Genomic DNA, 576,716 nt, shown 5'->3' with positions numbered 1-576,716 from the left:
CGGATTTTTTTTTTGTGTGTTTGCGCGGGTTTCTGCCAGTTCGCGAGGGTTTTGTACAATGTCGCAAATTGCGAACTTACCTGTCGGGTCGCAAGTTTCGCGAACTTGTTGTTTCTACGTGTCCAGCCTGTTTGGGACACTCTTCATCACTGCCACTCTCTGTCACCACTGCCACTCTCTGACTACTCATGCCACCCTCTGGCCCACCCATGCCACCCTCTGTTTCATCACAGCACCCTCTGGTTGTCCAGTCAGTGTACATTATTGTGGCAACGCAAGCACACCTTCCCTGCCTCAAGTGACCTGAATTAATTTGGGGCTGATTAATGTGTCACAGAATATTTTTTTAGCTGGCACCTGCTTCCTTAGTGCTTCCTGATTAGTGATCTTTTGAACTTGCTAAGTGCTTTCATTGTTGCAAAATTAGTTACAACACCTGCCCTGCCCCAACTGACAATAATGAATTAGGGGCTGATTAATGGATTTGAACCTCCAGCCTGGCTCCTGCTTGTCTCCCTTAGCTGTAATTCAGGACCTTTGTGGCATATGTGTAACTATTCTGAGGTTCAGAGCAGGGTCACATAATAGTTGCAACTGGCAACTGAACTCTGGAGGGGCCCCTCAGGAAGCACTACAGGAAATGGCTACTAATGATGAGCCTGAACTTTTGAACCTGGTAAGTAGTTTCAGTTTTGCTAAGATCGTATTTCTGCAATTTTGCACTTATTCGCGGGGCGCAAAGTTGTACTGGGAAGCCGCGAACTCACGCGAACAGTGCGAGCAGTGCGAGCAAAATCCGCTGCTCGCGGATTTGCGGATTTTGCGGGAGATTCGCGAATCTCGCGGATTGCGAATTTACCGAAAATCCGCAAAATCCGCGAGCGAAACGGATTTTCCGCCCATGCTTGATTAAAACAAATGTAAAAGTAGAAATGAGATTAAGGATTCACACAGCTCACCACGATTAAACTGCTTCTTAAGGTCAATGACATTACTTATATCACTATTAGCCAGATACCCCATTTCACCACTTGTGCATTGGTTGAACGGATGCCTGGTGTGAAATGATGTGAGAGGCTGTAAAGACTTATTGTAACTGTTATTATTGTTGGGCAAAAAAACTATTTTGAGCAAATGGTGTGTGCCTCCTATCCCCAACAAGGTGGTTTGGCATCAGAAACATTCACAAATAATTATTATTGAAAATATATCCCACAGCTTATGGGAACTCAGTAAGGCTTCCAGAGTCCTTTAGGGCACACTGCTAGGGTTTTTGCTAAAGTTGCTACTGATATCACCTGTCCTTGAACTCTAAGTGCATCTCACATCTTTCCATCTGATGTTAAATTGACCGGAGATCAGAGATGAGGTGCGTAGCGCACATTGCCTTAGTTGGAGTGTGCTTCTCAGGGGGATTCCACGTTGGATCCCATTATTGCAGCTGAAAAGCAAGACTTCTGTGGAGTCTGTGGAAACAAGAAATGGAATGAGGGAAAGGCTTGTTCTGTTGTTATATGTTGAAACTTGCATAGAAATCAATAAAAATCGATTGAACTCTAAAAAGCCAAGATTGACTGAAGGTGTCTTAAATAATATACGTCAACGTGAAATCAATGCATATCGAGTACTTATTTCCCGGGCATATATATCTACCCTGATCATACTGCAGACCCTAAGGGCCCGATTCACAGAACTAACTTAAGCCAAAATCCTAAACTTACTACCATTTCGGTATTCACAGAAGGCACTTACTCGTTTAGGTATTCACAGAAGGCACTTACTCATTGATGAGTAAGTGCCTTCTGTGAATACCAAAATGAGTAAGTGCCTTCTGTGAATACCAAAATGAGTAAATGGTAGTAAGTTTAGTATTTTGTCTTAAGTTAGTTCTGTGAATCGGGCCCTAAATGCCTGCCTCACTGCTGCTCAACTATATTCCTGTTATCAACGCATCTTTTCCATCATGGCCGGCCTTTAGCATGGGCGACCTGGGCCCAGGCCCTTGACATTGGTAAAGGTGCAAGGAGCTGTCTGCATATAGATCATGCATCCAGTCACCCTCTGAAATGGCTCTTGCAATTCAGCGCACACTGTGTTTAATCATGCTTTTTTAGGTCGAGGACCGTCACACTGCGTAGCAGTGGGCAGAGCCTGAATATTTTATGCTTTTAGGTTAGGGGGCTTGAACCTGCCCCTCTTCTCCATTGGCTGGCTTCCTAAACAGAGGCCAGCGATTGGAGGAGAGGGGCGTCACTCCATTCAAGCCCCGTCTCTTTCGGATTCGGGGGCGTGTTTTTTTGCGTTCTTTCGCTCTGTGACGTCATTCGTCACTCAGAACGCAAAAAAAACGCCCCGAATCAGAAAATGGCAGCGCTTTTCTTATGCCACCACAAGAAGCCGCTACAAATTCTCGCACTGTATCACAGGTACGGAGCGGGAGCCGGAGCGCACGAGCAGCAGCCCCACCACACCCCGTCCTGCAGCGTGCACAGCCTGCACTCCCCATGGCCACCAGCGCCGTGCTGAGCATGTCCTACCGGCTATGCCCGCATAGAGGTGACGCAGTAACGTGTGGAATACTGGAGGTTGGTAGTTGTATTGCGAGTCTTGGTAACACAAGACCACCAGCAGTGAATTATTAATAAAGTTTCATTTTAAACAGCGTTCTCTTTCGTGGGTTGCCGTCTGCGGTATGCCCACCCACTATACGTGCCTTACATCTGTTTCAAGTGTGATCCGTGCCTGTGTGAACGGTTGTTGTCTGGCCGCCACCATCGGGGGGGGTGGGCGCACTGGGGAGGTTGGAGTCTTTGGGGAGGGGGGGGTTTCTTTTTTCTTGGTTTGCTTTTCTTTTCTTCCAGGGGATGTGGACGATTTGCTTTTATGGTATGGCACAGTATGCTGCTTTTCTTGAGGCCGCACTGCGAGGAGGCGTGCACGGACCGGGTCGACCTAGCCTCTGGATTGCATTGACTTGCCCGATGCCATGCAGGCTCTCCCCTCCGGACTTCTCAGGGGGCTTGACACTCTCCCGAGCTGCGTTTTTGGAACTCTTTCTTTTTTGCACCATTGCGTCCTGCCCTGTGTGTTGACACTGCTCAGCCCTTCATGAACGTTTCCTGCTGCCTGGCCTCTTTGTATTGACCCCTGCGTGGGTACGTCTCTGATTTGCAATTCATGTGTCTTCATCCCCCCTTTCCTTTCTATTGTTTTTGTTTTTCTGTTCCCTTAATAAAATATCTTTTACAAAAAAAAAACAGCGTTCTCTTTAAACCGCATACGTCACGACGCACGTACGTCCACCATCGGTCTCGGGGATTCCTTGGAATCAACGTCTATCAGAGCTAGTCACTGGTGAGTTATTAGCACTGAAACCTCATGTTACTGTTTTATTTTGTAAAAAGCAACTGTTCGTCTAGGGGCTTATGCTTAACTAAGGATTCATTTTGTTTAGAATTGGAGTGCGCATTAGTTTCCTCCTCATAAGATAAACCGCTTTTCATACCGTTCACGTGGGGTTGGTCACAGGGACTCTTCTGCGTTTCCACGTTTACTTACTCACGTCTTTATTATCACACATAAGTGGGGTCTACATTCTCAAACCTTGGAGGTAAGCCCAGCAGTCAGGATTGGGTGTATACTAAGGGCTAGATGTAGGTAAATAGGTTTTACCGATTCTTAAATACCGAATTTTACCTATTCGGTATTTAAGAATCGGTAAATACCGAATCCGTATTTGCTATTGAATCCTATGGGCCTTGAAGCCCATAGGATTCAATAGCAAACACCGATTCAGTAAAAATACCGAATTGCCAAGGGGGACAGGGTGTCACTTTGACACCCTGTTGCCCCCCTGTTTCTGGCTTGCGTGCCATGTGGAACACATACATGCCCTAAGGGCATGTCTGTGTGCCACATGGCACAGGTATACATGCACAGATGTGCATGTACACAAGAATTTGTTATTTACTATGCAATTGTATTGCATGGTAAATACCGAATCCTGAAAGCCCTGTAGCAGTGTTAAAAGTGCTACCTACATTGGAAACATACAGAATCGGTAATTTTACCGATTGGTATATTTACCGAATCGGTAAAATGACCGATTCTGTATATTTTCAATGGCCCTACATCTCCATAGCCGAATACCGGTCGGAAACGGCTGAAAATCGGTATTTTCGCCCATTTCCGACCGGTATTGGGCTACCTACATCTGGCCCTAAGTGTTTAAAGGACACATTGAATTTATCGTATTTGATGTTGCCTTTGTTTACAGATATGTGTGAACTTTAGCAAATTCTAGGTATGTTACGGCAGTTTTTGGTGGCCACAGGTGGCATATGCACCTATATTTGGTTATTGTGGGTGGCTCTGTATGTGTGGGTGGCTCTGTGTGAATGACTCTGTGTGGGTGGCTCTGTATGTGTGTGTGCGTGGCTCTGTCTGTGTGTGTGTGTGTGCGTGGCTCTGTCTGAGTGTGTGTGTGTGTGGCTCTGTCTGTGTGTGTGCATGGCACACAGCAGAGCTATCTCTGCTTGTGGCATCTGGCACCGCAAGACGGGCTGTTCTGTAGTGTACACTATGTAAATTAACTTACCCACTTATGTTATTTGTAAAACATGGAATGCCTTGGATGTTTGTACAGGATTTGCACCCATATAACAATCAATTGCTATTTATATCTTATTCTCTTTGATTTTCATTTGCACTTTTTCACTCTACTTTTTTTCATTATCACCCGTTTTACAGTACGATATTTTGTTCCCACTTTATTATCAGCAGGAAGCTGCACATTACATAGCACATCAAGCTGCATAGAAAGTTTTTTTTTTATGTGGTCTTGCGATCATGAGTTTAGGCGTCTCGGAGATTTTAATTGCCAAAGAGGTGACGCAGTAACGTGTGGAATACTGGAGGTTGGTAGTTGTATTGCGATTCTTGGTAACACGAGAGCACCAGCAGTGAATTATCAATAAAGTTTCATTTTAAACAGCGTTCTCTTTAAACCGCATACGTCACGACGCACATACGTCCACCAGCGGTCTCAGGGATTCCTTGGAATCAACGTCTATCAGAGCTAGTCACTGGTGAGTTATTAGCGCTGAAACCTCATGTTACTGTTTTATTTTGTAAAAATCAACTGTTCGTCTAGGGGCTTACGCTTAACTAAGGCTTCATTTTGTTTAGAATTGGAGTGCGCTTTCGTTTCCTCCTCGTAAGATAAACCGCTTTTCATACAGTTCACGTGGGGTTGGTCACAGGGACTCTTCTGCGTTTCCACGTTTACTTACTCACGTCTTTTTTATCACACATAATTGGCGTCTACATTCTCAAACCTTGGAGGTAAGCCCAGCAGTCAGGATTGGGTGTATACTAAGTGTTTAAAGGACACATTGAATTTATTGTATTTGATTTTGCCTTTGTTTACAGATATGTGTGAACTTTAGCAAATTCTAGGTATGTTACGGCAGTTGTCGGTGACCACACGTGGTATATGCATCTATATTTGGTTATTGTGGGTGGCTCTATGTTTGTGGGTGGCTCTGTGTGAATGACTCTGTGTGGGTGGATCTGTATGTGTGTGTGCGTGGCTCTGTCTGTGTGTGTGTGTGCGTGGCTCTCTTTGTGTGTGTGTGTGCGTGGCTCTGTCTGTGTGTGTGTGCGTGGCACACAGCAGAGCTATCTCTGCGTGTGGCATCTGGCGCCGCAAGACGGGCTGTTCTGTAGTGTACACTATGTAAACTAACTCAATCACTTATGTTATTTGTAAAACATGGAATGCCTTGGATGTTTGTACAGGATTTGCACCCATATAACAACCAATCGCTATTTATATCTTATTCTCTTTGATTTTCATTTGCACTTTTTCACTCTACTTTTTTTCGTTATCACCTGTTTTACAGTACGATATTTTGTTACCACTTTATTATCAGCAGGAAGATGCACATTACATAGCACATCAAGCTGCATAGATTTTTATGTGGTCTTGTGATCATGAGTTTAGGCATCTCTGAGATTTTAATTGCCATAGAGGTGACACAGTAATGTGTGGAATACTGGAGGTTGGTAGTTGTAGTGCGAGTCTTGGTAACACGAGAGCACCAGCAGTGAATTATCAATAAAGTTTTATTTTAAACAGCGTTCTCTTTAAACCGCATACGTCACGACGCACTTACGTCCACCAGCTGTCTCGGGGATTCCTCGGAATCAACGTCTATCAGAGCTAGTCACTGGTGAGTTATTGGTGCTGAAACCTCATGTTACTGTTTTATTTTGTAAAAAGCAACTGTTCGTCTAGGGGCTTACGCTTAACTAAGGCTTCATTTTGTTTAGAATTGGAGTGCGCATTCGTTTCCTCCTCGTAAGATAAACCGCTTTTCATACAGTTAACGTGGGGTTGGTCAAAGGGACTCCTCTGCGTTTCCACGTTTACTTACTCACGTCTTAATTATCACACATAATTGGCATCTACATTCTCAAACCTTGGAGGTAAGCCCAGCAGTCAGGATTGGGTGTATACTAAGTGTTTAAAGGACACATTGAATTTATTGTATTTGATTTTGCCTTCGTTTACAGATATGTGTGAACTTTAGCAAATCCTAGGTATGTTACGGCAGTTGTCGGTGACCACACGTGGTATATGCATCTATTTTTGGTTATTGGGGGTAGCTCTGTGTGTGTGTGGGTGGCTCTGTGTGAATGACTCTGTGTGGGTGGCTCTGTATGTGTGTGTGCGCGGCTCTGTCTGTGTGTGTGTGTGCGTGGCTCTGTGTGTGTGTGTGTGCGTGGCTCTGTCTGTGTGTGTGTGCGTGGCTCTGTCTGTGTGTGTGTGTGTGTGTGTGGCTCTGTCTGTGTGTGTGTGTGAGTGGCTCTGTCTGTGTGTGTGTGCGTGGCTCTGTCTGTGTGTGTGTGTGTGCGCACGGCTCTGTCTGTGTGTGTGTGTGCGCTGCTCTGTCTGTGTGTGTGTGCGCGGCTGTCTGTGTGTGTGTATGTGCGCGGCTCTGTCTGTGTGTGTGTGTGTGTGGCTCTGTGTCCGCAAATACTCTCTACTACTCTCTAATGCTCACCTATTGCCATTGTAAATGACAATACCATTTATTTATGTTTTAAACAAAAAAATGAAAAAAATGTCATGAGCAATGCCAATAGCTCTACCTTTAATAATGCCGAGACCATTGCATTGTAAATGCTTGTCTTATACATGCTTCAGATGCCCCATTGAAATAATCTCGCCTTCCCATCTCTTTAACACCCTCTACCCTCCTCATCTGAAGTTTAGCACTGGCAGGAAGAAGCTGAGCTGAGGGTGATACAGGTAAAAATGGAGAAGTAGCGAAGTTTGTATCATCAGTCAAGGCCTGCCCTGAATACAATAACCCCGAGCCTGCCCTCCCTGGCACATTTTACGTAGTAGAAGCAGCAAGGAAGAAAATGTTGTGCGAGATCGCACACAGCAGAGTCAGAAGAGGTTGGACAGGACAGCCAGGCAGGAAGGTCTCCGTTGGAGCTGCTGAGCCTCCATAAAGTAAATTCGATTTTTTTTTTTACTGTTTTTTACTTTATATGAACAACAACTGGGTAATTATTGTTTTTTTAACGTGAAACATACTACATATTTCTGATCACATTGTTGCAGATACAAAAATACTGTGTTAATTGATTATTGGTATTTTATTAAGTTCATTAAGAGGGTGCATGTGGTGTTATGTCGGAACTGGGGAACCAGGATTGAGTCCCAGCGTCGGCTTAACGCCTCGTGATTCTGGGCAAATCACCCCTGCTTAAATGAATCTGACTTTGTATAATGTAACTGGCGCTCATGTAAAGGGGCCATGTTTGCATTATATAATTTTTTTTAGGAAAAACGTTCTACCGTTTCTCTTTGCTTTCTGTAACTTGCAATTTTTTTTCTCCTCACCATAAAGATAGGACTACAAGTGCCAAGATGCAAAGAAAATGCATAGCTGCAAAGTTAATAGAGATAAGGGTTTGCTCCTTGTATATCTTAAGTTACAGGGCTCCAAATTTGATTCTGCCCAGGCTGGAACCGTGCAAAGGCTCGCCTTTTTTAGGTCTCGCCTGCCAATGCACTTGCGCATTGCTGGCGAGATTATAGTAAGGGGAAAAGAAAAGTCTACCAAAGACCTGGAATGCAGTTTATGGCCAGTGCATGTGAGGCATTCAAGAGCGAAGCTGGCATCTGGACTACTTTCACCAGCACGCGCTCTGCTTCACTTCCTGCTCCCCCTCTTACTTTTGTTTTCGCTCACACCCCAAATGCTCGGTCCCTCCCACCCTTCCTTTGATATGGTTGCCGCTCCCCCGCGTGCACATCGCGCATCACCATTTGTCTGTGCCTCAGCATCAGACCTTAAAGGCTGCCCCCCCCCCCCACACAGCAATGCAGAGAGCTTGTTTATATTTACGTTCGGTTTTAATGGCTGCTAGGGTTGCTATGGGTTTACACTGAAGAGCTCAGTGCTGGCATAGAGTGGTAAGGTCAGTCAACTGCCAGGTTAAGTTTGGCCAAAGACCATCTCAGGCTGTTGAAGCTGGCAAGAGCCAGTGACGACAGGCTCGTGCTCCTTTTTGTGTTCATCACCACCTATAATTCTCTGGCAGTCAGCGCCCACCCGAGCCTTGGCCACATCTGGTATTGTTTGTTACTGCTAACTCTTTCACAGGCACGCACACACACACACACACACACACACACACACACACGCACACATACATTCACAGCAAGATTTTTCTGCATTTTAAACACCCGCTGCTGACATCTGCAGCTTCAACTGCCAGGTTAAGTTTGGCCAAAGACTATCTCAGGCTGTTAGAGCTGGGAAGAGCCAGTGACGTCAAGCTGGTGCTGCTTTTCGTGTTCATCACCACCTATAATTCTCTGGCAGTCAGCGCCCAGTGAGCTTTGGCCACATCTGGTATTGTTTGTTACTGCTAACTCTTACACACGCACGCACACACACACACGCACACATACATTCACAGCAGGATTTTTCTGCGTTTTAAACGTTCGCTGCTGACATCTGCAGCTATGTAGTAGTTCATTTTAATTGTGTTGTGAGTGTGCATGGTGGCCAAAATACACAGGCACAGCCAGACGCTGAACTGACCCATACCCGCGTGCCAAGCGCTGCACAGTATCACACCGCAGAAGAAAAAAAATGACGCACTCAGATTTTGGCACACCTTCCTGGCTGTGCTAGAGTGCTATCCAATATTTATTAATGTTATTGATTCTACATGATATCTTTCAGCACCCTCTTTAAGGCAATTTATGAAAGTATATATTTCACAAATGTTAACAATAAATATAATTGTAAGGCAACGTATACTGCTAATAATACCAACAATGCAAGGAACAATGGACCCTCGTGAGCCCTTGCAGTGCCTAATTCAGGCATTTATTGCTTGATAGACATCACATGTCACACGGTATTTGAAACACGTGACAAAATGCACTGAGAGTGATGTGAACAACAGGGCTTATAGAACCTTCATCAATGACAGCCTGATTTAGAGAGTTGGCAGCTGGACGGAAAATCACAGGTATTCCTCAACTATACGTCGACCTATTGAAAGCCTACTTTAAGAATCAGTCATTTGTTCGCCCTCTTGCAGGAGTGCTATTTAGTGCTGATTCTTTCACACACACACTCACAGCAAGATTTTTCTATGTTTTAAACGCTCACTGCTGACATCTGCAGTTATGTAATAAAGGACATCAGTTCACATCCTGGCAGGACCAATTCACACACATGCTATTTAGTGCTAATTCTTTCACACATATGCACGCACACACACACACATACATTCACAGCAAGAGTTTTCTGTGTTTTAAACGCTCGCTGCAGACATCTGCAGTTATGTAATAAAGGTCATCAATTCACATCCTGGCAGGACCAACTCACACTTCCAGCTTCTAATGTGGATGAATTGAGTACTGTTACATTGGGTAATAGTAGTTCATTTTCATTGTGTTGTGAGTGCGCCTGCTGGCCAAAATAGACTGCCACGTTAATGCATGCATGCAACACATAGAGCCAGTGGTTCAACGGCAACGGCTAAGGGGGATAAATATATCACTTTGTGTGGAGACTAATTACTGAGATTCATGCGCATCAACAAAAATGGAGGCCTGCGGGTCGGCAATTCTCATCAAATTCTCTGTCTCCCGTCACTGTAAATAGCCTGGAATGCGGCTTGCACAAAGCCTCCCTTTACCTGGGGAATGCTTCTGAGGAGCACGCTGCCCACAACAGAAAATCATTAACTCACTCTATCTGTCTATCTATCGCACTCACTCTATCGCCAACACTCTATCTATCTATATATCTATCACCCTCGCTCTATCTATCTATCTATCTATCTATCTATCTATCTATCTATCTATCTATCTACCTATCTATCTATCTATCTATCTATCTATCTATCTATCTATCTATCTATCTATCTATCTATCTATCTATCTATCTATCTATCTATCTATCTATCTATCTATCTCTCTATTGCCCTCTATCTATCCATCGCCCTCTATCTATCTATCTCCGTCACTCTATCTATCTAGTGCCCTCACTCTATCTGTCTATCTATCGCACTCACTCTATCTATTGCCATCACTCTATCTGTCTATCTATCTATCTATCGCCCTCACTCTATCTATCTATCAATCTATCCATCGCCCTCTATCTATCTATCTATCTATCTATCTATCTATCTATCTATCTATCTATCTATCTATCTATCTATCTATCTATCTATCTATCTATCTATCTATCTATCTATCTATCTATCTATCTATCTATCTATCTATCTATCTATCTATCTATCTGTCAGTCTATCCATCTATCTATCTATCTGTCTATCTATCTATCTATCTATCTATCTATCTATCTATCTATCTATCTATCTATCTATCTATCTATCTATCTATCTATCTATCTATCTATCTATCTATCTATCTGTCTATCTATCTATCTATCTACCTATCTATCTCCCTCACTCTATCTATCGATCACCCTCCCTCTATCTATCTATCGGCCTACCTCCCTCTATCTATCGCCCTCACTCTATCTTCCGCCCTCACTCTATCTATCACCCTCACTTTATCTGTCTATCGCATCACCACAGCATCACTCAGCACCACCATAGCATCACTCAGGGGCACCACAACATCACTATGCGCTACCACAGCATCACTGAAAGCCACAGCATCACTCGTCGCAACCACAACATCACTCAGCGCCACCACAGCATCAATCTGTGCAACCATTCAACAACAACTGGTTCAAATATGTTCTCTCATTGTTTCAAGCTTTATTACAAATGTCACAAAAAGATGTTAATATTTCACTTCTGTTCTTGGATTTTCGTAACAATAAAATACACTGAACATAATCTTCACAAAAGTTATTTACCAAAGTTTAAGCTTTTGCCATTATAAATTACAATAACTTTTATTCAAGTATTAATTATTACAAATAAATAAAAGCCATTGTTATTTGTAATATCAATACATCTAAGTCACGTAAATAGAACACATATTACATTGCAAATGCTATAGGTGTCACATTTGCGAAAGTTAAAACTATTGGCATTGTAAATGACAAAGCTATTAATTTTGCTATTTTCAAAACCAACACATAAATAACAAATTTGTCATTTACAATACCAATAGCTCAAACTTTCCTAATGCGAGACCTATTGCATTGCAAATGCTTGTTTTCACATTACTGCTCACTAGATTGCCCTACCCCACTTGGACCGGACAGGCCTTTTATTCCATTGGGCATTTTCCCAGTGAGCTGGAGCCTTTGGGGGCAGGTTTTGCAAGCCTACGGACTCTCCTAATGCCCTGTCATTTTCCCAGCTCCTGAAGGTTAATTGTAGCAGGCACAGGGAGGCTTCAAGACAGTGAGAACGAGAGGAAGTAACTGAGAAGGTAGGAAGCAATAAGAGAGAGAGAAAAGAGAGAGGAGAGAAAGAGAGAGACCGCACAAGGAAACAATAGGAGCGAGTGGCCTTTAACTTTTGTGTGATATAGCTGCTTTTGTTTGCCCAGTCCAGCCCTGCTAACCACTTTATGCCTAGCTGTCGTGGCCCATAGCATTTATCAGCTCTTCCCTCTGATCGCAGCGTACGACCCCTGCAAGCTCTAGCGGGCTACCCCATCTGCTGCGGCTCTTACTTGCAGATTAATCAACCATGGCCTGTGCAGGTAAGAGCGGTGGGGCGGTGAGGAGGGGGAGGAGGGGGATTTCGACTAACGAAGATAAGGGAAAATAAATAATTTATTTCATTTTCCCTCGTCACCGTCTGCCGAAATTCCGCTCTTACCTGCACGGGCCGTGTCTGAGACTGATGGCTACGCCACCTCCTTGGCACCAGCCGATTTTAGGGAAGACACTGCTATTTGAAAAGTCCGCCGTCCAAGCAGCCACTCTGCCATCCAGGGATCGAGTCGGGGTACCAAGCGGGTGGACGGCGTCCCCCCACTTATTTTACCAGGTCGACACCGTCCCCCCTGATAAACAGCTGGACTTCACTCTTTGGCCTCGCTGGGAGGAGGAGCTCGGCACCTTTCTTAACGTCACTTCCTGTTGTGACGTCACTTCCGGTGACAGCGTCCCCCCACTTCTTTTTTTAGGACTTGTGCCCTGCTGCTACCACACAGAAAGGGAGTTCAGTATTCTTAGCAGGGAATTAATCAGAGGAGGCATCACTCCAATCTGAGAACAGCACCATGCTCTCTTCCCGACCGATGTTTATATCACCATCCCTGTGAACTCACTCTTCCCTTTCTCTTCCTCTGTTGTAGTAACTCAGCTTTACTTGTTGCTGCTACTGAATTTACACAATTGTAGTTCTTTGACGACTTGCACTTTTAGAGCAGTGCTCTGTCACAGGGTCGGATTGGGACCATAATTAGGCCCGGCCACCCCCCAAAAAGTGGCCCACATTCCCAGATCATGCCCTTTCATGAAACACAATTTGGCTAGTCCCATTGGACTCATTTTTGGGTCTTGCCTGCTTGAGTTTGTGCTAGAGCACCCACTTTCATTTGCGAGACTTTTGTATTTATTTATTATTTATTTTATATTTATTAATGCAATTTATAGAGAGCGAACAATTGCCCAAGGGCGTCTCGGCGCTATGGATGGTGCAGAAAGAAAAGAGAGGGAGAGGTTTTATTGGCAGAATAGCCACGTCTTTCTTTTGCGTCTGTAAATAGTCAGAGTGGGAGCAGCCCTTACGTCTGCGTCAAGGGAGTTCCATAGTTTGGCCGTTGACACCGTAAAGCTGCAGTCGCCCCATGTGACCGTCCTAGTGCGTGGGACCGTCATAATGGAGGAATTCATGGATCAAAGTGATCGTTTTGGGACATGGAAGGCAAAGGATTTTGTAAGGAATCATGGACCTTGATTGTGTGTGGCTTTATATGCGATACAAAGGGCTTTAAACTTGATTCTGTTTTTCACAGCTAGCCAGTGATATTTTTTGATGATGTGAGCGATCGGTTGGAATTTTGGGGTACCTGAGAGTAGTCTAGCCGCAGCCTTTTGGATAGACTGCAGCCTTTTAATGATTTTGTGTTGGGCATTAACCTGGAGTCCGTTACAATAGTCCACTGAGGACATGACAAATGAGGTGATCAGTGTTTTGCCAGACTCGGGGGGAAGGAATGGAAGAATCTTTTTTATGGTTTTGAGTTTAAAGAAAGAAGATGATACGATGGAATTAACATGTGCTGCATAGTTGAGTTTGTAGTCTATGATAATTCCCAAATTTTTGACCTTGGTTACTGGGATTGGTGGAGGACCTAAGCTAGAAGGCCACCAGGCATTGGGCCAGGTGGGGGTGAGCTTGCCAAATGTCATGACCTCGGTTTTATTCGAGTTTAACTTAAGGCAGTTGACTGACATCCAGTTGCTGATAGCTAGCATGCCCTGAAGGAAATTGGCCGCTACTTTGTCACCGTTGTCTTTGATGGTAAGAACCAGTTGGGTGTCGTCAGCATATGATGTTAGGCCCATCCCCCAGTCCTTAATGACCCTGGCTAAGTCAGTAACATAGATATTAAATGATGTTGGACTGAGGGATGAACCCTAAGGACACCACATGGTAGGGTCATTTGTGCTGAAAGGAAAGTGCCCAACTGGACAGTCTAAGTGCGGTGAGTAAGAAAAGAAGTCAGGAGGTCATTAGCTTTGGCTTGGATACCTATGGAATTGACACGATCGATCAAGATGTTGTGATCGACCGTGTCAAATGCCGCTGTAAGGTCCAGTAAAATGAGCACCGCTGCTCCACCTTGATTGAGAGCTATTCTTATCTCATCGGTGGCTTTGATGAGTGCGGTCTCAGTACTGTGGTATTTCCGAAAACCGAATTGACTGCCATCTAAAAGTGAGTGTTCTTCAATGTATTGGGAGATTTGAGAGTTCATGAGTTTCTCTGCAATTTTGGCTGGGAATGGCAAGCCTGCAATTGGTCGATAATTGCTGGAATCATCTGCATCGAGATGGGGTTTCTTCAGCAGGGGTTTATTAATTGTGTCCTTTCAGGTCATTGGATAGCTTCCGGTGTTAAACATGATATTGATGATTTTTGTAAGTTGGGGTGCTATTATGTGTGCTATGGGAAGAAGAATGAATGAGGGGCATGGATCCTTGGCAGATCCTGACTTAATACTGTTCATGATTTTGATAACTTGCATAGGGTCGGTGTTATGAAATTGTAAGAAAAAGGGCCCTCTGTGGAGATATCAGTGGGATTGGGTTTAATGTTTGTTGTATCCGCAAAATTAGTGTATATGTTAAATGTTGAAAAAGGGCCCTCTGTGGAGATATCAGTGGGATTGGGTTTAATGTTTTTTGAATCTGCAAAATTAGTGTATATGTTAATTACTTTGTCAAAAAAGAAAGTAGGCAGGTATTGCAAAGGGTTTGGGTGGGTAAAGGAGTAGATTGAGGGGGCAAGTGTGATAACTTGGCTACAACTTGATAAAGTTCTTTGTTGGAATTTTGAGCTTGCTGGATTTGAGAGGAGTAAAAATTACTTTTAGCCTGGCAGATCGACTTTTTATACCGGGTGAGTGCTTTTTTGTAGTTTTCCTTGTCCTCAAATGAGTATGTTTTCCTCCAATGTCTTTCTTTATTTCGATAGTGCTGTTTCTGTAGTCTTAGGGCCTCATTGAACCAGGGTGCCGATGGGGCGCTGCGATTCTTAGAGGTAGTAGTGGTAGGGACTAATTTGTTTAAGGCCAGGGAAAGCCAGGTGGAGTATTCTTCGGCAGCAATATTAGGGTTTTGAGATAGATCGGTGGTAGATACGGACAGAAGGTCATGGAGTTGATGGTAGTCAAGATTTTTCCATGATCTAGAAATCTTTATAGTGCGAGCAGAGTTATTAGGGGGCGGAAAAGATCTGGATGGGATTGTGAAAATAACTGCGTGGTGATCGGTCCATTCTAGAGGGAGAATTTCAAGGATGTGTAGGTTTTTGTCATTGGTGAATATGCCATCTGACGTATGCCCTGCGTCGTGTGTGGTTCCTTCAACCAGTTGGTAGAGGCCCAGGGATTCTAGATCTGTGACAATGGTGTTAGTATCATTGTTGTTAAGGTTTTCCAGGGGAAAGTTAAAATCACCCAGGATGGTGATGTTGTCCGTGGCAAGAGATTCCATCGTCTCTGCAAAGGTGGCTAGAAATTGAGTTTTACTGCCTGGTGGTCGGTATAGGAGGACGCTTTTAAAACGTTGGGATGAACCTAGTGCTACAGAGAACTGCAGAGCCTCATAGGTTAAAAGTGGTACCGAGCTAATTGTTGTCTAAACTTGGTCCTATAAATATTAGCTATTCCACCTCCAGTCTTTATTTGTCTATCCTGCCTGAGGATGTTGTAACCTTTGGGGTGGCTATCAGGAGGTCAGATGAAGGATTAGTCCATGTTTCCGTAAGGAATAGTAGATCTAAATCGAGAGTGCTGATTAGATCAGCTAGCTCGTCTCTATGTTTGCCTAGGGATCTAGTATTAATTAGTGCTGCTTTGATAGGATTGCGAGTTGTAGCGAGGCCAGATGGTTTGTATGGTTGTATCTGTTGAGGAGCTTTCATTGTGTAGTGACAGTGTGGCCAGGAGTTAAGCTGATAGAGCGGGTCAGAGAAGTTATAAGTAAAGTTGGGACATGAAAATGGTGGACGGAGGTTAAGGAGAGCCTTGCGATGGTATGAAAGGGGTAGGGCTGATTGAAAAGGACCAGGGGGAGAGGCCCTTGGCCCGGGCGAGGCGTGGACGGGCGCAGACGGGCTTGCCTTTGGCGCGCCGCCGGCGCGTCCGCTGCGCTTGCGCTTGCCCTTCGCCCTAAGTAGTCTGGGGCTGCTTGAAGACTGAAGCGCTACTTGCGGCGTATTCATAATGGGCTTGTACCCTGCCCATTACTTACCATTGCAGCGTTGTCACCCTTACTTCGTGCCTTCTAATTAGTCAGCGCTTGCCACATCACTTTCTTTTCTTTTGGTCGTGCATTTTCCCATTCACAGGTTTATTAAGTGCAATTAGTGTCCCTCCGCTGGTCATGCTGCTTGTGCTGTGAGTCAGGGACTATTTCTTTTTTGTAAAAAGCGCTATGACTTGGTCAACGCTGCCTGCGTCATAGCACTTTTTTTTCCTTCCCCCACTTGCCCCATTCTGTCACTTCTCCTCCCCTTGTACCACCATTCCCTTCAACCCTTCAATCCATTTTTCTTCTCCCCTTCGCACTGACAGAGGTAAAATAAATGCTTCATAACGCTTTTTTAACAGTCCCTTTAGCCACCTTTACCTGCCCCCGCTTCCCACTCCTACCCATTTGCCAAAGCCAATAGCTCTCCCATAGGTGAAACCTATTGGCTTTACCAATGCCTGTTAGAGAAGTATTTGGTAAATTATGTATTTTAAAGCTTATAGAGCCAGAAACATTGGTGAAAACTAGAAGCTCTATATTTTGGCCAGGCGGGCGAGGTATAATTAAATGGCCAAAAGAACACAACTCCTAATCTGGCTATGGTTGACACCTGGCTGTGTTTTTCAACTGGCAGGACCAGTCTTTTAATGCCCTGGCCAGTGCACAAATGAAGAAAATCATCTAAAGCCAACATTTTGTCCTCAGATCACTATGTACTTTAAACCTTAATGTTTGGGTGAAAGCAGTTTAAAAAACGGTCTAAAGCTGCCCTAATGATCCGTGACTGATAGTCAATCCAAACAAGGGTAGAAAAGGCATGTTAAAAAGGAATATGGACCTTGTTGTTATTATATAAAGGATCTCCTATCATTTCATTTGCACTCTTAAAACATAAGCAAACAGAAGGTTGTTTTTTTAATTGTAGTATTATTTAGCGGGAGCACGACCCAAGGGCACCAGAGAGATTATATGAGCACCTGTCACATTATACAAGATTAAATTCATTCTTATTTTAGGCTTTGGGAAATTAAGTGATTTGCCCACAATCACAGACTGTTGTGCAGATGCTGGGACTGGAGCGTATTCTCTAGTTATAAAATCAGCATATCTGACCCTAACATCATGTCCTCTCAATTTTCCTCTCTGGGAAAGGTGTCTCACGGAGAGTGCTACCTATGCAAACATACACACCCCTTCACCAAGGTCTGAAAAACACCGGGCCGTCATGCCAACAACAGGCCCTCAGCGAGGCCGATTCTCTTACTCTCCCCATCCCCAGCCAACTATACAGGGCCGTACTGGGAACCAAAACCGGCCCTGGCAAAGTGCTCGGAAGCCCCCCCTCCTTTGTGGGTGCCGCCGAGCTATGCTGCAAAAACGGCCCTTGTAACAAAAACGGCCCCTAGGGGCCCAAAACCGGCCCCCAGCCTTGCGGCGCACCGGGGGAATGCCCGGTGCCCGCAATGGCCAGTCCGGGCCTGCAACTATAGTCTCAGTGCTATGACTTAGGTAGGGGAGGACTGAAGAAAATGCCAGAGCTGCTGTTGCTCCAGGGGAGCTGGGGTGATGATGCCCCAAGGGCCACTTATTTAATTATAACAAGGGCACCCAAACAATGGCTGAGGACCATGGGTAAGTATGCTCTGAAAGACAAGGGTCCTTAGCTTATCAGAATCAACAAGAACAAAATAATATAGGCCATAATAGGAGACTATATTTGCCTCTGCCCAGCCGGGCAGGGTATTTATTTCAAAAGATAAGAAGGTGATACCTGGTTTTGGAGGCACAATCCTGTACCAAACTTTGAGACAAACAAACAACATATAAGGGAAGAGGTTACACAGGCAAATTTGAGCAATGTTTGGCCACTTTTAACTCAGTGATAAAATCTCAAGTATTGCCAAAAAAACGCTAGACACAGCAAGTTAGAACACAATGGTTAGGCTGAGAAAGCGTTTACAACAGTGGACGTTTCGATCCCTTTTTGCTCTAATTGGTTGGGATCATCCTCAGGACTAAAGTTTTGACAGCATTTACCTGCCTGAATTACTTTTGAATCCGCCTGTTTTAGGAAGAAAAATATAAAAGAAGAGAAGAAAGAGGGCCAGATTACTCGTTGTTTCTTCACCGTTTCAACATGTCCATTATTTCGCACATTTTCACTTTTACTCGGATTCTACTTATGGTGTTTTAGTGGCTGGAAGTGGAAAATACAACGGGCATACACGAGCGGGCACGCGAGTGGATAGTGATTTAGTGATCCTTGAATTAGAACCGCAAACAGAAACATAAATTTGAGCTCTCATATATTAATGTAATCACAACATGAACGACGGGACATTTACATTCTATTTGAACCATCGGGTGTACAGTCATTCGTGATCATTCAAACCATGCATCGCGGTGGTGGACGGAGGATGTCGCTTACCCCTAATTGAATTAGTTAAAATGAGACCGGGGGGGTCAAGTCTTGCCATCTGCACCGATGGCTGGAGTGAGTGAGAGACCTGGGGGTGAGGAGGGGGTTGGTTAGGAACATAGAGCGCACTATGGTTGTGTGCAAGGCAATTAATTAGCGGCGGTTTACCTCTGTGCTATTTGCCGGTAGTCGAAGTCCCGGCAGCGTGAATCTGCTCTGGGGTCTGGATTACTTCTGGGGAGAGGGAGTGGGTTCAGTAATGCGTCGAGCAGTAACGACAGTGAGTTACACTCATGGAAACCAAAGGGTTCCGAGTGGGAGTGGACTATAAGACTCAGAACGCGCTTACCTCGGAGAGTCATTCGACTCACAATAGTCGGGATAGTCGAGGTCCAGAACGGTTCATCGGAAGTTTATCTAAAACCAGTGGGGAAAACGGGAGGGTCAGTCTCCAGTTAGAATTAAAGGCTTAGGTCTAGGCGGGTGAGCGCGAGTACGCCAGGAGAGGGGGGTCTTACCTCGAAGAACCGGAGGCTCCGTAGAATCGGGAGTCTGTAGACTTGGATACAATGTCCAATCCGTCTGCTGCTTGTGCCCGCAACCGCCAGTCTGGGCCTGCAACAATAGTCTCAGTGCTATGACTTGGTAGGGGAGGACTGAAGAAAATGCCAGAGCTGCTGTTGCTCCAGGGGAGCTGGGGTGATGATGCCCCAAGGGCCACATCACCTGCCCCAGGGAGGCTGCTGTACTCACAACACCTGCCTCAGTTTAAAAGCACAGCAGGGGAGTGGGACACTGCTTCTTGGCGTTTATGCCGGCCCCACAGGTGGGGCCAAGCTAAAGTTTGCCACAGCCAGAACAATACTGGCCTAGCGATACTGCTGCAAGCTCCTACCCCCTCAGAGCCGGCCTGCCCATGATACTGGCACCACATTAGAGTGGCCTTGTGGAGACAGGGACGACAGTAAGGCTCTGTGGGCTAGTTGACAGAGCTCCATAAAAAACAAGCACTGGCAATGCCAATAGGTTTCACCTACGCAAGCGCTTTTGGCTTCGCCAATATGTTTTAGCCATGATGTTAATGTTCAGCATGTCTAAAAGTTAGTTGGGTAAAGGAGAGTGGTGAGGCTTGAAGTGGAGTGTCGTAAAGTGGAGTATAGCGGAGTGTTATGGAGTGGGGTGCTGTGGGGCGCAGTGGTGTAGCATGGTGTAGAGCTGAGAGGAGTACAGTAAAGCAAAGTGGAGTGTCATCGAGTGGCATGGAATTTCATAGAGGGAGTAGAGTGTCATAGAGTGGAAGGGCATAAAGTTTAGTAAAGTTGAGTGGTGTAGAGTGTCAGAGTCCAGTAGAGTGACTTGCAGTGGCATTGAGTGTCATGGAGTGGTGTAGAGCAGAATGACGTAGAGTAGACTAGATTGTTATAGAGTGGAGTGGTATAGAGTGGAGTAGTGTAGGAGAGTGGGATGGTGTAGCGTGGAGTCCAGTGTTGTAGAGTGGAGTAGTGTGTTGTAGAAAAGAGTGGAGTAAAGTGGCATGGGGTGGCATAGAGGGAGTTGCGGAGAGCAAGTGCAGTGATGTTGTAGAGCGGCTTACAGTGGAGTAGAGTGTTGTAGAATGGAGTAGAGTGTCAGTGAGTGGAGTAGAGTTTAATGGAGTAGAGCGTGATAAAGTGGAGCATCATAGAGTGGAGTTGCCTAGAGTGGACTAGAGTGAAGTGGCAAATTGGCATGGAGTGCAGTGGCACAGAGTGCATTGGTTTTGAGTAAAGTGGTGTCGAGTGCATTGGTGTAGAGTGGCATAGAGTGCATTGGTGTAGAGTGGCATGGAGTGCAGTGGAGTGGAGTTAGCAGTGCAGAGTTGAGTGCAGTGGGGTAGAGTGTAATGGTGTAGAGTAGATTGTTTCAGAGTATATTGAAGTGGCATAGAGTGGAGTAGTTCAGGGTACAATGGAGTGGTGCAGGATAGAGTGCAGAGGTGTAGCGTAGAGTGGTGTAGAGTGCAGTGGTGTAGAGCAGAGTGCCATAGAGTGCAGTGGCGTGTACTGCAGTGGTGAGAATAGATTAGAGTGGTGTGGAATGATGCAGAGTGTAATGGTGTAGAGTGCAGTAGCGAAGTGGTGCATATTAGAGTGGAGCAGAGAAGAGTGGTGCAGAACGCAGTAATGCAGAGTACAGTGGTGCAGATCAGAATAGAGTGGCGTGGAGTGCAGTGACGTAGACAACAATGGTGTAGAGTGCAGTGGTGTAGAGAGTAGAGTGGTGTTAAGGTCAGTGGCAGAGAGTGTAGTCTTGCAGAGTAGATTGTCACAGAGTGCAGTGGTGCACAGTAGAGTGGTGCAGAGTAAAGTGGCACAGAGTATAGTGGCACAGAATATAGTGACGCAGAGTAGAGTGGCGCAATGTAGAGCGGCGCAGTGTATACTGGTGTAGAGTTGAACAGAGTGGCGTAGACTGAGTGCAGTGACATAGAGTACATTGGTTTAGAGTGGCGCAGTTTGCAGTGACATAGCATGCAGTGGTGCAGTGTAGAGTGGCATTGAGTTCAGTGGGCAAGAGTGCGATCTTCGAGAGTAAAGTGGTGTAGAGTGCAGTGGCATGGAGTAGAGTGGTGTGGAGTAAAATGGGGCAGAGTAGAGTGGTGCAGAGTAGACTAGAGTGGCGTAGCATACAGTGGCATTGAGTGCATTTGTTTTGAGTAAAGTTATTTTGAGTGCATTGGCATAGAGTGTAGTGGTTTAGAGTAGAGTGGCGTAGAAGGCAGTGGCATGGAGTAGAGTGGTGCAAAGTAGAGTGGCTTAGCATAGAGTGCAGTGGCATAGCGTGGTGCAGAGTGGAGTAGTGTGGTGCAGAGGGCAGTGGCATAGACTGCAGTGCTGCAATGTAGATTGTTTTAGAGTAGGGTGAAGTGGCGTAGAGTGGAGTGGTGCAAGGTAGAGGTGATTTGTGCAGGGTAGAGAGCAACAGCATAGAGTAGAGGCATAAAGTGGAGCAGCGCAGAGTGGAGTAGAGTGGCATAGAGTGCAGTGGTGTAGAGTAGATTGCTTCAGATTAGAGTGAGGTGGTGTAGAGTGGTATTGGTGCATGGTAGAGTGTAGTGGTGCAGGATAGAATGCACTGATATAGAGTAGTTGCGTAGAATGTATTGGCATAGAGTGCAGTGGCATAGAGTACAGTGTTGCAGAGTAGAGTGGCATATAGTGGATTGGCGTATGGTGATGCAGAGTAGAGTGGAGTAGTCTTGACTGGACTGGTGTATAGTGCAGTGGTAAAGAGGGCATGGGGTGGAGTGCACTGGCATAGAGTATAGTGGTGCAGAGTAGAGTTGAGAGACATATAGTGAAGTGGTGTAGTGTGCCGCACCAGCCGTGGTGGTAGGCCATTGTTGTTTCAGTGGAACTTGGTAACCTACACACACATCTACCAAATAGTATAAAACCTATGTTTTGACATAGGCAGGATGTTTAAGGGTGTAGTGTAAATAATCTAGTTGTTTCCGGGCTCCTGTTTGTAGCTTTCTTGAAAGTACTTTTCTATGGCACGGTGCTACTGCAAGTATTGCACATACAAAGGCTATTGCTCATTAAGTGTAGTTCGGTAGGCTACACCTTTTGGCTTGCCAATGCGTGTTATTATTACAAGGGTTTGGTACTCTGGCTCGCTGACTGTAAACATAAAGATTATTAGACACTCATTAGAGGTTCACATTGAGCAAAGGCCAACAGTGCTTTAATAGAAGAACCTCCAACATAAATATTTGTTGCCACACAAAGTGCATGCACCTCCTCTCTGCAGGCCTGTTTTAAGGATTTTGTTACAGCCTTGTAAACTGGAGCACAGGAGGGGCACAAGCGGGCTCCCTGGGAGGAGCAATCTGCATTTCTCTTGCAGTCCTATAAAAGCTCTCACTTTGAAGTCACGGAAAGAAAAGTATTCACCAAGCTCCCTTGGAAAAAAGAGCCTGACATTAGACCTTTGTGTTAAATTGCGCAGGAAGTGTGACAACATAGGAACAAGATCTGAAGCCCTGTTTACAGAAAGTGAGATCTCGGAGGGATACAGTAAACAAGGTTTGGGCAAGGGAAGGGACAAACTCAAGCTGGACAGCCTAAAACGAATAGAGCCAGCAAATAGAAAGCAGGGAAATGTGAGTTACAAACCGCAAAGCAAATGGTAAGCAATGGGCAGAATGCATTCCCAGGTAAGCTTTCTGAATGTCCACAAGATGTCTTCAGCAAACCAAACATCTGTGCTGCCTGGAAGGCTTTGACCTAAAACAAAAACACAGGTGGCCCTTAGGCACCAGCCCATCACCAATCACCCAATGCCAGACTGCCCGCCTTCCCAATCCAAATCTGCTCTGTCACAGCTCGGATCTATACTTTCTCCTATCCCTTCCTCCCCCTTCTTCTACACCTCGACTAGGACACTGCTGTGACCCTCCAGAGCCCGCCCTCTGACTGCTCCTTCTACTTATACAAAAAATGTATATCACAATACTTGGGATCGCCTATCCCTACGATCCACAACATGAAGGGGCCCAAACCTCCCAAGTCAAAACCATTTTCTCGATCATCACCCTACAACCTTGTACAAACTAAAATCACCCCACCCATTTCATCTTGCCTCCCAAGGGAACCAACCTAAACTGCATGTCAAGTAATTCAAGAGATGCTCAAGCACACGCATCTGAAATTATTGACATTATTACAGCCCACGCTCTGAATTCAACACTGAAACATGGTTTTTCCTCCATCTACTCCTCCATCAATTTCCAGAAGGGTTCTTTCTCCATCATAAGGATAAATCTCACAAAAATGGAGGTGAAATCATTGCCACACCCACACACAACTTGACCTGAACAACTGTGGACTCAATAAGCAAGCCTGTCTCACATGATAAATGTATCAGAGGAAAAAGCAACGCACCTACACCAGAAAACTCACACCAAGAAGAAGACAACCCACTAATTAGGAAATGCCAGGAGAAAGCAAAACTCTCCTGAGTCACAGCGAACTGTACAAGATCAAAGAAGTTGACACAAAAATAAAGCTTTACTAATAAAGACAAATAATAAAAACACACAATAAGATGACAAACCACGCAAATATAAGATTTCAAACTTTCATACCCAATTCTTTAATCAACAATCCAGAGTTCTTGTATAGTAGCAACAAACAGCGCTGATTAATTTTATGAAAGGAATATCTATAGGAAAATCAGGATAGGCACCAATTCATCCTTCACTCCACCCTTGGCCAAAAGAAAGAAATGAAAAAAGTTATTATTCATGTTATACACACTGAGGCTCTTCATTACTATTCTTGGTTTCATTTATATTCTTATCATATGCTAGTGATCCCATCCCATCACACGTGATAAAATTAAAGGCTCAGTTTATACCCCCTTAATTTTCAAAATCATCAGTTCATCACTAGAAAATGGCATGTCTCCTTCCTCTCGAAATCTGGACACATCACCCTTCTAGCTAAAAAAATGAACTTGGAGTTTTATAACTACCAAAACTCAAGGCCTATCTCCAGACTTTCGTTCTTTGGGAAGATTATAGATAACGTTTTCTCCATACAACTTCATTATCACATTTCGATGAATACCCTATTCAACAATTTTCAATCTGTATTCTGTTCTAAATACGGATTGGCAGTAGTGACCATTCCACTTTTCAATACTTAAGGTTACTTACTGTATGAAGGACATATCTCCTTATTGGCGGTACTGGACTTGTCAGCTGCATTCAATACAGTTATACCTTAATATAAAAATCTTCCTGGAAAATCTCCTAAAATGGATGATCTAATTGTATCTAAAACGAATTCTCAGAAAACCAATTCCTGCATTCCAATGACTCACCACTACCATTTAAAAAATGACTTATAAACTCTCTGACCTTGGCATTCTACAACACACTAGTTCTCACTGTCAATTCTCACAGTGTCATCATTGACCAAAAGTTACCAAGGAATCCACACAGACCCAAACTCACAAAAACTGCCACTTTCCAACTGGACCTCTTCAGAAAACCGAGACGGTCTGTTACTCTCACTGACTTCAGAACTTTTGTGCAGCATTGGTCCTGTCACATCTGGATTGTGGCATGCATTGCAGTCCTAATGCCCAACTTCAGACTTAGCTTCTCTCTGCTGTAGTATGACTGGTAAACGGCGACAAGAAATCAATCCACATCACTACATTATGAAAGACCTATCTCGGCTACCCTTAGAAGCCAGGATGCACTTTAAAGTGGCTTGCATGTCTCACAAAGTCGTACATCTTGGTCGTGCTATCTGTGAAGCACTCCATTGCCAATAAGGCTAGGCTTTTAGCTAAATACACACAAAAAAACAAAGTTTACAGAGACGTTATAGTTAGGTTATGAATTTACATGAACAAAACCAAAGAAATGCAGCTGATATTGTTAGAGTTTTTTCAAGTAACGATAATTTGTGCTCTAAGGTAACTATAACTAGTGTCCCCGCAATCACAGTTTTTGAAACAATAATTTTATTGTGAATGTTGCAGTGATAATATCAATGATGCTATAGAAGATCAATGATGTAATATGTGAGTTAGTTATGCATGGCGAGGGGGTCAATTATAGATACCTTAGGACACGACTTATAGTTACTTGAAATAACTCTAACAGCTGAATTTCTATGGTTTTGTGCATACAAATTTAGAACCTAACTATATCGTCCCTGTAACTTTGTTTTTTTGTGTGGAATTTATAAGGTTTTTTAAATGCTAATTCCTAACTATAGCGTCCCTGTAACCTTTGTTTTTTTCAGTGAATTTCTATATTTTTTTAATGTAGCGGGATTGACCGCAGTGCTTTCTTCTGCTTCTGCCTAATTTTTTTACTGCTTTCTCCTTTCTTTCCCCTGTTTTTCTGAGTGCTTTCTTCTCCTTCTGCCTCACTTTTTACTGTTTTCCCTTTCCTTTTCCCCCCTTTTTACCCTCAGGCACCACCAACTCCCCGGGGGATTATGTAAACATTGGAGGGGCCACACAGATCCCTCCTCCATTCACTCAAATGAGCCCTGGGGCTTCTTTTTACAATGGAGGGGGCCATGGACACCACCCTCCTGGGGCTCTTTGAAGCCCTGAGGACCACCACTTCACCAGGGCTAAATGTAAAATGTATTAAACCATAAAGGGGGACCACAGGCCCCCAGGTCATTGGGACCACCACCTCCCTGGGGCCAAATCTTTAATTGAAACTGGGAGGGGTGGCTGGGCGGCCCCAATCCTGGGCCAATTTCTGCCCTGGGGACCCCATCCCCCGGGGCCTGGTCATACGTCGAAAGGGGAGGAAGGCCATGTGGCTCCTCCCCCGAGGCTATATTTGGACCCTGGGAACTCCATACACCAGGGCCTGACTTTAATTGAATCGGGGGAGGAGGCCATGAGGCCCCTCTTCCCTGACGATTTCAGCCCCAGAGATCCCATCCCCCAGGGCTCAACTATTTTTCTGTGGGTGCCCATGAGCCTTTCCAGGTCACCCAATGTGCAATGGGACTGCGGGGAGAGCCTCAAGGCCCCCGCGGTCCCAACCAGCTCCCCGTCTCCTGCGGGAGCCAGCACTGCTTTTGAACACAGGGAGCTGCGTCTGCGCATGTACAGTTGTCACAAATGAAGTCATGATCGAGAAAGAGGGCAGCCTGGGGACGCCGCATGTAAGGTATGGCTTTTTTAATTCATTTAAAATGCTTTTTTTTAACTTTTGAATACTTGTTAATAAGGAGGGTGGGTGGTGGGGCTGGTCAACTCCTCTCTGCTGCGGAGTGTGCAGAGTTTTGCCTACTCCGCCTACTTCTCAGACCGCGGAGTAGCCAAAACTCCACACACTCTGCGGGCGGAGCGGAGTTCTCCGCCCGGCCTTAGTGTAATGGCGTCCAGAGTTTGTGCTGGAGGTGTGTTAAAAAGGTCCTATGGGAATTAATAGGGAAACATGCACTTTTTTACCCCTCTTTTTCACAGTCCCTGATTCATGGATCACCCCAAAACGTTCCAAGCACACTATGTCACTTTTTTGGAGGAAATGTTTGTTAAGATTCTTCAAACAGCGCCAAAGATATAGGCAAGTCAAAAAACTATTTTTCTAGGGAAATATGGTATATAACTACCTACTGGTGACCGCCAGTAAGTAATAAATACCAAAATAAATAATAACTTAATATGTTGACCTTTATTTGCTTGTGGGGCATTTCTACAGTTCGAATGTGTGTCTCTGAAGGCATGAGTTTCTTGGACTGATATCCACAAAAACTCATTTTTTGATCTGATGACTCTTGGATGGTATATTCTAATGGCCATTTGTGCACTCATTTTAAGTGTTTGGCCAAAGCTAACTTAATATGTCTGTATCTACTTTACATTTCACTGGAGGGGAGGCAGATATGGCTTAGTGGCTAGAGCTGCTGACTTTGGATCCCAGTGACCCAGGTTCAAATCTCACCTTGGGGTTTAGCTCAACATTGTTGGGATCTAGAATCTCCCTGTGCCTGAAAAATAGCTTGTGGAATGTATTTGTGTAATCCTCACGTGATGTAGATGATCTTGCAGGTTGGCTCCCAACAGCCCATGTAATGTAGAGCGCTTCATTGCTTCCTTGTTAGGTTTGTGCTATATAAATGCCTATACATGCACATTTGACCATTCTTCCCACTTGTCATTCCATCAAAATAATAGTTATGGCAGAAGTAGCATCACATGGCCTTTGCTATACGAATTACATCATAGCAAGTACTTTTACATGAAACCGCAGGGTGATTATGCAGCCCTAGCCAAATAGTAGTTGGGGTAACACCCAACAACTCCTAGCAGATCCATCTGCCAAACTTTGGTCCATGTCCATATCCCGTGACATCAGGTCTTCTCCCTGTAACAGCACCGAAAAACACACAATTGATGATTCGGGCCATACATCCCCTGATTATGCACTTGAAACACCATAAGAAGAAAGAAAAGAAGTAGTAACTTCTGCTGGTGGTGGTGCTACTACAAAACTGCATAGCATTCTACACTTCTCCAGGTTTCTAGCTGCCGCTCTTTACGAAAGGGCTGAGGGGTGATGCAACTGCCTGAGAGGAGTTTATTAGGAAAGTGTACTTTTACATTTTTCTTGGAAACTTGAGAGGGTCAATATTTCGATGATCTAGGTGAACCGTTCTCACATTTAGTAAACCCGGAAGGTACATTGCTCGTTGCCTTTGGTAGTTAGTTTTGAGAAAGGGGTTGCTAAAATGTAGAGTTTCACAAACCAGAGACTGCAACTGGATTACACTGCTGTGCCTGTGACGTCAGATATGAGGCGCTCAGACCCTGATAACACTTAAAATATATTTTGGCAAGTTTGAGGGAATCCATGCTGAAACCCCTCGAGATCCCTACAAGCCTCAAAGGCATTGTGGCTTTTCTTGAGACAAGCAACAACATGATTCCAGAATTGAGGCTGAGAAGCCTTGGCGACCAGGGAGAAAGGTATTATAATAATTAATCTGTAAATCGCAGCCCGCCCACATGTAAATTGGGTTTCCCCCTGCACTAGGAATGGCATGCTAGGTCTACGGTTGGTAATTAGAAAAAAGCTGTACTAATATGAACCTATAACTACTGGGGACAGTGTCAGTCAAATTTACATAAACCTCCAAGGTCGTTGATATCTATTACAGTTTCTAAAGATTGTCCAAAAAGTAAAGGCGAGTCAGTGTTCTTGAGGGTTGTTCAGACGCCAGAGGATCCGTTCTATGGTGGCATCAAATAGGTTTAGGAAACTATTGCCCATCATATATTTCCACCCTCAGGAAAGACTAGTTAGGACTGAACGGCTTCCAACTACAACTGCCTTGCATGCCCGGCAGGCAGGACTGGATGAAAACAAGAAAACCAGGGAACAGGTGATAAAGGGGGGCTAGATACACTTTAAACAGAGTTGGCAAAGGGGTGATCTCTGAGGAGCCTCACAAACTACCTCAGTTTTGGGAAAAAGAAAACGATTAGTTGAAACCGCTTGTAATCACCGGCCAAGCATGGAATGAAACCAGAATATGGCAGAGGTAGATTCTTGTTATGCCGTGGCTAGCCTCTTCAAATGGTTCAGGGAGATGTCTAGAAATAATTAGCATATCGGTGCAGGAAGAGGGGACCGCCCCTAACCTAAGCAAACGTACCGTAGTCTTAAGTAAACATTCTCCAAGCAAAATCACTGGCAGAGAACTGAATACACTCTCCTCGAACTCCAAACCGCGCTACCAGCCCAACAGGAAATTTTCCACATTCTAAGGAATGTCACGCCTAAACCTTCTGACTCTAACAGGGCTCTGCCCAAGAAGTGCAAGGTATTGCACATTCTAAGTGAGTCCATAAACAAACATGCACCATGTTGTTTCTGAAAACCATGCACGTGATCAAGGAACCTACTCAATCCGGTCACGTCCGGTCACATGGGCTTCATACTGTGAGAAGTTGGCCTGGTATGTGATGCTCACTAGTTCTAGTGATCACCTTGTACCATGCCAAGCAAACCTTATGATGATTGGTTGTAAGTCAACCTTATAGACCAGCTATCCTAGTGGTAGCGTGGACAAAGCAGTCTTAGGCTAAACTCTGAAAGGCATGTGAAGCAAGCTGTTTTACCATATACAACCCCCTTGAATACCAAATGAAAAGACACCACACAGATATATATTGAAAAATATATATATTTATTAACTACAAATATCCCCTATACTTTTTATGAGCACAGAAGCACAAGCGTTAAAACAAAACATAGTTAAAATACACACAAGTTGCACAATATGGATGAGCCCTAGGGGCCACCTAAACCATATACTAAGAAAGTGGTATAAGAGATACCAATCGAAAAGGAAGTAGGGCTAGGGCCTTGGGAATCGCTGGAGCTGATCGGGACTAGCAGTGACTAAGTCGGGAAAGGCCTGCGGGACTCGGTGCAGTGTTTAAAGTGGACGCACTCACCAATGCATTGTCTATGGTGCGTAAAAGTTACAAAGTTAGTGTTTTAGGAACCTTCCGAGTGACCTAGAGGAGTGAAACTTTAGACACTGACACTAGAGGTGTGTACCAGTGTAGGAACACCGGCGTTGATGTGTTACCTCACCCACAGGAAGCGGGTGCACAGGTGCGAAGTAGTGTTGGGTTTCGAGCTTGGAGCTGAAGATGCTGCAGGCGGCTCGATGTGAAGAGTTCCGGTGGATCCAAGGGTGGATCTGAAGTGGTGAAGACCTGAAAGCAGAGGGGACAATGTTCAAAGTCACTAGCCAGTGACTACTGTTGAACCAGATTGGAACCAGGCGATGTTGGGTGCAAACAGGCATTGAGGTGTAGCTTCTCTCTGCAGCCACGTGGATACGAAGAGGTCGAGAACGTCCAGGCATCGGTCACAAGCTGTCCCAGGAAGGCTCTAGCAGATGGAGGTGTCGACAACTTGATTGGAGCAAACAGGCCTTGGCTAATGCAAGCCACGCAGGAATCAAAAAAGGCTTATCACTCGGACCAGCAAGGTCAGAGCGGGTGCTCCCTTTTACAGGAGCGAGGGCAAATCTAGAGCAATCCGACCTGCAGTGTAGATTGTAGGTTTCGTCGCCAAGATGGCCACTGACCACGTGGCAAGTGGCCGGGATGGCGCGTCGAGTGGCACAATGCAAAAGGGCCTCACACTGATCGTGGAGATGCTGGGGGGCTGATTTTCAGTGCAAGGGCTGCTCGATTGTGGAGCTTCTCGAACCCCAAAGCACAGCGTCGAGGGTGCCTCGGCTGCTGCGCAGTCAGCGTCTCAGGGGTCTTTCAAGAGGTCCGGTCCCACGTCTCTCGGTGCCTCCACGGGTCCCTTCTTTGAAGGGACTGTGGATCCGGCTGTGAGAAGTCTGGGAGTCTGGGTCTTGTCAGGCTCTGGGCTTGGGCTCCGGCGGGAGGCGGCGGCAAAGCAGACATCGAGTTGCTGGATGGTGCCTGTGTTCACAGGGTGGCCACTCCTAGGCCACAAGGGAGATACTCTTCAGTCTTCTGTGCAGCAGAATGTCGAAGTCCAGTCGTCTTCTTAGTTTCAAGTTGATTCAGGATGATCTGAGGTGCTATGGCACTGCTCCCACTCTTATTCCCAATCTGAGGGGTGGATCACCTGCTAGGTCCCTCCTCTGGTTGGGACCAGGAAGGGGGGTGGTTACACCCCCTTTCCTTTGTCCAGCTCCTCACCAGGCCTGGGTCTGGAAAGTCCCAGGACCGGTTTGGACTGGCTTATGCACGAGGACACCTTGTGTGCCCCGGGCATGTCTGATTCTATTCAGCCCTGCCCTATCCAATACACAAAATCCTGTCTGGGGTGGTGCTCGCACCTCCCAAGGCAGGAAACCCTTTGTCCAAGCCTCCCTCGCTGGAAGGACTACCAGCAGCAGGAGGTCAGACTTGTGTCTGTGGTGGCAGCATCCATTTTGTGATGCTGAGGCTCTGGTTAACTTTAACCGGGGTTCAGGTTATGTACATGTTGTGTCCCTCTAGAAGGGTGGAATGCTATTCCCGTCGACAGAACTGTTGAGGGGATAGTATTCCAAATCGTATGACACCTTACTCGACATGTTTTGATAAAGCCAAACCAAAGTTAGCATATAACCGCAAGGATTATAATGAACTTAAGAGTATATGGTATGGCAATATCCCGGAACACCTAAGGGAGTTGTTCCCGACAGCTGCAGACAGGCTCAGCTCATGCTAGAGCACCATCTCACATGAAACCACTCACTCTGCCCCCAGGATTGCAGGGGCCTTCCATAGGAATGGCTTATAGGTTAACATGTGTCCAGTTAAGGTTAGATATAGGAATACTATATCTAAGCAAGAGGTGATTACACCAACTTACCCCAGCTGAGTGATCAGCCAGTTGTGTCAAAATATGGAGGCCAGGCCAGGGGTGGCACAATACATGCTGCAGCCCCTGGTAGGTCTTGGCTACACCTATGCCCTGGGCACCTATGGTACACTGTTACAGGGGCCTATAAGGTGAACCAGGTCCAATTGTGTATGCAACTCAGGTACATGGAGTCCATTTTAAGGAGAGAGCAATCAGCCTAAGGGCCCTGAATAGCAGGATCCCAGGTCAACTATGTAAAAAACCAGCTAAACACCAGGCAAAAAGTTTGGGGGTAACCATAGTCAGATATCCACCTTCCTACACAACCCCCCCCCCAAACGAAAGGAGATAAGGCTATCCTTGACCAAGTAAGCCTATATTGCCTAAGTGGCCATATAAGGAAGTACCAGCTCTGGCTTGGTTACCCCCTGTCTCATGGTCCACTAAGCAATCCCTCACCCTAAGGGTATCTGAGGGTCTCCACCATAGGGAATCTCTACCTGTGGTGTGTCTTTGCAAAGTTAAAGGCTGGTGTGGGGATGGAGCACTGGAGTGAGATTCCTCTGTAGGACTCAACTACCTCTAATCACTCTCCACCATGTGTGCCTTTCTTTCTTTGACTGAGTTGCACTGTGCTCTCAGGGTAAACCTCTGGCTACCTAAAGCTGGAGGCTGGGTCCCTCTGTTTGGCTTACTGGAGGGACAGGTCAGGTTGGGGCCTTGGGGTCCCAGGTTTGGCTGTGCCCAACAATATCCATCTGGGAGAGGTCCCCAACTACTTTTAAGGGGGATCCCTCAGGAGTTTTTAAAGTTCTCACCTCACTAGGGCTACTAGTTTCGTTGCCCCTAATCTGTTGATGGGGGTGCTTTATTTGACAGGGAGCCCTTTGGGTCTCAATGTCCTTCTTGTCCTCTGCAGCCCTGGGCTGAGTAAGGCAAGGTAGAGAGGGGCAGGTTACCTGCTCCAGACTGGGTCCCACCTGAGAAGGATCCACTGCCATCAGAGGCTCTGTCAGGCCAGGCCTAACAACCTCTGGGACAGTTCCTTCATCAGGGGTAAGATCAGTTCCCTGAGGAGGTTGATCCTTTCCTAATGTCTGGTGAGGGGGAGATTTCTCTTCCTCCTCCATGCTCTCAGTTTGGGTGGAGTGATCCATCATTTCAGGCTTCACTACCCACATATCGGTTTGAGTTTGGGCTGTGGCCATCACAGCCCCACCAACCTTTTGAGGAGGAGATTCAGTTTGGGTATGAGCTGTTATCATAACAGCTCTACTAATCTTTTCAGGAGGGAAGTTAGCTAAAGATGGGGCTGAGGTTTGCTCAGCCCTACCAACCTTTTCAGGAAGGACATCTTGGATTGGGGCTGTAGCCATCACAGCCCCACTAACCTTTCCATTGAGATTTACCATTCTAGAATGGGTTTGCTGTTCAACCTCAGCCCAGGCTGAGATTTCCAAATCATTACCAAGTAGGCAATCTACAGGCAAGTTTGCCAACACTGCCACTCTCTTTAGGCCAGTGACACCTCCCCAGCTAAGATTGACTACTGCCATGGGATGATTGGTTTCTATGCCATCAATGTTTGTCACCTGATATGTGGCATCAGGTAAAAGTTGCCTTGAGGGGACTAGACATTCAGCCACCATGGTGATGCTAGCCCCTGTGTCTCTGAAGGTCTCAACGTTCAAGCCATTGATGAGGGGCTCCTGTCTATACTTTCTCAAAGTGTTTGGCCAAACAGGGAAATTGGCAAACCCCATGCCAGTCTCATAGACAAGAGTATCTGAGGCAGGGGACCTGGTTAGGCCAGAATCCACCTGAGCTCCAAAGGTAAATCCACCCAAATTCTTGGGGGTGCTCCCACCACCTGGGGGACCACTGCTAACAGTCACAGGAGGTGTTGGAGCTTTACCTGGAAGTATATTCTCCTTATTACCATTCTTTGGACAACAGCTGTCTGATTTCCAATGTCCAACCTGCTTACAGGCATGGCAGTAAGGCTTTTTCTTTGTAGAGGAAGTGTTATGGGCCCCACCCTTTCCATTGGAGTTTTGGGGCCCTGGGGAAGACTTCTCTTTGGATTTATCCCCACCTTTCTCTTGAGGCTTGGTAGTCTCTTTCTTTTGGTCACCACCCTGGTTCTGAGGCCTGATCCTGGTTCTGACCCATTTGTCTGCCCTCCTACCCAATTCTTGTGGGGAGGTCAGATCAGAGTCAACCAGGTGCTGATGTAGAAGCTGATTTTGACAATTACTTAAGATTTGCTCTCTCATAATTAAATTATACAATCCTGTATAGTCAGTAACCTTACTTCCCAGCAACCAGCCCTCCAGAGCCTTAGTGGCACATTCAACACATTCAGACCAGTCCTGAGTCTGTGTCTTCTGGGTATCTCTGAACATTAACCTGTACTGTTCAGTGGTTAAGCCTAACCCATCAATCAGAGCACTCTTCAGGACCAGGTAGTTTCTAGAATCCCAATTACTAACTGTGAGGGGTCTGTCTCGGCCTCTACCTTCAAAGGAGAGCCACAAGATTGCTGCCCACTGCTCCTGAGGGATCTGCTGTACTTTGCAGACTCTCTCAAGTGCAGTCATCCATTTGTGAATATCATCCCCAGCTTTGTAGGGGGGCACAATCTTACTCAGGGCTCTGTTATCAAAAGACCTGTCTTTATCCTTATGGATAATGCTGTCACCAGGGGTTCTATTACCCCACTCTCTCTAGGCTGTCTTGGTCTAGCAAGTTTCTCTTGGGCCAGGGCAACTTCTTATTCTTGTCTCCGGATCCTAAGCTCAGCCTCTCTCATTTTGGCCTCATGTTCCATTCTCTGAGGGCTAGTCATCTCCCTTCTGGAGTGACCATGAGAACCTCTAGAAGCCTGGGAGGTATTGGATTCACCTGAGTGAATCCTCCTCCTACGCTCCTGGTTAAGTCCACCTGGGTGTCTGGGCAAGGTCATCCTTGCTTCAGTCCCAAATACACTTAAGTTAGCCTGGTTAAGCCTGCTGACTAGCACCTGACTATTTCTGCCATCATCAGAATCACTGCTCCCCCCTTCTGTCTCCTGTTCTTCTTCCTCCTCTTCATCTACCTGAGGAGCTCCAGTGACTTGGTCATCCTCATCTACCAGGACTATGGGGACAGGGGTATCAGTATTGTCATCTTCAGTGGGAGAGCCTCCATCGGAATTCCCTGTGGGGTCTGCTTTAGAGGTCTTTAGAGCCTCAGACCAGTCTAAGAGCTCTCTAAGGTGGTCTGTAGTAGGGGATGGCCCTGTCTTCAGACTTCTTGAGGCACAAAGCTGCCTTAGTTCCTTAAAGGAGAATATAGCAAATGTGGATGGTGCCTTTGGAGGGTCACTCTCAACAGAGACATTCCCAGTGGAACCCTCTGCTCCAGACATTGCTCTAGTGTGGGTGGATATGTTGCAATCTACCTGCACTGGTGTTTACCTACTAAACCTATCTAGTAGTTGTAGTCAGGGTGTGCTACTCCCTATCCTCTACAACAACTAAGTTCAGTAGAACTTAAGTATACTAGTCTTGTTTTATATGTACCTAGCAGGTACCTGTATGATCTTTCAAATGATAATCTCAAAGATTGTAATGGTAAAACAAACAGCAAGCTCAAATGCCAATCCGCTGCTCACCAATGTGAGAAGTTGGCCTGGTATGTGATGCTCACTAGTTCTAGTGATCACCTTGTACCATGCCAAGCAACCCTTATGATGATTGGTTGTAAGTCAACCTTATAGACCAGCTATCCTAGTGGTAGCGTGGACAAAGCAGTCTTAGGCTAAACTCCGAAAGCATGTGAAGCAAGCTGTTTTACCATATACAACCCCCTTGAATACCAAATGAAAGGACACCACACAGATATATATTGAAAATATATATATATATTTATTAACTAAAAATATCCCCTATACTCTTTATGAGCACAGAAGCACAAGCGTTAAAACAAAACACAGTTAAAATACACAAAAGTTGCACAATATGGATGAGCCCTAGGGGCCACCTAAACCATATGCTAAGAAAGTGGTATAAGAGATACCAATCGAAAAGGAAGTAGGCCTAGGGCCTTGGGAATCGCTGGAGCTGATCGGGAATAGCAGTGACTAAGTCGGGAAAGGGCCGCGGGACTCGGGTGCAGTGTTTAAAGTGCAGGCACTCATCAATGCATTGTCTATGGTGCGTAAAAGTTACAAAGTTAGTGTTTTAGGAACCTTCCGAGAGACCTAGAGGAATGAAACTTTAGACACAGACACTAGAGATGTGTACCAGTGTAGGAACACCGGCATTGATGAGTTACCTCACCCACAGGAAGCGGGTGCACAGGTGCGAAGTAGTGTCGGGTTTCGTCACGCAGGTCGATGGTGCTTGGAGCTGAAGATGCTGCAAGCGGCTCGATGTGAAGAGTTCCGGTGGATCCAAGGGTGGATCTGAAGTGGTGAAGACCTGAAAGCAGAGGGGACAATGTTCAAAGTCACTAGCCAGTGACTACCGTGGAACCAGATTGGAACCAGGCGATGTCGGGTGCAAACAGGCGTTGAGGTATAGATTCTCTCTGCAGCCACGTGGACACGAAGAGGTCGAGGACGTCCAGGCATCGGTCACGAGCTGTCTCACAAAGGCTCTAGTTGATGGCGGTGTAGGTAACTTGATTGGAGCAAACAGGCCTTGGCTAATGCAAGCCACGCAGGAATCGAAAAAGGCTTATCACTCGGACCAGCAAGGTCAGAGCGGGTGCTCCCTTTTACAGGAGCGAGGGCAAATCTGGAGCAACCATACCCGCAGTGTAGATTGTAGGTTTCGTCGCCAAGATGGCCGCTGACCACGTGGCAAGTGGCCGGGATGGCGCGTCGAGTGGCACGATGCAAAAATGCCCCACGCAGATCGTGGAGATGCTGGGGGCTGATCTTCGGTGCAAGGGCTGCTCGGTTGTGGGGCTTCTCGAACCCCAAAGTACAGCATCAAGGGTGCCTCAGTCAGAGTCTCGGGGGTCTTTCAAGAGGTCTGGTCCCACGTCTCTCGGTGCCTCCACGGGTCCCTTCTTTGCAGGGACTGTGGATCGGGCTGTGAGAAGTCTGGGAGTCTGGGTCTTGTCAGGCTCTGGGCTCAGGCTCCGGCGGGAGGCGGCGGCAAAGCAGACGTCGAGTTGCTGGATGGTGCCTGTGTTCACAGGGTGGCCACTCCGAGGCCACAAGGGAGATACTCTTCAGGCTTCTGTGCAGCAGAATGTCGAAGTCCAGTCGTCTTCTTAGTTTCAAGTTGATTCAGGATGATCTGAGGTGCTATGGCACTGCTCCCACTCTTATTCCCAATCTGAGGGGTGGATCACCTGCTAGGTCCCTCCTCTGGGTGGGACCAGGAAGGGGGGCGGTTACACCCCCTTTCCTTTGTCCAGCTCCTCACCAGGCCTGGGTCTGGAAAGTCCCAGAACCGGTTTGGACTGGCTTATGCACGAGGACACCTTGTGTGCCCCGGGCATGTCTGATTCTATTCAGCCCTGTCCTACCCAATACACAAAATCCTGTCTGGGGTGGTGCTCGCACCTCCCAAGGCAGGAAACCCTTTGTCCAAGCCTCCCTCGCTGGAAGGACTCCCAGCAGCAGGAGGTCAGACTTGTGTCTGTGGTGGCAGCATCCATTTTGTAATGCTGAGGCTCTGGTTAACTTTAACCGGGGTTCAGGTTATGTACATGTCGTGTCCCTCTAGAAGGATGGAATGCTATCCCCGTCGACAGAACTGTCGAGGGGATAGTATTCCAAATCGTATGACACCTTACTCGACATGTTTTGATAAAGCCAAACCAAAGTTAGCATATAACCGCGAGGATTATAATGCACTTAAGAGTATATGGTATGGCAATATCCCGGAACAGCTAAGGGAGTTTTTCCCAACAGCTGCAGACAGGCTCAGCTCATGCTAGAGCACCATCTCACATGAAACCACGCACTCTGCCCCCAGGATTGCAGGGGCCTTCCATAGGAATGGCTTATAGGTTAACATGTGTCCATTTAAGGTTAGATATAGGGATACTATATCTAAGCAAGAGGGGATTACACCAACTTACCCCAGCTGAGTGATCAGCCAGTTGTGTCAAAATATGGAGGCCAGGCCAGGGGTGGCACAATACATGCTGCAGCCCCTGGTAGGCCTTGGCTACACCTATGCCCTGGGCACCTATGGTACACTGTTACAGGGGCCTATAAGGTGAACCAGTTCCAATTGTGTATGCACCTCAGGTACATGGAGTCAATTTTAAGGTGAGAGCAATCAGCCTGGGGCCCTGAATAGCAGGATCCCAGGCCAACAATGTCAAAAACCAGCTAAACACCAGGCAAACAGTTTGAGGGTAACCATAGTCAGATATCCACCTTCCTACACATACTTCGTGCAACAAACATATCTTCCTCAGAGCGGCTGTATCTCTACCGGATCAACACATCCTCATCTGTGTTCGGGCTTTACTTTCAAACTACGATCCATATATTTCCAAAGGAAGAAACCCCTTTACTCAGATCCTTGCGGCTCCAGACAGTTTCCAAAGTCCAACTTGGCTTATCATGCGATGAGCATTTTTTGATGTGACAGACAGGTGCCAGTTACAGTCTCATCAATGACCCTACCCTCCAGTGTCCACATGTGTCAAGGCAGAAGATCTTGGCATCTTCTCACTCTGCCTGTCCAATCTCCCTGACTATATCAATATGATAAATACCTGAATCAGCTCTAGCATGTGGCTTTTATAAAGGAAATTGAGTATGGACTGCAAAGGCGCCTTGATAAAACAAGCATTGGCAAAGCCAATATCTTTCGAACACGCAAGAGCTATTGGCTTTGCCAATGTCTTTTAGCTATGTTGCTTATGCTTATTGCCTATGCTGTAATATTATAAGATAACCTTTGTTTGTGGTGTAAACAAACTGCTGAATGTATAATGTGTGTGATCAGAAATATAATAAAAAATAAATAAAAATAAAAAAACTCTTCAATCTTTGCCTCTAGTTTTTCTTCAAGGGTACTAATCAATAGAGCAAATTGCTCCAGATTAATATTTATGGTTGCTACATTATTCCCCACATGTAAATCAGATTCTCTAGCATGGCTATTTGGCGCTGGTTGCACTATATCTGATCTTTTCTTTCCATGCTTCCCCCCGCATTTAGTCATTTGCTTTCTATATGATCTCACTGGTCTAGGAGAAGGTGAGGGCAATGGCAGCTCAGTTGCCTCAGTAGATATGTTAGATACAGTTTCCTCGAAATCAACATGAACCTGCGCTTCAACAGCCATGACAGACCTATTGCTTACTTCAGATATATCATCTATGGCTAAGTCTACAGCTACGGGCGGCATAACATCATCATCTGGCACCCGGTTACTCCCACGACCTAATGAGGCCCTACGTTCACTATTAATTTGTGTTACCTTTTTTACCAGATAATTATCCATAGTGCCTAATCCAGGTGCAGACCAATCTTTATTTACTTTGGGCATTGTACCAATATAAAACAAGACAACAAGCTTCAAATGCACTTTCACCGTTAACAGGTGAAATACAATGAAAATCTCACTTGGGTAAACAAGTCCTTGAATGCAGGCCCAAAGTCTGTGGCCCAGCCCGGCCTCCTCTGGCCTAAGAGGGCCCACCCTTTGCCCGGGCTTTGCCCGGCGTCCCGCAACGCGGAGGGTCAGGCGTCTTTATGCGCCTCCTGGCGTTCCAAAATATTGTGCACCTTATCTTTGTTTTCTTGAAACTTTCTCTGCAAGACTTTCAACAAAATGTCGGATACTGACGAAGAGAACGGTAGATCCCCATAAAATAATACCCAACCGCGTTTAGACGTTACAGGTTTCCAACAAGATGACCCGGATGCTATAATCATCCCGGAAAACTTAAGAAAAACCATAGCTATAAAGCTTATAGAAAATGGCCTATCACCTAGAGGTGGTAGGGTAATATTTGTCATAGAGGCACATGAATATCGGCAGACAGAGGTATTCTATTCATGGATTATCTTTCCACAAGCAAATCCAACAACACATGTGTTCCACTTCTATAAGATAGAGGAACCTCCAGCGGAATACGCTCTTTTCGAGGACTTGAAATTCCATTAACATACCAAGAGCATCAGCTCTGGTTTAAAGGCGCCCTACAACTTCAAAATCACATTACCAGGCTCGGTCCATTAGGCAGACCAGGAGCAACATGGCCAGTACTAGCCAGCTATATACCACATCCTGACATTGAACAGATGACAGGTCCAGAACTGTTAGCTCAGCCAAAACAATTAATTAAAATACATAGACAATTGGTACAATATGTCATGCAGACTTTAACAGTTCAACCTGCTATAAGAATTCCACAGCACACCCCTCATCAGGGGAACACAAACAAAATTACACCACAGACTAAACAATCAGTCAACGGTAAATTACCAACAAAAAGGGAACAAATTCATTTCTGGTTTGCTCAAAAAATTACTCAGATCGAGGCAGTATTTCCTGATAGTTCATCTCATGAGAAACACAGGATTCTAACAATCTGTTTACCAATGGGGATTGCACCACACCTGGAGGACTGTGACACTTGGGGTGCAGTCTTTGCTGCAATTTACACAAAAACACATGGTGTTCCGTCCATGGCGGTAATACCAGACGTCCTGAAACAGATTCAAAATTAATACGGGGCAGGACCTGCTCTAAATCTCGGTATGACATTACTGAAGGATTTCAAACAGGTCTCAGCTATAATATTAGCCAATATTAAAGGTGAAGCAGCATCAGTGGCAATCCGCCAAAAACTAAAAGTACTTGATATAACTGAGCAACCACATGAACTGGTCTGAATAATAGAAAAATCCTATGAAGAACTAGGAAGAGATAGTTTGGGAGGGAAACCTGTAAAGCCCGAACTAACAGAAAATCCTGAAAAAGTTTTTATTAAAAACACACTCACTACTTCTAAGAAGAAGTGGGAAAATACTAAACAGACACTTCCTAAAGAGAAGTGTTCCCAATCCAGAGGTAGGTCTCCACAAAAGGAGCACTCTGAAAAGAGATATAAACGCAGAAATAGGGATAATTTGAGAAGACCTGATAGATATCAAGATACCTATACACGTTCCTCTTGTACCTTTCAGACTTCCTCATAGAAATCCAAAAGAAGAGGACGATCAGAACACAAGGAAGAACGCGTGAAGTCCAAAGACGATCAACACATTCCGAAAAATAAGAAAACTCAATTCACCAAAAAGAAGGTAGCAAGTATCAAAATCAGACATGCCGAGGATCTTGAGGACACAACTCAAGAACGGGGAGTGGGCCCAGACAATGCTGGACAGCGCAGCAGAGGTCACCATAGCTCGCAGGATCTTGAACGATCATCTGGAGACAGTGGATCTGAATGAATGCATTCAAGTTGAAACTGCAGATACCAGGGTTAGTGTGCCCCATAAGTTATATGAAGTAACACTCCGGATAGAGGGGGACATAACTAGAAAAATAAGAGCACTCTTTTGGGAGAAGCTCTCAAAGGGGTATGACATTCTTCTAGCTGAACAAGACTGGCCACCAGAATTTGTCAGGGAGTGCCCACATGGCGAAGAAATCATTATCGAGATGGGGCTCCTTTTAGCTCCAAACCCATGGCACAGCATTCTCTCATTTGCATTTGCAGCCATAATTTAATCCTTATTCTTTTGTCTCAAATTTTACTCTTTTTAGTTGATCCTTTTCTTTATTGAAAGTTCATCTCAATTTTTGTCTGCACGCAGAAAAAAGGCAATTTCTCAAGTTTCTCATATTCATGCGGGGCCATCCGAGCCTCTCCCAAGAACACGTACTGAAGCCAAATCCATTAAAAAGCTGTTTATTCAAACCCAATGCATTTCAGACCACCAGGGTCCTTCGTCAGGGGTAACTGTGAAACAGCTTAACAACTTCCTCTCTTCCTCTAAACAGAAAAAATTCTGACAGCGGTTCAAACTGCAGTAGCAAAAGAGAGAGCACTAGCACAGGGAAAAGGCATAATGGTTGTTACGCCTGTACCTGCCTTAGAGGCAGTGACAAAAGCAAGCATTACGAATGCAAAGGCTTTACATCCAAGATGGATACAATGGGTTAACTCTCTTGCTAAAACAGACGTTGAATACGTTTTTGACCCATACTTTAAAACACAAGAATTTCTTCAATACGAACAAGAATGTCCTCTGCCCGCTGAGATTCTGCCTCTAGAACATTACGGATGTATAATCTATACAGACGGATCAGTACAGCTCGCCATTGGGAGTAAACAAGTTTATAGTGCTGGGTGCGCGATTGTTAAAGGTCGCTGACGCGATGGTAAATTCAGACTTATGGTCACAAAAACTCAATCTCTCGGAGACTATACAGCTCAGCGAGCTGAACTATAGGCTTTCAAAATGGCGTTGGAAAATACCGAACGCGAATTCCCCACACTCATAGCGGCGATTCGTATTACTGCGTCCAGTCTTACAATGAATACTTGCAGAATTGGGTTCAAAACGGTTTCAAAGATGCAAAAGGTGGCACAATCAAGTATAAATTGCTTTGGGAACAAGTAGTTCTATTACAGAAAGAACTACAAAAGACTCACGTGATCCATACACTGAGTCATCAGCGTGAGGGCGTTCACGTTGAAGGGAATTCATTGGCTGATGAAGCCCCGAAGGCAGCTGTGCAAACGGCTTCCATAGCTGCAATCACTCGTTCAAAAACAAAAATAGACAGCGAAATAATGCAAGCTGTCACTGCCTCAGTAAAAGACAGTGGTAAAACACTTCCAAAAGGCTTTCCACTCAAGTACTCCTATATAACTGATGCAAATAATGTTCCAGTTGGTCAAATCCCTGGAGGGGGGGATAGAGTAATTCCAAACATGGAACATAGATCAGGACTAATTTCAGCTGCACATGAAGGGCTCGCCTCTGCACAAGCAGGAGTTTCTGCCACAGTATCCTTACTAAAGCAGAGATACTGGTGGCCGCGCATGAGGAAACAGACCCAAAACTATCTTTTGGAATGTGAAATCTGCCATAAAATGAAAGTTTCAACAGTGAAACGCCCTGCGCAGACGCCCCTTCTAATTTCAGATAAACCATTAGCGTGCGCTTACCTGGACCACTGCGGTCCCTTACAGAGGGATGGCGACAACAAATATATCATGGTCGCAGTGGATTCATGCTCAAGATTCATTTGGATGTGGCCTCAGCGCTCGGCTGACCATCGAACTGTTATAAAACATTTGCGAGTCTTTATCGGCACATACGCAATCGGCACGCTACATTCTGACCAGGGTCCTGCATTTAGCTCCAAAGCTTACAAGGAGGCCATAGCCAATCTGAGCGTTGCATTGCGATTTTCGAGTCCATTTCATCCTGAGGGAATTTCGGTTGTGGAGAGAAAAAAACGTGACATAAAGCAATCTATAACAGCTAGGGTATTAGGCTCGGGTAACGGGTGGGTCAAACAGCTAATAAGTGTCCAACGTAGCCTTAATAACCTGCCAAGAAATTCTCTGGGTGGAATCACTCCATATGAAATCCTTTTTGGTACTAGAATGCTTGTCCAGGATCTTGATCGTCACACTTCAGTGGTAGAACAAAAACCCTTTGATAGCAAAGACCGTTTGGCTGTTTTGCAGGAATTAAATGAAACACAAAGAAGTCTAAGCAACACAATACAGAAGCCAATGACCACTGAAGAAAACCCACCTGTCCCAGCAAGATCTGTCTGGATTCCAAAGAGTGGGGATCTAGTCAGAGAAAAAATTGCAGATAAGAAGGAATTTGGGCCTTCTTACAGAAAACCTGTACCTGTCTTAGCAGTCCACGGATCAAGAACAGGGTTACTGCCGCCCTTTGCTGGAAGAAAGGAGAACCGGTCCGTATCCATCAACCTGCTCAAACCACATCATGTGGCCGATAATAAGTAGTAGGCCCAGTGGACTCCAAAAATGTAGCAGAAGACCAAATCTTGCTACTATCCAAGAGGTTCAAACTGAAAGACTCATCACCTTTGAAGAATCTACAGTAAGAAAAGAAGGACTGTGCAACAGAGCTCTGGAACTCGTACATCTTGAAATCCAAATAACACTTTGTCAAGACACTCCCATCTACAATGATGTAGCATCTGACTATACTAACATGTCAGGGGACCAAGCAGCTCTAGCGATTTCGAATAATCTGGATGCAATACCAACAACCGACAGAACTGTCTCTGGCTATTACATCAACTTTGATAACTTTTCTGAGGATCCCAGTGAGCCCGAAACAACACCAGCAAATAAAACTTTCAAGGAACAATTAACGGAACTTTGTCACCAGCTTGCAAATACATATCTGGTTTCTCCATGGGCTGAATTTTGGATTGTGTTGGGTGTACTTTTTCTCCTACTATGGCTGATTCTCATTTTAAGTTTAGGAAAGCTGATAGATGGAAAATATAGTAAAATGGACACAGCAAGTAAGAACATCAACTTGCTCCTGAAACCACACAAATCATCTCATTGTGAACAAAGAGACCTGTCATCAGTGAACATTACAGCCATTCCTCTGCCTGGTGGTATAGCATGGGACAGAACTGACTATGACATTTATGGTCCGGTAGAGCCACTGAGGGTTCCACACCAATTTAAGGTTTCCTTGAGTGGTTTTGTTTCACCCAGCATATTTTCTGATGATTGGGACTTTGAGACTGTAATAACATGATGGCAGACTTAGAAATGTCAGCAAAATTTGCAAAACATGAATACTTAGAAGGTTCATCAGATTATGAACAAATGTATTGTTTTAATCATGTTGGTCATCATTATTTGCACAAATCTACAAATCCTAGAAATGTTTTAACTTATAATCAATGGGAACATTGTCCAAAGCCACCCAAAGGTAGCTCAGAAACATTTTACTTTAGAAATGTTAATAAGACAGGAATTAAAAAAATGATGACTTATACTAAACAAAGTTATTCTGCGGCCTTTTATGCCCAGTTGTCCACATTAGGGTTTGACTTTTGGAAAGACAACATTGAGACAAAAACTAACTGGGGCACAAAAGACTGGCAGGTGCAAGGTTTAGAAGCCTTATTTAGAGCCTGCATCATCCCAGGACAAATACTGTTTTTAAATGAAACTGTTCAACAGACATCTTGTCTTAGCCTTGCTAAGATAAAAGACTTGAATAAACCGTCCATTCCAAAGCCCACACCTGATAGTAATACCACTACAGATGAGGAGGTAGACGTAAACCACATTTTAAAACAGAACAGAACTAACCCTGATTGGAAAAAATGGTTAATCTGGCCCACAGACACGAATAACTGTCAAGATAGATTCCTGAACAAGACACAAGGGTTTACAGTAACTAGGCCATATGCAAGATATGTCCAGAGACAACATCCAGGGATAATAACAACTTACAGTGTATGAAAACTGTGCCTTGAGTGGCTACAAAAGTCCACACTCCCGGAAATAAAACAACACTTAACTTTACTTAAAGATGGCGAAGATTTGAGAGACTTCTTACAAGGACCTCGTAAACCACGTCATAAACGTTTCATATACGCCGGTATTTACGCTGCTTATAATGAAGCATGTAAAGTGAAGCAAATGGAAACTGCAGAACGAATAAGCGAAATTGATCGTATTCATTTAGAGAAAGCACTCTCTGTAGTTGTCAATGGACTAACAACTCTGTCGTCCAGAATTGATTCTTTGGACAGCATTGTATCCTCTGCCATAGACATAATGGAACAGGACTTGCTAATGTTGCAACATGGCCAGTCTCAATTGCGTTCTATAATGCTGCTAGGCTGGACGTTACAAAACCTTCGTTCAGGCTATGTGCATTGGAGTCTAATCAACACCTCCTCATTGTTTACTGGGTTTAATCTTACAGATAAACAAATCTCTTTGGCACAGAAGGGTGCAGACTATATGGTGCTGAGCATAGAAAAACTGGAGAGATTACCATTGACCGTTTCTAAGAAACTAGCCGTTGAATGGATAATACATGTCACCATCACGATACCAGTGACGATTTTCCAGTTTCAGTATAGCTTAAAACACATACCAGCAGGCCTGTATGAAAGGTTGGGTAAAGAATACATAAAGTCGACCTGGGATTTACCATACACACACAAATGTTGGAGTGGGGAAAAGGAGGTGTTTCTTAGTGGTAAAAATTGCAACAACACACTAAGCGGAGCTCTTCCATGTCAAGGCATTAATTTGCATGGAGCCTGGGCTGCTTCCTCAAACAACTTATCATGCCACCTGCAGGGTTCCCCGGCAGCTGTGATGGATCCAATTTTTATGTAGCTTTACAATGGGAGCTACATAATGCTGAATGATCACAGCTCTTGTGGAATGATGCCAGGAATAGCCTATCTCGTTAGTATGTCAGCCAGGGTCACTTGTTGTATGCAAGTATTGTTTCCTAGAACTAAGACAGATGGGGAGTCGCCGTTATGACCTTCACTGAACATCTCTTCTATACGAATTGATACTTTAAGCAGAATGAAAGCCATTCTTTTACAAAAAACTGTGCCACTGACTTCGTCCAGGGAGACGTATGATCTGCAAGTTGCAAGGACTTCTGCAGAGATACATGCCCTATTATCAACGAACTGCCCAGTACATTTCACAGAAATGTTAGGTCATATCTTACAAAATAGCGGTACAAAAGGGGGTGGTGATGGATGGAGCATCTGAACCAATCAAACACTCACACCCAGTCAACAGATCTGGGTTTAATCCATCACCGTTCTTTAGCCCACTCTGCCACCCCAGTTCAGACATGGCCATATGCAAATCAGTCTGACCATGTGCCTCATGGGGACAGTCCAGCCCGAACTGCCAAGCCATGCCTTCCCTGGACCGGAAACAAGCTTCCTAGGGCCGGTTTCTGCCATTCCAGCCGTCTTCTGCCAGGCTTGCTTGAATCCAGTGGCAAAGTGAGCAAGGGACTCAAATCTGAGCATACCCTGCCAACTTATGGCGAACAAAGCGGTACAAAAGGGGGTGGTGATAGACGGAGCATCTGAACCAATCAAACACTCACACCCAGTCAACAGATCTGGGTTTAATCCATCTGCTTAATTCAGACACTCTGTTCATCACCACCCCCTTTTCTGAATCGTTTTTGGCCACTATAGGTGTGGCAGGGTATACTCAGACATGAGTCCCTTTCTCACTGCACCATCAGGATTCAAACAAGCCGGGCCGAAGATGGCTGAAATGCCAGAAACCGGTCCCCGGTAGCTTGTCTCCTTTCTGGTGAAGAATTGGCTGGGTAGTTTAGTCTGCCCTGTTCCCCTGATGCACTGGGCCAGGGACAGACTGATTTGCATATAGGCAGGTTCTGAGCTGGGATGGTGCAGTAAGATAAATAACGGTGATGGATCAAGCCCTGATCTTTGGACTGGGTAAGAGTGGTCTGCTTAATTCAGACACTCTGTTCATCACCACCCCCTTTTCTGAATCGTTTTTGGCCACTATAGGTGTGGCAGGGTATACTCAGACATGAGTCCCTTTCTCACTGCACCATCAGGATTCAAGCAAGCCGGGCCGAAGACGGCTGAAATGCCAGAAACCGGTCCCCGGTAGCTTGTCTCCTTTCTGGTGAAGAATTGGCTTGGTAGTTTAGTCTGCCCTGTTCCCATGATGCACTGGGGCAGGGACAGACTGATTTGCATATAGCCAGGTTCTGAGCTGGGATGGTGAAGTAAGATAAATAACGGTGATGGATCAAGCCCTGATCTTTGGACTGGGTAAGAGTGGTCTGCTTAATTCAGACACTCTGTTCATCACCACCCCCTTTTCTGAATCATTTTATGTGTACAAGCATTTTTTTAATGCATTTTTATGTATTTTGGGGTGGGATTGTAAACACATGCTTTAAATATGTTTTAGTACTTAAGATTTAGTAATATTGAACATAATAAAGTGGAGTGGGTGTTGTATAGCATTTTAGGACCCCAGTGTAACTTTCCTGACTCATGCACTTATATAGGTATAAGCGGTACAAAAGGGGGTGGTAATGGACGGAGCATCTCAACCAATCAAAGACTCACACCCAGTCAAAAGATGTGGGTTTAATCCATCACCCTTCTTTAGCCCACTCTGCCACCCCAGTTCAAACATGGCTATATGCAAATCAGTCTGACCCTGTGCCTCATGGGAACAGTCCAGCCCGAACTGCCAAGCCATGCCTTCCCTGGACCGGAAACAAGCTTCCTAGGACCGGTTTCTGGCATTCCAGCCGTCTTCAGCCCGGCTTGCTTGAATCCACTGGCAAAGTGAGCAAGGGACTCCCGTATGAGCATACCCTGCCACACTTATGGCGGCCAAAAGTGGTACAAAAGGGGGTGGTAATGGACGGAGCATCTGAACCAAAGTCCAACTTGGCTTATCATGCGATGAGCATTTTTTGATGGGACAGACAGGTGCCAGTTACAGTCTCATCAATGACTCTAACCTCCAGTGTCCACATGTGTCAAGGCAGAAGATCTAGACATCTTCTCACTCTGCCTGTCCAATCTCCCTGACTATATCAATGTGATAAATACCTGAATCAGCTCTAGCATGTGGCTTTTATAAAGGAAATTGAGTATGGACTTCAAAGGCGCCTTGATAAAACAAGCATTGGCTTTGCCAATATCTTTCGAACACGCAAGAGCTATTGGCTTTGCCAATGTCTTTTAGCTATGTTGTACAGCAGCGTGTTTGAGTTTGAGTTTGAGTTTAAAAGTACTTTTAAAGCGCACGTATACCGGCGGTTTCTTGGCGCTGTAGCTAGTGGGGGCTGAGGGTTAAGAGCAGGGAGAGAGGAATGGGCATTTATTCAAAGGATTTTGTGAATAGGTAGGTTTTAAGACTTTTGCGGAATTGGGGATAGAGGGTGATGGCACGAAGATGAAGGGGGAGGGAATTCCAAAGGGTTGGTGCCAGAATGGCAAATCTGGAGCCGCCCCACTTCTTTCTCCGGAAGCGAGGGATGGTGAGGAGGGACTGGGAAGAAGAGCGTAGGTCCCTAGAGGGGACATAGGGAACAATCTCAGAGGAGATGAAGGCAGGTGCCAGGTCCAATCGGGCCAGGAAAGTGATGGATGCGAGCTTGAATTGAATTCTAGCCCGCACTGGGAGCCAGTGGAGAGATTTCAGAAGTGGGGTAGAGTGGTGGAATTTGGGAAGGTTGAAGGCTAGGCGGGCCGCCTGGTTTTGGATCTGTTGTAGGCGGCGCAAGCTGTATGCAGGAATACCGGCATACAGAGCGTTCCCGTAGTCCAGCCGGGACACCACCATGGCCAGAATGATAAGTTTGAGAGCAGAAAAAGTAAAGAAGCGGGACACCTTGCGTATAGTACGCAGTGAGAGGAAAGAGGAAGATACCACAGAGCTAACCTGGGAGTGGAGGGTGAGTTGGGAATTGAGCTTAATGCCTAGTGTTTTAACTGAGGGAGAGGGGACAGGAGGAGAACCAAGAGAGGGAGGCCAGAAGAGGGGAGACCAGGGGCTGGATGAGCCGCCCGTCAATACCAACTCGGTTTTGTCCGGGTTAAGTTTGAGGTGATTGTGGCTCATCCAGTCCCTGATGTGAAACATGACAGTTTGAAAGTTGAGGACAGCAGAAGGAGAGGAAAGATCAAAGACCAGCTGGAGGTCATCCGCATAGTTAAATACGGCGACCTCCATCTGTTGGAGAGAAAAGATAAGAGGGGCGATGTATAGGTTAAACAAAAGGGGGGAGAGAGATGAACCGTGGAGTGGAGGAGCGGTGTAGAGTATAGAGAGGTGGCGTAGAGTGGAGTGGCATGCAGTGACAAACAGTGGAGTGGTAGAGTAGAGTGTAGAGGCGTAGAGTAGATTGGGGTAGACTAGAGTGGTGCAGAGTAAGTGGCGTGGAGTACCGTAGAGTAGAGTGGCATAGAGTAGAATGGTGTACATTAGAGTGTTGAAGAGTAGAGTGACATAGAACTAAATGGTATAGAGTGAAGTGGCGTAGCGTAGAGTAGAGTGGCGTAGAGTGGCATAGGACAGTGGTTTTGAATAGTGTGGTGTAGAGCAGCATAGAATAGAGTGGTATTGTGTGGCACAGAGTGAAGTGGTGTACAGTAAAGTGGTGTAGAGTAGAGTGGCAAGTAGAGTGGTGAAGAGTAGAGAGGAGTAGAGTACAATGGTGTGTTGTATTGCATTTTAGGACCCTAGTGTAACTTTCCCGATTCATTTCCTTATATAGGTATAAATCACCATATTCTTATATAGGCATAGAAATCATAACCATATTTAGACATAGCTCATGCATTCCAAATACGGCATGGCTACTTCCACTAGTTCCGAAAATCCACAACGATTTCTTGGAAAACTCGGCTTCAGCAGTTAGGGACTTCCCCTTGCTTGTATATTGATTTGTCCAAGAACTCATGGAGTTTTCAAAGAACTGAGACTCTTTGATGACGTTATTATGTCCAACTTTACTCGCACCTTCAAGGTATAAATATGCTCACACTTGCCATAGCGAACACAAGGTGGTTTGGAGCAGTTCGACTATCTACTTGCCTGACGCAGCTCGCTACAGCAAGTGCCGAAGGAAGCAGACCCTCCAGCAGACGCACTGAGAGAGACGCTGTCTTTTCTCTTGCCGAGAGATCCAGCTCCAGTGTTTCCAAGCTACCATTGAGGGTTATTGGGAAATCGAGTCCCGAGACAGAGAGATACCAGACCTCCTTCATTCTAAACCAAGATACGGAGCTGATTAGACCCTAAGAGAAATCTTGGATAGATTCTTGGCAAAAAGAATACTAGATTTATGCTACACCTCACTTACTCCTTCCCTCGTACCAGACTTAGGTTGGGGACACTGGGGTAGGCGTATTTTAGAAACATCAGTTGAGTACTTTTTAACCTTTTATCATTTATGTATGTATTCTATGGCTTAGAAACCATACCATGCTTTTACAGTATTATTTTATAATACTTTTCTTGCTGTACGCATTTTACTTTGCAGCTAGTATTACGATTGTAGCAGTTAATTTCTTCTGCATGAGAAAGAAGATTTTTCAATAAATACTTTTATTGAAAAACGCCTGTCTCTCTATTTCTCTGCACCTCTGGTGAAACGAAGCATGCACGATTGACTGAGTAAAATATCTATCTATTGTTTCCACAACTCTGAAGATCAGTTTTATCTTGGGGAAAAAAAGTTGTCATGTTTATGCGGTTGTCAGAAACGAATCCCTTCTTGTTCATTCAAGAAAGTTTCTAGTGGCCTCTGAGCTAGCTGGCACTCACAATTCAGTCTAGTATACTCGATAGATACCTAGTAGACCTCAGTCCTACGTCTAATCTATAGGATATAGTATTCCAATGCGCAAAGCCTATTGGGAATATAGGAACTACACTACAGGTGTAGAGTAAAGTGACATACAGTGCACTGGGGTGGAGTGCAGTGGCGTATAGTAGAGTCATGCAAAGTAGAGTAGCGTAGAGTGCTGTGGCGTAAGGTAGAGTGCAGTGGCGTAAAGTAGAGTGATGCAGAGTAGAATAGTGTGCACTGGAGTGGTGTGGTGTAGAGTAGAGTGGCATAGCGTATCATGGTATAGAGTAGAGCAGAGTAGAGTGCAGTGGCATAGAGTGAAGTGGTGTAGAATAGAGTGTTGTAGAGTGATGTGTCGAAGAGTACACTGGTGCAGAGGAGACTGCAGTGGTGTAGAGTATAGTGGGCAGACTGCAGTTGTAGAGAGTAGGGTACCATAGAGTGCAGTGGCATAGAATGGTGCAGAGTAGAGTGCAGCGGTGTAGAATACAGTGGTGTAGAGTGGCATAGGACAGTGGTTTTGAGTAGTGTGGTGTAGAGCGGGATAGAGTGAGTGGCATTGTGTGGCGCAGAGTGAAGTGGTGTACAGTAAAGTGGCGTAGAGTAGAGCGGCAAGTAGAGTGGTGTAGAGTAGAGTACAATGGTGTAGAGTAAAGTGACATACAGTGCACTGGGGTAGAGTGCAGTGGCGTATAGTAGAGTCATACAAAGTACAGTAGAGTGCCGTGGCGTAGAGTGCAGTGGCGTAAAGTAGAATGATGCGGAGTAGAATAGTGTACACTGCAGTGCTGCAGAGTAGAGTGTTGTAAAGTAGAGTGGCACAGAGTAGCATGGTGTAGAGTAGAGCAGAGTAGAGTGCAATGGCATAGAGTGCAGTGGTGTAGTGTGAAGTGGTGTAGAGTGATGCGTCGAAGAGTACACTAGTGCAGAGTAGAGTTCAGAGGTGTAGAGTTCGGGGGTGTAGAGTATAGAGGTGCAGACTGCAGAGGTAGAGAGTAGGGTGGCATAGAGGGCAGTGCCATAGAATGGCGCAGAGTAGAGTGCAGTGGTGTAGAATACAGTGGTGTAGAGTGGTGCAGAGTAGGGTGCAGTGGCCTACAGTGCAGGAGTGTGGGTTGTAGGAGTAGAGAGCAGAGAGGGTAAGAGCAGAGTAGAGTGGTGTAGAGTGCAGTGGCATAGAGTGCAGTTGTGGAGAGTGCAGTGGTGCAGAGTAGGGTGCAGTGGAATAGAGTGCAGTGGCACAGAGTAAAGTGCTATAGAGTGCAGTGGTGTAGAGAAGTGGTGCAGAGTTGATTAGAGTGGTGTAGAGTGAAGTGACATAGAGTGCAGTTGCAAGTACGTGAGTGGTGCAGAGTAGAGTGTCGTAAAGTGTAGTAGCATAGAGTGCAGTGTAATAGAGTGGTGTAAAGTGCAGTGGTTTAGGGTGGTGCAGAGTAGTGTGGCATAGAATACAGTCACATAAAGTGCAGTGGCGTGGAGTAGTGCAGAGTAGAGTGGCGTAGCGTGCAGTGGCCTAGAGTAGAGTGGTGCAGAGGAGAGTGCAGTCGTGGAGAGTGCTGTGGCATAGAGTAGGGTAGTGCAGAGTAGAGTGTTATGGAGTGCAGGGGCTCTATGCCACTGCAGTAGAGTAGAGTGGTGCAGAGTAGAGTGGCATTAAGTGCAGTGACATAGAGTGCTGCAGAGTAGAGTGGCAAGAGTAGAGTGCAGTGGCATAGAGTAGAGTGGATCAGAGTAGAGTGCAGTGGCACACAGTACAGAGGTGCAGAGTATAGTGCAGTAGGGTAGAGTGCAATGGTGAAGATTTCTGTGGCTTAGAGTACAGGGTATGGGGTGAGAGGGAAAATAATCAACATGGAAGGGGGACTGGTGGGAGGGAACAGAAGCTACATGGACGAAGATATAGAAGGCTGACTGAAAACATAAGAACTCATATGGAATGCTTGAACACAAATGAAAAAGTAGCTCAAAAAATGGGAGTAGTGCAGGGACACAAATACTTAGTCTACACTCCGGTGGGGGGATCTAACACAAGAAAAGGACATGACGCCCCGCATGGAATGACAAATGGGGACAAAGGAAATGAAAGCGACACTGAAGGTAACGAATGATAAGCTTTGATCGGGCTGCAAGCCTACTGTATGAAAACTAAAGTTTTGCAAAGCAACAAATGCGTTGTCCAGGTGAAGCCTAAAAAATACACCATGGCAGCAGGAACAAGAGAAGGTGTTTATAAATTAATAAAAGCGTGGACCACAAAGGGGGCCTTTTGTATATGGAATAAAGTACACATTGTCTAACATTATAAGGATATTGCAAGTCAAAGAGGAGCTAATGAGGAACTAGAGGAATGCGACAGAAGCGTTGTTCCTTTATATGGTCATGGAACTCCCAGATTACTTGTAATATTCTTTTGATGTACGACACAGTGTATTTTTTTTCTTATGATACATGTTCACACCATCGCCCTTCCCACAAATTGCTTAAATCCTTGGGGCCTGATTCTCAAATTGCACTTTGTAGTATGTTGTGTAATAGAACAAAACATACTACAAAATGTTAGGTCTCCCAATACTTATATGTGAAGAGTTATGCACCCCGACTGTGAGGTCTCCATACATGTAAGTATAGATTTTAGATTACGTGTATGAGGGTTGCAGGGGAGTATGTGGGGAAAAGAGGCAAACTTACTACTAAAGAGGATGGTATTCGAGAGGAATAATAAGTGTTTTAGGAGGCCCAGGGAGGGATTTAGGGAAGGACATAACCTACCCACAAGGGTAAGACAACTGCATTATTCTGGAGGGAGACACTAACTTATACGATTGTAGCAAGACTACACTCTGAGTTGTACACACCGAAGGTAGCAAACTTAATAGAAAGTGTCAACTTACTCAAACGTATACATTACCTTTGTGAATCAGACCCTTGGGGCCAGATGTAGGTAAATTTTATTTTCCGACCTCTTAAATACCGAGTCATACCGACTCGGTATTTCAGAGGTCGGAAAATAAAAGTACCGAGATGTAGGTAAATGCAGATGTGCAATTACCGAATCGGAAACAGTCTGTATTTTCCGATGCGGGAAATACCGACCAGTTTATGCCCATTCATTCCTATAGGCTTTGAAGCTCATAGGATTGATTGGGCATTTACCGGTCGGTATTTACCACATCGGAAAATACCGACTGTCACAAGGGTGCAGGGGGTGTCACTTTGACACCCTCTGGCACCCCCAAAAGAGGCTCGGGTGCCATGTGGCAGGCATACCTGCCCTAAGGGCAGGTCTGCCTGTCATATGGCATAGGTGTGCATGCACACATGTGCATGCACACCAGAAACGGTATTTTACCATCAAGTAGTATTTGATGGTAAAATACCGATTTTGTACTGCTTGTGGGACTCAGAAGAGTCCCACCTACATACCAATTTACCGGAATCCGTAATGATACCGACTCGGTATTTTACATACTCGGTAAATTTACCTATCGGTAAATTTACCGAGTCTGTAAAATACAGGGACCTACATGTCAAATTGCTCTTACCAGTCGGTAACGGCCGAATTCGGCCGTTACCACCCGGTAAACGCCTACCTACATCTGGCCCTTGGTGTCTAGCGCTTTCGAATGAGACAGTATGGTTGCAGACATGAAGAATAAAAGTTGAATCTGTAGTGCAAACGTAAAAAACATTTTTGTTTAAAAGAACACTTTTTTAAAATTTGCTACAAACATGTACCTGTTTAACGTGTCCGATTAAAAACCTGCCATAGCTCAGAATGAGTAGAAACATGAAGAGAGAGGGCCTGATTACGAGTTTGGCAGATGGGATACTCGGTCAAAAAAGTGACAGAAATCCAGTCTGATGTATTACAAATTCTTTTGCCTATGTTTTCTTCCTTGACTATTGTTCACTTGGGTTAGTTTCATGTTGCCCATATAGGCGCAATATCCTCACTTCATGATTATACATATAACTTTGCCTTAGATATCTTATACTAACCCTGTTACAAGCTTTCTGTCCGCCCTTTGTGAAAATCAATATAGTATTTTGAAAAAAAAATGGAATTGTAATTTGGTGGTCGAGATATCTGTCATGGTTGTGGCAGAGTATCTCATCCGCCTGACGCGTAGTCAAGCCCAGAGTCTATATTTCCTGTAATACCTTACAAGTTATATCTGCTTTCTACTGATCACTGTTCCTTAAAAAAACGGATCAAAAGAATAACAAGCATTGGCATAGCCAAGAGGTGTCACCTTTCGTGATACAGCACATTATTCTGGGTGCTGTGCCACCAGGGATTTTAGAGCTATACAATTACTACATAGTGGGACATGCAGTCTGGTTCAGGAATACGTATGGTAAGACAAAATCATTTGAAAGTTCTGAAACATTTAGTTCTACTTTCCTGGTGATTTTAAAAGAATAGTTGTTAGGTTGCCCTTCTCCCCATCCTAGTACCAGCATATTGAAGACTTGACACTGATACAATATATCCACTGAAGCCCACTTTAAGATGTGTAAAGGGGGCTTTTTTCAAGCACAGACTTGCTAACTTTTAATATATTTTTACTGTGTGAGATGAGTTAGGTTTTGAAGGAGTGGGATTTGGATTTTTTTTGGGTTGGGGCAATGTTCCTGAATACATCACCATATGAGCAACTCAAGAGGGATCAGCTCACTAGTGCCCCAACTGGGTCTTCTACGTTTACAAATAACAAAGACTACTGAGGCTCCTGCAGACATAGTAGTGGGAACCACTAATGGATTTTGTCTGCTGGGAATCCCCAAATACAAGTGTGCGAAACCAACAGAGCGCCCCATGCTCAGGCACTTTAAAGAGCAACATGTATGTAATACTGACATGCATATAAAATAAATTACTCTACATGAAGCTCTCAGACTGCCACAAATGGATGTGAAGCGCTACAGAAATTTATGAATACATTACAACGAGCATGTTCTGCAACAGCACTGCGTGGCGACATGGGCCACCTTTAAAGAGACTGAGAGATAATAAGAACTAAAACAAGCACCAATGCGGGTGGGGGTCGGGATGAAGAGTTTCGCGCAATAACTACACTCCACGCTGTTACTTGAAGCGTAAAAGCCCATTTTATTAGAACAAGGTTGCAATCATTTAACTTTATTAACAGTACATAACCGTACGAAAATACTTTTCCCATCCCATGCGGACACATTCTCCTTTCAGCCATCTCAAAACCATCTCACCTGTTTGACTCTTCCCCATTCACTTAGTGACCTCCTTCCTCTCTACATTCTCACCTTCACTTGCCCTCCAAGCATCCTCTGTTGACTTTCCTTCATTGCCTCCCGCGCCCCGCTATCAGTCACCCGTTTACCGTTCTCCCTCCCTGAGGGGTGGATCCGCCTGTATGTGACTCACCACCCCTCCAAAGTACCGTAATGTCGCTACTCTGCATGCAACCTGCCCTAAACTGGCATGTTAAGACCGCTCCAGTCCCAAGCCCTCCACGTAACCTGTAGGGTGGGTGAGTGGACAAACTTTTTCCCTTTAATCCCCCCGGTGGGGCTAAGATGTCAGGAAGAGGCTGGATCCTCCTCTCCTGACACCTTATATGTGTTCCTAACGCCCGCCCCTTCCCCAATCATCTAAACCCTCCCACTCCTTGTCCTTCCGGCCATCACGCAAACAGCCCCGGGGAAGACTGGTCTGCGACCTTCACTTCCCCTGGGGGCCCTCATAGCAGGGGGAAGGAGTTCCGGCGACCAGAGCGGCTATCAAACAGAAGCCATTTATTTGCTAAATGGAAATATTAAGTCTAAAAAATCAGAATAGACACAGGTGGGGTTGCAGTGGGAAAAAAAAAATATGTCCTTATATCCCGTTTCATTATTGTCAACTATGTTAGCGCAGGTCATCAGATTTAGAAGGGTGAAGGGGTCGGTAAATCAATGACTACTATAAAGATAAAGGTTATATCTTGGAATGTTAATGGACTGCGATGTAGAAGACGGGCGCAGCAGATTATGAAATACCTAGAGCAGTCAGCAGCACAAATACTTCTTATACAGGAAACACACCTAAGCTATTTAGAGACCAAATATATCTTTGGTAAATTTAAATGGATAGAAAAAATGTTCTGCTCACAAAACACGTCACATAATAAGGGGGTTGCTGTTCTGATTAGAAAGGGAGACAATAGCATCATTAAATCTGTTTTAACTTACTGTACTGGTAGGTGGATCCAGGTGAGGGTAGGTTGGTGGGGGACTGAAATTACCCTAGTATCTTATTATGGCCCCGATGTGGATGACCCCTCTTGCCTATTTAAAGTCCAGACTAATTTGACAGAAGTTACAACTCCTGTAATAGTTGGGGGCGATTTCAAAGTACTCCTTAACCCTGCTCGAGACAGATCGAATCATAGAAAGCAGGTGACAGCTCCACACACAAGGCGAGCAATGATAAATATGATCCACGATCTTGGATTGGTTGATATATGGGAGGCCAAAGAGGGAACGGGATCTGGGTTTACCTATTTTAGCAAAAAACATCGTCAGTCATCGAGAATAGACTATGTATTTACGGACAGAGTAGGCTTAGATAAAGTGGGGGATATCTATGTTCTCCCATGTATCCTCTCGAATCATTCCCCCATAACTTTTCTTTATACAGGAAGTACAGTTAAACCCCCTTTCTGGTGGATGTTAAATGGAGCCATGTTGCAAAATCAAGAGCTAATCAGCAATATTAAGGAGTCCACAACCAAGTTTTTCCTAGATAATGTAGGGTCTACCTCCCTAGAGTACGTATCGGATGCATTCAAGGCCTACATATGCGGAGTATTTCGAAGCTTGATCCTATATAGGAACAGAGAAGATATGGAAGGACGTAAAATATTGGAAACAGAGGTAGCTAGACTTGAGGAAGCAAGATTGAACTCTCAACCAGCGGAAACAGCTCAAATCCTCAAGGAACTAGACCGAGTTCGCACCGAGTACAGAACCAAGCTAAAAGAAAAAGTGAGAGCTCAGTGGGAGGTGCATAGAATGGAGCACTATGAATACGGTGAAAGGGCAAGTGCTACCCTGGCATGGAAGATAAAAGCTGATAAGGCAAAGAACAACATCAAAAAGTTAATAATTGACGAGGCTGGCGCCACGTCAAGTAAACATGAAGATATGCAGCAATGTCTTTTGTCTCTGTTTTCCCAATTATATAAAGAAGATGGTACATCAAATATAGATAGCATCCATACATGGTTAAATAATAAAGCTTTACCATTATTAACTAAAGAAAGCCAGGAGATGTTAGAAAGGCCAATCACTGTGGAAGAAATTAGGCTCCACATCAAAAAGATTAAGAACAATAAGGCGGCAGGGACTGATGCTTTACCGGGAGAGGTATATAAAGTTCTAGAAGAGGTTATTATACCCAGACTACATGAGCTATTCAATCATGTATATATATTAGAGGGGGGGATTCCCCCGTCCTGGAAAGAAGCAACCATTGTGCTTATACTGAAACCTGGAAAGAGTCCACTAAAGGCGGATTCCTACAGGCCAATCTCCCTGCTGAACGCTGCTTATAAGATCTTTACTAGCATTTTAGCAGGGAGATTGCTCAAAGTAGTACCACAACTAATAGGAATAGATCAGAAAGGTTTTATTCCGGGTCGGCACATCCAAGAACAAACTTTGCAATTAATAGAATGCATAGACTGGGCAGTAGCACGGGCAGAGCCTCTCGCAGTGTCCGTATATGACACAGCAAAAGCGTTTGACAGCGTCAGCTGGGTCTTCCTTTGGGAAACCCTTAGAGTAATGGGTTTCGGACCAATGTTTATAAAATCTCTAATAAAATGTTAAGAGGGGGCTTCGGCAACTATTCTCCTTAATGGGATAGTGACATCAAGATTTGAAATTCAGAGAGGCACCCATCAGGGTGGTCCTATCTCCCGTCTGTTGTTCAATATATACATTGAACCTCTAGCTCAAGCACTTAGATTACACCCTCAAATCACGCCGTTCTGTGTACAAGACCTTAATATTAAACTCGCCCTTTACGCAGATGACCTGCTAATTTACTCCAGTAACCCTACAGAGGTTTTTCCTAAAGTAGAGAATACCCTATGTGACTTCGGAAGGTATTCTGAATATGCAGTAAACCCTTCTAAAACAGAGATAATATGTTGGGGAATTGAAGGCTGGAACGGGAGAGTCAGCACAGGATTTAAATACCTGGGGATAAATATAGAGCACAACGTGTCGAATATTCCCTTGACAAACATAAGGAGAGTCTCAAAGGAAATTGACCACCTTTTCCTTAGGTGGAAAAATGTACCCCTGACAATCTACGGCCTCGTGAATATAGTTAAAATGGTAATTTTACCCAAGCTGACCTTTCTTTTCAGTGCCATCCCTCTAGATTTTCCCGGTAAACTTCTAAGTAAAATCCAGAGTAAGATTGGGAGTTTTATTTGGGCTAATAAGAGCTCCAGATTGTCCTGGAAGAAACTAAAGACAAGGTTATTCAAGGGGGGCCTGGCTTTACCTGATGTCCTCTGCTACTGTATATCTTTTCAGTTTAAAAATATTCGCTGTCTACTGTCTAGCCCAACTGACAATAATTGGGGGAGGATCCTGAGAGCCATGACCAATCAAGAGGGGGGTGGGGGGGGGGGCTGGGTTCTTGTACAAATTCGGGGCCCCCAGGTTCTTCAAAAAAGTCAGTCTTAAGGTGATTAGATCTGCACTTAACATCTGGCAAAGTCTTAAGGTAAGGTGGGGAATAAAATATTTTTCAGACTTTGCCCCAATTTGGGATTCCCCGGGGCTTCCTGATTGCCTAAAAGAGAGCCTGGCCGCTCCAATTGAGCGTGCAGGTCTCCTGGTGTGGTCCGATCTAATATCCCCAGATGGGGTCTTACCGTGGGAAGTCCTGAGAGCAAAGATCCGAGACAACTTTTCCCGCTTTAAATTTTTACAACTATCTTCATGGTATGCGGCAGAAAAGGAGAATATAGGTGGAAACTATGAGGTGGAGTTAAAGTTCCAAAATATAGCCCTCATGAAGAAAGAAATAGGGCTATGGTATGGTAGCCTATTAGATAGGGAAGACACTGAACTACCATCATCACATACAGTTTTGGGGTCATCTATATTGGAGAATAGTGCTTCCGAGTTCTACTTTTTGTCTCTCAAACACATGTATAAATCTGTTAAGTCGGCTTCCCTCAAGAAAAACCACTTCTACACTATTACCAGGCTGTACTATAACCCCCAAAAAATTGCAAAGTTTGCTCCGAATCCACCTCCCCGATGTCCTAAATGTGGCCTGATAGAAGCAGACGATTTGCACATGTTTTATGAGTGCACTCAGCTGAAGGGCTATTGGTGTAATGTAGGGAGGGCATTGACGGGTATTTTTGGACTGGAAATCATCTTAGACCCACAGCTAGTTATATTTGGTTTAGGCCCAGGCACTATGAACTTTGTATCGAGACAACATACGGGCCTTTTTAGGTCTCGTAGAGAGACCTAATGCCGTCCATCCACAAAGCTGACTTTTTACGATGAGGATTCTTAACAGTTCACGTGAATCACGTGACCTAACAAGCACGAGAATTCCCGAGCCTTCCCCCTGCCAGCAGCATTTCTCCTGCACTCGGCCCACCCCCCTCCCTCTCCATATGGTGCGCTCTGCCTCAGGCCAGCATCTCTCCTCCCATAACTATTCACTGCAGGGCCTGTGTCAAGTCACCCTTCCTCCCAGTCCCCACAAGCAGGCAGCAGCTTCAAAGAGATCTGCTTCCCCGCCCACTGCTTCACACTTCACGGACTGGTGGCCGTGACTCGCATTTCTCCTTACCCCTCCCCTGCTCGCTCGGCCTCACTTCTCCTCCCCCCTAATTAGAGCTTCACTTCAAAGGAAACAAGTAAACCTCTTTCTGCAACTGCGTTCCCACTCTTGCCCTGAGTGCTCGGGCAGCTCACTTTATTAACTTCTATTTTTAGCTACGTAAACTCAAATACGGCTGGCTCAAAGTTGGTTTACAACACATGTACTTTTAACTTATAAAGAGCTAGGTCAACTTGGGAAAACATTTTTTACAACATATAGCCTTTTAACTCAATGCCACGCCGCATGCCGCACCTTTACCCTTTTCTGTCCTTCTGCACTCTGCCCTTTTGCTCTCTGCCCCTCCAGTGTGGCGATTGCCTCTGTATATTTTTAATCTTTAGTTTGGTTTGTGCTCTTCTGCATTACATTAACTTCCATTTTTAGCTTAGGATGTTTTTACGACCACCTTTTTACTTGTGGACACATGTCCCTAGTCTGCGGACTTGTAAGAACAGATGAGGCAGTGCAAAGGCTCCAGGGCAGTCTCTGCTTAGTTTCACTACAAAGCCCCCACCTCCCCACCCACACCCCATATGGTGTTCCCTCCCACTCGCTTGCACATCAAAGGCTGCTGCTCCCCCGCCAATGCGCTCCTGCTACGCCCCCCCCACAGCAATGCCAAGAGCTTGTTTAAGATGGGTGATGTTCGGAGATCGGCTCACGTCTATTTAGAATCTCATTCTTTGCGCTTATTTAGGTGGGTCATTGATAAGATTACTCACAGCAATGTCTATTTCCACCCGTGACAGACAGACAGTCTAGACTCTCTGTCTGTTTCGCACTCTCACACACAAACACACACTCTCTCTCGATGTATTTTAATGTAACTGCAATGTCACAATCTCGCTCTCTGGGCATGGCTTAGTAGTTCGATATGAAACAAATAAATACATCGTTAATCATGTTTAATGCCTGGCGTTTTCTTTCTGTAATGGGTGGTAGAAGTATGCAGTGGACTCGGACACCACGCTAATAGTGCCACTTTGTGGTATGAACACTCATAGGGCCACATGATGGGGAGTTTATATTGGCTTACAGTCTGGTCAATTTGATCCAGCATTTGAAACTGGTTGTCGAGTGGTATTTCACCATGAGGATAAGGCTTTGATTGTGTGTTTCCAAACGCTGGCGCAATTGCATGCTTGCTAGTTTTATTTATTATGAAAAAAAATGCCACCTTGCAAAGGTAAAAAGAAAAAAAAACAGCACTCCTGGCAGAGCCCATATAGGCATTTAGGTGCTTAATTTTTACCGGTGTGCAACGGGACGCTCATTCTCAAAAGGCAAGTAAGCATGCAAATTTACTGGCAAAATATACACCATGTGATAGGACTGTTCCTAAATAACATTTCATTGTCGAAGCACGCTCCCTAGAAGCAGTAATACGTTTATTTCTCAGCAAGAATGAAATGCCTTTAGAAATGTTATAGTGTACGGACATGCTTGAGTAGGACGAATGCGAGTATATGGGCCTGCAAAAGAAATTAATTTTAGTATTTGAAGGGCCGGTTCACTTTTATTTTTAGCAGCAATCAAATGCGTTTTGCTCGGGCAGCTCACTTTATTAACTTCTATTTTTAGCTACGTAAACTCAAATACGGCTGGCTCAAAGTTGGTTTACAACACATGTACTTTTAACTTATAAAGAGCTAGGTCAACTTGGGAAAACATTTTTTACAACATATAGCCTTTTAACTCGATGCCACGCCGCATGCCGCACCTTTACCCTCTTCTGTCCTTTTGCTCTCTGCCCTTTTGCTCTCTGCCCCTCCAGTGTGGCAATTGCCACTGTATATTTTTAATCTTTTAGTTTGGTTTGTGCTCTTCTGCATTTCATTAACTTCCATTTTTAGCTTAGGATGTTTGTACGACCACCTTTTTACTTGTGGACACATGTCCCTAGTCTGCGGACTTGTAAGAACAGATGAGGCAGTGCAAAGGCTCCAGGGCAGTCTCTGCTTAGTTTCACTACAAAGCCCCCACCTCCCCACTCACCTCGCCTTAGGCTGTTTCTTAGACGAGGTGTTTGTAAACAAGACCGCGTCTCCTCCACCTTACTAAAGCAAAACAAAAAAACCCCAGCACTTATGGCAGCGCCACAATAGCCATACAGGGGCTTAATTTAAACTGGTGTTTGCCGTACTGCTTTTCATCAAAAGGCATCTACAAATGCCATATACCAAGAGATAGGGCGGTTTATAAATGGGCTTTTTAAATAAAACTTTTACCCTTCACTGGCTTCTTTCCCGCCCAGTCCTGTTTGGACTGGTTTGGGCTACAATACAGACGTAGGTGGGCCAAGTGAAATGTAAAGAAAACATTGTTGTTTGCGCACGTGATCACCTGCTTCTCACTGGCATATAGCTGCGTTTTAAATACGTATCATTAGTACCGTGCTAAACGTTGGCTTTCCCAATGTTTTCTTGGGTGTACATTTTTATAAAAACACCCATATTTGTAATACACATCAACTTGCCCCCTGGTACAGTGCCTGCTGTCACTATCCCACTGGCATTTGCCCTGTCAGCCTCAAAATAATTGGAGGGTAGACCACCGTGCGGCCTACATATTACACACCAATTACAGCAGTGAACACAAAACTGGCTGAGCTATCCTAACAGTTGTAATAATGCATTTAGCTATGAGAGTCCCGGACAACAAATATTGGTTTCCCTAATCTAAACCCTGGTGTTCTTTCACTACTCGCTCAGGCAGTTTAGCTACAGTAAAGATAAAATCTGTTTACATTCTGTCTCTTTTTTTAAACTTAATTTACAGTGAATGACCTAACTCACGCACCCATCTCCCAGAATCCCTTGTGAATGTGGCGCAATGCAAAATGATGCCCCCGCACAATCTGATGAGGGCCCCCGAAGTTTGCCATATCTCTCAGACACATTGACATTGAGTTGAACAGAACATTCTTACCATTTGGGGCCACCTGCTATGAATCCTGTTGAAATTTCGAATTATTTGAAGCCAAGTAAGGTGTGTACATACTTGAAGTCACATTTCTCACACATTTTCTAATTGTCTGCCTGATTTTTGTTTCCAGTTTTAAATACATAATACAAGTTTTGCAGTTCTGTGTCTCATAATGATATAGCCGCGGTAAGTGAAGCATATGTAATTTTAGAATCACTTAATATGCCCTCCTTTATAGTGAAATCCGCTTTTATTCCAGATAAAAACAGCAAATGACGCCGATTAAGGGCAGAGATCTCCACGCACACACCACCAGACATCAGTTCATGCTTACACCAAGTATACACACCACCCGCCATCAGTGCACACTTTCACCAGGCACACACACCGCACTAACCGTCAGTGCAAGCTTTTACCAGGCACACACACACCACCAGCAATCAGTGCACGCTTTCACCAGGCACACACACCACCAGCCGTCAGTGCACGCTTTCACCAGGCACACACACCGCACTAACCGTCAGTGCACGCTTTTAACAGGCACACACACACCACCAGCCCTCAGTGCACACTTTCACCAGGCACACACACACCACCAGCCGTCAGTGCGCGCTTTCACCAGGCACACACACCATCAGTCATCAGTGCACACTTTCACCAGGCACACACCGCACTAACCGTCAGGACACGCTTTCACCAGGCACACACACACCACCAGCCGCCAGCCGCCAGTGCACGCTTTTACCAGGCACACACACCACCAGCCGTCAGTGCACGCTTTCACCAGGCACACACACCACCAGCAGTCCGTGCACGCTTTCACCAGGCACACACACCGCACTAACCGTCAGTGCATGCTTTCACCAGGCACACACACACCACCAGCCATCAGTGCACGCTTTCAACAGGCACACACACACCAACAGCCATCAGTGCATGCTTTCAACAGGCACACACACACCACCAGCCGTCAGTGCACGCTTTCACCAGGCACACACACACCACCAGCTGTCAGTGCACGCTTTCACCAGGCACACACACCACCAGCCGTCAGTGCAAGCTTTCAACAGGCACACACACACCACCAGCTGTCAGTGCACTTTACCACCAGGCACACACACAATCAGCCGGCAGTGAACACTTCCACTAGGCACACGCACCACCAGCCGGCAGTGCACACTTCCACCAGGCACACTCACCACCAGCCATCATTGCACACTTCCACCAGGCACACACACCACCAGCCATAAGTGCACAATTTCTACAGGCACACACACACCACCAGCTGTCAGTGCACTCTTCCACCAGGCACACACACAATCAGCCGTCAGTGAGCATTTCCACTAGGCACATGCACCACCAGCCGGCAGTGCACACTTCCACCAGGCACACTCACCACCAGCCATCATTGCACGCTTCCACCAGGCACACACACCACCAGCCATCAGTGCATGCATCAATTGTTAACGCATCCACAATTAACTATTGTAGCAATTGCAGTATCGCTCACTTTCCTTTTAAACATATTCATCTAAAGTGCAGCATGCCACCATTGCTACAAAAATAAATACACATTTTTTTTTTGGCCTACAATTTATAGACTTTTGCTGCAATACCCTAAACCAGTTGTTTTTTCCCTTTCGGTGTCTGTGAATGTGGTACTTCTGTTCACGGTGATAGCCGACACAGAAGAGAGCACTTACAAGCAAACTTGCAAGTATCTTAAAAGTTGTATGAGAGAAAAGTGATGGTGTTGTCTATATTTGTAGGGCTTGCGACAAATGCTGACTGTTCTTAATTAAATTATATACTGGTTTATCGAGGGGACATGGGAACTTTTCTTCTGATGCAAGTCTGCTGTTTCACAAAAATGAGAGGGCAAGAAGAAATAACGGAAGTATCGATAACCACCACCACGGGTAAAAAACTAAAACAAACAAAAACTAAACACAGCAGGAGTGCCGTAATATCAGCTCCGAGCTGCAATTTAGCACTCTTTGTTGCCATGAGCTGATGGAGCAGTATCTTACCTTTATATTATCATGCATTTCTTGCGGCCAAGCTAATTTCTGTTTAAGATGCGATCTCTCCTCATCAAAAGAATATCAGGAAACACTGCAACCTGAAGACTGAAATACAGTGGTGGGCGCTTCTAGCTACTTGATTCTGCTGCTGAGGCGTGTGATAACGGATCACACAGATTCGGACAAGACAACAAACCTCAACCACCATCAGACGTGTCTTCCCCCCTCCACAGTCCTTCAACAGCACCAGCTACACAAGGCACCACAAGCTCACTCTATCTATCGCCTTAACTCTATGTATCTATCTATCTATCACCCTCACTCTATCTATCACCCTCACTCTATCCATCACCCTCACTCTATCATCGCCCTCACTCTATCTATCTATCTATTGCCCTCACTCTATCTATCGCCCTCACTCTATCTATCGCCCTCACTCTATCTATCTATCGCCCTCACTATATCTATTGCCCTCACGCTATCGCCCTCACTCTATCTATCTATCACCCTCACTCTATCGCCCTCCCTCTATCTATCTATCTATTACCCTCACTCTATCTATCGCCCTCACTCTATCCATCACCCTCACTCTATCCATCACCCTCACTCTATCTATCACCCTCACTCCATCTATTGCCCTCACTCTATCTATCGCCCTCACTCTATCACCCTCACTCTGTCTATCTATCGCCCTCTATCTATCTATCGCCCTCTATCTATCTATCGCCCTCTATCTATCTATCGCCCTCCCTCTATCTATCTATCGCCCTCCCTCTATCTATCGCACTCACTCTATCTATCTATCGCATCACCATAGCATCACTTAGCACCACCACAGCATCACTCAGGGGCACCACAACATCACTATGCGCTACCACAGCATCACTCGTTGCACCACAACATCACTCAGTGCCACCACAGCATCAATCTGTGCAACCATTCAACAACAACTGGTTTAAATATGTTCTCTCAATGTTTCAAGCTTTATTACAAATGTCACAAAAAGATGTTAATATTTCACTTCTGTTCTTGGATTTTCGTCACAATAAAATACACTGAACATAATCTTCACAAAAGTTATTAAAAGTAGTTTAAGCTATTGCCATTATAAATTAAAATAACTTTTATTTAAGTATTAATTATTTTAAAAAATTGAAAGCCATTGTTATTTGTAAAATCAATACATCTAAGTCACGTAAATACAACACATATTGCATTACAAATGCTATAGGTGTCACATTTTCGAAAGTAAAAACTATTGGCATGGTAAATGACAAAATGACAAAGCTATTAATTAAGCTATTTTCAAAACCAACACATAAATAAAAAATGTGTCATTTACAATACCAATAGCTCAAACTTTCCTAATGCGAGACCTATTGCATTGCAAATGCTTGTTTTATGCTTGATCCTGTTGGCCCGACAGGAAATTTGCATATTATGGAAAGATCCCCCCCCCCTATATGAGAAGTGGGTCTGGGTGGCTTTGAATATGGACAGTCAGTCAGTCAGTCAAATACACTTTATTCAATTGTTAAAATCATAAAAGGTATAAAAGTTAAAATATACATACATTTCAAATACAGAGTGACACATAATAAAACAGATTAGCAGCAAAGATTATAAAAATCGCTAGGTACATTTGATTATAAAAATTTCATTTTAAAGAGTGAAAACAGACTAGCTCGATGTTAATATAGTCATGTTCTTGTTATGCGAGATTTCGATCTTGTTGCGGCTACCAAGAAATTAGCAACTCTAAATATAACGTAAGTGCTGCCTAGGAGCTGAAGATAAATTACAGCAGGCCTTACCTGGGTAAACCCTTCCTTTCTTAAAATAGGTAACAAAAATGTAGCCCTTTCCACAGTGAAAAACCTGCAAAACATAGTAAAGTGCATTGTGTTTTGTACAGATCTATTATCACATTTACAAAATGGGGCTGCCTCCGGTTTCGCCCATTTAGGGTAACTGCCCAACTGGTAGTGGATTAGGTTAAAACGGAACTTGGTCAACAGGAACCTATGGAACGGTTTGGAGACAATGGCAAGAAATGGTTCCATTGAGGGAGAATGTAGAAGCAAGTAATGCGATCTAACAGTTGGCTTCTTCAGTTCCCTTTCCTCCCGTGCCAGTCTGGCCCCCTCCATGTATTGTTTTTTAATCATACCAATATCCTCCCTCCTAATGCAAGAAGGTGAATAAAAAAAGTTCCGGGCGACCCATCTCCACTAAAGATCTTTTTATGTATTCCAGCCAGGGCACCCTATTGGAATGATCTAAGGACATGACATCAGCCATAATAGAGTGGTTCAAAGATAATTCGCTGTTTAGCCAAGTCCTAAGCCAAAAAATTATTGGGGCCAGCCTCAACCTATCAAAAACAAAGTCCAAACCCAGCTCCACATGTGTCGAAAAGGTTGGGGTAGACTGAGGGACCGACAGCAGCGATCGTAAAAACCTAGGGAGGGCATTGACGGGAATTTTTGGACTGGAAATCATCTTAGACCCACAGCTAGTTATATTTGGTTTAGGCCCAGGCACTATGAACTTTGTATCGAGACAACATACGAGCCTTTTTTTATGCTTGATCCTGTTGGCCCGACAGGAAATTTGCATATTATGGAAAGATCCCGCCCCCCCCCCCCCCCCCCTATATGAGAAGTGGGTCCGGGTGGCTTTGAATATGGAAAGACTAGATGGTAGTGAGGGAAACATCTGGTCGCCCTTGGTTTGCTGGGGTAAGGAACTAAGGCTGATCTAAATTTGGTCTGATGATTACACCAAGCCTCGTACAAAGAAGCTGGCCTGGTGGGGCCGAAAGCGAATGCAGGAACATTGACCCAGGGCGTCCAGGATCAACAGGGTCTGATATGTTACGATGGCAGACGCTTACGGTGGTATGAGGACTAAAAAAACAAAACCAAAAAAAAATCAGAATAGTGGCAGGAAAAACGTCTTCTACAATTAAAAGTAAGAAGTAAGAAGTGGGCGCACTTAAAAAAACGCTATGCATGCAGCACATTGATGGTAAACCAAATAACGTTGTATTCATTTTTGCGCACAAAAATACGACTCATTAGCAGCTAATCCAGCCATACTACAAACGCAGCCCTTTGTGCTCGACTTCTCATCGTATGCTCCCACTGCAGTACCAACAACACTCTACAGTCTTTGTTGCCATTCAGTGGAAACGTAAGGCTCCGCCAGACGAAAAGTAACCAAGCTCTGAGTGGATCATCTGATGACTCTTTTTCAGAAGACCAGGCCATATCCTGAGATGGTAAGGAGTAAAATGTGTGGCACAGAACGCTCCCTAATGCAAACCAATTGAGGTACCATACAATTTACAAATTTGAACAATTAAAGGAAAAGTGAACAATTACATATTTTAAACTGGGGAAAAAAGCTGCACAAAAAGCAGTGCAACTGGTGACCGGGTTTGCAAAAGAAAGTGACAGGTCCCTGACATGGATGAAGGCCTCCAGCTTCAAGACTTTGGAAAACAGACTGTTTCAGGACTAAGGCGGTAGCTGTAGCTGTTCTCAAGGGTTCTTATGCAACTCTTGCATTGCATTGTAGTTAGATGTGGGGGAGTGACTCAAACAAGTATGAGCCAAAACCACACAAAAACAAGTAGTGATGTGGGGGAGTCGTTGGGCCACGAAATAGGTGAAAAAGTGCTGCACTACCAAGGCGCGCTGACAGAGGTCCCAAACCGGAGCGTAAGAATAGGCATTTTCTGTGCTTATGTTTGCAGATAGTGCTCTACGTTAGGTCCAACAAGGTCAATGCAATTTATACGTAAGAAAATATAAATACACATACATAAGAGGAAAAAAACAATGTAGTTAAACAAAGGCTATACACACGCTTGTGCATGCCACAACGTCCCCTTGATGCGTTATCGCTGTGTAGGAGTTGTGTGGCTACAACGGCAGGGTCATGGCAGCATTTTCAATGATGTGCTTTTAAGGCAGTGAGCGTCTTCCAGGACAAAACTAAAGAATCTGAAGAGGAATGCTATGGAAAACAAACAGACTACGTGTAGGAAAGTCACAGTTCGGCTAAAGACTGAGTGCGCGGGAGAGGCAGAGGGAGAGGCTGGGAAAGAGCAAATCCACAGTTTTATTTATTTATTCTGCAGCAAGAAACAGTGGCCCTTCCATACAATGGACCAGCTGCTGGCCATTTGCGCAAAGATTGAATTAAAATATTAACAGGGTGCATATCAGCCTTAGGCCATGTTATCAAGGGCACGACCCTCAAGTCGTTCCAGGAGCTACGGGAGGAATATGACATGCCCCAAACCTAGATATTTGCAGTTCCGTCACACTATTACACCCACCCTGAACGGCCTGGACTCACTGCCCGAATTTAGCCTATTGGAGGCTAAGGTGTTTATGGGGGAATTGGAAAGTAAAAAAATATCTACTATCTACCAAACGCTGGTTACACATTGCTCCTCTTCCCTAGACAACCTGTGGACTAATTGGGATGGTGATGTGGGTGCACTAGAGGAGGAAGACTGGAGAGAAGCGCTTGAGGCTCCAAGAGGAGCGGCCATTGCGGTAAGCCTGCGATTCATTCAGTGCAAATATCTGCATAGAGCCTATTATACTAGGGAACGGCTGTGGAAGGCTGGCATGATTGCGTCCCCTGATTGCTTGAGATGTGGTCGAGAGGTGGGTACTTTTATACATACGGTATGGTCGTGTGACGGGCTGAGGAGGTTTTGGTCGGGAGTGTGGGACTGCATGTCTGAGGTGTTGGGCTGGGAGCTCCCCCGCTCGCCACAGTTGGGTCTTCTTCATGTCCTGGAAAAGGTGGGGGGAAATATCTACAAACGGCACTTGCTGCTTTTGGGCCTCACAGTGGCCAAGAGAGATGTGGCCAGAGCCTGGAAAGACCCCAGGGCCCCCCTAGTGGGAGTATGGAAAAGGGGACTAGATTTTTATATGGGACTGGAGCGCCCGATCTTTGAGGCCCGGGGCTGTCCCCGGAAGCATTATAAGATTTGGAAGAGATGGGCAGACTATAGAGGACTGTGGCTGGAACCGCCAGTGCAAGATGAAGCTTAAGAAAGACAATTGGATACTGATCCCGGGTTATGAGGAGTACACACTGAATGTTTCTTGACATGCTTTTTGTTTATAGACTAACTAGACGCTGTGCAGGGGGCGGGGGGGGGTTCCGGGTAGGGGGAGTGGGAGGGAGAGGGGAGGGGGGGACATAGGAATGTTGCCTTATTGTAAACTGTTGTTTGAATTGCCTAAATGTGAATATTACTCTATTGCTCACAGCTTATCCAGTGCCCGGGGCGCTGTGCTTGTCATGCAATTTTTCAACAACACAATAAAATTTTGTTCTGAAAAAATATTAACACGGCACCTAAAGTAAACAACAAGATAGTGTGGCAGACGTGCAGAAAGATCAAGCATAGCAAATGAAGCAGTGAACCTTTCACCAAGCCTGCACACAAAGTAAACAAAACACAAACACTTCTCACAACAATCTAAAAACATGGGCAGAGGCATGCCAACAAAAAAAAAAAGAGTACTATTAACTCCTTCGATGCTCATGACGAGCTCAGCTCGTCATGAGGCACAGTGGAGCTGTGCTTATGACGAGCTGAGCTCGTCATGAATTATGGACTATTGGAGCTTCCAGCACAGGAGGGGAAAACCCTTAGCAGCCAAGGTGTTAAAGTATCCTACATAACATGAAGCATAAGAGCACATGTAACAGGGGCAGTTCTCATGGGAGGATACAAAAGTCCAAAAGGAGGGCCTACTAAGCGTACTGACCAAACATCATCATAAAATCTTTATTCGGCTGTGGCCAGCCATAGAAGAACACATTATTACATACTAATAAAATAAAGTACAATAATACAATATAAATGCCATGAGCAAGGAGACGACTATGAACGTAACACGCATCAGTAGCACAATTAATGAGTAGGTTTCAAAGATAATCACTGTGGGAAAAATAAATAGGATAAAAAGTCATTTTCCAATGATGTTTCGTGTCCGAACTGTGAAAGAAATATATTTATAAACCATTAAACTGGTGTACTCATCATTTAAAAGCTGAAGATGACTCAGGGCAGCCCGACATTTTCTAATATCTAGAAATTTTAACAGTGGTTTTATAAAGGCACGTCTTTCATTAATGTACAGATTACAAAAAACATAAAGTGCAATGTGCTCTGTGCTGATTCTGAGTCACAGGGGCATAAGTCCAAATCGGCATCAGAATATACATCTCGGGATATGAAACCAACAGATGGGAGATTCCAAACCTGAACCTAATGAGATAATACAATTTGGCGTGACTAAGGTTAAGGGATAAATAGAACTCCATACCTGGAGAGCAGACTAGAAGTGGATGGTCTACACCCTTTTCTTCGTTGTTTACTGTCTGTCTCTCAAAAAATATGAATGAGTTTTAAAAAAAAATCCCTTTTCAACTTTGCCCTTGATATTTTGGCAATATTACCGGGAGTCTCAAAACAATCCAACAATCCCAGAGTATCCAGTTGCGCCCTGACATAAGAGAACCATGGGATTTTACTCACCCAATCCATTTTTAAGCAGTCTGTGATGATGGCACGATTTAAGACTGCCGCTTCCTTTGCCCAAATGTTATGCCACAACAACAAAGGAGCCAAATGTATACGAAAGGACAGAGGAATGACCCCAAGCTCGCTATGACAGATGGTACCAGTGGAGGATTTAGGGACGCTCAGTAATCGTTTCATAAACCTATTCTCGGCTCCCTGCAGGCATTCAACTTTACAAGAGCCCCAAACTCCAGCACCATACAGAGTGACAGCACACGTACGTGCTTTATACATTTCAGTCATTACCTTAATAGGTTGAGAGCCAAGTTTTTTTGCAAACCTGAAAATAGCCTCCAAGCTTTGATTAAAACACCTAATCCTAGCCTCTAATAGGTGGGACCGGTGTTATTTGATTCAAAAAGAAATCCCAGGTAGGAAAAAGTGGGCACATAACGCAATTTCTCATTATTTATAAGACATGTCTTTAACGTTGCAGGGGATTTACCCACCACCATGATATTAGATTTAGCTACATTTGTCTTCAGGCCAAGGTCATCCATGAAATTGTTAAAACTGGTTAAAAGCCTCTGCAACCCCACTCCAGTTCTAGACATTAAGACACAGTCATCTGCATATAATAGCGCTGGTAACAACCTGCCAACTATTTGGGGGACATCCACGTTTCCAGTTTTAATATGGCTCTCTAGGTCGTTTATATACAGATAGAATAAAAAAGGAGCGAGCACGCAACCCTGGCGTACCCCGTGGTTCATCCTAATTGGGGCTGAGAGTTCCCCATCTGCTCCATAGCGTACCCTCCCTGTGACATCCCGATGCATTGCTGCTAGGAAGCCTACAATGGGCGGTTCAATGCCTATTTGCAACATCTTCTACCAGAGCCCTCCTCTTTGCACCCAATCAAAGGCGGACGTCAGGTCCATGAACCCTAGATAAAGGGATCCAGGCTTGGCTAAGATGTATTTATCTATGACTAGGTGCAGGTTGAGGCACTGTTTGACGGTGCCCAAGCCTCTCCTGAAACCATATTGGATGTAAGGAAATTTTCCAGTTTCCAATACCCAGTCCTCCAGCCTTTCTAGAATGACTCTATCCATGATTTTACAGGTACAGTCAATTAGGGATATGGGGCAATAACATTTGGGATCCGCCCTATCACCCTGTTTAGGTCTCGACCTACAGCATTGCTTTAGCAATGCATGTTTGTGTCGAGATTAGAGTGAGGTTTTCAAAAGTCTATCCAAACTGCTGCGGATTGGTACAGTTCATGTGAGACAGACGCGTGCATAAAGCACACCACAAGCCTCGGCATCAGACTTCAAAGGGATCCGCTCCCCCGCCCCATCAGACTTCAAGGGAATACGCTCCCCCGCCTGCCACGCTATGCCTAGAGCTTTATCACACTCTCCTAACGACTCTTCCTTCTCCTGCATGTGACCCTACTTGCACCCTCTCTGATCCATCTTCATTCTTTTCTGATTTTCCCTGTTTCCACCACACACTCCACTCCTTTATATCTCTTTTCCGGCCTCTTTCCTACTTAACTTTTCATCCTTTCTCCTTTAATCCCATTTCCACCTTCTCACAACCCCTTCGAGCACTGTTATCTTAACATTTGTGTTTCTCTCTGTCTTATGATGTCTGCCCTGCCACCATTTACTTTGGACCCTCACACACCCTTACACCCTCTCACCGTCACACACCCTCACTCACCCTCACACCCTCACCCACCCTCACACACCCTCACTCACCCTCACACCCTCACCCTCGCACCCCCTCACCCTCACACACCTTCACACCCTCTCACCCTCACACACCCTCACGCACCCTTACACACCCTCACTCACCCTCACACACCCTCACATACCCTCACCCACCCTCACTCACCCTCACACCCTCTTACCCTCACCCTCACCCCCGCACCGCCTCACCCACCCTCACTCACCCTCACCCTCACAACCCTCTCACCCTCACTCACCCTCACACACCTTCACTCTCAAATACCCTCACCCTCACACACCCCCACCCACACACACCCTCACACACCCTCACACCCCCTCACCCCCACTCACCCTTACATCCCCTCACCCTCACATCCCCTCACCCTCACATCCCCTCACCCTCCCTCACACCCTCACTCTCACACACCCTCACACCCTCACCCTCACCCTCATACACCCTCACCCCCTCACCCTCACATCCCTGTCACCCTCACTCACCCTCACAACCTCACCCAACCCTACCCTCACACACCCTCATGCACCCTCACACCCCCTCACCCTTCCACCCCCTAACCCACACACACCCTCACCCTCACATCCCTTCCACCTCACATCCCCTCACCCTCCCTCACACCCTCACACTCAAACACCCTCACACCCTCACCGTCACACCCCCTCATTCCCCACCCCCTCACACACCCTCACCCTCAGACACACTCACACACCCTCTCCCTCCCTCACCCTCACTCACTCTCTCACCCTCATACACCCTCTCACCCTTACACACCCTCTCACCCCCACACACCCTCACACCCCCTCACCCTCAGACACCCTCACACCCTCACCCTCACACCCCCTCACCCTCACACCCCTCACCCTCCCACACCCTCCCCCTCACACCCTCACACTCACACACCCCCTCACACACCCTCTCACCCTCACCCTCACACACCCTATCACCCTCACACACCCTCACCCACCCTCACACCCCCTCAAACCCCCCTCCCTCACATTCCCTCACACCCTCACCCTCACACACACCCTCACACACCCTCTCACCCTCACACACCCTCTCACCCTCACACACCCTCTCACCTTCACACCCCCTCACCCTCACACCCCCTCACATCCCCTCACCCTCACATCTCTTCACTCTCACATCCCCTCACCCTCCCTCACACCCTCACCCTCATACACCCTCACCCTCACACCCCCTGACCCCCTCACACACCCTCACACCCTCAACCCCCTCACCCTCACAACACTCTCACCCTCACTCACCCTCACACCCGCACCCTCACCCACCTCCACCCTCACACACCCTAACACACCCCCTCACCCCGCCTCACCCTCACACTTCCTCACGCTCACACCGCCACACCCTCACATCCCCTCCACCTCACATCCCCGCACCCTCCCTCACACCCTCACCCTCACACCCCCTCAGCCTCACATCCCCTCATTCTCACACACCCTCACACACCCTCATAGCCCGCAGCCTCACACCCTCACCCTCACCCCCTCACCCTCACACACCCTCACCCCCTCACCCTCACACACTCACTCACCCTCACACACCCTCAATCTCACACACCCTCACCCTCACACACCCTCACTCTCACATCCCCTCACCCTCTCTCACACCCTCTCACACACTCACACCCCCTCACCCTTATCCTCACACCCTCTCACACTCACACACCATCTGACCCTCACACAGCCACATCCTCCTCCTCACACACCCTCACACACCCTCACACCCCCTTACCCTCACACCCCCTCACCCTCACATTCCCTCACCCTCACATCCCCTCACCCTCCCTCACACCCTCACCCTCACCCCCCTCACCCTCACACCCCCCCACCCTCTCTCACCCCTCACCCTCACCCCCACACACCCTCTCACCCCCACACACCCTCTCACCCACCCTCACCCTCACACCCCCTCATCCTCACACACCCTCACCCTCACACACCCTCTCCCTCCCTCACCCTCCCTCACCCTCACTCACCCTCTCACCCTCACACACCCTCTCACCCTCACACACCCTCTCACCCTCACACCCCCTCACCCTCACACACCCTGACCCTCACACCCTCACCCTCACACCCTCTCACCCTCACACACTCCCTCACACACCCTCTCACCCTCACATGCCCTCACCCTCACACCCTCACCCTCACACACCCTCACACACCCCTCACTCACCCTCTCACCCTCACACACCCTCACCCACCCTCACCTTCACACCCCCTCACCCTCACACACCCTCACTGACCCTCACCCTCACACACGCTCAACCTCACACCCTCATACCCCCTCACCCTCACACACCCTCACCCTTACACCCCCTCACCTTCACTCACCCTCACTCACCCTCACACACCCTCACCAGCATAGCAAAACAAAACATATCATAGCATAACAAAACATAGCATAACAAAACAAAGCATAGGATTATATAACAAAGCATAGCAAAACAAAACATAGCATAACAAAACATAGCATAGCATAACAAAACACAACAAAACATAGCAGAACAAAACATAACATAACAAAACATAGCATAACATAACAAAACAAAGCATAGCATAACAAAACAGAAAAACACAACAAAACATAGCATAGCATAACAAAAGACAACAAAACATAGCATACATAACAAAACAGAGCATAGCAAAGCATAGCATAGCATAATAAAACACAACAAAAAATAGCATACCATAACAAAACATAGCATAGCATAACAAAGCGTAGCATAGCAAAACTCAACAAAACATAGCATAGCATAACAAAACACAACAAAACATAGCATAGTATAACAAAACAAAGCATAGGAAAGCAAAACATAGCATAGCATAAGAAAACAGCATAACATAACAAAGCATAGCATAACAAAACACAACAACACGTAGCTTAACAAAACATAGCAAAACACACAAAAAAAAATAATAATAATACGTTTTATAGAGCTCCTGGTTACACTGAGATCAGTGTGTTCCCGCGCTATAAAGTGGCTAGCACCAGTCAGTCAGACAATTCACCCCCACCCGTTTCTCCCCTACTAACCTTCTCACTCTCTAACTTGAGGGAAGAGGTAGGTTTTCAGTTGTTTCCGGAAAGTGCTTTCCGAAGTCTCTGAACGCATTTCGGATGGGAGTCAAGTCAAGTCAAGTCAAGTCAAAACATTTATATAGCGCACTACATACCCAGAGGGTTTCAAGGCGCTTAGGAAGGGGAGGTGGATTATTTGTCAAAAATCCACGTTTTAAGCTGCTTTCTGAACGCTAGGTGGTTCTGGGTGAGGCGAAGGTAAGCGGGGAGTGAGTTCCATGTTTTGGCAGCCAGGTATGAGAAGGATCTGCCTCCCATGGTGGTCTTGTTGATGCGAGGAACAGTGGCGAAGGCTTGGCTGGAAGAGCGAAGTTGGCGGGAGGGGGTGTAGAAGGACAGTCGAGAGTTGAGGCAATCTGGTCCGATGTCGTAGAGTGATTTGTGTGCGTGGGTAAGCAGTCGGAAAGTGATCCTCTTATTGACGGGTAGCCAGTGGAGGTCTTTAAGGTGACCAGAGATGTGTTCGTTGCGTGGGATGTCTAATATGAGCCTGGCTGAGGCGTTTTGGATTCGTTGTAGTTTCTTCTGGAGTTTGGCGGTGGTACCTGCGTAGAGGGTGTTTCCGTAGTCCAGTCGGCTCGTGACTAGAGCGTGGGTGACTGTTTTCCTTGTTTCGGAGGGGATCCAGCGAAATGTTTTTCTGAGCATGCGAAGAATGTTAAAGCAGGAAGAGGATACGGCGCTGACTTGTCTGTTCATTGAGAGTGAAGAATCAAGGATGACGCCAAGGTTCCGTGCGTGGTCTGTCGGGATGGGTGCATTTCCGAGAGCTTCCGGCCACCAGGAGTCGTCCCATGCAGAGGGGGATTTGCCTAAGATGAGGACTTCTGTTTTGTCTGAGTTCAGTTTCAGACGGCTTTGTTTCATCCATTCGGCGACTTCTTTCATTCCTTCGTGTAGGTTAGTTTTAGCGGTGCTGGGGTCCTGGGTGAGAGATAGGATCAGTTGAGTGTCATCTGCGTAAGAGATGATGTTGAGGTTGTGTTGGCGGGCGATGGCCGCGAGGGGGCTCATGTATACGTTGAAAAGGGTGGGACTGAGTGAGGATCCTTGTGGTACGCCGCAGATGATTTCAGAGGCCTCGGACTTGAATGGTGGGAGGCGGACTCTCTGGGTTCTTCCGGTGAGGAACGAGGTGATCCATTCCAGTGCCTTTCCTTGGATTCCGATGTTTCTGAGGCGTTGTAAAAGGGTGCTGTGGCAGACTGTGTCGAAGGCTGCAGAGAGGTCGAGGAGGATGAGGGCGACTGTGTCTCCATTGTCCAGGAGAGTTCGAATGTCGTCTGTTGCTGCGATGAGGGCGGTCTCAGTGCTGTGTTTGGCTCGGAAGCCAGATTGTGAGGGGTCGAGTGATTTGTTGGCTTCGAGGAAGGCGGCGAGCTGGTTGTTGACAGCTTTCTCGATGACTTTGGCCGGGAATGGAAGAAGCGAGATGGGGCGGTAGTTTTTGAGTTCGGTGGGGTCTGCTGTTGGTTTTTTCAGAAGGGCGGTGAGTTCAGCGTGTTTCCAATCTTCTGGGAAGATAGCGGAGTTGAAGGAGCAGTTGATGACGTCTCGGAGGTGAGGTGCTATGACGGAGTCTGCTTTGTTGAAGATGTGGTGAGGGCATGGGTCTGTGGGGGATCCAGAGTGGATGGAATTCATCAGGCGGATGGTGTCCTCAGTGGAGATTGGGTTCCAGGCGTTAAGGGTGTTGACGGGGGGAAGATGGTCAGCAGCTGGTAGGGTGGGTTGGTTTTCGGGTTGGTTGTCAAAGCTGTTGTGGATGTCTGCAATCTTGTTGTGGAAAAAAGAGGCTAGGGAGTCACAGAGGGTTTGAGAGGGGGTGATGTCGTTGGAGTTGGCCGAGGGGTTGGAAAATTCCTTGACGATGTTGAAAAGTTCCTTGCTGTTGTGGGCGTTGTTGTCAAGTCGATCCTTGAATGCTGTTTTCTTGGCTTTTCGGATCAGTTGGTGGTGAGTGCGGGTGGCGCTTTTGAAGGCGTCCTTGGTGCTGGTGGTTGGGTCTTTTTTCCAGGCTTTTTCAAGGGAGCGGCAGAGTTTCTTGGATTTCTTAAGATCATCGTTGAACCATGAGGCCTTCTTGCTGCCTGGTTTGCTTTGCCGTTTTTTCAGTGGTGCTAAGGTGTCGGCGGTGTTGGATAACCATAGGGTGAGGTTGGCGGCGGCTTCGTTGGCGTTAGAGGAGAGGGCTGGGGAGGTTTGAAGGAGTGATGTGGAGATCTGGTCTGTGGTGATTTTGTTCCAGTTTCTTTGTAGAGTTGGTTGGAGGTGGATGATGGGTTTCGGCTTGTTTTAGGTGAAGTGAACGCAGCTGTGGTCAGTCCAGAGGAGATCTGAAGTGTGGCTGAAGGAGACATGGTTGCGGGAGGTGAAGATGGGGTCGAGAGTGTGACCTGCGATGTGGGTGGGGGAAGTGACCAGTTGTTTAAGTCCGAGGTTGGCGAGGTTGTCTAAGAGGGTGGCGGTGTTGCGGTCGTTGATCTTTTCAAGGTGGAAGTTGAGGTCTCCCAGAAGGATGTAGTCTTTGGAGGGGAGTGCGTGTGGAGTGATGAAGTCCGTGAGGTCCTCACTGAATTTAGCGCGGGGTCCTGGTGGTCTGTAGAGGAGGGTGCCTCTGAGTGTGGTTTTGGGGTCGATGTGGATCTGGAAGTGAAGGTGTTCGCAGTTGGCGAGGTTGGCATCAGAGCTGGTTGAGATGCGGATTGTTTTCTTATGGACGATAGCGATTCCACCTCCTGTATGGTCGGTGCGGTCCTTGCGTGTGATCTTATAGTCATCAGGGATAGCGATGGCGATGTCAGGGGCGGAGGAAGCGTTCATCCATGTTTCCGTTAGGAAGGCGACGTCAGGAGAGATGGTGTCTAGTAGGTTCCAAAGGTCAATGGCGTGCCTGTGGACCGAGCGGGTGTTGAGAAGGATGCATTCTAGGTTGTTGGGGTCGGGAATCTGTGGTGTGGTCGTAGCGGAGATGTTGTCGGTGCCGATGAATTTGCAGGAGAAGCAGGAGAACGGTCCATGGGTGCGTCCAGGAGCGGCTTGGACGCAGTTGGGGGCGCGACCGGGGTTAAGGGCTAGGAGGGTGGCGGCATCGTAGGTGACGCGGGGGGGCTGGGCAGCGCGTGGGGCAGGGGGACTGGCGCTGGGCGCGGTCCAGGTGCGGACGGGCGTAGACGGGCTTACCTTTGGCGCACCTTCGGCGCGGCCGAAGCGCGTGGACGCTGCGCGTGGGGGCATTGGCCATAAATGGATGGTGGAAGGGGGCGGAGCGTGGGAGGGTCAGCAGCTGGGAGGCGGTAGCAGGGAGGAGGGGCGGGCTAGGGAGCGAGTAAACAAGATGGAGGGTCAAAGGGAGACTAAGGCAGGGGCAGCAGAAGCACCACGGCACCAGGGGCACAGATCAGTTTCCAGCGTTAGCTACAATTAATTAAATAAGTCCCAGCGCGACTGTAAATAAATAATAAATCCCAGCGCGACTCGAAATAATTAATTAATACTCAGCGCGAGTCGAAATAATTAATAAATGCACAGCGCGAGTCAAGCTTAAATAACTATACAATAGCGCGAGGTTATTCAAATCAATTGATTCACTTCCAGATTTGCAGTCTCAGTCTCACCAGAAGCCAGGGCAGGAGCTGGGGTCAGGGAGCGTGGTGGGAGCGACCGTGCTGGATCAGGTCCAGGTCTATTCCAATGTTGAGCAGCTTGTACTCGGAAGGAGCGCCCACCCATCCGAGCTCTTCTCTTCTAAACCTAGGAACCTTCACCAGCCCTTTTCTGGAAGATCTCAACTCACGGCCAGGGATATATGGGCTCAGCAGTTCCAGAAGATAGGAAGGCCCCTTCCCCTGCATGATGCGATGGCTAATCAGCAGGGTTTATTTTTTTTATTTTTTTTTATTTTGTTATTAAGAAGTTTGTATTTTTCCCAAAAATTCCAATAACAGTTACAGCACATTCAATCAAATTATATCAATATTATGCTATGGCACACATATTTCCTAAACAAATAGTACAGTACACAAAGGGGAGAGGAAGCGTCATAAACAAAAATTCACGCATATACATTACCACATAGACATTTGTGATTTTAGTCAGTTGTCAAAGATACTTCCCCAGGCCCACTACCTGACGTACCTCCAGTATTAATTGCCTTTTTCCAATTAACTATAGGTCGCCAAATCTTCCCCCCCAGTGCTCTAGCTCTTCACCCCTTTCTATCGTAAATTGCTTTCTCCAAATTATAAATAGCGAGTAATCTCGCAATCCAGATTTGAAATGTTGGCGAGGCCCTATCCAGCCACACCCAAGCTATGCATATTCGATAAACTGCGGCTGCCATAAACAAGAACTCCATGGGTAAGCCCTCTGCCCCTTCCACCACCCCCAAGATTATTAATTCATCCTAGAGTTTGACCTCAATTCTTAGTGAGCCCTCCATGAACTTTTCGATATCGACCTTTAGAGAATACAATTGTGGGCATTGTGCAAACATATGAACAATATCTGCATTGCCTGAATCACATCGCAGACAGGTTGTTCCCGAGACCCCACCCCATTGAGCAATTCTGGCATGAGTATGGTACAATGAGTAGAGTGTCTTATAATGCTGTGATTGTAGTATCGCTGAGCATAAAACAGTACGTCCCAGGTCCAGAGAAGACTGGAAGCCCTCTAGCTGTGTACCCACTTTCTCTAGCCACTTTGTTGCATATTTCACCCTGTCGTCACTTTTACTTTCGCAAAGTTCTGCATATAGCTGCCTAATTGTACAGTGAGTACAATGTTCTATATATTCCATTACTCTGCAATGACCAAAACCTAGTGGGTCACCCTGTTTATTTGCAAAATAGCTTCTTACCTGCAGGTACTTGAAGAAGCTACTACCTTCTAGTTTGTACTTTGTTTGTAATTCATAAAACTGTAAAATACCCCCCTGGTGATCCATAAGGTTCCCAAGCTTGGTAATCCCCTTGTTATCCCAGTCCCTCATGACCGTGTCCCTAAAAACATCCTCCGGTAATGAGAGATTCGTATAGAGTTGTGTATAGTTGTTGTATCTGCCTAAGCCCAGTTTTTTTGAGAGCGCATTCCAAATCTTATATGTTGCTCCTAGTGTCTTAAACTTTGTATGTTTGAAGCAACTGAAATCAATTGTGTTTAGAAAGCCATTCTCAGCCTCATCACCCAGCAGTGCAGTATATACATTAGTGAAACCAAGTCTGCTATGCAATCGCTCCGTTGCTCCGCCCCCTATCAATCCCTGAAAATACTGCAAAGCCGCTGCCCAGTAGTAGAGCCTAAAGTCTGGGGCCCCCCTTTTCTCTGGGTATATAGGCTCAGCAGTTCCAGACGATAGGAAGGCCCCTTCCCCTGCATGATGCGATGGCTAATCAGCAGGGTTTAATAGAGCACCCGTTCTTTGATCGGAAGCCAGTGGAGGGATTCCAGGGCTTTCTTACACAGCATAGCTTAACAAAACACAACAAAACATAACATAGCAAAACAAAACATATAATAGCATAGCAAAACATAGCATGACATACCAAATATAGCATAGCATAGCATAACAGAACATAGCATAGCAAAACAAAGCCTAGCATAATAAAACACAACAAAAAATAGCATATCATAACAAAACATAGCTTAGCATGACAAAGCATAGCATAGCAAAACATAGCATAGCATAACAAAACATAGCATAACAAAACGCAGCATAGCATAGCATAACAAATTAAAACATAGGATAGCAAAACATAGCATAGCATAACAAAACAAAACATAGGATAGCAAAACAAGACATAACATAGCATACAGCATCACTCAGAACCACCACAGCATCACTCAGGGGCACCACAACATCACTATGCGCTACCACAGCATCACTGAACGCCACAGCATCACTTGTTCACCATTACAACATCACTCAGTGCCACCATAGCATCAATCTGTGCAACCATTCAACAACAACTGGTTCAAAAATGTTCTCTCAATGTTTCAAGCTTTATTACAAATGTAACAAAAAGATTTTAATATTTCACTTCTGTTCTTGGATTTTCGTCTCAAATAAAATAAACTGAACATATTCTTCACAAACGTTATTTACAAAAGTTTAAACTATTGCCATTATAAATTATAATAACTTTTATTTAAGTATTAATTATTAAAAAAATTAAAAGCCATTGTTATTTGTAATATCAATACATGTAAGTCACGCAAATACAACACATATTGCATTACAAATGCTATAGGTGTCACATTTGCGAAAGTTATAACTATTGACATTGTAAATGACAAAGTTATTAATTTCACTATTTTCAAAAACAAAACATAAATAAAAAATTGTCATTTACAATACCAATAGCTCAAACTTTCCTAATGCAAGACCTATATCATTGCAAATGCTTGTTTAAGATGGGGACTAATATCACGGTTCGCCAGGAGTCAGGGGGACCTAGCACCGTGTAGCAGCTTAATATGTTTGTAAGCAGTGGGAGCCACAGGGGAGTATTAGCTAAAAACAAATCCTCGGGGCACCATCAGGGCCTGAGGCCTTATCCCTCCTAGTCTTTCTTAAAGCCCTGTTCACTTCATCTAATGTGGAAATGCCAAGGTTGAGGCCACATAGTTAAAATTGCTAGAAAGATCTAGTTCACTACCAGTTTTATAAAGATTTGAAAAGTGGTTGACCCATGTCTCAGGCCTAATTGTCGTATCAATCTTTCTTTTTTTTTTTCAATTTTTGTTGGGACATATGACATATACAGGAATCATACATATAGGAAATAAATAAAACCTAACGTTAAATCGCCATGCCATAGGTCCTCTTTTTTCATGCTTATACCCCACCCCACCCCCATCCCACCCGAATGGATCCCAACAGGGTAAAGAGGTTGAGGCTATGTCTAGCGACAGTTTGGTTGAACCCGGTTCCCCCGACCCCACATGTATGGTTTAGCAAATTCTTAAGTGTATATAAATGGGAAATATCTGTATTTAAGAGAAGAGGATATAGGGCTCGGAGGGAGGGGGAACAGATTTGGGGATCTCTTACTAATTGATTGAATTCTGAGCAATGATGCCCATTATGGATTGATTGATGGAATTGTGTATCTATATTTATGTTTCCATCTATGAACGATTGATATTGTTGATAATTGTCCTCTTTGTTGTGTTAATCTTTCTGTTGCTATTCCCATTGAAATAGTCCTGGTTGATAGTTTGCAGGAACAGTTTGGAATCACTGCTTTGGCAGGCTACGTGGAGTTGCTCCCAAGCCTCATGTCGGATCCCTAGCTGGCGTTTTTCTATCGCTTGCTTATATTCGTTGCGTGACTGCTTCACATCAAGTACATTTCGGGGTGTTGATTTCAATGCCTTAATTAGTTTGCTATGAAAAAAAGTGCAATCGCTGTCAAACCACCTCTTATTACTTTGAGTACTTGACTTTGTTTTTTTAGTCAGTGTAACATTTATTGTCTCTTTTATTAAATCAAATGATGTTGCCATAACTGGAGGGTTTATGGTGTCTTCTAAGCAGACTAAAAATTGGGTCAGATTAGTCATTATAATTTTGGATAGAACCAAATGGGATTTATGGTAGACCACTTACGAAGCATCTTCTTATTTTTAACATTGGATAATGGACCCGATCTGACTATATCAATTTGTTCATAGGATTGTGTAGTCAGTTCAAGCGACATAGGGTAGTGATCACTGTAACAAATTGTATGAATTTTAAAAGTCATGGAATGAGGTTTAAAATACCCTGAGAAAGCAATAAAATCAATTAGGGTGCCTTGTCCTCACCCTATATATGTAACAAGATCCGTACTAGCAGTGATTATGAGATCCACAGTAAGGAATAAGGAAAATTTAGACAAAAGTGAGTTAAAAATATTCCCACTGGGATTATGATTAAAATGGCACCTGCCATCAGTCGCCCCATCCACCAAGTGACAGGCGGCCTGTTTAGACAAAGGGCAAAGATTACAGTTAAAGTCGCCTCCCAAAAGGACTGCAAAATCTGTTCTCAGATCTTCAATATGGCTTGACAGGATATTGTCCAGCCCTTGCGCGATGCTAACATTTGTCCCATTAAAGTTGTTGTTATAGAAATTTACAACAACCAATGTAAAGTTTTTCTGAGAGAAATGTTAAAAATCTGGAAATGCAGCGAGTCAGTCCTGATCTTTCCTAGCCTACCGTTCAATGTTGTAGAAACCAAGGTCAGTAATACTCCCTTGGCATGGCCACCTAAGGAAGCGTTTGCTGGTGTATGGATTGAGAAAAAAACTTTTATATATACAATATCTCGCATCCATGTTTACTGTAAACATATTATACTATAATTTCGAACAGAATCAGCCCACTCTCTAGTTTCCAGTTTAAGAGACATGCCTGCAATTTTCCAAAATAAACTGCCATAAGCGATCATGTTCTTATGACAAGTGATACCCTCCGGTGTGGGTGACAGAAATGAGGCATGGCTGTCCAAGGACACAATATCAGTGGATGCCACGAGTGGTGATGCTAACTGGATTATTCCCAATTGCTGCACATGTATCAGTTTCATCAGTCAATGGGCTTGTTTCTTCATGGTGTAGCTTAATAGTACTTTCACCTAACTCAAAAGTATTTATTCTAATATTAAGTCCTTCCGATGGGATATTTGTCGCAAAAGGGGGACCGCCTACATTCTTGCAGTTTTGATTTCAACCAAGCTCTCCCTTGTCCCTTATGACTTGATATACAGAGGCGAGGTATTTGGATATGGGACCCAGTCAGTCATTTTCCTCCAGTGAGCTCAGTGCTTCGTATCTGTTGTAGGTCTGAACTACGTGATTAGGGAGGCATAGCGAGTATGCTGATGTCCTGTGAATAGCCCCTCTAAAGTTTATACTTCATTGATAAAAAAAAACAGTGGAAGGACGTTGATAACGTCTTTGCCTATTGCAAAAGAAGCTGCCCGTTCCAGGATGCACCGAACCATATTTGGTGACCTAAAACTTAGAACTACACTGTCCCCAGCCAAACCCTTTTTGGATTGCCTACCCAGGCAACCCTTCTAACCATCATAAATTCAGCAAACAGATGACTTCCAAGCCCAGTTTTTAAATTCAGAAAATGAAGGGCCTTGTTCTTTAGTGAAGACCAATGTTCCTCCTCACGTGATTTCAATCTCGGGACATTGGCCAACACTATGGTGTGGGGGTAGCCTCGGGCGGAAGATCAAGGAAAACATTCATCATGTTATCCCCTCCCTCACCCTGTGATCTCCTGGCGTATATGTGGGCCATTAGGTACTGATGTAGGTGGGACAGGCGGATTCGAAGGACACACTGAGGATGAAGTGGGAGGGTGTGGGCGAGCCGCTGCTTTTCGTTGTGGCCCAGAGATATTTCCCGCCTGACTATGCCCCATAGCCTCTAAGTGGCTACTCCCTAGTTGGATAGATGGAACTTTAGTTATATGGTCCTCTATTTTAGCTAAACTCTGATCTATTGCAACTAATCTAAGCATAAGAGGATCAATTAGAGCTAATAGTTTGGCTTCCATCTGTTGTAAGAAAACATCTTGAGAGTGTAAGTAGTGTGGCCCCAGTAGAGTAGGATCTGTACTTGCTACGCCCACCCGGATGCGTTCATGCTCAGCGGGTGGAACTAAGATCCCTCACCTCCCTGGTGCCGCACTCTTATTCTTGGCCTGCTTTGAAACCTGTAGGCTGGTTTTAGGGGCGCTAAGAGCTTTCCTTTTCTTAGTTTGGCCATTACTTTGGGGGGAATCTGCTAGCTTTTGCTGCCTGGTGAGGACATTAGTGGGAGGGACTACGGGGGAGGAAGATATGTTGTCCCCAGTACCAAAATTTGAGGAGCCTAACGGGGCTACCTGTTGTCATTAACAATGGTTGAGGACATAAAGTTGGACCAAAAATTGGATCATGTGTGGTAGTTTGTCCTGTAGGTAAACGTAAAGGTTCCAATGAGAGCCTCCTTTCAGTTAACTGGATTTTGTTTATTACCACGGATTCCGGACGGAGGAAGGCATCCAAGGTCCCTACTAGCCCTGCCCTCCCTTTTCGCGTGGTCTTACTCATGCCCAGACTAATTAGCTGCAACCAATTAAATAAGTGGCTTCTAATGCAGATCTTTGAGCAAAATAGTACACCCCCCTTCAATACAAAACCCTTAGCACAGGCTCACGTAGTGTCCCAAAGTCAATGTCGGGGGGGGGGGGTAACCCAGCCTGGCCTCTTCCAGTCGCGGGCTTGACCCGGACTTCACGGTTGTGAGGCTGTTATGAGGTGCCTCCTGGTGCTCCCCTGTGGTACAGGAGGAACGTGCCACTCAAGGAACTCCAGAAAATGAAGTCCGGGGGTGGGAGCAAAGTACAGGCAGCGTGTAGGCAAAGAAGGCAAAGAAAAGCATTGCGGTCCCCTCCGACCGTTCCTGGCACCACCACGTCAGATGAGTCTGGTGAAATATTTCTCAATCGTGGTGATATAGTCCCTGACGGCGCAGAAGTTCCCCACCTTTGAAAGATCTACTTTGGGAGCCTCACTCCTTGGTGGATACAGATTCACAGCGTCTCTGGGCCTCCTGCCATCCCCGGTCACCCCCACCACTCCACCGCTGGTATTTTATGACACAATTTCTATTGCCTCGCGTAGAGGCCAGCCACACCGCCTGCACTGCCATACACAATGCCACAGCACTAAAAATACCCAGGCCACTTGAAAGGCACAGGTCCCACAGAGTCACAAAAATAGTGAATGTGAAAGTCCAGGTAACAAAACAGTGCTCAAGGAGCAGCAGCTGTAATACTGGGCAACAACACAGCTGCGGAGAGCAGAGGAGGACAGCACAAATCCCTCTGCCCTTAGAGAGGTCACCCAGCAGGGCAGCACGCCGTGTCTATCCAAGATGACCGCCCCACGACCAGCCACACAAAGCAGGTGCACAGCAGGCAGACCAAACAAAAGCCTGCATTTACAAAGGACACTAAGAGGAACCAATGAAGAAGATGGGCGATGCTTGAAGTCCATATTGTAGATCCAGCATGTCTCGAAGAGGCAGAGCGCATGCACTGCATAGGCAACCCTAAAAAGCACTTCTTGTTTTCCTTGTTTAAAATGCAACCCTGATTATACTCTATAACCTGCCTTTCACTTTGGCCTTTCACTTTGGCTACTGGGTCTGGAATGTATTATGAAGTCACAACTCAACTGTAATAATGTATTACAGTTAAGCAGCTATATCATTTTCCTATTACAGGTGGCAAGGGACGTTATAACTAAACAGTAATATTGAAACTAAAAACAGTTTTTATAGGAGTGTAGCTTCCATGTGCTACAATTGGTTAACTGTGAGGACCCCACCGTGTAAGCATAGTTTTTCACATCAGTGGTAGTTTCTGCCTGCATGGAGGGTACTTAGCGCTCCGTAGTGGCATTCCATCACGCCTGTGAAGCATGGTTGAATATATTGTGGGTGTTGAAAATATATGTCACCAGAAGGGGAGGCATACATTTCTAATCGCCACATTAGAAGAATCCCTGATGTGGGGGCAGCTTTCTCTTATTCAGTTAGTTTGGGTTAGAGGTGTCCCTGAAAATGGTCGTACACATCAGCATGCTTGATTTTGGCAGCCAGTCTGATGCGATTTCTGGTTGCACCACTATATGGAAAGCCAACAACCCTGCCCATGTAATACAACAAAGGAACACAAGTGGGCAGACAGGACTTGCTGTTTGTTGACAGAAGTCTGAGTACGGGCCCACATCTAATCAAGACCTAAGGCCCAGTTAAAATTTCCATTATTTTGCTTCTCTGGAATTACAGTTAACGATGGTCCAGATAATTCAAAGACCAGTGGAAAACGGAATTACATAGTTGTTTGGTAATACCATGCAGGAACTGGTGCTTCCCACTCATCCAACTGAGCCAGCCCCCCGTTCTTCTGCAAAGAGATTTTGGGCCCGATGTAGGTCGGTCGGTAACGGCCGAAAATCGGTATTTTCGGCCGTTACCAATCGGTAAAAGGGTAACCGGTATGTAGGGGGCATTATTTTACCGAATCGGTAAAATTACCGATTCGGTAATTTTACCGATTCGGTAAAATAAAAAATCTGTAAATTTACCGAATCTGAGCCACCCAGATGTAGGTGGGACTCTTCAGAGTCCCAGAGACCTTACCGAATCGGTATTTTACCATCAAATCCAATTTGATGGTAAAATACAGATTCCGGTGTACATGCACATGTGTGCATGCACACCTATGCCATGTGACAGGCAGACCTGCCCTTAGGGCATGTATGCCTGCCACATGGCACCCGAGTAAGCATGAGCGAATTTTGCGGATCTCGCGTTCGCGAATTTTGCGGATTTGCGGATTCGCAATCCGCAAAATCCGCGAATTCCCGCGAATTTGCGGATTTTTTTTTTTTTGTGTTCGCCCGTGTTTCTGCCAGTTCGCGAGGGTTTTGTACACTTTCGCAAATTGCGAACTTACCTGTCGGGTCGCAAGTTTCGCGAACTTGTTGTTTCTACGTGTCCAGCCTGTTTGGGACACTCTTCTTCATCACTGCCACTCTCTGTCACCACTGCCACTCTCTGACTACTCATGCCACCCTCTGGCCCACCCATGCCACCCTCTGTTTCATCACCACACCCTCTGGTTGTCCAGTGTACATTATTTTCGGCAAAGCAAGGCACACCTTCCCTGCCTCAAGTGACCTGAATTAATTTGGGGCTGATTAATGTGTCACAGAATATTTTTTTAGCTGGCACCTGCTTCCTTAGTGCGCCCTGATTAGTGATCTTTTGCACTTGCTAAGTGCTTTCATTGTTGCAAAATTAGTTACAACACCTGCCCTGCCCCAACTGACAATAATGAATTAGGGGCTGATTAATGGATTTTAACTTCCAGCCTGGCTCCTGCTTGTCTCCCTTAGCTGTAATTCAGGACCTTTGTGGCATATGTGTAACTATTCTGAGGTTCAGAGCAGGGTCACATAATAGTTTCAACTGGCAACTGAACTCTGGAGGGGCCCCTCAGGAAGCACTACAGGAAATGGCTACTAATGATGAGCCTGAACTTTTGAACCTGGTAAGTAGTTACTTTCAGTTTTGCTAAGATCGTATTTCTGCAATTTTGCACTTATTCGCGGGGCGCGAACTCACGCGAACTCACGCGAACAGTGCGAGCAGTGCGAGCAAAATCCGCTGCTCGCGGATTTGCGGATTTTGCGGGAGATTCGCGAATCTCGCGGATTTCCCGAAAATCCGCAAAATCCGCGAGCGGAACGGATTTTCCGCCCATGCCTACACCCGAGCTTGTTTTGGGGGTGCCAGAGGGTGTCAAAGTGACACCCCCTGCACCCTTGTGAAAATCGGTATTTACCGATTCGGTAAATACCGAATCGGTAATGCCCATTCATTCCTATGGGCTTCAAAGCCCATAGGAATGAATGGGCATTACCGATTCGGTATTTACCGAATCGGTAAATACCGAAATCATCCGAATGGGAATACCTACATGTCCGCCCCATAGATTTACCGATTTTTAATTACCGAATCGGTAAAATTCGGTAATTAAAAATCGGTAAATCTATTTCACCTACATCTGGCCCATAACTCTTTTGTTGTTTAAGGAACCAAAAATGTAAAGCCACATAGCAGCTGTAAACAAACATGCATTAACAGCAAGTTTGTTTAAAAAATACACCTAGTATATTTTGTTTACTCAATAGAAGCAGTTTATAATGTAATTTACAAAGTTCCACGTTTGTTTAAACATATTGTCACTTGCAGCAATTTCCTAACTCTGTTACACCTTTGACATGGAAAAACATACGAGATTTATGATAAAAAAATATTTTCTAATTTATTTGTGATTCTGTTAATTTGCTGTTCTTGTAAAACAGGCCCTTGACCTTTAAACTAAGAATTATTATAAAGGCATGACATCGCTAGTTGTGACATAGCTTCCTGTGTCGTCATTTGTAAAATGCAGATGACAATTAGCCCCCTTGCTATTTTCGTTAGGACTTGTGCCCTGGTTAAAGGGGAGTATTTTATTTCATTTTGTATGTTTTTATGTTTATATATATATATATTTGAGTGCACCTCCAGATATGAGGACTACTATCTCCAAGAACATGTGACCACTTTGCCTTCATATTTACGAGACTCGAGTGACTTTTTATCTTAATTGAGTGCTGTGCAATGGGCCGAAGATGATCTGTTTTTAGCTCTAGATATTGCTGCTCTGTATACGAGGATCAAGCATGAAGATGGACTCAGGGCCGTTGATTATTACCGTAAAGGTAGAAACACTGAGATGTATCGACATAACCAAATGTTATTGAAGATGATACATTGGTGCCTTTTTAATAATGTTTTCGTGTTTGATGGCAAAATGTATAAGCAGAAACAGGGCGTAGAAATGGGGGCATGCTTCTCCCCCAGCTATGCATGTTTACATGTAGGCTGGTGGGAGGAGCATGTCCTCAAGGTTGAACATAGAGCACTTTTTGAACAACATGTGATTAAAATGTGGCGTTACATTCATGACGTGTTCATTATATGGAGGGGGACTCAAGAGGAGGCCAATAGATTTGTGGATCTCATCAATTTAAATGAACATAATTTGAGTTTTTCAAGACACATTGACCCCATTTCTACTAATGTTTTGGATATCACAGCATCAGTACAAAAGGGTGTAATTGAAACGTGTCTGCTTAGGAAACCCACATCAGGCAACACACTTTTGCATGCCTCGAGCTTCCATCCCCACCATACTATTGCCAGTCTGCGGTATGGGGAGATTTTAAGAATCCGCAGAGCATGCAGTTCTGAGTATACTATGGTGGAAGTGCAAGAAGTGGCAAAGCTCAGGCTTCTAGTACTGGGCTACGATCCACACAAACTGAAAGTGGCCTTGAGGAGAGCAAATTTAAAGGATTGGTCAGAGTTACTCAATCCTGTTCCCAAGTCCGCTACCCAAGTAGTCACTTTCACAGCAACTTCTGGTAATGTCATGAACCAAGGGGTTCCTGGTGCTGAACCTTGTAGATTAATTTCTACTTACAGCAGACAATCTAACATCATTAAGAAAATCATCCATGCTCAGTGGCCAATTGTACACACGGATGTTGTTCTCCAACAGGTTCTACCGAGCAAACCCAATTTTACTTACCTTAAAGCGCATTCTATGCGTACTGATCTAGTTAAGACCAGTCCCGAAGATTGCCTCACCGTATGTGTAAGTCCTTGCCCAACGCGTTTCATGCTCTGCTGCACTTCCTCATGGGCTGTGGGCCTTTGAACTGAATCCAGGTTACAGCATTTTATCTCCAAGCACCCTTATTTGAAAATATTCCCCCCGCCCGTGTGGGCGTGGACATCCTTATGGCATGATGGTCACTTTAGTAATACCACCAGCACTACTAAGACCATCATGCCACACGGATGGCCACACCCACATGGGCGGGGGGAATCTTTTCAAATAAGGGTGCTTGGAGATAAAATGCCATAACCTGGATTCAGTTCAAAGGCCCGCAGCCCATGAGGAAGTGCATCAGAGCATGAAACGCTTTGGGCAAGGACTTACACATATGGCGAGGCAATCTTGGTCGTGCTGAACATTGTGTTCCTTCCATTAAATAGTGGCGATATTTCACTTACCTGTGTCGGGCTCCCTCATTGCAGGTAACCTTGTGAGTTGGATATATATATATATATATATATATATATTCACAGAAAAAACCATAGGTTATAGACCATATATAGTTAGGAATTTGCATTTACAAAACCTTGAAAATTCAGTGAAAAAACCATAGGTTATAGACCATATATAGTTAGGGATTTGCATTTACAAAACCTTATTTTACTCGCATAAAACCATTGAAATTCCATATATAGTTAGTTGCGCTAACTATATATCGCGCACCCGCAATCCACTGCTGATGATGTCACATATTACATCATTCATGACATGGTCAGTGACATCACTGATGACATCACTGATGACATCTCAAATGACATCACTGATGACATCTCAAATGACATCACTGATGACATCACTGATGACATCTCATTTGACATTACTGATCACATCACTGATGATATCATTCATGTGATAATACGATGAACCTCTTCAGACTCTAATATAACCTTAGATACAATCAGTGTAAACAGACACTCACAGACTGTCACTCATCCATGGAGTTACTCACACACCTAGTCAGTCATGCAAAGAATCAATCACACCTCCATTTCCTCAACTATACAGTTATACAAACTTTACTTATTCAAACATATACTAACACATATTTACTCTCTTATACAATCCCTGATACAAGTTCACAATGATCCATACAGCCACTCACACATTCACTGGCTCTTATGCACAGTTATTTATATATGTCAACTCTCACATGTACTGTGTTTTACATATGTACTTACTTTGACATGTAGCACTGAGATATCCATTCACTCACCAATACACTCATGCACACAGTCAACCGCCCATGCAGCTGTTTCCACATGCACTTTTGAAACCATACATCTAGTGAATCAACTGCTCACACGTCTATGCACAGAGTCATACACCTCCCAGCCACCCACACACACACTCAGTCTCCCATACAAATACTTGGGCAACCAATCAATAACCCATATAGTTACTCATATAGCTACTTATCAACACATGCAACAGTTTACAGAACAACAGACATAATGATGCACACATTAAGACAGTTTAGTCACTAACCCATGCACTCAGTGAGACACATTTCATCACTCACTCATACAGTCAGTCATGCACCTACTAAATCCTTCATCCAGACACTTATACATCCACTCATTCTTCAATATGTAAGACATATTTACACTTTACAGAAACATACAGTCACTGGATGTTGTCATCAGTGATGTCATCAGTGATGTCACTGACCATGTCATGAATGATGTAATATGTGACATCATCAGCAGTGGATTGCGGGTGCGCGATATATAGTTAGCGCAACTAACTATATATGGAATTTCAATGGTTTTATGCGAGTAAAATAAGGTTTTGTAAATGCAAATCCCTAACTATATATGGTCTATAACCTATGGTTTTTTCACTGAATTTTCAAGGTTTTGTAAATGCAAATTCCTAACTATATATGGTCTATAACCTATGGTTTTTTCTGTGAATTTCATTGGTTTTTTAAAAGCTAACATCTGTAGCTGTAAAATGTATTCTTCTTTAAATCTTAAAATATATTTTAGATGTTTATTGATAATTTTTTTTTTTTAATATTTTTTTTTCTTCGCTTCTAGTTCGCGAACCGGGAAGCTTTCCGTTAGCTCATCTTCATGCCGCGACCTAGTCCGCGAACCGGTCAACGTTACGTTAGCGGAACTGTGACGCGTCGCGGAAGCGCGACGTATCACGTTGTCGCGTAATGCGTCTAATGACGCGCTGCGTTAGCGCTCCCGGAAGTGCTCCGGACCGCTAACCGGAAGCGATCCGAGACGCGGCGCGGACCGCGTAACGTAAGCGGAACAGGTCATGTGACTTGTTTATCAAACTTTTCATTGGTTCATTTCACTTTTGGTTTCCAAATGATGTATGACTAGGTCATGTGACCTAAAAATAACACTTTTCATTGGTTCAGAACTTTTGCTTTTCCCAAATCATGTAAACCCCTCCTTCTTTCCTCACTCTGACTTTCATCTTGGTGAGAGAAAGACCATTTACCTGGAGTTCAACAATGGCTTCCATACTTGCTGCAGCTGGTGCACCCCCACCACCACCTCCACCTCCTCATAAGAAGAGAGGACCACCAAGTCAATTTACCTCCAACAGAGAAGAGGAAGAGGAGGAAGAAGAAGAAGAGGATACAGATCAACAACAATTTATCACGGAGTTGCCCCGTGTTTCTAAGAGAAAAACCAGTTTCATCTGGCAGTTTTTTTCCATCCCTCCAGGGGAGAAGAAGGTGAACGCGAAATATGCCACCTGCCTCATCTGTGATTACAGATTGTCAAGAGGCACAGAGAAGAAATATAGTATGGGGAACTATACTATGCATCGACATATGACCAGGTGGCATCCCTTGAACTACAGCCGGGCTGAGTTAAGGGACCTACAAGACAATCCCCCGACAACTCCTGTGGCCAGATCTACCTCATCAATGTCTTTGTCAGGAAGAGAGGCACAGGAAACTGTGCCAAACATTCAACCCAATTTTAGACATATGAGGTTTACTTGTATATATTGTGGTGCTATGTTGTCGTATGGGAACATGAGCGTCAACTTGATTAATATGGTGTTCGAAAACCATAAGTGCCCTAATGCACCCAAGCAGTAATTTTTTTTTTGCTCCTGTTGAGCCGTTTTCAATGCCTGTTTTTTTGTTGTTTCCCCTCCATAAAAAACACAAAAAAAACATAAAACTGTTCTAAAAATACAAAAAAATCAAAAAATGTTCAGAAAAAAAAATAAATAAATAAAACAACAAAAACAAAAAAAAAAAGTTCTTTTCAGAACTACCCCCCCTTTCAAATAAAATTGCTAGAATGTTTATCACTCTGGCAAGCTCTATTTCTTTTGGTTCGCTTCAAGTTCGCTGACCGGTTCGCGAACTGGAAGCGAACCAAAAAAATATTTTTTTTTAAAAAAGAAGAGTTAGTATAAGGGAAGTAAACAGAGAATAATGTAAAAAGAAAGACAGCTATAGAGAGTAAACCAGAGATAGTGTCAGAGACATCATCAGCAGTGCATTGCGGGTAAAAAGAGTAGAAAACATGTACCTTATAATTCTTGTTACCTTTTTAAAATATTTTTTCATACTTTCAATCTGTAAAACAGAGAACAAACATTTCCAAAAATATTAAAACATGTATTTAAAAATTAGAAAAGACAAGGGAAAAGGTTCAAGAACAAACAGCTTTTCAACAACTTGGACATTTACAGAAGTCTCTGCTTCTCTACGTCCCCTACACAATCCTAAATATATATATTTTAAAGAAACTGTATCTTGATATTGATGAACTGAGGCCTATTTTGGAACATGGTGCTTTTTTTGCATTGCTTATGTCTCACAATAGTGATGCAATAACAGCGCAAAAGAGATGTAAATCCATCATAAAATTGTGTCTAACATTTTAAATGATTGTTTTAGGATGCAAATAAGATGTGTACTTTCAAGAGCTTTCTTTGAGGTGAGGCCTATTTCTTTTTTTTTTAAAAAAAACAGTACCCAGAAGTACAGCACTGTAAGCATTAAAATTGACACTTACAGAAAACTCAGCTTCTCCATATCTACCTCACATTTCTAAATGTATATCATAAGTACAAAAAGCATAACATTAATTATACATGTTAAATGGTTTATTTTTGCTGTTCTCAGAATGTATCAAATTTCACTTAAATCAGTGACTTGAAGATATTCATCATGTAACAGCGGGGAAAAAAAAACACAATCAAAATGACTGTGTTTAAAAAACCCATACAACCTAAGAAATCTGATTTCAAAACTCCTTAAAATTAACTTACTTTCAATGACGTCGAAGGATCTCCTATGAACAGCATCCACTCTGTTGTGCTATAAATATTTTCAGCCCGCCACTTTCTGAAAGAAAACCTCCATCGATACGAAAAATATGTTACATAGAAAAAAAGACTTCTCTCATTCTATCACATGTTTCCACTAGGCCAAATCATGTTGCCGCGATTCGCAAGTCTTGTAATTCTTCCAATCAAATCCCGACATTTTCTATTTTCCCAACTTGCAAAAAGAAAACATTTGAGATTATTTTCACAATCCTGGACTACTAATATCTTACTCTTCTTTGTCACTCATGTTCTCCTTTTCCTATGACACTGATACTGCTTACTATGAAGCAGACTTACTTGCATCAGGTTTATATAGTCGGATTTTACAAAATAACATTATAATTAAAAGTTTTGGACCAATAATCTAGACAGCATTGCAGACTTACATTCCCTCAACTTGATGAACCTTTTCCAATTCTTCACAGGAAATCTCGAGATTCTTTCTTTAAAATTTTGGTTTTAAAAACACCAGGTAAGAATTTTTAAGGTCAAACGGCAATTTTTTTTTTAAACTTACAACGGAATCATTGCAGAATGACCAGCCGTTTCGAGACTTTAAATAAGCTGTATAATGTCCTGAAGTTGTTGAAGGACCATCGTGATAGATAATTGCTACAGTTACAAAAGTCCTTCCTGATATTGAAAGCTGAGAAGCCACAAAATTTTTTATTAAAGTTGACAATTTTGATCCATCAGCCCTACATCGTTGCATCATTAAAATGACATACTGTCCATATCTACGTATAAGTAATGTTGACATCATTTCAGATTTACATTGGCTACACTCCATGTTGTGATCCGCTGCATTTACTAGCTTATTAAAGGAGACTGATTTACTGTCTGGCAAAGTTAAATATATAAATCTTTCTGAGTCTACACTAGTAGTACTTGATACCCTACAATTCTCGCAGTCATGCTGCCATTGATAAGAAAGCCCAAACAGGTGATCTACATCTACACCCTCAACTTGCAATATATCAAGCATATACATTAAAAACTCCTGACAATCTTGCTGATTATTTTCAGAGAAGTCTGTTTGACCTGAACATTCATCTAACAGATAACGAACTTCAGACACACTTTCTACTTTTGTTCGATCAGTGCTACATTTCTCGAAAACAGAATTCAACAAACAGCATAAAATTTGTTCAGAATTCAACAGAATCTGTTCTTTTAAACTCTCTAGTGAAAAGAGAACATTAACCACTACATTTGCATAGCAGTTGACACCAGAACTGTTTTCAAATTGAAAACCGACAACATCTTCAACAGAATCCACTTTCTTTCTGCTAACAATTTTCGGTTCATTGACTTTTAGTCTTTTTGCAACAACCTCCCTACTATTACTGCTATTTCTACGCTTGCGGCCTACCACACGTTTCTCAAACAAAGGATATTGAGGCAAATGTGGCGCATACTCTCTTCTTAACCTATTGTATTCCTTAACACAATCTAGATCCGCACAAATGTTTGTGACATCACAGTCAATTAAGTACAATCCCGATAAAGTTCTAACTCGTGACAATGCCACATATGCCATACCCTCCTTGAACACAGAACTGCCAATATTCACCAATGCACAGTCTACACTTAAACCTTGCGATTTATGGATTGTCACCGCATATGCCAAGCAAACAGGAAACTGTTTACGGCGAACATATAAATCTTTAACAAGCAAAAACCTAGCAGAACAACGACCAATTTGCTGTACTTCCTCAATGCCATCAAATTTAATTCTTAAAAATTCTATTCCATCTCTATTTCTGTATTTCTCAAAATCAACAACATTACCCATTGATCCATTTACCAGACCTCTTTCTACATGTAAATTCCTTCTCAAAATAATTCGGCAATTTAAACACACATTCAAAGTCTTTTCAAAACCCGCTGTTTTAGATATAGTCTTCTCTAATGAATCCAATTTTGATTTCAAATTGTCTGACAAAATAATTGTTGATCCCATATGCTCTAATTTGTCGATAGCTTCAAGTTTCACAATCTCTTGCTTTTCTAAATTCAACATTTTGTTGTTGAAGATGGCACATTCTGCAAGAGTTGGCATGAGACATATCCCGGATTTCTTCTCAGTAATTTTCTGAAAAATATTCTCAGGCACAATCTCTTGTTTGGGATATAAATTTGACAGTAATCGTGCATTTAAAGCTTCTTTCCCATGCTCAGTCACTTTTCCAATTCTAATATCTTGTAGAATATTCTTGTAATCTTCATCCTTTGCCTGACGCATATTTTGATGCAGTTCTGCATAATTGAAGTTTAACCATATATTGACGTTGCCAATGCTCCCTAGGCACTTCCTGGTATCTTCATGCGTGAGTATTTTGAACACAGGTTGACCTTTTACTGGTGTCAGCTGCAGAAGATCTCCGAAAACAATGATGTGTTTCCCACCAAATAACACATCATATTCAGTTTTAAGTACTTCTTGCATTCTCAAATGCACAAAGGCAAGCATGACATTGGAAACCATGCTTACTTCGTCAATGATAAGTAGTTTCATTTTCCTCAAGACTCTTGAAACTTCACAGCAAGCATCTCCAGATAACTTGTTGTATTGTAATTTGTTGTCATGCTCCACCGGCAGCATCAGTAGACGATGCAAAGTAATACCTTTAATGTTATGTGCTGCCAGTCCAGTAGGAGCGGTGACAACACAAGACAGCGATGACTCAGTCCTTTCCTGCAAATAACAAGAGATTGCTTTAATGAGGAAACTTTTTCCAGTTCCCGCTTCTCCACTCACGTACAGTCGGACAGGCTTCAACGATGTACATGAGCACTTGTTCTTCTCATGACTTAATCCGTGCTCAATTTACGTGGTAACTTCATCATATATTTTCCTCTGCTCAACGTTGAGTTGTTTTTCCAAGTCTTCTAAGTTAACTGAATCCTCCTGAGCATGTGCCATGGCTCTTTCTACTTCATTCATAGCAGTGGCAGCTTCATTTTCGATAATAGGTCCTCCAAGTGGATCTTGACTCAATGAAACAGAACTCTGACTGTCCTGAGAACTGTCTCTGGCAATCTCGGCTGCAATCGTTGCTTCCTGCTCAATTTCCAAAGTTAGCATTTCTTGATATTTAGAAAAAGCAGGACATTCTATGGACTCCTTGGCTGCATTGAAAGAGTCTTCGTAACAGAGGAAATCTCCAAGCAGTTCCTCTTCTGCACGCCAAGGCTTGAAAAGTTGCAAAAGTGCTAAATAAAAAAACTCCTTTTTTTCTGGAGATTCACCACTCAATTTTCGATGGTTTACTAATTGGCATTTTCTTTGCTTGACCAGGCATCCCTCACTTCCAATTACAGCAAACACTCCTTTCTCAATATCTTCTTTGATGTTCCTCTTGAATATATAATTTTGGAGAACCTCATATAGACAAACATTCTCAAGGTGACTGCTTCGATTTGGATAATATGTATCCAACATGTTGGTCTTCAAAATGTCGGTACTGTTTGGTTCCTTTTCTGCCAAATACTCAATTTCCCGGACAGGTTTTAGAACTCGATTTCGCGTTGCAGCAAGACCAAGACTCGCCCAAACGAGACTCCTGGATTTGGCATAGAGACTTGCTGAAGACAATCGATCAGAACATTCGTAAGCTCCGATTTCTCGATGCGACAACATCTTCAGACTGAAACTGTACAACTTCTTGCTGAGGCTCTTTTCATGGGAAATGTCCTCCCACATATCCTTCAGTTCGGTCTTTTCTTTTTTGGTGATGTAAGATGTCACATACCGAGCCACAGCCATACAGTTGTCAGCCACAAACTGTATATCCATGTTAGCATTCCACATGGACAAAATCACTGGGTTGTAGTCATTGATGTACTTGGACTCTTCGTTCCTTTTCAAATTGTATGTATTCTTGGGTGATTTCCTCGTCACATTATGTCGCAGCGAAGACATCAAACTGTTCACTCTTCCTTTAGAAATCACCGGTCGTGGAAAGTTGAAACGACATTTGGTGTAGAACTTGTCCTTGTTTCTGAATTTACGACGACAGTACTTTCCACAACGATGGCTTTGGAAACGAAGAACTTGTTCTCTTAGACTTTTCTTCTCCGTTGCGTTTGGAACAGCACACGTAGAATACTGTTCGATGAAATTCATCACTAAGTCATCCGGATCTGTTCCAAATTTAGGTGCATCCTTGATCCACAACAACATATGTATATGAGGGGCACCTCTTGCTTGGTACTCCTTTCTCCAGAAGAAATCCAACACCTCTCCAAGAGGTGGATTCTTTTTATTTGTGATGAAAGACATCATAGCTTCAAATCTATGATTGAAGTACCTGCATACATTCACTGGATCCAAAGAACACAGTTCTCCAGGTGTCTTGAATTCAATGTTTTCAATATTTCCATTTGCCTCTCGTAGAAATTCAAGTAAGTCTTCCCAGCCATACTCGGCACAGCTCAGAGTGAGGAACCATGTTGGAGTTCCTAAGTTCCTCAGCATACATTTTAAATCACCATGACGACGGTACCAGTACTCATTAGTACCACGCTGACACGCCATGAGATTAATTAAGTGAGAATCCAAAATACTGTCTTGGACATTGACTTTATGCATAAAGTCACTTGCCGAGATGTTTCGCATCTGTATACCACTTTTTAAGATGTGGTTCACTGCATATGACAGTCCAGACAGATCGCTTTCAAACAGGAGATGAAACAAATAGGGAATGCATTGCCGAAACCTAGGATCTTCTGCATACAATCGTAAAGTCCGGTATTCAGACGCAGGAATTTGATGAGGTCGCTCATCATATCTTCCTCCTTGACCTGTGGGAAATAGCTGTGGGAAACACCGAGCTTCCAAACTTTCCTCCCAAACACTAATGGGACTCCCTTTGGCTTGTTTCATTTGAAACAACTCAATAGCATTCCCCATGACTTCCTTGGAATGCAAAGGATGAACACTATAATGTTCATATATTTCTTCACTTTTAGAGGCCTCTACTTTCTCAATTTGGCCAGCACACAAATCGCTATCCTCTTCATCACTTACTTCCTCTTCTGCAACATATACATTCTTATAGTACTTATTATTTTTCTTCAAATACACTGTTGCCTTTTTGACTTTCCTAACATCCACTAAATCTTGCCATATTTTCTTATTCTTTGTCGGAACCCCATTAACCAAGATAACCAGAGGTTCCTCTTCCACTTTTTCTATTCCAATTGTGTTAATGTTTTTGTTCAAATCTAGAGGCAAATAAACAACTCTTCCCTTTAATCCTCTCTGTAAATCTGCTGGAGGCAACTTTCCTGTCTTTGGCTCCATTCTTACAATAGCCTGAAAGGGATGGATACTTTGAATCAAAATAGATTCATAAGTATTTAAATCCTTCAATTCAGAAGGAATCTCAACCAATTCCAGATTATTATGAACTGCCCTAGCAGGCATCTGGTTTTGGTTTAATTTATTACAACAATAAGTACACACACGTTGATCCGATCCCAAATCAAAATAATTTTCTACCATCAAGTATGTGGCAAAATCCTTCCATTCACTATTATTTTCCCTTTCACTTTTTGCATATAAATCCACTACCTTAGTCTGATTCTTATAATAAGTGCGTCGACAACATACACAAGTGAAATTAGGCCTCTCACTTGATTTCATCTGAAACGTGGCAATTTCCTTCTCAAAATTATCTGTACTAGAAACCTGTACATTATCTTCCACATTACCCTCTACTTCAGGGTCAATTTGAACATTCTCATCTTTACTACCAAAGTAACAAAACTCAATTTCTTCACAAATATTCTTCACATCTATTTCAGAACCATGCAAAAGAGCAGCACATAATTGTTTAAGCATAATTGCTGGACTCTTAGCATAATACAACATTCTCACTAATTTTCTCACTTTATTATGATGCACTGCTAGCATCCTGAAATGATGAAAAACACTCTGGCATACTCTCCTGGAAAGACAAGCCAGTGAATGACCACGCAAACCTGTCATTTGTCTCACTCTGCAAGGATCTAAATCTTGCAACAACTTCATTTTCTGCTTCAAACTTTTCTTATTAAATGTCCGTATAAAATCACAAAGCAAATTGATGGAAACCTGTCGCACACTGCAAATAGAACTACACTTCCAAATGTACACAGGACCCTTAGGACGTCTTCCTAAAACCTCATCACTTAGCGCCTCTTCTGTCTCTGTTGTCACAAGTTGTTCTTTTTCAACTGGACAACCATCCTTCACTTCATAAGCTCGACCACTGATGTCAACTGCATGCACCAAATCATTATCCTGAAAATAAGTCTCCTCATTAAAAAATGCCTCAGAACTTGAACTATGCATCCATTCTCCGGAAAAAACTTCACAAAAGTTAGTACGATTTACTACTCTCTTCCATCTACTTTTTGTTTTGAAATCAGAAATGACCTTGCTTAGTTTCCTAATTCTATTGATTACCAAAATAAACAACTTTCGCTTAATTTCAAAAGCATGATCAATAATTTTCTCTACATTTTTCTTCTTCTTATAAAATGCCGCTTTCTGTTGGCCTTTCTTTTTAATATTTTTCAATAAATTAACTAATATCCTATTACGGAACATTCGATTTCGAATGTCCCTAAACTGTTGTTTCCTTCTACTATCATGCACAGAGTTATCTCTTCCTCTACCAGTAACATTTGTAATGGGTCTCTCCTTTCCATTTAAATTACTTTTCTTTTTGTGAACTGAAACATTTTTTTGAGCAAAACTTTTTTTACTACAAATATTTCTTAAGAATGATTTCGTGCTCTTACCCGGACCTTTCTTGCTGTTTTGACAAGTATTTGGGGAAGAGGACTGCTGCAATAAAACATCATCCTGCTGTCTTTGACGTTTTCTCGCCTTTCTCATTCTGTTTTTTGTAGGCATTTTCAAAACTATGAAAGAATCTGCAGTTGAATCTGTGGAAAAATATAATATAAAATGTTATTAACCACTATTACCAAACAGTAAATAAATAACAGTCATCTAAAACTTAATGCCCTACTAATTATTTAACATAGCAAATGTTTTCCACCAGCACTGCATCACAAAAATGACACTCAATGGTACAAAACAGGCATACAACACTCATAAATTACTCCCTAATATTTTAAATCATTAATTCAGGATGACGATAAGATGTAGCCTATCGAAAGATTTGTTTAGGCCCAGATCTTTAGACTGGGGTGAATGTGTGTCATTGATCCACATTCAGTCCATCACCTGTTTTGTTTATTTGAGGTGAGGCCAACACATGGTTGCAGATAACATTTTCACTGAAAAAAACCAAGGTAAAAAAACATGTGAAGGCCTACCAATGAAGTAAATCATTAAATGAAAACCAATACATTTCTGGAAATATGCACTACTAGTGCTTCATAAGATGTTTTGGGTCATATTTATAAGGCATTTGAGTGTCTAGTATGCTATTTTACGTTCTTCATGGTGCAAATTTATTGTAAATACGCTCCCACCTGCGGTTGGCAAATTTAGATTTTGATTATGGAAGTTAGATAGGCATGTTAATAATTTCCCAAAAATGGTGTATAACCCCAAACAACCTTTGAAGCAAATGCTCTTAGCCATGTTATCCACCTCCCATTGGATAACATGGCTAAGAAGTGCTTGCAAATGTGAAAAAAAACGGCCGCAATGCATGAATATCGCTGAAAAATCAGCGATATTCATGCATTTTCCAGCAAATGCTCTTAGCCATGTTATCCACTTCCTATTAAATAACATGGCTAAGAACTGCTCAGGGCCCCATGAGGAACGCTTTCCATTTAAAAAGGGAAAAATAACATCAAAGACACTAAAATGCCTTCTAAATATGACCCCAAACAACCTATGAAGCTCTAACAGTACATATCCTGAAATTTAATTGATTTCAAAATTCGTTTTTAAACACAGCATATAAATCAATTGTATACCTGCATTCATGAAGAAATGACTAAAAATGTCCTTGAGACACATGAAAGTGTTTTCTGGAATGCCCTAACCCAATTTTTGGGACACTATTAACATGGCTAGGTAACTCCCATAATCAAAATCTAAATTTGCCAAGCGCAAGTGGGAGCGTATTTACAAGACACTTGCCCCAAGAGGAATGCTTTCCATTTAAAAAGGTAAACATAACATCAAAGACACTAAAATGCCTTCTAAATATGACCCCAAACAACCTATGAAGTTCTAAAAGTACATATCAAGAAATGTAATTGTTTATCACAAATGCGATTAAAAACAGCCGCAATGCATGAATATCGCTGAAAAGTCAACGATATTCATGCATTATCCAGCAAATGCTCTTAGCCATGTTATCCACCTCCCATTGGATAACATGGCTAAGAACTGCTCGCAAATGCGAAAAAAAAAGGCCGCAATGCATGAATATCGCAGAAAAGTCAGCGATATTCATGCATTTTCCAGCAAATGCTCTTAGCCATGTTATCCACTTCCTATTAAATAACATGGCTAAGAACTGCTCAGGGCCCCATGAGGAACGCTTTCCATTTAAAAAGGGAAAAATAACATCAAAGACACTAAAATGCCTTCTAAATATGACCCCAAACAACCTATGAAGCTCTAACAGTACATATCCTGAAATTTAATTGATTTCAAAATTCGTTTTTAAACACAGCATATAAATCAATTGTATACCTGCATTCATGAAGAAATGACTAAAAATGTCCTAGAGACACATGAAAGTGTTTTCTGGAATGCCCTAGCACCATTTTTGGGACACTATTAACATGGCTAGGTAACTCCCATAATCAAAATCTAAATTTGCCAAGCACAAGTGGGAGCGTATTTACAAGACACTTGCCCCATGAGGAACACTTTACATTTTAAAAGGAAAACATAACATCTTAGACACTCAAATACCTTATAAATATGGCTCAAAACAACCTATGAAGCTCTAGCAGTACATATCCAGAAATGTAGTTGATTTCTTAAATCGTTTTTAAAAACAACATATCTGTTTCAGCTTACATAACAGACCATGGAATGGGCTCCATGTACCACAATAACTTGTGTTACTGCATGCCAGAATGTTACACCAAATATGCAATTACAATTTCTCTATAAAACTAATTCTATTAGTATATCACTAGAGACAAAACCACATTTTAAAAACACAGCTTTCTTCATCATTTTCTCCTTAAATCATACTATTCTCTATCTAAATTAAATAAATCTTTTCTCACCTTAGCAAATATTGTTTGAGTTTTGAAAACAGTCTCAGAAATACACCAAATTGTCTTCAGCAGAAGAAAAAGGATGCACTCCAAAGGCTGCAGCTATTGAAAGCACAGAAATACAGATATTCATTTCACATATCTCTCATATTAGCCAATCATACCTCTTCCCTCACTTTTTTCAAATCAAAACCCTTCCCCCCTCTGCCCTCTCTCCCTTGTTTCCATAGCAACCACCTCCTGGAAGACCTCTCATGTTTGCAAATTCACACAACAATGTTTCAATTGAACTCTGAACTCTCAGTGCACCTGCGTATCCAGAGCAATCTTTCAATAAATGTTTCTTCCTTGACCATTCAAATTACATGTTTCAAAGAACACATCCATGCACCCTAACTTTCTGTTTTCAGAAATGGAAATGCACCAATCACTGCTAATGAATCATTAGCATTGTAAATCCACAGTTTTTTTTCTTTAGAAACTCCTACTGTTTCAACTGCCCTTTCATTACCACACTTCATCTGACTGCAGAACAACCTTCTCCCACCATGTTTAAGGTCTGGATTGTTGGACATAGTTACATCCACTGGGCTCAAAGGTATGCTGAGAGCAGAAATTTACCTAACCTCAATTTACAAGATGTGGAAATTAAGTGGTTGGGCCAAAGAGGATTAAAATGTCACCAATTGATACCATTGGTGAAAACCTTTATGCATTTGCCAAAACCTGACCTGTTAATAGTGCACTGTGGAGGTAATGATTTGGGCACTTTGACAGGGGTAGGTCTGGAAATGCTTTTAAAGGACACCTTTGAGCAATTAATGGCACTTTTTCCTCAAACTGCCTTGGTATATTCCAATATATGCCAAAGACAGAAATGGAGGTGGTCCAACCAATTTTGTCCACAAATTGAGAAAGCGAGGAAGCATGTAAACAAATCTGTTTCAGCTTACATGAGAGACCATGGAATGGGCTCTCTGTACAACAATAACTTGCGTTACTACATGCAAGATATCTACAGAGGAGATGGAGTTCACTTCTCAGATGAGGGCAACAGAATTTTCATTCTGAATTTAAGACTGTGCATTGGTACCTACTTATAAGTACCTAAATGTACCATAAACCCAAAAGCTCTTCTCAGAGCTACCCTACATCTGATCACTCACAATTATTATTTTTCTCTAACTTTTTTCACTAATTTTCCACAAAATTCGCTCCCCGGAGCGCTACCCGGTTCGCTAACCGAAAGCTAACCTCGCGGATTTTTTTAAAAAAAGTTTTTTTTCCGCACATATAAGCCTCCTCAGCCACGCTCAGAAAACCTAGGGGGTCAAGATAAGTCTACCATGACCCCTTCTACCCATTCTAAACATTATTTGCCCTCCATCTTGTATCTTAATGCGACCGAAACACAAAATGGTGGACTCCCGTGACGCTTAAGGTTCGCTAACCGGGCCGCTTTCCGGAAAGCGGTCCTAAAAAAAGGTGGGAAAGTAATTTACAGAAAAACGACTAGAGACACTTTCACCAAATATAGATTAGCTCATACTACATAACAATCCCTTCCATTCTCACAAATTTCATTGAAATTTCATTTAGCCATTTAGCCTGTAGACCTCTCCAAGTACCGTGAGGTAAATTACTTCACAAAACACATCTGAATTGTTGGAATTGACAACCAATGAAAATGTTACTTTCATTTTCTACTTGTATTACCTGACATTTGATTGGTTAATATACCTGTATATATATAAAGGAAGAGAAGGAAACACAGCCATTTTGACTACTACTTCTTGTTGTACCTCCTATTTCAATAGCTTCAAAAAACTTCAACTTCTTTGTGAAGGTAAGTTAAAATTTAATATATTGTGCACTATAACTTAATATAGTAGACTTTTTCTGCTAGATATACACTATGCCTCTGTAGTAGTAATGTATTTAGATAGACTTCTCTGTTATAGTTATCAATGGAGTAAGGCTTGTCTTGGTTAAATCACATACACTTTTTTATAGTCCTATTTCCACTCTCATACTATACACTGCCAAAAGATAAATTCACTGATAAAAACTGCCTATCTAAAATTAATCCCAACAGTGCCCTATCTCTACTAATATATATTTTTTTAATCCAAATTTCAGGCAAAATGGAAGGCGAGCAGCAAGTTTCTTTTGAGATGGACCTGCAAGAGAGCAGCCAGGAATTAATTGAACAAATTGACATGGAATTTATGGATGAAAGCTTGGATAATGAACTGCTGCAATGTGTCCAAGCAGTAGATGTCCTCCTTGCAAATGAGGACATTTTGCAACCTCACAGATTGCAAACAATATTTCAAGAAAATAATGACATTTCAGACACTGAAATGTTAGAAAGTTTAATAAATTATGAAAAAGAATCAAAATAAAAAAAACACTTTAAAAAAAAGAAAACAAAAAAAACAAGAAAAACAACAAACAATTAACATACAGCATTAGAAAAGTCTTTCATTCTTTTATCCATAAAGTTCGCTGCCCAGAACGCTTTCCGGTTCGCGAACTTGGCGCTTACCACGCAAAAAAAAATTTTTTTTTTTTTTTTTGGACCCTCCTAGGCCCTTTTAAAACCTCCACATAAAACCTAGGGGGTCAACGAGGATCTACTATGCCCCCTTATGGTAATTTCCCCCTTTGTTTTGGCCTCCTCTTGTCTCTCGATCCTACCGAGAGACAAGATGGCGGCCGCTCCGGACTGTTTAGAATGTTGACAGACACCGGAGGGCCAATCAGCTTCTCATCGCAAAGTTCCGATACGCGAAAGGTTCGCTAACCGGATAGCTGCCCGGAGCGCTGTTACAGATATATATCTTGATTTAAACGTTAATTTCTCAAAATCCACTGAAGCACATATATTGAGACCTAGCAAAGGCACATCGGGCTAACAGTCCCTACAATTTTGCCAAGTTTCGTGAAAATCCATTCAGCCGTTCGGGCTAAAAGTGAGTCCAACCGCCCTATGGAAATTAACATGGGAAAAAGGCGTTTTGGGACCCCCCTTTTTTCTCGGCCCCCCCTCCACAAAACCCCCCCAAATTTTCAAGGGCTGCTCAGAAACAAAATGTGCCATTTTCCTGAAAATTTCAGCCAATTCCGTCCACAAACGCAAAAGTTATTAGGCATAGAATTTTCAGAAATCCCATAGGGAAAAAATCCTAACTATATATACCTACTGGCGACCGCCAGTAGGTAATATATATATATATATATATATATATATATATATATATATATTCAAAAGCAAATGTCCCAAGATGAGAGGAGCAATCCAAAGCTGGTGCCGGCGGCAAGGTTCGGGACACCCTTGCAAAACACTTTTCAGCAGAGACGTTTCAATAAAGAAACACGCCGCACACTACTCCGTTTCTTTAGTATTTCGGTTTATTTTCTGTAGGTTCCCCACCTACGCGTTTCGGACATAAATCTGTCCCTGGTCACGGTACAAACCGTGACCAGGGACAGATTTATGTCCGAAACGCGTAGGTGGGGAACCTACAGAAAATAAACCGAAATACTAAAGAAACGGAGTAGTGTTCGGCGTGTTTCTTTATTGAAACGTCTTTGCTGAAAAAAAAAAATATATATATATATATATATATATTTAAATCCACCTCCTTTGTAACGCCGGGACACCGTGACAGCGGTGCATAAAGGGGCAAAGGTCCCCCTTTGTTGTATACAGGTCCACAGACGTAGTAAAACTACGTGAATGCACTCCCCTTGGAAGATCCGGAATTAGGAAATCATAGCAGAGTGCGCTTTTCCATAAATTCTTGTTTATTTAGAGTGCAGCATCGTGACAGCTCATGGAAACAAAAACCCAACGCGTTTCAGCGAGGAAACTCGCCTTGATCACGGGTAATTTACACATCCAATGAACAGCATTTAAATAAAGTTTCACCTGGTGAATGCAACATAAACACAAACAAAGGACTCAAAGCTTGTAAATGCGGTGGCCATCTTAGAATGGAGTACACCCATTAGTCATGCAGTTCAAACACATAAATATATGATTCAGAGGCACCAAATATACAAACTATATGGCAAAAATAAGCCTGTGTTGTCACATATATATCTTAATAGGTAAATGACTAGAGAGACAACTGCACTTTTCTAAACATAATAACTGTAAATCGCCAAGTTCTCATAATTCAATTCCACCTCATAACAAGATATAGTAAGTAGTAACGTCATAGATCACGTGTGAACCCCCAGTGAGGTTATGTATTTAATCCTAATCGAAATTACTGATCTACCAACATGCATAGTAGGTCTCTATTTGACTATCAGTGGCTCCATTGAATAATTCCGCTATCCAGTTTCATAGTTGAATTAGCCGAAAGGTGCCCAATATATACAGTGCCTTACATACTACATATAGAATCCCAAGTGAGTTTATACGTTTAAGGCAGGCATTCGTGTCAATCCAAGTCGAAAACGGCTTAGATGGATGTCTCTCACTGTGCATCATACCCAGTCAGTACCTATAAACAGAAAAGAGGTGCAAGTCAGAATCTATATCATCTATATCATGCAGTTGCAGTGACTAATGGTTAAAGCTAAGAGTTTTAAACTAAGTGAGTGACAGTGATGAAACAAAATTACATATACAAAAAATGATTAAAATTAGCAGAAGGCACTGACACAGCTAAGGGCTAAAATCAACATTTGCATTAATCTTCATATATTCCGGCAAAAAGATAGGTAATCAGTACTAGTTAACATTTCTCAACAATCCCCTAGATGCCACTTCATTTCCTCCTCCGAATTTAAACCTCTGGGAATCAGGGTATCGAGCTCAATTATATACCTGTTCTCCATTTGCCTTAACCTGCGGATCTTGTCTCCACCTCTTTTCATGGCAGGGAGTTTGTCTATAACGAAGAACTTGAGCAAATTCCTGTTGCTCTTGTGTTGTTCCTCGAAATGACGTGCGATGGGCGAAGTTTGATCCTTGTTCTCAATGGATCTCATGTGTTCAAGAACACGTTTCTTAGCAGGGAACATTGTGCTCCCTACATATTTTCTGGCGCATGGGCATGACAAAACATACACACAGTATTCGGATAGGCATGTTAGGTGTTTACTAATTGGTTTCTCAACCGCCTCTACAGGAAAAAAGACTTTTTTGATGTTTTGACTATACCTGCAGGCCTTACATTTCATGCAGGTAAAAAAGCCCTTAATGTCACTGGATTTATTTGTGATCATGCTTACCTCATTTTTGCTCAGTTTGTCCTTCAGGGAATGAGCTTTCCTGTATGTCATGCTGGGGTTCTCACCTAGTACTTCAATCAGAGTGGGTTCGGTTTTTAATACATTCCAATGGCGTTTGAAGGTCTTAAATACTTGCCATGACTTGGAATGGTAGGTGGAAATATGCCTAACTATCTCAGTTGTTTTAGTAGTTTCGGGACATATATTGGACGTAAGCAGGGATTGGTGGCTGACAGCACTGGCCTTCTTGAAAGCAGCATCTATGATTGAGGATTGATATCCCCTCTCAACAAAGCGCTTCCTCATGTTCATGCTTTCACTCATGAAATCCTCATCCGTGCTACAATTCCTCCGAGCCCGGAGGAATTCACCAAATGGGATGCTCTTGACCAAGGCTTTGGGATGGCCACTGTCTGCGTGTAACAACGTGTTACCAGCCGTTTCCTTCCGGTATAAGGAGGTCTTAAGTTTACCGTTCAGAACCTTAACCTGTAGGTCCAGAAACACCATTCTCTGGGTGTCCATATGACCCTCTAGTCTGACATTAAGATCATTATCATTCAAGTCTGCCACAAACTTTTCAGCCTCACTCTGTGTGCCATCCCAAATGATGAAGAGATCATCAATGTAGCGTAGCCACATTTTCACATGGCCCCGGTACATTGGATGAGTCCTCTCTACTTGCTGCTCCCAGTCTGCCATAAAAAGATTAGCAAAGCTGGGAGCAAAACAAGTTCCCATCGCTGTCCCCTGACGTTGTCTGAAATAGACATCGTTGAAGACGAAAAAGTTGTGTTCCAGACAAAATCTGATCATTTGGATTATCATCTCAGAGTGACTCAGATAAGAAATGGACCTGGTACACAAGAATTTCCAACATGCTCCAATACCATCCTCATGTCTAATGGACGTATACAAACTGCATACGTCCAATGAGACAAGAAGATAGCCATCCTGCCAATCAAAGTTGGTGATTTTATTAATAAAATCCCTACTATCCTTCAAGTACGAAGGTACATTCTCAACGAAAGGTCTCAGAAAATGGTCAATGTATCTTGACGTGTTCTCCATTAGGGAACCAATCGAAGACACTATTGGCCTGCCAGGGGGATTTTTTGAGTCTTTGTGTAGTTTAGGCAGTAAATATAAAACTGCTACTTTCGGATGTCTGTTTAACAAAAATGAGTACTCATCCCATTCGATGATACCATTTGTCCGCCAGTTTGTTAACATTTCAAAATATTTGTTGTTGCTTATTTCAATCTGTTGTAAAGACGAGATTTCATAACATTCTTTTACATTAAGTTGTCTATTACCCTCATTAATGTAATCATTAATATTCATCACAACCACATTTCCCCCTTTGTCAGATTGACGAATGACAATGGAGGGGTCCTCTTCCAGAGATCTTATAGCTACTCTTTCTGCTTTACTCAGATTATCTTTGAACCAGCATTTATTCTTAGCCAAGTTTTTAAGGTCATTGATGACAAGGGTTTCAAAGGTGTCAATACTACAGGCAGGTATGGTTGGATTAAAGGTTGACTTAGATTTGAAATGATTTGGACAATTCAGATCTGTTCTATAACCCAAGGAGGTAGCATTGTTAGGGGTGTTTACAGGTGTACCAAACTCCAAGTCTTTCATAGCAATTAGTGACTCTATTTCACCAATAGTTTCACTAGCTGGTTCAATGTTTGAAGCAATCATTGTTGTATTTTTCACTTTGAGTTTGTTCCACTTGTGTAAACGTAGCTTCCTAGTGAATTTAAACAAATCTATTCGTTCCTGCGAATAGTTAAAGTTTGCCGAGGGGCAAAAGGATAAGCCATATTGTAAAACATCATATTCTACTTTAGTTAGGATATGGGATGAAAGGTTTACCACATTGCGTTGGTTCATTTTCCTCGTGTTTTCTTTTGACCCCGTGTTTCCACTCCCACTGGGGTTGTTGTTGATCCACTTGTTCCAGCCGCCCCTCCTGGCTGGCCGTTGCTCTTTGTTGTACTTTCTCCAGGTTTGCCTCTTCCTCTGCCTTTTCCTCTGAATCCTCTTCCTTGTCCCCGGCCCCTGTCTATTTGCCAGTTTTGTTGCTGCGTAGTTTGGTTCATCATTTTGAATTCCACCCGAAAATGGGAAGCCTTGTTGGTGTTTTTCGGTGCCTCTTTGGGTGCCAGTAGTTGACCGTCCTCTGAGACGTCGCTCTCCACCACTTCCTCCTCCGAGACTGGTGCCCCAGCCCCAACAGCATCGATGTCGGCTTGTACCCCCTTCCTCTGTAAGTTGTCATATTTACGACTGAATGTAAATATGCGTCCTTGTTGGTAATCAATTTTATCACGTAAGAATTTCCTTTCTTTTTTTGCCACGATTTCGTCCTCGTGTTTGGCCATCTTTTTATTAATTTCTTCCATTTTCTTCGTGAAGCCTTCCGTTGTGTCTTCCTTCATAAGTTCATCCTTGAGGTCCGCAATCAGCTTCAACAAGGACATTCTGTCCTTCCATGCATGTTTAATTAGGATGGATAACATGCGATTAGAACAGTCCATTAAGTTATCAGCCCATTCTTCTGCTAGTTCCACGTCTGGCTCTTCGTGTGATGGAGCTATTAGGATGCGCAATCCTCTTGGAATTCTCTTCTCCTCTTGGTACTTTTCCAGAGTAATTGCCTCCCACCAACGAGAAATCTCCTTACGTATCAGTTTCTCAAGTTTCTGGTATTTGTTAACCAGTCCTTGTCCAGATGGTGCCAGCTCCTTACTAGCAGCGCTATTAGCTGTCTGTACAAACATGGACTGTGCCCTTAATCTTCTCCGTGCCTCTGCATCATCTTCCATGATTTGAGTTCACGTGGGGATCCCCCCTCTTGCCTGCATACGTTCTTATCTGTTCGTATGGAAATGCGCACAGATATCAACTGCATTTATAATTCCCTTCCAAGGTCCCTCGCCGCTACCCCCAGATTGTAGCTCTACTGGCGGGTTGGCGTGGGGAAGTCGCGTTCTGTTTTAAGTGCCAGATCGGAACGTTCCGAAAGTTCGTCGGAGCAATGCGCACCGCCTTCCACAATAGTAAACAGGCGTGTGATTTAAAGAGTCTGCATCAATAGTCTTAACGCTTGCAACGGAAGCGCGAGCGGGAAATGACAAGGAAACTGACTCACCCGTCACGGAGCTGCCGGAGAAATCAGGCACATCCACCTCGCAATTCCCAGGCTCCCGGTGAGTCGTTCCTGCAGATCCCGTTTCCGTGTCCCGTCTTGTGTCACGCCAGGATAGTCAGCTCCTCCGTTATGGCATCAAGTAGAAACGCGGTCAACCAGCGATTTCATAAATTTAAATCCACCTCCTTTGTAACGCCGGGACACCGTGACAGCGGTGCATAAAGGGGCAAAGGTCCCCCTTTGTTGTATACAGGTCCACAGACGTAGTAAAACTACGTGAATGCACTCCCCTTGGAAGATCCGGAATTAGGAAATCATAGCAGAGTGCGCTTTTCCATAAATTCTTGTTTATTTAGAGTGCAGCATCGTGACAGCTCATGGAAACAAAAACCCAACGCGTTTCAGCGAGGAAACTCGCCTTGATCACGGGTAATTTACACATCCAATGAACAGCATTTAAATAAAGTTTCACCTGGTGAATGCAACATAAACACAAACAAAGGACTCAAAGCTTGTAAATGCGGTGGCCATCTTAGAATGGAGTACACCCATTAGTCATGCAGTTCAAACACATAAATATATGATTCAGAGGCACCAAATATACAAACTATATGGCAAAAATAAGCCTGTGTTGTCACATATATATCTTAATAGGTAAATGACTAGAGAGACAACTGCACTTTTCTAAACATAATAACTGTAAATCGCCAAGTTCTCATAATTCAATTCCACCTCATAACAAGATATAGTAAGTAGTAACGTCATAGATCACGTGTGAACCCCCAGTGAGGTTATGTATTTAATCCTAATCGAAATTACTGATCTACCAACATGCATAGTAGGTCTCTATTTGACTATCAGTGGCTCCATTGAATAATTCCGCTATCCAGTTTCATAGTTGAATTAGCCGAAAGGTGCCCAATATATACAGTGCCTTACATACTACTGCACTCTAAATAAACAAGAATTTATGGAAAAGCGCACTCTGCTATGATTTCCTAATTCCGGATCTTCCAAGGGGAGTGCATTCACGTAGTTTTACTACGTCTGTGGACCTGTATATATATATATATATATATATATATATATATATATATTCACTAAAAAAACATAGGTTTCACACCAGTTATAGTTAGGAATTAGCAATTAAAAAAACCTATTAAATTCACTGAAAAAAACAGAGGTTTCACACCAGTTATAGTTAGCTGGAAATTTTACTGACATAAAACCATTGAAATTCCCACGTTATAGTTAGTTGGACTCACTTTAACTTGCGCGCCTGCAATGCACTGCTGATGACGTCACATATTACATCACTCATGACATGGTCAGTGACATCACTCATGACATCACTGATGACAACATCCAGTGAATGTGTGTCTATCTGAAAAATCAATATGTTTTATATATGTATTTGTAAAGGTCGACGGACGAATAAATGTTTAAATAATGGTGTTAATGGATGTTTAAAAAAAAACATGATTGGCTAACTGGCTTATTGTTAGCGAGTATTGTTTAAATATTTAAATGTTTGTATCAGTGTTTCACTTTGTGTATAAGTGGCTGCATGGGTTGGTGAGTAGCTACATGTGTGTGTATATGGGTTATTAGATTTTTTTTAGTATCAGTATGAGTGTCTGTATGGTTTGGTGGGGGTGTTACTTAACACATAGATGCATCAATGATTGACTCACTGTTTCTATGTCTTTTGAAGACAGCATATGTGCAGGACTGTATGGGTGGATGTGTGTGTATATGTGTGTGTTAGTGAGTGAATGACTGTCTCACTAGTGTCTTTATCAGTAACTACATATGTTTTAATCTAGTATATGTGAGTATTAATGTATATAAGTGAGTATATGTGAGAGTGAGAGATTGAAAGAGTTCCTGTTTAAATAAGTATGTGTTTCTATAAGTGATTGTTTAAGAGAGTAAGCATGTGTAAGTTTCCTTAGAAGTAAGGTGGTAGTGTGTGTATAGCTGTATATTCAAATAAATGGATGTTCAATAGTTTATTTGCATGTGTGAGTATGTGTGTGAGTAACTTTTGGATGACTGTCGGTGTGTAACAGGATGTATATGTAGATCACTACATATGATGAGTGAGTATATGTATGAGTGATGTAGTGACCTCATTAGGACGTGGAAACAGGAAACAGAGAGTAGTTGTAGGCAGGAACAAGTATTTAATCAAGAGAGAGAAAGAATGCATGCAGCTCCAGTAAAGGTACATCAAGAATACACAAGATCCACCAGTTACTGTTGCCCAGCATCCAAACATTCCAATTACATATATAACATTCCAATTAAAGGAACATACCATCACTACACATCCTCCTTCTTAACAAAAGAAACAAAAAGAACATAATCGATTTAATTTGAAAATCCAGCAATCCTGGCGAAGTCCAAACACTCACTTGCTTCAGGTGCTCCCTCAGGGTAACTCGTGACTTTTCATGCTTCAGTTACCCAAAGACTTCTTTCCTGTAGAAGCGAAATGAAAGCGAGCAGCACAAAAGCTCCCAAGCAGCGCAAAAGCTCCCCAAATCATGTAGTCCGTCTTGCTAGTCTTCTTTTAAATCGAATTTCCACATTTATGATTGAATGACTCCACAAGATGATTAAAAATAGAAAAGCCACACAAAGTCCCAATGAGAATTTCATCCAAAATAGGTCTTTTAGTCATTCATGTCGCCATCCTCGTTGCCAAAATTGTAGTGACCTCATTAGGACGTGGAAACAGGAAACAGAGAGTAGTTGTAGGCAGGAACAAATATTTAATCAAGAGAGAGAAAGAATGCATGCAGCTCCAGTAAAGGTACATCAAGAATACACAAGATCCACCAGTTACTGTTGCCCAGCATCCAAACATTCCAATTACATATATAACATTCCAATTAAAGGAACATGCCATCACTACAAGTGACTATATAGAACTGTTGCTGAATGAGAGGATGTGTATATAGATGGTGGAATTACTGAATTGGTTGTTGTAACTGGTATGGTATCTCCTTTTTTTAAAAATGTTAGTTTCTATTTGATTATGTTTTTCAAGGGTTACATTACACTGAAAGGAGGTCTCTCACTCTGTCACAAAGATGGTGTCATCAGTGATGTCATGAGTGATGTCACTGACCATGTCATAAGTGATGTAATATGTGACGTCATCAGCAGTGCACTGCAGGCACGCAAGTTATAGTGAGTCCAACTAACTATAACGTGGGAATTTCAATGGTTTTATGTCAGTAAAATTTCCAGCTAACTATAACTGGTGTGAAACCTATGGTTTTTTCAGTGAATTTCATAGGTTTTTTAAATGCTAATTCCTAACTATAACTGGTGTGAAACCTATGGTTTTTTGAGTGAATTTCATAGGTTTTTTAAATGCTAATTCCTAACTATATATAAGGCCCCAAACCTATGTTTTTTTCTTTAGGGGGTTTTGTAAAGCGCTTGGTGACGCACAGCGGCGTGTCCCCGCGCTGAGGAGCAGATACTTACTGGAACCTACAGAAGCGGAATACCTTACTGTACGAATAGTGCAGTTTTAAGCTTGGCTCTAAAGATTAGTTCTGATGGTTCTAGTCGCAATGCCATGGGTAGTTTGTTCCATCTAGAAGCTGCAAGGTACCTAAAGGATTGAATTTGAATTTCAAAATTTTGTTAATAGCAAATATCTATAGCTATAAAATGTAATATTTTTGAAAATGAATGAATCCTATATTTTATTTGTATTTAAAACAATTTTTTACCCTGGAGCGCTCCCGGGGCGCATCCCGGTGAGCGCCCCGGAAAGCGTAGTCTTTTGAAGCGCCCCAGGGCGCGCTCCAGAGAGCGTCCCGTTAGCGCTATTGCCGCAAACGAAAACATCATCGTGACTTATCGCGTAGCCACGTCCACGTGATACGCACGGCGTGAGCGCACCCGGAAGCACTCAAGCGAATACGATCACGCAACGTAAACATGTGATGCGCTTACGCGCCCCGGGGTGCGCCGTGTAAGCGCGTCGGTCATGTGACCTGAAAATAACTAAGCATGGGCGGAAAATCCGTTACGCTCGCGGATTTTTGGGAAATTCGCAATCCGCGAGTTTTGCGAATTTCCCGCAAAATCCGCAAATTCGCACGCAGCGGATTTTTTTTGCGGCTCGCGTCGTTGGTGATACAATTTTTGCGGCGCGCTGCGTTTATCATCGTTTGCCGAGTTGTTTTTCTCGATATTTTGCGAGTGCTGCGCCATTTTGGATCTTGCTGTGTGATCCCGCGGGAATTTGGCGAGCGCGATTACGTCATCGCGGCTTGCCAACTTGCACAGCGAGAGTTTGTCAACGCGAGTACGGCGAGATCACGTCTCGCGGTACTTCGCAATTGCGAGATTTGAGATGCGGCGAGCAGCATCAATCTCGCACAAGCGAAAATATAACATTTGCAATTCTGCACAAGAAATCCACCAGCAAGCAGCATAAACCTTCTTGAAATGATGATTTTTATCTGAATAACTCCTTAGGTTGACATTTGCCTGCACTTTTTTAGCGAGGAGTCCATTTTGGGGAGGGGGGAGGGGGGTGGGAGGAAGGAAGTGCCCCACAGTCTTCAACTTCCTGTTCCTGTCCAGCAGGCTCCTCCCAGTGCTTTGTCCATCTCCTGGTCACTTTTCATTTGGATCTGGAGCTGGAAGGATTACTTTTTGTGGATGCTGCTGGATATTTGGATTTGAGGCCTTTTTGACTTTCTTTGGATCACTGTTGGATTAGATATTTTACAAGTAAGTTTGTTTGGGGCATTACAGTTGCTGCAACTAAAATTTTGGAATTTTCGATTTTTGGGCTGTTTTGGGGCCTTTTGCCCAGGGGTACTCAGTGGTGGGTGGACTGAGTCTTTCTGTGGGTTGTCTTGAACTTAAACATTATGGAGGGCATGGATGGATTGGGATTGTGCTGATTTTTCAGTGATTTTCGTTTTTTGGGGCTGTACTTGTGGCCTTTTCACCAGGGGTATTTGAGTCTAGCATGGGCCTAGTCTTTCTGTGGGCTGTCTTGAACTTAAACATCATGGAGGCCATGGATGGAATGGGATTGTGCTGATTTTTCAGTGATTTTCGTTGTTTTTTGTGGCTGTACTTGTGGCCTTTTCACCAGGGGTATTTGAGTCTAGCATGGGCCTAGTCTTTCTGTGGGCTATCTTGAACTTAAACATCATGGAGGGCATGGATGGAATGGGATTGTGCTGATTTTGCAGTGTTTTTCGATTTTTGGGGGTGTTCATGGGGAGGGACAGGCCATGTGGCTGGTGGCCATTTTGAGTGCTGCTACAGGCACTGGCCATGTGCTGGGAGAGGCAAGTGGCCATTTTGAATGCAGGCTTTGTTGTTAGGCCTGCAACCATTTTGCCTACTTTTCAACCTTTATGCCCAGGGGTAGTGAGTCTTGCATGGGCCTAGTCTTTCTGTGGGTTGTCTTGAATTTAAACATCATGGAGGGCATGGATGGATTGGGATTGTGCTGATTTTTCAGTGATTTTCGTTTTTTGGGGCTGTACTTGTGGCCTTTTCACCAGGGGTGTTTGAGTCTAGCATGGGCCTAGTCTTTCTGTGGGCTGTCTTGAACTTAAATATCATGGAGGCCATGGATGGAATGGGATTGTGCTGATTTTGCAGTGTTTTTCGATTTTTGGGGGTGTTCATGGGGAGGGACAGGCCATGTGGCTGGTGGCCATTTTGAGTGCTGCTACAGGCACTGGCCATGTGCTGGGAGAGGCAAGTGGCCATTTTGAATGCAGGCTTTGTTGTTAGGCCTGCAACCATTTTGCCTACTTTTTAACCTTTATGCCCAGGGGTAGTGAGTCTTGCATGGGCCTAGTCTTTCTGTGGGTTGTCTTGAATTTAAACATCATGGAGGGCATGGATGGATTGGGATTGTGCTGATTTTTCAGTGATTTTCGTTTTTGGGGCTGTACTTGTGGCCTTTTCACCAGGGGTATTTGAGTCTAGCATGGGCCTAGTCTTTCTGTGGGCTGTCTTGAACTTAAACATCATGGAGGGCATGGATGGACTGGGATTGTGCTGATTTTGCAGTGTTTTTCGATTTTTGGGGGTGTTCATGGGGAGGGACAGGCCATGTGGCTGGTGGCCATTTTGAGTGCTGCTACAGGCACTGGCCATGTGCTGGGAAAGGCAAGTGACCATTTTGAATGCAGGCTTTGTTGTTAGGCCTGCAACCATTTTGCCTACTTTTCAACCTTTATGCCCAGGGGTAGTGAGTCTTGCATGGGCCTAGTCTTTCTGTGGGTTGTCTTGAATTTAAACATCATGGAGGGCATGGATGGATTGGGATTGTGCTGATTTTTCAGTGATTTTCGTTTTTTGGGGCTGTACTTGTGGCCTTTTCACCAGGGGTATTTGAGTCTAGCATGGGCCTAGTCTTTCTGTGGGCTGTCTTGAACTTAAACATCATGGAGGGCATGGATGGACTGGGATTGTGGTGATTTTGCAGTGTTTTTCGATTTTTGGGGGTGTTCATTGGGAGGGACAGGCCATGTGGCTGGTGGCCATTTTGAGTGCTGCTACAGGCACTGGCCATGTGCTGGGAGGCAAGTGGCCATTTTGAATGCAGGCTTTGTTGTTAGGCCTGCAACCATTTTGCCTACTTTTCAACCTTTATGCCCAGGGGTAGTGAGTCTTGCATGGGCCTAGTCTTTCTGTGGGTTGTCTTGAATTTAAACAACATGGAGGGCATGGATGGTTTGGGATTGTGCTGATTTTTCAGTGATTTTCGTTTTTTGGGGCTGTACTTGTGGCCTTTTCACCAGGGGTATGTGAGTCTAGCATGGGCCTAGTCTTTCTGTGGGCTGTCTTGAACTTAAACATCATGGAGGCCATGGATGGAATGGGATTGTGCTGATTTTTCAGTGATTTTCGTTGTTTTTTGTGGCTGTACTTGTGGCCTTTTCACCAGGGGTATTTGAGTCTAGCATGGGCCTAGTCTTTCTGTGGGCTGTCTTGAACTTAAACATCATGGAGGGCATGGATGGAATGGGATTGTGCTGATTTTGCAGTGTCTTTCGATTTTTGGGGGTGTTCATGGGGCGGGACAGGCCATGTGGCTGGTGGCCATTTTGAGTGCTGCTACAGGCACTGGCCATGTGCTGGGAGAGGCAAGTGGCCATTTTGAAAGCAGGCTTTGTTGTTAGGCCTGCAACCATTTTGCCTACTTTTCAACCTTTATGCCCAGGGGTAGTGAGTCTTGCATGGGCCTAGTCTTTCTGTGGGTTGTCTTGAATTTAAACATCATGGAGGGCATGGATGGATTGGGATTGTGCTGATTTTCAGTGATTTTCGTTTTTGGGGGCTGTACTTGTGGCCTTTTCACCAGGGGTATTTGAGTCTAGCATGGGCCTAGTCTTTCTGTGGGCTGTCTTGAACTTAAATATCATGGAGGCCATGGATGGAATGGGATTGTGCTGATTTTGCAGTGTTTTTCGATTTTTGGGGGTGTTCATGGGGAGGGACAGGCCATGTGGCTGGTGGCCATTTTGAGTGCTGCTACAGGCACTGGCCATGTGCTGGGAGAGGCAAGTGGCCATTTTGAATGCAGGCTTTGTTGTTAGGCCTGCAACCATTTTGCCTACTTTTCAACCTTTATGCCCAGGGGAAGTGCGTCTTGCATGGGCCTAGTCTTTCTGTGGGTTGTCTTGAATTTAAACATCATGGAGGGCATGGATGGATTGGGATTGTGCTGATTTTTCAGTGATTTTCGTTTTTTGGGGCTGTACTTGTGGCCTTTTCACCAGGGGTATTTGAGTCTAGCATGGGCCTAGTCTTTCTGTGGGCTGTCTTGAACTTAAACATCATGAAGGGCATGGATGGACTGGGATTGTGGTGATTTTGCAGTGTTTTTCGATTTTTGGGGGTGTTCATGGGGAGGGACAGGCCATGTGGCTGGTGGCCATTTTGAGTGCTGCTACAGGCACTGGCCATGTGCTGGGAGGCAAGTGGCCATTTTGAATGCAGGCTTTGTTGTTAGGCCTGCAACCATTTTGCCTACTTTTCAACCTTTATGCCCAGGGGTAGTGAGTCTTGCACGGGCCTAGTCTTTCTGTGGGTTGTCTTGAATTTAAACATCATGGAGGGCATGGATGGATTGGGATTGTGCTGATTTTTCAGTGATTTTCGTTTTTTGGGGCTGTACTTGTGGCCTTTTCACCAGGGGTATTCGAGTCTAGCATGGGCCTAGTCTTTCTGTGGGCTGTCTTGAACTTAAACATCATGGAGGGCATGGATGGATTGGGATTGTGCTGATTTTTCAGTGATTTTCGTTTTTTGGGGCTGTACTTGTGGCCTTTTCACCAGGGGTATTTGAGTCTAGCATGGGCCTAGTCTTTCTGTGGGCTGTCTTGAACTTAAACATCATGGAGGGCATGGATGGACTGGGATTGTGCTGATTTTGCAGTGTTTTTCGATTTTTGGGGGTGTTCATGGGGAGGGACAGGCCATGTGGCTGGTGGCCATTTTGAGTGCTGCTACAGGCACTGGCCATGTGCTGGGAGAGGCAAGTGACCATTTTGAATGCAGGCTTTGTTGTTAGGCCTGCAACCATTTTGCCTACTTTTCAACCTTTATGCCCAGGGGTAGTGAGTCTTGCATGGGCCTAGTCTTTCTGTGGGTTGTCTTGAATTTAAACATCATGGAGGGCATGGATGGATTGGGATTGTGCTGATTTTTCAGTGATTTTCGTTTTTTGGGGCTGTACTTGTGGCCTTTTCACCAGGGGTATTTGAGTCTAGCATGGGCCTAGTCTTTCTGTGGGCTGTCTTGAACTTAAACATCATGGAGGGCATGGATGGAATGGGATTGTGATGATTTTGCAGTGTTTTTCGATTGTTGGGGGTGTTCATGGGGAGGGACAGGCCATGTGGCTGGTGGCCATTTTGAGTGCTGCTACAGGCACTGGCCATGTGCTGGGAGGCAAGTGGCCATTTTGAATGCAGGCTTTGTTGTTAGGCCTGCAACCATTTTGCCTACTTTTCAACCTTTATGCCCAGGGGTAGTGAGTCTTGCATGGGCCTAGTCTTTCTGTGGGTTGTCTTGAATTTAAACATCATGGAGGGCATGGATGGTTTGGGATTGTGCTGATTTGTCAGTGATTTTCGTTTTTTGGGGCTGTACTTGTGGCCTTTTCACCAGGGGTATTTGAGTCTAGCATGGGCCTAGTCTTTCTGTGGGCTGTCTTGAACTTAAACATCATGGAGGCCATGGATGGAATGGGATTGTGCTGATTTTGCAGTGTTTTTCGATTTTTGGGGGTGTTCATGGGGAGGGACAGGCCATGTGGGTGGTGGCCATTTTGAGTGCTGCTACAGGCATTGGCCATGTGCTGGGAGAGGCAAGTGGCCATTTTGAATGCAGGCTTTGTTGTTAGGCCTGCAACCATTTTGCCTACTTTTCAACCTTTATGCCCAGGGGTAGTGAGTCTTGCATGGGCCTAGTCTTTTTGTGGGTTGTCCTGAATTTAAACATCATGGAGGGCATGGATGGATTGGGATTGTGCTGATTTTTCAGTGATTTTCGTTTTTTGGGGCTGTACTTGTGGCCTTTTCACCAGGGGTATTTGAGTCTAGCATGGGCCTAGTCTTTCTGTGGGCTGTCTTGAACTTAAACATCATGGAGGGCATGGATGGATTGGGATTGTGCTGATTTTTCAGTGATTTTCGTTTTTTGGGGCTGTACTTGTAGCCTTTTCACCAGGGGTATTTGAGTCTAGCATGGGCCTAGTCTTTCTGTGGGCTGTCTTGAACTTAAACATCATGGAGGGCATGGATGGAATGGGATTGTGCTGATTTTTCAGTTTTTTTCCGATTTTTTTTGTGGTGTATAACTGAACTGATGTTCCTCTGTCTTCCATTGTTTTTAGGTGCACAAGACTCAAGAGAACCACCAGTGCCAGGAAGAAGTCCTGCAGCGGTGTGTGTGTGCAGCATAACGTCGCGCGACGTCACGTCTGGCCTCAGACAACTCTACAATTCGTGCAACTGCGGCCTGCTGTCTGACCTGCTCTGAAGAAGATGGCCCCAAAAAAAGTTCTCCGTAGCTCCTCTAGCAAGAAAGTTGCTAGTAAGGAGCAGAAGAAGCAAGTTACCAAGGAGGCTGGTGTGCCAACCGCCACGTTTTTTGGGAGCAAAAAAAAAAGTACACCTGCAGCAGCAGCAGGATCTGCTGGGGACCAAGCTGGGAGCAGCACCCCTGCTCCATTGGGTTCAGTGCCTCCACCACCACGCCAACTTAAGTCAAAGCCCTTGAGTGCTTCAGAGGCAGTCAGTGTACTTCTCCAATCACCATCGACCAGTGATGTTGGCTCATCGCAAGAAAGTAGCAGCAATGTCCCTGAATCAACACAGGTTGTTGTAACTCATCTGACAAGTGTTGAACAACCACAGCCGCAACAACAACACCATGTGCAAGTACACGCCCAAGTACATGTGGAAGGAGAGGCTGCAAAAGGAGATGCCCAAGCAGAGGTGCATGGAGGGTCACAAGTGCCCACAATAGTTGTTCCTCCAGAAGTAGGGGCACATCAGGAAATCGACAATGAAGTTGAGGTAACATTGGAAGCCACTCCTCCTGATGATCATTCATTGTCTTCCACATCCCTAGCAAGGAAAAGATCAAGGGGGTGTCTACATCTTCTTCAAGCCCACCTCCTTCTGATGCAAGTGATCCGTCTTGGGAACCACCACTGCGGTCTGACAGTGAGGCACACCATGATCTGACAAAGGTACCTAAGCGTAAAAGGAAGGTCGTCGAAAAACCCATGGCTATGGATTGTGATGAGGCTCAACAAGAAGTGACAGATACTGCTGGTGATGAAGCCTCTCACGATGACGACGAGCCAGTCATCACAAAGGTCACTGCAGCCCCACCGGGCATGCAGCAAAGAGACATTTTGACCCTATCCCGAGAAGCTGCTGAGCGTGATGATGATGTCGACGAGGAGGCAATGGAAATGGAAACACAACAATCATTAGATTTGGAGTTAAGTAGTACACCAACACCTACCGCTTCCATATTTCTTCCTCGCAAGAAGGTACCCACCTCGACCTCAATTCCTGGTGGTGAAAGTGCAAAACGTACTGAAGTTCGGCAATCCACATCCTCCACTTCATCTGGCATTAGCAGCAGGACCACCACCACCAGTATCGCCGCCTCCTCCGGCCCCCAAAGACATTTCAAGTCTCCAGTTTGGGACTTCTTTAGTGTTTGCCCAAAAATGGAAAACGTAGCATTTGTAAGCTTCGAGTTAGTCGTGGTAAGCTTGGTTCTAACTATAGTACCGGAGGCCAGAGAGGTCATCTTAAGAGAGCGCACCCTGTCCAATGGTTTCCGCACCTAGAGGCGTTTAAGGAAGCCGGAATTGCACGTAATGAAAATGTTGATTTTTCATCTGATGATGACGAGGAGGAAGAAGACGATTCAAACACTTCACTTACACCCAGTACCCCTGTCAGCAGCACACCCCATGTGAGGCACACTAAGAGTGTGGGAGAGAGTGAGACATCAATGCGGAAAAGTTCATCAGAGAGCGTAACTGGGTCGTAGATATCATCATCATCCCGTAAATCCTTGGTCCAGGGCAACATTAAAAAGATGTTGTTTGCAGAAGCGCAATATGAACGCAACCACCCACTGACGCGTCTGTATAACACTAAGCTGGCTAAAATGCTAGCTCTGGACCTTCTCCCTTTTTCTTTTGTAGAAGGGGTTGGTTTTCTAGATTTAGTGGCAGCGCTCTGCCCTAAATGGAAGGTTCCTAGCCGGTTCTATTTTGCCCGAGTTGCGGTTCCAGCACTACATGAAGATGTTCTGAAGGTGATTGGGGCAGCTTTGCAGAAGAGTGCTGTTCACACTATACATATGACAACAGACATGTAGACCAGTGGCGCAGGCGCTGATTACATGTGCATCACTGCACACTGGGTCTCTTTTTCAGGGGCTAAAGCAAAGCTAAACACAGGTGTTGACACAGACATTGTTTTTAAAGCTGCTCGGAAACATGCAACACTAGCCATGTTTGGTTTGGAGAAACGTCACACAGCAGAAAACATTTTGGATGTCTTTAACACAAAGGTCCTTAACTGGCTGTCCCCACTAAAACGCCAGGTTGGTTATGTTTCCACGGACAATGGCGCCAATATAGTTAAGGCCATGAGGGACGGTAACTATTTCAGAGTGCCGTGTTTGGCGCACTGTATAAACCTGGTTGTCCAAAAATTCTTGGGTAATAAAGGCAGTGCAGCGTACAGCGTATTGGACACCTGCCGAAAAATGTGCAAGCATTTCAGCCATTCTTTTAAGGCCCGGAAGCAGCTGAGGAGCCTGCTATAACAACGTAAAATGCCAGTGAAAGCACTCATCCAGGAGGTGGTAACACGTTGGAACTCAACCTTCTACATGCTTGAGCGTCTGTATGAGCAGTATACGGAACTCAATCAATATTTCCTTACAGAGGGTACAGAGGAGCTGAGGATGGGTGCGGCGCAATGGAACATAGTTCAAAGCCTGACACGCATGCTTCGTCCTTTTGAGTTCTTCACGCGTGCAGTCAGCAAGGAGGACTGTAATTTGGGAAAAGCTATCCCATTGTTGTACATGCTGGCGGACCAACTGAAGGAGGTGTGTTCTGTGTTTGAAAAAGATGTAAAAAACCAAGACTGTTTTCTTCTGGCTGTGAAATTATTAGAGCTCCTACAAGGTGATGAACGTCTTAAAAAGATCCACTCAGAAGAGCATTACATTTGTGCTACCATTCTGGATCCACGCTACAAAAAGGCGCTGGCAGGCCAAGCATTCTTTCCTTTTGATGATGAACATGTTCCAAAGTACAAACATTGGCTAGCCTTGTCAGCCAAGAGGTTTGAAAGAGAACGGCTGAAAATTGAAGGAAATGGCAGTACATCAGCTGGCCATCCCCAGTCAAAACAATCCACTTCTGCACCTGTGGCTGTGGCACAAGTGACCTCTCAGCCGTTAAAGACACCGGCAACCGGATCATCTGCACGAGACACAACAGAAACATTGGAGGCTGAAGAGGATTTGCTAGCTCTGCGTGGGTTTGGTTCTCAAAAGGTCAGAGGCACAGCAAGAGCTAAGCAAAGTGGAGGAACCTTGGATGAGGAGGACCTTGAGTCGATGGTGAAGGACTATCTGAATGACTCAACAGAGGTCTATGTTAATTCTGACCCATTGGCGTATTGGCATGGGAAAAAAGAATTGTGGCCACAGCTCACCAACCTGGCTTTAAACTACTTGTCTTGCCCACTCGCAAGCGTGTCTTCTGAACGGGTTTTCAGTGCTGCTGGTGGCATTGTAACTCCCAAACGGAGCCGCCTCTCGCCCAAAAATGTGGAGAGGTTAACAATGATCAAGATGAATCAGCACCTCATACCACCAGATTTCAGAGTACGAGAAAGCGTGCCGGATGAAGAGGAGGTGGCCAGCAACATAGATGAGGGAATTTCTACTCTGTCAGGTGACACTGAGCTCACCCTGCCTGAATTCGCAGAGTATGATGACGAAGCCTTATTCTCATTCCTGGACCGTGATACCGATCCCTGAAAATGAGACAACGAATCAATAACTTTCTTTTTCGTCCTTATTCACTTTTATTCCTGTGTGTCTGTCTTTCTTTGTTGTGCACAGTTAATATATTTCAAACTTTAATCAGATAATCACAAAAACAAGCCCATCAGCAGAACTGTCTTCACTGGTTTGCTAATTGATTTGAAGTTGCTGCAGTCTGCATTCCTCAGGTTCACAAGTTCAGAAGAACATGCTCCTCTATCCTCCTCCTCCAGACTCCTATTTCCATCAAACCAGAGGGCTGGTTTACGCCCAATGAAGAAAGACTCAGCACTTGTGGGGGTGTTGTTGTACCTCTTTGCAGGTGAGTTGACGGCTCTGGGACCATTGTTGGGAAGCTCTAATACCGGATAAAAGTGGTTTGGACCAAATCCCAGGCGGAATTTTTTTGGTGTTTTTGATGACTTGCTTGCCTTTGAGGTGCTCTTAGGGGGGGTTCCGTCTGTTTGTGGGTGAGTTTCGTGGTCTGGGAGCACTGCTGGGACACTCTAATCTTGATTGCATTTGCTTTTCAGGAAATCCGTGGTGGCAACCCCGACTTATGGCCTAGCTACGCAGCGCGTTTGGACCGAAGGCCGAGAAATATTGCAAGTATGAGATTTTGCTTTTGGCCTGTTTGGGGGTGTTATGCTTCTTGGCGGGTGGGTTGGCGGGTCTTGGGGCATTCCTGGGAAGGTCTAATACCGGGTAGAAGTGGTTGGGACAAAATCCAGGCCGATTTTTTTTTGGCTATTTCTGACATTTTGCTCAATGTAGCGTTTTCGGGGGCCTGTTTGGGGGGCTTCCTGGTGTTTGTGGGTGGGTTTCAGGGTCTGGGCGCACTGCTGGCTATATATACTTTACTTTGCAAGAGGTTTGAAGCAAATCCATGGTGGCAGAGGGGAGTTAGGGCCTAGCTGCAGAGCGCGCGCGGAGTGATTTGGGAAATTTGTGAAAAACTGACGAAGTCCCCATTTTTGTACTTTTGCTCTTTGGCTGTTTGGGGGTCTTCTACTCATTTTCTCCTGGGTTGACGGCTCTGGGGCCATTGCTGGGAAGCTCTAATACCGGATAAAAGTGGTTTGGACCAAATCCCAGGCGGAATTTTTTTTGTGTTTTTGATGACTTGCTTGCCTTTGAGGTGCTCTTAGGGGGGGGTCCGTCTGTTTGTGGGTGAGTTTCGTGGTCTGGGAGCACTGCTGGGACACTCTAATCTTGATTGCATTTGCTTTTCAGGAAATCCGTGGTGGCAACCCCGACTTATGGCCTAGCTACGCAGCGCGTTTGGACCGAAGGCCGAGAAATATTGCAAGTATGAGATTTTGCTTTTGGCCTGTTTGGGGGTGTTATGCTTCTTGGCGGGTGGGTTGGCGGGTCTTGGGGCATTCCTGGGAAGGTCTAATACCGGGTAGAAGTGGTTGGGACAAAATCCAGGCCGATTTTTTTTTGGCTATTTCTGACATTTTGCTCAATGTAGCGTTTTCGGGGGCCTGTTTGGGGGGCTTCCTGGTGTTTGTGGGTGGGTTTCGGGGTCTGGGCGCACTGCTGGCTATATATACTTTACTTTGCAAGAGGTTTGAAGCAAATCCATGGTGGCAGAGGGGAGTTAGGGCCTAGCTGCAGAGCGCGCGCGGAGTGATTTGGGAAATTTGGGAAAAACTGACTAAGTCCCCATTTTTGTACTTTTGCTCTTTGGCTGTTTGGGGGTCTTCTACTCGTTTTCTCCTGGGTTGACGGCTCTGGGGCCATTGCTGGGAAGCTCTAATACCGGATAAAAGTGGTTTGGACCAAATCCCAGGCGGAATTTTTTGTGTGTTTTTGATGACTTGCTTGCCTTTGAGGTGCTTTTAGGGGGGTTCCGTCTGTTTGTGGGTGAGTTTCGTGGTCTGGGAGCACTGCTGGGACACTCTAATCTTGATTGCATTTGCTTTTCAGGAAATCCGTGGTGGCAACCCCGACTTATGGCCTAGCTACGCAGCGCGTTTGGACCGAAGGCCGAGAAATGTTGCAAGTATGAGATTTTGCTTTTGGCCTGTTTGGGGGTGTTATGCTTCTTGGCGGGTGGGTTGGCGGGTCTTGTGGCATTCCTGGGAAGGTCTAATACCGGGTAGAAGTGGTTGGGACAAAATCCTCGCGGAAAAGCCTTTAGGCACTTTTTGTAACTTAGGGTTCGTTAGGGTTAGCCCTAGCAGCAGGATTGCATGTGTTTCGGGGTGTTCTAGATTTTTGCAACTGAGTTCTGGGGTCTTAGAGCACTCGTGAGAATGTGTAATTTTCATTCATTTTCAATCTTTATTTCGACCATTTGGTCATAAAAGATACACATACATTAAAATCACGTAGATTCTGTCACATTTGATAAAACATCAGTGCATGATTTTAAGATCCAAACCAAACAATATTAACAATATTAAAAATTAAAGCGATTCTACAGTCTACCCAGCATTTTTTAAAAGACGATTACGCGTATGCCAAACATTTGTAAAGAATTTGGAAAGCGCAAAAACAATTGGGCCGGAAACATCACATTTTAAAATCCTGTACATAGGTGTATATTCCCTGCCACCCAAATTCTTAATCAAGGGCAGCAGCCAGTACTTTCTGGCTGCCTTGTATGCTGGGCAGAAAAAGATCACATGCAAATCATTTTCCTCTTTGTCAGCGCAAAGGGGACAGTACTTGGTGGAAGGGACTTGTGACCAGGTGCTAGAAAAGGAGCGTAAAGGCAATGTACCGTATCTCCACTGGAGAAATAACTTTCTAGTGAGTACGGGATATATGGGATCAAAAGCCTTTTCAAATGTGTAGAGATCCTTAGTTTGCAGGAATTTGGAAGAAAGGGACCCCTCTGTCTGGGTAGCTAGGGCCCTTACCCTTTTGTGTTCGTGATACAGATTCGCCAAAGATCTCTTGGAGATTCTTGGTGCTGTATTTGCTGGTTCGGTCCACAATTCGGGGAGCCCCAGATCTGTGCAAATTGACTGGATATTTTGGACCCAGGGAATACTGAGCGCCTTGGGGTGTTTTAATAATTCGACCAGTTCCGCCCTATAATCGGCGAGATCGTCGCTGCTCCATAGCCTGCGCCAGAAGGCAATGGGTCTTAGACTTATCTCGTCGGCGAGAGGCCGTAGCCCTAGATCAAGCCTCAAAGGGAGAAGTGGAGTGCTAGGGGGAAGTGCGGTAATTTGTCTTATGAACCTATTTTCCGTGGAAGACAGGTTCCGACATGGAATGTGGCCCCACAATTCAGCCCCGTACAAGATCGCCCCCCTGGCCTGTGCCTTATATATCTGAATTAGGGCCCCCAATGGGCGATAGGTCGAACCGGTCATCATCCGGGAAATACCCCCGGTAATTTGTACTAGTTTAAGGTTAGCCCTGGTTTGATGGGTCCCCCAGGTCATATTCTCGTTGAGTGTCACGCCGAGATATTCAAACGTGGCTACTCTTTCCAGCCGCGCTGCTCCCAGTAGGGGGTTCGGGCGCTGTTTGGGGCTTGGATTCAATACCATATATTTGGTTTTTGTGGCATTGATTTCCAGCCCTCTATCCTGACAGAAGGCCACAAAGGCATCAAGTATCCTTTGGATGCCCATGGGTGTTTTAGATACCAACAGTGTGTCGTCCGCAAACATTATTGCGGGCACACTGTTGCCATTTAATTTGGGGGCATCTGTATAGTCGGTGGCGTTTAGATGAGCGATTACCCCGTTGACGAAGAGGCAAAACAGGGTCGGCGCCAGCACACAGCCCTGTCTTACCCCTCTGCCCACGGGGAATCTATCAGTCAGCTCCCCCGACCTCCCACACCTCACCTGGGCATAATTGTTATGGTGCAGCCTCTGCAAGGTCAATAAAATATCTGGTGGTACGCCCATCCCTGCCAAAATGACCCAGAGTTTTCCCCTGGGCACGAGGTCGAAGGCGGCTCGTAAGTCCACGAAAATCGTGTACAAACTACCACCCTCGAACCTCACTGTCCTCCAGTAGACCGGATTCAATCTAAAGACCTGGTCCACAGTCGATACCCCTTTCCTAAAGCCTGCCTGATATGGACTGAGGGCGCCTGCCTCCTCAATCCATTCCTGAAGCCTATTCAGGAGAACCCTGCCGAACAACTTCTGCGCTACATCTATCAGGCTAATCGGTCTGTAGTTGGCTGGGAAGAGGGGGGGATCCCTTTTTAAAAATCGGGACAACCTCAGCCCCCAGCCAAGTACTGGGGATTTCCATCCCACCGAGGATACCATTAAAAGGAGCAGCGAGGTAGGGCGCCCAGACGGTGGGCTCCTGCTTGTACAGGTCTCCCGGTAGCCCATCCAGCCCAGGCGCCCTCCCCGAAGCCAGGCCTGAAATGGCAGCAGTGACCTCGCTCAGTGTTATTTGATCCACCTGAGAGCCCTGCCTCTCTGGTTCAATTGGCACAGGAAGTTCTCCGGACTCAGCGCTATATAGAGACTGGAAGTGGGCCTGCCACACTCCAGGAGCTATGTTAGGCTCCACTGCCGAATGTAAGCTCCCTGATCCCCCGTTCACCATTCTCCAGAACAGGCGTTGATCTTGCACTGCTAGGGCCTTTGTGAGTTCTTCCCACTGGTTTTCCTCCCATTCTATTTTGGCCTGGGCAAGAAGCTTCTTGTAGGCTTGTCTACATTGCTTAAGGCGTTCCCCTCCTTTGCCCTCCTTTATTACTCCGAGGAGTTCTGTTTTGGCCCGTCTACAGGCTACATTGTACCATTGTGTTTTGCCTTGGCACCTCTCTCTTGGCTTCCGTACATTACGTGTGAAGTGGGGTGCCGCAACTTTTATAAGTTCCTTATGGGCATCAGACAGTTTACTCCTTATATCTATTTTATTTGCCACACTATCAAGGTCCCCAACAATTTCCAGGATGGGGGTAATCTCTGCATAAAGCAGTGGGAGTTTGTCCTTGTTTGTGACCATATGCTCCCACCTAATTCTTCTCCTGCTGTTCTCTATGAGGAGCGTGGGGTAATTCCCTTCTTCCTGGGTCACTAGGCCCTGAGGTGCTGGATGAACAAGGTCTAACTCAAGGGCGTTGTGGTCACTATCCAGCCTGTCTATTACCCTAAAATCCTGTATTGTTGACCACCTCGCTAATTGGACCAGAACGTAGTCCAAGTGTGACTCTCTTCCCCGGCGATTGTAAGTATTTTTACCTGGTGTGTCGGAGTTAACTCTCCCATTACACGCTCTGAGTCCATACCTTAACGTAAGGGCAGTAATTTGCAACGCTAGTGGGGTCCAAGCTTTCGGAGATGGGACATCAACCCCTGGTACTGCCCACCTAGCTTCTTCTTCTGATAAGAACCCTTCCTGGAGGCCGGGGAGTGGCTCAAAGTGAGAGTTAAAGTCCCCACCCACCACATAATATGAATCGGTCGACAGTTCAGATAAAAAGTTCGAGAGTTCATTAAAAGTCGGTGATTCTTTTGCCTTTCCCATCGGCCTGGAATAGATGTTAACCAACAGGAGGTTAGCTTTGTTTGGCCATGTTAATGAGACCGCCAGGATGTCATCAGAGTTGCATGGGAGCCGTGTTGCCACACAGCCCAGGTGAGCAGCAACCCATGTCGCAAGGCCCCCTGATGGGCGGCCTTTGCCTTCCCACCTAGCTGGAATAAAGAATGATGTGTAGCCTTGATGTCCATGGTCCTCTCTAGCCCAGGTTTCCTGGAACATGCATATGTCACCAGTTTCTATATACTTTTCCCAGGTCGGCTCTTCCAATTTGTTTGCTAATCCCGCGATGTTCCAGGAGATTATCCTCAGATGTTCGGAGGTGGGAGATGTCAAAGCATGAGGGTTGGAAGAGGTGGGTCCGGGCTCCACTTGTGTTGCAGGGCCTGTAGCGGGGGGAGCAAAGGATACATGTGGCACCAGGGATCCCCGCTCCCCCTCGCCCACAAGGAAGGGAACCATAGTTATCCCCTCAACAGCAACTACTCCATCAGTGGCTAGGTGGGAGAATTCAATTCTGCCGTGGTCTAAGGCAGATGGATCATTCAATGGGCCAGAAATTGAACCGGAGGACAAAATGGGGTGGTCCAGCGGGCCACGGGAACCCGAGACCCCTGGCACTGTCTTACAGGCAGTAAGTCAGTCGACCCCATCCAAACCGTCCAGACAGTTGAAGCGATTAAAATCACAAAAAGGTGTGTCCGGCGGTTGGAAGTACGGGCGTTGTACAGAGCCTTTGTGATTGCGTCTATATTCCACCCTTGTCCAGTCATCGTATATTGGGACCTGGTGCCTAGGAATCGGGGGAAAGAAAAAAGATACTGGGAGGGTCTGTATGGTGGAATCAAGGGATCGGTTCATTCCTCTACAAATGTGTCGAACCGTACCTGGATCCTTAAAGGTTACCATGATACAGTCCCCCACTATGGTTTTCCTGGTCTTCCCTAGCCATGGAACCCTTCTCGCCATGATGATTTCGTTATTAAAATGGGGTGGCAAGGGTCGGTTCCAGTTAAGCCATTTGATTACCTTTTTCTTAAGGGATTGGTAATCCTCATTTTCCCCTGATCTTAAGTGGGGGGCACCAGCTAAGACCACCATTAATCTATTAGCCTCAGGTGGGAGGTCTGGCCTCCGTGGTCTGGGAGTTGGGCAAACGGGCGTGAGTGGGGGGGCATTGACCTGGTCTTGATGTGTTCCAGAGGACTCTATTTGTGAGCTATGTGGGGTTAAATCCACTGGATGAGTAGGTCTGGTGCTTTGATTGTTGTGCCGTGCCTGGAGTTGGATGGCCATAAGGGGTTGCAGAGGGGGGGCAGATGGCATGCTTCTGGGGGGGGCTTTATTGGCATTGGTTGCGGCTTCTACTTTGGAAGGTTCCCCAGCCGAGGAATGGGTTTCCACTAGCTTTGTCTGCTTACTTACTAGAGTGTTCAGGGTGGTAAGAGAAGTTTCTAGCAAGGTGAGCCTAATCTCGACTTTTTTTAAACTGTCGGTGATGGGCTGTAAAAGGGAGCGGAGTAGAAATTCAATGCTCCCCTTAGCAGAGAGTGGGTTGTTTGGATTCGGCGTAATAACCTCTGGTTCTTTAGTGGTGGCAGTGATACTGGGGTTTAAGAGCTTAGCAGGTGGCACTATCTCCGTATGCTTCCCCGGTAGAACGATATTTGGACGTTTCTTGCCAAAATCCAGATGTGATATTTTGGATTTCCCCCGCCCCCCCGTTGTTTTCCGAGCACGTTTACTGGGTGGGGGCCTATGTAACTCCACCACTACATTTAATTTGGGCTTGCTCTTATTAGCCAATTGGATAGGTGGGATTTGGGTTACCAGGTTAACAGGAGTATGGGAAAACTCTAGGGGGGCTGGCTCTGTGTTTTTTCCAGGCGCTTTCCCTGGGGTAGAGGGAATTTCCCTTAGTAAGACGGGAAAGTCCTCGAGTGTCGAATTAATTAGACTGCTAGGTGGCGTGCCTTCCTCTTGAGTGGTGGGATAGGCGCTGATATCAAGCAAAGGCCTAGTTTTCATAGATTCAATGGAGCGCCTGCGCTCCACCCTGCGTTTCTCAAGTGAACCTTCCATGTCCGCCTCTCCTTTATTGGGTTTGAAGTAGTTATCCAAAGTCCCAGAGCTGGAGGCACCATCCCTTGAGGGGGTTTCCCGAGGTGGAGGCGAGGGCATTGCCTTGATTATAGCACAGAGGGGAATCAAGAGAGAGGGCCCAGCCCGGCCTCCTTCGGCCACTGACGGCCTAAGACGGTCCCGCCCTTGTCCCGGGCTTCTCCCGGTCGCTCCCGCTCGCTCCCGCGAAGCGGAGATACTACACTCCTAATATACTACAGCTGTGATTTCCTTTGGTGATAGGCGGGGGGCGTGGCCAGCGGGGAGAGCAGCCCAGGTGTTGCTGGTTGGGCGCGCAGGGGCTCCTGGTCACTGGAGTCCCCTGCCTTGCTCGCAGCCCCGCTGGATCACTTGCCTGACCCCACACTCCTCCTTAGCTCCTCGGTGCAGCCTTCTGATGGACGACGCGCTGCGGGACCCGCGAAGCGGGTCCGGCGAGTCGTGGGTGAAGAAGAGGAGGGAAAGGTCCGCAAAGCAGCTGGTCCGCTGCGCTCCACAAGCAGGTAGCAAACAGTCCATGATAAGGTGTCCCACAGGCACTGGGGTTAAGGCAGCTTTTAGCTCCGTTGGCGGGGGGGCGTGGCCAGCGGGGAGAGCAGCCCAGGTGTTGCTGGTTGGGCGCGCAGGGGCTCCTGGTCACTGGAGTCCCCTGCCTTGCTCGCAGCCCCGCTGGATCACTTGCCTGACCCCGCGCTCCTCCTTAGCTCCTCGGTGCAGCCTTCTGATGGACGACGCGCTGCGGGACCCGCGAAGCGGGTCCGGCGAGTCGTGGGTGAAGAAGAGGAGGGAAAGGTCCGCAAAGCAGCTGGTCCGCCGCGCTCCACAAGCAGGTAGCAAACAGTCCGTGATAAGGTGTCCCACAGGCACTGGGGTTAAGGCAGCTTTTAGCTCCGTTGGCGGGGGGGCGTGGCCAGCGGGGAGAGCAGCCCAGGTGTTGCTGGTTGGGCGCGCAGGGGCTCCTGGTCACTGGAGTCCCCTGCCTTGCTCGCAGCCCCGCTGGATCACTTGCCTGACCCCGCGCTCCTCCTTAGCTCCTCGGTGCAGCCTTCTGATGGACGACGCGCTGCGGGACCCGCGAAGCGGGTCCGGTGAGTCGTGGGTGAAGAAGAGGAGGGAAAGGTCCGCAAAGCAGCTGGTCCGCCGCGCTCCACAAGCAGGTAGCAAACAGTCCGTGATAAGGTGTCCCACAGGCACTGGGGTTAAGGCAGCTTTTAGCTCCGTTGGCGGGGGGCGTGGCCAGCGGGGAGAGCAGCCCAGGTGTTGCTGGTTGGGCGCGCAGGGGCTCCTGGTCACTGGAGTCCCCTGCCTTGCTCGCAGCCCCGCTGGATCACTTGCCTGACCCCGCGCTCCTCCTTAGCTCCTCGGTGCAGCCTTCTGATGGACGACGCGCTGCGGGACCCGCGAAGCGGGTCCGGCGAGTCGTGGGTGAAGAAGAGGAGGGAAAGGTCCGCAAAGCAGCTGGTCCGCCGCACTCCACAAGCAGGTAGCAAACAGTCCGTGATAAGGTGTCCCACAGGCACTGGGGTTAAGGCAGCTTTTAGCTCCGTTGGCGGGGGGCGTGGCCAGCGGGGAGAGCAGCCCAGGTGTTGCTGGTTGGGCGCGCAGGGGCTCCTGGTCACTGGAGTCCCCTGCCTTGCTCACAGCCCCGCTGGATCACTTGCCTGACCCCGCGCTCCTCCTTAGCTCCTCGGTGCAGCCTTCTGATGGACGACGCGCTGCGGGACCCGCGAAGCGGGTCCGGCGAGTCGTGGGTGAAGAAGAGGAGGGAAAGGTCCGCAAAGCAGCTGGTCCGCCGCGCTCCACAAGCAGGTAGCAAACAGTCCGTGATAAGGTGTCCCCATGTGTAATTTTGGTTGCAAGTCATTTGAAGAAAATCCATGGTGGGAAAGGGGGGATTTGGTACAGTTAAAGAAAGCCTTTGCCACTATTCTTAACTTAGGGTTCGTTAGGGTTAGCAGTATTTCTATTGCATGTGTTTGAGTGGGGGGGATTTCGAGTCTTGGAGCGATGCTGGCTATAGATACTTTTGCTTGGTTGCTTGCAAGTGGTTTGAATGCAATCCACGGTGGGTAAGGGGTAATTAGTAAGGGGGTACTTTGGCCTACTTTTACTTTCAAAGTAAGTTTTGTCACCAGTTTTCTGCTAGGCCTCGTTTTTTGAGCTTTGATTGGGGGTCTTCTACATTTTTGCGACAGGCTTTAGTAAGGGTCTGGGTGGGAGCACTGCTAGGAAGATCTAATTTTGTTCTAAAACACAGTTTACAGTACACCTAGCTTGAGGGGAAAGATCCGCTACATTAATTTGCCCCTACTTATTTATCCTTCAAAAGGTGACTCAGACAGAGTACGCACTTTCAAAAATATTGTACTGTCTACTAGGAAAATCAAATTGTGACTTTTTGCACTCCACAGCCTACATACCTTATATTTATTTATCAGTGGTGTTGTAATATTATATCACTTCCTGTTTTTCGTTGAATAATTACAGGCCGGGTTTCAGTCTCTGCAATGGGGAAAAAAGGATGGAGTCAGGCTTCACATTAGCGAGCCACAATTCAGCATCAGGCAGGCAGTGGACAGGGTGTCTTCTGGTGACCAACATCGATGGACGAAGCGTTGGCTGCAATGGAGGAGTGCCGCTAATAAGAGGATTTTTTTCTGCAGGCAACTTACTTACCACTTCCAATAGGACAACTACAACAACATAGATACAGTATCCCTTGCCTTTTTCTCTGACTGTGACTGCATTTCTTGGATCTCTCTCTGCTTCTAAATTGATCCCTTAACACATCACTTAGTCCACTCCACTATCACATCTGCACCACACATAGTCATTTGTAAGTGCTCCTACGTAATTCGCAAGTCGCAGCACGCCCCAGCCCGTAGAGGACTGGGATAGCCCCAATGATGAAGCATGTCACCAGGGGGCAACCCTGGTGAGTGAGGGGACACCTAGAAAAAAAGCAATTTCTCCTTTTCTATCTACTATACCTTCCAGACCAACCCCATTGAGTGTTGTTGTGAATGGATTTATAGTGACCAGCAAGGCTCTCAGGTATCTGGCTACAGAGACCTTATGTTGAATATAGTTATCAATAATTCCACACACGCCCTGTACTGTCGCATTCTTTCTTCCACAGTTGTCGTAAGTACTACTTACTTTTCACTGACATGCCTGCAGTAGTGCATGCACTTTCAAAGATTGATGGATAGGTTTCTACCCAAAGAATTGTTTATGTTCAATTGTTTGTCTATGCTGTGCTTTTTTTACAGGGTGTCTTCTGGTGACCAACATCGATGGACGAAGCGTCGGCTGCAATGGAGGAGTGCCGCTAATAAGAGGATTTTTATTCTGCAGGCAACTTACTTACCACTTCCAACAGGACAACTACAACAACATAGATACAGTATCCCTTGCCTTTTTCTCTGACTGTGACTGCATTTCTTGGATCTCTCTCTGCTTCTAAATTGATCCCTTAACACATCACTTAGTCCACTCCACTATCACATCTGCACCACACATAGTCATTTGTAAGTGCTCCTATGTAATTCGCAAGTCGCAGCACGCCCCAGCCCGTAGAGGACTGGGATGGCCCCAATGATGAAGCATGTCACCAAGGGGCAACCCTGGTGAGTGAGGGGACACCTAGCAAAAAAAGCAATTTCTCCTTTTCTATCTACTATACCTTCCAGACCAACCCCATTGAGTGTTGTTGTGAATGGATTTATAGTGACCAGCAAGGCTCTCAGGTATCTGGCTACAGAGACCTTATGTTGAATATAGTTATCAATATTTCCACCCACGCCCTGTACTGTCGCATTCTTTCTTCCACAGTTGTCGAAAGTACTACTTACTTTTAACTGACATGCATGCAGTAGTGCATGCACTTTCAAAGATTGATGGATAGGTTTGTACCCAAAGATTTGTTTATGTTCACAATTGTTTGTCCATGCTGTGCTATTTTTTCTTGTCTCCCAAAACCTTTCCCAAAAACCCCCGTACCCATCCATTTTTCAAACCCTAACCCTCTTCCCCCGGGCTGTGTGGTTTTGATTGATGTGTGACTAAATTACAGCAATAAATCCACACACTTGCTGGGGAGGATAAGGTGATAGCAACAGGCTGGTGAAGAAATCCGAGGATATATTCTTACTCTGCTTGACAAAGACCCATGGCTAATGTCAAAGAACTTCAACCGAATTAGTTATACTTTAACATTTGTTAGGCTACAATGTGGCACTGTTCTAGTGTACTTCTGTCACCTGCTATATTCTGTATTGTACCGTTGTATTGCTCAGGAGGACAAACCAGATTTCATTTTCTTTTTTTTCATAGGCAAGCAACTGCCACTGTGTCACACCACTAGTACCACCGCTATGAGGAAATTTTATCCGCCCAGGATTGCCAACCTTATTTGCTGTTTCCCGTGGAGCCAGCCCTGGGCCTAGCCCTACTTGCAAACAGAAATTACAGGAAAGATAGGCGTTTGGTTGGAGGTAGTATAATGGAGTATTAGGAGAGACGAGAGATTTGATTGACGGTAGTACTACTAAAGTCCTAGGACTATTCAGGAAAACAAACTTACTGTTATGTTAAACCCCCACCCACCAGACTCAAAAGCAGTAAAAAACAGGTATGGTCGGATAAAGTTTCAAAAAGTATATTTTTATAGCCCTAACAAAAGAATCTCCCGCAAGACCCTCCCTAACCCCAACGATTGTCCTTCAAAAGTCCCCAAAAATCCCAACTCCCAATTCCCACCCCCCAAAAGTCTCTAAAAAAGGGGCAAGGGACACTATGGCAGGGTGCTGTTGGAATTAGCAGCCAGGGCATCATGCTCCTTGCGGAGGGTGGCAAGTTCGAAGCGGAGGCCCTCCACCACGTTCTTATAGTTATGGACCTCCTGCTCCAGGTAGGACAGTCTGAGGGATAAGCGGCGCCGGTGTGCCTTGCAAATCCTGTGAGGGGCAGCTGCTTTCTTTGCTGCTGGGCGGTGGCGTTTGGCTTTGGTAGCCCGGCTCCGTACCGCTGGAGCACTGCGCTGGCTGGCAGCCCGCACGGAGGAGGATGCAGCTGTCCCAGTGGACGTTGTTGTTGTACCAGACTGCGTCTCCTCCTCCTCCAGGGCCACCAGCCGCCGATATTCAGCAACAGTGGCATCCAGCCTCCGTTGCCGGGCGATTCGAGCCAGCTCCTTCCACCTTGATGGTGTCTTGGATTTGGAAGGAGCAACTATATGAAAAAAGAAAGACATAGTCTGTAACCAATGCTCCTTAAGATTAACACAAAATGATTGAGCAGAAAGTTGTCACAGTACAAGTAGCAAATTGAAAGCACAGTACATAACTATTGAGGACAGTATCTATGTAACCTCCGACTTCTTCATCCTTGCTCTAACATTAGTGGGAGTTTAAGGAACAAATTCTACAAGCACTATGGACTTTTATTACAGTCGACTATGACAGTACACCACTCTTATTCTTCTTCTTCTCTCTTGTTTAGGAAAATTGGTATGTTATCTTATGCAAGCCGGCATAATGCCAGCGCAGTGAACTTGCACCCGAGAAAAACAGACGCACACCATGGTGAGTGAGACAGACTTGCGTTACTGTACCGGTCCAGTACATACAGGTGGTGAAGCTCTTACTTTTCTATTACGGGTGGCACTGAGAATACTCTGTTAAAAGGGCTACTGCTTAATTAATTTAGCTTTCACCCTACAGTGCAAATGAGTATTAGAAAAGGAAAATGAAGAAGCTAAATTATCTAATTATCTATCACTTCACATGGGATGTATTTGATGACATATGGGATGACTTTAGGTGCTTTGCTTATTATTGAGTGAACAGTGATACCCCCACACATGAATGACGTACTACTACTAAACTAAAGTTATTAAGGGAGGTAGGGAGTGTCCACCGTAATAACCGGATATATGCTGTGCTTGCAGTTGCAATACAAACTACTGCTACTATTCATGGTAGTCTTTGGACAACGTTACAACTTCTTTTCCTTGCCTTTCCTACACTGGAACGGACGTGCGGGTACGGTGTTACTTGCTCTTCAAAGTAACACTTAGTTCATCCAGTGACAGTCTACTCTCTCTAAATACACATATGCTATCTAAGAGTCAGATAGTACCATGAATGATCCAGGCATCCATCCATTCAAAGTATATTGCACACATACAGTTTCTGTCTCACCCACCCAGGCTGTTCTCCTTCCACCCATCCTTGCTTCATCATTCACCCAGCCATGCACCATACCATTTTCTTACCTTCCCAGCCACCTCGGGGACCAAGCAAACACATATCATTCTTCTTTGCCAGTCATCATTACATTTCTCGTGCTTCCACACTTACTTACACCCTTCTTTCGCTTTTCGTTCATCCCATCCATCAAGTTCACCTCAGATCTGATTGGGATTCTTCTCGCCAAAAACTTCACAGCTAAGTCGAAGTACATTTAGAGGAGGCTACTACCTGCTTTTTTTATAATACACCCGTGCAGAAAGCACACTTTGCAGTCTTCAATCTCAATGATTAAGGAATGTATAGCTTACCTCTGCCCGCCACCACCGTGTGAACCCTCACAGGCATGTCCTTGTCCGGCACTTGCACCGCCTCCTCCCCAGAGTGTTCCTCCTCGTCCAATGCCACCACCACCTCCGCGCTGGCCCCGTCTCCAGATGTTCCACCTACAAAGTACATTTAATAATGTTAGAATACACCACTCACTACTATATAATATTTGGTCTAGGAGGAAGAAAGAAATGTGAAAAAAAGTGTACAATTTAATAATTTTTGACTGTGTACTCTAGAGTAAAAATGTCCCTTTTTCCAGGGAAGGCTGTTGTCTTGCTGCACTTTTTGGCACAACTGATGAATGTTTGCTTTTTACTTTTTAACACGCACCACTTTTTCTCCTAACAGACAGAACCTTGACTTCTAAGAACACGAGCAGGATCAAGTTCAACCCAGGTGAGAGCTCGGCTCGACCACAAGAAATGTGTCCAATTAATCGTCAGCACTAAGCACTTTTCCATTTTCAGTTACACGTTCACTTTTATGACAAACTTGAATTTAATAAATGTGTTTACTTTTAATAAAGCTTTTAAACTTAAATAGACTCTGTGGTTTTTGGTCCTCCAGACTAGAGTGGATGAGCTAAAGGTTTTCGAATTTTTGCAAGCATGAGTCCGTGCCTCTGCCATCGGTGACTTTGGGAGCTAAATGACTCTGCCACACTATCTAGTCAGTAAGGAGATTGGGGGTTCAACTACAAAGTCTGTTATCACTGAGGTATGTGGAAAGTCTAACAGTTACAACACCTATTATAATTGATAAGCTAAGCGATGCATTATTTAGTGTCCATAGTTCTGTTTGTGCAGATTTGTCCCTGCAACAGTAGTAGACTGGATTGTCCTCCTATCCAAACCAAAAGTAAAGTAGTATCTTATTCTTTCTTGGTGGTGGTCATTCACCTTTTTATTGTTGGCAATGATCAAAGCATAAACATTTAGAATACTTGAAAAGACATTATGGACAATCCCAGAGGACTGCACTCAGTGCATAGAGCTATTGCTGACTAGAATGGGAGTCCAATGGAAATGCCAAATGTGCAATCTTAGTTAGCTACACAGACAGACTAATAAGAATAATCTAGTAATACCACACGGAGTCATAGTCGAGGCAGGATAAGAATTTAGATCCTGTCTACAAGAAGATCAAAGACGATTTAGAAAAAATCGAATGAGGAACGCTAGGAAAAAATAAGTACTCTATATTAAAATTAAAACTTACTGGGGCCAGCAAAGGAGCCCTCGACTGCCCGGTCCTGGCCTGCATCGACAACAGCACCCTCCTCCTCCTCCTCCTGTGTCCTCCTCTTGCCCCTGGGAGAAGCTGATGTACAACATGAAAGAAAGAAAAACAGAAAACATGGATGATATTTCTCAACCAAATCAAACATTTCAAAAGAACTAACAAAGTAACAAAATATTTTTGCGAAATAGCAAATAGGGAACGACTCCACGGGATATATTATTGACCAATCTCATGTGGTCGACTACGTCATTACTTTAGTATTGCTTGATTTGCGGACCGTCGAATTGGAAACTACCCTATGTAACTCACTAAACAAAGTACTAAAAAGGTTTGCCTAGGATTGGCAGGCAGCAGTCCGCAGCACGCAAAGTGACAGCCAATGTCCATCGTGATTGAAGATCAGCGACAACACTAAAGTTTCCTACTACATTCACCAGTCATTAAAATACTCAAACTATTAATCCACCACCACTATTTCTTCTTATCGCCATGTGTACAAAGGAAGGACTGGACTTGAGTCTGTAGGGGCTGATTTAGAAGGCCCTTGCGGCTCTTTTGCTCCATTGTTGCCTGACTTTTGTGACGCAGCGACAGCACAAAAGAGGCGCAATGGTGCGGCGTATATTAACAACGTGACACATATGGGAGATGCATCACGTTGTAAAGCCCTGCGCCAATAGGGGGCGTTCCGACGCAAGGGAGGGCGTTCCTGCGCAGGAACGCATCCTAAAAGTGGCTGAGGGAAATCTACAAGATTTCAATCAGTCACTTTGAGGACAATGATGCGTGACTCAAACCCTGCGCCTGATTGAAGCAGACGTACGGCTTGACGCAGCATTGGGGAGATAGGGCACCCCAGAGCATTGATGGAGCTGCACCATCGTTGCGACGCAACTCCAGCAATGCGCCGCCTTTACGGCACAGATGCGTAACGCTTTGGTGACGTTTTGGGCCCATGGCGCGCCGCATTGTAAATACGGCGCACCATGGGTGATGGTGGCGTGACGCACAATTACTGGCGCATCCCTGCAACTTTGCAGGGATGCGCCGGTAATTAAAAATCTGAACCTTAGTGTGTAGCATTACGCAGTTCTTTCAACTACACTCATACATAATTTCACAGGCCAATGAAATGAACACAAAATCTAAAACAAATAAGCATAGTAGCAACACTACTGAGAAGAAGGAGAGCAGTGTACCTGAAATGCACAGAAGATTTTGAAATAAAATTTACCTACAATGTAATGAGCAGCATTATTGCTCTTGGTAAAAAACAAAAATTTGCAATATAATAACACAGCAGGAGAAAACATAGTAGTAAAGACATAGCTACTACTACTCACCAAGCCCGGGGATCTCAAGGCCAAGGAGGTCGAGCAGATCTCGCTCACGGGTCAGGACATCCGTCCAGCGGTGGGTGGCCTGGTTGTAGGTGCGCCAGACCCGAGAGTGGTGGTAAATGGCCTGGCACACCTTCTCCCACCGCTTCCGGCGCTCCCGGGCCCCGTAACCGCCACTGATCTTGCCGCCTCCCATGATGGTCCTGGGGAGGCGGCGCTGAACATAAAAAACGAGTTGGGCCACCTCCTCCGGGGTAAAGATCTCCCGTGGCATCACTAGCTCCCCCCTCAAACGCCCGCACGGGAGCCGGACACGGGGTGCGGGACCCTTCCCCTTCTCGGGATGCTTCCCGGCTCCCTTCACCATGGTCTGGGCGGAAAGGAATAAAGAAAATAGAATAGGGAAGAGAAGAAAAGAAAAGAGTTTACAAAAGTAGTTTAAAATTAACCAAAAGTAGCAGTAAACACAAAAATATAGGGCTAGAAAAATAGAGGGATAGATAATAAGTAAAATAGATTTAAAAAAACTTCAAACAAGCAAAGGATGGCAGAGATTGACAGAGGATACAAAGACCATGCCCAGAACCATAGCAATGAATGAGAAACAAGATGGCCGTGCCCGTTCACGACCGCGCGGGTAAGTTCGCGCAAGATTTTCCTTGCGAACACGCGCAAGACTGTACTGGCAAGCCGCGGACTTTGCGAGATTACACTTCGCGCCCGGAAACGGAAATACGTCAGGCAAACAAGATGGCTGCGCCCTTGAACGACCGCGAGGGTAACTTCGCGCCTTGCGCTACGAGCGGCTCGCAAAAACGCACAAAACCTTGCCAACTAACACACCGCAAAACAAACAAATTGCATATTCGCACAAATTTGCGGCTTCCGAATCCGATCTCGCGCGTGTTCGCGCCCCGCGAACCCCGCGAAATTGCAGAAAAACGAGTTTTTCAAAACTGAAAGCACTCGGCAGGGGCAAGAGTTCAAACTCATCATTAGTAACAATTCCCGGTAGTGCTTCCTGACTGGGGCCCCTCCAGAATTCAGTTGCTAGTTGCAACAATTGTATGACCCTGCTCTGACCCTCACAGCAGGCTCATACAATAGCTACAAGTAGGCCACAAAGAAGGTCCTGGGGAAAAAAAATGCACTGCAACAGAAAGCAAAACTACAGATAAGGAAGCAGGTGCCAGACTGGAATTTTAAAACAGTGACACATTAATAAACTAACCCCAAATTAATTCATCTCAGTTGAAGCAGGGCTGGTGTGCTTGCTTTTCCCCCCCATAATCTACAGTAATGATGAACCAGAGGGTGGCATTGATGTAACAGAGGGTTGCAGTGGTGAAACAGAGGGTGCTGGGAACCTGTGATGATGAACCAGACGTAGAAACAACATAATTCGCGACAGTTGCGCGCCGAAATGTAAGTTCGCAATTGCGAACTGGTACAAAACCCTCGCGAACTGGCAGAAATCCTTGCGAACACACAAAAAAAAATCCGCAAATTCGCAAGAATTCGCGGATTTTGCGGATTGCGAGTTCGCAAATCCGCAAAATTCGCGAACGCGAGATTCGCAAAATTCGCCCATACTTAAAAATAACACTTTTTATTGGTGCAGAGCAGTTTTGGTTTCATAATGATGAAATCCCTGGTCTTGTGACCTGAAAATAACACTTCTCATTAGTTCAGGCCTTTTTTTTTTCTAAATGATGAAAGACCCCACCTTTTTTCCTTATTCTGACTTTTACCTGTTTTGCAATATTTGAGGTATATTTTGTACTTTGAAATGGCTTCAATAGCAGCAGCAGCTGGAGCATCTGCACCACCACCACCACCACAACCACCAAGAGGACCACCGCAAGATTACATTGGTGGTCAACAAGAGGAGGAGGAGGAGGAGGAGGGGAGGAGAAGATGGCTGCAAGAACACAATACCCCATACCAGCCAAAACCACACATTGTATGGGAGTTTTTTTCGATCCCAGAGGGCAAGAAAAAAAGTCAATGCGGCCAAGGTAACTTGCCTAATCTGTGGCATGGAACTTTCCAGGGGGAACCCCAATAAAAAATGCTCTTTTGGAAACAACACCATGATTCGCCACATGCAGCGCATGCATCCTATGAACTATTCTGCTGCAGAGATGAGGGAACTGGCCAGTAACCCTCCCCAATCTTCAAGCACCACCTCCAAAAGAAAGCACCCACTCCATCGGGACCAAAGGCAAGGGAGACGATCCCTTGCATTCAGCCATGGTTTGCGGATTTCTGTGTAACATGTATCCATTGTGGTAAGACCATCTCCTATGGTGAACTGAGCATAAAGCTTATCGTCCTTGCTGGAGACAACCACAAATGCCCCCCAAAAACTAATTTTTTCTTATTTATTTTTTTGCTCCAGTTGAGCCATTTTCAATTCCCTGTTTTTTCATTTCTCCCCACAAAAATAACAAAAAAAATATAAAATAGTTCATAAAAGCCAAAAAAAGTACAAAATGTTCCAAAAACACAAAAAAATATAAAACAACAAAAAGAAGAAAAAAAACAGTTCTTTTTAGAACTACCTCCAATTTATAAAAAAAGGCTACATTTTTAATAACTCTGTCATTCTTCTTTCCCCATGGGCCGCTCCCCAGTCTGCTCCCTGGTGCGCGTACCAGGCGCTCCCCCGTGCAAATCATTTTTTTTTTTTTTTTTGACCCGCAGTGCTTTTATAGCCCCCATATCAAACCTAGGGGGTCAGGGGGGTCTACCCTGCCCCCTTATGGCCATTTCCCCCCTTTTTTTCCACCTCTTGTGTCTCTATCCTACCGAGACACAAGATGGCGGCCGGTCCGGACTGTTTCGAATGTTTACAGACACCCAAGAGCCAATCAGCTTTCCGTGCGCACCTCGCGTGTCGCGCCCACTGCGCTCCCCGGCGCGTGCACCGGGGCGCGACCATAGATATATATATTTTTTATATATATTTTTTTTAACCTAAATTACACATAGCAAAGGCACATCGGGCTACCAGTCCCTACAATTTTGCCAAGTTTGGTGGAAATCCATTCAGCCGTTCGGGCTAAAAGAGAGTTTGACCGCCCTATTGAAATTAACATGGAGAAAACACGTTTGGGACCCCCCTTTTATCTCGGCCACCGCTTGACGAATCCCCCCCAAACTTTCAAGGAAGGACCGGAGCTCCGCGAGGCAAGTTTGAGGAAATTTTCAGGCAGATTCGTCAACCGGCGCCAAAGTTATTCACAATAGAATTTTGAGATTTTGCATTGAAAAAAATCCTAACTGTAACTACCTACTGGCGACCGCCAGTAGGTAATATATATATATATATATTTCCATATATATATATTAAGCACCATTTTCACTGGTGTGCTGCACCTACACTGCACAATTAGTAGTGTGAAGTGCTGAGAGTTAAAAAAAAAGCTGAAAGCAAAAGGTTTGAGATCCTACAAAAGAAGAGACAGAATGTACTGCAGGAAGTTGTTTAGATGGGCCTGGGTAGATTGGATTAGTTTAGGAGGGTGCAGTGTTAGCACATCTTCTTTTGCTGGTTGAGTTGTTCTTCAATATGTGTTTTTTCTTATTTATTACTAAGAAATGTTACTGGATGTTTAGATGTTTCCAAGTTTTTACAGTCAGGGGTTGGAGTTACTTTAATAGGGTCACTGCTCTAGATTGTTGTGGGCGTGGAAGGTCTGCTTGGGTGCTATTTACCAGGCAGCCAGTCTCTACTTTGACTCAGAGTTTAATTTCAGAATGCGTCATAGCCACTCTACAGGTTCTGCGGGAAACCAAGAAGTACATTTGAGAACAGTTCCGGGCACAGTTACAGAATGTGTTGTGTAGTATCAGTGATCTGGTCTATCTAGTAAAGATAGCAACTAGATTTTTCTAGGAGAAAACCTTCTCAAGAGTCTTTCAGTCCTTGTCAGTGACCAGTACTGTCGCCACCAGAGGAGTGCAATCAGTAGGTCATTGCCATGTCAATATTATTGACTTTTGACCTTTATCTCTATTTGTCATGCAGCTTGCTCCTAGAGTGGGAACAGTCAGGGTCGGACGGGGCCAGAAAATAGGCCTGGGCACTAAAATAAAAGTGACACCCCCATTAGTGAATTAGATAGCTAAAATAAAGTGGCTCGTGTTTGGAAGTTGGAGCCCTGTTGGGACACAAAAGTTCCTTGCATGGTGATGAATGTGCACCTCTGCCTTGAGTCTCCCAGCAATATTTAATCTGAATCTCTGGTGCAAATTATTTTTTTTTTTTAAAGATGTTTTTTTTTAGAACAATACAGGGCAATTGGCAATTGAAGGGTACAGACATTGGGTGCAAAGAATAAAATTAGCATTACATCTGCGCGACAAAATATCTCTCTGTATAAACCACAGCAAGGTACTCATCCCCATTGGTACAACTTTCGGGTCCGCCCCGCCCATCCATCATTACTCAGATTCACTTCCCTCTTCCAATGTAGGTGGTTCACACAAATACCCTCTATACTTATTCCAGGCCCCCCAAATGTTCTCCCATTTCCGGGGGCATCCACGGTGTAGATAAAACACCATTTCTGCCATCATTGCTGCATCCAGGTCTACACACCAATCCTTAAGTGTTGGTATCTCCTCCGACTCCCAACATCTAGCTATATTGCGTTTGGCATACATTATACTCAGCGTTGCCCAGTCCTGAGCGGGGTGGGTTAGATCTTTCAGTTCCCACAGATTCAAGAGACAGCATCTGGGCTCCGGGGTAACTGTCACCTCGGCCACCTGAGATATTGTTCTCATAATTTTGATCCAATACCCTGCGATCTTGGGGCACTGCCATATAGTGTGATAGAATGTGCCCACCTCCCCGCAATCTCTAAGGCAAAAGTGATGTGCTGCCCGTTCTATACTGTGAAGTGTGGCCCTTGTGTAATATACTCGGTGTAATATTTTTAACTGTACCAGCCGCAGTCTAGAGGGAATCGCCACTTCCTGTGGGGAGGACAACGCTGTCTGCCAGTCCGCCTCGTCGAAATACCCCACATCAGCGGACCACTTGAGCTTCAATTTCAGTGTGGGGTCCGGAGTGTTGGTGACTAATTTACGGTAGGTAAATAATGTCGCCTTCTTGGGCATATGTTCAGTAAGCAATCTGTCCTCTAGAGGAGTTGCCTCAGGTATCTCCGTGCCCGGTGGCAAGACCGATTCTAGGGCATGTTTAATCTGTATATATCGAAATTTCTCGGCTGGCGCCAAATCGTATTGGGTCTGTAGCTGTTCAAAAGTCACAACCGCACCTCTCTTCCATAAGTCTCCCACTGTAGAAATGCCTATCAGGTCCCAAGCCCCGAATCCTCTGCTATTGCGAAGTTTACCCAATTGCCGCACCGACCACAGGGGGGTCAATTGAGTAATAATATCTGTGCATTTCAAACGAGTCTATGCCTCATACCAAATACTGACTGTATGTGCCGTCGGTCCCAAAAGTGAGGAAGAGCATCTCTTATCATATAATGCGGACAGAACTCCCGCTTCACCTAGTTTATACCTATCTGCCTGGAACGCCGGTTCCGTTTGAGGTGCCTGTAACCACTGATTAATTATTTTCAGTTGGGCATCCCAGCAGTATAACTGAATATCTGGGAGGGCTATACCGCCATCATACCAGCCTCTAATTAGTTTATCCCTAGAAACACAAGCAGGTTTATTGCCCATAGGAGGCCCGAGACCACTGCAGCTAAGTTTTTAAAATATTTTAACGGGACCTGGAACAGGGTATTTTCCAGCACATAAAGGAATCGGGGAAGCGTCATCATTTTAAAAAGGGGCTGCCTTGCCAAGAAGGGTCAAAGGCAGATTATGCCAATGAGTCACATCACGCCTAAATCTCGCGAGTAGGGGATCAAAGTTTTTAGAGAAGAAGGCATCTGATCCGGGTGTCACCCAGATACCCAAATATTTTAAAGAGTCATCCCTAACCGCAAGTGGACAATCCGCCGGGAGCAATGGGGCCGGTCCCTTAAAGGATGAACAATTCTGACTTGGACCAGTTGATGCTATAACCCGATGCTCGGCGGAAGATTTCACAAATATTTAGGAGTGTCAATATGGACCGTCTTGGGGAAGTCAGGAACAACAGCACGTCATTCGCATAAAGAGAGATGCGGTCTTCCCAGGTTGCTGTCCAATGAAGGCCCCGAATCATAGGGTCCCATCGGATCCAGGCCGCCGATGGCTCCAGAGCCAACGCAAACAGCAGTGGGGACAAGGGGCAGCCCTATCGCGTACCCCGCCCCAGCGGAAAGTCTCTAGAGATGTAACCATTCGCCACCACATGCGCTAGCGGGCGCGAATATAACAATTTCATCCATGCTCTGAACTTGGGGCCAAAGCCCAGGTGCCTGAGAACCGCGACCAGGTATGGCCACTCCACCATATCAACGGCCATGCAGGCGACAAGCAAGAGTATAACTGCAGGCTCCTGGAGACATTGCATACGCGCCATTACCACCTGAACCCATCTAAGATTAATCGCGGTATTTCTACTAGGCATAAACCCGGACTGATCCGGATGAATCAAGTTTTCGAGGTGCGAGGTTAGGCGGGTGGCTAGTAATTTCGCTAGGATCTTGGCCTCGGCATTGAGTAGGGATATTGGGCGGTAGGAGGTACACTCATCCGGGGGGTTACCAGGTTTTAGCACCGCAATGATGGTAGCCAGTCGCTGGATCCCGGGGCCGTTCCCCCTCCTCTAGACTAGTCGTATACATTTGTAAGAGATGTGGGGCAGTCAGATCAGTTGTGCGTTTATAGAGCTCTCTTGGGATTCCGTTGGGTCCCACCGCTTTTCCCGGCTGAAGGACATGGATGGCCATCCCCACTTCGTCAACTGTAATGTCGGCCTCTAGTGTTAAAGCTGCTTCCTCAGATAGGGAAGGCATCCTGATATCTTTAATGTATGTTTGTGCCTCTTCTGTTGTCATGCGGGAGTTAGAGGTATCTACCTGTTCGAAGTAGTCCGCCAAGGCCTCCACTATATGGTCTGGGGCGGTCACTACTTCTCCTATGTGAGTACGGAGTTGTGCTATCATGTTCTGTGCCCTGTATTTCTTGTCTAACCACGCCAGGAGCTTGCCCGCTTTATCCCCTACTTCGTATATTGTATGTCGTGTGGATTGTAGCCGCATTTTAACCTGGTTACACTGATATTCGTTGAGAGCGCTCCGCGTAAGGCGAAGATTTTGTGCTGTTTGTAAGGTGGGACGCTCCTCATGTCGGGCTTGTGACTCAGCCAGATCCGCCTCCAGGGCCTCTAATTCACTCCTTGTCTGACGTTTATAGCCTGTTATAGAGGCGATTGCCTGCCCTCTCACCACTGTTTTAAATGCTTCCCATAATGCACAAGGGGACCGCACTGAGGACACGTTTTCTAAAAAATACTGTTTTGTGACTGTAACGATGTCCTTGCGGATCAAGGGAACCTGGAAATAGCACGAGAAGATGGGGAAAATACGCTTCCTCGCCTTAGCAGGCATTGTGTAGGCCAGGGAGACTGGGGAGTGGTCTGAAATCCCACGTGGATGAATCTCAACATCTGCTAAATGGGCCTAACTACCAGCTGTAAGGAAAAAATTGTCTATACAGGAGAGACTATTATGTACCCCTGATTGAAAAGTGTAGTGCCGTACATTGGAGTTTCTATACCTCCAAGCATCTGACAGACCTAAAGCATCCATGAACCCCCTCAACCGGGACCCGCCCCCTCCACTCATCCTACTTGGGTAGCGGTCCCTAGTGCCATCAATGACTGAGTTAAAGTCGCCTTCCAAAATCAATTCACCCTCGGGTAATTCCAAAAGAAATGTACAGAGCGCCAGGAAGGCCAGAGCCTGGAGAGCTGGGGAATGTACACTGACACTACGTTAAAACGTTTCCCCTCCCACTGACATGCTAACGCTGCAAATCGTCCCTGATCATCTGCCCAAGTCTTATGTATTATCAGTGGGAACTGCTTACATATCAGAATGCCCACCCCCGCGAGCCGGAAGAGAACTGCGAGTGCACTACCAGTTTGTACTCCCAGCGATCCATAGCCTTACACGCTGGGCCCATCAGGTGCGTTTCCTGCAATATTGCCACTGCCGGTGCTCTGCGCCGTAAGTACTGTAATACCAATCCCCTTTTAATGTTATCCCCCAGTGCATGTACATTCCAAGTAAGCAGTGTCAGGGGAGACACCGAAGACCTCGGAGGGTTATCAGTATCCGCCCTGGAGCCGAGCAACTCTGTTTCTGCCGCAATGAATAGAGTAGTAGTACCAAGCAACCCTTATGTCGTGTATCCCTATAAAGATTATCTGCATAAACCACTGTAGTCCTTGCCCTGAACATGAAGACAACAAAACAAAAACAACTCGGAAAACCCGCCTTGCCCTACCCACCCACCACCCTGCCTCCCTGCTCGACGGATTCAAAACTACCCGCCTCCCCAACAAAGCAGAGCGCTTAATACCCATTCCCAGTTCTTCCACGAAGGGGGAAGAAAAAACAGCCCCTGCTCCACTTCGGGCCGATGCACCAAGAACTTTAATAACCCAAAGCCCTCCAATAAGAGTCTGCAACTAGGATTAAATCAAGAGAAGTCACATAATAATTGTCCCACTAATATCACAGCGGATCAGTCTCCTTGCTTAGAACACAAAGTACCTGTGAGTAGCAGAAATTGGCTCCTACACCAGCCCCACATCCCTCATGACCCAGGACCCCACACCATAGAGGATGCAATCCTAAGGAAGCTAGGGCCCGGCTGCCCGGCTGTCCGCCATGGCCACTGATGCAGACAGGGATGGATCTTCCGTCATCTTCTAATGAAGAATATTCACGCTTGCTCCATTTAGTCCTGCTGTTCGTTGTGTTGTGTGACTCAATGGCCTCAACCGCCCGACCTCGCTGCTTTGCGCCATCCTTCCAACCATTCCTGTGCTTCCTCAGGTGGGGAGAAAAACCAAGGTTTAACCCTCTGCCTCCACTCTCAATTTGGCTGGGAACAACATAGAATATTTCAGTTCTCGTTCCCGGAACGCCTTCTTCACCTCAAGGAATCCTCTGCGCTGTTTCGTAACTGCCACCGTGTAGTCCGGAAAGATCGTGATTGCAGCGTTGTCAATGCGGATCGGAGGGGTCTGCCGAGTGGTTTGTAGGATGGCATCACGATCCCTGAAGTTGAATATACGCACTAGGATCGGTCGTGGAGGGTCCCCTGGCTTCAGCCTGCCACCTGGGACCCGGTGCGCGCGCTCCACCGAGAAGAAATTTGACAATCCTTTCGGCTGGAGATGAGTTGTTGCTAGGTCCTCCAAAAAAAGATCGAGGGCCTGACTTCCTGCTGTTTCCGGAACGCCGATAAGGTGGACGTTATTCCGTCTCGAGCGTCACTCCTGATCATCGACGCGGGTTATCAGGAGCTTGTTGTCCGCCTCCAGCTGTTGCACCTGCTTTTTGAGCATGGAAGTATCCATTGATAGGGTGGCTGTCGTTGTTTCAACTTCAGACACTTTGGTGGACATTTTATTAAAGTCAGCTCGGATCAATGCCAGGTCAATTGCAAGATACAAAACTAAACAAATGCCAATGCTGAGACTGACTATTCCTAGAGTTTGTTAGATAATTTCATGAGTTCAAACATGAAATTCCACTTTATAGATTGCACCTTAGTCATAAGCAAACTATTCAATTTTCATTTATTTTTTCAAAAAATAGCGTACTTTGTTGTGCATTTAAATACAAAACTAACATAAACACTACAATAAGACAAAATTTACACACATTGTGAGATATTTACAATCACTTTAACAATATGTATCACACACACTTGGCCAATTTCACAGTCATATCACATTCAGACAAACATCCATCCCAAAAAGTGCCAATAACAAGAAGGTCCGTTTGTCACATTGGTTAAAGTAAGAATTTTTAAACATTTGAAGCAACAAAACAGTCATCGAATTTGAGTTACTCAAGTTTTTTATCTGAAAAAGGAAAAAAGTTCTCTTTGTATCTAATGTCAGCTTCTGTGTGGTCACTCAGAAGCTGACATTAGATAGTTTTGTATCTTGATGGCTCAGCCTTGCTGAGTTAGAGCCAAGACCCATCACTGTTGTTAGGTCAATTGCAAGAGTCCCGATTCTAGAGTCTACTTTATTGAGGGTGGTCATAATGTCTTGTAAGGTGACCTCCAGCGGAGCGCCACCAGTCGCACCCGCTGTCGATGGGACTTCTTTGTCGGGTGCTTCATCCTGTGACTTAGTGAATGCGTATTTCTCCAGTTTTACCTGGTTAGGTCCCTTCCCTGTTCTGTTGCTCAGTAGAAGGGGTTCGTGTAAGGCAAGGCCTATGCGTGGCACTGCCTGTAGTTCTGAGCGCTGCTATGTTTTAGTCTATCAATGGAGCTAGGCACCTATAGCCGAATAGGGGAGGGTCCCAAATCACCACCAATCTTGATAAACGGGTGCTTTTCCAACCCGCGGGCAGATCAGCAAAGGCAAGGTCTGGGTTCCTGGATCAAGGAGCAGCACGCACCAATGAGAGGCCAGCCTCTACGATACTGTCAGACCGCAACCACGATGTTCGTTAATGGAGTAGCGCTACACCCGCCTCAGTGATCGTGCCCGCCAAGATATACCTCCTCCAAATCTGCCACCCAGCACACATGCACTCACTATGATGGCAAGGGCAATTTGTCAGTGTCCTCCCCAACCTGGAAGCAATTAATTTTGGGCAACACAGCAATGCCCGGAGGGTGCTGCAATCTGTTATGTCGTGCAGTCTTTCACTAACCGCCCTCGGCGTGAGGGCCCAGGATAGCAGCAGCGGTAGTTCTTCAGATACCGCCCCGGCTGCTCAGTACTCACTCGTAGGATGCACTGCTGTGCCTTATGTTCCGGGATATATCAGCGCTGAACGCGCTCTGCAGTTGCCTTCGCCAGCTATGAGTTGCAGCTTCAATTCCAGCAATCCACACTGCAAGGGCACAAGATGGCAACAGGGGCAACTCCGCAGCCTCCGCTCCGGCCACCAGCCCGGCGCCTGTATGCAGCGTCGCTCTGTGGGGACACCTCCAGCCTGCACTTTATCCTACCACCAGCTCCGCTGTTCCGATACGTCTCCGGGAGTAAGAGGGTGGGGGGGCACGCTCCGTCCTCTGCCACAGCCACACCTCCTCAAGTTAGTCTCCTGGCTTCCTTCCCCAGATGTCACCTTAACTGGGGGTCCCGGCTTCCCCGTCACACTAGGCCGCCTGACGCCTCTCGACGCCATAGCCACAGGAATGCTCGGATTGTCACAGGGATAACTCCGGACGATGTCAGCTGTCTTCCGCCTTCAGTCCTCACGTTTCTTGGGGCAAATTGAGTGCCGGATGATAGCTCGGATAGACTGGGCCTGTTTTCGAAGCTCAGTGCCTCTCTAGGCTGCGGCAATATTCTTCGGCTGCAAGCCACGCCCCTGCTGGTGCAAATTTTTATTGTCATGGGTGAACACGAATCATGCATGTGAGCCATGACATAGGCCTGTCTCACAGATAGCAGTCTTATTGGTCCGGGAAAGGTGTCCAAGGTGCTATCTTATGATGGTGAAAGCCTACTGCCTTTACTAGCAGTTAAGCTGCACAAGTGTGTTGGTGGCAACATACCATCAGTAGGAGTGAACATGCCATTTTACCTGTGCCACTGGAGTGAGGCCTACAGGCTCACTCATTTAAAGTTCTGCTGCTGTGTGCTTAACTCACCTTTGGCCTACATCAGGAAGTATGTAGCGCTATACAGCACATATGTAGTTGCATGTATGAGCTGTGTTTATGTGTTCCAAATGAATGGTATAATAAATTGAAGACTCTGGGTTCCATTTTGGGAGACCCAGGAACGACTAGAGCAGCATGTGGGGTATAGGAATCCAACCAGACAGATTTCTGTATTGCTGCATTCCAATGAACTGGGAGAAAAACACACACTGGAGGAAAAAGAGCCAGGCTCTTCAGTACACTTCAAAGGGTGCTCTTTGATTCAGGGAGAGGTCACTAGAAAGGGGTATGGGCACATCTCAGGAAGGAGATGAGGCTGACAAAAGAATCATAAAGAGTAGGGCTGGTGCCCTTGGGTAACCTTTTGATGCACATTTCACTGTGGCTGACACTCAGGTGTGAACCTCTTGTCACTTCCTGTGAGGCCTCTTGTGGTCTGTGTTGTAGGGCTTTCAGATTTAGAGATGCTACTGTGAAGTTAGAAGTAGTTGGCATCAGTGCCATACCGATTGGGCAGTATCCTGGGTTCACAGAGAAATTGACAACCCCATGCACCAGAGGGAACCGCAGTGAAGATTACTGCTGTGCCAATCAGACCATAGCCTTTGTGTGGAGTGAAGTCAGTAACCCTGTATGACAGAGGGGGCAGCGTGAAGGTTACTTACATGCCAGCGTAACATAACCAATTTGAGGAGTGTAGTCAGTGATCCCATATGCCAGAGAGAGGGCCCAGTGAAGAGGAAGTTACTGTCATGCCAGTCGGGCCATCGCCTGTGTATGGAGTAAGGACAGGGACCCCGTATGCCAGAGAGGGGTCACCAGAAAGGAGAAAGACCATTACCTGGTTCAAGCCATCATCGAGAGGAGAGGCCACCATGGTGACCCGTGCAGGCTCAAGCCACCAACTGAGGATCGGAACTGAAGCAGATGACCCCCCACCTGTTGGAAGGATCATTGAAAATTACCATCTCACTTGAGAAAGTGCCTTGGATGCCCAGCCACTAGACCAGTAGAGCTGTCAGTGCTCCTCACCAACAGCAGCCACTGCAGCTCTCCATTCCACCCACGAGCAAATTACTCCTAGAGACTCTGGTCATGCAATCCCTGCAGGAGCAGATAAGACTGATCAATGGGCTGGAAGGCCCCTGGGGAACCTGTTCGGCCACAGAGCGATGTGGGTGCTGGGACACTATTGACTTTTAAAAGAGTCAGAGTGGGACTCCGGAGACTTGGACTACTAGTTGAGCCTGCCCGAATGCTACCTATAGTGAATGGGGACTAACTGCTACCGCTAGTGAGAGGAAAGTGGGACATTTGGACTCGCCTATTGAAAAGTAGAGCCCTGACTTCAATGGACTGCGTATATTGCTTATTTCGCTATGTGTTTATATATAAAGACTTCTTTTTTCATACAAGCAAGTATTTGACTGGACACTCATTTATGGCTGCTGCTGAATGAACTTTGAGTTGTGAGTCTACCTTCACCACCACCCATCTACCTCTCCTCGAGAAGCCTTGAACTGCTTGACCAACGCTACTACTTAGAGTCGATCACTGAACTGGTATTTGGTCCACTTGCACAGGACCTATAGTAGGCTAGGCTGTGGGATATCCGGAGTAAAGAGCCTCAACCCCCACGGCCGGGCCCAATAGCTTCTGTTTGCCCGATGGCCCTCCAAAAGAGATTCTGGCAGGCAGTTTTGAACTTGTAAAGACATGTTGTATAAGTGTATTGCAAGTATGGAAACCTGCATGGATTTGAGATTGCCGCAGACAATGTTAGTTTTATTATATGGGAAATCAACATTTAAAACCGGCCCAGCAGAACATAAACAGAACCACAAGCAGCCAAAAAGCAGCCCACTCACCGACCTAAAAGACCAGCCCATGGGCATTGCATTATTGCCTAGGTAGGGCCACTGGAGTTATGCGATTGTGTGGCGATTTTCGCATAATTAGAGATTTACCGCATTTTCCACAAAATCCACAATCTGCCGGATAATCTACAGATTTTAACAAAAAAAATAGTTCTAGCTCAAATAGTTCAAAAGATAGTAATAAAGATGCGATACATGTTGCAGCGCAGTGAGAGGCCCTTTGGAAATGTTGACTGGTCACCTTTCTATAGGTTTTTGCTATTTTAGGGTGTTAAATTGGTACTAATCAGGTGCAGATACTGCCCACATTGTGCTAAAAGAGTAAAAATGTCAATATGATGAAGTAATACAATCACAAAATGTGCCGCGCAATACTGCATTAATTGCCTTTTCTTACTGCATATTTACACAACATTGCCGCAAAATCTGTCCCTCCCCTGCCACATAATTCAAGTGGCCCTACCTATAGGCCAGTCCAACCGTGTTTAGCACTCTATTGCAACCCGAAATCTGTGTAAAATGGCTGACACGTTGTGTCCCTGCCCGCCCCTCCTGAGAGACGTGAAAGCATATGTAATCCTTCGGCGCTCCTTGCAGGTTACCACTCTACTTTAATGACAGTCTCGGGTATTTCTTCCCTCATTGCAACAGAGATTTAATTTGAGAGCTTTTACGATGAGAGATAGTCGTCCTTCCTTGTTTAATAATGTACTAAAAAGGACGTCGCGTTCCTTCGTAGTCTCGCTCAGCACAAGTTGTGAAACCTCATGCTACGCCGAACGTCGCCCGAGCGTCATGCGTGAATGGCTCACCTCCACTTGTTCATTCATGCTTCTTCTCCAGCATCAAGTATCCTTCCCGGAGTAGGTGCATCGTGTGGCCTTGGCCGAGTTCAGGAACCCTGCGAACGTTTTTTTCAGTTTGTAAAAAGCCGAGGAACAGACGGTGCTGGCGGACGTCGCCATGGGCTGTGGGGATGCCGCCTCAGACCGAGTGGGACATTGGGTTTGATTAATATCGGCGTATAGAGAACCGACTTTTCCCAGCAGCTACTGCGGTTGTGCTGAATAGCCTAATTAATACCCAGTGCATGATCCTGTTAGCAGGGCCCATGCATCAAAGGAACCTGGAAAATGTATTATTGTGTTGCTTCTCTGTTCATAGCTTTAACTAGTGAAATAGGTTGTCTCCAATACTTTCTTAAATGTCTCTTACAGGCATCCTGTTGTCTCTCAAGGATAAAAACAGCCGGAAACTCCTTAACACTGTCACACTTGCGTTCCATCCCCTAGTGTATGTGTGGAAATGCCAAGGGCGTTACCCTAGGTAGGGTATTTGTAGTGTTACACACCCCTAAAAAATATTCTGTAGTAAATAGTTTGGTGCAAGTGCGTTCACTCGAACCATGTGAAATGTCTGTCAGATTTCACCTGGGATTTTTAGATGCTTACATCGATAAAAACACACACACACTCACTCTTGTCTATGTATTGAAGGCCTTAAAAAATAATGGTTACTTTGCAAAAAGAAAAATTGTGCTTTAAGTACCCCTAAAAATCTGCACTCCTCTCTTTTTCCACTGCTCCTTGAACCTCCCCTCAGGTTCTGTTTCTCATATGATGTTTTAACAAGCTGTTCCAGTTGGGGAATTCCTGAGCTCACACCCTCCCTAATCATACTTCTCAAGCTAAACCCCTCTGTCGTGCCCGCATGATGACACTAGGACCCTGGGGCGCAGGGTCAGCAGGACAGGGACACCGGACACCACATCCGGTCAGGGGGCGGGGGTCAGGGATCACTTGCCTGCTGGATGACGAGGTGAGAGGTCGGGGGACCACGAGCGCGACAAGCAGATACCCATATGCATATCCAAATAAAGATTGACGCTGACCACCTTACCGTCTCCTGCGTGTTCCTGTGCAAGGCGACGCGACAACTGGCGACGAAGGCGGCGACATCGACCTGCATAGAAGTTGTGCACCTCGGCGGAAAGGATCATCCCCAGGGGACCGGTGACCAGGATCTCGGCGTCCCCCGAAGCAAGAAATCGGCGAGCCCACCCCGGCCGCTGCGTGGAAAGACTGCCTGCCCGGTAAGTGCTGTGCCAGAAAGCGCGAAAGTTAAAGATTTGCTGCGAGCTCTCGCGAGAGTCTTGGCGGCCATCTTAGGGTCAGGCGAGAGGGCCAATCAGCGAGCGGAAAAGGCTCGGCGGCCATTTTAGAGTCAGGCGGCATTTCTATTGACTGCGAAGTCCCGCGAGACCAGCGGCGGCAATCTTGGAAACAGGCAAATAAGCCAATTAGAAGCGAGATTGGCTCGGCGGCCATTTTAAGGCCAGGAAAAATCGATCTGCCCAGGAAAAGTGCAGATTTTCAAGGCAGAAAGGCAGAAGTGCACAACAAGCACAGGCAAAAGCAAGGAAATAGAGAAAATAAAGGCAACAGGGCATCAAAGAAGGAAATATAGAAAATAAAGGCAACAGAACAAAGGAGAACAAGGAGTAAACAAAAGGCACAAAATAATAGAGAATTAAGAGCACAAACAAGGAGAAGATAAAAAGGAGAACAAGGAAAGAGAATAAAGGCACAAAGGAAGCGAACAAAAGGAAAGTAAATAAACAAATAGAAAGAAAATAAGGAAGCAATAGCAGACCCGAAACCAAGTGCGCAATACAGAAGACCACTGCCATTTAGCCTGTCGGAACCGCAAACAGGGATAAGATGGGAGAAATGGCTCAGGCGTTTTGAAAACTATGTTGACGCAACAGATGTCACAGAGGCCAAGAAAAGAGGACTGTTCCTAAATCTAGTGGGCGATGAGGTCGAGGATCTGTTGGTGACACTGCCAACTGCAGACATTAACACCTATGAAAAGTTAACAAAGTGCCTGACGGACAAGTTTGATCCGCAAAGAAATATCGATTTTGAGAGGTATAGCTTCATGATCGCTTTCCAACAGGCTGAGGAATCACTAGACGACTTTGCAACGAAGTTGAGGAAACTAGTGACTCACTGTGAATTTGATAAGTTTGATAACGAGCAGGCCATTAGACTACTTATCATCGCAGGCTGTCGGGACATAGATTTCCGAACAAGAATACTAAAAGAACCGATAATGTTGGAGAACATCCTCGCACTAGGGAGGGCAGAAGCGCGAGCAACAGCACACGCGAAAGAAATGGAACGTGGCAAAGAAAGAGGTGGAGAGCAAATTCATCGGATGGCAAGCAACAACAAAACAGGAAATTGGAGACAAGACAGAGGCGGCCAGGCAGGGAGGAAGCTGCAAGAAGGAACGTGCTACAGATGCGGACTCGAATTCCCACACCGAAGCCCATGCCCAGCATTTGGCCAGACGTGCCGAAAGTGCAACGGACAAGACCATTACGCAAGCGTATGTCAAGGGGCACAGTTCAAGAATGCCCGTGGAAGAACAAGTAGAGGAAGGATGCCGACGCGAAGACACATCAGGCATGTCGAGACAGGAGTGAGGAGTTTGTCTTCAGAATCAGGGGAAGAAGGCGAAGAAGAGAAAACGGAGCGGTTATACCTCATGACAGAGGTCAACACCGACTCAGAGGAAGATGAAGAAGAGTGCGACGAAACAATATGCCTGGTGGACAAGAATAAAATAAAGAAAACGGAGTCCGTAATGATAAAAGTGGGGCCACACGATACCACGTTTGTGTTGGACAGCGGCGCAACGTGCAATATCATGTGCGTCTCTGAATATGAGAAGATGAAGGTGAAGCCGAATCTGAAACCCATCCCGAGTGAAAGTATTCACATGGGGGGCAAAGCAACCAGTGATCAACCTGGGGAAGTTCAAAGAGGAATTACGATACAAGGATCAAAGGCTAGTGGAGCAGATACATGTGCTCAAAGGAGACATCCCAGCGCCATGCTTGTTGAGCAACGTCACGGCACAAGTGATGGGGCTGATGGAGATGATGTATCAGATGTCAGAAAAAAAAAACATTCTAAAAGAATATCCCAAACTGATAGAAGGGTTAGGAAAGCTGAAAGGGCGGCAGATAACTTTGCACATAGATGAAACGATAAGACCAGTCTCGCAACATCACAGAAGGGTGCCCATACACCTTCAGCCACAAGTAGAGGAAGAGCTGGAGGCCCTTCTAAAGCAAGACATCATAGAACGAGCGGATGGACCGACACCGTGGGTGTCACCCACCGTGGCCATCCCAAAGAAGGACAAATCGAAGATAAGAATATGTGTGGACATGAGAATACCGAACAAAGCAATCGAACGGGAGCGACATCCAGGCCCACATCTAGACGACATGATTAGCTGTCTCACAGGCACGAGGAGATTCTCAAAACTGGATCTATGCAAGGGGTACCACCAACTTGAACTAGACCCCCAGTCGCGATACATCACGACATTCTCCACCCACCTCGGACTATTTAGGTACAAACGGTTGAGTTTCGGGATCTCATCGGCTGCAGAAATATTTCAGGAGATAATTCGTCAAGTCATCAGGCCGGTCAAGAACAGCCTAAATTACAGTGACGATATCCTGGTGTTCGGCAAGTCGGACGAGGAGCATGACACGGCCTTAAGGGAGGTATGCTCACATCTAGAAGAAGCGGGTCTAACGCTAAATGAAGAAAAATGCAAACTGGGGTGGAATGAGCTAGTGTTCTTCGGTCACATCTTTTCCAAAAAAGGAATGCGGCCAGACCGCAGCAAGGTAGAGACACTGGAAAAAGCAAAGAAGCCCACAGACGTGGCAGAAGTGAGATCGTTTCTGGGGCTAGCAAGTTACTGCGCGCGCTACATTAAGGATTTCGCCACCGTCAGTGAGCCACTGAGAGAGCAGACGAAGCAAGGACAACCTTTTCAGTGGACCAGTGAGTGTGACAAAGGATTCGAAGAGATAAGAAGGGCAGTGACAGCAGTGGATCATTTGGCCTACTTTCCACCCAAAGTTATGCACAGAGCTGACAGTGGATACAAGCCCTGTGGGGCTGGGAGCAATTTTAGCACATCATCAGCCCGGAAGCGATTCCCCAATACACATCGTCGCATACGGGAGCAAGAGCCTGACAGACGTCGAGAAAGGATATTCACAACCCGAGAAAGAGAGTCTGGCAGTGGTATGGGCCTGTGAACATTACCACATGTTCGTATACAGAAAACCGTTCACGATCGTGACTGACCATCAGGCCTTGATAACAATCTATGGAAACCCGAATGCAAAGATACCGCCAAGAATAGAAAGGTGGGGAATCAGGCTAATGGACTACAATTTCAAAATTATTCACAAGCCAGGAAAAGAGCAAAACACAGCAGACTATGTGTCAAGGCACCCCCTGCCACAAAACTCACAAGCGACCACAATGGCAGAAGAGTACCTGAACTTCGCACTGAAACTCAGAATGAACTGAATCAAGAGACGAAACAGGACGCCACCATGCAGGAAGCAATGAGGATCAACAGGACGCAACGATGGAGACATGTGAACAACCACATGTGCGTAGGAAGAGGAATAGATACAAATGGGATGGCTGAACGGTTCATGGGGACCATCAAAAAGGCTGTGCAAAGAGCAAAGCTGACCCAAATATCGATCGGACAAGCCCTGTGCCAGGTACTGAGGGATTATCGGAACACACCACACAGTTCTACGGGGAAGTGCCCCGCTGAACTGGTACTAGGGCGAGTGAGTAGAACAAGACTGCCGCAGATGAAGGAAGAAAAAAAATCGGAACAGAAAGACGTCGCCATCAGAGACAAGGGACAGAAAGCGAAAATGAAAGAATACGCCGATCAAAGAAGGCATGCAACGCCTCACAAGCTAGAGGAAGGGGACATGGTGCTCGTGAAACAGCGGCAGATGAGGAAGTCAGACAGCGCTTTCGCAAAGGATCCGCTGAAGGTGGTGAAAGTGAACGGGCCCATGATCACAGCTGCTGCCGGCCAACACCAGATCACAAGAAACAGCTCCCACTTTAAGGAAGTGAAGACTGAACAGGAAGGAGACACGCCAAAGGAAGAACCGACCAGAGAGAGTTGGCAGGAAGATCGATCACCAGCCGTCGGAGAACAGCGACTGAGGCGAGAATGTAAAAAGACCAAGAGACTGATCGAAGAGATGTGAGGGGACTGTCCCCTCCACACAGATCTATCTTTCTCTCTCTATCTCTCTCTCTCTCTCTCTCTCTCTCTCTCTCTCTCTCTCTCTCTCCGATCACAAGAGTCACGAGGACAAGTGGCAAGAAACTTTGTTGCAACAAGGGGGGAGATGTCGTGCCCACATGATGACACTAGGACCCTGGGGCGCAGGGTTAGCAGGACAGGGACACCGGACACCACATCCGGTCAGGGGGCGGGGGTCAGGGATCACTTGCCTGCAGGACGACGAGGTGAGAGGTCGGGGGACCACGAGCGTGACAAGCAGATACCCATGTGCATATCCAAATAAAGATTGACGCTGACCACCTTACCGTCTCCTGCGTGTTCCTGTGCAAGGCGACGCAACACCCTGGATGCAGCTTCTCTGCTTGCTTCAGAATGAGAACCTCTGTGGAGGGTAACCTCTCTGTGAGTCTTGGAGTTAACCTGTTGAAGATGAGAAAAATGCATGCTGCTTATATAGGATGCTTGATTACTGTCCAGAGAAGACATGGCTTGGCAGTTCGGGCTGGACTGTTACCATGAGGTACAGGGTCAATACTGATTTGCATATGGCCATGTCTGAACTGGGATGGTGTGGTGAGTAAACTAACGATGTATTAAACCCAGATCTGTGACTGGGGTGAATGTTTTGCCAATGTGCAACATTCCGTCCATCATCTTGTGTGTTTTGCTGTTCGCCCTATGTGGGAAGGGTATGCCCAGACGTGGGTCCCGTGCTCACTACGCCACTTGAGTCAAGCTATCCTGGCTGATGACGGCTGATAGCCAGAAACCAGTCCTACGATGCTTGATTCCGGTCCAGAGAAGACATGGCTTGGCAGTTCGGGCTGGACGGTTACCATGAGGCACAGGGTCAAGACTGGTTTGCATATGGCCATGTCTGAACTGGGGTGGCGTGGTGAGCAAAATAACGATGGATTAAACCCAGATCTGTGACTGCGGGTGAATGCTTTGCCAATGTGCCACATTCCGTCCATCATCTTGTGTGTTTTGCTGTTCGCCCTATGTGGGAAGGGTATGCCCAGACGTGGGTCCTGTGCTCACTACGGCACTGGAGTCAAGCTAGGCTGGCTGATAGCCAGAAACCGGTCCTAGGATGCTTGATTCCTGTCCAGAGAAGACATGGCTTGGCAGTTCGGGCTGAACTGTTCCCATGAGGCACAGGGTCAAGACTGGTTTACATATGGCCATGTCTGAACTGGGGTGGCGTGGTGAGCGAAATAACGATGGATTAAACCCATATCTGTGACTGTGGGTGAATGTTTTGCCAATTTGTATCATTCCGTCCATCATCTTGTGTGTTTTGCTGTTTGCCCTATGTGGGAAGGGTATGCCCAGACGTGGGTACTGTGCTCACTATGCCACTGGATTCAAACTATCCTGGCTGATGACGGCTGGTAGCCAGAAACCAGTCCTAGGATGCTTAATTCCGGTCCAGAGAAGACATGGCTTGGCAGTTCAGGCTGGACTGTTCCTATGAGGCACAGGGTCAAGACTGATTTGCATATGGCCATGTCTGAACTAGGGTGGTGTGGTGAGCAAAATAACTATGGATTAAACCCAGATCTGTGACTGGGGGTGAATGTTTTGCCAATGTGCAACATTCCGTCCATCATCTTGTGTGTTTTGCATATATAGTGGCAGCCTGCATTGCTATAGGTGCTAGTAGCCTCCTAAACAATGGCCATGAATATGGTTGGCCTGATTAGTTGCAATATATACTATATGCTCTTACTCCTCTTACCGCACGTTGCAATTATAAGCAAGGTCAGACTGGGGCAGAAAGTAAACACAGGCACCAAAATAAAAGTGGCCCCCATTAGTGAATTAGAAAGCTAAAAAGTGCCCATGGTTTGCAAACTGGAGCAGTTTTGAATTTGTAAACACATTAACTGCAAGTGTTTTGCAATGGGCTAATATTTTAGCTTGCCGTAGGCAATGTTTGCTTTAATATCAGGAAATCAACAGTAAAACCAGGCACAGCAGATGCAAACAGTCAAAAACTGGCCCTCAGCTGTTCTTGTCAGTCCATCTCATGGGGCACTGCCTAATTGGCCTATAGGCAGGTCTGATCTTAATTACGAGTAGTATGATAACCACTGCACCTCTCCCGCATAAATTTGGGCAGATCCCACCTGCTAACATTTACCATGGAAAGACGCCTGGCAAATAATGGGACATTGCAGATTGTGATGCAATAATTTCATAATATATATGTAATTACCCATTTTGGAAAATAATCATAATTGGGTGCTATTTATCGCACTGGATGAATCCTGATCCCTGCGGTGTCCTAATTTATTGAGTGTAAGTAATAATCTTTATTACTTGATTATTAAAACTGTTGCAATGCAGTACACAGTAAATACATAAAACATATATTAAAAAAATACATAAAACAGGCATAGTGCCAGCACCGTTGTCCTTACAAAAATCAAGACCCAGCTGGAGGAGTGATTTGTGGAAAGGGACTCACTTCCTGCCTTTTAGATTGAATTGCGTTGGCCCCAACACTTTTAATGCCAGTTGTCTCAACTGGCAGGAATGTATATAACTGAGGATCACCAGTAGAATGTAGCCAATTTTCTAAGCAAGCCTCCCCTCTACCAATGCGATACAGATTTGTGTAAAAAACAAGATTAATAATCAATAAAACCGTGAAAGTGCGGGTGCAGTGGTTAAAGTGCATTATGCCTAGGATAAAATGGAAACTGCATCCGAGCACACAGTGATTAAGGTGCATAGGCTGGTATCGATAGAACATGCATGTGCAAGGGTCTAGGCATCTTAAAACTTTAGCTGACTGGTGAGCCTTTGTGCACCTGATGAGTCATTTAGGGCAGAGATATTGTTGATGTTCCAAGTGATAAATGAACGAGGCAGACGAAGGTTATAAAACTGTGACCCCGGGGCAAAGTCAGTGGGGTACTAAAGCATTATTGTGAGGGGTGTGGGTGCAATGGACTTGGCATTTAAATACTTTACCCGGCTTATAAAGCCTACATACACATAAAGTGTCACGGGCAAGGTTGGGCTAAAACCAAATCTATCTGTTATCTAGTCACAACCCTTCCCTTCATCTGTGGAAGCTGTGGCCTCAACCTTTTCCATAAATCGCTTGAGGAATTTCACCAATGCACAGTTTAAACTAATGTACGATGGTTTGAAGCGGGCCAATACTGCCTCCCTGCAGGAGCTTATGGCTCAGCCATTCCATCTTCTTCACAGGAGTTCCTACCGTTGCCCCATAAGTGTGTGGGACAAGCATAGTATATGGATAATGTCTTCCTGACCCTGGTCACATAGCCGACAAAACACCTGCGCCTCTATTCTTTTCCGTGTGGGATAGTAAACTGAAGTCGGTAATATCCCAAGCCTGTATTTCATGAACTGTACCTTGATCCAATGATTATAGGGTTTACTTAAGTAACTCTGTGGTTTCAACCGCGTATAGGTATGAAGGGTCATCCAGCCATGTTTGCACCGAGACAGGCAGGCCTTGTCCGCTACCAGTGACAGCAATTGTGTACTTGCTTCTGCTATCTTTTTGAACTTCTGATGGCTGGTGGGTATGTCCCAAGCGCTCGTTAGAACAAGGGAGCTCAAGGCCTCCGACAGATAGAACTGGGCTTTGTTTCTTGTTCAGACCAAAAGTAATGGCCCAATGAATCATCTTTTGCTGACCTGAGCACTTGACAACCCATCGTAAAGGCTACCTTTCGCACCAGTGACTGCTACCTGGGCTGGAGATGAGTGGAAGAGTGGCTGAAAAACTGATCTGTAGACCTTGAGTTGCATTTTGTCCAATATTATGCTATCCCACTCCTTAAGAGTCTCGCTTCCATAAGTTAAGGTTGGAAGAACCCTTGCTGGAGGATTGGTGTAAACGTAGGACCTTTCAGTTTTGTGTAGAGTGGCCTAAGGCCAAAGGTCAGTCCAATGCCCTTCTTTTTGATTTCTTCTAATTGATCACTATATCATACATTCTCATTGAAGTAAACTCCGAGGTACTTAAAACGTTTTGTCGAGCATAACTTTTCTTGGTCCAGAAACCACATGTGTTTTTGTGATTTTAGTTTTAGTTTTGTTGAGACATTGCATGGTTTTGATGGGCCTAGACAAGCGAGATTGGTCTTGAATTTATATTCTAAACAATGTGTCTTTGTCCAGTAATTCCAGGGCCCTCAGTAAGCCATTTGGGATCTTAAGGAGGGCCAATTTCTGCCAAATCCTTCACTGGTCAACCCTATTGCATGCAGACTTGTAGTTGATGATGGTAAAGTAGGTTGGCTGGCTGTTGGATTTTGCCAGGTCAGATAATAGGTAGTGCCATAATGTTGATTCAGGTCCCTGTATACTTGGTGAACCTGGTTGAGTTGACGGAATGATGGTATTAGCCTTAGCCCAAGGCTGTAGGTCTTCTAATGTCACCCCTGCAAAATATTTGGTGTCATTATCACTTAGGTGTACTAAGTAATAAATTGAAGGGTAGGAGAGGTCCCGTACCGAGCAGTTACAGGATACCTACGTTCAACCGTTATGACTTACTCTATGGCTTACATATGCTGAACTGATAGGATAAGGATATCGTCCCAATTACTGCCCATAAAGCACAGCCAATTTTTCCCGTATGAAGTACTTTATGGCGATCCCAAATGCAATGAATTCGAATTTTAAATGATGTTGCCAAGTGTTCTTTTCGTTATAGATTAAACATAGCTTTCCATGCCTTTCATACTTTTTAGTGTTTTTAAATTGTTAAACCTCTTTGTTGGATCGATTTCTTATTGCTTGTTCACAAGGAATCCTGATTTGGATTGGGAATTATGTGTAAAACTATGTTGGATATGAAATTTTATGCTGTATGCTTTTATGATTATTAATTTTAACCGAATAAAGTACGTTGAACTAAGTAATAGTTCCCAGGGACCTCTTTGTCTCCACCCTTGAAAGTTGGTGCAAGAATCAAGCCAAGCCATAAGGGTGGAATGCGATTCAGCTGTAAGATGGTGGAGAAAAGCAGCGTTTGTTGTGCAGCCCAGAATGGTGGGTCGTCCTTATAAATGGCTAGTGGGATTAGGCCCGGGCCTGCTTGGCGCCCCCTCTATGTGGCCCTTTGCAATTTATTTCTGAACTAGACTTGCAATGATACAGCAGCAGGATCATTTCTGATCACTGCTCCTGGGCTGAGATGACAGAAATGTTATAGCATCCAAGCTATCTCCCTGCACGTGAGACTGGTCCAGCTGTGCCAACGGATTGAAGTAGTCAAGCTGGAAGTGATACCAGGTAGATTCTGAGATGTTGGAGAAAGCCACATACAGAGGATTTCTGCCCACTCCGTTTCCTGTCCACTAGAAGTTCACAGAGTTGTTTGACCTGATGTCATGCAGTCATTTTTACGAGAAGGAGTCACATCTCTCCCTTTGTCTGTTTTTTTCCTCTTCATTTAACTTTCTTCTTGCCTCCCTTAGCATGTATACTATTAATGGGTCCATTAACGACCTTTTGAGGGCTCTCCACAGTGAGTTTATCATCCTTTTGGCCCTCCTTATCGAGTCTCCCCATCCGTGGGGAAGGGTCTTATTTTGTGCTTCAGGTTTCTTTTTGGCTTTTTGGCTTGCTGACTTGCAAATATTTTGGTAGACCTTACCCAACAGGACAGAGGGTCTTCCTCGAGTAGGTGAATGGATACCGCTAGTTGTTTAGCTTCTGAGGCCAGAGTTGAGAGGGGACCTATGGTGCACCTGATGTGTTTGAAATTGACTGTGTGCCCTATGGTGCCTTGATCTGCTGAACCGTAATAATCATCCAGATTTATATCAAGGGGTATCTATTTTGGACAGTGATCGCTGTCCATTTTCTTTCCAAAGCCAAAGGAGTAGATGGTGTTCAGCATGGGGAGACTGACAAAAGTATAATCAATTAAAGATGTCCCAGATGATGTTAACTATGAGAGACGAGGCAGTTTGTTTAGTAGTATGTGTTCATTTTAAGCTCTATGGCCAAGGTGTTCAAGATTACCTTGTAAGGACCGTCCTTCCTTGTCGCCTTTGTGCCACCCAGGAGTATCTTGAGGCGGGGTCATCCAGTGGCTCTGTGATCTCATTTGCAGATAGTACACTCATTAGCCACATATTGAAGTTGCCTGATATCATGAGATCATTACTGGGCTTCTCCGACCTTAAGCCTATTATGATGTCAATCAGCTTGCCAGAGACCTCTATCCTTGATCTGGCGTTTAGGTGGATGTAAACTTTACCTAGGTGATTTTCTTGGTTTGTCTGTTGGATGTTTTGATTGATAGTCCTACTACTTGTAGCCTCACATCATTGCTGTCTTACTCCAAGGATTCAGTTGCACTGATGATGGCTGGTGATTGCTGTGCCCATGCTTTGTAGTTCCATAGTTTGTGGGTGAGGTTCGGTGGTTCCGAACTCGTTCAATAAAGATCGTCGGAAATAGACGATTTTGGTGTCAGCAGACCGCAAATCACGAGTGTAGTGTGTACGAGTGTTTTCGCATAAATCGGTCAATGAGAACATTACGTATTCGAGGATTTCGTTTGAACCTTCGGGTTCCATTTTGTGTACGGCAGCCATTTTGTGTGGTTGCCCTCACATAGGCCGATGACTACGGCCGAACGAGTCTTTGGGACACGTACACCTTAGCTGACTTCTGAATGACCTGGCCGAACTGACTCCCTTGCCCGAGGCTGACCTCGCTGAGCCAGTTCCTTGTTAAGCAGCTGGTCAGCTAAAGATCAAAGGGTAGGACATGCCGAAGTTTATGGTACACTGCTCCCACCTTTCTATCTTACTTCCAATCTGTTTCTGCTCCTTCCTTTACGACATAATCACTGATTTGGGTTGAGGGTTTTATGATGGGTTTGTCCGGCCTGAGCGAACAAGAATATTGGAATGTGCTTGGTCATTTCTGGTGGGCTGGACAACGGAAAGTGGGATTGTCGTCATACGCTACTTTCAAAATGTCACATTTCTATTGGTCAGTTTGTATGAACCCAATGCTAATTTGGAATGTTGCCTGAGGCTTGATTTTTGGCATAAAAGACCATGCTCCGCTCATTGAATTTGTGCAGTCTCTAGCGAACCACCCGTGTGTGTTTCGTAGTCCTCTGTTCCTGGTTGCAGCCAATAAACTTTGGTCTTTGACGTCATCAAGAAGTGTCCCGTGTCTCTGTTTGCCAAGGCAGGGGAACTTGAAGGCATCAGGCGGTTTCCCTGATGCCGCTGGGTTCTAAAACCCAGTCCTTCAGTTGGCGCCCTCAGTGGGGCGACTTCAGCGGTACCGGTCCAAGCCCGAAGATCGTGGAGAGCTTCGTGTGAAAATAATGATGGAAGGCCAACCACTTCATCGACCCCTGTATGTCGTCGTGGTCCGAAAGTCTTTTGCTGCGAGGTTCCCCGTCTTCCGACGGCTACGAAGGACTGCTGCCCTGACTGTCGCCCTGTCTTGGAGCCTTAGACGTTTGTAGAGCGAGACAATAGATAGGTCTTCTGGTGACGCCATCGACATTTCAGTTAAGTATGAGTGGAGCGTCTCCTAGTCCTTAGTTTGTTTTGGTATCCCTTTAGTGGATCGCTTTGATTTGGTACCTGCAGGCCCCAAAGCCAAGGGACTCGTGTATTCGCGAGACTATCGTTTTGAGATTTCCCTTGTTGTTTGAAGCTAGACTAGTGAGCAAGATGCCTGGTCTTAGCAGACTTGGAAAGATATTTGGTTGTGGTTGTTCTAAGGATTCCCTGTTAGAGGATTTGTGTCTGGTTCCTCCAATTGGAACTCCTACATATGAATTGTATATGAAGCATGGTGTGGGCCCTATTAGTTATAATGAGATCTGGGTAAAGTATACGAGAAAAGACGGTGTCCTACAGTGGCCCCGTTACGGTAGTTTTGAAGCTGAGATTTTAGACAATCTCGAAGTGAAGCTGTTCAAGAAGAAAGCCCGGCCGGCAATGTTTGACTCTTTCCGCATATGGCGCAAAGAAGCCAAACAGAAAGAAATTAAATTAGCGAAAGAAGAATAAACGAGAACGAGGTATGTCAATGGTGCAAGCTGCTATTGCGTATAGGGATAATGAGGAAGAGCAAGAGAGCTAACAGATGCTTAGGGTGAAGAAGTTAGCGGTAGATAGATGCTACCCAGTTTTGCCGTCTAAAGAGCAGGAAGAAAAGAAAGATCTTGCAAAAGATCCTTTAATGTCGCATCTATTGAGTTTGCTACCCCCTTATGCACAGAATGCTACGGCACCACCACCACCAGTTGTAGTTGTGCAACATCCAGTTGTTGTGCCACCTGTAATTCCTCCACAGCCAGCTCCTCTTCCGTTGGCTATTGTTCCTTTGGCACAGCCTCCTCAGGGGCCGCCAACTTTGCCTCCACCTTTGTCTGCTACTCCTATGCCTGTCTATAATACTCCTTCTGTTCCGACTTTGGATTCTTCTACTATTGTTCCGTCTTCCCTTATTCTTCCATCTTCTCCTTCTACTAGACAGCGAATGACTGCTGCTGTTTCTGGTTTCTTTTCTCCTTTGTTGGGACAATTGGGTATGTCTCCAGCTAATGAGCGTAGACAATCACGTAGTCAATTGCCCGATACAGATGAACGTACAGTTTTGGATCACATGGCACGTAGATGGGTTACGTATACCTCCCAGTATGATCTTGAGGGTATTATGGATTTTTTCCGGCAATGGAAAGCACCAAAGCAACGGTACGTCTTTGAAATGATGTGTGTGTTCCTCCATGAACAATGGGTTGACGAAGTAGGTAAAGCTCCTGAAGAATTGTATTGTGTACTTTCCGAGTTTGCGAAAGGGACCATTGTGAATCTTCTCGACATTGAGAGAGCAGTTGCGACGTTGTTGTCATTCCGTAATAACACTCCTTCTGAGCGATTGTTTGAGCCTGATTCGTCAGTTAGGAAAAAAGCACGTCAGTATCCGATGCGTGAGGTTCCTCCGGTGTGGAAGGAAGCAGTTCAGGCTGATGCTGGGTTGGGTATTGTAGCTGCGCCTGCGCACTTTCAGCGAGTATGGGTACATGTTCCTTGGAAGCGTGTTGAAGTTTTAGCAATTAAGCAGGCTTTACCTGATCCGCGCAAAAATCTGGCGGGATATTATAAAGAGCTCACTCAAACTGTGGGTTCGTACATCATGAATTTAGCAGACATAGACATGTTGTTTGGTAATGTTGTTCCACAGCCTATCTGGAATGTGATTCGAAATACGGATCATGATAATGAATTCGGTGATACATGGGTTAATATTGTTGCTGCGAATGATAGACAAGTTGGAGGTGCTAAGCCTGAAGATCTGATTGCTCAACTCCCTGGTAGGATTATTAACTATATGAAGACTTTGATGCCCGAAGTGCGTGTTAATTGGGACAAGTTGTCTGCATGTAAGCAGAAGAAAGGCAAGACTGTGTCTGACTTTTTCACGCGGTTTGAAGAGACTTTTGTAGATCATAGTGGTCAGGATATGGCTATCGAGGGTGGCCAGAGATTGTTCTTTGATAAATTTGTGCATAATTTGCTTCCCGAGTTGTGCACTAAGTTGAAGGATTCCGAGAGTGCTTGGGCCATTTCCACGTCCGCACAGATTTTAGCTACGACCCAGTACTATGAAAATAGGCGCAAAGATGAGTTAGAGAAAGCGGATAAGAAGACTAAGGAATTGAAGACTAAAGTTTTTCTACAACAAGCTTATCCACCCCGTACTAATAATCAGCGCGATTATCAGCAACCTCAGCAATATTCGAGAAACTCGCAAAGGAACGAGTCTTCTCAACAGCGTTTCCCTTATGGGCCTAATCAGTGTGCATATTGCAAAGAAGAGGGCCATTACAAGAATAGTTGTCCGGTTTTGTTACAGGGTACGAATGGTGCTTCTGGTGTACGAAGCAGAGGTGCTCAACAGGCGCCTAGAGATAGAGGTCGCGGACAGAACGTACGTTCTTTGTCTCCACAGAACTCGATGAATAGTTCCGATCAACAGCAAGGTTCGTCTGGTAGGACAACACAGTACTATATGGATGATTACTATGTTGAAGGTGATGAAGCAAATGGTGACGATTGTTAGGACAGCCTTGGACAAAGAGAGGGATTTGTTTCAGTTCCAGTAGATCAGAGTGGACCCTATGTTGAAGTGATTGCATCAGGTGTGTCAGAACCTTTTCTGCTAGATACTGGTGCTACGAAGAGTTCTATTATGCACTCTAAACTCCCTGGGGCACCTTTGTCTGGCTTTGATAATGTTTCTGTAGGTTTTTCTGGCGCCCCGTTACAAATCCTATTTCTGCTCCATTGTCTCTTTCTGTTGGACCTCGTAAGTTCGAAGCACCCCTTCTTTTGACTACAGGTTGTAATGAGAATCTGTTGGGATTGGATTTATTGAAGAGATTGTATGCAACACTGTATTGTTCTCCGTCAGGAGTACATCTTACTTTGGGTGAGAGAGTGATCTCTCCGATGTACATATCGAAAGATAGTCTTCCACCTGAATTGTCTTCTTTACCAGATTCATTGTGGCCTACTGGTCCGAATGATGTGGGCCTACTGGAAATTCCCCCATATGTTGTGACACTGAAGGCGAATGCTAAGTTACCGCGCATTCCACAGTACCTTATCTCGAGTGATGGTGAGCTTGCACTTTTAGCGATTATTTATGATCTGATTGAAAAGGGTGTCATTGAGGAAACGAGAGGTAATGTGTGCAATAGTCCTGTTTTGCCTGTTCTGAAGAGAACTGATTCTTCACAGCCTCCTGTATATAGGTTTGTCTTCGATCTTCGCGAAGTGAACAAGATTGTTGTTCCACAATTTCCTGTTGTGCCTGATATCACCACCTTGTTGACTCTGATTCCGGCTACAGCCACATGGTTTTCGGTGATTGACTTGAAGAATGCTTTCTTCAGTATCCCGTTTGCCATAGAGAGTAGGGATATCTTTGGATTCTCTTTAGGAGGACGAAGTTTCTGCTTTAAGCGCGCTCCTCAAGGCTATTGCGAGAGTCCATCGATCTATAGTCAAGCTTTGAAGACACAACTTGATCTGTTGGTTTTACCTGATGGTGCAGCCCTTATTCAATATGTTGATGACTTGCTAGTTGCCGCTGATAATGAAGAGATTTGTAGGGAAGCCACTTTGTCGTTGTTACGCTACTTGTCTGATTTTCATCACAAAGTTTCTCTCTCCAAGTTGCAATATTGTCGACAAGAAGTAACCTACTTAGGTCACCTCTTATCGAAGAAGGGAAGGAAACTGACCCCAGAGAGAATTCAAGCTATTGCGAAAATGAGTGTGCCTATGACACAGAGAGAAGTACGTGCGTTTTTGGGTATTACGTCGTACTGTAGACAGTGGATTCCTAATTTTTCTTTGTTAGCGAAGCCTTTGATAGCTCTTACGGTTAAGGATACTCCAAATCCTATTCCTTGGACTGATGAATGTCAAAAGAGCTTTTCTGAATTACGCAATGCGTTGTGTTCGGCTCCTGTGTTGGGTACTCCCGACTACAGTAAGCCTTTCACATTGTGTGTTCACGAGAGAGAGGGATGTGCATTGTCAGTGTTGACTCAGCAGTTTGGCGATAAGCAGCGTCCATGTGCTTACTTTTCATCGACCTTAGACCCGGTAGCAAGAGTGTTGCCGAGTTGCTTGAGAGCTACGGCGGCAGCGGCTGTTTCAATTCGACAGTCTGCTGGTTTAGTTATGGACAACACGTTAGTGGTAATGGTTCCACATGCAGTGGATACCTTGTTGAACCGTACGAAGACACAGCATTTAACTAGTGCTCGGTTGTCGGGTTACGAGTTGACGTTGTTAGCGAGTCATGTGCACATTAAACGATGCAACACGTTGAATCCAGCCACGTTGTTGCCAATTTCAGTCGAGACAGATATTGAAGAACAGCATGATTGTTTTCTGAGAACTGAAGAAGAAACGAAAGGGAGAGTAGATTTAAGAGATACTCTTCTTCCAGAGTGTGATGGTACTTTGTGGGTTGATGGTTCGTGCTTTAAGTTGCCGAATGGTGATACGACTGCGGCATATGCTGTTACGACTTTGCATACGATTGTTGAAGCTGCACGTATTCCACATAATTCAGCACAAGCAGAGGAGTTGATTGCATTAACGAGAGCATGTGTGTTGGCGAAAGGAAAATGAGTGAATGTGTATACTGACAGCCAATATGCCTTTGGCGTGGCTCATAGCTTTGGGCGTTTGTGGCGTGAACGTGGGTTCTTGACTTCGCATGGAACGAAGATACAGCATGGGCAATGGGTGAATGAACTTCTTGAATCTCTTACTTTGCCATTGCAAGTAGCGATTGTGAAATGTAGTGCCCATAAGAAAATTATGGATGATGTTGGTCGCGGAAATGCGTTTGCGGATGAAGTTGCGAAAGAAACTACGAGGAATGTGATGAGTCGACTGTATGTTGCAGGTCCGGCGAGATGGGTTCCAGAGAAGAGTATATGTGAAGATACGATTGAGAGTGTGAGATCCATTCAAGCTGAAGCTACTGAGAAAGAGTTGAATGAATGGAGAGAAAGTAAGGGTAGATTGGATTCGAATGGTTGTTGGACTGATTTGTCCGAACATCAGAGATGGTTGTTGCCTGATGCGTATGTGCTTCCAGTTGTTACAATGGCTCATGGTATGGCACATATCAGCGTGAAAGGGATTTGAACGTTGTTGGCTCCGGTTTGGCAAAATAAGGAATTCCAAAATTTGCAGAGAATTTGGTTAAGAACTGTATGGTGTGTTTGATGTATAATCCTGGTAAGGGAACTCCAACACCAGCTGGTCATTTTTCTCCTCCTACGTATCCGTTTGAGGCTTTACAGCTAGATTTTATCCACATGGAGAGATGCAACAACTTGAAATATGTTTTAGTGGTTGTTTGCTCCTTTTCTAGATGGGTAGAAGCTTATCCCCTTAAGGACAATACTGCCTTGTCCACAGCGAAAGTTCTGATAAAATAATTTTTCCCTAGATTTGGAATGCCGAGAATTATCTGGAGTGACAATGGGAGTGAATTTGTGGGTCAAGTCATGAAGAGAGTGTGTGAGGGACTAGGTGTCCGGCAGAAGTTCCACGCTGCAAATCATCCCCAATCAGCTGGTTTAGTCGAGTGCTATAATGGCACTCTAAAGCTAAAGTTAGCTAAAATCCAAGCAAGCACTGGTTTACAATGGCCAGATGCTTTGCCTTTAGCGCTTTTGTCCACAAGAATGACTGTGCATTCGATAATGGGTCTGAGTCCATATGAGGTGGTCTTTGGCCGCCCAGCGAATGTTTGGGGCGTACCAAGGCCAACCAGGTTTAGCGAAATTGAGTACCCTGTGTTGCTTGATTACTTGCGCGAACTGACAACTAAATTGCGTGTTTTACACCAACAGGTGCATGATAGCCTACCACAAGCTTCTGAGGATCCAGGCCACGCTATTGAACCTGGAAGTTGTGTGTTCGCCAGGAATTTTCAGCGGAGCAAGTACGATCAGCCTCGCTGGATGGGACCCTACCAAGTGCTACTGTCGACACGTTCTGCAGTTCGAGTGCAAGGCAAGAAAAACTGGATCCACGGCGTACACTGTAAGCGAGCACCATTTCCCTTACCGTACGATCAGTGGGTCCAGGAGGGACTTCCAGACTCTGAAACCGAAACTGTTCCACGATTTTTGCCATTCAGCGATGCTCGTCTGATTGGTACGAACTCTGAGAGACAAAGTGACGATCTTTTACAAGAAGCTGTGCCTCCTTTGAATCGATTGAACACTACTGAGCCTGAACTCTTGTTTAAAGATCAAGAATTGCCTGGAAAAAGCCGCTATAGTTTGCGACCGAGAGTCATGGACAAATAAAAATAAATAAAGTTTTTATGATTTTTCTGTTTGCAGGTTAACTCTCCACCGAGGATCTATTCATTTTTGTTTTTCGAACCGCCATCCGGGTTCAGCTGTAGGGTCGCGGTGCCTAAGTGTTTGGAGTGCAAGCCTGAGACACTAGTCGAAGGTTCTAGTTGGCCTAAGGGAGTTGCCCTGGGTTGACAGAGGCATTCCTTAGCATAGAACACCCTACATCGCGAGCAGCATATTTAGTTAAGGATGGATTTCTTCGAGTTGGAGAAACCTGCAAAGACAATGATTTTTAAAAAGAAGATATGCAAACTTATATCAAAGAAAAGTTTTTTAATACCGTGTTTATTTTTGCTATGATATTCATAATTGGTTATGTGACATTTTCTTTTAAAGTGACGTTTGTTCCCACTGTGCAACCTACACCTCCTCCTATTATTTCTTCTCATTCTTTTCATCCTTTGCCTGAACATGAGGTAGTTAGACGACTGGAATTTGCCAATAATTCCTTTATTCAACTTTTGCACCAACACCAGTTAGTGATGAACACGACAAACTGTTGGATCTGTGGTCTAATGCCCCATACGACTGATAAGGGTATTCCGTACTTAGTTTTGCCTTTTAGTTTAAATGGTTCGATTTGGGCTTACAGAACGATGTTTATTTATGCCCATAGTGTCTATCCCCAATTTTCACCGAAGGACAATCCGAAGAATAGTGCTGTTGCTAGAGGCATAGTCGACATGGTTAAAGGGACTAATGCCGTTGAAACTATTCCGATAGATGAGAAGCAACCATATAGTGGTTGGGATATTACTGTGTATGGAGTTAGTCTGAGTGTTAACCAGCAAGCGAAAAGTTCTCCACCGATTTGGATAGTGCCCCAGTCAGGGTCGCTATTGTCTGCAGGGTAATGGCAAGAATCCGAGAGCTCAGCTAGGGGAGAGCGTTTGTACTGATACTTACGTATTTACGTCCCAGTCTTCCCCAGCCTTTTTAGCCGCTAAGGGTACCTACTTTGTTTGCTATGACAAAGCGTATACATGGTTGCCCCCTGATTTTTTGGGCACATGTTTTGTTTCTTTCCTGTTGCCTCCCACTTTTACAGCTGCGGCAGATTACCATAAGACGAGAGTTGCTAGAGGTGTCTTTAGTCAAAAAGACACTGCAGGGCAAGAGTTGGGAGATTTCTTTAAGGGGTTTCTGCCGTTCTGGGGACCGATGGCTAATAGCAGGAATATTCGCCAGTTGACGAGAGTGGTTGAGTCCACCATAGTCGAAACTGCCGGTGCCCTTAGTAATTTTACTGCTGAGCTCCAGTCGGATTGGCTTATGACACTTCAGAATAGAGTTGCCCTTGATGTCATACTAGCAGATCGAGGTGGAGTATGTAAACTGATTCAATCGAGCTGCTGCGTTTTCATTCCAGACAACGCTCCGTCGGTCTTCCTGGCCATTTCCAAGCTACATAAGATCTCTGATTCTGTCCATTTGGACAAAGGAGATTGGTCGTTGATGGGATGGTTATGGGGATTGATATCCACTTGGGGTTGGAAGATTTTGATGGTCATTGGGATGGTCTTAGCTATCCTTTTCCTGTTTTGTCTCTGTGTACAGTGTGCTCCTGCTATTTGGCCTCTGTGCTACTTTGTGTGCAAGGAGACCTGTCCAGAGAGAGGTACTAAGTAATAGGATGATGCTACAGCAACATATCGATGATTTGATGAATATAGATCCAGATTCAGATTGACATGGGTTTGGGTCTGTTGCCTATGTAAGGGCAAAAGGAGGGTCTATAGTTCCATAGTTTGTGGGTGAGGTTCGGTGGTTCCGAACCCGTTCAATAAAGATCGTCGGAAATAGACGATTTTGGTGTCAGCAGACAGCAAATCACGAGTGTAGTGTGTACGAGTGTTTTCGCATAAATCGATCAATGAGAACATTACGTATTCGAGGATTTCGTTTGAACCTTCGGGTTCCATTTTGTGTGCGGCAGCCATTTTGTGTGGTTGCCCTCACATAGGCCGATGACTACGGCCGAACGAGTCTTTGGGACACGTACACCTTAGCTGACTTCTGAATGACCTGGCCGAACTGACTCCCTTGCCAGAGGCTGACCTCGCTGAGCCAGTTCCTTGTTAAGCAGCTGGTCAGATAAAGATCACAGGGAGGGACATGCCGAAGTTTATGGTACACTGCTCCCACCTTTCTATCTTACTTCCAATCTGTTTCTGCTCCTTCCTTTACGACATACTCACTGATTTGGGTTGAGGGTTTTATGATGGGTTTGTCCGGCCTGAGCGAACAAGAATATTGGAATGTGCTTGGTCATTTCTGGTGGGCTGGACAACGGAAAGTGGGATTGTCGTCATACGCTACTTTCAAAATGTCACATTTCTATTGCTCAGTTTGTATGAACCCAATGCTAATTTGGAATGTTGCCTGAGGCTTGATTTTTGGCATAAAAGAACATGCTCCGCTCATTGAATTTGTGCAGTCTCTAGCGATCCACCTGTGTGTGTTTCATAGACCTCTGTTCCTGGTTGCAGCCAATAAACTTTGGTCTTTGACGTCATCAAGAAGTGTCCCGTGTCTCTCTTTGCCAAGGCAGGGGAACTCAAAGGCATCGGGCGGTTTCCCTGACGCCGCTGGGTTCTAAAACCCGGTCCTTCAGCTTGTGTTGTTTGATTGCAGGGATGAAGTGATTTGTGTAGCCCTCCAAAATGGAGAGCCTTCTGTGTCCAAGTTTCTTGTAGGAGGACAATGTGAAAAGAGCGGAGGTACTGTAGGAATTCAAGGTCTCCAAGTTTGTTTGCAGATCTATTGATGTTCCAGGTGCTTTCCTTGAGCATACGATCAGATTAATTGGTTAAGTTGGTGTATTTTATTCATAGAAGTCTTGTTGAATTTAAAGCTCCCGACAGCCAACCCCATTTATCTGCCACTTCAGGGCCTAAAGCAGGCTTATCATAGGGTCTGCTGGGTTGTGGGGCCTGGGGATTTACTTAAGGCATTTCTTAAGAGCAAGTAGACTGGTCTTGGTAAAATCAGTGTGGTGACCTCTTTCCTCAGGCTGTCTGGACATGTAGATATCCAGGTTTCCTTGATGTAGTAAATATAAACCCCACTGCTTGAAGGTCTCAGCATTTCTCAGGACCTTCTGGACAGCTCGGTGGATCTCCTGGTTACTTTGGTTGTTTCATTTCTCTGCTCAGGATATGGATCCATAAATTCAATAGAGATGATGTCTTGCGATGTGACTTCTCTGAACGTAGCTATGGATCATACAAGCTTGAGGATATTCCCTGGGTGTAAAATGTCAAATTAACCCCTGGATATGTATTCTAGGTAGAATAATGTGCAGGCTGATGCAGATGAAGCTTGTAGATTGTCCTGGTGGCCAACATGTGACTCTGAAGGAGGTTGATCACCCCAGTCTAGAGAGGCAAGTTCTGTGAGATCTCTTGTGATGGGAGATGAAGGGACCTGCTGGTTGTGGGATTCCCCCTTGACTCCAAGGAACGTGACAGTCACCCCATTCTTATTGCTGTGCACATCATTAAGAGATACAAAAAGTACCCCAACATGGGTGTTTGAGCCTGAAGTCGACCTGCCTAGATTAGCTGTCAGTGGGAGGGTTGTATAGGGATCCAATTGCCTGCCATGGCTAATTCTGTGGTGTCTCGTGAGGCACTTGCTTAGGGGGGAAGTTTCTGTGGTATTGGTCATTTGAGACAAAGTCGGGCCATACTTCTTGCTGTGTGCGTTATTAAGAGAGGCAAAAGGACCCGAACATGAGTGTTTGAATCTGAGGTCGACCTTCCTCAGTTAGCTGGCAATGGGAGGGTTGTACGGGGGACCTATTTGCCTGCCGTGGCTCAATCTGTCGCATCTTGTTAGGCACTTGCTTGAGGGGTTTCCATGATATAGGTCATGTTAGACACCCACATAATCTGTGGAGTCAAGCCTGCATCCACGGGAGCTACTTACAGGGCACTGGGGGGATGTTGTTCTTGGTGTAAAGAAAGGGATTTCCCTGCTGACAACTGAAGTTCCTAGGGCAGGTATACAGATTGATTAAAAAAAATCTCAGTCAACTACTCAATTCCGAACTAGAGAGAAAGCCAGGGTAACAAGGACACTTCTTTTTCTAGTGTGGAATATTTGGTAGGCCACAGAGCTATGATTTTAAATTAGATTTTTGTTGCAGCCCTTATTTGTTTTTAGGCGCTCGCATTTTGGCTACCCTTCAGCTGTTAGATGTTCGTTGCCAGAGTCCTGTGGTCCTGCGGAGGAGGCTGATAGGTACCCAGAACCTGTACCATTGATTCACGTGCTCTTGTAGTTGCCTTCAATGATGCTATAACTGTTATTCTCATTCTGCGGTTCCATAGCCTTATCTGAAGTAGTCGCATTTGTGCCCTCTCTTTGACCAGCCTGATATCCATAATTGACTATGGCTTCTTCTAGAGATCATCTTTTGCGGTTTTGGGGTTTCACATTGACCTCTTCCTTCAGGTTGCCCATTAGTTTTAACATCATCTCTGGAGGTGTAGATAGCTTGTTGAGAACTAGGAAGCAATTGCATCCCTGGCCTTGCCCCTGTTTGGCCGCCTGTGCTCTTTTTATCAAGCTGTTCTGGTTTGAGATCTTTTAGTCAATTCTTGCTAAGAACATTACTAGAGTGTTCAGAAAGCTGACCTGTATGTCCATTTTGTTGGCTTGGAACTTCATTGCCTCTACTGAGCTCTGCAAGATTTCGAGACCTGTTTCCCAGAACGGTTCTTGGGTCCCTTGAAGTTCCTCATTGCCGGTTGTGATGGGCTAGAGTTTTTCAGTGCTGTGTTGCCGTGCGAGGCCAACATGTTCTCCCATTCCTTTGAGTGGAGATACGATAGGTCTTTCGTAAGAATACATTATTCATCCACGGTGTAAGCCGATTGGTTTAATCTGTTTCCCTGTAGCTCTTTGCATTCTTTGGGGCTCATTTCGTCAGATAGTGGTGACACTCCTTTGGGGTGCCTTAGCATAATTCGACTGGTGCCACTGGGTCCTGCTTTATAGGCAAAGAGAGCCTCAGTCCCCAGAGGGATCCACATTTTTTCCTCTTCCTCTATTTGTAATTAGATGAGACAAGTCTTCCCCTCCCAGCAAGTAGCTAAGCAAAGGCTCTGTTGAATCTCCCACAGCCACTGGTTTTAAGTCAATCTTCCTGGCTGTTATCTCTGGCCCCTCTGATTTCACTTGCTGCAAGGGGCTGAAGAGAATACTGAAGCTGAAATTAACAGGCATCTCTTAGTCCCTGCCCTGGACACCAAGGGCACGCTTATTGAAGGAGGGATCCTTAGTGGCTTTAGGACTCTTGAAAACAGTACGACATCCTGAGATCTCTTCCAGCCAAGGACGGATAGGGCCCTTGTGCAAACAACCAGAGTGGGGCTTAGGGGGATGGACAGCCCCTTTATGTTGGAGTTGCTGGAGAAAATAACTGCCCGTTAATCTTTTAAAAAGTTGAATTTGGATGTGATTTTTAGCTGGAAGCAGTTAGAGTTTGCCACGCCTGGAATTATAGTTGCGATCACATGCCTTATAACGCAGGCTGGTGGGATGTTATTGGTGTTGTTGGAGTTAGTGGTAAAGTCTGGTCTGGCATAGTTTATGTGCTGGATGATCTGTCCACTTTCTTCTCTTCTTTTGGCTCATCAATGGCCCCTGTGATTTGCTGGATCGCATGGCATGAGCTGCTCAAAGATAGCTAGGCTCCTGTGTTTGTCTTACTCCTGTCTACAGATGAAGCTCTATGCTGCTATTAGCCTATGAATGCACTTTTAGATGGTTAATTGGAAGGGATTGCGTGAGTTAACTGACTGCAGGGGAAGTCCTAGCCGCACCGGGCTTAGTGCCATTATCAGCAACTTACCCAAACCCACCGTCTGGCCATGCATGAATGAATAAATACTCAAGACAACTTTGTTCTGGGAAAATATTGCTGCATGTTTATTCCATACAAAGTATGCAATATGGTGGGTTATCTTACGGGTGATCCAAGGGCGGGCAGCTGTACCAACCTATGCTGCCCCCGCCCACCTGATGAGCCTGCACTGTGGGATACCCAGACAGTGCTACATCTTTGATGATCCTCTTCCGGATCACGTGACACGTTGATCTTGTATTACTCACGCCTTTTCCAGGGTGGAGCGTAGCAGTGCAAACCCCCGGTTGGTCAGGCCTCCAACCGCCCGAAGGACTAACGGGGTGCTGTCATGGTTTTCCAGTAACCTACCCTCAGGCTCCGGGTCTTTGGCTCTGACACCCTTACTGTGCCGCGCAGAGGTACCCTTACTGTACCCGTCTGCCGCAGAGGTACCCTTACTGTACTCGTCTGCTTCCAGATCGCCCTGTAACTCCGCCTGCAATGAAAAAGAAAACATTACAACATTCTACGTACATTGCCTGCCAATCCCACGCCGGGTAAGCGGTAGTGGGGGGAGGTATAAGTACCCACCACCAACCTCTGTCCGCCGGTAGTGATGCACCTAGCTCGCCAAGGCGAAGGACTCAATCCTGAGTCCCACCCTTGGCTAGTGGGTAGCGTGTGCCAAATGGCACTAAAGGCCCGCCCGTTGTGATGGCCCCCTGCGGGGGCCGCGGACAGCCAAAAACTCCAGCCACTTCCGTGCCTGCTCCCCTCAGACACCAACCCCCCAGGGTCTCTCACATGCCCCCACTGTAGACTGCTTGATTTCTGTGAAGCTTCAATAGTGGGTTACGGCTAGAAAGCTGGGATGATAGACTGGCGCCAGGGGCTTGTGACCTTATGCCACGCCACCTTTGCCCCATTGGTATTTACTGACAGTTTGACTTTCCACTGCCTTTCTGCGGTCGAATTGTGAAGCCTCACCCCTCCCTTGAGCTGTTAGCTTGCAAAGGAAGGAGGGCACGAGCATGCGCAGTCACTTTTATGATGAGGTGTAAGGTATGAAATACTCACTCTGAACTGCCCAGCTCTCTTGGGCTTTGAAGGCCTCTTGCAGATTCTTGGGGCTTTTGCCAGGTTCTTGAGAGCTTTGGCAAAATACACTGGACAGCCTTACCCGGGTCACTGGTGTCTCTCCCGCTCAGGGCCTCGCCCCGCCACAGCATCAGCCTCCGGTTACCTCCACCTCACACTGTGGGCAGAGCAGGGCCTCAGAACCCTCAGAGCACGGAGCAGAACTCGTGGGAGGCGGTATGCTCCGGGCCAGGTGCAGCGGGTACATCAGCAGACTGAGGCACTTGAGGCCTTGCTGTCCCTGTGGTCTCCACGTGCCCTCGACGGCACCCTTTTGCTACACCGACTAGGGTGGCCAACTGGCATGGGTGCAAATCCAGGACGATGAGTGTAAAAATTCAGGACAAGGGGTCAAAATTCAGGACAAAAATTCAGGACAGGGGGTCAAAATTCAGGACAATAGTTCAGGACAGCAGGCATGCTTTGCAGACACATCAGTGGATGTCATGCAATAGTGTATAAATAAATAGGTGAGGAACATAAGTAAAAGTCACTTCTCCTGCCCTGTCACTTTCTCCTGTGCGGTCACTTCTCCTACCCCGTCACTACTCCTTGATCATTTCCCCTGCCCCTCACTTCCCCTGCCCCTCACTTCTGCTGCCTCATCACTTCTGCTTCCTCATCACTTCTGCTGCCCGGTCACTTCTTCTTCGCCGTTCACCGCTCCTGTCTGTTCACCTCTCCAGTCCTTTTACCGCTCCTGTCCGTTCATCACTGCTCCTGCTCATGCCAAATCACCTCTCCTGCCCCTTCACCTCTCCTGCCCCGTCACCTCTCCTGCTCTCCTGCCCCCTCACCTCTCAATATCTGTTGCCTCTCCTTCCCTTTCACCTCTCCTTCCCTGTCACTTCTCCTGCCCCCTTCACTTCTCCTGCCCTGTCCCTTCACCTGCCCTGTCACTTCTCCTGCCCTGTCACTTCTCCTGCCCTGTCCCTTCTCCTGCCCTGTCACTTCTCCTGCCCTGTCACTTCTCCTGCCCTGTCACTTCTCCTGCCCATCACTTCTCCTGCCCAATTCACTGCTCCTGCCCCATTCACTGCTCCAGTCCCGTTCACTGCTCCTGCCCCGTTAACTGCTCCTGTCCTTTCACCGCTCCTGCCCGGTTACTGCTCCTGCTCATACATAATCACCGCTCCTACCCTGTCACTTCTTCTACCCCATCACCTCTTCTGCCCGGTCACCTCTCCTACCCTGTCACTTCTCCTGCCCCATCACTTTTCTTGCCCATTACGTCACCTGCTCGTCACTTCTCCTGCCCTTCACCTCTCCTGCCCCATCACCTCTCCTTTCCTGTTGCCTCTCCTGTCCCGTCACTGCTCCTGCCTGGTCACCTTTCCTGCCCCGTCACCGCTCCTGCCCTTTCACTGCTCTTTGCCGTTCACTGCTCCTGTCCATTCACTGCTCCTGCCCGGTCACCTTTTCTGCCCCGTCACCTCTCCTACCCCGTCAACTCTCATGGCCTGTCACCTCCCGCCCGGTCACCTCCCCTGCCCCATCACCTCTTCTTTCCTGTCGCCTCTTCTGTCCCGTCACTGCTCCTGCACTGTTCCCTCTATGTACAACATTGACAAATTACACAATGGGACAACGATCTCACTGGCACATGATATGCTAAAGGTAGAGGGCGGGCACATTGTCATTTGAAAGGGGATAATCGGCCTCAGTCGGAATGACAATGGGCCTGCCCCCAGTCTGTGAGAGCTCAGGGAGGGGCTGCTGCAGCCTCTGGAGTTCAACAGAGAAGGGCTAGCTGGCCCCCGAGACCTTTTAATCTCTTGAGGCTTCTCACAGGGAACGCTGTAATTAATGTCCAAAATTACGGACAAAAGGCATCCGTAAATCCAAAAAGCACGCAGCGCTGGGCCTTTTTTAGTAGGTAACAGCAAGGTGACTTTATTCCCGGATTACACGCTTGAGACCCAGAGGCTCCGAGCATCTTTCCTGTCGGTCAAGCGAGAACTCAGGGCCGAAGGGATTCAGTACTCCTTGCTTTTTCCAGCAAAGTTGAGGGTCATAATAGATGGCACTACGCAGTTCTTCAATACGCCTGACGAGGCTTGGACATGGCTGGAAACGTACAAAGCGGGCACAGACCGCAAAGAGCGCAAGTCTGTTCTCAAAGAGCTCCCAAGTGAGTATATCTCAGCGAATACGTCGAAGACGACAGGGGTCGCAGAAACCATAGTCATCTCAATAATGCGAGGAGCAGCAGGCGGCCACACAGACGGTGTTGGCGCTATCCGGGACGCAAAAAACTCAATCGACACTGGGAACTGAATCGGAAGGACATAAATCATGCTCAGAAACTGAATTGTCGGAAACAGATAGCTTTCGGGGCCCGAAGATTACACCAGGGACTGCTGATGGTGTATTAAATGCATGAAGCGGGGGAGGGTGCAATGGCTGATGGAACATTGAAGCTGAACAGAGCAGGGACATGGTGGCCTTATGATTATAAGAGAAAGGGTCCGAATGTTGAGGTCTTCCTACACGGGATGGTGGCGCTCGGGGCTGTGGGTTGGCGTAGCTGCCTTCCGGGCCAGAGTCACACCCCACTTGCCCACAAGGGGACCATGCAGTGACTGCTGCGGGATATAGTTGAGTGTTTTGGTTGTTTCTTTTGAGTTTGGATGGGGGCTGATAGACTGATATTGTGTCCTGTTCTGAGGGGGTGGATGGGGAAGAAAGTTGGGGATGTTGTTCTGAAGATGGGTACATTTGGTGTGGGCAGATGCTGGGAAACAGTCAGGGGTAGTCGGTTCATTAACAATGGGAACGTTACCTGAATTGATTTGCATTTCCTGGAACGTGCGAGGCTTACATACAATGACAAGACATCACAAAGTCCTTGCGTATTAAGTCAGGAGGGGAGTCCAGATAGCCTTCCTACAGGAGACTCATCAAAGAAGAGGGACAAGCATTGCAGCGTAGGTGGAGGGTTCAGGTCTTCTGTACGTCGTACTCGGCTTTTGCTAGGGGCGCTCTGATTTGGGTGCGGGCTGGGGTTCCTTTTCAAGCTATACAACATGTTGTGGATCCGGGGGGCAGATATGTGGCGGTAGAGGGACGATTGAATGGGAGGGACATCACTCTCTGCAGTATATACGCACCAAACACAGATCAGGCACACTTCTTCGAGCACGTGTCGGGTGCCCTAGCACATTATTTGATTAATCCGATACTAGCAGGGGGAGATTTTAACTCACTTATGGATATCGGGCTGGATAGATCGCTCCCTCCACTGGCGGACTCGCCAGTACGCCGGCTCACATAGAGTAGATTGAACTGGCAGGAAAGGTGGGGATTAGTAGATATCTGGCGTAACCAGCAGCCGAGGGATAGGGACTACTCCTTTTTTTCAGCCCTGCATGAGCTCCATGTTCGAATAGACGCGATTTTGTGCTCACGGTCGATGGCCTCAATGGTGGGACGATCGGAATATTTGGCCAGGACTATATCCGATCACAATCCGTTGTTGATATCTCTAAATTGGGAGATAGCCAGATCGTCCGTACCTACATGGCGCTTACGCCCTGTAACGCTGGAAGGCCAGGTCTACCAGACAGCGATAAAGGAAGGCATAGAACAATATTTCTCAGAAAATGAGGGAACGGCATCTTCTAGAGCGGTGAAGTGGGACGCCTTCAAGGTGGTGATACGTGGGCTATGTATCAGCAAATATACGGGAATGAGGAATGTGTTGTTAACAGACGTAGATAAAGCCGAGGAAAAACTGAGGGGGCTAGAACAACAGCGACCAGAGCAGCCAGCTTTACACACACAACTGCTAGAGGCGAAAGAACGAGCAGCGACAGAGGTAGGGAGATTGCACAGTTTCGATTACAAGAATTATACAGCAAGGGTACATGTGGAGGGGGATAAGGCTGGATCATTGCTGGCATGGCTTTGGCTGGCTGATCCGACGCCGAGAGGTTGCCCAGTCTTGGCTATGGAAACAGGAACAGGCACTATAGCGTACACCCAACACGAGATCCTGGCACAGTTCTTGGGCTACTACGAGTTATTGTACCGGTGTAGCTTGAGGATGGAGGAAGAGGCGATAGATGAATATTTGGAGGAGTTCCAGCTACCGCACTTAGAAGAGGAACAGGCTAAAATATTGGGACGAGATGTCACATTAGATGAGATCCGAAGCGCAGTCAAGCACATGGCTCGGAACAAACCTCCGGGAGTAGATGGCTTACCGGTTGAATTCTATGCACAATATATTGATCTGCTAGCTCCTCGTCTTCTTGAAGTATACAAGGAGGCTAGGGAGTCGGGTCGGTTGCCGTCTTCCATTCGTGAGGCGTTGATTATTCCCCTCTTGAAACTAGGTCGGAACGGGGAGGAAGTAACATCCTATAGACCATTATCCATGTTGAAGACGGATTATAAGACCCTGAGTAGGATATTGGCAACCCGATTATTACCTCACATGACCACCCTAGTGCATCCCGACCAGGCTGGATTTATTCCAACTAGAAACACTTCCTCGAATATACGAAGGCTCATGAGGATCATGGGGACTGGCCATCATGGCCTCGACACGCCGGCGGTCCTTTCAGTGGACATAGAAAAAGGTTTTGATACACTAGAATGGACATACCTCTATAAAGTAATGGAGCGGTTTTGAATGGGTGCGCTATTTGGGAATTGGGTTCAAGTTTTATACTCTTCGGCAGTGGCGAGAACGCGGTTGGGGAAACTGATATTGATATCCACCCGATACCCGGTGCTGAGGGGAACGAGACAGGGAGGCTCCCTGTCCCCACTGCTGTTTGCGCTGGCAATAGAACCCCTAGCTGTGCAGGCGAGACTAGGATTGAGCTTTGACGGGCTATGGCAGAATGCGATACCACACCGTATATCGTTGTATGCAGATGACCTACTCCTATACTTAGAGAATGCGGAAGGGGCACTGCGGGGGGCGGTCACTTTGTTGAATAGATTCAGAGATTTATCCGGACTCAGAGTGAACTGGAGTAAGACATGCCTGCTTCCAGTACGACCATGCGAGGTGGCACCAGCCCTTCCCCAGGAGATAAAATGGGAACCGAGGTGCCTCACTTATCTTGGGGTCCGAATTTATCACAACGCCACAGACATCCTGGAAGGGAACATAGGGCGCTGCATAAGGGGCTTAAAGGGGAGCATGGCATTCTGGTCCACGCTCCCGCTATCAGTAATGGGGAGGATAGCCTTACTTAAAATGGTGGCATTGCCAAGGCTGCTTTATTACTTCCGGACGCTCCCGGTTTGAATCCCACCTGTGATGTTCAAGGAACTGAGGACAATGGTTATAGGCTTTTTATGGGGTACTGGTAGGAAGCGAATAACATTAGACAAGCTGATGCGCCCGAAGCTGCAGGGGGGACTGGCAGTTCCAGACTTCGAACTTTATTATTTATCAGCACAGCTACAGGTGCTCACTCAGGCGATCGCAGTGGAGTTTCGGGGCCCTGACCATATGAGAGGTACAGGGATGCAAAGGCATATCCTCTCATACATAGTCTTACAACAGGCCCTTCTCCCCAGAGATTTGTCACTAGAGGAGAGCACTCTGAGGTCATGTTGGACTCGTAGCCAACGCAGGGCGGGAGTTCTACGTCCCTATGCTCCAGAGATCCCGTTAGGGATGCTGACGGCACTTCCTCATGGGAGCGACGGGTCTGCTCTCGAGGAGTGGGAGCAATTGGGAATCCAGATGGTAGGGGATTTATATGAAGAGGGGAAATTGCTATCTTTTCAGGCATTACAGGAGAGATATGGCCTCCCGAAGGGTGACTTCCTGATCCACCATGCGGTGATAGCAGTGATTCGGAGGCATTGGAAGGGTGGGCAGGCAGAACCTAAGACTACAATGGCATGCCAATACATGGTAATGGCAGCAGGGACCTTTAAAGCGGTTACGTGCCTCCACTCCAGGATGCTACACGAAGGGTTGCAACCATTGGCTGATCTTAAATCGAAATGGGAGGCAGGGATAGGTCGACCGATACCAGACGCAACATGAGGGTATGTCCTTAGAAGAGCATGGAAGGGCACTCGCAATGCAAGACTTCAACTGATACAGTTTTTCATAGTACACCAGGCTTATCTGACGCTGAGGAAGATTCAGAAGTATGAGGAACCGGAATTGATTTCCGATTATGCAAGGCATATAATCGATACTTTAGAATTAGCCTGATGTATCTAAAACACTTAGCACACAATACGCAAACACTAGCACGAATTCATATTGCAGTATTTCAGATTTCTAACCTGCACCGCTTTGCACGTTTTACACTTGCTTAGCTTTACCGACGCCATTTTGTGGACTTGCTCGATGCCCTGCATTAACAGACCCCATTCACTTCTTTCACCGAAGTCGTTCTCCTGAGAAATAGCCCAACTGTTGCAAAACTGCTGTTTCAGCTCGTTAGCTCCGTCACGGTTGTAGGTAGCAGAAGGAGGCCTGATAGGCACATTCCGGGTGGGGTGCGGGGTGCCCTGTCTCGGAGTTAGCAGAAGGGAGTCACCCGTCCGACCTTGCTAATCTAGGATGAGCTAAACCAAGAGCGCTTTGTCTCCCATATATGGTCTTTCCTTTTGCACCAACCTGTACCAACTTGTATTTTTCCTTCTTGGGTAGCAGTTTCGAGAATGCAACTGTATATATGTTATGTTCTGACAATGTGCCAGCAGTCTTCTTGGCGGACCTCGTGGGGTTAGGTCGCAAGGAGCTCCTCTGGCAGAGTTTGTTTGTTATAATAAACGCTTGGACCTTCTACACTGCCAACCGACTGATTATTGGTAATGGGAATGGGATTGGTTGTGGATATACCTATAATTGGGAGGTGGTGAATAATTTTCGGTACTTCAGTCGGCGACTCCGCCGGGACTCCGCGTTGGGGTCATCCCTCTGTATTTCAGATGACAAACGGGACATTGAAAGGGGTGCTCTCGATCGTGGGGGTTGCAGAATAGACCAACGAGAATTCGGGGTTTGCTCCGCTCTCCCGATCTCGAGAACCTCAGTTGCTAGTGGCCCCACGCCGGAGTCCTTCGGGCGTGACCCGAGAACCAGCCACGTTGGCCTTAACAAGAGTTGGCAGTGAAGAACGTGCAATCTGACCTGCGTGCACCAGGTGAGTGTCTTGTCTCGTTTTGTGTTGGATTACGTTTTAAATTCTGGATTTGGTACTTGGCATTTGGTGACCTGGGTCTGACGGAGCAACATTGAAATTGCACGTGCAGATGCCTCTTGTTTGATTTGTGTGGGATCACTGGAGATAGAGACTAGACGCCTTTTGTGGGAACTGCGGTTCCCGCTCGGCCAGACTGTTCTCGGGAACGCCGACAGTTCAGATTGGGTAGCACTCGAACAAATCTGGAGCGGCGCTTGAAAAAGCGTGCTTAGCCAGCATTGTTCGAGAGGTGAACCATGAATACTGTTGGATGGCCTGTAGGTTGGTCTGTGGTTTAGAAACCTGTGTAGCTATCTACAGGCAGTCTAAGGACAAGACTGTTGTCAGTAGGTGTTTTTTGCAGCTTTGAATATTTGAAAAAGGGTTCTCCGTAGGTGGGAGTCGACGGGCTCCACCTCTTGTCTGCAAAATATCTGTGTTTTCGTTTTATGTTTACAAATCTCTGTGTTTCCGTTTTTATGTCAAATTGAAGGTTTGTTTTTGCAACGTGAGTATGACTTTGAATGAAACACATGGCCATGTGTATGAGAGGGTTGTGATTAATAATACTTGATTCTGCTATTGCTGTGAATAATAATACCCGATTCCTTTTCAGCACGAGTAGGATAGAGAAAGGGCAATGCCGTGCCATAGTAAATTATGCTTTGGCTGTGTTCACCGAGAGAGCGCGAGGTTGCACGAAAGCCAGCCAGCCCCTCCGGAAGGAACACCCAGTCACGATATGTATTGCAAGCACGGTATAGGCCCCCTTCTTTTCAATTCTTTGGGGCACAAGTATACAAAGGATAATGTGCGACTGCAGTGTCCGAAAACTGGGTCTTTTGATGAGAAAAAGATTCAGTATTTACAAGAGCATCTCTTTGCTAAACGCAGCCGACAGGCCATGTTTGACACTCTTAACAAATGGCAGAAAGAGGCAAAGAGAAGGCGTATTCGGTCAGAAAAACTCCTCAAGATACAGCAAGGGCAAACTGTAACTCAGAAAGCCATTTCACATGACAAAAACAGGACAGAGAAGAATATTGAATATGCTGATAGACAATTTAGGTTACAGGTAGATAAGAGCTATGTAACACGAAATGAAGCCGAGGATGAGATAGAGGATCTGCTAGATTAAAGACCTTCCCCGCCATATGCCCCGCAGCGCGTATATCCCCGGTACCTGTTCAAGTGGTGGCTGCCCCCCAAGCTTCCACACCGGAGGAATGAGGCGGCTCTGTCACCCCCCAACGAAATGCCAGCGCTACATCCCCTTCTGTGGGGGATCTGGCCACCCTTGTCCCTGATCCTAGGCATGCTCTAACATCACCTTGCACACAATTAAGCGTCCCGAGTCCCATATGGACATCCCAATCGGCCAGCACCACACCCGGTATGTCGGAACAGACACCAAAAGGAGAATCAGGAGGGTTGGATGGTAAACGACTATTCACTAGATCATCTGTGGCATATGTTGAGAAGGAAGCATTAGCAGATCAGGCCGTTAGATGGATGCGAAGCGATGTGTATACCGTGGCTGACATATGGAGTACGGTAAAAGATTTAGAACCGGTAATGCAGCAACACGTGTTGTTCCAGATGTCCAATTCCCTCATTGGGTCTTGGGAGGTCAGCTTCGATAATGGGAGCGCTCCTCAGATATTTTATAACATTCGAGATTGGACCCATAAATTTAATATGATACCAGAGGAAGTGTACAAAAACGTAGTCACCCTGGTTCAATATCGAGGCAGGATGTTCTTAAAGAGCCCTCTTTGGGCTTCACAGCATCCCATGCGAGAGGTACACCCTATTTATCATCCCGAAGTTCCTGAACTACGCGATGATAACCAACAGATAATACGGGCTCGAATAGACACCCGGTTTCAGGAGCAATGGGTGTACACTCCGTGGAAAAGAAGTGAGGTCCTTGCTCTGAAATCCCAATTGCCCGACCCCCGAAAGAATCCTACTGCCTACTATAAGGAACTGACCGAAGCTGCGGCGTCTGCCGTAATGACCTTGGCAGATGTCGAGTTATTCTTTGGGTTACTTGTGCCTGTTGATATATGGCGGCAGGTGCATGACACTGATCAGGCTGAACTAGGGGGGACCTGGGAAGAATTAAAAGGTTGGGATCGGGATCGCAAACCGGGAGATAAACCTATGGTTGAAATAACATCTTTGCCAGCGAAAATAATAGCCTTTATGCACACTTTGATACCTCCGAGGAAGGTTGACTGGGATAAACTGACTGCTTGCAGACAGAAAAAGGACGAAAGTGTGTCCGACTTCTTCACAAGGTTCGAAGGAGTCTTCATTGACTTTAGCGGACAGGATTTGGCTACGGAAGGTGGAACTAGGTTGTTCGTGAACAGGTTTGTTACGAACTTGGCTCCGGGAATTTCTGCACGATTACAGGCGGCAGAAAGTACCTGGACTACCTCCACTCCTTCTGTCATTTTGAGCATGGCCCAGTACTATGAACATAGGGAGAACGAGAGTAAGGAAAAGGTGGAGAAGAAGGCCAAAGACCTCAAAATCTCGGGTGTTGCTTCAGCAGGTAGTCCGAGAACAAGGATGGGGGAGAGGAGTCAGAGGGCCCATGTCCAGAGGGGCGGGTACAGGCTGAGGCACGGGCGGGGCTCCGACTGTGGGTTTAAACCAATGTTCCTATTGTAGAGAGGAGGGGCATTGGAAAGCACAGTGTCAGTTGTTGCTTGCCCAGAACGGTGCAGTCCGAGGGCGAGGATGAGGACGAGGCGGCCCCGATCGGAGTGATATGCGCAGAGAGGAAGGATCAGGCAAGTCTGAACGAAATCATTTTGATAATCACCAAGGCAAGCAGTACTATCACGACGATTACGCATACGAGGACCAAGATGCATATGACCACGCATAGGACAGCCAGGGACAGAGTAGGGGCCAAGTGTCTATCCCGGTCAATCAAAAGGGACCCTATGCAAAAGGTGAAGTGATGGGGACTTCTGAGAATTTCCTAATTGACACGGGAGCAATGAATAGTTCAGTTGCTCGATCATTGGTTCCAGGGGCGGCTCTGTCTGGGCAAAATAATGTCTCAGTGGGATTTTCTGGAGCCCCAGTTGTCAGTCCCATCTCAAAACCTCTCTCCTTCACGATCGGTCCCGCCACTATTAACATTCCTATTTTGCTAACCTCACATTGTGGCGAAAACTTGCTGGATTTGGATATGTTAAAGAAATTAAATGCAACAATACATTGCTCTGCTGACGGGGTTTATTTAACAATACAACCCTACGAGGACCACATGAAACAATGTTTTGCTAAAAACGAACCTCTTCCCCCTGAGTTTGACAGCATTCTCGCAACGCTATGGGCAACAGGGGATGCTGACGTGGGTAAGTTGGATATTCCCCCAGTTCACATTACACTGAAACAAGGCGCAAAAATGCCACGCATCCCGCAGTACAAAATAGCACCAGCGGGTGAACGGGCCTTGCTGTCCATTATTCAAGATCTGATCGACAAAGGGGTGGTGGAGGAAACGGCTGCTAATATTTGCAATAGCCCGATTCTCCCGATTTTGAAAAGGAATTCTGATTCCGGGGAACAGGGGCATGGTGCTGCTTACCGTTTTGTGATTGACCTTAGAGCTGTTAACAAGATTGTTGTACCACAGTATCCTGTAGTGACGGACATCACCACGATTCTCTAGATGATTCCGCCAACTGCCCAGTACTTTTCGGTCATAGACCTGAAAAATGCCTTCTTCAGCATCCCTATCCATCCTGATAGCAGACAGATTTTCGGATTCTCATTATCAGGACGAATCTTCCGCTTCTGTCACTACCCTCAATCTATACTGAAAGCCCAAGCATATATAGCCAAGCCCTTAAGGCTTTGCTGGACGATCTAGACTTGCCGGAGGGCAACGTCTTGTTGCAATATGTGGATGATTTGCTCATTGCCTCGGACACTGAAGACGGCTGCAAGGCGGCCACTGTTAAACTGCTGCACCATTTGGCTGCTAAAGGGAACAAGGTATCTTTATCTAAATTCCAATACTGTCGACAGGAAGTAACCTACCTCAGTCATCTACTGTCGAAGGAGGGTAGACGGCTAACGCCTGAACGCATTACTACCATTTCTAGAATGTCTGTCCCTTGCACGCAGCGCGAAGTTCGTGCTTTTTTTTTGGCATCACCTCTTACTGTCGCCAAATGGATACCTAATTTTTCTCTTCTTGCTAAACCTCTGTTGCATCTGACTACTAAGGAAGTGCATGAACCCCTCCCCAGGACGGATGAATGTCAGCACTCTTTTGACTCTTTAAAAACTGCTTTATGTTCTGCTTCTGTCTTGGGCACTCCTGACTACCGTAAACCTTTTGTACTATACGTACATGAGGTCGACGGTTGCTCACTTTCAGTGTTAATGCAGGACTTTGGTGGTAAGCAAAGGCCTTGCGCTTATCTGTCAGCCACACTGGATAATGTCGCCAGAGCACTTCCTAGCTGTCTGAGGGCCACTGCAGCTGTCGCGGTGGCGATCCGGCAGTCGGAAGGACTCGTTCTAAATTCCAATCTGACGGTGATGGTGCCGCATGCTGTGGACACATTGCTAAATAAAACAAAAACACAGCATCTTACAAGTGCACGCCTCACTGGATATGAATTGACATTGTTTGCACCACATATCACGATCACTCGATGTGCAACACTTAACCCGGCTACACTGTTACCACTCCCTCCGAGTGAACCTACCAATGACACACATGATTGCATTTATCGCACTGAAAAAGAAACTAAGGGCAGAATTGACCTCACTGACACTCCTCTATCTGACCCTCAAGGGGAGTTATATGTGGATGGGTCCTGTTTTAAACTAGCAGATGGAACAACAACAGCTGCATATGCAATTACGACCTTGAAGACAGTAGTCGAAACATTCCGAGTACCTCACCGATCAGCCCAAGCTGCTGAACCTATGGCCTTACTACGAGCCTGCAAAATGAGCGAGGGACTCGAAGTTACCATCTACACAGACAGCCAATGCGCCTTCGGCGTGGCCCATAGCTTTGGGCGGCTGTGGAGGGAGCGGGGTTTCCATACTTCTCATGGTCAGAAAATACAGAATGGCCCCCTGGTTTTACGACTGTAAGATGCCCTCACTCTGCCCAAGAAATTAGCCATCATCAAATGCAGTGCACACAAAGCAAATGTGGACGAGGTGGGGGAGGGAAATGCTTTTACAGACCAGGTGGCCAAACAGACAGCTCAATCCCCAATGTCAGCTATGTTTGTGACCTCCTCTGCGAGATGGGTGGAGGAATCTGAATTGTTTGATAATACTATGGAAAGTGTGAGAGAATTACAGAAGGAAGCTACCCCCGCAGAATTAGAGAAATGGGAAAAGGAGGTAGGAAGACTGGATGAAAACAATTGTTGGGTTGATCTAACAGAAAAACAAAGGTGGTTACTGCCCAATGCACTAGTACAGGCCGTTGTGACTATGGCACACAGCCCTGCACACATAGGAGCAAAAGGTATCTACGGGCTCCTGGACCCAGTTTGGAGCAACCCTAATATCCAAAGGACGGCTGTCCGGTTGGCCAATACTGCATGGTCTGTTTGCAACACAATCTGGGGAAGGGAGAAAGTGTCCTGAGTGGAAATTTTGCACCTCCAACGCTGCCTTTGAAGTACTCCAGATGGATTAAATCCACATGGAGCGTGTTAATAACTTGAAGTACGTCCTGGTGGTGGTTTGTGCTTTTAGCAAATGGGTTGAGGCCTACCCTACTAAGGAAAACACAGCTATGGCTACAGCGAAGGCCCTTCTCAAGGAGTTTGTGCCACGCTTTGGTTTGCCCCGCTTGATCTGGTCAGACAATGGGGGGCACTTTCATGGGGCCCTTGTTAAGCATATTTGTGAGGGTCTACAGATAAAACAAAAATTTCACGCTGCCCGGCATCCACAATCAGCAGGGCTCGTGGAGAAGTATAATGGGATACTTAAGCTCAAAATGGCCAAGATTCAGGAAAGCACAGGGCTGAAATGGCCCGACACTTTGCCTTTAGCCCTCATGTCACTACGGGTTACCCCACACTCTCGCTCTGGCCTTTCTCCATATGAGATTACCTTCGGCAGGCCCGCTAATGTATGGGGGGTACCCAGGCCACGATCCTTTTCAGATATTGAATATCCTATGTTGATTGATTACCTATATGCTTTGACTAAAGATCTCCGTTCTATTTATCAGCAGGTAGCTTCTGTGCTGCAGCCTCTGCCAGAGGGCCCCGGACACCGACTACAACCCGGCCAGTGGGTTCTAGTCAAGAAGTTTGAACGAGACACCAGCTTGGCTCCGAGGTGGTCTGAGCCACAGCAGATTATGCTTGCCACCTGGACGGCGGTCAAAGTGGATGGGAGGAAACATTGGATCCACGTCTCGCATCTGAAGAAGCTGCCGCTTCCACTTCCATACGATCAGCAACGCCCAGGGGGAATTCTGACACAGGAAACTGAGAGAGCTGCTGCATTCATACCCTTCTCCGACGCCTGCGAGATTGAGCAAAGGCAAGAGGAGGGAGTGACGAGATCAGGTGAACCGGTCTCTGCTGAATCCTGTTTTGAGTACCCCGGCAAGCGAAAGTTCGCATGCAAGAGAAGTATCTGCGGTACTATTTTCTGATCAGGAAGTTCCGGGTCATGTGCGGTACAACCTGCGGCCAAGAAAAACAAACAACGGTGCCTCAGACCCCACCACTAGGGGATAGGGAAAGACTCGATTGAATGGATAGGGTTTGCTAGTTTGTTGGTCTGAGGTACTGAGCGAGACACTGGACTGAACATGTTGAGAGCTGGAACTTTGATCACTGTGCTCTGTTCAGAAAGAAGACCAGCTGTTGTAAACGGCCAGGTTGCACAACAGAATAAATTTTGACCACCACTCTTTGTTTGCTTGAGATGAACGATAGGAGTCTACCTGTGAGACTCTGACGGACACAGGGAGAAGAACCCTCTGGCAGGACGGACTGCTAGGCCCGAGCTAATTTTTGGACTTGTAGCTAGGAATGTACCCTTTTGGCCGTATTGTCTTAGAAGAAGAATTTCCCATTGCACCACGACACGTACCATTCTATGAACCAATGTGCTCAACATGGACCACTAGGGTCAAAGTAGCCTTTGTATTGGCGCAGCACCCAATGCGGTGCCCAATAGGCAACGTAGGCAGCTCATCACAACAGAAGTCGAACAGACCGACACCTCTTTGCAACAATTCACGGACTTTGGCAAAGGCTTGGTCCCATTCTGGGGACCCATATTTAATAGCCGAGAAATAAGGAGATTGTCCAGGATAGTGGAAAATGTCTTTAACATAACTACTGACATCTTGGCCAACCTTACGTTGAGCTTCAGGCGACCAGGCTTGTTGTGCTCCAAAACCGTATGGTTTTGGACGTTATCTTGGCTGATCGAGGTGGAGCATGCCGAGTGAATGGCAGCTCTTGCTGTGTGTATATTCCAGACTCCGCACCCACTGTTCATCTAGCCATTCAAAAGCTGCATCGCATTGCATCCGAAATGCATACTGACAATGGGTCCTGGTCACTGTCCGGCTGGTTCTGGGGGCTCCTGTCCACCTGGGGATGGAAGTTGTTATTGATTTTGGGTGGAGCAGCCGGTGTTATTTTTACCTGCTGCGTCCTGATACAATGTGGTCCGGCCTGCTGCTCCTATTGTCCTTCCAGAGTTACGACCCTGTGCGTGCCTGCCCCAGTCCCCGCCAAACTTCAGATGCTTCAACAGGAGATTCATGAATTGATGGCCATTAATGAGGAGGTTTTCAGAGATTAATGCCCGCCTTTGTATTTAGCTACACAACGCTAAAAGGAGGGTTTGAGGAACCGGAATTGATTTCCGATTATGCAAGGCATATAATCGATACTTTAGAATTAGCCTGATGTATCTAAATCCCTTAGCACACAATACGCAAACACTAGCACAAATTCGTATTGCAGTATTTCAGATTTCTAACCTGCACCGCTTTGCACGTTTTACACTTGCTTAGCTTGACCGACGCCATTTTGTGGCCTTGCTCGATGCCCTACATTAACAGACACCATTCACTTCTTTCACCGAAGTCGTTCTCCTGAGAAATAGCCCAACTGTTGCAAAACTGCTGTTTCAGCTTGTTAGCCCCGTCAAGGTTGTAGGTAGCAGAAGGAGGCCTGATAGGCACATTCCGGGAGGGGTGCGGGAGTTAGCAGACTGGACTGTCTCGGAGTTAGCAGAAGGGAGTCACCCGTCCGACCTTGCTAATCTAGGATGAGCTAAACCAAGAGCGCTTTGTCTCCCATATATGGTATTTCCTTTTGCACTAACCTGTACCAAATTGTATTTTTCCATCTTGGGTAGCAGTTTTGAGAATACAACTGTATATATGTGATGTTCTGACAATGTGCCAGCAGTCTTCTTGGCGGACCTCGTGGGGTTAGGTCGCAAGGAGCTCCTCTGGCAGAGTTTGTTTGTTATAATAAACGATTGGACCTTCTACACTGCCAACCGACTGATTATTGGTAATGGGAATGGGATTGGTTGTGGATATAACTATAATTGGGAGGTGGTGAATAATTTTCGGTACTTCAGGTACTTCCAGGTGCAAGATGCAGCATGCCCCAGATGTTTGGCAGGGGGGTCGGAACTGGAGCACATGCTTTGGGACTGCCCAAGAATAGGGAACTATTGGATAGAAGTGGGAGCACTTTTGAATGACATCACAAGCAGAAATCTGACCTATGATATGGCCACGTGTGTGCTGCTTTGGTTCTCTCATACACCCAAAACAAAAATACTGAGTAAATGAATAGATTTAGGGCTCATATTAGCAAAGAGGGAAATCACCCTACACTGGAAATCAAAGGAGGGGCCATCCTATAAGCACTGGAGAGCGGAGTTTTGTAAATGGGCGAGGAGCGAGAGCACTAGTCGGCTGCGACAGGCCCAACGTTCCACATAGGAAAAGGCCCTGGAGCACGCAAGGTCATGGGAAACCTTAGTACAGGCCCTGTCAGACCTACGGACGGTCGAGGGAAGCTAGGGCACTAGGAATGCACAAATAACACCTAGTGTTTACAATACGTTGAGAACCAGTCACTGACAACTGCACATCATACGATGTATTCTTTTGGAAGTTACATGCCCGCACCATTAGGGGTGGAAGAGGGGAGGGTATCTGAATATGTTGAGGTATAAATGAAGATGTATTTGGCGAATGAGAGTGTTGTGTTTCATAATGATGCTGCATGAAGATAAACCTTCAATAAAATATGTTTAAAAAAAAAAGGCATCCGTAAAGGAATGATTATGAACAACGGACTTCACACCAAAATTATGGATGGTCCATGAAATTTACGAACGATTGGTCACCCTACCGCCAAACGGACCCCTGGCCGCGGGAGGCGCGCCAGCCCCGCTCCACCCTGCAGCCCTCAACGGACGTCAGAAGTGCACACTGTGCCTGCCAACCGCAGGAGGTCTCTCCGTATCCTGCTGCACATTCTGTGCCTCAGGCCGCCCTCAGGCCCTAGTTGTTGGGTGTCTAGAGTGGGATCGGGACTGTGCCTGTAGTGACCCTGCTTCATCAGAAACCTGCGTCGCCACCTCTCGGCGATCGACTCTACCACTACTTCAGGGCTTCCAATTGTCTGTGAAAACCGTTGAGTAGAATAAATATCACACCCTATTCCATGCTGACTGTAATAAGGGCCCAGATGTTACAAGAGCCAAAACATCTATCTTGCTTTTAATTCTTTCCAGCCAGTTCTGAGTGTTTGTCTGCCTCCCTTTTAGCCCTACAACCCTGTGCATAAAAAGCTGTCACAGACTGCTCCATCCTTTATTTCTGTCCTTCAGGGCCTGTGTTTCAAAATATGACATATGATAGCCCATTCTGTCAATCTATCCTAGGAGCCTCTGCCACTTGAAGCGTATGTGATAGTCCACACTGCCTTTCTATCCTAAAAACCTGTGCCACAAGAATAACCACATCCTAATCCACCCTGTCTGTCAGTCTGACTACAGCGCTATGTGTGGGATCATACATTCTTTAGAAATGACTGGTGGCTTGCTGGTACATGCAGTCCTGATTAATATACAGTTAGAAATTACATCAAGCAGGTATGCACAATCGTACAACCGCACCAGTAGTTGTGATGCTAATGATCTCGGCAGCTAGTCTAATGTCTGATGTGCCAAGCAATGAAATCCATGACAAAGTACATTCCCTGGTGTTATGTCTTGATAATGTATTAAGGGATGTGTCGTTAAGTGGAAGGATCTAAAATGCTAATGGGGTGCTTGATTGAGGGAATAATCAGACTGGCTGCCATGCATTCTGTTGTAGGACTCATGCATATGTTATGAAAAAACGATTTCAGTATCACACTGTGATCTTCATCAGGAGCCCTCCAATGGAAGAACCCCCAAGGACACCAAAACCATTCAAGGAAACCCAGGCCATGTCATTCTGCCTCTAGAAGCAAAAATAATGGGTGAGGAGGAGCTACAGCTGGATAAGTGATTTGGAATAAAAAATGTTGTGCTATGGTTGGACAAATTCTTTTGCCATTTCAATCTGAGGAATATTTATGGTACCGGCAGATGGTGGTGGCAGTTGTGGAGGAGGTTGGGGTATTGAACGTTGCAGCACAAGAACATTCAGTGACGTTCTTGTGCTAATCTCATGTACTCCTCAGCAGTACTTAATATGTAGTGTAGTGCTGGTGGTCAAAGCTTTGTTCAGGCAGTGCTATTAAAAATCAGCATGTCGAATGCCAAGGGTGGTAGTGATGAATCAACCTCAGGCCTCTTTAATCCACTCCCTGGCCCTTTATCTTACTATTGCAGGCTTCTCCTTTCTCCATTTGTGACTTATTTTCAGTCTTTCTTTTCCACCTTCTTTACCGTTTGAGTGTTTTTCGGTCTCTTGCTCGTGATTAATACCTGATGATAACAAGCATTTGCAATGCAATAGGTCTCGCATTAGGAATGTTTGAGCTATTGGTATTGTAAATGACATTTTTTATTTATGTGTTGGTTTTGAAAATAGCTAAATTAATAGCTATGTCATTTACAATGCCAATAGTTTTAACTTTCGCTAATGTGACACCAATAGCATTTGTAATGCAATATGTGTTGTATTTAGGTGACTTAGATGTATTGATATTACAAATAACAATGGCTTTTCATTTTTTTAAATAATTAATACTTAAATAAAAGTTATTGAAATTTACGATGGCAATAGCTTACATTTTTCTAAATAACTTTTGTGAAGATTATGTTCAGTGTATTTTATTGTGACAAAAATCCAAGAACAGAAGTGAAATATTAACATCTTTTTGTGACATTTGTAATAAAGCTTGAAATATTGAGAGAACACATTTGAACCAGTTGTTGTTGAATGGTTGCACAGATTGATGCTGTGGTGACGCTGAGTGATGTTGTGGTGGCGATGAGTGATGCAGTGGCGTTCAGTGATGCTGTGGTAGCGCATAGTGATGTTGTGGTGCTCCTGAGTGATGTTGTGGTGGTGCTGAGTGATGCTGTGGTGATGCGATAGATAGAAAGAGTGAGGGCAATAGATAGAGTGAGGGCGATAGATAGATAGATAGATAGATAGATAGATAGATAGATAGATAGATAGATAGATAGATAGATAGATAGATAGATAGATAGATAGATAGATAGATAGATAGATAGATAGATAGATAGATAGATAGATAGATAGATGGATAGATGGATAGACGGATAGATGGATAGATAGATAGATGGATAGATAGATAGATAGATAGATAGATAGATAGATAGATAGATAGATAGATAGATAGATAGATAGATAGATAGATAGATAGATAGATAGATAGATAGATAGATAGATAGATAGATAGATAGATAGATAGATAGATAGATAGATAGATAGATAGATAGATAGAGGCCAATAGATAGATAGAGTGAGGGCGATAGATAGATAGATAGATAGATAGATAGATAGATAGATAGATAGATAGATAGATAGATAGATAGATAGATAGATAGATAGATAGATAGATAGATAGATAGATAGATAGATAGATAAATAGATAGATAGATAGATAGATAGATAGATAGATAGATAGATAGATAGATAGATAGATAGATAGATAGATAGATAGATAGATAGATAGATAGATAGATAGATAGATAGATAGATAGATAGATAGATAGATAGATAGATAGATAGATAGATAGAGGGCGAACAGCGTATTCTTTCTTTTTCCGTTGCAAAAAATGTTGACAACTCCATCTTTTTTCTTGGTTTTAACCTTTTTATTTTTCTCGGGGAAAACACTCTGCTTTCTCTTTGAGATCTGAAGAAGGCAAGGCAATACAAACACTACAATATGCAGAATAAAAAAGAAATATGTTGCAACAAAACCCCTTTTGAAGATACTATTAGTAGCTATATGAATTAATAAGTGGATTTCATCGCATGCACGTCCTTCTGAGGCCAATAGGATGGCTGCCTAAATCTGCCTGTTCTGCTTCCCGAGGAGGAGGAGGTGGATCACTGGAGAACCCGTGGGTCAGCAAAATAACTCAGAAATGCACAAGACGCCGCTTCCTGCGGTGCCAAGCCTTTTTAAACCTGATAGACTGAAGAGCAAGAACTGAATAATCTCGGCGTCGACTCAACAGCCTGTGATTCGGGGCAAATCCCTTAATCTCCCTGGGCCTACAAAAAACAAGTAAATAGCATGGGAACAGATATGGTAATACTGGTGTAGGTTTAAAAACAAAAAAAACAAAAACAACAGGCGTCAGTTGCACTATCAAGCCAGACCTAGAACTCCATGTAGGTTAATGACTTCTCTATTCCCATCTGTACTGCCGCGAGAAAAAAACATGATAAATGATCTAGTTATCTAAGACACTCTAATAGTTTTAAGTTGAAAGTCCAAGTTTAGGCAGCTGCATAAACAAAAGTGGTCACAGCTGCTTGGAGGGCACGCACTTTTTGTGCAAACATAAAAAATCTGCCCAATCATAAAAGAGAATAAAATATTACATATTAAATGGTGTACATGAGTGAAATCAGAAGTCGTTAACACCTTGGTAGTCAGAGATACGGCTCCAAACAGTATGATAGTTCTTAAGCACCAGGTGCAATAATTTAATTAACATAGAGGCCTGTGGGGAGGAGCCAAGATGGCGACCGGAGCGGACGCGTAAGCTCCCGGCTCCGCCAGCCCTTGAGCCCCGTCTTACTATCCTGCCTGCCATCCTGCCCGACTTACCGGCTGATTCAGCGGGGGCGACGTACTGATATCGCCCATGGTTTTCCGGACTCCATGGAATGCTGAGATAACCTGGTGCCCGCCCCGACTCCATTGCCCCGACGCTTTTCGCCGTTCGGTGCCGGACCTCGGCGAAGTGGAGACGAGCAACTTGCCTGCTGGGCGCTCACACCCTGAGAGAGGCGGCTCTCCCTGGATCGCGGATTTCAGCGCCTCGGACGCTGTGGAGTGCTGCACATCGCGATTGACACGCGACCGCAGGGAAGATCACACTGCACTCCGGCTCCTTTGTTCTGTGCTGTGAGGGGGCGACTCGACTCCATTACGGGACTCGCCCAGACCTGGCTGACCGCCCGTTCGCCCTGATTGCCTGTTTTTGCTGACGGGGGCTCCTCACTGGCGACGCCACATTGCAACTCGTAGCGGTGGGAGACGGGGCGACTGCTGGCCCATGTCGCACCCCCCCATGCTCCTGTGACTGGCTTGTGGGCGCGATGGATGTTCCCGCGAACCCGCGGGACGGAGATGGACGTCCGCCCTTGCCCCTTGCCTGTGATGCCGTGGCGGTGCCGGGGATTGACTTGCCTGCACCTACCTGTGCCGTAGGCGGGGGGGGCACACTACCTACCCTGTCCTATGGAGATGTCCTGCTTGCCCTATGTGAACTGCGGGCGACGCTACTGCTAGACTCCCGGGGGCTAAGTGACAAACTCGACAACATTGCCTTGGACCTGGCGCAGATTCGGAAGGACTGCTCCCAGCAACAACTGATCGCTCCCCTGATGGTTCCTGCTATTGATACTGTGTTGCCGAGTGTTCCCAGTGGGGCTGAGTTTCGTGCTGCCAGGACTGGCGCTTGCAGACGATCGCCCACTGACTCTGCCTGCGATACATTGTTCCCACATTCGGCTACTGTTCCATTATATCCGCTGCTACTATCGGAGGTGGGACTGCCGGCTATGCTACTCCTGGCCCCCTTGAAAACCCTTTTATCAGAGCCTCCGCTTTTTCCCCTATTGTATCTGGTTTCTCAGGGTAATTTTGTGACTCTATTTACTGTGACCGATGCATTATTGGGTATGGGGCGCCGTCCATTTTGTATTTGTGAGTCTCCCCCTTCCTCTTTGCTTCCATCTTGTTCCTTTGTTGTGGAGGGGGTCGATACTCATAGAGGGTTGTGTACTGAAGGGCGTCCGAGATCGGGCCAGGGTTAGGCAGTTTCTCTGCTGTATTGCTCTCTTGTCTGATGGGGTTGGGTTCAGGATGCTATGTGGGGGAAATGTATGGATCACACGCGGAATGTAACTTGATTTTTCCAGCTGGTTGGATGTTATTGGATACTGCTAAGCTCTCGCTCTCAGAACATCCTTTGTGACATTGCACTGTTTACGGCATAGTCGGTGCTACAACTGGCTATCCTGGTACCTAGTGAGCCGTCGGCTCTGTTGCATTCTTTTGGGTGCCTGACTTGCCAACAACGTTCATTGGGACAGGGGGGTTGCTTCCGAAGGGTGGCGTCCATTTTACTTTACTTTGTCTCTACGTTGCCTGGGGCGGCCATCTTAGTCTTTGTTCTGGCTGGGGCGGGATTCGGGCGGGTGCCGTGGTGTAGTGGTCGCTTGCGACCTACATGGAGCTAAGGGGCTCCGGGTGTCAACTTGTACTGGCCTATTTGATGTGGTTCAGACTTGCGGCGCCCTTTTGGCGCGTATCAACGCTACAGCTCCTCACATTTACTTTGCTCTTCTTGTCTATCCTGGTACCTTCGACTGTGAATTGGAGCTGCTCATATCCTGTTGTCTACTTTACACGTGGGGTGGTGATTTATGGGTTCATTCCGCGTTCTGGGTGTACCTGTATTTGTACCCCCCTTGATTTTATGGCCTTTGTCTTTTTGATTCCAATGGCGTAGTAACTGCTAATGGCTGGGTGTCCGGGAGTTCTGTTATTGTATTGGCTCCTCCCCACCTTCTTTAGTGGGAGATCTGGGACAGTTTTTCCTTGCTCCCTATATCACTAGTGAATGTTTTTCCTTGCCTTTTCTTTCCTCTCTCTCTCTCTACTTTCTTTTCTTCCTAAATTTCGGGTTTTTGGGGCGACAGACACTCTGCTGGGGGGGGGGCAGGCCGTAGCCTCTGCATGTGTGTAGGGTGGGGGGTTATATTTCATTTTTGTTGGTTTCTATGGTGCCTATGTATGATCTCTTTTATAATTTTCTCCTTTTTCTGTTCTGGGTCTGTGACAGGGGTTTAGTAGGAAGTGGGTGGCGCTGTGGGTGGTGCGTAAACGCGAACTGTCTCCTCTGTTGCCTTGCGCAATACTACCAAGTTGATGAGATGGTCTTCACTACTGTTGGTTTTCTTGATGCTGCCTACCCATGCTGTGAAGTTAATGGACGGACTCAGTTCTCCTTGATTCTATTCTTCACTGATTTATTTTCAGACTAAAAAACTTAAAAATTTTAACCTTCAATGCTCCTTCTCCCTGGTGACATGAGTCCGCTCAGTGTAACTGCTGTTAATTGTAGCTGTATTGCCTGATGACGCGGGGGACCCGTAATGCTTGCTCATGTGCTTAAAAGTATCGTGGCCGGCCTGACGGTTGTAGGCCCGTATTTGTCTCATTTTTCATGCACAATAAAGGTTTTCAAAAATTAAAAAAAAAAAAAAAAAAACATAGAGGCCTGTGCCAAAATTATCCAAAAGTAGGTGTTCACCAAGTCCCATGTGATGCTGCATGGTGCAGCGTAGCCAAAGTGAACTATCCTTGCAAAATCAGCACAACACAGTATACCAACTCACACTAATGCAATTATACACTTTAATGGGTAGTTCTCTCTGTTACACTTCAAAGGAAAAAGACGGGTTTGGTGTGCATCTTAAATTAATTTAATTTAGTTAATTGTGGTGGAATTTGTATGCAGTTTCATTGCACCTGCTACGAATTCTTTATAGGACCCAGAACCACCACCCAAAGGATGAATTAAGCACCCTAAACCTGGCAAACAAATGTTTTTTTCTGGGGTCACTTTGGTGATGTCTTGTAATGTGACTAGGGTCCGGTGAATGAAGTAGGGGCGTGGTCTTCTACAGTCCAACCCTTCAGTACCCAATGGTATCCCGTAGGGTAGTGAGAAATATACAACATAACATAAAATGTGTATTTGTAAGGCGCACATTCACCCAAAGGGTATGCTGGCGCTGAATAACAGATGTTTATTGTTACCCAACTCAATGGTGCTCACAAGGGATATTAGCATTACGCCAGGGATGCCGAAAATATGGCAAGAATAAGAATTTGCCAGGAAACCCTAGAGAAAGTTTTCTGATGCCAAATATGTCCAGGAATAATCATCATTAAGTCCTCGGCGGGCAACCCATGACAGGCAAATAATTATTGTTTATGCTAAACATGGACTAAATAAAGCCAAGTTGGTTTAAGACAATGCCACACTTCCGAAGACATTTGGAAATACAGACCAGTTGTGCGCTGCTCATTGTGTTTACCTCCACCGTTTGTAAGGGTCAGCTTTACTTATTAAAACTGCTTTAAAAACAATACAGATCGATAACTACATCTCAGTTTAAGAGTCACGCTATTTTTTTTAGGTTCGCTACCACTCTCCTTAGCTTCACGATGCCATTAGACAAACGTGCGTTCGTAAAATAAATGTACACAACAAATTAATGTGAGAATAATACGCTGCCACAGCCGACATTAAATACGAATATCTACCCAATGTGTTTACATGGCATGCGTTAGACTGGGATGAATGAGCTCACACCCTGCGCCTTAATGCAGGTTGGTGCATGAATAATAGAGCACAAGAGTAGGCACCAGATGGTCATGGGTACAGTTACACGTAGGAAGGTGACTAGCAGATTAGTCACCTTTGTTTGGTCTGTAGCCCAAATGTGTCTGCATATTTAGAGTTCCGTGCAGGCCGGGCACCTCTTGCGAAGGAGTAGGGAGAAGGAAGGAGATAAGAGAAAAAATAAACTGCAGATGAGTGGTTGAACAGGAACACTACAGAATGATGCGCGAGACACAACAGGCGCTTAAGGCTGGGGGCGAGATTGTAGAAAATCTTAAGTGCCAGCGCTGATGGGGGGGGGGGGGGGGGGGGGTGAGCCTTCATGCATGGATTCTGCAAAGAGACTGACTGGCATGGCAAGCGCCGTAGGGTCAAGAGATACAAAGGCACCAATTCATTGTAGAAAGTCATAGGCACGCAAACCGAGCTAATACCTAAGTCGTGAGTGTTGATACCCGTTATGGTAGAAGGCAGGGCCTGTCCTAGAACTTCTGGGGCCCTGGCGAAAGGGAAGATGTGAGGCCCCCCTAATTTCCATGTAACATCCAGTCTTGGCTGGCATGACGCACAGGTGGGGGGTCTTGTGGCGGTTCGAGCGCGGGGGTAATTAAAAAAATATATAAACTTACCTTCCCAGGTCTTGCATCGTCTCTGCTCCTGACCTGCTCTCCTGCTTTCCTGCCTCTGGCAGAAACAGGAACCAGGCAGCCTCCCTCCCCTAAGCCAATCACAAGACTGCAATGGCAGCATTGTGATTGGTCGGTACAAAGACCAGCCAGGCGCCTATGGGGAGGCTTTTTTTTCCATGTAGGGTGCAGTGCCCATGACTGGTTTGGTCGGCCCCAGAGGGCCGACCAAACAGTCAGCACCCTTAGCCGGGGGCAAGGGAAGGGGCGAGATCATTCAAAATATAAAATGACACAAGAGAAAATCTCTCACACCATGGATATAATTGCAAATTTGAAAAGGCTCCCTTATCTTTCTGTGCCCATATTGTGCTACCTTAGGATGACATTAATAGTTCGTAATTTGTTTTAACATAAATCCTCTCACCAGTATCCCACATACACATGCTAAGAGATGTAGGACAATCTTTTTTGTGTGTGGGCTCTTTACTCGCCAGAATTATGTTAGGTGCAAAAACACAACTCATAGTACAAAATTAAAAGACACCATTGCAAACAAATAAAGATTGTACTTAAATAAGAAAAATACTTGAAACAACCAAGACCACTGCTAAATCATACATTGACTTGAAGGTACACTTCAGTTTCAAGGGGTTTCAACTCAACGTTTTTGATTTGGTGGTAGAACTGTAGGAAGTAGAAGTGCCCGTCTTTAGCGCTGGTGGAGCCCTGTGTGACAATGTTGGTGCCCCTCAATGACTCGCTCTGGCATGGATTCCCTCACTGCCACCCGTTAGCAGTGCCACTCAAGTCTCTATAACCACATTCTCGCTCAGATGCATTTAATTTGATTTACAGCACCACTGATACCAGTGTAGGGTGTCAGAGAACTTTATATCACACATTACATGGAGACAATCCTACGTGTGTAATCTCAATAGGTAATGTTACATAAGACAAAGGATTAGGAGTCACATTACAATCATACTAGTAGGCAGTATAGTGTATTAGTGATTGAGCTGGAAAAACACAAACTCTGAATTTAGAATGTAATACCATGGTTCAGGGTTCTATTTAATAACCAGAATTGATTGGTGTCCAAATGAACCCTTTTTGCAACATTGGGATAATCAAATACTGGAGAAAAAACCATAACCCTGTAAGTATACCTTGCAGTTTGCATGCAGCTCTTAGATGACAGTTAATAGCTCATTGTTCAATGTTAGGATTTTGACTTAAAAACTGCAAGTAACAATGGCATCTCTCTGACAAAAGCAGTAACTCATTGACCTATTTAAATGATGTGTATTTAGTGATCTGCATGGTACATGTTCTTTGCAGCAGGCACATTAACCCTCTGCGCTACCTTTTAAAGAAGTCAAAACTTCCACTTGACAAAACTCTATCTCTCTCTAGGAAGAACATGAATCATCAGAGTAGTCATGACATTTTTATTGTTGCCAAAATTGTTGGAGGCCAGGAAGGTGGCAACAAGTGCTTTTAGAAACATAATATACTCGCAAACATGGCGCCCCCACCCGAAGTCAGCACTCAGTGCGATCTCATAGGTCGAACCTCCCTAGAGCCTTCCTGCTCAAGGGTCCTATGATCTCAATGACAGAGTCACTAGGGTGTGCTGCTTTGAAAGCCTGCCCAAAAGACTCAAGTTGAGCTTCAATAAGGGTTGTAATGGACAGGCCTTCACGTTTAACCCACACTTGCCACTGCTATGGTCCACCTGCTGGTGCTCAGACACCATTCTTCTAAGGTCTTTCGGGGCCTACTAAATGTGCTCTCTTAGGAGAGTGGTCTGGTGGACTAGTCATGAAGGCTGAACCTGGTTCCCCAGTTCGAATTTGGCAGCTCTGACCATAGTGCCACATCCTCTCCCCCACTGAACACCATACCGCCCCACTGGGAGAAAACTCGCACTGCCTTCAACTACAAATCCAATTGCGCCCGCTATAAACACCTGGAGGCGACCCAATTCAAATTAGGCACTACACAAGAGCAATATGCTGCCTAAAAAAAAGTGAGAACATCCTGGAAAAAGCAAACACTCATTAAGAATGTAAGATTAATTTAAAGCTTGTGAAATGTAGGCAGGAACAACATGGTTACCTTAACCCTTTTGCACTTATTATTCAGAAATCAATGAGTGCTTTTGCATGAAAAGTTAAGGCCATGACTACAGGGCCGGAAGGGGCCATTTCAATGTCCATTGCTTATATCCTTACAAAACGTAAGCAATATAGTTCAAAAAGACCACATTCATGAATACAGAGCCTCGGCATGTATTTTGTTTTCCAATCCTCCCATCAAGCAGGTATTGCAGTACACCCAGGAATGGTGCACTTCCAAACCCAGGGAAAACAGTGCTGTTCAGAGAAAGACAAGAAAACAAAAGTAGTGCTTCACTGGCAAACTCTGTAAAGTGGCACTAATGTGTTTTGGGTGTGAATAAAAATCAATCTGGCCCCTTTTCGACCCACTCAGTCTCGCTTTAGCTATTTTTTACATTTTGAACCTTTTATTTCTCTCCATCCCAATGCTGCAGGTTGGAAGTGAAAAATGTCAGAAAAAAGACGACCTTTCCAGCAACTGTTTTTATTTTTTGGATTCATTTCACTGGAGAACAAATAAAGGTGGACTGGCTACAAGGCCCAGGGAAAAGGGCCCCCACACCTGGACCTTGCAGCTTTCTATAGTGCTTAGAGGCCCAGGGAAAGGGGGCCCCCTCCCCTGGGCCTTTGAAGCAGTGAGTCATTTCGTAAAACACTGCCCTAGCACTGGCAGTTCTACATACATTAAGTTAACAAAAGACAGTTGATCTGGCTGCTCCCTCCTCCTCTCACCCACCTCCCTTACCTGTGTCCGGCTGGTCCTGGAATCAAAGGGGCCTTCTGTCACCTGGCAACAAAATGCAGTAAGGGAATGGCCGGTACTTAACACAGGTGCTCCCCCGCCCCTGACACTGTGATGCTGGCTGGCTGCTCTGCCTTCCCCCCACCCCTGCACCCCCATGAATGCCAACACGACATGATCAGCAAGGTCGACTCCAGCCTTGCATGCGTTTTTTATTGTGATTGTGCGGGGAGGGGACCCAGGAGGAGCAGATGGGCAATCTGTGAAAGTGTGGCCTTTCACAGTGAAGCGGTGGGGACCACCTGTCTTTCAGCCGAGCGCGAGGCCCTTGGCAGCTGCACACACTGCCCATGCCTAGCGCAGGCCCTGTTAGAAGGTGACGGTAAAATGTGACATACTAGCAATGAGTGGGGAGGCTAAGCATTGCAGGGGGGAGACGATTGCAGTACAGGTGGTGGGCGGTGCTGGGAGGAGACGTGGCAGGCACAGTGAACAAAGGAAATAGGTGCTACGGTGGATCGATGAAGAGGACAAAGGATCACAATTTGAACGTGGGCACCGAGCACCTTGGAATGAACAGTGGCATGATCAGCAGAGGGTGCGTGAGAGGTGACCAGTCCATGAGGATGCAATGGGGAGCAGGCGATACACAGGTTTAGGAAGAAAGCGAAGCTAAGTTAACAGGAACACTCTAAATTGAGGGAGGGGATGGGGCAAAAGGCACAGAGAGTATGGCAATGCATGGCAAGAGAAAGCACCACCAAGGAACAAGACGGCAGATGGCAAAAGTGAAAGCAGGGGTCATGCGCGGCGGTAAAGAAGTGAGGTGCGTGTGACGGCAAAAGTAACAAGCATTGGCGGCCGCAAAATTAAACCAGAAACAAGCTCTCGGAATTGCTGTGGCGGGGAGGGGGGGGAGCGGTAGCTGCAGCCTTTGAAGTCTGATGCCAAGGCACAGACAAATGGTGGAGTGAGATGTGCACACGGGGGGTGGGGGAGCGGCAGCCTTGCGAGGCCAGCAAGTTCGGGTGCGCATTCCTTTGAAGTCTGATGGGTGGGGGGACATCAAAGGAAGGGTGGGAGGGAACAAACATATGGCGTGTGAGCGATAATGAAAGTCACATGTTATGTTTTGCTAGTCTTCCACAGCGCCATGAAGCCTACGGGCGTACGTGCGCTTAATAAATTTAATTTAACATAACATAACATAAAAGTAAGAGGGGGAGCAGGAAGTGAGGCCGAGTGCGCGCTAGCGAAAGCAGTCCAGATGCCAACTTCGAGTTTGAATGCCTCACATGCACTGGCCATAAACCGCATTTTTAAAGCTCTTTGGTAGACTTTTCTTTTCCCCTTACTATATCTCTCGCCAGCATTGCGCAAGCGCATTGGCAGGCGACACCTAAAAAACAAGTGCGATCCCCAAAAATGAGCATCCATGACCCCCACCGGCAACCATTGCCTCGAAGTAAGCACTTGTCATCAATGGCAGCAATACAGAGAATTAATTAATGAGGACAGATTTGTAAGTATGCAGCTACTCCAACGGAGTGTTCCGGCACTGCTCCACCTCAGTAAGTTTAACACTCACAATCACCCCAATAGAATAAGTAGGTTTTCAATTCTTTCTAAAATTGGCTTTATCATGAATCGATTCAAGGGAAATCGGGAGTTTGTTCCAACACTTGCCTACCAGAACCAGGAAGGAGCTTCTCGAGGCTTGAACAGATGAAACCTATGGATTCTAATCAGCAAAGCGATGGCAAAGCAAAGAAATCTCAATTGATTAATCAAGTATCTGGGCAGCTGTTTTAAAAGCCATGAGGGACAATGGTTAATGTTTTAAACAGAATTCTCTTCCCAATGGGAAGCAAATGAAATTTCTTCAACCAAGACAAAATCAAATCCCTCCTAGATCGGCCCAAAATCAGCTGAGTGTTTTCGACTATCTGCTATTTTCTGATCTTATAATCTGGCACCCATTTCTAGAGGCTTTTTGAGTAGTCCAGCCTATAAATTATTAAGGCATGGGCTAATTTTCTGTAAATCTCAGCAGGTAAGATGCCCAAAAATGTCCCTAAAGATCGTAGCAGACCAAAGCAGGTCCCAGCTACTGGCCCAATCTGGGTGTCCTTCAATAGCTTATCAGTTATCTTTATTTCCAGATTCTATGCTACCATCATTGTTGGGGAAAGAGATGGAATATCCGCAGGTCAGCTGAAGTTGGTCCAGTGGCTTCTGGCCTTACCAAACAAAATAATCTCAGTTTTGCCCACATTGCACTAAAGGAAGTTCTTATGCATCCAAGTCAGGACATCCTTCATGCAAACGACAAAGGATAAGATTTGGTGGGAAGCAGAATGATCAAAAGTAAGAAGGCAATGATTATCATTTGCATCGAATATTGTGTAGGGTGTACTGTGCAGCATGCTTCACCATCACTCTGCTCAATACACATGCTCAGGTAATCTACTCTAGTAATCATTAAGCGCCATGCAAGAAAACAAGCTGTAGAGACCATTAATTGGATGGATTTATCTTATCATGGTGTATAACTATTAGTGACGAGTGAACTTCATCCTGCTCTTTTGGAGGGAGTATTGAAAGTGTTGTAAGACTACTAAGGCATGACACCAACAGTGTTTCTCAGAGACTATAAAAACAAGCATTTGCAATGCAATAGGTCTCGCATTTGGAAAGTTTGAGCTATTAGTATTGTAAATGACAATTTTTTTATTTATGTTTTGTTTTTGAAAATAGCGAAATTAATAGCTTTGTCATTTACAATGCCAATAGTTATAACTTTCGCAAATGTGACACCTATAGCATTTGTAATGCAATATGTGTTGTATTTACATGACTTACATGTATTGATTTACAAATAACAATGGCTTTTAATTTTTCTTCAATAATTAAGACTTAAATAAAAGTTATTGTAATTTATAATGGCAATAGCTTAAAGTTTTGTAAATACCTTTTGTGAAGATTATGTTCAGTGTATTTTATTGTGACGAAAATCCAAGAACAGAAGTGAAATATTAACATCTTTTTGTTACATTTGTAATAAAGAGTGAAACATTGAGAGAACATATTTGAACCAGTTGTTGTTGAATGGTTGCACAGATTGATGCTGTGGTGGCGCTGAGTGATGTTGTGATGGTGAACAAGTGATGTTGTGGTGTTCAGTGATGCTGTGGTAGCACATAGTGATGTTGTGGTGCCTCTGAGTGATGCTGTGGTGGTGCGGAGTGATGCTGTATGCTATGCTATGTTTTGTTTTGCTATCCTATGTTTTGTTTTGTTATGCTATGATTTGTTATGTTATGCTATGCTGTGTGTTGTTATGCTATGCTATGTTTTGTTATGCAATGCTATGTTTTGCTATGCTATGCTTTGTTATGCTATACTATGTTTTGTTATGCTATGTTTTGTTGTGTTTTATTATGCTATGCTTTGTTTTGCTATGCTATGTTTTGGTATGCTATGCTATGCTATGCTATGTTTTGTTGTGTTTGGTATGCTATGTTTTGCTATGCTATTATATGTTTTGTTTTGCTATGCTATGTTTTATTGTGTTTTGTTAAGCTATGCTATGTTTTGTTGTGGTTGCTGTGTTTTGTTATGCTATGTGTTGTTGTGTTTTGTTGTGCTATGTTTTGTTATCTTATGCTATGTTTTGGTATGTTATGCTATGTTTTGATTAGCTATCCTATGCTTTGTTTGGTTATGCTATGCTATGTTTATTTTTGCTATCCTATGCTTTGTTTTGTTATGCTATGTTTTGTTATTCTATGCTATGTTTTGTTGTGGTTTGCTATGCTATGCTTTGTTATGCTATGCTATGTTTTGTTATGCTATGCTATGTTTTGTTGTGTTTTATTATGCTATGCTTTGTTTTGCTATGCTATGTTTTGTTATGCTATGTTTTGCTATGCTATGCTATGCTTTGTTATGCTATGATTTGTTATGCTATGCTAAGCTTTGCTTTGTTATGCATTGCTATGTTGTGTTTTGTTATGCTTTGCTATGTTTTGTTGTGCTTTGCTACGCTATGCTATGTTTTGTTGTGTTTTGCTATGTTTTGTTATGCTATGTTTTGTTATGCTATGCTTTGTTTTATGTTATGCTATGTTTTGTTATGTTATGTTACGCTATGTTTTGTTCTGCTATGTTTTGTTGTGTTTTGTTATGCTATGCTATGTTTTGTTCTACTATGCTATGTTTTGTTTTGCTATGCTTTGTTATGTTATGCTTTGTTTTGTTATGCTAAGTTTTGTTATGCTATGCTATGTTTTGTTATGCTATGCTATGTTTTGTTGCGTTTTGTTATGCTATGCTATGCTTTGTTGTGTTTTGCTAAGCTATGTTTTGTTTTGTTATGCTATGCCTTGTTTTTCTACCCTATGCTTTGTTTTGTTATGCTATGCTATGTTTTGTTATGCTATGCTGGTGAGGGTGTGTGAGTGTGTGTGAGGGTGAGTGAGAGTTAGGGTGTGTCAGGGGTGTGAGGGTGAGGGTGTGTGAGGGTGAGGGTGTGTGAGGGTGAGAGGGTGTGAGGGTTAGGGGGTGTGAGGGTGAGGGGGTGTGAGGGTGAGGGTGTGAGGGTGAGGGTGAGGGGGTGTGAGGGTGTGAGGATGAGGGGGTGTGAGGATCTGAGGGTGTCTGAGGGTGAGGGTGTGAGGGTGAGTGAGGGTGTGTGAGGGTGAGTGGGGGTGACGGTGTGTGAGGGTGAGGGGGTGTGAAGGTGAGGTGGTGTGAGGGTGAGGGGGTGTGAGGGTGAGTGAGGGTGAGGGGGTGTGAGGGTGAGGGTGAGGGGGTGGGAGGATGTAATGGTGTGTGAGGGTGAAGGGGTGTGATGGTGTGTGAGGGTGAGGGGATGAGGGGGTGTGAGGGTGAGTGAGGATGAGAGGCTGAGAGGGTGTGAGAGTGTGTGAGGGTGAGGGTGTGTGAGGGTGAGGGTGGATGATGGTGAGGGGGTGTGAGCGAGAGGGTGAGTGAGGGTGAGGGTGTGTGAGGGTGTGAGGGGGTGTGAGGGTGAGAGGGTGTTAGGGTGATGGTGAGTGAGGGTGAGGGTGTGGGTGAGGGTGTGTGAGGGTGAGGGTGTGGGAGGGTGAGGGTGTGTGTGAGTGTGATGGGTGCGAGTATGAGGGTGTGAGGGTGTGAGGGTGTGACGGTGTGAGGGTGAGGGAGGGTGAGGGTGATGGGGGTGTGAGGGTGAGGGTGTGTGAGGGGGAGAGGGTGTCTGAGGGTGTGTGAGGGTGAGGGAGTGAGGGGTTGTGAGGGTGAGGGGGTGTGAGGGTGAGGGTGAGGGGGTGTGAGGTTGAGGGGGTGTGTGGGTGAGAGGGTGTGTGAGGGTGAGAGGGTGTGTGAGGGTGAGAGGGTGTGTGAGGGTGTGGGCGTGAATGTGAGGGGGTGTGAGGGTGACAGGGGGTGTGAGGGTGAGAGGGTGTGTGAGGGTGAGTGAGGGTGAGTGAGGGTGAGGGTGTGTGAGGGTGAGAGGGTGTGAGGATGAGGGGGTGTGAGGATGAGGGGGTGTGAGGGGTGTGAGAGTGAGGGGATGTGAGGGTGAGGGTGTGTGAGGTTGAGATTGTGTGAGGGAGTGTGAGGGTGAGGGGGTGAGAGGGTGTGGGGGTATGAGGGTGGGTGAGAGGGTGTGTGAGGGTGAGGGTGAGAGTGTGTGTGAGGGTGAAAGGGTATGTGAGGGTGAGAGGGTAGGTGAGGGTGAGAGGGCGGGTGAGAGGGTGAGTGAGGGTGAGGAGGTGTGAGGGTGAGGGTGTGCGAGGGAGAGGGGATGTGAGGGTGTGGGTGTGAGGGTGAGTGAGGGTGTGTGAGGGTGTGAGGGTGAGTGAGGGTGTGTGAGGGTGAGATGGTGTGAGGGTGTGTGAGGGTGTGGGTCCGAAGTAAATGGTGGCAGGGCAGACATCAAAAGACAGAGAGAAGAGACTGCGTTGTGACTGCTTTGGTCAGTTTCAGAATCAGGAGGGGCAGAGTCAGCATAGTCTGCGAGGGATCAACGTGTCTAGAGGCAAAGCATAGCTGATGTAGCATTGCAGCTAGCAAGTCGAGTGTTTCCAAGCTGAGTGTCCCTAGAGAGATGGCAACACAGCAACAGCATTTGAGGAGCAAGGCTACTGTAAACAAGCACGGTAGGCTTTCACTTTCGCCCAGAAAATAAAATGAGAAATGTGCAGAGAACGCCAAACAAAACACGGCTTCCCCGCGAAATGGATGCAAAAAAATCCAAGCTCTCGGCATTGCTGTGGCGGGGGGGGGGAGTGCTGGCGAGCGGGAGCGCATTCCTTTGAAGTCTGATGCCAAGTCTCAGACAAATGGTGGTGTGCGATGTGCACGTGGGGGGGCGTGGAAGCGGCAGCCTTTGAAGTCTGATGCCGAGGCACAGACAAATGGTGGTGTGTGATGTGGCTGGCTCTGTGCACGTGCATAGCTCACATGAACTGTACGCGATCCGCAGGCTAGGTAGACTTTTCTTTTCCGCTTACTATAATCTCGCCTATTTATCCCTGCGGGATATAATAGGCGAGACCTAAAAATGAAGATTTGGTCAAAGTGTAAGAAAACAGTAGCCACTTTTATTCTGTTGTGTTTGAAGTGCCACATCAAGATTGACTACATTTGTTATTTTAGGTTATTTTTTGTATGGTATTATAATAGCTGTGTTTGCATCTAGTCGATTTTTAGAAATTATAATGCATATCATGGTATCAGCTGCACCTCCATGAGTACTTCTTCAACATCCAGGTGAGTTTAGTTTGAAGCAGAGACTAGAGGGATATCTTTAAAATATATCTTGAAGCTGTTGGGATGGCTGTGGGTATTTGTCACCAGTCATAAGCTTGCATTGATGACACATAGCCTTGGGGTGGAAGGCATGACCGTGATTAAGAGATTATCAGTTCATACTAAGGACAAAGTCAGTGAGAACTACATGGGCTCAGATAAAGATAGTGTTAATGAGTACTAACAAGCATAAAGTCATAGTCAAACCTATCCATGAAAGGCACATATTATTTTTAAGGGTGCAACAGCAAGGGAGCGGCAATGAAATTCAGTAGCAGTAGCAGTTAGAGATACCCTGCAAATGTAAAGATCTCCACAGGTAATTCATTAGATATCAATCACACAATCAATATGATACGTGCAAGAAAATTGCCAAATGCGAAAGAACCATCCTTATATAAAGCTGTTGTTATAGTGAAAAGAATAGAGAATGCTTCTAAATATGCGAAGGAACTAGATGTTGAAGAAACCACTAACAAGTGGAATGAACAAACTTGTACAAGCTCTACCAGTATTTAACTGGGTATAGAAATACTACCAGCTAGTGTGAAATTAGCTGACGTATGAGTAGAAGGGATTTTGGTGAAGAGACGTTGAAGCACTATAATTGTGGAGGCTTGCAACACATGGCTGCATCAAGCAACTGTCCCACAGTAAGAGTTACGAATGTAAAAAAATCTGACATTTTTCTTGAGTGTGCAGCACTGAAAATGAGGGAGAATACACTGTGAATATTTTGTTGGACAAAGTGTTTCAAAGCATTGCTGATATAATAGTTTTGATGTTGAATATGCAAGGGGGAGGATATGGACACCAACAGAGCATGTATAGTGTAATAGAGTATCATCCGCTGAAATATTTGATTGAGGTGGCTGCTGTAGAGATGGAAATGTGGACAGATTCACCCAATCAATCAATCAATCAATCACAGCATTTATATAGCGCACTACACCCCAAAGGGGTCTCAAGGCGTTGCAAAAAATGATGCAAAGGCTATTTATTGGCAGTCTCAGGGAAAGCATTTCCAGAATGAAATTTTAGTTAGAATAAAGACAAGGTGGGTGTTAGAAATGGAGTTACTAATTCTACGGGAGTAGCATGGTACAGAGCGGGCAGGCCAAACTCCTGGTGACATGTGTGAAGCATCCACGCAGAACGCACAGATGACACACCAGGCACACCACAAAAAAGAGACGCAACACCGGTTTGGATGAAAAAGAATAGCTCTTGTATTGTCTCCAACCTGCAACAGTAATCACAATGTTGCACCAACTGGCGCCAGGGCAATATACACACGGGGATTATTTACAGGGTAACTGAAAAGAAGAAAAGGGTAAATCCATTCGTTTCCAGGGCTGAAATAAAGACAAGCTTCTGGGGGACCCTGATTACAGATGTCCCACCTGCCAGGTCAGGTAACCCCTGAACCTGGCATCCCAGCCCAGGATCTAAACCCTTAAGCTGACCCGGTGACAGGGGCGAGTCCTCCCTCCCCCTGTCCCCCCTCCCAGAGTTCCGCACCCTCCTACCTGGAGTAGTACCCCTGGGACTCAAACCGGTAGGGACCTTGATTATATGTGCCCCACCCTTTAGGTCAGGCAACCCCTGAACCTGGAACCCCAGCCCAGGATCTAAATCCTGCGACTGAGCAGACCCCCGAACCACTGGAGCTCCGATTACAGATGCTCCGGGTTCTCCTGAAATGAGGGGATCCCTTTCACTGGACGGTACATCAGGACAGCCTGGGGTTCCCTTCAAAAACTCTCCAGGGCCTGAGACTGTAGTTGGGGCACCTCGGGACACCTCCCCGTCTTATTCCTTCCTGTAGATAGGATGTGAGGCCCTACAACCCTCTCACTGCCCTGTGACCTAGCTGGGCTATTCCTCACATCTCCCGCCTCGCTGGGTCGGAAGATCCCTGCACCACTCCCTTCAGGGTCACTCCCCAATGTCCTCTCAGACTCTCTGGCACTTATCCAAAGGTCTGCCTCCCGTGCAAGTTCTACAGGGTATCTAGGACCTGTGTTGCAAAGGGTGAGCTTAGATATTTGTGGCCTCTTTGCTGGGGGAGTGTTACAAGGGCAGTATGCAGTGGTCAGGATTCATAATTATTCTAAATGAAATTTGAGAAGGAAATGACTTCAGGAACGGTGAAGGAATTTCCGATGATGATATTCTCCGGGGAGGTTTGTCCTGAAGTTATTGTTTTATTGTTTCTGGTAGAGGGGGCGGGGCCTAAGCGTAATGGCCGCTCCTGGAGCGAGCTCCGCTGGGCGAGACAAAATGTGGCATTAATCTATCCTGTAACCGCACCTGGGGTGACAATGATCAGCACCCCTCCTGGGGCGAATGAGCTCTGCCTGACCCTGCGACTGCATGTCGCGCTCATCTTGGCTCTGCATGCCGGGGCCGTTGTGATGTGCATGTCTTGTGCTGCCGCGAGTACACGCCAACATCTGAGGGGAATGATCTGGAGTTGTGGCTCATTGTGTGGGGTCGTAGATTTCCCGTATGCGGTGCAGCTCGAGATCGTAGGTGGTGAGCTGATCATGGCGTTGAGACTCCTGCCCTTGAAATAGCTGCAGCCGCCATCTTGTGGAGCTGGAGTGGGATGTTCAGTCGATCCGACTACGGCACCGGGTGCCTCCTGGTGTTGCGAGCTGTGACAGAGATGCCCGCCAAGAGGATATCAGCACTTGTGTGAGGTAATGGGGGGGGAGCCACGGGGAGGGAAGGATAGTCCCGCTCTGCCTGGTGTCCTGGGGCTGGCGCAGACCTCCCTTGCCGGTGAGACCCCTGCATCGATCGCGAGACGGGCACAGGGGCTGCTGCTGCTTACAGATGCAGCCCCCAAGCTACGGGGGGCTGCGGTTCAGGTGGGGAACAGTGGATTGGCTGGCAGGGTGCAGCTGGGAGGACTGCTTGGCCCCTGTGGATCGGCAGCCTGTGAGGAAGGCCTTACTGTTTGTTGATTGGCCCCATAATCGCAGCGAGTTGGAAGCGATTACTGCAGACCCCGGTGAGGCATCCTGCTCTGCGGAGGGGGAACCGGAGCGGGTGCGGAGGCACTGCCACTGCCTTGCCGGTGTTGAGGTGAGTGAGGCTAAGGGACACGTCATAGTGGGGCCCAGAGATCTGGCGGCCAATGCCTGTGTGCGGCTGAGTGCCTGGAGGATCGTGGTGAATTGGAGGCACTGAAGTCCGGCCTACATATGTCCCTGAAGAGCCGACCACCGGCTGGTGATGCGGGGGCTCTGGGGACCGGACTATGCTGCCTTGCTGCCCGCTAGGGCCTGGATTGCCTTGGGGGGCTGCTGTGCTGTGAGCACACATGTGCAGCAGTGGCAATGAATCCCCCTTGGGTGAGAAGGTGCTGTGATTTGGGACTGATGCATTGAAGTGTGGGCGAGTGTCTGAGGCCTCCTACCCGAGGATACATATTTTTTGCCTGCCAACCTACCTGAAAGATGTGCTGCACCGTTGATGCCAAGCCTGGAGATACAGGACTTTGTGGCAGTGTGAGATAATGGAGGTAGTGGCATATTGCTCCCCTGTGCACTATATTGACAGTGTGTTCTAGCCAGCAGCGTGAGGCTGCTGAGTTCGGATTGTATAGAGGGGGACAGGACTGACACCCTTGCTGGGGGCTCTGTAACCATTGAGTTGGTCGGAGGGGCAGAGTTGATTCACCCATTAAGAAATGCCCAAATTTCAAATGCCCAACACTCACTACTGCTGCTGGGAATGGGGATGATCTGCAGACTTTTGATCTGTCCCTATCACCTCTCTTCTCACCACTCTTGACCTGTGGGCGAGCTGGAGGATGAGGTGGACGGCACTTCCCTGTAACACCGTGACTGATGCTCTCGATTGAACTTTGACGATACCCCCTGGGCAGAAACCATAACTGTTCTGTGCTTACCACGGTGCTCGAGCAACCTTGGCTAATACCCGGTGGAGCTGTCCTATGCAGCTATAGAGGAGTTTGGCTTTGGTTCACCCCTCGGCCATCACCTACCCAGCCGGACCTCAGACCTTGTTTTCCTCATCTCCCCGTTGTGTTTCCTACCTGCTTTTCTTACCTCTGTTTTACCATTCCCCCTCTACCTTTCATCCCCCTTAAGACGTGTGTATGCGCTAATAACTCATATTATTGTGTAATCTCATGTTTTTCTCCCATGTCTATACTTGGCTATGTAATCACTTTGGAGAAATGTGAAGATGTTTATGGAGGAGCATGGTATTAAACATAGAGCAGCTTCATAGCACCATCGTGGACAATGGTCTACTTGATCATTTTAATCACATTTTAGGAGAAAGTTGGTGTCATGAGTGGTTTGTCAAGGAAGGAGGAAATTAGAAGAATTGCAGACTACCCCACTGTCCAGTACCTGGATTTTCCCTTTTTTGTCTGTTACGAGGAAGAGCACCATGTTCGAAAGTTTGTTCATCTTAAAAGGGTAGATGTGGAGTAAACAAAATATGTGATTGAAATGTCAGAGCACTAGTGCAGAATAAAAGGAATGTCAACAAAGGCACGAAGTGAAATCAGGATGTGTAATTCTTTCAAGGTGGTTGACTGGGTGCATGACAAGTCACCTGTGATTCTTAGGAAAGGAACGTCACATTTGTCATGTCTATAAATAGGCCCAGAAAGTACATCAGTTGAAATATGATAATCACTAGGGTTTTGAAATTCACTGGAATTGAAGCCAGGATGACTGGACCAGTACCCTCTGGGAGAGGAAAGAGTGCACTGTAATGATGTTACATTTCAGAAGCTAATCATTTGGTGTGTAGTGCTATAGGAGCCACAGTGGAGAGTAGTCCTACTCATATCAAGCCTGGAGTGGGAACAGATACCTATGTGGACTATTTTGAAAGTTGAGCTTGTTGATCTTTAGTAAAATATTAGGGCCGCCCAGGCAAATGCTTTTCTAAAAGTGGATGTATCTTCAGCCTAGAAGTCGCATCAAGTTGCGTGTTCAATGCACTTCATTTGTAAAATGATTAATGACTAATACTGTAGTCAAAAACTATTTTTTTCCGTCCCTCCTCACAGGCTCTTTTCACCTTACAAGGTCTTTTCTCAAGGGCCTGGGGCAGCCAAGTATTACGGTATGTTCTCTTCTGAGTTACCTTTGTTTTCCACCCATGTCACACGGCCTTGAGTACTAACTGGATGTCAATTGCTATTCGGGTCTTGTCCTGGAGTAAAGTAGTCAAGCAAGTAAAGGGGTACGTTAGAAGGTAATGAGGCCTGGACCTTGATCACGGCAGTACAAGCACTGACATTCAGCAAAGGCCAATGTCCAGCAAAATGTAGAACTTGGAAAGTTAAGGTACCTTCACAATTATATGTTTCCTGGGCAGCCCAGATATGTCCACAGTTTGAAGTCACATATGAAGTAAGTCACTATAATACAAATAACTTTGAGGTTGATTGGCAGTACTAATCTACATGTGAGAAAATCGTGAGCCCTAGAAACTCTTCGAGTTTTAGTTCTTTGAAATGGAAGAAGTTCCTCAGTAACAGAAGCCACCAGAGAGGAATGTTAAACAGCATCAAGTGTGCTGTGATTTGTTTGGCTTTTGCTCTAGTTTATAAGATAGCGTTGATGCAAGGAAACTAAACTCGTGGGTACTAAGCTCTAGAGTCCTGTATTCTACAACTGGCTAATGTGGGTTGGGGTCTTTCAAAGGGAGAGTCACCATAGGAATGGTTTGTTGTGTTAAGGTCCTACCATCCCTTTCATCTTACATACCTCTAAAACAGAGGACTTGATTCACAAAGGTAAACATACAATTTGTGTACTTTTACGATTGTTTCCTATTCACAAAGGTGTTTTACTAGTAGTATATTTCTGTCTGCAGAGTTTCCGCACATAAAAAGATAGTATCAGACCTACCTTTTAATGCACAGAGACTCCGCAGTCGCAAATATACCACTAGTAGAATCCCTTTGGTGTAAGTTTACAATTGTTTGCTATTCATAAAGTGTAAGTTTACCTTTGTGAATCAGGCCTGGAGAGTTAAATGGTGCCAGAGTCCAGGCGAATACTCTTAGACAATTGAACATGCCCCAGGGGCTAAAGGTAAAAGTGAAAACCCCTTGTGTCCCTCTCCAGCTGTAAGAGATGCCTGCGTGCACAAAGAGAGTTTTGTCAAGGCTTGTAAACAGATATGGTCCGTTCGTGGCTCCACTCTCAGATGATGGAGTTGAACATTGGTGCTTTTCAGATAACTTCAGGCTAGCAGGACCAAACTACTTGGTTGCCACACAGTAGACTCTTTCAATCGAGTCACACTCCACGTGAGTTTCAGGTTAGCTAGCCATAAGTGTTTTCTCTGTGAGTGAGACATTCCCTCTCCAGGACTGCGGAGCCCAAGTCCTCCCAAATGGGCACAGTGACAGGGTTCATTCGGGGATCGTAGGCTTTATCACCATTTTGGGTTAGGAGTGGAGAGTAAACAGTAACATGCCGCACTGGGCCCTGGTCAGAGGCCTTCTCTGAGTAGAGTTGTACTGTTCCATCCAAGTCAGAAATCAAATATAAGGAAAAGGCTTCAATGCACTAGTTCCTTTCCGGTGTCAGAAGGCAAAGGCGGGAAAGCCAGGGCGATCTCAGGATGTGTCACGTTCCTAGTCAATAACCCAGGCCCATTATGGCTGGGCACATCTTTCAAGGCGTTTCCTCTAACTGGTTGGTGCAGGCACCTCGTCACCTACAGAGTGTATATTCCAGGAAAAAAATGGAACACACTTGCATGTAAGGTCTCTCTGATTGTCACACAGCCCTCGGTGCAATGTAAAGGGAAAGGACGCGCCTGGCACCAGGAATTAATTTGTATTGGTAACGCACAGTTCAGAGTACCTGAGCAGGAGTGTGCTATCTGTAAGCATTTCCGGCCGCAGAGAAAAGCTGCCGCCCTGGCATCCAGACAGGTTGGTCAATCCTTTGATGTGAGGTCAGCCACATGCTGGAATGTAGTTTGCAGCCAGCAACAAGTCAGCAGTGTCGTAGCACAAAATGATGTGGGGCCCCTGCAGAATGTGAAGAGGGCATCCTTTGTCTCGATATCTCACTGGAATTAGCCTTTCTCATCTTGGGGACCTTCTGTGCTGTTTGGTGGCCCTTGAAGGACCCGCTGTCCTGCAGGGGTGCAGAATCATCTGTTAAGCCCCTGAAAGTCAGGGCAAAACAGCTTGGTATCTCCAAAACACAGCTGAAGAGACTGATTCAAGGACGGGGGAAACAAAGTGACCTTCCCTGTGTACAGATCCACCATTTCCTACAGGATCTTATGGGCTTTGCAGAGGACGCCGCTAACACTGCGGTCTCCGTGCACAGTGCATGCAGCCACAATCAAGCAGCGCACATTCCTGAGCATGTTACGGCTCTCACCGAAGGGGACTCTTTGGCTCTGCTCTTGAGGGCCAGGGACACTGGCGGAAGGATCCATGCCCATTGTCTTGAGAACAGCTTCCAACGACTGTTAGCCGCGACAAAGCCATCCTCCAATAGGGGTGGGGTTTCTCTTGGGCCTAACCCGAATCTCTCAGGATCGAGCACTCTCTTGGGGAACAACCAAACTAATCATGGAGCATCGCCAGGGGAATGGAGCCGCACTGCTACCTATGGAAAATGCACACAGGGCAGCCCGATCACACTCAAAGTTGAAGCAGGCAGCATTGCCAAGCATATAAGAAAGAATAGGCCACACTACAACGCATGTGATACATCACATGCCAATACAACGCAGTCATTACAACGACCGCATTGTTACATCGCATACCATTACAATGCAAGCCATTACGATGACTTGCTGAGGGGGGGGGGGGGGGGGGGGGTAACGACTTGCGTTGTAATGGCATGCAATGTAACAACGCGGTCGTTGTAATTACAGCTTTTCAATGGCATGCGATCAGGGGCGGATTGGCAAGGTGGGCATTCGGGCATGGGCCGAAGGGCCGGTGCCTCAGTGCCCTCTGTGGGCCGTTTTTTTTCTCCCCTGTCCAAGTCCACAGAGAGTGGACTAGGAAAGGGGAGAAAAAAAAACGGCCCACAGAGTGCACAGAGACAGAGAAAATGAAAGCAGCCTGGCAGTGCGGCCAGACAGCGATTGTCAGCTGTGGCCTCTCCTTCACCCCTACCCTGCCAAGCAATCAAGCTGAGGCTGGGGAGGGGTGATTGTTTGCAATAATCGGCCTCCCTGGGGGCCAGGTGTTTCTCAGGCCTTTGAGCCATTTGCACCTCGGCCCCCCTGGCGCCCATGCAGACTAGAAACGGTGTTAGTCTTAACACCTCGCCCACAGCCCTTCACATTCAGGGCATAGTGGGCGAGGAAGAATGGGTCTTGCTGTGGGGGCCTGGTGATGTTTGGAATTTTTTTGCTTTATTTATTTATTTATGCGATTTTATATAGCGCGGACTTTACCCGAAGGTGTCAGAGCGCTTAACACTAGGAACAGCAATAATACATGAGGAGAAAATTATAAGTGGACAAATTACAAAAGCAAACGTTAAGTTACATGAATCAAAAGTGACAATATTGAGCAACCAAAATACAAGAGGAGCAAACGATACATTACAGGAGGAAAAAGTGATATGTGTGCAGGTTACAAAAGAATACAAAGTACAAGTAGAGGCATAATACTGCAATAAATGGAGGACACTCCAGCACAAGAACAAACGTTACGTAGGCAATGGTGGCACTTGTGCTGTGTTGATTAATTTACTAATTTGAGGAAATATAAATTTTATGGTCAAGTTGTGTTCCCTAGCGCGTACCCCACCGTCTCCATGTACCAGCTTAAAGTGCATGTAACTTCCCTCCTGTGCCAGCTATGAAGACGCAAATACATTTGCGTCCAACGTTAACATGTCCTCTTTCAGACCCACCCTGAATGGGTTAAATAGTCCGTTCCTAAGTATGCTATGCCAACGTCTTTTTGTAGTGTACCTTACACGTTTTTCAGCTCTGGCAAAGTAGGCCCTGAATTTCTGCCATCGAGCCTTTTTTTCTGGCTTCTGACTCTGAAAGCCTCAGCCCAGGCTGCCTCTGTACCCGTGAACTCTGACTTACTTCCAGCGCGGCCCACCGCGCTTAGCTCAGCCTGCTGCCTGCCAAGACTGACTACAACCTTCGAATTATCTGTTCCGCTCCTCGAAAAATACATTCCTGCCTACTGGTTTCAGTAAACATCCCCCTCAGCTGCAGAGCCAAAGGGCCGGCCTGTCTCCATGCAAGTAATTCATAGCCTCTGTTACCATGCTCCCCTGGAAGGCCCATGCCCCCACGCTTCTCATGCAGACACTCAGGCGCTTATACACGCATTCATAGTCAGTATAGAATAGCTTCTGCCCCAGAGACCTTTTCCGTCCAGATAATATGGTTCCCAAACATCAGATATCAGATATGATAGAAGTACGAGTTGATCTGACATGCCAGACTTCTGTCTCTTTCCGTCAGTGTAAATGTCAAGCCCCCTGCACCCTCCAGTTTCACGTCAATCACACGTCATGCAGCTGCGCGCGCATCCAAGCTTCCGATTTCTGCTGACATTGCAACATTTCTGTTTAGTGCCACCCCTTTGTGACGCCTACCTGTGACGTTTCTAGCACACACCTCTAGTTCACGCCTAGTCCACGCCTTCTGATTACGTACTAGTAACACGTGGATACTGTTATCTTGTCTTCTCTCAGCTGTTACGCCTACTATATTGCTTTCTTTGGTGTAAATTAAGTATATAAGCTATGTATTGTCAATAAAATAATGCTCTATCCCTTCTTCCACCCTTGTGGTGGGAAGAACATGATATCCAGGTCTTGACCATTCCTTTTTAAGGAATAAAACCCCTAAGAACTCTAACACCACGGACTCTGTTTTTTTCTTTCCGATTTGAGTTATTATTGATTAAGTACTTACCTGCATAGAAATTAAGACGGTAAATTATATATTTACAACATTTTGGCGCCCGAATAGGGACCCCTCCCCCACCTCACGCGCCGGTTGGTGCGTTGAAAGCTCTGTCCCCTGCCATCAGCTAGAAGGAAACTACGCGTACCGGCAGGATTTCCTGTATCTCCCTCTGGCCCACGGAGGTGACGAAGACTGCGATCAGTACCCAGACGAGGCGGTGAGGAGTGCGGAGGATCCCGACCAGAGCCTAGCCGAAAGAAGCAAGGTCCGAGGTGTCAAGAGGCCCACCAGTTTTCCGAAGTTTTCCGAAGTTTTCCGAAGTATCCACGTGTCGAGTCGAGTCCAGTCCAGTCGAGTTTTCCGAGGCCTTCTGTTTCCGTGCTTCCCGGTGAGTACCATTGCTGGGACGTATCTAGACGGGTTTGGGTACACAAGTCCGGTCTGCACTGTTTTTAGACAGTGTATCTGTACTGTTTAGCAGTACATCCGTTACTTCAAGTTTCTGCACTGTTTTAGCAGTGTATCTGTGCTGTTTAGCAGTACATCCGGTATAGGGGGTAGTCATATATGTCTCAAATGTCTTCTTCATGTGATTAATGTCGTGGTATGAGTGTGACTGTTTTTAATGTGCATTATTGTGTTCTTGTATAACTAGCTGTATCCAGTATTAAGTAGCAAGGATTGAGCATTCCGTACTAAGTAAACAAGATGCCGTTTTTCAACAAGTTAAAGCAGATAGGAACTAGGAAAGGGATACTAGAGGAAGAAATTCCTATCCCCCCTAGGGACACTCCAGGAAATTTTATGTACCACAAGCATGGCATAGATGCCATATTATATCTAGATTCATGGGCCGAGTATACTAAACATCTAGACGAAAGACACAGATGGCCTGTTACCGGAACATGGGATGCCGAGTGCATCATGAAGGTAGAGGAAGCACTATGGAAAAAGAAAGCCAGACAATCTCAGAAAGACGCCATAGAGTTTTGGCGTAAGGAATCACATAAGCGTGCTGAAAAAGAGTTATGTAGAGAAGACAGACTTAGAGAATCCGATAAAGCCCAAGAAAACGAATTAGTTACTGAAGGGATCCGAGTAAAATCAGAGCAAGTAGACCGTGCACGAAACAATATCGTAAACGGTATGTATCTCGCGGCCGAGGGTTCGCCTGAGGCCATTTCAGAAATACCGAAAAATCTGCCGCCACCATTGGTTCCAACTAAAGTAACTCATAGGACCACTAAAGACATATTCCTGAATTCCTATCTAGAGGATGTAGCACCCGCTTACACCAATCTGCCTGTCCGCGCCCTGCCTAACGACAGGGACGGGGGTGGTAACCCGCCCCAAGATCATATTCCGCCAGTACCACAACAGAATCCTCCTGTTCCACCACCTCCACCACTTCCCGTACCTAAAGTTGATCTATCGAAACCACGTCTACCTGACCTTACTAAAAGACAAATTCAAGTTCAGATACAGACTCCACAGAGAGATAATGTTCAAGCTTCCGCCTCAGGAGGTGCGACCGGGGGTCTTCACACCCCGCCATTAACGCGCAGGTTACAGCTCGGGGACTTGCAGAGTCCTTTCACGTTCAAGTCACCCCGTCTCGACATACTCAAAGAAAACCTTTCAGTTTGCAGATATGATCCAGTACCCGGCAAAGACGATAGAATGATGATGACATCATTACGGTTAAGATCTGCTACTGATTTCCTTATGTACTATGCAGGAATGAAGGAGCGTCTCGATAGAATATATGAGTTTGTTCAGACTGGGAAAGACCCTGACAGTATTAAGGATGCCATGGAGCATCAGAAAGTTGACGTTCAAGCACAGATACTACGTTTTTTCATAAATTGCCTAATAAGAGAACGAGACAGGCCTGGGACAGATCAGAGTGAATTAGATGCACTGAACAGGTGGGGTCAAAATATATCTGAAGGAAAACACGACAAGGGGACTTGCATAGCCAGTATGTACAAGAAAATTAGAAAAGAAGTGATAGAAATACACAAAAAAGAGAGAGAAAAGGCTTCCTCCGAGGAGGAAGAAGAACTTGAAGAACCAGAAAAGACTACAGACACTATAGCGTATGTAGGTAAGGGAACTTACCTTAGGAAAGGCACTCGTCCAGAAAGCAAGAGAGTATTCCTCTCTGCCTTAACAAACCCGAATTCTTCTGAACATCAGTTCCAAGAGACTGATAAAAGGCTCCGAGAGAGAATGGAGTACCATGTACTCAATTCTATGGATGAACAAGAACTAGCCCGGTCAGCCATATTATGGACTGAAAATCCGGATATATATAATGATGACACCGTAGCGCAGACATTCCTGAACCTTTCCCCAGACGAGCAGAAATTAGCAGGTGTATACATGATTCAGCACCTCCTCACGAAATACAGAAACCAACATTCTGATCCAGGTCCCTTACATGAAACATTAGAAGCACTACTCATGGATAGATGGAGAGGTCTCAGTACCAAGTTAATACAAATAATTCTAGAACAACGACATAGATATAACACTTTCATAAGCTCTGAATATGTTCCCGCTCCGCCCCCAGAAAGAAAAACGTATCATATGGAACGCCTGAGTGGCATTGAAAGTCAGAACCCATTACGAGAAGTGCACCCAGTTATGGGTGAGGATCATATCTTGAAACGTGTGTATGTACACACGCCACTAACTAAGTTAGAACTGTTAGAAATGAAGAAACTAGTCCCGTGCCATGATAAAGACCCGCCTTGGAAAAATATGTCAAGAGAAAGGGGTCGACTGGATAGTCGCCCTGCCAGTGGCAATGTTAGACGGACCGGGAGGGTCGGCCGAGGATAAGGGGAGAGGTCTCCGGGGAGAGCCGTCTCCAGCGATCGTACAGACAAGTAACTTCCCCCCCACAGACGGACACCACACAAGGGTAAAGTTCAACGAGACTTTATAGGCAATTCTTTAAGTTTACGATGGAATGGTACAAGGAGGTCTGGACTCAGGGGTCCCCTCGGTTCTGGTCTCTGGCTTGGGAAAAGGGTAGCGGGACAGTCTTGTTACCAAAAGATGAAACTAGCTCTCAATCCTCGAGCTCGGCGTTCTAGATGATCGGGCCGCGGCGGAGCCAGCAGGTCCCGAGATGGACGAAGGAAACGACGGTCCGCGGCGGAGCCAGCAGGTCCCGATGGACGAAGGAAACGACGGTCCGCGGCGGAGCCAGCAGGTCCCGATGAAGATGGTGAATGCAAACGGTCCGCGGCCACGCCAGCAGGTCCCGACGACGATGAAGGATATGAAGGTTACGAAGGTTGCGGCAGCGCCAGCAGGCAAGACGATGGTGCACGAGACAGAGCTATGGCAGCGCCAGTAGTCCGTCAAGGATGAGTTCTTCTCTGCGTCTCTCGACTCCAAGATACAACTGCCTTCCTGCTCTGGAGCTGCCCCAGTTATAGGGCTGGTGTTCTTTGATGTCCGGACCCTCGCACTTGGAGGTCGGGAGGTCCGGGATGAGGGAGTCCAGACACCCAGCAGGGGGGTGGAGCCAGCGTCCGGGGAGGCGATGGGCGAGCGGCACTTGGCGGGGGAGAGCCATCGACACCTCTTTCTCCCATTGACTTGCCAAGTAGCCCGCTCACCTCCTGGGTGGATGGTGGTGCCGGGATGTCTGAGGCCTGGCCAGGCCCAGGGTTGGGGTCGATCGGGGGCCAGGCGGCCTCGTGGTGGAGTGTCCAAGATGGCGCCCAGGATGGGCGCGCAGGCCGGCAGTGGATCGGGCCCACGAGGTCGACATGTTCGAGAGTAGGGGTCCCAGAGGGGACGGAGGACGTGAAATGGTGGTGTGTGGTACCTGCGTGACCGGGCTCGGGCCTGGTCGGGCCGGGGGAGTGCGGCCTTTCATGTGGCCTGTCCAACATGCGTCCCCCCCAGCTGAAGGCGGGGAGAGTTACCCATCCTCTTGGGGACTCTCCTCGTCGAGGCGGAAGAACCGGGACAGGCCATCCGCGTTGGCGTGATCTGGCCCAGGCAGGTGTTCAACCGTGAAGTCCATCCCTTGAAGGGAGATGGACCAACGTAGTAACTTCGGGTTTTCCCCCCGCATCTGCATCAGCCACTGCAGGGGTCGGTGGTCGGTCTGCACCCGAAAGGGTGTGCCAAAGAGGTAGGGCCGGAGTTTCTTGAGGGCCCATACCACGGCGAAGGCCTCCCTCTCGATGGTGCTCCAGCGTTGTTCTCGTGGTAGGAGTCGCCTGCTGATGAAGGCCACTGGCTGATCAAGGCCTTCGGTGTTCACTTGAGACAAGACTGCCCCAATGCCATGGTCGGAGGCATCCGTTTGGACGACGAACTCCCGGCTGTAGTCGGGGGCCTGGAGCACAGGGGCGGAACACATGGCGGCTTTCAATTGTTCGAAGGCTGTTTGACACTCGGGGGTCCAGTTGACTTTCTTGGGTTGATTTTTTGACGTGAGTTCTGTGAGGGGCCCCACTATAGTACCATAGTCTTTCACGAACCTTCGGTAATAGCCCGTGAGGCCCAGGAAGGCTCGTACTTCGGTCTGGGTGATGGGGGGCTGCCAGGACTGGATGGCGGCAATTTTGAGCTGCAGAGGGGCCACCAGGCCGCTTCCCACCTGGTGCCCGAGGTAGGTTACCGACCCTTGACCAATTTGACATTTGCTGGCCTTGATCGTGAGGCCAGCTCGCTGAAGGGCTTGTAGCACTGCTCGGAGGTGGTGGAGGTGCTCGGACCAATGGTGGCTGTATACAGCGATGTCGTCTAGGTAGGCGGCGCTGAACCCTTCGAGCCCCGCCAGGACCTGATTGACGAGCCGCTGAAATGTTGCTGGGGCATTCTTCATGCCGAAGGGCATGACCTTGAAATGGTAATGGCCATCGGGGGTGGAAAAGGCAGAACGTTCTTGGGCCCGGGGTGTGAGGCCGATTTGCCAGTAACCCGCCGTTAGGTCGAAAATACTGAGGTAGCGGGCAGCTCCCATGCGGTCGATCAGTTCATCTGCCCGGGGGATGGGATGTGCGTCTGTTCTGGTGACCGCATTCACGCCCCGGTTGTCGACGCAGAACCGGAGTTCCGGTGTGGTGCCAGGGGCGGCCGCTTTGGGGACCAGTACTACAGGACTGGCCCAGGGGCTGTCTGAGGGCTCTATGACCCCGAGCGTGAGCATTTTTGCTACCTCTTCCTGGATGCAGGCCCGTACCCGATCTGGCACGCGGTAGGTCCGGTGGCGGATAGGGGGGCTGTCCCCCGTGTCCACGTCGTGCACACACCAGGAAGTGACACCTGGGGCGAGGGAGAACAGGCTGGCGAACTGTGACAGGAGGACTCGACACTCCTGGCGTTGCTCTCGGGTGAGGGCCTCCGAGAGTCGGACCCCATCCACGGAGCCATCTTTCTCCCGAGTCCGTAGGAGGTCAGGGAGGGGCTCGAAGTCCTCTTCAGCCCCGTTGTCTGTGGCCATCAGGAGGCTGAGTTCTGAACGCACAAAGTGGGGTTTCAGTCTGTTAGCGTGGAGGACCCGGAGGGGGTTCCGGGGAGATTCCATGTCGATGAGATAGGTGGCAGGACCCTTGCGCTCGACTACTTTGAAGGGCCCTGTCCACTTGTCTTGCAGGGCGCAGGGTTCGGTGGGGGACATCACCCATACCTGTTGCCCAGGTTCAAATTCGATGGAGGAGGCATTCCGGTCATACCACTTTTTCATGTCCTCTTGACTGGCCTCTAGGTTGGCTTTTGCCAGCTCTCTGAACCGCCGGGTCTGGTTGCGGAGGGTTAGGAGGTATCGGAAAACATCTGGTGGGTTCTTTAGAGGGGGCATCTCCCAGCCTTCCTTGACTAGGCTGAGCGGCCCCCGCACTGGGTGTCCATATAGTAGTTCAAACGGGCTGAAGCCCAGGGACTTCTGGGGAACCTCTCGATAGGCGAAGAGGAGGCACGGCAGCAGCACGTCCCACTGGCGACGGAGGGGCTCTTCCAACCCCCCGATCATCCCTTTGAGTGTGCGGTTGAACCGCTCAACGAGTCCGTTTCCTTGAGGGTGATAGGGGGTCGTGAATCGGTAGGTAACCCCGCACTGTTGCCAGAGGGACTTCATATATTTAGAAATAAAGTTCGTGCCTCTGTCGCTGACGACTTCTCGGGGGAAGCCCACACGGGAGAAGATCCCCATCAGAGCCCGGCCGACTACCGGGGCTGTCACAGTTCGCAGGGGAACAGCCTCGGGGTAGCGGGTGGCGTGGTCCACTAGCACCAGGATGAATCGATGGCCTTGTTTGGTGCGCTGGTCCAGGGGTCCCACGATGTCTATCCCGACCCTCTCGAACGGGGTGGTGACCACGGGAAAAGGTTGCAGGGGGGCTTTTAGTTTGCGGCCGCTCTTTCCACTGGCTTGGCACGTGGGGCAAGATCGGCAATGCTGGTGTACATCGTTCCTCATTTTGGGCCAGAAGAAGTGGGTCACCAGACGACTATAGGTTTTATCTTGACCCAGGTGTCCCGCCAGGGGGACATCATGGGCCAGGTTTAGCAGAAAGTCTCTAAAACGGAGGGGCACCACCAGTACTCGGCTAGCCCCCAGCTCCGCGATTCTTTGCTCACTGTACAGCAGTTCATTGTCCCAGTAGACCCAGTGCGTTCCGGAGGTATCCCCTGCACTTTGGGCGAGCGCTTGTTGGCGGAGTCCCTCGAGGGAGGGACAGGTCTTCTGTTCTTGGCGAAATTGTTCTTGCGTGGGCCCCCCCTCTTGAGGCCACTGGTCGATGTTAGCGAGGTCTGGAGGTTGAGCTGGTTCTGGGGGGACGTCACGGTCGGTGGTTTCGGCTGGGGCGACCGGAGGCGGTGGCGCCGGCCATTCGGGTTCCTCTGGGCGGGGATTGGCACGGGCGGCCATGGACCGGGTGGTGACGCACGCCCAGTCCGGGACGCCTAACATCCCCAGGTGTTCTCTTCGTTCTACGGCTGCCCACGGAGAGCTTTCAAGGTCATTCCCCAGGAGGCAGTCTACGGGGGCATCGTCTCGGACCGTTACCTTTAACATGCCGGAGACCCCTCCCCATTCGAAGGGGACGCAGGCCATCCGACACAGACTTTCCGAGTTATCGGCTGAACGTACAGGGCAGAGAATGTTCGGTAGATATTGTTCTGGGGTCACCAGGTGACAGCGGACGGCTGTTACACTGGCCCCAGTGTCACGAAGGGCTTCGGCCCGGCGTCCATTGATGCTCACCCATTGGCTGTACTTCTGGGTGTTAGCGGGTAGGGGGACCCGCGGAACCATGTCTCTCCCCCCTAAGCAGGCTAGAGCCATGGCGGCTGGCTCCCATTCTTGGTGTTCCTGTTCATATTCCTCCTGTTCCTCTGAGATCTGTTCCTCCCCCAGCGCAGCAGCGGCTACTTGGCGGGGTCTTGGGCTCTGGTACTGGGGGCAGTTTGGGTCGTTTGCATAGTGTCCGATTCGTTGGCATCGATGGCACGTAACATTGGCTCGATATCCCGGTCGCGCCGGGGTGCTGCCCCGGTTGGCCGGGGGGGTGGTGCTGGTAGCGGGGGCGACCGGAACGTTGTCTCTTCCGCGTCCTTGGCCTCCTCCTCCTCCTCGGGGACGGTGTTGACCATTGTTGTTCCGGTTTTGTTCGTAGGACCCATTTCGGCCCACTCTGGTGATTTCCCACCGGTCAGCTTCGGCTGCGAGCTGCCGGGGATCCGTTAACTTGCTGTCGAGGAGGTGCTGGCGGAGTTCAATGAAGCAATTGTTCGACAGATGCTCCCAGACCATAAGATTGAACAGTTGTTCGTAGGTTGTGACCTTGCTTCCTTTGATCCAGCCTTCGAAGGCTCGGCTAAAGTAGTTTACATAGTCCACCCAAGTTGTACCCGGGATGCGGGTGCAGTCTCGGAACCTCTGACGGTACATCTCGGGTGTGAGGCCATAGCGGGTGAGGAGTGCAGCTTTCATATGGTCATAGGAGGTCATCTGGTGGTCCGGGAGTTGCAGCAGGGCGTCGCGGCCCTCATTGAGGAATCTCCCCCATAGACCGGCTCCCCAATCGCTTCTATCGATCCGGTGTGCAGTCATAGCGATTTCATAGGCCTTAAACCATTGCTGGATGTCGTCCTCTCGGAAGTACTCTCGAACGACATCCTTGGGGATGTGTACCTTTTTCTCTGTTGCCCCTGGGGTGTGGGGTTGCTCGGACACCCCTACTTCTTTATTCTGCTTGCGTAGGTCGATCTCAGCTAGTTTCCGCTCATGCTCATATGCCAGTTTCTTTTCCTCGAGCTCCCTTTGTCTCTGTTTCTCCTCTCTTTCTTCTCGGAGACGCAGGTGCTCTAAGTTGATTTTTTGTTCGGCCAATTTAAGTTCAATGTCCATTTTGAGCCGGGCCATTTCCAGCTCGTGTAGTCGGGTTTTCTCTCGTTCCTGGATCTCGTCTTGCGAGAGACCCGTTCTTCGCTCCTCAGGGGCCGTGGTGGTAAGCATGAGCGAATTTTGCGGATCTCGCGTTCGCGAATTTTGCGGATTTGCGGATTCGCAATCCGCAAAATCCGCGAATTCCCGCGAATTTGCGGATTTTTTTTTTTTTGTGTTCGCCCGTGTTTCTGCCAGTTCGCGAGGGTTTTGTACACTTTCGCAAATTGCGAACTTACCTGTCGGGTCGCAAGTTTCGCGAACTTGTTGTTTCTACGTGTCCAGCCTGTTTGGGACACTCTTCTTCATCACTGCCACTCTCTGTCACCACTGCCACTCTCTGACTACTCATGCCACCCTCTGGCCCACCCATGCCACCCTCTGTTTCATCACCACACCCTCTGGTTGTCCAGTGTACATTATTTTCGGCAAAGCAAAGCACACCTTCCCTGCCTCAAGTGACCTGAATTAATTTGGGGCTGATTCATGTGTCACAGAATATTTTTTTAGCTGGCACCTGCTTCCTTAGTGCGCCCTGATTAGTGATCTTTTGCACTTGCTAAGTGCTTTCATTGTTGCAAAATTAGTTACAACACCTGCCCTGCCCCAACTGACAATAATGAATTAGGGGCTGATTAATGGATTTTAACTTCCAGCCTGGCTCCTGCTTGTCTCCCTTAGCTGTAATTCAGGACCTTTGTGGCATATGTGTAACTATTCTGAGGTTCAGAGCAGGGTCACATACTAGTTTCAACTGGCAACTGAACTCTGGAGGGGCCCCTCAGGAAGCACTCCAGGAAATGGCTACTAATGATGAGCCTGAACTTTTGAACCTGGTAAGTAGTTACTTTCAGTTTTGCTAAAATCGTATTTCTGCAATTTTGCACTTATTCGCGGGGCGCGAACTCACGCGAACAGTGCGAGCAGTGCGAGCAAAATCCGCTGCTCGCGGATTTGCGGATTTTGCGGGAAATTCGCAAATCTCGCGGATTGCGGATTTCCCGAAAATCCGCAAAATCCGCGAGCGGAACGGATTTTCCGCCCACGCCTACGTGGTGGTTTTTGCTGCGATGCTTTGATCGGGGGTTCCGGCAGCCCCGGTTTCTGCCCAAGATTCTAGGGCCTGCTTAAAATCGTCTTTGGTACTTAGTCCGGTGGTAGCGATACCTAGTTCGATGCAGAACTGCTTTAGTTCACGATGGCTGTACTCGTCCAATTTCTCCATCTGGAATTTCTCCGTTGATCCGCTTTCTTTAGTTGACATCGTGATTCGCCGTGGGGTGAGCTACTCTCTGTACGGTTATGCGGTGATTCGGATCGCGCCGCTGGCCACCAATGTTAGACGGACCGGGAGGGTCGGCCGAGGATAAGGGGAGAGGTCTCCGGGGAGAGCCGTCTCCAGCGATCGTACAGACAAGTAACTTCCCCCCCACAGACGGACACCACACAAGGGTAAAGTTCAACGAGACTTTATAGGCAATTCTTTAAGTTTACGATGGAATGGTACAAGGAGGTCTGGACTCAGGGGTCCCCTCGGTTCTGGTCTCTGGCTTGGGAAAAGGGTAGCGGGACAGTCTTGTTACCAAAAGATGAAACTAGCTCTCAATCCTCGAGCTCGGCGTTCTAGATGATCGGGCCGCGGCGGAGCCAGCAGGTCCCGAGATGGACGAAGGAAACGACGGTCCGCGGCGGAGCCAGCAGGTCCCGATGGACGAAGGAAACGACGGTCCGCGGCGGAGCCAGCAGGTCCCGATGAAGATGGTGAATGCAAACGGTCCGCGGCCACGCCAGCAGGTCCCGACGACGATGAAGGATATGAAGGTTACGAAGGTTGCGGCAGCGCCAGCAGGCAAGACGATGGTGCACGAGACAGAGCTATGGCAGCGCCAGTAGTCCGTCAAGGATGAGTTCTTCTCTGCGTCTCTCGACTCCAAGATACAACTGCCTTCCTGCTCTGGAGCTGCCCCAGTTATAGGGCTGGTGTTCTTTGATGTCCGGACCCTCGCACTTGGAGGTCGGGAGGTCCGGGATGAGGGAGTCCAGACACCCAGCAGGGGGGTGGAGCCAGCGTCCGGGGAGGCGATGGGCGAGCGGCACTTGGCAGGGGAGAGCCATCGACACCTCTTTCTCCCATTGACTTGCCAAGTAGCCCGCTCACCTCCTGGGTGGATGGTGGTGCCGGGATGTCTGAGGCCTGGCCAGGCCCAGGGTTGGGGTCGATCGGGGGCCAGGCGGCCTCGTGGTGGAGTGTCCAAGATGGCGCCCAGGATGGGCGCGCAGGCCGGCAGTGGATCGGGCCCACGAGGTCGACATGTTCGAGAGTAGGGGTCCCAGAGGGGACGGAGGACGTGAAATGGTGGTGTGTGGTACCTGCGTGACCGGGCTCGGGCCTGGTCGGGCCGGGGGAGTGCGGCCTTTCATGTGGCCTGTCCAACAGGCACTGTTCTATATGAGAATGGTTGCCCATTCGAGATCAGGACTATCCCCGTACGAAGTGGTCTTTGGGAGACCACCGAATATGTGGGGGACACCCATTCCTAAGAAAATTACTGATGTTGATTGCAATATGTTGACAGATTACCTTGCCTCCTTGATGTCTGCACTCCAATCATGTCGTTCACAGGTTGCCGCAGCCTTCCCTGACAACACTGATGTAAAGCTGCATGATGTCCGTCCAGGCGACCTGATTTTAATAAGGAACTTTGACAGGAAAAGTCCGCTGGAGCCCCGCTGGAAAGAGCCGAAGACCGTTCTACTTACTACGAGGACAGCGGTGAAAGTGGAGGGCCGAAAGGGGTGGATCCACACGAGCCATGTTAAACTATGTAATGAACTGAAATCCGACCCAGGCTCGTCCACCCCTTCCAAAGACTGTATCGAGCCCAGTGACTTTAAAGTTTCCGAACGAGAGAAAACTCCACAAGAGGAGTACAGATCCAAGCTCCGATCTAGCAAGTCAGACAGTTTAATTGTTTAAGTCCTCCCCTAGGTGAATCGGTTAAATAGTTTCTGACATGTATCCCCTAGATCGAGATAGAGAGAGAGAGAGACAATTCAAGAAACGTACATACTGCAAATCACTGCGTAGTCACTGTATAGTGACATTGTTAATAATGTTTTTTTTAAGTCTTCTGATTATCGTTGCAAGCATACTCCTTCCTATCTATTGTCCTATTTTCAAGCGTGAACAATCTGCTTACAATGTTTCTGCTGAACATACTTTTAGCGAGTTACCTCCACATGAACTCTCTTACAGACTTGCGCTGCGCAACAACACTTTCATTAGTATGTTACATCATTCCCATCAGACTAACAATGCTACAAACTGCTGGATATGTGGCCGACTCCCTCCCTATCAGAATTACAAGGGAGCTCTGCCCCTCTTTCCGTATCCGTTCACTCACAACGGCTCCTGTGGTGCATGGTTTAAAATAATTAATTCCTTAGATCCTGATATTGCTGTTTTCGACGGGAGCTGGGTTTGGGGAAACTTGAACTTGGTCCTGCTCGACGTCTGTTACCCTGATAAAGAGGGACTCCCCATTAGAATAGGAACTGATCTAGAAAATGAAGTATATGGATTAAGTAATTACACAATTAACCTTATGATTCTTACTGTTGAATCCGAAGCTGCACCAGTTCTGCCCGCTATGTCAGTATTACCCGTCACTGGTGAATTATGTGTCAGGAAGAAAGGTTCAGTACACTTAGGTCATAGTAAATGTACTACTGTGGTCGAATTCAGTGATCATGGTAAATCGTCCTTTAAAGCTATCCGTCATTCCTATTTTGTTTGTGGTCATACCGCATACATACGCTTACCTCCAGATTGGGATGGTACCTGTTATATTGCATTCCTTCTGCCACCTGTTTTTCTAGCTCCTCCTGATTACCACAGAAATACAAATCTAGTAAAGAATAGACTCAGAAGAGATATCCCACTTATCGACTACACAGAAACGGCATGGGAACAGTACACCGATTTTAATAAAGGATTCTTTTTCTTTTTAGGCCCTGTCCAAAATAGTAAACTAATACGCAGATTAACTAGAACACTTGAAGCAGTAGTGAATGAAACTGCCTCCGCCCTAGGTAACTTAACCGAAGAGCAGTCCGCCATGCGGGTTGTTGTCCTTCAGAATCGTCTTGTTATTGACGTCATCTTGGCAGATAGAGGTGGAGCCTGTAAGGTCATCGGGTCAAGTTGCTGTGTTTTCATTCCAGAAAACGCGCCATCTGTATACAAAGCTATTACACGTCTTCATAAAATTGCTAATCTGATACATCAGAATCCAGGCACCTGGACTTGGTCCGGTTGGTTCTGGACAACGTTAACCGCTTGGGGATGGAAGATCCTATCCTTCCTAGGCATTGGCCTAGTCCTAGTATTCAGTTGCTGCCTGTGCTTGCAGTGTGGGCCAGCGATTTGTGGACTGTGTGCCACTTCATGCATTGAACATTCCAGTTTTCTTTCAAAACGTGAAAGAAAGAAAGAAGAGCAAATGATGTTACAAGAACAAACTGATCGATTCATGAGGATCGATATATCATGAAGGGTCCGTAGGGAACAAGGAGGGAATGAGGAAATATAAATGTTATGGTCAAGTTGTGTTCCCTAGCGCGTACCCCACCGTCTCCATGTACCAGCTTAAAGTGCATGTAACTTCCCTCCTGTGCCAGCTATGAAGACGCAAATACATTTGCGTCCAACGTTAACATGTCCTCTTTCAGACCCACCCTGAATGGGTTAAATAGTCCGTTCCTAAGTATGCTATGCCAACGTCTTTTTGTAGTGTACCTTACACGTTTTTCAGCTCTGGCAAAGTAGGCCCTGAATTTCTGCCATTGAGCCTTTTTTTCTGGCTTCTGACTCTGAAAGCCTCAGCCCAGGCTGCCTCTGTACCCGTGAACTCTGACTTACTTCCAGCGTTGCCCACCGCGCTTAGCTCAGCCTGCTGCCTGCCAAGACTGACTACAACCTTCGAATTATCTGTTCCGCTCCTCGAAAAATACATTCCTGCCTACTGGTTTCAGTAAACATCCCCCTCAGCTGCAGAGCCAAAGGGCCGGCCTGTCTCCATGCAAGTAATTCATAGCCTCTGTTACCATGCTCCCCTGGAAGGCCCATGCCCCCACGCTTCTCATGCAGACACTCAGGCGCTTATACACGCATTCATAGTCAGTATAGAATAGCTTCTGCCCCAGAGACCTTTTCCGTCCAGATAATATGGTTCCCAAACATCAGATATCAGATATGATAGAAGTACGAGTTGATCTGACATGCCAGACTTCTGTCTCTTTCCGTCAGTGTAAATGTCAAGCCCCCTGCACCCTCCAGTTTCACGTCAATCACACGTCATGCAGCTGCGCGCGCATCCAAGCTTCCGATTTCTGCTGACATTGCAACATTTCTGTTTAGTGCCACCCCCTTGTGACGCCTACCTGTGACGTTTCTAGCACACACCTCTAGTTCACGCCTAGTCCACGCCTTCTGATTACGTACTAGTAACACGTGGATACTGTTATCTTGTCTTCTCTCAGCTGTTACGCCTACTATATTGCTTTCTTTGGTGTAAATTAAGTATATAAGCTATGTATTGTCAATAAAATAATGCTCTATCCCTTCTTCCACCCCTGTGGTGGGAAGAACATGATATCCAGGTCTTGACCATTCCTTTTTAAGGAATAAAACCCCTAAGAACTCTAACACCACGGACTCTGTTTTTTTCTTTCCGATTTGAGTTATTATTGATTAAGTACTTACCTGCATAGAAATTAAGACGGTAAATTATATATTTACAACAAATTGCAGGGGCCTTACCTCTGTTCATGTGCTCCTGAGCTGAAGGTCTGGGGAGGGCTAAGTAGGTTAGTAATAACAGGGGCTTTGCTGCTTTTCAGGTGCTTCTGTGCTGGAGGGCTGGAATAATTTTGTGACAAAAAGGGGCCTTGCTATTTTTTTTAGTTGCTCAGCATGTAGGCCATTGTCATCTTCGCCCTGTGTCCTACGCAAGAACAGTATTCTTCCACTTTTATTACTTGTCTGTGTAAATGGTGTTTCATGAAAGGGCACGCCCCTTGAATGTGGGCCACGCCCCTTAAATATGGGCCACGCCTCTTGAATGTGGGCCACTTTTTTCGTCAGTGCCCGGGCGGAATTGTGATCCCAATCCGACCCTGCATGCGATGTATCGCATGCATTGTCAATGATGTTTCCCTATCTCAACGCCTTTTGTGCCACCACCCTCACTTCTCCCTCACCGTCCCTCCCTTTTGCCCTGGAAACTGGTCACTCTTGAAAGCATATGTCCGTTCTGTTTAGGTTCCATCTACAGGGTCCTAAACTTACAGCTCTCTGATGCAGATCATTTACAGAATGCCCTTGTCCACATAAGAGCTGTCCATTCGTCACCAACATGATCGTACTTCACTGTTATTGTGCATTTTTCGTTTCAGCCACCTATCAACATTCTGAAAATAAGAGTATTACTTATTAACTTCCATGGTAGCACAGCTTCTACACTTCACTGTGTTCCAGTTGCCGTACCCTCACCTCAGGGCAGTCAGGCTTCTTTTTTTCTTTTTCTGGCTAATCCTTAACCAGAAATCTGTAACTGGTTTGCTTGAGTCCCATGGCTAGGGAGTGAACAGCCAGCTCTCTGCTCTGTGCATAATGCTCCAGGAGCTGTTCGTAACCTTGGCTACTTAATTGTCAAAGTCGCTAGGTTTGGTATGATCTTGCTATGGGTTAATGATTGAGTGCATGGAAACCAGACCTAATTTGTGATGGTTCGCGGTGATGGGTGATATTTTGTTCAGAACAGAGGACCATATTACCAAGAAAGGGCGCTACATTATCGCCGCGTTTATCGGCAGGAAACTGCCGCTAAAGCGGCGATAATGGGCATGATAATAGGCCCTTGTGAATTCCCATAGAAGTTCAGGTTAACACCAGAACCTGGGCTTCTATGGGAATTCACAAGGGCCTATTATCAAGTCCATTATTGCTGCTTTAGCAGCAGTTTCCTGACGATAAAAGCGGCGCTAATGTAGCGCCCTTTCTTGATAATATAGCCCAGAGTTATGAAGTTAGGGGCATATTTATCAAGTGTTTGCATCCAGTTTGTACCGCACAACATGGTGCATGTACGGCACAAACCCTAAATTTAGATTTATCAAGCAGGCCACTTTGTGTGGCGCTGAGTGACTTGATAAATCAGGAGTGACGTAACGCAGCACAAATTGCTGGGTTGCAAAACTCTGCCGTGAGCCGACGTTGCAGTCAGGTTCCCACGGAACTCCCACGGATGTTGAAACATTCCCAGATTTACCATCACTGGTAGAACTGGGAATGGCCCAAAAAGATACGCCTTCTCAGGAGAGGCCTAACGAGCAGAAATATCATTCCTTTTTTCTTGTTAGTTCCTCTTTCGATGTGTGCTGTATTCTGCAGCACATATAGAAAGAGGAATATGCCTCTCAGGATTGTGTCTGTGCAGGAAGGTGCCCCTTCCTGCACAAAAACGATCCTGCATGCAAGGCAGGCATCCTTGCACCATGGTGTAAGGGTGCCTGCATTGGTGTTAGGCAGCCAATTGTGCGCCAGCACTGGGAAATGGACAGGAATGCACCAAATTGTAATAATTATAGTGTATATCTGCCATTTCCTTGTAACGCAGCGCAGGCACCTTGTTGTGCTGCATTGTGTTACTTTCACATAAATATGGCTCTAAGTAGTTTTGAAGGCGTCAGTAGAGTGCTGATGTATTCTAAAGATCAGTCACCAACAACCAAAACGACCTGCAAAGTCTGTTTGTTTTGCAAAAATTTTCTGTGTGCAGAAGCACATTTAAAAATCAAACTGTTCTGAAGTTTAGGCGCTAAAGAAATCGGATTTTGACAGTTATTGCTGTGATCCAACGTTCAGGTGGTGACCAGATATGTTAGTGCTCTGAAGCTTAGGGGCGAAATGCACTTGAATTATAGTGTTAACAATGTGAGCCAAAGTCCAGGCACTGACCACTGAAGTTTTGGAGTTAGTGTCTTGTTTCGAAGCTCAAGTGTAAGCAAGATTATAGTTGTAAAGATAGCCTTGTCTTCAGAAGTTCAAGTCTTAAACAGGCTGGGGTTGTGCATTTTTTTAACAACCCATTTTATTGATTTTATAAAGTGCCAAATGGGCAAAGCCCGGCAAGCATCAAACATATAAAAGACATAGTGTAGAATTTCAAGGCACCATATATCATCCCCTATGAAGGTCTGCCAAACATCAGACCAAACCCCCCCCCCCCCCCCCCCCACCACGCACCATACACCTTACATACATCGTGATACGAACATAATGTAAGCTTTCTCCTCTACCCTTGCGCAACACCATTACCTTAAATCAGTGAGTTGCTTACCACCAGCCTGTCAATTGGGTCCCGGGATCCCGGAGGCCCCAAGAGGGACAATTCGATGCCTCAGTATGTGGCCCAGCCTGCCCATATCTTCCTGTGCTTTTGCGGTCAGGCTTGTGCCTGAAATACCGCACCTTCAGCTGACAGGCACCTATCCATTGCTTTTTTCTATGTACCTATACTGGGTGGGGATGCAGGCGTCCAGTGCTGTGTAATGTTGCACTTAGCTAGTGTGAGACGTAAGAACAATAGGTGTCGGTTATATCTATTTCCCCCGATTTCCTCGGTGCTGTGTAGGAGAAAACACCTGGGCCTGCTGGAATGTTCCATGCTACTACCCGCCCCAAACAGGACCGAATACCAGACCAGAAATGTTGCAGTGCCACACAGCTCCACACCGTGTGAAAAAGCGACCCCTCATCTGAATTGCAACGGAGACACGCAGGGGACCAGATAGCCCCCATTCTACAGAGACGTAGGTGTGTATAGTATATCCTATGAAGATACTTAAAATGGATCAGCTGGGATCGGGAGGAGACAGCGGAGTATCTGGGGCTAGCCAACGCCTCAGCCCAGTCATCGCCACCCTAGTCCTATGTATAGTGGTTGTGGAGAGTGTAGTGATTGTTTGGTAAGTTTGTCTAATTTTGTGGGCACCAAGATCTCCCATAAGCAACCGGCCTTCTAGCAGGTGGAACTCCGGAAGAGTCGTGAGGTCCCATATTAGAGGGGATACGGCGTGTCGGAGCTTCAGGTATCTGTACAACTGTGTTTTAGGGAGGTCGGAGTCCTCTTGCAGCCTCTGAAAGGGCTTGAGTGAGGACCCCTGCATTATGTCACCCAATGTGGAGATCTCTATGTCGTCCCACCTACGGAACCCTACTAATGTCGAGACTGGCCGCAGGTGAGAGCCCTACCAAAGAGGCTTTGCACAGGTTAGCTTGCTCCACCATCCGATTTGGCTGACCACTCGCCTCCAAATCTGAATGACAGTCCTACATGCTGGGGGAAGCTCCACTAGAGATGAAGAGCTATACGGAGGTGGAGCAGCGAAGTTTCAGCCATGAAGGGTCGTTCGTTCCACTGCATAAGCTGGGTTTGCCTGTGAGCCATACCACCATTAATTTATCACTAGGAGGGGCGAAGCCCAATAGTATGCCCGAACGTCGGCTGCCGCTATCCCGCCGCGGTATGTAGAATGAACACACGTTGCAAGCGGCACCGGAACCGCACCCCCTCCCCCAGAGAAACCTATTCAGTAGTGCATTGATTTTACGAAACCACGGGGGATGGGAAAGGGGTAATTTTGCAGCCGATAGAGCAGGCGTGGTAAAGACACAATTTTGAACATTGCTGATCTGCCATATAATGATAGGGGTAGTTGAGACCACACTGTCGTCTCATCCCAAACTGCGGGAAGCAACAGATTGACATTACGTGACCAGGCTTTGGTTGGGCACCGTGTAATATACACCCCCAAGGCACCAGAATCACGCCTCTGTGACAATCAATTGTAAAGCCCAAACCTGATCCCTGCAGATAGGGAACAAAATGGACTTTGACGGGTTAGCGTAGAGTCTAGAGGTCTCCCCGAATATCCGCAAAATCTGGAGCACCTGTGGCTGGGAGACCCAGGAATTTGATATAAAAAACAAGGCTTCGTCGGCATAAAGCGTCATCCTATCCGAGCACTCCGAAGATCAGTCCAGACCCCGTAAGACAGAAACCAGGCAGACCCATGCGGCCAATGGCTCGATAGCCAACGCGATCCCTGCCTAGTGCTCTGCGGATGGGGAAGGGGGCTGAACAGTGACCAGCCACACGTACCGATGCAGTAAGGTCTATATATAATAATTTAACGTATGCCCTGAAGCGAGGACCTAGATTAACTGCCTCCAGGAGCTTAAAGAGGTACGTCCAGCTCAATGAATCGCACGCTTTATTTATGTCAGCCAGCAAGACCGCCGAGGGGTACCCCAGACGATGGGCCTCCGCCACATCCTTGTGAGCACTCCTGATATTGTGTCTGGTGGACTGCTGTGGCATAAAGCCAGACTGGTCCGGATGCACCAGATCCTGTATGCACGTGCAGAGGCTGTCTGCCAGAACCAGCCCCAGCAGCTTAGGCTCGTAATTTAGCAATGAGATGGGGCGGTATGAGCCCAGATTGTCCAGTGGGTGGCTCGGTTTAAGGAAGACCACGACCCCCGCATGTCTCCAGTCCGGAGGCAGAATATGCTGCTCCGAGGCGTCGTGTATCACCTTTAGCAAATGAGGTCCTTGAGTCTCCATATAGGGCTGCAGGAAGTCGAACGGGAACCCGTTTGGGCCCGGCGCGTCCTGGGTGAGTGTTGGATAGCGCCGACAGTAGCTCATATAAAGAAATGGGTTGCTCTAAGGCGGCGTGTTGCTCGTCCGAGAGGCGACAGGGAGGGATATCTGTGAAAAAGGCATCGGTAAGGGGTTCTGTAATGACCTCTCGCTCCTTGTATGGTGCCACATAAAACTCTGCAAAGGCCTGTAGAACCGCCTCAGGGGAGGCACACGAGACTCCCTCGGGGGACCTCAAAAGGGGTACTTGCGTCCGGCCGCTCTAGCTTGAATGAACCTATGAAGCATCTGGCTAGACTTATCGCCCCATTGGTAGATGCTATGCTGAGTGGCCAGCCAGGTGTCTTTGGCACAGTCGGTATGAGCCTGATGGAGCAGCTGTTGCACATGCAGGAGGTTCTGGCAGGCAGCGGGTCCGAGCCTCCCACCATGAGGGATTGGAGCTCATCCTGTTTGTTTTCCGGGTCTTGCACCCGAGCCAGGCAACACTGCTTCTCCCCCGTATGATAACTTATGTACCCCCCGAATCATGGGCTTGAACGCCTCCCAGAGAATGACTGGGGACTGGCAAGTGCCGACATTGAAACTGAGATAATCGGTGATTGCCCGACTTAGCATCTCCCAATATTCCTCGTCTCGGAGCAGCCAGGGGGACATACACCACCTGTAGTGGACCCTGCTAGTCTGCAGGCACAGCTTAAGTTGGATCGGCGAATGATCAGAAAGGCCACGGGGCATAATGGATGTATATGCCACCCTGTGCATGTAGCTATGTGGAAGGAATAGATAATCTAGGCATGAGAGTGTGGGTTGAACTGACTACACGCATGAGAACCCGGCTTCAGAAGGGTGTAGGGTCCACCATTTGTCCACCCAGTCCAGTGTATGTGCTATTACATTTAGTTTGGATTTAGTAGGGGGTGTATCTGGTTGTCGTACTCGCCACCTATCCAATGGACCCATAATATCATTCCAGTCGCCCCCTAGTGCCATAAGGCCACCTGGGAGATCTCCCCAGAGCTGTGTTATTTTGTCTATAAAAGTCTGGCCTAGCGGTGGAGGGGCGTATATGTTGCCGATTGTAATCTGTTCGCCGGCGACAGTACCCGAGATCACTGTGAAGCTGCCCCCTGGATCTAGCCAATGTCATGTAATCTGGAGCGGCACTCCATGGTGAATAAGTATGGGCGTGCGCCATGCCCCTCGCGCAAAGCCGAAATTATACACTGTAGTGAAGCCGTAGCGGGTCAGGCATGGCGCTTTAGTGCCCAGAAGATGCGTCTCCTGGAGCAATATAATGACTGCTGCACAGGGCTTTGCCTCATGGAACACAGCCCCTCGTTTGACCTTATTAAGTAAGCCTCGCACATTCCAGGCTAGAATATTTGGTACCCCCAGTGGAGAGTTACCTGCCGGCTGGGCCATTCCTAGGTGTCCGGGTATAAAATGACAACTGGTGTGTGCATGGCAGAGCAGTGAGGTATGTGCATGGTGCGGAAACATAGAACACATAAGAAAACAACTTCCCCCAATCGCCCCCACCCCAATACTTTCCAGGAACAGAGTATCTGTCACAGTGGAATCCCTCCCCGGGCACCCAACAGGATGACCCAAGCGGTTCCTCCAATGGATCCCCCCCACCCAACTTCAACCAACATTACATAAAACGTTCAGGATGTTCCATATCCAGTTCCCTCCAGGGCTGGTAGTAAAGACCCCCACCTTTGTAGCCTAGGCACTCCAGCGTGTGGCCACTGCCTGGGATCATGACCCAACCCGGGAAGTGAGCAGGAAGAAGATGTGTTAACTTGGCCCAGCCTACCTCAGTCCCCCGTGCCTGTCGGGTCCTGGGCATGCCAATTGGAGTGGGATCTGTTGCGTGTCGATGTTGCATCTCTGCCCTGTCGACCACTCCTATGTGAGCCCTGGGAGGAGTCTGAGTCAGACAGGGGCGGTGAGTGTGGTTTAAGAATACGTTGCTCATCAGTCCACACAAAGACTGTTTTCGCATTGTACGTCACCTTCATCCAGGCCTGGAACAGTAGTGCATAGGATAAGTTCAGTTCACAGAGCCATCTCTTGGCCTCCACAAAGGACTGGCGCTGCTGTTGCACCAACTTAGTATAATCCAGGAAAACCATGATGGGATGTGACTCAAAGATCATTTTATCCTTATGTAGCCGGGCGTATCGGAGAATGGCGTCTCGGTCAGCGTAGTTAAGGAGTCGGGCGATCACCGGCCTCGGAAGCTCCCCTGGTGGCGGTTTTCTAGTCAAAGCGCGGTAAGCCCTCTCGATCACGAAGCAAGGGGACATGTCTTCCGGGGGTAGAAGTGCCCTGAGCCAGCCCGAGATGAAGCTGTCCATAGATGTCCCCTTGCAGCCCTCCGGGAAGCCCACCAAGCGTATATTGTTGCGGCGGGCCCGCCCCTCCGCATCCTCGACCTGTGCCGCCAACTCCTGCGAGTGCTTGGCCCGTTTGTCCACCTTTTGCTGGAGTGCTAATACTGAGTCTTCGACAGTGGAGACCCTAGTCGACCGCCTTCCAAAGATATTGACGTAGAAATGACACCTCCGTGCCCACGGCCATGATCTGAGCCTCGAGAGCAGTCGCGATTGATTAATCGCCTCCAGCAGCATCGTCGTATCAGAGGGCAGGCACTCCGCGGTCTATCCCCATGGAGGGTTGTTAGTGGTGGTGTATAAGTCCATTGTATGTTGCTTGGGGGCCGCTGCACCCTGCCTATCCTTGCCCATGGCGACCGGGGATTTCCAGCCGGGAAGTCTTACAGGTTGGCCTCCCCAATGGCCGACACAAGGGGTAGCAGTGAAGAGCAGCAGCCATCTACAATGGGCAGTGCTCCATGCTGGACTCAACTGCAGAGCGCCACTTCGGGGTCCGCTGCGACCCAAAAAACGTGTCCTTGGCAACCGTGCAGGATCTATCTTATGGTGATTCCACAGATTTGCAGGGTTCATCACTGGGGCAGCCCGGGTGTCACAGGCAGGCTCCCGGTGCCAGAAGGAGGCCAACAACTGATGGTGTAGCCTGCCCCTCCCTATGCGCAGTGGATCAGGCAATCACAGGGTCCCCGGCCTCCCAGACAATCTTTCGCCTTGAGAATTAAGCCCCGGGGCACTGCACCTCCAAAGCTGGATGTACGCCGGGCCCCTCACTGGCTCAATACTGGATCTCCGATGGCCACCACACCGCTGCAGCAACGTGCTCCGTTAGATGGCCCAGGCCGGTCTCCGTCTTGTCTCCACGAATTCCCACGGGCAAGCAACTCCAGACGAGGGGCCCCATGGCTCCCAATCAGGCGAGCAGTCCCCTCAGATGACTCAGCCAGGCAGTGCTCTTGGCAGATGTCTCCAGACCTAGGATGGGCCTCACATGGCCGTAGTGAAGGAGGTGGGGGAGGGGTGCCTCTCAACGGTGCCTTCGGCGGCTGCTCCGGCTCTCTGCCCTTCAGCCCGATCTGTACAGGGCTGTTCTGCCATGGCGATGCCTCATCACCTGTGATTCCGGGGACGATACCAGGTGTAGCTGTCTCTCCGTCGCTGCTACCTCGGCAAGGAGGGCCCGTCGCAGCTGCCGGGCTCGACTGCTCCGCCCTCCGTCGCAGGCATGGCAGCGGCCGATCGGGGAACCAGTTGTGGTGTATCCGGCCCACCGCTGTAACCAAACTTCGCACGCATGGTCATAGCGGGCACCCCAGCTAGGGACTCCAGCGAATATTGACGGGGTCTAGGGTGTTGCAGGATTTTGGCCCGTAGAGGGAGTGAACTGCGGAGCTCTAAAGAGATGCGCCCGCCATGTTCGGCTCCTAGGTCACGCCCCCTGGGGTTGTAAATGTGGTCTAGTTTTCTGAAGTTCAGGAGCTGGTTGGAGTTGTAAAGATGGTGCTGTATTTTGAAGTTCAGGTATTCACCCCTCCTTCTCGCAGTACTTACTAGCAGATATGATCACCTCCTCCCAGACACCACGTTACTTAGCAAAAGACTCAGAAACTGCCGTCCTTCCACTACCTTGTCACACCTCTCCACAGGCACATTCTCTTGCGAGGGCCACATAGGGGGCAGAGACTCTCAAGTCTTCCAGTTTTTTCTGCTTGCTCTGACGGACACTGCTTGAATTAGCTGGGCCAGGTCCCCTGACCTAGCATTTATTTAATTTCTTTTGAATTTCTATCCTGAAAAACAATGCTGGGATCCCTGTGCACAAGGCTTGGTGCTCCATCCCTGGAATCCATACTGTTCACCAGTGGTACAATGTCTTCTGTTTCTGTTTTTGAAGCCTTCTTTGCTGACGCTTCTGGGCCACCGGGCAGCTCAGCGGCCCTTTGACAATCTTCGGTATGTCTCTTCTCCATTTATCCAGGTAAGCCTAGGAACCTGAATAATGTACGGGTGCGTTTTGTGTTTAGGAGCTGGGGTTGCTATTCCATAAGCATACTTCCCGCTGTGTGGTCCTTTCGGTGAGGGAGGACTTTTGGTTTTACGGATCCATCAGACCTTGTGTCAAGGGCTCCGGAGCGTCTTTTGGTTTGTAAAGCCTCACTATGTTTTCATGTGCTGATATTTATTTGTAAAGAAGCCTTTCATTTTTATGAAATGCCAATTTTGTATTCTTTCAGGAGTATAAAGAAGTCTTCAGTGTAATCCATATGCCTTAATATGGCCAATCTCTGGAACAACTGATGGCAGGTTAGCTTCTGGCTGGGTGGCCTTTTCCATGCTTATCTCTATTCTTGTTGTAAAGACAGCTCTGGAGGACTGGTGCACCCTCATGTTAGAAATGTGAAAGTCACAAGTTTTAGCACAAACAAGCAATCCCAATTGATCATTCTGGGAATGATAAATGAGTTTATTAAATGGGTTGCCCATTGTGGCTTTTTTTTTCTTTTCAGCGGTTGTAAGATGCTTAGAGACCACTTAGTCTGGACTTTTGGCACCTTCTCTTTTTCGACTGATGTGACAAGTTGTATTCCTACCATCCAGCCTGCACTGGTCTAGTAATGGAAGCTGCGCATTGTCTGCTCTGGTTGTTACCAGGATGGATTCCTGACTTGGAATATTGCATTTGGTAAGCCAAGAGATCTAGGTAGTTGACCCTCTTAAAATTAGTACTTTTAAGAAAGAACAGTGTGCCTGGACCAATCGCCTTTTCAACCCTTGGGTCTGAGGTCTGTGTAGTCCTTGTTGGACATTCCCTTAGGTTACTTAGCTCTGGATATGCCGCTAGGCTCACTTTAGCCTAAAATCTTTCTGGTTAACTTTTCCATTTCTACTTCTGTCTGTGGAAGCTTTTGTGGCCATCTTTTTCTGCTGACCTTGTTTGGAAGTGTTTAGAGCTGTTGCTGGATAGCCGGCTCTCCCTGGCTTCCGACTCTGGCCCTGATTCTGAGTCAGCGTGAAATTGCTGCATGGAATTTCGTTCCACCTGATTCTTAGTAGGTTTTGCCACACCCATGTTTTGATGGGTTTGGAAGTACAGCTATGTCTATTTGGTTGTCTTCAGAGTTAGAGTTTTGCAGTCTTGTCAGCTATTTTCTCCTGTTCAGAGAGGTTTGTGAGTTGGCCGATTCGGGTAATTTTTTCTAGTCTACTTGTCTCACTACCAGACTAGTCTCGCTTATCTTCCTCCTTTCCCTGGTTCACACTAGGGGAGTAATGGACAGAGGCTTGTTCTGATGGCTCTTGCATTCCGGTCGGATTTCTCTTTCCTTGGTAAATGGATGGCTACTTGGTTCACGAATCTCATGTTGTTTTCTTCTTGCTTGTACGGTTAAGAAGTGTTGCTCGCCTTCAAGATGGCGGGGACTCTTCATTACTCGCCCCTTCCTCATCCAAGTAGCAGTTGCCCACTCCCTATGATCGCTACCTCAATCGACTACTGCTAAGGGATTACAGAAAGAACCAGGGATCCCTGCCCCCTTTGTTGTCTTCATGAGTGGAGGAGTTTAAGCAGGGGACGGGTGGAAAGGGAGAGAAATGATGCTTGTTCATGAGATCAGGCAAGTACTGAGTTGAGGAAGGGCAATCAGAGTATTAAATATTAATTGTAAGTAATGGGTGCATTGTTCAAGCTGGAGGTGTAAAGTAAGCAGATTATTGTGACATATATTTGCTGACCACACTGTAATTTAGCAGTTAGTGTTTTCAGCTAAAAATGGGTCTCTAACAAGACTAGAATTGTTATATTAATGTTGTGTTCTGATGTCTAGGCAGTATAAAGACTGAAGTTAAAATGGTGTATCTTCTTCTGAGGTTCAAGCGCTGCACTGTGCCTTTGTTTCAACTTCAAGCATTGACTCTGCTGGAGTTGCAGCTAGTGTTGTGTTCTGAAGACCAGGCACGACTACGTTAGTGTCCAAATATTAGAGTTTGGGTGTAGCACAGAAAGTTTTACTAGCTAGATGTAGGTGTCATCTTATCCCACGTGTGATACATCATTAAGGTTTGTCATCTAAAATTCATGTGTCCTCAGCTATGTTTGGGACTATGACAATGGTACAAACCAAGAGACATCTTCTAGGTCTTCTCTCTGGTGAGACCATGCTTAATCTATGGACATGCTAATGACATGTAATAGATACATGAATTGTAAGTGACTGTAGAAGGGAAAAGTGAGGATCATCAGTCAGGATCATGGGCAGTGTCTGTCCAATGTGTTTAAAGCAGACTTGGTGATGGGTGCAATTTGGAAATCCAGACACTCGCTCATTGAGGGGCGAATTACTTAATCTCCGGAGGACTGTCTATTGCAACCATAAAAAAGTGCTGGTGGAGTTTTCAAACAGGAACAGAAACAACTTTAATGAAATGACATCTGGAATAGCACTGTTTCGTCATTTTGGAAAGCTTTAATGGGGAGATTCATTGCGGCCAATCTTAAAATAATTTTTCCTGAAGTGCTACTGAATGTGACATTGACATACATTATAGAAAAAGAGGGAGTACAGACTACCTGATGTCCTTGTCCTGGCACCACAAAGATTGGAATTTAAAAACGGTTGCACAGGATTGATGTGGTAGATTTATAAGGTAACTCAGCACCCCTGGGGTTCAGGTGAAAGGGTCCTATCTGAATTTCACCATCACACACGATTCTGTGATTGCTTGGTTTCACAGGATTGCGGCAGTTGCTCACGGGCCCTTGGGCATTCAGTGTACCCACATCAAAGCTCTTGAGGGCCTGATTCACCCTCCATTCCAAAGGGGACCCAAGCTGAATGCCCTTGAACATACTGGTCTCGTACTGTCACTCTCTCCCACCCTAGCTCCATACCGCTGGACACGGTTCAATTACCACTGTGATGACCATCCAGCTGAATTCTGGCATTTCTGAGATGCAAACTGGAGAATGAACATTCAGTAGATTATGCAGCCAATCTGCAGTTTAACCTTGCCTGAGGGCCAGGATATTTCAGAAGAGTGCATTGGGGTTGCACCGCAGCACCAGCATAGGCACTTGCAGTGTCGGCACTGCAAACCGCTTAACTAGCAGTGTAGGGCAGCTGTATTAGATCCCACATACTTTAGCGAAGTTATAGCCAGGCGAGGTCGGGGAAGACTGCACACCTACACAGTCAATCCCCCACAAGCACTCCTTTGCTACAGGTATTCGTTGAAACTCATCTGTTCATAGTGCCTGGCATCTTTATAAAGTACATGAGGGTCAACGGGAGCCTCTTAAGGATCTTGGGGAGCCATATGTATTTTAGGGACACACGTTTGTAACAGCTTTGAATTTATGATCCCGTTTCAGCTCTTTCATGCCATCTTTGTTCCGGGCACTAACAGTGCACAAGCACACTCATTGAAATTCTAAAGTTGTTACATCTAATATTCAGGGAAAGTGATGTGTGTTCTCAATTTTGTAACACAACAGCAGCTCACTAATATTACTGCAAATAATCTCTGTGACACCCATTTCTTATATGTGAGGTCCTGTTTTGATCTAAAAGAAACTTTTTACGGATGTTGCATGAAACATAAGCACAACATTTGTCTGTAATAGACTCACACATCACTCACATTAAAAATAAATTAAAGGGAAACAGTATTTGAAACAATCTGTTTATGAATTACTCAAGGCCATGGGGGCAATGCTCTCTGCAGAACAGAGCTGTCTGCATCAGGAGGCCCCTTGAAAGGCTGGGACCTTGTACCAAAGCTCACTTTGCCCATGCCTTACAACGTCACTGGGTCAAGGCTAGCAGCCGCATTGGGTCTATGACCTACATAATTGTCTGGACAGCTTTGTTGCAGCCCCACGCTCCTCGCCCCATCTTTCTTCACCTCCCCTTGTAAGCCTAGACCTGAATGCTCTCTGTGTCGTCTGCCTACAAAACCGGGCAGCTTGGGTTCCCTGCCTGCGTAAGGGGAGCGGCATGGTGACCTCGTGCCCGGGGCCCTTTGACAACCAGAGACCTTCCGGTGCGCGACGGAGACACAAGCAGGGCTTTGTGGCGGCATTCCACGGGGAGGGGTGGAGTCAAATGAACGTGGGGAGATTGTGTGTCATTTCTCTTTTTTCCAGCCAGCATCCCTGTGCATTTTGGGCGGGGTAGTTCAACATCCCATTATTAATCTGCTTGCAGTAACGCCACTGTCTCACACTCTGCTAGTCTTGCGGCCCCAAAAACATTTCAAACATCTATTTTGGTCGATTTATTCGTGTTGCATTACTCCCTCGGCAGAAGATGGTGCATTCAAATAAAATCAACGTCTTCCCATACAAAGCTTTCTTAATGATCCCATTTATCCAACCATAATCGCTAATGTTAACGGTTACCCGTAGCAAACTAAGTGGCCTAACACATGGCTTTAGGTGGGCCGGGTCCTGCTGGTGCTCAGCACCTGCAGTTCTTAAAGCAGGTGCCGAGACTGGTCCCTATCGGGCTCTCCATTTTCGTTCTCACTCTCAGAATGGAAAAAAATCTTGACTCTGCAGCAGTTCACTGTTGTTGATGTAACTTTTAAAAAAATGTGCTGTTCTATATTTCAAAACTCGAAGTGCATTACATGAGCACCAACAAGGACATATTAATTTATTTTTTTGGTAAGCACTGGCTATTAACTATTTTCCCAGAAACACAGGATGCTAAGCGGAAGCTGAGAGACACACCTTTTTCCTCAGATCCAAAGTTGGCAGCTCTAGCCATTACGCCACAATCTCTCTCGCAAGAACTAAAGCATTTTTAAAATTATATACAACGAAGCCATAGTTGAATGTCTGCACGTAGTAAATTTATCTTATTCAACTAACAACCTTTGACAAAGCCAAAAGACCTGGCTTGCTGTAGGTGTAATGTTACTTGTCGTATTATATATGTGGAGGCAATACCAGAAGCAGCAAAATGCCAGTAGGGAGGCACACTATGCTGAGGACATATTTTTAGCATAAATGTTTTAAGCCACGCCCTTAGAGTTTAGCAATAACTTAAGATTTAAAAGCAGCAGCTGCAGGGTTATTTTTGCATCCAGCTTTCAGTCAGCAATAACAATTTCAATATAACTCTTGAGATAAATGTTCCTGCTAGAGAGAAAGTTTGAAGTTTTATTTAGTGCCAGTTTTGACTCGCCATAAAGTAGCGCAGAGGGTTAATATGAATGCTGCAACTAACAGACCTGTATGTTATGTGGCTAGCTCCATGGATTAGTAAAGCCAGCCTTTACCAGCGCTTTAAAACACATGAAATGTATTAGAGAGAGGGGCTATGGAGAGATGAGGGGCATGCTTGCCAGGTGGTAGTGATGGAAAGAAGGAAATCCGAGGAGAAAGCAGCCACGGCCCGTGGAGGGAGTTTCGGTGGGGCGAAGAGGCAGGGCGGGGGAGGGGCGCTAAAAACTGGAGTATGGATAATTGAAGGTAAGTAAACAATTTAATAAATAAAACGAATTTCGTAGCGCACCCTGCATCGCATTTTGCGATGCAGGGCGCGCTACGAAATTTGTTTTATTAATTAAATTGTTTACTTACCTTCAATTATCCATACTCCAGTTTTTAGCACCCCCCACCCTGCCCCTCCCCCGCCTCTCCACCCTACCTAAACTCCCTCCACGGGCCGTGGCTGGGAGGAAGTAATAGTGGGCGCATCGAAAAAGTTGTCGCGCCAAGCGCCACCACCCCTGCCTACTAGCTTTATTTTATTCATGATAAATTACTTAAAATCATTACATAATAAAGTATACACACCTAACATTGAATAGCACAAGTCCAATAACATTTTGTTCTAAAAATAATGACAAAAATCAAAATATATTAAAATGGGAAAGTAGGTAAGAGCAGCATATCTTAATATGACGACAGTCTCATTCAAGAAATCATGGCTAGAGTAGACAACGTTATATACATTATATATATTGTATATTGGCAGTACAATGACTATTGAAAAATAAGTTAAACATTTCAGTGTGTTAAAGTTTGTGTATCATGAACAGCTATGATTGATAAAGTGCTTGTGCTTAGCAGTACAGCAGACGAGGATGCAGTATAAATAAGTGTTCATTAGAATGGGGCGTGAGCTCCTCAGCAGGGGTTGTGTGTTTAGACAGACCTTTCAAACATCACAAATTGGCTGGTTGCACGACTGTGGAAGTGCAAACCTGCTATGAGTAACTCTGACCACTGGTCCTGGACAATCTCCGCCTTCTCTATCAGCAGTTTTACCATGTCCTTCCTAGGTATCAATGTAAAGGGCGAGATTAAATGTGTCTCCCTTCAGCAACGTCTCTGTTCAGTCCTGAAATTCACTCCTTTTAACCTTCTTATCCATTCTTCTTACTTCCCCCGGCTCACCCTCTCATTCTTGCAAATATGTTTCCTTTCCTCAGGACAACTGATAGTTGCTTCCTTCTTTTGGGTGTCTAGTAACATTCTTATGGATTATGCCATTGTCCCTTCTAGTAGGACCCTGTGAAGACTCTACAACGGTGTCTGCTGACATCCTTGAGTTGTGCCATCACCTTTTCTGGAGAGCCCCGGAACCTTCTAGATGCACTATGGCAACGTCTGTGGATTTTCTATGGCAGCAACATCACCGCAAATAATGGGGGGAGTTACACATCATATGTGATTACTGCATGAAATTCCCCCATATATAACTATAATTCCTCTCTATACATTGACATCAATAGCAGCAACGTCAAGTTGACCGTGGACTAACCAGGCCACATAGAACCTCATGCACTACAGCCAACTCTTCCCGCTTTGAACATACTACAACAATACACCTCACAGAACATACATAAAGGTCTGCTTCCAATCGACCCAGACAGTTACCTCCGATAATGCCACACTAGTGGCCATTGTGCTCTATACAAATGTAGCAATTTGAGAGTTGGCAACGCCCGAAGTAACATTCCTAAACCTAAGCAAGACAATTCTCTTTTCTCAAGTCCTATACTAGATAACTTCATTTAGACCTGCTTGGCTGCATAGAACTACCGAACCAGTCCAGTGTCCACTCCTCTCTGCTCTGTTTTCTGTACTTTTTCACTGAATCAACCATACATATGAAATCTTCTTTGGAATCCCTTGATTATGTTTATAACATAAATAAGTTTTATATGAATATCTTTCAAACAAATGCAGAAGTGAAGCAATATGACACACCAAAATACGTTTTGATAGGAAAACCCACAATTGAAGCAACATTACGGCAGCAGAAAGCATTGGTTGTGTGCAGATAATGCATTTATTGGTTCTAATCATCTGTGAAATCTGAGAACATCTAATGTCTGAAACAAACAGTGTAACTCCAGAAGACCTCAGCTGAATCAATATTTTGATTTCATGCTGCCCAGATGCAGCATACCTCTAGTGTTTTCACATAAACACAGAAATCCAAAAGGGAATGAAAATGATTCTGTATATCTTAGAGAGACATGGGACAAGCTTTGTAACCAATGACTGTATTTAGTCAGCATGTACGAACACTTACACTAGGAGGCCGATTCCGATTCAATAAAATTCCTCACGAATAGTTGTACGGAGCGTATTTCCCGTACGAATTGCACACCTTCAACGTCCCCGTACGTACGATCAAGTACGATCCAACCCAAAGCAGGTCTACGTACGAATCGTACCAAACACCGTACAACCAAAAAATACATAGGATTTGAATCCGGTTCACACTGTACACTACGTCCATACGTAAACAAGCAGGAATATCCGGCCCAGCAAGTACGATTCATGTCGGCCACACTCCGTACAACCCTTTTTCTACGGGAGCTGAAAACGTCCGTACAAGCAGAGTCCGACCCGAAGCGCACCCCCGGTACGCGACATACACGCCATGAACTCCATCGTCCGTGTCATCCCAGTCCTGTACGCCTACGACCTGGTGCACAGAAACCAACAATGGCGCAGGCGGTGAGAACATTGTACCACAACAACGGAAGTGTACTTGTACGGTGCGTCTTACACGCTCGCCTATACCACCACTGCAATAGTGATATGAGCCGCACACATGCCATGAATGTTGGGGTACGGTGCGTTTCACACGCCCACATACGGCACCATTGCATTAGTGATACAAGGCGCACACATGGCAGGCAGGGATGTTGGGGTATGGTGCGTTTCACACGCTCGTTCATGGCACCATTCCAATAGTGATACGATGCGCACACAGACCAGGAATGTTGGGGTACGGTGCATTTCACGTGCTCGAGTATGACACCATTGCAATAGTGATACGATGCGCACACACGCCAGGAATGTTGGGTTACGGTGCGGTTCACGCACTCTCTTATGGCACCATTGCAATAGTGATTCGATGCACACACACGCCAGGAATGTTGGGGTACGGTGCCTGACATCTGAGGGGTGGGTGGATATGACTTCCAGCAGAGGCCAACAGTATGGGGGTGGGTGGATATGACTTCCAGCAGTGGCCAGACATATGAGGGGTGGGTGCAGAGGACTCCCAGCAGAGGCCAGACATATGAGGGGTGGGTGCAGAGGACTCCCAGCAGTGGCCAGCCATATGAGGGGTGGGGGCAGAGGACTCCCAGCAGTGTCCACACATATGAGGGGTGGGTGCAGAGGACTCCCAGCCCTGTCCACACATATGAGGGGTGGGTGCAGAGGACTCCCAGCAGTGTCCACACATATGAGGGGTGGGTGGATATGACTCCCTGCAGTGGCCAGACATATGAGGGGTGGGTGCAGAGGACTCCTAGCAGAGGCCAACAGTATGGGGTTGGGTGGATATGACTCCCAGCAGTGGCCAAACATATGAGGGGTGGGTGCAGAGGACTCCCAGCAGTGGCCAGACATATGAGGGGTGGGTGCAGAGGACTCCCTACAGTGGCCAGACATATTAGGTGCAGAGGACTCCCAGCAGAGGCCAGACATATGAGGGGTGGGTGCAGAGGACTCCCAGCAGTGGCCAGACATATGAGGGGTGGGTGCAGAGGACTCCCAGCAGTGTCCACACATATGAGGGGTGTGTGCAGAGGACGCCCAGCCGTGTCCACACATATGAGGGGTGGGTGCAGAGGACTCCCAGCAGTGTCCAGACATATGAGGGGTGGGTGGATATGACTCCCAGCAGTGGCCAGGCATATGAGAGATGGGTGCAGAGGACTCCCAGCAGAGTCCAACAGTATGGGGTGGGTGGATATGACTCCCAGCAGTGGCCAGACATATGAGGGGTGGGTGCAGAGGACTCCCAGCAGTGACCAGACATATGAGGGGTGGGTGCAGATAACTCCCAGAAGAGGCCAACAGTATGGGTGTGGGTGGATATGACTCCCAGCATAGGCCAGACATATGAGGGGTGGGTGCAGAGGACTCCCAGCAGTGGCCAGACATATGAGGGGTGGGTGCAGAGGACCCCCAGCAATGGCCAGGCATATGAGGGGTGGGTGCAGAGGACTCCCTACAGTGGCCAGTCATATGAGGGGTGGGTGCAGAGGACTCCCAGGAGTGTCCACACATATGAGGGGTGGGTGTATATGACTCCCAGCAGTGTTCACACATATGAGGGGTGGGTGCAGAGGACTCCCAGCAGTGTCCACACATATGAGGGGTGGGTGGATATGACTCCCAGCCGTGTCCACTCATATGAAGGGTGGGTGTAGAGGACTCCTAGCAGTAGCCAGACATATGAGGGGTGGGTGCAGAGAACTCCCAGAAGAGGCCAATAGTATGGGGGTGGGTGGATATAACCCCCAGCAGAGGCCAGACATATGAGGGGTGGTTGCAGAGGACTCCCAGCAGTGGCCAGACATATGGGGGGTGGGTGCAGCGGACTCCCAGCAGTGGCCAGACATGTGAGGGGTGGGTGCAGAGGACTCCCAGGAGTGGCCGGACATATGAGGGGTGGGTGCAGAGGACTCCCAGCAGAGGCCAACAGTATGGGGGTGGGTGGATATGACTCCCAGCAGTGGCCAGACATATGAGGGGTGGGTGCAGAGGACAACCAGCAGTGGCCAGACATATGATGGGTGGGTGCAGAGGACTCCCAGCAGAGGCCAACAGTATGGGGGTGGGTGGATATGACTACCAGCAGTGCTCAGATATAGAGGGGTACATCATCAGCAGCATACCACAACTACACGGGGGTATGTGCACATCCCTAACTTGTGACTATAATGATAGTTTAATAGCAACACATCACTTACAGCAGTGTCCCACTCCCTTGAGGATGGATTGCTTTCACACACTGCGTGACACACCACATGTGGGTGTGATGTCAAATTCCACATGCATACCCACCCATGGAGTTTGCTGGTGAATTACACACCCTACCATCATGACACAATAGTGTATAGTGATGTACCATCCCACCCAAGAAAGCGAGCGAAAGGGAACACACACTCTCACGTACATACCAGGGCTGATATGAATGTCCAGGTCAGACCACCAAGATGTAGTCTATCAAGGAAGGAATAGGGTTGAAAACCCTTAGATACAATGCTCGAAATTGTGAGTCATGTGCCCAAATACCCTGCAGAACAATTCTCAACATAGGGGTAGGTTGTGATAACACACATGCATATTGGTAAAAAGGGTGAATGTGTCCATGAAGGCATTTGTACATACTCAAAACACAAGTACAGTGAGTAGCATGGATGGCACAGACTAATGAGCAGTAGACATCTGTGAGCAGGCATGGCCATTGCTGAAGGGAACCGTCACCAAAAAAGGAAATCTGCATACATGCCAGAACAACAATTGTGCAACTGTCTGCAGTGAAGATATAAGGTGTCACAGAGGAAGGAACACTCCTTGGGACAATGTCTGTAGCCAAATTGAACCAGCACAACCAATGAATAATTGCAGAGACATTGTGATGGCACACAGATACTATGGTCCACCTCATGACCATCATCAAAAAACATCTTTCAGAACCCCAAAATATTACCATGACACCAACTCCAGGGCCCTCATCTCCAACAACAAGTAGCTGAAATGCAATTGTGTAGAATGCAAAATAAAAGGCTTTATTCAGCTTTAAATGAAAAGAAGTGCAAAAATGAGTCCCAGCTCAAATAAGGCCAATGGTCAGTCCACAACAATGTCTTGTAGGGGGACGTTGGGGAGGTTGTCTACCCCAAACTTGCCTGCACAGGAATGATCTAATGGGCTGTTGACCCTTGAGGGCATCATCGGGGTCAGGACCAGGCACCGCAGGGACAGTTGTGGGAAGGGTAGGTGTGATGGGTGCAGGGGGGGGACGTATCGTCCTCAGTGGCTTGTGCAGCGCCAATGGTGGAAAGATACTCAGCGCTGCACACTGCTGCCAGTTCGTCCAGACCAACCCCTGCACCCGAGGACACAATGGGAGTGGAGGTAGAGGGCTGTGAGGGTCCCGACTGTGACTTTGGCTGCGTGTCTGCGGTCTGACCCCAGTCCCTGTGGGTGTGCCTGCAGCCCTCTGTGTTTGCGTGCCAGGAGGTGTGCGCTTTGACTTTTGTGGGGGTGTGCTGCTTGTATCCGTTGGTGTGCGTGATCGTGCCTTCCTGTGTGTGCTTTGGACAGGTATGGGAGAGGGGAGTGTGGATGGGTCCGAAGGAGGGGGGGGAACTGACCGCTGCAAGAGGGAAACTGCTGCCATAAGTGAGGAGTCCATGGACGTGAGAATCCGACGTTGGTCAGACATCGTAGCTGACATGCTCTCCATGAACGACAAAAACTGGGTCAGTATTTGAGTCTGGCCATGGAGGACATTCAGCATTGATGTCTGACCAACCTGAATCTAGCAGAGAAGGTCCACAGACTCCGCACTGAGGGCAGCAGGGGAGACAGGGGCAGGGGCTGCGGTGCCGGGGCCGAAGGAGACATGGGGGGCTGTACGGACAGAAGGGACTGGAGCAACTGGGAGGGGGTGGAGATGGTTCTGGAGGAGACGGGGACAGACACAGTGATGCTGCCAGGTGTTGCGGCGTATTCCCACTCCTCCTGGGAGTCAGAAGCGGACCCATCTGCGTGGTAGGATGTGTCGCATTCCAAGAGGTCCGCAGGCTGACTCCCCTCGCCCTCCGTGCCACTGGCTCCCTCCGACTCCTCAGCAATGGTGGCACTGTGGCTGGGTCCCTCCTCTTGGTCCGTGCAGCTGTCTCCTCCTGTCTCTGTTGATGATGCTGTGGGCAAGGAGAAGAAATAGAAATGCATCAGTCACCTGTACACATCTGACACATGAGCACAAAATCAGTAGGTCACACTGCAGATCATGGCATGCATCATGAGTAACAGCCAGATAGCCCTGCATATATTTGAGACTTGTACTGCCCAGTTGGTATGGACACAATGCTACTTGGACACAAGGATCCAAAGAACACACCAGGCCACAACTTGAATGAGAATTGCACTGAGAAGCTACTGTTTGTTTATAAGAGAGCACATCAATACAATGAAGTGATGTCACCTCAAGTTCACAAAAAAATAAACAGTAGTGGTGCCCCTCAGGGCAAACTAACCCACCTCACTCCCCAAGGTGTCACCACACTCAGAGCCCTGTAAGTTCATTGTTGATAAAAAATCAATGTAAATAAATGATGCCATCTTGGGACTCACCACACTTTACACAATCGACATGTATTGAATGTGGTAATTCGCCATCTTGTGAATACAACATGTATGTGCCTGCATGACAGATGTCTCACAATGAAATGCACACAAAAAATATTTACACATTCTTTGAATCAGCTGGCACCCTTTAAGATAAAACATGGTTAGAAACAAATGGCGTTGCAGATTGTCCATATACATGGTCCAACGGAGGTGTTGATGTCTTGACACTCATTAGTTTGTACAATTGACAACAAAGGAGTTTCAAGACCTCAAGACCACTGTGGGGACATGTATATGGAGATCACGACACACCAATAATAACTAACACTGGCCTCTTTGAAGAACTGTCTGCTTCTTTCAAAAAATTGGAAATGTCGTTTTGTGTGCACTACCTTGTGAGACAACTATCATGCAGGCACATAAGTGTCCTTTACACAATTCGTCATATTAACACATTTAAAACATGAACAACTTTTAACAAGTGTTGTGAGTGCCAAGGTACAATCATTTATGTGACACAACTTGAAATATGTCAGTCCTCACATGGGCATCCATTCCCTGATGACACAGTTGCTTGCACATAAGACCTACTGGCTGTCATGTGAAGTGGCACACATGTCCCAACTCAGGACAATGCTTAAGCTAATGGGCCTGCAATTGTGATGAACAAAATCATTGCTGCATTGTGGACACACTGTTATGCCCAGGCAAAATGTCAACACAGAAGTATGCACACTAAGACAAAACAGTGTTGCATCTGGACTACATACATGTGGCAAAAATGTATGAGGCAGAATTATGTCTGGAGCCAAATGACATAGGCTGCCAAGCCCCAAACGAAATCACTGGCCACCATCACAGGGGCAGTGCATGGTGAAACATTGATCAGCCAATTCTCACCCACATGTCAGACCTGGCAACGCTAAATCAGGCAGGCCCATGTAGACCTCTCCTGCACAACACCCCCATCCCTCAGTCAATGTGATTTATACAGCTCAAGAAGTGAGACCACTGAATCAGGGTAACAAAAACTGTGCAGCAACAATTCCAGAAGTAACCCAAGCTCACCTTGTGGGGCTGGGAATACATATTAGTCACAAACAACCAACAACAGATTGTTGTGAATAGGCACACAGGCACTGCCCAGTATGAGTATGCACAAGCCAAATCTTGTATCCATGTCCAGTGGACACATGTAGCAGACACAGGAAAAAATACAAACTATGCCAGGGACCAATGCCACGGAGGCAGACCCATGCTGAACCCACATAGAATGGGCAAAGTGTTGGATGACACACATGATTAGGAGGCCAGGGTGTCTCAGGGGACTGTAGTGGGCACACTGATCCGTGGGTCTGGAATGAGCAGACTGTACCATGAGTAAACGTCATGGCACTATGCATATCTCCCAACTGATGTACATCATGTCTGAGAACACAACATGGGTCATGCATGCTGGAAGGGTGTGCAGTTGAAACCTCACACTCCTATGTTGAGACTCATCATCAGTGCAAACAAATATGAAGCCCAGTGCACAGGTCATGGCACAGGCAAGGTCCCAACACGTGTCAAGAACCACCCTCCCACATGATGCGGAAATCAATGCGCAGTCTAATTTTCTTGCACCCTAGATGAACATGTGCAAATGTGATTGGACACAGACCAGGGGACACATGTGATGGAGGGGAAGGGATGAAAATGAGCACCAGGTGACTATGGGAATCGAAAAGACACTGCACATATAACCTGTCTGACCAGACACCCCAACTGTGGGAGTGTAGCCAGGCTTCAGAGCACCGCAAGAAGCAGGTGACACACAACACAGCAAACAGCCATGTACCTACCCCCTCCTTGCTGCTGTCTCTCCTTTAACTGCCTATCGAGGTCTGGAAACACCACTGCCAGGACCCAGAGCATGTGGGGGGTTAGGTGACGACTTCTGCAATGCCAGAGTGGAGGCTCCATCTTCAGCTGGACCCGGGCGATACGCTGGGACCAGCACCGGATGTCTTGCCACCTCTTCTGGACGTTGCACAGCCACCGGCGATGGCCCCCGCAGACCTGATGGCCCTGACAATGTCCATCCAGATTTCTCCCTTCTCGTAGGCAGTTACCTGTCAGGAAAACAAATTGAAACAACATCACTACACCTGCTCCATGTCCCAGGGACACGCACTTGCACACCTTTGATAATGTGAACAGGGCATAGGATGGTGACAGGAGTTGCATCATTGTCCATGTGAATTAGGTCTGTGGGCAAGCCCCAATGCACTACATGGCATTGAAAGGCAACAGATGGTGTAACGGGTGCAACACACTCACTGATCATGGCACACATTGGGCAACACATGCAACTGCAGGGTTTGGGACAGCATGTACCAAGCAGTCACATGTCCCACTCCACTTAAGAACCCTCAGCAGACAAGACAGACACACCCTGGCACAGATCACTCGACTCTCACTGACAACAGCGGATACAACCTTCACTTTGCACGTGTGCCACTTGACAATGGGGTGTCACAGGTGTCGTGCTAGGTTTGCAAGTCTGGCACACAGCACTGCTTACTTGTCACATCAGATGGCTAGAGCTGCTGCATACACCATGCAGCAGTGGTGCAACACATCACATACACACTCACCCAGATGACAAAGAACATTCACACACTTCAATGTCCATGAGGTTAAATACAGCATTTGGACAATCTCACCACAGGTCCCCTCAAGTCCTAAACATCTGTGAGTACAGTCACCTGTCACTCTGGGGGGAACACTGTTCCACCTCAGGACATTTGGAAATAAAGCCACCAAGGTCTGGCACGGCTGAATGTGTCTTTCACTATGCAGTGAATGTCACAGTAAGCACAATGCAAGTGAGGAGTGAACACACATGAACTACATCATGCTCTGCATGAGAGACACCACCATGTACACCCCCAGGACTCACTCACAACCACATTGCATGTGTGTCCCACCAATACAAAATGCCTGTTGTGACACTCACACAACAGGTGCACAGCCAAAGGTAGTGCAGTCAGCACTCACCTGCTCCTCTGGTCTCCCATACAGCTTGCTGCCTCAGTGAAGGCTGGGGCCCTCTCCATAGTACGAGACATGAAATGCCAGAGGATGCTGAGACTGCAGCAGTGTGGTCCACTCCAATGTTGTGCAGGCAAGTGTCCTCTCAGGGGTTCTTGCTGCTTAAAATCAGTGCTGATGAGGGGCTTTCTGTTCGAGGAGTACAGAGTGATAGGTCCGATTTGTTTGCATCGTACGTTTCCTCCAATCCCTTTAAACCTAGGGCTCAGGCAGCATTTGCATCGTTCAAAATTTGAGCTTCAGTTCCACAATCATTTTGCAACATTGTATATTTTTGGTCAACTGACTTTTGCAGGGTACCTGTAGCACACACTCAATTCTCAGTATCCATGACAACCTGGATGCATTCAGGGCCTTCTACTCGTCCCCTACGGTTTTTGAGATCCAAACACATGTACGGTGCGTTTCTCGCGCTCGCATATGGCATGATTACAATAGTGAGACAATGCGCACACATGCCCGGAGAGTAGGGGTACGGTGTGCTCGCGTATGGCATGATTACAATAGTGATACGATGCGCACACATGCCCGGAGAGTAGGGGTATGGTGGTCTCGCGTATGGCACAATTACAACAGTGATACGATGCGCACACACGCCCGGAGAGTAGGGGTACGGTGCGCTTGCATATGGCACGATTACAATAGTGATACGATGCGCACACACACCCGGAGGGTAGGTGTACAGTGCGCTTGCGTATGGCAGGATTACAATAGTGATACGATGCGCACACACACCCGGAGAGTAGGGGTATGGTGCGCTCGCATATGGCATGATTACAATACTAATACGATGTGCACACACACCCGGAATATAGGGATGCGGTGTGCTCGCGTATGGCACGATTACAACAGTGAGATGATGCACACACACGCCCGGAGAGTAGGTGTACAGTGCGCTCGCATATGGCACGATTACAATAGTGATACAATGCGCACACACGCCTGGAATGTAGGGGTACGGTGCGCTCACGTATGGCACGATTACAATAGTGAGACGATGCGCATACATGCCCAAGGAGTAGGGATACAGTGCGCTCGCGTATGGCACGATTACAATAGTGAGATGATGCGCACACACGCCCGGAGAGTAGGGGTACGGTGCCTTTCACATGCTGTTGTGAATGCAGGGGTACGGTGCGCTTCACACGTTCACATATGGCACCATTACAATAGTGATACGAGGGGCACACATAGCAGTGATGTCGGGTTACAGTTCAAACAAGGATGTCTATCAAGTTCTTGTCATTGCATACTTGGTGTGGCAGGCAGTGATATAGCACAGGGCATCTGATCTTGTTGCACAATCGATGTGTGATGACCTGTTGACGCATGTCATGTGTGATGGGGAACTATGTGGTACACATCACCTTCACACTTGTCCCATACGTATCATTGTGCAGATGTTGTCATGTACAGCAACACTGGGATGGCACAGTCATCACTACGGGCACCTGTCTCATGATGCAAGGGACCGGGGCACTTAGTTACTTGACATTTCACGCTCAGCATGACCCTTTGTGACTATGTCCGATGTGTGTCATGTTAAACATTGAGCTTACTGTTTGTGTTCCGTAAACTGCATCTGCTGTTGGTGCATCTAACATGGGTCTGTGTTGAGATGTGAATGGTTTCACATCAACGCACACCATGCCACATGTGCATTCCCACGGCTTTTGGGTCTGATGGCATCAGACATCATTTTTCCCCAGGCATACATGTCTGCATCGTGAGAATGGCTGAGTTGTTTTGTTGTCACATGCACACCTTAATCGCAATGTGTTTGATATGTACATTTATCAATCACTATCAAAGAAGAGAGAGAGGACTAGGTAGCTAGTCCGTATCCCCAGGGTTTTATATGTGAAATTATTAAGGACTAGCCTATTTGTGAATTTGCATAGACTCAAGACTGTAAGACAGGGTACAAACCTTTTTGTTTGTTCATGAAGCCCTCACCCACCAACCTGGTTGGTGGCATGCTTCATCATCGGGCCCACCAAGTGACACACAGTGTATCCCGGGTGTGCTTCGACGCCTGAATATAGCGGAGCAGGTATGTTTCTGAGTGTGCAGTGTAGTGACGTGAAGGTGAAAGTTCAAAAGTTATACAGGGATCCCAGGACCCAAGGGTAAATTATATTTTAATAACTGGGTCACTGTTAGCATTAAAAAAGGCTGTTGGATGTTACAAGAGTGTTAATTAGGGTCTCCTACATCTAGGTGTGGTCTACATGTGTCAGCCTGGCCTTTATGATTAAAACTGAATTTCCTCAGGACCAAAGTGTGAAGGTGCAGATTACTTAATTTTAAGTGATTGTGTAATTTTGAAAATGTGTAGCACTCGCTAAGGTGCTTTACATGTGTGAGGGGAATTCCCTCTTAGAGCATTAGCTGGCTTGTTACCAAATTAGCCCCATGGAGTAGTCCGGCAGAGGAGTGGACCGAAACATTCGGTCAGTGTCTGTGTTGAACCACTGCGGCCTCCGTGATATGTACATTTGACACTCCATGTGACCTGTGCGTGCGCCTTGAAGTCAGCTGTCTGGATGGGATGACAACCTTCCCCTGCAGGTTTGGTGACGTGTGTCACTCCATTGATATCTCGGGCTGTTCACTCAGACCAGCCCAGCAGCTCATTTGAGGGCATGTCATGTTTATTTGTCAATCAACAGGTGTATCTGGGTTTTCGTAGGAGTGCCAGTAAGCTGCTGGCATATGTGTCCTGGATGTATTGCACACGCCAGACTCCATAGTGACCTGCTGTCTAGTAGCAGTTTTGCATGTGCTATGTACATTTCCAAATATGTTGGCTGACAGTTATTTTCCATTCTTCCCAAATATGTCCTGCAGGGCACCGCCTCTACCATGGCCATTTCCAGACTTGGCTACCATGAGGGAACGTGCCTGCATCCGACGTTACAGATTCACTCGATAGTTGATTCAGGACTTGACGAACAGGCTGGAACCACGTCTCCAACCGCAATACAGGTATCCTACTGCGCTGACCCCCAAGCTAAAGGTGATGGCAGTCCTCCTCTTTTTTTGCTGCAGGTACGTTTCAATTAACCATAGCTGATGTCGGTGGAATGTCACAAACAATGTTCAGCCGTGTCCTGCGTGATGTCTTAGCAGCCATGTTGGAGCACATGAATTAATCAAATGTCCAACTCCTGAAGAGTTGAGAGATGTCAAGGGTGAATTCTATGCCCTGGGAGGGATGCCACACGCCATTGGGTCCATTGATAGGACACATGTGGCTTTGGTGCCACCACAGGCTCAGGAGCAGGCTTACCGCAACAGGAAACATTATCATTCAATAAATGTCCTGGTGGTGTGTCTTGCTAACATTCTGATTTCCCATGTTTGTGCACGTTTTCCAGGATCGGCACACAATGCATTCATCATGAGGCGTAGCAGGGTGCCACGAATGATGCTGCAGCGGCGCAATGATTGGGCATGTCTTGTTGGTGGGTAAACTCTCTTTGTCCTGTGTGTTTCAGTATCTTTGCTCTCACGGCATCTCCTGACCCACTTATTTACATGATGTATATTTGTAGGTGACTCGGGATATCCCAACATGCCATGGCTAATGACACCTCTCCGCAACCCAGGAACAGCTGCAGATCAGCCGTACATTAAATGCACACAGGCAGACAGGCGAGTGATTGAACGGACGTTTGGCCTCCTGAAGAGCCGCTTCCGGTGCCTTGATAAGACCGGCGGAGATTATCTGAGTCCCTTTTAAGGTTTTGGAATTTACCTGTCAAATCCAGGGAAATCAGGAATAGTAAACCCCCCTTGTGTCCTCCCGCTAAGCCCTGGACCGCGGGGATAGCAAAGCTATGATAGCCGTCTAATATAAAGCCTGAGTCTACATCCCATGTTTCCTGGAAAGCCAGGCTGTCATGCTGTTTCAAAAAATTCAGCCAAATAGGATCTGTACATTTGGCTCTAATACCAGCAACATTCCAACTAATCATTTCGCATGTATCAGCCTGGTTATGTATATTATCAATTACATCAGCTACTTCAATGGTCCCACTTTCAAGGTCCCCTATTTCCCCTCCCAGTCAATCATTTTGGTCCATCTGCGATAGGGGTGAGAAAGGATTATATAACTCTATCTCATCCCTATAGGGCAGAAGTGGATGGGGATCTAATTGTAAGGGTGTGACTAGTGATCCTAATGGGGTAGTAGTCTCTCCTCCCCTTCCCTGCCCCAATACACAAAACCCTCTTCTGGGGAGGTGCTGGCACCTCCCTCGACAGGAAACCTATTGTCCATGCCTGCCCTGCCGAACTTTTGTCCAGCAGCAGGAGGTCAGACTCGTGTCTATGGCAGCAGCATACATTTTGTGATGCTGAGGCTCTGTTTAACTTTAACCGGGTAAAGCAGTAACTACATGTCTTCTCCCTCTAGAAGGGTGGAATGCTACTCCCGCAGCCAGAATTGGCAGGGGGGGGGGTAGTATTTCAAAGTGTTTGACACCTTACACGACATGTTTTGATAAAGCCAAACCAAAGTTCGCATTAACCACGAGGATTATTATGCACATAAGAGTATATGGTATGGCTATATCATAGAACAGCTATAAGGAGATGGTTCTGAAAGCTGCAGAGGGGCTCAGCTCATCCTAGGGCACCCTGTCACACAAAACCAAGCACTCTGCCTCCAGGATTGTCGAGGCCTACCATAGGAGTGGCTTATAGTTGTATATGTGTCTATATATAAAAGTAGATATAGGGATAATATATCTAAGATAGGGGTGATTACACCACCTTACCCAGGCTGTGTGAACAGACCTGTGCTGTCAGTTTGGAAGGCAAACCAGGGGTGGCACAATACATGCTGTAGACCCTGGTAGGCCTAAGGTGCACCTATGCCCTGGGTGCCTATGGTACACTATACAGGAGCTTACAAGGGTGACCCAGTAACCAATCTGGTATGTCCCTTAATTACATGGTATCAATTTAGAGAGAGAACAGCTGGGCTGTAGGTCTGATTAGCAGGCCCACCGCCACACTAAAGTCGAAAAACCAGAGAATCACAGCAAAAAGTGGGGGTGACCATAGGAAGCAGACCCTACTCTCCTACACAACCCCCCCCCCCAAACCCAGGGACATGAAACTAACCTTGACCAGTTGGGTCTTCATGTTCTAAGTGAAAATATCTGGAGAGTCCATCTGCATTGGCATGGTCAGTCCCAGGTCTATGTTCCACTGTAAAGTCCATCCCCTTTAGGGAAATGGACCACCTTAGCAGTTTGGGATTTTCACCCTTCATCTGATTTAGCCACAAGAGGGGCTTATGGTCTGTCTGAATCTTGAAGTGAGTACCAAACAAGTATGGTCTCAGCTTCTTCAGTGCCCAAACCACAGAAAGGCCTCCCTCTAAATAGCCGACCAACGTTTCTCTCTACGGGTCAGCCTTCTGCTAATAAAAGCTACTGGCTGGTCTTGACCATCTTTATTCAGTTGTGAAAGCACAGCACCTACGCCCAATTCAGCAGAATCTGTTTCAACAATAAATTATTTGGAATAGTCTGACTTTGCAGAATTGGAGCAGTGCACATGACCTGCTTCAGGTCATCAAATGCCTTTTGACAGCTGACTGTCCACTGAACTTTCTTTGGCATTTTCTTGGAATTTAAGTCATTAAGGGGTGTCACTATGGAGCCATACCCCTTTTTTTCAATTTCCTGTAATACCCAGTCAGGCCCAAGAAAGCTCTCACCTGAGTCTGGTTGGTTGGAGCAGTCCAGTCCATTATGGTCTGGATGTTGCTCTGCAATGGTTGAACCTGGCCTCCACCTACAAGGTGGCCCAGGTATACAACTTGACTCTGCCCTATCTGGCACTTGGTAGCCTTGATAGTTAGGCCTGCCTTTTGCAGGGCCTCCAAAACATTCTTCAGGTGGATCAGGTGATCTTCCCAAGTGGAGCTAAAGACAGCAATGTCATATAGATATGCTGCACAGTAGTCATCCAGGCCTGAGAGGACTTGGTTCACCAACCTTTAGAATGAGGCAGGGGCATTTTTCAGACTAAAGGGCATTACCACAAATTGATAATGTCCTCCTGGGGTTGAAAATGCTGTCTTTGGTTTCGCATCATCAGCTACTCTGATCTGCCAGTAGCCAGCTGTCAGATCAAATGTACTCAAAAACTTGGCTGATGCCAATCTGTCAATGAGTTCATCTGCCCTGGGTATTGGATGGGCATCTGTCCTAGTGGCAGCATTGAGGCCTGTGTAATCCACGCAAAACCCCATCTCTCTCTTACCATCTTCGGTGTGAGGTTTAGGCACCAGGACTACTGGACTGGCCCAAGGGCTCTCTGAGGGCTCAATGACTCCCAAATCCAACATCTTTTGGGCCTCTGTCCTGATACAGTCCCTGACATGATCAGGTTGCCTGTAAATCTTACTTTTAACAGGCAGACTGTCCCCAGTGTCCATTTCATGAGTGCACCAGGTAGTCTGACTTGGAGTCAGTGAAAACATATGTCTGTAGGACTGTAGCACTTGTCTGCAGTCCTGCTGCTGTTGGTCAGTGATGCTGCCTGCCAAGGCTACTCAGCAACTGACCCATCATCAGGGTTCTGAGAAAGCCGGTCTGGGAGAGGGTCACTCTCTTCCTCCTGTCCCTCATCTATAGCCATGAGCAAGCCCATGTCTGCCCTGTCAAAATATGGTTTAAATCTGTTGACAAGAAGCACCCTGTCGGGGCTCCTAGGAGTTCCAAGGTCAACCAAATAGGTGACTTCTCCCTGCTGCTCAACAATAGTGTGAGGTCCACTCCACTTGTCTTGGAGAGCTGCTGGGGCCATAGGCTCCAACACCCACACTTTCTGTCCTGGCTGGTAAACAGTCAGCACAGCCTTTTGGTCATTCCAGGCCTTTTGCAATTCCTGACTAGCCTCAAGGTTTTCGGATGCCTTTTTCATGTACTCGGCCATCCTGGACTGGAGACCAAGTACATAGTCCACAATGTTTTGTTTGGGAGGTTTGAGAGGTAACTCCCATCCCTCCTTTACCAGACAAAGGGAAGTTCAAAAGGGCTGTAGCCAACCCCCTTATGTGGGACCTCTCTGTAAGCAAACAAAAGGCAGGGCAGCAGGATGTCCCATCTTTGCCCGAGCTTTTCAGGGAGACCCTTAATCATGCCCTTTAATGTCTTGTTGAATTTCTCAACTAGACCATTGCACTGTGGATGATAGGGTGTGGCGAACTTGTAGTTCACTCGCACTCCTTCCACATTGCAATCAGATATCCAGAGACATAAAGTTTGCACCTCTGTCTGAGACAACCTCCTTCAGAAAACCCACTCTTGAGAAAACTCCCAGGAGGGCTCTTGCCACAACAGGTGCTGTTGTGGTCCTCAGGGGAATAGCTTCTGGGTTTCTGGTGGCATGATCCACTACCATCAGAATAAATCTGTGCCCAGAAGCTGTTTGGGGATCCATTGGTCCAACAATGTCAATCCCTACACTTTCAAAGGGAACCCCCACCACAGGTAGTGGTATAAGGGGGGCCTTTGTGGTGCCACCTGATTTGCCACTGGCTTGGCAGGCGATACAGGAGCAACAAAACTCCTTGGTATCCTCTGACATATGTGGCCAGTGAAAGTGAGGGACAAGCCTGTCCCAAGTCTTGTTCTGGCCAAGATGTCCTGCAAGGGGAATATCATGGGCTAGTGTGAGAAGGAAGCCCCTGAATGCCAATGGTATGACCAACCTCCTGGAAGCTCCACGCTTGTGGTCTCTAGCCTCTGAATACAGGAGCCCATCATTCCAGTAAACTTTGTGGGTCCCACTAGCATTCCCTGCAGCCTCAGCAGCAGCTTGCTGTCTGAGGGGTTTAAGAGAAGGGCAGTCCAACTGCGCCTGCCTCAGATCTGCCCTGGAGGGTCCCTCTGTCCCAAGAAACTCAACCTGATCAGGCTCAAGCTCTTCTAGGACAGTTTCCTCCTGGGACTCACAATCAGCTTCCTGAGAAAGCCAATACTATTCCTGAGGCAAGGGGGAAGGCACTGCCTTAACCCTACTGCTTCTACTCTTGGTAGGCAACTGGTCCATTGTTCCAGAATTCAGTGCCGGTTCAGTGTTGCAATTTCTGACCTCCGACCTAGTCACAGCAGGGACATGAGCTGATATCCCTAACATTTCTGCATGGGTCCTATACTACACTTCAGCCCAAGCTGAAGTCTCCAGGTCATTTTCAAGCAAACATTCTACAGGGAGGTCTGAGCTAACCCCAAACTTTTTGAGGCCAGTTACCCCTCCCCAGGAGAAATTAACAATTGCCATACTGTGAGTGGTAGTGACATTGCTAGCATTGGTCACTAGTATGATCTGTCCAGGGTCCACAAAGCCAGACGTCACCATTGTGTAACGGGGTGCCCGAGGCGCCCCCTGGGGTCGAAGTAACCTGTACACCCCCCTTTCTGTTTTCACAGCCCAGACAGGAATCACCGTGCTGGCACTCCGTGGAGGAAACGTACAGCGGAGAAGAAGAGGACAGCGCCGGCGGCCCCTTTAACTGGCCTCCAGCTACTGAGGGGGAGTGGCCAGACTCCGCTAGAAAAGAGGCAGGTGAGGCAGACCAGGTGTGTCTGTACACCGGCGGAGCAGTGTGTAGGAGGAGAGACGCGGAGCGAAGTGGAGACGAGGAGGACGTTGAATGGTGGGAGGACGACTCACCCGATCTACGTCTACAACATCGGATCCAGTCCCGGGAGCTGACGGAGGAGGTGGTGTCCTACGAGGGATTTCCGCGGATGCAGGAGGATCCCCCGGACTACCGCCAGGTCGACATCGCGGAGTTGGAGCAAAGGTCGTTGGTATTCCGCCCCGCCGAGGAGGAGAGGAGTGAGGACGAGCCACGAGAAGACAACCCCAGGACCCGGGACGAAGGAGCGGAGCCCCGCAGCAGCGAGAGTTGTCAATCAGCAGCCGGAGGAGATCCAGAGCCCGGACCGGAGCCAGGAGGCCATCGACACCGCGATCCGCCCAGCCACTCCCCCGGAGGGGCGTGGCTCCGCGAGGTACGTGACCGCATAGCGGGTTGGATCGGGAGGAGGGCGAGGCGCTAGAGCGCTTCCCACTTAGAAACAGGGAAGGGGACGGAAAGGAGCGTGGATGTATTCCAGTTGCCCAAAAACCCCTATTGTAGAGGAAACAAGCTAAATACTCAGATACGTTGGGTGCACAGAGTATACCTCCCCTCACTTTCCCCCCCCCTGGTGTATGGGATTTACACACGGAAGGCCGTGACAGTAACGCGCTTTTCCATTTTATTTGCATGGGACCGCCTTGAGAGAACGGCACGACGGAGCCGGACGCTGCGGATCGAAGGCGGACTTTAAAGACAAGGAGGACCGAGGGTGTCATCTCCAAGAGCCGGGCTGAGAGGAGTCGCTCACCAAGGAAGCCACCGGGGAGACTCAGAAGCACCGACCAGTTGTTATCAACAATAAAACCCTTTTCTTTGATCACTAAGACCCGTCTCCTGCCTCTTCCTGCAGTCCCGCTTACAGTGGTGGAGAATGCGGGCAGAGTGACCATCTGCGACGCCAAGATGGACGAGGTAGTACAATCTCTGGTAAAGGGGCAGGAGAGGCTAGAGTGGGCCATACAACAGCACATTATTACCTCAGCAGCTGACAGGGAGGCCATGAAAAACGCTGTGGCCGCTAGAGTAATGGAGAATCCCGTTGTAGCGGGACCGGTCACCGCGTCCGCCACAAACCCCCATATCAGTGGGGTGTCACTTCAAAAATATCAGCCAGGCGAGGATCCGGACGCATTTTTGCTCAATTTTGAGAGGGCGGCCCGTGCTTGCGGGTGGCCGGTGCCCAAGTGGCCCTTCTTTTTGGCCCCGCTCCTCGTAGGAGAGGCCCAGGCGGCCTATCAGGTGGCCAACCCCACAGGAGATACTACCTATGAGGAGGTGAAAAAAATAATCCTAGACCACCTGGGTCTAGACCCGGAGGCTTACCGCCTCCGGTTTCGTAAGGAGAGGGGAAACCCCGGCGAATCCCCTAAAACCTTGTTCGTGCGGCTCAAGATGGCCGCTGATAAGTGGCTGACCCCGACCGTAAGCACCAGGGAAGAGATCATGGACAGGATATACTTAGAGCAATTCCTGGAAGCCCTGCCCTACGCCACCCAAAGGTGGCTACGACAACACCACCACCTCACTACGGAGAAAGCGGTGGAAATGGCGACGACCTTCTCTAGAGTCCAGCCTCGGGTCCCTCAAGGCTGGGAGACCGAGAAACACCAAGCCCCGATGAAAAACGAAAAGAAACCGGTGAAACCTCTGGAAGTCACCCGGACCAGAACATGGAGAACAGAGGGGCCTGTACCATCCGGGCCTCAATGCTTTGAATGTGGCGCCTGGGGACACATCGCCCGGTTGTGCCCCCGGAGGAAACCGCAGGAGGAACCTATGGAGGTCGGGTATCTTCCCAAGGCGGTGATGTTCTCCAGCGAAATGGGTCAAGCATTTAGGGTAAGTGTTGGGGTAAACGGCACCTCTCTCCAGGCCCTGTTAGACTCAGGCTGTCGTCAGTCCGTGGTACACGCTCGTCTGGTTTTGCCCTCCCAGCTCCTGGTACAATCCCGGGTAAACATTCGATGCGTACACGGAGATGTAAAGTCTTATCCTGTGGCCATGCTGCCAATAGCACCTGGGGGGAGGAGTCCACATACGATAAGGGTGGGGGTATTGGCCACTCTCCCTGAGGACCTCATCATAGGGACGGATAATCCAGAGTTCCTAAATATGTTCAAGCATAGCCTGAAGACGAGAGGCCCCACCCCCGAATCGGAAACAAAGGATAGGAGTGTCCCTGCCTTAGTGAATGACGAGCCCTGGGTACTCGACCGTAGTTTTCGTTTCTCTCAGCGAAATGACTCCACACTCTCCCACGCGTGGGAAGCGGCCGAGAGATACAAGAACCACCTTCCCTTGCTATACCCAAGGTTTCTGGTAAAAAACGATTTACTGTATAGGCAGGCCCAAAAGGATGAGCCCGACCAACTGTTAGTACCCCACTCCTTCCGGGAACAGGTGTTGTTCTACTCACATGCACATTTAGTAGCCGGACATATGGGGGCAGAGAAAACCACGCAAAACCTGCTACGCCACTTTTACTGGCCAGGGATATATAAAGACACAGTGAAATATTGTCAGGAGTGTGAGGTATGTCAAAAAAAGAACATGACCCGGCCCCCGGCGGTTCCCCTACAACCCCTCCCTATCATCGGGACCCCTTTTGAGCGTATTGGCATGGACCTCATAGGACCTCTCCCCAAAACAAAGAAAGGGTATCAGTATGTATTGGTTATAGTGGACTATGCCACTAGATTCCCTGAGGCCTATCCATTGACTGTCACCACCACCAAGCACATAGCCGACCGGATGGTCGAAATGTTTTCAAGAGTAGGATTCCCTAAAGAGATCCTCACCGACCAGGGAACTCCTTTCGTATCGAGGCTCATGAAGGAGGTGTGCCAGCTTCTAAGCATCCACCAGATCCGAACGGCAGTATACCACCCCCAAACCGACGGCCTCGTCGAGCGATACAACAGGACCCTGAAAGCAACCCTAAGAAAAATGTTAGAAATCAACGGAGCAGAGTGGGATCAGGTACTGCCCCTTGCTTTGTACGTTCTAAGGGGCCAGAAACAGAGCAGTTTGGGGTTTTCATCTTTCGAGTTATTATATGGTCGCCAACCCCGATCTCTCCTAGAGATGACGAAAGAAGCGTGGGAGAAGGAAACCCCCGACGAAACCCTGAAAACCTTAGAATACGCCCGTAACCTCCGGTCCAAAATCGGAAAGTTGCGCGAGCTAGCGTATGCCAACCTGGAGAAAAACCAACAGAGACAGAAAACATTCTACGATAAAGGGAAACGATGGAGAAGGATGTCAGCAGGTGATTGGGCTCTGGTACTACTGCCCTCCTCCTCACAGAAGTTTAAGGCCGAATGGGGAGGCCCTTTCAAAATCATCAGCACAATCGGTAACACCAGCTATAAGCTACAACTCACCCCGAGGAAGACTCAAGTTTTCCATGTCAACCTATTAAAGAAGTGGCTCGGACCCCCTCCCACAGGGATACACGTGACGGAACCCCTCCCCCCTCTGTCCTCCAGTACAATAGACCAACTTGTCATCAATGAAGACCTACTGGACACAGATAGAACAGAGCTGATGAGTACCTTAAAGAAGAACGCCGGGGTCTTCTCAGACATTCCAGGAAGAACTACGTTAGCCACTCATCGGATATGTACAGAGCCGGGAAAAATCGTGAAGATCAGGCCATACAGAGTCCCTGAGGCCAGGCGACAAGGAATAAAACAAGAAATCCAGGAGATGTTGAAGTTGGGCGTAATCCGACCCTCAAGGAGTAACTGGTCTAGCCCAATAGTGTTGATTCCAAAACCCGACGGAACAAGACGCTTCTGCATGGATTTCCGCGCCCTTAACGAAGTATCGCTTTTTGACGCGTATCCCATCCCCCGCATAGATGAGTTGATCGAGAAGTTGGGGGAAGCCAAATACATTAGTACCATCGATTTGACCAAGGGATATTGGCAGGTGCCCCTCCATGAGGATGACAGACACAAAACCGCCTTCTCGACCGAGGACGGTCACTATGAATTTACCGTCCTCCCCTTCGGACTTCACGGGGCCCCTGCCACCTTCCAGAGACTGATGAACACGGTGTTGAAAGACTTGTCAATGTTCACTTCGGCGTACCTCGACGACATCGTCATCTTCAGTCCCGACTGGAAAACCCACTTAGAACATCTCCAGAAGGTACTACGGACTCTACAAGAAGCAGGGTTAAAAATCAACGCAAAGAAGTCGCGCCTGGCCTATCAAAAAGTGAAATATTTGGGTTATGTCTTAGGGCACGGGATGATAGAACCCCAAATCGAGAAAGTACGAGCCATAGCCGAGACACCATTTCCCTCATCTAGAAAAGATATGAGGGCGTTCTTGGGATTGATTGGTTATTATCGCAGGTTCATTCCCATGTTCTCACAGATATCGGCCCCCCTTTCTGACACCCTGAGAATCCGGACTCCGGAAAACACGCTTCGCAACCCCACGAGAGAGATGGTAGAGGCATTCACCGCCCTGAAAAAGAGTATCACTTCCACCCCAGTACTGACGTCCCCTGATTTTTCAAAGCATTTCTTTTTACACACCGATGCTTCAGACTATGGGATAGGGGCAGTACTCTCCCAGAAATCCGAGGAAGGGACGGATCATCCTATATTGTATGTTAGCCGTAAACTGTTTCCCCGAGAACTAAAATATGCCACAGTAGAGAAGGAATGTTTAGCGATAAGGTGGGCAGTGGGTAAATTGTCCTATTACCTGGAGGGTAGGCCGTTTACCCTATATACTGACCATGCTCCCCTACAATGGATGGCCCGTAACAAAGGGAATAACGCCAGAGTAATGCGCTGGTTTCTGTCCCTGCAACCTTTCTCCTTCAAGGTGGTACATACCCGTGGAACTGACAATATCGGGGCTGACTTTCTTTCTCGCTATCCCCTTCCCGAACGGAAGTGTTCAGGGGGGGAGGTATGTAACGGGGTGCCCGAGGCGCCCCCTGGGGTCGAAGTAACCTGTACACCCCCCTTTCTGTTTTCACAGCCCAGACAGGAATCACCGTGCTGGCACTCCGTGGAGGAAACGTACAGCGGAGAAGAAGAGGACAGCGCCGGCGGCCCCTTTAACTGGCCTCCAGCTACTGAGGGGGAGTGGCCAGACTCCGCTAGAAAAGAGGCAGGTGAGGCAGACCAGGTGTGTCTGTACACCGGCGGAGCAGTGTGTAGGAGGAGAGACGCGGAGCGAAGTGGAGACGAGGAGGACGTTGAATGGTGGGAGGACGACTCACCCGATCTACGTCTACAACATCGGATCCAGTCCCGGGAGCTGACGGAGGAGGTGGTGTCCTACGAGGGATTTCCGCGGATGCAGGAGGATCCCCCGGACTACCGCCAGGTCGACATCGCGGAGTTGGAGCAAAGGTCGTTGGTATTCCGCCCCGCCGAGGAGGAGAGGAGTGAGGACGAGCCACGAGAAGACAACCCCAGGACCCGGGACGAAGGAGCGGAGCCCCGCAGCAGCGAGAGTTGTCAATCAGCAGCCGGAGGAGATCCAGAGCCCGGACCGGAGCCAGGAGGCCATCGACACCGCGATCCGCCCAGCCACTCCCCCGGAGGGGCGTGGCTCCGCGAGGTACGTGACCGCATAGCGGGTTGGATCGGGAGGAGGGCGAGGCGCTAGAGCGCTTCCCACTTAGAAACAGGGAAGGGGACGGAAAGGAGCGTGGATGTATTCCAGTTGCCCAAAAACCCCTATTGTAGAGGAAACAAGCTAAATACTCAGATACGTTGGGTGCACAGAGTATACCTCCCCTCACTTTCCCCCCCCCTGGTGTATGGGATTTACACACGGAAGGCCGTGACAGTAACGCGCTTTTCCATTTTATTTGCATGGGACCGCCTTGAGAGAACGGCACGACGGAGCCGGACGCTGCGGATCGAAGGCGGACTTTAAAGACAAGGAGGACCGAGGGTGTCATCTCCAAGAGCCGGGCTGAGAGGAGTCGCTCACCAAGGAAGCCACCGGGGAGACTCAGAAGCACCGACCAGTTGTTATCAACAATAAAACCCTTTTCTTTGATCACTAAGACCCGTCTCCTGCCTCTTCCTGCAGTCCCGCTTACACATTGTGACACTAAAACATGTGTCCCTGTAGGCCTGAGCCCCGTTGTCATTACCTAAAGGAGTTTGTCTGTACTTGCCCAAGTTATTGGGACTCACAGTAGAGGATAGAATTGTGTCCCCATCACAGATCAAAACAGCTTGAGTTGGTATTCTGACTAGGCCAGAATCCATCTCAGTTCCCAGGGTTAACCTTACTACACCCTTTTGTTGAGAACCACCACTTGGAGCTGAACTAGGGGGAACAGTTGCCTTAGGGGCAATGGTGGCTGGAGCTGCCTCCTTCTTGGTGCAATCACTGGTCCAGTGAGTATTTACCTTACAAAACTTGCACCATGGTTTCTTTGGGCCTACTTTCTTTTAAGATTGTTGGGAACCCCCACCATTAGAAGCTTTTTGGGCACCTTGAGAAGACTTCTGGTCTGTGCTTTCTCCCCACCCTTTTGGTCTTGCTGCTTCTGATCACCACCTTGGTTCTGTACCTTCTGCTTCACCCTGGTTCTGACCCATTTGTCTGCCCTCTTACCCAATTCGTGTGGAGAGGTCAAATCAGAGTCAATCAGATGTTGAGGCAATAGCTGGTTTTGACAGTTATTAGGAATCTGTTCTCCCATAATAAGGTTATACAATCCTGTATAGTCACTTACGTTACTGCCCAGCACCCATCCTTCCAGAGCCTTAGTAGCACAATCTACAAAATCAGTCCAGTCCTGAGTCTGTGTCTTTTGGGTATCCCTGAACAGCAACCTGTACTGCTCAGTGGTTAGACCAAATCCATCTATCTGAGCACTCTTCAGGACATAGTAGTTGTCAGCATCCTGTTCATTAACTGTTAGAAGCTTATCTCTGCCTGTATCTGAAAAGGAGAGCCACAAGATTGCTGCCCACTGAATTTGGGGTACCTGCTGTACTTTGCAAGCCCTCTCCCAAGCAGTTATACATTTGTGGATGTCATCCCCAATCTGATAGGGAAGGACAATCTTGTTCAGGTTTCTATGGTCATGAGACCTTTTCCTATCTCTAGGAGTTATGCTGCCACCAGTGGGCTCTAGCCCACACAATTTAATCTCTCTTTCAAGAGCTAGGGTCTCTTTTGCAAGGGCAACTTCTTGCCTTTTGATCCTAAGCTTAGCCTCTCTCATCCTAGCTTTATGCTCTCTTCTTTGAGGGTAAGACATCCTCTTCAGAGCAGAGGCATTGGACCCTACTGAGGAATCAGAATGATCAGAATCACTGGACAGTGATTTGTGCCTTCTGTTTCCACTGTTAGGCCTACTCGGAAGGTTAGAGGGGGGCCTACCATGGCCCTCTCCACCTCCAAATAGTCCTGTGTTGCCCAGGTCAGGTTCATCAACCTCATCCTGGTCAGCATCCACTTCATCATCAGAGACCACTGGATCCTCCCCAGTATTTTCTTCTGTTGAGGGATGGCCCCCCCTCTCTACTACCTTGGTTACCTGGGTCTGATGCATTCCCTACATCATGAGCCACTAAGATATCTACTGGGTGGTTAAAGGTTGGACTCTGTCCTTGTCTCAGTTTTCTGACCACACACAAGCTTCTCAGTTCCTGAAGAGAGAATGTGTCCTACTTAGAAGGCAACCTTTGGTTGTCTTCTGGCAGATGCCCACTAGGCCCTGCTTCAAGGACATTGCTAGTGAGGTGTGGTGTGGGCACCTACCTTCACTACTTGTTTTCCTACTAGAACCTCTCTAGGAGTTGTAGTCAGGGTGTGCTAAACCCTTACCACCTACAACTACTAAATTCAGTAGAACGTATGTATATATAAGACTTGATTTATATGTACCTACAGGTCCTACAGGTGGAGAAGTGTGGCTCAACGGTTAGAGGCGGCAGACCCGGCCCAGGACCAGGGTTCAATTTCCGACGCGGCCGGGTGCAGGACCAATGTCAGCGGGCCCGATAAATCTCACCTCGGTGCCACTCTAACCATGGGGTCCCACGCTGCAACTCTGGGCAATAGCTTGCTTAATCTCCACTCCGGCCCCATCACCGCCGGGGATGCCTGGCTGCACCTTGGGGATGCCCAGTAAAGGGACCATCTCACAGGGAAAGCCAGGACGGGTTCCCCAGTGGTACAGCGCTGGGACGCCTCAGGGTAACCACGCGCTCTATAAAATCCAACATTCATTCATTCATTCAGGTACCTTGATATGATCTTTCAGATGATTTCTCAAGATTATTTGGTAAAACAAATTGCAAGCTCTTATCCCAACCACTGCACACCAATGTGAGAAGTTAGCCTGGCATATGATGTCCACTAGTTCTAGTGGGCACCTTGCACGGGAGACGCGTGCAGTGTCTAAACACAGACGCCGGTTACCATTGACTTTCTATGGGAAACGAAGAAGTTACAAATATGCAATTTAAGGATACTTCCAGATGGACTAGGATTGAACCCTTTTAAACTAGGACACTTTGAGAGTCATGACCCACGGGAGCACCAGAGTACTCGTGTTACCTCACCCAGGGAAGCCGGGTGCATAGGTGTCTTTTCGTGTCGCGTTTCGTCGTTTTCTATGGAGATCTGCAAAGAAGTGCTGCAGGCGACCAGAGGAAAAGTGTCCGGGTGGATCCAAGGGTGGATCGGAGATGTGAAGAACCTGAAAGCAGAGAGGACAGAGTCTGGGTCACTAGCCAGTGACCAGGAAGGTACCAGGAAGGAGGCAGGCGATGTTGGGTGCTTGATGGTGAAGAAGGTAAGTTTGTCTCTTCAGCCAAGAGGTCCAGGATGCATCAACGATGGCCAGGGGCTGGATTCGAGCTGTCACACAATGGATCTAGATGACTGCGGCGTCGGTATCCAGATTGAACCCAACAATCCTTGGCAATAGCAACCCACACAGGATGTCAAGATTGGCTCTGTTGCAGACCAGCAAGGTCTGTGGGGCTTCTTCTTTTCAGGGAAGCTGGAACATACTTGGAGCAACCAGGAAAACAAGTTAGATTCAAGATGGCGTCTTCAGGGGGTTCACTAGCCAACGGGCAAGGAATTGGGAAGATGTGTCAAGCTCAAATGCAAAGGCGGAGCCCACGGGACACTTGTGGAGTGTGGGAGCCTGGGCTTCAGTGCAAATAGTGCTCGGGCTGGGGCTTCTTGTACCCCAAAGCACAACTTACTGAGGTTTCAGTAAAGGAGTGCAGGTAGCAAAATGCAGGATGTCCAAGATGTCAAGTCCCACGTCTCTCATGACCGCCACGGGTCTCAGCTTTGCTGTGGATGTGGGTCAGGGTCAGAGAAGTCTGGAAGTCCAGTTCTTGTGTCGCAGAGTCTTCGGGTTCCGATGGGAGCTTTGAAACTGCAGACCAGCAAAGTTCCTTCCATCCGATGCTATCACTGCCTCATGAGCAAACAAATCCAAACAGGCTGACCTTGGTGTCGCGGGCCAGCTACGGTGTCAGGAAGACCGGCAAACAGTACCTTTTAGAAATGCAGGGCATCAGCGACCTCTCGTTGAGCTTCAAAAAACACGGCGTCTTCAGGCGTCGGTTCGGGAGGTCGGTGCAGGAGTCATTGGGGCCCTCGAAGTCACACGTGTTGCAGATCAAACTCCTCTCTGCTGAAGTCAGTTCAGTGGTGTGGCTTGCGTTGCCCTCAAGTTTTGGTGCGAGCAGTGGCTCGGTGGTGGAATCAGATGGCGTCGTCTGTGAGACCAGGGTCGTGGTACGAAGTGAATGCAGTGCTCGTTGCGGAGCTGGCAGGTCGAAGTGCAAGCAGCAGCATCGTCGTCCCAAAAGCGCTGTCGTCGGTTGACAAACTAGAGTCGATGGCGCCGGCGTCGGTAGGCCAAGGCTGTGGTGCAGAGCGAGGGTGGTGTGCCTTGTAAACTTTACGAGGGGTGCCCTCTAACCATGGTGAAAGCAGCGGCATACATGTCGGCGTGGAGCGTCGTCTCGGAGATACCATGGGGTCATCGTGAAGCGAGGCGGTGAAGTGCAGAATGCAGTATCCACAGGTCGCGGTGCGAGCAGTGGCTCGGTGGCGGCATCAGCAGGCGTCATCGGTGAGACCAGGATCGCAGTGCGGCATTTTGGCTGTGCCCTCTGTAGTGCCTGAAGGTCACGGAGTCGGCAGCGGCAGCGTAGACGTCGTCAGGTTGCTTTTCTTCGGTTGCAGCACAAAACACACAGTTCCCAGTGCTGAGGACAGAAGAGCTTGAAGTATTTGCTGTTCCTGAGACTCCTTGAACAGGGGGCAAGCTCTACCTCAAGCCCTTGGGGAAACTCACAAAAGTAGATTACAGAAAGTTCAGTCCAGTCCTTTCACTGACAGAAGCAGCCGCTGCAGGCCAACACAACAAAGCACACAGCAAAGGGGTAGTTCCTCCTCACAGCTTCTCCAGCTCTTCTCCTTGGCAGTCTTCTTGAACCAAAAGAGTTCTAAAGTTCAGGGGTCTGGGCCCCAATACATATATCCCAACATCCTTTGATCTCTTAGGAAGACAGTGTATGTGCCCGTCAGAACCAGTTCTGCCTTCTCTGGTACAACTACAGACAGCGTGGGCTAATGGCACGCTGTCATGTTTTATGCGAGATTGAGAGTCAAAGACTGATGCAGGCATTGTGTAATGGGTACAAGGCTAAAGTGCCTGTCTGCAGGGTGTGAAATATGGACGCACGCAACAGTGGCCATTAACATGGAATCACTGGTGCCCGACATAGTTAAAAGCTTTTAGATGGCCGGGATGACTTGTGTTTACATTGAGCCAGACATGCGGAGACTGGTGAGCTGGCACGATGCACAAAATGTATTTGGATAATTCTTACATTGCCTTGAGCGGCTTTAAACTCACTGAAGTGAGCACCCTTGTTGAAATGGAGGGTGCGACGGCTATATCGTTTTGTGTGCTGTTCAGCACATGTAACAACAGGTGGATTTCCGCTATGTTTACCGGTGGGATCAAGATGCGAATTTAACTCTATGAGCGTGTTGATTTTAAAATGCAGGATGCATCTTGCGATGTGAGAGAAAATGTTTTGCTCTCACCCCCGTGTTTGGAATAAGGATATAAAGGATAGAATAACTCTTGTGGAGTGAAGATACTAGTTATGAGCGGCGCCACCCGCGCCTAGAGGCGTGGCGCCCTTAGTGGCATCCGGGGGCAGAGCCAGCAGGGAAGTTTTAAAAGAGTGGTAGCCAATCAGGGCAGGGAAGAGCCAGCATGCGACGTCAGGGAGGCAGGGCTGACCGTCCCTCCCCCGAGGGTACAAAGCCCCGGGGGAGGCTGAACTAATCCTCTTTGTCCTCTTCCAGCTCCGGCGGCAGCAGACCAGCAGAAGAATTACAGTGAAGCTGGGTCTCTGCACATGGAGGAAAGAAGAGGGCCTCACAGCGTGGTCGCTAGGTGAGTCTTCCTGTGCCTATCAGTGTTGCTGATCAGCACAAGGCTCAGCAAGTACAAGCGGCGCTAGAAAGCAGTAGCGCAAGATATGTAACCTAAACGATGTCTCCTCTTTTCTTACTCCGAGGTAATGCTTCATGAAAAGGAATGCAGTCGGGGAGAGTTACAATCGGAAGCGGGTGCTTGTCCGGTAAGATACAAAACTAAAAGTTAATTGCAACTGTAGCGAGGAGTTGGCTTACCGGCTTGGGCAACATCGGACCTGGGGATCAGGGTTCAACTCGCGGTATCGATGCCAAACGTCATCTGATTCTGGGTAACTCACTGATCTCCCTGTGCCTAACAAACAAAATGTATGTGCCCGCAGGTAACGTAAGTTGCGCTATACGAGCAACACACAATGTTAGTATACCGTGGATTTTGATATGATATCGTCACAGCTATGGTCGGCATAGCGTTCTGGGTAGTACAATTTAAATAGACATCCGGAATGCCTTCGCGCCGCCAGGAGTGGCGGCCAGCAGATTATAGCGCTAGGCGTTTCCGACTGGTAGCCTGGTCTTAGGGGATGCAGTTGTAGGGGTCAGGGCCAGGTGCGGCCATTTTTAAGGGCTCGTTAGTCCAATTTGAATGAGTGGATGGCTCTACGCGGCCATCTTCTATGATCCGAGTCCAATTGCGAACGGCAATTCCCTTAAAGTAATTTCGTCACGCGGGGCGCTCGTGTTAGCTAACCCCCTAAAGATGAAAAGATTGACATTCGTTTGATGTTGGTATGTTCTGCTTTCTAATAGTTCTTTATTGTTTTAGAATAACGAGAAACGTGTACTTGCCGAAGAGGCTCTCCTCTCAGCAACGCGCGGGGGCTAATTAACATTTCTAAATAAAAAGTAAATGCCGTAAAACACTCTCTTTTATTCATGGCGCGCAGTGACTTTACAAAGGCTACCTGAGCACGTCACAAAATTCTATAGATCAGGGTGCAATGAAGTAAAAGTGAATAATAAGTAGTGACTAGAGAAACTTGCGAAATAAATCGACTTAATTGAATAGTTTAAGAATAGCTCTGCTTCCGTGTGGTGTTAAGGAGCCGAATGCCCGGTTGCAGAGCCAATAACGCCTGTGTCAGTGCGCTGACTTTACCCGGAGGTATCAGAGCTCATCCCAGTATTATAGGGGAATGAGAAACAAAAACAGTGTTGGCTTAACGGCTAGGGCGTTCGACCGTGGACAGAGGGATCTGGGTTCGAGTCCCGGTAATGGCGTCAAAACAAAAAATATAAATAAATTGTTAATCTGGTTGTGAAGGGGCTATTTAACGGATATGTTCGGTCCGTGGCCATACTGCAGCTTAATGATGCTATGCATGGCTGTTATTATCTCTTTTTTTAAATCGGTGTTCTTTGCTGGCCTGTCAGTGGGAGTGAAAAGAAGTCGAATTAGTGAGCATTAAGCAGAATGTAGGCGTAGTTGCGCAAGGAGCCCTGTATTGCTTATTTAGCTCTGTTAATTGGATCAATGGCGAATTTTTCCACTTAGCACGTTGAGTCCGCAGAGCCTGTTTTCTGTACAGTGAGGTAGCTTTTATCCTTACCGAGCATGGGTTTTGGACGAACATTTCATGGCGTGCCAATCACATGTAGTATTCTTCTGAGGCTTTCTAAATAAACAGAATTGAAAGCAGCTTTAAAATAAAGCAAATATACATGGTTAGCATTATTGAACGGCGGTTTGTCCGTGATAAATTGATACAAAGCGCAGGCGTGATCAGCTTTGAGGGCATTGAGGTAATCCATTTGGTCAGCCATTACGGGTTCACAGCGGAAGGGTATTATGTTCATGCATAACGGAGGCATGCACAGAGTGCCTTTGAGTGGCTTTGCCATTACATCTTCTTTTGATCATGATATTATGTGCATGCATAACGGAGGCATGCACAGAGTGCCCTCGAGTGGCTTTGCCAATGCATCTTCTTTGGATCATGATAAGAGCAGCCCGGGCGCAAGTCAGTGAGATGTTTAGCAAACATCTCGAACTAATCGTCATTAGTCTCCCACTTTTAATATCTCTCCTGAGTGGTCCAGTTTTAAAAAGATGAGGGCACTGCGTGTGGGAAAGGGCATGTTAGAATTTAAAACCCGGAAGTATTACCCTTCTCAGCGCGACACCGGCAAGACGTAATAAAGAAGAGAACTCCATAAGCAAGAGTGAAGCGCACATCACGCTAAGGATTCACAAATGAGATAAATAACCCACTACAGGTTTCAATTGAAGTGACCTAAATACATGCGCTAAGGTTTCCCATGAATGCCGAATAGCCTAAGATTTGCAGTGCATATTTAATGTTTTCTCAAGATGCGCAGCAATTTGTTGATTACTTCTGCAGCTCCCAGTCTAGTGTCACGAGCTTAATTGTGATGCATACATGGTGCGCTTGCGGCCCGCTACTGGGTCTGGGTGCGTGGAAGGGCATATTTGTTCCTTTGGCCACCATTTGTACTGTTAGCCTTATTGACTTACCCGTAATCTATTCTCCTTCATGAACCCCTACTATGTAAAGCGCTCTGATATCTGCAAAGATCTTGTCCGCGCTATATAAAACTCTCAAGATAAAATAAAATAAATAAATACAGTCCGATCTCTCTCCACCGAGCTCCAGGAGCAATTTACTCCGGTTCGCACAACCACTCCCCACCCGGGCAAGAAGGCAGAAGGTGGCGTAATTTCTTGCAGCAGAAATGGGGATACTCCAAATAGGGACGGATTTACTTGAATTTTCCCCTGAGAAGGGGGTTTAGTATGTGCACCGGGCTGGCAGGAGGGGAGGGACTGGCCTGCTGGTGGTCCCGGACCTTTCGGCCCTACCCCGGGATACCTATAAAATGAATTTTTTGGGGGAGTTACCGAGTGTTAGGTAACTCTGCCAGGGATGGACCGCGCTGCGGGGCCCTGGAAGTTATTAATATGGATAAGGTAAGGGGCCTGCTGGCACTTGCCATGAACCTTTGAAATGGTCCTCAGTAGAGGAAGGCTGTGACGCTGATGTATTGTCTACACAATTGGTGAACTGTTTATCTGCCTTGTCTCCTACTTTCAAACAATCATGTGTGATCTGGGGGATCTTATTAATAGTGTTCGCTTAACGATGTATGAATTACTTCGGTGAAGGTTGTCACTTATTATTGCACAATGAGTTGCGTTTTTGTGTAAAAAAGGATACGCCCTTGGTTAAACCATTAAGCATAAAGCATTATCACAAAGTACGGTGATTGGAAAGAACCTTTGGAGGTGTACGGGTAAGATTAGGGGCAGCCTTTACCTGATACCTAATATATGATGCGAAACATTTAGCATAACAGAGCAGCTTAAGAAAACATTGGGGCATAGTGCCAATAACTAGCGATTTAAGACAGGTCGCATGACCAGAACTAACGGGCGGTTAGACACCCTTTACAGCAGCATAGCAGTAGACTTTTTCTCAATATTGCAAATGTTTATAACTGCCATTATTATAACGTTTTTCCTGGTGTCATTTAATGTCTTGGCGTAAGATGACAATTTATTAGGCACAGTAAGTACCCATAGGCTCACGGCTATCCGATTCATTACAAATGGGTGAACAATCACGTAACAGGTGAAGGGACTCCATTGTTTCCCAGTTTCAAGTTCAGTATTGCTATGCATTCTATTATTCGGTTACACCGGGGAAACCGGGACGAGTTATTGCTGCCGATGTTTCGACTCCAATCCATGTTTTCTTTGGTAATCATATCCCTTGAGTCAGGAATTGGCAGACACACGAGGACCTCGGTAGGCTTATTAGTCCTTATTAGGTGGTTCAACATGAACTCGGAGCCTGTTTTTTATATGCTACAGGTGTGCAGCAGCTCTCATGATGCCACTCCCTGAAGTAACATAATTGATACATATCTCAAGCAGGCACGGCAACCTCTGGTCCTGCCTGACCTCGCCATATATTGCCTTATTTGGAATGCCCTCCTTAAAGCTCCGCAGTAATCAGTCGAACTCAAAAAATTCTTCTCCTTAATAAAGACTGGCGTTCTAAATCCCTCCCTGGTAGCCTCGCCCCCCGGCATAACCCCACCTATCCGTCTGCATAAGTCAGTTCTCTGGCATGTTTTGTATACCTAAGTGAGGCTCCCTGCTAAACTGTGACAGCTATTTTGTATGACTCATAGTATCCAGCAATTGTTAAAAAATTAGTCTAATGCGCCTTTCTGAAAGGTCCAGGTCACGTTCGGTGAATGGCTTTCTTGTTGACTCCCCGTGTTTCATACTCAGTGGCGCACTTATTAGAAAACCAAACAAAGGAAATCGGACAATCTAGGGAGAACCAATTGCATTTAATTTTGAAAACAGAGGTATGTGTTTTAGGTCAGGGCCGTCCCCCCTTAATGGCACCCTTTGCGCTAGGAAGATCTACATTGCCAGACAATACAGGTTGGCTCCTAGTATATAGTATGGACGTGTGGTGTTCATTCTAAACCTCGCTTATCACGGTGGAATTGCACAGCTAAGTCACCACTATGAATATACTCCGGGGAAATTTCGGGACGGCATACGGCATGCCACTCGCATCACCTTTATCTTTTTCCAACAGTCCTAATGTCGTAGTTTGGGTCGCTAGAAAGTGAATTGACATACAAGGTAATTATGGTTCCTTGTATGAGTAATTCTGTGGGCTAAAAGCCCCTCCCTAGATCCATTGCTAGTTGCGTTAAGGAGCAACAGCGTCGGTAAAGCCAGTAGGTTGACCTAGTACTAGCCGAGGAAATTGTTAAGGCGGGAATACGCCATTCAATTATATCGCTTCTTAAAAATAGTAGCAATTGTATAGAATTCTGCTCGAACGGTACAAGTGTTCCAGGCAGGGGAACGTGGAACACAAAGGTAGTTCTTCCGTTATACCAGGAGTATATGATTCTCACTTGGAAAGATAAGAGTGACTAATTGAGTTACTACTGCCTAAAGAGATAGATTCAATGCTCAAGCATGACTGTGAAAGGATCGAAAAGCATCACCTGCAGCCTATGGGAAGGGCTGATGGATGGCCCAGTATGCCATCAGCTGTGTATTGTCATGTTTTGGTAAGAGCGGGGGTTGATCCGCAAGCACCATGGGTCCAGGGTTCCCAGGCTTACATGAACAAGTGTGCGGTGCCGACTGAGAAGGCTGGTAGGTCGGGGGAGGGCGAGCCCGCCAGTAAGCTACTCGCCCTGTGGCGGGGTCCCAGGCAAGAAAAGGGTGTGGACTTCCCCTTTTGGTATGGACTGGCTGCCCATGGAAAAGGGCAAGCAGTCGTTGTGGGACTCTGGGCTGGCGGGAGAGGCGGGACTGACCTGCTGGTGGTCCTGACCACTCCTGCCCTACCCGTATGACGGGGTGTCGGTTTATAAACATTGGAGGGGGTATACCCCGGTATGTTGGTCACCAGTAGTGACAGATTATTTACCTGCGGCTCTGTTGACCGGAGGGCGGCCAACTTAAGGAGAGCAGGCTATTTTGGTTGTGGCCTGCTGGCACAGCCCGAAGGACAAGCAAAAGGCCCCCTTGGAGAGTGGGGTCTAAATATAATGGCAATCTATAACTTTGAGGTTATCTAATAATATGTGTTGATAAGCAAGTAATTTTGAAGATTTACCTTAAACCTCAATCAAGAGGAATAAAAGATTAATGTCACTGCTTGAAGTTTAAGTTTAATAAATAAAAGACTACGCGGTGAATGACAACAACCTGTTTCATGTCTTTTATGGGAAGGGGGGGCGACTGCACCCGGTAGGCACACTATGAGCGGCGCCACCCGCGCCTAGAGGCGTGGCGCCCTTAGTGGCATCCGGGGGCAGAGCCAGCAGGGAAGTTTTAAAAGAGTGGTAGCCAATCAGGGCAGGGAAGAGCCAGCATGCGACGTCAGGGAGGCAGGGCTGACCGTCCCTCCCCCGAGGGTACAAAGCCCCGGGGGAGGCTGAACTAATCCTCTTTGTCCTCTTCCAGCTCCGGCGGCAGCAGACCAGCAGAAGAATTACCCACCCACCCATCCCTGCAACAAGGAAGAGAACGGCGGGGTCCCAGGCAAGAAAAGGGTGTGGACTTCCCCTTTTGGTATGGACTGGCTGCCCATGGAAAAGGGCAAGCAGTCGTTGTGGGACTCTGGGCTGGCGGGAGAGGCGGGACTGACCTGCTGGTGGTCCTGACCACTCCTGCCCTACCCGTATGACGGGGTGTCGGTTTATAAACATTGGAGGGGGTATACCCCGGTATGTTGGTCACCAGTAGTGACAGATTATTTACCTGCGGCTCTGTTGACCGGAGGGCGGCCAACTTAAGGAGAGCAGGCTATTTTGGTTGTGGCCTGCTGGCACAGCCCGAAGGACAAGCAAAAGGCCCCCTTGGAGAGTGGGGTCTAAATATAATGGCAATCTATAACTTTGAGGTTATCTAATAATATGTGTTGATAAGCAAGTAATTTTGAAGATTTACCTTAAACCTCAATCAAGAGGAATAAAAGATTAATGTCACTGCTTGAAGTTTAAGTTTAATAAATAAAAGACTACGCGGTGAATGACAACAACCTGTTTCATGTCTTTTATGGGAAGGGGGGGCGACTGCACCCGGTAGGCACACTATTACGAGTGGCCGCAGTGTCCAAAGAATGTATGGATTAGAGAATTTGTTTGCCTTACCAATGGTGAATTTAACTTGAACTTACACGTAGATAGAAATGACCTTTGGCATGTTTTCCCCTTCAGGAGGCACTACACGGTCCTTGGGGTGCAGATGTACGCTAGAAGGGGCCGTTTAAATTGAGCCGGATGGAAATGGAATTTTAAGACATATGGACTGCCTGACCTTTAGAATTCAAGGAAAGGTGAGTGTTTGTAAGATAAGCCCATGCAGTCATTTTATTGAATGATATGAGGGTAACATGGTTGTATATTATTGACAGCAGGAACGTGACTAGGACACCGCAAACGAAATTGACAACGTCTTTGGTTTGGCTAATTTGTGCTAAACTCATGAAGCAAGCAGATGAGGTAAGAGGTTTTTCTAGTGGCGGGTCTTGGTGCGTATAGAACTGTGATTATGTTGTTTTGGACTGCGGAGTGGAGTATACGTTTATCCCTTTTGATTTCATCTGTAGATTACAATTGCTGAAACAAGCTCCACTCAGTGTGCTAAACATGCATGTGATCTTTGAGGTTAGAATTTCTGCAATAATAAGTGCTGGTAAGTTGCTATCTCTTCATGCTTTGAGAAGGGTGGTAGAGACGATGTAATTAGAACAATGGTGGGGTTTATTTTTTCACCTACTGTGCAATATGAGATACAAGTACGATCTCATTGCTTTTTATTACTATTGGAATAAGAGACAGCGAAGCAACGGTTAGGTGAACATGAATGAATTTAGAGTTGAGGCAGGTGTCTTGTAGAACCTAATGCTGATTTTAGTTCCCTATAACAAAAGGTGTAGGAAAATTGTGTGTTTTTCTTTTTTTTTAATAAGGATATATATGTATATGCACGTTGTTGTTTTAAAATAATCTTTCCATGTATATGTATGTATTTGTATATGAGTATTTATTAGGACAAGTGTGTTTGTTTTGTAGAGGCTCAGCAGAAATGGGAAAAATAAAACGAGAATAACATTTGTTTATTATCATTTTATTTTTGCTTTCCTGCCGTTTTGAGGCAGTTGGCGGGGGGACAACGATCCTCTGCCATAGCAGAGGAGCTGTTGCTGCGACGGAGATGGAGTAGTCTCCGCTGTGATTAACCCTAAGGTCTGCCCGCATTTAAATTTGGCAGGTAGTCCCCATTCTTGGTGGATAGGATACTTCATTGCAACAGAGTGTCCTTACAATTTTAGAATTAAATCGACCCCTTAAAGTATTCATTGAAGTACTTTCTTACTAATAAATTCTTTAAGAGCAAGCTTTTATTCATTTAAAATACTCCTGTTTTTCAACCACCAAGAATCAACAAAGGAAATTGTTGTTTTACCCACATAAAATTTAAAACAACACTTGAGTAGTAGAAAAGAGCGTGACTCTATAATTCCACATCTTTTCATCAAAAAGACCTTACATGCATACCACAACCACAAACGCGCTTCGGGTAATTTACTTAGGAAGTCTATTGAATCTATTTACTTGGCCATTTTCTTGAGAGTCGTAAAGGGCAGAATTTGTTGGCTTCTCACCATATTCTTGTAACTATTCCGTCATAAAAATGCATTTTAATTGGACTCCATTTTCAGTTTCAATAACAGTGACAGTGTTTCAGAAAAATATTGCTAGTCTACCATCATCAAGGCAAAAGAAAAATCTTTTGGTAGGATATCAAATGTGCTTGAAACATACGAGACACTTTATGCCACACAGTTTTCCAATACTCTGTGGGTCATAAAGAAGACAATGCCATTGACAGCCTATAACTGACAGCCCATTTATCTTAGTCACTGATCCAATAGTCAGTCTGGAGATACATGCCCAACCACCACAACAAACGTCATGAAATCTAACATCGCTCCATCTCAATGATGAGCAGACGCTGCGATTTTACTTCAAACTCCCTTTGATGGAATACACTTATCATCTCTGACCAACATTCCACCTTTTCAGTTAGTCACCCATTATCTTGGGAGTCTGGAGTCAGTTCTCCTGGTAGAGGTTTAGATCTGGGATATGACCTTGTTATATACCCTCTGATGGTTTTCGTATTCCTATCTTACTGTTTTGCTTCTCGCCACTTCTCTTCTGTCTCAACAATTAACAGACTCCTCAAGTTATCATTGACAATGGTCACAAAATCTTTGGTCACAAAATCTTGTTCCTCACCGTCAGAAACTAGATTGTTATCGATTGATTTGGACAGCAGTCTGTCATTATACTTTTACAAAATAAAAAGCTAACTTACAGATAATATTAAAGTTGTCTAGAGTACAGTCTATCAATGCATGCTGTGACTATCACACCCGACCTCCATTTCTGGCGAAAAAAACTCTGACATGGGATTTGGGATATGTTCTTAATTCAACCTCCGTACCCTGGGCCTCATTTATGAGAAATGGCGCATCGCTGCGTGAAAGCAGCGATGCGTCACTTCTCAGTGCACACTCCTTGCGACATTCCTGATGCGTCATATTTAATGTATGACTCATCATGTCGCAAGGAGTTACAGATAAGTCAGTATTTCTGACGTATCTGTAAGCGCAAAAGTGACGCATTGCTGGAGTGTGTCACAAAAGTGACCCAACTCCAGCAATGCGTCCTTTCACATGGGGCTTGCCCCATGTGAAAGGGTCTGCGTCAGTCTTATGCCTGCTGTGAGGTGGTGGCAAGACTTTGACGCCACTGCGTCCTAAAAGTGACGCAGTGAAATCTCATAGATTTCACTGCATCACTTCTACGACCCTTCCTTGCGTCAATACGCCCCCCTTGCATACATTATACCAGGCGCAGGTATAATGTGGCGCTGGGGTTTATAAAGTGACGCATCTACCTAGATGCATCACTTTGTAAATATGGCGCAACAAGGCGCCTTTTTTACGCCACTGGTGCGTCACAAAAAGTGACGCGCCGGCGGCGTAAAGGTGACGCACAGCCTCATAAATGAGGCCCCCTAGATTTAGTCTAAAAAATGTTCTCTTGCCCACACACATGCAAGAAGTTCCTTTACAATCAGAGTATATTTTCTTTCCATGATGCTCAATGTGTGCTATACAAAGGCAGCATTCCTTTGTGTGACTCCTGCCCTCTGAGAAAAGAAGGCACCCATGCCCTACGCACTAGCATCAACTGCTACAATCTGTAATAATTGTTTATCAACACACAGTGGCACCAATGTGGGAACATTATTGGTATCTGTCTTGATTTTATTGAATGCAGCTGTTTGCCCTTCACCTCAAGTAAACTCTACTTATTTGGACATTAGTCCACACATTAGTTTAATGTTTTCAGCAAACCTTTTAACTAGATTGCTCTATGCATATAAAATTAGGAATTGGGAGGCTGGACACTCTTAATGGCATCCACTAATGTAATGCCAACTGGAGAACAGTGCAATATTTAGACACAGTTCGCTATGCTGATTTTTGAAAAAGCTTGTCAACATGAATTATGAAAAGTTTGCAGTTTCAGCCTCCCTCCTTAGATTGCAAAGTTGTGCATACTCCACCCGGACACATAGAATGTGATTCCTTTTCTCAGTACACCAGAAATGTAATTTTCAGATCAGTTATAGCTTTTTTTGCCTTTGACCAATCTGCCGAAACTAGTCGAGAAAGAAAATCGATCACCAGTCTTGCAAGAGAGTTACATATTTAGTGCGTGTTGGCCAAAAGTTACAAATAAGGTATCCTGCTCAGTTTTTTCTCACTAATAAAATAGGATTGCCACAGGATTTTATTCTGTATGTATATCTAAAAAAATCGTGAAACCAAATTTAAATGGCATTTCAGTCTTGCTGTCATTGGCGTATTTCTTGAGTTGGTGAGCATCTGTTTGGCGGTTTTGTAGATAGAAGGGAAAAAGTGAATCTCTGGTGCACAAGCAAGCTAACAGATATATTCACAGACATTTGGAAATCCCCTTTTCCTAAAGAGTCAGAAATGTTTGCACTGATGCTAGATGTGTTGTGTACCTCATAGACTTTATGTTGTGCACATACTCAAAATGAGACGTGCTAAACAGTCACACATTATACATGACACACACACACTCCCCCTCTGACACGCTTGACCGAGAAACACACTTCCCTTCTTGCACATATACTTATAAAACTTGCACACTCCTGACTCTGCATACGATCAGGCTGATGCTGATGCCAACACCTTGGTGCATATATACAACCATGACGCTCGATACACACACACACACACACCATGGCTCCTAGTCACAGACTGTATGCAATACACACACCCAACACACACACGGTTCAGACAACACAGATGCTCCATGCCTAAATTCACACACTGACTGCACACTCAGAAAAGCCCCATATTACTGATTACTTCCACACACACACACGTCGTTATATACATTCAGACAACAGACACGCGTACCTCACATAATGAATATACATGCTCCACGATGGCCCATACACACAAACCACACACACAGTGTGGTGGAGTAGTGTGGCTCACTGGTTAGAGGTGGCAGTCCCAGAAGCAGAGGTTGGCCCGGGACCACGGTTCCATTCCCGACGCGGCAGGGTGTTGGGCCAATGTCAGCGGGCTCGATAAATCTCGCCTCGGTGCCACTCTAACCGTGGGTCCCACTGAGCAACTCTGGGCAATAGCTTGCTTAATCTCCACAAACGGCCCCATCAACGCCGGGGATGCCTGGCTTCACTTTGGGGGTGCCCAGTAGGGACCATCTCACAGGGAAAGCCAGGACGGGTTCCCCAGCGTTATACAGCGCCAGGAAACCTACGGTAGCAGTGCGCTTTACAAGCTCAAATACATTTACATTTATGCAGTAAAGCTGTCAAAGTTTATTTCGGCTTAAAGAGAAAACCTTAAAAGCACAATAAAGCACAATAAAACACCAGAACATGATAAAACAAACAACAAGAAAGAAAAAGGAAACGTTTATATAATCAAATATCCATCCAAATGATCAACTATGCTCTCTAAATTTACAAAAATACATAAAATAACAACATGTAGACAGAAATTAATTCATGTATATGCTGAAATAGCCACACAGTTAAACAGCTGTTGTGTGTCTTTACAACATTGCATAAGAACGATTTACAGAGTAGCAGACCAGCGGCCAAGATAGAAACTGCAACCCCATAGCTTATATTTCCTTGCAATAAAACAAGGTTGCAGCATGCACAGTTCCGGTCAGCCTAAATCCCTGTCTAGAATATATATCCAAACCACAGCATTTTTAAATAAGCATCAAGTTGGCCAAGATCCACGCCCATAAGACGTATGCTTATTAAATGCTAATTCAGACCATAGTTATTCTTGACAGGAAAAACTAGAGAGGCGTTGCGTCAACCCGAAGAGCTCTCTGCAGAACCGGTTTTCCTCTACCTGAAGCATTGAAGCATCAGTGTAACCCCAAAATCCCGCACCATTCAGGCAGCAGTGACGAACACACTTTTGTAAAATTCCAAGGTATACTCCAGGGGTTAAAAAATTCCGTGATAGGACCCACGGCTAATATAAAAATAGACATGCACAGAGCCACTAATACAAAACTCGAGCATGATTCACCATTTCCGAAGTCAGGATTTTTGACTGTAAGTGCAAAGTTAGTCATCGTAATAACATGCAGATTAAAATAAACACTTGCACGCAGAAAGCGTGAGGCCCACTCGAACAAGGATCTGAACAGGACAGGGAGACTCCAATAAAATAAACACTTGCACAAAGCCACTGGCATAAAGTACATTAGAAATCAAATAAAAAAAAAATCGAGTGGGGAGGTTGGTAAGCAACGATGTGGGAAGAGACAGACAGCCTACAGATGCACTCATCTGGAGTTCTAGATAGCAAATTAAGAACAAGCTCTGTGCAGGCGAAACCTGAAATATAAACGCATGCACAGAGCCACTGACACGAAACTACATGTTCACCATTTCCGAAATCAGGATTTCTGAATGTAGTCAGTTCAGCCCTGCTCTGGAAAATTATACAGAGAGGCTTTCCTATATTTGTATTAAAGGGCATGTGCCAGTGATCACAGCTGAACACCAAAGTGCTTTAAGGTGGATGTATATCTGTTTTACTTAAGTATTTTTAAGAGGCCAGACATATAATTTGTTCAACGAGTAAGTACGTTTGCAAATGTAACTTGTGTGACCTGTGATAAAGGGTTCTTAACAAAATCTGTGAACATCCCTAGATGAAGATCACCAGTGTTCAACAGTAGAATATTTAAAGTGTTTTAGTGGGAGACAGTGTTTACAACACAGTCATTACATCGCAGTTCCTTTACAGCACAGTCGTTACAATGACCGAATTGTTAGAACGCAATGCCTTTACAATGCAAGTCATTAGATCGACTAGCTGTAGGGGGCGCTCTAATATAAGGAATAATATAATTTACTATTCCAACACCTACCCTACTGTTGCGCAGGCTGGAGTTGGAATAGGACATTATACTACTCCTAAATCCAGCGCATCCCCTACAGCAAGTTGATCTAATGACTTGAGCTGTAAAGGTATCGCGTTCTAACAACGGGGTCGTTGTAACGACCGCGTTGTAAAGGAACGCAATGAAATAGCATGCAATGCCACATGATATATTCGTTATACGATTTACTCAGAAGCTATCATCCCTGAAGACACTCCTCCAGTAATTTCTGGTGAAGATACGATGAGTAAGAATTGTTAAAAGTGGTGTTTTCTATCTGCCATTGCATGTATTACTCATATTTTAACTGAAAAAGTGTCAGATACTAAGGCTGTGTGTGGTGTGCATTGCTACACAAAACAGTGTGCATCCCAGCCTTAAGAATCGTAAGAGGGGACCATTGCATCTGGGCGATAGGCTACCCCACTGACAAGTTGGTGAAGAAAAAGGAAACAGATTATAAAAGCAGTAAAGTGGTGTCAAGCCTAAACATCTGGTTCTTTCTTCAACAGAGACTATGGGGCTCTTGTTGAAATCACCAATTCTAGCAGGCTAGATTAGGCACAGGCTACTATAAGTGTGAGTACTATCAGCAGAGATCGCGCCCTCAAGATGCGGTTGTATAAAGCCTGCGAGACAGGCAGCTCTTTTCCCCTGCAATTTTACACGGTTATTACTTTCAACATGGTGCCTGCCCAAGAGCCACAGTGAGGCCTCACACCCAGCCCTACGAGTGCTGGGGAGGAGAAAGACGGCCTGCAGAAGCACTCGTATGGAGTGCTAGCTAGCACATTTTTAAAAAGAACCTTCTGAAGATGGTAGCCAGTGGAGGGACTCTGGCCAATAGTCACTGGCCAGTGACCAGAAGCTCTACTTGGGCAATGCTCCACAGCATTGTCAGGCAAAGCAGGTAGACATCCAAAGTAAAAGCAGATGGCGTGCTGACCAATCAGAAGCATGGAAATTAGAGCGACGTTGATTCCAACGAATGGTAAACAATGGCAAGTAATGAGCAGGTTCTAAGCCCCTTTTAAGATTTTTTTCGAAAAAAATAGATTTTGCGAGCACAGCGCAAAACCTAAAAAGCAGTCATTTTCTCAGGGTTTCAGGGTCATAAAAAGCCTTTGACAACTTTCTATTTAAATCAAGGGCATCAATTAACAGTTACAAACCACTCAAGCAACTTCTTTCGCTGTGCAAGCCATTAGTACTATGCTATTAGAATATAAAATACCTTGGATAGTCTATCTCCCAGCCTTGAAGTGGCCTGGCCCTTTTCCTTCGATGAATCCTCGATGCCATTAGTAGACAGAGTAAAAAAAAAACACATCTCTAGATCTGCCAAAAGCGCGTTTCTCAATCTGAAACCTCTTTACAAAATAAAACCCTTCCTTCCTCCGAAAGACCTTCAACAGGCCACTCAAGCACTGATGCTCTCCAGAATTGACTATGGAATCGCAGCCCTGACTGGATCAGCCAAATCTCACCTAGGCCGCCTAAAAACCACCCTCAATGCCGCAGTTAGAATGGTCACAGGAACCAAGAAATTCGATCACATTTCTCCCGCACTCAAGGAGCTGAAATGGCTCCCAATTGAACAATGAGCCAACTTCCGAACAGCATGTCTTACACAAAAAGCCCTTCACACAGGCAAACCAGAATACCTGGCCGCTAAACTCAAAAGGGCCGGCCAGTCCAGGAATCTCAGAAGCTCCAACACGCTCCTTCTCATTCCATTGAAATCTCGGAAACGCAAAACCACAAGTAAATACTTTGCGGGAAACGCACCCAAGATCTGGAACTCCACCCCCCCACATTAGAACGACCACCTATTTCCCGAAATTCAAGACCCTACTCAAAGACCTCTTCCTAGAGCGCACCTGAATTTAATGGTAATGAGAAGAACACATGACACTCTGATAAAGTTCGACAACACACCACAACCTTGTTGTGGTCGAAAGAACAGTCGTCTCAGAATTATAATCACTGGGATCCTCATCCACACCTCGCCCTACTTGATAGACCCCCCTCTCGCTATCAGCAAACAAACTCCTCTGTTTCAAACCCCTCAGCCGCAACCCTCCCATTTGACCACAAGAACTGTATAGTAATTTTGTATGCAATGCTCGTAAGTTTACAAGCTGTGGATTCTGTCTACGCCGGTAAGGCGCATAATTGTACCTGCTGTGAAGCGCTCTGGTACCCTCGGGTCCAGCTAGCGCTATACAAAACTTATAAATAAATAATAAATAAGTACAAAGGAGAGGAGTCAGAACCTAATCCCTGACATGCACCTCTGCCCAAATTAAAACTTCCCAAGAATTCTCCATTTTGACCAAGCCTAACTTTAACAGTTAGATCTTTATCTAAGCAGCACAAAATTGTAAAATATCATTGTTGACTCAAATGCTTGCATGAATTGACTAAAAACTTTATCCTATTGGTTCAGTCAAACATGTCCATAAATGCTCCATATAATGAACTGCTAAGAGCCACAATGTATTGATTAACAAATTCAATTTTTGCGCAGCTCTATTGTATCTAGGACCATGCCAGGTCTCCGCCAGAATATTTTCTCAGTAGCTCAGACCAAAATCTTCTCAATGATCACTCTGGCAGCAACTTTTAAAACTGAGTCTATCAAAGAGATCGGGTGGTAGCAACATGGATCTCCCCTCTCTCCTTTCTTGAACATGAGAACTGTGATAGGCTGTGGCCATGATGTGGGAATAAAAGAGTTACTAGCTACATTAAAGGCACTGGCAAGAACAGATCCATATAAATCAACATGGTGTTTGCAAGACCAACGGATGTCATCAGTGTAATACCAAACTACCAATGACTTGGGGAAGGAGAGTTGGCCCTTTGATACTGCACTTCACTTTTGTGTTCAGATTCTATACATGACTCTTAAAATGACCGCTGGGCAATGGTGTAAAGAAGTTGTTCCTATACATGTCAAACAATGTAACTTTTACACTAACACCACAGCCGACCCACGCACCTCGCACTTTGGAAGCAATGTTTGAAAAGGAATGTGGCTTAAAAGCAGGAAGGAAACTTAATAGAAAACATAACCACTTTTGAAAAGTTAGACTTAACTGTCAAAAATATGCCACTTTCAATTTAAAGATAGCTGAATAGGCAAGTAAATTAAAATACGACAAAACTGTATTTTACATGTATTTTATGAATGTGCATTGGTAACAACTTTCAACATTTGGTTTTGAGCTGCCTTTATTGTTTTAATAAACTATAGAAAGTTCAAAGTGCCTTCAAGTACCTTATTGATGTTAAAATGACAAGACTGTGCACTGCAGACACTTGAGCATCATTGTTTATTCAGACAACTCCTTGTGAGATTTGGGAAGCTGGCTTTCATTTGGTTTTGAGTTCGACAATTTACTATGTCTGAATATAATGAAGAATCGGCAGAATAGGATAACATTGTAGAATCACCAAGGATGCCATCTTGCTCAGGGCCACCTAGGAGCAGGGTCTTGGACTTTTTTCACACTAGAAGTGGTGCAGAAAAGCAGTTTACTGAAGGAGTTAAATGTTGTGTGTCAGGTCTTATTTGGGGGCACCAGGGACTACTGGGCCCACAACAATGGTGGTTGAAGTTGTATGTCATTGGTGTCTTGGGATTTGTATTAGTATTAGTATGGCTCTGCAAATTAAGCCAAGTACATCTACATCTCTTCTAAACTTGTCTCTCAGGCTAGTGCTGATGAGCAGTCAAATGGTTTTCAGTGAGGTAGTTGGGGGGAGAGGGGGGTTCAGAATTCAAGAGCCAACCAACAAACACAATAACATATTGTCGAGCCAAGTACTTATCTTTCAGTTAAACGAAAGTAATTTCACAGTAAAACAAAATACTACACATTTCAAAGATGGTTCAGTGTAAAGGTTGCAACCTCACAGAGAAAAATGTCTAATGCTTTCTGTGTGCTAGTGTTTTTTTTAAATGCACTTTATTGCAATGATACCGCACTTACCATCATAAATCCTGACTTGAGAAATGATGAATCATTCTCGAGTTTCATGTCAGTGGCTCTGTGCATGTGTTTACTTTGATGTTAGCTGTGTGCCCTCTCCTGGATTTTATTCATTTTCCCAGCATGGTGTTTTACTTTTAAAATGCACTGCTGTGCGACACGTAAAAAAACGTTGAGAAAACCAATCGATTTCACATAGGTGAAACCTATTGGCTTTGCCAATGCTTGTTCTTATTTAAGAGTCTCCTTTGCCAACTCTGGAGGTTGCCATTCTGTCAGCAGGATTCACCTTTCTGCATAACAGGTACAGTCTCTGAGTTCGTGTGAGTATAAGACCCATGTTACATGCTCAGCTATTGTGTGGATCATGGCTATTATGGAACAAAAACCAAAGAGGGGGAGTGAAGAGGTAGAGAAATGAACTAAGGTGGACTCGACCTCTTCAAAAACGTCATAAAATAACCAAATAGAATCCGCCTCAGATACCTTAAATAAATGTATCCTTCACCAAGGGTCCTTTTGGTTAGTGAGGGTTATTTTAAAAACACTCTGTGTTTCCCTATACATCATTAAAGCACACATCTTTATCACAAATTGTGAGGTCTTTTTTGCCTTTTTTTCTTTTTCTTTTTTTTCTAGGAAGGATAACATTATTTAAGGTATCTGAGGCAGATTCTTTTTGGTTACTAGATGGTGGAGTCAGAGAATTTGCACGCTAGAGATCAGTGTCATAAATTAGGACCATGGATGGCGGCTTCACTTGTCCCTAGGTCTAGTGTGTTGACCGGCGCATTAGGTCTGCTTGATGGGTGCAGTTGCAGCGCAAGTGCCAGTCCAGGTTGGTTTTCTGGGAGACTAAAGGACTTCCTCTCAACTCGAGTTACCACTGGCTTACCTGCTTGAAGGTAGTCAGGTACTCATTTTCATTCCGAAGGGCCAATGGTGGTTCTTCCCTCCCTCAGCTGGCAGGCAGGCTTCAAGACAGAGTTTTAGCTTCTCCAGACAATTGTAGACTTCAGGTGTCACCTCAACTCTTGGTGATTGACTGTCATGCAGTCACCAGCCTTGATCACACAACAGTACTTCAAGCATTCTGGTGAACACTCTCTTCATTTGTCGATCCACACCCAGATCCAGAAGTGGAACAAAGGTGAATGGCATGGGTCTCACGTTTGTGCTCATTTTCCACACTGGGGATGTGAATACACTGTCTAAAATCTCAGAACTGCTTTGGGTTGGTTCTCTCTTTTTTTTTTTTTACTTTATGCTTTACCAATCAAGTTACAAAGTCGATTATTTCATCATCAGACACCGTCCCTCCCACCCAGGTCCTAGAAAAAACCCTTACAATACATACTATATTTACAAGCAGTAAGGCACAGTCCTCCAATATTAATACAAGTTTCAACATTATTTAAGCAACAGCAAAAAATATAGATGAAAAGATATGTTGATTTAGAGAGGAGCAGAAACTTGGAAACACCAAAAGAAACACAAGAAGGAAGGAGTGGGTGAGGGGGAGCAGAGGACGGGGGGGAGTACGGGTGGCGGGGGGGGGGAGTTGCCTTGGGAGGGAGACATACAACAGAAAACAACTAACAACAACTCATTGCACTTTCTGAGTTTTCAAAGTGTCAAGCCATCTAGTCAGAGGATCCTAGACCACCAGGCCCTTTATTTTTGCCCGTCTGCCCTTTTTAGCATAGATTGCCCTCTCTAATCTGTAATTAGCAAACAATCTAGCCTGCCATTGACCAAATGGGGGGGAATTCAAATCTTTCGAATACACAGAAATGCATAGACGCAAAATTGTCATTGCAACAAACAGTAGTGCGCGCCCTTCCTTAGGTTCAATCTGATCATATAGCCCTAGCATGAAAGTGGTTGGGATAAGTTGGATATCTAAAGAGAGGACTCTGCTCAAGAATCATTGTATTTCTTTTAACAATGACCAGCTTTTGGCATGTAGCAAACATATGTACAGAGTCCACACTGTATTCCATGCAGCGCGGGCAGGTAGTTCCAAGACCAGTTGCCCATTTAGCAATCCTGTTAGGCGTTATATACATAAAGTAGCCCATCTTGTAAAATTGCGCTTGCAATTTAGGTGATAGCAAATATGCTTGCGCAAAGGCCAAATCTGAGCAAAAGGCATTAAGCGAAGTGTTTAATTTCAGCTGCCATTTTGCCTCTATTTTACTTAGATCATCAGTATGTCATTCAATATATCATAAATATTTCCGATCTTTGGTGAGTTAGAGCAGAGCAATTTATCTATAATATCAACCGCTGCGAACCCAGCAGATCCCCCTGTTTTATTTGCTAAATATCTTGTGATAGCGTGGTACTGAAATATCTGATTATTATTCAGCTTGTAATAAGTTTTCAAATCTTCGAATGACCAAACACGGCCAAAGCTAATTAGAACTCCTACTCTATGAGCACCTGCTAAGTGCCTTTGTTGAAGATATGCATTTTTTAAAATAAGTGGCAGTTTGTCGTTGTTCCTGATGGGGGTATAATGATTCAATGTAGCTATTCTTAATACTTTACGAATATTACAAAAGAACCGATAAGCAGAAATCATCGTTTTAAATCTAACCCGCTTGTAATATCTAAATTCCCAGTGTCGCCAGTGGTACCCCTTTATATTTTCCCCTAGGAGTAAAAAATAAGGAGAAGGCAATCCTGAAGAGTCTATAATACAATCCTCATGCAATCGTTTACCGCTGTATTGCAGAGCAGCAGCCCAGTAATATAGTTTTAGATTAGGGAGTCCCAAGCCTCCCCTGTTTAAAGCCCTTCTCGGTCGTGTATAGGCCCAAATGAACTGTGAAAAAATGTACTTGAATACTCGATTATCAATTTTCCGGAGTGACCTCCTCATATCAACTGCCAGCGGTGTCAGATTTTCTGCCACCAGCGTGTCTAGATCTGACACTATATTAACTTCTAAATATTTAGCTTTCTTGGTGAGTCTGTTAATAACAATCTGCATTTTTATTCTATTCAGGGCATATCCAGAGATTGCTCCAAATTCTTGGGCTTCTTGCTCCAGGGCCCTGATAGCTGACTCGGGTTCCGGGGTTATTATAGCTTCGTCATCAGCATAAGCCATGTTCTCTGTATCTATGCCAAACCTACTCACTGGTAAAATTGCAGGATTTAATTAAATTATTTTGATCAAAGGGTCGATATAGAGGGCAAAGATTAGAGGTGAGCATAGACACCCCTGCCTCGTTCCTCTTGAAATCTTAATTTGTTCTGACAGATGTCCATTGATTAGTATTCTGGCTGAAGAGTTTTGATAGTGCCTGTAGCGCCTGAACCATCCTTGGGCCAAAGCCAATCCGCCCCATGATAGCCCGAAGAAAATGCAAGACCAGATCAAACGCTTTTTCAGCGTCTAAAAGAATTAGCGAAATCAGGTCTCGTGTCACTTCTGTGGCGTCGAATAGAGTGATGGTCTGGCGGTCATGCTCCTTAGTGCCTTTTTTCGGGATGTACCCTTGTTGCCAGCTAGATACTAATGGCTCAATATTTGAAGACAGTCTTGAAGCAATAACTTTAGAGAACATTTTTGAGTCAGTATTAATTAACGTTATGGGTCTATATGATGACATCTCCAAAGTTTATTTATCCTTTTTGGGAAATATCACAATTTTCGCAGATGACCAGGAATTTGGTGGCGAAGTCCCCTCAAAGATAGATCTTACTACATAACTAAAAAGGTCCCCTATTTGCTGCGAGAAGTCTTTATAAAATTCGACTGGTATACTATCCATACCGGAAGCTTTACCATCCGGGAGACCAGCTAATGCAGCTGCAATCTCCCCACAAACGGAAGGGATTTCCATTATATTGTGTATATCGATATTGAGTTTGACTATCGGTGTTGTCTCTAAGTATTCCCTGATCTTATTTTCACTATCTTCAATTGATCCTACCGTCTCTTCTGAATACAACTTCTCATAAAACTTCCTAAAAGCTTCCTCTATTTTCTTAGCATTAGTGGTTATCCCCTCGGGGTCTGTATTAATTGAGGTGCTAGTGTTTGCAGTTACCTGTTGTCTAGTAGGGATGACGAGCTGGTGACCAATAAGTTTGCTCCACTCATAACATTTTTCTCTCTATGCTGCCCATTTAATAGCGATTTTCTCTGCCAAAACAGTCCCAATCTCTGATTTGGTGACCAAGACCATTGTCTGCGCCTCCTCTATTCCTGTTCCTGCTTTAACCGCCTGTATTACGTTTTTTTTCCGCATCTATCATCTGTATTTGTAGTAGGGTAATTTGGGTCTTCTTCCTTTTATTCCTCCTAATTGAAAAACATAGCTTCCACCCCTGTTGTGTAGCATTTTAGAATCCAAGCGTAATTTATCGATTCATGCCCTTATATAGGTATAATTCACATTGCCCTTATATAGACATGGACATCATACCCATATTTAGACATAACACATCCAGTCCAAATACAGTCATGACTACTTCCACTAGTTCCAAAAAGCCACAACGATTTCTTGGAGAACTCGGCTTCAGCAGTCAGGTACATCCCCTGATTGAATATTGATTTGTCCTAGAAATCATGGAGTTTTCAAAGAACTACCGTTCCCTTGGGGTTCTTTGATGATGTTATTTTGTCCAACTTTACATCAAACTGGGCACCTTCAAGGTATAAATATGCCTACACTTGCCCTAGCAAACACACAGTGGTTCGGAGTAGCTCGACTATCTACTTGCCCAACGCAGCTCGCTACAGCAAGTGCCGAAGGAAGCCGACCCTCCAGCTGACACACTGATCGAGAAGCTGTCCTTTCTCTCGCTGAGAATCCAGCTCCAGTGTTTCCAAGCTCCTTCTTGCGGGGTGTTGGGAAATTCAATCAATCAATCAATCAATCAGTGACACTTATAAAGCGCGCTACATACCCGTGGGGTCTCAAGGCGCTGGGGGGGGGGGGAGCCGCTACTGCTCGAACAGCCAGGTCTTCAGCTTCTTCCTGAAGGAGAGGTGGTCTTGGGTCAGGCGCAGGTCGGTCGGGAGGGAGTTCCAGGTCTTGGCGGCCAGGTGGGAGAAGGACCTTCCTCCTGTAGTCGCTCTTCGGATGCGGGGGACGGCGGCGAGGGCGTGGTTGGCTGATCGGAGGTGGCGTTTGGGAGCGTAGAAGTTGACTCGGCTGTTGAGGTAGCTCGGGCCTTGGTCGTGTAGGGCTTTGTGTGCGTGGGTGAGGAGGCGGAAGGTGATTCTTTTGTTGACGGGGAGCCAGTGAAGGTCTCGCAGATGTCCGGAGATGTGGCTGGTTCGTGGGATGTCGAGGATGAGTCTGGCTGAGGCGTTCTGGATCCGCTGGAGTCTCTTCTGGAGCTTGGCGGTGGTCCCGGCGTAGAGGGCGTTGCCGTAGTCCAGTCGGCTGGTGACGAGGGCCTGGGTGACGGTCTTCCTGGTCTCGGTGGGGATCCACCAGAAGATCTTCCGTAGCATGCGTAGGATGTTGAAGCATGCCGAGGAGACGTTGTTGACTTGCCTGGTCATGGAGAGGGAGGAGTCCAGGATGAAGCCCAGGTTGCGTGCATGGTCTGTCGGTTTGGGTGCGGTGCCCAGGGCGGGAGGCCACCAGGAGTCGTCCCAGGCGGAGGGAGAGGAGCCCAGGATGAGGACCTCCGTCTTGTCCGAGTTCAGTTTCAGGCGGCTGGTCGTCATCCACTCGGCTACCTCTTTCATCCCTTCGTGCAGGTTGGCTCTGGCGGCGGCGGGGTCGTTGGTCAGGGAGAGGATCAGCTGGGTGTCGTCGGCGTAGGAGATTATGCTGAGGTTGTGTTTGCGTACGATGGCCGCGAGGGGGCTCATGTAGACGTTGAAGAGGGTGGGGCTCAGAGATGATCCTTGGGGGACGCCGCAGATGACTTCGGTGGCCTCTGACTTGTACGGTGGTAGGCGGACTCTCTGTGTTCTCCCGTCGAGGAAGGAGGTGATCCACTCCAGCGCCTTGTCCTGGATTCCGACGTTGCTGAGGCGCCGTACTAGGGTGCGGTGGCAGACCGTGTCGAATGCCGCGGAGAGGTCTAGGAGGATGAGGGCCGCTGTTTCTCCATTGTCCATCAGGGCTCGGATGTCGTCGGTGGCGGCGATGAGGGCGGTCTCGGTGCTGTGGTTGGCTCGGAAGCCGGACTGTGAGGGGTCGAGGGATCCGTTCGTCTCGAGGAAAGCGGCCATCTGCTTGTTGACGGTCTTCTCGATGACTTTGGCTGGAAACGGGAGGAGCGAGATGGGGCGGTAATTCTTGAGGTCGGTGGGGTCCGCTGTTGGTTTCTTGAGTAGGGCGCTGAGTTCGGCGTGTTTCCAGCTCTCGGGGAAGATGGTGGTGTCGAGGGATGTGTTGATGATGTCTCGCAGGTGGGGTGCGATGACAGCGTCGGCTTTGTTGAAGACGTGGTGAGGGCAGGGGTCGGTCGGTGATCCGGAGTGGATGGAGTTCATCGTGCGGATGGTGTCTTCGGTGCTGATCGGGGTCCAGGCGCGGAGGGTGGTGGTGGGGGGTGGTTGTTCGGTCATGGTGTGCGTTGGTTGGTTGTTGAAGCTGTTGTGTATGTCCGCGATCTTGTTGTGGAAGTATGAAGCCAGGGAGTTGCAGAGGTCTTGCGATGGGGTGATGTCGTTGTTTCCTGCGCTGGGGTTGGAAAGCTCTTTGACGATGTTGAAGAGTTCCTTGCAGTTGTGTGCGTTGTTGTCCAACCGGTCCTTGAATGCTGTTTTCTTGGCGGCGCGGATCAGCTGGTGGTGTTTCCGGGTGGCAAGTTTGAAGGAGGTCCTGTTGTCCGGTGTCGGTTCCCTTCTCCAGACTTTCTCGAGGGCTCGGCAGTTCTTCTTGGAGCTCTTGAGTTCGTCGGTGAACCATGGGGCTTTCTTGCTGCCGGGTCTGCTGGGCGGGGTCCTCAGTGGGGCGAGTTCGTCCGCGCAGTTGCTGATCCACTTCGTGAGGTTGTCGGCGGCCTGGCTGGGGTTCGCTGAGCTGGCAGGAGGGTGCTGGCTCAGGGAGGTGGCGAGCTGGTCTGCTGTGATCTTGAGTCCTGAGGCAGAGATACCAGACCTCCTTCATTCTAAAACCAAGGTACGGAGCTGATTAGACCCTAAGAGAAATCTTGTATAGATTCTTGGCAAAGAAAAACTAAACCTATGCTACACCTCACTTACTTCTTCCCTCGTACTAGACTTAGGTTAGGTACATTGGGGTAGGCGTATTTTAGAAGCACCAGTTGAGTACTTTTAGCTTTTATTATTTAAGTGTGTATTTATCTATGGTTTAGAAACCATACAATGCTTTTACAGTATTATTTCATAATACTCTTTTAACTGTACGCATTATACTTTGCAACCAGTATTACGATTGTAGCAGTTCCCTTTACTTGCTTGAGAAAGAAGACTGTTCAATAAACCCTTTTATTAAAAACGCCCGTCTCTCTATTTCTCTGCACCTCTGATGAAATGAAGCATGCACGATTGACTGAATAAAATATCTATCTATTGTTTCCACGACTCTGAAGATCAGTTTTATTCTTGGGGAAACAAAGTTGTCATGATTATGCGGTTGTCATAAACTAATCCCTTCTTGTGTATTCGGGAAAGTTTCTAGTGACCTCTGAGCTAGCTGGCACTCACAATTAAGTCTAATATATTCAATAGAGACCTAGTCAACCAAAGTCCTACGTCAAACCTATAGGATATATTATTCCAATGTGCAGAGCCTATTGGGAATATAGGAACTACACTACATGGCGCCCAAGATTTAGTAAGGCACTCATTTAAAGCTAGGTACTAGAGTAACTCAGTCATGCATTTCACAGAGACCCCTTTTTCCCGTAAAATACTCCAATAGATGTCTGGAGTGGGTAAAAGGATAAAATATCCGCCATTACTGAGTAGGACGAAAATCCTATGTATTAGTTTTTGGTTTGTTCAACGTTGAAGGATACAGTGTTCAAAAATATTGTGCACCTTATCTTTGTCTCCTTGAAACTTGCTCTGCAAAACTTTCAGTCATCAAAATGGCCGACGAGGATAATCCAGGGGCCAGTGGAACTGCAGCGTCTACAACCGGACTGGGTTTAGACGTTACAGTTTTCCAACAAAACAACTTGGATGCTATAATCATCCCAGAAACCTTAAGGAAAGCCGTTGCTATAAAGTTTATAACAAATGGCCTATCACCTAGAGATGGTAGGGTAATTTTTGTCATAGAGGCACACGAATATCGGCAGACAGAGGTATTCTATTCATAGATAGTCTTCCTTGAAGCAAATGCAGTATCGCATGTGTTTCACCTCTACAAAGTAGAGGATTATTCAACAGAATACGTTCCTTTCGACGACAATGAAATTCCACTAACTTACCAAGAGCATCAGCTCTGGTTTAAAGGCGCCCTACAACATCAAAATCACATTACCAGGCTCGGTCCACTAGGTAGACCAGGAGCCACATGGCTGGTACTAGCCAGCTATACACCACATCCTGCCATTGAAGAAATGACAGGTGAAGTTCAACTAAAATAACTAATAAAAATACCTAGACAATTGGTTCAATATGTCATGCGGACTCTAACAGTCCAACCTCCTATAAGGATTCCACAACAGACCCCTCACCAGGGGAACACAAATAAAATTACACCACAGACTATTCAATCAGTCATTGGTAAATTACCCGCAAAAAGGGAACAAATTCCATTCTGGATAGCTCAAAATATTACTCAAATCGAGGCAGTATTTCCTGACAGTACACCTCATGAGAAACACAGAATCTTAACAATCTGTTTACCGATGGGGATCGCACCACACTTGGAGGACTGCGACACCTTGGGTACAGTCTTTGCTGCAATATACACAAAAACACATGGGGCCCCATTAGGATGGCAGGCGGAAAACCACCCGACCACCATGGAGGCGGGAACCAACCGTCCGCCTTGACCGCGGATAAACCGGCAGTCAAATTAGGAACAACCGCCAAAAAAGACCGACCGCGGCGGTGGCGGGCTAACAAAAACCGCCCGACGTGGGCGGTGACGACCAAAAACCGACCGCGGCGGTCGGAAACGCAGCGGAAAAGCTACAACCCGCCGCAAGCAAAGCGGAGACACCGCACAGGAAATTAGTATATCCCCGATGGTCCCGCGGTAGGATCCACTGTTACCTACTGCCGCAGTCGCACACTGCAGTGAATGGGAGAGCCAGCGGAAGAGCTACAGCATGGCCAACGCAGTGGACGATCCTCGAAAAACATGGCGGACGATGCAAAAACACCACAACAAAGACAAACATTGCACATAAAGAGTATCCATGCACCCCAAATACACAAAACACATACAAATAAAATAAATAAATGCCAAACAAAAACATACAATTTTCAGGACCACTCCCACAACACACCTGACAGCAAAACCCCAGTTGGACACATCCACACAGCTGAGTATAAAACCAGCCCCTACACTGACCACAATCCTCTGCAACACTCCAGAAGAAAAGGGCACACACCAGACCTGACAGGAGAGGCAAGACAACACAGCACAGGCACCACCACCACCATCACACCAGCACCAACAATCCCCCAGCACATAACACACCTCACACAAAAACACCACACCCCTGCACCCACAAACCCTTCAAACACCACACACCATGGCATCACAGAAAATGCCCAAATTCACAGAGAGTGAGTTGACAGTCATGGTCAATGAGATAGTAAGAGTGGAACAACAACTTTTTGGTAGCCTTGTCCAACAGACACTATTAGCCACAAGGACTCAAATGTGAGAAAGGATAGTACAAAGGGTCAATGCAGTAGGGACACCCCACGATCCTAGAAGGAGATCATTAAGCGGTGGCATGATCTCAAGAGGGTTGTCAAAGAGAGGAGGAGCAAGAACTGGGAGCTGGCTAACCGGACTGGCAGTGGCCCTCCCATCCCACAGAAAACATTCACACCAAGGGAGGAGAAGGTGGTTGCCATACTGCATCCTGAGAGTCTCACAGGAGTATCTAGGGGAGTGGAGGCCGGTAATTAAAAACAAATGTTAACCAACACACCGATATATACTGTCTCGCACCAAAAAAAAACACATCACCCAAGACAAATCCCACCACACACCCACCAAAAACCTGTCTCACAGATCCAACCTTCACTCACTTCCATTTACCCTAAACATAGCCACCAATATTACCATGGGAGCATGAGCACAGGCAGCCTGTACCACTACTCCTACCATACTCCCTGGCCCATACCCCAGCAGGAAAGAGGACTCCTTCACCCACAAGCAGTTGGAAGCCATTGCATTGTCCACCCTCAACTTACAGGTAGGTAGCCATCTTCTTGGGAGTCCTGTGTGTGGTAGGGAGGCCTGCACTACTACTCCCACCATGCCCTCTGTCCCACACCCCAGAAGGATAGAGCCCTCCCCCTCCCAGGAGCACTTGGAAGCCATTGCATTGTCCATCCTCACCTTACAGGTAAGTAGCCATCTTTACTAGGAGGCCTGTTTGGGGGGGATGCCTATACCACTACTCCCACCATGTGCCCTGTCCCACACCCAAGCAGCAGGGAGCACTCCCTCCCTCCCAGGAGCACCTGGAAGCCATTGCATTGTCTACCCTCACCTTACAGGTAGGTAGCCGTATTGCTTGGGTGGCTTGAATGTGGGAGGGATTCCTGCACTACTACTTCCACCATGTGCCCTGTCCCACACCCGAGCAGGATAGAGCCCTCCCTCTCCCAGGAGCACATGGAAGCCATTGCAGTACACCAAACAAACTTACAGGTAGGTAGCCATCTTCACTGGTAGGCCTGTTTGTTTCCATTCACGGAGCCAGCCCTGATGGCAACGCTCCTCCCCACTGCTTTGACTGTTTGGACTGTCCTTCCCCACGCTGCCTTGTAAATGGCACCTGTCTGTTGGACTGGGTCACCACATTGATGTGGTGTCTACTCTTACATCTCAATTACCATGACTGTCAACTCACTGCTCCATCACCACCTTCATGTAAATATGCCCGCAACCCTCACATGTCAACTTTGTAAATAAAATACCTTACACACTTCAATTGTTGCAGCTTTGTCTTTAGTGCAATATTTACAGTGTTCAAAACGTCCATGATGTATCCAATAGATGTACAGTATGTAGGCCTGTATAATTTTGAGGCACCTAGGGAGACATAACAAAACAACAGTCACTGGCGTTAGTGTGGCATCACAGACATAACACTACAACAGACATCCACATAAGTCTACAGGCAGACAACACAATGTGCAACAAGTGTCAACAAACAGAGTTCTGTATATGTTCTCATGTGAAATGTCACTGCCAGATTTCCATACACAGGTGACTCAACATGTGCCTGTCTGTACCATCCACACATAGCCCTTCACAACAACAGCAATCACACCAGACAATGTACAAGTCGTACCTCGTCACCCACCTTCAAGTGAAGTAGCGGGTGATAAGCTGTTGACGCATGTCAACTCCTTCCTCCTCTCCACTCTCCTCATCATTGGACTAAGGTCCTTGAGCAGGCAGTGGGCTTGGGTCCTCACCATCATCCAGGAGCAGGGGAATCCCCTTGTGAATGGCCATGATGTGGAGCATACAGCATGCCACAACGATCTTGCAGACCTTCCCAGGCGAGTATGACAGTGCACCTCCAGTCCTGTCAAGGCAGCGGAATCTTGGCTTGAGCAGGTCAAAAGTCTGTTCAATGACACGACGGGTCCGGCCTTGGGCCTTATTGTACCTGATGTCAGCCGGGGTGCTGGGATCCGTAGTGGGCTTAGCAGCCATGGCCGGCTGGGATATGTAGAGTCACCCAGGAATCACAAACACACATTGCAATGTTGCATAGGCAGAGGGCAGCAGGTCACAGACACAGCACGCCATATCACTAGGCATACTCACCCACAATCCAAGCACGCACTGGAAGCAGATTTGTCATCATCCAGGGCACAATGCTGTTCCTCAGGATGTATGAGTCATGGGCTGAGCCGGAGAATCTTGCACACACATGCAATATGGTCATGTCTGCAAGGCACACCACCTGCACATTGATCGAGTGATAATGTTTACGATTCCTGAAAATGTGCTCACTCACCTGTGGTGACACCAGACCAAAATGGGTGCAATCAATGGCACCCACAACATGGGGGATGTGACCAATGGATAGAAGTCACCCTTCACACCGTCCAATTCTGAACTCCTGCGGAAATGTATGTATCTATCCTTATATATCATCATGGCTGCAAGAACATCCCTCAGCACCAGGCAGAACATGGGTTACGACATCCCGTCAGCGCTGGCCACAGTCTCCTGGAAGGAACCAGTTGCAAAAAATGGAGGGCTGCCATCACTTTGTACGTTGGTGTGAATGCTGTTGGGTAGTGGCGACGAGGCTGCAGGTGGGGCTCCAATAGATCTTCAGGGTCGGTCTGTCGAGGCGAAATTTGAGAATGATTGCAACATCCTCCATGTCCTCCAGCAGTGTTAGGTGACGTATGAGATTAGTCCTCCTCCTAGTTGCGATGTAAATGGACACATGTCAAGGACAACCATCATGAGATGGCCACAGCACATCCAGTTAAGGATGCCACGGAAAAAACAAAGACTGCCATGAGAAATGCGTGACACACCTGGTTCCATGGGTGGACATTTGAGACACACAGAGGGCACATCTCTCCATTTACCATACACAAGTGCCGCAAACAACACATATGCTCTGTCTCCCCAGTCAAGTTGGCCTGCTGTCCCCCACACACAGCCAGCTCCCAGTCCACCTGACAGCCAAATGTGAGTGGCAGTCCCCCTCATACACATGTCTCTCATGCAGGTGTACTAGTCCTGACCATTGTTTGCCACCTGGGTTTGTTGCTGGCCATGGAAGGGTTCAGTCATACACACTCACTGTGCACCTTCTCATGTCCCGACTCTATACTTCTCCCTGGCCACTGTCCTTGTCGTTCACTGCTGCTCTCCCCTTGCCTGTGCAGCCTCTCATGTACTTCATGTGCACCCTGAACTGGACACTGGCCCTGTTGCTCTGCTGTGTTGGGCTCTCCTCTGTGCTATGGACACTGGCCCTGTGGCTCTGCTGTGTTGGGCTCTCCCCTGTGCCATGGACACTGGCCCTGTTGCTCTGCTGTGTTGGACTCTCCCCTGTGCCATGGACACTGGCCCTGTTGCTCTGTTGTGTTGGGCTCTCCCCTATGCCATGGACACTGGCCCTGTTGCTCTGCTGTGTTGGACTCTCCCCTATGCCCTGGACACTGGCCCTGTTGCTCTGCTGTGTTTGGCTCCCCCTGTGCAGCCTCTCATGTACTTGATGTGCACCCTGAACTGGACACTGGCCCTGTTGCTCTGCTGTGTTGGACTCGCCCCTGGGACATGGACACTGGCCCTGTTGCTCAGCTGTGTTGGACTCGCCCCTGTGCCATGGACACTGGCCCTGTTGCTCTCCTGTGTTGGACTCTCCCCTGTGCAGGGACACTGGCTCTGTTGCTCTGCTGTGTTGGACTCTCCCCTGTGCCATGGACACTGGCCTTCCTGTATGTAGTTAACCTGTGCAGATTATCTTGCATATGATCAGCATTTTGTCGTGCCTTGCTCTTGTCTACTGTTGTTCTACTGTCACATCTGTGCAATATGTGAATAAAGACAGTTACTCCTGTGGTGTGTTTTGTCGTGTGCTTGCTGATTAAAGTTCTTTTGGTGTGTGCATTTGGTTGCCTGTGCACCATGCTCTATGTGTCACTTCAACATTGCCAAGCTCTTTGCCCGCATCACATTTTTAAACAGGGGTGACAGTGTCTTCATTCCATTCAGACAGTGATACTAGTGTTATCTGTGATGGCTCTTTTGCCTGTCATGCAGTTCTCTTTTTAGTGGTTTGCTATTGTTGGCTACATTGTTGCCATGTCAGGTTGGGGGGCACTGCCAGCACAGGGTGTGATGGTGTGCACAGGTTTGCATGCAGGCTAGGCAATGTCATGATGTATGTGTGTTATTCCTTTATGTGTGCCCAGCTGTGTATGTGTATGGTCATCTTGTGTTGGCCCTTAGTCCTGGTCCCATGGCCTACATGAGATGTATGCTCCTGGGTAGTCAAGAGGTGTGCAGTGTGAAGGGTGTGACTTTGTAGTAGGTGTGGATGTGTGTGTGCCCCTGGATTGTGATAGACATACATGTGTCACCCAGGAGTTGTGTACCTGTTGTTTGGATTGTCCTGCCCTGTGGATATGGTTGTATGCACATGTGTGAGTTGTCTGTTGTGCACTGTGCAGTGTGTTGGTGTGTCCATGCTGTTCTGTCTGACTCATTTTTGTTTTGCTCACTTGTGAGTGTGCAAAGTGTGTGACTTGCACATCAGTGTTGTGTTTGTTTGATCATCAATGTGTCTTGGGTGTGTTTGTGTAGACTGTGTAGCCCTGCTGCTCCACACTGCCATTTTGTTTGTGTTTCTCATGCATTGCAGGCACATGGTGCCTTTTATCCTCCTGTATGGCATGGGGTGTGTGGTGTAATGCCATCCCCTTTGTGTGCCACTTATGCCTACGTATTGTGGGTCTGCACTCACTCAATTTGTTTATGGTATACCCCTTACATGTCTACTACTGACATGCCAGTCAGTCAGTCTGTCAAATATCTTTATTTCGGTTAATAAAAAACATAAAAGCAATGCAAAATTCATTATTATACATACATACATACATTATACATATTAAAATTTACAAATATACAGATATACACATGATTACAGTTCATTTATGGATAAAACAGTTAAAATCTTTGATACTAAAAGCAAATATAAAAACAGTCATGATCCAAAGAACCCACCCCTGTTTCCCACTGTTCTCGATACATTATGTGCTAAAAAATTCTTAGGAAAATATCAACCTGGTAAAATATTCATCTGGGTGAGTCTTATTTTATTTATACACGCTGCCGCTACCAAAAAACTGGCTACGCTGTATGTGACCTGAACAGAGTTAAGCATTTGCAAATGTAGGAGGGCAGGCCTTACCTGGACAAATTTAAGATCCTTCAGTATTGGATATAAACATTTTTTGCCGACCACCAGGTAGTGTTCACAAAACATCACTAAGTGAAGCGTGTCCTGTGTTGAAAAACTATCACAGGTGCAAGGTGGGGTATTTTCTGGGGTCCCCCATTTTGGATAGGTGCCGAGCACAAGGTGAATGAGGTTGAACCTGAATCTAACTAAAAGGAAACAATGGTAGGGTTTAGTCATGTATTTCAAATAAGGTTCTATGACTGGGGAGATTGCCAGTTGATAGATTGATCTCACCATGGGTTTCCTAAGTTCGACCTTCTCCCTTTCTGACTCCAGCAATTTACGGAAATTAAGCTTGATCCACCCTACGTCCTCTTTCCTGAGGCCCTGTGGTAATAAATACATGTCCGGACGCCCCAGCCTCACGCATGCCGCTCTAACATACGCAAGCCAGGGTATTCTAACCGCTTTGTCCAAGGCCATACAGTCTTTGAGTATCAGGTGGTTCAGCGTGATCTCCTCATTTAGCCAGGTTTTTACCCATCGTAGCAGAGGGGTCATTTTTAGAAAATCAGTAATATATCCCAAACCCACTTCACAATGAATTAAATATGTAGGGGATGATTGTGGAAGTGACAAGAGAGATCGTATGAACTTGTTTTCTATAGTTTGGATCCCTGATGTTGGTGCATGACCCCAAATGTCGGCCCCATATGATGCAATTGCTAAGCACTTCGATTTGTAAATGCGGATCATAGCCTCCATGGGTCTCGAACCGAGTCTCTTAGAAAAGTTCATAAGGGCTGTGGTAGATCTTGCAACCACATTGCCCTTGAGTTTCAACTGGGGGCCCCAGGTCCCCCTTTCATCAAATGTAACACCTAAGTAGCAAAAGAAAGGTACCCTGGAGACTGGTGTTTCATTACAACTAAAGGTTTTGATCTTCATAGTTTTCCTGCGTAGACCAGTCACCATTACGTGGGATTTTGATGTATTGATTTTTAAATCCAGTGCTTCCATAAAGGAGCCAAAGTGGTCCAGCAGTCTTTGTAATCCCGTACCTGTACGTGCAAGTAGGATGGCATCGTCTGCGTACAGGAGGACCGGGATAGCTGACCCTCCCATACGCGGAACGTCAAGGGTTATTATTATTATTATTATTATGTTTCTTATATAGCGCCTGAATCGACCCCCGAAGGGGTATCTCCGCGCTTGCCTTGGGAACCCGTCCTGGCTTTTCCCTGTGAGATAGCCCCTACAGGGCATCCCCAAGGTGAAAGCCAGGCATCTCGCCGCGGGGGGCCGTTGTGGAGATTAAGCAAGCTTAATGCCCAGAGTTGCAGAGTGTGAACCCATGATTAGGTCAGGCACCGAAGCGAGAATTATCGAGTCCATGGACATTTGAGCTCAAGACCCTGCCACGTCGGGAATTGAACCCTGGTCCCGGGTCTGACCTCTGCTTCAGGGTCTGCCTGCTCTAACCAGTGAGCCACACTTCTCCCAGGTCTAGGGATTTACCCAGGGAGTTAATATAGAGTGTAAATAGGAGAGGGGCCAGAATACAGCCTTGTCTGACTCCTCTTCCTGATCTAAATTGCTCAGTACACCTGCCATCCCTTGTTACCCTAACAGAAGACATGCAGGTCAGTTCACTTTGATGTCAGTTGTCCCTTTGGTTTACATGTATGTGTGCCCACACATCACTTCATTTGTGAGACTGTGCTTTGTGGTGCAATTCTTGGGCCAAGAGTGATGTTAAACTCTGGACATTGCCCCAAGGTTTATGTGTGATGTTCTTGTGCTATTAGTCAGTGAGGATTGCTCATGTGCACATCAGCTGTGGGTGCTGCCCAGAGCTCTGGTCAGGATGGTTGTGCTCTTGTTTCCCTTAGTGGTGCATCTGTTGTTGTTGTGTTGGATGTATGTGTGTTGGCTGTGGTATAGCTTCACTTCCTGGGTGTGTCTTTGTGTTTGTGCTGTGCTGATTTGTGTTGTGTGGGTTGATGTTGTGTCAGTCATGTCTGTGTGTGACTGTTGTGCTTGTGCACACACTGCTTGTTGTGCATACAGTGCTGTGTGTATGTGGCCTTGGCACTGCCTGATGTGCATCCCCTAATGTGCAGTGGTGTTTGTTCATTTTATTTCATGTGCATCTGCGGTTGGTTTGATGTGGCAGTGTAGTTCTGTGCTGGTGCACTTCTTGTGTGATTTGTGGTATGTTGTGTGTTTTGTTCCTGAGTGATGAGGTTGTGCACTCCTGTTGCATTTCCTCAGTTTGGCTGACAGGGTATGTGTGTTTCTGATGGGGTTCTGTGTGTGCTCCTGTGGTGTTTGTGTGTTGTTTTTGTGCAGGCATCAGTTCAGGCATCCCTGTGTGCGTGTTCTGTTTGTGGCTACACCCAGGGTGTGTGTTTGTTTGTGTGTGTATGTGCTGGCAAGTATTGGCAACCTTCAGTGTGTGTGGCACTGGTATTGTGTGTTCCTTGTCAGCCACTCCTGCAGTGGCTGTCTCCCTAGTTCTTTGTTGTGTGGTGCAGGGGATGGATTGGGCTTGCTTATAGGTGTGCTTGTTGCTTGTTGTCTTTGAGTGGCCCTGCCTTAGGCATTGTGCGCATGTGTTGAACGCTGCGGTGACACAGCCATGGGCGAATTTTGCGGATCTCGCGTTCGCAAATTTTGCGGATTTGCGAACTCGCAATCCGCAAAATCCGCGAATTCCCGCGAATTTGCGGATTTTTTTTTTGTGTGTGTTCGCAATTGTTTCTGCCAGTTCGCGAGGATTTGGTACTAGTTCGCAATTGCGAACTTACTTGTCGGCTCGCAACGGTCGCGACTATGTTGTTTCTACGTCTGGTTCATCATCACCGCCTCCCAGCACCCTCTGTTTCACCACTGGCACCCTCTCTTTGACCCATGCCACCCTCTGTTACATCAATGCCACCCTCTGGTTCATCATCACTGTAGAAGATGGGGGGGAAAAGCAAGCCCACCTGCCCTGCTTGAACTGACATGAATTAATTTGGGGTTAGTTTATTAACAACACCTGCCCTGCCCCAACTGACAATAATGAATTAGGGGCTAATTAATGTGTCCCTGAAAGAATTTCAAGTTCCAGCCTGGCATCTGCTTGTCTGCTCCTTTAGCTGTAAATCAGGACCTTTGTGGCATACAGTTAAGGTCAGAGCAGGGTCACACAATAGTTGCAAGCAGGCAACCGAATTCTGGAGGGCCCCCTCAGGAAGCACTACAAAGAATCGTTACAAATCATGAGGTTGACCTTTTGCACCTGCTCATTGCTTTTGCTTTTGCTGAAATCGTTTTTCGGTTTTTTTCGCGCTATTCGCGGGGCGCGGCGTCGTGCGAAACCGACCGCGGAAGCCGCCAATTCGTGCGAATGAGCATTTTATTTTTTTGCGGCTTGTTGTTTCGCGAGTTTTTTTGCAGTATTCGCGAGCCGCTTGCAGCGCAACACGCGAATTTACCCCAAGGTCGAGTACGGGCGCGGCCATTTTGTTTGCGTGACGTATTTCCGTTTCCGCCCGCTATGTATAATCTCGCGCAGTAAGCGCATTGCGAGTAGAGGTTCGCACGAGATCGCGCGGGAAATCTAGAGGTTCGCACGAGATCGCGAGGAAAATCTCGCGCGAACTTACTTTCGCGCTCGTGAACGGGCGCCGGCCATCTTGTTTTTCATTCATTTCCTGTGTCTGGGCATGGTGTTTAATCCTCTTGGTATCTTTGCCATCCTTTGCTTGTTTTCAGTTTTTTTTTTACGATTTTGCTTCTTATCTATCCCTCTCTTTTCCTAGCTGTATATTTTTGTCTTTTCTGCTATTTTTCTTTACTTTTAAACTACTTTTTTAAACTCTTTTCTTTTCTTCTTCCCTATCCTATTCTTTCTTAATTTTCTACTTCTTCCTACCTTACCTGCCCAGACCATGGTCAAGCCAGGCGCCGTGAAGCTGCCCAGGCACTTGAGGGCCGCAGCGGCGGCGGGGAGTAGTGCTGGACCCAGTGCCAGGACAGCATGCGGGAGATTGAGGGGGGAGCAGGTGACGCGACGGGAGATATTCAGCCCGGAGGAAGTGGGCGCGCTGGTCTACTTCGTCCAGCGCCGCCTGCCCAGGACCATCGCGGGAGGCGGCAGGATCGCGGCCGGCGGCTACAACATGCGGGAGCGTCGGAAGCGGTGGGAGAAGGTGTGCTGGGCCATATCCCACCTCTACGGGGTCCAGCGCACCTACAGCCAGGTCACCCATCGCTGGACGGACCTCCTGGACCGCGAGCGCGACCTGCTGGACCAGCTCGGCTTGGAGATCCGCGGGCTTGGTGAGTAGTAGTAGCCATTTAATCACTCACTACTATGATGTTTTCTCCTGCTCTGTGTTGTTGTATTGCAAATATTTGTTTTTTACATGGAGCAAGCCAATAGTGCCGCTGATGACGATTACATTGTAGTTAAATTATATTTCAAAATCTTCTGTGCATTTCAGGTGCACTGCTCTCCTCAGTGGCGTTGCTACTATGCTTATTTGTTTTCTATTTCGTGGTCTCATTGGCCTGAGTAACTATTATGTATGAGTGTACTTTACAGAACTGCGTAATGCTAGACACTAGGGGGCAGATTACATTTACAAGCCCCTTGCGCCACGTTTACGTTGCCTTGTGTGACGCAACAGCGGCGTAAACGTGCCGCATCCCTGCGAGTCATTTACAGCATGACGCATCTAGGGAGATGCGTCACGTTATAAAGCCATGGGCCTGCACCACAATGGGTGCGTTCCTAGTACGCAGGGTGGGCGGTCCGGCGGCTGTGCGCCTCGCAAAATTGCCTGCGTGAAATCTACAAGATTTAACGCAGGCACTTCTGCGACGCTGCTACGTCAATTCAATTCCTTATGTCTGCTCGAAGCAGGCTTAAGGACTGACACAGCATGTTAAGTATTGGGTGGCCCTGAGCATTACTGGAGTTGCATTGCATTGGCGACGTGACTCCAGCGATGCGCCGCTCTTACGTGACGAGATGCGTCACGCAAGTGCCTACCCTTGCGCCAGGGCGCGCCGCATTGTAAATGAGGCGCATCTGCCGTGTCGCAAGGGTAGTTTTGCGTGACGCATTTGATCTGGCGCATCTCTGGAGATGCGCCAGAACGCGTAAGTAAGTATGCCCCTAAGGGGCAGAATTGCAATTACCGTCGCATCCCTGCAAAGTAGCAGGGATGCGCCATTAATTGTGCGGCCCGCTACCACCACCAAACATGGTGCGCCGTATTTGCAATGCGGCGCACCATGGGCCCAAAACGTCACCGAAGCTTTACTGCTGGAGTTGCGTCACAACGATGGCGCAGCTCCAGCAATGCTCTGGGGTACCCTATCTCCCCAATGCTGGGTCAAGCCGTACGTCTGCTTCAAGCAGGTGCAGGGTTTGTGTGACGCATCATTGTCCTAAAGGTGACTGATTGAAATTTTGTAGATTTCCCTCAGCCACTATTAGGATGTGTTCCAGCGCAGGAATGCCCTCCCTTGCGCCGGAACGCCCCCTGATGGCGCAGGGCTTTATAACGGGATGCATCTCCCAAATGCGTCACGTTGTTATAATATTATACGCCGCACCATGGCGCCCTTTTTTGTTTAGCTGCTGCGTCACAAAAGTCACGCAAGAACGGCGCAAAAGAGCCGCAAGGGGCTTAAATCTGCCCCTTCCTTTGTACCCCTGACAATAAGAAAAATAGTGGCGGTGGATTGATAGTTTGACTATTTCAATGACTGGTAATGTAGCAGGCAACTGTTAGTGTTGTCACTGATCTGACTGAAATCACAATGGAGTTTGTCTGTCACTTTGCGTCTTGCCTGCGGACTGCTGCCTGCCAGTCCTAGGTGAACGTTTCAGTACTTTGTTTAGTGAGTTACGTGACTTTCGAAGTCACAGGTCCGCAAATAAATGAAAACTAACCCTAATCAATATAATTTCGCGGAAATATTTTGTTATTGTTCTTTTGAAATGTTTGATTTGGTTGACATTGACAAGCAACAATCATCCATGTTTTCTGTTCTTTCTTTCATGTTGTACGTCAGCTCCCCCCAGGGGCGAGAGGAGGACACAGGAGCAGCAGGCGGCGGATGCTGTTCAACAGGGCCAGGATCGGGCAGGCGAGGGCTCCTCTGCTGGCCCCAGTAAGTTTTCATTTTAGACTAGTACCTATTTTTCCTAGCGTTCCTCATTTGACTTTTTTCAAAATTGTCTTTGCTCTTCTTGTAGACTGTATCTAAATTCTTATCCTGCCTCTACTATGACTCCCTGTGGTATTACTAGATTATTCTTATTAGTCTGTCTGTGTAGCTAACTAAGATTGCACGGTTGGCGAAACTCCCATGATTCTAGTCAGCAATAGCTCTATCAACTTAGTGCAGTCCTCTGGGATTGTCCATAATGTCTTTTGAAGTGTTCTATCTGGACTCATGCTTGCAAAAATTGCAAAACCTTTCGCTCAGTCACTCTAGTCTGGACCAAAATACACAGATTGTATTTAAGTTTAAAAGCTTTATTAAAAGTAAACACATTTATTAAAATGAAGTCATAATAAAACTAAACGTTTAACTGATAATGGAAAAGTGGTTAGTGCTGACGATTAATTGAAGACATTTCTTGTGGTCGAGCCGAGCTCTCACCTGGTTTCAACTTGATCTTGTTGTTAGAAGTCCATCTTCTGTCTGTGTGGAGAAAAATGGTGCGTGTTAAAAAAACAGCCTTCATCAGTTGTGCCAAAAAGTGCAGCAAGACAACCTTCCCTGGAAAAAGGGACATTTTTTTTTACTTTAACGTAGACAGTCACAAATTACATTGTTTTCACATGTCTTCATTCCTAGACCAAAGACTAGTGAGTGCTTTATTCTAACATTCTTAAATGTACTTTGTAGGTGGAACATCTGGTGGCGGGGCCAGTGTGGAGGTGGTGGTGCTCGACACGGAGGCGGAGGGCGATTCTTCAGGGGAGGAGGCGGCGGCTGTGAGAGTTGAGACGGTGGTGGTGGCGGCCAGAGGTAAGCTCTTATATATTCCTTACTTATTGAGATTGAAGACTAGCTGGGAAGGCAAGAATATGAGATGCATGGCTGGGTGAATGATGAAGCAATGATGGGTGGAAGGACAACAGCCTGGGTGGGTGACACAGAAACTGTATGTGTCCATATACCTGGATCATGCTACTATCTGACTCTTAGATAGCATATGTGTATCTAGAGCAGGGGTACTCATAGTACGGCCCGCGGGCCGGTGGTGGCCCGGCAAGCCTTCCTTGGCGGTGCGCAGACCTTGCAGACAATCACTGCTCCCCCGGCCCCCACAGAGCAGAGTGGAGATGCAAGGCCACAAAGAGGTGAAATAGAACAAAGCCTCTGTGGGGCCGGGCAAGCAGTGATTGTCAGGGTGGAGAAGCAGGGGCGCTACAACAAACAAAGCCTCAATAATATGTTAATGGTCTTTTAAAGACCTGTTAAGTACTTTGGTGTTGTTGTCTGTGTGTGCGCGTTGAGGAAGCGGTCTCAATCCGGGCTGAAGGCTGACACAGATAGACACACACACAGTGAGATGACAGAGGGGGAGGTAGAGGGAGGGCAGGAGGGAGAGAGAGATGGAGAGGGAGGGCAGGAGGGAGAGCAGGAGGGAGAGAGATGTATGTAAATGCTGGGTCTGGTGGCTCAGTGGGTGAGGGCATCTGCTGCAGGGACCTGTGTGCAACCTCATGGTCACAAGTTATCGTTTTGCTTTAGCCCCGCCCCCTCTGACTCCGCCCCCACCAGTGCGGCCCTCGGCCCCAAACTACACTGTAAATGTAGCCCCTGAGAGAAAGTTTGTGAGTACCCATGATCTAGAGAGAGTAGACGGTCAGTGGATGAACTAAGTGTAACTTTGAAGAGCATGTAACACTGCACCCGCACGTCCGTTCCAGTGTAGGAAAGGCAAGGAAAAGAACTTTTAATTTTGTCCAAATACTACCATCAATAGTAGCAGTAGTTTGTATTGCAAGCACTGCATAGATCCGGTTATTACGGTGGCCACTCCCTACCTCTCTTAATAAGTTTAGTAGTACTCAGTCATTCATGTGTGGATGTATCACTGGTCACTCAATAAAAAGCAAAGCACCAAAAGTCATGCCATATATAAGCAAAAACATCCCATTTGAAGTGATAGATAATCAGATTATTTATCTTCTTCAATTTTCCATTTCTAGTACTCATTTCCACTGTAGGGTGAAAGTTAAATTAATTAAGGAGTAGCCCTTGAGTTGTAACAGAGTATTCTCAGTGCCACCCGTAATAGAAAAGTAAGAGCTTCACCACCTGCATGTACTGGACGGGTACAGTAACGCAACGCAAGTCTAGGTCACTCCTCATGGCGTGCGTCTCTTTTTCTCGGGTGCAAGTTTACTGCGCTGGCATTATGCCGGCTTGCAGAAGATAACGTACCAATTTTCCAAAACAAGAGACAAGAAGAAGAATAAGACTGGTGTACTTTCATAGTCGACTCTAATGGAAGTCCATAGTGCTCGTAGAATTTGTTCCTTAAACTCCCACTAATGTTAGAGCAAGGATGAAGAAGTGTGAGGTTAGATAGATACTGGCCTCAATAGTTATGTAATGCGTTTGCAAGTTGCTAGTTGTAGTGCAACACAAATTTCTGCTGAATGATTGAGTTAATCTGAAGGAGCATTGGTTACAGACTATGTCTTTCTTTCTTCATATAGGTTCTCCTTCCAAACGAACAAGGAGGAAGGAGCTGGCTAGAGCGGCCCGGCAACGGAGGATCGATGCCACTGTGGCCGAATATCGGCGGCTGGTGGCCCTGGAGGATGAAGAAAGTGTGCAGTCGACCACAACAACTACGTTGTCTGCATCGGCCTCCGTTCCCCCACGGGCTGCCAGTGCCACCCAGCACAGTGGTCCACCCAGACTGAGCCGGGCTGCCAAAGCCAAACGCCACCGCCGAGTAGCAAGGACAACAGCTACAGCTTCCTCTCACAGCCGTTGCACCTACAAGGCATTGAAGGCACGCCTGCGCCGCAGTACCCTGATGGTGTCCCGCCTCCAGCAGGAGCTCCACCACTTTTCCAACCAGTTGGAGGGGCTCCGCGTAGAGCACGCCTTGCTCCGCCAGGAGCATGATGCCCTGGCCCAAAAAGTTGACAGCATCCGCCCATAGTGTCCCTTGCCCCTTTTTTAGAGACTTTTGGGGGGTGGGAATTGGGAGTTGGGTTTTTGGGGACTTTTGAAGGACAATCGTTGGGGTTAGGGAGGGTCTTGCGGGAGATTATTTTGTTAGGGATATAAATATACTTTTTCAAACTTTATCTGAGCATACCCGTTTCTTACTGCTTGCCTGGTGGGTGGGGGTTTAACGTTGACTTTGTTTTCCTGAAAGTTTAGTTCCATTTTCTTCCTTTAAGTGTAAATGCCCAAATGTTTTCAACACTAAGTGCCTCTCACAGACGAAGTGAATCCAAGAGTCCTAGGACTTTAGTAGTACTACCTTCAGTCTCTCGTCTCTCGTACTAATACTCCATTATACCCCCAAACCACCAAACGCTTATCTTACCTGTAATTTGTGTTTGAAAGTAGGGCTAGACCCAGGGCTGGCTCCACGGGAGACAGTGAATATGGTTGGCAATCTTGGTCGGATAAAATTTCCTCATAGCGGTGGTACTAGTGATGTGACACAGTGGCAGTTGCATGCCTATGAAAAAAAAGAAAATGAAATCTGGTTTGTCCTCCTGAGCAATTCAACGGTACAACTGAGAATATAGCAGGTGACAGAAGTACAGTAGAATAGTGCCACATTGTAGCCTAACAAATGGTAAAGTATAACTACTAATTTGGTTGAAGTTCTTTCACATTAGCAATGGTTCTTTGTCAAGCAGAGTAAGAATATATCCTCGGATTTCTTCACCAGCCTGTTGCTATCACCTTATCCTCCCCAGCAAGTGTGTGGATTTATTGCTGTCATTTAGTCACACATCAATCAAAACCACACAGCCCGGGGGAAGAGGGTTAGGGTTTGAAAAATGGATGGGTACGGGGGTTTTTGGGAAAGGTTTTGGGAGACAAGAAAAAATAGCACAGCATAGACAAACAATTGTGAACATAAACAAATCTTTGGGTACAAACCTATCCATCAATCTTTGAAAGTGCATGCACTACTGCATACATGTCAGTGAAAAGTAAGTAGTACATTCGACAACTGTGGAAGAATAGAAAGAATGCGACAGTACAGGGCCTGTGTGGAATTATTGATAACGATATTCAACATAAGGTCTCTGTACTTAGCCAGATACCCGAGAGCCTTGCTGGTCACTATAAATCCATTCACAACAACACTCAGTGGGGTTGGTCTGGAAGGTATAGTATATAGAAAAGGAGAAAATGCTTGTTTTCTAGGTGTCCCCTCACTCACCAGGGTTGCCCCTTGGTGACATGCTTCATCATTGGGGCCATCCCAGTCCTCTACGGCCTGGGGCGTGCTGCGACTTGCGAATTACGTAGGAGCACTTACAAATGACTATGTGTGATGCAGATGTGATAGTGGAGTGGACTAAGTGATGTGTTAAGGGATCAATTTAGAAGCAGAGAGAGATCCAAGAAATACAGTCACAGTCAGAGAAAAAGGCAAGGGATACTGTATCTATGTGGTTGTAGTGGTCCTGTTGGAAGTGGTAAGTAAGTTGCCTGCAGAAAAAAAATCCTCCTTTTAGCGGCACTCCTCCTTTGCAGCCGACGCTTCGTCCATCAATGTTGGTCACCAGAAGACACCCTGTAAAAAAAAGCACAGCATAGACAAAGAATGGAACATAAACAATTCTTTGGGTACAAACCTATCCATCAATCTTTGAAAGTGCATGCACTACTGCATGCATGTCAGTGAAAAGTAAGTAGTACATTCGACAACTGTGGAAGAAAGAATGCGACAGTACAGGGCCTGTGTGGAATTATTGATAACGATATTCAACATAAGGTCTCTGTACTTAGCCAGATACCCGAGAGCCTTGCTGGTCACTATAAATCCATTCACAACAACACTCAGTGGGGTTGGTCTGGAAGGTATAGTAGATAGAAAAGGAGAAATTGCTTGTTTTCTAGGTGTCCCCTCACTCACCAGGGTTACCCCTTGGTGACATGCTTCATCATTGGGGCCATCCCAGTCCTCTACGGCCTGGGGCGTGCTGCGACTTGCGAATTACGTAGGAGCACTTACAAATGACTATGTGTGGTGCAGATGTGATAGTGGAGTGGACTAAGTGATGTGTTAAGGGATCAATTTAGAAGCAGAGAGAGATCCAAGAAATGCAGTCACAGTCAGAGAAAAAGGCAAGGGATACTGTATCTATGTGGTTGTAGTGGTCCTGTTGGAAGTGGTAAGTAAGTTGCCTGCAGAAAAAAAATCCTCCTTTTAGCGGCACTCCTCCTTTGCAGCCGACGCTTCGTCCATCAATGTTGGTCACCAGAAGACACCCTGTAAAAAAAAGCACAGCATAGACAAAGAATGGAACATAAACAATTCTTTGGGTACAAACCTATCCATCAATCTTTGAAAGTGCATGCACTACTGCATGCATGTCAGTGAAAAGTAAGTAGTACATTCGACAACTGTGGAAGAAAGAATGCTACAGTACAGGGCCTGTGTGGAATTATTGATAACGATATTCAACATAAGGTCTCTGTACTTAGCCAGATACCCGAGAGCCTTGCTGGTCACTATAAATCCATTCACAACAACACTCAGTGGGGTTGGTCTGGAAGGTATAGTAGATAGAAAAGGAGAAATTGCTTGTTTTCTAGGTGTCCCCTCACTCACCAGGGTTACCCCTTGGTGACATGCTTCATCATTGGGGCCATCCCAGTCCTCTACGGCCTGGGGCGTGCTGCGACTTGCGAATTACGTAGGAGCACTTACAAATGACTATGTGTGGTGCAGATGTGATAGTGGAGTGGACTAAGTGATGTGTTAAGGGATCAATTTAGAAGCAGAGAGAGATCCAAGAAATGCAGTCACAGTCAGAGAAAAAGGCAAGGGATACTGTATCTATGTGGTTGTAGTGGTCCTGTTGGAAGTGGTAAGTAAGTTGCCTGCAGAAAAAAAATCCTCCTATTAGCGGCACTCCTCCATTGCAGCCGACGCTTCGTCTATCGATGTTGGTCACCAGAAGACACCCTGTAAAAAAAGCACAGCATAGACAAAGAATGGAACATAAACAATTCTTTGGGTACAAACCTATCCATCAATCTTTGAAAGTGCATGCACTACTGCATGCATGTCAGTGAAAAGTAAGTAGTACATTCGACAACTGTGGAAGAAAGAATGCGACAGTACAGGGCCTGTGTGGAATTATTGATAACGATATTCAACATAAGGTCTCTGTACTTAGCCAGATACCCGAGAGCCTTGCTGGTCACTATAAATCCATTCACAACAACACTCAGTGGGGTTGGTCTGGAAGGTATAGTAGATAGAAAAGGAGAAATTGCTTGTTTTCTAGGTGTCCCCTCACTCACCAGGGTTGCCCCTTGGTGACATGCTTCATCATTGGGGCCATCCCAGTCCTGTACGGCCTGGGGCGTGCTGCGACTTGCAAATTACGTAGGAGCACTTACAAATGACTATGTGTGGTGCAGATGTGATAGTGGAGTGGACTAAGTGATGTGTTAAGGGATCAATTTAGAAGCAGAGAGAGATCCAAGAAATGCAGTCACAGTCAGAGAAAAAGGCAAGGAATACTGTATCTATGTGGTTGTAGTGGTCCTGTTGGAAGTGGTAAGTAAGTTGCCTGCAGAAAAAAAATCCTCCTATTAGCGGCACTCCTCCATTGCAGCCGACGCTTCGTCCATCGATGTTGGTCACCAGAAGACACCCTGTCCACTGCCTGCCTGATGCTGAATTGTGGCTCGCTATTGTGAAGCCTGACTCCATCCTTTTTTCCCCATTGCAGAAACTGAAACCCGGCCTGTAGTTATTCAACGAAAAACAGGAAGTGATATAATATTACAACACCACTGATAAATAAATATAAGGTATGTAGGCTGGGGAGTGCAAAAAGTCACAATTTGATTTTCCTAGTAGACAGTACAATATTTTTGAAAGTGCGTACTCTGAGTCACCTTTTGAAGGATAAATAAGTATGGGCAAATTAATGTAGCGGATCTTGCCCCTCAAGCTAGGTGTACTGTAAACTGTGTTTTAGAACAAAATTAGATCTTCCTAGCAGTGCTCCCACCCAGACCCTTACTAAAGCCAGTCGCAAAAATGTAGAAGACCCCCAATCAAATCTCAAAAAACGAGGCCTAGCAGAAAACTGGTGACAAAACTTACTTTGAAAGTAAAAGTAGGCCGAAGTACCCCCTTCCTAATTACCCATTACCCACCGTGGATTGCATTCAAACCACCTGCAAGCAACCAAGCAAAAGTAGCCATAGCCAGCATCGCTCCAAGACTCGAAATCCCCCCCACTCAAACACATGCAATAGAAATACTGCTAACCCTAACGAACCCTAAGTTAAGAATAGTGGCAAAGGCTTTCTTTAACTATGCCAAATCCCCCCTTTCCCACCATGGATTTTCTTCAAATGACTTGCAACCAAAATTACACATTCTCACGAGTGCTCTAAGACCCCAGAACTCAGTTGGAAAAATCTAGAACACCCCGAAACACATGCAATCCTGCTGCTAGGGCTAACCCTAACGAACCCTAAGTTACAAAAAGTGCCAAAACTAAAGGCTTTTCCGCGAGGATTTTGTCCCAACCACTTCTACCCGGTATTAGACCTTCCCAGGAATGCCCCAAGACCCGGCAACCCACCCGCCAAGAAGCATAACACCCCCAAACAGGCCAAAAGCAAAATCTCATACTTGCAATATTTCTGGGCCTTCGGTCCAAACGCGCTGCGTAGCTAGGCCATAAGTCGGGGTTGGCACGACGGATTTCCTGAAAAGCAAATGCAATCAAGATTAGAGTGTCCCAGCAATGCTCCCAGACCACGAAACTCACCCACAAACAGACGGAACCCCCCCTAAGAGCACCTCAAAGGCAAGCAAGTCATCAAAAACACAAAAAATTTTCCGCCTGGGATTTGGTCCAAAACACTTTTATCCGGTATTAGAGCTTCCCAGCAATGGCCCCAGAGCCGTCAACCCAGGAGAAAACGAGTAGAAGACCCCCAAACAGCCAAAGAGCAAAAGTACAAAAATGGGGACTTAGTCAATTTTTCACAAATTTCCCAAATCACTCCGCGCGCGCTCTGCATCTAGGCCCTAAGTCCCCTCTGCCACCATGGATTTGCTTCAAACCTCTTGCAAAGTAAAGTATATATAGCCAGCAGTGCTCCCAGACCACGAAACTCACCCACAAACACCAGGAAGCCCCCCAAACAGGCCCCCGAAAACGCTACATAGAGCAAAATGTCAGAAATAGCCAAAAAAAAAATCGGCCTGGATTTTGTCCCAACCACTTCTACCCGGTATTAGACCTTCCCAGGAATGCCCTAAGACCCGGCAACCCACCCGCCACGAAGCATAACACCCCCAAACAGGCCAAAAGCAAAATCTCATACTTGCAATATTTCTGGGCCTTCGGTCCAAACGCGCTGCGTAGCTAGGCCATAAGTCGGGGTTGGCACGACGGATTTCCTGAAAAGCAAATGCAATCAAGATTAGAGTGTCCCAGCAGTGCTCCCAGACCACGAAACTCACCCACAAACACCAGGAAGCCCCCCAAACAGGCCCCCGAAAACGCTACATAGAGCAAAATGTCAGAAATAGCCAAAAAAAAAATCGGCCTGGATTTTGTCCCAACCACTTCTACCCGGTATTAGACCTTCCCAGGAATGCCCCAAGACCCTCCAACCCACCCGCCAAGAAGCATAACACCCCCAAACAGGCCAAAAGCAAAATCTCATACTTGCAATACTTCTGGGCCTTCGGTCCAAACACACTGCGTAGCTAGGCCATAAGTCGGGGTTGCCACAACGGATTTCCTGAAAAGCAAATGCAATCAAGATTAGAGTGTCCCAGCAGTGCTCCCAGACCACGAAACTCACCCACAAACACCAGGAAGCCCCCCAAACAGGCCCCCGAAAACGCTACATAGAGCAAAATGTCAGAAATAGCCAAAAAAAAATCGGCCTGGATTTTGTCCCAACCACTTCTACCCGGTATTAGACCTTTCCCAGGAATGCCCCAAGACCCGCCAACCCACCCGCCAAGAAGCATAACACCCCCAAACAGGCCAAAAGCAAAATCTCATACTTGCAATATTTCTGGGCCTTCGGTCCAAACGCACTGCGTAGCTAGGCCATAAGTCGGGGTTGCCACGACGGATTTCCTGAAAAGCAAATGCAATCAAGATTAGAGTGTCCCAGCAGTGCTCCCAGACCACGAAACCCACCCACAAACAGACGGAACCCCCCCTAAGAGCACCTCAAAGGCAAGCAAGTCATCAAAAACACAAAAAATTTTCCGCCTCGGATTTGGTCCAAACCACTTTTAGTGCTTCCCAGCAATGGCCCCAGACCCGTCAACTCACCTGCAGAGAGGTAGAACAACACCCCCACAAGTGCTGAGTCTTTCTTCATTGGACGTAAACCAGCCCTCTGCTTTGATGGAAATAGGAGTCTGGAGGAGGAGGATAGAGGAGCATGTTCTTCTGAACTTGTGAACCTGAGGAATGCAGACTGCGGCACCTTCAAATCAATTAGCAAACAAGTGAAGACAGTTCTGCTGATGGGCTTGTTTTTGTGATTATCTGATTAAAGTTTGAATTATATTAACTGTGCACAACAAAGAAAGACAGACACACAGGAATAAAAGTGAATAAGGATGAAAAAGAAAGCTATTGATTCGTTGTCTCATTTTCAGGGCTCGGTATCACGGTCCAGGAATAAGAATAAGGCTTCGTCATCATACTCTGCGAATTCAGGCAGGGTGAGCTCAGTGTCACCTGACAGAGTAGAAATTCCCTCATCTATGTTGCTGGCCACCTCCTCTTCATCCGGCACGCTCTCTCGTACTCTGAAATCTGGTGGTATGAGGTGCTGATTCATCTTGATCATTGTTAACCTCTCCACATTTTTGGGCGAGAGGCGGCTCCGTTTGGGAGTTACAATCCCACCAGCCGCACTGAAAACCCGTTCAGAAGACACACTTGCGAGTGGGCAAGACAAGTAGTTTAAAGCCAGGTTGGTGAGCTGTGGCCACAATTCTTTTTTCCCATGCCAATACGCCAATGGGTCAGAATTAACATAGACCTCTGTTGAGTCATTCAGATAGTCCTTCACCATCGACTCAAGGTCCTCATCCAAGGTTCCTCCACTTTGCTTAGCTCTTGCTGTGCCTCTGACCTTTTGAGAACCAAACCCACGCAGAGCTAGCCAATCCTCTTCAGCCTCCAATGTTTCTGTTGTCTTTCGTGCAGATGATCCGGTTGCCGGTGTCTTTAACGGCTGAGAGGTCACTTGTGCCACAGCCACAGGTGCAGAAGTGGATTGTTTTGACTGGGGATGGCCTGCTGATGTACTGCCATTTCCTTCAATTTCCAGCCGTTCTGTTTCAAACTTCTTGGCTGACAAGGCTAGCCAACGTTTGTACTTTGGAACATGTTCATCATCAAAAGGAAAGAATGCTTGGCCTGCCAGCGCCTTTTTGTAGCGTGGATCCAGAATAGTAGCACAAATGTAATGCTGTTCTGAGTGGATCTTTTTAAGACGTTCATCACCTCTAATAATTGCTCAGCCAGAAGCAAAGAGTCTTGGTTTTTGTCATCTTTTCCAAACACAGAACACACCTCCTTCAGTTGGTCCTCCAGCATGTACAACAATGGGATAGCTTTTCCCAAATTAGAGTCCTCCTTGCTGACTGCACGCGTGAAGAACTCAAAAGGACGAAGCATGCGTGTCAGGCTTTCAACTATGTTCCATTGCGGCCCACCCATCCTCAGCTCCTCTGTACCCTCTTTAAGGAAATATTGATCGAGTTCCGTATACTGCTCATACAGACGCTCAAGCATGTAGAAGGTTGAGTTCCAACGTGTTACCACCTCCTGGATGAGTGCTTTCACTGGCATTTGACGTTGATATAGCAGGCTCCTCAGCTGCTTCCGGGCCTTAAAAGAATGCCTGAAATGCTTGCACATTTTTCGGCAGGTCTCCAATACACTGTACGCTGCACTGCCTTTATTACCCAAGAATTTTTGGACAACCAGGTTTATACAGTGCGCCAAACACGGCACTCTGAAATAGTAACCGTCCCTCATGGCCTTAACTATATTGGCGCCATTGTCCGTGGAAACATAACCAACCTTGCGTTTTAGTGGGGACAGCCAGTTAAGGACCTTTGTGTTAAAGACATCCAAAATGTTTTCTGCTGTGTGACGTTTCTCCAAACCAAACATGGCTAGTGTTGCATGTTTCCGAGCACCTTTAAAAACAATGTTCGTGTCAACACCTGCGTTTAGCTTTGCTTTAGCCCCTGAAAAAGAGACCCAGTGTGCAGTGATGCACATGTAATCAGCGCCTGCGCCACTGGTCCACATGTCTGTTGTCAGATGTATAGTGTGAACAGCACTCTTCTGCAAAGCTGCCCCAATCACCTTCAGAACATCTTCATGTAGTGCTGGAACCGCAACTCGGGCAAAATAGAACCGGCTAGGAACCTTCCATTTAGGGCAGAGCGCTGTCACTAATTCTAGAAAACCAACCCCTTCTACAAAAGAAAAAGGGAGAAGGTCCAGAGCTAGCATTTTAGCCAGCTTAGTGTTATACAGACGGGTCATTGGGTGGTTGCGTTCATATTGCGCTTCTGTAAACAACATCTTTTTAATGTTGCCCTGGACCAAGGATTTACGGGATGATGATGATCTCTTCGACCCAGTTACGCTCGCTGATGAACTTTTCCGCATTGATGTCTCACTCTCTCCCACACTCTTAGTGTGGCTCCCATGGGGTGTGCTGCTGACAGGGGAACTGGGTGTAAGTGAAGTGTTTGAATCGTCTTCTACCTCCGCGTCATCATCAGATGAAAAATCAACGTTTTCATTGCGTGCAATTCGGGCTTCCTTGATCGCGTGTAGGTGCGCAAACCATTGGACATCGTGCGTTCTCCTAAGATGACCTCTCTGGCCTCCGGTACCATAGTTGGAACCCAACTTACCACGACTAACTCGAAGCTTACAAAGGCTACAAATGGCTACGTTTTCCTTTTTTGGGCAAACACTAAAGAAGTCCCAAACTGGAGACTTGAAATGTCTTCGGGGGCCGGAGGAGGCGGCGATACTGGTGGTGGTGGTCCTGCTGCTAATGCCAGATGAAGTGGAGGATGTGGATTGCCGAACTTCAGTACGTTTTGCACTTTCACCACCACGAATTGAGGTCGAGGACGAGGTGGGTACCTTCTTGCGAGGAAGAAATATGGAAGCGGTAGGTTTTGGTGTACTACTTAACTCCAAATCTAATGATTCCATTTCCATTGCCTCCTCGCCGACATCATCATCACGCTCAGCAGCTTCTCGGGATAGGGTCAAAATGTCTCTTTGCTGCATGCCCGGTGGGGCTGCAGTGACCTTTGTGATGACTGGCTCGTCGTCATCGTGAGAGGCTTCATCACCAGCAGTATCTGTCACTTCTTGTTGAGCCTCATCACACTCCATAGGTTTGAGTTTTTGGACGACCTTCCTTTTACGCTTAGGTACCGGTGTCAGATCATGGTGTGCCTCACTGTCAGACCGCAGTTGTGGTTCCCAAGCTGGATCTGTATCATCAGAAGGAGGTGGGCTTGAAGAAGATGTAGACACCCCCCTTGATCTTTTCCTTGCTAGGGATGTGGAAGACAATGAATGATCATCAGGAGGAGTGGCTTCCAATGATACCTCCTCGGCTTCATTGTCGATTTCCTGATGTGCCCCTACTTCGGGAGGAACAACTATTGTGGGCACTAGTGAACCTCCATGCACCTTTGCTTGCGCATCTCCTTTTGCTGCCTCTCCTTCCACATGTACTTGGGCGTGTACTTGCACATGGTGTTGTTGTTGCGGCTGTGGTTGTTCAACACTTGTCAGATGAGTTACAACAACCTGTGTTGATTCAGGGACATTGCTGCTACTTTCTTGCGATGAGCCAACATCACTGGTCGATGGTGATTGGAGAAGTACACTGACTGCCTCTGAAGCACTCAAGGGCTTTGACTTAAGTTGGCGTGGTGGTGGAGGCACTGAACCCAATGGAGCAGGGGTGCTGCTCCCAGCTTGGTCCCCAGCAGATCCTGCTGCTGCAGGCGTACTTTTTTTTTTTGCTCCCAAAAAACGTGGCGGGTGGCACACCAGCCTCCTTGGTAACTTGCTTCTTCTGCTCCTTACTAGCAACTTTCTTGCTAGAGGAGCTACGGAGAAATTTCTTTGGGGCCATCTTCTTCAGAGCAGGTCAGACAGCAGGCCGCAGTTGCACGAATTGTAGAGTTGTCTGAGGCCAGACGTGACGTCGCGTGACGTTATGCTGCACACACACACCGCTGCAGGACTTCTTCCTGGCACTGGTGGTTCTCTTGAGTCTTGTGCACCTAAAAAAAATGGAAGACAGAGGAACATCAGTTCAGTTATAGAGCACAAAAAAATCGAAAAACACTGCAAAATCAGCACAATCCCAATCCATCCATGCCCTCCATAATGTTTAAATTCAAGACAACCCACAGAAAGACTAGGCCCATGCAAGACTCACTACCCCTGGGCATAAATAAAGGTTGAAAAGTAGGCAAAATGGTTGGAGGCCTAACAACAAAGCCTGCATTCAAAATGGCCACTTGCCTGCCAGCACATGGCCAGTGCCTGTAGCTGCACTCAAAATGGCCACCAGCCACATGGCATGTCCCTCCCCATGAACACCCCCAAAAATCGAAAAACACTGCAAAATCAGCACAATCCCATTCCATCCATGGCCTCCATGATGTTTAAATTCAAGACAACCCACAGAAAGACTAGGCCCATGCAAGACTCACTACCCCTGGGCATAAATAAAGGTTGAAAAGTAGGCAAAATGGTTGGAGGCCTAACAACAAAGCCTGCATTCAAAATGGCCACTTGCCTCCTAGCACATGGCCAGGGCCTGCCTGTACCAGCACTCAAAATGGCCCCCACCCACATGGCCTGTCCCCATGAACACCCCCAAAAATCGAAAAACACTGCAAAATCAGCACAATCCCATTCCATCCATGCCCTCCATGATGTTTAAATTCAAGACACCCCACAGAAAGACTAGGCCCATGCACCACTCACTACCCCTGGTCAAGGCCCCAACAACAGGTCAACAATCGAAAAACACAGAAAAATCAGCACAATCCCATTCCATCCATGCCCTCCACGATGTTTAAGTTCAAGACAGCCCACAGAAAGACTAGGCCCATGCTAGACTCAAATACCCCTGGTGAAAAGGCCACAAGTACAGGCCCAAAAAACGAAAATCACTGAAAAATCTGCACAATCCCATTCCATCCATGGCCTCCATGATGTTTAAATTCAAGACACCCCACAGAAAGACTAGGCCCATGCACCACTCACTACCCCTGGTCAAGGCCCCAACAACAGGTCAAATATCGAAAAACACAGAAAAATCAGCACAATCCCATTCCATCCATGCCCTCCATGATGTTTAAGTTCAAGACAGCCCACAGAAAGACTAGGCCCATGCACCACTCACTACCCCTGGTCAAGGCCCCAACAACAGGTCAAAAATCGAAAAACACAGAAAAATCAGCACAATCCCAATTCATCCATGGCCTCCATGATGTTTAAGTTCAAGACAACCCACAGAAAGACTCAGTCCACCCACCACTGAGTACCCCTGGGCAAAAGGCCCCAAAACAGCCCAAAAATCGAAAATTCCAAAATTTTAATTGCAGCAACTGTAATGCCCCAAACAAACTTACTTGTAAAATTTCTAATCCAACAGTGATCCAAAGAAAGTCAAAAAGGCCTCAAATCCAAATATCCAGCAGCATCCACAAAAAGTAATCCTTCCAGCTCCAGACCCAAATGAAAAGTGACCAGGAGATGGACAAAGCACTGGGAGGAGCCGGCTGAACAGGAACAGGAAGTTGAAGACTGTGGGGCACTTCCTTCCTCCCACCCCCCTGCCCCCCTCCCCAAAATGGACTCCTCGCTAAAAAAGTGCAGGCAAATGTCAAACTAAGGAGTTATTCAGATAAAAATCATCATTTCTAGAAGGTTTATGCTGCTTGCTGGTGGATTTCTTGTGCAGAATTGCAAATTTATATTTTCGTTTGCCGCATCTCAAATCTCGCAATTGCGAAGTACCGCGAGACGTGATCTCGCCGTACTCGCGTTGACAAACTATCGCTGGCAAGCCGCGATGACGTAATCGCGCTCGCCAATTCCCGCGGGATCACACAGCAAGATCCAAAATGGCGCAGCACTCGCAAACTATCGAAAAAAACAACTCGGCAAACGATGATAAACGCCGCGCGCCGCAAAAATTGTATCACCAACGCCGCGCCCCGCCAAAAAAATCCGCTGCGTGCGAATTTGCGGATTTTGCGGGAAATTCGCAAATCTCGCGGATTGCGGATTTCCCGAAAATCCGCAAAATCCGCGAGCGTAACGGATTTTCCGCCCATGCTTACGGTGACATGACCGGGACTGGGACGTTGCTTCAATTACGCGGTCGATGTGTGTCCCGGCTGCAGTGGGGTGATTTGGTGGTAGTGGGTCATGTGTGGGTGCCCTTGTGGAGGTGTTGTGACCCCCAGCAGGGTTTCTGTAGTGGAATTGGACCCTGTGTCAGCCTGTATGTTGTGGGTTGTTTTTGTTTAGTTGCGTACCTGCGGCGGCGTCCACGGCGGCCCATTTGATGATAGTGGTGTAGCAGGTACAGCACCGGAAACACATGTATTGCTGGGTCCATAGCGGTTGTGACTGGGTGGTGTGGACCGGGTCTCTGCTATCGCGCTCCGCTGTTGAGTTTCCACCGTCCCAGGTTGTGCAGTGTCTCCGCTGCGGTGCGTCTGCTTGTTTGGGCCATCCTAATTTGTGGAGCGGGCGGAGGTCATTCGCACAACGGTGAGTCTCCATTGGCTCCCACCGCAGCGGTGGCAGGCGCACTTTGATGGCTGTGCGTATCGCTCCGCCGCAGACGGGATTTCACCTGTGCCACTGCTCGTGGGCAGAAAAAGGCATTTTTCCACCCCGCCAGCACTGCGGTGGTGCCACCGCCCGACATCCTAATGGACCACTAGGTGTTCCACCTATGGCGGTGATAGCAGACGTCCTGAAACAGATTCAAAATGCATATGGGGCAGAGCTTGCTTTAAATCTGGGTATAAAATTACTGAGAGATTTCAAACAGGTCTCAGCTATAATATTAGCTAATATTAAAGGTGAAGCAGCATCCATGGCGATCCGCCAAAAAATAAAGGAAATTGACATAACTGTGCAACCATATGAACTGGCCAGAATAATTGAAAAACCCTACGAAGAACTAGGAAGAGATCATTTGGGTGGGAAACCAGTTAAACCCCAACTAACAGAAAGTCCTGAGAAGGTCTTTAATAAAAATACTCCCACTACTCCTAAAAAGAAGTTGGAAAATACTAAACAAACTTCTAATGAGAAGCGTTCTCAGTCCCGAGGAAGGTCTCCTCAAAAGGAGCCCTCTGAAAAGAGGTATAACCTCAGGAATAGGGATAATTTGAGAAAACCTGATAGATATCAAGATACTGATACACGTTCCTCTCGTACCTTTCAGACTTCCTCACAGAAATCGAAAAGAAGAGGATGGTCAGAACACAAGGAACAACACGTGAAGTCCAAAGACGATCAACACATTCCAAAAAATAAGAAAACCCAATTCACCAAAAAGAAGGTAGCAGGTCTAAAGGTCAGACATGCTGAGGATCTTGAGGACACAACTCAAGAACGGGGAGTGGGCCCAGACAATGCTGGGCAGCGCAGCAGAAGTCACCATAGCTCGCAAGATCTTGAAGGATCATCTGGAGACAGTGGACTTGTATGAGTACATTTAAGTTGAAACAGCTGATACCAGGGTTAGTGTTCCCCATAAGGTTTATGAAGTAACGCTCCGGATGAAGGGGGACATAACTAGGAAAATAAGAGCACTCTTTTGGGAAAAGCTCTCTAAGAGTTAAGACATTCTTCTAGCTCAAAAAGACTGGCCACCAAAATTTGTCAGGGAGTGCCCACATGGCAAAGACATCATTATGCCAGCCTTCTCCAATCATATTCCACTTCACTTAAAATATACCTATGCCAGAAAATGGGCTGTAGCCCATGCTCCAGCATTATATAAAAATCATGTGGGATGGGATGAGGATTCCCCTCACCACAAAATCCAGTTAAAAATGCAACCTACTGCACAGAGGCAGTAACCAGTTAAGCAAGAAGCTAAAAAAACAGGTCAGAGAGATTTTAGATCAACTTGAATACTAAGGGGTGATTGAAACATGTACCTCGACAATGAACAATCCTTTGTTTCCTGTTTCCAAACCAGATAATACATATCGTTTAGTTTTAGACTACAGACATTTAAACTCTTGTTGCAAAACCTTTGCAGTACAAAATGCACACAGTGCAGCACTAACAAATAACATTGTGCGTAAAAAATATAAAACTACGTTAGATATTTTTAACGGCTACTTCTGTCAAAACATTGCACCTGAAAGCAGGAACTTGACCACTTTCTCAATTATAGGGGCACAGCGTCACTTCTGTCTTCTCCCCCAGGGATTCAAGAATAGTCCAGGATTATTTTCAGCCAGAGTAACATAGTTACAACAAACGTATTATGATGAGGCATTATCCTATGTCGATGACATCTATCTAACAGATGATGACTTGGACAGGCACTTGAACAGAGTGGATACCATCATACTTGAATTCGCCTCTGAAGGGTACAAATTCAACTTTAAGAAATCAAGAATTGCCTACTTCAACGTCCTTTTTCTAGGATATGAGTTATCAAGTGAAGGCAAAAGCCTGGCACACAACTTTTTAGAAAAGTGGGCACTGCTCCAGCCTCCAAAAACGCGGAAAAACTTACAGTCAATTCTAGGTTTCCTGAATTTCAGAAGAACATACATTCTAAACTACGCAGAAAGGGTTAAATCACTCTACGCATTATTCAATCCTGATTTCAACACTACTAATTGTACTCAAAAACACACAGAAATTTTGAGTTCAGTGCAAACATCACATTTACAGACACGCGTAAACGGACGCAACCTTGTAATCAGAATAATCCCAGGAAGATGCGGATTTATGTACTTAACCGTACTTAACCTTTAATGAAGGTGAAAAAGTATCAATTGCTTACAAATCACACTTGTACACACAAGCTGAAATGAAATTTCCTTGTACAGAAAAAATTCTGGCAGCGGTTCAAACTGCAGTAGAAAAAGAGAGAGCCCTCGCACAGGGTAAACGAAACGCATAATGGTCGTTACTCCTGTACCTGCCGTAGAGGCAGTGACAAAAGCAATCATTCCGAATGCAAAGGCTTTACATCCCAGATGGATACAATGGGTTAACTCTCTTGCTGCAACAGACGTTGAATACGTTTTTGATCCCTATTTGAAAACACAATATTTTCTACAATACGAACAAGAATGTCCTCTACCCACTGAGATTCCGCCTCTGGAGCATTACAAATATATAATATATACAGACGGATCAGCACAGCCTGCAATTGGGGGTAAACAACCTTATAGTGCTGCGTGCGCGATTGTTAAAAGTCACTGGCATGATGGTAAATTCCGAGCTATGGTCACAAAAACACAATCTCTCGTAGACTGTACAGCTCAGCAAGCTGAAATATAGGCTTTCAAGATGGCGCTTGAAAATACCGATCACGAATTCTCCCACACTCATAGTGTGAGATTCGTATTACTGCGTTCAATCTTGCAATGAATACAGAACTGGGTTCCAAACAGTTTCAAAGATGCAAAAGGTGGCACAATCAAGCACACGTTGCTTTGGGAACAAGTAGTTCAATTATAGAAAGAACTACAAAAGACTCACGTGATCCATACAACGAGTCATCAGCGTGATGGCGTTCACGTTGCAGGGAATTCATTGGCTGATGAAGTCGCGAAGGCAGCTGTGCAAACAGCTTCCGTAGCTGCAATCACTCATTCGAAAACAAAAATAGACAGTGGGATAAATGTTAGCATCGCCCAAGAGCTGGACAATGTCCTGTCAAGCCATACTGAAGATCTGAGAACAGATTTTGCAGTCCTTTTGGGAGGCGACTTTAACTGTAAACTTTGCCCTTTGTCTAAACAGGTCGCATGTCACTTGGTGGATGGGGCGACTGATGGCAGTTGCCATTTTATTCATAATCCCTGTGGGAATATTTTTAACTCACTTTTGTCTAAATTTTCCTTATTCCTTACTGTGGATCGCATAACCACCGCTAGTACGGATCTTGTTACATATATAGGGCGAGGACCATGCACCCTAATCGATTTTATTGCTTTCTCAGAGTATCTTAAACCTCATTCTCTGACTTTTAAAATTCATAAGATGTGTTACAGTGATCACTACCCTATGTTGTTAGAACTGACTACACAATCCTATGAACAAATTGATATAGTCAGATCAGGTCCATTATCCAATGTTAAAAATAAGGGGCTGATTCAGAAGTTGTCTTCTATAAAACCCGATTTGGTTCTATCCAAAATTATAACGACTAATCTGACCCAATTTTTAGTCTGCCTAGAAGACACCATAAACTCTCCAGTTATGGCAACATCATTTGACTCAATAAAAGAGACAATAAATGTTATACTGACTAAAAAAAACAAAGTCAAGTACTCAAAGTAATAAGAGATGATTTGACAGCCATTGCCCTTTTTTTCATAGCAAAATAATTAAGGCATTAAAATCAACACCCCGAAATATACTTGATGTAGAGCAGTCACGCAACGAATATAAGCAGGCGAAAGAAAAACGCAAGCTAGGGATCAGACATGAGGCTTGGGAGCAACTTCACGTAGCCTGCCAAAGCAGGGATTCCAAACTGTTCTGGCACACTGTCAACCAGGACTATTTCAATGGGAATAGCAACAGAGATTGACACGGCAATTTTGCCTGAGACATGGGTCAACCACTTTTCAAATCTTTATAAAACTGGTAGTGAACTAGATCTTTCTAGCAATTTTAACTATGTGGCCTCAACCTTGGCATTTCCAACATTAGATGAAGTGAGCAGGGCTTTAAGAAAGATGATGAGGAATAAGGCCTCAGGCCCTGATGGTGTCCCCGCGGATTTGTTTTTAGCTAATACTATCCTGTGGCTCCCACTGCTTACAAACATATTAAGCTGCTACACAGTGCTAGGTCCCCCTGACTCCTGACGAACCGTGATAATAGTCCCCATCTTTAAAAAGGGTAATAGGGCGGATCCCAAATGTTATCGCCCAATATCCCTATTTGACTGTACCTGTAAAATCATGGGTAGAGTCATTCTAGAAAGGCTGGAGGACTGGGTATTGGAAACTGGAAAATTTTCTGACATGCAATATGGTTTCAGGAGAGGCTTGCGCACCATCAAACAGTGCCTTAACGTGCACCTAGTCAAAGGTAAATACACCTTAGCCAAGCCTGGATCCCTTTATCTAGGGTTCATGGACCTGACGTCCGACTTCGATTGGGTGCAGAGAGGGGGGCTCTGGGAGAAGATGTTGGAAATGGGCATTGAACCGCCCATTGTACAGTTCCTAGCAGCAATGCATCGGGATGTCACATGGAGGGTACGCTATGGAGCAGATGGGGAACTTTCAGCCCCAATTAAGATGAACCGCGGTGTACGCCAGGGTTGCGTGCTCGCTCCTTTTTTATTCTGTCTGTATATAAACAACCTAGAGAGCCATATTAAAACTGGGAACGTGGATGTTCCCCAAATAGGTGGCAGGTTGTTACCACCACTACTATATGCAGATGACTGTGTCTTAATGTCTAGGACGGGAGTGGGGTTGCAGAGGCTTTTAACCAGTTTTAACAATCTCATGGATGACCTTGGCCTGAAGATAAACGTAGCTAAATCCAATATCATGGTGGTGGGTAAATCCCCTGCAACGTTAAAGACATGTCTTATAAATAATGAGAAATTGCGCTATGTGCCCACTTTTTCCTACCTGGGAATTCTTTTTGAATCAAATAACACCTGGTCCCACCGATTAGAGGCTAGGATTAGGGGTTTTAATCAAAGCTTGGAGGCTATTTTCAGGTTTACAAAAAACTAGGCTCTTGACCTATTAAGGTAATGATTAAAATTTATGAAGCACGTACGTGTGCTGTCACCCTCTATGGTGCTGGAGTTTGGAGCTCTTGTAAAGTTGAATGCCTGCAGGGAGCCGAGAATAGGTTCATGAAACGATTACAGAGCGTCCCTAAATCCACCGCTGCTACCATCTGTCATAGCGAGCTTGGGGTGATTCCTCTGTCCTTTTGTATACATTTGGCTCCTTTGTTGTTGTGGCATAACATTTGGGCAAAGGAAGCGGCAGTCTTAAATCGTGCCATTATCATAGCCTGCTTAAAATTGGATTGGGTGAGTAAAATCCCATGGTTCTCTTATGTCAGGGCGCAATTGGAGACTCTGGGATTGTTGGATTGTTTTGAGAATTCCGGGAATATTGCCAAAATATCAAGGGCAAAGTTGAAAAGGGATTTTTTAACTCATTTATATTCTTTGAGAGACAGACAGGAAACAACAAAGAAAAGGGTTATAGACCACTCACTTCTAGTCTGCTCACCAGGTATGGAGTTTTATTTATCCCTTCACCTTAGTCACGCCAAATTGTATTATCTCATTAGGTTCAGGTTTGAAATCTTCCATCTGTTGGTTTCATATCCCCGAGATGTATATTCTGATGCCGATTTGGACTTAAGCCCCTGTGACTCAGAATCAGCACAGAGCACATTGCACTCTATGTTTTTTTAGTAATCTGTATATTAATGAAAGACGTGACTTTCTAAAGCCACTGTTAAAATTTCTAGATATTAGAAAATGTCGGGCTGCCCTGAGTCATCTTCAGCTTTTAAATGATGAGTACTCCTGTTTAATGGTTTATCAATATATTTCTTCTGCAGGTCGGACACAAAATATCATTGGAAAAGGACTTTTTATCCTATTTATTTTTCCCACAGTGATTATTTTTTAAACCTACTCATTAATTGTGCTACTGATGCGTGTCACGTTCATAGTCGTCTCCATGCTCATGGCATTTATATTGTACTCTTGTACTGTATTTTATTATTATGTATTGATGTGTTCTTTTATGGCTGGCCACAGCCGAATAAAGATTTTATGATGATGAGACAGCGAAATAATGCAGGCTGACACCGCTTCCAATAAAGACAGCGGTAAAATGTTACCAAAAGAGTTTCCACTCAAGTACTCATATATGACTGATATAAATAATGTTCCTTTTGCTCAAATCCCTGGAGTGGGGAATAGAGTAATTCCAAACATGGAACATAGATTAGGACTAATTTTAGCAGCACATGAAGAGCTCGCCTCTGCACACACAGGTGTTTCCGACACAGTGTCATTATTAAAACAAAGATACTGGTGGCCGAGCATGAGGAAACAGACCATAAACTATGTTTTGGAATGTGAAATCTGCCATAAAATGAAGCTTTCAGCAGTGAAACGCCCGGCGCAGACGCCCCTTTCAATTTCAGATAAACCATTACATGCGTTTACCTGGACCACTGTGGTCCCTTACAGAGGGATGGTAACTACAAATATATCATGGTCGCAGTGGATTCCTGCTCAAGATTCATTTGGTGTGGCCTCAGCGCTCGGCTGATGCCCGAACTGTTATAAAATATTTGCGAGTCTTTATCGGCACATACGAAATTGGCACGCTACATTCTGACAAGGGTGCTGCATTTAGCTCCAAAGCTTACAAGAAGGCCATGGCCAATCTGGGCGTTGTGTTGTGGAATTTACTTTACTTTACTTGTGGATTTGTAGAGTGCAAGCGAATCATCCCAGAGGGGATCTCTCAGCGCTTTGAGGAAAAGGTACTTATTGGACAAGCGCATCTGAAACAGCCATGTCTTTAGAAGTTTCTTGAAGCTGGTTAACTCATTACAAGCCCTGGACTACTCGAGTCCATTCCATCCTGAGGGAAATTCTGTAGTGGAAAGAAAAAACCGGGACATAAAGCAATCTATAACAGCTAGGGTATTAGGCTCGGGTGACGGGTGGGCCGAACATCTAATAAGTGTCCAACGTAGTTTAAATAATCTGCCAAGAAATTCTCTGGGTGGAACCACTCCATATGAAATACTTTTTCGGACTAGAATGCTTGTCCAGGACCTAGATCGTCACACTTCAGTGGTGGAACAAAAGCCCTTTGATATCAAAGACCATTTGCCTGTTTTGCAGGACTTAAATGAGAAAAGGAGAAGTCAAAGCAAGATAATACAGAAGCCAACGACAAGTAAAGGAGAACCACCCATCCCAGCAAGGCCTGTCTGGATTCCAAAGATTGGGGATCTAGTCAGAGAAAAGATCAGGGATAAGATGGAATTTGGGCCTTCTTATAGAAAACCAGTACCTGTCCTAGCAATCCACGGATTCAGGAACATAAGAAAAAAAGGGAAACTATCTACACTATAGAAACTCTATCTGTATCCAGAAAGTTCATCATAATGTCACAAAAAGAAGGTGCTTAATGTGTTGATGTACCTGTTTTAAGCTGGATCTACATGTTATGGGGAGACAAAGAGGCATATATTACAGGTGTACAGATAGAGTTTCTATAGGGTAGATAGTTTCCCTTTTTTTCTTATGGTTCTGAAGAATCGCGAGTTATTGAACACAAGCGCGAGAAACATGTTGACCGTTAATCATGTTCACTGACTGACACATAAACAGGAAACATTATATTCCATTATGTGCCAGTTATTTTTCTTTTAATTAGGGCAGAAGACCCCCGGAATAAATGTATTCTCAGGTACTCTCAGCCCCATTTTAACTCACTATCATGTCTACACACCTCTGGCCCTACAACCACACTTCACAAAATGGCTGTTGGATAGAAGATCTCTGGTAAAGTGCCCCTCTTCGAGGTGAGCCCGTTGGGTATTGCACCGCCAACCCGACAAGGAGCAGCCCATATGATGAAGCATGACACCTGAAAGTGTGTGTGAGGGCATTAACCCCTTCTGTGCTCCCCAGTGCTGCGCACGACCAATGGCTGACGCAGCCCCACCCACCCTTTAGAATGCCCGCACCACGGCGGAAAAACCGGTGCAGTTATGGCATTAAAATCCAACACATGGATTCCCAATTGTAGATCTCAGAGAGACTCAGTGGCATCTAGACATAGTGTGACTTCTACATTTCATTCCTGAGGAACGGCACAACACTCCTTATTTTGACGATTTATTTGGGGCAACCGCGTGTGCTGGACCTCCCACTCCTGAGTGGTGGAAATCGACTACCCCCCCTCTCTCCGCCTTGTTGAATACAGAACTGATTATGACATCTTTGGCCCTGCAGAGCTGTTGAAGATTCCACATCAATTCAAGGTTTCCTTGAGTGACTTTGTTTCCCCCAGCACATTTTCTGATGATTGGGACTTTGAGACTGTTAATAATATGATGTCAGACTTAGAGATGTCTGCAAAATTTATAAAGCATGAATACTTAAAAGGTTCATCAGATTATGCACAACTGTATTGTTATAATCATTATGGCCATCATTACTTGCACAAATCTGCAAACCCTAGGAATGTTTATACTTTCAATCAATGGGAACATTGTCCAATACCACCAAAGGGTAGCTCAAAAACATTCTATGAAAAATGTCCATGCTTCTCAAGTTTCAATACCACAAATCCGGTAACGTTTTACTTAAAAAATGTTAATAAGACAGGAATAAAAAGTATGTTGACTAATACTAAACAAATGTATTCAATAGCCTTTTATGCCCAGCTGTCCTCCCTAGGTTTCGACTTTTGGAGTGACAACATAGAAACGAAAACTGTCTGGGGTTCAAAAGACTGGCAAGTGCAGGGAATAAAAGCTTTATTTCGAGCCTGCATTATCCCTGAACAAATAATGTTTTTGAAGATACTGTGCAACACACATCCTGCCTTGGCCTGGCCAAGATAAAAGATTTAAACAAACCGTCCATACCTACACCTAAACCTGATAGTAAAAACACATCATAGGGAGGGGTCTACGTAAAAACAATTTTACATGAAAACAGAACTGATCCTGATTGGAAACAATGGTTAATCTGCCCCACAGACACGAATAACTGTCAAGATGGAGAAGTGTGGCTCACTGGTTAGAGCAGGCAGACCCGGAAGCTGAGGTCAGACCCGGGACCAGAGTTCAATTCCCGACGCGGCAGGGTCTTGAGCTCAAATGTCCACGGACTCGATAATTCTCGCTTCGGTGCCTGACCTAATCATGGGTTCACACTCTGCAACTCTGGGCATTAAGCTTGCTTAATCTCCACAACGGCCCCCCGCGGCGGGATGCCTGGCTTTCACCTTGGGGATGCCCTGTAGGGGCTATCTCACAGGGAAAAGCCAGGACGGGTTCCCAAGGCAAGCGCCGGGAAACCTCCGGGTAGCTGTGCGCTCAATAAATGCAATAATAATAATAATAATAATAAGATAGATTCCTGAACAAGATACAAGGGTTTACAGTAACTAGCCCAAATATGTCCAGAGACAACATCTATGGATAGAAACAACATACAGTGTAGGAAAACTGTGCTGAGTGGCTAAACAAATCTACATTTACAGAGGTTAAACAACACTTATCTTTACTTAAAGATGGCGTTGATTTAAGGGACTTCTTACAAAGTCCTGCGAAACGACGTCATAAACGTTTCATATACACAGGTATATATGCCATTTATAATGAAGCTTGGAAAGCGACAGAGGCAGAGACTGCGCAAAGAGTACGAGAAATTGATCATATTCATTTGGAGAAAACACTCTCTGTAGTTGACAATGGGTTAACGACTCTGTCATCCAGAATTTATTCTTTGGACAGCATAGTATCCTCTGCCATGGACATAATGGAACAGGACTTGATCATGCTACAGCATGGACAGTCGCAATTACGTTCTATAATGCTTTTAGGCTGGACATTGCAAAATCTTCGTTGTGGATATGTGCCATGGCATCTAATCAACACCACGTCCTTGTTTTCTGTATTTAACCTTACAGATAAACAAATCACTCTGGCACAAAGAGGAGCAGACTATACGGTGCTGAGCATTGGAAAATTGGAAAGATTACCTTTAACTGTTTCAGAAAAACCTGCAACAGATTGGCTAATACACAGGATAATCACTCTACATGTCACAATTTTCAATTTTCAATACTGTTTGAAACATATACCAGTTGCCGTGTTCGAAAGGTTGGGTAAGGAATACATAAAGTCAACCTGGGAATTACCATACACACACAGATGTTGGAGCGGGGGAAAAGAAGTATCTCCTAGTGGTACACAATGTAAAAGCGTACTAAGCAGTACACTTTTATGTCAGGCAATTAATTTACATGGAGCCTGTGAAGGTTCTTCGACCAACTTATCCTGCCACCTGCAAGGTTCTCCAGCAGCAGTGATAGATCCAAATTTTAGGTAGCTTTCTACCAGGAGTTATATAATGTTGAATGATCACAGGTGTTGTGGCATGTAGACACCTCAAGACCTATTTGTTCACGAAGTCTTTTGAATAATCTTCCTCCAACCCTTCCTGTCTATTAGCCCCGGATCCGGTCAGAGTTAGCGCCATAGAAACCGCTGGTATACGTGCGCTCTAGAAATAATTTTAAATCAAATCAAATCATGTTGCCTGGAATAGCCTATCTCATAACTGTGTCAGCCAGGGTCACTTGTTGTATGAAAGCATTGTTTCCTAAAGCTAAGACAGACGGGGAGTCGCCGTTATGGCCTTCACTGAACATCTCTTCTATTCGAATTGATACTTTAAGCAGAATGAAAGCCATTCTTTTACAAAAAACTGTGCCACTGACCTCGTCCAAAGAGACGTATGAACTAAAAGTTGCAAGGTCCTCTGCAGAGATTCATGCCCTTTTATCCACAAACTGCCCGTATATTTCGTAGAAATGTTAGGTTGTATCTTAAACATGTCTGATACCAGTGGTATTGTACATGTATTTAAGACAGTTTTTTCTGTACTTTTAGCACCCTTTGAAGCAGTCCTGAGCATTTTTCCAAACTTTGTGCACTCTGTGTTCGGCGGCCTGCCTCTCATTTTGGGACTTGTAGCAGGAATACTATTCTTGTTCCTTCTGCTCCGATATGGCAAGTCCGGTCACCAGCGACACCCAGATTACCATGGAGAACACTCTCCTGGCAATGAAGTGTCGTGAGCGCATGATACAGATTCTGGGCCTGGCTCGTTTAAGAGACCTGAATACCACGTGGTTCCTATCATTCCGACCAATCTGGCAAGATTGCATCTTACCTGTTCTACGATGCCTGTTATGTGGAGAACAATGCGTGTTGGACATCTGTCTAACACTTCCATCAGCACTGCCAATGGATGTTGATACCTTGCTGGGTTCAGTAACGGCCCATGCATCGTGTTGCCCCCAGCGGCTACCAATCCTGATGACGGCATTCATTGAGATCTCACAGACGCAACCTGCTGACGGTGAGATACGTGGATCGGCAGGCACACAGGTACCATCTCCGACGAACATTGCTAATGCGGCTAACGCTGACGGCGATGCATCACATTTTTATGCTATCGGTTTACTAAATGAAGTGGTCCAAATTTCACCTACTGTGGTAGACGATTTCTTTGCCAGCTTAGAAGATTTGATGTTTTCTCCTAACAACGAGAATGATTTTTGAAGTTAGCCCACAGTGTTCTATAGGACTCTATATTCGACCTTTACTTTTCAAAACAAAACTTTAAACTTTAAGAACTATATTTTTCTGCAATTTGACTTTTTCCAAAATTGACTTTTTGGGGGGGCAGAAAGTAATCTGCTTAAAGTAGAACTATTCTTAGAGAACAAGAATTCTTTGAAAAACTTCCAAGAGACAATATTTGATCTTGTCCACAACCTAAACAGTTTATATATTCTGTCATGGGATGGTCTCGACCTTTCTTCTGTATCTAAGAGCCATTTCATAAATGTTATTTCATGCCTCATTCTGATAAGCATTTTTTAAATGTCACATTACATGCTTTGAATGAAAATATTGCTTTTTAAATGCGTAAAGCACAAATGCTCCTCTTTCATGTACAACCATTTTGAATGCACTTTATGTATTTTGGGAGGGATTTTTACACATCATGCTTTAGATATGTTTAAAATGCTTAAAATGTAGTAATATCGAACATAATAAAGTGGAGTTGGTGTTGTGTAGCATTTTAGAATCCAAGTGTAATTTAGTGATTCATGCCCTTATATAGGTATAATTCACATTGCCCTTATATAGACATAGAAAACATACCAATATTTAGACATAACCCATTAAGTTCAAATACAGCATGGCTACTTCCAAAAAACCACAACGATTTCTTATAAAACTCGGCTTCAGTACTCAGGAACATCCCTTTGCTTGAATATTGATTTGTCCTAGAAATCATGGAGTTTTCAAAGAACTACCAATCCCTTGGGGTTCTGTGATGACGTTATTATGGCTGACTTTAAGTCAAACTAGGCACTTTCAAGGTATAAATATGCCTACACTTGCCCTAGCAAACACACGGTGGTTCAGAGGATCCCAACTATCAACTTGCCCGATGCAGCTCGCTACAGCAAGTGCCCAAGGAAGCCGACCCTCCAGCTGACGAACTGATCGAGAAGCTGTCCTTTCTCTCGCTGAGAATCTAGTTCCAGTGTTTTCAAGCTCCCCTTGCGGGGTGTTGGGAAATCGAGTCCCAAGACAGAGATACCAGACCTCCTTCATTCTAAAACCAAGGTACGGAGCTGATTAGACCCTAAGAGAAATCTTGGATAGATTCTTGGCAAAGAAAAACTAAACCTATGCTACACCTCACTTGGGGCCCGATGTAGGTGACCATTTACCGACCGGTAACGGCCGATTTCGGCTGTTACCGACCGGTAAATGGTCATTCCTGATATAGGGGCCCAATTTTACCGATTCAGTAAATTTACCGATTCGGTAAAATACCGAATCAGTATTTTTACCGATTCGGTAACTTGGAGATGTAGGTGGGACTCTTCCGAGTCCCACAGGCCTTACAGAATCGGTATTTTACCACCCAATCCTATTGGGTGGTAAAATACCGAATCCAGGGGTGCATGCACATGTGTGTGAGAAGTTGGCCCGATATGCAACGTTCGCTATTCTAGCGACCGCTATGTATCGTTCCAACGACCCTTATGGTGTTTGGTTGTAAGTCAACCTATAGACCAGCTATCCTAGTAGCGTGGATACGAGCAGTCTAAGGCTAAAGACTCGAGAGGGCGCGTTAAGCCAGCTGTTTACCACACATGTACCCCTTGAACACCCAGTGAAAGGACACCACACAAGTGTTATGAAAAATAAACAATATATTTATTAAGAATCACAACAGCCCTGTACTCTTTATGAGGACAGGGTACTAAGCACAAACCAAATCTCTTTAGCAAATACTTCAAGTGCACAGTTTAAAACAAGTGTCCGAGGACACGGAAAGGTTAAGGCAAGTCGGAAGCGAGGGACTCGGGACCCTAGAGTAAGGAGGCTATGCAGGCACCGAAATGCTGAGTTACCTAGCCACGAGGGCTGCGGCTGCACAAGTCTTACAGGCGTCGGGGTCTTCGCTGACGAGCCAGGAGCCGGAAGAAAAGGAGTTGCTGGCCGGCGACCAGTGATGAATAGTTCGTAGAGATCCAAGCCTGGATCGGAGATTGATGGAACCTGAAAGCAGAGGGGACCAAGTTCGTACTACTAGCCAGTAGTCAGAGGGTACCAGGAAGGCACCAGTTGGCCGTCACCTCGATCAGGTGAGTGGGCGACGCTAGGCTCTGCAGTCTCACGGACCAGGAGGCGTTGTCGGCGACCACGGTGGAGGTGCGAGCTGTCCCACGAAGGATGGCGCTGTTGGCGTCTTGAGTGGACCAGGAGGGTCCGGGGTGCTTCTCGAAAAGATGGAAGCAAGGGCCAGTCTGGAGCAACCAGACCGGCAGTGTTGATTCTCGGATGTCGTCACAGAAGGACACAAGCCAGCGGCTAGTGACCAGACAACGTGCTGAGCAGCGAGCAGAAGGGCCCCACGCAGATCGTGGAGATGCTGGGAGACTGCACTTCGGTGCTGGAGCGGCTCAGGGTCGGGGCTTCTCGGACCCCAGAGCACTCACCAGAGAGTTACCTCGATGGTCGTGCTGGTTTTTAAGAGCGTGCAGGTTCTGATGATGGCCGGTCCCTCGAGGTCTCGTCGCACCCACAGGTCACAGCTGAGCTGATGACGTGGGTAGAGGTCAGAGGTGCCAGGGAAGCCGGTTCTCGTCGAGCTGGGCCGTCGGATTCCTTGAGGAAGGACTTACAGCAAACCGCAGAGTTCTTAGATGGTGCCCGCTGATGCAGGGTGACTACTCCTTAGCCACAAGGGAGAAATCTTGAGAAGAGTCTTGAAGTCCTTTCGTAGAAAGTATTCTTGATTCAAAGATGATCTAATTTGGAAGGGTCCCCGCTCCGGCCTTTATCCTAAAGAAAGGGGTGGGTACATGACTAGGTCCTGCCCTAAGGGTGGGACCAGGAAGGGGGGTAGTTACACCCCTCTCCCCTGCCGGACTTTCCCCAGGCCAGGGCTGTCGCCCCTGGAACTGGTTCTAACCGGCAGATGCGTAGTGAGCACCGGGGTGCCACTCCGCAGTCACCTTCTCGCAAAAGCCCTACCTACCCAGAATACACAAACCCTGTCTGGGACGGTGCGAACACCGCCCTCGACAGGAAACCCTTTGTCCAAGTGCTCCTCGCTGGAAGGACTCCCAGCAGCAGGAGGTCAGACTCGTGTCTGTGGTGGCAGCATCCATTTTGTGGAGCTGAGGCCTTCGTTAACTTTAACCGGGGTTCACAGTTACGTACATGTCGTGTCCCTCTAGAAGGGCGGGATGCTAACCTCGTCGCCAGGGTTGGTGAGAGGGCAGCACCCCGATTCGTATGACACCTTACTCGACATGTCTTGATAACGCGGCACCGAAGTTACCGATGTGGTACGCGTTATCATGGAACAGCCATTGGGTCTTTTCTCCGCAAGCTGCAACCGGCTCGGCTCGGGCCAGAACACAGTTCACGCGAGCCCATGCACTCTGCCTTCAGGATTGTCAAGGCCTGCCATAGGAGTGACTGATAGGAACTCGGGTGTCCATTGGAGGGTTAGATATAGAGCTACTATATCTAAAGCAAAGGGTGATTACACGACTTCGCCCCAGCTGTCATGCAGCCAGTTGTGTCAAATTTAGGAGGCCAGCCAGGGGTGGCACAATACATGCTGCAGCCCCTGGTGGCCCTGGGTACACCTATGCCCTGAGTTACAGGGTCTGATAAGGTGGCCCAGTACCAATTGGTAAATGCACCTAGGGTACATCTCGTAATTTAGAAAGAGAACAGCCAGGCTGTGGGTCTGATTGGCAGGCCCGCAGCCAGAGAAAGTCGTAAACCAGTGAAACAAAAGCAAAAAATCTGGGTGATCATAGGATTGCAGACCCTACTCTCCTACATGACCCCCCCCCAAACGTCGGAACAACTAGCTAACCTTGACCAGGTGAGTCTTCTTGTTCTAAGTGGAAATATCTGGAGAGCCCATCGGCATTGCCATGATCAGTACCAGGTCTATGTTCCACTGTGAAGTCCATCCCCTGTAGGGAAATGGACCACCTAAGCAGTTTGTGGTTTTCACCCTTCATCTGATTTAGCCACAAGAGGGGCTTATGGTCGGTCTGAATCTTGAAGTGAGTGCCAAACAAGTATGGCCTCAGCTTCTTCAGGGCCCAAACCACAGCAAAGGCCTCCCTCTCAATAGCTGACCAATTCTTCTCCCTAGGGGTCAGCCGTCTGCTTATAAAAGCAATGGGCTGGTCTTGATCATCAAAATTCAGTTGAGAAAGAACAGCTCCCACACCCAACTCAGAAGCATCTGTTTGGACAATGAATGGTTTGGAGTAGTCCGGACTCTTGAGGATAGGCGCCGTGCACATGGCCTGCTTTAGGTCATCGAATGCTTTTTGACAGCTCGCTGTCCACTGAACCTTTTTTGGCATTTTCTTACTTGTCAGTTCATTTAATGGTGTCACGATGGAACCATAGTTCCTGACAAACTTCCTGTAGTAACCAGTCAGGCCCAAGAAAGCTCGAACCTGAGTCTGGGTGGTTGGAGGAGCCCAGTCCCTGATTGACTGTATCTTGCTCTCCAGTGGCTGAACCTGACCTCCACCTACAAGGTGGCCCAGGTATACAACCTGTGTCTGCCCTATCTGGCACTTGGTGGCCTTGATAGTGAGACCTGCTGCTTGCAGTGCCTCTAACGTCTTCCGCAGGTGGACCAGGTGATCCTCCCAGGTGGAGCTAAAGACAGCAATATCGTCAAGATACGCCGCACAGAAGTCATCCAGCCCAGTAAGGACGTGATTCACCAACCGTTGGAAGGTGGCAGGTGCATTTTTCAGACCAAAGGGCATCACCACGAACTGATAATGCCCACCAGGGGTTGAAAATGCGGTTTTAGGCTTGGCGTCCTCAGCTAACCTGATTTGCCAATACCCAGCTGTCAGGTCAAACGTACTTAAGTAGTTGGCCGAAGCCAATCTATCGATAAGCTCGTCTGCCCTTGGTATTGGGTGGGCGTCAGTCTTAGTGACTGCATTGAGACCCCTGTAGTCTACGCAAAACCTCATCTCTCTCTTACCACCCTGGGTGTGAGGTTTCGGCACTAGAACTACGGGACTAGCCCAAGGGCTATCCGAGGGTTCAATGACTCCCAGCTCCAACATTTTCTGCACTTCACTTTTGATGCAGTCTCTAACGTGATCAGGCTGCCTGTAGATTTTACTCTTTACGGGCAAGCTGTCACCAGTGTCGACCTCATGGGTGCACCAATCGGTCTGACTGGGTGTCAGAGAAAACAGATGTCGGAACGACTGAAGAACCTGTTTACAGTCGCTCTGTTGATGTTCGGAGAGGCTGCCACAAAAGACAACACCATCTACCGAGCCATCGTCAGGATTCTGAGAGAGCAGGTCGGGGAGAGGGTCACTCTCCTCTTCCTGTCCCTCATCTAGGGCCATGAGCAAACTCATGTCCTTCCTGTCGACATATGCTTTTAGCCTGTTGACATGAAGCACCCTGTGGGGGCTCCGGGGAGTTCCCAGGTCGACCAGGTAGGTGACCTCTCCCTTTTTCTCCAGGATGGTGTGGGGCCCGGACCATTTGTCCTTGAGTGCTGCTGGGGCCACTGGCTCCAACACCCACACCTTCTGTCCGGGCTGGTAGACAGTCAAGACAGCCTTTTGGTCATGCCAAGCTTTTTGGAGTTCTTGGCTGGCCTTAAGGTTTTCGGATGCCTTCTCCATGTATTCAGCCATCCGCGAGCGGAGGCCGAGCACATAGTCCACTATGTTGGTTGCAGGCTTTTTGAGAGGTCTCTCCCATCCTTCCTTCACCAAACACAGGGGTCCTCTTACAGGATGCCCGTACAAAAGTTCAAAAGGGCTGTAGCCAACCCCCTTCTGTGGGACTTCTCTGTAGGCGAACAAGAGGCAGGGGATCAGGACGTCCCATCTACGCCGAAGCTTTTCCGGTAGTCCATGAATCATCCCTTTTAGGGTCCTGTTGAATCTCTCAACAAGCCCATTGCATTGTGGATGATAGGGCGTAGTGAACTTGTAGTTGACACCACATTCCTTCCACATAGCAGTTAAGTAGCTCGACATAAAGTTTGCACCTCTGTCGGAGACGACCTCCTTAGGGAAGCCCACTCTGGAGAATACTCCAACTAGGGCTCTTGCCACAACAGGTGCTGTAGTGGTCCTAAGGGGAATAGCTTCAGGATACCTGGTGGCATGATCCACTACCACCAGTATAAACTTGTGCCCTGATGCTGTCGGTGGTTCCATGGGACCGACGATGTCGATCCCCACCCGTTCAAAGGGCACCCCCACCACAGGCATTGGTATAAGGGGGGCCTTTGTCGTGCCACCTGACTTACCACTGGCTTGGCAAGTGACACAGGAGCGGCAAAACTCCTTGGTATCTTCGTTCATGTGAGGCCAGTGAAAGTGCGAGACAAGCCTGTCCCACGTTTTCGTCTGGCCTAAGTGACCTGCTAAGGGAATCTCGTGGGCCAAGGTAAGTAGGAAACCACGCTGAGACAAGGGGACGACCAGCCTCCTGGTCATGCCAGGCTTGGGGTCTCTTGACTCAGTGTACAGGAGTCCATCTTCCCAGTATACCTTGTGGGTACCTGTGGCGTTCCCAGCAGCCTCAGCAGCAGCCTGCTGTCTGAGGGGTTCAAGAGAAGGGCAGTCTAACTGGTCCTTCCCCAGATCTTCCCTTGAGGGTCCCCCTGAGCCCAAGAATTCAACTTGATCAAGTTCGAACTCCCTAGGCTCAGTTTCCCTCAATTCCTGTAGGTCAGCCTCCTCTGAGACTTGATCCTCGACCTGGGGCAAGGGGGAAGGCGCAGCCTTAACCCTACTGCTCTTTTTCTTGGGAGGTGTCTGGTCCGTTGTTCCAGGATCCAGCACCTGTTCAGTGGGGCATTTCCTGACCTGTGACCTAGTCACAGCGAACACATGTGCTGGCAAACCTAACATTTCCATGTGAGTCCGGTGCTCCACTTCTGACCATTGTGACGACTCCAAATCATTGCCCAACAAACAATCCACTGGGAGGTCTGGACTAACTACAACCTTCTTTTGGCCAGTTACCCCTCCCCAGGAGAAAGCTACAATTGCCATACTGTGATTGGTAGTGACATTGCTTGCATTGGTCACCAGGAATTCTGTACCTGGCATGATCTGTCCAGGGTCCACAAAGTTCGGCGTCACCATGGTGACGCTGGCACAAGTGTCCCTATAGGCCTGAGCCATCTTTCCATTTATGAAAGGCGTCTGTCGGTATTTGCCCAAAGTATTGGGGCTTACGTCAGGGGACACGTCCACGTCCCCTGTACTGACAAGGACAGCCTGAGTGAGTGTGCCAACTAAGTTGTCACGCCCCTCAGAACCCAGGGTTAACCCTACTAAACCCTTGGGAGGTGCACTACCACTGCTGACTGTACTAGGGGGCACAGGTGCCTTAGGGGCTGCAGTGGCAGGAGGCTGCCCTCCTCCTTTCTTGGTGCACTCACTAAACCAGTGAGATTTACTTTTACAGTACTGGCACCATCGTTTGGATTGGCCTTCTTTCTTCTTTTGGGGAGCCTGACCCCCACCCTCTTTGGGTTGTTGGGGACCTGTCGAAGACTTCTGGTCATTTTGTTCCCCCTTAGAATCTTTACCCTTCTGGTCTGCTTTCTTCTGACCACCTTGATTCTGGCCCTGGTTCTGTTTAACTCTCGTACGAACCCATTTGTCTGCCTTCTGTCCCAATTCTTGGGGAGAGGTCAGATCCGAGTCGACAAGATGCTGATGCAACAACTGGTTCTGACAATTGTTTAAAATTTGTTCTCTCATCATCAAATTGTACAATCCTTTGTAATCAGTAACCTTACTGCCCAGCAACCAGCCCTCAAAAGCCTTAGTGGCACAATCGACAAAATCAGACCAGTCTTGAGCCTGCGTTTTCTGGGTATCCCTGAACAGCACCCTGTACTGCTCAGTGGTTAGGCCGAACCCTTCAACGAGTGTATTCTTCAAGACTTGGTAATTGTTAGCGTCCTCTACCCTTGTGGTGAGGAGCTTGTCTCTTCCTTTACCTTCAAAGGAGAGCCACAAGATAGCTGCCCACTGACTCTGGGGAACACCTTGCACAGTGCAGGCCCTCTCCAAAGCAGTAATCCATTTGTGGATGTCGTCCCCTTCTTTAAAGGGGGGCACTATCTTCCCAAGGTGTTTCGTATCGAAACTCTTTTCCCTATTACTAGGTACATTGCTGCCACCAGTGGGGACTGCCCCACTTAACTGTTGCTCTCTAGCAAAAGCAAGCTTTTCCTTGGCCAGGGCAAGTTCTTCCCTTTCGATCCTCAGATTAGCTGCCCTTTCCTTAGCTTCGTACACTCTCCTCTGAGGGGACGTCATCCCTCTCTGAGAAGAGTTGCGAGAGCCATTGGTTCGAACGGATCTGTTAGAGCCTCTTGATAGAGACCTAACTCGTCCATTCCCAATGTTAAGCGCACCTGACAGTAGCGCCGGGGGTCCCCCAGTACCACTATCATGTTTGCTTAAGTTGGACCGTGTCAGTCTGACGACTTCTACCTGTCCCTTATCTGCCTCGTCCCCAGAGAGATCCTCATCCTCATCCTCCTCGCCATCTTCGTTCTCAGTTGCGAGGTGAATGAGGTCAGGATCGTCCCGGGTTCCCTCGAGGGGAGGCATGCCTTCTTCTGGATTAGAAGGGCTAAGAAGCTTCTCAGCCTTTCTGGCATCATAAGTCTCTAGGAGACCAATCAGAAAGGAGGTGGTGGGGTTAGCCCCTTGCTTAATCTTCCTAGAGGTACATACTTGTCGTAACTCATGGAAGTTAAGCGCAGTATATCTTGACGGGATGACCTGTGGAGGGTCAACTGACACAAGGGGAGACTCAGAGTTTCCTCCTTTGTCCGACATACTGTTTCTAGTGTGGTGTAAGTGATGCACCTACCTACACTATGTGTTTACCTACTTTTCCCTTGCTAAGAGTTGTAGCCAAGGTGTGCTAAGCCTTGAGGAGCTACAACAGCTGGTTCAGTAGAACTCAGAGTATTCTAAGCTTCAGTTATATGTACTAACAGTACTTGTGCGATCTTTCAACAAGATATTCTTAGGATACGTGTGGTAAAACAACAGCAAGCTCAAATCCCAACCGCTGCTCACCAATGTGAGAAGTTGGCCCGATATGCAACGTTCGCTATTCTAGCGACCGCTATGTATCGTTCCAACGACCCTTATGGTGTTTGGTTGTAAGTCAACCTATAGACCAGCTATCCTAGTAGCGTGGATACGAGCAGTCTAAGGCTAAAGACTCGAGAGGGCGCGTTAAGCCAGCTGTTTACCACACATGTACCCCTTGAACACCCAGTGAAAGGACACCACACAAGTGTTATGAAAAATAAACAATATATTTATTAAGAATCACAACAGCCCTGTACTCTTTATGAGGACAGGGTACTAAGCACAAACCAAATCTCTTTAGCAAATACTTCAAGTGCACAGTTTAAAACAAGTGTCCGAGGACACGGAAAGGTTAAGGCAAGTTGGAAGCGAGGGACTCGGGACCCTAGAGTAAGGAGGCTATGCAGGCACCGAAATGCTGAGTTACCTAGCCACGAGGGCTGCGGCTGCACAAGTCTTACAGGCGTCGGGGTCTTCGCTGACGAGCCAGGAGCCGGAAGAAAAGGAGTTGCTGGCCGGCGACCAGTGATGAATAGTTCGTAGAGATCCAAGCCTGGATCGGAGATTGATGGAACCTGAAAGCAGAGGGGACCAAGTTCGTACTACTAGCCAGTAGTCAGAGGGTACCAGGAAGGCACCAGTTGGCCGTCACCTCGACCAGGTGAGTGGGCGACGCTAGGCTCTGCAGTCTCACGGACCAGGAGGCGTTGTCGGCGACCACGGTGGAGGTGCGAGCTGTCCCACGAAGGATGGCGCTGTTGGCGTCTTGAGTGGACCAGGAGGGTCCGGGGTGCTTCTCGAAAAGATGGAAGCAAGGGCCAGTCTGGAGCAACCAGACCGGCAGTGTTGATTCTCGGATGTCGTCACAGAAAGACACAAGCCAGCGGCTAGTGACCAGACAACGTGCTGAGCAGCGAGCAGAAGGGCCCCACGCAGATCGTGGAGATGCTGGGAGACTGCACTTCGGTGCTGGAGCGGCTCAGGGTCGGGGCTTCTCGGACCCCAGAGCACTCACCAGAGAGTTACCTCGATGGTCGTGCTGGTTTTTAAGAGCGTGCAGGTTCTGATGATGGCCGGTCCCTCGAGGTCTCGTCGCACCCACAGGTCACAGCTGAGCTGATGACGTGGGTAGAGGTCAGAGGTGCCAGGGAAGCCGGTTCTCGTCGAGCTGGGCCGTCGGATTCCTTGAGGAAGGACTTACAGCAAACCGCAGAGTTCTTAGATGGTGCCCGCTGATGCAGGGTGACTACTCCTTAGCCACAAGGGAGAAATCTTGAGAAGAGTCTTGAAGTCCTTTCGTAGAAAGTATTCTTGATTCAAAGATGATCTAATTTGGAAGGGTCCCCGCTCCGGCCTTTATCCTAAAGAAAGGGGTGGGTACATGACTAGGTCCTGCCCTAAGGGTGGGACCAGGAAGGGGGGTAGTTACACCCCTCTCCCCTGCCGCACTTTCCCCAGGCCAGGGCTGTCGCCCCTGGAACTGGTTCTAACCGGCAGATGCGTAGTGAGCACCGGGGTGCCACTCCGCAGTCACCTTCTCGCAAAAGCCCTACCTACCCAGAATACACAAACCCTGTCTGGGACGGTGCGAACACCGCCCTCGACAGGAAACCCTTTGTCCAAGTGCTCCTCGCTGGAAGGACTCCCAGCAGCAGGAGGTCAGACTCGTGTTTGTGGTGGCAGCATCCATTTTGTGGAGCTGAGGCCTTCGTTAACTTTAACCGGGGTTCACAGTTACGTACATGTCGTGTCCCTCTAGAAGGGCGGGATGCTAACCTCGTCGCCAGGGTTGGTGAGAGGGCAGCACCCCGATTCGTATGACACCTTACTCGACATGTCTTGATAACGCGGCACCGAAGTTACCGATGTGGTACGCGTTATCATGGAACAGCCATTGGGTCTTTTCTCCGCAAGCTGCAACCGGCTCGGCTCGGGCCAGAACACAGTTCACGCGAGCCCATGCACTCTGCCTTCAGGATTGTCAAGGCCTGCCATAGGAGTGACTGATAGGAACTCGGGTGTCCATTGGAGGGTTAGATATAGAGCTACTATATCTAAAGCAAAGGGTGATTACACGACTTCGCCCCAGCTGTCATGCAGCCAGTTGTGTCAAATTTAGGAGGCCAGCCAGGGGTGGCACAATACATGCTGCAGCCCCTGGTGGCCCTGGGTACACCTATGCCCTGAGTTACAGGGTCTGATAAGGTGGCCCAGTACCAATTGGTAAATGCACCTAGGGTACATCTCGTAATTTAGAAAGAGAACAGCCAGGCTGTGGGTCTGATTGGCAGGCCCGCAGCCAGAGAAAGTCGTAAACCAGTGAAACAAAAGCAAAAAATCTGGGTGATCATAGGATTGCAGACCCTACTCTCCTACAATGTGTGCATGCACACCTGTGCCATGTGACAGACAGACATGCCCTTAGGGCATGTCTGTGTGCCACATGTCACACATGCCTGAATTCGGGGTGCTAGAGGGTGTCAAAGTGACACCCCCTGCACCCTTGCAAAAATCGGTATTTACCAAATCGGTAAATACCGATTCGGTAATGACCATTAATTCCTATGGGCTTCAATGCCCATAGGAATCAATGGGCATAACCGATTCTGTATTTACAGAATCGGTAAATACCGAATCTTAACGATTCGGTATTTACCGAATCTGAAATACCTACATCCCCCCCTCCATTTTACCACTTCTTAAATACCGAATCGGTATGATTCGGTATTTAAGAAGTGGTAAAATGAATTTACCTACATCGGGCCCTTGCTTCTTCCCACGTACTAGACTTAGGCTAGGTACATTGGGGTGGGCGTTTTTTAGAAGCACTACTTGAGTACTTTTAACTTTGTTATTTATGTATGTATTTATCTATTTTTTAGAAACCATACAATGCTTTTACAGTATTATTTTATAATACTCTTTTTACTGTACACATTATACTTTGCAACCAGTATTACGATTGTAGCAGTTCACTTTACTTGCATGAGAAAGAAGACTGTTCAATAAACCCTTTTATTGAAAACGCCCGTCTCTCTATTTCTCTGCACCTCTGATGAAAGGAAGCATGCACGATTGACTTAGTAAAATATCCATCTATTGTTTCCACGACTCCGAAGATCAGTTTTATTCTTGGAGAAACCAAGTTGTTATGCTTATGTGGTTGTCATAAACGAATCCTTTCTTGTGTATTCGAGAAAGTTTCTAGTGACCTCTGAGCTAGCTGGCACTCACAATTAAGTCTAATACATTCGATAGAGACCTAGTCAACCTAAGTTCTAAGTCAAATCTATAGGATATATTATTCCAATGCGCTCAGCCTATTGGGAATATAGGAACTACACTACACCCCCTTATACCTGCCTTGAGAGTCACCCACACAACCATTGTAGATGCAGTCCCTACATTTATACTCAAAAACTCCCGTATCCAGCGTGCCATATATTCCCGATAGTCATTATCATATAGCAGTACCTTTTCAAATGTCCAGTTCGAGCTTGGCCCTTGACTGGCCCAGCCCTCCAAATTTAGAATGAAGGGGTTATGATCTGACACTAGTCGGGGCGACTTCAATAGAACAATCATGAAACAATGCGGATGAAACAAAACAATAATCCAGTTTTGCAAATGAGAGGTGGGGGTCTGAGAAAAAAGTAAAACCATTTTGATCAGGTTTGAATGAGCCCATACATCTTTTAGACCATGAGTGTTTATTAAATTAGGCAGGGCCCGATAAACTTTGGGCTTCCTGCCTCCATAGCTCCAAGATTCATGCGAGTCCCAGGTGCTAGGCAAGTTTAAATTTAGGTCGCCACAAAAACTTACAGGGAGCAGCCAAAGAACAAGTTCTTCATTTACGTAGTTTGTCACCCCTGGATCGTCTCGATTGCTAGCATAAACAGAACAAATCGTAAATACAAGATTAGAAGGTAGAGTGCACCTAACAATAACCCATCTGCCTAATTTGTCAGATTTTACATGATTCACTACTAGAGGTAGTGTTTTCCGGATCAAGATCCCAACTCCCTTTACCCGAGCGCCCTGCGAAGTTGCGCCAGCCAATTTAAATCCTAAAGAGAGGTTTAGTTCTCTTTTGAATGTCATTTTCTGGCTGCTGCTTAAATACAGCCATTGTACAAGGTGATGGCCTTCACAACAGATAGCAATGATGCTGGCTCCAAGCAGGAGGATTTAAAACAAGAGCTCAATGGAGTGTGAAATCTCTGCATCTGGCTATCATCAGCTTTCCCGAAGCGATAATCAGGATCAGATAAAATGGATGGTCCTGCCTAGAAACCTCCTTACTTTGAACAACAGAACCTGCAGTCCCACCCCTCACCTCTGCCACCTATCAAATGGCAGCGCTGTGGAAGAACTAAACAGCAGCCCTACTCTGACAAGGTCCTTAATGAAAATCTAAGGGTAGCCCTGTCTCCAGCCTCATGTAATTGTTTTGTTCTTCCCCCTCCAGTTACAGGAATGGAGGGAATATACTCAGTAGAATGTTACATGTGTGGGGTCAGTAGATAATTTGACACAAAAATGGTCTAGTAATAACTATTGATTGACATAAATCCTTCAGTTCACAGAGCAAGTTCTGAGCCTTAGGTTACCAGGGACAGACCGGGACATATGCTTGTTTTGTGGTCATAGGGATATTGAAAAATCAATATTCAACTCACCAGTTTCACATGCAGTTGGGCACTCAGGGGAGGGGTCAACAAATGTTTGCCATGAAGGGGATATGCCTGTTCTAACATTGGGTATGTGTGGATGCTCTCAGATGTGTATCACTTCATCAGAGGTGCAATCTTGAGACCACAACAACACAATATTTGAGAACATCTTATTTTTAAAGCTTTCCATGCAAAATCCACATGCATCTCATAGGGCAAGAAACTGAACTACATGTATTGGGAGACAACCAAAGCGCACTGAAGCCATAGACTTTCATGTGGTTCCTTTTGAACAAAACATCTGTTTCGTAATCTTACGAAGCAGGTCCATCTGAAGCATTGCTATTCCAAGGTACTCAGAAGAGGTATTGGCACTCTTGCACTGTTTTATGTGGCCAAAAAATCGACTGTAGTGATCGGAGAAGATTGAATGGTGATCCATTATAGAACACATGTGCTTATTTCCTAACAATAATTACTGGTAATTTCTTCAATGTTATATAATTTTCTATATACTCCTTTACTGTGGATTTTATTTTACCTCTTTTATGACTTAATAATAGATAATAAGGAGTTCTCAAATTCCCTTTTTTAAAAGAAATATTTAAATGTTTTCAAACAACATGTAATTGTTCATAAACCTTTTGAATTTTAAACGTAACATTTAATATTAAAAGTTGAGTATATTCAACATTTAAATCAAAAACTAAGATTAAACAATAACATTTCTGCAAATATTGCTCATAACACCATTAAATCAATAACTATCATATTTTCGAAAAACAAAATCCCAAAAAAATCGAAAGTTGAAATGGAGTTAAGGATGAGTACCATGTTAACTGTGAATCCAGCACAAAAATTAAAACGTCAAGAAAGGCGCAACTTTTCTACCACACTGCACTAACTCAGCCTAAACTCACAGCCTCTGAATATACACACACACTGGTCATTATGCATCCATAGTCCCATTTTGTACAAATGCTATCCAGGTCCACAACTAAAAAACACACTATCATATGGGTATTCAGACATCACATATAGCTACTCATCAATAATTAAATGCTGTCACATTTGCACTGGCCTGACAAACGAGATCAAACAGCAGTGATGCTAATATCCAAAAATCCTTGAACCCAATGACAACTGTGCAAAGGATATCTATGCTGGTCAGCAGGCAGTAGATCAGGCGAAAGGACAATGGTATAAGAGAGAAAGAAACAGAGATACTTGATATCTTCACCTTGCCTGTTTTTACTGCAACCTGCGCAGCAGAGGTGTAGATATTTACAGCAAGAAAAACATCTTTTAGTATTTGGCCAATGTTATTTCATTTAATTATTTTCTACAATAATAGTTGATACACCTTGTGACTATCTCTATATAACCCACTTACTGTGGTTGCTGACAACTCTATGATTTTTTAGAGCTGAAAGAGATATAAACTTTTGTAATAAATGCACTGAATATTGTGAACTGTAATGCTTGTTCTGATAGCTAAGACTACAGTGAGCATTTTAGAAAAGAAGTGTGCAATCTGAATGAATCTCAATACACATAGTTCTTCAGCTGTAACATTATGAATACTCATTAGTATTGTGCCTTCACTCATGACAATAACATTCACTTTCCCACTACTGGCAATACCTTAACAAGATACATAAGAAGTGTAAGAAGTGATATAAACACCATTTGTGCAATATAGAGGATTCACTAACTCCTTCTATGAATAGGTGAAATAGTGTGAAGGTTCCACTCACATAAATTTCTAGGTTTTCTACAGGAGCAAAGAGAGTCCTTCCAATCCTCATGAGACTAGCACTCAACATTTAGTCACAATGGGTTGTCGCGGCTATTTCCAGGGGTAGGGGCTTGGGATAAAACAAGATAGAAGATGTCTTGTGGGCTTGCAGCTTTCTTCGATTCTCTTGGGATGAATTCTATCGGCTTATGGTATTGAGTTCTGCTTTGTCTGTGGAATTACTCTGTTTTTCATATTATCATCAATTGTTGATCTTATTCTGAAGTCTATTCGCTATTAACTCAAGAAGAGAATTATAGATCAGAGTTTGTTAAGTCTCTTTCTAAGAGTCACTTTTTTCTGTGAAAATGTCTTGGTATCTTTTGTATCCTTTTTCCAAAAGCTGCTTTCTTATAGGGTTCTTGTTTTGACTACAGCTTGACAAGAGTCTATGCAGCTTTGTGTTTAGGTTGGGTTCAGCACTCTGATTTGAGCAGAAAATTGTTGCCTTGTCCTTTTATGCTCTCTTTTCTTTTTTCTTTGTAGGATGCGGGGTATTCTGCTTCTCAATGACAAAGGATGGTTTTGGATGTGTCTGCAAAAGAGGGAATGGAAGCTGGAAGGGACATTGCCACTGGGCCAGAATTGGGTAATTAAAAGAATTAGGAGTGAAAGTTTCTGGTTGTCTTGAAAGGACTCGAAGTCAAGCAAAGCTAGGTGTGGTAGGTCCGGTATTTATAATACTGCACCCAAGATGGCCGCCACATCTTGCAGAGCTTGAATTCTCACGAGATTTTGAGTCCCAGATATCTAAACAATATTCCAGTTTGGAGTACAGGAAAGGTCCCTTTTCAACCTTGGGAAGTGACAGGGGGTTACTGAAGGAAGTGGGGTCATGGGCTGGTGGAGGTAACCATTCAGGCTTTAGGAAGTAGCAGGAGGGTCAGGAGAGTGACAAGAAGGTCAATGACAAACTAGAAGCATCAAGTCACAAGAGGCAGCGGTGGGCAGGGCCGGGGGGGGGGGGGGGGGGGGGGATAACCCTTACTCATGAAATAGTGGTAGGACCAGAGGCCAACCTGGAATGGATGCAGGCGTTACAGACAGAGCTGCTGAGCTGCAAAGGGCACAGTCTGAGAGTGTTGTGACAAACAGACTTTGTAATCCTAGAAAGGACGACTCTGCTGTGTAGGGTTTGTAATCCTTGGAAGAAAGATGCCAATGCTGAGGTGCAAATCTAAGTCTGGATCCTTGGTCTCTAACGTTTATCCAGAACTCGTCTCTGAGGACAAGGTCCTTGATAACACTTGATAAAAGTGTAATGAATTGCAGTCTCCTGGCAACAAGGAACAACAACTAAATATCATGATTGCCTAGCAAGTAATGCTCTAAACCATGAGGATCTTATCCTCAATCGATCTAAGATAGCCACCACCATCGCAAGTCTTGAGAGTCCCATGACATTCTGGGAAAGGCAGTTTGTCTTGATTCCACTTGCATGTTTTGGATAATGGAATCATCACAAGAGCAAAGCATCAAGCCAAGAGTCTTCCACTCTCTGAATGTACCACTGACCTCCTCTGCAGCTGAAGACTCAATCCTCTTTCAAGTGTGGACAAGTGGGTCTCCAGGTCTTTCCTCCATGCAAACGTAAGCGTGATCCACAGATCATGAGAGTATTGACTCCAAAGGCTGATTCTCCAGCAGAGTGACTTCTGGCTTATATGGATGATTTCTATAGAACTTTGTTAATAAAAGTTGAGCACGCTGATTTGAATTTGGCTCAGAAGAGCGCTCCCCAGGACCTTACCCCTTCCAAAGCACTAAATACTGCAGATGTTTTCAATCAATTTGTTCATCTAAAATCTTATGTATTTCATATTCATTTCCAGATTAATGTTATACAGCTTTAAACCCATCAAGATAGCTTCAGGTGAGTCAAATGTCTTTCATAAATGCAGAATGTTAGCTCTCTAGTATAGACTTAGACCCGGCCGAAGTGGGCTCTGCCGACCATTAAAGGCCTGCTCCAGCATTAAGGTGAGGGCCAATAACAAGGGACCGGGCCTTTAATTGTCATTAGAGCTCACTACATAGGGCTCTAGGGCTATTAGAACATTCCCTCTCTAGAGGGCGGAATGTTCTAATTTGTAAAACAAAGGCCTCAACGAGCCCGAGGGGGTGGAAATCCTTCAGGCTCATTGAGGCCTTTGTTAAACATTGCAATGTTGATGCTCCGGGCTTCTACCGGCCATTAGAAGCCCAGAGCAGTACATTGTTTTCAATGGAGCACTCACCATTCTAATGTTTTAATTGTTAATTGGAATACTGAGGGAGGCTGCAGTAGAACACTGGGGAATCACATGATTGTTAAGGGAATGTCAGAATGTATTCTCATATGGCTAAGGAGGTTAGTGTGAGTTTATGGAAAATGTGCTCTCCTTTTAGCTTCTGGAGCACTTTTTATAACCTGTATCAGAAAACCATGAGAGAGAACAGTCTTCTCTCAAACATGGTTCCTCCAGTCCCAGCAAAGGATCAGCATTTTTTATGGGGTAAAATCGCCTGAAATGCCAAAACCCTAAAAATAGTATAGTTCCACCAACAAATAATTTATATTGTGACTACAATCTGTTATCATCATTTATATGTGTTCCTTTTTGTGACCCTCAAAAACCTTCATCCACTACAATGCATTTCAATGGAGACCATGACCCGAGTACTGTAATGGCTGCCAAACCCTGTTGTGGCCAGCAATCAAGGGGTGAGGTGTGGGTCCCTTTGGGACTCCATCACCACCCCACATACCCCTTGGAGACATGAGAAAACAACATTTTGCGGCCCCCTTTTCTTGGCCCCCACTTGACAGATCACACTGAAAGTGTCAGGATCTCACCTGGATTTTCCGCAGGTGTGAGTGAAGTCTGCAATGAAAGGTCCCAACCTCCTCATCAAACAAGATGGCCGAACAAGGTCAAAGCCAATCCTACCCAATGAGGAAGAAAGGAAGGGATAAGCGAAACTGATGGCTTCTAGAAAGACTTCTCTGTAGTGAAAATGTCTATCACACACTTCTCTCAAGTTCTCTTCCTGTAATCAAGAAATAAACAATATTATGATACTATCAATACATTCATATCCCCTAGTTCCTTCCTAAGTGTGTGCAGCTGTATTCACTTTACCTGATGATCCCCCTCTTCCTGTCTTAGTATTGTGTAGAGAGGGATAATTGCCCTGCCAGCTTATCTAAGGATATAAGAGGAGCAATAGTTGTTTTGGAAAAAACAATGCAATAGGTACAGTGGTTTATTATGACCTATATAAGACAGGAACCTACCTTATACTTTATCTATGTCTCCCCTGAATATGTTTGCTAAGTAAGTAGCAAGATAACACAACTTCAAATGGTGAAATAATAATAAACAAACAAATTTGGGCATTTCATCATGCAATACCTCAAAAAGCCAGATTGACATTGCCTAACATGAGACCAGTATAACATGGATAATATTCTGTGAAGAAACACAAAGTTTTTTGCACAATCAACTTATGTACTGAATTCCATGGCCAACAGTGACTAATACCAGTCTGTTATATCTCCACAGGTAGGCATTCACACAAGAAGTAGTCCAATACCATAAAACCTCTGGATTAGCAATGAACAATTTAACTTAGTATACTTAATGTATGCAAACGTAGCGCGTTACCCCTTGTCGAGTCTGAATTGCTTTATTCCATTACAGGTAGCCGAACAAGGGACTCCCGGACTACTAGAAGGGAGGTCACGCCGCAGGATCCAATGATGCGAACACTACAATGACATAGGATGCCCATCGCAATGAGGACACAGTGAAAGGACGAGGATACCTGCAAAGGTGCCAGAGGACCAAGAACACAAAGCGAGGTACGTAAGAAACCAGAAGCACGTAGTTTTATAGGCTACACGCATCACCCATCATTGGCCGCACTGAACATCAAGCAGCTCCAACAATACAGCCCCCCCAAAGCTCCACCTGCTGGTTTGGGTGGGAAACATCGTTAACAACGCGGTCACTACATCGCAAGGCTGTTACAACGCGGTCGTTATAACGACCGTGATGTAACCACGCTATGCCATTACAACACAAGTCTTTACATCGACTTGCGCTAGATGGCGTGCTAACATTACAAATAGTGTAGTTTACTATCCCAGCACCTTCCCTACTGTTAAGTGGACTGGAGTTGGAATAGTAAATTACACTTTTTTAATGTTAGCACGCCATCTAGCGCAAGTCGATGTAAAGACTTGCGTTGTAATGGCATAGCGTGGTAACATCGCAGTCGTTGTAACGACTGCGATGTAACGGCACGCGTTATAATAGCTAGCGTTGTTCCGTCATACATCCGTTTGGGTTTGTTGGGGTGTTTGCAATGGAATTGCCACAATAAAAGGGGGGCATGTGTATGGCCCATGGGGTCCCAGGTGCGGTCTTCTGGACCATAGCCTCTCCAATGTATCAGGTAGCACAGTCTACATAGCATTCTTTTTGAATTGTGAATAGCTTCAACCTCAAACTCAGGTAAATTGTTAACCATTATAGCTGGTGGGGTTCAGGGACTGACAGTTCCAGGGGTATGGGCTTCAGCAAGGAAACGTGAAATAATGGATGTATCTGCATATTAGGGGACAAGTCCAGTTTTGTTGCCACATCTTTTTATTCTTCTTCTTCAGCTTTATTTATCCTTATAAAACATGTCCAGCAGGGCTCTCATCGCCCTCCAGCTCTCTCTCCATTCCCTCTCCCTCTTCATTCAATATGATATCATCCGCCTCTCCACCTTCTATATTGTCTACTGTTAGCTGATCACCACACATCTTCCCCCTTATAATATCTAAAGGTTTAAGATGTACCATTCCTATTGTATATATAACATGTGACACAAGTTAAGAAATATACTGTACTGCTTAATCCTACATAAGTGAAATAATACAAATTTGTGCAACATAACGTATCGCTGTACAGTGTTACTAGACATTACATCACATTCCACTAATAGAGATTTATTTGATTACCCTCTAACCCTACAGCCATCGCCCATACTCCATGTAGTTACAGCCTTTAGAGTTACTAAACAACATTTGACTTCCTTTAATTTTCATGGAATTTAAAAAATGTGCTATCCCCTTTGTGGACAAAACCTCCCTTTTTTTACCACAACTAAGTCCTCACTTTGTAAACAACACTTCTTCACACCTTTCCTTGTGTTGTAATACTGCACATTTTTTTCTTGCAAATTCCTGACTCAGACTTTCACCTCCTCACGATTCACTCTGACACTCACCTTTCCTTTCAACCAGATGAGGCAATCTTTTATTCCAGGCCCCTTTCCTTTCAAGGACACAAACAGTGATATACCTGTAACTAAATAGAGAGTCGTTCTGTGCGTCCAAATAATACTCCTTAACTCCTTTCTCCATGAGAGATGAATAGCCAAAGATAATTGAATGTTCTCAGTTACTAACTTGTTTATTCTCTCCACCAAGCCATTAGCCTGTAGACGGAAAAGAGCAACTCTCTAATGAATTATTCCCATCCTAGAAAGATATTTAGTAATTTCTCTGGATACAAATTGCACCCCATTGTCCTATACAATCGTTTTTGGTATACCTTTATCCATGAAAACGTCCTCCAAAAATTCAATGCTCTATTCCCTTGCTCCATTGTTTTCACCACAAACCATGTTGTATGCCACTCCGCTATTATGAGGATGTACCTATTCCTTAGTCCCAATCTTGCCACAGGCCCCAGAAAATCGATGGCCAACTTTTTCCATGGTCTTTCTGGAACATCCATGACCCCTAATGGCGGTTGTCTCACAACTTTAGTCTTGACGCTATTGGCACATGCAACACATTTTCTCACTATTTCCCCAATCCATACCAGGCCACCTCAATGACTGTTTGATTTTTCTTTTCACACACAAAGCCCCAGGTGTCCCTCATGTGCAATTTCAATAATGTGCATGAGAACACTACTTGGAGAAACAAACTGACTTCTGCCCATCAATTTTTCATTCACTATGCTTAATTCATCCTTGATTTTAAAATACTCACACATTACTTTAACTTCACTTCCATCCTTCCAACCACTCTCACCTCAGCATCCCTGATCACCAAGCACTTTCCTTTTATCACCACTTTTCCATCCACAACTCTATTGTCCCTGCCACACACTTCAGCCACAACTTCTTCCACTCGTACTCGCATCCTCGACAAATAACCCACTACCACATGTTTTACCTCCCCTCACAAACTCCACTTCAAAATGATATTCCATCATTGATAATAACCACCTCAAAATGCATGGTGTAACACTCCCTTCCACGCCTCTTCCCCCTTTAAAAATATACATCAACGGTTTGTGATCAGTCCTTACCTTGAAAGGTATACCCTACACATAGAGACTGATTTATAAAGGTATACTTACATTTTTGTGTAAGTTTGCAACTTTTCGGTATTCACAAACATGAACTTAACCAAAGGTGTAATGTTACTACTTTTCAGTATTCAGAAAGGTAAACTTGGACAAAAAGTCTAATTTTACTACTTTTTGGTATTCACAAAGGTAAACTTAGACCAAAAGTCTAACTTTACTCATTTTTGGTATTTACAAAGGTAAGTTACTACTAATAAAGTTAGACTTTTGGTCTAAATTTACCTTTGTGAATATCGAAAAGTAGTAAATTTGGACTTTTGGTCTACGTTTATCTTTGTGAGTACCGAAAAGTAGCAAAGTTAAATGTTTGATGTAAGCTTACCTTTGTGAATACCAAAAGTAGTAGATTTAGACTTTTCGTATAAGTTTATCTTTGTGAATATCAAAAAGTACTAAACTTACACAAAAGTGTAAGTTTACCTCTGTGAATCTGACCCATAGAATCTAAAGTGATTAATACCTCAGCAACAGGCCAATGCCACTTTTTCTATTACAGAATGTTGTTTCTTCCCTGTGCAGTTTTCTGGATGCAAAACCCATCACATATTCTGTACCATCCTTGACCCACGTTAGTACTGCACCAATGCCAATACTATTGGCATCTATTGTAATATACGTTCTTCGCATAACATCAAAATGTCCTACTGTGGGAGCTTCAACGGTGCACTCCTTCCCCTTCTAAAATGCATATTCACATTCTTTTCCCCACTCAAACTCTACCCCTTTTTTCATTGATTTCCTCAAAGGTTCCACAACCTCGGTGAAATTTCTTACAAACTTTGAGCAATATTCTGCCAGTCCCAGAAATTATTTAAACTCTTCTTTGGTACTCAGCCTTGATGCTTTTTCGATCACCAACACAATACTTTTTTTCGTTTTTATTCTTTCACCACTTATGACTTGCCCCAAATAGATTACTTCTTTCTTTCTAATTTGACACATCTCTTTCTTAATTGTTAGCCCACTGTTTTCCAATCTCTTTAAAACTTCTTTAAACAATTGCTCGTATTTACTTACACACCTTCCCACAATGAGTATAACATCCTGGAAACTTGCGCCATAGTTCCAAAAATGTTTTTCTATTCATTTAAACACCGATGAGGCTGAAGCAAGCCCAAATGGCATCCTTCTATAGTGGAAAGCCCCAAGCTGAGTGACAAATGATGTTAGGTGTCTCCTGTAAACTAACTTGATGATATCTAGCCTACATATCCAAAAAGCTAAAAACAACTCCCTTGGCCTTCATAGTCAGCATTTCAGATATATTTGAAAGTGGCTGCATATCCATCCAAATGTTTGTATTAGGATCATAAAGACCTATGCATAGACAAATCTATCCTCCTTCCTTTGAGCTACCGTAAGTAGTGCCATCCATTCAGAGGCTTCAATAATTTGTTGTTGCAGACGTTTATCCAATTCCTGCTTCAACGGCTCCCTCATCATGTTATGAACATTTTATGTTTTCTGAACCACAGGTTCCTCCCCATTTTTCAATATTATTCTGTGGGAAAAACCATTGAGTAGACCCAACTCCTCTGAAAATACTTTTGGATACTTCTCTATCAAACTGTGTTGAACATCCTCATCCACTTCTTCCATTACATCCCTTTCTGTCAACATCACGGGTTTCTTTGCATTAGGATTTATCATTATTCCTAAATCTCTCTGATGATTCCATCCTAATAAGTCTGACCAGTAGTCCGTAATATACACCCTTCCATAGACAGCTTTTCCTGTAATTTGATAGTTATCCACTTCATCCTTAGAATTTCTATTCTTCTTCCAGCATAACCAATAGTTTTTATGTCTGGTTTGGATAACTGGGACTCTTCAACCTGTCTCAACTCGCTCTCATATGTTTCTTTGGATATGAGGGTAAATAAACTTACTGAATTCACCAACAACTTTTTGGACATACTGTTCAGGGATATCTGATAATGTGGCTTCTCCAACTTGTCAGTACTCTCTAACTTCACATGCTGTGTTTCTAGCTTCATTTTATTTCCTGGGTCAACTTTCTCTGCAGAATTTCCCTATTCCTCATTGACCGTTAAAACTACCTCTTGAACGCTTTCACAACCGTCTTGAATTCATTGGTTAATTACCTGATTCTTCCGACTATGTCTCACTTCACCTTAGGATTGACACACTTTTGCGAACTTCCCCCTTCTACCACAGCTTTTACATATCACATTCCTGGCTGCGCACATAATGCTGGATGCAATGTGGCCCGGAGTACCACACAGAAAACATCTCACATCGCTCCAACAACTACTTCTTTGTTTCACATCACCCTCCATTTAAAGTTTTGCCATTTCTACCTTTCTCCTTACATCACTGCTGCTTTTATCATTACTTTTCTTCATTTCTTGCACACTTCCAATCTCGTTTATTACACCTTCCTTTTTATCAGTTCCTGTGTATTTATTTTAACCACATTGCTGTGTGTTCCATTCCTTTTGCTACTTGTATAGCTTCTTGCAAATTTGGATCTGTCATTAAGAGTCTCTCTTTTATCTTTTTGCTATTAATGCATCCCACAATCTGATCTCTTATTAATAGGTCTGCTAGCTGTTCAAATCGACATGACAGTGCTAATCCTGTCAATGCTGCCACATATGATACAGTGTCCTCATCTATTCTTTGTACCCCTGAAAAAACTATGATGTTCTAGAACTAAATTAGTTTTAGAGGTAAACTGAATATCTAACATCTGCATGGACATGTCAAATACATTGCTAGGTTGACCATCACCTATCCCTAAAACAACCTCTGGTAAGTCTTCATAAATTCTTCCTACTTCAATGCCCAAATGATGAAGAAGACTAGCTTGACATCTGCGGGGTCCATATGGATCACCTCCATTAGCTAGCATGTATGTGATAAATACTTTTTCCCACTGCTTTCATGGTATTGGAGGCTCTCCTGGTGTTGCTAAGAAGAGTGGAGGCGATGCCATACTCTGAAAATGAACTCAATACAACAAACTAAAATGTAAATGTAAAATACTAATTTATATAATAAATTAACACAATAAATTACCATAACAATCTAAAATAACACAATTTAAATGATTGAACTGTAATTGATACAACAGTTGAAATGCTTGTTCTTTAGTTGTTGGTAGGCAGACTCGTAGGAATAAAGTCCTTCATCTATATACCAGTGTTGTGCTTACTAATGTCTTTCTTCTGAATGGCATTCTTCTCTTCCTGTTCAGGTTCAGTTACTCCAAGATACTAATGCCACATGTGCAGTTTTGTGGCAACACATGTAAGTCCTTAAATGTATTTATTATTAGAGAAAATTACTCTGCACTGGGGAAAACACACTATGTTCTTGTTATTACGCTCTTCCGGCTGTACCTGTTACTGGCTGTACACTGTATACCCAGCTATACACTTTCTTCAAACGATACTCCTCATGTTGCCACCAGGTTATGAGTGCTTCTGACAATCACATAAAGACATTAGGCCACACTTATTTTTGTAGTGATGCCCTCACTCGCTGCTGATTATGAGTCATCTTTGTCGTTCTTGATGTAGGTCGAAATCCACTATTGTGCCGCTCTCTCTCCTCTCTCCTGCTGATTACAAGTCATGCTTAAGCATTCTATTAAGAAATGCTCCAGTCATTAATTACGTTAATATTTCCAAACGCCTAAACTCATTAAAAGCTAAAAAAAACTTAAAAGAGTTATCGTAAGATGTTGTCCTGAACACTCTACACTTTAATTGGGAGCGAGCACGCACTTGCCTTGTGGTTTCCACATATTGTCTCCATTTCAAGTAATAAATCCCCTGCACAGGCATCCTCCTTGTTGCCAGTGTATTGATTACAGCTCCGTTTTCTTCTTCAGCTTTATTCACATTTATAAAACATATCCAGCAGGACTCTCATTGTCATCCAGATCCTTCGCCTCCCAGATCCCTCTCCATTCCATCTGATGTCTTCAGCCTCCCCACATTCTACATTCCTCACTATCAGCAGATCAACACATTGTTTTACTTATCTTATAGGCCCCAATGAGCCATGGCTGGAATTTACATGGCGCCTGTAAGGCAATATGGCATGTGGATAATCACACCTCGTATCCTTTTTGGAAGTCTGGACTAGATCAGCGGTGTCTATCATCATACCTTTTGTAGCCGTCCCTGGCTTGCTCTAGGTTCTCTTGAGCGGTCTTTTGAATTTCCTGCACCTGATCAATAAAGTCTTGTACATCTGGTACCCCTGATGTTGTTTTGTAGGGCAGTAATACAAAGCAGGCGTGAAAACCATAGTTACAATAGAACAGAGAGTATTTAGTGGAACTGTGTACAGCATTGTTATATGCAAATTCTTTTGCCCATAAATAGTCATCCCAATCAGCTGTACTATGTAACAAATGACACTGTACATTACATATTGTTCTAAATATTGGTTCACTCTTTCTGTCTGTCCATCCATCTGAGGATGGTGGCTAGAGGACAGACATGCATCAATTTGCAATAAATCACAAAGCGCCTTCTAAAATGTATAAATAATTTGAGTATCATGATCTGAGATCATGACAGAAGGGAGGACATGGAAAAGCACGGCTGCCTGTAGGAGGGAATATATCTGCAAGTTCCCTACATGTGGGTAAACCTTTCAATGGGGTGAAAGTAGTCATTTTGGTTAAGAGATCTACTGTTACCAGTTCTGTGGCATTACGCTACTCTGTCTTGGTTAAATCTACTTTGAAATCCATGAAAAGGGTATGCCCAGGGGTTGAAGGGGTGGGTAAAGGAGCTAACAACCCAGATGATCCTTGATTAGTGTTTTTGCCATGAGCACAACTATTGTGTCAGTGTATGTACTGTTTCATGTCAGCAGTGATAGATGGCCACCAGAAATATTCTTTAAGCGGTTCCACTGTTTTCCTTTCCCCCAGATGTCCTGCCATAACTTGAGTATGGGACCACTCCAGTGCTTGTTGTTGTAACATGTTAAAGGGAACATACAAATCCCCTTGCAAGTGAACCAAATCACTAACCCTTTGACCATTTTTACCAACGGCGATGGCCTCTCTGGTCTTCTGTGCCCTGGCCTCCTCTGTGATAAGAACCTTCTTCAGAAAACAAGCCCCCAAGATTCATTCTTCAGGGATGATATGTGGATGTTCCATCATTTGTTCATGTACTTCGTATTCCAAGCAAGAAAGAGCATCTGCGCTACCATGTTGTTGGCCCGATTGAAACTGTATCACTGAATCATAATCATTAAAAAACGGTGTCCAGTGCAATTGCTGCATGGACAAGGCTCGGGCTGACTTCAGAAATTTCAGTTTTCTATGGTCCATTAATATAGTTACAGTATTTAAGGACTCCAACAGGTAATGTCTCCATTCCTCAAAGGCTCTATTGATACCCAAACATGTCCTGTCACACACACTGAATAATTAACTTCGACAAGACTCAGTTTGTCAGAGAATAATTCAACTTAATGTAGCTTCCCTGTATTTCTATCCATTTTTGACAGGACTCCACCCACGGCCACTTGAGAGGTAACCGCTTCAACAATAAAAGGCTGTGTGTGATCTGGATGTTAGAGAATAGGTGCACTAATAAACTTGTTTTTGAACTGTTGGAATGCTTCCTCTGCTTCTTCATGCCACTGAAATCTGACACCTTTGCGCAATAACCTGGTAATAGGAGATGCTATGGTGGAGAAGTGGTCTATAAATCTACAGTAGAAGTCAGCAAATTCCAAAAAGCTCTGCACTTCCTTTACAGTCTGAGGTGTCTTCCATTGTATAATCACTGACACTTTCTGGGGATGCATTCTGATTCCTTGTGATGACAGGATATCACTGAAAAAGCATACATCAGGAACATGGAATTCACACTTTCAGCACAATTCAATGTCTCAGCACCCTCTACTAAACCACACAAACCACACCTATCCAACTTTCTATACAGGCCACAGCACATTTCAGCTACCACCTACAAATAGTATAGAAATCTATTCTATACCACTAACTAATCCACTCATCACTAACAAAACCCAAATCCACACCATACTTAACTACATCCCAGTTAAACACACACTTTGCACTTTAATTACTCATAACAGACCCTTTTTTGTCACCAACAAACCTATATTCAGCCTTCCATCATTTCTCCAACCAACACCCTCCTCTTCTTTCTACGTCAATAACACAACCACACAACACTTATTGTCCACTGCATCATACATATTATCCTTGCAGCAAAAAAGTCTACGATAAACGCTCTTAACTCTACTTCATCCCTTCTTACCCAGAACATACACTCTACTCACAAACACATCACCACCCTGTTTACCTTACAACTTCTGCTCACAAACAGTAATATACAAACAAATCCATCTCATAAAACATATATGCAGCACCTCGTTTTACTCCTCCTCAAAAACAAAACATATCACCCACACCAGCACAACAAAATCTCTCAAGCGCAACACCTCATTATACTTACCATCACAAAATACAAACATACACCCACCTTTCAAACTACACAAATGAACAAACTTGCATGCTAAGCTTTCTCTCTTCCACCACACCTAGCACATATACAGCAACACAGCAACTCTCTTCTAACCTACTCTCATCCATTTGACAATTTAGAGCCTTACCACATGACCCACATGCTGAACCACCACCCCTAACTCATACACCTTCCACCCTAAACACATGCAAACAATATAAGCAACATGCCACACCTCACAACTTCACTTCTCCATGTCTACTGCACAACAAGGTTCCACCACAGAAACAACACTGTGCACCAACTCACTCTCAAACACCATATCCACCACTTACACACGCAGACCCAATGCCTTCTTAACCTGCTGGACAAAGAACATGATACATAGCAGCTACACTATTGCTCTCCTCATACAACTAATACCAGCACTAAGGACACACAAGCCCACAAAATGCTGCTCACTCTTCTACAAAACAAAGTCCCACTATTGTCAAAGCACATTCTCTAAACTGTCTACTAATAAATACTCGATCGCTCTCTAAAAACAAACATCTCATCTACGACTTTCCCACTGACGCCAAACCAGACATACTATTCCTAACTGAATCATGGTTGGGAGATAATATGGCTTCAGTCCTGCATGAAGCCGTTACTCTAGGCTATCAAAAGATCACCCAAAATCTTAAAGGCAAAAAAGGAGGTGGCCTAGCTGTTGTGTTCAGGCAAACATTACATATCACTAAAGTTGACGACGTCTCCATATACAATTGTGAAGCCCTTTGGACCAGATGCAATCCTACACTGTCTTCCTCCTGTAACTTCCTACTCCTTTACAGGCCTCCACCTAGCAATGCCACATTCCCAGACAGGCTTCTAGACTTGGTTTCAAACCTGATAACACTACACTCCAACCTATGTGTTCTGGGTGGCCTCAACATTTGGTTTGACAGACCCAATATGCCCCATACAAAAACAATTATCACTGGCCTAGATGCACTGGACCTCCATCAGATTTTCCACAAACCAACACACAATGCTGGACACATCCTAGATATCACTTTTGCTCATACCAAACTAGTTACCTTTCAAACTATAACTCCGGTCACATGGTCAGACCACCATTTGCTTGCTTTCTGTTAGACCAGGCACCATTAGCGTGCGTCTCCATTCCATTTTTTGCTGTTGCCTCATGTATTTTTGCTGGTGTTAGATGCTTTGGGCACTGTGCCACTACTATCCAGTGCCACAGTGCAAGTGCTCCCTTTTGTAAATTGATGTATTAATCAGTGGTTCCATGTTTGGCTATTTGGTTTACTCGTCAGACCCTAGTCTAGTGCACTGAGTGTGCCTGGGGCGTGTAAATCCAAATGCTGCTGGTGGGCCTGCAGCACTGTTTGTGCCACCCACAGAAGCAGCTTTGTAAAATGTGTCTACGGTCTGCCATTGCAGAGCCTGCGTGCAGTCTGGTACTGTCATGCTGACTGGGAGAGTGTACCCACTTGCCAGTCCCTAAACCTTCCCTTTTCTTCATATCAATCACCCCTATGGTAGGCCCAAGAGCAGGGTGCATTGTAAGTATAAGGTAGGACAAGCCCTGATGTGTGTGGCATGTCCTAATAGTGAATTACAGCCATTTTTGTTTTCCACTATTGCAAGACTACCTGTTCTCCATAAGCCAGAATGGGCTGTTAGAATTATTACATTTTATAATCCTAACTGGCTCAGGGAATATGGTAGAAATTCGAGTTTAGTATGCCTTGACTCAGAATGATAAAATGCATCTTTTAGTGAAGTTGGTTTTAACCTTCTGTGTTTGCAAATGCCACTTTTAGAAAGTAGGTATTTGCTTGCCTAACCTTTCAAGCCTGCCTCTGCTAGGTTGTGTATTCCTTGTCTGGAGTTTGTGAGTGACAGGGCTGGGGGATTCCAAGAGACAGGATGAGTCAGCCCAGTGGAGAATAGAGAGATCTGTATCTAGATGGGAGGGAGGAGTTGTACCTGAACCTTGAATAGGGCTGTACCTGCCTTCCAAAATGCTGGATCCACCTCCAGTGGAGCGGCTGATGTCTCTGCCCTGCACACTTAAAGAAGAGAAGTAGTCCTGTAAATAAAGTGCTCCAGGACTGTACTTGCCTTCCACAATGCTGGCTCCACCTCCTATGGGGCGTCTGATGTTTCTGCCCTGCACCGCGAAAGGAAAGGAGAAGTCTGGTAAACAGAGTGCTTCAGAACTGATTTGGACTGGGCAAAGGCCCCTCTCCCCTCAAAGAACCAAGAATGTTGGGGTATAAATATTGGGACCCTGATCCCATGAAATTAGATCACTTTGGATTACAAGAAGAAACCTTTACTGAGGTGAGGAACCTGAAGACACTGAAGAGAGAATATTCCCAAGCTGAAGGGCTGCTTGGGAGGTTGGCCTGCAGTGGTTGCCTTACTGTCAAAGGAAGGAGAAAGGAACTTTGGGTACTTTACTTTCAACTTGTGCAGGATCTCCAAGGGCTCGTGTTAGAAATGGGTTTTCTGGTTGGCTAAGGCTTGCGCCAAAGTCAGGCAGAAACCACCATTCTAAGTCAGGGCAAGGAAGTCACCCGCCAAGATAACCCCTGCTCACCTTCTTGGTAGCTTGGCACGAGCAGTCAGGCTTATCTCAGTGGTGATGTGTAAAGCGTTTGCGCGCACACCCAGCAACAACACTCAAGGCCCACCACAAAGGAAACTCCACACAAGTTTATATTGAAAAATAGCCTGTGTATTACAAAACACATTAGATAGTAAACACACACTTTACGTGGTGCCAGGGGCACAGGCAGAATTTACAGGGGATTATATACATGGGACAGGGCCACATGGGCCACTGTCAGGAATAAGCACTTTTAGAACTAGGATAATTGTTAGAAATTAGCACTTTGTAGGAATAATAATACTTGTAGGAATAGCGCTTAGAACACAGAACAACAATAACTGTAGCACCAAATAGCAAATGTAGCACACAACCAGTAACCACTGGTAAGGGGTAAGTACCACCTACGCAACCCTAACCACCGTAGGAAAATATTACGCTGGGAACCAGGAACTCACTAGTATACCTATACTAGTAAAAACAACCACCTAAGCATCACATACATTCAGAGGTATAAAACATTACACATGATGCAGAAATCACATTAGGCAGGTATAGCACAATTGCGCAAAAATCACATAGGGCCGGAAACACCACCAGAACTGTCCCCCAGGCCAACTGGCTCTCCTCTGGGGCTTTGAGCACAAAAACGCGGCCACACGTGATGGGGAGCCATGCAGGCTCTAAACACAAAATGCCCGGTGGAGCCTCGTGGGCTCGAAAGGAAATGCTGCCCACTGAGGGGGGAAGGGGTGCGGCCCGCTGCCAGCAGGGGCCGCTCCACCACCCGAACTGCCTCCGTGATCGTTGGAGCCTTCTCGGGCTCTAAATACAAAACGATGCCCCCAACCATTGGAGTCCCTCGTGGACTCGAAGGAAACAAAGATGCAATGGCCCCCAGAGCTCAGCAGGCTCTAAATGCCTCAATGCCCCTGAAGCCCTCGTGGGCTAAATCAAGAATGCCCCCTTTGTTGGAGCCTCTAGGGGGGACTCGATACAAATATGCCCAGGAGCCTCTCAGGCTCTAATTACGAATGTGCCCCTTGGTGGCGCCTCATGGGCTCTGCAACAACAATGCAGGAGTGGCCCGGCTCGTGACAGCCATCTTTGTGTGGTACGTAGGTTCCCCCAGAGGCACGGGGTGGCCTGTACTCAACGTACAGTGCGGCTCGCCGGGTGCGGCGCGGCTTTGGGGACACGGCAAGGTGCGGTGCGCTTGGTGTATACTTCTTGCGTACGACGGGGGCTGCCGGGCTGGTGCGAGGCGTACGGCCAATCGGGCAATGCGGTACGTCTCGTAGGGGGTGACAAAGGCTGGTGCGGTTGTGTACGCCTCTTGTGTACGAGACACAAACAATCAAGGGGTGCTGGTCAATAAAACGGGGAAAATGCCTTTTCTGCGCGACGGCGTCTCCGGGGCTGGTGCGCTGGTTTCCACGGTTTCTCCCCCCAGTGGAGATGCGGCAGGCAGTGCGGGGCGTCCTTAAGAGGAGGGCAAAGCGAGTGGGGGCAGCCCAGCGACACGGTGCGAGGATGGCTCAAAAGCAGAGCGGGGTGGGCTCCCGCGCCGTTAATCAGTAACCAAAGGGGGATTCCCACGCCGGGGGATCCCTCGAGAAAGGCAGCTACCAGGAAAAACAGCAGCGCTGCTTCCCCCAGGCTGCAAACAAAGTGCCCCCAGGCGCTACAGAAAGGCCAGAGTTGTAAGTCCCGGACAAGTTCCTCAGAAAGACAGGGGGGCAAGGCTGGGCCCAGGATCCAGCTCACAGGGCCCTCCAGGCAGGAAGGCAGTCCCAGGGGCGGTCCTCCTGGTGCCCAGCAGCAGCAGCAGGCCCCCCCTTCAAATTAGGATCAGGAGCAGAACCTTTACATGGGGTCACAGCCCCTCTTTTATACACTAAAACCCTTTGTCTACAAGGGTGCAGGCAAGGGGGGAACCAGATACAACTGGTTCCTGAGCACTTTGTTTTGCTCTGCCTATTCACAGGATGGGTAGGGTCATCAGTCGCACCACAAGAGGCAGAGCCAGCATTGTGTGGGGGAAAGCCTAGCCCTATTCAGGTCCCAGGTGCACTCCTCCCCAGCCATCAAGATGCAGATCTCCCATTCACCACCCGGGCAGACCCATCATGACTCATGGAGCCAGGCTCACCAGCCAGCTCCAGCCAATCACAAGCCAGCCAGCCAATTTACCTTTCATACACAGACAGGCCAACTTCTAGAAGTGGCACTTCCACCCTAGGTACATTTATGCTGCAGTGGGGCTTCATCTCGCACCAAACAATCGCACAGCTGAATCTGCCTATTAGGCAATTGTTTGTTTATTTGTTCACCATAATCACTGTTCATCCATGTACTCCATAGTATTCCCAACTTATTAGAACTTGTTCTCCAACTTTAATTCGAGTCCACACGCAGAGTGTGCATGCCATTTCCGATTTTTTACTGTTCAAACTATGTCTATCCGGACCTTTTGAATGAACAGGACTGAAGCATAAATTCATGTCAGGCAGCGATTATTCCATAAAAAATACCCAATGCATTTCGGGCTCAACGCCCTTCTTCGGGGGTCACTGCCATTTGATGTTAAAAACCGTCCGTCCTTACTCCGTCTTCCATCCCATCAGTCCTGTTCATTCAAAAGGTCCGGATATACATAGTTTGAACAGTAAAAAATCGGAAATGGCATGCACACTCTGCGTGTGGACTCGAATTAAAGTTGGAGAACAAGTTACTATGGAATACATGGATGAACAGTGATTATGGTGAACAAATAAACAAACAATTGCCTAATAGGCACATTCAGCTGTGCGATTGTTTGGGGCGAGATGAAGCCCCACTACAGTGATGTTTATAACTCCAGTGCCAATAGGGCATGGCACTTGATTCAATCAGCACGCACCTTTCAGATACAAGAAGACAACTTTGAGAAGTTAGGAATATGAGGTGTGCATCCTGCCCCCACAGTACATTTATGCTGCACACATTATCGCGCAGCATTTAATCACACGAGTCCACACATACCAAATTTGCACCTGCACTCCCCACACATCAGGAACTAACATGGACACATACATTCCCCATGCATTCCTATGGGAGAGCAGCCCAATCTCACCACACGCACTCAGAGTGCGCACGCACTTTACACTGGGACACAGTGAAAGTGTGCAGAAGCCAAAAATGACTAACATTAAGTCACATATAACAAGCAAAAAGTTTTAGGGGTGAACCTGCCAGAAGGGCCAAGTCCAACAGCTTGGGGACAACAGACTTCACCCCCCAGCTCCCTAGAGTTCTTTTGGAAGTGCCTGCTGCTGTTTTGGGCCTTCTGAGGAACTGCGTGTCGCAAGGAGCTGAAAGCGCGACTCATCGTGGAAGAAGCGCGTCGCCGTCGCTGCTGCTGCCGTCGCATCGTGGATGTCGGCGCTGTAGCTGTCACATTGCACCGCATCGAGAGAAGCGTGCCGCAACAAAGAGGAAGCGTGTTGCCGTCGCTACTGCTGCCGTCGCAACTCTGAAGAAGGGTGTCGCCGCAGTAGCTGTCACATTGCACCTGATCGAGAGAAGAGTCTTGCAACAAGGTCGGAGCGTGTGACCGTCGCTCTGCCTGCCGTCGCAACTCCAAAGGAGGATGTCGCCTCTGGAACTGTTGCACTGCACCGCATTGAGGAAAAGCGCCTCGCATCCCCGAGAAGCGTGCCGCCGTCAGAGCTGCTGCCGTCGCATCGTAGATGTCGCCGCTGTAGTTGTAGCATTCTGCGGAAGCTTCACGCATCGCGGGAGATGAGTGTCGCAGCTGAAGCTGTTGCTGTCGCATCACTGAACAAGGGTGTCGCCGCTGCAGTCCACGCATCGAACCGAGAACTTCTCGCATTCCCGGATAAGTGTGCCACATCTGGAAGATCTTCACGTCTTTATTTCTTTGTACTTGAACTTTGCCGCATTTCCCCTGCTGCGACATTGCTTGTCGTGGAAGCGCAATGCAACCTAAGGTAAATTGACGCAAAGTGTCACATCTTAAGAACTGAACTAAACTAAGCTAAATCTACCATCTTAAAGTAACCGTATTGTGCATTTTTGTTGTTTATGGTCTTGGGGTAAATCTATATAAAGTATACTTATTTTTTATATAAAACCTTGTGTGGTGTCCATTTGTAGTGTTGTCACTGGGTTACTGTATGTGGTCACAAATGCTTTACACACTGCCTCTGAGATAAGCCTGTCTGCTTGTGCCAAGCTACCAAGGGGGTGAGCAGGGGTTATTTTAGGAGTGTAATCCCCATATTCTGACTAGAGGCAAGGGTCCCTACTTGTCACAAGTACCTACCTGTGCCAAATAGATACCCCCAAATCTAACACTTCCCAACATAAAACAACACTAAGCGACGCACCTAAAACCACCTTACATGCATTCACCTATCGACCATGGAACAAACTCAATTTCGAACACTTAGAAGCACAACTAACATCCAGTACAGATATAGAAACAATACATTCTGTTCAAAACCTATATGAGTGGCTACAGGAGCATTTGGTATCCTTATACCACTAAAAACCACACAACAGAAAAAAGATAACAAGCACCTTGGAGAAATACAGATATAAAAAATATAAAACAACAAATTGGAAAGCTGCAACATGCCTGGCTCAAAACATACGCCAATCAAGACAAACTTCGCCTACAGAAAATTAACAGATTGTACAAGTCAGCTATCAAAAAAGCTAAGAAAAGATAATATTCAGATAGACTTCGAAATGCTAAATGTGCAAATAAAGAATTCTATAAAATACTCATTGAATTTCATAAAGCAAATTGCTTAGAAGGAGCTCATCCCGTTACTCAAGATTTCACAGACAAACTGGCAAATCATTACACGGCCAAAGCAGACACATTGGCCTCATACTTAAAACAAAGTACCTGCGCTGCTCCTTTTACAAAACAACGATTCAAGAATACTCTACCCCAGCCTCTCTATTCCTTCCAACATATTTCACATGATGAATTTATGTACCTGGTCAAAGCAAGCAGGCCAGCCTGCAGCCCTTCTGACCCATGTCCACAACAAAACTTCAAGACAGTTCTTCTAACGACCTGCCACTCCAGTAAGAAGAATCATCAACAGCTCCTTAACTACCGGAATTTACCAGAAGAACTCAAAAAGTCATACATACGCCCATTACTAAAGAAAACAAACATGGACCCACTGAACCCTGAGAACTACAAATCACTTACAAGCGGACTTTCCTGGGCAAACTGATAGACGGAGCAGCTTTCGCCCAGATAATAAGTTGGATTCCATACAGGAAGAGGCACAGAATCTGCCCTCCTTGCCATCTGGGATGAACACAGCTGACCACAACGGGGTTGCTGCACTACTTCTCTTGGACCTCTCAACTGCCTTTGACACAGTTGACCATGGCATTCTGATACAAAGACTCTAAGAAGCTGGACGTGAGGGGACTGTTCTAGATTGATCGCATCCTACCTTCACAACAGAACTAATGTCATCCGTACCTCACCTTTCTTGTGTAAACCATACTTAACGAAAGCAAGGGTCCCTCAAGGCTCTAACATCTCCCTGATGCTTTTCAAGGTCTACATGAAGTCATTACTGGCACTGATCAATAAATGTTACCTTGTGTGCTATAAATATGCAGATCCATACATATATAACTTGCTCCCCTCACACTTCTTTTTTGCTTGAAAATGCAAGCACATAAATCAGGACTACTTCTGATTATGTGGGTTTATTTAGTTTCACCCTTTACTTTTCAATTTCAAATACAAAAATTCTTTTTATAGCATGTTTGAGAAAGACACGCAACATGTAACACTAAATAACAAATATGCAAAACATGAAATGATAACACATTAATTTCAACACATCAAATTGGACAAAAATGAAACACATTTGCACATTATTTTCGTATGCAGATGGCACACAAATACTCCTTCAACTGGAATGCCCCAAAGACATTGGAAACTTACTCATTTCCAGTTATACTTTATAGCCGTGGATCAATGGATGACATGGAGCCATCAGGGGCGGCTCCTCCACAAGGGCGGAGGAGCAACGCCCCACTGCTGTCTCGCAGTGCGAGAGGCAGAAACATAAAATGTTATTATAAATCCCATGTTATGCTTCTCGCACTGCGATAAAGCAGAAGGCAGGGTTTGGTTGAGGGCATGCAGGTGGGCTGTCCTGAACAAGGCAGGTGAGGAGGGGCTTGTCCACTGTTGTGGGCGTTGACTTTTTGGTGGGCCCCAGGGCCGATCAAACCAGTCATGCACACTCTCTGTTTTCTCCATGTACGATGCATGCAGCCTGCATGCAGAAAATGGCCTCCCCATAGGCGCCTGTGGGGTCAGCATTCCCAGCCAATCACAACGCTGCTATTGCAGCATTGTGATTGGCTTGGGGAGGAGAAGGAGGCTGCCCTCCGATTACACACATTTTTGGTACACGGGACGAATGATAGAGTGTATTTTAATTATCACTTTAGATAACGTCTGTATCTTGGTGGTCATTACTCGATTAGAGAAAGGTTTTAGTTAAATTTCCTTTCAGAGCCAGGCAGCACTTTCTGTCTATGTTCGGGTTTTTTTTGAGGAGTTTTGAATTCTCTCCCGAAACTTTATTGATGGAAAAAAAACATTTTTTACGAACAAGATTTGTAAGGAAAGCACTTTGGTTAACAATCAATACTTGTAAAACTTTTTAATGACCACCATGTCGCAATATGTATAAAATGTATATATTTGTGCAACAGAAAGATAAAAATGTATTGAATTACACCATTACAAAATGGCGGTGAGATAAACCGTCAATACTGAGGTTTTGACAACAACGGAATCCTCTGTCTATGTTTACGAATGTTTACTCATGTACTTAGGCACGGTTGTTTGCTGCAGTAAATTGCGCGATCAAGACACTTTTGTGTCGAAACGCGTAGCGGTTTGCAGTTAATAAATCTTTGGTGAAGATTACTCAACCTCTGAGTGTGCATCAATATTCAAGATTGGACGATATACATATATATATATTACCTACTGGCGGACGCCAGTAGGTATATATAGTTAGGACCTAGTTACCATAGGAAATCCCCAACATTCTATTGGTAATAACTTTGGTGCCGATTGAGGAATCTGCGTGTAATTTTCCTTAAATTTGCTCATCTACGCTCCACTCCTTCCCTGAAAGTTTTGGGGGAATTCGTCAAGCGGGGGTTGAGAAAAAAGGGGGGTCCCAAAACGTGTTTTCCCCATGTTAATTTCCATAGGGACCTTTAGACACGGCTACAGCCCGAACGGCTGAATGGAATTACACCAAACTTGGCAAAATGGTAGGGCCTGGTATGCAGATGTGCCTTTGCTCTGTTTGGGGAATATCCCTCCAGTAGTTCTTGAGAAAATTGAATTTGACATTTTTCAAATGGCATTTTCTATGGGACCTTTAGACACAGCTACAGCCCGAACGGCTGAATGGAATTACACCAAACTTGGCAAAATGGTAGGGACAGGTATGCAGTAGTGCCTTTTCTTTATGTGGTAAAAATCCCTCCAGTAGTTGTTGAGGAAATTGAATGTGAGAAAATTATATATCTATACGCGCTCAACATTCTACTGGGAATAACTTTGGCGCCGATTGAGGAATCTGCGTGTAATTTTCCAGAATTTTGACCAGCTCCGCTCTGCTCCTTCCCTGGAAGTTTCGGGGGGATTCGTCAAGTGGGGGCCGAAAGGGGGGGTCCCAAAACGTGTTTGCCCCATGTTCATTTCCATAGGGACCTTTAGACATGGCTACAGCCCGAACGGCTCAATGGAATTACACCAAACTTGGCAAAATGGTAGGGACAGGTATGCAGTAGTGCCTTTTCTTTATGTGGTAAAAATCCCTCCAGTAGTTGTTGAGAAAATTGAATTTGAGCAAATTATATATCTATATGCGCTCACCGCACGCGCACCGTACGAGTACGGTACGCGTACCCTTACGTGCGCGAGCGAGTTTCTGATTGGGTGGCAGTCGACTGTCAACATTCCAAACTGTCCAAACCAGGAAGTGTTGGCCACTATCTTGTTTTTCAGGAGAACTGAGGCACAAGAGAGCCCAAAACAAGAGTGGAAAACATGAAAAGGGGCAGGGTAGAGACCCCCCAACCCTCTAGCCCTTCTCAGGGGGTCCCAGAAGGACCCCCAAGGGCAAATAAAAAAAAGATTTTAAAAAATCGAGGGGTACGCACACCGTACGCGTACGGTACGCGTACCGTGGGCGTACCCCGCGATTTAAAAAAAATAATAATATTTTTTTTGCCCTTGGTGGTCCTTCTGGGACCCCCTGAGAAGGGCTAGGGCGTCAGGGGGTCTCTACCCTGCCCCCTTTTCACGTTTTCCACTCTTGTTTTGTGCTCTCTTGTGCCTCACTTCTCCTGAGAAACAAGATGGCTGCTCAGGTGGTCCCAGAAGGATAATAACATATATAAACGTTATCCGCTAATAGAATTAGCATTTACAAAACCTTTGAAATGTATTGAAAAAAATATAGGTTTCACGCCTGATATAGTTAGGAATTAGCATTTAAAAAACCTTGCAAATTCAGTGAAAAAACCATAGGTTTCAGGCCTTATATAGTTAGGAATTAGCATTTTAAAAACCTTGCAAATTCACTTAAAAAGCCATAGGTTTCAGGCCTTATATAGTAATATAGTTAGGAATTAGCATTTTAAAAACCTTGCAAATTCACTTAAAAATCCATAGGTTTCAGGGGGGCGCTAGAGGGCGCAAAGCGGAATGGCTGCCTTTTGAGACAGCTCCGCCGGCCGGAGTTCAATAACGGGTGATAATAGCGGTAAACTGGTGCTACCGATCACGTAAACGACAAAAAACGGGATCGGAAAGTGGAGGGAGCAGATTGAGGCGTAAGAGTTCCTACACTGCGCACTGGTGGACTCGAATTTAACTGTTGTAGTCGGAGCTGGTGTGGACGAACGTACACCAAAATGGCGGCCCCGTAAGCTTCAGGGAAAAGGGAGACCAGCCGCCCTCACAGTTCGAGGAAAGAAATAAAGCACAACACCGACGGACAACCTCAGCTGCTGCTGTGCGTAGTGTGTGCCTTTGGAGGACTACACGGCGTATACACTCTCACGATCGGGAGGTAAAGCAAGCGTTGCTGCCTGACAAGGTTCGTGTGGTGTGAGCGAGCTGTGAGCGACCGTCCCTGTACCCGGCTCTGCCCCTGCGGTGTTGTGGGGGCCCCGGCGCGACCGAAACCTCGACTCGCTTCCACTGATGGGCATTGAACAAGCAGACCTGATAGCTGTAGGCGTGGGCGTGGAGGCGCTGATCGGGAGCCGGCTGTGATGAGACGGTGAGCGACCTTGAGGCTGAGAGTTCGCTTTGCACTGCAGCCAGGGCTGCTAACACGTCTTCTATGGTGGCCATCGTCTTCCACCCAACCGGGAGGATGATTGAGTATTTTAAGGTCGGATATTGTGTAATCTACCAGGTGTCCTCAGGATCGAGGTGTAGACGGTAAGCCAACATAAAACACTCCACACCAGTTGTACGGTCCGATGGAGTTTTATTGTTTAGAGTAGAACAATAAAGCATAAGGGTGAAGAAATAAAGGCGGTCCTATCACGTGGCAGTTATACCACTGCCAGCGTTTTGTTCATACAGAAGAAACATAAAGCATGATAACAGTATTCAAGATCATACGCTTATCAGCATGGAGTACACATACGACAAGTGAACCAACCGTCCTCCACATGAATACCGGTCCCAGTATTCCCCAACGGAGGGCACTGTGCTGAGTAACGGCCGAAAATGCAGTTCGAAGTCTGCTGTACGCTGGAGGAGCTGACAACGTGTAGCGCCTTATGAGCGCGCTAACGAAGCACCAAGCGATTGTGTACTCAATAGCGGGTGCGCCTTCCCTGACTCACAACCGCATAGCAATGGATGGCTTTTAAGGGAGCAGCCGCTCGACCTTAAAGCGCGGTAACAATGGCTCTCACATTCAACCATGGGGTGTCCTACGAGGGAGCCGGACTTCACCTCGCAGTCCAAGGAACACAGTACCCCAACAGAGAACGCTGGCAAACACCTCCAAGGTTTGCGTCTCTGATCACTCCACTCACGGGAATGCCTGGCCAGGCACTCGACCGCGAGGAGCACCAAAAGCGGGGGCATAAGAGAGCAGCAGCTCGATCTTACCTTCTCTGGCTGGTTTGAAGCTCGGTCGAGACCGCAGGAGCTTCCTAGGAGACGAGGGTCCGTAGTCTTCAAATCCAGAATACGCCGGCAAGGATCTCAATATCCGACGCCCGTTCTCCAGGGCGGACGTCTTTTATGGGCGTTTTCTTCCTGCACATGACTCGCGCTAGGCATGCTGGTTCCTGTAGTTCGCCCGTATGCCGACTTCCTTTTCATCCGACACATCAAGTACAGAAGTCAGTGAGCGGCAGGCAGGTGGGGGGTGGGGGGTGATTCCTGACACTCTTCCTTTGATTAACTGGATTCTAACCTAGCAGCAGCTAGGGCGTTTTTGCACTTCCTTGTCACCTAATGCCCTGCCCTGGACTGAGGCTGGAGGAGGCAACCCCATGCTGTGCCAGCCCAGACTGACCCATTGTCATTCTGTATGTGGCAATCAGCCCCACACAGAATGATAATGGGCGGGTTGGGGCTGCTCTTGTGCTCCCAGGAGGAGTGTGAGGTGGCCCCATGGGGGAGCTGAGGCCTTTCGCAGGAGAACAGCTCTGTTCCCTGAAAGGCCCAAAATTATGGACAAAAGGCGTCCGTAAAAGGGAACCTCACAGACAACGGACGTGAGGTCCAATTCACGGACGGTCCGTGAAATTTACGGATGGTTGATCACCCTATCCGGTGACAATCTGGAACTCGCTTCCTCCATTGCTCCGTGCCACCACCTCTATCCGGATCTTCAAAGCTGACCTCAAATCTCTTCTCTTCTAAAGACACTTTCAGACCTACTACCTTCATTCTCAGACCCTTCTAGGAAGTTCGTTCATCATTGTAAACTTGTAATATTTTCTTGTACATTCCTCACCCTTGCTTGATGTGTTTGATATTGTGTTCTTGCCTTCTATGGTTGTATCCTACCTCTTCTAGTCTCCCGTTTATTTTTGTAACGTTCTATTTTGTAACATTTCTCTCATGTAACGTTAACTGGTTCTATTGTACAGCACTCAGACACCTTCGGGTATAGTCCGCGCTATATAAAAATGCATTAAATAAAAATAAAAATAAAGAAATAGACTCTTTGGCCGCCATCTGCTTAAAAGAAGGATACTCGATCGTATCAGTGAAACCAGATTCTAAACCTAGCTTCTCTGAGGCGATACCCTGGAAAACTTTGCTTTCTCTACTTCTTTCAACTCACATGTGGAGCAGGCTTACATCGCCACCGTGTGGCTGAGTTTATGAATTGATACCGTCGAAAGTACAAAAGGACCGTAGAGGCTGTTCAGGAATTTTCGAGGCAACCCTAGTTGATGGACTCAATTTTTCATCCGCCCTTGGTCAATGCATCTGGGATACTGTTCAGTGTTGTTGATAGCATTCCTTAGCGTTGTACTGAGATGCTGTGTGTTAGCGCTACATAAAAGATTCGCGTTTGTAACTATGTCTTGAGAACTCGTCTGTCAAATACTTTTGAGTCATACAGTGCTTTGTTGTGCAGTAAGAATGCCCAGAAATGATTTCACTTTCTAGGAATACTTTAACGGTGTCACGAAATGACGTTGTTTGCCGCTGCTAGGGGGACATGGTCCACCCTCTGTGGTTGATGAGTATTCCAGGGCTCTTTCGGTGACCTGACGATGACCTCAATCATAAATGAAGCGCGTGCTGACTCGAAGAGCATTTTGTTCAGTCCCCACCCTGGCGAGGGTCAAAATGAGGAACTGTGCCTCGACGGAACTGGAAGGTTAGTGCGAATCAAGAGCAAATAACAACACAACACGAGGGTTCCACAAGACACCGGGGCACCTGTTTCCACCTGTGCTCTCTTGTTTCTCCCAACGCCCCTCTCCCCGCCTTTTTCTGACCCCACCACCTGTTCTCTCATTTGTTCTTCTTTTGCTTTCCACCATATCTCAGCTTCATTATTCTCAAGTGATCTTTGTTCCTTTTTTTTCGTCTCTTCTCCCTGCGCTCTCTGGCCTCTCCCTTGTTCCTCCTCTTCTCCCTGAACGAATGTTAACCAGTAGTTATCTAATTTAGCAATCCCCGTGACCTCAGCTGTTGTTTACTTCTCTCATCCTTCGCTCTCTGATCTCTTTCACTTCTCCCTCTTTGACCTGGAGACACTCTTTTAGCACGTGTGGACGACTGAGAGACTCAGAGGGAAGGAAACACCTGCCTATTAGATCCCGTACTCTATAACGAAGATATTAAGCAAAATAACAATATCCTGCCTGCCTATGTAGACATGTCTTCTAAAATAACAGGTGACATAGCATGCTTGCTTCACGGGTAGATGCATTACCAGGGGCTCAGACCTGTCTTGCCCAGTGCTGTCTGTTTCATCTGGCCAGCCCAGCAGACTCAAGCATTGCAACACGCTGATCATCACCACTTCCTCGGTTCAAATGCTCTTCCATGCTCTAGTGCTCTCGCTGAACTATATTTTTGTTTTACTTACTTTGGAGGTTGGCCTTACTTTGTTAACCTCTCGCAATGGGTATTATTTGATGCATTGTTGATGCTGGTTTGAATTTGAACAACTACTTTTTGCTTTCTGTAATGTCTCTTACATTTGAAAAAAATCTTTATGAATTTGACCTGTGAAGTTTTTCTTTAGTGGCAAACAAGACTGGCTATCGAGACTCACATGGCCCAGTCATGCATCTCAAAGCTTTTAACTTATTAGTTACATGGGTTGACACAATTTGGCCATTTTTACAAATGTTAAAACCTCATGGGCAAAAGTTCCACCATCAATATCTCTTTAACACCTACATATAACGATTGGCAACTAAAAGGTGACTTTCAGATTCATGATAAAACTCATGAGAAAACTCGGTTTCTAACTTTGGAAACGTTGGATCTGCCTGAGCTAGAAACAATTTTTTGTTATCTACAAAGTAAGCAAAGGTGATGGATTATGGGTACTGGTCATGCATGTCACAGTAAAACATATTGGCAATGAGCTTATGGCGTGAACATTAGCTTGACAATAAATCTATAACATCTGCTGTCCATTGTGCCAGTACAGTCTCGAATGCTGTGGGTGACAGGGGCAACTGAGAACTGCTTTCAGTTCCTTTCTAGGACATAGTGTAGTCTTCACCTTCGTGGGTGAGGTGTCATCTGTGTCAGATATGGTTCTGTATGGGTCCCCTATTGCTCCTGATTGTCCCCCATCCTGTTAAAACCACTTTTCAACCAAACCCTTCCTGGCTATTTCCTAAGTTTAACACCACAAGTAAACAGATAACAGGAGATCTTCAGCCTGTCTAAATCACTCAGTAATACTATAAACAAAGTGTCTTAGGTTTTTGAGTTCAGAAAGGCCTGGATGAATGTTATTCCTCATCCTGAATGAGGTCAGCACTTGATTCTTGGTGGCGAGTCCTGACCACTCGAGAAAACAGTCAGGGGACTGGTTGCTGAGAGCGTCCTCGAGACTGAGTATAAGTTAAACTCTTGGTCTCTGGTTTGACAGTAGGATATCTCCGGAGACTAAAATTAGCTTCAATATCCTCTACTAGGTACTATTCGAAACTGATGAGATGGGTCAGCACTTTGCTGAGCGAACCTCATAGAGCTACAATCACCAGGACTAATATTGATGCTAAACCTCCTTACAACAATGCCTTATATATGAAGTGATCCAAAAATCTAAGATCACATGCTAAAGGCTTTAGAGAACTCTGTATTTATGGCATCCAAAGATATTTCCAGACTGGACATGTTTCCTCTGCTTGCACTCTCTACCAGTGCAAAGACTGAAAGACTAACTACAAATGTATCATCCAGTGAGAATTATAAGGTCTAGTTGCAAACTCCTCTGAAAGCAATCATGAGTACAACAAATGCAGGAAGGGGCGGAAACTTCCACTAAGAAACTACTTCTCTGTGGAATTAACTCTTGTATTGGGGACTGCTGTGCCTTAAGTTGCTCTACTTCAGAAAAATGCTGAACACATGCTGGTTTTAAAGTCAAATGTTGCTGTGGCCTCACTAGCACTTGGATGCCTACAGGACGTAAGGTACTTTAAATAACGTGATGCCTACCAGAGTTGAGCATGCTCCTTCTCTGTGATAAGAGGCATGGGTGATCCCAAATTGCAATGCTAGCGCCCTTGGCTTTAATTTTACAAATCATTATTTCATTGTTTTCAGGTTTCCTAGTTCAATTTGATCGACTCAGGTAAGCTAAAATTACTAATTCCAGAATGCAGTTGTTGCACTAAAGCACATGAGCGATACTCTGCATCAATAGTGATTTGGAGTCATCTTGCAACCTGACTTTAAAACATACCTTGTCTGTGATCTAGAGTCACTTCTCACCCACTTTGGAAAGTAGGTTAGCTGATGAAATGAAAAAGAGACATGATGCTCGCATGCCATGGACAAATGGGGAGAAAGAATAGGAGAGCGATGATGGAGCCAGCAAATGCGAAGCATATGGGTTGGCTGAAGCCCACAGAGTATATACATCATGTCTGTTTGAGACAGCATAAGCCCTGTCTAGAGGCGAGACCTTAAAAGGAAGAGCACAAAGTAAAGTTATTACATCAACAGCACCACAACTAGAATGCTCATTGATGGGCATGCGGATGTCCTGTTGCATAGACCTCTGCGCCAGACATTTTGAAGTATGCACTGCTTTGACAACAAAACCTACACAATAGCAGCAGGCGTTAACCTGTTTGATGAAGCAGAACTGAGGAGTCTGGTTACAGGGACACACATTTAAGGCGGAGGGCCACTTGGCGTCAACCCCATTATCTATCTATATTAATACTACTATTATAAAGAGAGAGCTGAAACCTTTGAGGGGGGTAAGCTCAAGAAGTACAGCACCAATCACTACACCCAATACAGCATTGTAAAGGGGAGTTGCAGCAGATGGATATAGGCTATACAGCTGCTCACCATATACATTAGAAAGGTCAAAGAACCTTAGGTGTAAAGTAGTCCCTTGTGGGCATTGGCATTGTGCTGTCAGCGATGGGCGCGCAGCCTTGTCGGAGGGGGCGCGGCATTGACTGTGCACACCCATTCACGATCCGTCGTTTGTGGGCATGCAGCGTTGTCAGAGGGGGCGCGGCATTGACTGTGCGCGCCCATTCACAATCCATCGTTTGTGGGCGTGAAGCGTTGTCAGAGGGGGCGCAGCATTGACTGTGCGCGCCCATTCACGATCCGTCGTTTGTGGGCGTGCAGCGTTGTCAGAGGGGGTGCGGCATTGACTGTGGGCAACCATTCATGATCCATCATTTGTGGGCGTGCAGCGTTGTCAGCGCGGCTTTCCAAGCGCGGCATTCACTCGGCAGAGGCGTCTCCAAACAACAAGGTGCGCCGCATTCATGGACCTTGCCATTGAGGCGGCATTACTGCTATATGGTGCGGAGAACACATCCCGGACAACGTCGGGACGGGCTGCTAGTAAAAAATAAAGAGGGGGCAAGGGAACCCTCATAAAACACAAATAAGGCAGCATCCAGGTCGCTATCTGCCAACCAAAATAAAACGTACGTGAGCCACTTTTCCGAATGACTAGGTGAAGAGTGTCCTAACAAAAGAAAGATACATGAAGAGAAGTAGAGGTGGGGGGAGCAGAGAAGATGAGAGTGACAGAGATAGTACAGCGGGGGTAACACTGGTGTACAAACTGCATTGGTATAAGTCCTGTGGTGAAATGTCAGTGAATCCCAATGATAGCAGAACACACAAATCCCTCACCTAGCTAGTTCTGACATTTTAATACAGCACACACCAAGTCAGTGCAGACAGGAACATATAAAAGGTAGACAAAGAAAGATAAGAAGGGAAATACATGAGGGAAGACATATGAGTCATCTGAAAGTATGAATAATTAATTAGAAGCATCCATGGCAATATATAAGGTTATTGCACATATTCTCACTAAAGATTATTTGTCATGTGATAGAGGTGCAAGCATTCCTCGGTTCCACCATATCCAGACGGTCTTGGCTGACCTGGGTGGCGCTGAATCTATAGGGCAATCAGGTAGTGCCCAATGGGCTGGTCTGACAGGTCATTGTGTTGACCAGTTGTTGGCTGTTTGAGAGCCTGTTTTATGGTCTTCTAGGCCGGTTTTTACTGTTGATTTCCCTGATATTAAAACAAACGTTGCCTACAGCATGATCAAATCCATACAGTCTTCCATACCTTGTAAAACACTTATGCCTCTTTCTTTACGAGTTCAAAACTTCCAATTTCATACACAGTCCAGTGGGATCCCCAAATAAGAAACAGTCTGGATATTACTGATCTTGACACCATAAATGGTATGTAATCTAGTTTGTGTGGCCTTAGAGCCAAAGATCATGCCAAATGTATTTGACAAATTGGTTGCTAAACCCAATGTGTCCATAAAAGGGCCATACATACCAAATTATTGTCAAATAGTAGAATAGGAATAGATTACACACCCAGTTGTGCCATATCACAGCCACTGGCTACCAAGAACCTCTCTAGTTAGTTTATAGAAACTATAAACAGAAATGGTGCCAGCACACATCCATGGTGGGCACACCTCTCAATCATCAACAAATCTGAACTTTCCCATTTGGTCCAAATCTAACATTAGCAGATTTATCCGAATGCTAGTGTCTCAGGAAACAAACAGTTGGTTTCTCAACACCAAGGGATAGCATAATCGATCATAGCTTTGAACGATTAACGCAGCCCAGTGCCCTGCTTAGGTCCATAAGCGCTAAATGTAAACAACCTTTTTCGTCATGGTATTTGTTAATCAATAGGTACCGGTTCAAACACTGCTAAGTAGTGCGGAGCCCTTAGAAAGCCAAACTGGACATCGGGGAGAATGGAGTTGCCCTGGCTCAAATTTCAAGACTGTCCAACAAAATTCTCTCATTGGCACTCCTCAAAACATTAGCAGGGACAGGGGCACAAAGGTGATTATTGTCCTTGTTAGATGTCCATAGCGGCCCTATCAGGGTCCGGGAGCTTCTCTTTAGGGCTCTTATCAATAGCCGCTATAACATTAAAAATATCGAAAGTCATAGAGATGGAGCAATTAACCAAAAAAACGTCCCCAAAAAGGGAAGATGTCCTATCTAGCTGAGGCTTTAGTAAATACTATGAAAATGTGCCACCCAGCTTTGTGCGGAAATTGAGGCTTCCAGTACAGAAGTGATATCATCTTTAAAATAGGGGCATTAACCCCTTCACTGCGGCGGCTATTCCACCGCAGTGCTAAGGGGGGAGGGCGGCCGAGCGGCGGGCGCATGCTGGTGACGGAACCGCTCCGTCACCAGCGTCGGTTGAGCTGTGCTCATGACGGAGCGGTTCCATCACGGCCCCGCCCGCTAAATAGAACCCTCAGTGCAGGCGCGGAATCCGCGCCGGGCAGGCGTGCCAAGCGGGCTGTGACGGAACCGCTCCGTCATCAGCACAGCGTGACCGCGGCTGATGACGGAGCGGTTCCATCATCAGCAGGGGAGGGGTTAAATACATAACAAAAAGCACAGCTATTGTTTGTGGAACTAGCTGCCAATAGTGAGTCTCACGCTTCCTCCTCGTTATGATCTTTCCTCACCTGCAAGTTTTTTTTATAGGCTAACCTGCAGGGCTGTAGCTAGCTAGACAGCACTTCATGTGTTTTTGCCTGAACTGAAAAATTGAATGCGAGAGCCTTGTTATCTTTGGAAAAGATGAGGAAATCAGATGTGCTCAGCTATTGACCGCCAGTGAAAGTTGGTACCAGTAATGAAACAAAGGGACAAACATCAAAAGCAAATAGCAATTTATGTTTGAGCACAATTCAAACCTTCAGTTGAGCTGAAAGGCTTATTGTGGTATTTGTTCCTTGTTATCCTTCATATTTTGTGAATTGTGGGCAGACATTTTCCTCATCTAAGTGGATAAAGACAATGTAATATTATCACTACTGCTGTCCTAGGCCTGAACATGTAAATGTGGTATAACCTGACTGCTGTATAATCCAGCAATCACTATGTAATTGAGCAGTAGCATTGCTTTATGAGCCTGTATGATTTGTCTGGCACTGATGTATACAGCCAGTGGATTTGCTGACACTCCTATGTACTGTTTCAATAATAAGATATGGCTGAAATTGATCTTGGAAGGAGTTCTTTGGAAACATAAAGCTAAGAAAGAGGCTAAAATATTCAGAAAAACATATGACCACTTAACTTCGCCATGGCTGGTCCCAAGCCAAGCTACAAAAGGAGGGGTATGTGTGGGGCTAGCTACCCCACCATGTAAAAACATCCTAGTGTTGTGATGCAAGGTAGGCAGGATGTCACACCTAGTTACAGAAATGTCAACCAAAAGACATCCAGGTCTTAGGGAGGGAGGAATCTCCTTCACAGAGTGATATGACGCCTTGTGATGAAAGCCAGAGATCCCTGGAAGCCGCAAAGCCAATCCACCCGCTTTCAACCAAGACCATAACTATTGGGAGATGGAATGTGAGGACCATATGCAAGACAGGCAAGACAGTCTAAGAGACAGTGGAGATGAAAAAATGCAACCTTGCTCTTCTGAGCATATGACAGACCAGATGGACATAGTCAGCACTGAAAAGACTGGCTCCAGGACAAGTGCTGTTGTATTTTGGGCATGAGGAAGAGAACTCCCCACATACTCAGGGACTAGCACTGATGCTAATGCCAGCAGCCAACAGAACTCTGATTGGATGGGAACTCCACAGTCCCAGAACCATCACAGATATGTTCTGCACAAAGAAAAAGAGGATCAACATGAATATCATTCAGTGCTATGCACACTCAAAATATATCACAGAAGAGGAAAAAGAACAGTTTTACTACAGACTCCAGTCCATCCTGTAGAAATGCCTTGAGAGAGACATCACAATACTGATGGGGGTCCTTCATGCCAAGATTGGAAGCAACAAGACTGGGTACGAAGAAATCATGGGCAACCATGGCCTTGGTGACATGAACAAGAATGGTGAAAGGCTCACAGCTCTGTGTCCTGAACAGTGTGATGATAGGTGATTCCCACAAAAAAATACACAAGGCAAAGTGATTGTCACCAGACCATTAAACAGAGAACCAAATTGACCATGTCTCCATTGTCAAGAAGTTCCGGAGGTCCCTGCAGGATGTGACAGTGATGAGAGGTGTGGACGTGGCATCAGATCATCACCTTGTTGTGACCAGGCTATATCTAAAGTTAACGAATGTATGAATGAAGTTGACAAATGCCAGCGATGTAACATCACCCTCCTCAAAGATGCAAAGAAACTGAGGGAATACTCAGTCATCCTCAGTAACAAGTTTCAAGTCCTGCAAGATCTAGAGGACGACAGTGAACCAATAGAAAGCCAGTAGGAGAAGATCAAATACACAGTGACATGAACCTGCCTGGAGGTACTAGGTAACAAGCGACACCAGCACAAAGAAGAGATTCTCTGCAAAATCCAAGTGAGAAAATAAAAGAAAGCTGCAATCAACACCAGCTGAACAAGAGCAGACAAAGTGAAAGCTCAAGATGAGTACACCAAAACCAACAAAGAATCAAAGAGAAGCTTAAGAGCAGACAAGCGAAGATTCCTCGATGGTCTTGCCACAGAAGCCCAGAAAGCCATGGAAACTTGAAATAAATCGACAGCATAACAAGGAAACTCTTGGCAGATACAGCAAGCCACGAAGACCCGTTAAAGACAAAGCTACGAATACAATCATGGGTAATGAAGGCAAACAACAAACATGGGTCGAACACTTTTATGAACTTCTGAACTAGCCCATGCCACAGTCTGCACCAGATATACAACCAGCTGGCAAGGACTTGGCAGTCCACTGCAGCAGACCAACCGAGGAAGAAATACAGCAAGCTATTAAACATCAGAGAAATGGGAAGGCAGCAGGACCTGATAACATTCCTGTAGGGGCACTGAAGACAGGGATTGAAATATAAATAGACATGTTCTACCCCATGTTTGGAAGGATCTGAGAAGAGGAAAAGGTACCATCAGATTAGAAGGAGGGATATCTGATCAAGAACCTCAAGAAAGGTGACTGGAGTAACTGCTTAAACTACAGAGGGGAAACACTTCTATCAACCCCAGGCAAAGTGTTTGTCAGCGTCATCCTTAACAGAATGAAGGAACAAGTCAGCGCTCAGTTACGAGACAAGCAAGTTGGCTTCCACAAAGAAAGATCATGCACAGACCAGATTGCAACACTGAGCATCATCATTGAGTAATCAATGAAATGGCACTACCCCCTCTATGTCAACTTCAGCAACTATGAGAAGGCATTCAACAGCGTGGACAGAGAGGCCCTTTGGAAACTCCTGTGCCACTACGGTGTGCCAGATAAACTCATAAGAATCATCAGGAACTCTTACACAGCAATGACCTGCAAGATAGTCCATAGAGAACAACTCATGGAATCTTCCAACGTGAGGACAAGAGTCTGCTAGAGTTTTTTTTTCTCTTGCCTTTCTCTTCCTGCTGGCCATAAACTGGATCATGAAGACATCCACAGCAAGGAAAAAAATAGGATCCAGTGGACACATTGGACGCAGAATCAACGACCGGGACTTTGCAGATGACCTGACCATACCTCCCCATACCGATCTGCAAATGCAAGAGAAGATTGACAAAGTGGCAGCCACATTAGCACGACTTGGCCTCAACATCCACAGAGGAAAAACAAAGAACCTGAAGACTAACACAGACAGCACAACTGCAATCACTCTGGCAGCAGATGTACTAGATGTTGAGACCTTCACCTACCTTGCCAGTGTCACAGACAAGCAAGGCGGCACAGACACTGGCATCAAGGCAAGAATCGGCAAAGCAAAGACTGCCTTCAATCAGCTAAGGAAGATCTGGAGCTCCAAGGACTTACCCCTGCAAACCAAGATCAGGCTTTTTTAACACCAGTAGAAAATCAGTCCTTCTGTATGGAGCAGAAATTTGGAGGACAACAGTGACCACCACCGTCAAAGGCCACACCTTCATCAACACCTGTATGAGGAAATTCCTCCAAACCGCAGGCCAAACACCATCAGCAACCACAACCAATGGCAGCAGACTTTCCAACTCCCTGCTCATGAAGAAATGATGAAAAAAGCTTGGGCTAGATAGGTCATCACTCTCTGCAAGCCTGCATCAAACACGACAAGGCAAGCCCTCGCCTGAAACCCTCAAGGAAAACAGACAACAGGAAGGTGAAGAAACACCTGGCATTGAGGCCTCGGGCCTCAAGACTGACTGAAAGAAGATGGGTTGCACCTGAGGTCAGATTGAAAGAATACCCCAGGACAGAGATGGCTGCAGAGTCCTGGTTAATGGCCTATACCCCAGGCAGTGTAGTAGGTATAAGTAAGTAAGTATGACCACCTGATCTTCTATAAACCTATTTTCTTAACTGCTTGAATAGCATATTGCACTTTAGCAAACTTTCATAGATATTTATTTATAAAAATCCACTGTTTGACTAACATTTTTGCAAAGTTCTCTGGATTGGGACGTCTCAACTCACCAGGGGGTAATACAGCATGCTTGGCACACCACAAAATTATTGGAATATTTAATGAGTGCTTAGACAATTTATGTTACCCTTGAGCTGAAAAATTTACCATTTGGCCCTTTTAAAAAAAAATTCTTGTCCCACTCAGGGGAGGCATTAATGCACCACTCCTTTCAAATGTCACCAAGACCCTCTGTCTAAGAAGTTTTTTTCTTCAAGAAGCCTATATTTGGAGACCCGCATTCACCAGAGAGCCAGCAGGGAAACCTGCAGACCGAGATGTTGGCACAGCCTAATCAACAAATGATCTGTGCTACCTGCCTGCACATTACACAACAACATTTTAAGAAAAAGAGAAACTAAGATCAGAAAATTGTCTATGCGAGACAATGAGAAATGGGCTGCTGAAAAGAGGGGGAAGTCATTTTCCTGTGGGTGCACCAAAGACCAAATGTCCCTAAGGCCATGATCACTCAAGATATGTGTAGCATTGCACAATCAGTATTGTTTAATGTACCCAAAAAGCCATATATGTCTAGAATAAGATCTAAAACCAAAATCAAAGAAATTTTGTTCTAAAACCTTTGGGAAGGGTTTGACGGGGGCTTTATTGGACCTAAAGAATTCCATTTCAAAGTTTTTCATGTATATAACATTTGTGCAATCTTTAAACTGCTATTCTATGTCTAGTATGTTGTTTTGCACTGAATTTAAGTACGTCCATATGAATTATAAAAAAATAATTATTGAATACAATATGATAATGATCAACTAAATGTTTGTTTTGGTCACTTTAATGACATTGCCATCTGAATTACTTACACATAAGTTATTTATTTTTTGTTTCTCTAAATCCCGGCCTCTGCTTGCGTTGTGGCCCAGCAAACAAATGAGTGTTCCATGGTACACACATCTGACATATTGCTGAACAGCTACACAACCAAAGAAAGAAAAAGCAACACTGAAACAATATCCAACCAAAAGAACTCACACAAAAAACACCTGTACATCGGGACATACCACCTGTACAATGCAGATCTCCACCTCCCCAACAAAATTAACTGTTCTTCAAAAATACCCATTGTCTTGCTTCTATTGCTGCCCCTAGCCTAAAAGAATTGTTCCATAATTGATGGCAGACAAGCCTGAATTCTCCAATGCTAGCCGCTACATCTTGAGGACTTGAAAAGACGTAAACACTTGTAGAGAGGTGTTCTCTTCCCCCAATAACTCTCGGAGCCAGGTTGCTGTTATGCTTACTTTATTCAAGTTATCGGTTACAAGGAGCGCCGAGCACGTCCTCTGCCCAGCCGGCTCGCGCGCTTATGCCTCGCTGCGCACGCTGCCTTGCCTACGTCTCCGCACGTCACGTAGCTACGTGACGTGCAACGCTAGAGCGCTCACTACATATCTCCCCTTTTTCCCAATGAACTATATGTACAAGTCCTGACTCATGTCGTAGTCTCTGAATCTCGCAGGCTGGACCACCGCCCTTCCCCTTCTTGTCAGTCTTACCGGGGTCGTGGCAGTTGTTGCTTCGCTTCTGTCACCACTTCCTAGCGCAGCCGCACTAGGCTCACCTCTGCTCCTATCCTCTTCGCTCAGCTGCTCTCCGCTTGCACCATCGTCCTCTTGTTGTGCCTCTCCAATCTCCAGGTCCTCTCCCCCATATTCACGGGGGGTCTCCCTTCTGTCCTCACTTCCACCATCTGTTCCGTTGTCACTCCAGCAGAGTATTTTGTTGCATCTGGCCATGCGGTCTTGCGACCACACATTTCCGTCGCTCAGCAGGGCCGCTCTACCTCTTACTTCCACCACCTGCATGGGCTTGCTGTACTTGCTTTCTCCCTTTTTCTGTAACGTGGCCAGCTTTACTCTCACCCATTCTCCTTTCTCCAATGCTGTGTTCTTCACTTTTCTCCGCGCATCGTAGTGTTTGGTGTACACAGATTGGGCTCTTTCTAGGTTAGCCTGCACCACAGCCGGTGACCACTCGCTCTTGATTATCCTTTCCTTCCATACTCTGTTGTCCTGGGTGAAAGGCTCACGGCCTCTGAGGATCTGGAATGGACTATAGCCAGTGTTCGTGGGTGTTATCCTATATGCCCACACCATGTGCCAAACTTCTGCTTCCCAGTCTTTATTGTCTGAGATGGCCGCTTGTATCGAACCCATCACCACTCTATTAAAACGTTCCACCAACCCATTTCCAGCTGGATGGTATATGGACGTATGTTTTGCTGTGATGCCGTTCCTCTGCAGGAATTGTGACCATTTCTCAGATCGGAATTGGGGGCCATTGTCACTGAGGACATTCTTTGGGATGCCCTCCCTCACAAAAGTCTCGGCCATGAAACTCACTATAGTCTCTGTGTCCATTGTTTCCTCAATCCTCACTTCCGGCCACTTGGAATATCGGTCCACCATGACACAGATGTATTTCTGGATCCCTTGTGCGTTTAAGACAGGACCCAAAATGTCTATAGACAGCTCCTCCCACGGATTCTTCGGAGGATCGAATTTCCCCAGGGCTGGGCGCAAAGGTTTGAGTGTTTTATCTGCACCCTGGCACCTCGGGCACTCTCTAACATGTCTCTCCGCCCTTATATCCATTCCCGGCCACCAATAGTTCTGCTTGGCCCTCAGTTTCAGCTTTCCAGCACCTAGATGCCCTTCATGCAACATGTCCATCAACTTGGGGATCATTTTTGTGGGTGGTATGACTCTCTCACCCCTGAATATGAATATGCCCTGATCGTCAGTCGATAGTTCCTCTCTAACTTGGAAGTACGGAATGAGTTCTCGTCCTGTTCTGTTTTTGTCGGGCCAACCCCTTACTATGTGGGATTTCACTTCTTCCAGATCCAGGTCTTCTTCGTATGCTTGTTTCCATTCTTGTCTGCTTATGGTTGTTTCTTGATCTTCTGTGAGTGCGACCCACTCTTCCGCTCCCTCGTTGCGTTCTGAGCTGGATTCCATCGCTGCTGCCCTGCTTAGGTAGTCCACCACCTTGTTCTTATTTCCGGGAATGTGTTCTACATCATATCGGAACTCCATTAGTTTGAGTGACATTTTGGAGATCCTTGGTGTTGCGTCCGCGTGTCCGCTTGATGTTAGTACCTTGAGCAGGGGCTTGTGGTCAGTCCTCAACCTGAATCTGGTGCCCCACAGAAATTGCCTGAATCGAGACATGGCCCACACTACCGCCAGCATTTCTTTCTCGATCACGCTATATTTCTTCTCGGTGTCGCTCAGGGTGCGAGATGCGAAGCTTATCGTTTCTAATCTCCCGTGGCCGCGGTCTTGCATAAGGACTGCTCCCAGTCCCTTGTCGCTGGCGTCCGTTGGGAGCACTGTGCTTCCTTGAGGGTCAAATCCTTGCAGTGGAACAGCTCCTGCCACCTCCATTTTCACCTTTTCGAATTCTTGCTGAGCCTCCTCCGACCACCGGAATTCAATGTTTTCTCTTGTGAGAAGCCTCATGTGGTGGGTCTTTGAGGCAAAGTGTTGCATAAACTTCCCGTAGTACTCTGCCATCCCTAAGAACGATCGGACTTCCTCCTTGCTGGATGGTGGGGGCACGTCGCAGATTGCTTTCACATTTTCCGCCTTAGGGGTTACCCCTCGCGTACTTATCTCATGCCCCAAGTACGTTACCCTTTCCATTCCTATTCGGCACTTGGTCCATTCTGCAGTGAGGCCCTTCTTTTCCAAGATTCCCAATACGTCACTAAGTTTCTTGTCATGGTCGGATCTGTCGCGCCCCATCACTAGGATGTCGTCCTGGAAGTATTGGACCCCAGGCCTGTCCTTGAATAACTGATGCATGAGTTTTTGGAACACCGCTGCCGCTGAGGCTAGCCCAAACGGCATGCGGCCGAATTGGTAGCACCCGAAGGGGGTAATGAACGAGGTCAGTTTGCGACTCTCCGGGTGTAATGCAATTTGGTGATACGCTGATGTTAAGTCTATGGTGGAGTACCACCGGATGCCCCTCGTGCAGGCCAACATCTCCTCAATGCGGGGTAGGGGGAACCTTTCTACCACAATGTTTTTATTCAATTCGCGCAGGTCAACGCACAGACGGACTTTTCCACTGGGTTTCTTCACCACCACCAATGGCGCCAGCCATTCAGCGCAAGTAATGGGCTCGATGATCCCCTTTTTCTCTAGCTCTTGCAGCTCAACTTTCACGTCATCCCTCACAGCCAGCGGGATGTTTCTCACCTTATGGGCCACTGGCACTGCTCCCTCCTTGAGGATGATCCTGTGTGCGAATCTGTCTAGTTTCCCCACTGTGCCCCCGAAGACAGTTGGAAAGTCCCTTCTCCATTTGTCCGTGTCCGGTCCATCATCTTGTTCCGTTAACAGGATTTGCTCCTTGCCTCCTGGGTCCAATTTGATGCCTAAGTCTCCTTGGTCGAGCCACCCTAGGACTGAAGGGCCTTTCTCTGAGACGTATAGCTTGCACCATGCTGATCTCCCCCTGAACTCGAAGTTCAGCTTCCTGTATCCAGCCATGGGTATGCGATCTCCGTTGTAAGTGACGGGACGGATGTCCAGTCTTTCCAATTCAGGGCCCAGTCGTGGAGCAAACTTCTCCTCCCATACTGTTCTTGGGATGATGGTGTAGGGCGACCCTGTGTCTGCCACTACTTGGATTTCAACACCTCCTATTGTCATCTCCAGGATGGGTTTCATCGTTCTTCTTCCATCGATGCCTAGGACTTGTCCATCCACGCTCATGATCTCGTCATAGATGCAGAGCACGGTCACCACTTCTTCTTCGGCCGCTTCTTCTAGTTCCTACCCTTCTTGGCCAACATACTTCACTGCCTTCTTGGAGGCTTTCTTCCTACACACTTTCTCATAATGGCCGACGATCCCGCAAAACAAGCATTTGGCACGGAATGCGGGGCACTTCCGGTCGTGCGCCTCGTGTGACCAGCTTCCGCACCTGTAGCATGACCTTTTGTTACTTCCCGCTGATTTACCAGCAGGGCCAGGAGTGTTTGGCCATCTGCTCGGACCCTTTTCCGACGGTTTCCGTGTTTGGTGGTCTCTGTGGTGCTCTTCATTGTCCACTTTGTTCACTATGCCGCTGGGCGCGGTTTCTTTCTTCGTGGCTGCTGCGCACCTTCGTGCTAGTTCGGCCCTCTTGACTATTACCAGTACATCTTTGAGTGAGGTGTCGCCTGCAGCCCATAGCTTGTCCTGCACGTTCGTGCACATGGTGTGCATCACCACTTGATCCTTTATGAATTCACTTTCCCAATTTGCGTACCTGCATGAGGACGCTAGCTTCCTCAGCGCCGCCACAAACTCTTCCACCGTCTCTCCTGGTTGTTGCTTTCTTTGCTGGAAGTTAAACCTGTCCACTGAGACACATATCGATGGTTTGAAGTGCTCATCCAGGTCTTCCATTGCGTGTGCGTACACGTCGTCGTCGGTCGCTTCTCTCTTTCTAGGAACCAGGCTTTTGTAGATCCTAAGGCCTTCCGGGCCCAGGTTTAGCAGTAAGATGCGTTTCTTTCTCGGTGGCTTGAATTCCTCTTCACTTTCGTCTTCTAGCACTTCTATAAAATTGTCTATATATTCCTTCCAGTCCTCCCATTTCATGAGGGGTTCCCCTGGTCTGGGGAGGAACTGGACTGGCGCCATCGTGAACCCCGCCTGCGCGCTCATCTTGGATGTGGGCGGCGCACTTTCCTGGCCTCTCGGGCTCCCCGGCGCGCTGTTTTGTTCTTCCCCGCTGACTAGGGGTTGGGGGCTGTTCCTTTCAGCCCCTTCCCACTCAGGTGGGGTAGCCAGTGCGGTTCCTTGTGGGCCGTGGTCGTGGCTAGCTTCTGGCGCGATGTGCGTCGCAGCTCCAGGTAGGTACTCACTGCGCGTCTGCTGTGCGCTTATTTTGTGCGCTTATTGGCTCTGCTACGCTCCTTGCGGTGCCCGGGTCAGGGTGTGGTCACTGTGTGTTCCCTCGGGCCCTCTCTGCGCTCCGCTCCGTGACTCCGCTCCGTTACTCCGGCTCGTCGTGTGATCTGTGTCGTGGGGGGTCGTGGGCCGCTGATCCCACCTTCGTCGCCACTGTAGAGAGGTGTTCTCTTCCCCCAATAACTCTCGGAGCCAGGTTGCTGTTATGCTTACTTTATTCAAGTTATCGGTTACAAGGAGCGCCGAGCACGTCCTCTGCCCAGCCGGCTCGCGCGCTTATGCCTCGCTGCGCAGGCTGCCTTGCCTACGTCTCCGCACGTCACGTAGCTACGTGACGTGCAACGCTAGAGCGCTCACTACAACACTAAACCTTCTACATGAAGAAAAACTTGTCTCGAAAACTCACCTGCAAACTTAACAAGTTCAAGCCATCTGGTGACAGTGAAACATGAGCCTTTAACTTCCCTTGACAAAACACACTTTTGACTCTTCCCCAATTGGTCATTCCTACTGTCTGTCATCGAAATCATTACTTCATCTGAAGGGGCCGACACATGTCTTCTTGGTAAACCTCCTCTTCATTTTAATCCCAGCAACTCTGAAATCCTGTAAGTGCCCTTGTATAACCAAACCTTGCATAAAGAGAACAAATCCATCTCCAACTCTGAAAGCAAATAAATGGCAACTTACCCAAAATACTAACTAATGACTTACTGGATATCAGCCTTCTTCTTTCTGTTCATGCTCGCCCTTCCCTGGCCCATCCCACCAAAATTCTCCTACGCACTTCAACCGCCATATGTTATGTTATGTTAATAAAATTTAATATAGCGCTCCAAACACCAGGGGGCATCTCGGCGCTGCACAGTCATAGAAGACAAATCAAAGTGTTCATTAAAAAAGGATGGACTTCAATTGCTTCCTAATTTAGCAGTAGTTCAAACAATCATGAATGTGCACAGGGAGTCTCTTCCAATAGACAGTGGCCAGGTGCGAAAAAGATCTCCCGCCACTTCTAGATAAGCGGATGCAGGGGACACAGAGCAAGTTTTTATTCATTACGTACAGTTTAACTTTCTTTTGGCGGCAGCCAGGGCAATTGCCTAGTGGCAGCCCGCACTGGTAAGAGGGGTGGGCGGGGTGGGGGTTGGGGTAATCGACATATAAGGGGATAAGTTAAATTGAGTTATAAAAACTAGAAGCACTGACATATCGCTCTCCTCAACACCGACGTGAGTAGGTAAGTGGTTTTATTTTATTTTAAATTTCATTTAACTTAGGCCATCTTCTGTTGACTTCCCTGACCCTTGCCCCACCACTCTTACCTGTGCTGGCCAAGACTGCCATTGTCCCTTATCACCTTGTATGTAAGGCAGCAGATTTTAAAAATACTCCTTTCCTTTACTGGCAGCCAATGAAGCGACTACGGTGAAGGAGCCGACGGAAGATTATAAATGTGTCTGGCTGCCGTGTTCTGTACCACTTGGAGTTTGGCCACTAGTATTTCATTAGCTGCTGCCAGAAGAGAGTTCCCATAACCTAGATGGCAGACTACTAAGGCTTGCACTAAAGTTCTTCTTGAAGAAAATGGTAGAAAGGGAAAGATTCTGCCAAGAAGCCGCATGTTGTGAAAGCATCTGCCTGAAGTGTCCATAATATGGGCTTTCTTAGAGAGAGAGAGGCTGATCAATTTTTATGCCCAGATTCTTAGCAGCTTGTTTGGGAGAAGGGGCGGATCCTAGTTGTGGGGGCCACCACTTAGACCACATAGTGCTGACTTTGGCTAATATGATCTCTGTTTTATCCGAATTCAGTTGTAGGCAATTATCAGTCATCCACCCAGAGATGGCTAGCATTCCTTTCATAAAACGATCTTTAGTTGAATCTAAGTCAGCATCAAAAGTGAGAAGCAGTTGCATATCATCGGCATATTAAATAATTCCAAATTCAAAAGGCACCAGAATCTCTTCCAGAGGGGCATACATGTGTTGAACAAAGAGGGGCTCAAACATGAGCACTGTGGCACACCCTTGTCCAAGCATATCTTGCCAGAGGAATAAGGTCCCAAAGTGATGGTTTGGAATCTTTTGTTCAGGAAGTTTTGAAGCCATTGAATGCCTTCCCCAGATGCCAATCTCCCTCAGCCTCTTCAGCAGTCTGGAATGAGAGACCGTATCAAAAGCAGCGGAGAGATCCAGCAGCCCTAGCATAGAAGGGGAACCTGTATTCAAAGCAAGTCTAATGGGCCCGATTCACAGAACTAACTTAAGACAAAATCCTAAACTTACTACCATTTTGGTATTTACAGTAGGCACTTACTCATTTTGGTATTCACAGAATGCACTTACTCATTTCGGTATTCACAGAAGTTAGGAGTCCTAACTTTAGGACTCCTAATAGCCTGCTGTGAATACCGAAAGTCTTAAAGTTAGGATTTTTCTCAGTTTAGGAGTTGTAAAGGTAGGACTCCTAACTTTAGAACCCCTAAATGCCTTCTGTGAATACCGAAAGTCTTAAAGTTAGGATTTTTCTCAGTTTAGGAGTAGTAAAGTTAGGACTGATTACTCCTTCCATTTGCAATGATTCCGAGGGTCACAACTCATGCCAGGTGACAGTCAGCACTTCTTGTTCTGATCACGCCGGTGTGGAAGACATAGCCTGGGTTTCCGTCCCTTCTGGAATTGTCAATAGACTTTCTCATTCTACTTCCTTTATTCCGGCATCTTTTCTTTGATCCGGTGGGATCCCCACATTCTTCATTTCTGCAAGGCCAGTTGACTCTCATGGCTTGAAAGATTTCAGAAGATATGGCTAAACTGAGGGTATTTCATTGGCGGCTGCCGCTCTTATACTCTAAGCTTGGGCTCCTTCCATCCACAAATGATATTCTTCTACATAGAAGCAATCAGTGGGTTGCTGCCTTCAACAGGAGGTGGATTTTGTGGGATCCGAGTTAAAAGGTATTCTGAATTTCCTTTCTGAATGTGCTGTATCTGGATTATGTTACAGGTCAGTAAACAATGTCATGTTTGCTTTGTCTGCTAGGCACAACCTCATTGATGGCAAGTCGGTAGTTATGTGTCCTCTGGTGTGTGAGTTATTGAAAAGTATCAGGGTGGCTCACCCTTCGAAGCCTAGATATTCTCAGTTATGGGGTGTGATAAGTGTTCTGTCCTGACTGGAGTCTTGGCATGTCAATTCTGAATTATCCTTGAAACAACTTCCTGCTAAGTTAACTATGCTTTTATGTTTGATTTCCTGCCAAGGAGTTTCAGTTATACGAACTTTGGACCTTGCAGGTAGGTTGTTTTCTCAAGAAGGTGTTTTGTTTGTTATTTCAGAATGGACAAAAACTATGTCCCAGCCAGTCCATTGATTATCCAGCTTTTCCTCACAATGCAAAGTTATGTGTAGTAAACTGTCTAAATGTTTATGAAGAACACACATTGACTTATGGGGCGGATTCTCTAGGTCCTCTGTTGTTGGCTATCCAGAAGCCTTTCCATCTGGTAACAGCAGCGACCTTGGCCCGCTGGGTCTTGTTGGAAGCTGGCATTGATGTCCCCAGGTATGATGGTCATTCAACTAGGTAAGACATTGCGTCCAAAGCTTGTGTGCTAGGTTCTAGGTCAGAAGATATTCTTTGTGCTGCTGATTGGTCATCTGATTCCATGTTTAAGACTTTTTATTATAAATCTATTGTACATATTTATTCTTTTATGGTTGGTCAGGTTTGAACCAACATAATCGGAGCCTCCGATCCTGCCATAGAACAGAAACTTTTCTTGTATTTGTGGCAAGAATTTATAGATGTTATTAAGGACACGGAGGCGAGGATTATCTCACATGTTGGGACAGGTAAGCTGTATGGTATCATTGAATTATAAGTACCTGTTATGTACAGACTGTTAATGTTGTCCCTCCCTTGTGATTCTGTAAGGGTTGAGATTGGATTCATTTTGTACTTTTGTGTGCTTGGATCCAAATCCAAGCAATACTGAAGCACTTGTGGGTTGCTGTTTTCTGTGGATGGCATTAAAGGCTCTGGTTGGAGTAGTACGGAGCTCCTTTCTACATTAAAGTTTAATGTTCCGGACTTGGGTGACTCTCCGTTGAGTGTCATTCTGAACTGTTCTTTCATTCCTTTTGTAGGACATGGGTCTATTATTGGTCAGACTGCGTTTGTTTTGCAAAGAAAGCAGCAGGAAAGATGGTGCCTCTCTATTATGTATTTTATGCTTAGTCACTATTTGCGGGTTGATGAAGAGCCATGGTTAAAAGCGTCATGAGATGTGTAGTATGTTTTACTGTTTTTTTATTGGCTGCTCTGTTTGCAGTAGTAAAGATTGAGAAGCATAATCCTCGCTTCTGTGTCTTTAATAGAACCTAAACTTCTTGTTGCAAATGCTAGAAAATGTTCTATTAAGCACTGGATCTGGTTGGCATTACGAGGGAAGACCTCCACGGGGGCCTCCCCATGGGAAATCAGGATTATTGTAATAACTGTAGAAGGTGCGCAGGTGTTCCTGTGCCCTACGCTGTGGGTTCAATTACCGTATTCCCTACAATAGGCACGGAGGTGCCGCTATGCCCTACGTTTGTTGCCTATATAACTGCATAAACCTTAATAGGAGTGCAGGTGCACTGCACTCTATGTGTTAAGGGCGATATTGGTGATTTATGTGTTTTGGTCATTATCAGCTGCATTACCAGCCAAATATATTGATGTATGTTGTTTTGCCTTGCCTTGTTTAGGATAACAAGTACTATATAATGTGATTGCACAGTATGCATAGTAATGTTGTTTCATGATTTTTCAACATCTAAGTCTTTCTCTTATTGGACTCATTGTGATGCTTGACAATTGCCTAGTTGGTAAAATAATTATTAGTTCATGCCATGTTGGTCTATGTTATATACAATACAGAAACATATTTTTATATAATCCTGTGTAGAGTCTCGTTTTGGTGTATTTATTGTGTTTCTATTGTGAGTGTGTTGTGCAAACGCTTTACGCACTGCCTCTGATGATAAGCCTGACTGCTCTGCGCCAAGCTCCCAGAGGGTGAGCATAGGTTATCTTTGGTGTGTAACTTACTTGCCCTGACTAGAGTGGTGGGTTCTGCCTGGATTAGGTGCTTACTCTAGCCAATCAGAAACCCCAATTCTAACATTGTAACTGACTGCAGTGCATGTTGAGCACTCAGGGTTACATATTATCTTTTATGAGAGTAGTAGTATCATGAAACTCATGCTAAAGTTGAGTAATGTGTAGCATGAAGTAAAGTATTGGACATGACTGGTGACAGCGTAAGGTTATGGGGCCCCCTTACGCTGGGCGGAGGCCCTAAAAACCTTTGTTACACCACTGCTTGCTTCCCCTTTCACTTGCGTTTCTGCGATTTCTCATGAAAAGCTGACTTTAATCGAAACCTGTGTGGCATTGGAGAGTCAGGTTTGACGTATAACCCATGATTTATGCAAAACACAAACTAACCGTTAGGAACAACTTCCTCTAAATCTGAAACAAGAACACCCATGCAAGATCCAAAAGCAGAACTGCATTCAAAATCTCCTTACAAACACGCCATAGACATACAGTGCCACGCCAAAGCCTCTGAAGCCGCGTTGGGTATATATTTTTTTCTTAATAATCATTCTTTAAAACCTCATCAAATAAAACAACCAAACATAGGGGGTCATTATGATTGCGGTGAATCCGCATCCTCCGGGCCGGCGGAAGCCACCGCCGGCCCAGAGGATGCGGATTCACCGCTGCGGTGTGTGTGAAGACCCCCCGCCAGATTAGGATGGCTGGAGGGTCATCGGCGGACGGGGAGACCGTCCGCCGCTTTTCCGCCGCGAGACTGTGGCGGAAACGCTCTAATATGGTGGCGGTGTCTATCAGACACCGCCAGCCAAATAAGGATTTGCCCTGTGACATGCCTTTCCGCGGTGGCAATGCCGCCACGAAAAGTCATACGGTCTTTTCTTTGGGGGCCCATTGCGGGCCCACAGGGTGAAGGGGGGGTGCACATGGGGGGTACCTATGGTACCCCCCTGCATTTGCATGCAGGAAGCAGCAGACACCGCGCGGTGGCTGCCACTTTGTGCACGCAAATGCACTGCTTGCAGTTTTAACATTGCGGAGGGTGCTACTTCAAGCAGCACCCGCCTCAATGTTAAAAATACAGGATGTGACCGCCAGGGTGGCAGTCACATCCTAATTCGCACGGAGGGAGCGCCGCTGCCCCTGTGGACGGTCCCTCCACCTCTGGGATGGCGGACGGACGCAGGTCCGTCCGCCATCCTAATAGGCCCCATAGTACAGAAAACCACAGGTTATCAATGTTGCATATATGGCACCAGCTGAAGCCAGAGTTATAAGTCACAGTAAATAGCTGTGGTCAGATCTTTATATGTATAATATATTTTGATATGCATGCAAGTGTTAATATTTTCTTTTTTTCCTTTTCTCCATATGTTCCAGTTTTCTCCTGGTTCTTATACTTAAGAGCCCTGAAGATGATCCATTTATCTCATATAGGGTAGAAACGTTGTTGACTTGCACCACAGAACCAAAATATTTTGTACCATATTCTTACAGGATGTGTTTGTCTTGACTATATAAAATGCATACTGATCATGTCATCTAGAAAAACGTCACTGTTCAGGAAAGGAGCCAAGCTGATCTCAAATGTCTTGCCATACTGGGTGTATAGGGAAATCAGAATAAGTATCTGGAGGCCAATTGAGTTGGGGAGTAGTCAGTCACATGACAGAAAAGCATGACATATGATTAGATGTGCAGCTGCTCTACTGTTTTCCCAAAGGATGAACTGGTTGTCGATGTGCAGGTTTGTGAAATAGAGAGTACTCACGTCAGTTGGGTTTAGAAATATTTTTCACGTTTGCAATAACTTCATACCTTGGAACAATCCAGCCAGGTCACACACATGCGGTTAAGAAGTGTGATGTTATTTTATATTATGTAGTTTTGTATTACTGTCCATTACCCTGGACTTCTGCTGACAGGACATATAATAAACCTAGTAAATAAATGAGTTTCCTGATTCTTGGAGTGGGCTTTTATGGCAAGTCACCAGGAAAAACAGCCATTGAAGACCATTCAACCCTGGAAAATATGGGCTGTTGTTTTCAATCAATCAATCAATCAATCGGGGGAGGAGCCTAACCTGAATCCGAGATGGCCGCCTGATCCCTCGGCTCCGCCGATCTCTCCGCTTCTCTCCCGGCCCGTGACTTTTTCTGCTGCCCATCCTGTTTTCACGCTGCATCTTCGGGGCCGGGAGACGATTTGCCATCCAGCGGTGTGCTTCCCTGCTCGCTCCGTGGAGTGGAAGTGCCGTGACGCCCTTGTCTCTTCCTCGGCGCTGGCGGCAGCTGGACGGTTCCTTTGTTTACGGCATGACCGGCCATCTTTGCATTCTTCATGGAAACGCTGCGGAGGCGCTTTGACCGGCAGAGAAAGACAGCGGCGCCGTGTTTAATGCTGCGGGGCTCAGTTTAGCCTCGATGGATATTGCGCTTCGATACAGTTGTAGCCGGTACTGGTACATTGTATCTGCGCCCTGATTCCTTCTCGGCGCTGCTGGCTCGCTACCCTCCGAAGGCGGAAGGGTTGATGCCGTACGGTTCATTGTGCTCCTTGCCCCTGAGATTCCTCCGGGCTGCTGCCAGCGAGATGCCTTGCTGCTCCTACTGCGTTGGCGCCGTGCATGGCGCCGGAATGGCGTGCACTGCTCCTGTGCTCCACGAAAGCACGTATCCTGCACCCGGACTATACGTCTATCCAGACGGGAGAGACGGTGATGACCAGCCTCGCGAGCTGCTACCCTGCTGCGAGCCCATTGAGCGGAGATCTGATGCCCGATGCGCCTCTGCAATGCCGGTGAGTTTGGAAGACATTATGCGGGCGTTGAGCTCTCTCCGAACTGAAGTGCTAGACAGTGCCCGGGACTTAATGGCTCGCCTGGATGCCTGCGCCCCCCATACTACTCCCGAGGTCTCTGATTGCGCCCGTCCGCAGGATGCTTCTCCACATCCTGATCCCTATTACAAGGGGGAGCCTGCCCAGTTGTGTCCGTATATCCTGATAGTGAGGGAGACTGGTGATGCTCCGGCACGGCTTGATCTCCGTGAGCGGCTGCCTGTGGACGGGGACTTTGAGGTGTGGCTGGCGAGCTGTCCTTGGACGCCATGTTTGGTTCTTCCTCTGTGTTCAGCTGGCATCGATCGCAACTCTCCCCTGATGCGGATGGCTTTGTTCTGGCTGGCTGCTTCGAACGCTCTGAACCAACAGGGGATCCCCCTTCCTGTTATCGTGGATCGCAGGACTTTGATGTGGACATGCTCTGCTGGGCGACGTTGTCCTATGTTAAGATCGCTTCATCTATCTCTCCAGTCCACCATGGCCATTGTACAGTCGGACCACGTCGGTGCCCCAGATCGTAGGGGCCAGGGCTAAAGATGCTATTGTTATCCTGATCTGCGGTAGAGTGTACTGTCGGGGTTGTAGGACTCAAATTGTGAAGTTGGTTCTTTGTGTTTCTCTGTGGTTCGAGGTTCCGGGTGTGGGTGGCTGAGGGTACACCAGCTGGTTGTTTCCTGACTGATCCTGTTTGTTGGGGTGGAGGGTCGGTGTGGGTTGGGGGGTCAGAGATTCTGATTGATTTTGTGCCGACGCTTTAGTAATGGACGATAACTACGCTGTGGGAGTCTGTGGAGGGCCGAGATCTCCGGGTGACCTGATATCGAGTGGGCTCCTCCCCACCTTCTTCTCTTTGGGAGTTTAGGTTGATTTACTCTTTCTTACTCCCTATATTACAGGTGTTAATGTTATTCTTTTTCCTTTCTCTTCTTTCTTCTTTCTTGTCTAAATTTCGGGTTCTTAAAGGGCGACAGGCACTCTGTGGGGGGGGGGGTAGGCCGTAGCCTCCACAATGTTGCAGGGTGGGCGGGGTAATTTGGAAACTTTTTAGTTCTATGGGCCTTCTTTTTTCTATTTTCCGCGCTTTCTTCATCTGATTCGATTCTGGGTCCGGGCTGGGGTTGGCAGGGTGGGAGCGGCGCTGGGTGGGGTGCGTAAATGATGGGTGATGACTTGCAGTTGTTTTGCACCGCCACATTGTCATTGATGTTAACCTCCATTATTGTTTTCAGCTACAACGCCGCGTACCCATGTTGTGAAGTCATTGTGTGGACTCGAATCTTCTTAGTTCTTAATCTTCACTGACTTATATTATGATGAAAACGCAAAAAAAAAACTTAAAAAATTAACCTTCAATTCTCCTCTTCCCTGGCGTCATGATTCTTCCCAGTGTAATGCTCATTGATTGCTGAACTTTTAACTATTGCTGCTGGGGACCTGTAATGATTGCACCTGTGCTGACGAAGTATCGTGGCCGGCCTGACGGTTGTAGGCCCGTATTTGTTCTTTTATCCATGCACAATAAAGGTTTTCAAAAAATTAAAAAAAAAAAAAAATCACTCAATCAATCAATCAATCAATCAGGGGTTTAAAAAGCGTGGCTACTCTCCTGAGAGTGTCTCAAGGCACTGGGAGGGGGTGGGGGGCGGGGGGTGGGAGGCTGCTGATCCATCTGGATGCTGGGGTTCAGTCGAAGAGCCAGGTCTTGAGATCCTTCCTGATTTGGGTCAGCGATGTGAATTGCCTGAAGTGGAGATGCAGGGAGTTCCAGGACTTGGCGGCGAACTAGGAGTTTTAAGATTCATTGCTTGCCTGGCCACAATGGACTGTAACTTCTACCGTGTGTTTAGCAATAGTCATGGTATCAGAAGAGAGGGCACTGCCCAGATGCAACCTGGACAGAACAGTGATTGGGGAGATGTAGTTACAGTTCCAAGGCTGCTATTTAAATATAACAGCATAGCAGTAGGTATATATCCAAAGAGTACAAAAAGAATCACAAGCACTGGTTCAATTATTCATCAGAAACCAGGGTTGAAAGGAGAATGAGATCGAACAATGACTCACAAACACAGATTGATATTTCATGATAACAACAAAGTTGACATCAGCAAAGAATGAGCTGCTACGGTAATGGCGTGAGGAGATTGGGCAGTGCTCAGACAAAATAGTTAGTGTAAAAAACAGAAAGGAGTGACAAATAGGAGGCTGGCAGACGAGATTTTAGCGCAAACTCTGTTTCAGATCATCAGCCTTGAGTTCATGCTGATAATTGATGAGATCTAATCCTAAAATGGAGGAAAGAGCTATTTGACCACTTTTGTTCTAGTACATTTGAAACTTGAGTTCGTAGACTCAGAATTTCTGGGCCAGATGCCTTAAGCAAGCATTAAGCAATCATGGTGACAAAGTAAGCTTTACAATGAATTGGTAACAAGCATGGCACGTAATACTCCACAGGTCAGAGCCTTTGTGGGTGAATGACAAGGTCCCATTCAACATTCCTGATGTTGATGTTGCTCCTGCAAACCCACAACTCCCCAAACCATTTCCATAGCTTGATGGAAGGACAGTTTAATCATTTGTGTCAAAAGCCAAGCAAAGTTCTGCTGATATCAGAACCAACACATGCTCAGTCAAAAGAAAATAACTCATGCAACATGTGAGTAATAAGCATGCACAGAACACCTAGTCTAACATTATCAGTTGGGTGGAGATAGAATTACTATGTGGAATTCTACTCAGACCAATCACTATTGGGCCAGTGTTCCCACACCTGGTTTCGCAGGCACACCGGACCCAATTTAACCGACCAAAAAAAAACAGCCAATAAATTTTCTTGAAGCTTTGGCTTCTCCAGGTCCCCCCTACTAGGATACCTTTTTTCCTCCCCTCTGCCCTCTCGACTCGCAAGCGCTGGGCACCTGCTCCCTGGCTCACATTTACCAACTGGTCAGAGTAAGTGGTACATGTGAGCGCGTAACCTAGTGGAACAGGAAATTCTGCATGTTTTTATGCACAGCAAAACCATACCCGCACACTTATTCCTTACTCCAGGGGTTTTAGATCAGAATTGTCCAACACTGGCTAGGTGTTACTGCATGGTACTGGTAGTTTTGGGTAGGGAGTTTCACCCTGCCAGTACAATGCAACTCATAATGAGGGCTATAGTTATAAGATTCTGTTTTTAAGTTTCAAAATCTTTTATTGAGTTGTTTACATGTGAAATTCCAACAGAGTAACAAGGATAGCAAGTATCTTGTATGACGTGCCATGAAGACCTATACAGGGTCATTACTAAGTAATCATATTCAAGATTGTCTTAGATAACATTCTTTCATATTCAGGTATTATCGAGAGATTGATACCTTAGTGATGGACAGAGAGGAAGGTAGGGGAGGGAGGGGTAGGAGGGAAGGTGGGTATGGTAATGATCCAGGTATTGAGAGCTATTGGAGAGGAGGGTGGATAACCATGTGTTAAAGGTGTGGCGGAATAGTGTAGCGATAATTACTTGTATGATTAAGGGGCTTGATCTTATAAAAATACTTATTTAGTTTACTCCATTGGGCTATCAAATATTTTGAGGAGAAGCTCTGATTTTGAGAGTTGTTATCTGCACTTCTTATGAAACCTACCCATGCCCACCATGTATGGTGGGAGATACTGTTTTTTTAATCGGATAAAATGCTTTTGACTCCAATGTTTAGTAACAGGGCAAGAAGGAGAAGATCCCATTTGCAGAGAGTGGAGTTTAAGTATAGAGTATATGGGTCTGCGGACACTATCTGATGGTTGAGGGGAATGATGGTGTGATAGATCAGTGGGCCCGATTCACAGAACTAACTTAAGACAAAATCCTAAACGTACTACTTTTGGTATTCACAGAAGGCATTTAGTAGTCTTAAATTAGGATTTTGTCTTAAATTAGGATTTTGTCTTAAATTAAACTTAAGACAAACTTAAGTTTAACTTAAGACAACATCCTAATTTAAGACAAAATCCTAACTGAGGACAAAATCCTAATTTCAGATAAAATCCTAACTGAAGACAAAATCCTAATTTGGACACAATTCTAACCTAAGACAAAATCCTAACCTAGGACAAAATCCTAATTTAGGACAAAATCCTAATTTAAGAGAAAATCCTAACTTAAATGTCGACCAGGCGGAAAAGCGGCGGAGGGTCTTCCCATCTGCCGTGGTCCCCCCTGCCATACTAATAAGGCGGGGGGTTAATGGGTGGGGTAGAATGTAGGGCAGTTCGCCACCGCCATGTGGGCGGTGGCGATCCGCCCTCATTCCTAATGGACCACATAGTATTTTATTGTAAGTTAGTTTACTAGGAATTGGGGCGTAACCAGATTATAGATATCTACCCATGGGGAAGGGGATGGTCTTTAACTACCATTTCGCTTGTCTGACCATAAATGCTGTTTAGTATTTGTTAGATCTGGGAGCCCTTAACCAACATTCTTTTTATGTTTTCTAAGTGTTTTAGGGAAAATTATATCACACGTCTTTCCAGATTAAGTTTAATATTGTTTAGTTTATAGTTTTGTGGAATTTTGAGGAGAATAGGAGAGGTAACATCCCTAGTGTAAAGTTGATTAGTGGGGCTACCATCATTTTAACAGTTTCTGCCCATCCCGCCATGTGATATATGTCATGAGGTTAAATCTGGGAGCCCTTAACCAACATTCTTTTTATGTTTTCTAAGTGTTTTAGGGGAAATTATATCCCGCGTCTTTCCAGATGAAGTTTAATATTGTTTAGTTTATAGTTTTGTGGAATTTTGAGGAGAGGAGGAGAGGTAACATCCCTAACGTAAAGTTGATTAGTGAGGCTACCATCATTTTAACAGTTTCTGCCCATCCCGCAATGTGATATATGTCATGAGGTTTAGAATTGTCTGTATTTTTAAGGAAAGTTGTTTTACTGTGTAGTCTTAGGGGGTGATTACGATGGCGGAAGGCCCACCACCACCATCTGTGCGGTGGCGGGACCTCAGCCATCAGACAGCAATTTCCACCCGCCACATTAGGATTGCGGGGGCAATCGCTTTCCGACCACGGCGGACGCAAAGACTGCCTGCCACGCTTCCACCACTGGCAATCGTACCGATTGCCTGGCAGAGCGGTCAGCAAAACCGCCATGGAAAGACTGGCGGGGATTGGTTTCGGGGGCCCGTTGCGGGCCCCCTTTGTGTTGGGGGAAGGTGGTGGTGCACTGGGGGGTACCATGGACCCCCCAGCATTTCCATGCACAAAGTGGCAGGCACCGCGTACTGCCTGCCACGAAGTGCAGGTAAATGCACTACCTGCATTTTTGGCATTGCGGCGGGTGCTGCAGCCAGCAGCACCCACCGCAATGTTAAATTGGTGAATGAGACCACCATGGTGGCAGTCGCATTGTAATGTGGAGTGCGGGACCACCGCATGACAGGAGAGCGGTCCCAAGCCCCGCTACGATTGCGGGCGGACTCAAGTCCACCTGCCATCGTAATCACCCCCCCCTAGTGATCATGTTATACATTTCATCTTTCCTTAATGCTTCTTTCATGGGGACAGCTTATCCTTTCTTTCTTTTTATTATTGTCTAAATCCCCAGTGTAAAGCTCCAAAGCTCTTCTCTATCATGTTCTATTTTTACTGATATCTTCACTTCCAAACACAGCTCCTTGATTCTGTTAATTCACACATCTGTACTTATGCTGATGATACCCACATTCTCCGGGCAGTGGTGCTGGAACAATTTAAAGACTGTGGATGCTGCCATCAATGTTACAACAAGGGGTGGTGAGGGACAGAGTCTCTGAATTAAGCAGAATACTCTCACCCAGTCAAGAGGTCAGGGCTAGATCCTACACCGTTTTTTAGCTCACTGCACCATCCCAGTTTCAGAACCTGGCTGTATGCAAATTGGTCTGTTCCTGTCCCAGTGCATGATGGGAACAGGGCAAACCAAACTACAAAAGCCAATTCTTACACTGGGAAGGAAACAAGCTACCGGGGACCGGTTTCTGGCATTTCAGCCGTCCTCAGCCCGGCTTGCTTGAATCCTGATGGTGCAATGAGCAAGGGACTCACATCTGAGTATACCCTTCCACGCTTAGAGTGGACAAAAATATTTACAACAAGGGGTGGTGAGGGACAGAGTCTCTGAATTAAGCAGAATACTCTCACCCAGTCAAGAGATCAGGGCTAGATCCTACACCGTTTTTTAGCTCACTGCACCATCCCAGTTTCAGAACCTGGCTGTATGCAAATTAGTCTGTTCCTGTCCCAGTGCATGATGGGAACAGGGCAAACCAAACTACAAAAGCCAATTCTTACACTGGGAAGGAAACAAGCTACCGGGGACCGGTTTCTGGCATTTCAGCCGTCTTCAGCCCGGCTTGCTTGAATCCTGATGGTGCAATGAGCAAGGGACTCACATCTGAGTATACCCTTCCACGCTTAGGGTGGACAAAAATATTTACAACAAGGGGTGGTGAGGGACAGAGTCTCTGAATTAAGCAGAATACTCTCACCCAGTCAAGAGATCAGGGCTAGATCCTACACCGTTTTTTAGCTCACTGCACCATCCCAGTTTCAGAACCTGGCTGTATGCAAATTAGTCTGTTCCTGTCCCAGTGCATGATGGGAACAGGGCAAACCAAACTACAAAAGCCAATTCTTACACTGGGAAGGAAACAAGCTACCGGGGACCGGTTTCTGGCATTTCAGCCGTCTTCAGCCCGGCTTGCTTGAATCCTGATGGTGCAATGAGCAAGGGACTCACATCTGAGTATACCCTTCCACGCTTAGGGTGGACAAAAATATTTACAACAAGGGGTGGTGAGGGACAGAGTCTCTGAATTAAGCAGAATACTCTCACCCAGTCAAGAGATCAGGGCTAGATCCTACACCGTTTTGTAGCTCACTGCACCATCCCAGTTTCAGAACCTGGCTGTATGCAAATTAGTCTGTTCCTGTCCCAGTGCATGATGGGAACAGGGCAAACCAAACTACAAAAGCCAATTCTTACACTGGGAAGGAAACAAGCTACCGGGGACCGGTTTCTGGCATTTCAGCCGTCTTCAGCCCGGCTTGCTTGAATCCTGATGGTGCAATGAGCAAGGGACTCACATCTGAGTATACCCTTCCACGCTTAGGGTGGACAAAAATATTTACAACAAGGGGTGGTGAGGGACAGAGTCTCTGAATTAAGCAGAATACTCTCACCCAGTCAAGAGATCAGGGCTAGATCCTACACCGTTTTTTAGCTCACTGCACATCCCAGTTTCAGAACCTGGCTGTATGCAAATTAGTCTGTTCCTGTCCCAGTGCATGATGGGAACAGGGCAAACCAAACTACAAAAGCCAATTCTTACACTGGGAAGGAAACAAGCTACCTGGGACCGGTTTCTGGCATTTCAGCCGTCTTCAGCCCGGCTTGCTTGAATCCTGATGGTGCAATGAGCAAGGGACTCACATCTGAGTATACCCTTCCACGCTTAGGGTGGACAAAAATATTTACCACAAGGGGTGGTGAGGGACAGAGTCTCTGAATTAAGCAGAATACTCTCACCCAGTCAAGAGATCAGGGCTAGATCCTACACCGTTTTTTAGCTCACTGCACCATCCCAGTTTCAGAACCTGGCTGAATGCAAATTAGTCTGTTCCTGTCCCAGTGCATGATGGGAACAGGGCAAACCAAACTGCAAAAGCCAATTCTTACACTGGGAAGGAAACAAGCTACCGGGGACCGGTTTCTGGCATTTCAGCCGTCTTCAGCCCGGCTTGCTTGAATCCTGATGATGCAATGAGCAAGGGACTCACATCTGAGTATACCCTTCCACGCTTAGGGTGGACAAAAATATTTACAACAAGGGGTGGTGAGGGACAGAGTCTCTGAATTAAGCAGAATACTCTCACCCAGTCAAGAGATCAGGGCTAGATCCTACACCGTTTTTTAGCTCACTGCACCATCCCAGTTTCAGAACCTGGCTGTATGCAAATTAGTCTGTTCCTGTCCCAGTGCATGATGGGAACAGGGCAAACCAAACTACAAAAGCCAATTCTTACACTGGGAAGAAAACAAGCTACCGGGGACCGGTTTCTGGCATTTCAGCTGTCTTCAGCCCGGCTTGCTTGAATTCTGATGGTGCAATGAGCAAGGGACTCACATCTGAGTATACCCTTCCACGCTTAGGGTGGACAAAAATATTTACAACAAGGGGTGGTGAGGGACAGAGTCTCTGAATTAAGCAGAATACTCTCACCCAGTCAAGAGATCAGGGCTAGATCCTACACCGTTGTTTAGCTCACTGCACCATCCCAGTTTCAGAACCTGGCTGTATGCAAATTAGTCTGTTCCTGTCCCAGTGCATGATGGGAACAGGGCAAACCAAACTACAAAAGCCAATTCTTACACTGGGAAGGAAGCAAGCTACCGGGGACCGGTTTCTGGCATTTCAGCCGTCTTCAGCCCGGCTTGCTTGAATCCTGATGGTGCAATGAGCAAGGGACTCACATCTGAGTATACCCTTCCACGCTTAGGGTGGACAAAAATATTTACAACAAGGGGTGGTGAGGGACAGAGTCTCTGAATTAAGCAGAATACCCCGGTAGCTTGTCTCCTTTCTGGTGAAGAATTGGCTTGGTAGTTTAGTCTGCCCTGTTCCCATGATGCACTGGGCAAGGGACAGACTGATTTGCATATAGCCAGGTTCTGAGCTGGGATGGGGCAGTGAGATAAATAACGGTGATGGATCAAGCCCTGATCTTTGGACTGGGTAAGAGTGGTCTGCTTAATTCAGACACTCTGTTCATCACCACCCCCTTTTCTAAATCGTTTTTGGCCACTATAGGTGTGGCAGGGTATACTCAGACATGAGTCCCTTTCTCACTGCTCCATCAGGATTCAAGCAAGCCGGGCCGAAGACGGCTGAAATGCCAGAAACCGGTCCCCGGTAGCTTGTCTCCTTTCTGGTGAAGAATTGGCTTGGTAGTTTAGTCTGCCCTGTTCCCATGATGCACTGGGCCAGGGACAGACTGATTTGCATATAGCCAGGTTCTGAGCTGGGATGGGGTAGTGAGATAAATAACGGTGATGGATCAAGCCCTGATCTTTGGACTGGGTAAGAGTGGTCTGCGTAATTCAGACACTCTGTTCATCACCACCCCCTTTTCTAAATCGCCATCAATGTTACATCACTGAACTCATAGGGATTCTGAAAAAATCCAAGATTCACACAAAGAACACATGTAACAAATGAGCCAGGTCCATTTAGCAGGAGAATGGTAAGGGTGTGGTATGTAGCTGGTGTTTCATTTAGGAGTACAATGTCTCAAATGCATTTCTAAAGCATTGTGTGGTGGCACATGGTTATTTGCAGATAGCATATTGTCCATGGAAATTGTCACTAAATTTGTGTCAGACATACAGCTTTGCTGCTAAAAAAATATAACCTGCAAACTATAATTATGGAAATTGGGTTTTAGAGAATATTTGTCATTTGTGCATCACCAAGTAAAGTGTCTTGATTTGTTTTGATCCCATTAAAATCTTGGCTTCCATCACACTTCACAAATAGAAGAAAAGTGCTTCATTTGTGTTTTCCTAAATGTTCTAAATGTTCATTTATTATGACCAATGTGTACTGCTCATGTAGAGGTATTTACATTTTGTTGTGTGTTAGAAGAAAAATACATTGTATAACCTTTCACACCAGCAAGATTGTCACATAGTTCACTTTACAAAATCCCCATGCTTAGCAGTAAAAGAAAGAAAATTAAATGCCATTTTCGAATTCAAATAACAAGCCTCAATTTTGCAGAAGACAAGACTGACATTTGACCTGTCTTTGAACACATAGCAAATGTAGCAAGATATAAACACAATTTAAAGTCAGCTTTAATGTGCACTCACCTTTGGGACTCCAAATAGTTATTTTGGGGGAAGCACACACCTTCTTCCAGTGACTATGTCTTATGGGATACGACACATAGGGCCATCTTCCAGCTACTGCCAGGTCTTCTTTGGCTGATTCACAAGAAAGCAGAGGTTGTAGTCTTTGTTTTCCAGGAACAGTTATGAGAACACGGTTTCTGGCCACAAGGCTGCTGCTGTTTTTGATGGGGTTGGGATTTCTCACTAATAATTGACTGATGTTATTTCCTGATATGAGTAATAACCAGCTTCTGCTTTGTTCATCCTCAAATTCTAAATTTATTATTTTTTTAAATACATCTTTATTGAATTTCATCAGATCAGCTTGTCACTCGCGAAGAAAATTCGCTTCTAGAGAAAGTATGGCATTAACATATTAATCAATAATTCCGGGTGGTACAGCAGTTGAAGAAACAGTTACAGTGATATTTGGCATTGTGCTCGAGGTGGAGGGGAACCCACCAATAATGTATATATAACCGTGGTCAACCTTCAAGGGAATTGATGAGTAAACTAACAACCTTTGATGGCTTAGGCATTACTGTGGTGCTATGTGGACATGCATGGTGTGGTTGTGGTCAGCTATGTAGGAATAATGGAGTAGTCAACTTACACACGCCATTTGTGGGGGAGGGGTGGGAAGCATCTGAGTGATGGGGTGGAAAGTTTTATGGGGGTGTGTTAATTGTCAAGCGGGGTCTGTGAGTGTTCAGGACAGTTATCCAGCGGATTTGGCTTAGGCTGCGGCCAAGTAGCCCTCCGAGTCGATAAGTGGTGCAGAACTCCGGGCAGTTGGGCTAGGTGTATGAAGTGCTTCCAACTCATCTAAGATTCCCACCGTAGTCTTTGAGCCAGAGCGATATTGCAGGGGCGGTGAAGGATTTCCATAACAGGGCTATGCGGTGCTTAGCCAGCACGAGGGCTACAGCAATGAATTTATTTCAACATTGCGGCTCTTGGTGCGCTTTGGCAGCCCCAATAAACAGTGCACAGCCACCCTGTGTGATTACCTACTCGTTATATCAACTATATGTGCTAGTATATCATTACAATAAGTCCCAATAGTCAAGAAAGTCCACACCATATGGTTAAAAAATGGCTACTGCTGTGTACAGTGTGGACAGGTGTCAGCGGCCCCCAGAAACAAGCGGCCTACCCGGTCAGGGGTCAACTGGGTATGGTGCAAATAAACACATTGTGTATATTTTGGCCTGGAATTTCTGAAAATGTACTTGACCATGCCTAAGTACTGCTCTCATTTTGTATCCGTGAAGTCCTGGGATAGCAACATTTCCTAGTACGTCCTCAATGATGTGAATGGTTGGTGCCACCGTGCTGCATGGCGTTGTATATCCTGGTCACCGCACACTTGGCACCACTATGTGTAAGAAAGACCTTCAGTATAGGGGTTGTCGTGGGTGTATTGTGAGTACTTTCCCAAGTGTCATACAGTAGACTAGTGTGGGCCGCATAATTCAGTGCTTAATTTGTAAAATATTAAGTGCCAAGGCTCTGACCAGGAGGCCACTGCAGCTTGCACCACCCATCTCCCTTGTCATTGCTGCCAAAACAACTACTAACTTTCTCTCTCACATGTAAATCCGACAGTTTAGATCATTCCAGGTCACCGAAGCTAAAGGAATGGCTGGGGAGGCAGGTATGAGCAATTTTAATGTATATTGTATTCCTAAACAACTATTGTTCTGCTCATCTCTAAATTAGATGAGCAGAGCCACCACGTGGTAGACTGTTCTAAGTATGGTGTTGACAATTAGGTGCCAGTGCCGAGCACCGGAAACCAATTAAGTGCCGGTGCTGATCACCGGAAAGTACGGGCTCAAATTAAGCACTGCCGCATATAGGAGGTAGTTTCCCCAGGACAATTTATTGGCTTCCATCAGATCTTCAAAAGGGCAAAGCATGCCATATGTGAATAAGTCCCCCATATAGAGTGGTCCACCGCCATCACTGGGGTGCACAGCATGGGATGAATATAAGCATGCACAACTTGGTCTCACCCACAGCGGGAGTTGTGGTGCACATGGGACCGGGCAGGCATGCAGGGTTGTTTGTGTAAGTTTTCCAACAAGTCTTTCCTATCCTCATGAGTATATTCCATCCTCACCTGAAGACCACCACATTAGAACCCAACAACAATGTCAGTATGTCAGTGGGATGTAAGTCCTTAAACACCTATCCAACTCCTAGGTACAGCCTTCACCCTGTCAGCACATTGGCCACTGTAGGTTGTCCGCTGCATAGTTATATTCGTAATTCTGAGCTCCAAGGCCCCCCTCGGAAAGTGGAGCGTACAGTTTGGAAATCGCTGTTCTGTGCCTATCAGAGTCCCATATTAGAGATATCAATAAAGAGTGCAGCTCCTTGAAAAAGCCTCTGCTCAACAAGACTAGGAGTGATGGTAATAAATAGAGCAGGTGTGGCAGTACTAACATTTTTCTAGATCGATATTCGCCCCAAAGGTTAGAGTGGTAATGGTAGGGATGCCGAGATTGCTGATAGTGCCCTACCCAAGTTGTGATCTATTTAATCCTTCTCATTGTGACACACCCTTACAGTGGGTAATGAGAAGGAATATAGAGGAAAAAAATTCTAGCTATAATAATATTGAGTGAAAAATATCGTTGAGTGCAAGAATATCGTTGTCAAAAATATGAATTTGAAGGTAAGTTATAGTGATATAAAAATTTAGAAGTCGTCAAAATCGTTTGTAAAAATACATTTGTTTAAAATATTGTGTTTAATTATTGTTATTTTTTTGTATATATTTTAAATGTATGTATTATTTTTTTGTTTAATTATTGTTTATGTTTCTTACTATTTTAGTAGGTATGAAATTTAATTTAATACATTTTTCATTTTTCAGTTCTGTAGTGGGTTTCGGGTTAATTGGGGTATAGGGTTCTAAGTAATTTAATTATAATAAATGAATTATTACTTTTTAAGTAATATCATTTTGTGTGTTTTAGTTCTGCAGTGGGTTGTGGGTTTACAGGGGCATAGAGTGGAAAGTAATTTAATTATAATAAATGAATGATTTTTTAAAAATTAATATTATTTATTTATTTGATATTTAATTTTGATAATTGTGATTTTTTATGGAAATATTTTTTGTGGGTTGTGGCATTTATATGGGCAAAGGGTGGGAAGTAATTTATTTTTAATTTATTAATAATTAGTTGTTAATTAATAATAACAATAATGATAACACATTATGTTAATTGTGTAATTATTTCTTTTAGGTGTGGGTCGTGGTGTTATAGGAGTAAAGAGTAGGAAGTAATTTATTTTAATGAATTTAGATTTAGATATACATAAATAATATTTGTTTAATTGATAAATAATTATTTAAATTGTGCAAGTAAATATTTTTAAATTTTGCTGTGGATTGTGGGTTTTGTAAGGGTATAGGGTGGGAAGAAAATTAATTTAACATTTTTAATATTAAATATATTTCTATTTTGTATTCAACATATTTTTTTTTATTTATTTACTGTTTTTAAATTATTTAATTTTGTTTAAGATATTTAGCTTGATTTTAATGCTGCACTGAATGGAGTGGGACTAGAACTTTTGATCCCTCCACAATCCATCATTTTCCCTACTGTTGCACTGACTGGAGTGGGACTAGTAAATGTTACCCCTCCGCAATCCAACAGTTTCCCTACTGTTGCACTGACTGGAGTGGGATTAGTAAATTTTACCCCTCCACAGTCTAACACTTTACCTACTGTTCTACTGACTGGAGGGGGATAGTAAAGTGTACCCGTCCGCAGTCCAACACTTTCCCTACTGTTGCACTGACTGGAGTAGGAATAGTAAATTTTAGCCCTCTACAATCCAACACCTTCCGTACTGTTGCACTGACTGGAGTGGAAATAGTAAAGTTTACCCCTCCGCCGTCCAACACTTTACCTACTGTTGCACTGACTGGAGGGGGAATAGTACATTTTACCCCTTGGCAGTCCAACACTTTCCCTACTGTTCTACTGACTGGAGTGGGAATAGTAAAGTGTACCCCTCCGCAGTCCAACACTTTCCCTACTGTTGCACTGACTGGAGTGGAAATAGTAAATTTTAGCCCTCTGCAATCCAACACTTTCCCTACTGTTGCAGGGACTAGATTGGTAATAGTAAATTTTACTCCTCCGCAATCCAACACTTTTCCTACTGTTGCATTGAGTGGAGTGGAAATAGTAAATTTTAGCCCTATGCAATCCAACACTTTCCCTACAGTTGCACTAACTGAAAGGGGATTCTTACATTTTTCCCCTACGCAATCCAACACTTTCCCTACAGGTGCGCTGACTGGAGTGAGAATACACATTTTACCCCTCCTTAATCCAACACTTCTCCTACTGTTGCACTGCCTGAAATGGGAATATTATTATTTGTTTCTGATAATTATAATATTTATTATTGTGTTAATTGTACTGGGAATAGTAAATTGTAGTACTTTCCAATGTTATATTTTATTTAATTCTCCAGTGACAGCCGGTCTAGGGTAGGTCCCATACCGGGCTCCTCGTGGACCGCATTTGGTTTCCCTCACAATTTAGCGAGCACACCGGCCAGTCCCTGCTGGGGCTCATTTGCCCTAACCATCTGGTGCTACTTGTTTCCAGAAGGTATAGATTCTTTACCTTACACATGACTGAGTTTTTTCACACTCTTAGGACTACTACAGAATCCTAACATAAGGGGACGTGACTTTGACTTTTTCCTCACAAAATTTGCTGCCCCCTTAGAGTAGATGAGGAATACAGGTGCTGAAGAATTGCCGAGATCCCATTGGACTTTATCAAAGGCTAAAAACATGTTGACCCTGACCCTTTGCACAATTCACTTGAACTGAAAAGGGTCTCATTTTCCCCATTCAGTTCACAACTCTTTTATTTGTGGCCCAGGTACTCCTCTAATAAACTTATTTTAGAGAATCCAGGGCAATTTTTAAATCTCATTCGCATAATCCTACTTCTACTCACTTCACGTAGGTCGCCCTCACATAAACCATCTAGCTTCACAACGGCAAAATCGAGAAGACTCCGGCAAAGAGCCACCCTGCAGGGCCTGTTGAGCATGCAGCGCCAGCCAAACGAGGAGCTGCCCTATGATAAAGCATGACACCCCTCGGGTGTGTGAGGGCCCTTGATTCATATTGGAGCTATCCCTGGACGAGTACTAACTACCCTGCGCTTTCTAGCACCTATCAACAACTGACATCGTCTGACACCTTGGCAAACCCTCCCCCCCGTTCCCTTGGAACCCCCCCTCCCAGGACCAGCATACTCTTTGTCTTAAGTTACTGGTTGGGGCCCGTATGCTGGACCTACCAAGCCCTCTGTCCCTCCCTGTGATATTGTATATTTTATTTAATATTATATTTATTGTAGTTAGAGTAGCAAATCTAATTTTTGTGTGATGTAAATAATTTTTTATTGTTGTGGTGTATTAGGTGAGAGTACTTATTTGTATATTTTTTTAGTATAAACATGTATTTTATTAAATGTAGTGGGAAATGTATATGTATTTTTTAATATGTAATCATTTATTTTATGTTGTAATGTATATATGTATGTGTTTCCTTTATTATAATATTTAAAAATGTCAATATTTTTGTTTGTAAATTATTTATAATGAAATAAAAAAATATGTGTTTACTTTTTATTTTAAATTTAATTGGTTTTCTGTTTTAATATTTTCTTTCTTTGGTATATTTAAATATGTAGCAAACACAAGGAGATGATGGATGGAGCGATTAAACTTGGCAGTTTGGGCTGGAATGTTCCCATAAGGAACAGGGTCAAGACTGATTTGCATATGGCCGGGTCTGAACTGGGGTGGCGAAGTGAGCTAAGAACGATGATGGATTCAACCCAGATCTGTGACTGGAGGTGAGTGTCTGCTTGTGTTTGCTTTGTTCGCCGTAAGTTGGCAGGGGAAGGCCCAAACGTGGGTCCCTTGCTCACTCTGCCAATGGATTGAAGCTAGCTTGGCGGATGAGGGGTGTTACCCCGAATCCAGTCCCAGGATGCTTGTTTCCAGTCCAGGGAAGACCTGGCTTGGCAGTTCGGGCTGGACTATTCCCATAAGGATCAAGGTCAAGGCAAATTTGCATATGGCTTGGTCTGAACTGAGGTGGCGAAGTGAGCTGAAGAATGATGATGGGTTCAACCCAGATCTGTGACTGTCTATAAAGTTTCGGCGCTCCGTCCATTATCTCCTTCTGTTTTTTTAAAAATGTATACATTTTTGGGGGATAATATTATATTATTTACGATTTTTAAACTTAGATTATTTAAAATATTTGTTTATTTATATATGTATATTTATATATGTGTGTTTACTTTTATTAAGTAAGTTTATTTGTGATACTTGATAAAATACACATTTAAACATATTTTATTTTAATAAATTAATGTTAGTATTTAATATATGTTTATTTTAAATTATATATATTTAAAAATCGATAATTAATACAACTATGTTTTTGTAAACAATATTTTTCCCCAATATTTTTGTACTTACCTTTTTATACCTTTTTAAGTATAGGCAGTCAATACTTTTGTACTCTATATTTTTTTCCTCGAAATCTTTTTCTTCTATATTTATTTCCTCGATATTCTGTCAGACCCCTTTATAAGGGGATACAAACATGATTTGTCCCAATTGACCTTCAAACCGAGACTCCCTCACACTTCTCCAATAGGACAATGAGATGTTGTAATATATGTTACTTTTTCCTGAGGTAAATTAAGGGATCATCCATGTACAGTGAGATTATGTGCCATTGGCCTTCCATTAGGACCCCCCAATTTGGAGACCTTAGTGCACAAGCCAGGGGTCCCATGACCAGGGCAAATATTACTGGCAACAAGGGGCAGTTCTGTCTTGTGCCTCGTCCTATAGAAATAGGGTCACAGATAGTTCCAACTGTTTTCACCGTACCAATCGGATCCATGTATAATAGGGTTATCCACAACAGAAACTTAGGTCCTATCCCCATTGTACAGAGAACCTCAAGAAGCTAGGACTACCCGTAAATAGTGAAGGCCTTCTCTATATCTATAGAGGCTATCCAGGAGCCCCAGAGGTGCGCACCCAGTCCATTACCATGAACAGATAACGTAAATTCAAGAAAAGTGACCCTCCCGGGTATGAAACGTTTTTGATTGGGATTAGTCAATGTTTGAACTATTGGGATCTAATAGTTAGCTAAGGCCCTTCCCAGGATTTTGTAGTTTGTATTCCGCAGTGATAGTGGACCCACTAAGGGCAGGTCCCTTTCAGGGTTAAGAAGGACTACCAAGACAGCTTCCTTCATTGATTGTGGAAGGGAGCCTTTACCCCTGGCAGCTCCATATACCTGTAAGCCTCTGGAGGTTAGATGTTGAGCATATGTGGCATAAATCCCTTGATGGTATACAGTACGGCATAGTATGTATGAAACAACTGGTTGATCCCATCATGGGTATTAGCAATATCCCCTGCGGTGTTCTTAACACCGAAATTGGACTTCTGGGAGACTCCAACCGTAGTAGCCAGGCTTGTTTCCCCTTCTTGTCACCCTCTGCATGTTGGCATCGTATGCATTCTCTATAATCCAGGGAGTCCACTTGCACCAAACGAGCCACAACACTTCAGCCCGATGGGGTGTGCCGTTCTAAGGTGCTCATTTCCTGGTCCAGCTTCTGTACGTCCCTACTGAGCGTACGTTTGGAGCCACACCCTGACTTCATGGCATGTCTCCTCAGGACTACTATAAGGCATCCCATTCTATGAGTATATGAGTAGCAGTTCCTGCATTGTCATAAAAATAATGCTCCAGACGCTCCACCTGCATGGCATTAATTGCTGTGACGCGTAGGGCCTCCACTGGGAGATGCCATGAAGGTATAGGTGGGCGCCCTTCACTCCAATTTAGGGTAAGTAGCTAGGGATTATGGTCCGATAATGTGCCACCCAAATATTCAGCCCCCTGCCCTAGTGTTGCTGCCGAATATGTTGCCACAGAATTAGTAAATTTTGGTCTGCAGCTCATGCAACCCTGCATTGTATGAATATTCTCTCATCAGTGGGTGGAGTAGCCTCCAAACATTCTCTACTAGTGTATGGGTTGGTCATTGTCGTAAGCGTTTAGCAAGCATGTGGTATTGAACCCCTGTAGTGATCTGTCCAAAATTGTGTCAAGTACGCAATTGTAGTCCCCAGCCCAGATACATAGTAGAAGTGTATTAGTAAGTAAGGCCAGAAAGAGGGTGCCAAAGAAAGCACCCTGATTTCTGTTTTGTACATAGAGCAGCACTATTGACAATGGTCTACTATCCCTGACCCCATCAAGTACCACTTATCGGGTAACCCTTGACTAGTGAATCGAAAGAGGCATACCAAGGGCCACCCATATTAGAATTCCCCTAGAATATCCAGAATACGTGGTGCCTATTAACGTGCCCGTCCATCTCCTCCAGAGTCTCAGCAGCTCGCTGGAAGAGAGGTGTGTCACCTGAAGGCAGGCAATATGCACATTATCTCGTCTTAAAGATTGGTAGACTCTGTGGCATTTAACGCAGCCCGCCATACCTTGAACATTCCAAGTTAGTATGTGATATCTGTGAGCAACCCAGCTGCTGTCCCACGGCTTGGAAATTGCAGTTCCAAGGGGGTTGTGCGGTTCCCCTATTACCCACATTATTATTATTATTAATATTAGTGTGTTTTGTAAAGTGCGCAGCGGCCCCCACGGGGCATCCCGGCGCTGGGAGACTCTGAGAACTAGGGGGACAGGTCGGAGGTACCAAACTATGAGGAAAAAAGAAGGGTTTTAAGGGATTTATGAAATACTGGTTCTGTCTGTCATGTGCGAAGAGCTAACGGAAGCTTATTCCAGTGCTTGGTAGCACAGACCTCAAAGGTTTTTCCACCAGCACGGGAACGCTTAAATCGGGGAGTTTCAAGGAAAAATAAGGAGTTGGAGCGTAGTGCCCTGGATTTGGCATAAGGGCGAAGAGTATTTTTCAGATGGGCCGACCCATTGCCTTTAGATGCACGAAATGCCAGCGTCATTGCTTTAAATACGCATCTTTTCGCAATGGGTAGCCAATGCAGTTTACGGAGGTGAGGGGAGATATGATGTCTGGCAGGAATTCTCTCCACCAGCCGGGCGGCGGCGTTTTGAACCGTCTGCAATTTGTAACACAGGCCTACTGTGATACCAAGATAAAGGGCATTGGCATAATCAAGATGGGATATGATTAATGCCTGGATCACAGTCTTGTGGCATTCCTCCGGAAGATAGTTAATAAGCCGTTTGATTGTTCTGATTTTGGCAAAGCATGAGGCTGCGACTGTTTGTACCTGGGTATCGAAGCTGAGATGGGTATCCCAGCGTACTCCTAGGTTTTTCACCGAGTTTTTAGGCGTGGGGGCCTGGCACAAGTCTTCAGGCCACCACAGGCTGGCATCCAAGGGAGAAGGAGAGTTGAAAAACAGAATCTCCGTTTTACCTGCGTTGAGACGGAGGGAATTAGCATCCATCCAGTTGGAAATGTCTCTTAGGCAGGATTTCAGCGGGTCGAAAGCAGATGCAGAAGGGGTATCGAACGTGAAAAGTAGCTGGATGTCATCAGCATAAGATGTAGATTTGATCCCAGTCTGGGAGATCAGCTTAGCCAAAATGTGAAATAAACATTAAACAAAAGCGGGCTAAGGGAAGAACCCTGTGGGACTCCCCATTTAACTGGCCTGGCAGAGGAAGTGAAGGGAAGGGTAAAGACTTGCTGGGTGCGATTAGACAGGTACGATGACAGCCACTTCAGAACAGAGCCGCTTAGCCCTAAGTCCTCCAGCCTTCTCAGCAAGATCTTATGAGAGACGGTGTCAAATGCTGCTAAAAGATCCAGCAGCACTAACACCGCCCTCGACCCTCGGTCAAGCGTCCATCTCACAGAGTCGGCCATTTCAATGAGGGCCGACTCCGTGCTATGGCCTGACCTGAAGCCATGCTGGGAGGCATGAAGGAGCCCATTGGATTCGATGAAACTAGCCAATTGGGAATGAACCAGCTTTTCCAAGACCTTGGCTGGGGCAGGCAGGAGGGAAATGGGCCTGTAATTACAGGGGAGGTCAGGATCTAAATTGGGTTTCAGGTTATCAAGAGTAAACAACCCCAATGAATATAAGCTATGATTAATCGCCATCAGTACGGGAAGTGTGGTACAAAAACAGAGAGAAAACAAATTTGGCACTAAATCAACATCCCAACCCAATATCAACGGGTACCAGGCCACAAAGTTTGCATAGTCCTCAACTCTGGGTTACCAATAGAATGGGGAAAGGAAGGGAGCTGGATCATTGGCTCCAGGGTCATAAAAATCCAATGGTGGAAGAGGTGAGTGACTCATCGCATGGGAGGAACCCTACAACAATAGCCAAACCACAGGTGTAGATGATGGAGGCCTTAAAGCAGACTGTGGTCCAGTTGGAAACTCCAAAGGTAGTTCCGGCGATATCCTCCACATGTTGCGTCCACTGTCATTGGCGTGTGCTCCAGCCCCCACGGAACAAGGCATTCACAAGTGCGAGATCAGCATCTAAGAGTTTTCTCTCATCAGAGGAAGCAGGAAGAGGTCGAAACACTGTACTGTTCCATCACTGCTACCACTTGAGCTCTTTCCTTGGCTGGCTGTTCCTTTGTTGGATCAGATTTCATCTTGCCAGTGGTGCGGCAGCCCCTAACCATGGATGACCATGTGTACCATCCCGGCGCACAGGTGAAAAACCCAGGTTCCTTGTTCTCCAGCCAAGCCCAGCCTTCTCCGGAGTAGCACAAAAGGTGGTGGTACCCCTATACATGATTTTAAGTTTAGCCAGGAATTGCAGGGTGTATTTGATCTCGAGCCGCCTCAATTGTCTCTTGACCTCCATAAATGAAGCCAGACATTTTTATACTTCAGAGGTGTAGCCAGGGTATCTATTAACATTGCTGTTTTCAAATGAGCCAATGTCCTTTCACTCAGGCCACCTGCAGTATATGATCTCTATCACGGTGGTGTACAGACAAAATATCAAGTTTTTTATATCGAATTACAGTAATATCGATTCAAAAATATAGAATGGACACAATATCGAATTGACAGAATACAGACTACAAAAATATCGACTAGAACAGCATTAATATCGATTCCAAAATATCGAATAGACAGAATATAGACAACAAAAATATCGAATTTGAGGTAAGTTAATATCAATTTTTTAAAGTGTTTTTTATGTTACTATATGTGTGAAAAGTATATATTTATTTTATAATTAATTTTAATTAATTAATTTTATGGTATTTTATTTTTGTGTAATATAAATTAGTAGTGGGTTGTGGGTTTATAAGGGAATAGGGTGGGAAGTAATTTAAATATAATTAATTAAACATGTTAATTTATTTATTGGTATTTATTTTGAATTCATTGTTAATTAATTATTAATTGGTAATTAATTACAATTTAATTGGTAAATCATTTTAATTAATTGATTAATTGATAATTAAGTTAATTATATTAATTTTTTTCTGTAGCGGTTTGTGGGTTTATAGGGGAATAAGGTGGAAAGAAATGTAATTATAATTAATTAAATATGTTAATTTATTTATTAGGATTTATTTGGAAATAATTTTTCATTAATTATTATTTGGAAATTAATTAAAATATAATTGGTAATTATTTTAAATTGATTGATTAATTGGTAATTAATTAAAATATAATTGGTAATTCATTGTTAATTAATTTATAATTGGTAAGTAATTAAAATATTAATGGTAATTAATTTTAATTGATTGACTAAATGTTAAATATGTTAATTATTTTAATTTCTTTTCAGTAGTGGTTGTGGGTTTATAGAGGAATAGGTTGGGAAGTAATTTAATTATAAATAATAACATTGTTTAATTTATGTATTGGTTATTTTTGTATTAATTTATTAATATTTAGTAATTGTTAATTAATATATTGTTAATTGTTAAATACTATGTATTAGTAGGTAATTTTATAAAATAATTATTTTTTATTTGTATGTTTTAATTGATTAATTTATTTATTTAAAAAAATTATTAATTATTTGAAACATTTTTTATTGGTATTAATATTTAAATAATTTTCATTCATACATGAAGTATTAACTTTCCCTACTGTTGCACTCTCTGGAGTGGGAATAGTAATTTTTACCCCTACGCTATCCAACGCTTTCCCTACTGTTGCACTCACTGGATTGGGAATAGTAATTGTTACCCCTACGCTATCCAACACTTTCCCTACTCTTGTACTCTCTGGATGGGAATAGTGATTTTTACCCTTACGCTATCCAGCGCTTTCCCTACTGTTGCACTCACTGGAGTTGGAATAGTAATTTTAACCCCTACGCTATCCAACGCTTTCCCTACTGTTGCACTCACTGGAGTGGGAATAGTAATTTTTACCCCTACGCTATCCAACGCTTTCCCTACTGTAGCACTTTCTGGAGTGGGAATAGTAATTTTTACCCTTACGCTATCCAGCGCTTTCCCTACTGTTGCACTCACTGGAGTGGTAATAGTAATTTTTACCCCTACGCTATCCAACGCTTTCCCTACTGTTGCACTCTCTGGAGTGGGCACAGTAATTTTTTACCCTTACGCTATCCAGCGCTTTCCCTACTGTTGCACTCACTTGAGTGGGAACAGTAATTTTAACCCCTATGCTATCCAACGCTTTCCCTACTGTTGCACTCACGGGAGTGGGAATAGTAATTTTTACCCCTACGCTATCCAACGCTTTCCCTACTGTAGCACTCTCTGGAGTGGGAATAGTAATTTTTACCCTTACGCTATCCATCGCTTTCCCTACTGTTGCACTCACTGGAGTGGTAATAGTAATTTTTACCCCTACGCTATCCAACGCTTTCCCTACTGTTGCACTCATTAGATTAGGAATAGTAATTTTTATCCCTACGCTATCCAACGCTTTCCCTACTGTTGCTTTCTGTGGAGTGGGAATAGTAATTTTTACCCCTACGCTATCCAACGCTTTCCCTACTGTTGCACTCACTGGAGTGGGAATAGTAGTTTTTACCCCTACGCTATCCAATGCTTTCCCTACTGTTGCACTCTCTGGAGTGGGAATAGTAAATTTTACCACTACCCTATCAACGTTTTCCCTACTGTTGCACTCATTGGAGTGGGAATAGTAATTTTTACTCTACCACTATCCGACGCTTTCCCTACTGTTACACTCGTTGGAGTGGGAATAGTAATTTTTACCCCTATGCTATCCAATGCTTTCCCTACTGTTGCACTCACTGGAGTGGGAATAGAAATTTTTAATCTCCCGCTATCCAACGCTTTCCCTACTGTTGCACTCACTGGAGTGGGAATTGTAATTTTTACTTCTAGGCTATCTAATGCTTTCCCTACTGTTGCACTCTCTGGACTGGGAATAGTAATTTTTAACCCTACGCTATCCAATGTTTTCTCTACTGTTGCACTCACTGGAGTGGTAATAGTAAATTTAACCCTCTCGCTATCCTACGTTGAAAATATTGTATATTTTTTGTTAATAATATGTATATGTATATATATGTATATATTACCTACTGGCGGTCGCCAGTAGGTATATATAGTTAGGATTTTTTCCCTATGGGATTTTTGAAAATTCTATGTCTAATAACTTTGGCGTTTGTGCACGGAATCGGCTGAAATTTTTAGAAAAATGGCACATTTTGTTTCTGAGCAACCCCTGAAAATTTGGGGGGTGTTCGTCAAGGGGGGCCGAGAAAAAAGGGGGTCCCAAAACGCGTTTTTCCCATGTTAATTTCCATAGGGCGGTTGGCCTCACTTTTAGCTCGAACGGCTGAATGGATTTCCACGAAACTTGGCAAAATTGTAGGGTCTGTTAGCCCGATGTGCCTTTGCTAGGTCTCAATATATGTGCTTCAGTGAATTTTGAGAAATTAACGTTCAAAAAAAGATATATATCTGTAACAGCGCTCCGGGCTGCGCTCCGGTTCGCGTACTTTTCGTGTAATGGAACTTTGCGATGCGAATCTGATTGGCTCTTCTGTGTCTGTCACCATTCTAAACAGTCCGGAGCGGCCGCCATCTTGTCTCTCGGTAGGATCGAGAGACAAGAGGAGGCCAAAACAAAGGGGGAAATTACCATAAGGGGGCATAGTAGATCCTCGTTGACCCCCTAGGTTTTATGTGGAGGTTTTAAAAGGGCCCAGCAGGGCAAAAAAAAAAATTTTTTTTTTTTTTGCGTGGTGAGTGCCTAGTCCGCGAACCGGAAAGCGTTCTGGGCAGCATACTATAAGGAAAAAAGAATGATAGACTTTTCAAATACTGTATGTTAATTGTTTGTTGTTTTTGTTGATTATTTTTTTTTCTTTATTTTTTAAACATTTTTTTTTATTTTGATTGTGTTTCATAATTTATTAAATTTTCTAACATTTCATTGTCAGAAATTTCATATTTGTCATTGAATATATTTTGAAGTCTATGAGGGTGTAAAATGTCCTCATTTTTAAGCAGGTTATCCACTGCTTCCACACATTGAAGTAGTTCCTGGTCCCTACTTTCATCCATAAATTCATCAATGTTTCCTTGGCTGCTCTCTTCCAGTACAATTTTAAATTGAACTTGCTGCTCGTCTTCCATTTTGCCTGAAATTTGGATTAAAAAAATATATATTACTAGAGATAGGGCACTGTTGGGATTAATTTTAGATAGGCAGTTTTTATCAGTGAATTCATCTTTTGGCAGTGTATAGTATCAGAGTGGAAGTAGGACTATAAAAAAGTGTATGTGATTTAACCAAGAGAAGCCTAACTCCATCCATAACTATAACAGAGAAGTCTATCTAAATCTATAACTACTACAGAGGGATAGTATATAACTATCAGAAAAAGTTTACCATATTAAGTTATAGTGCACAATATACTTCAGTTTTAAAAATAACAACTTACCTTCACAAACAAGTTGAAGTGTTTAGTAACTATTCAAATGTAATGTACAACAAGAAGTAGCAGTCAAAATGGCTGTGTTTTCTTCTCTTCCTTTATATATATTCAGGTATATAACCAATCAAATATCAGGTAATAAAAGTAGCAAATGAAAGTAACATTTTCATTGGTTGTCAATTCCAACACTTCAGATGTGTTTTGTGAAGTAATTTACCTCACGGTATTTAGAGAGGTCTACAGGCTTAATGGCTACATGGAATTTCAATCAAATTTGTGAAAATGAAAGGGATTGTTATGTAGTATGAGGTAATGTATATTTGGTGAGAGTGTCTCTAGTCGTTTTTCTGTGAATTACTTTCCCACCTTTTTTATTGGACCGCTTCCCGGGAAGCGGTCCGGTCCGCGAACCAGCAGCGTAACGGGAGTCCACCATTTTGTGTTTCGGTCGAATCAAGATACAAGATGGAGGGCCAATAATGTTCAGAATGGATAGAAGGGGGCACGGTAGATGTATCTTGACCCCCTAGGTTTTCTGAGGGTGGCTGAGGAGGACCATATGTGCGGGAAAAAAACATTTTTTTAAAAAAATTTGCGCGGTTAGCTTCCAGTTCGCGTACCGGGTAGCGCTCTTGGAGCGTAGTTTGATGAAAATTAGAGAAAAAAGTTAGAGAAAAATAATAATTGTGAGTGATCAGATGTAGGGTAGCTCTGAGAAGAGCTTTTGGGTTTATGGTACATTTTGGTACTTATAAGTAGGTACCAATGCACAGTCTTAAATTCAAAATGAAAATTCTGTTGCCCTCATCTGAGAAGTGAACTCCATCTCCTCTGTAGATATCTTGCATGTAGTAACACAAGTTATTGTTGTACATGGAGCCCATTCCATGGTCTCTCATGTAAGCTGAACCAGATTTGTTTACATGCTTCCTCGACTTCTCAATTTGTGGACAAAATTGATTGGACCACCTCCATTTTTGTCTTTGGCATATATTGGAATATACCAAGGCAGTTTGAGGGAAAAGTGCCATTAATTGCTCAAAGGTGTCCTTTAAAAGCATTTCCAGACCTACCCCAGTCAAAGTGCCCAAATCATTACGTCCACAGTGCACAATTAACAGGTCAGGTTTTGGCAAATGCATAAAGGTTTTCACCAATGGTATCAATTGGTGACATTTTATTCCTCTTTGGCCCAACCACTTAATTTCCACATCTTGTAAATTGAGGTTAGGTAAATTTCTGTTCTCAGCATACCTTTGAGCCCAGTAGATGTAACTATGTCCAACAATCCAGACATTAAACATGGTGGGAGAAGGTTGGGCTGCAGTCAGATGAAGTGTTGTAATGAAAGGGCAGTTGAAACAGTAGGAGTTTGTAAAGAAAAAAAACTGTGGATTTCCAGTGCTAATGATTCATTAGCAGTGATTGGTGCATTTCCATTTCTGAAAACAGAAAGTTAGGGTGCATGGATGTGTTCTTTGAAAGATGTAATTTGAATGGTCAAGGAAAAAACATTTAATGAAAGATTGCACTGGATACGCAGGTGCACTGAGAGTTCAGAGTTCAATTGAAACATTGTTGTGTGAACTTGCAAACATGAGAGGTCTTTCAGGAGGTGGTTGCTAAGCAAAAAAGGCAAAGAGGGCAGAGGGGGGAAGGGTTTTGATTTGAAAAAAATGAGGGAAGAGTTATGATTGGCTAATATGAGAGATATGTGTAATGAATATCTGTATTTCTGTGCTTTCTATAGCTGCAGCCTCTGGAGTGCATCCTCTTTGTTCTGCTGAAGACAATTTGGAGTATTTCTGAGACTGTTTTGAAACTCAAAAAGTATTTGCTAAGGTGAGAAAAGATGTATTTAATTTAGATAGAGAATAGTATGATTTAAGGAGAAAATGACGAAGAAAGCTGTGTTTTTAAAATGTGGCTTTGTCTCAAGGGATATACAAATAGATTTTGTTTCTTTGAGAAATTGTAATTGCATATTCGGTTTAGCATTCTGGCATGCAGTAACACAAGATATTGTTGTACATGGAGCCCATTCCATGGTCTCTCATGTAAGCTGAAACAGATATGTTGTGTTTAAAAATGATTTTTGAAAACAATTACATTTCTGGATATGTTCTGCTAGAGCTTCATAGGTTGTTTGGGCCATATTTATAAGGCATTTGAGTGTCTCTGATGTTATTGTTCCCATTTTAATTGAAGAGCTTTCTTCATGGGGCTAGTTTCTTGTAAATACGCTCCCACCTGTGCTTGGTAAATTTATATTTTGATTATGGGAGTTACATAGCCATGTTAAAAATGTCTCAAAAATGGTGCAAGGGCATTCAAAAAAACGCTTTCATGTGTCTTAAGGACATTTTTAGTCATTTCCTCTTGAATGTAGGTATACACTTGATTTATATGCTGTGTTTAAAAACGATTTTTTGAAATCAATTATATTTCTGGATATGTACTGCTAGAGCTTCATAGGTTGTTTGGGTCATATTTATAAGGCATTTGAGTGTCTATGATGTTATTTTTCCCTTTTTAAATGGAAAGCGTTCTTCATGGGGCAAGTTTCTTGTAAATACGCTCCCACCTGTGCTTGGCAAATTTAGATTTTGATTATGGGAGTTACATAGCCATGTTAAAAATGTCCCAAAAATGGTGCAAGGGCAATAAAAACAAACGCTTTCATGTGTCTTAAGGACATTTACAGTCATTTCCTCTTGAATGTAGGTATACAATTGATTTATATGCTGTGTTTAAAAACGATTTTTTGAAATCAATTACATTTCTGGATATGTACTGCTAGAGCTTCATAGGTTGTTTGGGCCATATTTATAAGGCATTTGAGTGTCTATGATGTTATTTTTCCCTTTTTAAATGGAAAGCGTTCTTTATGGGGCAAGTTTCTTGTAAATACGCTCCCACCTGTGCTTGGCAAATTTAGATTTTGATTATGGGAGTTACATAGCCATGTTCAAAATGTCCCAAAAATGGTGCAAGGGCATTCAAAAAAACGCTTTCATGTGTCTCAAGGACATTTTCAGTCAATGAGGAAACACAGGTGATGTAATTCTGAAATGAGGAAAAGAAACTCCACATTTTTCAATTACATCACTAGTGTTTCCTAAGTTTATGAATGACATTGTGTAGATGAAGTTTAGGTGTGACCACAGATTCAAAAGAGGTCTGCCCTTTGTTCAAGAGTGAAGTGGACATGACTTACTTCATTGGTAGGCCTTCACATGTACTATCTCCTTTGTTTTCTTCAACAAGCAAAAATCTCATCTGCAACCGTGTGTTGGCCTCACCTCAAACAAACAAAACAGGTGATGGACCGAATGTGGATCAATGACACACATTCACCCCAGTCCAAAGATCTGGGCCCAAACAAACCTCTAGATAGGCCACACCTTGGGCCTCATTTATGAAAAGTGACGCATCGCTGCGTGAAAACAGCGATGCGTCACTTTTCACTGCGCACTCCTTGCGACACCAATTATGCGTCATATTTAATGTATGACGCATCATGTCGCAAGGACTTACAGATACGTCAGTATTTCTGACGCATCTGTAAGCGCAAAAGTGACGCATTGCTGGAGTGTGTCACAAAAGTGACGCATCTCCAGCAATGCGTCCTTTCACATGGGGAAAGCCCCATGTGAAAGGGCTTGCGTCAGCCTTACGCCTGCTGTGAGGCAGGCGCAAGATTTTGACGCAACAGCATCCTAAAAGTGACGCAGTGAAATCTCATAGATTTCACTGCGTCACTATTACGAGGCTTTTTGCGGGGGAACGCCACCTCTGCATACATTATACCTGACGCAGGTATAATGTGGCGCAGGGGTTTAAAAAGTGACGCATCTACCTAGATGCGTCACTTTTTAAATATGGCGCAACAAGACGCATGTTTTACGCCGCAGATGCGTCACAAAAAGTGCCGCATCCGCAGCGCAAAACTGACGCAAGGCCTCATAAATGAGGCCCCTTATCGTCATCCTGAATCAATCATTTAAAATGTTAGGGAGAGATTTATGATAGGTGTATGTCTGTTTTGTACCACTGTGCGTCACTTTTGTGACGCAGTGGTGGTGCAAAAGATTTGCTATGTTAAATAATAAGTAGGGTGTTAAGTTTTTGATGACTGTTATTCATTTACTGTTTAGTAATAGTGGTTAATAACATTTTTTATTATATTTTTCCACAGATTCAACTGCAGATCATTTCAAAATTTGAAAAATGCCAACTAAGAATCGAATTAGAAAGGCTAGAAAACGTCAAAGACAGCAGGATCATCTATTATTGCAGCAGTCCTCTCCCCAAAAAACTTGTGAAATCACCAAGAAAGCTCCGGGTAAGAGCACGAAATCATTCATAAGAAATATTTGTAGTAAAAAAAGTATTTCTACCAAAAATGTTTCCGTCCAGAAAAAGAAAAGCAATTTAAATGGAAAGGAAAGACCAATCAAAAATGTTACTGCTAGAGCAAGAGATAACTCTGTGCATGATAGTAGAAGGAAACAACAGTTTAGGGACATTCGAAAACGAATGTTCCACAACAGGATAATAGTTAATTTATTAAAAAATATTAAGAAAGGCCAACAGAAAGTGGCATTTTATAAGAAGAAGAAAAATGTAGAGAAAATTATTGATCATGCTTTCGAAATTAAGCGAAAGTTATTTATTTTGGTAATCAATAGAATTAGGAAACTAAACAAGGTAATTTCTGATTTCAAATCAAATAGTAGATGGAAGAGAGTAGTAAATCGTAGTAACTTTTGTGAAGTTTTTTCCGGAGAATGGATGCATAGTTCAAGTTGTGAGGCATTTTTTAATGAGGAGAGTTATTTTCAGGATATTGATTTGGTGTTTGCAGTTGACACCAGTGGTCGAGCTTATGAAGTGAAGGATGGTTGTCCAGTTGAAAAAGAAAAACTTGTGACAACAGAGACAGACGAGGTGTTAGGTAATGAGGTTTTAGGAAGACGTCCTAAGGGTCCTGTGTACATTTGGAAGTGTAGTTCTATTTGCAGTGTGCGACAGGATTCCATCAATTTGCTTTGTGATTTTGTACGGACATTTAATAAGAAAAGTTTGAAGCAGAAAATGAAGTTGTTGCAAGAATTAGATCCTTGCAGAGTGAGACAAATGACAGGTTTGCGTGGTCATTCACTGGCTTGTCTTTCCAGGAGAGTATGCCAGAGTGTTTTTCATCATTTCAGGATGCTAGCAGTGCATCATAATAAAGTCAGGAAAATAGTGAGAATGTTGTATCATGCTAAGAGTCCAGCAATTATGCTTAAACAATTATGTGCTGCTCTTTTGCATGGTTCTGAAATAGATGTCAAGAATATTTGTGAAGAAATTGAGTTTTGTTACTTTGGAAGTAAAGATGAGAATGTTCAAATTGACCCAGAAGTAGAGGATAATGTTGAAGATAATGTACAGGTTTCCAGTACAGATAAATTTCAGAAGGAAATTGCCACGTTTCAGATGAAATCAAGTGAGAGGCCTAATTTCACTTGTGTGTGTTGTCGACGCACTTATTACAAGAATCAGATTAAGTTAGTGGATTTATATGCAAAAAGTGAAAGGGAAAATAATAGTGAATGGAAGGATTTTGCCACATACTTGATGGTAGAAAATTGTTTTGATTTGGGATCGGATCAACGTGTGTGTACTTATTGTTGTAACAAATTAAACCAAAACCAGATGCCTGCTATGGCATTTCATAATAATCTGGAATTGGTTGAGATTCCTTCTGAATTGAAGGATTTAAATACTTATGAATCTATTTTGATTCAAAGTATCCATCCCTTTCAGGCTATTGTAAGAATGGAGCCAAAGACAGGGAAGTTGCCTCCATCAGATTTACAGAGAGGATTAAAGGGAAGAGTTGTGTATTTGCCTCTAGATTTGAACAAAAACATTAACACAATTGGAGTAGAAAAAGTAGAAGAGGAACCTCTGGTTATCTTGGTTAATGGGGTTCCGACAAAGAATAAGAAAATATGGCAAGATTTAGTGGATGTTAGGAAAGTCAAAAAGGCAACAGTGTATTTGAAGAAAAATAATAAGTACTATAAGAATGTATTTGTTGCAGAAGAGGAAGTAAGTGATGAAGAGGATAGCGATTTGTGTGCTGGCCAAATTGAGAAAGTAGAGGCCTCTAAAAGTGAAGAAATATATGAACATTATAGTGTTCATCCTTTGCATTCCAAGGAAGTCATGGGGAATGCTACTGAGTTGTTTCAAATGAAACAAGCCAAAGGGAGTCCCATTAGTGTTTGGGAGGAAAGTTTGGAAGCTCGGTGTTTCCCACAACTATTTCCAACAGGTCAAGGAGGAAGATATGATGAGCGACCTCATCAAATTCCTGCGTCTGAATACCGGACTTTACGATTGTATGCAGAAGATCCTAGGTTTCGTCAATGCATTCCCTATTTGTTTCATCTCCTGTTTGAAAGTGATCTGTCTGGACTGTCATATGCAGTGAACTACATCTTAAAAAGTGGTATACAGATGCGAAACATCTCGGCAAGTGACTTTATGCATAAAGTCAATGTCCAAGACAGTATTTTGGATTCTCACCTAATTAATCTCATGGCGTGTCAGCGTGGTACTAATGTGTACTGGTACCGTCGTCATGGTGATTTAAAATGTATGCTGAGGAACTTAGGAACTCCAACATGGTTCCTCACTCTGAGCTGTGCCGAGTATGGCTGGGAAGACTTACTTGAATTTCTACGAGAGGCAAATGGAAATATTGAAAACATTGAATTCTAGACACCTGGAGAACTGTGTTCTTTGGATCCAGTGAATGTATGCAGGTACTTCAATCATAGATTTGAAGCTATGATGTCTTTCATCACAAATAAGAAGAATCCACCTCTTGGAGAGGTGTTGGATTTCTTCTGGAGAAAGGAGTACCAAGCAAGAGGTGCTCCTCATATACATATGTTGCTGTGGATCAAGGATGCACCTAAATTTGGAACAGATCCGGATGACTTAGTGATGAATTTCATAGAACAGTATTCTACGTGTGCTGTTCCAAACGCAACGGAGAAGAAAAGCCTAAGAGAACAAGTTCTACGTTTCCAAAGCCATCGTTGTGGAAAGTACTGTCGTCGTAAATTCAGAAACAAGGACAAGTTCTACACCAAATGTCGTTTCAACTTTCCACGACCGGTGATTTCTAAAGGAAGAGTGAACAGTTTGATGTCTTCGCTGCGACATAATGTGACGAGGAAATCACCCAAAAATACATACAATTTGAAAAGGAACGAAGAGTCCAAGTACATCAACGACTACAACCCAGTGATTTTGTCCATGTGGAATGCTAACATGGATATACAGTTTGTGGCTGACAACTGTATGGCTGTGGCTCGGTATGTGACATCTTACATCACCAAAAAAGAAAAGACAGAATTGAAGGATATGTGGGAGGACATTTCCCATGAAAAGAGCCTCAGCAAGAAGTTGTACAGTTTCAGTCTGAAGATGTTGTCGCATCGAGAAATCGGAGCTTACGAATGTTCTGACCCGTTGTCTTCAGCAAGTCTCTATGCCAAATCCAGGAGTATCGTTTGGGCGAGTCTTGGTCTTGCTGCAACGCGAAATCGAGTTCTAAAACCTGTCCGGGAAATTGAGTATTTGGAGGAAAAGGAACCAAACAGTACCGACATTTTGAAGACCAACATGTTGGATACATATTATCCAAATCGAAGCAGTCACCTTGAGAATGTTTGTCTATATGAGGTTCTACAAAATTATATATTCAAGAGGAACATCAAAGAAGATATTGAGAAAGGAGTGTATGCTGTAATTGGAAGTGAGGGATGTCTGGTCAAGCAAAGAAAATGCCAATTAGTAAACCATCGAAAATTGAGTGGCGAATCTCCAGAAAAAAAGGAGTTTTTCTATTTAGCACTTTAGCAACTTTTCAAGCCTTGGCGTGCAGAAGAGGAACTGCTTGGAGATTTCCTCTGTTACGAAGACTCTTTCACTGCTGCCAAGGAGACCATAGAATGTCCTGCTTTTCCCAAATATCAAGAAATGTTGACTTTGGAAATTGAGCAGGAAGCAACGATTGCAGCCGAGATTGCCAGAGACAGTTCTCAGGACAGTCAGAGTTCTGTTTCATTGAGTCAGGATCCACTAGGAGGACGTATTATCGAAAATGAAGCCACCACTGCCATGAATGAAGTAGAAAGAGCCATGGCACATGCTCAGGAGGATGCGGTTAACTTAGAAGACTTGGAAAGACAACTCAACGTTGAGCAGAGGAAAATATATGACGAAGTTACCAAGCAAATTGAGCATGGATTAAATCATGAGAAGAAAGAGTGCTCATGTACGTCGTTGAAGCCTGTCCGATTGTACGTGAGTGGAGAAGCGGGAACTGGAAAAAGTTTCCTCATTAAAGCAATTTCTTGTTATTTGCAGGAAAGGACTGAGTCATCGCTGTCTTGTGTTGTCACCGCTCCAACTGGACTGGCAGCACATAACATTAAAGGTATTACTTTGCATCGTCTACTGATGTTGCCAGTGGAGCATGACAACAAATTACAATACCACAAGTTATCTGGAGATGCTTGTTGTGAAGTTTCAAGAGTCTTGAGAAAAATAAAACTTCTTATCATTGACGAAGTAAGCATGGTTTCAAATCTCATGCTTGCCTTTGTGCATTTGAGAATGCAAGAAGTTCTTAAAACAGAGTATGATGTGTTATTTGGTGGCAAACACATCATTGTTTTCGGAGATCTTCTGCAGCTGACACCAGTAAAAGGACAACCTGTATTCAAAATACTCACGCATGAAGATACCAGGAAGTGCCTAGGGAGCATTGGCAACGTCAATATATGGTTAAACTTCAATTATGCTGAACTGCATGAAAATATGCGTCAGGCAAAGGATGAAGATTACAAGAATATTCTACAAGATATTAGAATTGGAAAAGTGACCGAGCATGGGAAAGAAGCTTTACATGCACGATTACTGTCAAATTTATATCCAGAACAAGACGTTGTGCCTGAGAATATTTTTCAGAAAATTACTGAGAAGAAATCCAGAATATGTTTGATGCCAACTCTTGCAGAATGTGCCATCTTCAACAACAAAATGTTGAATTTAGAAAAGCAAGAGATTGTGAAACTTGAAGCTATTGACAGAATAGAGCATATGGGATCCACAATCATTTTGTCTGAGAATTTGAAATCAAAATTGGATTCATTAGAGAAGACTATATCTAAAACAGCGGGTTTTGAAAAGACTTTGAATGTGTGTTTAAATTGCCGAATCATTTTGAGAAGGAATTTACATGTTGAAAGAGGTCTGGTAAATGGATCAATGGGCAATGTTGTTGATTTTGAGAAATACAGAAGTAGAGATGGTATTGAATTTTTAAAAATTAAATTTGATGGCATTGAGGAAGTACAGCTAATTGGTCGTTGTTCTGCTAGGTTTTTGCTTGTTAAAGACTTATATGTTCGCCGTAAACAGTTTCCTGTTTGCTTGGCATATGCGGTGACAATCCATAAATCGCAAGGTTTAAGTGTAGATAGTGCATTGGTGAATATTGGCAGTTCTGTGTTCAAAGAGGGTATGGCATATGTGGCATTGTCACGAGTTAGAACTTTATCGGGATTGTACTTGATTGATTGTGATGTCACAAACATTTGTGCGGATCTAGATTGTGTTCAGGAATACAATAGGTTAAGAAGAGAGTATGCGCCACATTTGCCTCAATATCCTTTGTTTGAGAAACGTGTGGTAGGCCGTAAACGAAGAAATATCACTAATAGTAGGGAGGTTGTAGCAAAAAGCCGAAAAGTCGATGAACCGAAAATTGTAAGCAGAAAGAAAACGGATTCTGTTGAAGATGTTGTCGGTTTTCAATTTGAAAACAGTTCTGGTGTCAACTGCTATGCAAATGTAGTGGTTAATTTTCTCTTTTCACTAGAGACTTTAAAAGAACAGATTGTGTTAATTTCGGAACAAAGTTTATGCTGTTTGTTGAATTCTGTGTTAGAGAAATGTAGCACTGATCGAACAAAAGTAGAAAGTGTGTCTGAAGTTCGTTATCTGTTAGATGAATGTTCAGGTCAAACAGACTTCTCTGAAAATAATCAGCAGGATTGTCAGGAGTTTTTAATGTATATGCTTGATGTATTGCAAGATGAGGGTGTAGATGTAGATCACCTGTTTGGGCTTTCTTATCAATGGCAGCATGACTGCGAGAACTGTATGGTATCAAGTACTACTAGTGTAGACTCAGAAAGATTTATATATATAACTTTGCCAGACAGTAAATCAGTCTCCTTTAATAAGCTAGTAAATGCAGCTGATCACAACATGGAGTGTAGCCAATGTAAATCTGAAATGATGTCAACATTATTTATACGAAGATATGGCCAGTATGTCATTTTAATGATCCAACGATGTAGGCCTGATGGATCAAAATTGTCAACTTTAATAAAAAAATGTGTGGCTTCTCAGCTGTCAATATCAGGAAGGACTTTTGTAACTGTAGCAATTATCTATCACGATGGTCCTTCAACAACATCAGGACATTACACAGCTTATTTAAAGTCGAGAAAGGCTGGTCATTCTGCAACGATTCTGTTGTAACTTTCAAAAAAAAATTGCCGTTTGACCTTAAAAATTCTTACCTGGTGTTTTTAAAACCAAAATTTTAAGGAAAGAATCTCGGGATTTCCTCTGAGGAATTGCAAAAGGTTCATGAAGTAGAGGGAATGTAAGTCTGCAATGCTGTCTAGATTATTGGTCCAAAACTTTTAATTATAATGTCATTTTAAAAATCCAACTATATAAACCTGATGCAAGTAAGTCTGCTTCATAGTAAGCAGTATCAGTGTCATAGGATAAGTAGAACATGAGTGAGCAAGATGGGTAAGATATTAGTAGTCCAGGATTGTGAAAGTAATCTTAAATGTTTTCTTTTTGAAAGTTGCGAAAATAGAAAATGACGGGATTTCATTAGAAGAATTACAAGAGTTGTGAATCGCTGCAACATGATTTGGCCAAGTGGAAACATGTGGTAGAATGTGAGAAGTCTTTTATTGTATGTAACATATTTTTCAAAACGATGGAGGTTTTCTTTCAGAAAGTGACGGGCTGAAAATATTTATAGCACAACAGAGTGTACGCTGTTCATAGGACATCCTTCGACGTTATGGAAAGTAAGTTAATTTTAAGGAGTTTTGAATTCAGAATTCTTAGGTTGTATGGGTTTTTTAAACACAATCATTTTGATTGTGTTTTTTTTTTCCCCGCTGTTACATGATGAATACCTTCAAGTCACTGATTTAAGTGAAATTTGATACATTCTGAGAACAGCAAAAATAAACCATTTAACATGTATAATTAATGTTCTACTTTTTGTACTTATGATATACATTTAGAAATGTGAGGTAGATATGGAGAAACTGAGGCTTCTGTAAGATTCAAAGTTAATGCTTACAGTGCTGCACTTCTGGGTACTGTTTTTTTAAAAAACTGAATAGGCCTCACCTCAAAGAAACCTCTTGAAAGGACACATCTTATTTGCATCCTGAAACAATCATTTAAAATGTTGGACACAATTTTATGATGGCTTTACATCTCTTTTGCGCTGCTATTGCATCACTATTGTGAGACATCAGCAGTGCAAAAGATGCACCATGTTCCAAAATAGGCCTCACTTTTTCAGCATCAAGATACTGTTTGTTTAAAATATATATCTTTAGGATTGTGTAGGGGACGTAGAGAAGCAGAGGCTTCTGTAAATGTCAAAGTTGTTGAAAAACTGTTTGTTCTTGAACCTTTTCCCTTGTCTTTTCTAATTTTTAAATACATGTTTTAATATTTTTGAAATGTTTGTTCTCTCTTTTACAGATTGAAAGTATGAAAAAAGAATTGAAAAAGTTAATAAGAATTATAAGGTAAATGTTTTCTACTCTTTCTACCCGCAATCCACTGCTGATGATGTCACTGACCATGTCATGAATGATGTAATAAGTGGACATGACTTACTTCATTGGTAGGCCTTCACATGTATTAATGCATACACTGCTGCACTTCTGGGTACTGTTTCATATGCTGGACTACATCTGCACTATGAGATACCTAAGCAAAGGCAACACAGGTGATGTGATTGTGAAATGAGCAAAAGAAACTCCACGTTTTTCAATTACATTACTTGTGTTTTCTAAGTTTACGAATGACATTGTGCAGATGAAGTTTAGGTCTGTCTATAGACACAGAAGAGGTCTGGCCGTTGTTCAAGAGTGAAGTGGACATGTTTTTCTTCAATGGTAGGCCTTCACATGTATTATCTCCTCTGTATTCTTCAACAAGCATAAATTTGATATGCAACCCTGAGTAGGCCTCACCTTAAACAAACTTTTGGAGAGGCCACACCTTATCGTCATCCTGAATCAATCATTTAATCTATCACATTTAACATCTATTAGTTCTACTGCTTCATTTCTTTAATCCTTACTTTCCTGCGTTTGCTACTTCCCTCATTCCTTCCTCTATTACTTAATTATTCTACTCCTTCTACTATTTTTCTCAGTCCCTCTCTTCTCATACTTCTTCATTTTTATTCACTCATTCTGTCTCTATTAATGTTATTGTTTCTGATTGATCTCAAAAAAATTTTTAAAACAAGAACAGTAAGTATAAGGGAAGGAAACAGACAGTTATGTTACAAGAAAGACAGCTATAGGAAGTAAACAAAAGATTCTGTTACTCGCAATCCACTGCTGATGATGTCATTGACCATGTCAAGAATGATGTAATATGTGACATGATCAGCAGTGGATTGCGGGTAACAGGATCTTTTGTTTACTCCCTATAGCTGTCTTTCTTTTAACATAACTGTCTGTTACCTTCCCTTATACTTACTGTTCTTTTTTTAAAAACATTTTTTTGGTTCGCTCCCAGTTCGCGTACCGGACTGCGGACCGGGAAGCGAACTAAAAGAAATAGAGGTTGGCAGAGTTTCAAAAATTCTACCAATTTTTTTATAATGGGGAGGTAGTTCTGAAAAGAACTTTTTTTTTGTTTTTGTTGTTTTAATTTTTTTTATAATTTTTCTGAACATTTTTTTTACTTTTTTTGTATTTTCTGAACATTTTGAAATTTTTTGTTTTTTTGGGGGGAGGGGGGAAACAAAAATGAGTCATTGAATAGGGCTCAACAGGAGCAACGAAAAAAAGAAGAATTTATTGTTTGGGGCGTTTCGGGCAAACATGATTGTTAATAGCTTTCATAATTAGAGTAATGCTACTTTCTCTGTAGCAAATTATTTGGTTACAGCGCACGCACACTTGCTTCACTTCCCCAAAGTTCATTTGAATGTTTGGGACCATCTCCCTCGCCTCTGGTCCCGACACTTCTTGAACGACCGATCTTCTTGCCATTGCAGGGGGATTTTGTTGCTCATCACGAAGCTGGGCAGCACTATAATTGTTTGGGTGCCACCTACTCATATGCCTATGCATAGTGTAATTGCCGTAGCTGTATTTTTTATCAGTCCCCCTTGACAGTCTATCATCGCATATACGGCAAAACACATATCTTGCATTCACTTTTTTTTGCCCCTCAGGAAATTAAAAAAATTGCCAAATGTAGTTTTCTTTTCGATTATGCCTCCTGGGCTCCTCTGGCAAAAACTCTGGCTCTTCCTGCTCTTCCTCCTCTTCCTGATCTTCCTCTTCTTGTTCTATGATTACTTTAGCAGGTGGTCCTCTCTTCCCATGAGGAGGTGAAGGTGGTGGTGGGGGTGCACCAGCTGAAGCAACTACTGAAGCCATTGCTCAACTATGAAAAAGGGTCTTTCTCTCACCAAGATGAAAGTCAGAGTGAGGAAAGAAGGAGGGGTTTTCATCATTTGGGAAAAGCAAAAGTTCTAAACCAATGAAAAGTGTTAATTTTAGATCACATGACCTAGTATTACATCATTAGGAAACCAAAAGTGAAATGAACCAATGAAAAGTGTTATTACCGAGTCACATGACCTGCTGTGTTTACGTTTCGCGCTTTGCTACGCTTTCCGGTCCGCTTCCGGGTCCGCTAACTTGGCGCGCCAAATGACGTATTACGCGACAACGCAAAACGTCATTCTAACGTAACAGTTACGCTAAAGGAACGTTTACCGGTTCGCGGACCGAGTCGCGGCTTTAAATTGAGCTAACGGGAAGCTGACCGGTTCGCGGACTGGGAGCGAAACAAAAATTTTTTTTTAAAAAAATTGTATAAAAAACATGTAAAATATATTTTAAGATTTAAAGAAGAATACATTTTACAGCTACAGATATTAGCTTTTAAAAAACCATTGACATTCACTTAAAAAACCATAGGTTATAGACCATATATAGTTAGGAATTAGCATTTACAAAACCTTGAAAATTCACTGAAACTGAGTCAAGCTCCCTTGATCACGATGTTTTTGAGTTGGTCTGAGCTTTCCTTTTCACACACACACAGGGTGGTAAAAACAGTAAAAGGACTCACAATGAAACACTGTTAGAGTAAACACAGCGGCCATCTTAACATTTTCCAAATACATAGATATCACAGTGAATATCTTATTGCAGGACCTCACAAAACAAAGCATTTATAAGAGATTAATTTAAAAAATGCTCAAAATAAAAGAGATATTTGTATCACTATCTCTTAGATGTAACATTCACAGTTTTCAAAGTGCAAGTGCATATTTCATTCAATGGAAACATGTTGGCTCCCTTGTGCAAACAAAATTATTATGTTTGCGCATTTAAAAAAAAGGCAAGTGCCTATTTCAATAGAGCGTAACCCTTTCTTTTATGTGAGAGAAATTATTGTCCTTAATCATATGTGTTGTCAGAAAATCTCGCTGCATTAAATTTGATACAGTGTAGTCTCACGGGATATCGTCCTGGCTCTAACTATCAAGTTTACCTTACTACAACATGTGGGAGTTATACTAATGGTAATGCTGTAAAACAATTCTACCTTATTAAAAACATAAAGTGCAAGTGCATTGGTCAACAGATAAATATATACTGTAAACAAATTGACTGGATATTGCACATGGAAAATGACAAAGTGCTAGTGCTCAAGAGGTACTTAATATCTCCAATAAAGTGCAAATATTTCTGTGTTTCTCACAGTAATTCATATCTACATACCATCCTCCTATGATATATTATTACACAACATTGGAGGGATTCCTTGGTCTCATTGTAAAAGTGCAAATGCCTTTACCGCAAAATACAGTACTTCATAAATGTAAACATTTCACTCAAATTGCACAATCAAAAAGGCATTATTCCAAAGTGGCAGTGCATATCACAGAGCAGAAAGACAGCATTAATGCATTGTAAAAGATTTCTCCCAGAGCCTTCATTCAAGAATAAAACCACCTCTGTACGTGAAAATACAAAAAGGAAAAGCTTCAGTTTTGAACCATTAAAATCAACAAGAAATTTTCACCAAAAAGAAGTTCATAATGAAAAAATCTTAAAAATGCAGTTCAGGGATCATCGAGGTTTAGGAAATAATTCATTATATTTACACTGTCAACCCAAACAGGTGTATAGGTCTTCGTCTACGTTCAAACCCTGTGGTTCATTACAATTAAATTATAAAATAAAGTAAGTCTCCAATCTCCTTAACTCCCCCTTTCTATCTCCCCCTCTCTTCTTTTTTGGGACTTCTGCAATACAAGAGTATAACAGACCTTCGGGGTTACTTTGGTGATGGAGTTCAAAATGTCGAGCCACAGGGTAAGACCTATCCTGGTTCACTATTGCTCTTCTATGCTGTAAAACCCGTTGGTGTACTGGTAAAGTTGTACTTCCGATATAAATCTTGGGACAGGGACATTGTAAAAGATACACAACAAATTCACTTTTGCAGGTAATGGTGCTTTTGATTTTAACGGTTTTATTAAAAGATGTTTTAAACTCAGTGCGATTCATACCATGTAGGCATGCTTTGCACTTAAAACACTTCTTAAAACCGGGTTTTGGCTTCATCCAGTCAGCACCACTCTTACGTTTATCTTCGAAATCACTACGGACAATTAGATTTTTAAGTGACTTGGATTTCCGATAGGTAATCTCTGGATTTTTCTTCATCCTGGAACCCAACACTGGATCATTCTTAATCAAATACCAATGTTTTCTAAATATCGATCTAATTTCCTTATGTCTGGTGTTATAAGTAGTGATAAACCTAGAGCTGCCTTGGTCTTGTTGGTTAGACTTCGATATGCGAGTTCTAGAGGGCTCAAAAAGTAAAGATTGTCTGGTTAGTTTTTTGGCTTTGCTAGCAGCACCCCGAAGAACTTTCTTGCTATAACCCCTTTCAAGGAATCTCTGGGTCATTTCTTCTTCAATGGTGTCAAAGTGTTCATCATTACTGCATGTCCGTCTGGCCCTATAATACTCCCCAAACGGAATGCTTCTTATTAATGCAGTAGGATGTGCACTTTCTGCGTGCAGTATAGAATTGCCCGCAGTTTGCTTGCGGAACACAGTTGTCTCTAACTTATTATTTGAAGGGGTGACCCTAATATCTAGGAAATCGATTGAAACCTTACTGAAGTTCCCCACAAATTCCAAATTCAAAGAATTTTGATTGATCTCCTCAATAAAGGTGCCGATCGATGTCTCCGTGCCCTGCCACAGCACGAAGACATCGTCGATATAACGCACCCACAAAAGAATGTGCTCCGACCAATGATCTAGTGGGCCCCCTCTCAGCACCTGCTCCTCCTATATATATATAAAAATTATTTTTAAACATTTTTTAAGTTACATTAATTATTTATAAATTTTAAGTTTATTTAAGTATTTTAAGTATGTGTAAAATTAATTATATTTATTAGTATATTACTTTTAAATTACTTTTAAGACATTTAAAAAATGTGATATTTTGACTGTCTATATTTTTTACAACAATATTTTGGAGTCGATATTTTTGTACTTACCTGTTTGAAGATAGGAAGTCGACATTCTGGCATTCTATATTTTTTCCATTATATTTTGGCAGGTCGATATTTTGCTCCTCAATATTCTGTCAGTGATCCATCACGGTAATTGAATAGGCGGCTTACTACCAGCTTGGGAGGACCTCCCAGGGGGTTTGTTCAGTGCCTATGAGTTCTTTCCAGTGAAATAAAAGTGGAATGTTTGCCCCACCCAGGACAGTCTGAGCCATTCACTCTTCCAGATAATGTTCCATAGTGGGGCCCTCTGCTTGCTCAGGAAGGACCACAACTCACATGTTATTGTGACATGAGTGACCCTCTGCATTGTCCACCCTTTTCCAGAGGAAACAACCTCATCCTGGAGTGCCTTGATATGTGAGTGGGCTTCTGAAACAGAGGGTCTTAAGTCAGCCACCGTAGACTTTGCTGCATCCATGTGGTCCCTCAACTTTGTTATCCTTGCACAAGAAGCTCACTTCAATAATCAGTGTGTCCAAATTGGAGTCTAGGGTTGATTTGATATCTAGTATAGCTTTCAGTATGTCACTGAATTTCTGGGAGTGCTCTGTGAGTCTCTGGTTCAGATTCGGGGGATGGGTTTTCAATGGGCCTCTGACACCCCCAGCCCCAACCGCAGGCATTGTCTTGTCATTTTTGGGGTGCATTTATAGGGGGCTGTGTGAGGGTGTGAGCACCAAAGACTCAAGTTGTATTGCTCCGGGTTCCCCTGCACTCATGGTAAGAAGGCCACGGTTGTAGCAACTGGGGACCAATGGGAAGGCAAAGTCATGGGAGGAAGCTGCACCACCAATGTCCAGACTGTCTCCTATGACAATGCAGGGGGAAAACTGGACCAACCCACACACCCCACCGGAGCCACTCACCATATCTGTTTAGGTAGGAGTTCCTGACATGGACACCTGGACAAAAGTAGTGTCTTATCAGTTGTACACCCCACTTGTGCTCCTACTCCCAAAAGGCCCACAGACTGCAGTAGAACTGCTCCGCTCCTGCGGGCCTCACATACACCGCAGGTAAACTGCAGCTCCAGGAGGAGCAGTGCAACAGCTGGACTTAGGTCAGGGCGAAGTCAGAGTCAGTGTGAAGCATTATATGGTCCCTCGTGCAGTTGCTGACTTTTGCCAGGTGGCTCTGGTGCCATTTACCTCCATAAGACAGAATATACCATGGGGCATTGCACCGTGGATCCCTATAAGCCAAAGGCGCTAGGACCCAAGTATCAAAGCCTTTGAGCAAGTGGGGCCATAGAGGTATGTCATACACAACCGTCACTCCCCTTGGGCACACACTACCTACACACAGGCCGCATCTGCGTCCAGTAAGGTTCCAGTGATCTCCTGCTACGCCGTGATGTCCTAGCCTCAGCCAAAGAAGTTGTGCAGTCTGCCAAAGCCACCACCAGTCCCCAAGAGCCGAGCATCAGGACTAGGATGATTGCAGCAATGTCATGGGGGCTCTGGCTGGTGCAGGATCCAGGCCGGATATTTGGTGATGAGTTGCTGAATGGAGCTCATGAAAACACAGCACTTCCAGGCGCCATCTTGGTCACTTCCCCCTCAAATTCTAAAAATTATGCTGTTTTTTTGTGTCTCCCATGCCGAATCCAGATTGTCTGAGATCACAGGACACAGTGGGCCCTATTCACAAGCAAATAAGTAAATCTACACCCATAGCAGTATTCCTACATATAGGTGCAGATTTACTACTTTTTGAAAAATTTGGAAGTTTACCAACTTGTCACTAAAAACATTTTTATACTTATTTACTAATTCTCCAACTTTGTCACTGCCATCTATGACAGCTATTTTTTCTGTCAAAACGGTATTATTTACTATGACTGGTTCAGAGGATCGTGGATTGAGTATGACACCAATCTTCCACTGATCACGCCATCCTAGTACATTTACACCTTTCACCGCAATGTACAATTTGATGTCTGCACATCTGCCCTTAAATGTTATGGTAACAATAAAATATTCTTCCATATTGATCCTAGAACAGTCAAAGCTCTCAGCTATGAAATTGTTTTTCTTTACATACATCAGACATTTTCTCGTCAAAATATTGCTTTGATATGATGGTCCATGGTGACCCTGTTATCCATAAGCTGTTATTCCACTCCTAACACTTGTACCATACATTTAGGTGAATTAAGCAAAATTTCACTGTTACCAGCTACACTTCTATTAACAATAGATACTATGAAACCCTTTTCATACTCTAAATTTCCATAATTTTCCCTCTTTTCAAAACCATTGTTTACCTTTTCATTTTCTGTAATTGTCGATATTGACCCTAGAGTGGGTGTGGCATTTCTTCTGTTGTCTCTGCAAACATCGCTAAAATTACCCAACCTTCCACATTTCCTGCATTCTTTGTTAATGGCAGGGCAACCCATGAATGATGCAAAATGTGTTCTACTACCACATTTATAACATGAATGTTGATTATCGAAACTTCAGTTTCTTCTAAATTTATGACTATTGTTGTATCTACTCGCTACAAATTTCTGTTGGGTACCCTCAGGCCTACTTTCAGTTCTTTTCTTCACTTCACATACTTCTTCTATACCCTCAGTCTTCTTCTCACTTTGGCTTACCGTATTTATCCATTTTTCAGATTGCTCTAAAGCTTTTGCATTGGCTATGGTTTCGGGTCACCCATAACCCACAGTTTCTCTTGAATCTTTTTGTTCCTAACATGCACAATAATCTCATCCCTGATCATTTCGTCTGCCATTATACCAAAATTACAGTAAATACATAAAGATCTTAAAGCAGTTAGAAAATCGTCAAAAGACTTCTCCTCTTTTTGTGCTCTGGTATAAAACTTAAATCTGTTTAGCGCAATGCTAGTTGTGGGTTTAAACCTCTTTTCAAGTCTTTGTAATGCTTCAACATACACATTAATGTTGTATTTTCCTTCTTGGGGTATTACTTGTGGTGAGGCTCTGAAAACGACTTGTCCTTCAGACCCTAAACAGTGTTATAGTATGCTCTTTTTCCTTTCTGCCCCATGCGTTCGCCATCAATTGCTTTTATGTATGTTAAAAATTATTCTTTCCACCTTATCCAGGGAATGGATGTGTGTAAAAATGTATGTAAAAATGTTGCTGGTGCATCGAATTGCATGTTCTCTTTAGTTTGTTACAAAGTCTTTTCTTAAATAGATTTGACTTCTCTTTATGCTTTTCTCTTTAAATTATTTATATGTCTGTGTTAAAATGTTAAATTCTTATCTTGTTAATTGTTGACTTTTCTTTGCAATAATCCAAAGCTTCCTTAGCAGTTTTTGCAGAACATATACTTGTATCTCTGTTTCATTGAATCTGCGAAAAATATGGAGTACTAATAAATTACTCACCAATGTGAATTAACCTGTTTGTCCAAACCTTTTTTGAATCTTATCTTCCCCTCTTAGGAACTGAGTATAATTGACTGTTTGCACAATGGTAAAACCCTCCTCTTACGATTGCGCACTCCGTATACTGGTTCCTTCTTAAGCGTTTCTGCTAGGATACCCCGGTTGCTGTCCTTTGAAGGATTCCACAATGTTCCGGTAATGTTTTCTTTTGAAAATTTTCCTTTTCTATGCCTTGAATGTCCCATACACTTAATTATGACTTCCTTCAAAGATAGTGCCGGGAACTTGTATACGTCGTCGTGGCAGATACTTCTTCTGAAATACTTCACTTTACTGCCACGTTTTTTTTTTTTTAATAAAAAGTCCAAGTTTGTCAAAAATTCCTTGGTTTCTAGAAACTCTCCCCTCCCATGCTGTGGTAAAGACAGGAGCATGTCTTCCTCGTCGCCAATATTAAAATCCACAAAAGCAGGTTAATTCTTCAGTTGGTTTATTTATGCACAGCACAGCAGTAGATTACCTCCTCGTCCTGTCTTCCTCGCCACAGTACTTACACATGAGCCTCCGGCTCCCACAGAAACTCCAAGCTTAACTTTCTCGCTCTAGTCTCCCTCTCCCTCCTCCAAGATGGCCCCCAGTGGCTCCAGCCAATCCCATAAAGGGACAGAGAATACACCAGAACGACCTGTTATTTTGTTTCTGCACTGCTCCGAGTGCTGTCTCCCTGGTATACGGGTGAGTGGGGCTGGGGTCTTGCTTGAGCAGCCCCTTATGTCCTTGGGTATCAAGTTTGGGGGAAGTAGAGTATTTGTGTATATATTGGTGCATTTGTATTGGTTCATTTGTATTTTTCCCCCTTCTTCTGCCTACACGCCTCATGTCCTGCTCTAGCGGACTTTCCTGGCGTTTATTTGCGGCTGGGGTCGTTTTGAGGCTCGCTATGCGGGGCGCCTGGAGTCCTGATGTGCCGGTTCTTTGATGTTTTTTGATCCCTTTGCCGGCCGCGCGTCCTGCTGAGCGGACGTAGCGTGGCCGGGTGCGATTGCTATGGGGGCCAGAGGCTCCCGGCCGCGTTTGCTTACCTGCTGCCGCATCTGTGGGGATTTGATGGCTGCGGTAGGCGCGCCTTTGGATCTCCGTTAAGCTCCTGACACACGCGACGGTCTGTGGCTGTATTTACGTGTGCACGCGAGTCTTTCTGCATATTTTATGATGTTTGGAGCCATGCAGGGGGTGGTTTGTACGGTTGCCTAGCAACCTCAGGACCTTTTTTACCGGGCAGGTTGTTCTATTCATTGCCTGCATTCTTTACACTCGTTCACTCGTGTGTGGCTGTCATGGAGTGTGGTTGGTAAAGCGCACTTTTGTGGCTGCAAATTTTTCTATCAGGGCTGCTGCATATTCATCTTACACAATCCAGTCTTTGCTTAAATATTTTCAATCTGTGGCTGAATTGTTGGATCAGGGGGAGGACGTTTCTTCTACTCTGGCGATGATGGAGCAGCAGGTACGCCTACTTTCTGATGTTTCCTTTGATTCATTCGGGGCGGCGGCTTCAGCGGCTGGGTCTTCGGTCGCTGCTAGACGTCAGTTGTGGCTTCGCTCCTGGAAGGCTAATGCTGCGCAGAAAAGTCTCCTGATGAAGATCCCTTTTTCAGGTGTTAAGCTGTTTGGTTCACCTTTGGATGACATGGTGAAGAAGACAGCAGAGGACCGTAAGCTCCTTGTTCCTGAGCGTACTGGTCGCTTCCGTGCCTTTGGTTCCCAGCAAGCTTTTGGTCATTCTCGGAGGGGCCATGCAGGTCAGGGTGCGTGGCCGGGGTGCTCCTTCCTTCGACAAGTCCCGGTTCTCAGGTGCTTATGCCTCCTCCACTCCCTCTTCCAAATCATGACTGGATCGCTCCTGGTGTAGGTCCGGTTGGGGGTCGCCTCACTTGCTTCATGGAATCTTGGTGAAGGACTGTGTCAGATCGGTGGGTACTTCAGGTGGTATCCGAGGGCGTGCATCTTGGATTCTCCCAGACTGTTTCAGATCCACTCCATGTCCCAGGGACGCTGTCCGGCGGGTGGCACTTTTGGAAGGTGTTGAGTCCCTTGTTCTGAAGAAGGCCGTGATTCCCGTACCCACAGATCAATCGGGGTTGGGTGTTTATTCCATAATCTTCCTGGTGATAAAACACACAGGGGATCTCAGACCTATGATGGATTTGAAATGGGTGAATACCTTCATTCCTCATCTGAAGTTCAAAATGGTTTCCCTCCAGGGGATCCTTCCTCTGATATCTCGAGGGGATTTTCTGGCTTCCATCGACTTGAGGGATGCTTATCAGCATGTGCCGGTCCACCCGGATTCTCAAGAAATGTATCCGTTTCTGCTTCCTGGGTCGTCACTATCAGTTCCAGGTATTACCTTTTGGCCTCTGCTCTTCGCCCAGGATTTTTACTAAGGTTCTGGCTCCTGTTATTGGCCATTAGCATGGGGAGGGCATTTGTGTTTTTCCTTATCTGGACGATATTTTGATTTCTGCTTCTTCTATTTCGAAGGCGGAGTCACATGTGCGGAGAGTGTGCCATATCCTGGAGCATCACGGATTCCTGTTGAATGTTCCAAAGTCCTCCCTAGTTCCTGCGCAGGACTTGACTTTCATTAGGGCTCTGTTCTAGACTCAGTTGGGGATGGTGTTCCTGCCCCCTGCTCGTATTCTGTCCCTGATGTCTGCTGTGCGTTCCCTGTCATTGGGCCCTTCTCATCCTGTGAGCCTATGGTTGAGGGTTTAGGGGCTGATGTCGGCTTTGTTATTGACCATGCCATGGGCTCCCCTCCACATGTATCCAGTGGTGTCCCACATTTTATTGCATTGGAACCTCTGTCCGCGGGGAGGCACGGAGAGGCGAGTAGGTACAATGCAACCGAACCTCAACGTAACTAATATGGCATTTTGAGATTAATACCTTTCCTCCACCCCGTGAAGCCTCAAAGACCCGAAATAGGAGTCTTTTTTGCTTTTAGCTCGACTAATTTGGTTTTGAGCCTCTCAATTTTTCACTTTGACAGATTTTGTCAGTAGTGTATAGGAATCTAGGGATTGGCAGGACGTTAGTGTGCCCTGACCACCCATTTTCCTCCGGTCCTGACGAAACCCCGGTATTTTCCATCAAACGGGTTGAAACATGTAGACCTCACACATAAGCGATACACACGGTCATAATATACCTTATTGTATCCACACACTTAATTTTAATATTGTCCAGTAACCTGCAAATACATTTTTCACACAAGTATACCAGGACAATTTTTAACATTTTTTGCTCACTTCACACACACAAATACCAGCTCCACTGTAATCCAGGTGTCGCAGCACACCCTGATGGCATTCGACTATCAGGGTGGACCCCGATGATGAAGCATGTCACCAACCAGGTCGGTGAGTGAGGGGTTTATAAACAAAGGAAGGACTCTCTTCTTTTTTCAGTCATCCCACTCAGACCGCTTTATCTGAGCAGTTTCTGATGGTACTCCTCTTATGTTTGTCTAATACTGATACCCAGGGGACTAGGAGTACTCTCCGTTCACCTTTGTGAATTCAATTCCTTACACTCTCTTTTGTTTAATTGATGTCCTATGTAAACCATCAGGGGGGATGCAGGGTTCGTTCACTCAGTTGCCTCAGCCGTCTAATTTGTTGTTGGGCGGAGTTGAACCTGGAGTCCCTGTCGGCTATTTACCTGCCGGGTCGGGAGAACTCTGTGGCGGATTGTCTGAGCTGTTTGTTTCAATCGGTGGGGTCTTTGTCCCTGTCACCCTTAATGTTCAGGACGTTGCGGAGGATGTTTGGGTCTCCGATTGTGGACCTCTTTGCTTCCCGGGCCAATGCCAAAATCCGCTGCTTTTGCACGATTATGCCTTGCCAGGAGGCTTGGAGGGTGGACGCCCTGTCGTTCCTTTGGCCGAAGGGCCTGTTGTATTCCTTTCCTCCTATTCCCCTGATTCCGGCGGTCTTGCAGAAGATCATGAGGGAGGGGTCCTTTGTCCTTCTGATTGCTCCGGGGTGGTGCCGTCGACCTTGGTATCCCCTGTTGTTTGAATTGGCTGTGTCTCCGGGCTGGACGTTGCCGTTCGTGCCTTCCCCTCTGTTGGGTCCTCTTATGCCTCTACCTGTGTTCTGGTCCCTGGGTCTGCGGGCCTGGCTCTTGAGAGGGAGTCGCTTATGCGTGATGGTTGTTCTTTGGCTGTTGCTGGCGTCATTCAGCAATCTCGGAGGCATTCTACTCTTAAATCCTGCGCTAAGCATTGGGATAACTTTGCTTCTTGGTGTGTGAGTCGCAGGATGTCGTTAGATTCTTTGGACCTGGCTCGCATTCTGGATTTTTTGAATGATGGTTTTCTTTTGGGCTTAGCCATTTCCACTCTCAGGGCACAATGGGCCGCCATTCGGGCATTTCATGTCCTGCCTTTGGTTCAGATATCTCCTTTGGTGGCTCGACTTTTTAAGTCGCTTTCTTTACAACGTCCCCGTCCTATCATGTGTTCTCCTCCTTGGGACCTTCCTTTGGTATTACGTTACTTGCAGTTGGCTCCTTTCGAGCCTTTGGAGTCGGTTGACTTAAAGTTTTTGATGCTCAAAGTGGTGTTTCTTGTGGCTATTGCATCTGCCAGGCGTATTGGGGAGTTGGGTGCTTTCCTACAATCTGCTCCATTTTTGGTTATTTTTTCGGATCGTGTGGTGTTGCGCCCTCATCCTACATTTATTCCTAATGTGGATTCTTATTTTCACCGGTCTGCGGAGGTGGTTCTTCCGGTCCTTTGCCCTGATCCTTCCTTGGCTGAGGATTGCCTTCTACACCTCTTGGATGTGCGTTGTGGCTTATTGATTTATTTGTCCCGCACTTCTTCCTTTTGTAAAGTGGACAATTTATTTGTCAATTTTGGTTTGTCCCATCAGGGCCTGAAACCCTCCCTCTCCACTCTCAGTCGTTGGTTTAAGGAGGCCATTATGTTGGCGTATGGTTCTGTTTCTGAGGTTCCCTCTCTTCCTGTTCAGGGTCGGTCCACCAGGTCTGTTTCTGTGTCCTGGGCCGCTTTCAAGGGGGTGTCCATGGAGGATGTTTGCCGGGCTGTGACTTGGTCGTCCCCTCATACTTTCATGTCCCATTATCGCCTTCAGATTGGGGGTGGGGGTTCTGTTTCCTTTGCCTCTTCTGTACTGTCTGCTGGATTTCCTTGAGGTTTTTCGTTTTGTTGGTATGCCTCTTGTGATTAAACTATGTCACTGCAATTTGTTGTGACCTGTTTTCCTTGCATGAAGCTGATTTGCTTTGGTATTGGATCATGTGTAAGTACTGTGGCGAGGAAGACAGGACGAGGAGGTAATGCCCCGGTTACTTACCGGTAATCTTCATTACTCCGAGTCCTTGTCTTCCTCGCCACAGTATAGTTTCCCTTCCCTCCCGGCCCTGGTGGTGGCTTCATGTCTGCGGCTTGGTTTTTCAGGTCGTTCTGGTGTTTTCTGTGTCCCTTTATGGGATTGGCTGGAGCCACTGGGGGCCATCTTGGAGGAGGGAGAGGGAGACTAAAGTGAGAAAGTTAAGCTTGGAGTTTCTGTGGGAGCCGGAGGCTCATGTGTAAGTACTGTGGCGAGGAAGACAAGGACTCGGAGTAATGAAGATTACCGGTAAGTAACCGGGGCATCTCTCCAGATGCAGACCCCAGGCGCCACTGCAGTCTGACTGGTTCACATAACAGATGGTCCAGGTGGAACATGGAATGTATGATGAAAGATAACAAGGCGCATACCAAAGGACACGAGCATGATCTAAAGTAATTAAAGTAACAGCACAAGAACATACATAGAACGCAACACATACTCTCTTAGTAGTGGGCCTGAAAAGCTGTTTTTTTGTTTGTTTAGTTTGCATCATTTGTTATACTTTTTCACGTTATATGCAGTGAAAAGTGACGCTAAGGTGGTTTGGGTTGTATTACTTGATGGAAATCTGCCTTACGACACATTTCCGCCCGATATGCCCGAGTTTCTGCTGTGCCATAACGCCCATGCCAGCATCATTTATTTTTTCACGTAGCCTTAAGCTTTACCCGTACTGTAAATATGGTGCATCTATTGCATTTAAAAATTACTTAGCATTTCATAAGTCATTTTTACGCATCTCTGATGCAGTGATGCGTCACTTCTTGTAAATGAGGCCCTCAGTACTCTTCCAAGGCATTCAAAATTAAGGTCTAAGCATAGCTAGCTAGTTTTTAGATTTCCCATGTGTGACATTTCCATGATTTCAAGGTGCTTATGTGAGACATTTCAATAATCTATTTGTGACAACTTGAGTGACATTTTATTGTGAGTAGAACATACAGTGATGTTCATGTAATGAGATAAATATCATAAATTATCCCTTTTGTGGTGTGTAAGGGTCAAGAAATTGACATTAAAACAGTTGAGACACTCCTGGAGTGCCAAGCAACTAACCTACCCCTTTTCCAACATGATACTGGCCACCTCGCTACTATGGTCCTGAAAGCCCTCATTTCCAGCAGCCTGGAAAATGGACAGGAATGTTCCCACTACCAGAGCTACTGCTGCTGGGAAATCACGGGTGGGTAAGATTAGTCCCATTATACGTTGACCCTGAGGGTCCACTAAGAAACAATAGTTAAAGCTACATCAGAATTAAAAGCTACTAATGCTAATGAGTAAATTAATGTTCCTTCTACTATGTACCACAGGGCCCCCGTGATGGCAAAAGATTTTGAGCCAGGGCGGATGGAGGGTGACAGTAACATCCTGTCCAAAATGAACAAGCAGAGCAGCAGTCATTGACTGTCAGTAGCAGGACATTTGCAGATGCGGTCTTTAGGGCAGGACTGGCCGTAGCGGGCATCAGGCATCAGGCATTTTCCCGCAAGGCTGGATGGGTGGAAGCTGGTTTTGCAGCAGTGGGGGACTTTTTTTTGTTACTGGGGGTTTTGCAGCGGTGTAGCAATATCAGAACCCAGTAACAAAAGCAGCAGTGTTTCACGCTTGCACCCCCACCATTGAGTTCAGAAACAGTTGAAAGGGGAGTTTTTAAACCGAGATATGTAACTTGCTGTTACATATTTACACTGTATTTAAAGAGTAAACAAAAGGTGCTGGGTGTACTTTCATAACAGTCAAACTTGCTACTAATGCATGTTTCTTTTCAACTGGTGTCCTTTCTCTAACTTCAAAGAACAAAATGCTGTAGTTTGCAGTTCACTATGGATAATGGCGTGAAGGTCTTCTCAGAGAATAGATTCAAAAACAACCTCTTTTGGGCTTCTCAGACAAATGAAGAGAATGCTGACAGTGAGACGGGGGTTTACAATCATCCTGAGGGCAGGTTTCACGCATAGGGCCTGATCAGGATGTCAGGCGCGTCTGCCCGACACCCAGGCTACCCCCGGATTATGATGCAGGCGATCAGACGGCAGAGGTCAGAGGTGGGAAGACCACCAACTCCTTCAGGATCCAAAATCCCATCAGGGCATCAGTTGGAATCGTATTCCTACCATGGGGCTGGTGCCTGCACAGGCACCGCCATAGGGTTTAAGATATCCCTTTCCGACTGCCTTTTCATGGAAGTCTGACCGCCATAAAAAGGCAGACAGAAAGTGACTTTGGGGGCCCTAAACAGTGTCACTGTCCCCTTTGGTCCACTACAAAGTGGCCCTGGGGGCACATGTAATGCCCCCACACACATCCATGCACCGTGTGCCAGGCACCGGCACATGGTGCATGGATTTGCAGTAAGTGCTTTTTTTCATGGTGACTTGTTCTGTGGCCCTTTTCCTGGGCCGCAGCACAAGTCGCAGTGGAAAAAAGCACTTTTCCGACCGCCACCACAGTAGTCTCCTCATAATTGAGCAGGAAGACCACCGACTGATTGTGGGACGGCCTCCTTCCCACTGCAATGGCGGTTGGCGGTCCGACCAACTGCAATCGTAATGAGGCCCATTGTGTTTGCAAATGCCACAGCTGCACTGCAGGGACAAACAAGCATTTACAATGCAATGGTCTCGGCATTATTAAAGGTAGAGCTATTAGCATTGCTCATGACATTTTTTTTCATTTTTTTTAAAAACATAAATTAATGGTATTGTCATTTCCAATGGCAATAGGTGAGCATTAGAGAGTAGTAGAGAGTATTCGCGGACACAGAGCCACACAGAGAGCCGCGCACACACACACACAGACAGAGCCACGCACACACACACACACAGACAGAGCCACGCACACACACAGACAGAGCCACGCACACACACACACAGACAGAGCCACGCACACACACACACAGACAGAGCCACGCACACACACACACAGACAGAGCCACGCACACACACACACACACATAGACCGAGCCACGCACACACACACAGACAGAGCCACGCACACACACACAGACAGAGCCACGCACACACACACACACAGACAGAGCCACACACACACACACAGGCAGAGCCACACACACACAGAGCCACACACACACACACAGACAGAGCCACACACACACACACAGACAGAGCCACACACACACACACACAGACAGAGCCACACACACACACACACACAGACAGAGACACACACACACACAGACAGAGCCACACACACACACACACACACAGACAGAGCCACACACACACACAGACAGAGCCACACACACACACACAGACAGAGCCACACACACACACACACAGACAGAGCCATGCACACACACACACACACAGACAGAGCCACGCACAGGCACACACAGAGCCACGCACACACACACACAGACAGAGCCACGCACACACACACACACACACAGACCGAGCCATGCACACACAGACAGAGCCACGCACACACACACAGACAGAGCCACGCACACACACACAGACAGAGCCACACACACACACAGACAGACAGAGCCACGCACACACACACACACACAGACAGAGCTACACACACACACAAACAGAGCCACGCTACTTGTCTTGGCCTGTATCCAATAAAAGCTTCAGACTGGCCTGGGCAGTTATGCCATCCACTGGAGCAAGCATGGTGTGTAGGAAGTCAGTACATGTGCTTCATGAATACCCTGGCTGTCAGACAGCGAAGGTGTGAGCCATTACTACCTTCAATTGTAGAATAAGGCTCTCCCTCCCCCCATCTCCCCCACAAATTTGCACATAACCCAGGTCTGGGGTCAGACTGTCCATCGCCAAAGCGCCATTTCTGTACAGAGGCCACATACTCTGCGTCAGACCACATTACTTCCCAGGAATGAGCCATGCACTCACCCGCCCTCTTGTACACACAGACCGGTATCAGCAGGGAGGGTATAGCCCCCTGCCCAGGCACAGACTCACCTCCAGGTCTGTGTCGCCAGACTTGGACACCTCGATCTCGCTGGGGAGATCGGCTAGAGCGGTGACCCGGATAAGCCCGTCATGCAGGAATATGGTCTCCTCCTTCACCAACAGCCACTGAGCAGAGTTAGCGGCAGCCGAGCCCATTGCTGCGGGCGGTGGCTGTCCAGGCCTACACGGCAACACAAGTAGCCACAGCTAACACCCTGCGTGAAAGAACGATTGGCTGGCTGACCCTTCTCCCATGGTCAGCGAGCGGCAGCCCCGAGGGAGGTGGAATAGAGCCCGGCAGCCCGGGCGAGGAGGAAGGGAGTCCCGCAGCCCCAGCGCAGCTCGTCTTGTCCGTCCCGCAGGAGCTTATTATTCCATGTTGGTGAAAACCCGTCTCCCGATTTTTGAAGCAAAACAGCTTTGTTTTGTTTGTCTCCCGCCTGGAACTGCTTCTGCTTAGATCGAAGAAGTCAAAGCGGACAATACAATAATCACTGCCAAGACAATCGACAACATTTGAATTGCATGTCCCAATTAACCAAAGCCCCCGCTTCATTTACCGGTACTCACTGCAGTGCAAAGTTAAGATCTCCTGCTGCACCAGTGCCCAAGTCCGATGCACGATCATATCCCAAACCAGGCGGGACTTACAACGGGGGCTGAGGCTTGAGGCTGAAGGGGGTACCTGGTGAAAGGACAGGACACACAGAGAAGCTGACGTCGGTATATGGGATCTGAAGGTATGCAGTTGCTTCTACAGAGAGGATCTTGATGCCCTGACAGTGAGGGTGATGGGGAAACATAGTAGACTGCTGAGGCATTGGCTTGCTTCATAGGGTGCTGTTCTCAACGATCTGAGAGTATTCTTTTGAATTCTTCGACCCTGTTGCGGCTGGCGGGGTAGTTAGGGTGTCCCAAAGGGCCACCCACTGCTTCTTAAAGGCCCAGGTGACACCGATCCACCCCTGATGAGAACTGCCGAGGACCGGCTGCTCCCCTGCCGAAGCGGTCCGGGCGGAGGGGGATGGTGGTGAGGGGCTACGTGACCCATAGCGGAGCCGCCAAATGGTCTGGACGGGAGGGGGTGATGGAGGCTTCCCAAAACCCAGGCACCCCTCTACTCGCCACCCGCTCGGGCCACGCTGCACCCGGCAGCAAGCTCCCCCCTTGTGGGCCTAAGCCGAAGCTAACATCGCAAGCCACGGTGCTTGCGCATCTGGGAAAGACAGCCTGGCCTGCAGCGGATAGGGTGGCGGGGGCGTGAGGGACTCATCATGCAACACCCATGCTCGGAGACTGGGATGAAATTACCGCAAATAGTTTTAAGCGGTTCTACAACACGCCCGACACCCTCCTTACTCCGCACCCAGAACCCGCCCTTCTCAAGTCTCGGTCGGACCCATGCTGTACAATTGCGGACAGACACACTGCAGCGCCACCCGCTCGGGCCACGCTGCACCCGGCAGCAAGCTCCCCCCTCGTGGGCCTAAGCCGAAGCTAACATCACAAGCCACGGTGCTTGCGCATCTGGGAAAGACAGCCTGGCCTGCAGCGGATAGGGTGGCGGGGGCGTGAGGGACTCATCATGCAACACCCATGCTCGGAGACTGGGATGAAATTACCGCAAATCGTTTTAAGCGGTTCTACAACACGCCCAACACCCTCCTTACTCCGCACCCAGAACCCGCCCTTCTCAAGTCTCGGTCGGACCCATGCTGTACAATTGCGGACAGACACACTGCAGCAGGGGGCATTGGTCCGACTTATGCTGTGATGCCCCGCTGGGGCCCTGGCCAGACTACCTCGGGCATCCGGTGCCCGTAGGATAGTAAAAGGTCATGCCCTGAGCTCCCCACTCACTAGCGCCCTGAGTAACCCCTTTTGCAGCTTGCGAGTAGCTGTTTGCTCACCTTCACTGCGGTGCTGCGAGGAGGAGGCTCTCCTCTGCACTTGAAGACTCGGCGACGGCCCCAAAAAAATGGCGGCCTCAAGCTATCGGAGTTTTTCGAATTCGGGGGTGTGTTTTGCTGTCCTGAGTGATGGACGACGTCACGAGCTAAAGAACAGCAAAACTTACGCCCCCGAATCCGAAAAAGACGGGGCTTGTTTGGAGTGACTCACTTCTCTTCCAATGGCTGGCCTCTGTTTAGGAAGCCAGCCAATGGAAGCGAACTGAGCTGAGAGGCGGGTCTAAACTGCCCTACTAAGAGTCATTAAATCTCCTGACCGGAAGCTGCTTCGCAGCTTAACGGTCCAGAGACCTAAAAAAGTGATACCGTGAAGCCCCCTACGGAGAACGGAGTGCCCCTTCTAAAAATAGTGTGAAGACTCCTTTCACCCTCGTTCACCCCGATTTGTGTCCTGGCTTAGGGTAGTAAATGTGCAGAAAGAGGCGAGGGGGTCTGGTTTAGACTAAAGCCACACAATTTCAGCAAGACAGATGCTAATGCATTTCAGTGTAAGATGATGGAGACAGGCCCTAAAATGTGTTAGTCGATCCCACTATGGTACTTTCCAGGGCTGCCTAAGTATTGCAAATGCATATCACAGAAACACATGTGCGCATGGCCACATACTCACATATGTATACCTCATAAAAATAATCTCTGCCCTACAAACTGTTTTGCCAGTTCATTTGCATTAAAGACCTGGAAACTAGCAGGGACCCTGAAAAACTCCCTTTCGATTTTTTGTGCAATATATGGTTTCACTTTCAGGAGTAAATGCAAAACAGGACTTTTAGTTAAGCTGAGTAGGTGAGAAAAAGCTATGCAGTGGGCTGACTCACTGCGAATGGGGCACTCTGTACTTCCTGAAACCCAGAGCAGCCAGGCTTTGAACATGACTGGAGCATTGTGATCTGGGAATGTGGTACAACTGATCTGTGTTTTTTACAAATGTTGTGTTGTGCACACTGTGTAACGCATACCTCTCTGTCACTCAAGTATAATCACACAGCAGTGACTATTGTGGATTATTTTAGAATCATGAAAGAAATATCTACTGAAACTAGAACTTCTAAAGGAATAGAGATCATTCTATACCTCCATAAGGTTGGACTTCAACTTGTAAGTTGAGCATCCGCAGGCCGTGCAGGTAAGAGTGGTGGGCGGTGGTAGGGGAGATTTCGACAAGATAACGACGAGGTGAAATTCATTATTTATTAAATTTTTCCTCATGGTCCTCTGTAGGAGTTCAGTCCTGTTAACTCAATATTGTTGGGGACCATTCATGCTATAAGGTTCAAATATCGTGTAGTCTTTGCTAAGGTTCCAAAGCATTTTATGCAATTTCAGTACCTGTGTAGAAGATTGTAATGCAAATATGGCTAGTCCTGCTCGTGTCCATGCCATGCATATAGTTTTCCAACATATCTTTCACAACCTTAGGAGCAGATGACATCAATTCTGAAAGTGAAAAAATATTTCCTTTCAGTGTTAAGATCCCTGATTATTCAGAATGTGCGCATTGTTTTCACAATCTAACTCCTTAATCCTGCTTGCTGCTTCTCACATACAGAATTGGCGAACTTTTGCAATAATACATTAATGCTATTGTTATTGACTAGATAGGGCCAGATGTAGGTAGCCCAATACTGGTCGGTAACGGCCGAAATTACCGAATTTTGGCCGTTACTGACCGGTATTAGGCTATTGGAGATGTAGGTGGCTACATTTCAGATTCGGTAATTTACTGAATCGGTAATTCAAGGAATCGGTAAATTACTGATTCCTTAAAATAACGAATCGGTAAATTACTGAATCTGAAATGTAGGGAGCACTCAAATGAGTGCATTGCATGGTTAAGGATTCGGTATTTACCACCAAATAAAAGTTGGTGGTAAATATCGAAAACCTTTGAAAAAGCAAAATTGTGCCTTTTTCAAAAGTGCCATGTGGCAGACATACATGCCCTTAGGGCATGTATGTGTGCCACATATGCACCCATGCACTATTCAGGGGTGCAACAGGGTGTCAATGTGACACCCTGCCACTCTTGAATGTGTTCCCCCAGTACCGAATCGGTAAATACCGATTCAGTAATTCCGATTCATTCCTATGGGCCTCCAGGCCCATAGGAATGAATGGGAATTACCGATTCGGTATTTACCGAATCGGTAATTACCGAATATTACCGATTCAGTAAACTTTACCGAATACTTACCTACACACCATTTACCAATTCTAAAATACTGAATCGGTAAAATTCGGTATTTTAGAATCGGTAAATGGAACTTACCTACATCTGGCCCTTAGTCTCTCTCTTAGATCTACTTTTCTTTTGCAGGCCTTCAAAAACACTCACATTGGTTCTCCCACTGAAGGATTCAATATGTTCCATTATTCCATCCAGAGAAGAAGTTTTAGTCTATAAAACAATTTGCAAGTACTATTGGTGCCACATCATCCTTACCATACCTAAGATGTTGTTATGTTATTACGTTTTATTGAGCGCGAACAGCTGCCCCAGCAACGAGGCGTCCCGGCGCTGAACCATAACAATAACCTGAGGGGGGGGGAGGAAGGAAAGGACTGGACGAGATTAAGATGGGGAGAATAGAAGTGTTTTGATCGCTTTACGAAAGGCCAGCAGGTTAGTCATGGAGCGAATGTGAAGTGGCAGGGAGTTCCAGAGCCTTGCCCCCAAGACTCTGAAAGAGCGACCACCCATTCTGCTTAGCCTTATACGTGGGGTAACAACCAAGTTTTGACCCGAAGAGCGTAGGGCCCGCTGAGGGCTGTAGGGCTCTAGGAGTGGACGCAAGAGACCGGGACAGTCAGTCTTGAGAATTTTAAAAACAGTAGTAAGGGCTTTAAAATGAACTCGGGCTTCCATGCGCAGCCAGTGTAGTTTCTGGATGGTGTTTCTTGCAGAGCACCTACGAGGGAGGCCTACAACTGCCCTGGCAGCAGAGTTTTGTATGCGTTGTAGCCGCGCCATCTCAGCTTTGTTAAGGCCAAGAAAAAGGACATTGGCGTAGTCCAGTCGAGCCAAGATGGTAGATTGGACTATCAGTTGGCGCGTATGGTGGTCAAAAAAGCCAAGAATCGGATGAAGGCTCCTCAACAGGCCCACACAAGTGGCAGCCAGTTTCTTAGTGTGGGTCTGGAAGTTAAGGGATGCGTCCACCCAGACACCAAGGTTTTTTACCACGGTTTTGGGGGGGGGGGATAGGGCCCAGTGCGGACGGCCACCAGTGTTCAGACCAGTAGTCGGGATTTTTGCCCAGGAGTAACACCTCTGTTTTGCCCGCGTTCAACTGGAGGCAGTTGTGTGACATCCAGCGTGCGACTGCCTCTACTCCGTTCTTGAATCTCGCCGCTGAGATCGAGGGGCCTTCAGTCAGGGAGATGATCAGCTGGGTGTCGTCGGCGTACGACACTAGCGTCAGGTCCCAGTCTTTTGCTATTTCAGCGAGAGGCTGGACATAAAGATTGAATAGGGACGGGCTGAGTGCCGATCCCTGGGGGACGCCTTGCTCTATGGGGTGAGGCTGGGATATGAACGGGGGGGCAGAGACCCGGAAAGATCTATCTGTCAGGAACGATCGGAACCACTCTAGGGCAAGGTCTTTGATACCTATGGCTTCGAGACGTTTTAGCAGGATAGATTGGGAGACCGTATCAAAGGCTGCGCTAAGGTTGAGTAAAATCAGCGCAGCACTTTGACCGGCGTCCAGAATGTTCCGTAGGTATTCAATGGTGGTCAGCAGGGCGGATTCGGTGCTGAATCCTGGCCTGAAGCCGTTCTGTGATGGGTCTAGGATTTGATGTTGCGTCATGTAGTTGGCTAGAACCTTGTTCACATGGGCTTCTGCCAATTTTGAGGCCCATGGAAGCAATGAAATTGGTCTAAAATTTTCTGGCTTTGATGGGTCTAAGATGGGTTTTTTTATGATTGGAGAGACCCAAGCCTGCTTCCAACATGTGGGAACCACCGCTGAGGAGAGTGATAGGTTAAGTAGGGTAGTCAGAGGAGATCGGCCTTGTGGTCTCACAACTCCTTTGGTGAATCTTGGATGACATACATTGCCATGCAGGTGACAAACATGTTTCCTCCTCGCATCTGTTCTCTTCTTTGAAATATAATTCGGATTCATAGGATTAATGTCATCTCAAGTTAATGTTTTCCTCCTCTTCCATCCTAGAAAGTGTGAGTAATTCTTTCAAGGACCATACGAAATATCATTCTATCATCTCTGTGAACCCAAATCACATTGTTTGTTGGAGGGTGTCATTCAGAAATATAAACTCTATAGGATGATAACACGCAAGGGAAAGGGTATCCTGTACTCCTTGTACAGGAATTGTTCTGTTCCATATTATAAACCCCTTTTGGCTCAGAAATGTAGGATGCTAATGACGATTCTCCACTTATCATACAGAGAGAATCTTGCTTTCATTAAAGTCAACGGAGGCTGACATTATGCAATAACTTTTATTGCTCCCAGGACATGCAGCCCTTTAAAGTGTAACAAAATACATCACAGAAGAACATTCCATACAGCAACAACAAAGCACCATGGCAACCAACTTCTTCCAAGATTAAAAAAAATAAAATAAAAAAATATATATAACTTCTTTATAAGGATGAAGATTCTGAAATAGAAGAAAGAAAAATAATGGTAGAGACAAATTCCATGTATGCAATGTAAAATAATGGTAAAGACAAATCCATATAAGCAATATGAAAATAAGACAATATGTAAGCAACGTTAAAAAAAAAAAGGCAACTACTTGGGCGTGGTGGGAAGGATAATGTCACCCTCGGTTGTCTTTAATGAAATCAAGATTCTCTCTGTATGATAATTGGAGAATCGTCATTTCATTACAAGACCGGAGGCTACATTATGCAAGTTTAAAGCTCTGCAAAGCTACATGGCTTACATGTTCTACAGGTTTAAGATAAAATTTAACAAAAGTAGAGTCATTTGACCAATCTGCTGCTTTGAGGATATCTGAAATGGAACCACCCTTCCAGAAACCCTTACTGGCCATAGCCCCTCGTGAAGAGTGAGCGCCAAATTTGTAAAAGTCAATACCTGCCGCTAACATTACAGATCTAACCCATCTCGAGATGGTAGCAGAAGAGATTGCTCGATAGGGCTTATCAAAAGAAATCAGCAATTGATTTTCATTTAAACGTCTAAAAACAATCATTTTCTGTTCATAAACTTTGATACAGTTTACAACACAAAGTTTTGGACAATCAAGACAGGAAGAATAGAAAATATTCTCTGACATAGTTTTGGTTCTTTTCCAAATTTCAAATAATACACCATCAGGAGAATAAATTCTATTACAAATTTCTACAGCTTTACCATCTGAAACACGTCTAAAAGAGATTAAGCAAAGAAGTGTAGCTAACTTAATCGAAAGTTGTTTCTTTGAAAGGAAGAGGTTATTGGGCCAGGAAGTAAAAAGTTCGAAGATAAAGAATCATACTTAGCCTTAGGAGGACGTTTGAGTCTTTCCTTTCATTACTCTACGAACTAGGGGGTCAGTACCAATAGAAAAATCATTTGACAAGGAGTGTCCTGCAGAGATAGCAGATCTGTAACAATTAACAGTTCTATAAGAAAGTCCTGATTTAAAAAGGTCTGATAGAAAATGTGCTACTTCTACAACAGGTGCATCCACAGGATCCAAATCCTGTACCAGGCACAAACCATACCACTTTTTCCAGGAACTAATGTATCTTCTCCTTGTTCCTGGAGCCCATGACTTATCCAAAAGATCTCTAGCCTCTCCTGAAAGGTCTGAGTATCTTCCTGAACCCCTTAAATCTTCCAGGCAAGAAGGTTCATTTTGTCTTCTAAGAGAAGAGGGTATACCTCTCCGTTGGGACCCTGAAGGAGGTCTAAACTCCCTGGGATAAGGCGAGGAATCTCTACTGCTAATTCCATCACACCTGGGAACCATATTTGAGAATTCCAAAAAGGAGGAATTAGAACAGTGCGGCAATGTTCTCTTTTTCAAGAGAACGCTCTGGATTAGGGCAAATGGAGGGAAGGCATAAGAGTTCAGGGACTTCCAAGGTTGGAGAAGAGCGTCCACTGCTGATGCTAGCGGGTCTGGTCTCCAACTGAAGAAATGACTTATCTGAAAGGTCAGTCTGCTTGCAAAAAGGTCTATTTTGAAGGGGCCCACAGATTCAAAATTTTCTGGAAAACTGAAGGATTCAATTTCTAGTCGCTGGAGTCTCTTAGGAACCCCGAGTTCCAGTCTTCCCTTGTGTTTAGGTGGCCTGGGATGAATTCTGCCCTCGGAGATATCTTGTGGTTCCAACAGAATACCAAATCTTCTCTGCTAGATCCGCTAGAGGTTTCGATCTTGCTCCCCCTAATCGATTGATATATGAAAGTGCTGAGAAATTGTCTAGTTTGATTAGGACTACACTGTTTTTGAGGATAGACTTGAAGCTCATAAGGGCGTTCAAGCATGCTAACATCTCCAGAGAATTTATGTGAAGGGTGAGTTCTTCCTTTGACCATTTTTCCATCGTTTCCATCTTCCCAAGCCTGGCACCCCAGCCTAAATTGCTTGAGTCGTACTCGAGAGTAAGATCCAAGGTATTCTCGAATATTGCCTTTCCATTCCAACTGTCTAAGTTATTGCGCCACCATAGAAGATCCTCCCGAGCATCCGGGGACAGGGGAACTACGGCTGAGTACCAAGGACCTCTCCTCAGACCTGAAGCCTTTAGTCTCTGTAAGGCCCTGTAGTGAAGTGGGCCTGGAGAGATAGCTTGAATGGAAGAAGACAAAAGACCAACTACTCTTGCTAGTTCCCTTAAGCTCACCTGGGGCCTTATTTATGAAGGCCTTGCGTCAGTTTTGCGCCGCCGGTGCTTCACTTTTTGTGACGCACCAGCGGTGTAAAAAATGCGCCTCGTTGCGCCATATTTAAAAAGTGATGCATCTAGGTAGATGCGTCACTTTTTAAACCCCTGCGCCACATTATACCTGCGTCAGGTATAATGTATGCAGAGGGGGCGTTCCCCCATAAAAAGCCTCGTAATAGTGACGCAGTGAAATCTATGAGATTTCACTGCGTCACTTTTAGGATGCTGTTGCGTCAAAATCTTGCGCCTGCCTCACAGCAGGCGTAAGACTGACGCAAGCCCTTTCACATGGGGCTTTCCCCATGTGAAAGGACGCATTGCTGGAGTTGCGTCACTTTTGTGACACACTCCAGCAATGCGTCACTTTTGCGCTTACAGATACGTCAGAAATACTGACGTATCTGTAACTCCTTGCGACATGATGCGTCATACATTAAATATGACGCATCAGGAATGTCGCAAGGAGTGCGCAGTGAAAAGTGACGCATCGCTGTTTTCACGCAGCGATGCGTCACTTTTCATAAATGAGGCCCCTGGTCCCTGGACAAAACATATGAAACTTCTTTTTTATTTTTGATAGTTTCTTCTTTGGAAGCTGCATTTGGGTTATGGGTGTGTTCATCTGAAAACTCTGAAATTCCAGGTTCTGCGAAGGGGTCATAATAGATTTTTCTACATTGATGATGAAACCAAGACTCTCCAAGAGATCCACAGTCTTCTTCATGTGAGTCAGGAGTTGCCCTTGGCTCTGAGACATCAGCAAGATGTCATCTAGATAGATAATTAGGCAAACTCCTCTTCTCTTTAAGGAGGTGACTACAGGCCTCAGCACGTTGATGAAACACCAAGGGGCTGAGAATAGGCCGAAGGGGAGACATTGAAATTGGTAGGTTGTATTTCTCCAAATGAACCTTAGGTATTTCTGAGAATTTGGATCCATAGGGATTGTAAAGTATGCGTCTTTGATATCCAGTTTTATGAGCCAATCTCCTTCTTGAAGAAGATCCCTCAGAAGGTGCATACTAACCCTGGGCAAAGCACTACGTTACGCTTGCATAATTTGCGAAGTTTGCGCAACTTCGCACTACGCGAACTGCACGTAGCACAGAGCGAACATGCGTAGCGTAGCGGTCATTTTTTGCTTGCTCGTGGTCCTCAACGTCAAGTTGGTGACCGCGAGCAAGCAAAACGACATCCTCGCTAGACTTTTTCCTTGTTCACGATCAGCAACATCAAGTTGCCGATCGCGAGCAGGGAAAATAAACCTCCCGGCGAGATTCTCAACAGGGGAGGCCAGGTTTCTCATTGCGAGTAAAAATCTACTCAAGCAGGAGAAAAGTGCAGCTCGCACTGTGCAAGATGCCGTTTTCAATTATTGCACAGTGCCGGATGCTTGTCCGCACTGTGCAATGATTGAAAACGACATCTTGCACAGTGCGAACATGCTACTAAGCAGTTCGTGTAGTGCTACTCGTAGCTTGAGTAGTTCGAAGTGCACTTCGCATAGCTTCGCATAGCACTACTTCGTGAACTACGCCCACCCTCCATCTTGAAGTGCCTGTACACAAGGTAAGTGTTCAATTCCTTTAGATTTATTACAGGGCACCAACCCTTTTCTTTTTTTCTCACCAGAAAAATTGTGCTCACAAAACCCGGACCAGAGTTTTGAACGATGCGAATCACACCTTTCTCTAACATTTGATTCACTTCTGCATCTACTAGACTTGACTGTTCCTGATCTAGGGAAAGTTCCCTGGGTTATTTGGTCTGATAGGGAATGGAAACAAAGTCTATTTTGAAAGCCTTTACAGTCTCTAGGACCCGAGCATCGTTTGTTATAGAAGACCAATTGTGACTGAAAAGAGAGAGCCTTCCCCCTACCTTTGGTAGGGAAGAAACAGGAGGAGGAGATCTTATCTTGTCCCTGGCTTTGGACTCTGCCACAACTGTTTCTGCCTTGACTTCGATTGTTGCAGCCTCGTTGGGGAAAGAAGTTGTTGTTCCCCCGATAGTACCTTGAATAACCACATTGGTTTTGTTGGTAGTAGGAGCTGTTATAACCACGGCCGACAGCCGGTCCTCTCCTGCCGGCCCTTCCAAAAAACCCGCCGCCAAACATGTTTCTCATGTTTGTCTGGGCTTTGTTAAAGGCAGAGAAAGTCGAGACGTATTTGCCAATAGTTTTGATGAAGGTCTCTCCGAAGAGAAGACCATTCGGGTCTCCTTGGACGTCTTTGTCTTCTAAATCTCCCAACTTGGGATTCATACGCATCAATATCGCTCTTCTCTTCTCGGAGGTAAGATTTGCTTTAGTGTTTCCAAGTAGGCAGATGGCATGTTGGCTCCAACCTCGCAAGAGTTCAGTGTCAGCCGGAGTCCCATTCATAGAGGCCTCCTCAGCAAGGTCTAGGATTCTAGCCAGAGGGCCACGTGTGTCTAAAAGCTTGTCCTGACACTGTTTAAGGCAGTGTTCCAGGCCTGTGCGAGGATCTCTCCCAGTTTTAAACAAGACAGTTAGAAGTTCAGGATCAAGATTGGGAGTCATGCCCGCTTTGTTATCCAAAAAGGGTCTTGGGCATTCAGATATCATGAGATTACGAGAATCTCTTTCAAGTGATTTCCTAATCCAAGCTTTAATGAATTCAGAGACATTATCCAATGGCCACCACTCAGAACCTATAGGGTGGGTGATTTTAGAGGGATTGAACATTTCATTCCCTGATGGATATTTAATTGAGTCAGAGTTATTATTAGACTGACCCAGGTCCTCATCAGGGAGTTCATCCTAAAACTTTTATTGGGGGTCATAAATGTACTCATCAGCCTCGTCATCAATATCAAGTGGGGACAGGTAATCATTGTCATCATTGACAAGGTCAATTGTGCCGCGATGGGCACCCAATCTTTGTGTGCCGCGAGGGGCACCTGTTCTTTTTGCGCCATTAAGGTTGCTCGATCTTTTTGTGCCGCTCAGGACACCTACGTCATTTGTAGCGCAAAGGCTACCAATAGATAACACCCTGTCGTTGGTAGCCCATAGAATACCTTGAGGCTCAACATGTTTAGTCTTTTTTATTGCCTTACCGCCGTTAGTGGGGAAGGTGTCCACTTCTTCATCCGAAGAAAGTGTTGTTTGCTCACCTGGGCTGTCCCTTTTTCTCTTAGTGAGTGCTGCTTCCACAGCTTCTTTGAGGGAGGATTTCAGTTGAATAACAAAGAGGTTTATCAGTGAGGACTGAGTAAGGGGAGTGTCATTGTTCGAGTGAGAGCCCTCCTGAGACATAGTGTAAAAAAATATAATAGGTTATAATAAAATATAAATGCCAAACCTCAGATTTTTTGTTCCTCCCTTTTTTTATGAATCCACTTTGAAGCGCTCCTATTCAATTTAACTAAAAAGTGGAAGCGCTAATTTCTTTTTTGTAATTTGGGGACAAAGAGAGGCAGCCAGAGGTTAAATCGTAAGGTAGGCAAAAACAGTAGACTTCGGTTCGTTGTTTGAGCGCTGTGCGTCCCCATGGAAACGCACAGCGCGTGAAAGTCCCGAGTCTTGTTTGCATTCAAATTTTTGCCTAGCAGGTCACATAAGAGGAGCCTGGAGCTCCCTTTTTGCCAAATGAGTCACCTCCGAGGCAGGGGGGAGGTGCCTCATAAACACGCATATCTATTTGAAGCGGGTTGCAGGGTCGTGCTCGGTCGTATTTTGATTTGGGTTACTCCTGGTCAGATATATCCAGAGTGGCGGCTTCTGCGAGTGAGAACACTCCCCTTCCCACTATGGTAGAGTGGCTTTTTCCGTGATTGGGAGCGGATTTTGAACGTCTTAATATACGTTTTTGGATACATCTGACCAGGAGTAACCCAAATCAAAATACGACCGAGCACGACCCTGCAACCCACTTCGAATAGATATTTCGTTTGCCCACAGTCATGACTCAAGGCTCCACACACTATTAGAAAACAGACGCTTTTACGGTCTACCCACTTCAAGAATTTGACGATTGCGACAGAAAAGAAATTATTCGAGTAATTTACCATTGTGTGAATTATTCTACCATGAATTCGGTTTCACGGTTCTTGTCCTGATAAAGACCCCGATGTAAGGTCATAACTACGCCTACAATTGTAGCGTGGGGTCGAAACGTCGACGGCTACCTCATTTCATCTTAGTTGACGCCCCCCCCATTTTTGGATATAGAATACCAGCGTCTAATGCATGTTTTTTGATGAATATTTGGAAATTTGTGATTCCACGTTTTGGCTCAGGGATCTGAAGCCAATTTAGTTTCAAATAATTTTATGATTCAGAAATAATCTTTTTGTCACAACTATCTTCATTTTCCTTACTTATCTCCACTTTCTCACAGCATCAAGCTAATTTTTTCCCTCCTTTCTCTTCTCCTTGGGGCACTGTTATTGTAATTGCAATTTATGTATTGTTAACCTTGCCCATTGTGATTAATTTATAATGTGGTTTGCTTAAATGGTTTTTCTTTGTCTTTTATAAATAAATGTGACAAATGTTTAAACGGTTCACTGGGACCCCTTTCATATATACCAACTAGACTAGAGGTCCAATGAATCATAATAAAAAACTACAATAAAGGTTAAAAACATGTGAAATATTATAGACAGGTCTAAATCCTTTATGTAAATTAGTAAAATAACATTAAAGAGGCAAATAAAACAGTTGAGATATCCCAAAATCAGAAAGTTATAAGAGACAAGAAGAAGTTGTACTAACTGTCCGTGGGCAGCGCATAAAAGAGGAAGATAGTTGGTTGCCATGGTGCTTTGTTGTTGCTATATGGAATGTTCTTCTATGATGTATTTTGTTACACTTTAAAGGGCTGCATGTCCTGGGAGCAATAAAAGTTATTGCATAATGTAGCCTCCGGTCTTGTAATGAAATTATTTTGTGATAGAAAGAAATACTCAAGTCAGGCTTGTGTCATTTTGCTTATAAAATAAGTGTTGGCGTCAAACCAGCATTTTGTTGGTAGTTTAAAATAAGAGAATAATGTGGCAAATTTAGGATCAAACTCCCAGATCGATATAGCCCACTGATTGTGCGGAAACACCAACCTATTGGCATTAGAAAAGTATAAAAACCATTCAGCATATTGATTCTAGCAGTTGATGGCTCTGTAGCCCTCTGAAGGGAGATGAGGATCAGTATTATACACTGAAGCATAGGCTTTTAGATCAGCAAGCAATTTCCTTATAGTGTTTTGGTCCCTGTCACTGGTAAAGGATCCCCAGGTGATAAGAAGTAGGGATCCACCCACTAGGCACCAGGGAGGGGGGGAGCAGCACCTTAGACAAGGGTCTTTGCTCTCCCCGTATTGAAATGGGCATATTTAGCCTTTCTGCCCTTGCTGGGAGGCAGAAAAGCACCCTAAACACCAGGGATGATTTCTTTGTATAGTTCAGGGGTACGGGGTGCCCAGAATTGGCATACCATTGCCCCCATCTCCCCCCAAAAATGACCACAGTCTTTCTGTCGCCCTTTGTGGCATATTGGGCAATAGCCCCTGATCTGGCCCATCCCCCCCACCTCAGGTGTCAAAGCCCAGTGATCTTTTTTTGGGAATGTGCCTAGCTGTGGATGTTGGGCCCTAGAACAGCCAGCACCTAGGGAAACCTAGCAAACATGTACATTTTTAAAAACTAGACCCAGAGGGGAATCCAGGATGGGTGACTTGTGTGCCTCTCAACAGGTTCTGTTACCCAAAATCCCTGCAAACCTCAAACTTTAGCAATCAAAAAACACATTTTCCTCACATTTCTGAGATGGAATGTTCTGAAATCTGCAGGAAGCCACAAACTTCCACCCACCCAGCATTCCCCCAAGTCTCCCGATACAAATGTTACCTCACTTGTGTGGGTAGGCCTAGTGCCCGCAGCAGGAAATGGCCCAAAACGCAATGTGAACAAATCACATTTTTCCACTGAAAAATGACCCTTTTTTCACAAAGTGCCTAGCTGTGGATTTTGGACCCTAATTCAGCCAGCACCTAAGGAAACCTTAAAAATGCCTAAGACTGCCTCTGAGGCAGTGCCTGAAGATTGAACGGTTGCACCATCGCCCCTCCACAATGGGTCTCCGGTGCCTAGTGTCACTCATGAGGAGTTGGTTTATCTGCTTCCATCTTTTTCTTAAGCGTCTACTCTGGAATTGCCTGCAGCTGCCCAGTTAGTGCCCTCCAGCCCTGTTGACATCATTATGATGGACTGTTTTTCTTCAAGCGCATTGCTGGAGGGTGGCAATTGTGGGGGGATCCTGAGTAGCCTCAGCTTCTGAAGTATCTTTGAAAAGCTAAATCTGCGTTGCAGTAGCTACAGTTACCAGCAAAGGGGCAATGATGGGTGAAGATTTTACTCTTCCGAACATTGACATTAATTTGAATATGGAGGTTGGGAGGGGTTCATCCATCTTTGGCTGTTCGTTGAAAGGGCTGGAAGAAGGGGGTCCATCAAATTTACTCAATTCAATGTCCCCCTCCCGCCCTTAGCGTCTATCTTTGCCCCTATTGTATTGTGGTTGTTCCCTTTCTGAGCGTTCACTTTCCGAATTAGATCATAATCATTTCCTTCTGAGTACGCAACTGAATACTGGTAATGAAGGTGATGGAGGGGAAGGATCCCCTTCTAATATTATGTTTTGCATTGAAAGGATCTTATCCTCCCTCTTGTCTTTATTGGAAACCAATAAGATTTCCTAAATGAAAAACAAAAAACCAGCATTTTCCTACAGTTTACGATGTGCAGAGTTTGAGGATTGGAGATCTAACAAATAACACTCTAGTTGGCAGCACCTCGTTTAGGGTCCCTGATGGGTTAGAGATAAGAACTAGAACAGCACTAACTATTTCCACTACACCATGTCATGCCCCTCAGGGGGCCCTGCCTCTTCCACCTATTACTTTGTCTGAGCCCCCTGGAGGGGAAGGGGAAATGGAGCGGGAAATGGGGTTTCCCCTTCTAGACTGGAGTTATGTCCTAGTAATGTCAGTAATTCGGTCATGCAGGGGACTTTTAAGGGGGAAAACTCACCGAATATTAGAAACATAGACTACAGCACCTCTGTAGTACCAGTCTTGCACCCTTATCTCTGGCAAAATTATGGGGCAGAGACATTTTGTTCAAGGGCTGGGGACCCTATATGGATTCCCCGGATAGGCACCCCACAAAGTACCTGTGTGGAGCAGAACTGTATGTCATCCTTTTTGGACTTTATTTTGTTGTAATTTAGTGATGATGAGTCTTCTGCGGTTAATAGAAGGTCCATTCAAAATTCCTTTATGGATATCGATGCCCTAAAGCTGATGAAAAGTGGTGATATATTAAATGTAACTATTCATTCACTTGGATCATTCCCTATACCAGAATCACTTTTGGCTCCCTGGCTATTACCAACTTGGTTCCTCAGAACTGTGGGTACTTCCTAAAGCAGGGGATTGATATAGTCCCTGTCATTGAGCACTGGAAACCCTTGATCCAATGTTGGAATGGCCCAAAGGTATCCACGTCTATGGTCATCGATGCACTGGAGCCTGACTCTGATTTTTTTATACATGGGAACCCTAAAGATGTAGTTATGTCTTTAGGGCCAGATGGTCGGGTAATTAAAGTGGCAGAGGGTCCAATATTCCATCCCGGGCTACTGACCTGAAGGACGATCTTTCACAGTGGAGCCAGTTCGCTGCTACCTTTAATAACGCTCATCCTTAACCTAGGATCAATGATCCCCTGAGGTAGGGTGGGCGGGTTGTTTCTTTCATGGAATATGTCTGGGTTCGGGCAAGATGAGGAGCACCTTTAGACAGGGAGGCTGCCTATCACGTACCGGGAGGGCCCCCTCCCCACCCCATGCGCTAATTGCCCTGAAAGAACACTGCTAAGAATACAAAGTCATTACTAAACAGTGCAACATGGCGTGATGCGGAGGGAAGGCTAACACAGACTACCAGGCAGGAAGCCACATCAAAAGCGGGACGGGGAGTGTAGGAGAGTAGGGTCTGCTATCCTATGGTCACCCCAATTTTTGCTTTTTGCTTCACTGGTTTTCGACTTAATGAGGCTGTGGGCCTGCTAATCAGACCCCCAGCCTGCTGTTCTCTCTCTAAATTCACATACATGTACTATAGGTACATAACCCAATTGGAACTGGACTCCTTGTCAGCCCCTGTACCATGCACTATAGGTGCTCAGGGCATAGGTGCCACCAAGGCCTACCAGGGGCTGCAGCATAGCTTTTGCCACCCCTGGCTGGTTCTTAAATTGACACAACTGGCTGATCACTCAGCTGGGGCAAGTTGGTGTAATCACCCCTTGCTTAGATATAGTATCCCTATATCTAAACCTATATCTGGACACATATAAACCTGTGAGTCACTCCTATGGAAGGCCTTATCAATCCTGGAGGCAGAGTGCGTGGTTTAATGTGAGATGGAGCTCGAGCATGAGCTGAGCCTGTCTGCAGCTGTCGGGAACCACTCCCTAAGCTGTTCTGGGATAATGCCATACCATATACTATTAAGTGCATTATAATCCTCGCGGTTATATGTCAACTTTGGTTTGGCTTTATCAAAACATGTCGTGTAAGGTGTCAGACGATTTGGAATACTATCCCCTCGACAGTCCTGTCAACGGGGATAGCATTCCACCCTTCTAGAGGGAGAAGACATGTTACTTTACTGAAAGGCGGTTGATTTTTAAAAGAGCCTCAGATCCACAAAATGGATGCTTCTGCCACAGACACGAGTCTGACCTCCTGCTGCTGACCGAAAGTCAGCCGTGGAGGCCTGGACAAAGGCTTTCCTGTCACAGGGAGGTGTCACACCACCCCAGACAGGAGATAGTGGATTGTAGCAGGGAGGTTTGAAAGAAACCAGACACTGCCTGGGGAGCACAAAACTTCCCCTTGCATAATCCGGTCAAACCGGTTCTGGGGCACACCAGCCCCAGTCCCAGCGTGACCTGGACGAAGGGAAAGGGGTGTATTCACCCCCTTCCTGGATCCCACCCATAGGAGGGGACCTAGCAGGTAATCCAGCCCCCTAGATTGGTATAAGAATGGGAGCAGTGCCAACGCACTCAGATTATCCTGATGAAACATAAGAAACGAAACTCTGGACCCTTCGACATCCTACTCAACATAGAAGACTGAAGAATCTCCCTTGTGGTCAAGGAGTGACCACCCTGTGCAAACAGGCACCATCCAGCACCTCGACGTTTGCTTTGTTGCAGTTCCCACCGGAACTCGAGCGACAGAGACCGACAAGACTAAGCGTGCCTGCCTTCTAATAGCCCGATCCACAGTCCCTGCAGAGCTGAGAGCCGTGGAGGCGACCGAAAGCGTGGGGCCCGCCATCTTGGAGAAACCACGAGACGCTGACCGTGCAGCCCATGAGTGACCCTTGAAGCTGTACATCAAGGTTTGAGAAGCCCCAGCCCTGAGCCTCTTTTGCCCCAAAGCTCACCCCTCTACACTCACCGAGTGCTGCGTGGGGCCCTTCTGCTTCTTTTGGCTCAATGCGTTGGCCCGGTCACTTGCCCATTGGTTTGTGGCCCCTGTGCCGACAAACTATGAAATCTAACTTGTGATTCTGGTTGCTCCAGACTTGCACCCGCTCCTCTGAAAAGGAGCACCCGCTCTGACCCTCCTGGTCTGAGTGAGAAGCAATCTTCCAGTCCTGCGTGGATTGCTCTTGCCAAGTGTTGTTTGCTCCAATCCTGAAGCCGACTGCGCCGACGGCCAGAGCCTTCATGGGACAGCTCATGACCTGCTCTTGGACGTCGCAGATGCCCTAGAGCCCACGTGGCAGTGGAGAGAAGCTCCTCAACAACCACCTGATTGTGCCCGACATTGCCTGGTTCCGTCCTGGTTCCACCCTGGTCACTGCTGAGTGACCCAGACTCTGTCTCCTCTGCTTTCAGGTACTCTACAACTCTGATCCACCCTTGGATCACACCGGACACTTCTCCTTCACATCGCCTGCAGCATCTTCAGCTCCAAGCACCAACAACCTGCGTGGCGAAACCCAACACAACTTCGACCCTATGCACCCGCTTCCTGTGGGTGAGGTAACTCAACAACGCCGGTGTTCCCACACTGGTACACACGTCTAGTGTATGTGTCTTAAATTTCGTCCTTCTAGGTTAAGCGGAAGTCTCCTTAAACAGTAACTTTATAACTTTTACGCACCATTGACTTTGCATTGGTGCATGCGTGTGCTTTAAGCGCTGCACCCGAATCCCGCGGGCTTTTCCCGACTTCAGCATTGCTAGTCCCGACTGCTCCCAGCGATTCCCTAGGCCCTAAGCCTAACCACTGTTCGATTGGTATCTCTTATACAACTGTCTTAATATATGGCTTGAGTGGCCACCCGCCCTCATCCATAATTGTGCAACTTTCATATGTTTAACTGTGCTTTTGTTTTAACGCTTGTGCCCCTTTGCTCATAAAGAGTACTGGGGATTATTCTAGTAATACATACATATATTTATATAATATATACTTGTGTGGTGTCCTTTCATTCGGTATTACAGTATTGTGATTGGTAAAACAGCTCGCTTAACACGACCTCTTGAGTTTAGCCTTTATGGCCACTTAGTCCATGCTACCACTAGGATAGCTTGTCTAATAAGGTTGACTTACAACCAGACACCATAAGGGATTGTTTGGACTGATACAAGGTGGTTCCAGAATTGGAAACATCACATATCAGGCCAACTTCTCACAGGGAGCCATTAACTAAGCACAGAAGCAGAGTGGTCCCTACCCCAGCAAAGGGGGTGAGCTGCAAGTGCCACACTCGGGCAGGCTAGCGGAGTGCCCATGGGTGGCAACGCAAGCTTGGAGGAGCCCGGCTATGCACCCTGATTCCCCTCCCCCACAGAGTGGAATTTGCAACTGGCACAACAGCGGAAGAAGGAACCTGGACACCAATTGAGCGACGGTGAGCACAGGCAGGGGTATATACATGCACCACCACGCTGAACTGCGACTGGCATCTGACGTGAGCATACATTGGGCCTGTGGCGAGACGATTTTAGAGACCTATCGCCACGAGAGTGGGGTGCGATGCCAACAACGGAGGGGGCTAGCACGTTTGAAGCAGGAACGTACCGGCTACGGACGCGGAGAAACACCAAGGAGCGTAACAGGGCTAAGCAACCGGACCCCGAGGCAGGCGCCGCAATGCAATCTACCGGATCGGAGGACCCCTTAGCCTCGTCCAACCATGACGTAATACCACCTACAGGAATGGGCTCACAAGATGCCAAATTGGATTTAATATTGTCTGAAATAAGAGCCTCTAGAGAAGCACTGGAAACACACATGGACACAATGTCCACAGGTCTATCTCTACTGAAGACCGACCATAATAAACTAGCGGAGAAAGTGACTGCTCACAACTTGGCACTTGATGACCTGATACCGCAGCAGACTGAGCATTCCACGAGACTGGAGGACCTGGAGCGTCAGCTCAAGGGATTGCGGAACAGAATGGACGACGCGGAAGGGCGTTACCGCCGCAATAATGTCCGCATCCTGGGCATTCCGGAGCACAGCGAGGGATCGAACCCCACCCAGTTGGTGGAAGAGTGGCACAAAAACGTGGTGGCACCAACTGTCCTTACCCCACTCTACAGCGTGGAATGCACACACAGGGTACCCCCTCGACCGCCCAGACCGGGAGCGCCCCCACGCCCCTTGATTGCATGCCTACTTCATTATAAAGATAGAGACATGATCCTTAAAACTGCCAGAGAGAGCGCCCCGTGAAATACGAGAACAGGACAATATCGCTATACCTGGATTTCACCCCAGCAGTCCAGAAAGCTAGAATGACCTTCCTGGGAGTGAAACGTGCTTGCGAGATCGCAACTTAAAGTACGCTCTCCTTTTCCCAGCACGCCTAAAAATCATACATGGCACCAAGACTTATTTTTTTGATACCCCGGAGGAAGCGTCGGAATGGATGGAGGTAACGCTCACACCGAACGCCTTGCAGGATCCCCTGGCAGGGACACAAAGAGACCACCCCTCGCATCGGATGGAGCCAAACACGCACCAGTCGGGTCACACTCAAGGCGCGGATATTATCACCACTTCGACCCAACCGCCGGATCTGGCAGGGACAGTTGTAGAGACAGCACTCCTGACAACGACGGCCCTGGCGGCCCACGACACCCAGGAAAGGACAAGCGCGGATCATCAGTCTGGCACACACACAGAAGTTTTGGAATCGGACACTAGCCTGCAACTCTTTCCGCGTATCACAGCGCAAATGGTGAATGAATTTTGAATACCTGTGTTGAAGCCGCAAGATGGTAACGTATGAAGTTATATAATATGAACAGGATGAGGTGGGCATATGTGGACTGGGGTTATTTGCTATTGCAGGGTGCACCCCAAGGACTATCAGCTGACAATTAGCTGGTAAGCACAACTGGATCCACCACCCCCAGGCGAAGGCACAGTTGCGCTTAATTGTTTTGCCCACGTTGGGTAACAAATGTTCGGTCTCCAGCTGGTTGGGAGTGAGGACCTTAAGGTTGAGCAGTTTAACGTAGTTAGAGCACTCAGATCAAGCTTCATAATGTCCAGCTAAACTGCTGTAATGGGTAAAGCATTCACTGTATATTCTCCTCACTATGATAACACCAAACACATATACGTTCTGCACCTGGAATGTGCGAGGAATGGGCTCATTGCACACGAGGCACAGAATACTGGCACAATTGAACAGAAGAAAGATTAATATGCTTATCTACAAGAAACCCACCTAAATGGAGCCGAAGGCTCCAAATTACACAAGAAATGGAAGGGCCAATTATTTGCTACCGCCTACTCGGCCTTCTCTAGGGGGACTGCTATATGGATAAGAAACTCCATCCCCTTTAAATTAATAGAGAAATGGGTGGACAGGGAGGGACGATATGTATTTGTATATGGGATACTGGACGGCTCCCCTGTAGTACTGGGCTGCGTCTACGCCCCCAACACGGACCAGGCGAAATTCCTTACCACCCTTAGCGGCGTAATATCAGACTGGTCTGAACACGGATGGATAATAGGTGGGGACTACAATACGGTCCTAGATATCTCCCTCGATAGGTCCCACCCCCCATTACACACTGCCGATAGCAGAAAGCAGGCAGAGGCACTAGCACACTGGGTGGAATGCTGGAACATGTCAGACACGTGGAGAATCAAACATGCGGGAGATAGGGAGTATACCTTCTACTCACCACCACACAAATTGCATACCAGAATAGATCGATTTTTCTGTTCTTACATACTCCTGGGGTCCAGCACCTCGGCAATTCACCTGGGGAAGACACTCTCGGACCACAACCCGCTAGAACTGACAATGCAATTGGGGAGGATCCCAACCCCGAAACCAACTTGGCGCCTGCCGCCAGGGGTACTAGAGGACCCGGTCTTCAGAAACACAATCTTGGAAGCCATAACTGCGTTCTTTACTGAGAACGCGGGCACAGCTAGCACCAGACAAATAGAATGGGACGCCTTTAAGGTGATCATGCGGGGAGTGGCCATGGGCACAAAAGTAGGCATACAACAGACAGTGGTGGAAAAACTCACGGAGGTGGAGGGCAGAAAAGCAATGCTGGAAAGCGACACTGCGGGCACAAACGATCAACTCACACAACTTCAAAAGGTCCATATACAACTGTAGGAAGGTGGATATCTGACTATGGTTACCCCCAAACTTTTTGCCTGGTGTTTAGCTGGTTTTTGGCATAGTTGGCCCGGGATCCTGCTATTCAGGGCCCCAGGCTAATTGATCTAGGTTTAGTAGGTAAACACCAGTGAGGGTAGATTGCAACATATCCACCCACACTAGAGCAATGTCTGGAGCAGAGGGTTCCACTGGGAATGTCTCTGTTGAGAGTGACCCTCCAAGGGCACCATCCAAATTTGCTATGCTTAATTTTAAGGAATTGAGGCAGCTTTGTGCCTCAAGAGGTCTCAAGACAGGGCCAACCCCTACTACAGACCACCTTAGAGAGCTTTTAGACCAGTCTGAAGCTCTGAAGACCTCTAAAGCAGACCCCACAGGGAATGCTGAAGGAGGCTCTCCCACTGAAGATGACAATACTGATACCCCTGTCCCCATAGTCCAGGTAGATGAGGATGACCAAGTCACTGGAGATATTCAGCCTGATGAGGAGGAAGAAGAAGAGGAGACAGAAGGGGGGAACAGTGACTCTGATGATGGTAGAAATGGTCAGGTGCCAGCCAGCCGGCTTACCCAGGCTAACTTAAGTGTATTTGGGACTGAAGTAAGGATGACTTTACCCAGACACCCAAGTGGACTTAACCAGGAGCATAGGAGGAGAAGGAATCACTCAGGTGAATCCAATACCTCCCAGGCTTCTAGAGGTTCTCATGGTCACTCCAGAAGGGGGTTGACTAGCCCTCAGAGAAGGGAACATGAGGCCAAAATAAGAGAGGCTGAACTTAGGATCCAGAAGCAAGAATTAGAGGTTGCCCTGGTCCAAGAGAAACTTGCTAGAGCAAGGCAGTCTAGAGAGAGTGGGTTAGTACCCACTGGTGGCAGCATTATCCCTAAGGATAAAGACAGGTCTTTTGATAACAGAAACCTGAGTAAGATTGTGCCCCCCTACAAAGCTGGGGATGATATCCACAAATGGATGACTGCACTTGAGAGAGCCTGCAAAGTACAGCAGATCCCTCAGGATCAGTGGGCAGCAATCTTGTGGCTCTCCTTTGAAGGTAGAGCTGAGACAGATTCCTCACAGTTAGTGATGGGGATTCTAGAAACTAGGTGGTCCTGAAGAGTGCTCTGATTGATGGGTTAGGCTTAACCACTGAACAGTAGAGGTTCAGAGATACCCAGAAGACACAGATTCAGGACTGGTCTGAATTTGTTGAATGTGCCACTAAGGCTCTGGAGGGCTGGTTGCTGGGAAGTAAGGTTACTGACTATACAGGATTGTATAATTTAATTATGAGAGAGCAAATCTTAAGTAATTGTCAAAATCAGCTTCTACATCAGTACCTGGTTTACTCTGATCTGACCTCTCCACAAGAATTGGGTAAGAGGGCAGACAAATGGGTCAGAACCAGGATCAGGCCTAAGAACCAGGGTGGTGACCAAAAGAAAGAGACTACCAAGCCTCAGGAGAAAGGTGGGGATAAATCCAAAGAGAAGAGTTCCCCGGGGCCCCAAAACTCCAATGGAAAGGATGGGCCCCAGAACACTTCCTCTACAGAGAAAAAGCCTTTCTGCCATGCCTGTAAACAGGTTGGACATTGGAAATCAGACAGCTGTTGTCCCAAGAATGGTAATAAGGAAAATATACCTCCAAGTAAGGCTCCAACACCTCCTGTCACTGTTAGCAGTGGTCCCCAGGTGGTGGGAGCATCCCCAAGAATTTAGGTGGGTTTACTTTTGGAGCTCAGGTGGATTCTGGCCTAACCAGGTCCCCTGCCTCAGATACTCTTGTCTATGAAACTGGCATGGGGTTTGCCAATTTCACTGCTTGCCCAAACACTTTGAGCAAGTATAGACAGGAGCCCCTCATCAATGGATTGAAAGTTGAGGCCTTTAGAGACACAGGGGCTAGCATCACCATGGAGGCTGAATGTCTGGTCCCCTCAAGGCAACTTTTACCTGATGCCACATATCAGGTGACAAACATTGATTATTATTATTATTATTATTATTGAGGTTTTGTAGAGCGCATAGTAACCCGGAAGCATCCCAGCGCTGAGACCAAGACAGTCGAGAGGGTGGATTGTCAGGGAAAAAGGGCAGGGGAATCAGGGGAAGAGGTGCGTTTTTAGTAGTTTCCTGAACCGGAGGTGATCTGATTCTGTCCTTAGTTTACGGGGGAGGGTGTTCCAGAGGCTGTCCGTGTTCACAGAGAATCGCCGTCTGCCTGTGCGCTTTTTTCACCCTGTGAACTGTGATGAGGTGTTTGTGATCCGAGCGGAGGGATCTTGTGGTCTTGTAGGGCGTGATAACGTTTTTAAGGATGGGGGGGGGGCTTTATCCTGTAAGAGTTTATGAGCCAGACAGAGAGCCTTGAATTCAACTCTTTGTCTTACTGGAAGCCAGTGAAGGTGTTTCAAAGCTGGTTTGGCCGAGGATCTATCTGGTGTGTTGGTGAGAAGCCGGGCTGCGGCATTCTGAATTCTTTGTAATTTATTGAAGGTGGCTTCGGGGGCTCCCAGGTAGATGGCATTGCTGTAATCCAGCCTAGATAGAATAAGGCCTTGGATAAGCAGTTTCCGGGAGATGGGAGGGAGTAAGGGCAGGATTTTCCTGACTGATCTAAGAAGCCCAAAACAAATCCCAGCGGTTTTTTTGGCTTGGGTTTTGAAGGACAGGTTTTTCTCTAGCCAGATTCCCAGGCTCTTGATCTCGGTTTTGGGGGCCGGGGGTTCACCCAGACAGGAGGGCCAGATGTTAGGGGGAAGGGAAAGCCCTTTTTGACCAAGGAGCAAGATCTCTGTCTTGGACCCGTTGAGTTTCAACGCTGAATTGTTCATCCACCCCTGGATTTTGGAAAGGCAGCTGTGGAGGTTACATGGTTCTTGGTTGGGATGGGATAGGGACACCACCAGCTGGGTGTCGTCCGCGTAGCTGATGATTTTCACTCCGAACGGAGTGACTACCTCCTCCAATGGGGACATGCAGACATTAAATAATGTCGGGCTTAGCGAAGAGCCCTGCGGCACTCCGCATTGGAGGGGGACTGCTGGGGAGCGGGTGTCGTTCTCCCAGACCTGGAAGGAGCGGTGGTTTAAGAATGACGCGAACCAAGCCAGGGCAGTACCCTCCACACCGATGTCTCTGAGTCGCTGGATTAGAACCCAGTGGTTGATGGAATAGAAACCAAACATCCCATGGCAGTAGTCAATATTAGCTGGAGAGGTGTCACTGGCCAAAGAGAGTGGCAGTGTCAGCAAACTTGCCTGTAGATTGCCTACTTGGTAATGATTTGGAAATCTCAGCCCGGGCTGAGGTTGAACAGCAAACCCATTCTAGAATGGTAAATCTCCATGGAAAGGTTAGTGGGGCTGTGATGGCCACAGACCCAATTCAAGATGTCCTTCCTGAAAAGGTTGGTAGGGCTGAGCAAACCTCAGCAGCCCCATCTTTAGCTAACTTCCCTCCTGAAAAGATTAGCAGGGCTGTGATGGTAACAGCCCATACCCAAACTGAGTCTCCTCCTGAAAAGGTTGGTGGGGCTGTGATGGCCACAGCCCAAACTCAAACGGATTCCTGTGTTGTGAAGCCTGAAATGATGGATCACTCCACACAAACAGAGAGCATAGAGGAGGAAGAGAAATCTCCCCATCACCAGACTTTAGGAAAGGATCAGCCTCATCAGGGAACTGATCTTACCCCTGATGAAGGAACTGTCCCAGAGGTTGTTAGGCCTAGCCTGACAGAGCCCCTGATGGCAGTGGACCCTTCTCAGGTGGGACCAGGTCTGGAGCAGGTAACATGCCCCTCTCTACCTTGCCTTACTCAGCCCAGGGCTGCAGAGGACAAGAAGGACAGTGAGCCCCAAGGGGCCCCCTGTCAAATAAAGCACCCCCATCAAAAGATTAGGGGCACCGAAACTAGTAGCCCTAGTGAGGTGAAAACTTTAAAAAATCCTGAGGGAGCCCCCTTAAAAGTAGTTAGGGACCTCCCACAGATGTATTCTGTTGGGCACAGCCAAACCTGGGGCCCCAAACCTGACCTGTCCTTCCAGTAAACCAACCAAAGGGACCCAGCCTCCAGCTTTAGGTAGCCAGAGGTTGGCCCTGAGAGCACAGTGCAACTCAGTCAAAGAAAGAAAGGCACACATGGTGGAGAGTGATTGGAGGAAGCTGAGTCCTACAGAGGAATCTCACTTCAGTACTCCAACTCAACACCAGCCTTTGACTTTGCAAAGACACACCACAGGTAGAGATTCCCTATGGTGGAGACCCTCAGATACCCTTAGGGTGAGAGATTGCTTAGTGGACCATGAGACAGGGGGTAACCAAGCCAGAGCTGGTACTTCCTTATATGGCAACTTAGACAATATAGGCTTACCTGGTCAAGGATAGCCTTATCTCCTTTCGTTTGAGGGGGGGGGGGGGGGGGGGGTTGTGTAGGAAGGTGGATATATGACAATGGTTACCCCCAAACTTTTTGCCCGGTTTTTAGCTGGTTTTTGACATAGTTGGCCTGGGATCCTGCTATTCAGGGCCCAGGCTAATTGCTCTCTCCTTAAAATGGACTCCATGTACCCTAGGTGCATACACAATTTATCGTAAGGGGTGCTTGTATAGCGCACTGACACCATGGGTTTCCTGGCGCTGGTAGGAAGTAGAGGAGACAGAGAGACTAACCAGATTGGGGGAAAAGCCAAGTTTTTAGAGATTTACGAAAGAGGGTCAGAGAGTTAGAAGTTTTAAGAGAAAGGGGGAAAGAATTCCAGAGCTTGGGGGCCAGGTATGCAAATCTCCGGCCTCCAGATCTGCAGAGCTTGTAAGAAGGGACAGTCAAGAAATGAAGATGGGAGGATCTCAAGTTGCGGGACGGGCAGTAGGGTCGGATGAGGGATTTTACAAAGATGGGACAGAGGCCAGCCAAAGATTTGAAGATAAGGCAGCCGATCTTGAAGGCTGCCCTAGAGGTGACAGGGAGCCAGTGGAGTTTGACGAGGAGGGGCCTGGCAGATTGCCACTTTGGAATCCCTAAGACCAATCTCGCCGCCTGATTTTGGACCGCCTGTAGTCTGCCCATCAATGTTTTAGGCAGACCATGGTAGATCGAGTTGGAGAAATCTAGGCGGGAGAGGACGAGGGCCATGATAACCTGCAGGAGGGCATCAGGTGTAAGGAGGTATGCCACTTTCCTGATCCTGCGCAGTTGGTAAATGCAGGACGAGACCACGGTCCCTACCTGCGGCCCTAGGGATAGAGCGGAGTCAATAGTGACCCCTAAGCTCTTCACCGAAGCCACAGGAGTGGGAGAGGGGCCCAGTTCCACCGGCCAGAATTGAGGCCCCCAGAAGGTGGTGCTCCTACCAGGAAGGAGGAGCTCCGTCTTACCGGGGTTCAGCTTTAACTGGTTGCGGCCCATCCACTGGAGAATGTGGGACATGACTGACTGAAAGTTAGGGATAGCAGAGGGGGAATTGAGAGAGAAGATGAGCTGCAGGTCGTCCGGTAGTTAAACACGGTGACGTCCCACTGCCTCAAAGAAAATAGAAGGGGGCGAAGATAAAGGTTGAAGAGAAGAGGGGACAAGGAAGAACCCTGGGGGACCCCACAGAGCGAGTGCTCTCTAGGAGCCCTGAAGGCGCCCAGGCTTAGGGTCTGAGACCTGCCCGTCAGGAAGGATCTGACCCAGGCCAGTGCCAGGCCCTGGATGCCAGCCTGCTCGACACGGCGGAGAAGGATGTTATGATCCACCGTGTCGAAGGCGGCTGACAGATCTAGTAATATCAGGGCCTGGGGGGTACCCTTGTCAACACCGTCTCTCAGGGCATCCAGCACGGCCAAGATCACTGTCTCCGTCGAGTGGCCGGGTCTGAAGCCAGCTTGGTTGGCCTCGAGGAAGTTGGAACTCTCGATAAACTGTGAGAGACAGGTGGTGACGTGGGCTTCCAGGATTTTTGAAAAGAAAGGTAAGAGAGAGATGGGGCGGTAGTTTGCCGGAACCCTGAATTGGAACTGGTTCATCTTACAGGCCCCTGTAACAGTGTACCATAGGTACCCAGGGCATAGGTGTATCCAAGGCCTACCAGGGGCTGCAGCATGTATTGTGCCACCCCTGGTCTGGCCTCCATATTTGACACAACTGGCTGATCACTCAGCTGGGGTAAGTTGGTGTAATCACCTCTTACTTAGATATAGTATCCCTATATATAACCTTAACTGGACACATGTTAACCTATAAGTCACTCCTACGGCAGGCCTTAACAATCCTGGAGGCAGAGTGCGTGGTTTCATGTGAGATGGTGCTCTAGCATGAGCTGAGCCTGTCTGCAGCTGTCGGGAACAACTCCCTTAGCTGTTGCGGGATATTGACATACCATATACTCTTAAGTGCATTATAATCCTCGCGGATATATGCTAACTTTGGTTTGGCTTTATCAAAACATGTCGAGTAAGGTGTCATATGAATTGGAATACTATCCCCTCGACAGTTCTGTCGACGGGGATAGCATACCACCCTTCTAGAGGGACACGACATGTACATAACCTGAACCCCGGTTAAAGTTAACCAGAGCCTCAGCGTCACAAAATGGATGCTGCCACCACAGACACAAGTCTGACATCCTGCTGCTGGGAGTCCTTTCAGCGAGGGAGGCTTGGACAAAGGGTTTCCTGCCTTGGGAGGTGCGAGCACCACCCCAGACAGGATTTTGTGTATTGGGTAGGACAGGGCTGAATAGAATCAGTTCAGTTTTTTCAGTTTTTTAACGTCTTTATTTCGAATTTTCTTCATAAAAGACATACATATATACATACATAGAAATACAATCAATACTAGCAAACTAGAAAACAAAAATAAAGAAATAGTTAAAAACTCAATTAAATATGCATATAAAGACGTCTAAGGGAAATTATTAAAACATTTGAATATAGAAAAGACAAATCATCAATACTGGCAGGGGTGTGGAATTTAATAAAATATCTACTTGTCCATGGGACAGGTAGCTTCATAAATCTGCTTGTCCTGTAACAAAATCTACTTGCCCCTTTGGTGCCATGTAGTGCAGTGACAAATATTTGCAACAATCTCATTTTATAAGAGCTCTGATAATAGCCTCTCTGGTTATACCAGGGTTCATAATATAAAAGGTTTGAATACTAGCAATTTCTTTATTTTGCCACCTTTCTGCAGAACTACATTCTGGGGCTAGAGGTAGTGGTAAGCAATGGTTCCAAGGTTGAAATGCCTTTTTGAGTCTGTGCAAACCTACTAACTTGCACGTTATAGTGGTTTTTACCAGCTCTTCTCTTCTCTAATCTTTTCCCACACTGACAAAGGTTAGAAATATACCTACTGACAATCGCAGAAGAAATTTTCTTCCTTGGCTGGGAAAAATGTGGTTGGAGGAGAAGTTAACTTGTAAACGCTCAACAAATTTTCGCAGGAGCCTAACTATGCATTCATATTTGGTAGTGCTAAAATGCAGTTCACAATTATTTTCCAGGAGTACGATTTCCTGGCCTTCATGTGAATACATGAAAACTGTAAATCTGCACATGTGCAAGAAAATATACCACTGGGAACTTTTGTGACTTTCTTTAAGAATTGGAGTCCTAATTAGGTCTGGTGTTAAGCAAGACCTTTTGCTTTTTTGAAAGTTCTATCTATTAATTGGCTTCACCGTGAGTGACGGAATTCTGCTCTTTTACAAGCAGCATATCGGAATACATATTAGTTTTGCTCAATGCCAGAAAATACTGTGGCAATGTGTGCTTCGAGACCAAAAACTATTTTTCCAATAGTTGTTGTAATAGTTAGGACCCAGCAGCTCCAGCAACAATAAAGTTTTACATAAACCATGTCAAAACAAGACACGCATTGACAAACCAAAAGGTTGACCACCAAAGTCAGACCTTTTGGCATTGCCAGTGCTTGCTTATTTTCATGTTTCCCATAATCTTGTTGAAACTGGTTACAATAATTTTCCATTATAAATATTTTTTGGAACAACTAGCATGCATCCACGCATTTTAATAAATGATGCTTCACATAAACGATAACTAAAATTTCACAGTAGCAAAACATAAGGAAGGGTTTTAGAGGTGGCTTAAGCTGGTTACTGTCTTAATTAAGAAGGAATGTTGGTACAGTGGGTACCTTTGTGATTTCTGCCATAAAGAACATAGCATCAATGCACTTCCACATTGTTTAACTATCTCTCCTGAGAAGTTTGCACTGTAATCTGTTCCTGGCTTTAGTAGTTTCCAGTGGTACCTTCTCAATGTATTTATTCCCTTGCTCTGCATGTGATTTCATTCCAGCCGAAAAAAACTGTCTTCCTGACTGCCTAGTGGTAAAAGTCTCAGCAATGAGCTTTGATGTAACTAACATTCAACCCAATTGCAAGGTGTAGCTGTTGTAGAGAATATGAAGCTCCGGAAGAGAAAAAAAATATAACACAAAGGACAGACTCATGGGCCTCTGCAAACATTTGGACCCAGAAAACAATACATCTTATTGAAGTCAAGGAGCGGGAAGCGCCATCAATCTATCCATCCCAAACAGTAGGAGGAGGCTTTCTTTAGACCAGTTTATCCTACAGTCTCAACATCTTTCGCTTTCCTGTGTCAATTGTAAAGGTGCCCATTTGTATACATTGCGTATACACACGCTCTGTCTACCCATAGTAGCTCCTCTAACTAGTCACCTCTGCCAGTACATTGTAGGTAACCATTTCATATGCTGCCTAGTACCAGCACACAATTCACCTAGCTCTTGAGGAAATGTGGCTCAAATATAATCGGCCAAACGAGGGCACTGAACCTCCAACCTTGACTCACTTTCAGTTAACCTCATTGTGTTATCCTGGGCAAGTGTTTTATTTACTTGGTCCTCCGTTTCTTAATCTACTAAAATTGGTGGTACTTGGATAAAGGTTAACCCGTTCTAAACACTACCTAAAACAAGTGTATCTTGCAAAACAGCACAGGAGCCCTGGGGTTAACCAAAACATTAATAGTTTTTGCAGCAGTGATGAAGAGTTTTCAATGCATAATTATTGCTGTAAATTAGATAAAGGTGCAGCATATTGGGAAACTCATGGTTGCTTCATGGCTGAGTTCAACAGAACATTCTTAATCAATGAGAACTGAGCTGACACTGTTGTAGCCCCTTTGTAGGCCTTAAGTCACCTATCTTATTGCAGAATTGGTCTTGTGCCCTGGCACTTAAAGAGATCACCCTCTATTTAGGACCCCAAGTTTCATTAAAGCCATGCTTGGCAGTGCACAGAAAAGTATATAAATTCCCTCAGTTCAAAGACAAGGGTTTGGTAACATCAGGTAATTCAAGTTAAGATTTACATTGAGTGTCTTTCGGACACACATCACAGCACAAGTCGCGGTGGAAAAGGGTGGACTGAGTCCCCTCACTAATCAGAGGGGATACTGTTGTGTTTTGGCAAAGGCAGAAGGAAGCTCAGGTATGTCCCTTTAACAACTGTATGAACACCCATGCACTTACCTAGCATTTTCATTACTGTTTCCAATTGCTTGTGTTTACTTACAATGTGGCTCATGGGTTTTCTGTGTCACTAGACAGCATCTTTCTTCTCCTCCAGAGGAGCCCATATGGGGGAACTGTCCACCACTGAGACATTCATTTCGTAACAATGTATGGTGTTATGAATTACAGAATGGTAGTAACAGAGCACCTAACAATTTGCTCTGTACAAAATATACATCAAACACCTTTCATGTACTAGCTAAAAACTGCCGTTTTTTACTGTAACTAAGAAGGGTTTCTAAAAATGTTACTTTTAGTACCCCTTTGTGTTTGGAAAAACAAATGATTTAAAAGAAGTAAAACGAATATAAAACCTAGTTCAGCATTTCACTGCATAATTATATTAGTTGTTTATGTAATGCACTTCTACAATCAGGGGACCATTTCGGAGGGCTGACAAGACCTAACAATGTAAAAATAAATTGTGCAAAATGATGCATTTTTAATACACCGCACAAGATTGTAACATCAGTTTGTGTGAGGTCTCTATGCATCGCCTATGCTCAATAGTCCCGGGGGTAGGGGATGGGGGCAGGGGGTAGGGAGGGGTACGGGTTTCCTTTTCCCCTCTTCTCGTTCCTGGTGCCAGTGAAGATACAAATGCAGAGCACCTGGCTGTCTAGGAAGAAGGAGCTGGCAAGCAGCACCGCCCCCACCAAATAAACCTGAGGCACGAGGGGCCAAGTGAAAGGACAGAAATGGGGGGGGGCCAGAGGCCCACATGAAAGCGAAAGTCCCGTGGGTAAAGTAAGGAGCTTTAATGAAGCCCTTGATAAGATAAGATATGACAAGCCAAGGGCTGTCTCAGAGAGGGGGAGAAGGGCAGGTACAGGCACCGGATGAGACATAGGGTGCATGTTAGTGCTGTAGGTGTTCTGGAGCTGCTGAAACGCAATCTTTACCTCGTGCTGGAAGTGAATGAAATGAGGAGGGGAGGGCCTCAAGGAGAAAGTAAAATGTTACCTGGCAATGTTGTGGGTGTGCCACACGGAGCTGCAACTACGAGCTCCATTCCAACATGCTGGGGTTCTGCTCCGGGGAAATGAAAGCGCAGGCCCCAGCTTTTGCACAGACCCTTTCACTGCTAATACATTTCACTGCCAATAAACTGCTCTGAGACCAGCCCAGACTAGAAGCCACCAACAGAAAGGAAAGGGGTACCAGTGGGTCGAGATAAGCCCCCCTCTTATCCTAAGCCACTCGTGACTGTACTGCATGCCCACAGTGCAATCACAGACCACTACACTTCAGCACGTAGTGGCACGTACTTCATTCAGATTTATTGACTGGCTTTGAGCTGTGTATCGGATTACAATAAGCCTTTGTCTGCTTGTCCTTTGGACAAAATAGACATTAAATCTTCTTGCCCTTGTGAGAAATCTAGATGTCTCGGGCGTCGGGAGATACGAATTCCCCACCCCTGTACTGGTCAAAATATAATGGGCTAACATGCTGTTTGGGATTTTCAGGTCGAAGTACTACGAACTGACCTGATCCTTATAAACCAGGCCCACCCAAGGAATTTGGCCAATCCAATGGATAGCCATTCAGAAGTATTAGTTCTCAGAATGAACAATGCTTCACTACTCACCCGGGTATTTAATCTATTGCATTTTGGCTTTAGCCACTTGTGACGTGGCTCACGGTAAGCAGTGCAAACAAATAGAAAGTGACCTATTGTTTCTTTACATTCGGTACAACAGGGACAGAAAGTTGACTCTGACTTCCGCCAACCACTAGTAAAATCCCTTAGTGGCAGTGTACCTAATCGAAACTGATGGTAAAGTTTCCTATCTAAAGTTTTAAGGATTATATCCCAATAGGTCTCTGTGTGAGGGACTGCTTTATGGAGCAAAAACAGGCCTGTCAAGTTCGGTTTCTCCGAAAGAGCAACGTGTTCTTCTTTTACCATGGACCAAAAGAGAAGTTTAAAATCTTTCTTTGAAGGAAAGATATGAGAGCCCGGCTCGGACCAAAGCAAGGGAAGGCCCATTCCAATAAGAGTATTCCTAATTAGCTTAAACCATGGTATTTCACCTGCCCCCTGCTGAGTTCTAACATCCTGTAACTCTTGGGCAAACATGGCAAGTTCCGGGGTAGACCATATGCGTCTCCATAACGCCACCATCCTGTAATGGGCTTGATGTTTAATAGAATAAAAGCCCATGTCCATCAAGAGTGGTAGTGCTGGTGTTGAGGGAGGGAGACTGACTAAATTTCGAAAGAATTTATTCTGAATCCTATCTAGGACAGCCAGGTCCACACAACCCCATATATCAGCCCCGTAAAGTATGGCTGAGCTAATTTTTGCACTATAAATTTTAAGCGCGGGCAGAACTCTTTTGGTCAAAGAACACCGCTGCTCCTCCACTAAGCAACCGGACAGACGAGCGAATTTCAGACTAAGCGCCGCTATTTGCTCTTTCCAGCGCAACCTATAATCCATTATAACACCAAGGTATGTCATGACTTCAACCTGTTCCAGACTAGACCCATTCATCGTTACATGGCCCCTCAGTGGTTTATTCTTTGTCAGGACCATGAACTTGGTCTTATTAATATTAATTTCTAGGTCATTCTCATTACAGAAGTCCACAAATTTATTTATAGCTACCTGTAGGCCCTTCTGAGTTTTAGCCAGTATGAGGGTGTCATCCGCAAAAATTAAAAGGGGAAATTTGGTCCCACCCAGTGATGGAGCATCGGTAGGGGTAGCTGAGAGGAACTCAACCACCTGATTTATAAAAAGAATGAATAGGGTGGGGGCCAGGACACAGCCCTGTCTCACTCCACGGGTCACGGGGAAGGATTCTGTAACCTTGCCCTGACGACCCCATCTGACTCTAGCAAAATTTCCCTCGTGCATCCTGATGGTAAGTGCGGTTGGAACACCCATCCTTCTCAAAGCTGCCCACATCTTTCCTCTGGGGACCAAATCAAACGCTGATTTGAGATCCACAAATGCAGCGAATATCGTGCCACCTCTCAAAAACACAGTTTTCCAATAGATCATAACAAATCTTAATATCTGATCAACTGTGCTAATGTTTGCCCTAAAACCAGCCTGCAATGGAGACAGAATATCAGCTTCATTCATCCATGAGTGGATTTTTCCTAGCAGCATTCTGGCTTTAACCTTTTGTAGGGCATCAATAAGGCTGATGGGCCGATAATTTCCTGCATCAGTTCTATCCCCTTTTTTATGCACCGGCAGAATCTCAGCCCCTTTCCACGAGTTTGGGATCCTAGTCCCTCTAGCTATCACATTTGCTAAGGTGGTTATGTACGGGACCCAGTGCGCTTGGTCGTACTTAAAGAGGTCCGCAGGGACACAGTCCATGCCGGGGGCTTTGCCATTCTGCACTTGTTTAAGAGCAGTAATAGTTTCTATTTCAGTAAAAACAATGTGATCAAGTGAAGGCACCGGAGTCTGTACACTGGCATCTTCCCTAATAATGAGGGAGATCCGTTCCGTGTTACTAAACTGCGCCGCATAATGCTTGACCCATTGCTCTGCAGGGACATGGTTAACAGGAACTTGCAGATCCCCAGTCCCTCCCCATTTCACGACCTCCCAGAATTTTTGTTGGTTGGATGAAGTACTTGCTTGATATAGATCTAACCAGCGCTGTTCATCCCAGTTAGTTTTTGCCTCTTTAAGTACTTTCCTGTAGTTAACCCTTGCTAATCTTATATCCATGGCTGACTTGGATTTAATAGCAGCTATCAGGGAACTATGGGCAAGGCGACAAGATTTGTTATACCATTTAGTCCTGGTTTGTGCTAGACCATTTTTTCTTCCTTTTACAGGTTCGATAAAAAAAGTTTTAATTTTGTTAAAAAGAGACTCATGGATCATCCCAATTTGATCTAGTGATGTGCCTTCAATTGATATGGGTACCATTAAGTTTGTGGCTGCTAAGACCTCAGCTGCAACCTTATCAATAGTGGTGGGGTTATCTAAAAACCTAGCCCAGCGTACCCTTCTGCAATCGTTCGTGAGAACAGCCTCGGCTGTAACGATATTGGTTGCAGAAACCATAAGGAAATCCTCATTCATTGATAACTTTATTGCCAGAGGATTGTGATCACTTTCTGGTCTTGTGACTACTTCCATGTCCTCCAATATTTTCCAGAACTCTAACCTTATTAAAAAATAATCAATACGGCTCGAATGCTGGGAATTGTCAAATGTGACCTTTCCCATCAAATCTGATTTAGTCCTACCGTTCGCTGCGCGCAGATCCCATTCAAGACAAAGACCTAACCACTGCATAGCAGCCTCAGTGACTTTTTTAACTGGAGGGATAGATAAGTGGGGAATGTTCCAAATCTGGTCGATTTCCCCATATCCCCCATTGTCAAGATTGGGAAACGGTTCAAAAGAACAGTTAAAGTCTCCTGCCACCATAACACATTTATCTCTACTAATGTTATTCAGTAGGGAATCTAAATCGTCTGCCGCTCTCGCGGGCTTCCCACCAGGCTGCCCTCTTGCATATATATTAATCAGGAAAAAGTCCTGGTTATTTTTATCGGATATTTTCAAGGCTAATATGTCGTTGATTGAGGTGGGAAGGTCTGTGATTTTAAAAGCTAAGGATTGTCTAATCCAAATAACCAGACCTCCCGAAGGACGTCCTTTGGGACCTTTACAGGCTGGTTTATAATAATTAAGATAACCAACCCGGTAGATAGCATCAGTTGACCAACTTTCCTGTAAAATGATTACATCATGAGAATCCACATAGGAGCCCCAATCATCCTCTGACATTTTCCCCTTTAGTCCCGCTATATTCCATGACAAGACTGTGAGGGTATGAGTAGATTTCTTTGGCAGGTTAACAGCTGGATTCACAATCTCCCCAAGGATCAAAGGACTAGGAGTACAGTTTAAGAGTTTTTCCCTCCCTATCTCCCCCTGAATGATTTCACTAGACCCTGAAACAGTATCTTCCCTGGGAGATATAAAATTATTAGGGGAGCAATTCACTACAGCTTCAGTCAGCCCAGAAACCGGAGATTCTTTGTCAAGTCAATCCACACCTTCCAGACCGGATAGGGGGGCAAACCGGTTCACAAGGTGGGGATGAAACATTGGGTAGATTGGAGTGTCAAAATGGAATCTCCCTCTTGGCCTGTCCCTTCTGGAATGATGGAACGGAGTTTGGGGTCTATTTACATATAAAGCGGGATAAAAGTAATGCAACGATAGTGTTTGCACGTCCCCAACTCATCCGAATCTTGGTTCCCTACTGATAAATTCAGCCACCCATGGCTCTCAAAAGCTAATAACCACGCAATCCCTCTCATGATCTTTCTTACCAAAGCCTACCCAGTCCACCCTCCTTACATTAAGGATTTCAGGATTTAAGTTAGGAAGGAGCGGGCGATTTTGATTTAGCCAGAATATAACCTTATTATAAAGATCCTTGTGTGTTTCTCTCTTACCATCTCCAAGAGGAGCCACGCCAGTTAAGATGATAGTGTAAGGAAGTGACTCTGGAGGGAGATTCACACATTGTTTCCTCGGGATAGGTTTGGTATTGGGCCGAATGCTTTGGTCGAGACTACTGGTGGGAATGGGGTTTTTCTTTGCCTGGGGATGCTTTACAGCCTTATGCTTGGGTATGCTCTCAGTGATAGTTGTTTTCTTAGAAACAGGTACAGTTGTTTGCTGCAGGACTTTTGTTATAGAAGGTCCCGCTTTGGAGCTATTACCCCCTGCTTTATTATTCCCGATGGTAGTCTTCGGAACGGTCGGGGCAGAGGGAGTCAATCCTTTGGAGGCTAAGCTGGCAAGAATTCTATTGGAAGTCGCTATATTATCTTTTACCAACATATCTAAAGAGTCCATTTTTGTGTTTAATAATCTTGTCCTCTCAAATAGCGGTAAGAGTAAAGATTTAATTAGCAACTCTATCTTAGCCAGGAGTATTCCTTCTACGATGCTAATTGTAGTGTTATGTTCCTCTGGCTGAACAACCGCATTAGTATTAAGTAGCGGTGTGGGGGATATAATAGTGTTTCCCAAACCCTCAATATGTTCCTCTAGATCAGGTGAATCTATCCTTTTACGTTTCCCAGGATTATGAGTAGGTGGATGTTGTGAATGGGAAAAGGAGTTCATTTGCTCAGTACTTATATTAAGATTTGGTGAGTCAGAGAGACCTGATTTCTCACCGGACTGGTCTAGGTAAATAGTCCCACCGTTTAGCAAATTATCATGTGCAGTGTTATATGCACTTTCTTGACCAGTCCCCACTAACTCCACATTTTGTGACTCAGGAACAGTTACTACCACTAAGTCTGCATTGGCATCGTGACTATCTGTGTTCAACAAAGAAAGCGGGACAGGGGAGACAGCCTCATTGATTTTGCCAAGAGAGGATCGCTTGCCTGTAATTATGTCAAGCGAGAGGCGTTTTTCAGCTAGAGCGATCTCCTTCTCCAATATAGCAGTGGAACGTTTAAAAAATTGATCAATCGTTCCAGTAAAAGTACCATTGGAGGTGGAGACCTGAACTTGCCTTTCTTTACCTGACCTTAAAGTCATTTTAAAATGTACAAGAAACAAAACTAGCAAAATTAGCACCAACCTCAGGGTGCAAGCAACAAAGTACAAATAGGCCAAATTTGTTCTACCAACTATGAAGGCACAACCGTAACTTTAGTCTAGTGCAGTGATAAAAAGCAAACATAGGAAACATCAATTGATTGATACCATGAAGTACAATATAAAATTGGAAGAAAAAGTTAGAGAGGTGGCCCAGCCCGGCCTCTTCCGGCCCCTGATGGCCACAGACGGCCCCGCCCTTGTCCCGGGCTTCTCCCGGCCGCGCTCCCGCTCGCTCCCGCTGAGCGGGATTAGTGGTCGGCTTTAAACTCAGTTCCTGCTTGCTGATTGGATGGAGGACAGGGGGGTGTGGCCAGCGGGGAGAGCAGCCCAGGTGTGTCGAATGGGCGCGCAGGGGCTCCTGGACACTGGAGTCCCTGCCTGCGTGCTCGCAGCCCCGCCGGCTCACTCACCTGCCCGCGCCTCCTTTTCCCAGCTCAACACAGGATCAGCAGCAAAGTTAACAGCCTCTGGGGGACAAGGCGCTGCGGGACCCGCGAAGCGGGTCCGGCGAGGTTGGTTCAAATGTCAGCTGCGGCTGCAGCAGTCTATGTAGTGCGGATTCCTCTAAAGGGGCAGATTACAATCCAAAGGTCAGCTCTGCGGTATGGAAGGGTTCCGATGGTTTGTGCAAGGGAGCGGCTTTTCAGGCAATCAGGCGGGGGGCGTGGCCAGCGGGGAGAGCAGCCCAGGTGTGTCGAATAGGCGCGCAGGGGCTCCTGGACACTGGAGTCCCTGCCTGCGTGCTCGCAGCCCCGCCGGCTCACTCACCTGCCCGCGCCTCCTTTTCCCAGCTCAACACAGGATCAGCAGCAAAGTTAACAGCCTCTGGGGGACAAGGCGCTGCGGGACCCGCGAAGCGGGTCCGGCGAGGTTGGTTCAAATGTCAGCTGCGGCTGCAGCAGTCTATGTAGCGCGGATTCCTCTAAAGGGGCAGATTACAATCCAAAGGTCAGCTCTGCGGTATGGAAGGGTTCCGATGGTTTGTGCAAGGGAGCGGCTTTTCAGGCAATCAGGCGGGGGGCGTGGCCAGTGGGGAGAGCAGCCCAGGTGTGTCGAATGGGCGCGCAAGGGCTCCTGGACACTGAAGTCCCTGCCTGCGTGCTCGCAGCCCCGCCGGCTCACTCACCTGCCCGCGCCTCCTTTTCCCAGCTCAACACAGGATCAGCAGCAAAGTTAACAGCCTCTGGGGGACAAGGCGCTGCGGGACCCGCGAAGCGGGTCCGGCGAGGTTGGTTCAAATGTCAGCTGCGGCTGCAGCAGTCTATGTAGCGCGGATTCCTCTAAAGGGGGAGATTACAATCCAAAGGTCAGCTCTGCGGTATGGATGGGTTCCGATGGTTTGTGCAAGGGAGCGGCTTTTCAGGCAATCAGGCGGGGGGCGTGGCCAGCGGGGAGAGCAGCCCAGGTGTGTCGAATGGGCGCGCAGGGGCTCCTGGACACTGGAGTCCCTGCCTGCGTGCTCGCAGCCCCGCCGGCTCACTCACCTGCCCGCGCCTCCTTTTCCCAGCTCAACACAGGATCAGCAGCAAAGTTAACAGCCTCTGGGGGACAAGGCGCTGCGGGACCCGCGAAGCGGGTCCGGCGAGGTTGGTTCAAATGTCAGCTGCGGCTGCAGCAGTCTATGTAGCGCGGATTCCTCTAAAGGGGCAGATTACAATCCAAAGGTCAGCTCTGCGGTATGGAAGAATAGAATCAGACATGCCCGGGGCACACAAGGTGTCCTCGTGCATAAGCCAGTCCAAACCGGTGCTGGGTCCTTCCAGCCCCAGTCCTGATGTGGAGCTGGACAAAGGAAAGGGGGTGTAACCGCCCCCCTTCCTGGTCCCACCCAGAGGAGGGACCTAGCAGGTGATCCACCCCTCAGATTGGGAATAAGAGTGGGAGCAGTGCCAAAGCATCTCAGATCATCCTGAATCAACTTGAAAATAAGAAGACGACTGGACTTCGACATTATGCTGCACAGAAGACTGAAGAGCATCTCCCTTGTGGCCTAGGAGTGGCCACCCTGTGAACACAGGCACCATCCAGCAACTCGACATCTGCTTTGCCGCCGCCTCCTGACGGAGCCCGAGCCCAGAGCCTGACGAGACCCAGACTCACAGACTTCTCACCGCCCGATCTACAGTCCCTGCAAAGAAGGGGCCCGTGGAGGCACGAGAGACATGGGACCGGACATCTCGAAAGACACCCTCAATGCTGTGCTTTTGGAATTGAGAAGCCCCAAAACCGAGCAGCCCTTGCACCGAAGATCAGCCCGCCAGCATCTCCACGATCTGCGTGGGGCCCTTTTGCATCGTACCACTCGACGCGCTATTCCGGCCACTTGCCACGTGGTCAGCGGCCATCTTGGCGACGAAACCTACAATCTACACTACGGGTCTGGTTGCTCCAGACTTGCCCTCGCTCCTGTAAAAAGGAGCACCCGCTCTGACCTTGCTGGTCCGAGTGAGAAGCTTGCATCGATTCCTGCGTGGCTTGCATTAGACAAGGCCTGTTTGCTCCGATCAAGAAGCCGACACTGCCAGCAGCTGAAGCCTTCATGGGACAGCTCTTGACTGACGCCTGGACGTCCTCGACCTCTTCGTGTCCACGTGGCTGCAGAGACAATCTTCACCTCATCGCCTGTTTGCACCCGACATCGCCTAGTTCCATCCTGGTCCCACGGTAGTCACTGGCTAGTGACTTTGAACATTGTCCCCTCTGCTTTCAGGTCTTCACCACTTCAAATCCACCCTTGGATCCACCGGAACTCTTCACATCGAGCCGCCTGCAGCATCTTCAGCTCCAAACACCATCGACCTGCGTGACGAAACCCGACACTACTTCGCACCTGTGTACCCGCTTCCTGTGGGTGAGGTAACTCGGCAACGCCAGTGTTCCTACACTGGTACACACCTCTAGTGTCTGTGTCTAAAGTTTCATTCTTCTAGGTCACTCGAAAGGTTCCTTAATAACTGACTGTGTAACTTTTACGCACCATTGACTTAACATTGGTATATGCGTGCACTTTCCGCACTGCACCCGAGTCCCGCGGGCCTTTCCCGACTTCATCACTGTTAGTCCCGAACAGCTCCAGCGATTCCCCAGGCCCTAGGCCTACTTCCTTTCAGCTAGGTCGTTCTTATACCACTATTTTAGTATATGGTTTAGGTGGCCCCTAGGGCTCATCCATATTGTGCGACTTTTGTATATTTAAACTGTGGTTTTTTTTAACGCATTTGCTTCTGTGCTCATAAAGAGTATAGGGGATTTTGTAGTAAATAAATATATATATATTTTCAATATATATCTGTGTGGTGTCCTTTCATTTGGTATTCAAGGGGATTGGTAAAACAGCTTGCTTCACATGCCATTACATAGTTTAGCCTAAGACTGCTTTGTCCACGCTACTAGGATAACTGGTCTATAAGGTTGACTTACAACCAATCATCATAAGGGTTGCTTGGCATGGTACAAGGTGATCACTAGAATTAGTGAGCATCACATACCAGGCCAACTTCTCACAACAACATGCAGAGCTACTTGAGGAGTTAAGGGGTTATTGGCTACAGGGAATACACGGCTAGACAGCACACTCAGGCAGACAGATCGGGCCGTTACTGGCACGCATGGTGCGTAATACACCCATGTGTGCCCCTATAGTAGAGGTACATGATCAATTAGGAAGAACGATCGGGACACAATTGGGCATCAACACCGCCTTTAAGGACTACTACACACACCTATACGGCCCTCACCTACCGATGACGGACATGACTTTCGAGTCCTTTATAGAGGACCTACCCATTCCACAACTCGCGACTGTGCAGCGAGATGACCTAGCGCGCCCCATCACGACCGCAGAAATCAGACAAGCAATTAAAGCCTTACCACGGAATAAAACCCCTGGGACTGATAGCCTACCGGCCGAGTTCTATGTCACATATATTGATCTACTAGCTCCACAGCTGCATCTCCTATACCAAGAATCGATAGCGGCTACAAATGTCGAATTATAGACCGCTGTCGCTACTAAATACGGACTATAAAATTCTTAGCAAGATATTAGCGACAAGACTGAACAAATACATCCCAGCGCTTATACATGCGGACCAATGTGGCTTCGTGCCCGGACGGAGCATGGCGCTCAACTATAGGAGACTGAGCCAGATAATGTTGCATGAGGACGCACGAAGTGGTGCAGAGGGCTGTATCTCCTTGGACTTGAAGCAGGCATTTGATTCCCTAAGATGGGACTATATGTTTGCAGCCCTGGCGCGATTCGGCATACCGTCTGCTTATCTGGTATGGGTAAATCTCTTGTACCTGCACCCGACGGCACGTGTCTGAACTAATAAATGCATCTCGAGCCAGTTCACGATAGCTAGAGGAACGCGACAGGGTTGCCCATTGTTGCCCCTACTTTTTATACTGGCTCTAGAGCCGTTGCTACATAGACTCCGAGCCCTAGCTGCACCACAGGGTGTACTGCGTAACCTAGTGCCACATGTAGTGTCGACCTACGCAGACAACATAATACTATACGTTAGGGACATGTCGGACTGCCTCGACCCTATACCTGACATCTTTGAAACTTTCCGAGTAATCTCGGGCCTTGCCTTAATGCAACTAAATCCTATGGCTACTCTTTTAGTGGTGCTACGAGAGATGCCCAGTTACAGTTCCCCCCACATAAGTTCCAGATGGCGCACTCAACATTTAAATACTTAGGGATACAAATATACCGCGACACGCGAGACCTCCTAGATGGTAATCTGGGTAGGGCGCTTACAACCCTTAAAACACAAATACAATTTTGGTCTACCCTGCCATTGTCGATAGCGGGAAGGATAGCTATCTCCAAACTGGTGGTCCTACCCCGACTAGTATACTTCTTTACGAACCTCCCACTCCCCATACCGATGAGCACCTTTAAATTAATGAACACGATGCTGACGTAACTGATATGGGGGTCAGGGAGACGACATGTATGCCTCGCTAAGTTACAACTACCAACGTCTCAGGGCGGTATGGGAGTCCCTGACATGGCGGCGTATGGATACGCCTCCCAGCTGCAATGGCTGGCCTACTGGCTGGCGGGTCGTAACCTCCATGAAATAAATATGACCGTAACCGATAGAGACCAGGGAACCATACATCGCCTGCTCCTGCCGAATGCCTTGCTGCCCAGATTAACGCCGCACCAATTACGTCTAGCAATCAGGTACTTGAAGAGAGCTATCAAATATACGAACGCGACGACCCCTTATGCACCCACAATGCCCTTGCTAGGCCTGCCCCGCGGGACATGGGCACTTACAGAAAACGCGCTCCAACCATGGCATGACTCTGCTGTTGCTCATATAGGCGACTTCTTTGCAGACGGCAGTCTCATCACGCACATGGACTTCAGGCGAGCACACCAGACCCCTGAAGCCTTGTTTTTACTACATGCACGAGTGATGCACTACATTGATATGACTTGGGCACGGGACGGAATAGAACCACCTAGGAATCCACTGCTCACCATGCAATATTTAATGGAGAATGGAAGTCATTTAACGAAATGGCTGACGTATGGCATACGTGCTAGCAGGGCGATCTCCTTACAACCCACTCAGGAATATTGGGACCGGGACATAGGGCGAGCGTTCAGTGATAAAGAATGTGACAAGATACTGAAATTCCCCAAAAAGGTGTCACGAAACCCTAAATTTAAGTTTATACAACTAATGATTCTACATAGAGCGTACCTTACTCCCCACCGACTGCACATCATTTTACCCGACACGGCAGACACTTGCCCTCGGTGCATGGCGTCGGTTGCCGGACTGCTACAAATGATATGGCAACCCCCCCCCCCCCCCCCCTCTTGGCATAGTCGCACACAGAAGGGTTTGATAGATTAGATTGCCAAATGCTGTGGAGGAAATTACATGCTTTGGGGGTTCTGCTCCATCTTCTGGGACATATTATGGAGTTACACACGGTACCTGGTGCCAAATTTTGATGGGAGGGATGCAAGGTTTATCCCATAAGGTTAAAACTTTCAATGGTCGAGGGGCGTGGCTTGGACGCCGGAGAAATGGCGGCATAACTTTTTCCTCCTCCATGCAGCCGTAACTCAGTGAGCCGAAAAAGCTGCAACCCGACTCCGCCTGCGACCAAAAACGAGGGCCTGCCTGTCGGAGCATTGTATCCAGCGATGGGGAAAATCTGAGGCAAATCCGCCGAAGGAAACAAGCATAATTTGCTGTTCTACCCCCGACCGGAGGAACCTGAGCTGCACTGCGGAGCCCGTTTCCGGGTAACGTCCACGCGATCTCCCGGAGCTCCGACTGGGCAGCGACGAGCCGACATGACTGTCCACACGCGAGGATCCACGGAGGCGGACTGACGACCGGTGACACCGGGGCAGTGAGTAAACAGACCTCGCAGATCAGGTACTGATAAATGTGATTTTATGCAAGACATTTATCTGAAATTAGGCGCGAAGAAACGCTATCGAAAATGGCGGCTCCCCTGCACGTATTCAACCGCGCCTGAACCAGTCTGAACTCTTCAAGCCATGATCACTGTACCCATGCTCACTGTACCCATGCTCACTGCCTGTGTATAAATCTATACTCGAGTGCAATGGTACGAACGCCCATAGAAACCAGAATGTATTGAGTATTTGTATTGAGTATTTGAGCTACAACACATTGGTAGAACAGCAGAACTGCATGGCATTGGCTAGTATTGAACCGGCAGGGGCAAATTCGAGGCATTACTGGGACAGTTAAGAGACTCTATTGTGTCATCAAAACTAAGGCACTATGACTCTGCAACACCCATATGTAATGAGCGCTGTGATGCTGTGAATAATGCTAACTGATTCAACGTGGAAGCCATTTGAACTCGATATTTACAAGGAGTAAACACATATAATGCATGATGTAAAATGGCAGCTATTGTAACTGAATGCATATGGAGCGATCGGCTACAGTGATACTGCTGGTGATATGTACATGTTCCTCATTGGCAAATCGCTATTCATAAACCACAGGGATGGAAGGATAAAAGCAGGAGTAGATATAAGATATAAGGTGCTGATATAAGGTGCTGCCCTGCATTGTCATAACTCAACCCAGTTCTGGTACTGTGAGACTAGTGAGGTTGGTGAGCGCCAGATCATTGCCAAGATTGAAATAGTTTGATAACTGCGTCATAGGTGAGCTCGGAGACGTACAGTGACGGCAGACAGCTAGACAAACCCGAATTGCAGTAAACAAATTAACAATGGGAGACAAAGAAAATGGTAAAAATTCAAAGCGCCTGAAATCTGACCCGCCGACGCCGGTCAAAGGAAATAAGGGTATGGAAGATGCTATGGAAACAATACTGAGCAGATTAGAAGAAGTCAGAGACTTAGCCAAATCCACCAAAGAGGATGTTGTCGCAATCCGCCAGGACATCAAAGTCATTAACACGAGACTAACGGAATCAGAGAGCAGGATAAGTAAACTTGAAGACTCTGAGAACAAAACATGTGGAGCCATCAAGAATCTCTCCCTGTGTTCTGAGCAGCTTGTAAGGAAGGTTGCGGAGTTGGAAGATAGAAATAGAAGGGGGAACCTGAGAATTTTTGGTATGCGAGAAAAATCAGAGGAGTCCCATGGCTCTTGCATACCGTTCCTTGAACAGTGGTTTACGCAGGCCACAAATCTAACCTTCTCTCAGCCACTGGAGTTCGATAGAGCTCATAGAGTTCCAGGACGAATTACCAAAGAACAGAAGGGACCGAGAGCGATTGTATGCAAACCACTAAGATACCAACACACAGAGCAAATACTCACCTTCGTCCGCAAGCATAACCATGTACTATGGAAAGGCCACAAAATCTTCATCTCACAGGATTTTAGCAAGGAAACTATGGACATCAGGAAAGCGTTCCTTGCATTAAGACCACAGCTGAAGACACTTGGTTACATGTATGGCTTTATAGGTCCGACGAAGTTTAAAGTAACAATACAAGGCATGACCCATGTGTTCTCTGACCCGCGAAAACTGAGACAACACATCTCCAGCCACGGAGATGGCAACATGGAGGTCTCCCCCTCAACTCAACAAGGGGCATCATCATCCGGCCTGGGATGAGTTTCTTGTGCCTGACGGTGCTGTTACTCTACTGCTCCTAGCCCCGCATAATGCACCTACTCTGGCTGAAACTGAGTAAGACTGGATCTGGACGAATGTGACACGTGGCTGCTGGCCACGAATAGATTTGTTCACTGATAGTTTGGAATGTGCCCAGTCAACGGCATACTATGCTATGTTCTGTTCTGTTCTGTGAGTTCTTGTGCACCTTCTTATCTAGGATACCATAATAACACTCCGATGCCTTAAATAATGCCTTAAATAATGTACTACGCTAAAGCCTTAGTAAGTGAGGCTTTTGCTGTTACTCTGGTGTGCTTTGTTCACGCATACACAATTAATGTGATAGCTCTCTGCTGAGTTCAATGTTAAAGCGTTGCTGTTTCTCGATGCCTTCATTCATGTTTCACTGTTTCAGTAATCTGGGGTTGCAGCCCCAAGGATTAATAGTTATAGATAGGCTGTACGGAGGCGGTCTCGAGGTCGTCTTTCCCGAGTCGCCATGTTTCTTTTCTACTACTGGGGAGGGAGGGGTGGGCTGTGGGAGAGGGAGGAGGGTGAAGGGAGGTTGGTAGGGAGAAGGGGGGGATTGGTTTCACTTTTTGTATTTTTTGTATTTTGCTCTGTTTTGTTGTTTTTTCTACTCTGCATCACATCTTGCATCCTACTTTGCATCCATCGCATCACACTTCGTTCCGAAGTTTGCACTCTATCGCTCAAATCCCTGCATTTTGTGCATATAGTTCTAACCCTGCAATCAATACAAACTATGCTACTGCAGATATTGACAAATGTCCAATGCTCTCTTTACTGTCTGAATCCCATGCATATAGATGTGTCATGAGACAATATCAGACCTCAGCAAAATGATGGCTTCTGCTATAGATACTCCAATAGGAACAACCACTATAACCAACCTGAAAATACTGTCGCTGAATGTGAAAGGCCTTAACCAACCAGTTAAACGACAGAAGATACTTGATTATTTACGTAGGCAACGTGGAGACATAGCCCTGTTACAGGAGACTAAGTTGGACATGAAGCAATTTCACACTCTACGCAACAAATACTACAATGAGGTAATAGGCTCGGAAGCAATCTCGAAGAAAAATGGGGTGGTGATGCTTATAGCAAAATCTGCAAATGTTGAGGTGATCTCCTCTACATCAGACACGAAGGGCAGGTGGGTTTCGGCGAAACTACTTAAAGATGACACTGAATTCTTCATCACAACAATATATGCCCCCAATGTACATGACCCTTCCTTCTGGCTAGGCCTCACGAAACAAATCAACTCCATTCCAGACACAGCAGTGCATGTCCTAGCAGGTGACTTCAATCTCCCGTTTGACTCGATAATAGATAGAGACTCCAAATGTATTTTTCGCCCAAGTAAGGCCCACAAAGCGTTCATGACACTATGCAATAGGTTTCATATGATAGATACATGGCGCTTATTACATCCTGATGGTAGAGACTATTCTTTTTATTCCCCGCCTCATGACTCGTTCTCGAGAATTGACTACATACTTATATCTAAAAACGCGGTGGCCAGAGTCGAGGACTCTAACATTGCTCCCAGATTAGTCTCTGATCATTCCTGCATTTCTCTCACACTGTCTAATGTTAAGCCAACTACTCGTCAGTCCATGTGGAGATTTAATGACACAATTCTCAACGAGACAAAACACAAAGAAACCATTGACAACGCCATTACAGATTTCTTATTGACGAACAAAAAAGGGGACACGTCAGACACCATACGGTGGGAGGCGCTGAAATCCACCATACGGGGATTAATTATAAAAATTTCCTCTGCTATTAACAAAAATCGCACCGCAGCCTTACTACAATTAGAAAAAGACATCTCACAACTGCAGCGCAGATACCTGAATGATAGGAACCCTGAAACTCTGACTGAGCTGTCCAACCGAAAATACACCTATAACAAACTTATAAGCGAGAAAGCAGGCATCTGGCTAGACAGGAGGAAACGCTTTAAAATTTGTGAATCTAACAAGGCAGGGAAAGGGCTCGCGGCATATCTCAAATTTAAAATCCAAAAGAATGCAATTACTTCTCTGATAGATGAAAAGGGCACTCCTAGCTCTGATCCAAATAAAATCGCAAACATCTTCAAGGGCTTCTATGAGAAGCTTTACGCCAAAAACATACACGTTGACAAAGAAAAAATGGAGAAGTATCTCTCAAATTGTACACTTCCAACACTTTCACCAGTAGAAAAGGAATCCTTGAACGTGCCCCTGTCTGAACATGAGGTTGTTACCGCAATTAAATCCCTCAAAAAGGGGAAAGCCCCAGGCCCAGATGGCTACACAGCATCATTTTAGAAGACTTTTGCACATGTTCTTGCCACTCCGCTACTGGAGGTCTTCCAGGAAATAAGTACTACGGGGGAGGTCAAAGGCACCATGGCTGAAGCAGTAATTGCCGTAATACCCAAAGAAGGCAAGGACGCTAAACTCCCTAAAAACTACAGGCCCATTTCACTGATAAACTTAGACTGCAAGCTCCTTGCCTCGATTCTAGCTAAACGCATCCAGAAGGTCTTGCCGTCCTTAATACATCTGTCGCAAGCGGGATTCCTGAAAAACAGGTTGTCGAGCGATAATACCAGAACTCTGGCTCACATCATTGAAAAGGCAAGGCTTTTATCAACGCCCACCGTAGCGATTACACTGGACGCTGAGAAAGCATTCGACAAAGTGGACTGGACATACCTGAGTGCGGTATTACATAAATTCGACCTAGGCCCCCAATTTACTAAACTAGTCATGTCCCTCTATGCCTGTCCCTCCGCTAGAGTGAGAGCTGGTGGCGCTTTTTCCCCCCCTTTCAACCTGGAGCAAGGTACTAGGCAAGGTTGCCCCCTGTCCCCGTCCTTGTTCCTTCTGGCAATCGAACCCTTCCTGTTTTATATACGGGAAAACCCAGAGATTAAAGGGATTCCATTCACAGATTGCACAATCAAACTCACGGCCTACGCCGATGATGTACTGGTCCTGAGTGAGGAGGCTGATAAAGCTATACCCGCCTTGCTCACTACAATTGAAGAATTCTCGAGTGTGTCCGGATACTCCCTAAACAAAGATAAAACAGAGGTGAAATTACTAAATAACCTGGGTAGCAAAAGTATACTGGGTGACTCTGGACTTACATGGCAGCAGAAGAGTTTTAAATATCTAGGTTTGGAATTTGAGAGGGATTTGATCACCACCTTGAAAATCAATGAAGATATATTATATAAGAAGATACAAAAACTGTTAGATGGTTGGTCGCCGAAATTTCTCTCATGGTGGGGTAGAGCAGAGACACTAAAGATGATGATTAGCCCCCTGGTTAACTATATGGCATGTATGCTTCCCATGTCCTTCACTGAGGATTTCCTGCACAAAATAGAGAAGACGTTCACGGAATTCCTGTGGAAAGGGAAGAAACCGAGAATTGCCATGAAAAAATTGCAACTCTCAAAACTGAAAGGTGGTATAGATTTACCCAACTTCAGGAATTACCAAACCGCCTTCCTCTGCAGACAAGGTGCTTCCTGGTTTGCTGCAGATCCTACATACACACCTTTATGGATCAATATCGAGAAATCCATTATAGGTAAGGCCCCGCTTTCCGCAGTGCTCACAATGGACCTCTCACACCTCACGCACTCTAAATACATCATGCTCAATACCAAGAGAGCACTTTTGAGATTAGACCAGCTCCATAAGAATGGTCTGCAAATCAATAAATCAACCTCTGCATCCTTATGGCGCAACCCATCGATTAAAATAAATGGCTCGCCCCCCATATGGGACCACTGGTCTGATAATGGTATTAACATAATTGCAGATCTCTATGACAACAATATGCCATTGCCCTTCTCTACCCTACAAGCTAAACACTCCCTATCTCCGATTGACTTCTACGCCTTCCTAAAGATAAAATCAGCTCTGTCCACACGTACCTTCAAGCCAGCAACACCGTGGCTAACATCCATGCTTCCGCACTTCCAATCCTCCGGACACTTTGTCTCCAAAATATACAAACTACTTGCACCTTCACCTAACAAATCAATGAGGCGTAATGAACTCAAATGGGAAGCTGAAACGAACAACACTGGTATAAACATAGATTGGAACAAGATACATGCATCGGTGCTCACACACAAGGTTTCCCCAATACTGTCGCAAACAAAGTATATGATACTCAACAGGACGTTCTGGACCCCACAGAGACTGCATAAGGTTGGCCTACGAGATACACCAACGTGCTGGAACTGCTCTTTGGATGTTGGTGATCCCCCACATATGTTATTTAACTGCCCTTTACTCCACACATATTGGTCCAAGATCTTTGATTATGTTGGGCACGTACTTGGGACACAACCCGCAAGGGAATTCTCTTATATTATTCTGGGAGCAATAGATCCGAGAATAAAGGGTGACCATGACTGCCAGCTTCTAGATCTCTTACTAACACTAGCATGCAAGGTGGTTCTATGCAATTGGAAATCAGCGACAGAAGTCTCTTTCAATGCTTGGAGAGAGTGGCTGTCCTGCATTAGGGGCATTGACAACCCTGCACTACACACATCGCCATGGCAGGTCAGCAACAACAAGTTGTGGTACTCCCTGGACCAGGCCTCCTCCTCTTTCACCTTCGACCCACCGTAGAGTACTGCCCGAGAGCTTATGTTCAGTTATTCCATGGGGTAAACCTTACACAGATTGGGCTTGATAACCAGAGTCGTAATGTACAGGGAGGACGACGAGGAACTACAGGAAGTTTCATGACTGGCTATAGATGGAAACTTCTACGGAATTGTATGCATTGATGATAATGTGATGCTGACTGACTGATTACTGTTTCTAAATTCCTATATCTTGTTCACCTCATCTATGAAAAAGGCGCAGTGATTACTAACTCACTTGATATGATGTTGTACTTTAGTTTTCAGTCTTATTTATTCATTTATTCGTTTATCCATTTATTTATTCATTTATCCACTTATTCATTATTCATCTATTTGCTTATTCATATTTTGTTTTATATGTTCTATTACCCATGACTGATTTCGGCACTATTCCACTATGTCTGTATAACGATGATGCCTTATTGCTGATTTAATCTTTGTTTTTGCTTAATAAAAATGATTTGAACACAAAAAAAAAGAAAACTCTAAAAAAAAAAAAAAAATTTCAATGGTCTTAAGCAAGTATATTTGTTGGCTCCCCTTTTGTTTTCTTTCTACGCATTTGATTTGCCAGGCACTTTATGGCAAGTAAGGGGTGATCCCTCCAGAATTAGCACGATGCCTTTTGGATCCTTACTGTATACTGATTACATAGCCATTATGGACTTAACTCCCGTTAGTTTACAGCACTGTTTAGCAGCACTGTCAAAGTATGCCAATGTCCATTTTTTGAAGATTAATATCTCCAAATGCAAAGTCCCGATCTTTCACAAGAAGTGGACAAAATACAGAGGTACTTTAATTGGTATGTGGGAAGTGATGAACTTGAAATAGTGGATTTGTACCTCTATCTTGGAAAGATTTTTTCCAATAATGCCCAGGATATCGATCACATGAAGTTATGTGCAAACATGGCTTTTTCTCAGGCCAATCATTCAATGAAATATGCGAGAGACATCATTTTGGGGATATCATGTCAGTTTATCAGGCCAAAATCTCCCCTTCTTTAAGCTATGCATGTGAGGTGTTGGATATGAGTGTTTGGCATTCTTTCGAGGGGATGAATCTTTTCTCAGATTTACAATTTGAATACACTTGCAGCTATGCTTAATACCCGGAGTTCGGCTTATTTTCCACTTATGCCCTTACCCTGGCTGCTGTTCTGCGGTGGGGAAACACTCTCCTCTGTGGGGAGGACGGTACTTTACAGGCAGCCTTGAAGTTAGAAATGTTTTCCATGTTGAAAGATCGGAACACATTTTTAGGTCTTTTGAAAGGGCGAAATACACTTTTGGGATTGATCTGAATGTAGACTTCTTTTTTCCCAAGTCCGCTCTTAATAAAGGGTTCGATCTTTAAAGTAAGTGGGGCCAGAGATATTGCCCTATGTCAGCCAAAGCTGCATAATAAAGTAGTGCAGGAGAGTAACCTGGGGAATAGACTTCAGCCCTATTTGATATGGAATGTGCCTCAGGGGATCAGAAGGCTGACCCTATTGTTGAGACTGGACCTGCTCCCCTTGCATATGATTACTGGCATTTGGGACACAATTCAAAAAAGCAACAGAAGATGTGAGCTCTGTCAGATTGGATCTATTCAGGACCTCAACCACATATTAATTATGTGTCCTGCTGTGCTATAGAATGCTCGTCACCATTCATAAGGTTTGTATTTATTAAATATAACATATGTTCTAATTCAGGGGCCTGCAGTGGCCTAGCTAGGCACTTTACCACCCATTGCGGCCCGTGCCCTTGCTGCGGTCCCGCTGAAGAGCATGGGAGGGGGGTGTGCTGGCGATGATTTTTCCGTTTGCCGTCCTCACAGCAAACTGTTGTGATAGCGTGGGGTATCCGCTGCCCCCAACGCGTCAGTGGCGTAACAAAACTTGAGGGGGCCCCCCTGCAAAGTACATGGAGGCCCCCCCATTCTCTGTGCCAGTCAAGAGCTCTCAGGCCCGCGAGCCTCCATACTGCAGGGACTGTGGGGCTTTTGTTACGCTACTGGTATCAATACGGCTGCTGTAAATAACCCTGGATGGTGGAGTTAATGGTTGGGCTTTGTCTGCCGGCAGTGTATCATAGGTGGTGGTCTATCCACTACAGGGTCCCTGTCATCAGTACGCCAGGGAAGTTTGCCCTATTTTAGGTGGGGTTCCTGATGCAGACTCCTGTTATGATGTACAACATCGGGCCAGCTCTTCATTCAGTTTTGACAAAAGTGCATCCACTGCTCCTCCTCTTTCACACCTTCATCCTCCTTCTTGCTTTCTATTTCTTCCTTTCCATTATTTCTGAGCATCCTATTTTTTTTTATTCACGTCCCAGCCTTTTTCTTTCTATTTTCTGTCATGTTTTTCTCCAACCTTTTCTCTTCTATCACGTCAAAATCATGCCACTATGCTTTTCCTATCTCCTGTCAGGTATTTCTTTCCCTTTCTCTGCTGTTTTATGCTCTCTGCTTTGTATTTCCTTCGTCCGTTTTCACACCCTCTCCATTCCCTACTTCTCTTTTCTCTTTTCCTCGTTTATACCCCACCCTCTCTTCCTTATCAGCTTTTCAGCTGACCTTGCCCTTATGGCACCTCTTGATTTCTTCCTTGCATACATTCTCCCTTTGTCCCTTGATTGGGGCTTCCAGTGCATTCTTATCTATCTCTACGCTCTTCATCAATCCTGCACAGACCTTATTGCCCTTCTTCTTCCTCATACTCTCCCAGATCCCCTAGCCTCAAAGGTTATATTTATTTACTCCAGAGTCTTCACTGGTGTCACTAAAGAGGCCAGATGGTGCCAGTTCCCCAGTGCTATTTGTCCTGTCTCCCGTAGTGGCCACCACCACAGCTGATCAATATATTGGGTGACAACACAGAACAAGCACTGGCGTTGCCAATAGGTCTCGCAGTAGGAAAGTTGGAGCTATTACAATTGCAAATAACAATGCCTTTTATTTTTGTTTTCATTTTAAAAACATAAAGGGCTTTGTCATTTACAAAACCAATAGCTCCAACTTTCCTACTGCGAGACCTATTGTGCACTGCACAGTGTGGGTGAAAGTGGCACTGCGTGTGTGTGAGTGGCTTTGAGTGAGTTGCGTTGCGTTGCGTGGGTGAGTGGCGTTGCATGTGTGAGTGTTGTTGCGTGGGTGAGTGGCGTTGCGTGGGTGAGTGGCGTTGCGTGTGTGAGTTGCGTTGCGTGGGTGAGTGGCATTGCATGAGGGAGAGTGGTGTTGCGTGTATGAGAGTGGGCTTCCGTGGGTGTGAGTGGCGTTGTGTTTCTGAAAGTGGTGCTGTGTGGGTAAAAGTGGCACTGCGTGGGTAAAAGTGGCACTGCGTGGGTGTGAGTGGATTTGCGTGTGTGAGTGGCATTGCGTGTGTGAGTGGCGTTGCGTGTGTGAGTGGCGTTGCGTGTGTGAGTGGCGTTGCGTGTGTGAGTGGCGTTGCGTGAGGGAGTGGCATTGCATGTGTGAGTGGCGTTGCATGTGTGAGTGCCATTGCATGTGTGAGTGGCGTTGCATGTGTGAGTGGCGTTGCATGTGTGAGTGGCGTTGCATGTGTGAGTGGTGTTGCATGTGTGAGTGGCATTGCATGGGTGAGAGTGGCGTTGCGTGTATGAGAGTGGGCTTGCGTGGGTGTGAGTGGCGTTGTGTGTCTGAAAGTGGCACTGCGTGGGTAAAAGTGGCACAGCGTGTGTAAAAGTGGCACTGCGTGGGTGTGAGTGGCGTTGCGTGTGCGAGTGGCGTTGCGTGGGTGAGTGGCGTTGCGTGGGTGAGTGGCGTTGCGTGGGTGAGTGGCGTTGCATGTGTGAGAGGCGTTGCGTGTGTGAGTGGCGTTGCGTGTGTGAGTGGCATTGCGTGGGTGAGTGGCGTTGCATGGGTGAGTGGCGTTGCGTGGGTGAGTGGTGTTGCGTGGGTGAGTGGCGTTGCGTGTGCGAGTGGCGTTGCGTGGGTGAGTGGCGTTGCGTGGGTGAGTGGCATTGCGTGGGTGAGTGGCGTTGCGTGTGTGAGTGGCGTTGCATGTGTGAGAGGCGTTGCGTGTGTGAGTGGCGTTGCGTGTGTGAGTGGCATTGCGTGGATGAGTGGCGTTGCGTGGATGAGTGGGGTAGCGTGGATGGGTGGGGTTGCGTGGGTGAGTTGTGTTGCGTGTGTGAGTGGTGTTGCTTGGGTGAGTAGCGTTGCTTGGGTGAGTGCGGCATTGCGTGGGTGATAGTGGGCTTGCGTGGGTGTGAGTGACGTTGCGTGTCTGAAAGTGGTGCTGTGTGGGTGAAAGTGGCACTGCGTGGGTGTGAGTGGCTTTGCGTGAGTGAGTGAGTGAGTGCCGTTGTGTGGGTGAGTGTGGTGTTGCGTGGATGATAGTGGGCTTGCGTGGGTGTGAGTGGGGTTGCGTATCTGTAAGTGTTGTTGTGTGGGTGAAAGTGAAACAGAGCCTTTGATGTGGCCTGGCGCAGGAGAAATGCTGCTGCTGTTAATTAAATATCATAAAAAGTGTTTAGGGACTCACGGCTGCCGAGAGTAACAAGGCAGTGCTGGGAGGGGGGCTGCACACCAACTGAAGTGCTCTGGTTGCACGGCCTGCGGCCGGCCGTGTGAAGTGATAAGCCTTTGAAGTACACAGGCATGCTGTGACGGAGGTGTGAGAGTTCTGGCAGGGAACAGATGTCCTGGCTGTGAAGCAGGGGGCGGGGCAGCGCTGGGAAGCCTGTGGGAGGGTGATTGATGCCTTTGATGTGGGGAGGGAGGAGAGCCTTTTGCGAGCCTGCAGGAGAAATGCTGCCGATGCGCGTGCATGTTTAATCACGTGATTCACGTGAACTTAAAGAAAACCGCGGCTGAAAGCCCGTGGTTTGAAGTGGATTTTGCCGACTTGAATTCTCCCCATTTCCCATTCCTGCGGAATGGTAAAGGAGAGACCTAAAAAACTGACACTGCACCTTGCCACACACATTTTTTTTATAAACTTTATTTTTCAAATTTTGCAAAATTCCATACAAATAAACAGTGCAGGCATCTCGAGACAGATGTGGCATACATAAAGCATGAATCGTTGTGGTTCAGGCAGCATAAACAGTAGATTTACCCGTGAACTACATGTTCGTGGAAGTGCATCGTGCATGGCAGAACAGACAGTAATATCATCCATTCCCACCCATCACAGCTAATACATTTGCAGCTCAACCTCCCATAGCAGGCAGATGAGGCTCCATGCGAAATAGGCTGACACATCCCCTTCATCACACTATAAAACATAAGCAGCATCTGTCAGTAGGATATTGTAATCGAAATAGGGCTCTCTCCCCCTTCTGGCTCAGGAGTAATGGCTTCATCTGTCGGCGCCTCCAACTGGAGAAGGTATGTTTGCAGTGGACCCCATATATCAGTCGGCTTAGAAGCCAAAGGTTGAGTTTCCGTATATATTCTCTGTTGCTCTTGACAGTATACCATATCTTGTACCCATTCCTTGAATTTAGGGGCGCGTCCTCTGCCCCACCTGCACGCAAGCCACCTTTTGGCCAGGAGTAGTGCTACATTTAAGAATTTCCTGCTGCCCCTCGGTATTTGTGCTGTGTATCCTAATAAGAACATAAGAGGGTCTATATCAATAGTAGTATCGACCATTAGCCCCAGTACCTCATGGACCAGTTCCTAGTACTGCCTCACTTGTAGACACTCCCATGCCAGGTGTAAGATACTGGCACGGACTGCCCACAACGTTCACAGCAATCCGAGTCAGCTAGATGAAACCTGCATTTAGGGGCAGGGGTATAATAAAGTCTGTGTAAAAACTTGTCGTGAATGATTTTGAAACGACAGCTGGACGTTATATTCCCTGTAAGTCCACAACAATACTACCATTGCTCATCAGTCACCTGTCAAGGTCAGTATTCCAGTGTACCCTAGCTGTGCCTACCACTTCCGGAGTATGACTAAGAAGACTACCGTAAATGCCGGAGACCAATTGCGCACCATTAGTGCTGTGTAGGACCACATTCAGAACAGCAGTGCAAGGTGGTTCCTTTGGGTATTCTGGGAGCAGGGCCTTCATGCTTTCTCTCAGTCAAATATAATAAATGACCTCCAGCGGACTAGGGGGGTATGCACTAAAGAACTGTTCCCGAGATCGAAATTTGCCTCCAAGAAACAGGTCCCCCCATGTGACTATATTGAGCCAGTGACTCAATTTCTGAAAGCCAACTTATTGCAGTAACACCACTCAGGGATGATATGTGAGAGGCATTCGGGACGCATAGAGTAGTGGCTCCTTCAGGCGATGCGCTATTCTCTGCCAGGCATCGATCGTACATGTCACAGTAGTCGGCGGGGTATCCAATGCACTAGGGGGACCATAGACAATGCCACTCAAAGGTAGTGGATGAGCAATCCAGTCCTCAACCGCTATTTGCGGCATGTAGCTAGTGGGTTTAACCCAATGATACGAATAGTATGCCTCCGCACTTAGGTAGTATGTCTCAAAGTCTGGTATATCAAAGCCCCCCATGTTATATGGTTGTGCCATAACAGCCCATTTGAGTTGCGCTTGTCGTCCCCCCCATGCTAGTCTAATCTAGTCTTCAAAGTCTTAAAAAAAAGGAACCTGGGTGATAAGGGATATTAAAAAAGTAATTTAAAAAACGGGGCAATATAGCCATCTTAATAAGAGAGACTCCGCCTGCCATTGACAAAGGAAGACCAATCCATTGCGTAATTGACTCCGTTAGCTTGGTAATGGCAGTACCATAGTTGAGTCGTAACGTCTCACCCTTATCCCTGGATATTAGATACCTAAGTAACGCAAATCAGAATGACACCATTCCAGGGGGAAATCCAATGGGAATTCAGAAACAGCAGCAGTTAACGGAAAAAACGGTGACTTCCCCCAATTGATTGTCACACCAGATAGTCTACCAAAGACTCCAAACTCCCTCAGTAGGGCATTCAGGGTATTTTGCGGGTCTTTGACGTAGAGTGTGACATCGTCCGCATATAATGAGATGGAAAGCTGTTGCTGAAAGCAGCAGAAGGAACTGTCTCTATGTAGGTGTCGTATACGACACGCCAACGGCTCTATCGCGATGGCGAACAAAAGGGGAGACAGCGGGCATCCCTGCCGGGTGCCCCTAGTGATCTTGAAGGACTCCGAGAGACGACCATTCGCCAGTACTTTGGCAGTGGGCTCAGCGTACAATAATTGTACCCACTCCACGAAGAGTATGGGGAACCCCATTTTCCGTAAGAGGGTAAACAATTAGCGCCATTCCACTGAATCAAACGCCTTAGAAGCGTCTAAGAATATCACGGCTAGCGGGAGTTCCGGGGCTACTGTGTGTACGAGTGAAAAGAGCGTTCGCAGGTTATGGGAAGTCGCCCTCATCGGGACGAAGCCCGACTGGTCGGGGAGTATAATTCTGGTCATGAGAAGGGACAGTCTCGTAGCTAGAACTTTTGCCAAAATCTTAGCGTCACAATTAAGTAACGATAAAGGCCGGTAGGAGTCACATTGCGTATGTGTTTTACCTGGTTTCAGGAAAGACGTAATCACCACCTCTCCCATAGACCGGGGGAGTATCCCCGCCTCCAAGGAATCTCAAACACTTCTTTCAACACTGGTGCCATGATATCTATATAGCATTTGTAGAACTCGGCTGGGATCCCGTCTAAGCCGGGTGCCTTCCCGTTGCTAAGAGACATTATGGAATCTCGGATCTCATCCAATTCAAATGGGGCACTGAGGAACGCCATATGTGTGTCACTCAGCCAGCATAAGGCCAATTCCCCTAAAAAACCTTCTAAATCAATTTCCCCCGTGGATTGGGTAGTATAGAAGTGCGTGTAATGTGTTTGTGGAGCAGCTAGAATGCTATTGTTATCCCCACGGACCGCCCCCGCTGCATCCTCGAGTTCTAAGATGGTGTTAGTGCCCCGTGTACCCCGCACCGCCATTGAGAGTGCCTTCCCTGGTCTTTCTCCCTCACCATATCTACGAGCCTTCCAATATTTGTCCCTAAAGTTCACTTCCCGCAGCGCCTCCTCTTCATACTCCGAAAGTTTGGTTCGAAACTGTTGGTGCAGTTGTCCTGTGTCTTCTCTCAGCATCTGTCTCTCCAGTCCCTTCAGTTCCCCCTCTAGTTTCCGTATTGTACGCTGAATTTCTCGTAGTACCCTGAAGCTTTTGGCAATACACCACCCCCGAACCGTGACCTTGAAGGCCTCCCATACTGTCTCCACACTGTCCACAGTGTCTTCTATGTCTTCCCTCAGTTCTTCACGAAAGAGAGCATCCAACAGGGTAGTCGGCTGTAGTCACCAGGGACTCCGGGGACCATCATAGCCCGGCATAATCAGTTTAATCAACACCGGGCAATGATCAGACAGAGTCCTGCCCAGGTGTCTGGCATCAGTTATGTTAGGGGCCAAGTCTCTAGATAAAAAAACAATAGTCTATTCTTGCCCATGTCCCTGTATAAGAGGTGAAGTGTGTTCCCTCCTGAAGCATAGGGTGCAGATGTCGCCAGCTGTCTATTAGTCCACCCTCCTCTACAATGCCCCGCAGTGTCTCCCTCGTCCTGGGATGGTATTGGGCCTGTTCATCTGCCCTATCCAATCTTGGTGTCACAGCCACATTAAAGTCCCCCTCCCAGATGATGTGTCGGGAGCCTGTATCCCAAATCAGTCCCCAGAATAATGTAAAGGATTCCGGAGTGTCTACATTCGGAGCATAACAATTGGCAATGCTAACAGTGTCCCTACACAACCTTCCCCACATTATCACATATCTTCCGGCTTTGTCTATCAGCTGACCAAGGAGTGTGAAGGGAGTCGTACGATGTATCAGAATAGCCATGCCCCTAGAATATGACGAGTAATTGGAGAATACCCTGACACCCGCCCATCTGCTAGCGAAGGAAGGATTGTTGTGTGGGGGGATATGTGTCTCATGCAACAACACCTCATTTACCTTATGTCTATCGAAATAGGCTAACATTTGTCTGCATTTGCGAGCATCTTTAAGGCCTCGAACATTCCAGGATAGTACTGTGCAGCCATTTATATTAGTATCACCCATCAGGAATAGTCATGACATATCTGACATACCACCATAATGTCCACATCGAGTCTGCTTTGCCCCATTAGTCAATATTGTCCGATATTGCCTCTCGAGTTGCCACAATCAATGCAGTAGTTGGAATCTTTCCCCCCTCGACCCCCCACCCGCCGAGGCTCTCCAATCGAGCCCCTGGTTCCCTCCCCTGCCCACACCCTCCGTTCCTTCCCCAACTCTCCCCCTCACCCTACCCCCCTCCCACTGAAGCATCCTAATCATGCCAGTCATTCTCTGCCCCCCCTCCCACCCACCCAACAACATACCCAACCCACAAAACAGTAGGGGATCAACCATGGGGGTGCAGTCCGTAAGTGGTGCACCAATACCTTGCTATAGATCAAGGGATCATCGAATCTCAATAATCCCCAGGACCAGCAAGGGTGTCCGGTACAAAAATCCATTGTGATACGTTCTATTCACTCAAATCTTTGCAAACATGTTAGCAGTAAGGCATTGAACAAACCTAACACAATATTCGACATTATACATTACAGTGGTCTGCAGTTCAAAGCCATACGTGGCCATCGTGCGTCTGCCCGCCATTAGCATTGCTGCCATTCAATTGTTTCTGCAAAGTGATGTCAGGTCATTCCACATCAGACAGCGGTAGCTGATCATCTTCATCTTGACCTGCAGGGTCGACTTTCCTTTTTTTCATCTCCTTAAGGAACTTTTCCGCCGACTGCGGTGTCATGTGGAAGCTTTGCTTGCCCTGATGAGTGATCCGTAGTCACGCTGGATACAGAAGGGCGTAATCCACTTGTTCTTGGCGCAATTTCTGTTTTACCCCATTGAATTTTTTGCGTTCCTCCTGCACCCGAGCTATAAAATCAGGGAAGATGGTGAAGGATACTCCAGAGAAGTTAAGTTCTCTCTTATCTCTCGCTACCTTTAGGACGACGTCACGATCCCGATAATTCAACAGCCGAGCTATGATGGGACGAGGATTCGCCCCAGGGGGTGGACGAGGTCCCAGCGATCTATGAGCCCTCTCCACAATGAACTGAGCAGATAGCGCGCCCTCCTCTGTGATTGCCATAAGCAGTTTTTCAACGTATTGCTCAAGCCGCCCTGTGTTTGTGCTTTCGGGTATTCCTAAAATTTGTATATTATTGCGACGACTTCTGGTTTCAATATCCTCGTTCTTGGCGTCTATTATACGCATGAGTTTGTCCATTTGAGTCACCGCCACCATGAGTTGCTCCGTGGCGTCTTCAGAGACCGAAAATCTCTGCTCTGCCTCCTTGATCCTAGTCTCCTGGCTGTTTAGTTTATGAGTGATGCCTTCTATTCGGGTTGTAAGCGTATACACCTTTGACGCTATAGTTGTAAAAGCCTGCCTTATTTCCGTGAGTATAGCCTGTAGGTCACTAGCAGTGCCCGGGTTTTTTTCAGGCAGTATCTCCTCTTCAGTAGGCCCTTCTGTCGCTGGCGTCTTCTTCGGAGTTCGTTTAGCCTCAAACGTGTGGCGTGGTTGGCGGGAATCCAAGCGGCCCATGGCACCTCAGCGTCAACAGTTCTCCGCAGTATAGTCCGTCAATAAAATCCAAGCGCCCTGTAGGTTATCACAGTAGTATACCCCCACAACCTCAACGCCTCTTGGTGCGTGGCTCGACTGTTGAACAGTTGGGGCACCTCAGATGTCCTTGTCGCTCAACAGTCTATAATTCTCCCAGATCTGTCCCTTAGAATAGAGCAGATGCGCAATGCCTCCAGGGGGGTGGGGGGGGGGGGGCGGGAGCCCAGAGAAGAAGCCCCTCCACTTCATGCATCCAGCTTCTCAGTTCGTTTGCAGTATGCTCACAACGGGTTGTCAGCGTGTCCCACCATCTGACCCTATGCCATCACGTCATCGTCTGGCCGTTAGGCAGGGACCAGCAGGAGTCGTACCCAGGCCCTCCGGTCGCATCTATTAACACATTCCACTGCCGGGCGACCTTATGCGCTTGTCATTATGCACATAGGACCCTGTTTACAGTCGTGTGGGGGATCATGCGCCCCCTAGTCTCAGTGTAAGTATTGGGGGTATAGGCCCAGGCGTATTAGGCATCCAGTGTCAGGAGTCCACAAATGTCCGTTATACAGCGTCCCGCCCTGGGGTTCTTGCGGCATCTTCTAGTACATGCAGCAATGACGGTCCTCTGGCCTGTGCTCTCCAAGGATCTGCAGCCGACCCTCAGATGGCAGTTGTACAGTACAGCACAGGGCCCTCAATTAGAAGCTTCTATTTATTGAGCAGCGTAGCGGGTTGTGGATGCGCCACCTTCTCATACAAAGCGCACCCGGGCCGGCGAATGTGTCCCGTATTCAGCCTTCCGTTTGTAGGTCAGCGGCGTGGGAGTATCCGCCACAGCCGGCGCCAACTGTCCCAAAACTGCTATTCCCCAGGGCGTTGCAGCGCTAAAATTGCCAATTTGGATCCCCACGTATGTAGGGTGCAAGTACCTGTGTTTCGTTGTCTCCACCGCCTGCCGCCACCAAGAAGTCTCCCGTGATTGCGTTGAAGCGCGGCCCTCACTGCAGCCTTCCCTCCACGTGGGGACCACGGTGCTCACGTGGCAGCCGTCCCCCACCGCGGGCACCAGAACAGTTCAGGGCTGTCGCCGCCGCACCGATGCCAGCCTCACAGTGCGCAATCACAGCAGCCGTCTTCCGCCAAACTCCACCGCTAGCAGCAGCAGCCTTTCCGACATCAGTATTCACCTCGGAAATGCCTAATTATAGGATAGGCGACCGGACTGCGGGAGCCTCCGGAGTGTCGGCCATTCCGCTAGTGCGCCACCTAGCGCCCAACTTGCCACACACATTAAATTGTCCAACTACCTTTTCTAGCAAATCAGTGCTGTTTGATTAAAATGTTTGAATCTCTCTCTCTCTCTCCATCTACATACACACAGACACACACACACTCACACATATACAAAAAAAAGGCCACTGATGGAGGAGAGGAGTTTGCTGGAATGGGGGACATATCTCTACTACTGACTCACCACAAGCCCTTTTTGTTTTGGGCCTTGTTCAAATCCCTTCACTTCCCTTATCGCACATACAGCATTCTAGTTGTATTCTGTACAGTGACATAGCAATGTTTGTGGGTTCTCTTCTGCAAACAAAAATAAGCCCCCAGGATGTCAATACCTCAAATACAGAGACATCCACATTGACACAACTCCCCAAAAAAACAGGGAAATACTGGATAAGAAGGGTCTGTGTACATGATTCAAAACATGAGAATTCTGCAACTATTCTAGACCCGCAGCTCAAAAGCTGAGCAGGACTTTCACTTCATCCAAAAGAAATGGATTGACATCCTCCACATGGGCACACCTCCTCATTCTGTGCTTCAGGAAAAGAAGCAATGCTAAGGTGACACACTATTGGTACTACACCCCAGCCAAAAGGTGAAATGGAAACTCAACAGTCCTAATGGCTGTTAACACAACTTTGGCCACCCAGACACACGGAGTCATCTCCTCTGGATCTGTCCCAAACTCAAACACTACTGATAGGTCGTCTAAAAGATATCAATGAAATGTTTGAAACAGATATACCCTGTCTTTCTAGTTACGTCCTACTGAGACTCCCCAAAGCCCCAACACACCCTCTACACTCTAACAAAGGGAAAGCAATAATAATGGGTTTTGGCTTTGTGCGGGGCTAAACATGTCATCAAAGCCAAATGGGGCACAGATGGTAAACAACGTTTACCAAGAAACCTTTTCAACGCAGGGAATCACAATGCGGTCGTTACAACGACTGTGTTGTGATTCCGCATACCATTACTCCGCAAGTCAGAACAATGACTTGCTAGGGGGGAGGTGTTAGATTTTGAATCCAACACCTTCCCTAGTGTCCGCACAGACTGGAGTTGGAATAGTAAATTATACTATTCCAACATCCCGCGCCCCCGCTCCGACTTGCGGAGTAATGGTATGCGGAATCACAACGCGGTCGTTGTAACGACGGCGTTGTGATTCCCTGCGTTGAAAAAGACTGCTGGATAAAAACACACATTCGGCACAAATGCATTGTTGTCTCACTTTGACTGGCTGCATAATCTATGGGACCTCACAGGAACGGAAAGCTTCCTGCTTCCCTGCAGAACAAGTTGCTACACTTTGACAAAATGAGGGGCCCATGCATCCAATCTCTGGCAGAGGACTTTTGGGAATTTACTAGTCCTCTTTACTTATGAGTACACCAGCTTACAGGACGAGGAGGCACACATGACCAGGAGGACAAAGACTGACTGCAGTGGGTACGACGCACTAAAGGTCCCAGCCTACTGACACTGAATACGTTGCGAAAGAGCTAATTCTAGCGAGAGGGGCTATGCTCCCTGGGTGACAACCCTTGATATTTTATCCCTCTTCTCCTGCCTTTCCCAGTCCCCTCTGGTATCCACCCTTCCTTGCTGTTTATCTCCTTCTTCTGTTCTCCCACTGTTATGTCCCACTGTTCTACTTAATCAGCCTTTGGATTTAGGTAAGAGTATTTGTCCCTGGATAAATTAATAAAAAGATCTGAACGATATAAGATCAATGAGTCCGCAAAATTTTATAAAGTGTTAACATAAATATAATATTCCATCAACACAAGAAAAATTCAAAGTTGTGTGCGGCAATAAGAAGCACTATTTACAAGGAGAATAAAGCGAATTAAAACGTTTTAGGGAAAAAGCCAACACCTCATTATACCAAGCAGAATAGAATATGCCATCAAATGCTTAGATAGTTTATAAACAAAGATATTCTAATTGCATCAAGATTAAAGATAAGTACATTCTTGTTGATTAGTGTGATGGTAAATGTGAGCCTTAAATGTCAAATCATCAATGTATTAAGAGTTATCAGCTTGGGAAATGTAATCCCTGACACAGAGTTGGATTTTATTTATGGAATATGCAGAAGTGATCCACGAGTCTTAATGAATGAACCTCGATCCCGCTGAGCAGTCTGAGAAGGGAACACTGTTGGGGGATACGGCAGTGGCTGATCAGACCAGTGTGAGCTATTTACACTTAACCAGAGAGCTTCAAACTCTGTGCTCGCAATCCAGCACGTCACACATGCACTGAACACAGATAACTAACTCACGTAGAAGGAATACTGTTCTCCTCTCCCTCAGGGGGTTTCCTTTATCTAATTTTCTTCTGATGTGTTTCCTTAACACATTGTATGGGTGGATTTTGCCTTCCGCATTATCTGTCTTTTGCAATGTCTTAATACTTTTCAGACGCCTTCTCCCTTTGTCTTTCACTGGCTCTCTTTTTTACTTTTTCACACTCTTTATGGGTTCCCGGTCTCTTCCAACATTTTCCTATTTGGGATCTTTTTACCCTACATTTATAATGCTCTTTCATCCTCTTTTTCAACATTGTTATCACCTCTCTCTCTGGGCTTGTTTCTTTCACCCTTTCTGCCTTCCTGGGACCCATACTATTGCTCCCTGAGGCCCTACTTCATCCATCTTAGCCCCATCTCTCAATCTATTCGAAGGGATTTATTTCACTCTCTCCTAGGTTGTCTAACCTTTCTCTCTTTGCTCATCCAGTCCCCCCATTCCTCTCTTTATCTATCCCCTGACAATGGTCCACGGAACAAAATCTACCATCTCTGACTTCTTTCATTTTCTCTGCACAACATATTTTGATGATGTTCAACAGAACAAGAATGTATTCTTTTACAGAGATCCTTACAAAACTCAAAATTCATTTGCTCTCTCTCTTGTGGCTTAACTGCCTTTCACCCTCATTCTCAAGGGTGCCTCGTTTGCTCTTATAGGTCTCTTTCAATCTTTCTGTGATTATCTGGGTTTCTCAGGCTCCTTTTATACTTTATCTTTGGGGTTTTCTTTTACCTTTTGATCGTATATTCTCTCATACGCCAGAATGTTTTTTTCCTACGTACAAATTAATACATTTTCCATAGCTCTACTCCTGTTTTCTTTCTCACATGCACACATTTGAGCTCTTTAAACATGACTTTTTTCCTCTCTGTTTATTTTTTTTATTTTTTTTTATTTTTTGAAAACCTTTATTGTGCAAGTAAAGGCATACAAATACGGGCCTACAACCAATCAGGCCGGCCACAACACAATAAAGCGCACAAAATCAGAATCGAAATTCTCCAGCAGTTTCTCAGCAGTATACAAACAATCATTCCACAGTAAGGGACCCGATACAACCGCTAGGAGCAGGATAAGAGAAGGTTAATTTTATGATATAATAGGAAGTACTGCAAACAAAACAAGTGATGGACCGAATGCGGATCAATGTCACACATTCACCCCAGTCCAAAGATCTGTGCCCAAATCCATCGTTTTTTTGCACTCCACACCACCCTGGGTTAGACAATGGCGATATGCAAATCAGCTCTGACCCTGTGCCCCATGGGAACAGTCCAGTCCGAACTACAAAAGCCATGTCCTTCCCAGAACGGAATCAAGCATCCGAGGACCGGACCGGTTTCGAGGTAACACCTCTCATCAGCCCGGCTAGCTTGACTCCAGTGGTGTGGAGTGCCTGGGACCCACGTCTGAGCATCTCCAGCGCACTCAGGGCAGAATTGCAAACAAAACAAGTGATGGACCGAATGCGGATCAATGTCACACATTCACCCCAGTCCAAAGATCTGGGCCCAAATCCATCGTTTTTTTGCACTCCACACCACCCTGGGTTAGACAATGGCGATATGCAAATCAGCTCTGACCCTGTGCCCCATGGGAACAGTCCAGTCCGAACTACAAAAGCCATGTCCTTCCCAGAACGGAATCAAGCATCCGAGGACCAGACCGGTTTCGAGGTAACACCTCTCATCAGCCCGGCTAGCTTGACTCCAGTGGTGTGGAGTGCCTGGGACCCACGTCTGAGCATCCCCAGCGCACTTAGGGCAGAATTGCAAACAAAACAAGTGATGGACCGAATGCGGATCAATGTCACACATTCACCCCAGTCCAAAGATCTGGGCCCAAATCCATCGTTTTTTTGCACTCCACACCACCCTGGGTTAGACAATGGCGATATGCAAATCAGCTCTGACCCTGTGCCCCATGGGAACAGTCCAGTCCGAACTACAAAAGCCATGTCCTTCCCAGAACGGAATCAAGCATCCGAGGACCGGACCGGTTTCGAGGTAACACCTCTCATTAGCCCGGCTAGCTTGACTCCAGTGGTGTGGAGTGCCTGAGACCCACGTCTGAGCATCCCCAGCGCACTTAGGGCAGACTTGCAAACAAAACAAGTGATGGACCGAATGCGGATCAATGTCACATATTCACCCCAGTCCAAAGATCTGGGCCCAAATCCATCGTTTTTTTGCACTCCACACCACCATGGGTTAGACAATGGCGATATGCAAATCAGCTCTGACCCTGTGCCCCAGGGTAAACAGTCCAGTCCGAACTACAAAAGCCATGTCCTTCCCAGAACGGAATCAAGCATCCGAGGACCGGACCGGTTTCGAGGTAACACCTCTCATCAGCCCAGCTAGCTTGAATCCAGTGGTGTGGAGTGCCTGGGACCCACGTCTGAGCATCCCCAGCACACTTAATGCAGAATTGCTAACAAAACAAGTGATGGACCGAATGCGGATCAATGTCACACATTCACCCCAGTCCAAAGATCTGGGCCCAAATCCATCGTTTTTTTGCACTCCACACCACCCTGGGTTAGACAATGGTTCTGGGAAGGACATGGCTTTTGTAGTTCGGACTGGACTGTTCCCATGGGGCACAGGGTCAGAGCTGATTTGCCTATCGCCATTGTCTAACCCAGGGTGGTGTGGAGTGCAAAAAAACGATGGATTTGGGCCCAGATCTTCGGACTGGGGTGAATGTGTGACATTGATCCACATTCGGTCCATCACCTGTTTTCTTTGCAATTGCCGCCATAAGTGCGCTGGGGATGCTCAGACGTGGGTCCCAGGCACTCCACACCACTGGAGTCAAGCTAGCCGGGCTGATGAGAGGTGTTACCTCGAAACCGGTCCGGTCCTCGGATGCTTGATTCCGTTCTGGGAAGGACATGGCTTTTGTAGTTCGGACTGGAAAGTTCCCATGGAGCACAGGGTCAGAGCTGATTTGCATATCGCCATTGTCTAACCCAGGGTGGTGTGGAGTGCAAAAAAACGATGGATTTGGGCCCAGATCTTCGGACTGGGGTGAATGTGTGACATTGATCCACATTCGGTCCATCACCTGTTTTGTTTGCAATTGCCGCCATAAGTGCGCTGGGGATGCTCAGACGTGGGTCCCAGGCACTCCACACCACTGGAGTCAAGCTAGCCAGGCTGATGAGAGGTGTTACCTCGAAACCGGTCCGGTCCTCGGATGCTTGATTCCGTTCTGGGAAGGACATGGCTTTTGTAGTTCGGACTGGACTGTTCCCATGGGGCACAGGGTCAGAGCTGATTTGCATATCACCATTGTCTCACCCAGGGTGGTGTGGAGTGCAAAAAAACGATGGATTTGGGCCCAGATCTTCGGTCTGGGGTGAATGTGTGACATTGATCCACATTCGGTCCATCACCTGTTTTGTTTGCAATAATAGGAAGTACAGCAGGTGATTGCAACTGTTGACATCTGAGTTACTATGGCGGGCAGTTGGTAAAGCGGCAGCACAAAGGAGCAGTGGGAATCGGAAGTAATGGCAACAATTGGCAAAGGCAACGCATAGTTTCCCCATTTCGAATCAGTACCCACCGCTGCCCACCGTCCACCCGTCACAACTTGAATATGTGCTGGTACAAATCAAAGAAGTCAGAGCAGCAATACAAAGACAGCCATTCACTATACTAACCCAAAGAAAGGGGAAAAAGAAAAGAAGGGTAGACAAAGGGATGGGAAAAACAACAAAGAAAGAGCACAGCGCCACAGTACGCGCCCCACGGTAAGTAGAGCACACAATACTAGAGACCCACAGTCAGGGACGAGGCACGTAAGACGTGTAAGAGTACTATCATTAACATTGAACGTGAAGAAGTCATGTCCTACGCTGCCAGCCTACACCCCATGGGGTACGCGCGCGGATACAGCGCCTCGATAAAGTTATACAAAAGAGCCATAGAACTAAGAAAAAACGAACAATATAAAGACCCCACCACACCCACACCACCCTGCACCCCTGCAGAAGGCTAGGGCCTACCCCCCCGGCAGTGTGCCCGTCGCCCTAAGTAGAACCCGAAATACAGAAGAATCAGAAAGTAAGAAAAGAACACTACAGACAAAAAGAGGAAACGAAGGGGGAAGAAAAAAAAAACATTGGGAGAGGAGATATGCAGTCGAACATTCAGCTCCCACCCCCGCCTTAGCACAATTCGGAATCCCATCGAAACGAAATCGACACAGACTCAAACATCAGGAACATGAAAAGGATTTGGTCATACTGTTTCAGCTGCGAGCAGTCCTCATCTCCGTACATTAATTAGCAGTCAGGCGAGTCAAGCCTATCTCACCCCTGTCCTCTCCTGATCACCACTTTAGTACAGAATAAAGGAGAATACAGCAAGCAGTTCGACATGGACTGTACAGAGGATCGAAACAAGGCAGGCCAAGGATGCAAATCAGGGGATCCCAGTCTCGAGCAGTAATGCAAACTATGGCGGCCGCAGCCCAAACTGACGAGGAGCCATGTCAGGAGAAGCAAACAGCACAGGTGCAGTCCCGCCGACCAAAGTGGGGAAGTGTCCCCCACCGAACAACCGTGGGACCCCTCCAAAGCAGTTCGAGTCAGACAGCCGGTAAGTACTCCGGCCAGACTGCCCTGGACGGACCCCGGCGTGGGGTCCTCACCCACGTCCGTCACAATCAAAACCTCCTGGGGACTCGAGGCAACAGACGTATGAACTCTCAGATGAACGGCGGCCGCATTCCCTTCAACAGCCGTGAGAGACAAATCAGCACACTCTCTCAGTCGGGCCGCATACATGGGGGGTGGCCCAACCAGCCCGGCGGCCAAACCTTTATCTTGCACAGCTGCGTCAAAGGCCATGGTCGCGCGTCAGGAACACAGGGCTGCGAGGACATCGCCAATCGTGGGTTCACTCCTACAATCTTCAGCCACTGTGCTGGTCGACAGACCAGATTCGCCGCCTACAACCGGTCCGAGACCCAGGGCGCCGGCCGCCATTTTGTCGATGCAACAAGGACGCTCCATCCCTCAACCCCGGACCTGGCCGCCAAACAAGGCCCAGTGGAGTCACGCCTGGTTCCGCTAATGGCAATCTTGGTGCAGAAAGATGGGCCACCAAGACACCAGGGGTAGCGGGCGCCACCGTCTCATGGAAGCCGCCCGCCGAATCCGGGCGAGAGGCTTCAAGATGGCCAGACAGGACAACAAAGAGGAGGACAAGCTTCCTGTACGGTCAACCCCCGTCTGAGGCAGGCCGCGCCCCGCAGCTGAGCCCCCGGGCCACCAGACCGGGCCCGGTCAGTCGTCACCGGTTCTACCGCACAATGGCCTCTTCAGCCGACTCCTCTCCTCCACCGGGGGTCGGCGTTGATACGCCGCTCCAGCCGACCGTCGCGGGCGAGTCCCCGGCCTGCACGCCACGGAGGCTCCAGAGTAAACAAGGGCACAGCTCGAGGTCCGCGGCACCCAGGAGCTCCCGGGACAAACGGTGAGTGCAAGCAGCCTTTCACCTTTCCATATTTCGTCGAGTGCGTCTCCTCGGGGCAGGGTGAAGTACAGGATTTACGATTCAGGCAGGAAGGTTGACGGAGCCGAGCTGCAGTGCGGCCATCACGGTCGCGAGCTTGGCTCCTCCCCCTCCTCTCTGTTTATTAAGGTTTCTCAGATTTGTTGTCTTATATTTTCGCTGTTACTCTCAAACACTGTAAAGTTATTTCACTCTCCTTTGTTCTACAGAACTCTCTGATAACCAGCTTCACCTCAAGGCACCTCTTATAATAAAGTGTTTTCTTCAAAGGCATTACTGGTCAAATTTACCAACCTTAAAAAGATGAAACTATGACTTGGCCTAGTTGAGATTCAAATTCATGAACAACAGATCACATAACATGTCTTCTCTTTTGATCTCACTGTATCTTCTCTCTCACTTTCTCCCTCTCTCAAACTCTGCTTCTTCACTTCTTAGTTCTCTCACCCTTAGTCTCTCTTTCCATGTGCCTCACTCTCATTCTTTCCATTTATCTCCTTCTCATTATCTTGCTCTTCCTCTATTTTACTTTCTGTTTTCCTCCCTCTCTCGTTCTTCACCCCCTATGCTCTGCTTCACCTGTCACCTATTTTTTTCTCTGGCTCGTCACATTGGTTTTCCCTCATATTGTTACACTTCTCAATCACAGGTTTCCCTTCTCTCATTTTCTTGCTCAGACAGACGCTCTCTCTGCTCTCATTTCATCTTCCACTCTGTCCCTTACATTTCTCCCTGAGAGTTCAGACTTCTTTATGTGTAGACGTCTCACTTTGCATTTGAGAATGAAACTATAAAATAAGGTTAGAATCCCATATCGAAGAAATGCGTTAAATAACTCCAAGAGCTGCATCACCTCATGGATAGGCAGCATTCTAATATACCACTGCATATAGGTTTTAACAACATAATGCCATCTGAAAAATACAAATTGCATCTCAGCAGATCCTGTTTTTTGTGTGTAATTTTATATAGGGCGAACTAGACCTGAAGGTATCAGAGCACTTTACATGAGCACCAGGGAGATTAAGTGATTTTCTCAGAATCACAGAATGTTGAGTGTCCCTGCCGAGACTTAAACCAGGTTCCCCAGCTCCGAGGTCAACCATCCTAGCTGATATGCCACATTCTCTCCCTCCGTAGTTTTACACAAACTACTTTATGAGTGTTCACATAATTTGCCATTCCTTAGCTCACCAGTGGGACCCGCCTCCTGCATAGGAAACTGCAGGGGGGGGATTGGGTAAGTTGGAAGGGGTGCATCTGCACCCCAATGTACCGACAGCAGTGGTCCCTGTTCAGCAGAAAAACATCTGCAACATCTGCACAACGTTCAACAAAGCAGACCCTTGTCCACTAGAGTCACCCAACAGCAGAGGGGTCACAGGGAGTCAGATGTGATTCAGTGGCTAAGTGCAGACTGTAGAATCCGGCGGCCTGGAATTCAATCCTATTACATGCTTTACCCCATGTATGAACCTGAGCAAATGGATTTATCGATTTTGAAATGTGTAGCTGGGGCCTTATTTATGAAAAGTGACGCATCGCTGCGTGAAAACAGCGAAGCGTCACTTTTCACTGTGCACTCCTTGCGACACCAATGGTGCATCATATTTAATGTATGACGCATCATGTCGCAAGGAGTTACAGATACGTCAGTATTTCTGACGTATCTGTAAGCGCAAAAGTGACGCATTGCTGGAGTGTGTCACAAAAGTGACGCAACTCCAGCAATGCGTCCTTTCACATGGGGAAAGCCCCATGTGAAAGGGCTTGCATCAGTCTTACGCCTGCTGTGAGGCAGGCGCAAGATTTTGACGCAACAGCATCCTAAAAGTGACGCAGTGAAATCTCATAGATTTCACTGCATCACTATTACGAGGCTTTTTGCGGGGGAACGCCCCCTCTGCATACACTATACCTGACGCAGGTATAATGTGGCGCAGGGGTTTAAAAAGTGACGCATCTACCTAGATGCGTCACTTTTTAAATATGGGGCAACAAGGTGCATATTTTACGCCGCTGGTGCGTCACAAAAAGTGAAGCACCGGCGGCGCAAAACTGACGCAAGGCCTCATAAATAAGGGCCCAGCAGCGCAAAACTGACGCAAGGCCTCATAAATAAGGCCCTAGGTCTTAATCATGCAGAGTTTATTTACTGTTTCAACCTCTGACAAATATGACGATAAGTGGTGCAGCTCTTTTGAACTTCACTAGCAAACCACAAGTTATCTGCTCCATCACTCTTCATTCAGCCCTCTAGAAAACTACCAGGGATTTTTGTTGCATCAATTGATCTTTGAAAGTGTGAGAGGTATGCAAATAACTACTTACATATGCTATATTTGTCTTGTATTAGTAACCTGCACCATGCTTTATAAGGTCACCATCAGATAACTGTACTTTACGTAGTTTATTGTTCCAAAAGGGAAACAACCTAACTACTGCTAATTGTTCTATTTCCTGTACTGGTTTCCACTTAAAGAGGCATGGCATATCTGTAAACTGCAACCCAAAATGCAGTGCTTCCTGTGAAATCATTGTATACCTCCTCCACGTACTAGAAGAGCCTTTGCATTATTGGACATTAACACATATTATATTCCCATTTTGTATGACCTAGCTGTACACTGCACAATTAGCCTGACTGCTCGAGCAAGCATAGCCTCATTTTTTAGGTTGGCTTAGACAAGTGGGAATTTTAAATGCGACACATTTTATTAGTTTGTTTATGGCTTTTAGCTGCACGTAAAGTATTTTTGAGACCAATATTTAAGAGATATGGAATTTTAAATAGGAGCCAAGCAGTTACATTATTGATATACATGAGGTTTTTAGATGTGACATGTGCACTGGTAGAGTCGTTATGTGCCATACAGGGAGGTTTAAAGTGTGTTAGCTGACAAATGTTTAGTGTCTTTATATTTGGTTTACGGTGTAGAGGGACTATCACTTCTTTGATTTGTTGTCTTTTAGATATTGTAAATCTGGTTTCATTTTAGTATTTTAATTGTTTCCATGTATATAATCACAATTTGATTAAAAGACTATGGGCCATATGTAGGTGAAGCAATACAGGTAGGTAACGATGAAATTCGGTAAATTTCACCGTTACGACCGGTATTTAGGGATTAGAGATGTAGGAGGTAGGTTTCAAGGATTCTGTAATTTACCGAATCGGTAATTTAAGGAATTGGTAAATTACCGAATTCTTAAAATACCGATTTGGTAAATTACCGAATCCTTAATTCCTATGTAGGAGGCACTCGAGTGAGTGCATTTTAGCATTCAGGATTCCTTATTTACCACCAACTATAAGTTGGTGGTAAATACCAACTACCTTTGAAAAAGCAATGTTTTGCTTTTTTTTCAGTGCCATGTGGCAGACATACATGTATGTGTGCCACATGTGCACACTTGCACGATTCAGGGGTGCAACAGGGTGTCAATCTGACACCCTGCCACCCTTGAATATGTTCCCCCTATTACCAATTCGGTATTTAACGAATCAGTAATAGTCAATGGCTTCCCATTCATTTCTATGGGCCTCCAGGCCCATAGGAATGAATGGGAATTACCGAATCGGTAAATACCAAATCGGTAATACCGAATATTACCGATTCTGTCAAATTCCTGAATATTTTCCTACATACTGTTTACCGATTTTCAAATACCGAATTGGTAAAATTCGGTATTTAAAAATCGGTAAATAGTGATTACCTACATATGGCCCTTTGGTTTAAATAAACCTATTTTTTTGACTGACTGACAGTTTCTGATGCTGAAGAATTGCATGTGCTGTGCTGTGTATTTCTCCTCATTTCTCCTAATTTGTGACTCTTAGATTTTGCTGCTTTGTTTATCTCCCGGAAGTGGAATCGTGCCTCACACAGCGCCCTCCCCAGGCCTGTAGCATGTAAATTACTGCACCACACATGGAGCTCTGTAGTGCTCACCTTTGTTCTTCAGAGTTCAACCGTTAACTAATTGTATGCACTGCGTCACCAAGACATAACCAAAAGAGTACATATGTCTCCTACGGAGCCGATCAGGGACCAGAAGGGTCCCAATATGCATATTTGCAAGACACTACATCTCCCCCCTCTGTTAAATAAAAATTGCAAATACTACACAGATACATCAAAGTTCCTCAATTAATCGTTGAGGGGTTTGAGCCAGTTTTCCAGACACTAGTCTTATGACATTAATGAAGCGGAGGAGCGGGCCTACTTCAGGCAACCGGGATGCAAAGGAGGTGTAGGAGGTGAGCTCTATGGATCTACTGGTGGGCAGATCCCTATTCTGACATCTAGAACCTACGAACATAGAGGTAGATGCTTGAAGAGTGACAAATCTCTTTTGATGGACTTTCCAGGATGTTGAGCTGTCAACATATGTCCTTTGCTTGTCACAACCCTCAGTGGGTCAGCATTAAATGAAGCATCAGACTTGCATTTCCATTTTTGCTTGAGCAGGAACCAGGCTCCTTCCTTTAAAACCATGTTCTGAGCACCTCAGTGTTTATCAGCATAGGTCTTGATTCTGGATTTGTGTAAAGAATCTATTGTCGGATCTCATCCGTATCTTTCGAGCAATGAGTGGCCCATTGCGGCAATTTGGTTACCATGGTGTAGTAATCCACGCAAATACTTTAAATATTTGAGTTGAAGTATCTTTAATGGAGTACGAGTTATATGCAGCAATCATCAGCAAACCCACCAAGTACTGGTTTACATTAGAACATTCACTACAATGTAATACCACTGCATCATTCACTCAAAGATTACCACATATGGCTCTCCCAAACATCAACAGAAGCTGAACATAGAGACGATTTTAGATCACCTCCTTCTAACGCAGCGCGCTGAGCTAGACTCTGTAGGCTGCCCATGAAGCATTCAACAACACCATTGATCGGTGGCCAGAGAGGTTTACTTTTCTAATGTTTAACATTGATGTTATTGAGAAACTCTTTAAACTCTCAGCTGTTGAACGGTAGGCCATTGTTGGACTTAAGAATAGAGGGGACACCCCATATTGCAAAGATGTCATTTAATGTGCCAATGACTTTGTCATATGTGGTTGATGACAGGTCTTCCACAAGGGAAAATCGTGAGCAGTCATCAACAACTACCATTAGATGATATCCATTGTTAAGGGGTCCAAAAAAATCAAGCGCAATACTCTCCCATGCCTGCTTCGGGAGATCAGACATAACTAATTTATTTATTTATTTATTTATAAAGTTTTATATAGCGCGAACTTGATCCCGTAGGATATCAGAGCGCTTTACATATTTTAGGGTACACCAAGACAGTATGAGGGAAAGCAACATCAGTTCTGCAAAGGTTTCTTTCATTTAGATTTCCAGCCCTACCCCATTCAATGTGCCTAGGTCACTGCCAACACAGTGCTCAATCATGAGGTGAGGAGCTTGGGAATCCACAATAGATTTAACCTAAGCCAGCAACTGAATCAAATTAGGTAGTGCGTTGTATGCTTAGCAAGAAGTCCTATTATCCACTGTTATATAAAAAAAGAAATGTAATGCAGATATGGATATGCTTTTGAACCTGTGGAGTAAACCACACTTGCTGTATCTGATTTGGAAGTAGCTTGCTCCATCTAGATTGTGCTGTGAACTTGTGACCTACTGTTTCCACTAGATTACTAGGTACACTAACCTAAGAGTGTATTTGGAGGGGGAAGGGTGTTAAAGAGACAGAACATTTGGTAAAAAGTTGAGGAGTTGTAACACAATTTAAGCAATGGCAAAATTTCATTTCCAACTCAGGACTATGTAATAAACATTTGTGCAGTATTTACATTTTTTTAAACTGAAGCTAAAGGTCTATTGGACTTATGATCATAAAGTCGAAAGTTGAAGAGGTTGACATTTTATAGTTGCTTTCTTTGAGAGTGGTGTACCATTCTTGTGCTTCGTTTTTACAAATCTTAACAGTATCAAAACAATCCAGAAAGACCTAAAACAACAATATTATCTACATACTCAATTCACTGGTAAGTATATAACTTTTTTATTATTTAAAAAATGTACATTAGAAATTATTATGTATATGGGAATTTGATTATATCAGATGAACTGTATCTGGCATCATGTATGTGCTTAAGATGTTAGCACTGTTGGAAATTACCATGAGCAATTCCTTTAAAAATGACAATGTTTGAAATGTCTAAGCATTATTTGCAGAATAGATACATCTATCTTATTTTCATTTCGGGGAATTGTGGTAGTTTCAGTCACATTATTAAACTGGAATAGTGTTACAATTAAAAGATAAGAAAATGTACTGCATCTGTTTAAGAATGATAAAGTAGTAATACTTGTTAGGTATGTATTAGGAAGAGTTTGACAATATTGTTTAAGCTTATATGACCGATTTGAGTATACTTAGATGGTGAGAAATATTTTTTGTGGATGCATATAGTTATATGTACAATGAGACTCTTGAGTTTAATTAAAAATGCAGAAAACTATACATTTTGGGAAAGATGGCCTGACGGTGTATATCTATTTTAAAAATGTCTCTTTAGAGTTCTTGTGCTAGCTTCCATTGCCGTGTAACCTTTCTTTGAAAATGCTTAATATGTGTTTTAAAGACACAAGAAATATTTGCGAAATTATGTAGTTATTCCTTTAAGAAAAGATTGTGTGCTTTGAAAAAGTGAGAATTGTTTTCAGTTTTAGAAACTTACTGATGCATGTGCATGCTGAGTAACATAGCAATGTATGCTTCTTCTAGAGAGTCATGTACGCAATTGTATGTCAAGTGTGATATCTAGACTTATTCAAACACCCTGGCACTACACATGCATTCTTCCAATCACACAGGCACTAATTATGGACTCATTGATCTACGCAGGCAACACCCATGTGTATATCCAATCACCCAGATAGTCGCAATATAGTCATGTGAATACACAGGCACTAACTATGCAGATATGGAAACTCTATATACTCAGGGAATCATGCAGGCATTACCTATTGTACTGGGGTGGGGTTTACCGGGTCAGTAACGGAATCAGAAGGCTTAAATAGTGCTTTTAGAGAGGGCTTTATTTTCAAGTAAGCTTTCTTTCTACGACTGGCCAGTCTTATTCGGGCAATCTCGTCGGGCTCCGTTGGATGATGCATTGTTTTGGGAGACAAACAGTTGCCTTTAATTGTATTTCAACTCTTTTGTCGAGGCGAGGAAACCACACTCGGTCTTGAAGAGCTCTATTGGTGGCGACAATGGCACCATGACCTTCATGGGCTAGCTCACTGTCACTTGTCACAGAGTCTCTCGAATGACAATGCTAGAACCTCATAATATAATACCTTTTTGTGTGGCAGAGAGTTACTCACTCAAAATTTTTAACTTTTGGTATTCAAAGTCACCTATAAGAGGTTGAGTGTGTTTCTTCCAGGGTTGTTGGGCAATAATGTCTTTGTGAACACAGAGATCTCAATCTGTCTTTGTAGCTGCAAAAAGCCAGTGCACCGTAAGAGCTGCAGGTATGCTTGACTTTAAAGTTAACATAGGCCTCAGCCGCTTTAGATTTTGTACTGTGACACTGCTCTGGTACTTGTGAAAAGTAGTCAGCTGGATTTTTATATTTTCCTGGCCTATGCACAATAGTGTATTCATATTCTTGCAATCACAAACCCCCTCTCTCGATGTGAGGGGTAATCTTGACTTTTGGATTCCTAAAAATAGTAAGCAGAGCTTGGTGTTCAGTGACAAGGGTAAAGTGTTTTCCGTACAGAAACATAAGGAACTGTTCACAAGCCCACACTACAGTTAGACTTTCTTTCTCAGGTTGGGAATATGCATGTTTGGTCTGCAACAGGCTCCTACTCACATAAGTCACTATGTGCCTTTGAGTGTTGTCGTGTCCACTGTGATGGGCAAGAATCACACCCAACCCCACTGGGCTAGCATCTACTACAATCTCAGTGTGAAGTTTTGTATCAAAATAGGCCATTTCAGTATCTTTGTCAATTGCATGTTTGATTTTCTTAAAGCTTTGGTCGCATTCAGGTGACCACATCAATAACGCTTTGTTTTTTGTCAAGCCTCTCAACAGAGCACTGACTGTGGCAAAATCACAAATGTACCTGGAACAGTAACTGGCCATGCCAGGGAAGTATCACAACATGGTCGCATCTTGTGGTGGAGTAGTGAACAATAAGGTTTGTACTTTGGCTAGATCTGGTGTCATCCCCTTTTCAGAGAAAATATCACAGAAAAATTTTGAGTTTTTGTTTTGTAAAACTCAAATTTTTCTGGTTTCAAAGTGAGATCAGCATCAGCCAGGAATCAGCCAGCAAGCAGCATACTGGTGTAAGGGTTTTGTCATGTTCCTTTCGACTGGCCACAAATACTAATGTATCTTCACTGTTGGACAAGGCCCTTATTAGGAGGTTTCCCTAAAGCTTTTTGCTTTTCTCCTCCTGGTTTTTGCTGATTCTCTTTTCGTGGCCTTAGGACTATGGGCCCTTTCCCACTGTAATGCAGTGTGAAAGCACGCAAGCCCTTCCTGCACATGCTAGGAAGTTGTGCTTACCTGATTGGTTTAGGTGATGTACCTGTGAGTACCCTGTAACGAGGTATACCGCATACACAGGGCAGGTTCTGCACTGGTTACTAGTGGGCAGAGGCATCTGATTGTGCCACCCACAAGAATAGCCTTTCAAACATGTGTCAAGCCTGCCATTGTAGCCCTGAGTGTACGCAATTGAATTTATGCTCAGTTTGGCATTCCTAAAGCATTAGCCAATGCTGAGTAGGCCGTCCACTATCATTAGGACTCCCCTAGGGTAAACTCTGGGGGATGGAGTAAGTGTAGGGGAAAGGCAGGGCAGGTACACTTGTATATTCCCTGCCGATATAGTGAATAATCCCCATGTGGGTTTTCCCTACCTAGGAGGTCTAATTTTCCCATGGGTCAACATGAGGGAATTGCTGAATAACTTTTAATATACAGTTTTAACTTACAGCGGGGAGTAGGCTGATGGTGTTTTCAAACATTTCTTGAGTTTGCCACACTGAAGATTGGAGGAGCACATCTCTGCATTTCCCAGAAACAGACATAAATATTATGCATGCAACTAGAACTACAGACCTCTGCCATTTGAGGACATGGCTGGATAGATTGGGAGGAGAGGTTTTGACACTTGGCCTCTGGGAAGCCAGATCATGGTTCCAATAAAAATTAAGATCTGCATTCCATGGCCTCATGGCATACAGGACTTAAATTTAGGGGAGATATCTGTGGTTCAAAGGCGAACCCTCTGAGCCACTCTTGACTTCAAAGGCACACTACAGTTTAACTACTGGGGCCATACTTCAGCAGGGCAGAAATACACTTGTGGAGGTGTGGGGCCAGACATCCTGGACTACGTGGTGCACACTGCCAGAGGAATATGTTGTGCACAAGGAAGAGACTGCATTTGGAAGGGGCTATGCACCCTGCCTGAATAGTGGCTGGCCTGGGCAGACTAGCTGCTGCTGGGTGGCGCCATAAAGTGCTCTCCAAGGGCTTATTGGTGTGACCCCTGTTCATTTGAGGTCTCAGAGACAAGTAAGACCTCCCGTGAGGGACCGACACAGTATAAGTGTTTCACCTGGATAGTGGTTCCCTCACAAGCACCCACTTGGTCTGCTGGATCCTGACTGCAGTGCATGGAACTAAGTATTGTGCCTGGAGACCGAAATGCCTTGTGTGGAGCCCACAAACATTGCCCACATCTAAGTAGTGTGACCCCTGCATCGTGGGACCTCAGCACGTACAAGCGTCTAGTTGGTGGTGAGCGGATTCATGGGTTGCGGGATTCAGCGTGGCCCACTTCGTCGTCTGTGCTGTATCTCTCTTGTGCGACACGCCGACTGCACGCTCATTGTGTGCGGTGTCCTATTCACAGGTTGTGACATTCGTAGGGAGGGAGTATCCATAGTAGTGCCTCATTCTACCTCATGTGGTACTACTAAATGTGCGACTGTGTGAGTGGAACCAGACTGTCTGGTGCGACTCGTTGCTCCGCACACCAGGTGTTATGCCTCATTCCAGGGAGGTCCGGCGAACCCGCCTGTAGGTTAAATGTAACCAGATTGTCTGGTGCGACTTGTATCATCGCGCACCATAAATTGTGTCTCATTTCCAGGAACCTGACTGGGGGTTGATTGGGACTGGATTGTCTGGTGTGACTCGTATCATTGCACACCAGACGTTATACCTCAATTCCAGGGAGGTACGGAAAACCTAACTCGTGATTCATTGTGACCAGATTGTCTGGTGTGACTCAGATTAACTTGCACCAGACGTTGTACATCACTTCTCGTGGGATGCAGGGACAGCTGGACCACCATTCACCGAGTGTTCCGTCTTGCCCTCAGTGTAGCAAAGCAACTGCCCTCTCCTCACCCAGCCAGATGGCTTCTTGTTGCCAGTAAGTACCACCCATATTGGGCCTGGGTAATGAGAGTTAGTGACTGAGCCGAGGAACCCTTCTGAGAGAGATCGGAAGTGGATTCAGAGACTGCATGATCCCCCCTTACTTCTCAGAACTGGGCTGGTGCTGAAAGGCTGGAACAGCCCATTTCTGGCACATGAAGTGGGTGAACTTCCCAAATGGTGGCCAACCCTCCATTTATTGACTTTTGCCTGGCTACCCTGATAGTTACTCAAACCTTCTTCCCTGGGCCCCTGAATAAGTGTGACTTAGGTCTTAAACCGGCATAGTAAGGGGGGGCTTGACTCTAACTTGTGGGCAGAGTATTGGGGGGTAACTGAGAGGTGGAGAAGGGATTGTGCAATGGGGGCCACATTTACATTATCAACTGCCCTGCCGGATATCATTTGCCCCGCATTACGGTGTTGAGTGTGTGTGCGTGCGAGTGTGTTTCATGCCGACTTGACAATATCCTTTGCACTGTGTTACGGTGGTATGTGAGTGTGTTGCATGAGAACAGCCTGTTAGTACATGCACCACTCAGTGGTGTTGTTTTACTTGTTTGTTTCATTACCTAACAAATACTCCATTTTGACATTGGTTTTACCCGTGCTGCTTTGGCCCACGGTGCTGCTGAAAAGTGTTATAAATTCCTGTGTGTACACATTCCTGATATCGTTGTGACCTGGCATGCCCTCTAGAAATATGTGGATTTGAACTGCGTTATTTGGAAAGGTGGGCCCAGTTCAGACAATGTGTTGCACTGCATAAGGGTGCTGGGGTAAAATTGGATTTTTCCCAAGTGTGCATATTACTGATGTAATTTTAAAATAGTTGGGCCTAGTACTGCTAATAATATTTCCATGTGTGATTTATGCCTAGAAATAGTTGATGTTCATTTTGTGTTAATTAATGGGTGTGTTGAATGCAATCTTTATTTATAGATACCACGTGTGACGTCTCTTTTGTCACACACTGTGTATTTATTGTGTGAGATTACAGTGCCAATGCTTTACACATTGCCTCAGTGATAAGCCAAACTACTCAGTGCCAAGGCCAAACTACCAAAGGCTGAGCGCAGGTTATACAGGGAGTGTAATCACCTAACCCTGAAACGAATGGTAGGTTCTGGCTGGCTTGGGCACCGCCTCAACCAACCAGAAAGTATTAGTCCTAACAATCACTATCATTTAACCGCTTCAGCGCGGCGCAAATTTTCGCGCTGTGCTGAAGGTTCTAATGAGCCTATCGGCTCATGACGGAACGGTTCCGTCATGAGCACAGCTCAACCGACGCTCATGACGGAACCGTTCTGTCATGAGCATGGAAGGGGTTAAAGCATGTGTGACAGGCTGTATTATGCAGTGAATGACACCCTGAAAAAGTTCTGCAGCTGACGACACCCCAAAACATAGTCCTTTATATCTGAACAAACCAATATGGGTCAAAAAGGTGGTAATGTACCTGCAGTTTTCCTCTAGTTCAAGTTGATGATACCCCTTGTTCAGATCAAGACAAGAAATACTTTGGCATCATTGAGCTGTGTAATCATATCTGCAATGTGCGTATATTTATGTTGTTCTCTCTCAGTTGACTCGTTAGCTTGACGCATGTCAACACAGATGCGCACATCACCTTCACTGTCCATTTTGGGGACTATCACTATGGGTGAACACCATAGTCTAAGACCAGTAGAGCGTTCAATAATATCATGCTTTAACAGTGTTTCCAGGTCTTTCTCAACAGCTTCCTGCAAGTGAAAAGCAATTCAAATATGTTGTTGAGCAACAGGATGAATTTCCTCATTGACATAAAGTTGCACTTTGACGGTCTTAAGCTTTTCTAGTCCACGAAACAATGACAGTAACTGACTTCTTAGTATGTCTGCATGTGCGTTTACACCATCATCGCAGACCCATCTTCTTCACCATTGCTCAACAATGATGTTGAAGAACTTTCGGAAGATACATTTGATGATGATTAACCTTGTTTAATTTCTACTTGCCCCAATTGGTGTTGCTGCTTGGTCTTGTGGGCATGGCTGGATGGTTTCTAGATTTTACTGGTATTCATTTTATCTTCTCTAGGTGATGCAGTCGGTTTCTTTTTCGCTTTGCAAACAGTTACGAAATGGTTTTCTTTCCAGCAGCCTGGGCATGTTTATCCAATGGTGGGTCATTTACCTTTCTGCAGAAAGGAGAATCCACATCGGAAACACAATTTCTTTTTCTTCTTTGAAATCACTTTATGGCCCTCAACCATGTGTTTATGCTTACTTTTCATGTTCAATGCTGATTCACTCTTGGCTGCTCCAGCTTCCATATCAGCAGGGTGTCGATCTGCATGTTTTTCTGCTCTCACAGCAATGAGCACTCTCTCCAGACTGAACGTCTCATGCAGCATTTGTCGTCTGAATGAGTCGGAAAGGGAACCATCAATGACTGAGATGGATGGCTTCTTCATCATTGAATTCTTTAACTTGCAATTCTTGATGAAGGTCTCAAGTTTTTCAGCAAACTCATCCATCGTTTCTCCATCTTGCTTTTTGTCATGGTTGAAGATGCACTTTTCATAGTTGACATTCAACATTGGATTGAACTTGATTCCTAATGCTGCCTTAATCTGACGGTAAAATGTTTAATTAGATTATGGTATTTTTTTATCACTTCTTTCACGCCATCACCTGCAAGGTTTTTTAAGTATTTGATGATCTTTTTGTCATTTTTAGGTCTCGCCTGAGCCAGCGCATGTGCTAATCTGGCGAAACTTTTAGTAAGTGGGCTTCAGAAAATGCAACCACACACTTTTGCTGGCCTCAAGCTTGAGGTTACACGCGCAGGTGCGCGTTTACGAGCCGAGGCGCCTTCTGGCTTTCCTTGTCATGCTCATTAAGTGCATCGCCCGCAGCGCGCGATCACTTTCACTTTCGCGGGCGCGTCACTTACACGGCCATGCGGCCAATGCTTGTTCTTTTCTTCTTCTCCTGCACTTGCAGACTTTCAACCACCCTCCCCTCTTGTTGCTTCTCCCGTTCCGCTTGCGCCCTCTTCCCACTGTTGGGTGACTTACTGTCTCCTGTCTCCCTCCTGCTGCATTGTTGTTTGCCCTCTCTCACCCAGTCCCAAGTTGTTTATGAGGAATAGTCTGCAATATCACGCTGCACCCAGGCGGCATGATCATTCAAGGTGGGGAAGCATGTTAACAGCGAGGTTTGTTCTGGGTATTCTGCACATGATTTGCTGCATGCAATACTTTAATGAATTTAAGTGTGCTAAATTGTGCTATGGTGCACCAGTCAAACAGTGTACAAGGACCTCTCCTGCAAGTTATTTGGGACTCTTCCCCATTTATTAAACCAGAAACAAGTATCGCACAGATGGACATGAGTAATGCTACTAATCAATTTGCTTGCCGAAAGCCTTTACAGATGTTGCTGAGGTGTTCCGGGAGATTGCCTGTCTTATGCCAGGTCTGGTAGCACAGTGGACTAATGCATCCACTGTAGGGGCCTGTGTTCGACCTCATGGTCAAAGGTTCTAATCCCGGCGGGTCCACTCAGCTTTTCATCCATCGTCGATAAAATTAGTACCATTGAGTTGTGTAACAAAATACATCTGTTATACAGCGCCTTGAGACCTATGGGTGATACTTGCACTTTATAAATGTACATGTTATGTTATGTTATGTTATGAGCTGCACTCTGTCCTCAGTCAGTACAACAATGCCGAGCCCCTGCAAAGGGTGACAGAGTCATCACACATGAAGGATTCCGGGACCGAATGACAAGGCATTTGGCTGCCCTGTGGCACAAGCTGAGCAACCATTCTGCAACGGTGCTCAGTCACTGGCCTCAAACTGTTAAATAAATCAGAGAAATGTGTCCTGTAGCTTTCTCATTCACTTCATATATTTCTGTTTGCATAATATGCATCAGAGGTATTAAACCACTTTGCATTAACTCTAAGACTAAGTATTTAGCAACCCGCTCGCCTGTCCGGTCAGGGCAGAGACTTCCATGAGGTATTTTGTTCAGCCGGGCCCACTAACTCCTTTCTTCCCCACTTCCTAATGGTAAAGACAGATTGCTTAAGGGGGCCCCTCACGCTCAACATGCCAACCTCTCTGGTGCATTTCAAATGGCCTGCTGGAACTTGCATGCTTTTAACCAATAATTTGTTCATCATCATTATTTTCTTCATTTATGGTAGTTGGATGGTGCATTCCAGCAGAGCTGCTCACTTTGGACCTGCGGAACCAGTTTCGATCCCAGAATTGGCTCAACGTCCTGTTATTCTGGGCAAATCAATTAACCTCCAATATCTAGAAAATGAACGTGACCTTGTGTAATGTAGCTTGGGATTTTGCAAAGCTCTCCCATTCCCAAGGGCTGGGATTGTGTTATATAAAACTGCAAAACATTGTTTAGTGACCCCTGTCTGAGGTGCAATGCAAGGGTCCTGGGTGCCATCTGTTAACAAGCTTTGTCAATATTTTTAGGTCGAGCCTAGAGCAGCCCATGCGCTGCATGCTCAACTTTTAGTAAAGGGGTAAAAAAAAATGCTGCCATGGCCGGCCTACAGCTTGAGTGCATGTGCACAGGCGCGTGCTTTGCGTGCCTCTCTCCGTGCTTCAATTCCCTCCCCCTCCCCCACCACAAATCTCGTCACTCTACTGGCCTCATTAAGTGCAATTAGCCTGGCTGCGTGTACATCTGTACTTTTCAAGCACTCGTACTTCTATTGTGATTCTTCCTGTGTCTGGCAAGCACCAAGATCACTTGACTCCTTTTTACCAGTTTAACATCCTCTGCAATGTGCCATAAACTATAACGCGTGGGAGGTAAAACAGAATGCAATTGCTTTATTTCTGACCCTTCAATGTTTCAAAAACGGCGTGTTAAAAAAATCTTCCTGACTGTGTCATGGTTCGCATCCATGGTAGGAATATTTGTTTCAGATTTACAAGCTGGGGTAAAACATGAAAAAATATCCTTTTGTTTTCTGTCCTCTCCAGTAGCATGAGTAGTTGCTCCCATGTCCTTGTTCATGATAAAGCCTCAAATGTTTACCATTTTCACACTTTGGGAATACGTTTTCAAATACCCTTTTCCACTGATGAGAGTTGAGGAAATTTGCACAGTTTTTTAAGTAAACCAATGTCTGTAATGGTTTGCAAATTTGAATAATGTTCGAAATCTTAGTCTTAATCTGCCCAATTACAATTTGGGGTTTAATCAAGAGGCCAGTATCTGTGTGATTGATACAGAAAAGCCAGGAAGGCACGCCTCATTCTGCCCCAATGCGTGGATTTAGTTACACTTTTTTTTTTTACACACACGCATTTACACACATGCACTCCTTTTAGAAAATATTTTTAGGTCTCGACCTAGCGTACACTGCGCAGCAGTGTTGGCGCAGGCCGAGATTTTATGTTAGCACAGTATTTGGGACTTGAACCCGTCCCTTCATCCATTGGCTAGCTCCATAAATGGGGGCTAGCCATTGGAAGAGATGGTTGTCAATCAGTCTTTCCCCCGTCACAACGCGATTCGTGGGCGTTTCTGGGTCTTTTTTTAAGTCCCGTTTTTGAAAAGGAGGGGCCCCTGCCTCATGGGATGAACCCTGGCAAGGAAACAACACTGTGGGTAAAAAGGGAGCAATTTTGCACCAGGTTTTGTGCCTGTTGTTTTAGAGAAAGAAAACTAGAGACTAATGACTAGACTCACACTATAATTGTGTTGATGTACTCTAATATTTTATTAACTTTTTATATCATCTTTTTTTAGAAATTTTTAGTCTTGTTATAATTTACTACATACAAAATTGCAATACATATAACAGAATATGCAAAGACAAACAGTGGAATAATTTTTATAAAATAAAGAAGTGCATTCCCATTTCAACGCGTTTTGGCGTAAGCCTTCTTCAGGAAGTCTGTATTCATGCACAATTATATTTAACTGTTGACCGATGGAGCACAGTCGGTAACTGTAATCTGTGGTAGTGTCCGTGGTGGAAGCTTGCAACTGTGGTGTGGGAGACCTGATCTTTACTCTGGTAGAGGCCTATTTGATTCCAATAGAAGGACTCTGCACTTGTGACGGACACCGTAGAATTTGGGAACTAATATGGCCCACTTGGGAATACTTGATAGAACGATGTGATTTCACCAAGTAGAGGATGTAACAGGTATACGAATCGTCATACGTACAAAGAGTGCTCCATTGTGAAACTAAATGGCTGGATACATCGGGCGGTCCACTGTGAGAAATTCCGTCTTTTATTAAGTCCCGCCCCTTTTCTCTCCGTCATTCGGAGGTAGGCATTTACTCATTTCCCCCGACCACCGCCCGCCAGAAGAAATCGTCCAGAAATCGTCCTCGGGTGCATGACGCGATTCGTGGGCATTTCTGGGTCTTTTTTTAAGTCCCGCCCCTTTTCTCTCCGTCATTCGGAGGTAGGCGTTTACTCATTTCTCCTGACCGCCGCCCGCCGGAAGAAATCGTCCAGAAATCGTCCTCGGGTGAGTGCTTGTTGTTGGAACTGTTTCCCATTATTTTGCCATTATGTCCTACGAGCAATGTCTTCTGTTTAAGAGCACAATGTGATCTAGGAATAGTTCCCAGAAAGCAAACCTCAGTGGGGCACTGTGAGAAGTTGGCCTGATATATGATGTTTCCAATTCTGGAACCACCTTGTATCAGTCCAAACAATCCCTTATGGTGTCTGGTTGTAAGTCAACCTTATAGACAAGCTATCTTAATGGTAGCATAGACTAAGCAGCCTTAAAGGCTAAACTCAAGAGGTCGTGTTAAGCGAGCTGTTTTACCAATCACAATCCTGTAATATCAAATGAAAGGACACCACACAAGTATGTATTATAAAAATATATGTGTTTATTACTAAAAAAAATCCCCAGTACTCTTTATGAGCAAAGGGGCACAAGCGTTAAATCAAAAGCACAGTATAACATACAAAGTTGCACAATTATGGATGAGGGCGGGTGGCCACTCAAACCATATATTAAAAAAGTGGTATAAGAGATAGCAATCGAACAGTGGTTAGGCCTAGGGCCTAGGGAATCACTGGGAGCAGTCGGGACAAGCAATGCTGAAGTCGGGAAAAGCCAGCGGGATTCGGGTGCAGCGCTTAAAGCACACGCATGCACCAATGTTAAGTCAATGGTGCGTAAAAGTTACACAATTAGAGTTTAAGGACACTTCCGCTGAACCTAGAAGGACAAAACTTTAGACACAGGCCCTAAAGGTATGTACCAGTGTGGGAACACCGGCGTTGCAATGTTACCTCACCCACAGGAAGCGGGTGCATAGGGTCGAAGTGGCGCCGGGTTTCGTCACGCAGGTTCTTGGTGCTTGAAGCTGAAGATGCTGCAGGCGATGTGAAGGAGAAGTGTCCGGTGTGATCCAAGGGTGGATCAGAGTAGAAAACTACCTGAAAGCAGAGGAGACAGAGTCTGGGCCACTCAGCAGGGACCAGGGTGGAACCAGGACGGAACCAGGCAATGTCGGGGCGCAATCAGGTGGTTGTTGAGGAGCTTCTCTCCGCTGCCACGTGGGCTCTGGGGCATCTGCGACGTCCAGGAGTGGGTCACAAGCTGTCCCACGCAGGTTCTCACCGTCGGCACTATCGGCTTCAGGATCGGAGTCAACAACACTTGGCAAGAGCAATCCACGCAGGAATGGGAAATTGCTTCTCACTCGGACCAGGAGGGTCAGAGCGGAGGCACCTTTTCAGAAGAGCTGGTGCAAGTCTGGAGCAACCAGAATCGCAAGTCAGTTTTAGGTTTTCAATGGCACAGGGACCACAAGCCAGCTGTCAAGTGACCGGGCCAACGCATTGAGCTAAAGAAAGCAGAACGGCCCCACGCAGCACTCAACAAGTGTAGAGGGGTGAGCTTCGGTGCAAGAGTGGCTCAGGGTTGGGGCTTCTCAAAACCCGGTGTACAGCTTCGAGGGTCACTCGTGGGCTGCACGGTCAGCGTCTCGTGGTCTTTTCAAGATGGCGTGCCCCACGCTTCCGGTCGCCTCCACGGGTCTCAGCTCTGCAGGGACTGTGGATCGGGCTGTAAGAAGGCAGGCAAGCTTGATCTCGTTGATTTCTGTCGCTCAAGTTCTGGCGGGAACTGCAACAAAACAGATGTCGAGGTGCTGGATGGTGCCTGTTTGCACAGGGTGGTCACTCCTTGACCACAAGGGAGATTCTTCAGTCTTCTACATTGAGTAGGATGTCGAAGGGTCCAGAGTTTTGTTTCTTATGTTTCATCAGGATAATCTGAGTGCGTTGGCACTGCTCCCATTCTTATACCAATCTAGGGGGCTGGATTACCTGCTAGGTCCCCTCCTATGGGTGGGACCCAGGAAGGGGGTGGATACACCCCTTTCCTTTGATCCAGGCCGTGCTGGGACAGGGGCTGGTGTGCCCCAGAACCGGTTTGGCCGGATTATGCAAGGGGCAGCCTTGTGCTCCCCAGGCAGTGTCTGGTTTCTTTCAAACCTCCCTGCTACAATCCACTATCTCCTGTCTGGGGTGGTGTAACACCTCCCTGTGACAGGAAAGCCTTTGTCCAGGCCTCCTCTGCGGAGTTTCGATCAGCAGCAGGAGGTCAGACTTGTGTCTGTGGCAGAAGCATCCATTTTGTGGATCTGAGGCTCTTTTAAAAATCAACCGTGTTTCAGTAAAGTAACATGTCTTCTCCCTCTAGAAGGGTGGAATGCTATCCCTGTCGACAGAACTGTCGAGGGGATAGTATTCCAAATCGTATGACACCTTACACAACATGTTTTGATTAAGCCAAACCAAAGTTGCTATATAACCGCGAGGATTATAAGGCACTTAATAGTATATGGTATGGCATTATCCCGGATCAGCTTAGGGAGTTGTTCCCGACAGCTGCAGACAGGCTCAGCTCAGGCAACGCACTCTGCCTCCAGGATTGATAAGGCCTTCCATAGGAGTGGCTCACAGGTTTATATGTGTCCAGATAGGTTTAGACATAGGTATACTATATCTAAGCAAGGGGTGATTACACCCACTTGCCCCAGCTGAGTGATCAGCCAGTTGTGTCAATTTAAGAACCAGCCAGGGGTGGCAAAAGCTATGCTTCAGCCCCTGGTAGGCCTTGGTGGCACCTATGCCCTGAGCACCTATAGTGCATGGTACAGGGGCTGACAAGGAGTCCATTTCCAATTGGGTTATGTACCTATAGTACATGTCTGTGAATTTAGAGATAGAACAGCAGGCTGGGGGTCTGATTAGCAGGCCCACAGCCTCAGTAAGCCGTACACCAGTGAAGCAAAAAGCAAAAATTTGGGGTGACCATAGGATAGCAGACCCTACTCTCCTACACCCCCCCCCCCCAAACGCAGGGACATTAAACTAACCTTGACCAGATAAGTCTTCATGTTCTAAGTGGAAGTACCTGGAGAGACCATCTGCATTACTATGGTCAGTCCCTGGGTGGTGCTCCAATGTAAAGTCCATCCCCTGTAGGGAAATTGACCACCTGAGCAGTTTGGGATTTTCACCCTTCATCTGATTTAGCCACAAGAGGGGCTTATGGTCTGTCTGAATTAGGAAGTGAGTTTCAAACAAGTATGGCCTCAACTTCTTCAGGGCCCAAACCACAGCAAAAGCCTCCCTCTCAATAGCTGACCAACGTTTCTTCCTGGGGGTCAGCCTTCTGCTAATAAAAGCAACGGGCTGGTCTTGACCATCTTGATTAAGTTGTGAAAGCACAGCTCCCACCCCCAACTCAGAAGCATCTGTCTGTACAATGAACTGTTTGGAGTAGTCAGGACTCTTCAGGATAGGTGCAGAGCACATGGCCTTCTTCAGGTCATCAAATGCCTTTTGACAGCTAACTGTCCACTGAACCTTTTTGCGCATCTTCTTGGATGTCAAGTCATTCAATGGTGTCACAATGGACCCATAGTTCTTCACAAATTTTCTGTAATACCCAGTCAGGCCCAAGAAGGCTCGGACTTGTGTCTGGGTAGTTGGAGGAGCCCAGTCCTGTATGGTCTGGATCTTGCTCTCCAATGGTTGAACCTGACCCCCATCTACTAGGTGGCCCAGGTACACAACCTTGCTCTGCCCTATCTGGCACTTGGTAGCCTTGATAGTCAGGCCTGCCTTTTGCAGGGCCTCCAGAACCTTCTTCGGGTGGATCAGGTGATCCTCCCAGGTGGAGCTAAAGACAGCAATATCATCTAGATATGCTGCACAAAAGTCATCCAACCCAGCAAGGACTTGATTCACCAACCTTTGGAAGGTGGCAGGTGCATTCTTCAAACCAAAGGACATTACCACAAATTGATAATGTCCACTAGGGGTAGAGAATGCTGTCTTGGATTTTGACTCTTCAGCTAGTCTGATCTGCCAGTAGCCAGCTGTCAAATCAAATGTGCTCAGAAATTTGGCTGAAGCCAATTTATCAATGTGCTCATCTGCTCTTGGAATGGGATGAGCATCTGTCCTAGTGACAGCATTGATGCCTCTGTAGTCCACACAAAACCTCATTTCTCTCTTTCCATCTTTGGTATGAGGTTTTGGCACAAGGACCACTGGGCTGGCCCATGGGCTCTCTGGTGGCTCAATCACTCCAAGCTCCAACATCTTTTGCACCTCAGCCTTTATACAATCCCTGACATGGTCAGGTTGCCTGTAGATCTTATTCTTCACAGGCAGACTGTCACCAGTGTCCACCTCATGGGTGCACCAGTTAGTTTGACTGGGTGTGAGTGAAAACATATGTCTGTGGGCTTGCAACACCTGTCTGCAGTCCACCTGTTGCTGCTCAGTGAGGCTGCCTGCCAAGGCTACTCCATCAACTGAACCATCATCAGGGTTCTGGGAAAGCAGGTCTGGGAGAGGGTCACTCTCTTCCTCCTGATCCCCATCTGTGGCCATGAGCAAGCTCATGTCCTTCCTGTCCACAAATGCTTTCAAACGATTCACATAGAGCACCCTGTGGGGGCTCCTAGGGGTTCCAAAGTCAACCACATAGGTGACTTCTCCCTTTTTCTCAATGATAGGGTAGGCTCCAGTCCATTTGTCCTGGAGTGCTGCTGGGCCCACTGGGTCCAACACCCACACCTTCTGCCCTGGCTGGAACTCAACCAGAACAGCCTTTTGGTCATGCCAAGCGTTCTGTAATTCTTGACTGGCCTCCAGGTTTTTGGATGCTCTTTCCATATACTCAGCCATCCTGGAGCGGAGACCAAGTACATAGTCCAAAACATCTAGCTTAGGCTTTTTGAGAGGTAACTCCCATCCTTCCTTCACCAAACATAGTGGACCCCTCACAGGGTGGCCAAACAAAAAATCAAAAGGGCTGTAGCCAACCCCCTTCTGTGGGACCTCTCTGTAAGCAAAGAGCAAGCAGGGTAAAAGGGTGTCCCATTTCCGCCTAAGCTTCTCTGGTAGTCCTTTTATCATTCCCTTGAGGGTCTTGTTGAATCTCTCCACAAGCCCATTGCACTGTGGGTGATCGGGTGTGGTAAACTTGTAGTTTACTCCACACTCCTTCCACATTGCCTTTAAGTATCCAGACATGAAGTTGGTACCTCTGTCTGAAAGAACCTCCTTTGGAAAACCCACTCTTGAGAAAACGGCAAGAAGGGCCTTTGCCACAACAGGTGCTGTTGTGGTCCTCAGGGGAATTGCCTCTGGTTACCTGGTGGCATGATCCACTACCACCAGTATAAATCTGTGCCCAGATGCTGTTTGAGGATCCATGGGACCCACAATATCTACGCCAACTCTTTCAAAGGGTACCCCCACCACAGGTAGTGGTATCAGGGGGGCCTTTGTGGTGCCACCTGACTTACCACTGGCTTGGCAAGTGACACAGGAGCGACAAAACTCCTTGACATTTTCTGACATATGAGGCCAGTGAAAGTGAGGGACAAGCCTGTCCCAAGTCTTGTTCTGGCCTAGGTGTCCTGCAAGTGGAATATCATGGGCCAAGTTAAGAAGGAAGCCCCTAAACTTCAAAGGTATAACCAACCTCCTGGTGGTACCAGGCTTGGGGTCTCTAGCCTCTGAGTAAAGGAGTCCATCATCCCAATATACTTTATGGGCACCTTGAGCATTCCCTGCAGCCTCAGCAGCAGCTTGCTGTCTGAGGGGTTCAAGTGAAGGGCAATCTAATTGGGCCTGCCCCAGGTCTGCCCTTGAGGGTCCCCCTGTCCCCAGAAACTCAACCTGATCAGGCTCCAGTTCCTCTGAGACAGTCTCCTCTTAGACTGAAGAATCAGCTTCCTGTGAAGGCTGATCCTCAACCTGGGGCAAGTGGGAAGGCACAGCCTTAACCCTCTTGCTCCTTCTCTTGGGTTGTGGTTGGTCTATTGTTCCAAGATCCACAACTGGTTCAGGAAGGCACTTCTTAGCCTGAGTCCTTGTCACTGCAAGGACATGTGCTGAAATCCCTAGCATTTCTGCACGAGTCCTATACTCCACTTCTGACCAAACTGAGCTTTCAAGATCATTGCCTAACAGACAGTCTACTGGGAGGTCTGCACTTACCACAACTTTCTTTAGGCCATTTACCCCTCCCCAGGAGAAGTTCACAACAGCCACACTATGTGTAGTAGTGGGGTTGCTTGCATTGGTCACTAGGTAATTCTCACCTAGTACAATCTGACCAGGGTCCACAAAGTCAGGTGTCACCATAGTGACACTGGCACAAGTGTCCCTGTAGGCCTGAGTCAGTTTCTCATTTATCAAAGGCGTCTGCCTATACTTGCCCAGGTTACTGGGACTCACAGTAGTGGACAAAGATAAGTCCACATCATATAGGAGAACTGCCTGAGTAGGGACTCTGACTAGGCCAGATCCCATCTCAGTGCCCAAGGTTAACCCTACTATCCCCTTAGGTTGTGCACTACCACTGCTGACTGTACTAGGGGGTGCAGGTGCTTTAGGAGCTGCAGTGGTAGGAACTGGATTTTTCTTAGTGCATTCACTGCCCCAGTGTGAAACTGATTTGCAGGTATTACACCAAGGTTTCTTTGGGCCATCATTCTTCTTTTTCTTGTTGCCATTTTGGGAACCACCCTCCTTATTACTAGTTTGGGGGCCTGAAGACTTCTGGTCCTTTTCTTTATCTTGCCGATTTCCACCCTTCTGGTCTGTTTTCTTCTGGTCACCACCATGGTTCAGGGGTTTCTGCTTAATCCTTGTTCTGACCCATTTGTCTGTCTTCTTTCCCAATTCTTGGGGAGAGGTCAGATCAGAGTCAATAAGGTATTGATGCAACAGCTGGTTCTGACAGTTATTAAGGATCTGCTCTCTCATGATAAGATTGTACAATCCTGTATAGTCTGAGACTTTACTTCCCTGCAGCCAACCCTCCAGAGCCTTAGTGGCACAATCAACAAAATCAGTCCAGTCCTGAGTCTGTGCTTTTTGGGTGTCTCTGAACAACAACCTGTATTGCTCAGTGGTTAGGCCAAACCCTTCAATAAGAGCACTCTTCAGGACAGAGTAGTTTTTGGCATCCTCAGGTCTAACTGCGAGGAGCCTATCCCTCCCTTTCTCAGAAAAGGAGTACCATAAAATTGCAGCCCACTGATCCTGAGGAACCTGCTGTACCATGCAGGCTCTCTCAAGAGCAGTCATCCATTTGTGGATGTCATCCTCTTCCTTGTAGGGGGGCACAATTTTTGTCAGGTTTCTATTGTCATAGCTCCTGTCTTTCTCTCTAGGATTATTGCTGCCACCAGTGGCATCTAAGCCACACAACTTTCGTTCTCTTGCTAAAGCAAGTTTAGCTTGAGCCAAGGCTATCTCTTCCCTCTCTATTTGGAGTTGGACAGCCCTCATCCTGGCCCTATGCTCTTTCCTCTGGGGGGAAGTCATTCCCCTTTGAGATTCTCTTGAGACACTAGAAATGTGAGAGTCCCCTGATGGAGATCTCACCCTCCTGTTGCCTGGGAGAATTATGTTATGGGATCTGGGGAGGTGCTGGCCCGCTCCATTCCCATGTAGGTCTAAGTTGGCCTGGTTAAGCCTGGCAACTACAACCTGGTCACCCCTCTGATCCTGATTCTCAGGCTCTTCTACTTCTTAGCCCTCCTCCTCCTCTTCCTCCTCTTCATCCTCCTCTGGAGTGGTCTCCTTCTCAGGGTGTTCACTCCATCTCCTAAATCTAAGGGAGCTGCACTCGCCTTATCTAAGTCATCCTTTTCCAGGATGGCTATCAGGGAAGGAATGGTGTGGTTTCTACCCCTTTTTAGCCCTCTTGCAGTGCACAAGGCACTCAAGTCTTTGTGGCTAAGTTTGTCATAGCTGGAAGTTGCCTTGGTAAGGTCAAATGTCACAGGGGCAGAGCCTGAAGCTCTTCCTGTGTCAGACATGACTGCTAGTGAGTTGCAAGTGGTGCACTTACATACACTAAGTGTTTTCCTACTGTACCTTGCTAATGAGTTGTAGTCAGGGTGTGCTAATCCCTTTAATCTACAACTACTAAGTTCATTAGAACTTAATATGCTAAGCTTTTGATTTATATGTACCTAGGGTACTTTATGTGATCTTTCAATTCGATAAAAAGATTGCAATGGTCAAACAACAGCAAGCTCAAATCCGCACCGCTGCGCATCAATGTGAGAAGTTGGCCAGATATATGATGTTTCCAATTCTGGAACCACCTTGTATCAGTCCAAACAATCCCTTATGGTGTCTGGTTGTAAGTCAACCTTATAGACAAGCTATCTTAATGGTAGCATAGACTAAGCAGCCTAAAGGCTAAACTCAAGAGGTCGTGTTAAGCTAGCTGTTTTACCAATCACAATCCTGTAATATCAAATGAAAGGACACCACACAAGTATATATTATAAAAATATATGTTTATTACTTAAAATAATCCCCATTACTCTTTATTAGCAAAGGGGCACAAGCGTTAAATCAAACGCACAGTATAACATACAAAGTTGCACAATTATGGATGAGGGCGGGTGGCCACTCAAACCATATATTAAAAAAGTGGTATAAGAGATAGCAATCGAACAGTGGTTAGTCCTAGGGCCTAGGGAATCGCTGGGAGCAGTCGGGACAAGCAATGCTGAAGTCTGGAAAAGCCCGCGGGATTCGGGTGCAGCGCTTAAAGCACACGCATGCACCAATGTTAAGTCAATGGTGCGTAAAAGTTACACAAATAGAGTTTAAGGACACTTCCGCTGAACCTAGAAGGACAAAACTTTAGACGCAGGCCCTAGAGGTGTGTACCCATGTGGGAACACCGGCATTGCAATGTTACCTCACCCACAGGAAGCGGGTGCATAGGGTCGAAGTGGCGTTGGGTTTCGTCACGCAGGTTCTTGGTGCTTGAAGCTGAAGATGCTGCAGGCGATGTGAAGGAGAAGTGTCCGGTGTGATTCAAGGGTGGATCAGAGTAGAAAAGTACAAGAAAGCAGAGGGGACAGAGTCTGGGCCACTCAGCAGTGACCAGGGTGGAACCAGGACGGAACCAGGCAATGTCGGGCGCAATCAGGTGGTTGTCGAGGAGCTTCTCTCCGCTGCCACATGGGCTCTGGGGCCTCTGCGACATCCAGGAGCAGGTCACCAACTGCCCCACGCAGATTCTCACGGTCGGCGCTGTCGGCTTCAAGATCGGAGTCAACAACACTTGGCAAGAGCAATCCACACGGGATTGGAAAATTGCTTCTCACTCGGACCAGGAGGGTCAGAGCGGGGGCTCCTTTTCAGAGGAGCTGGGGCAAGTCTGGAGCAACCAGAATCGCAAATCGGGTTTAGGTTTTCATCGGCACAGGGACCACAAGCCAGCTGGCAAGTGACCGGGCCAACACGTTGATCCAAAGAAAGCAGAAGGGCCCCATGCAGCACTCGTCGAGTGTAGAGGGGTGAGCTTCGGTGCAAGAGTGGCTCAGGGTTGGGGCTTGTCAAACCCCGGTGTACAGCTTCGAGGGTCACTTGTGGGCTGCACGGTCAGCGTCTTTGGGTCTTTTCAAGATGGCGTGCCCCATGCTTCCGGTCACCTTCACGGGTCTCAGCTCTGCAGGGACTGTGGATTGGGTTGTAGGAAGGCAGGCAAGCTTGATCTCGTCGATCTCTGTTGCTCGAGTTCTGGCGGGAACTGCAACAAAGCAGATGTTGAGGTGCTGGATGGTGCCTGTTTGCACAGGGTGGTCACTCCTTGACCACAAGGGAGATTCTTCAGTCTTCTATGTCGAGTAGGATATCGAAGGGTCCAGAGTTTTGTTTCTTATGTTTCATCAGGATAATCTGAGTGCGTTGGCACTGCTCCCATTCTTATACCAATCTAGGGGGCTGGATTACCTGCTAGGTCCCCTCCTATGGGTGGGACCCAGGAAGGGGGTGGATACACCCCTTTCCTTTGATCCAGGCCACGCTGGGACAGGGGCTGGTGTGCCCCAGAACCGGTTTGGCCGGATTATGCAAGGGGCAGCCTTGTGCTCCCCAGGCAGTGTCGGGTTTCTTTCAAACCTCCCTGCTACAATCCACTATCTCCTGTCTGGGGGGGGTGTAACACCTCCCTGTGACAGGAAATCCTTTGTCCAGGCCTCCTCTGCGGAGTTTCGGTCAGCAGCAGGAGGTCAGAATTGTTTCTGGTGCAGAAGCATCCATTTTGTGGATCTGAAGCTCTTTTAAAAATCAACCGCGTTTCAGTAAAGTAACTTCTCTTCTCCCTCTAGAAGGGTGGAATGCTATCCCCGTCAACAGAACTGTCGAGGGGATAGTATTCCAAATCGTATGACACCTTACACGACATGTTTTGATAAAGCCAAACCAAAGTTGCTATATAACCGCGAGGAATATAAGGCACTTAATAGTATATGGTATGGCATTATCCCGGATCAGCTTAGGGAGTTGTTCCCGACAGCTGCAGACAGGCTCAGCTCATGCCAGAGCACCATCCCACATTAAACCACGCACACTGCCTCCAGGATTGATAAGGCCATCCATAGGAGTGGCTCACAGGTTTATATGTGTCCAGATAGGTTTAGACATAGGTATACTATATCTAAGCAAGGGGTGATTACACCCACTTGCCCCAGCTGAGTGATCAGCCAGTTGTGTCAATTTAAGAACCAGCCAGGGGTGGCAGAAGCTATGCTTCAGCCCCTGGTAGGCCTTGGTGGCACCTATGCCCTGAGCACCTATAGTGCATGGTACAGGGGCTGACAAGGAGTCCATTTCCAATTGGGTTATGTACCTATAGTACATGTCTGTGAATTTAGAGAGAGAACAGCAGGCTGGGGGTCTGATTAGCAGGCCCACAGCCTCAGTAAGTCGTAAACCAGTGAAGCAAAAAGCAAAAATTTGGGGTGACCATAGGATAGCAGACCCTACTCTCCTACAGGCACTCAAACTACATTTCCCACCACGCAAAGGGATTCGACAGACTACGCAAAAGATCCTGGGATAAGTACTTTTCGTTTCTCAGCCCTCGCTTAGGACTTCGTTTCCCACGAGCTCCATGACGCGGCCTACTCCACGGAAACATTTGCGGGCCGACTCTCCAATATGGCAGCTTGGGGAAGAAGGCGGCTGGGAATGGGCGGCAGGGAAAGGTGAGATGACGAGTGGTAGTGGATTAGGGAGGCGTACAGCACTGGCATCCAGGGCTGGGGGTCTTCCGCTTGTGTGCATGGTCGAACTTTAGGGACTTAAGGTTAGACAAAGACGGACAATTGTGGCAGAGGTTGGCGCTTTCTCTAAGGGCTGCGGAGGTGGGATTGTATGCCCTGACGGGAAAGGTACTTATTGACCCTCACAGTACGGTGTCCTAAAGGGACGGACAAACGTGCACTAGTTCAATCGAGGGTTGTCCTTTCCCTTGGTACTCCCCTCTTTCTTGTCTGTGGCCTCCTTC

Source organism: Lissotriton vulgaris, chromosome 2_1, assembly GCF_964263255.1.
Source record: "Lissotriton vulgaris chromosome 2_1, aLisVul1.2, whole genome shotgun sequence".
Taxonomy (NCBI): domain Eukaryota; kingdom Metazoa; phylum Chordata; class Amphibia; order Caudata; family Salamandridae; genus Lissotriton; species Lissotriton vulgaris.
This window is presented reverse-complemented; position numbering follows the sequence as displayed.